Genomic DNA, 576716 nt, shown 5'->3' with positions numbered 1-576716 from the left:
AACTAACAATATTTATTTAAGCAAGGTTGGCTTAAGGAAAGTTTACTTAAGTGAGAGCTGTAGATATATGAAGTTTGGGTGTGAAATAACAAGTTTAAATTTCCTATGAGGCTTATCAATGCTTTAGAATCAAAATTGATGTGAAATTTTTTGGATTATGAATGTCATAAATGATATTACAGAGGAATAAATGGTTGTTCCTTATTGCAATATAGGTCTATAAAGTTACCATTTGGCATTCCATTTTATATTAGATGTATCTTTACATTCAGGCATTTTCAAGAAACTAGAAGTACTTATCTGCTTAAATTATCCGACTATCATTTTTTTCAACTAAAAAGATTTCTGAAACATTTAATGATTTTTTGACAGTAGATACCTGAAACATAAATCAAATATCCTTTAAAATTTATGATATTCAATACTATTGTAAAAAATATTGGTGTCTTGGGGTATATTTTATCTTTTCTTTTAACTATAATATAATTTAACTGTAATTTAACGATTGAATTCTTGGGGGGCTACTTTCCCATGGATGCATGAGAATATACATATAAGTAGGTTCAGCTAACTCTGAAAACCTACTATTTTAAAGATGACTTTAAGTGGTATGTTTTGTTTTATTTTTAACACTAAAATAATGCATTTCTATAAGTAGAGTTAACAATTTTCATCATTTCCAATGATGAATCAATATCAACACAAGTTTTGTGATTATTCTTTGAAGTTATAGATTTGTTTTGAGTTGGAGGGAGGTTTGTTTATTAGCAGATCTGACTCCCTGGTCCTAAAGACAGAAATACTAAAAGCTTTGAAAATTAGAGAAAAATGTCACAGAGTCAAGTTCTATTCTAGACTCAGTCTAGGATCTGAATACATCACCACTTTTTCTTTCTCTTTTTTTGAAAACCATTTTGCTCCAATATTTTTACATGTTCTTCCAACCTAAATAATTAATTTCCTCTAGAGAATAACCCTTAGTTTCTGCTGTTTGAGTACATTGCAAGTTATCCATTGTGAAAATGGATTTAAGAAAACTCCATTCTCATCAAAATGCTTAATGAATGCAGTCTTCCAATTTGCTTTAACATGAGCAGTCTGAAACTGACATCAACCAGATTTACTGTTATTCAAAAAGGGGGGGAAGCCTCTAAAATTTAAAGTGCTGCTCTTGTAGATTTAAAAAATGCTGTCTCTGCTGCCAAGAAGTTTTAGATTTCAGATGATTTACCTTTGAGAACAACCAAGGATCAATAAGAGGACTGAAAGAGTATAGACTGAGTGAAATAGGGGTAAAAAACCCTGAAAGAAACATTATAGGAAAACAAAAAGTTCTGTAGTATGGGAAAAAAAAATCTCATGGGCCAATAAAAGAGAGTCTTTAGGTACCATTGAGAGACCTGTTCTTTTGGATTAAAAAAAAAAAAAAGAGTGAAGGGGAGAAAGTACAAATTAAAGGAACAATTCACATATTTTCTTTGCCATAAAAAAAAGTCATGACATTTTCAGGCAGATTATGAAGTGAACATGTCTCCCAAATGATAATATAAGCATATTAGCTCTCCTAGAGTAGAGTTAGTCAATAAGCAATTGTATCTAGTGAACAGTAGGCAGCTCCCTAGGCTCTACCTCTACATCTTTATTAGCCAAATATCCAACAAATTTCTCAGAAGGAACAGTGCAAAATTAGCTGTATTTTAAAAGAAAACCCAAAAGGCAGGCTCATCTCCATCTCTCCTAATGTATACATTTTTATTAAATCTGAATTTTCAGCAATTACTTTTGACCAACAGCTCCTGAAATCTCAAGATCCATTATCTCTTTCTAAAATGCCTTACATCGACAGTTATGTTCAAAATTGAATTGCCACAGTTATCATTAGCCAAAACTTGCAATTACCTAAATTTCATGTAGGATAAAACCAAGTATAATGGTTGAGAATTTGGAATTCTATATTCTACATGGTATTAATTGGATAAAATTAAAAGTTCATTTTTATTTATACAGCATAGACTTAAAGATCTGGAAACATAGGGCAAATAATTTTATCTAGCAAAACCATTTTGCAATGTAACTATTTGTTATGCACATGCATCTATTTCAGACTTTATCTTCACCCTGGACTGATATATTGAGTACATCTGGTGTACAGAAATATTTCAAAGAATTTTCCAGACTTCAAAACCATAAAACTTAAAATTTCTTTGACCGTGATGCAATCTCCTTTCATATATGGGAAATCTCCATTGAAGATTTCTGACAAAAATTTATCCAACCTCTTAAATAAATGAAGAGGAGATCAGAAATATTTTAGGCAGCTTAAATTGTTCTAAAATTTATATATCTAGAATCGTTTTCATTTTATTAACCTCAAATCTTCTTTGAAATTTATGATCATTAGTCTTAGTTCTTCCCTTGAAGGAATTCCAAATATCTGTTTCCTTTTTGATCTGCTTGTCATGCCAATGTTTGGAATAGCACCTTCTACTCTGCTTCAAGCATCATGTACTCTATATATCATGATTTCCAGTGTTTTGGATTTTTTTCTTAGATTAATTTTTATTTACTCATGAAAGACACAGAGAGAGAGGCAGAGACATAGGCAGAAAGAGAAGCAGGTTCCGTGCAGCCCGATGTGGGACTCAATCCTGGGATTGCAGGATCATGCCCTGAACCAAGGCAGATGCTCAACTGCTGAGCCACTCAGGTGTCTCTATCATGATTTTCAGTCTTAATCAACATTGTTTGAGGCATCAAGCCCAGAACTTTTCATACTACTCCTTATTTTCTTTTCTATAAATCTAAGACAGAGCTTCTTATATATTATAATATTTACACATAACATTTTATAATTTAGATAAATCAAACAACTTTTAAAGAAGTTGGTTTATGATTCCACATTTGCCTGACTTCTGACTCCATGGTATTAAACTCTGTGTCACATCTTTATCTTCAGAAATGCACTGAACATTGTGAAGATAGGAATAACATGAATTTTTTGTCTGCCAAATACTATGTTAGGATATGGTCAACAGACAGTGCAAGTGTAGGAAGACTTTTACATACTCTGGACTTGATGTTCTACTTCTGGGGCTTAGTTTCCCTACATCTACTTTACATTATATTGTGATCCCTGGGTGGTGCAGCGGTTTAGCGCCTGCCTTTGGCCCAGGGCGTGATCCTGGAGACCCGGGATAGAATCCCATGTCGGGCTCCCGGTGCATGGAGCCTGCTTCTCCCTCTGCCTGTGTCTCTGCCTCTCTCTCTCTCTCTCTGTGTGACTATCATAAAAAAAAAAAAAAGTTTACTTTACATTATATTAACCTTCATCTGAATCAAAGCTAAGAATATAATGGTTAAATGTATAATCTTACAGGTTAGAACAATGTTGGGGTTCGATGGTCTGTTCTGTCAAGTCCGAAATATTTTTAAATATAACAACTGTCAGTGTCTTGTGACTATAGGAAATAGGCATTCATAAATGGTTGGTAGACAAATTGGTATCCTTTTCTGAAAAACATTTGTTATATGTTCCGTGTTAATTTTATTAAAATGATTACATCAAACTTGTGTATAGATAGCTAAGTAAGCTCATACCTTGGTTCTATATATCAGTGCTATCAATGCATAGATTGGTAGAAAAAATGAAAATGAGAATATAAAAAGATATCCTTGTCAGACTTACATAAGATATATATTTCCAGATTTTTGAAAAGGGACCAAAATGTAGAACATGATTGGGGCTATTCCTGCACACCCACTTGACTTTGAAATCAGGCACTGAGGTTAGGAATGGGATGGAAAAGAAATAGGGAGGAGACAAAAAAAAAAAAGTTTATATTCAGGAAGCCATAAAGAGAACAACTGATAACAACCACACCCTTTTGTTTTCTTATAGGCATCTTAATTAGGTCCTTTTCATAAGTATAACATATAAAAGTGACACAGTAAAACTATCTCTCTCTCTTTTCTTTTATCCTACAGTCAAAACGAAATTTGGAGTAATATGTTAAGAGCCCTTTTGTTGATTTTGAAAAAAAAGTAAGATACAATATCCAATGATGGATACAATATCCAATAATATTTTGCCAAATTCAGCATTTATGTCCCAATGTTTAAATTATCACTTCTTATCATTGTCTCCCCTGAAAAATAAAAGAAAAAAAATACATACTTTCAACAAGATCCTACTAATTCTAGGCCAGACAACATAAAAACTCTAAGACATGAATAATTTTAGAGACAATATATAAATAGAATTCTCGATCAGCAATTTCAGGAGATTGGCAAATGGTGTGCTAGTTTACCCACTATGCCCATTAACACCTTACAGAATTATTATTTACTGACTTATGTAATGGACATGAAAATACATTAAGCTGAACTCTTAAGGAAATTTTATGGTTCCAATTTATGAAACACCATCAACATGTGATTCAAACAAGAGCACTTAGGTAAAGACATGAAATCTTTATTGGAAAGAATACCCCTTGAAGACAATATGTGATTTATAAAGAAATTAAATTTCACTAATAATAAAATGAAGGAGACGTTTGTTACAAAAAGTAAAATGCTAGTAAAGATGACTATTCTCTAGGGAAAACTAAGTAAAGAGGTATTTCTCTATCATGTGGATAACATTTTAAGGAACCTCATGTTCTAACTAAAAGATGGCCAAGGTTCATTTGAATTATAGAGAAAAGAATGTTTACAGTAAATAGCAAAAATATACCTATGCCATACATTATATTTTTTCTCTCAAAATTTCATATCACATGATATTTCAAGTTAGGTTATCAACATCATCAAAGTTTCACTTCTCCAAACCCCTGCTACATAACTTATGAAAAAAGAAAGGTTAAATAAACTAAAAATGTGGCTCATACAATGCTTTTCAGATTTAATCCATTAAAACAGTGACACTAGTATTTTAAACTGTCTGGTATGGCAGTTATGTATACATACAGTTTAAAGAGTAAAATAATTCTAAATTTTCTTTTTTTTAAGATTTTATTTATTTATTCATGAGAGACACACACAGAGGGGGGTGGCGGGGCAGAGATAGAGACAGAGGGAGAAGCAAGCTCCATGCAGGAGCCTGATGTGGGACTCGATCCCGGGTCTCCAGGATCACGCCCTGGGCTTAAGGCAGGCGCTAAACAACGGAGCCACCCAGGGATCCCAATTCTAAAATTTCTTATGAAAAAGTGTAGTCTCTGCCATTCACTTCCTCTGTCCCTCTTTTCTAAGGTCTCATTTCGGTTAGCTTTCTACTTTTGACTTTATCTCTTGATGGCTAAGTTATGTGATTGTATTTTGATTTTTTAGGTTTAAATATTACCAGTTTCCCAACATAAAAGATGAAGAATTAACCATTTGTTTCCCTCTCCATCATCTACTTAAATGCTCTCACCCTCCCAATTCAGTTACATGATAATTTGGAATAGACCAATGTTTACTTTATGAAGATAATTCATAATTAACTGAATTCAGTAAAGTATGAATACTTTAAATTTTTACTAAACATTTTCCTATTATTCCTGTAATTTTCTACTTGCCTTCTTTTTTGTCGGCTTTGGGTTTTTTGCTTTGTTTTCAATGTACACTTTCTACTACACTCATTCATGTCTAAATCCCTTCTTAAAACATGAAGACCATCATGTATTCTATTCATCTTTCTCAAGCTATCTCTTGGAACACTTGGTCTGATCTGTTCTGGATTGGTTGCTCTCTGTGCCACTTGCACAGATGCCATCTTGAGATTTCTTTCACCATTTCCTGGGGACTCCATTAGATCTCTAGTTTATGTATCCTAAAACAGTTTCTTCCTTCTTTTGTTCCTTTTTTAGTGACAAGCATCTGCCGGAACCATCTAAAACAGAGCAAATGGAAACAAAACAAAACAAAACAAAACAAAACAAAACAAAACAAGAAAAGGGATGCCTGGGTGACTCAGTTGGTTAAGCGTCTGCCTTTGGCTCAGGTCATGATCCTGGTGTCCTGGGATCCAGCCCCATATTGGGCTCCCTGTTTCTCCCTCTTCTTCTGCGACTTCCCCTGCTTGTGCCCTCTGTCTTTCAAATAAATAAATAAATAAATAAATAAATAAATAAATAAATAAATTTTGAAAAATATTCACAGTTGGAAATAATTTTGATTCAACGTTTTGAACACACTGTCCCATTGCTTTTGGCTTCCTGTGTCATCCTTTAGGGATCTCTAGCCATTGTGTTTCCTTATCATTTGTATGTGACTATTTTTTTCCTTCAGATCTTACAGAATTTTCTCCTTGTCCATAATGATCTAGAATTGTATGTGTGTTGATGTGGTTCTACTTTCAAACATGTGCTAGGCTTGTCAAACTATGTACTTGTTTTGGGGAACATTTTAATTATTTTATGTATGATATTCTGGTTTTTTAAATTATTTTTTGTAAGAAATAGCATAAATTTCAGATATTAGGTTTCTTGGAGCAGGCCTCTGATGATCATACCATCTCCTTATTTTCCTTATTTTGAGAATTTGCTCTCTTTCAAGGAGATTTCTCCAGCTTTTTATTTCAATATATCTGTTACTTTTATTAATTCTGCCATCCTCACTTTAATTTCCTATGGTTGGTTCAATTACCAGAGTGTCCTTTTATCTTTGAAATAGTAATTTTTTGCATGGTTGCAGTGTAATATCTTTTGACTCTCTGTTATCAATGTTATTTTCTTTTAAAGCTTTTCTATTCTTTACATAATTTCTACTTCATCCAAATTGTTTTCTCTTTGTTTTATTCTCTTTCCTTTAGAGGTTTCCCTTAGATGTCTGGTAATCCTTCATTGTTTGCTTGCATTTAAAGTGGAGAATGAATAGCTGATTTTAAACTCTGGATTTGTGGATGTTACTTGTCTTCTGAGAGCCTCACTCTAGGGTAAAGTGATTGGCCTATTTAGTTGAAGAAACATAGCTGTCAGGGTCTTTTTGTCTTTGGGCCTCATTAGGTATCCCATCAGAGAATTTGGCAATTTCCTATCTGTAGAGAAAAGATATGTTTGCTGGCAATTGGAGGATTGTGTAGAATTGTGTCTGGGTATCTCAGAAAATGGAATACTTAATTAGATACTTAATCCTACTGTATCAATAGAGTCTAATTAGGAGATAGAAACCACATAGTAATTTGAACAGAGTGTGTAATATATAAAGAATTATTAACTATAAAGGGTAAAGAATATTCTAAAGAATATCCTCTGGCAGAAAGAGTGTCCCATAGAAGGGAACAAACTTGGAAGATGGACCCCTTTGTCAAGTCTGGGGTCCAGATTCTCATTGGAGAAGATATGGTTGCAGCCTACCGGATAATGGACATCTTGGGTTGCTCTATAGAGGCCAGAGCTAGTTCACAGTTGCTGGGCAAACGGAAAACAAAACAAAACAAAACAAAACAAACTTTTTGGGATACAGATGGCTGAGTCTGGCAGGCAGAGAACCACAGCCAGGACTGGCAAGCAAGTAACATCCCTTTTTGATACTGATGGTCAGGAAACTAAGGCTTGAACAGCTAACCAGTAAACACATCTCTCATGTACAGATGAGAAAAGCATCAAAAATGTCATTTGAGGACCACTAGGGTGGACTCACTAGAAATTTACCCAGTGGGCTGCTGCTGAAACTTCAATGAGGGTAAGCATCACTGGGCATCTGCCTCATTGGCTGCTGATAGCTGTGTCATAAGAGAAAAAAGAAGCAATGAAAGTGCATCAAAACCAAGGTCATGATGGATGGGATGGGAATGTTTGCATGGCTAATACTTTGTGAGTTTATTGGTGTATCATATCAGATCTCATTCCATTGGCTAGAACTTAATCATATTATTCCTCTTAATTGTAGGAAAAACTAGAAAACAGTCTGCCTGCCCAGAATAAAGAAAAAATGGGTTTGATGGTTACCTAGTAATATGTGTCATACCAGGATTATATAAAAGTTCTTAGATCTTATTTGATATCAAACTAATTGCCTACAACTGCTCAATTTTAAGTGATGTATGGTAGTTCTGTGATATTTCTTAATTCAAGTTTATGAAGTGTCATTATCTAGAAATAAAGAAATCCTTTTACTGTTTATCTCCAATTACTGCATTGTCAATTGAACTTTGACCCTGAGTATACATACGATGTTATGATAGTATCAATTTTATATTAAATACTGTCTCTCAATATTATGACTCCTACATTAAGAGAAATCATTGGGTTGAATGAGAAAACCAAATTGTAAATCTTACTACATTGCCTCTTGTAGGCACTTTGTTACCAAACCCATTAATTTTTCCACAAAGAGAAAATTGATGCTGAGTATCCAGTTTCTACAGGTCTGATGAATTGATTTATTTCCGTGAGCATTCCTCAATGCTTATGCGGTATAAGGTTTTAAATGCTAACATCAGTACCAAACGAAAATGAAAATAGTATTGCTGAAAGGAGCAGAGGCACCAGTGCCTAGGAACTCTTCAAATAAAAATGAGGATTAATGAGACAGCAAATTGAGATTCCCTGGAAAGCACATCTCCATGATTTTGCTTTAAGGCAAGAGGAGTTAGTGTCAGTCACAGCCACTTCAGTAAAGAAAAAGGAATCTGCTCATTTAGCTATTTAGGACCAATGTGGTTGACTTCTGTCTCTTGTCGGGGGAAGAGCACTGTGGTTTCCCTTAATGTTCTAGTTAATATTTCATCTTTTAATGAAAAGAGGTTACTAAACCTGACCTAAAAATCTCATTGCAGATCGGATGTTACAGAGGCAAAATTAGATTCAAAATCCGTACTTCTCAAAATCTGCCTTATAAAGTTCTGCAATTCTTCATCTGCAAAAACAAAGCTGTATAAAGGTACTAAATCTAAGCTTTGGTATTAAATTTTTAACAAGTTTCTTCCACTTACAATGAGATACTGAAATAATTAAAGGCTGACAAATATATATATTCAATATTTTTCTCTTCTATGGGTACTCCTTGCAAATATTGCTGGAAAATACAGTTATACAGTGGTCATCTCTTTTCTGATGGCTTTAGAACTTGGTTCTCAGAAGGAATCCATTTTATAGTTTTGTATGTGTAACATGGGGCCACTTGAAACTTTAGAGATTCTTTCAAGTAGATTATTTGCCATGCTTTACTCATCATTATCTGGTGTCTCTCTTTCCTATTTCATTCCCTTCCAATACAAACTGCATACATATCCCTGGCTAGATTTTGGAAACATCTCTTTAGTCACCTTTCTCTCTCCTGACTCAAGAATCTCCAATGACCTTTTCTTGCCCAAAACATGAATATAGTCAAGACTAATCTCCTCATTGATCTGCAGGCACAAAATATTTATTTATCCCTATAGCCATGGTTTTGCTTATGCCATTCCTAGAACCAAAACTGCCCTAATTAACTTTTCCCTGATCATTAAATGTTATTCCACTCAAGTCATGGTTGAATTCTTAGAAGTTTCACAGGGATTTCTAAGATTTCTATGGCCCATAACCCTCTATCCATCATCTTTTATTTTGGTGGGTTGAGTTTATCTCCAGTGATATTTATGCTTTACTCCCACTCCTAGGTCTTTATTATAATAACATACTGTTAAATTGCCAAATATTTTTTATTAAAAATTATAGCATGGAAATCTTATGGTATATTACAAAATTCATGGAAGTTGTTAGAGATGATTTAAATTGATAAGACTTTCTACAGTATAGATTTGATTATTTCTATCCTGAGCTGAATAATTTCCATGAACCAATCAATTTCTGAAAAACCATCCTATTTTCCTGCAGAGTATTTGAAACTCAAAATACTTGATGAATCTTATTAAATATAATTCCTATATAACAAATGTTTTATCTCTTCAACATGTGATGAGCTTGTCATAAACAATAAAAAACAGACCAACAATGTGATTTTTGAAATTGGTTAAGTATGTGAACAGATAGTTCATAATAAGTAAATAAAATGACTCAGGCTGCTTCTGGTGTTTTGTTTTTTTTTTTTCAGCTTAATCTTAACCTTAGTGACACTACTGCAAACCAAAACAGAAGTAAAATAGCATTAATTTTTTCAATTATTAGCAAATATGATGTCAAATATCATAATTATGAAAATATGATGTCAAATACCAAAAATTCTGTCAGTGGGAAAATACATTGAAAGAAGCACACATTGCTTCTGGTATATTGATCATTTGGAAAACTGGTATATTGATCATTTGGAAAACTAAAAGTGGACATGCCCCCAGCCCTTGTACAAAAAGACACCAATAAAGATAATGTTGAAGATCATGTCAGTTTCCGCTTTACATCTTCTCATCTTTACAAAAAAAACCCAAAAACTATTTCACGTGAACATGTGCATTTTAAGTGTGAGGGTTTCCCACCCTCCACCTCTTCTTAGCTAGAAGAGCATGGTCAGACCATGTACAGGGAATACCAAAAGTACTATAGAGATAAGATCCCTGTGAGCAGCTCACAGTCCATGATGGACTGAGGAGTTGTGGATAAGTGCTATCACTTCCCAGCCCCTGATTTGGAATAACTAAGGTATATTCTACTTTATGTGCCAGAGTTCCCCAGCAAGACTGAAATCCAGTGACCTACAATGGCAAGTTTCTTGAAACTTGGATTCTCTGTCTCAGATTCTCTCCTTTCCCTGTGTCTCTTTTGTCACCCCCTGTCCTGTGTTTCTGGCGTCTTTATCAAATAAACTATTTGTACCCAAGACCTTTGATTAGGTTCTGTTTCTGGAGGAACCCAAACTGGAAAAGATTCATTGCAACCTTGTCTGTGAAAGGAAAGAATTTTGGAAACATTTAAATGCTTCTCTGTAAAGATTGGATGAACATATCAAAGTGCACCATTTTAACACAGTAGGATGTTTCCTTTCAAACAAGTGAAATAAGTCTCTATATGCTGATAATAATCAATACCTAAGCTATGATTCTAGGTTTTAAAAAGCCTGTAAAATAAGAAAGTACTTAGGTATGAGTCAATATAATCACATCATATCTCAAGTAAAAAAAACCAAAAGAATTGGTAATAATAGATATCTCAGACACCAGAATCTAGAGGCTATAGAATATAAATAAGGAGAATTCAATATTTACTCTAGACCCTTTTGTGCCTTTTGATTTTTATCCATATATAGTTGTACCTGTTAAAAAATTGAATAACAAAATTCAAAAATTAGGATAACTTTCTATCTATGCCATTGTAAGTTGAATTTCACCTTGAGAAAATTGACCTCGGTAAAATGAATAAATATACATTCCAAAGTTATTGTGTTAAGATTCTGATATTCCTTAGTAAATATCAGTCTGAAGTTTTAAATGTAAGAGATATTTCATAGGTTACTCTGCATGGCTGGCCATGAAAACAGAAAAATAAAACATCAGCAAGAAAACAAATGTTTCTCTCACATGGGAAACTCATATTATGACTTTACATATGAAAACCTTTAAGTATTTTGGGATGTGTTTTCCAAGAATGAGGCATGAATTGGACAAGGATATGAAGAACATTCACTGAGAGGCTAGAAAGGTCAGATTAGCTTAGATGTAATAGGTAAAGAAAAATCCTCTATGTTAAAGGATTCTGAAATCTGCTTGTGAAATACGAGTTGTATTTTCATGTGTTTTTATTTTTTATGTAATTATTATGTTCATATTTTCTAGTCAGGAAAAAATATTATAAGCAAAGACCATTGTAATAAAATTATTCTTGCTTGAAAGTATGTCATTTATTGCTTCCAAATTAAAACTCCACATTAAATCCTTCTCTGTAAAGTTCTTAATTTGTTCCTCCTCCCTCCTCACCCTTTTTTGCCATAGATCTCTGGGTGTTGTTCACGTTGTTCTATTATTAAGGATTTTCCCCAAAAGACAAAAGAACTTTTACCATTTTGGCAGCCTGGCAATCTTCAAGCATTATCAAATAACAGAAACCTGTCCCCACAAAGAGCTGTAAACTGTACTTGAAAAAGTATAATTGTATTAACATTTTTTAGACCACTCTGCTAACATGACCCTCATGGTACAAAGGTGTCAAGACTATATGGTTTGGAGAAACTGGCATGGGGTAGCGCATTTTATAAAACAGGATTTCTCTATGTGCATTTCTCTAGTATAAAACAAAAAGTCATGCTATTAAGTGGGAGGCTATGGAGAACATTTAAATTTTAATCACAAATTAAACTAGAGACAAAATTATGTGAAGTTTCTTTTTTGGACTAAATATACATTGATTCCAATAATATTCACATATACTTTAAAACAAAATGTTTAGTCTTAATTTTCATGGAATATGTTTACTTGATATTTTCCTAGACATGTGCAGTTAATATAAGGTCTGTTTTATTTAATCTCCTGGAGAAGAGAGTAAATACTCCTGGAATTCTATTGATTTAGAGTGAGAAAAATACAAGGTAACAATCAGTCAAGCATTCAGAGAATAATTTTCTAAGGAAGAGTTGCAGAGCTGGACCACTAAAATGAAAACTATCAGCTCCGTATCTGACCATTTTTACTGAAGACACATGGTCATGCCCCTTCGGGTTATGCTTGTTCAAAAGAAAGCTCCACTTCTGAAAGGTCTGCCCTAACAGTGCATCAAAGTCTGTACCTTTAGAATAGGAAAGGGAAGTTATAACTCCTTTTTAAGACAAAAAAAAAAAAAAAGCATTTCTGACCACTGAGAAAGAAGCAGTTCAAAAAACAACTATCATGGATCTTTTATAAGAAAGGAAAAAAAAAAAATTAGAACAAATTGCCATAGTATTTCCTTTGCCAAAATTACACAATACAACAACTAAAATTAAAACAGGAACTGGAATACTTTGGATCAAGTTAAACACTTGTCTGTTGAAGAAATTTTCATAGCATTTGATATCTGTATATTTTCAGAATCAATTTCCAAAACATTTAAGGGGAAATATTATGTGAGGCGTGTCACAAACCCGCAATCCATAGGGTCACTGAGGATATTTTAGTTTGACTGAATTCTGTTCGGTCTTCAGCTGCATTTCTCAATCTGCACATATATTGAATGCCACTTTGGTAGGTGCTACACATTAAAAATTAGAGATGTTTTTAAAAATAACTCTTTAAGTGTGGATATATGAGAATCCCAAATGTTGTACGTGTGTGCTGCTGTGTTGTGTGTGTGTCTGAGTGAGAGTACTAATCAAGATTCTCCAGATAAATAGAATCAATAGGAGATGGAAGGGCAGACAAAGAGATTAGACCTGAGGAATTGGCTCACATGATTATGGAAGTTGAAAAGTCCCATGATGTGCTGTGTGTACCTGGAGACGCAGGAAACCAGTTAAATCATTCAGTCTGAGTCTGAAGGCCTCAGAACCAGGGGTGCTAATGGTATAAATCCTAGTCACTGGGCCAGGTAGGAAAGGATTAAATGAGGCGTCCCTCTTCAACAGTGAGGCAGGAAAAAACAGGAGTTAATCCCTTCTTCCTCAGCTTTTTAAAAATTTTAAATTCAATTAACTAACATATAATGTATTATTAGTTTCAGAGGTAGAGGTCAGTGATTTATCAGTCTTATATTATACCCAGTACTCATTACATCACATGCCCTCCTTAATGCCCATCATCCACTTACGCCATCCCCACCCCACACCCCCACCCAGTCCCCCCCAGCAACCTTGTTTGTTTCCTATGATTAAGAATCTCTTATGGTTTGTCTCCCTCTCTGATTTTGTCTTATTTTTTTCCTCTCTTTCCTTATGATTCTGTTTCATTTCTTAAATTTCACATATGAGTGAGATCATATGATAATTATCTTTCTCTGATTGACTTATTTCACTCAGAATAATACCCTCTAGTTACAACTACATCGTTGCAAATGGTAAGATATCTTTTTTTTTTTTTTTTTTGGATACCTGAGTGGTATTCCATTGTGTGTGTGTGTGTGTATATATATATATATATATATCACATCTTCATTCATCTGTTGATGGACATCTGGGCTCTTTCTGTAATTTGGCTAGTGTGGACATTGCCTCGGCCTTTCATTTTATTCAGGTCCTTATTGGATTTCATCACCACCACCACCCTTGGAAGGGCAATCCATTTTACTGAGCTGAGTTCACAGATTCCAATGTAGATCTCATTCTGAAAAGCCCTGACAGACATGCCCACAAATAATGATTATTATCATCCTGTTGAGTTAAGGACAATTGGGGCTAGCCTGGGCTAAGTAGAGGGTCACAGAACTAGACTCACAAAAATCCCCCAAATGTGGAGATGAAAGTAAACCAGAGATAAATAAACAAGACCATCCTGTCCCAGATGCCCAAGGTGGGGTCTTGTTATAACAGCTACTTGTGACCAACAAAGAATTCCCAGACCCTAAAAAGGAAGTAAGCCATTGAAGGTATTATTACTAGTCCTTACTCAATGGTGATATCAATAGATAATGTTAAAAGATTTAGGTTTCCTGGTTGGCTTTCAGAAAAGGCCAACCCTACAAGCACTCAGTGGCAAACCTGTGGGGACCCCTTTCACTTCTAGGAGCTTTCTCTGTATCTAAATTTCTATTGCTTTACTCACTCTCCTTGGTCGGTGAGATACATTCTTAGACTCTGTGAGACATGAACCAAGCTCTCCCATATCATTGTAGAAGGAGTGAGTGTGTGTATCTGTGTGAGTGGCAAAATCGGAAGAATTTCCTCACACTTTGGGTGATAACCTGTGTCAATAACATTCCACAAATTCTCGAATTATTGCTTTTCTCTACTAGAAAAAAACATTACTTTTCATATTATTTCATATACACATAGAAGGGTAGTTGTCCACCCAAATATGAACTCTTGAGGAAAAAAAAGTGGTAAAGACAGACATTTCCCTGGCTGAGCTCAACATTCTGTCAAAAAAAAAAAAAAAAAATACAGATGCATTTGTCACCACAATTATGATTTTAGGCAAATTATATTATATTTTCCCCATTTTATCATCTGTAGGCCTTATATGGCTTTGACAAGGATTAAACAAAAATAAAGTTAAATATTTTAGGTAAATGCTTATTAAAAGGTCCTGCACACAATACGTGCTCAACAAATATTAACTATTGGTTTTTTTACAACTATTATTAGTCTTGATGTTGCCACTATTGTTAGTTTGTTTTTCATATATTTCTTAAATTGTAAATAGCTCAAATCACATACCTCCATACAAATCTTCATCTCATACTGATTTGTAACCTTTTTGAAGAAAGTCCATTTTCTTACTCATCTTTCCTGAAGAAAATGGTTGAGAACAAGAGATCTGGAGTCAGACAACCCAGTTTGATACTTTGATTACAACATTTTACTTATTGGAATATTTTGGTGAGTATTTTCCTTGAGGTTTTCTCATTAATATTTTATCCCACTTCTTTGCTAGGTTTCTGTGGGAGATAGTTTATATTTAGGTGAGAAAAAAATAATCACATGAAGATGTCTTTAGGAAATATGCGTTGACTTGCTGTGGGCTCAAAAATCACATTGTTCTTCAATATGACAGTAAGAGGAATAAATTGAGTCATTCTGGAAAAATAAATGTATAAATACAGAGACATAATATAGTAAAGAGAAGAATATTTTTATAGCACTTTGGAGTAAATTATAATTTAATGTTTTAATTATTCTAGGAGATATAGATGCCACTGAAAATAAAACAAACAAATACCCTCAGAACTATACATATATGCATTGATAATTCTTCTTTTTACACCCATGGGCATCTCTAGGACAAGTGCAGAGTGAACAGAATCAAATTCTTTACTAGTGTTGTGCCCAAGTTTGCGAATCCGAGAAACCACCAAGGAGCTGACACCGATGCAAGCCATGAGGGTTTATTAGCAAGCTCGAGTTTGGGTCCAAGTATTCCCGACACAGGGGAGCAGGGACTTGGACCCCGAAGTGGGTTACAGCTGGTTTTTTTATAAGCTGGTCTAGGGAATCTTCAGAAGGGGTGGAGGAATTTCTCAAGTTCTGTTTACATTCTGATATGGGGCTTTCAAGGGCATTGAGCTCTGTTCTCATTCTAATATGGGACTTTCTACCACAGTCGTGGGCTCTGTTGTCTTTCTGATATGGGATTCATTCTGCAGTTCTTCCTATAAAGTTCAGCTCTTATTCACAGGGGCCTAAGATGGCTGTACTTGTGCTAATGCTAAACTTGAGGTGGAATGGCCTTGATTTTTCTCGGCCTCCACAACTAGTATTATCAGAAAATAATGGATCCTACAATTTGAAAGAGAAAATGAACTCTTACATGTAATTGCATTAATAAACATAGGGCAGGGCAGGGCAGCAGGTCCACATAAGATAGGCTAGTTTGTTGAAAAGAAACATTGGACAAATGTCTAATTTTGAAAATAATTAAATAGAAATGTCCATTAATCAACAATACAGTGCAAAGAAGGGTTGTTATTGTTTAGTAATTTACACTAACTGAAGAAATCAGTTAATTAGTTTATAGCCAGGCCCTTTTACCTGAGACCCACGTCCCTGTTACAGCTCACATTTCATCAGTTTTTAAATGTCCTATGAGAATTTAATGCAAATAATTTCTAATAATTGACATATTTATTGCTTTGTGACCATTTCTTTTTTTTTAAGATTTTCTTATTTATTCATGAGAGATATATAGAAACAGAGACATAGGCAGAGGGAAAAATAGGCTCCCTGTGGGGAGTCTGATGCAGGACTTGATCCCAGTACCTCAGGATCATACTATGAGCTGAAGGCAGATGCTCAACCACCGAGCCACCCAGGTGTCATTTCTGACATCTTTCACTTTATTTCTCAGTCTCATTCTCTTAATATCAACAGCCAATACAACTTCAACTGTTAGAAAGCATAAGCATTCCCCCAAAGAAGCCATCATTGTTCATAACTATCAAAGTGTTCACAGACAAAAGTCACCCAAATTCTCATATTGTACATCCTAGTTCAAGTATTGTGTGCAACAAGTACAGTAACAGCACTGTGGGTTTTTCCAGGTTGTCAAAGAAAATTACACTGGACAATGCTAACCTGGCAAGGATGAGTTTATTTGAAACTATTGTAATAGGGAAGTGAGGTCATAAATAAGTCTGAACTCAGTTCTGCTGGAACTAAGAATGGTAAAGTTTTTAGGGGCTGGGATGAGCTAGTGGAAAAGTGCTGGAGGAACTGATGCCAGGTCTATTTGCCTGATATGCAGCAAAGCCAATCACTGAGACACCAAGTATGCAGCAAGGAAAGGCTTTATTTGAGAGGCAGTCAAGGGAAAACAGGAGGATAAGGTTCAAATCTGCCACCTGGAATAGGGAGAGAACAATTTTTATAAGGGATTGAGATTACATACATATTGATGAAAAGGGTAGGGAAACTTATGACTACTCATGAGGAAAGATGGAGCATACACACGAGCAAACATGTATGTAACATAGATCTCATGCTCACTTACTTCTAAGTAAGTCTCATGACTTACTTAACATTAGAACTAAGCAAAGTTAAAAAAAAAAAAAAAAAAAAAAACAAAGCAAAGTTGAGTGCCTGGTGTCAGGAGGTTATCATAGGATAAAGAGGAGCTGAGACCTGCTCCAAGAGCCAGTGTAAACTGGATAAGGTCTTGGGCTCATTATCTAGGGTTAGGAATGCAGGGCCTTGCTTGTTCATCGGCTGGAAACATATCAGTTGACCTTGAATTCAGGCATATTTGTTAGTGGGGTCTGAAAAGACATACTGGCTGCTAAGGGCCAAGCAGTTCTCTGAAAAACAAGTTTAAATTCTCTGTTAGTTTCAACTTCATTAACCTTATGGGGCAGAGTTTCAGAGGGTGTTAGAGAAGGTTGATCAATGGGTTGTGTTGAGTGCACTGGGTTGTTTATTGAGTTTGTGATTAGGGCCATTGGTATGGAATGTTTTTCTCTGTGATTAGGTTACCTCTATTCTGAAAAGTCCAGTGTGAAAAGGAGGTCAGGGATCTAATGGCAGGAAAAAGCCTGTCTAAAATTTAGTTAAATTGTGGAGAATATTAAGGACATCTTGGTCAGCACCATTCATCCTAAATTGCCCTCAGAGACAGCAGGAAAGCCTTTCTAGAGTAAAATAAAGGTATATCCCATACTACTCAGAAATTACTGTTCTAGAAGCTCTCCAGCAGGGACCTCAAATAAGGTAAATTTTTTCACATGAGGGAGAGATAACAAATTAGAAAATAAGGCAATACCGAATTCAAAGTGTATGTGAAATTGAAGCATTTTATGTCTCGAAATGTGATACCAGCTGACATATATTGTGGACACACTGGTTTTCTTTGAAAATTTTCAGTGAAGCTTCAAGAAAACCACCAACATTATAATCTAGTATTTAGTGGGTTCAGCTTTAACTAGACTTATTTCAATCCAAAATATAAGACACTGTTATTCCTAGACCAATTACATCACTAAGAACACACAGGCAATAGATAATATAGCTTTTGTTGCAATGTCAGAAATATGTATGTTTCAAGATTTCTTTTTCCTTTAGTGCCCAGTCCTTGGTCACACCACTGGGAAGAATAAAGAAGTAGACCAGACAAAGAGTGGTGGGCAGCAAAGCAAAGTTTATTGGGTGATACTACAAAACTCCTGAAGAAGAAGGGGACCTGAGAGGGATGTCGTTAAAGTTTCCACATCTAGGGGATTTTATGAGAATGTTGACAGGTTGTTTTAATCTGGTTAACCCTCCAGATGCCTGTCACATAATCAGGTTTTTGTCCACATGCTCATATACCAATCAGGTAGTTGTTTACATGGGAAAGCAAGCGTGAAGGGCTCTTTCCTTGGTAGTGTTGAATAACAGGATGGGGTCTTTTTCCTTTTAAAGGAAAGAGGTCTACCTTTTAAAGGTCTTTTTCCTTTTTGCTCTTAGGACCGGGCCCTTATCCCCTGCCTGCTTTTCTTCCAACTATCCTCCATTTCATAGATGATGAAGAAGGGCACTGGTACCTTTCAAATAACCTGAGAGGCCTCTTTTAGTTTCACAAGTTCTAGAAAAGATTTGTTAAACCTGACAGGGGTAAAAGTACCAAAAATAAATCAGGAATAGTGATCAGTACTGAAGTTGTTTTGTTTTTTTTTTTAGTTCTGCTTTCCATCCACAGCCTTGTAGGGTCTCCTATATGGAGATCCCCTGAGTTAATCACCCCCAAAGGGAGTTGAATATGTGAATTGACATAAGCATCCTTTAACACACAGTCTACATTTGTAAATGTACTCCATTTGTCAGTGGGAATTGAAAAAAATTAGTTAAGATATTAATTTCCGTGTGCCTCAGTAATTAACATTGTTTCCAGCTAAAAGTAATGTTTTGAAGTTGGAAACAATTTGGAATTACCTGTGTTTCTGAACCAAGTTTCAATCTGATGAGTTCTGAAATTAATTAAGTTTGAATTGTTCCTTAAATACATAATTTAATTGATTAAAAGATTACTCTTCTAGAGTTTATACTATGAAAAGACTTATTAGAGAATGATCACCTTGCTGATGCATAGCAGGGGACTTCAGGCTTGGAGAGAAGCAGATTAATTATAACAGTATTTTACATAATACCAGGAAAAAAATCAGTGGTGGTCTTTATTGTTGTTTCAATACATTTTAGAACATTTGCATTTATAGAATTTTAAAAAAGATTTTCTGAGAAATTCTTGAAAGGTCATTACTTGTACATTTCTGGGTGCCTGTGTGTGTTTTTTAATTAAGAGCTGAAATAAAAATGTATGAATATATTTTAACATTTATCTCACTTCATGGCATCTATTAAGCAAGCATGTGTTAATTTGTATGACCTTACATCCTTAGCATCTTTTTGTTTGTGGTTCCTACTTTCAGAAGAATTGGCATTAATTTTAACAGAAATAATTTAAAATATCAGTTCAAAATTCTACAGCTTGAAACAGCTCATCCTTTAATAAATTAAATAAATAAAACTAAATTTAATTTAAATAGCAATGCTGTTTTTTAGGCTTTGTGGAGTCATTATAATTAGTAATTCATAATTAGTATTTTATTGATGTCCATGCCCTGTGTTGTAGAGCATCATCAAGAAACTATGATGATTGGTGGTAATTTGACAAATATTCAGAGCCATTGTATTAATTATGTGCCTTCCAATTACATCTGAAGTTAATGAATGTATGTGAATATTATAGATATGAATTTAAAGGACAGCCCAACTTTAATTATGAGACAGTTTTTTTTCTAATATTCTAATTATAACTTTCCTAGTTATAAGCTTTTATACAAAATGAGGCTTATGTAAAATATCAAATTTGAGTATTATACATACATAACAATATGTTTTCAATCTGTTATCAAATATGGTAATGATTGATTCAAAATAGCGTCATTGTATAAAAGATGAAAAAAAGCTATCATGCAGTTTTTAGCCTGAAACAAAATCTGAAAAAATCTATATAGTGACTAGAAAACTTTAAATGATTTTACTAACTTTGAAACTATTTTTTTTTATAGTGAATTTTTTAAACATTTTATTTATTTATTCATGAGAGACACAAAGAGAGAGGCAGAGACACAGGCAGAGGGAGAAACAGGCTCCATGCAGGAAGCTGATGTGGAACTCGATCCTGGGTCTCCAGGATCAGGCCCTGGGCCAAAGGCAACACTAAACTGCTGAGCTACCCGGGCTGCCCATTTTGACACTATTTTTAATATAAAACTTTTCTAGAAGCTATGCTGTATTTAACTTAATGTATTTAGCTCATAAATTAAAAGAATTACTATAAGAAAAATGCATATTTTCATAGATAAAAATCAAAGTCATAAATATCTTTTTCTTTGTTGATGGAGCTGGAGGAGGGGGCAGTGTCTCGTGCAGTTGGCTCCCTTTAAACACAATTAGCAGAGTATTTTGAATTTCCATTTTAATAGCCAGCTGAAAACCAGTGAGCTTTCAATCTGAATAAGAATGGAAATCTGTAGCAATGTCTATAGAATTTAGATGTGGTACCTCTCCAGAGTACTTTCTGTAGGATTCCAAAAACTCTAATGTGAGTTAAAACCCTTGGTTCACTCGAGATATGATGCTCACATCATCACAGATGATACCTTCTCTTGACTGCTTCCTACTGTTCCCTTTTTCTACCCAAATATCTAAGATTGAAGGTTAACTGACCAGGCAAACTATCAGTGTTAGTAGTGTTGAAAATATAGGGAACTGTGCCCATGAGTAAAGAGAGAAATCTAAAATGAGAGAGAGAGAGAAAAGAAAAAGCAATAAAATGCTGAAATTTAAAAAAATCCCATGAAAGTTATTTTTCCAAAGTAAAAAAGAGAAAAAAAAAGTGTAATATAAAGTGTAAAAAAAAATATTGTAATATACAAACAGAACCAAAATCATCAGCTACTAGCTAGGCTTTAATAATTTTCCGAGTGTATTTTAATTGATGGTGAGGATATGGTCTTGAGATTTGGAGGATTCATAACAAGATACTACAATTGGATGTGTGGTTTTTAAACAAGTCATTGAAATTTCTCCAAAATTTGATATTTGCAATAGATAGGAATAGGAATAACTTCAAAATTCAATGCCTATCAAAATAAAATTATTGCTAAACACAATGGTTTATGTTTGGAAAACTTTTTATTCTCACACTTAAAAATCTTAATTAAGGAGTACACTTAAATGGTCAGTGTTAAAAGAGAAAACTAACAAAACTACTACATTACTGAGTCAAGGATTTTGGTGGTCACTGCAAGCAGTTGTATTTTGTTACTATTTAAATCCATTGTTTATATTTAGATTCCTAGGTTTGTTCTTTTTTAAACTTAACCTGGCTTACATGCCATATTAGTTTCCAAGGCTTGCCCTAATAAACCGGGTACTTTACAAAGGAAATTCATTCTTTCACAATTCAGAAGATCCTATGTCTGAGAGCAAGGTGTTGGCAAGGTTGGTCCATTTCAGCATTTACCCCATAATGCTGTTATAAGAATTAAATAGGAACACAGTTATAAAGCATTTAGAAGTATGCCTGAAAATACTACATGAGTTTCTTAAATTAAAAGGAAAATACATACATTTGTTTATTCATTAAAAAGCTCCACCTTAAATGCTTATTAACAGGCAGGTAATGTTCTAGATGTTGGACATAAAGTATTTGATAAAGATTATAGACTCAGAAACCAGTTTTTTTTTTTTTAAGATTTTATTATTTATTTATTCATGAGAGACAGAGAGAGAAAGAGGTAGAGACACAGGCAGAGGGAGAAGCAGGCTCCATGCAGGGAGCCCGACGTAAGACTTGATCCTGGGTCTCCAGGATCAGGCCCTGGACTGAAGGCAGTGAGTGCTAAGCTGAGCCACCCAGGCTGCCCAGAAACCAGGTTCTTATGTTCATTGATATATACTGTCTACCATTGAGAAACTACAAGGTCTATCATTGAGAAATTATCTCACCAGGCTTTCATTGTGTCAATATTTCCATTTTGTATCTTTATACAGTTTTATTTCAACACATTTTACAGCAATTACAAATTACAACAATTTACAAATAAAGTACAAAATTTACATGAATGGAAAGGAGTTTTCAAGGTATTTTTTTTTTAATTTCAGTATTTCTATCATTTTATGATAAATATGTATATGCATGTAAAAATATATGTCTATAAAACCATTAAGTGCAGAAGTCGTATCAAAGTTTGTCTAATTTAAAAAGCACTCAAAGTAGGTGCACCAGAAGGTTGTAGAGGAAACTATGGTAAGGACAAAGGAGAAGTTACAGACACCAGCTCTAAATTTGTATCTAAAATTCTATACAAAATTTTAAAGTATTCATGGTTCCTCCCCTTATTGTCACCTCATGCTCATAGCTAGCTCACTCCAGTCACAACCAGCTACTGAGTACTTAATTTCAAATGTGATGTTTAATCTGAGTGAACTTACTATAAGATACTAAGAATACTTGGATATCAATACCTTCTTAAGTTTATTGAGTAAGTGGCTTCATCTGCTTATGGAAAATGTCTTCAGTTTGGTTATGGTATGATACTGATGATTTTGATGATAATACTGATGGATGAAGAAATAAATTTTATTGTTATTATTACTATGATATTTTTACTACTACTGCTGCTGCTGCTACTACTACTACATATATACACTAGTCATAAATTCGATGCATCAACCCAATGATAGTCTATTTAAATCAGCTTCAACACCCAAAGTTATATGAATTATGATTTTTTTTTCCTTTTCATACTTTGTATCACCGTCAGAATAGCCATTCATTCATAGTAGGTAGTAAGTGACTTTTCACATTAATGTATAATTGTACTATAGCTACCTTTTCTGTAAGGTTCTCCAGTTTGACAGTGTGGTGAAATGGTTCTCTAGTCTCAAAGAACCAATGGAACTTTCTAAATATAGCAAATGTTTTTATATCACTAGGAGTATAGCCAATTCCCTTACGTCTTGATAGTCTTAGAAAACTCTTGCATTTGTTGTAGGGAAAAGCCCAGAGCTATTGGGGTGATGAGTCTACCATAACCATTGGGAATGTGTGTGTAGGGAGTGGGAGTGCTACCATGCTGGGAAAGCCCAACCAAATGAATCCATAAGGTAGCCAATTAGGTAGGCTTGAGTAAAGAGGGCTGAGCTGAGACTCTGTCCCACCAATACGAGGAGACTGACTATATCTAGTAATTTAAGATTATATATCCAATGTTAAGTTTGCAAACAGTAGGCTTATGTTGCAAGAAAGTAAAGGCAACCAATTTCTTAGTAATTTTGGCTTATACCAAAGATTCCAATGCTTCAGGTAGACTGAAAAAAGATTTAATTGAAAGCATGTATCATAACGTCCATAAAGGCTACATTATTGAGAACTTTGTCTAATAACATATTTGAAAATAGCTGTTTAAAAGCAGTAGCTATATTTGTGTAATTAAAAAGTATGGACATAATACAACATCTAGAAAATTCTCTTAATTTCCATAATTGCTATTTGTGAGGTAAATGTGTTTAAAAGCAGTATTGTATCATGTTTTTCTATTGTATTCAGCTAAAAGCAAAATTTTAAATGTTCCTTCCATTTCAAATACTTGAGACACAGTTTTGATTTTTCTATGGCTGTTGTTATATTCTCTTTAGGAACAAATGTATTAAAAGTAATATTTTCATGTGACAACAATATTATTTTATAGGGCTCTGTTTTTCAAATGTTCAGAATAGAAATTTCGGTGACAATTTCTTTTTTTAATCTCAAAATATAGCCTTAAAATTATCACTTGGACAAAAGCCTTAGAAAAATACGAATGCCTTATGTGCAAGTAGGCCACAATCCCTCAAGTTGCTAAATTGTAGTCTGACATTATGGGTGCAGGGAGCTTCCTCCAAGGAGTTGCCCCCTGGAGGAAGGCTTATTATTTAGCCCAATGATGAAAGCGATTGTGTCATCCTTGATGCCAGTGAAAGATGCTTCCCACACAGAGTGGGAGCTTTGAAGTCTTAGTATTTCAGTCCTTAAGTTTCCATGTGTCAGTTCTGAAAACAAAATGTAGAAAAAAGAGCTGTACAAGAATCTCCAGAAATAGCCTGAGTCAGTAGCAAATGAACAGGCATTCTGTTGGATGTATTGATTTAGTTTGTAATTTTCCTGTTGCTTGTTAAAAACCAGAATGTACTTAGAACCTTCAGCTCTGTACAGCATAATACGTCATTGATCTTTTCATAAAAAAAGTGTTTATTGGGGAATATCTGTCCACTTGAGCTTTTACACGGGTATTGTCAGTTCCAAACGCAAAGCTTAATCGAGATGTATGCTTAGTTTTATTGAAGGGCACATGAAGGAAGAGAAGGCAATGAATAGGAAATTATTCCTACCAAATTTCCAGGGTCATGTAATGCAAATCTCACAGTGATGAGTTGGAAAGTGCTATTTGTAAATCCAGCTCTGTTGGATGAGGATAATGCACTCCTTTCATTTCATTGCTTCTGAAATTTTCACATTAATGGTTAGTACTCCTGCTATAAAAGACTCCCTAATTCATTTGTGTTGTATAAATAGAGCATTTATATATATGAAATATATTATATACATGATATAATATAATGGAACAAGAGGAACCAAAGAAAACAGTGTAGAAAAAAAATGACTTAAAGGAACATCCTTAATGAAAGGAACACCCATAAATAAAAACAACAAAAATTTACTGAATGATTACTGTGTAAGTTCTAATGTTTGGATTTGGTGGAAATGGTGATGGGTGGAAGTACAAAGATGGATAAAATATTTCCAACCCTGCAATAATTTAACATATGTAAACAGATATTAAAAATTCAAATTGGAGACATAAATTGAGAAAAAAATACAGGGAATGCAATAAGGCTCTTTGGGTATAATTATAATCATAGTTAAGACAGTTGTTGGTACATGAAAGCAGAAGGTGGTCAGAAAAGGCCTACAAGGGAGAACACACAGGTACTAAACAGAAAATGACAAAATGGGAAGAAGGTGGAGGTTTGGGGAGACGCTGTCTGATGAAATGTATAAAAGATGAAACATTGTAGCCAAGAAAATAAAGAAATAAAATGAGTAAAAATGTTTGGTAACCTTTTAATATGCTACCTTGGCTAGAAATAAGCATTCCAGAAGCGTTTGGGAGGCATCGGGGTGCCTCAATCAGTTAAGGGTCTGCCTTGGGCTCAGGTAATGATCTTGGGGGAAGGATGAAGCCCCAAATCTGGCTTTCTGCTCAGTGGAGAGTCTGCTTCTCCTTCTCCCTCTCCCTTTGTATTCTCTCTCACTCTCTAATAAATAATAAAATAAAATATTTTTTTAAAAAGAAACATTTGGGTAAATCAACAGCTGGGTAGTAATTACTAACGTATGAGATCTCTTTGAGAGAGAGGATTCAGTTTCAAGGCAATATTCTTCGCAGCTATGCTGGGCATTTGCCTAAAATAATGTCCTATGATTACTTGGATTGCCTCTTTTTCCAAGAAAACTTTTCATGAGTCTCCTTTATTTCAGAAAAAAAAAAAAAAGAAACTCACTGTAGAATTCAGTGAAATTATTACTTCTGAGGAACTGAGAACTCTATTTTTATTTGTGCATCTTCAGTTCTTAATTTTGTATTGTCCCCTCCTCTTTTAAGCACTTTTTCCAGCTGCCTCTATTCATTGTGACATGGAATTTGTAAGGAAGTTTCAGTTGACTCCCTTGCTAGAGTTAGGTTATAGGACATAGTGTTAAGTAGACCTTTGGGGTGATAGGAACTAGATTCTGACTCTATCACTTCCTGGCTGTATACATTTGTCAGATTTATTTAACCTCCCTATGTCACTATTTTCTTCTCTGCAAGAGAAGAATAGTAATAACAATAATGCCTATCATCAGGTAGCTATGGAGGTTAAACTACATAACAAAACAGATGACAGCAACATCAAAATTAAGGCAACACAAGACATGATGATGAAGATGGTGATGATGACATGATGACATTATTATACTTAGCATTATTACTACAACTGCTGAGGCTCTGATGCTTTGCTCTGTGATAAGTTTCCAGTTTGCAGACAGTTCGGGTTCATTCCTGTCTTAACACATAGCATTCTTTTCAGTCTCAACATATGCTGCTTTGAACCATGAATTACATGGTCATGGAACTGCTGGGGATGATTCCTTCACCAATCACTTAACTTATGCTGCTAAAAAAAAAAATTAAATAAATAAATAAATAAATAAATAAATAAATAAATAAATAAATAATGAAAACCCCTTCTTGATTTACCTGACTCCTTGCTCCCTTGCTCCAAATCCCAACATTTCACATTAGCAGTGTAGCAGATTTGACAATGTCCCTACAATTTCCCACCCACCCAGCTTTTTTCCCTTTCTCAACAGTAAAATAGTTCTTTGAAAAAGAGTCCAGGTTTCATCTTTCCTCATTTTATTTATTGCTTAATAATTTTATTATTGTTTTATTATTGTAGTTTTGGTATCATGGAACACTTCACAAAATAATCCCAATATGTTTATTTATTTAATAAAGTCCTTATAAACTCCTGTAGATGTGTTCCTAACTACTTTTCTAGCTAACTCTATTCCTCTTCCTTCTCAAACACTGTGCTTTCTAGTTAGATTCTCTCCTTCCCCCTTTTTACATTTTCAACAGTCAAATGAAGAGAGAAAAACATATAGAGCAAAAAAACCCCACAAAAAGACACCAAAAAGCGCCCCCCCCCAAAAAGAACAACAACAAACAAAACACTGAAAAACCCAAAACCCAATCCCTTCAAACCAACAATAGCAATAATAAAACAGATTTGTCCACCACTACAATGACAGAAGTGCATTAAATTTGGTCCAATACTTTCTTAACAAGGCACCGACTCTGTGTAACTATGTACAACCCATAGCAATTTGACTCAGAACTTTCTAATTAAATCTTGTTTTGAGGTATGGATCTTACTTCTCTCCTAGTTAACTCTCAAATGCTTTCTACAGTCAGAATAGCAATTCCTGTTTGTGTAATTATTTTGTTCTGGGAAATTGAGAGTTACCAACATGATGTTCTAGCTTACTTAGGTTTTAAGGATTTTTGTCATTTTGTTTTTATTTCTCTTTCTTTTCCTTGGGTGTATAGATGGTGATGGTATACTGAGGAGAAGGGAGGGACCCAGCAGAATAAGAGGTCACAACAGTAACAAATGCTTATTCTTAGCCCAGTCATTACGATGAAAGACATTCTTTTTTTCCTGTCAGGAAACGCTATAGTCAATATGTTGTCTTCCTAATAATTCTTAATAATTTGGTAACCAACAAGTACATATTTGTAGAAATTGCATTTATTTCCTATCTTCCTCAGTGTATAGTTGATGTCAGGAGGCTGGGCAATGTTGGGGGAGCAGACCTACCTGGCCTACAACAGCTTCCACAATCATGACTCTACCTCACTCATAACCCCTGCTATATTCTAGCCCTCTAGTCTCACCATACAGACCTTAAATTTTCTGGAAATTTCCTGGAAAACTGGAGGACTTTAGAACCTGAAATATCTTCATATCTATATTACCCAAATATACTGATCTTGCACCTGTCCTTTTAGAAATGAGATAATAATTACATGTTCATTATAATTAGAGAAGTAAATAATCTTGAGGAAGACTAGTAGGGCTGTTAGGCTTTCCATTAACTCCAGTAATATTATTTTTGTCAATACATCAGAAAATGATATATTAATTGCTTTTTATTTATTTTTTTTTAAAGATATTTTTTTAAATTTTTATTTATTTATGATAGTCACACAGAGAGAGAGAGAGGCAGAGACATAGGCAGAGGGAGAAGCAGGCTCCATGCACCGGGAGCCCGACGTGGGATTCGATCCTGGGTCTCCAGGATCACGCCCTGGGCCAAAGGCAGGCACCAAACCGCTGTGCCACCCAGGGATCCCATATTAATTGCTTTTTAATTCAACATATATATTTAGTTACCATCTATACACATATTTATTTAGATAATTGGATTTATTGGGCCAGGACAGCAGTATTAGACATTTAGTTTTTGCCTGATTTTAATTGCACCTAAAATTAAGTGTGCAAATCACATGACATCTCAGGATATTAATTTGATTCTCTTATAAAACAAGATCATTGGAGTTGGAGACTTCCTTCTCATTTAGCTTTAATAGGAGGTAAACTGAGTAACCAATACATAGTCACCTAATCGTTTTATTTATTTGCAACAGATTCTGTCAATTTCAATCAAGAAAAAATTAGAAAATGTTATTTTAGAACTTAGATGTAAAGTTGGAGACAAAATTTTTGCCTGGATAGTGGGTTAAATATTTACACATTTTAGCTTACTTTAAATATATACAATCATAATTTATTATAGCTTCACAATTTTCTGATCTAAAAGTGCAATGAAACTTAATTTATACATTATTGCAGCTATCTAATATGATGTTGGTTTTCAAGGGGAAGGATAATTAATGGAGGGCAGAAACTTTCCTAACATCCTATCATATATTCTGAACTTAGTTTTTCATTTTTATTTAGGTTGGTATCATTAAATCAAGTCTCAAGAAATTTAAAATTGACAAGTCCTTCTTCCATTTAATAATGCTCAATATATGTATAGTTCAACTAAAGGATAAAAACACAAAATGCCCAAGGCAGAGGCTCACAGAGATTTTTAAAGGGGAAAATAACACACTTGACAGAGTGTGAGATAGAAAAATGAATTTCTTGACAAGAGAGGTTGTTAAATATGTGAACAAGCTCCTAAAGGATTTTATAAAACTGTAGGACTTTAGAACCTGAAATATCTCCCTATCTATATTACCCAAATCTCACTGATTTGGGTGAGATTATGACTAACAGTTAAATAATAGATCTGATGAATACAAATGGAATTTGCTACCCCTGTGGGTTTTAGATTTATGTTGGAGGCTATGATAAAATCAGATTTAAAAGTCATACGTCATTACAAAATCCAGCTAGAGAAAAATTTTGATTTTGAGATATTTTTGAACAAGGAAAATGACAGAAAATTGTCTGTTTTATGTTATGCAGTCAGTCTCTGCCATATACAAAACAAAAGTTTTGCATTCCCATAACACTTGTGAAATAATGTGGGAAGCATTTAAGTGCATATAGCCAGGAATTAAAAAGTGACAACAGAATCAGAGAAATGGAGAAAGACTGTCTTTGTTTAGTAAAATATTTTGATGGTCCATTCGGTTATAGAAACCAAATGCCTGGGGTCAACCAGATGCCTAGGGGAGCTCCAGGGCTTAACTCCTATTGGGTCATGTGGAGTCCTGTGAATAACTGGGCTCCAGGAGAGGAGCATAGGAGCCAGTCACTCCATCGGTTAGAGCTGCATATTTCTACAGGCTCACTGAAGATGGGGGCCATCAAGAAAGAATGACTGGTCATGTGGTGACCCTGCAAATGCAGGACTCTGGACTGGTTACTTTCACATTTTGAGGTTTGGCTTGAGCTGTGGGTGAGTGGGAGCATGTGTTGAACAAGGCACTGTCTCTGGCTAACATTAGATGCCTGCCTGGAGTAGAGGGCATTCCTTACTCTGTGTGACACCCTACCAGGCATGCTGGCAATCGCCTCACCACAGCAGCGAGCCCTGGCACATATGCACCAGTCCTCCAGGGGTGGCTGCACCTATATCCTCTGAGTTTTTGAGACCACTGCACCAAAGCAAAGGGGACCTAACATGTGAAAGATATGGATAAGGCAACATTAAGTAAATGATTTTAGGGAGCTACAGGTGCAAAAAATATCTGTATGGTTTTAATACAGATCATTTCTAAACAATCACAATGTGAGCAGTAGTTATGTCATATTTTTTCACTACCTTTTTCTCATTGTGCTCGATATAAAGTTAGACAGTGAGGTAAGTAGAATGTGGAGATGGACCCCAATGACTTTTGCCCTTGTATCATCCCTCCCTCTTCAGTGCGGATAGGACTTAGGAAAATAAGGAGATATCATTCTTGTGATGATGACACATTTAAAGCAAAAAGGAAACTGTCCTGGGTGGGCCTGGCATAATCAGTTGAGCCTTTTGAAAGCTGAATGCTTTATCTTGTTGGCTGAAGAAGAGGACATCAGAGACAAAGGGTTTTGGCTGCTCTGGAGGAGAGCAAACATCTATTTGGTGAACTGTCTGGGGAGCTATACGGTGATAAATTCCATCCAGGTGTCCTCCAAGAGTTAAGAGCAGTCTATAGACAAGAGTTGGCAAGATCACAGGGATCTCAGTCTGCAGCCACAAGAAATGATTCTGCCATCATCCTTTAGTGAACTTGGAAGAGAACCTAGAGCCCAGCTGAGAAACACAGTCCCTGCCCACATCTTCATTCCAGACTATCCAGGCCTTCAGCAGAGAATCCAATCACTTTGTGTCTTGAATTCTGACCTTTGAAAACTGAGAGAGAATAAATTTGAATTTTTAAGCTACTAAGTTTGTGTCAATTTTGCAGTAGTAGAAAACTAATATACCTAGGAAGGGCACAAATGACAGCAAAGTACATAAAGAGATTGTTGATAGCCTTGCACAGGAAGAGATAGTGCCTGGACACTAAAAAATCTTCAAGTGCACTCTTGGACAATGAACAAATATTTATGGCCCTCTTCTCTACTATTAAGATAAACAGTCATCAGTAAATCACTATACCTCACATATGCCATGACAGTTTAACTCAGTTGTAAAAAAATAAAATTCTTCATACTGATGGGTTCTCTGCCAAAAATATTTTCCCAGGACCATGCATACCCTATGGGTGTCACTACACTCTGACCATGCATTTTCTGTTCTGATGGTAAATCTTTTCATTAAGACATAATTTAATTTGAAATTTTTGTTACTTATAGGCAAAAGTATATCAAATGATAAAACAATATTATTTACATTAGGGTATCACAGATGATTTTAACTCTCAATTTTGCCAATACAAATATTCAGTCAGTGATCAACTGTATTTTTATTCTGATTGCTTTTCTTTCTATAGCAGGAGATATAATGATTTTTACTATGAGTGGATTTATGGTATTGATATAGCTTCCAAACCTACGGAATCGTGGACTAATGCAATGACTGAATTATTTGTGATGGCAACTAGGCACTTGCAGGGATAGTGGTTCTATTTATATATCATCTGAGACATTTAGGGAAAAAAATCCTCTTATTTAGCAAATCATTGCATCTCTATTTCTTAAAATCACCAACTGGTATCTTAAAATCAATACCACATAATTCAGACAATATATTTCTGTCAAATCCTAAGGACAATGGGGCCCAATAGAGTTAGGCCATCATTATAAAAGAGAGTTAGTGAAGGAAAAGGTCATATTCATAAAATTTTCATTCAATTGTATTTCTAAATACTATATTTCCCTTAAAGACATATAGGTTAGAAATAGTGAAAACTGTTTCTTTCAAGATCACACTTATCATGGTTTAACTCATTTCACTGCTGCCAATAATAATATAAACAGGCTTTTAAGAGAATACTATTGAGAAAAATCTGTTAAAGGAGTACCTGAACTTTGCTTGGAAATCCTCAAGATTCTGGGGTAAGCAAGAACTTTACAAAGAGCCCAAACTTGAATAAAGTTACCTGCAAGGGATTTTCTTCAGACTTATTTACCTAGTTGTATAAAACAATACACTCTACAAACATTAAATTATCTTCTGTGACATACAAAGGATGCTAAACACGTTTTCAGAATATGGATGATTGACAGAAAATCTTTGCAATTCACTATGCATTTATGTATGTATATAACATGAGGTATTATTGTTATACAGTAAGGTACTATATAGCATAAGGTAATATTATATATAGTTGTCCCCCTTTATCCACGGTTTTGCTTTCTGGGTTCCAGTTACCCAAGGCTAACTACAGTCTGGAAGCAGATGATCCTGCTTCTGATGTATTCTCAGAAGTTCAGTAGTAGCTTAACACTGCTTCATCGCAATGCCTGTGTCATTCACCTCACTTCATTTCATCATGTAGGCATTTTACCATCTCACTTCATCATGAGAAAAGTGATGAGTACAGTACAGTAAAATATTCTGAGAGAAAGAGGACACATTCACGTAACTTTTAGTACAGTATGGTGTTATAATTATTCTATTTTATTAAGCATTGTTGTTAATCTCTTACTTTAATACGTACATTAAACTTTATCGTAAGTATGTATGTATAGGAAAAAACATAGTACACATAGTGTTTACTACTATCCACAGTTTCAGGCATCCAAAGGGGTCTTGAAATGTATCTCCCCATATATAAAGAGGAACTAATATTCTAAAAAAAAAAAAAAAAAAAAAAAAAGGAGGGTATCTCCTATTCTCATAAATAGAGAAGAAAATAAAAATGTAAACGTATCAGGTCAAGATGAAATATACTTACTTCAAATTATTAACTTTATTAATGCAATTAAACAGCTTGTTCTAAGTTATATATTAATTAATTGGCTAATGAATGAATGATAATGTTTTGTAAGAAGTAACATGCTTTGTTACTACTAAAATTTAAAGTTGGTTTAAGAATTTGTGATGCAGAAAGTAAAAAAATCAGATTTTACATTCAGATTATGTGGGTATTTTGTCCTAATGGTTATAATACTTCAGAAATAGATGTTGCAATTACATACAAAGGTAAATAAACATTACTACTGTCTGTCCATGGTAAAGCAAGATGTTCATTTAAAAGCATAAAAAAATTAACAACAGCTATAGTTTTAATTTAGCTATGAAAATTCCAATTTTCCCTAATATCTATCAGATACTTTAAATAGCTAATAGTGTGAGTTATTTTGCAATTACACATTTATGTTACATTTTATATTTACATATATATTATATTTATATTATATGACATTTTATAAATACATACAAAACACATTAAGACTCTTAAGGCACTAGAATATCACCAGGCTATATAATATGGCTTTAAAATGTTTTAAAAAAATGTTACCTAAATGAGAATTTTAGTAAGTGACACATTTACCACACACATAATTTTCAATAACAAAATACATACAATGAAAAATTTCCAAATTCTGTTATAAAAATGATCTCTCTATAGCATAAATCTCTTTCAGAGATATTTCTTATTTATTGTTAGCGTCACTTATATATTAAAGAAAACATTTTAAAATTAAATTGCTACTTACCAGCCCTTTGTCATCAGAGGAAAAAGTCAGCAAATATGGAAGCAGTTTTTTCCCAAAAAATTGTTACTCATAATTACATTTGACATATTTTATAAATCCTTTATAGCCAACAGCTCAGATTCCAGGCTCAAAATTGCACTCTTTTAGAGTTAGGTGACTACCAGTACTTTTTCTGATCTATATTCTAGTTGATTAATATTTGTTCATCAGCATTTTATTAGCTTGTTTATTTATTAATTGATTTAGCCAGGCATTTATCATCTCAAGTGTGAAATGTCTGGAGAGTGTTTATACAGTTTAATTATTAGAGAACTTATAGTTGATCTAAAGTATACTTGTGCATATCAACTTCCAATTATATTTCATTTTCTGAAAATTAGGCCTAAATTATGTATCACTAAAATTTCTTCAGTGATCTTATTGCTTATCTCTATCCTAAATGTATATGATATTACTAATTTTTTAGGAAAACATCAAATCAGCCCTTCATTATTGCTATTATATGCTGAGCACAGTGCAAAGCAAATGAGTATATGGCAAGGACCTAATCCTCCTGAGATGAGAATCTAGTAAGGAACACAATACATTTAGGCACATAAAAAATAATGATGATACAAGTCAGCACTATTGGTCCTCCTTAGGCAATATTCAAATACAAGTTCCAGTAGCATTTTGGAAAATAAGTACTGTAAGTTTATAACTTATAAATGAGTACACTGAAATGATAAAAAACTGGAAGTGCTCTTTAAACATGGAAGTAGTATGGAAAAGTACAGAGGAGAGAAGAGATGCCCACAGACAGAATGTCAGGATGAGGGACCATACATGGAAATGCCGATCATAGACTGCAGACACACTGAAATACTGGTAGTAAAATGCTGGTAATCAGAAAATAGGTTGAACCTGGGTGAGAAGTGCTAACCTACTTGTAGGTTCTATAAGGAAAGCCTTGGTGTAGAGATGAAGTCTTAAAATCTTGAAATGCTCAGCTTTCTTGCCATAGAGATGCCTCATGGGTATGGTAGCAAAAAAATAACATTCAGGGAGATTTTATTGGAGGAAAAAATTAACACTAATGAAAAAAAAAAAAAAAAAAACAAAAAAAAAAAACAAAAAAAAAAAAAATTAACACTAATGAATCAAAGATGTGGTAAATATCAAATTTAATTATTTAAAAAAGCTCACATGAACTCATGACTCAGTCTTCAATACGTTCAAAATGGTATTCTAGTGAGTAGCATATATGTGCTTCATTTATTTTCAGAGTGAAGACTTGAGTTAAGCTGACTCGTTCACTATTACAATCCAGGAAAATAATGCTCATATAACCAGATGCAACTTGCTATGCATTCCTAAACTCTCTAAGTTGCTTGTCAATTTTTCTTTTATTATTTAGGTAAAATTGTCTTAAATCATCTCTCCATATATGATGAAGGTAGGAGAAGATAACTTTGTTTCCAATGGCCTTAGAGATCCTGAGGATTTGGAGAAAAGTTTGCCTACACACTTGTTCTAAGGGCCTCAAGCTCTAAATTCCTACTTCAGGTTCTCTTGCTCTCTTCTGGATTTTTTTTCTTCTTCTGTACCTATAGTCCACTTTCTCTGTGATGTCATTCCCCAGAAGTCACTCTTCTCCACATTGTGCCAATTCCCACAAGCCATTTCTTTTTCTCGGGGACTATGGACTCAACAAGGCTGTGTATATACCAGAATTAACTGAACATGAGAAGCATAGAGGAGTTTCACAAAAGAGTTTGCAAAACAACAATGTAATATTAAATATTTAAGAATGTATTCTTAAAGTTCTCTCAAACATTTCTGCCTCCAGGAAATTTTTCCTTATTATCTCTTTAAATCAAGAACAAATCTTCTACCAATAGAGTAGTAGTAGTATAGTACTAGTACTATATTAATGGAGCACTAGACTAGTAGTAATAATATCAGTCAACAATTACTAAACACTCTATATGAGTAATTAGTATTCACACCATACTAAAGATATAAGAAAAATAAAAAGAAATACATTCTGAAGAGAGGTAAAAAAGAAATACAAAAGGATTAATTTTCTCCAAATCTGCTAGCACTGAAGTATGGACTGGACATTAGAAAGTAGATTCCAGATCATGTGATTATACTGATATACTGTATCAATAGCATATTTCTGGACTAGCCCAGGGTTATGCGAAGCTTTAAGCAGAACATTTTTGCAAGGGCCATAAAGATCTACAAAGAGTTTGATTTTTAAAAATGTATTAAAAATTCATGGACCCATGTGAGGTAGAGTGATTTAATTAAGATTTAAAATAGTGAATCAGTATTTATGTATTTATTTATTGTTCCATAGTGCACAAGAAGATTCTTTGTAGAATAGTAAACCATCTTCTCTTATTCAGGTCCAGAGACCATGTATTCTCATTCTTTATTGTCAAATGTGTCATTTCTTGTTAATTTCATAACTTATACAATAAGAAAAAAGATAACAGTATCATTATTATACCTAATGAAATAGCTCTTCTCAGCCTATTTGAATTGAAACTATATGGACTTTTTTTTTTTTTTTTTGCCTCTGCAATACTTGAATGTCATTTATTTAATGTTACCTACATCATTACCGATGATACTGTGTTATTCATTGTGTCACTCATGAGTACTGACTTCAAAGGACTCCCTCAAATAACTAAATAAAATAACTAAAAAAATAAAGAAAATGTGACTCTGCTTCATTGATAACAACCACACATACAATGTTTTTCAGAGTATGCAGGAAAATTTGAGTGAAAAACAGTTTTTTTGTCATGTTATATTTACCACTGGGAGTCCCCCCCCCCAACTGGGAGTTTATAATGTGCATGTAGAATAATATATCTTCAACCACATATTCATTGTTTTATACTCTTTAGGCAATAATCACAGCATTTTAAAACTGTAATCTCTTTTATTTTTTTAAAAGGTTTTATTTATTTATTCATGAGAGACAGAGAGAGGCAGAGGGAGAAGCAGTCTCCATGCAGGGAGCCCAACACAGGACTCGATTCCGGGTCTCCAGGATCACGCCCTGGGCCGAAGGCAGGTGCTAAACCACTGAACCCCCTGGGCTGCCCTGTAATCTCTTTTAATATTGACATTCCATACTACTTTTGTACAAATCATCATGTAGGAGGGGGAATGAGAACCAGATGAGCGGTCTGAATGAAGCTAGAAGAATGTTCCCAATCACCCAAGTAATGTCTACCCCTACTCCACTTCAGCTTATAAACTACCTGGGAAAGCATGACATCACATTGATCAGAAGCAATTAGATGGCATGGTCCAGAGACCTCATTGATGTTGTGAAGCAACAAGATCTGAAAAGTCTTCAGGAAATATAAGTATGAGAGTGCCTAGGTGGCTCAGTCAGTTAAGTCTCTACCTTTGTCTCAGGTCATAATCCTGGAGTACTGGGATCCAGTCCCTTATTGGGCTTTCTTTTCAGCTGGAAGTCTGCTTCTCCTGTTCCCTCTGCCTGCCGCTCCCCCTGCTTGTGCTCTCTCTCTCTCAAATAAATAAATAAATAAAATCTTAAAAAAAAAAAAAAAGAAAATATGAAGTTGGAGTGGGTGGACTATGCTCAGTGACAAGGCTGGGAGACACAGGGTCAAAGAGTACTTGCTACCTCCCCAGAGATTCTGGGGTGATATAGTCAGAGGCAGCACTTTAGTTGGAACAAGGTTGAGCAGGAACTATAACCAAAACCTACATATGCAATTCAAGCCCCAGGGTCAGTGGTGGACAATCAGTAATCCAGAGCCCTGCATTCTTTATGTGAGTGACAATCACTCAAAATTACCATCAGCAATATCCAGCATCTCAAGGAAAAGATGTTGTGGTTAGGAAACAAATTTCCCAAAAAAGATTCCCAAAGGAGACTTACCCATTATTCTTCAGCAGCATCAGAGTTTTGCTATCATGTGCCTATATTATTGCTGATGATAAATGAAATAACTAATAAAGAAAATCTGACCTGCAAAAAATAACAACTCAAAATTAGATTAAACATATTCCATTGTAAAATGCTTTAAAATCATCACTTCATTATAATAGATAGATAAATTGATAAAAGATGAGTAGGAAATAAATGAATGAATAGATGTACCAGGATTCAAAACAGTTTTCCAATTCATACTCCACATCTCTTGGAAGTAATCCACAGTATATATACATCATTGTTTCTTCCAAAGCTCATGACAGAAGATCATACATAATTTAAGCTGCCTACCAATTTTAATGGAATCCCATTCAGCCTCAACTCTCCACCAAGTTCCTCATATTTTAGTCACATCATAACCAATTATTCTGTACCATAGCAATACCTTTGTTATTTTTATTTTTACCACAATAAAAAATCTTCATGTAAATTTAAATTTGCATCAGTGAAAGCTCTTGCCCTTGTACTAACCATCATTATACTTCATTGGGGGTACAGTAAATGGAAGAGAGAAAATAATTAAGATGCTCAAGCGCCTTTTTGATAACAAAGAGAGATTTGGATATGTATTTTCCTGTATTTTTATTTTTAATTATTTCACTTTTACATTACTTCTGCTGGCAATGAGACAACATTCTTGCTTTTTATTTAGACATAACATAGGTATTCTAAATTCACATCACATTTTCTTTAGATAATGTGTAGCTGGTGAATACTGCCCAAAACAAAATTTGTGTGTTTTCTCATTCATAAACATTTTTTCCCCTAGATTTTGAGAACATTGGTAAAAAAAAAAAAAAAAAAAAAAGAGGATCCTCCTTATTAAATAAATAATCATCATCCTCTAAAGAAAACATATCTTCTACTGAAATAAATATTAAAATAGCTAAAGAGGGATCCCTGGGTGGTGCAGCGGTTTGGCGCCTGCCTTTGGCCCAGGGCGCGATCCTGGAGACCCGGGATCAAATCCCACGTCGGGCTCCCGGTGCATGGAGCCTGCTTCTCCCTCTGCCTGTGTCTCTGCCTCTCTCTCTCTCTCTCTCTCTCTCTCTCTGTGACTATCATAAATAAAAAAAAAAAAAAAAAAAAAAAAAAAAAGGAAGACTGTATTTATAGTTCTGCTTAGTGACTCATGCTTTCATTAGTTTGGGAATTCTTAAAAATTAAGTTTTTAAATTTGAAATCAGTAATTAATTTTATTTAAAGAAAACAACCAAAAAACCTCGGGACCCCTGGGTGGCGCAGCGGTTTAGCGGCTTAGCGCTGCCTTCAGCCCAGGGCATGATCCTGGAGACCTGGGATCGAGTCCCACGTCGGGCTCCCGGTGCATGGAGCCTGCTTCTCCTTCTGCCTGTGTCTCTGCCTCTCTCTCTCTCTCTCTCTCTCTCTCTGACTATCATAAATAAATAAAGATTTAAAAATAAAATAAAATAATAAAATAAAATAAAATAAAATAAAATAAAATAAAATAAAATAAAATAGCTAAAGAATTTGAGAAGCAAATATATCTTAATCATCTTAATCAAAATAGTAGCTTGGCACATGGTAAGCATATCATGAGCACTCAGTCATGGCTGCAGAATGACTAAAAAGGTAAAAAGAATGTTCAAATGATTTCTGTAATGACTTTGACTTCTTTTTTTTTAAATATCCCTTTCTTAGCAAAAAAATTAAAAGACAAAATTCTCTGCAATTTGGGTATTTCCTTCCATCCCTTCCTCACTTTGTCTTTTTCTTTCTTTCTTTGTATTTTATAAAAGCATTTGAGATGGTTCCCTTTAAGCCCATATATATGAAAAGCTGATAGGAAAATAACCTTGCTGGGCTCAATTAAAGAAAGCTCAGAATTGGTTTTCATAATCTAGAAACTTGGGTCCTAGGTTAAAAATTGATAATTTAAAAACTGTTTTGGATACACTCAAACCTGAGTTTTAGATAATCCCAAACCAAGTGGACATAGAAGAGTAGCACTAGAACTATGGATACATTTTCAAAAGGCAGGCTGTTCCACTTACAAAAATGTAATCAATGATTCTGACTTCTATTATTCTATGAAAATTAATAACTTCATAACTCAATACAATGTAAATATGGGCAGCAGACTTAGTTATGTTTCCAGCAAAATGGTTTCATCTTACTATTCTTTATTTTAGTCAATATCAAGCCCTAAACTCAGGAGTAAATTGTAATCTGTCGTCCCTTTCCCTTTGCCAGTGATTGGACATGGCATGACACTCTACATACTAAAATATTGGTATGTATTACCTGGAGGTTCCTCACTCCTCTCATATCCACGAGGTTTTCCAGAAATACACTAGGAATGATAGAACAGAAAGATAAAATGGACTCAGACCTTTAATAATATCATTGAGCCAGTAAATTAACCAATAGAAAAGCCATCCTTCCCTGGATCATTCTTGTATTCAAAATAATATATCTTACTGTTTGAACCATTTTTTTTCTGTAACTTACCTGAAATCATTCTCATTGAAAAATGTAACTATTAAGAGACTTATTCCCATTGCTGAAATCTTACATGAATGGCATTAATAATTAATTAATGGATGAATCAAATTATAGACAATAAAACAGTGATTTAAGACTTACCGTTTATATATTCATATAAAACTTATTAAATATGTACTACGTGTTACGTAGTTATTTGAAGTACCATAAATCACAAAATATTAAAAAAAGAAATTGTTTCTATCTAGAAGCATGATCATGGGGCAGCCTGGATGGCTCAGCAGTTTAGTGCCACCTTCAGCCCAGGGCGTGATCCTGGAGACCTGGGATGGAGTCTCACGTTGGACTCCCTGCGTGGAACCTGCTTCATCCTCTGCCTGTATCTCTGCCTCTCTTTCTCTCTCTCTGTCTCTCATGAATAAATGAATAAAATCTTTAAAATAAAATAATAAAATAAAATAATGATCAAATGAGATTGTAAAATTACAACCAAGAAGTATCTGAGCCATGGGTAAACTTGGCCTCAAGTTTCGTAATGCAGACAACTTGTACACTTATTCTCTGCAAGTGGATTCTTTTCAGACTTTGTCTACATGCAGTTGTTTGACTAAATTGAATATTCAGTCAATTTATTTTTCAGTTGGAATCTATTTCCTCACCTGTAACTTGGGAAATCTACAAGCTGCTTTTGAAGAATAACAAAGAATAAACAAAGTAAAAAAATCTATCAGACACTATGCTGAAAAATAACTCTATAAAGAAAAATGGAAGAGAAATAAGAATGAATCCATGCAGTTGACCAGGGAATTACCAATTACATATAAAATTTAATACTGGAGATATCCTTACCTATGACTCCAAATATTGGGGCTGGTCTTGAAACAGTAGTGTGGTCTTAACCAAATAATCAGTTCTCCAGGTAGTCTTAATTTTACTCTTAAATCAGACAATTGGAGTACTGATAAGTGGTTTGGTCCTTTGGAAAATTGTCTTTAATTGAGGAAAGTTATAAAAAAAAATATAATGAACTCAATACAGTATCTTCAGGACATATGTTTCTATATCCTAAGGGATTCCCTATAGACATTTCATTCAAGTATTAGTATCAAGAAAACAAACAAGCAAGCAAACAAACAAATTCTGCTCCCCCTGTATGAGTGGTTTCTTTTTAGCTTGAGTGAATTAAGAATCTAAATATCAAGCATGTTTACTCTTGATTTACTCACCAAGATTCTAAAGAGATAAATTTGAAACTGCCATCTCCTTAGTTTTTTGTCCAGTGTTATTGAGATGTAATTGACATACAATGTTGTGCGAGTGAAGTGTACAATGTGATGAATCGATACACACACATATATATTAGGAAATGTTTACCGCAGTAAGATTAGGTAACAGATCTATCACCTCACATAATTACCTTTTTGTTGTTATGGTGAGAACATGGGAGCTCTACTCTCAAAGCAATGTTTGATTATACAATATTATTACCTATAGTCCCATGCTGTACCCTAGATTCCTGGAAATTACTTACCTTATAACTAAAAGTTAGCACTTTGACAATCATCTCCCATTTCTCTCACCCTTTAGTCCCTGGCAACCACCATTCTACTCTTTGGAGCAATAATAGTAGATAAGTACTCTGCTTTGATTATACCTCTGGCATTGATATTCTACTTGTACAGTTCAGCTTCCTCATCTATTTTTTCTTTCTTTCTTCTTTCTTTCTTTCCTTTCTTTCTTTCTTTCTTTCTTTCTTTCTTTCTTTCTTTCTTTCTTTCTTTCTTTCTTTCTTTCTTTCTTCTTTCTTTCTTTTTCTTTCGATTTTATTTATTTATTCATGAGAGACACAGAAAGAAGACAGAGACATAGGGAGAGGGAGAAGCAGGCTCCTCACAGGGAGCTGGCTGTGGGACTGATCCCAGAACTCTGGGATCTCACCCTGAGCCAAAGGCAGACACTCAACTGCTGAGCGACCCAGGAGTTCCCCCTCTCTATATAATTTAAACTCATGTACTACGTCTTTTTAAAAAAATATTTTTATTTATTTACTTGCAAGAGAGCAAGAGAAAGAGAGAGAGCCTGACCCTGGGATCATGACCTAAGCCGAAGGTAGACTCTTAACCCACTGAGCCACCCAGGTGCCCCACTCATGTACTGTATCTATTTTTCTAGTATTTGTGAGTTGATAGCAGATAGATGCCTGGATTTCCTCAGTATAAATCAGTTTACTGATATGCAGAGATGAGCTAGGTGACATCTTTAAATTTTTAAATATTCTCTTGTCTGTTTCTTCTTTCACTTAATTTGGTGCTAATAAGTTGTGGGCATATGTTTATTGATATTGATATTTCAAAGGAAGCCACTTCATCTCTAGATTTAAAAAATTCAAAGAATGTGATTTGAAATAGAAAGACTAGTTGTACTAATCCAAATTTGTCATTAAGAAAGGTAATTAAGAAAATATCTAGGTAGGAAAAAAACATGTATACATATATATATATTATTAGCATTAGTTTTTCTTTGTTGTCTGTAAAACCAATGGTTATTTTACCACAGTATATTTATTTTCTAAATATAATGATATTTTTAAAAGGTAATAATTACAACTTGTCATGTTCTGATTTTTCTAATGGCATACTTTTAAAGAATTATTTAGGCATGGGCAACTTAGTTTCCTTAATCATGTTCATATATCAATGATTCATACATTTCTATGTATCTCTTATAGTTTTAAAGGAGAATATTGCCCTAAAATGTATTCCACAGAGATAAAATATAATGCCACTTCTCAACTAAAACCCAAACAAAACTAGATTCAAGAAATCCCTCAATACAAAATTAAACTGCAGAATTCTATTTTTCCAATTATCTTCTACATCTTTAATCTTCTTCAACATCCCATAGAGTTCATTTCAAATGTGGATATCAAGTTCTGCATAAAAGAGAAATATATTGGCTTAACTGTATAAAATATCATTTAAATGTAAACATTCAGATCGCATATTTCTAATTTCATCAGGCTTTCTAGTGATAGAACTAAGAATAAAAATTAGAACAGGTATTTTATATAACACAAATCCTAATGATTTTGAATGAATGCTTTTTTTTTTTCTCACAGATAAAGCAGAAACAGTGATTAGTTGAGGTTGAGGGAAAGTGGAACATCGGGCACAGCATTTCTATTACACAGCTATCCCCCCTTGTCTCTAGCTACAACTCTTAGGCAAACTATGGCATGTGAGCCCATTTCATTTCGCGGTAGCCACATCTTCTCTTCCCTTCCTTAATTTCTAATTAGTCTGTCATCTAAATTTCCACTTAATCCTTATGAAAATAATATTGCACAGCTTGTAGTTTCATAGGCTCCTAATGGTCTTCTTGGTTTCAAATGTTTTATGACTTTCATTATTCTGATTTAAAATGGTTTGCATGTCATTTTAAAAAATTACTTAACTCTTCCTCCTCCAAACTACTTAACCCAAGAGGAAAAAAATATTGTTGTTACCTTGATGTTTGTCTAATATTAATACACTTGTATAACACAAATAAGTAAAATGTGTTTTAATTTCCCTTTGAATTATACCCTATTGGTGGCTGAATTATGAGTATAACATCCCAAAACACCTGGGGTACCTGATCCCTTTAGTAAGGCAGTAGTTTGAAATCCAGTTTCAGATTTAAAAGAGAGAGAGAGAGAGATTCTAAATTCCTGAAGAACCAGTCTGAAAGATTCAGAGCAGAGAATTCAGTGGAGAATGAAGCCTTTGTCAGTTGAGCTATATAACATTTATTCTTGAGTAAAGGATAATATGACATGGCAGAAAGAATGCTTTTCCCCTCTTGTATGGATTAAGAGAACAAAAAAGAGAAGAACAAAGAGTGAAGGTAAGTGGCCAAAATTGCTAGTTCTGTTCTCCCATCTCTTGGTTTGATGTTAGATAAGTCAAGCTGAGGATAGAGATACAGGAACTCTCTCTCTCTCTCTCTCTCTCTCTCTCTCTCCTCTATCTATTTATCTATCTATCTATCTATCTATCTATCTATCTATCTATCTATCTATCTCTAAGTATCATCATTCATCAGTCTAATCATCCCCTAAGAGGAGGATAGGGCAACCCAGAATAGGCAGATAAACAGGCTCAGTCTATGAGTTCTACCTGAAATGACAAAATGATAGTGTTATCACTTGCTAAATAGAAAACAATAGGGAAACAACTTGCAATGAAATATTTTGGTTGGTGAGGGAAGATAAGGAGGAAAATTGAAAACAGGTCATTCAATTGAACAATTTGAACACTCTATCCTTCCTATAGCCTACCTCCTCTGTCTCAGAGATCCATGCTTCTCCACATACTGCCAAGAATTTGCCAAACTGTTGTTTAGAAAAAAAAAAAAAAAAAATGGAAGAGTAAAAAAGAAAGATAGAAAGAAAGAAAGACTACAGATTATATATTTTCAGAATTTGAATTTTGTCATTTACTTAAGATCTCTCAAATGAAGGTTATGAGTGATTTTAATCATCAGCCAGAAAAAAAGGATCACTGCTGAAAATTTTGAGAACTGTAAACATTTAAAAAAATAATCTCTACACCCTCAAACTCATGACCCCAAACTAAGAGTCACATACTCTAACAACTGAGACTTCCAGGCACCCCAAGAAATGTAAACAATTTAAGCAAAATTCTTCTGTTTGGACAATCTCTTCATATCCAAGTTTTAACTACTTAAAAATTGCTTATGTAAATATATTCTAGAAATATTTTCACAATTCCTTATTTCTTTAAGATTATTAAAATTACAGGAGCCAAGTAATATGACATTCATCTGTATGAGCACTTGAGACAGACACCATGGTTTTGAAATCTGGTTCCAATACTTATCAGCTGTTTTACCTGAATCTCTTCTACCTCTTCCTAGTTACCTCATCTGTAAAAGCAAAAAAGAATGATTCCTGTTTCATTGCCTTGCAAGGATGACACAGGTTGCTGTATAGGAAGTACTTGGAATAGTACTTTTCTACACTATTACTCAACACTCACAGGACTTAATAATGAATCATGGCATATTCTAATAATGTGATATATATTACCAAAGCATCTTCTAGAAATCAGGCATGTTTTCATTTTTTGCCTCGATGAGTAAGATACAAAATGCTGATTTTCCAACATTCTTAACATTTCTTGTATATTCATTTTTATTCTTTTTTGACAATATGGTAGAAAACATCATTATGCTCAAATTTGCAATCATTATTATTAGTTTTCTTTTCATATTTTTTTCTTTGTATATTTTCTTCTACCCACTTAGGGGGCATCTATATAATTTTTAAAAATTCTAAAAATCCTTTTTAAATTAGCAATGATATGTAAGTAAATACATAAACTAATGATGAATACAATGATATGTAAGTAAATACATAAAATAAATGGCAAGTATTTCAAGAACATTTTCATCTACATGTTTTTCTGGGGCTTTTTGGTCATATAGTTTAAATTATATATATTTTCCTTTGTGATTTCTCTTTTCCTTTATGTTATCACTTTTATGCTGTGATATGATCTGATCCCAAAATTGAAAACATATTCTAACATCCAGTTTATAGCTTCGTTTTTACAATTAATTGTTTTAATCATTCTGGAATTTATGCCATGATATGACATGAGACTGGGGTATACTTTGATTGTTTTCTAATTAGTTAGCTTATTATCACAACTCCTCTGACATTTTATATAATCATTATCATTTGTTCTATCTTATCTTGACTACCCCATTAAGTTGTCTATCATTTCATTATGTCAGTACTTCAGGCAAAATGACGTTTCTTAATGTTTTTGTAGCTTTGTGCAATGTAATTTAAAATTTGTGGAGGAAGTTTCTTGTCCTCGTTCTTTTTTTCTTTCAACTTATTTTCACATTCCTTCCCTGGCAGCAAGAGTGTAAGCATGTGTCCTGATCTGATAATCTGAAGTGAAGTCTTCTGGGGGGATTTCTAGAAGGGTGTGCCTCTCTAATTAAAAGAAAAAGAGAAGAGATAAAGAGAGAGAGAGATGAACAAACAGAAAACCACCTTCTTAAGTCTCAGATTGGACTTGGTCATATGAATATGTGGGGCTTAATCCACAGGAAAGCCATTTTATCAACAAGAGAATGATATAAAGGTGACCTAGAATCCTGACATTGTTAAGCAACTGAATTATGTAACCCTTGAATCACCTGCTCCTGACATCTTTTAATATTGAATAATTAAAGTAAATAATAGTGTATTCTGCTCCTAAAGCAGTCCCAGCTGGTATATTTTCTCTAGTGATATTACTGAATTGAAAAAGTCTCTATTAGGGTGGCTCAGAAGTTGAGCATCTGCCCTCAGCTCAGGGCGTGATCCTGGAGTCCCAGGATCAAGTCCCATATTGGGCACCCTGCATGGAGCCGACTTCTCCCTCTGCCCATGTCTCTGCCTCTTTCTATTTCTGTGTCTCTCATGAATAAATAAAATCTTAAAAAAATAGAGAAGTCTTTTTTAAGTCAACTGTTGATTGATCCTCCCTCTGCCACCCCCAAGTCCTACCAAGTAAAACCAAAGTCCTAAGGTTAATGGTCAGAATTCTTCAGAATCTCTCTCCTTTTTTTTTTTTTTTTTCCAGGCTCACCTCAGGCTACTAATCAATGGAGCTAAATATTCACTTCCTCTTCCCAGATTATAGCTTCACACACTTTAAATTAATTCTAGTTAGAACATCTTTTCTCCTCATGGCTTCCTATTGAATTTTCTTGTCTTCATTAATAGTCATGATTTCCAACAGAATCGTGAACATGCTTTCTCTCATCCTAACTGAAATATGATGCGTCTCTACTCTGAACACTAACATTTGTCTTATACCATTTAAACAGCAAGTTTCTACATGAGAATTGAAACCATTTACAGCCACACAGCTGGTTGTCTACACTAACATGAATTTAATATTCTACTGCCTGCAATTAACATGAATTTAATACTTCAGAAATGTTTTACCCAGAGAGATCAAGTTATAACACGTTTTTATTTGGTTTTAGAACTTATCGGGTAGCCATTTATCTGAACAGGCCAGTCTATTTGCCCCTGTGAGAGTAAATAGCTCCTTCTCAGAATAATAATGCTCAATTCAGCTGAACCAACAAATCTTTACTCATTAAGACTCACTTAAGACCATTCTCTTACTGTGCCACCAATCCTAAACTACTGTATCACAATCTTTACCCAGCCCCAAACAGAACCCCTGCATTGGAAGTGTTGGGCAAATACACTGACAAACAAAACATCCCAACCCGGAAATCCTTTCTACAAAGGTAGTAGAGAAAAAGAACACATTCATTATTGAGTAAACTTTTTTTTTTTTTGAGTAAACTTTAAGTAAACCAAAACTTGATATGAATCACAAGCAATATGCTAAGAGAATGTGAAGACCAAAATAAATGCCACTCTTTTATACATCCATGCAGATACAGGCCATTACTTACATGTTTTCAACATAAGCAATGACTAGCTCCTCTCAAATCAGAGGACTTAACAGCATTATTTGTCACACAGAGTTAGTTCATCTTAACCTTATCTTATTATTGGGGTGACCATCTGTGTGAACTAATTTGCTCTATCCAGAAGAAAACAAACTATCTTTATGATAGGAGGTGGCTTTGCAAGTTGGAGCAAGGTGCCCACAGAAGTTAAGCTTCTTCACTCCCACAGAGACTGGCGGATAGGGGTGCTATCTCCCTTGGTCATCATATTTTAAAGAGATAGTTCCAGGGTCCTTGAGAAAGACATTTCTAGGTCATACACTAACAAGATGCCAATCTACTCTTCAAAAGGACTTATGTACATTTCAAAGAGAGGAGAAAGTACTTAAAATTACAAGTTTCTAATGTAAATGCTCTAAGAAAAAGGAAGGAGGCAGGTTCTCTTCCCTTATTTTAAACAGAACAAATTAAGCCTCTTATTTTTAATTTATATTTGTCTTACAGAAAACCTGTCGTAAATGAGATATCCAAAACCTTTTGAATATATCAATGGTAATTGATGTCTCCTTCTGGGACTCTCCTAAAACTCTGTCAAATCAGTAGCTCCCAGGGCTGCAGTCCTGATAAACTTGGGCTTTGCTGGATCTACATGTTATTATGGTAGCATTTTCCCAGACCTGGTAGTAGACACCTATTGTCTCATACTAATTTTTAAAACTGCCATCTATGCTGTAGTAGATTATAAACTACTGGGATGTAGAAAATATTTATGTAAATTTATTTTTCCTTTTTCTTTTCTCTGTAGTTAGCATAAGATTCTACTCTCATTTGAAAATTCAATGAATCAAATTTCCTTTTATAGTTTCAATGATATCTTGTCCATATTTTGAGTTGTGAATAGGACAAAATTAACTGACTCTCCCTGGAAGATAATTTTTATAACTACTTTGAATACAATTTAATCACAAATACAAACATAATAATAACCATCTGTTTAGTGTAAACTGAGAAAAATGACTGAAACAACCAATTACAAAATGCCTGCCATAAATTAGTATTATTTCATCACATCTTCCATAAAATACATGCAAATCGCACTATTTTATCAGACATTATTAGATTTCCTAACTTTTTTTTAAAGATTTATTTATTTATTTATTCATGATAGACGTAGAGAGAGAGAGAGAGAGGCAGAGACACAGGAGGAGGGAGAAGCAGGCTCCATGTCAGGAGCCCATCGTGGGACTCGATTCCGGGACTCCAGGATCAGGCCCTGGGCCAAAGGCAGGCGCTAAACCGCTGAGCCATCCAGGATCCCCCTTAACTGACTTTTGAAATTACTTCTTATTCATTAATGAATCCCTAGTAATTCTGATCCTGAGGATTTTTGGCTGGTTCTCTATATTCTAAAAGACTATGCTTTTAATTTTTTTTTATTTATTTTAATTTATTATTTACTTTTTTTTTTTTTTTTTAGAGAGAGAGAAACAGCATGTGCTGGTGAGGGTACTGGGGGAAGGGTGGGGGGAAAGGGAGAGAGAGAATCTTAAGCAGGCTCCATGCCCAGCACAAGCCCAACAGAGCTCCATCTCAGGACCCTGAGATCATGACTTGAGCCGAAATCAAAAGTCGAATCCTTAACTGACTGAGCCACTCAGGTGCCCCTAAAAGAATATGCTTTTTAAAAAACACTTCAGCGATGCATAAATCTGAATCCTTCTGAAAATGACCTCCCCAAAGAGGTCTTCTTTGAGAGAGATTTTAAGCCTTTTCATTCCCAATTAACCCCTTGCCCAGGCATTGTACAGTTTCTCAATCAACATAAAAGCCACAGATTTCTTTTCTTTAAGCATTGCAGAGAGCAATGGCTCCTGCTGTGATGAGACAAAGGCAAGATGCCAATAAAAGTTAGCTATGACCTTTTTTCCTCTACCAGAGTCATCAGGCAGTAGCTACTTCAAGATCACAGATGAAATAGCAATACTTTAAACGGCAATAAAAAGTTCTTCTCTAATTAGGAAAAAAAGCTTGATACTGCAATTTCTTATTTGATACTTATATTTAACTTACAGGAAGCTCGATAAAAGTGCTGAAAAACATACTAGGGAGTTTATTTGACCTATGCATTGCAATTTCCAAATATCTGCCAAGACAAGCAATTAAAGTGGGCTAGTGAAGAGCTTGTACCCACTGCAAATATCTTTCTCAAATGGAGTAAGACATTCTAAAAATACTCAGGAGAGTTCATCACACATCTTTTTTTCATGTGCTCGAACTTCTCCTGAGTCATGTTTGGTTTTGTAATTCTAGAATTCAGCAATCTTTTCATTTCAGCCACAGACACTTTTTCTCCAACTTAGGTGACTAGAACCAGATGAATTAATTAGGAACACTATTTTTCCCAAATTTAAATAAATTTAACTAATAAATAAAGAATTGGCAAACGTAAGAGGTTATTCCATATTATAGCTTTAAAGATAAATAAACCAATTAAGATTAGAATATAAACACTAGGAAGAAAAATACACTCTTTTTGAGAGAGTATTAACAGGATCATCTAATCTAGTCTAGAACTTCAGAAAAATTTTCAGAGAGAAAATGATCTAAGTCCTGAGAAACGCAGATTGAGGTGACATTGGCTGGGTAAACAGGGATGAAGGAATAGTAGTCCCGTACTTGGAGGCCCTGTGAAGCCCGAAATTTAGAAGAATTAAAAGAAGATCAAAGGGATTGGATGTGGCTTTGGAGTGTAGAATGATCTGTAGAGGGATATAAGGGGCAGTCTGTAAGGGAACTTTGAGATTACATGGAGACTCTAATATATCCTACAAGAAAGGAAAAAACTTTCAAGGGTCTAAATAGCACCTGAGAAGTACTAAAGTGTCTGACAAGTGTTTTGATTAGGTTATAATTTTTAAATTTCCAAACATCCAGGCTCTAAATAGAAATAATAATACTTGGAGATCCATGTATTTCTTCCTAGGAGACAGAAATAGGGTAAAGGGGAAGAAGAGTGAGCAGGTATCTGGAAACAACTGTTTTTTTTGTTTGTTTGTTTTGTTTTTATTGTTTATTTTATTTATTTATTCATAGAGACACAGAATGAGAGAGAGGCAGAGACACAGGCAGAGGGAGAAGCAGGCTCCATGCAGGGAGCCCGATGTGGGACTCGATCCTAGGTCTCCAGGATCATACCTCAGGCTGCAGGCGGCGCTAAACCGCTGCACCACGGGGGCTGCCCAAAACAACTGTTTTGAGTCAGTAGCAGGCACTTCCAGAAAGTCTCCTGAAAACCTTAATGCCATTTTGTTTATTGTGCTATTGTTAGAAGGTGGGTGAGGGGCAGTAAAGGATTCCCAAAACTGAGAAGGAAGACATTTGAAACCAGAAAATAAAGCAGAACCATACATGTTACACAGAATTTTATTCAGGGTAATTTACTGACGGGGGGATCAGGCCTGATGATTCAGGTAGCTACATAGCTATTCTCCCCAAAGTCCAGACCTTAGTCCACAAATAATTTTATACAGTGAGAGAATGTGCGGGAGGGTACTGTAGTGATCTCGAAGGATTTGCATCCACCTCAAAGAGCTTGAATGCACCTAACTGATCTTTAATTAGATCTTGTGGCATCATCTGTGCATCAGGATGGGAAGAGATTATACAAACCTTAACAAAGTTGTGCAGGGCCTAACCAAGCATACCCCAATCCTGACCCTGGTGGATATTTCTAAGATATGTGCATTAGTCTAAAGGGGCCCAGAGGGATCCCTGGGTGGTGCAGCGATTTAGTGCCTGCCTTTGGCCCAGGGCGCGATCCTGGAGACCCGAGATCGAATCCCACGTCGGGCTCCCGGTGCATGGAGCCTGCTTCTTCCTCTGCCTGTGTCTCTGCCTCTCTCTCTCTCTGTGTGACTATCATAAATAAATTATTAAAAAAAATAAAAAATAAATAAAAAAATAAAGGGGCCCAGAACAGGTAGCAGCAAGAGAGGCCATTGAGCAAACATGAGCAATGTGGAGGGCCAAAGATGGTGTCAGCATTCCTACAGCTATTATGGAATGCAAATCTTAACCTATATTACTATTCAATGAAACCAACCAAATTATATGTTCATTTTTCAGTGTTTAGATAAATGGTCTACAAATTACTTCACGTGCATGACTATGTAAATATGAGATTTTTTTTTTTTTTAGAAGGTTGGGTTTTTAATTTTTTTTTAATTTTTATTTATTTATGATAGTTACAGAGAGAAAGAGAGGCAGAGACACAGGCAGAGGGAGAAGCAGGCTCCATGCACCGGGAGCCCGATGTGGGATTCGATCCTGGGTCTCCAGGATCGCGCCCTGGGCCAAAGGCAGGCGCCAAACCGCTGCGCCACTCAGGGATCCCGTAAATATGAGATTTAATGTTAAAGTAACCTGACTGGTTTTCAAATGTGGTTGCTAAGCCAATCTCAGAATTATACTGTACAGAGAAAGAAAAAGATAAATGGCTCATTTTTCTGTGAAGTAACATCTAAATCAGAGGAACTGATACCACTCAGTTGGGATTAAAAAATAAAATAACTCAATGGGATCAATGAGTCATTGATTACTGAAGTGAGCCACGCTGTTGAATACTTTAATATCTGCTCATGCTAAAACTATTCTTTGTGGCAACAGACGCAATTGCATTATTTGGAAGATGGATTCAATCATCTAATGGTAAAAGGGAGTTCATAGGGTAAATAAAAACAAGTATCAATATCACTATTGCAGACTGCTTACCATCTAGAAAAAGATAACCAGATATTAACTATACTGAAAAATAATCATTTCTAAGAAACAGAAAAAGAAAAATTGCTACAACAACTCACCTGTCATTTTGAAGTAAACTCATGTCCCCAAAACATTGGCTCTGAGGACATCAAGACTGAAAGAAATGTCACGGATGCCTCTACTCTCTGGACCACAGTTCATTAAGTCACATAGTTCAAAGATAACCTTCCTCAGTAGCTGACAGTGCTATTCTCTTATTGAATGAAATACCACTACTACTGTTTTACACAAACTAATACATACTAGTATTTAGCAGTAAAAATCCAGTTATGTAAGGGAGGAACTGAAATGATGTTTTGCCTTTTTATTACCTTTTTCTGCATTCAGATTAATGTTGAGACCAATTCCTATGGTTCTAGGTTAACTCAGAATCAATGAAAACTTAAAAGATTTCATTCACATTAACAAATTAAGAATTGAATATGTTTTAACAAATCATAATGTGAAAGTGAAAACCTTGGAAGTATCTTTGCTTTTCTAGAGCCTATTTGTGAAAATCAGGGGCACTCTGAGAGGACAGCATGTCACATCACACACATAAGTTATAGAACTACAGAAGCTAGAACACATCGTGGTAACATAGGCTGGCTGTGTGAATTACTATGCTGTACATAAGGCCCCAGATGGTGGATCTTACCAATTTGCATAGTTTCAGTCTATATCTTGTTGTTCTTCATCACGCAATTTGTTCTGTAATCAGAATTACTGCTTTATTCTTCCTGCAACAAGCCAACTTTATTCCTATTACCTTGCCTTTGTAGTTGCTCTTAAATTTGCTTCAAATATATTTTGCTTCATCCTTTTATTTATAGAGATGCCAAATCTTCACAATATGACTTAAATTCCACCTGGTTGTATAAAGCTTTTCCTGATTACTCTTTCTTTAAGGAAACATTTGTTTTCACTACGATAAAATCGACTCTACAGGTTTGCTGAAGGTAGGCTATATAGGTCAGCTCTAGGTTAACTGAGCTCTGCTCTATTAAGCTGGACTTGACTGGACTCAGATTAGCTCCATGCATCTTCCAGTTCCAGAACACAGTGTGAAAGATTGACCAAGAACTGGGATAATTTGTTTTTAAAGTAAGAAGAGTCTGAAACAAATTACATGGATGTACATGAAGATTCAGCTTGAACATCTTGTGTGTCATGTCTATGCTCATTCCATTGGCTAAAACAAATTACCATCTAGAAATGGTACCTTACACTAGAGTAGGAAAGTATACTTCATTTTTCTGGGAGATAGGATTATATAGTACTCTTAGAGGGGAAAGAGCACATATTCAAATAATAACACTATTTCCATCTCCACTCTTGATGCCATATAATGGGCTTTCCTCTTATGTGAAAAATGCACTCAGTACTTCCCCAGATGGGTTTAATTAAGGCATAAGATGCAAAAGCCTGTATCTCACGATTTAAATCACTCCCAGATGCAATTTCTTTTGATGTAAAAACAAATGAATAAATAATACAAGTATATTCCTCATCCACACCAAAGATTTTATGGCAAAACAAGTGTGCTATAACCAAATAAACATACTCATTTAGAGAGAGGAAGAAGGTGACACACTCATAGTCACTGTTCCCTGTAGTTCATCTGTGTCACAATAGTGCAAGTCCATCATTACTAAACATAGGGCATGTATCCTAATTAGACCCCAATTCTACTCACTCCTGTGTAGTAATAACCATTCCTTGTTTCTTTTTTTTTTTAAGGTTTTGTTTATTCATTTGAGAGAGAGAGAGTGCATGAGCAGGGGGAGGGCAAAGGGAGAGAGAAAGAGAAGCAGACTCCCCACTGAGTGGAGGGCCACCTCCATGTGACCTCAGAGGCTTAGCCAACTAAGCCATCCAGGTGACCCTCCTTGTTTCTTATTTGACTCTGGCCTCAGAGAGGCTCTTTTTCCTTCACTCTCCTTGGCCACATCAGAAAGGCAGAGAGAATATGTCCACCATGGAAGCTCAGTAATTTTGCCTATTTCTGCTATTAGAAAATTGAGAGCCTAAGGATTGTTTCATCTTTTAGTCACAGTCTCTTTAAAACCAAGCTGGTAAAAATAAATAAATAAATAAATAAATAAATAAATAAATAAATAAATAAATAAACAAACAAACAAACCTGGTGACACTTTTTTGGAAATAAAGCTTTAAAAATGTGGTGGCATTTAGCTATTCGATTTTGCCAATATTCACACCCACAATTCTTTTTGAGACTTATCTTTTGTCTAGACTTCTCCATAAACATTTTGATCTTACCAGGCATCCTTGGGCCCACACATGTGGTTGCTTTTCTCTCACAAGTCAGTGAAAAGTCTTAGCAAACAGCTGGATGATCATCTCTCCTTCTCTGCCTTGATTTGGTGCTTTCAGTAAAGCTTTGTCTTCATTGATTTTGTGGTTCATGTCTTTTCTGTAGTTTATGCTTTAGTGATTGGAGTTGAGTATGTCTTTCAAACCTGATTAATATATAACATAAACATAATATAGTAAATATAATATTTTATGAATATAATTTATAAATATAAATGTTATATAATTTTTCATATATATATGAAAAGAAGTAGAAAATAACATGGTGGACTGGATTCCAGGAACTATTTCAACTTGAATTACTAGAACATAAAGCATAATGTAAGGTATAGAAGAAACAAGTTTGAAAAACAAGGGAAAAGATCATGATGGGCTTGGAATGTTATGTTGCAGATTTGAAATTTTGTGGGATGTAGTGTTAAATATAATTTTTACTCTTCAAAATGTGTACTCTTTTAGCAGTGATATAGTTTTTGGCCTAACACTAATTATTAACAGATTTTTTTGTTAAGCTAATGAGAATAAAGGTACTTGTCAGTATCTTTATTGAGGAATTGAAGTATTTAAGAATCTGAGGAATTTAAAATCGGTAATGTATTTCTGACTTCAATTTATATGATCAATGGTTAGACAGAGTCCAAGGATCCCAAACTGGACTAGAATTGTTTATACAAATTTTTAGATAGTTCTTGAATCCATAAGCTTTCACCACCCCAAACCTTAAGCATATATCATCAGTTTTGAGGCAAAACATTTTCTTTTAGTCTAATTAGCTCCACTTGAACCTGAAGCATACCTATAGGGGAGAAGCTTTGTAATTCATACAAAGCTCATATTCTAAGGAGTTTGACCTAAATCAATGAATCACTTTTGAAATTGTGACTTAATAATCAACAAATGGCTCAGCAATTCTTGAAATCATGATTTTATTGAGTTGAAGGCATTTCAGCCAAGGGGAACCGGTTCAATTTGAAACTACCTACAGCTTAATCAAGTCTAAGGTTGAAGTTATTTAATCTCTTAAAATCAGCAAAGCAGTTTTTTCTCTGCAATTGCAGGTTCATTGGCTTGATGGCTTCTGTCCCAGAGGAAAGAGATGGCAACCACGTTAACCACAGCTGAGGAGCATATATCAAAATAAATAAAATCTTTATAAACCTCTTAAAATTCTTCAATTGATTTTTAGGAGTGTGAATGTCAAAATATTTATTGCTTTTTAAATTTCATCATCACTTCTAGCAGTGAATTTGATTTACAAACTTAGCACACAAACTTTCATAATAAAGAATAAAGTGGAAACCTGGTACACAGGCCCCTTCTGACCAGAACTTTCTTTTCTTGTACATTTCAGATGCCCCCATTCAAGCTATGAGTGTAGGCCCCAAATTTTATACTTTTTACTTAAAGGTGGTTAAGTTATACTTAAGGCCATTAAGATATACTCCATTAGCTAAACTACCTCAGCAGAAATAACATACTTATTGAAAACAAGAAAGTTGAAAATAGTGGTAACACAGATTGAATTTCTTCCCAGAATGCCTGTTAGGTTCCATCTTATCTTGGATTTGGAACTACAAAAGAGGTGCTATCCCGTGATATCTCACTGCCAACCACAATCTCACTGTGGGTTGATTAGAGGTAAATAGAAAGTGACTTGAATACATCAGTTCCCTAAAAAGCCAGGATGATTGTTATTTATTGTTTTGTTCTTTTACTATTAATTTTAGAAACATTTTCCAAATATTCATTTCTGCATATTAATAAAACATACCCCTTTTTATATTATTTATAGGAAAAGTTTTAAACTAAATTTTAAGATAACATACTACTTCTGCTTTATGCTAATGCAAAATGTTGGTCTTTTATAAGTTGCTTAATTCAAACCTTTTATTTTTAGAGCAGGCTTTTTAATTGGTCATATGAAATATGCAATAGAGATGTTTATTGTATAAACATCTATTAATTCAAATTTAAAGAAAGCACTCAGGTTGATCTAATCGGTAGGGAGTTCATTAAAAGTAAAGATGGGGAAATGATGCTTTTAAATTACAGGAAACTAAAAAAAGGTATGTGATAAATTAAGTGATTTAAAATTTTTATTTTCTCAAGTTACCATTTACTGGGTCAGAAACCAATTGTACCACTATCTTCTTTAATAGCTTTCCATTCTAATCCTTTAGTCGAATAGATCTATTTTTTAAAATAATTACCTTCTCAACTATGCTGCTAGATAAAACACACAGGCAAAAACCTCATCACTCTAACAAATCTTTAGCAATGAAATCATACACACAATTCCAGCAATTTCTCTGGTCCAACATCTAATTATGTATCTACCCATTACTTATTTCACAGAAGTGAACGTCAAGCTAATTAGGACTTTTATTAGGATCTTCATCCATATAGAAAATTAAACTCTGGTCAGATTTCCTACTAAACTGAAAGGCTACCTTACACTAAATATATTCTAGGATTTTTATTGTCTGAATTTATTGCTACTACTGTGCAAATCTTTTCAGCAATTGTCAGCACCATCCCCAGAGCTGTTGACTTCTTCAACACTTCCAGTGGTGAAGATGGTACAGATTAGGTGAAGCCAACGAGTTTTCTGTGCTCCTAGAAATAGTGTTTTTCTTCTCTCTGACCACAGTATCACCACTACAATCAGTCTTGGAGATCCCAGACACAAATCTCATTATGCCCCTTGTCTTTGTAATTCAAGCATCATAAGATTCCTAGAAATCCAGGGTCATGCCTCTTTCCCTGGAAACACATCCTGCAGAGATGGATCTGTATGTGGCTTAATCTGACTTCATCTGCTCTGCTCCTCAACTTCTGAAATCCTTCCATTGTATCCTCTAAATCACATGATCTTTTAACAGTTAAAACTTTTCTAAGCCCAAACTTCCCTCGTCATTTTACTTACCTTCTTGCTTCAAATGATACCTGAGATCTTTTACCTGTAGCCCTCATAAAATTGAACCTGAAGGTTCAATCTTTCCTCCTCTCCTTTTTTCAGACTGAACCCATCTCTTCATCTCTGCTTAAAATACTTTTATTTCCCTTAAAACACTTCTTACTAGATTTCATTACCAGCTCTCCATCTTTTAAAAAACTTAATTATAGATTCTGTGATCACCTACCCTTCATTTAAGATTTTAACTCTTCTCTAACTGAACGTTACTCCTTTACAGATCCTATCACAGTTATTCTTGATAGCAGTGCATATACCGATGATTCTTCCACTTGTAAAGTGTGGCAAGCATTCGGTGCTGTTATCAGGTATTCTGATTTTTTCTTATTGGGGTAGGATTGCATTTTCTGGTCTCCTTGCTATTGGGTGGGGCCTTTAGCTTAGCTCTGGTCAATGGGTTCTGATTAGAAGTGATTTAAGGGTCCCTTGAAATTAGAGCATTTAACTATCAAGTTCAGACCTTCCTGAACATAATTAATCATGTTGACTATGATGGGCCCATAACATGAAAGAAATAATCTTGGATTTTTAAAAAACTGGATGTTTTAAGCTGCTGAGTCATATTTATTTTATTTTCAGCAGCCTGACCTGGCTTATTTCATGGATGCACCCAGTCTTTCCATTCTTTGCTCCCCCATAGCAAAATATCTAGATTGGTTAAATTCTATTCTTTATTATAACTATAAGCATGCAGCTGAATGTGGCTGAAAAAGAATAAAAAGTCTTGCTGACTGATCTTTCTTTAAATTCAGGACTTCTAGCAGTGTGTGACCCCTTAATGCTGCCCTGCAATCCAGCCTTATTTTCCTAGTCTGTTTAACCTCCCACTCACAAGCAACTATTATATACCTTCTCTTCTGTCCTCAAACATCTTCTTCTATAGTTTGTAAGTAATAATAGTATTAGAAGAAGTATTAATCCATTAAAGCTAGATATTAATCATAGTTTGTGATCATTGTTTCCTTAATGACTTAATAAATATATTTGGGACGTAGAAATGTGAGAGTTAACACACACGCTCCTCAAGGCTCCTCTTTTACTATCTGACTTAACTTATGCATTGCTTTTTTTTTTCTTTCAATTTTAAATAGCTATTATATGTTTAGTGCCTGCTGAGTGCCAGGCAATGCATTACATTTTTTATAGGTAGTATCTCATTTAATTTTCAAAATAATACTATTACTGGCTATCATTATCTACATTTCATATAAGAAAATGTAGGCAAAGATGTTAAATATTCTATCTCAAATTACACATTCAGCCAGCAATAGATGTGGAATTTGGAGAGTTGATTGTGGATTCGAGAGATCATTATCTAAGGGCTAGGTCCATGCCTCCCACAACATACTGAAAAGAGTTTGAACAGTTCGGCTAAGAAGCAGGAGGAATAAAGAAGGTTATATTGCCTTCTAAGGTTCCCACATTAAGAGCTGTTGATTATCACACAGGAAAGAAAACACTCAGACACTCTCAGTTCACTTGATAGTGTTGTCTATGTGCGGGGATCACAGAGGAAAAAGGCTGTGTTGCACTGTATTAGTCTTGGTAGTCAGTCAATTGTTATGATAACGCCAATGACATTTTGAGTAACAATATATCTATTTTGGGGTTTAGAGATATCTATTTTACTCTAACTTTGCTACTTCTTATGTGACTTCAATTCATCATGATTTCTTATTATAAAATATAAAACAGTAACTCTAAACATGACCGAGTTACAGTGAGCATTAGGGAGATGTTACATGTGCAAGGGACTTTGTAACATGTTGCTCTTTCTGGAGAGCTTTGAGTTTGAGGTATGCTGGCTACACTGGTCAATGTGATTGGATTGCCTCATGAGTACCACCAAATGGATTTCTGGGCAAGTACAAATTCCTTAATTATTATCAAATGCTTGGTATTTTTATAAGCTTGTATCTCACTACTTCCCCAGATTTCAAGTCACAGATGTCCATGGAATATAGGAGAAAGAGACACAAAACCCATCTGACAGAATGATGATTATGTAATGTTATAAAACAAGATTATAGGAAAAGATCATGAGATACCTTAAAAAAAAATATTAATGAAGAAAGACCCTGGTATGGGATCCAGACTGAGCAGAGGGTCTACCTGGTAGAATGAAACAGTCATATTGCACAGAATGCAAGGCTGTTCATTAACCTGTTAACATTCTCATTTTGGGCATCTTGGAAAGGAGAAGACTATGTGATAAGATAAAAAGTCTATATTGCTGGACAGGGGGAGGGAGGTGGCAAACAATTCTACTTTGTAATCTCTTTTTACAAGAACCATATATGTTGAAGAGAATATATTTTCCTATCTTCCAGAAAGAAGGAAGCCTCTAGAATACAGAAATAGGCAGAGATAATGATGAACTCAGAGTGGTGACTGCAGAAGGAAGTTTCCCTAAGATTGTCGGGGTCCAGCGATATCCAAATCCAAAAAAGAGTTTGCTCAAGGGAAGCACTGCTCATGTAGCAGAGACCACTGCAGGTGGATTAATGCAGAACAAAAGTGACACAAACAGAAAGGCAATGGCATAGTAAGGGGAAAAGGAGGTCAGAGAACTAGAGGCCGCCAGGCAGTAATTTAGAATTTTGTGGCCCTTCTTTGGGGATTCCTAGAAACACAAGCAGAGTAGTAACCTGAGACTTTTATTTTTGGTGAGTGATGTCCAGTGATCCATGAAATTAGGGGTTAACTGCTATAGTGCCTTTCCTATGATCCTGAAGCTAATGTAACTTAAGGCACATTTGTTTACACCAAGTAAAGTATCTGGTAAATATTGTTATCATGAAATATCCATTCCTTCCCTGACAACTCTATAACCCATCCTATATAAGTTGGAAAATGGCTTTAGTGTACACATTTTTAAGGCAGGGGTTTTCATATTGCATGGAGCCTTATGTAGGGGTGATATGCATTTTGGCTGTTTATTGTAACCTCTACTTTTTTTCCCACTAAAAGCCAGAGTTCATTCAACTAACCGAACAAATTAACTTCCCACAATGTTTTTGTGAAAGCTTGTTTGCTTATGGTTAGTCCAAATGTGCTAAAAATTGCTAACTTTCTGCCTTCTTTGTAGCCAGTAAATTTGTCCTTGAAAATAAATTTAGAGATTAATATACTTTTTCCATTACAGGCTGTTTGTGTAAACCTATGTGTCAAAATAAAGACTTTAGTGAAGGAAAGTGAAATAGAAAAGGAGTTAAAAAAAAAAATCAAGTTGATGGATTAACTCAGTATTTCCCAGCAGAAATTTTTATTCTCTTCTGTTTGGTAGTTTCTTATCTCAGTGGACTATATCTCTAGTTTTTATCAATTACCTGAGGGGCACTTCTCTGCAAATAGTTTCAATTCTATAGACTCTTTTGGCAGACCTCCCTGTTACCTTTGGCTCTTTATCTCTGCATTTTATCAGATGCTTTCAAGAGAACTATTTTGGAGCTCAACTTGAGGAGCCTGAGCACTAGACTGTTTCAGATCTTTTTTTCTGTGAAATAGCTAAGCATCCCAAGATACCTATTTTAAAAGCAACCATCATGTTGTAAAGGCAGAAAACTCTCTTTGATTCACTCATGATAAGAAAATTTTCTATAAATTTCATTTTTGTTAATTTGCATCCTTTTACAAAATTCCTATGGAGTATTAGATTGATTCAGAAAAATAGAGAGGTAGATAGATATAAATATACAGAGTCAGGTCATTTATTCATTGTTGTAGACTATTTAAAAGAATTTTTAAGTAGAGGTGACATACAACACTATATTAGTTTGAGGTGTGCAACACAGTGATTTTGACAATTCTATACACAAGGCTATGCTCACCACAGGAAGTATAGTTACCATCTGTCACTATACAATGTTATTACAATGTCATTGGCTATATTCCCTATGCTGCACTTTTCATCCTTGTGACTTATTTATTTTATATCTGGCAGTTTGTACCTCTTAATTCTTTTTACCTGTTCTTTTACCCTAGCTCCCTTCCCCTATAGCAACTAACATTTTGTTCTCTGTATTTATGATTTTGTTTCTGGTTTGTTTGTTCATTTGTTTTTTGTTGCTGACAAAATTTTTACAGACAGTATTCTCTACAATTGAAAATGAGAATCATTTGAAAAAACATTTCTGTTAAGTATAGATTCTTAATTTGGTGTCTTTAGTGGTTCAAGAGCTTCATGGATAGAATATAAGGAATTCATGAACTTAGATGGGAAAAAAATTACATATTTGTTTTTAGTAGTCTGAATGAAATCTAACACTTTTTTTTTTTTTCTAATTATAAGCCTGGATAGCCAATCACAGCAGTATTTGCAGTACTTTGTTACCAGAAGATATCATACATATTTTTCTATTCTTAGCCCACTAGAGATATTGTATATGTGCTTCATTTTACACTCATTGCTAATTTGTAATTATAATTTTTAGAATCTTTCTGCTAAAGCATGTTAATATATTTAATAATGAGGTACTAATTAAACTATGTAATTTAAAAATTATTTTAGAACTTTATTTCAATATATTTGTGTTCCTATTTATTCTTAACATTTTAGTTTAAAGATTTAAAAATATTCTGAGAAGTAAACCAAAGGTGCCATACAATTGCCAAAAGAGCCCTTTAAAAATTAATAAACAAAAGCTTAAGAATACCCAGTACAAAACCTCAGAAGTCTAAGAAATTTTAGATTCTTGATATACTTAAAAAATTACAATGATAATAAAAATCTTCATTCCTATGGTGATGCCAATGAATAGATTTCATGTTAATGTTCACTTAACAGATGCTCATTGAACATCTGACATTTGCCTAATAATGTTCTTGTGACAAAATAGACAAAAATAGATTATATTTACTTTACAATCCTGGGTTTTATATTTTAGTGTAAGAGACAAAAATAAATAAAATTTAAAACAAGTGCTGTAATGAAGTTGAAGGACTTACACTCATTGATTCTAATCCTTTATAAAGCTACAATAATCAAGAGATTGTGGTATTAACAAAAAGACTGAAACTTAGATCAAAGGAACAGAATAGAGATTCTAGAAATAGACCCATGAATATATACTCAACCAATTTGCAAAAGCAATTTGAACGGAGAAGCAATAGTCTTTTCAACAGATGGTGCTGGGACAAGATGACATCATAGGCAAAAATAAAAAAAAGACAAAACAAAAAAACAAAATGAAAATAAGCCTCAAACAAAAACTCATATAAAATAATTAACTCAAATGAATCATTGACTTAAATTTAAAAGTTGAAGTTGTAAAATTTCTAGAAGAAACCAAGGGACAAAAACCTTTGTGCACTTCCAAGTATAGTATTATCTCATTGTAATTTTACTTTGCAATTTCCTACAAGCTAATGATGTTGAACTTCTTTTCATGAACTTATTTGCCATTCATATATCTTCTTTTATATCAACTAACTCTTTTGCTCATTTTAAATTTGTTCATTTTGTATTTTATTATTGAATATTGAGAATATTTTATATACTTTGGATATAGGTGCATGATGAGATACGCGTTTTGCAAATATTCTTTTAGTCAGTGGCTTGTCATTTTATTTTCTTACCAAAGTCTCTGGAAGAAATAATTATCAATATTTATTCTTTCCAAATGTATTTTATTACACTTCCTTTCATTTGAATAAAATTTGAATCTATTTGTTGATTTTTAAAAACAAAGAACAAAACAAGTAAATAATAATAATAATAAAAAAAAAAACTTGGTCAAATTTATTGGATTTGCATGGACTCGTTAGAATTGCCATCTCAATAATATTGAATCTTTCAATCCAAAACCATGTTTTATTTAGATACCCTTGGCTTTCTCTCATCAGTATTTTGTACTATATAATTTTAAATAGAAGTGGTATGAATGGACAGTTTTACTTTGTTCCTGATTTTTGTAGGGAAAGGTTTAGTCCCCTATCATTTGATATAATGATAGCTGTATGTTCTTGGTAGAATCTTTTCACTTTTTTATTAGGGTAATTATGGCCTCATAAAATAAGTTGGACAGTGGTCTGTTTGCTTCTGTTTTCTGAAAGAGTTTTTTGTAGAATCTATATTATTTCTTCTTAAACTTAGTGGCATATGCCAGTGACATCATCTGGGCCTGGAGCTAAGAAATATTTTTAATGATTAAGTTCAGTTTCTCTAATCGATTTCAGACAACTCAGCACACCCCTTTGTTCTTGAATGTGCTCTTCAGTACTTTGTGTCTTTCAATTAATTTGCCATTCCACCTCACCTGTCAAATTTATGGGCATAAACTTGCTCTAAGAGTCTATTGTTATACTTTTAATGTCTTTATGATCTGTGATAACTGCTACTTTTTCATTCCTGATACCAGTAGTTTGTATATTCTCTTTTTCTCTTCACCAGTTAAGCTAGAGGGTTATCAAATTAATAAAATATACATAACATTATAAATTATCTATAGTATAATAATAATACATATAATAATGTATTATTTATATTACTTATTTTATATAATTTAAAGTAATATTAATATAGTCAAATTAAATCTATCACCCTGTTCTTATTTGTTCTCTTTTCTTTCCCTGATCAATTTTTTCTTTTTTTGTTTGTATGTTTATTTTGTGTGTTTATTTTTTATTACATTTATCTCTACTACTGCTTTATTATTTTGGATCTTTATAAAAAATGTTAGTGATTATCTTAGGGTTTATAATAACATCCTTCATACATCACAGCTTTTCATCAAATAATATTATGTTTTTCTGTAATGAACTTACAGTTTATGCTTCTAATCTTACTCTCTCAATTGTGCTACTATACTTACTCTTTTTAATTTTACCTATGCCACAGAACATTACTTTTATTTTTTAAAACATAAAATATCTTTTAACAGAGTTCCTCAGTACTGGCACTGTTAACATTTTGGATCAGGTAATTCTTTGCTATTGGGACTGTCCAGTTTTACAGTATGTTAGCATCATCTCTGGTCCCTACCTAGTAGACTCACTCAGTCATAAAAGTAAAAAAAATGTCTCCAGAAATGGCCAAATGTGCCCTGGATGGGTGTGTGTGTAAAATTGTCCTTGATTGAGAACTTCTACTTTAAAGTCATTTAACAAAGAAAAAAAAAAAGTATTTGTATGTTTATCTGTATTACAACACCTTGCAGAGCCCTTCATTTTTTGTATTTGAATGTACTCTTTGTCATCATAATCTTCTGGCTCATTCTCTCTCTCTTCTCTATCTGAAATGTGAATTATGTGCATGTTAGATTATGTATCCTTGTCTCACACTTCTATCTTCAGTAATGTTTTTGTGGGGTTTTTGTTTGGTTTGTTTTGTTTTACCCTGAGTATTTTTATTTCACTACTCCTTACAGCATTCTGGTTACTCTTGTAATTGACCATCTATTTTTCCATGCTCTACCAGGTAATTTACCATATTAATCATAGATGCTATAAGTTATGTCTCTGGGATGGGGTGTCTGGGTGGTTTAGTTTTAGCTCAGGTCATGATCTCAGGGTCCTGGGATTGAGCCCAGGTGTTGGACTCCACTCTCAGCACAGTTTGCTTGGGATTCTCCTCTTTCTCTTCCTCTCCCCCACTCCCCACTCCTCTGCCCTACTGTGCTCCCCATGTTTTCTCCTTCTCTCTCAAATAAATAAATAGATAAAATCTTAAAAAAGGATTATCTCTCTTGAAATTCCTACATAGGGATCATCTCTGAGTCTGGTCTTATTGATTACTTTGTCTATTGGTAATATATTTTTCTTTCTTCTTTCATGAGTTTCGTGTTTTGTGATTGAATCCTAAACTATCTATGTAGAACAGTAGAAACATCTCAAGAAAATCTATAACATTGTAGTTTATCTGAGGTTTTATTCCTATTTAAGTGGATGTGATGTTCTTTCCTATTTTCTACATCATAGGCAGATGTTGAACTAGAAAAACATTTTGAAAATAGAAGTGACATGATCTTATTTGTATATCTTTGCTAAAAGATAACACTTGCTGGTCTATATTACTGTAAAGTAGAAACGGGAGAAATTAATCAACTGGATATTGCAATAGTTCAGACCATAGTGGACCATGAAAAGTTGTCAAATCATGATATAATTTTAGAAAGAACCAAGAGAATTTCCTCATGGATTAATGAGAGTGGAATAAAGAAAATTTTGAAAGTAAATTTCCTGAGAAATTGGATGGATTGTGGTGACATTTACTGAGATGGAAGATAATGGATAAGAAGCAAGTATTTCTTACAAGCAGGGGGAGAGGAGAGTAAATCATCCATTCATTTATTCAACCAAATAATTGTTATACTTTAATTTTATTTGAAACGTTAAGAGACACCTAGGTGGATCAGAAATATAGTAGGTATCCTTGAAGTATGAGTGTTATAAGACTATAAGCAAGAAATTACATTCCAGTGTGGCATATTAGAAGACAGAACTAATTCAGTACATTATGAGAATACTCAGGAGGAACAAACACCAGTGTTATCTGACTCTACATTGTTCCTACAACATTTAGGAAGTATAAGAAATCTAACTACAACATGAAATTAAAAGTCAAGCAACTAAAATTTAAAATATGAAACTAAAATTAAGAGTGACATTTTCATACTTCATTTTTGCAATAATTCCTGATTGTCAAAGACTTAAATATCTTACTGTTAACACATAAGTCTCTCTGTGATCTGACCTTTTTTTACTTTTATAGTTCAAATCTACAAAATTTTTATTCCTCTCTCTCTCTTCTACAGTTTGTCATATGATATTGTCTCTGATAGAAGTGGCTACTCCTACATCCTCAATTCCAGGTTCCATCTGGTAAAATCTCACTTGACTTAAAATAATCAACTCAATTTTGATCTCCTTATAGAAGCTTTCTTGCCAAACCGCAGAAAGAGTTGACGTATCCTCCTCTCTGTCTTCTATTTTCTTACTGATTTTCTAATCCTTTTTTTCTTTTATTAGTTTGATTGTCTCTACTTCAGATTTTTAAGTTCCTTTCATTTTTTTAGTTCAGGACAGAGTATGTGATATAGATGAAATGGCTTATAAATGTTTCTGAAATGAAAAAATGCATGGATGAATAATCCATTCCTGAAATAAATGCATTTTGGAACTATAAATTGGAGAAGACACATTGGTTAAAACATGCCTTCATTCTTATAAATGAATTACCTAGATTACTTAGAACTGAAAGGGACCACTAGGAAAGAATTGACTTGGACTTGCTTGATACAATCAGCATTGCTCTAGAGGAATCCAACAATGTCACCTATATGACTGTGTGTGTGTGTGTGTGTGGCCAGGAAAGGGGATGAAAGTGTTTGTAAGTAGAGGAAATATGTTTGTAAGAGAATGAAAGGAAAATAGGGAACATGAAAATAAGACTGAATTTCTTGAGGTAAGCGATACAACTTGATGATTTTTTATTCCCAGAGACTGACTCAGGAAAAAGCCAAAGAAAAATGATTTTCTAAGACAGTTACAATTGACTTTCACATCTTTTAGTACTTCCAAACCAAAATATTCTCTATCATCTATCATCTATAATTTAAAGTTTTTATTTTATATTCTCTTTATATTACTAGAATAAGAAGTTGTATAGAGAAGTATAAGATCCTTTTATAGCAATAATGCATTTGCCTGTTATTATGCCATAATTACTCAGTTCTGCACTATTAATAAGACTATTTATAACTTTATCTCAGGATCATGAGATCAAGCCCTTCATAGGTTTCTGTGCTCAGTGGGGACTCTGCTTAAGATTCTCTCTCCCCTTCGTCTTCTACCCCTCCCCCACCTTTAAATAAATAGATAAATAAATCTTTAAAAGTAAAAGATGATCCATAACTTTATTAGCAGGTTAAATGTAGGAAATGTGTCACCATCTTCTCATATTGCCTAGACCACAGTCACCAAATAGAATTTTTTAAAAGAAAATCGAATACCATTCTAATGTGTTAATTAGAATGGTACAAATGGCACAAATTCCTTAAGCAAGGTTCCATAGGAAATCTAAACCCTTGAATAAAGAGTCATTTCCTATTGAAGTATATATTTACTAATGACATATAATATATAGTAATATATATGTTTTATCAGCACAACGAAGAGATTTGAAGACCAGCTATAATTTCCTAGAATATTTCCAAAGAAATTAATGGAGATTTAAATAATTGTTAAATCAAACTGAATCTAAGAGTGGCAAAGGGCCTATCTAGGCTTTCCTTTTTCCTTTTATTGTCCCTGGTAGTTACTGGACTGAAGAGAAGTTTCCCTCAGTTCTTAGGAAACCGTAGTGTTATATTCTCTAAAGAAAATTGACATTGACTTACTTTTGTAATTTTGTATGTGTGGAAATTTAAACTTGCAGGCCAGCTATACCCTCCAAACACCTTCCTATCAATGAAACGAAACAGAAACTTTATAAATCTTTATTGAAAAAGTTAGTCCATATTTATTTGATGTTCTAGAGCTTCTCTATAAGATTTTTCTGCTGATGTTTGTTATTTTCTGTGCTAAGAACTAGTAAGATTTTTAGAGAGATTTAGTAATTTGCTTTGATTATTTGTGGAAAAAAGTGTGCGTGTGTGTGTGTGAGAGAGATAGACAGACAGACAGAAACAGGGATAGGAAGAATGTGTGTAGTACCTAGGCTAAGTACAAAAATTCATTTCTAATGAATAGTCTTTTTTGATTTATTACATATTTTCAAGTTCTAGAAAGCACCAGATTTTAGAAAACTCTGACAATTAAATTCCTCGTAATCATGATGATTCATAACTTGATAGCAGGGGACATATTATTGTGTTCTCTCCTTTCTATGTTCATGTGTGTTTACTAAAATGGGACAGTTTTCTCACTTAAAATGAGAATACACAAAATGATAATTTACTGTGTAATTCAAGTAAATGTATTATAATTTTTTTGGTCAGGGTTGTCATTACCTTTGAATTAGGGAATGAATAAAGGAAATTTAAAAATTAACAAGTAATTTATTTTTTCAGTAAAGTAAAATTGCATAATATTCTCATTATTTAAAGAGCATTGTTGACTCATTCTCACTCGGCTATATATGTGTGCTGTTTATGTGTGTCTTGTGCACTATTTTTGCCGTAGCTATAGTACCCTTTTTTATGATACAGTCATATTTTAGCAGTATTTTGATATCCATCTGACAGAAAAAAATGTAGAATAGAAGGATTATGTATGTATTTTCTTAAAATTATCATCAACAACAACAAAATCTCAGGGAAATGTAGTTTCCACAGAGCATTAACCTTGTTCACAGTGTTATACTGCATGGCAAATTTTGTCCCTTTGCTGAACTGAACTGCTATTGAAATACCATTTTCATGATTCTCAATTTTTCAAATTTATGCAGGTGTTGTACTGCATGAGAAAATCTGCATTTAGTATGCGAACTGAAATTGGCAAAGGAGGATGGCTGCTCTCCTGCTAACTTTAAATAAGTCATGTCACAAATTGCATGCAAGCCTTATAAAATATTAACATCGGGAGACACTGAAACAAATCAGTATTACTATTAACCTGGGAAAAGATCTTCCAAATGTATATCCAAACAAAATAAATACTGAAAAAAAGTTTTAGTTTTCAAACCAAGTTTATGAAATATTTTCCTGAAGTTTGTATGATTATTAGGCAGGTGACTCAAATGGTAGAGAAAAGCTGGTAGCTTGTGTGTTCCCAAGCAGCTCCTCCTACACTTTGCTTCTCTGTTGCCATGGACTGGCAGAGCTGCAGACAGGAGACATTTCCTAAATTAACAAGTGAAAAAGGTGTAGATAACACATTATACACTTTTATTTCAGGCTTCTCTCTTTCTCTTTGTCCAAGTATTACAGCCTGCTTTTAAAAACCCTTATTAATGGGACTTACACAAAAAAACTATCGTGGTTATAAAAGTGTGGCTGCCTTTTCGAAGGAAGTGCTGATTATAGTTCATAAAAGTTAGTTTACGGCATAAACCATACAGAGGTAATTAGTTGTTTTTATTTTTGTTTGCTTTCTATAATAAAAAGGGTAAGTTATCAAGAAGAGATGGAAAACTATAAAGAGCATAAGTTGGTGTCTACACACAATTTGCTGTCTTGCTAATTAGTAAAAAATGAAAGGAAGAATGAAGATACAGAGAATTCTGTTTTATTGACAACACCAGGAGGGAGGGGGACTTCGTTAAGTGTCAGCCTTATTAAACTATAATCAAGCTAGCTTGTGAACAGTCTAGGCTTTGTAAAAACAGATAAGTACATAGATGATGGATGGATTGGTAGAGAGATAGATGCATACATTCATACATCTAGTGAATGATAATTAAAACCTTTTATCTAAGACTGATTAATTGGCAACCTACTATATTTTACTTTGTTATATTAGCAGATAGTATAGTAAATAGAAAAGTAAGATATAGTCTCTGTCTTCAAGGGAAATATAATCTTGTCAGGGAGGTAAGCCGTATTTGTATGCACTAAATTGAATAGGTAGATTAGAGGAGAATCTTGAATGCCATGCTCAAAATTTTGAACTTGATTCTGAGTACAAAGGAGAGGCGCCAACGTTTATGACCAGAATTTGGCCGTTGATATGATTCATTTTAGGAAAAGAAATCTATCAATTTCAATTTCCAGAGGTGAGGACCATTTTGCTTTCATATTTTACTGAAATATTCTAATACGATTGATACTGCCACTCATTTCCTCTTTGAAATGCTCTTATCTTTCAGCTTTGGTCCCTAGGATTCTGCTGATTCTCCTCAAATCTCTCTGACCATTTTTTCTTATTCATCTTTATGTGCTTATCTTTTCCTCCACAATGTAGACAGTTCTTTGCAATATTAATATTTCATTGCATTCTTTCCTCAATTAAAGGTACTTTTTATTCGCTCTGTGCTCTATAGGTGATCAAATGAAATTACCTAAACTCAAATACCATCTAAGTGCTGATACCTCTCAACTAAGTCTCTGGTCTCTCATGTCAGATTCACATACTAAACTGTGCGTGTCACTAGGTTGTCAGAAAAACGTGTTCCATATTGAGTTCCTTTGGACATTCATTGTATCTTGACCACCCAGCATCAATTTGCATGCTATTCTTGATAGTGTGTCAGTTTTATTTTGTAGGAATAATTCAATCTCATTTGAATGTATCTTGTCAGTCAGTCCAGGTGCTCTGCTCTCTTGCAACAGAAGAATTTTTGGAGAATAAAAAAGGCTGTCTTTGCTAGATCCTTTCTTTTACCATCCTGTGTTGTCTAAGGGTGAGCATATGAGCAACATCATTACCGGATTCTCTCTTTCATTTCTGAAAGTTGTGATGCATGGATTGAAGACTCAAAGTCTATTGATTTCCATGGTGGCATCCTTCATGCATGATTAAGTCATTCTAGCAGCCTCATTCCTTTCCTGGTTTCTGTCCTGTTTTTGTGGGTGCTATTCTAAATATAGTGTATATGTTATCTTTTTCTATTAGTTATTTTCTATTAGTTATTATCTTTTTCTATTAGTATATGTTATTAGTTCTATTAGTTATTAGTTATTAGTTATAGTGTATATGTTATCTTTTTCTATTAGTTATTTCTATTAGTTATTTGTTGCTGTACAACAAATCATCAAAAAATGTAGCAACTTAAAAGGACAAATGTTTATCATCTCTCTTAGTTTCTGTGGCCCCAGAATCTAGGAGTGGCTTGATTGGTTGCCTCCAGCTCAAGGTTTCTTGAAATCATGCTGCTGATGGGGTGACAGTCATCACCAAGTTCAACTGAGGCAGGTGACTCTAATTCCAAGCTCACTCATGTGGCTGTTGGCAGGCCCCAGAGCATCTAAGCTTGCTACGTAGGCCTCCCCATAGGACCTTCTGAGGACATGGCAATTCGCTTTCACCAGGGTGGGTGACCTAAGAGGAAGTAAGAGAGAGCAGCCAGGATAGAAACCACAGTCTTTTTTACTCCCAATCTCTGAAATGACATCCCATCACTTCTGCCTTATTCTGTATATTCCAAGTGAGTCAAGAAATCTAACCTGCACTCAAGGGGGGCAGATTATGCAAGGATGCTAATCTTAGGGGAATTAGATCATCAGGGGCATCTTAGAGGGCACCAATCATACCTTTCAATACATTTCCTTTCTGCTTAAGATAGCCAGGGTGGCTCCTATTGCTTGTGGCCCATGTCTCTAACTGGCAAACCACATCAGCATTATCCTTCTCCTATATTGCTGTATCTTTTGGTGCTATTATGAGCCACCCAGGCGCCAAATGTGCAAGTCTTGGATTAATGTTTGTCATTTCATTTTCTCCAGTTTCTCACATCAAATATATTCTTACATTCCAATTTATACCCTTCCTTCAGTTTTGTAAACCACATTTGCTGAGGGAAATCTCTACCACCTGAACTTTCTCTCCTGTATTTTCTACATCTTCTGTCTCTAGAATTTAGTCTTGTATTTCTTTTTTAAATTCTTTGAATGACTCACACTGTGCTAATTTTTGTTTTTTGTTGTTCATGCGGTTTTCTCAGACAAATACTTTCTCAACCATCTCCCCGGTCCCACACTAGATTATTTTCTCAGTTTCCCAATTTAGAGGGCATCTTACTTAGAAATCCACTTCTTAGTGTGAGTAAAATATTGTCATTGTGAACCCACAATGCGCTGTGACTATCTCTGTTATTGTACTTTTATATGTTATTAAAATAATCTGATAAGTGTCTGTCTTCCTCATAGGACTGGATAGTTAACTCTAGTTTTTGTATTCATTTTGAGATCTTCATGTCTTACACATGCCTCTTTTATATAAGATTCTCAAAAGATAATAAACTATAAATAAATTCTACATCAACACTCTAGATGATTCAATAAAGATAGTTATATTGAATCATAACTGAAATCAAATAAAGTGAGTATCTGTGTAGAAAATAAATCATTGAAAAAAAAAAAAGAAAATAAATCATTGAAAGTGTCCTATGTTAAGTTTAGAATACACATTGAATTGGAAATGTATGAATTCAGAAGTCTAGTAGAAAATAAAAATGGAGAATTAAAGCAATTGCAGATATACTTTCTCATAACTGCAAACTTTTTTCCTCTATTACATATGCAGCTTATTATATGAAGTAGTTTTATAGGAATTATCATAAGTGTTTAGTGCAAGTGTAGAGCTAAATATTAGCAGACGCTCAAAGAGCAAAATGAAGAACTGGCAATTTTTGATGATTAGAGATCATGTCAACAGTCAATGTGTAAAGTTATTTTCAAAAGTCAAATTTTACAGAAGATTCACAACAACACAAAACAGACACAAAACAAAAACAGAGGAGTTTGTGACATTAAAGAAATGTATGTCATGGCGTGTGTCTAAAGGACAAGACACTAGGATGTCACTACTTTAGACTATTTTTCTTGAAAAACTTATCTGCAAATTAACATTTCTTATCTGTTTCCTAGCCCCTTATTTTAAATTATAAAATAAAGAATGACCCCTGATCACTGTCCTGCCAAAGGATGTTTTAACATCCTTTGTGGAAGTAACAATGAAGCCCTCCAAATGTTTTTATTTTTTAGCTTAATATTTAAATATTTTTATTAATATAATATTTATTTCATTAGGAATGAAAACAACTTTCTAAAATGTCCACAAGTGGCAATAGGTTTTTCTCATCTGAGCACATAAATCATTAAAAAAGAAAGTATAACATTTGTTTAGTCTATATTTATTCAGATTTCAAAATCTGAGTCATTAAGAAGATTCCATTTCATGTTTATACATATTTGTCTATTTTCATTGAATATGCATTCTTGGTTTTTAAAAATGTAATATAGCTTATTTATGGAATTAAATTGGACATTCTAGCTCCTACTTATTGTCATCACTTGAGACATTGGCTATTTTGGAGTCTGTGGCATAAAAATGGACATTTTTATTTTTAGAATTTTCCTATTTTACCTTTGAAACTGATAATGTTATTCAGCCATGCATCCAGATTTTTGTACTATTTGGCATATTCTTTCCAGAGTTATAAAAATCTGCTCTTTGCATAATGAGATTTCCTTTAGTATCACTGAAAAACCCACAGAGATCATATTCTTAAATAGGTAAGTAATTCAGGGTAATTTATAGTTTCAAGAACACCCATTGCACTTACGTTTGTGTGTGTGTGTGTGTGTGTGTATGTATGTGTGTGAGAGAGAACCGGTTTCGAGCTTAATACCATGCTGTTGTTAAACCATCTTTATTTTTTTATTTTTATTTTTTAAGCCATCTTTAATATCTTCTGATTAGATATTTGTTTCAGGTCTAGTTCTCAAGAGTTTCCCATAGAGCTATAAATTAAACTGTCTTGAATACTTTCAATGAAATCCTGATGTTAACATTTAAAGTATATAACAATCATGTTGACAGTGCTTTCTGTTTAAAGAAACATTTCATAGAAAATAAGAAAAAATAATTTTACATAAATTTTACCACTAATACAGAGGAAACTCATTAGGTCCTCCAGATAAAGATAAAAGACTCAAATTTCGTAGAATTTGTTTAAAGGATAATATTATAAGACATGTTTTCTGAAAATTTCTATATGCATCAGATGTTTAATAAAACAAATTTAAAACATAACTATCTTTGAGAACTTTAAATATGCATGTAAACACTTTATCTGTTTCCCACTAACCCTATCTTTTTCACCTTCTTTCTTCCTTCTTTGTTATCCTTACATACCAATATTCTGAACACTGAGATTTGTTCAACATGCCACGTCTTTTTATGTCTCCATATATTTTACTCTACTAATCCCTGGAAGGTAAATGCTCTATTCACAATTGGCCTTTCCTCTCTAATGATCCAACTTTCAATGCTTATGCAATATAATCATGAAGATACCTTTTCCAGTTGCCCTAGATTTGGCAATTAGGATTCAAGGATAAAGAAAAAGAGACAGTACTCTGTACTCCCAAGAAAGAACCATCAAAGCATTTTAATAATCACACAAACATTTATGAGAAGTTACTAAAAGATGATCACATTAGGTCTGTTACCCCCTGACCATTCATTGCCCCAGCTTCCCATTCATCTTTGTTTATATAGATTGCAGAGAAGAATAAATGGAGAATCACATTACCTAGAGATTTCTGAGACAGTTCCTTTCCCACGCCTAAGCCAAATCTAGACATAATCACTCTTAGATATCAAAGTGTCTATAGACAAGGGAAATGAAATCTTGATCCCTGGCAGGAAGTTTGATAAACTGGGAAATTAGCAGTTTAACCAAACTGGGGAGAGTATGGGGGGAAAGGTCCACAGGACAGCTTAATATCTTGCAATTTTGGGGTGGGATGGGGGATGACTCTGACCACAGAGCCTGATACTTGCTTCTTAGCTGGAGATGTTTGAGCATGAAATATTGATTTAAGCAACTCACATCATCAGAATGAGAAAGGATGAATTAATTAACAGCCTATAGAATGAAGACTTTGGAAGTCTCTGTGAATTTTCTTATTTAAGACAAAATTCAAGAATACTTTCCTTGTGAGTGCATTGTTCTCGAATATTTCTAAAATTGTTCTGCAAATGTATTATTCACATATATTTTCCTGAATATATAAAAATTCATTTAATATAATTGTCTACAAAGATAGGCAATATATATTCCTATATTCTAATAATGTATACATTCATTGAATTTGTATTGAATAATACATTTGTTGAGTTTTATACTTATGACGGACTTATTATTTGTATACTTTGTCTCTGGATGCACAGGCTGAGACTCTGATAGAGACAAATGAACAATACTTAAAATATTGTTATTTAAAAAAGAGAGAAAACTAGGTGCCAGAAGTTGAAAGAGAAGTTTTTCTAGAATGAAATCATACCCCTTGCCCCATCACCCACTCAAGGAGACTGGAGTTACAAGCCCAGTGAAAAACTGGCTACATTTCCTCACCCACTCCACATCCCCAGTATAAGCATGCATAGTGCTGGGGGAGCACAGGAGATGGAATTTGAGTCAAGGTTAAGATTGGTATTTTCATCCAGGCTTTCATCACAGTCTTGGAAAGAGGGATAAGGGAGCAACTTGACCTCATCAAGTGGAAAGAGCCTAAGCTTCAGAAAATGATAGAAGTCAATATCCATCTATTCTGTAAGTTTGTGACTTAGTCATATCATTTTCTCTCAGATTTTTAGTTATGTTAGAAAACTGGACTGTTAATTCTATCCCAGCTAGACACATTTGGTACATGATTAGTGCCCAAATCTTTTATCTCTTTTATTGGTATGAAATTTCCTAACATACTTCCTCTGGCAAGTACTTTTTCCTCTTCTCCCTTTATTATCACAACTAGCCTCATTATTATGTTGTAGGCTAATAATTTATAATCACAATTTTTTATTACACTGTCATCTCCTTGACAACAGTCACAGTATATTCATCATCTTGGAATCCCCACTTCCCAGCACGATTTTTGGCATGTATTAATTTAGTTCAGATGTCCAAGCAATATTGTCTACTTGCTGTGTTCTAACACTTGGTGACACAGAAGTCAAAAGAAAGTGTCTCTTACAAAGTAAAGAAGACAGGAAAAGCTACACAAAACTTCAGTAGAATAGATGTATGCTTAAAGTATATGGTTGTTTAGGAGAAACACTTGCTCAGACAAGACCCACTTTCAGCATGCAGTGTGCACATTTCTTATATTTCTTGTAGAACTACTGCCCATCTGAATCTGGAATATAAATACAGATTAGATAGTTGAAAGAGTAAAAGACTATTTTAAGTCAGAGGTTGGCAGACATTTTCTGTAAAGGAAGAGCCAGATAGTAAATATTTTAGGATTTAAAGGCCATACACTCTCTATTGCAACTCTGCAATGTAGTATGAAATCAGACATAGGCAAGCATAGGGAGTAGATTTGGCTGTGTTCCCATAAAACTACAAAAACAGGCAAAACACTGACCTCTGTTTTAGGCAAAGACATTAGCATGTAAGGGTAGCTAAACATAGTTTGCAGAGGGATCTAGAAATGATTGGCTATTAGTGATAAGTTTTGTGAACATTTAAGAAATAATGAGAGTTGAAATAAGATTTTCATATTGAAGGGAGAACAAGATAGGATTTATTTATCACTTTAAGCAGTTTAAATTTTGCCCATAACTCAGGGTGAGAAAAGATAGTTAAAAAGTAGTCATGAGGTCTGAAGCAGATTCATCTGGGAAGATTTTGAAAGGAATAACTTCACTTTATGCCATAAAATATTGGGGAAGGAAATGGGAGAGGTTGGGAATATTCATGTTAAAAAAATTTCTGTAGCTAAGCTTTTCCATTTGAGAAGCACCACAATATATGCCAGGTGACACGGAGGAGTTTAAATCAGGGTTATGGCATGGCCATATTTCTTCTTAGATGTATTATTCTTGGGACCTTATAGAGGCTTATTTAAGGGGGTCAAATGCGTAAGAACAATTCTGAAATGATCCTAGTAAAGGATGATGAGAAATTTTACAGGCCAAGAATGGTGAGGATGGTGAGGAAAGTAAGAACAAACAAAAATTATTATAGTTTTGGAGATAAATTTTGCTGAATGGATAATTAATAATCATCAGGAAAGGCTAAAACAATACTATACAGTCTCTGTATTATATTTTAACTTAAGCTTATTATTGGATTTTCAAGAAGTAAAAAATTCAAGAATGGAGGAAATTGGATATATGTGTGTACAGGGAACTGAATGACTTCATTGTTGAAAATGTTAACTATTTTCATGTTAATTAGATAATACAAAAACAAGTTAATGAGAATAAAATTAATATTCCTCAATAGGAAAAATAGACTGATTATTTTCCGGTGGAACTGCATACTTGATTCATACTTGATTTTCCTATGAACTCTTGCTTTTTCAAGTTAAGAATTAGGGTTGGAAAAATGTTGTGTTCATATTCCTGTATTTTTTCTGAAAAATTTAGACTTCACTCGGGGCAATGTCAGTGTTATCAGTCTTTTTCCTTAGAAAGATAAGGGTTGCATCACATCTAAATCGTGATTTTTTTTTTTTTTTCTCACAGTGGGGAAGTGGGAGAGGGAGAGAGGGAGAGAGATAGAAACAGAGAAAGGGAGGAGATATGCACCATAAGAACAATTTTATATTCCCATGTAGCTAATTATAAATTTTCAGGGGTAGAAATTTGACAGTGATTTTAATAAATCTTGATTCTGTACATATCTATTTTGACATATGCCTCTAGTTGAACATCACTAAAACATTTGGTTTCTTCTTCCCTTGTCAGCGCAGAGCTATTCAGTGATAAGTATGACAAGAGTGATTGGTAGAGGGTCTTTCAAAGGATTTAAAGCCATCACTGAGGGAAGAGTGAGAAGGAAATTCCATTTTTAAGAACCAAAGAAGAACAAAATCCCCATTAAGAACCACGACTTGAACATCACTTAGCGATGTCTCCTATCCGGTCTCATGTATCACTTGAAAGGTATTGAAACTTCAAGCACAAAGTAGGGTAGGGTAAGATTAAAGGTCTAACAATATACTTTCTAGAGTGAGTTTCCAGGAGAATAGCTAAGATCACGATTCATCTTGACTTTTCTTTGTAGTTCTTGTTTTGGGGGCATGCAAATCATCTAAGACTTCACATTTCACTTATTATTTTTAGGCATCATGCTTGCATTCATTGTTTACGAAGTAGCTTGAAAGCATGATTCAGATCAGGAATAGCTCTAATGTCACGGGATGGTGTCAGAGACGAGCACGAGTAAACTTCTCTATCTTCCTCAACACATCACCAGTAAGAGAAAGCACAAAGAAAAGTTGGATACTTTCTGCATGCATTATCTTTCCTTTTGAATTTTCCAGGATTTAGATATTAGAGTATTTATGACTTCCTTTTTCCTTTAACCTATTTGTCTTAAGATTTATTTATTTATTTTTTTTTTTTTTATGATAGTCACAGAGAGAGAGAGAGAGGCAGAGACACAGACAGAGGGAGAAGCAGGCTCCATGCACCGGGAGCCCGATGTGGGACTCGATCCTGGGTCTCCAGGATCGCGCCCTGGGCCAAAGGCAGGCGCCAAACCACTGCGCCACCCAGGGATCCCTGTCTTAAGATTTAAAAACCCCATTCAAATGAAGTAATTTGTGTTTTTTTTTTTTGTATTTTTTTGTCAAATGAAGTAATTTGAATTATATTTGTTTCTATCAATTTTATATATTTATTAACAGTCTAATTTTATTCCTCAAAAATTTGAAGTAACAAAATTACACACAATTTAAACTTTTTCTTTTTATAATTTATATCATGTTAGTTGAAAATTCAGAAAGTAAGACTAGTAAAGATTTAAATCTATAAATCTAGGGAAACATGATTTGTAACAAGAAAATAAAGTTTATGGCACAGGATAAAGCATGTGATTAATTTAGCTGGGATGTCAGGTGTCAAATTCCTGACATCGGAAGTTGTGACCCTGAATCAGCTGTGAACCTGAGTAAGTTATTTTACCTCCCTCTGCCCTGTGTTATCCATTTATAAAGTCAGCTACTTCCCATGAATTTAATGTAGATTTAATGAGTTATTAAATATAAATCACTTAGAAAACCAGACAGTATATATTAAGTAATGAAATAGTGTTAGCTATTTTCAACTATTTGCTATTACCCTCCTTTCCCATAAAAAATAATTTTGAGAAAAATCCACTTGCTGTATTTCTTCCATTGTTTTCCATGGCGTATAGTGTAATATAGTTTATAAAGTGAATAGGACATGCACAGATACTAAATTTCAAATTTAAAGCTCTAATACAGAAAACACTCTGTTTCAGAGAGAAATTAACGTAGACTGTTTTCATGTAAACTTTCATGAAATGATTGATGTTGTTATTCAAAATAAAATGAAAAGTTGGAGTATTTTCTTGGTTAATATAGTCTCAAATATTTATACTGAAACTGAGCTCTTTATACTACTTCTAGCTTCTGTTCTTGCTAGAGATTATCTAGATTTATAGTAATCACTATGTTAAAAAAGAGAATTACCTATTAAATATCCAGGTAAGCATTTAGACACAAAGGTATGTATAATTATAAACACGTTTGGAAGCTTCTGCCCCAATTAAAGTTAAATGTACACATATTCTTTCTTTCTTATATTAATAATTATTACATTAATGTATTACAGTATTATATTAAAACAATAATTATAGGAAATACACATATACACGTATAAAAGGCCAAGTATATCTATAAAGCCAAGAGTAACTATAAAGCTAAGTATACATATATAAATACATTATATGTGTATTTAAACCATATATATATATATCCATATATATTTAATTGACAGATACCCTCAATCATGCCTTGGTTTTAAGGAATAATCCAACAGAAATTTACTGAAAACAACTCATATTTTTGAGACCAAGAAATAATTTAAAATTGTCCAAATTAGAATAGGAACATTTCTTTGCTTGTTTGTTTTAACACTGAGGCACCTGTGTTAGATAAAGCAGCTGTATCCTTGCTATATTCCAAATTCTATAGAGATGATGACACCAATATGTATATATTTTTAAAGATTTTATTTATTTATTCATGAGCCACAGAGAGACAGAGACACAGGCAGAGAGAGGAGCAGGCGCCATGCAGGGAGCCTGACGTGGAACTTGATCCCAGGTCTCCAGGATCATGCCCTGGACTGAAGGCAGCGCTAAACCCATGAGCCACTGGGGCTGCCTAACACCAATGTATTTTAGTGGATTCTCTCCTCTCTGTGTTTCTTATTTCCTTTATTCTTTGTAGGGTGACTGGATATATCTCCTTGTCTATAAGCCAGTCTAAACACAACAGTCAACAGATCATGCTTAATAAAGACAAATTTGGAAACATCTTTCTTTGCAAGCTAAAAGGTTATCTATGCCTGTGGATGGGAATGAAGGGCATTACTTTGATATTAGCTTATTTTTAAATCTCTCTCAGATTTACTAACCTTCCCCAAAGAATCAGTTATCTCTCTGGCTCAACCAGAAAATAGACATACAACTCTTCTCTCAATGACTTCACATTGACATTACTATTCAGGTGACATGAAGGGAAAGAGACCTGGATATTGAGAAGTGTAGCATGACTTTTTCTATATCACACTTAAGCAGTTCCCTTTCTGAATATTTTCTATCTTATTAGAAATATCTGAAGAGGGATGCCTGGGTGGCTCAGGGGTTGAGTGTCTGCCTTTGGCTCTGGGCATGATCCTGAAGTCCAGGGATCCAGTCCCATATCAGGCACCCTGCAAGGAGACTGCTTCCCCCTCTACCTGTGTCACTGACTCTCATGAATAAATAAATAAAATCTTAAAAAAGAGAAATATCTGAAGAGAAGGGTTGCTATGGGATTTTATTAATTTTTTATTTTTTAGGGATGAAAGAACCTGATTCAACAAGGATCTACATCAGGTGCAGTCTCTAGTAACAGTACAATCTAGAAATGCACCTGAGAAAGGGATTACAATAGACATTCTAGAAACTCAGGCTGGCAGATTTATGGTAAAATAACAGCCTCAATATTTTTGGTTCCTCCAGTAAAGCTCACGAAAAATATTGCTAACTCGCTAAAACACCTTTGCAATAACCTAAGTGCTTACAGCTTTATTCCAGGGTATCTCAATGGAGCAAAAACATTTCTTTTGTATAGAAAAATTGGATGACTATGGCTTTACAGCAGATTTTCAATTATTAATATTTATGCCAATAATAGCTTAGCAGTGCATCTATTAACATATATAGAAATATAATGCACATAGATGTGTAAAATTGGAAAATAAACATAATAAAAGAAATACATCTTTTGGACAGATAATATATATATGCACATCAAATAAAGCAATAGCTGTAGTGACTATGATATTTATTTCTCATTTTAAAATTGGCTACATTATTGACAACCTGGAGTGGCAATGGACAATGCAGCTAGAGGGAAAGTCTCAATCAAAGTCTAAAAATAAGGACTATGTACAAAGTGTATTTCTTTCTGCTTTCGTAATCTTAAATTGCAGAAATTTATACACTTAAATAGCCATCTGTTTTCTTAGAGTAGAATTTATTCTCTTTTCTCTTTTTCTTACCCTGAAAACAGCTGTCAGCCAGGAGGGCAGAGCTGAAATTTATTGTTCACATCACAGGAAGCGTGGGACAGACCTCAGTACTCCTTCAGACTCAAGGGGGTGCCGTGCTGGCTCAAAACTTTGCCTCCTATAAGATTACCTTTGTTTTGTCTGGTTGATAATCACCCTCTCCTTTTTCCTCTTCTGTGCTTTTCCTTTTTTCTTTTTCTGATAATCCAGTTTGCGAGTGACTAGGTTCTGTGTTAGTTATGATAATTCTCTCAAGAAATATTTTTAAATGCTAGTAATTGACAATTAGTCACTATCTGAGTGTTTGAAAGATAACCATCATTTTGAGTTTTAAAACCATATGTTAATTTTTAGGCCTCTGTTCTGCATTTTTTAAAATTTATTTTTGTTTTTTGGTTTGGGTTTTGGATTTTTTTTGGTAATTGTTGATTCAGTTTTGTTTTGTTTTTTGAGGCATGGAACTGTTCTCTCATGCATTTTTAAAACTGAATTAAAATCTGCACACAGTTAAATATACAAATAACAGGTGTACAATTTGATAAGTTCTGACAAGTGTTCATTCTTGTGTAATGAACACTTCAATTGAGACAGAATCACCTAAAGGCATTTTTTGGTGCCCTGTTCTAGTCCATCCATGCACACCATAGACAAAGGCTGTTGTGATTTCTGTTGCCTTAAATTTACTTTGCCTGGCTTTAGCATTTCATATAAATGTGATTGTGTGGTGTGCATGTATTTTTGTGTGTGTCTGCCTCCTTTCTCAACCAGCATGTCATAATTAAAATTCATCCATGTCATTTCATAATTCATAGGCACCAGCTAGCCAACTAAGAGAGATAGTTTGTAGAGTTTTAGCCTTAGCATAACAAACCTGAACATAGAAAGCTAAGTTTGGAGCAGATTCACAGTAGTTTATTAATGGCACAAGCAAAGGGGTGAGTATGAAGGCTATTAAAATCTCTGATAGTGCATGGTCATAAATGGTGACAATGTAAGAGAAGAAAGAGCATGGATTAAACAAATACAAAGTAATTTATGACTTCAAAATAGTTCTGGTAGACTGAGGCCAGTAGCTTGCTTAAATAAATAAACAACTAACTAGCCAGAGTGGAAACATAGAGATATTGATACCAAAATTTGGAAGCTATTTCTATAGTTTCCAATCTAGTTCAACTGTGAATGAACTAGATTGGGAAAAGTAATCATGGGCTTATCCATACTTTACTGGTGAAATCGAGCAGATTTACCAGCAGAAACACAGAAAGAAATTTCATTTATTTTCTAACTTTAAAGTCTGACCCAGAGACCCAGATCTCTACTCTCTGGAAAACCAGATAGTTATTATTATGCTGTACAATTGATACAGTTTGAAGAGGTTTTTTTTGTACTGTTGCCCATAGTTTTATAGCCATTTGGGAATTGCAATGCTAAGAAATCAAGGCAGCAGGGAGTCAGGAAGACTGAAAGTGGTGAAGAAGGATACAGCATTGCAACCTAGAAGCACTTTCATCCCAAATAAAGCACTTTCAATGGGGTGGAAATGAAAACATTCCTGGAAATAGTACATTCTCAGCATCCTGCTATCCCTTATTTTAGATTATCAGAAAACCAAACAATGGTCTTAGTGAGAGCTTAATACAAGAAACCTATGTTCTACAGCTATAGTTGGCTTATGGGAATATGGCAGATTTGTATTCTGTAGGTCATCTTTCAGATCCAGATATGAGGAGGGGATTTAACTAGAGCTTATATGAAAAGTGTTCCCAGATAAGGCACATTCTCACATATTGACTAATAAAATGATGCACCTGAATAAATTTCTACTTGGTCAATCTATAACTAAAAATTAAAGAAAAAGGCAAAAAAGTTCCTATGAAATTTCAGGTTACGTGAAATAAAGAAAGCATTATCAGGAAGATGCAAGAGAAGGGCGAGTATTTGAAAATTACCTATTGCAGAAACCCAAAGAAAGTCAGGATATTTTTGTCAAAGAAAAAAAGTGACCTTTATAAAAGAAGAACATAAACTAGTAAGCACAATAGAGGTAGCTTGCCTAAGTCTAAGAACTTTTGGTTGTAAGAAATAGAAATCCACTTACACCAACAGTAAGGTGGGTAAAAAACATGGGGGAGATTTTATGAAAGGATCCAGACTGTGCTACGGAACTCAAGGGTAGCAATCCCTCAAAGGATCTCTGTCTAGGCAATGGGAAATATTTGGGAACCTGTAGGATGATAGTCATTCTGTTTGTCCTTCAGGCATGTGTCTTCACAGTTGCTTCACTTTTTTTCTCTACAGAGCAGTTGCCAATGCAACACAAGCCTAACAATGTTCTGATCAACGTAACTTGGAGCCCTGGAGCAAATATCATTTACCAGATATCACGTGCTCTCTATTCAGCCTTTACATTCCCACCTCTCTCAGTCATCAGGCTGTCCTGGGCAGATTGTGACTTTCGGGCAGGCAACTCTCTATGGCTGAAACGAGGGAGAACAGAGCTGAGCCCCAAGTTCTTTCTTGAAGGGCAATCTGGATGGAGCATCCCTGTAATTGCCACAGTCCACCCTCTGTGCACATGGATTTTCTTCTCCATACACTTTTGGTGACCAGCAACTCCATGAATCCATGGGGCTATTTTCTGGAAGAGAAACAAAAGAGAGATTAGTTGGATGAACTACAGACTCAATTCTAGAGCTATTCTTAAGGCCCAGCTGACACTCATAGATTCTTTCTTCCATTATCTGTCTCTTACCACCTTCATCTTGCAGTTACCACTTCTACTGGCTTCCAGGGTACCTTAGTGATTGGGCCTAGACCCTCATTGCAGAGGATCTGATCTCATTATCATCATGACTTCTCAGGCCAGGTTGCTACATTTGTCTTTTTATAGTAACAATTGGGCAAGGAATTCCCAAGAGGCACCTAACTGGACTACCTGGCTTCCATACATAGTCTTAATTTCTCTTACCTTTTCATGATGATCAGAATCTACCCCTGCTAAGATGGTGACTTTACTTCTTATCCATTTGTGTCTGGCCCAAGGAACCCAAAGCTCCCAGGGGACAATAATAGTTTATAGTAGGTCCCACTACAGTGGGACACTTGCTGTTTGCCCTGGCAAAAACATTAATCTTTTATAAACCCAAAGACTCTATTCTAAAGAGCCCAGGGTTACAGAGATAGGAAGTATAAAGTCCCTTAGTGGGTCATGGGAATAATAGCCCCTGGGAATCCTCCTATTTCCTGTCCTTGTACTCTGTGATTATTTCTATTGGGACACAGAGTCATATAAAGGTCTTTGAATCCATGTATATCCTGCCTCTTGGATGATGATATCCCATTTTCAAAGAATATTGCCTCTAGGTCAATTGCATATCAGGTCAGGAAATCCTGACTGGTATAGAATGTAATCTGATCAGTAGATCCCATGGTCATGGGTCTATACATGTGCTTAAAAGCATTTCTACTGGTACCAGAGAGTATTAGGTGAGATCCAACCCAATGGATTAAACACTCTGCAAACCCTCAAGTAGTGTTGTCTGCTGAGGTCTTGAAGCCAAGAAAGGCAAATTCAAATCCAGAGTATGTATTTCGTTTCTATGAGACCAAACCAGTGACCATTCCAATATGGAAAGAACCTAGATATCTTGCCAGTGAGTGGCTGGATTGATTCCTAGAATAGTGTCCCACTGGGTCCTCAGCACTGACCTTTATTTCTAGCAGGCTAGATTTGACAATGATGGTAACTAGATTAATCTTAATGAGTATCTATTCTGTTGGACCCATACACACCCTCCATTTCTGCCATATTGACCATGTCTTTCTTGCGCCTATTGTTAGTGCTGGAGTGGTCAATGGCAGAAGCTGTTTGATATTAATCTACTCAGTGATTTTTGTCCTTTTGTTTAACATCTATAGTCCAATGTCTTTTGGTGATTGTTAACACACAATAGACAGATCTTTACACTTTGTGCCCACTCCAGTGTGGCATCTTCATGCCTCTCCCCCTGAATTCCTGGCTTCTTCTAATCCTTTTCATTCCAACTCCTTGACTAACTGACCAAGACATTTGCAACTGCCATATGACCATAAATTTAATGACTCTGGGTTCCCCTTGTTCTATATAAAGTAGATTATGTGATGTCGCTCCTGAAATTGCCCACTGGAAGCATTTCACTGAACTCTATCTTTGAAGATCACCCTTAAAAGAAGCATAATGCAGTCATCATCCATTTTTTTTTTATTTTTAATCACATAGAAAGCCAGGCTATCTATAACCAAAGGACATTTTTTTCCTCTATTTTCCTAAAATGTTCTTATGGAATGATGTTTGTCTCATCACGAGTTCAAAGAAAGCACTGATGTAACAGTGTTGTAAGCCATGGAGCTCTGGTCTACCTGCTTGCCCATCTTACTTCAGCCATATAGTCATGTTCAAGCTCAATCCCAAATGTACCATTTCATTGTTAAAATGGATGGTGCTGGGTCCATCTCACCTTATGACTTGGTGTATCTGATAGGGTCTGGCTAATCCTGGGCTTCTCTGGTGTTATGGTCATATACTACTGCATGGCCAGGTATTCCCTCTCTACCTGGGTCTAGTATAAGTCCAGGATCTGTTTTTCACAAGCTTCATAATTCTCTACTGCTGATGACATCATCTTGTTCCAGAACTGCAGGGGTCGGCATTATAATTTCTCACTGAGTCTTAATACAAACTCTACATTTTCTTTCTTTCTTTTTTTTTTTTTTTAGATTTTATTTATTTATTCCTGAAAGATACAGAGAGAGAGGCAGAGACACAGGCAGAGGGAGAAGCAGGCTCCATGTAGGAAGCCTGATGTGGGACTCAATCCCGGGACCCCAGGATCAGGCCCTGAGCCAAAGACAGATGCTCAACCGCTGAGCCACCCAGGCATCCCCAAACTCTACATTTTCATGAACACTTCCTATATTACAGGATCTGTTGGATCATATGGGCCACATGATAAGGCTACTTCCTCTGAAACCTAGACCTGCTGCAGACCCTTGTCCTTCTCTGAACCCCACTTAAATAGGTATGACCTCATCCATATAAAGGATCAATGTGATATTCTGCAAAACTTCCAATTGGTCTAGGACAGAGAATACTATGACAGAGGTAGGCCAAATTCTAAATGTATATTGTTGGTGCTGCAGGGTCATTCATCCTGATCATGTAAACTGACACACACTTCAGAGTGCGAAATATTCACTAGGGAATAATACTTTTAAAATTAAAGGAAAGGAAATAAGATTATGAAGAGGAATAAATCGAACTGCAATGTAGGCTTTGGTAAATGCTGAAGTGAATATTGCTCATGAGGTTCCCCCTTCTGGGCTGATATTGCTAGGCATTATACTCCCACCACACTCTGTCACCAGATGTGGATTGTCCCAGGAAATGACCAGGGGCAAGACAGTTTTTTGTTTTTGTTTTTTTGTTTTTTTTGCAATGAAGATTGACCCTGAAGGAGTCAACAGCTGGAGGCTGAGTGATAACTGTCTTTCTTGCAGGTGAATAGTATGTTTTTTCCTGAGTACTATCTAATTGTCATATCTCACTATCTATCATAGAGGACTATATTAAAGAAACTGTTTGGGAATTGTACAGACACCCAAAAATGTACTTATTATAGGAGTAAAAATGAAGACCAGATAAGATGAAATAAAAAAGAAGGTAAAATAAAATAGGATTGGAAAAACTTTTTAAATAAATTAATTTAAAAAGAGAATTGACCAAGAATATTAAAATCTAGGATTTGTTGAAGTGCTTTGTTCAAATTTAAGCAAAGTCAAAAGAGATGAAGGAAAGAGATAGATTTTTATAAATATGAAGTAAAGGAAACAGAATTATTTTTTTAAGTAAGATTTTTTTTAAGTTAGGAAAAAAAGAAATGAGAACAAAATAATTCAAGAAATACTATATTTAATCCTAATACCCTAAATTTTTCCTTACATTTTAATTTTCTTGAAAGAAAAAGAAAAGAAGAGACTTACAACAAATGTCATTGTTTAATTGGCAGGACTTATATTTCTATAGTGAAATATAAAACAATGGCATGTTGTACCCATGATGGGGATATAGAATTGATAAAATTAGGTAAGTGAAGAAAAGAAACTATTAAAAAAGGAAAGAAAAGAAAAAAGAAAAGAAAAATTAAAACGATTGAATTTCAATCTTGATATAAATTGAAAGGAATCCTCACAGCAAGCAGAGATCAGAACCTAGAATTTAAGTTCCATAAAGTTAAGGGCTTTATTTAGTATAGTGTTCACAGCTCCAAGAAAGTTGCCCGGCATATAATCAGAACAAATAAATATTTTCAATTAACTGCATAAATTCTGACACCAGTTTATATTTTAAAAAATATATATATCGTTCCAAGAAGTTTAGCATATGCTTTAAGAGTACTCTGGAGCTAGAATGTCTGGAATTGAAACTCTGGTTTTGCCATTATCAAAAATGCTTGTAAAGATTACTGATAACTATTTCTCTTTTCCTCCAGAGCATGTGATAGGATCATACTTCTGTATCATCATATTTGTAGTCAAGGTCATGTGCTAGTTCTGTCCTGTGAGTTTGGCCAATTTATGTCACTCTGTTTGAGTCATTTAATTGCCAGTGCAAGACCCTTTGGCACTTTCTTTCCCTACAGCTTTGGGCATGGAAGCACACATTGGGCCATCAGATCAAAGTAGTTGAACTCTGAACCAATACAAGGAACATAGCTGCCTTGAAAATTGCGTGATTCTGGACTAGACTTTTACAGAAAGTGATCTTTTGTGGATTTTTGTAGTTGTTAGTTACTACAACATGACTTAGTTGTATCAACCAATAAGGCACTTATACATTGAGTGACATTATATGTTTATCCTTCTATAACTTGGTTTTCTTATCTTCATATGGTTAATGATTATACATAACTCAGTTTTTTAAGAATTAAATGTGCTAATCTAAGTAAAGTAGATCTGAAAGCTCCTGGCCCATATTCAGAGCTTACTAGGCAAAGGAACATTTTATAAGTACAGGAAATTTTTCCAACATGGGAGGAAAATGAGATAGGCCATAATTTGAGAATAAAAGGGGTAATGTGTTCAGAATTAAGAAGGAAATAACCTGCTCCCTCAATAAGTTTATCACAAATGAGCTTGTCTTTTACATGTGAAGGTCACAAAAATATTCTTCTATATAAGAACACTGAAATTACAGACCCTTTGAAAAACAGACCCTAGACAAAAGAAAAGACATTAATCAACATTGATAACTCAAGATTGAGAGAAATATAAAAATGGCTTATCTAAACTTATCTCACTTGGTTTAAATCCCAGTCTAATAAATTTTGTTATGTGGAATTTTGTAAGTATTTCGGTTGGATTCTACATCTCTGGGGTAAAACTAAGTTCTACCCGATTTTGCACCCAATTTCTTCTTCTCCTTCAAGAAATTAATAGAAGGAAGAACTAAAGACATATTTTTGAGTAGGTATCAGGACTAAATAAAAAAAAATGTTTTGATCAGAAGATTTTAAAAGCTAAGAAAGTTTTAGTGCGGTAGGTTGAATAATGGCTTCCTAAATCGTCCCATCCAAATCCCTAGAATCTATGGCTGTTACCTTATACAGCAAAAGATAGTTTGCAGATGTGCTCAAGTTAAAGATTTTTAGATGGGAAGATAAATGTGGGGTTATTTAGGTGGGCCTATAAGCACAGTGGTCCATGTATATGGGATACAGGAGGAGTTTGTCAGACAGAAGGTAATGCAAGTACCAAAATAGACTGGAAAAGAGGTTTAAAGATTCTACACTTAGAGCTTTGAAAATGGAGGAAGAGGGTGTGAGCCAAAGATTGTAGGTAACCTCTGGAAGATGGAAAGGACAGGGAAATGAAATCTCCCTAGAGCCTCCAAGAACACAATCCTGGCGACCCGTTTTAGAGTTCTTACCTGCAGAAAGGGTATGTGTTGTCTTAAGCCCCTAAGTTTGTGGTAATTTGTTAGTGATAATCAGAAGCAAGCATGGTTATTTTGAATGATGATTTTTATGAAGATCATTGAGTTCTTTTTTTCTAAAACAGTTGAGTTTTGAGCTTATAGGCTGTTATCAATGTCTCGTGTCCTTGAAATATTTTTGAATATTCAGTTGTCAGTAATATAAGTAGTGTGATATACTTGCCATTTTTACCCCTTTAGTTTTTAAAACTTGTTTTCTTATTTTCATGAGCAAAAATAATCATACAGAGCTAACATTTTATATTTCTTTGATTACATGCCTGTGTGACTAACTTATATTCATATTCATGTAACACTAATAAATAAGCATATTTAATAGATCTAAAATGAAATTAAAATGGGAGAAACAGAATATATGTGAATAGAATATCTAATACCTTCACTTCCTTCAGCACTTCCCTGGGCCATATTGTAAATCCCCTGGAACTTTGCTCCTTGCATTAGAAACCACTGTATTAGATAACCGGTACAGATCACTTCCTACTGTTTAATGATTCTCTCCTTTTTCTACTGTGAGATATTAATGCCAAATGTAGTACAGATTTAGTTAGATGCTATGGGGTATGATACTGAATAAGCAATGTGACTAATCCTCATTGTGTATTCCCAAGCTGACTCTTAATACTCTATTTTCATGTCTCTTGAGCACTATAGCTTATTAAAACTGTCTATTTCTGCAATGTTTCAGTGAAAGGTATTATGATGCAATGCATTTTCTTTCTCAATTTGCAAAGGTGATGAACTAAAATTATATGATCATTTGGCTAATGACATTAATTTATCTGTGTGAATATATATTTTTGAAAAATCATATGCTGTTATGGCAGGAAATAAGATTAAGTTTCTCACATTTTGAAAAATCAGATAATATACATGCCACAACTAAAAAGACATTTTGTTGAATGAGTCTATTTTAATCTCAGTTTGATGATGTCAATCTTGTGGTTTTTCATATTAGAGTGAAATGTAGAACAGAGCTTTTCTATTTCTAAAAATCCTGGGTTTCTTTCAAGGTTTCTGGCCTCCAGACACCCCAAGTGACCTAACCCATCATTACAATGGGCCTTAATTTACATGAAAGAGGAAAAACAACCCATAGTTGCTGCCATTAATGAAATGGCTCCAACTATCTGCCAACATTGAATAATTTAAGTCCAAAATGACTTAAAAAGGACCATGGTGTTTTGAAATTTAAAACATCTGCTAAAACTTGCTTTTCACAAAGCACCCTAGTAACCTCCCGTAGCATGACCAAATTCCTGGCAGTAATATTAAGGTCAGTAATAACAAAGACAAAAATAACAGGCAATCTTCAAAAATTGCATCTTTGCCTTCAACCTTAAACTTCATTCTTTTTTTCCTTAAAGTGAGTTATTTTGCTCTCTGGGATCCAGTTATTTCTATAGACTATGATAGGTTCCATCTTGTAATCAATACCTAGAAATCACTCTTTGCATAAGAATCACATGGACATTGGTTATTACACATATTACATCTAACTGACACAAAGAATGGGACTGTTTGAAAATGACCTTGAAACTTTGCCTTTGACTACATGGAAGATGATTCAAGGGTATCTGGAGGGGAATGACACCACCGTGGTGTTCTGGCAACCTTACATGTGTCTACCTAGGCCATGGGGGCGGGGGGAGCTTAAAGCCTATTGTCTGAATCTTGTAGATTGCTTTGTGGTCTCCTCTGAGTGGGAAAAGATGAGAAGTTTGTGAGGCACTACCTCAGGGTTATCTCTCACTTGCCTGCCCCCCCCCCCCCCGGAGGCCATATTGAGAGAGTTTCTCATTGTCTCCAAGGTTCTGAAGAGGTGTCTCCATTTCACTCAGGGTATAGCTACAGACTATGAAAACAATGAGCTGCAGGTGAGAATTGATACTTAGATTTCCCCACAACTGGCACTGTAGCCATTTGGTGCTTTTTTGTTTCGGTGTTATCCTTTTCAGTATGTGGTTATAGATATAAGGAGTTGGTACCTTTGGCTATTTTTTCCTTTCACTGTATATATTAAGTAATAAACTGAGTCTTAAAGTGGCTGTTGTATCTTTATTTGCTGAACTGTCAAACTTGGCCTTGGCCTTATGTACTGTGGCCTTGCCTACACAGGACCGTGACCATCATTTTTCTAACAGAAGTGACCACAGTGACATTTAGCTCCTGCAGAACTGAGAGGGATTCAATTTTCAAGATGTCCCTATTTTCAGACAACTCTTGAAAACAAGTGCAAGCCAATCCAGACTGCTTGGCATCCATATCTGTAACATGTGGATCTTCCTCCATGGATCAGACTTCTTACCCTGAGAGAATCTTTTCACTAGAGTGTTAACCCATCTTGTGCACCTGGTGGATCACCCAATCACCAGCATATCCCTCTGAGGGATGATGAGAAGATGGGCAAAACATGCCTCCTCTCCTTTTGCTGAGTTTTGGCTTTTAAAATTTTCCTTTCTCTGAGTCCATTCTATTGAAGGTATGGAAATTTTCCTGACACCTAAAAAATGAAAGGTGGTGACTCTTATGAGATGCATCTTTTAGAGCATGGATATTTAAGGATGTAGGCTGTTATGGGCTGCATTGTATCCTTCTAAAATTCGTATGTTGAAACTCTAACTTTAGTACCTCAGAATGGGACTATATTTGGAAATAGGGCCTGTAAAGAGGCAATTAAAGAGAAATGAAGTCATGGATGGGTTCTAATCCAACTGACTGGTGTCCAAACAAGAAGAGGGAATTTGGACACACACGGAGACACCAGAGACATATGTGCACAGAGGACCAACATGTGAAGAGGCAGCAAAAGGGTGGCCATCAGAAAACTAACAAGACAGGCCTCAGAAGGAATCTAACCAGCTGACACATTAGTCTTGAACTTGTAGCCTTCAGAACTGTGAGAAAATAAATTTCTATTGTTTCAGCCAACCATTATGTTGTATTTTGTTTGATGTCCTTCGAAAACAAATATACGAGCTGAAATTATGAATGTACTGGCATGAGAAAAGTCATGTTTGTAGGAATTTTCTATGTAATAACTACCAGCTTCCATTTGCTTTTGAACTTAGAAAACCCAACTCACAGAGAGGGGGACACTTGAAGAGCTAGAAACATCATGCCTCACCATGCTGATACTATTTTAGGTTAGAGAGTTGCTGCTCTTGTCTAAACTGCTGACTCTGGCCACACCACCACCATAGCTTTTAAAATTAAAATGTGTCATGTTTTCAACTTTCTGGACCATCTTAAATCTGAAATCAATGGTGGACCTCTTGATACAAAAACAATTCAACAATAACTGATTCTCAAGATAGTCAGTGGAGAGTCCATGTTCCTACCATCCATAGACATTTGGTATTTTTGAACATTAGAAAGGTCTCTTCAAATATTGGTGTAAAGGGGGTGCTTGAATAGCTCAGTCAGTTCAGCATCTGCCTTGGGCTCGGGTCATGATCCCAGGGTCCTGGGATGGAGCCTGCATTGTGTTCCCTGTTCAGTGGGGAACCTGCTTCTTCCTCTCCCTCTTACCCTACCCCCTGCTCATGTGCTCTCTCTCTCTAATGAATAAATAAATGATCTTTTAAAATTTGGTGTAAAAAGTTTTCTGACTACTACTCTGACCTCTTCTTTCTTCACACATTTTAGTAAGGGAGTTTTGTCATTGAATGTGACTATAACCAGAAAGGGATAATCTGTTTTCAGTTGCTTCCTGGGCACTGATTAGGATGAACAAAATAGGAGTTAAATAGGAGTTATATACATCTATGTCAGGTTTCAGTCCCAAACCATTCTTGGGCATGATGTTTCTATCTTTTTCCTAAAGGCAACACCAGGTCAGCTTGATTGGTATATACTCTGAGTGGCAACTTGGAAAAGGGAACCTACCTTTTGTAGGTTTAGTTACCTGGATTCTATGTTAAATCAGCATAGTCCGAGACCATAAAGATAAAGAATGGTTGAATGTACTGCTGTGTGCCATGCCCACTGATTCTGTCCACAATTTGATCACTATTCTCCTTCACTATATAGAAAAGTCTATGGAAAGCAGTAGAGGATGGCTACTGATCTTGCATCTTCCAAGCAAAACATTTGTCAACATAGTTTACTACTTCCTCCATGCCCATTTCTATGACAGACAGGCAGTCATATCATATGGAAAGTAAGGCTTCCTGACTGCTAGAATTGACAGATAGTATAAATTGAACTTAACACCCTCATTCTTCAGAAACAAGGACTAATCCAAGTATTCAGACTAAACTGAAAACTTACGGACTATAGTTCTTGAGTGGAAGCCAAGTATTTATCTGCCTCCTTTCTAAAAATACAGTTGATTTGTTCATCAAATATTTAAGGAAATACTCCTTTTGGCCTGGAAGACTTTCATGTCATCCTCAATTCACTGGCCTGTTTTAGAAGTTGATATGTCCTAGAATTCTTTCTTGCAAGCAATGGAATCTGTGTAATTGGTACTGCATCCAGGTACTATACCCTGTGATACTGAATTAATGCCTCAGGCCATGTGGAATGGCCAGTTCAGAAACCTGAAGAGAGCAGTACGTGGCTTTCTAGGACATGCCCTGATTTGTTCAGCTGGTTAAGACCAAGATGATAGGGCATGTTTGAAATATGAAGGCAGGCTCCATCCTGCTGCTTGGAGTCATGTCGATAACAGCCTAAGGTAAATGCTGAAGGAGAAAAATTGAACAGGTTGGATACCAGCTACTCACTATCTGATTAACCACAATAGTCAATGGAAAGGTGTACACATGATGAAATTTCCCAGAAATCAAGATTATAAAAAATGAGGGGCAGATATTGTTAGGAGACAATCCCTAATGAATGTCTTTTATTTCTGCATATCTTGGTATAGGTTCCTTTTAATGATGTTTGCACAGCAAAGAGACTTGGAAGATAGAAATAATATCTTCCTTCAACACAAAGGGAAGATTTGTTAGCTGTTCAGTACAGTGAAATAATGTTTATATCAGGAGCAAAGAGAAGTCATGCTCAGTGCCCATAGTAGAAGATGAAGTTCCCTAAGCTCACGGTTTCTTTCCTGTTAACTCACTCGTGTGCAAGCTTCACCTGGCCATCTTTGCCCTGCCCTGTGGGAGCTGGAGCCTGAGGAACTTGCTCAAGGAAATGTTGATATTCTGGCTACTGAAATTGTTGTGTCTAATAAAGTCATTTGTGCCCCACCTGGGAATGTCATGTCTTGCTGGCATCCACGAAACAGAGGCAGGCTAACTTGTCAGCTTGCAAGAAGGAGACTATCTAACCTTCTTCTCAGTACTTGACACTTTGAGACTTGCTGTGCATATAGATAGCCCGGTTCTTATTATTTAAGAAGAAAAAATATATATATTATTACAAAACCTATAGAGATGATATCCAGTCACTACTTAATATTATCTCAAGTAGAAAATTGAAAGAAACTTGCTTAAAACTCCCTATGAATATGAGTGTCTTTGGGATTTTAAAAATTCTTCCATTGGCACTTTTATATTAAAAAACCCATTTAATTAATTTAGTGTAAAGCATGGAGAAAGGAGTATCCCCTGTTTCTTAAGCCTGTAAGAAATGAGCAAAAGCACTATTGAATAATGCAATAAAAAAAAAAAAAAACAATAGAAAGTGTTGGAAGTCTGTTGATGCAAAGGACTCTGGGAACTGATGCAAAGGGGAAAGACTCCCAAACTTTTATTGCTAATAAGGCTTGTTCTCTTAATTTGCAGGTCCATATATTCAGGGCTGTACTCATCCTGGTTGCATTGATATAGTTGTGAACATGTGAAATATACTATCTGAGCCAGTTAAAGCTGCTGTGCTGTACACTGAAGGGCCAGCTCCTTGGACGGGAGATCCTTGCTCCAGCCCTGCTATGATGGATCACCAACCATCCAGTGCTTACACTCTTCTTATCCTCCCTGTCAGCCAGCAGGACCCTACTCCAAGGAACCACCCTGATTAGCTACCACTGCTTGTCTTATATCAGTTATGGCATTTTTTGAATATCAAAAAATAATTTGACTAATTGTTAACTTAGGAATCATACTGAAATCTCAGTTAACATATCCAACATCAATATCTTTATCTTCCCTCCAAAATATATTTTCCTCCTCATCTGAATTCTAACTCAGAGGGAGGCAATCACTACATCACTACTAAACCCACTCAGCCTGTTGCCCAAGAAATTTTTTATCTTATCTTTCTCTTCTCCACACCCAAATCCTTTCTACTCTACTTGTTATCCTTGTAATATACTTCTTACTTTCTCCTTATCCCCTTTATCACTGCCTAGTTGTCTCTGCCTGTTTCACCCTCCTCCAATCCATCCATGCTCAAGATAGCTGCTGGAACAATCTTTCTAAAATGCAGTCTTACTTGATTATTCTCATTTAAATTCTTCAATAGCTTCAGTATAAACTTTTCACCTGGAATTTTGAGATTTGGTTTCTTATGACCTATTTAACCCATTTCTCACCAATCCACCAGTCATACTTTTGTTTCAGCCATAGCAGACTACTACTATTATTCTCTATAGTTGTTCTATGCCTCGCTACCATTGCCACCAGGAAGTTTCTTCACCTCTTTCCCGTGTTAGTTTCTGCTCAACTTTAAAAAAACTACATGAATAAATAATACCTCTTCTGACTCGTATTATACCAGTTGTATATTTCATTCTATATTCATTCTTTGGTTACTTTTCCAGCCCTCCCAGTTCTTTTTACTGTTAGTTCATGACACACTGTAAGATCTCAAAAAATGTTGGTTAAATGAATACATTTATTCTTCCTGAAATATCTTAAAAGTTAACTATGGGTATTGTGTCAATTTTCAAACTATACATGACAGTGTTATGCTTGTTTCAGCTTTCTGTCCAGTTATTTAAACTTTATACTTTCCAATTGCACTTCTTTCTCTGTCTTATATTTAAACCATGATTTGGTCTCATCCATTTTTCTTAGTGGAAGCTTCCACTAAGAAGCCCTCAATATTTAAAATATTGCTACTTGGTTTTGTTCAGTCAAGGCACATTCCAGAATCAACATGGACTCAGGGAAATCAGACAAATGATTTTCTTTTATTTCAAAAGTGTATCAAAGTCTGTTGTGCTGGAATGTGTCTCCACATATAAAGAAGCACACAACTTCCACAGTGAATTATTTCTGTCAACATAAAAAAATAACATGAATAACTATTTAATCTACTACAGCTGCTGGGCAGCTTAAGTCCTCCTTCTCTGAAAATATATCCCTATCTTAGACCTGAAAAACAATATTTCCAGGCAGAATTATGTTATAATCACTGATTCCACATGGCTCAGAGACTTATGATTAGTCAGTTTTCCTTCAGGTTCCCTCTAAACTAACATTCTGGTTCAAGAAAATGGCACTTTTTTTTTTTTTTATAATAGTCATCATTCCAGAAGCTACCATTAATTTCTGCTGATATTAAATGGTGTTATATAACATACACCCTGGATTTTGAATAGTGAACTTCCTGACCACTGCAGGCAACCCAAATAATATATTATTATGTTAGTCATTGTAGGGAATTCTCTCTTGCTTCTGTTTCAAAGACCTGGAACATGAGAAGAAAGGGAGACTCCTTGGAAGACAGTAATTAAGTCCCAGTTTCTTCCTCTAGGTCTGTTTTCCATTCTGCTCCTATTTCTGATACCATGTCACCACTATTAGAGTTTTGGTATTCATTTGCATTTAATTTTTTAAAATTAAAAATCCTCACATATAACTTTAACCTAATTAAAATTCCACTAACAACTTTTTAGAATGATATCCAAGCATGTGATTTTACAAATTCGATGCATATTGCTTTGCATATTATTTGCCAGTTGTTCCCCACAATCTCTATCATGGATTGACCTACAATATCTTCTACCCAATCAGCACCCCAAACACACTACATTTGATAAGATGTGGAATGAATGATAATTGTTAGGATGCTTAAGGTCATAGAAGTTATTTATGGCAGGAATTGCAAATACCTCTCTATATTTGCCAGGCAGAAAATTTAAGTAGGTGAAACTATAAGGATGCAGAGGCTTGTTCTGACTTAGGAGGTGGTGGGATGCAGACATTGGTTTTGTTAAATTTCTAATATTTCAAAAGAATTAACATTGCTATTTTTATGTAACATCTCCCAATGTCAAAATATTGACTAATTTTTAAAAAATTCCACAGATGAAACAAAACATATCTGAGGGCCAAATTTTGCCCTTAGGCTACCAGTTTGCCACATTTAATATACAGATTAGTTTTTGCTTCTTGATTTTTGTTCTTTTTTTGATGAGTTGTTCCTCCCATATATAATCTGAGACTATTTGGTGAGAAAAATAATTCATAATAAGGAAATTATTTTGTGATTCATAGGACAACTAGCAAAGAATATTTAAAATGTGTTGTTTTGTTTTGTTTTCAAAATGTTGAGATTCAAAGATAGATCTTATGGAAATAATATGTTCTGTTATTACTCTAACCACATACATTTATGAAATGCTATAACGTTTGATAAAAATAATATTTATCTGTGAAAGAAACATGCTTTCACTTGATTGCATCTGCTTGCAAAACTTATTAAAAACATAGTGTTAATGGATTATACTGCAGAGCTTCCCAAGATATGTGTTTAGTATAAACTTGTGCCATAAATGGAATACTGTCATCCATTTAAGGATTATTTCAATGGCCAAAACATGGATCTCTCAACTGAATCTTCTTAGAGATGGACACAAATTAAAATCACCTGTAGCAATATTAAAAATTCATTTGAAATCCATCTGAAAGGATTTTGTTGAATTGTCTGGAGTATCTTTGCATAGTGGATAGAAAATCACCCAAAAATAAGGTAGGACAAAAAAATCTGAAAATCAAAATTATCACACTGGAACGAATTGACATGTGTAGAGCACTGTACCCAACAACAATCGAAATTACCTTCAAGTTTATATGTAAGGTTCATCAATATCAACCATACAGTGAGCCATCTCAAAGCCTCAACAAAATTTAGAACTTTGAAAAAATTGAAATTTTAAAATATTTGAGGTATTTTAAAGCATATTTTCTAATTATAGAATTAAGATGGTAAATAGTAACAAAATTATACTAGAAAAAAGATGTACCCGCTGGAAATTAAATAACACATTCCTAAACAACTCATGGATGAAGGAAGAAGTCATCATGGAAATTAGAATATTATTGAACAAAATTATAATAAAATATGATAGACCAAAACTTGTGCAATATAGCTAAAGGAATATTTAAAGGGAAACATAGCCTTATATGCATATATGAAAAAAAAGAAAGGATAAAAATCAACATTTTAACTCTCTATCTTAAGGAATAAGAGTATAGAAAAAAGGAATAATAAAAATAAAAACAGAAATGAATAAAAATTTTAAAATATTGTATAATAGAGCAAATAATATAGCCAATAGTTAGAACTTTGAAAATATTGAAAATATTGATTGATTTGATAAATCCTTAGCAAGATTCATCAGGCAAGACAGATTGTAAAGAGTAAAACAAAAATAAAAATGGAAAAGGGGGCATAAATATAGGACTATAATATATTTAATAAAATGACATTATTAACAACTTTAAGCAAAGGGATTTGATAATTTAGTTAAAATGAACAAATGCCCCCATGAATACAATTTACTGAAGTTAAAGAATGACATATAAAACCTCAGTAGTGAGGCATGTGTTGAGGAAATTAAATTTGTTACTTAAAAAAAAAAAAAAGAAAGAAAAGAAACAATTCCCACAGGAAACTCTACAACCAGATGGCTTTAATAGTGAAATCTCTTCCAAATATTTAAAAAAGAAATAACCCCAATCTTGCATAAAATCTTCTGAAAACAGAAAAAAAAAATGAAGGTGATCTTTCCTAACTCCTTTTATGAGGCTAACAAAACCTTGAATCCTAAATCCTGTCAAGAACAATCAAGAAAGGGATCCCTGGGTGGCGCAGCGGTTTGGCGCCTGCCTTTGGCCCAGGGCGTGATCCTGGAGACCCGGGATCGAATCCCACATCAGGCTCCCGGTGCATGGAGCCTGATTCTCCCTCTGCCTATGTCTGTGCCCCTCTCTTTCTCTCTCTGTGACTATCATAAATAAATAAAAATTAAAAAAAAAAAAAAAAAAAGAACAATCAAGAAAGAAAAAAAAAAAAATCACTCCAAGAAAACAAAAAGAAGCATTTGACTAAAATTCAAAACTCCTTATGAAAAATCTTTTAGTAAACTCAGAGAAAAAGTGAAATTTTTAAAATGATAAAGAATACCTACAGAAAATCTAGAGGGGGTATACCTTTAGTATCTAAAAAAGAAGTTAGATTTTACCCTATAGAAAGGAAAGAAGATACTCACTATTTCCACTTTAATATAGTAGTGGAGAGTCTAAACAATCCATTAAGGCAAGAAAAAAAAAAAAAGAGACAGAGGATCATAAAGATTGGGAAGAAATAAAACTTATTTTCTTGGAGATGACAACTAAAAACTCTAAAATATTATATGAATAACTTTATTAAATTAATGAATTTACAATCATCACTGAACCCTTGATCAATATGAAAAAAAATTGTTGTATTTCTATAGAAATAAACCAAAACAGTTGGAAATTTAAGGACTGATACCCTTACAAAGCAATAAAAATAATCAAATATCTTGTAATAAATCAAATAAAGGTTTACAAGGACTTTACACTAAATAAAATACTATTGAAAGAAATGACTAATGACCAAAATAAATATCATGATTATGTATGAAGACTCCATATGGTAGATATGTCAGTTCTCCTCAAATTATTTACTTATTGGCAATGCTAACTGAATGTTCAGTCTTTTTTTTTCTCAGAAGTTGGTAAACAGATTATAAATTCATAAGGTTATGCAAAGTGCCAAGTACAAAGTAATCTTCAAGTAGAACAAATCTAGGGATATTACAGTACCAAATGTAATTCTACTTAAATCTATACATCTATATTAAAACCTTGTGTCCTGAAAAAATAATAGAAAAAATCATTATGGAACAGATATAAATTCTGGGGGTACATCATAATCTATATTATGACATCTAATCATGACAGACACCACTGTCTTACTTCAGTGTGATGAGAGAATGATTGTGCTATCAATACATGTCGATTGAACATCAATTTATGACAAGAAAGTATGTTCACCTCTACCTTACACTACACACAAAAATGAAATCCAGACAAATTAAACTGCATTAAAATTAAGAGCTCTGATTCATCAAATGGCACCAGTAACGGAGTGAAAATTTGAACTACAAAGTGGAAAACGATATTCAGAATTCATATACCTAATAAAGATCTTATAGCAAAAATAAATAACTCTTACAAATCAAAGAAAACCAGATAAATCTTTTTTTTTTTTAATGGGCAAAAGACTTTTGACACCTTGTAAAAGAGAAGGTTCAAAAGGCCAACAACCATTAAAAATGTGGTTCAATCTTAGTAATCATCAGGGAAATACACACTAAAGCCACAAGGTGATGCTACTATTCACTGACCAAATGGCAGAAATAGAAAAGACAACATTAATTGTCACTCTGGATGGAAAGCAATAAGAGCTTAAACAAATGCCAATGGGGGTATATTTTTAAAGCCATTTTAGATAACATTATGGCAGTATGATTCTATTTATCTGAAAGAGGACTTCACCTACCTCCAGGTTGACTTCAAACTTTCTAATTGATTAAGTTCTTCTTTCTACCTTCTTTCTTAACCTAGGCTGAAGACCTAGTAGGCAAAGGATGCCCTGATGAGAACCGAAACTATCTCTTCCAGCATTAAGAACTGCCCTGAGCCAGCAAGACCCATCGAGATTGACAACGATCCACCTGACCTTTACTGGCCACCTGCAGTATCCACCAACCTTTGTTCCACATTTTCCTTACGTGAATGTAGAAATATTAGCAGCAGTTTGGAGACAGTCTTTGAGATGATAGTCGGCTGTCTTCCACATGTTGGCTTCACTGAAATAAATTCCTTTCTTGTTTCACCACCACTGTCTCTCTGCTTTTGGATTTGGTCAGTGACATGTAGCTGAATCTGGTTCATGGGGGAGCCCTGAAATCGGGTATTCTTGTACCCCAGTGTCCCGGCTACATATCTACCCATGTTCTGTTTGTTCCCCATATATCTCAAGTTCACCAACCAGGAAGCTTTCCAAGTCTCATTGTTCAGGAGTTTTTAGAAACCAACCTCTAGTGCTCTCCTTTCTCCAGAGGTTCAGAGGAGGGGGCCGAAAGTTCCAATCCTCTGATCCTGTGTTTGGCTTTCCTGGTGACCAGCCCCCATCCTGAAGCTATGGAGGGGCCTCACCATGACTTAAACCCTATAGCGTGAACTCAGGTGTGTGGCTCTTCATGAATAGCAAGACCCTTCTCTCACTCCGGGCATTCTGAGGGTTTTAGGAGGAGCTCTGTGTCAGAAACGAAGAACAAAGACCAAATACATGTGATTACACAGTTCTTTAGAAAGAACATTCTCTAGTTATGAAGAGGCTGCAAAATTCTCCTGAGATTTGCCTTTTTCCAAATCTTCTGCAGCTTTTGAGTGTTTCTCTAAATCAGATTTCACTTAAAAAAATCCTTTTGGAAATGAAGCACCATCTATTTTTTGCTGATTTGTAGGCACAACAATATATTACAGCTCTCTCCCTATTTGCAGTAAGGGAAACTGTCATTTCACCTGACCAGTGTTTTCCACACATCTACTAAACATAATGTTTTTTTTGTGCATTTGTGAAATTATTGTGCCCAAGATTGTGAATCAGAGAAACCACCAGGGAGCGACACCGATGCAAGGGCACGAGGGTTTATTAGCAAACTCGAGCTTGGGTCCAGGTATACCCGACAGAGCGGAGCAGGGACTTTGAGCCGAGGTGGGTTACAGCTGGGTTTTTTATAGGCTGGTCTAGGGGATTTTCAGAAGGGATGGAGGAATTTCTCAAGTTCTGTTTACATTCTGATATGGGGGTTTCAAGGGCATTGAGCTCTGTTCTCATTCTAATATGGGACTTTCTGCCACTGGCTTGGGCTGTTGTCTTTCTGATATGGAATTCCCTGCCGAGGACATTCTGCAGTTTTTCCTGTAAAGTTCAGCTCTTATTCACAGGGGCCTAAGATGACTGTACTTGTGCTAATGCTACACTTGAGGTGAAATGGCCTTAATTTTTCTCGGCCTCCACAAAATGACTACTAAAAAGCTTTTTTAAAAAAGGTTTTAAGGAACATACTTTTGGAAAACTGTCATTTTCATTTTTTCTCCCTTTTTCTATATGATGTTAAGAAAACACTTTCTTGGGAAAAAAAACACAGTAAAGTTTTCATTCAAGTATTATATGTAAAATCCACAAGATAGCCAAAACTAAATTCCAAGTATTTCTTATTTTTTTATGACTCTATAATAGTATTTATCTACTTATATTTGTTTTGTAAACTCATCTCCAATTCAAATTTAACTAACAGTGTGAACACTTGTGTTATTTTATTTACTGATCATAAATGTTTTGGGACGTACTTATACCTATGCCTATATTTATATTTTTATCAGTGTTTTAGAGGATTTGTTTCTCTGTTTCTCTGAGATTCTACCTCTTCCCTTCAATAATCAAACTAGCCTTTCTTTTGTGTTACTCAGACACGAATACTGTCCTCATAGTCTTGATCATTTTACCTTCAATATAAGTTTATAGAAGGAATTTACCATCCCCAAAGTAGCAGTTGTATTATATACATACTCCCCCTGGGCATCCCCAATTGCTTCCACTCCATTTCTTCAAACTTTAACTCCCAAATTCAATCTCTGAAGGGCAGGGCAAGTGATAAACTTATCATCATAGTCATCATCACAAGTGCCCTAAGGCCTAGAAGATTTCCTTCCGACCAGTCCTGTAGTAGATTGACTTTATATAGTTGAAATTTCCAACCAGAACTGGTTCTAGTTATATTTCTTGGGGTCCGTCATTATATGACAATTGACCTGCTGGTAGTTTACATGTACCCATGACTAGCAGATTTCATATCAAGACTAAATATTCAGAGTTAATTCCTTGGCAGAGAATGTGTATGTGTTTTGTGTGCTTATTCACATATTTGTATATGCATATTTTTATGTTTATGTGCATGTACATGTATATATAAATCATCCTTATGCTGCCAAAATTGTTAACTAGCATGCTACTTGGAAATGGTTCCTGAATTTGTCACTTACTCCTTTGTGGGCATTAATGCACTCTCCCTCCTGAATATCAAGAAATGGAGTATGAAACTATGTTTCCATTTATTATGATTTTTAATAACTACAGAGGAAAATATACATGGCAGCTTCACTGTCTGCTCTGCTCTGGACCAAAAATTTTCTTTTTCTTTAATAAATTTCTACTACATATCTTATTTAGAAATATCTTTGATAATGTCTGGAGATAGTCCTTGAGTTTTTGATTCCCATCAATTTGAATACTTCCAAAAATTATGATCTCAATATTGTTTTATTTGTTTGAAATGCATCAGAATAGAGCATCCCATACTAAAAAATATATGTTTTCCCCGGTGTCCACAGTTTTCATAATGAAGTATCCCTGAAGTTAGGGTTCCCTGCTTCAAGTATAAGGCATTGGACTATTTTATACTTTTTGTTTGTTTGTTTTTATTTGACAGAAAGTGCAAGCAGGGGGAGCAGCAGAGGGAGAGGGAGAAGCTGACTTTCCACTGAGCCGAGAGCCTGATGCGGGATTCTATCTCAGGACCTTGGGATCATGACCTGAGCCAAACGCAGATGCTTAACAGACTGAGTTACCAGGTGTCCCAGGGCATTGGGCTATTAAAGTATCTATTAATTAGTGAAAAATATGCCTTTCCAAATCCAAGATGTTCAGAATATAAAAGTTCTGTATGCATCTGTGATGGTTGTGGAAGGTAAAGTTAGTAATGTTCCAATTTCTACTTACTTTAATGTGGCAACCAAAGTAAAAATCTGCTTTGCCCTGTGGCCCTCTGTTTTACTCAGCGTAATATGAACTTGAGTCAAGATATCATCTTAAACTCATGCTATGAATGATGTGTGTGTATATATGGGAATTGGTAGGGTGAGTATTTGTGTGTTATAACTTTCTCCTTTCTACCTGAATTAATTCTAGAAATAAAAGAAAGTCTTGGTTGGGAGGAAACTCTAAAAGTTCCATGAGAATCAGGGATTGAGGTTAGAATAACCCAGGTCTGAATATGATAATCATTGCCTGGCTTGCTGAATCTCAGTCCTTGGACTCAGTCCTTGGACTCCCCTCTGCACTGCCTTTTGCAAATAATATTTTCATATTATTACAAAGCTAAAATTCTTTTCAACTTCTTATGCCAGATGGTCTCACATTCCACATATGTTTCCTTGGCAATTTCTCTGCTGTCAAACTCTTCACTGAGTGCCAGTAACCAGTCAAGTACAGGTAATGTTGGAGTCTTGGCTTTCACTCCAGGCACCACTTCAGGACTAGGCCCCCAAAGCTTACATCAATTGTCAACATTTCTCCAGCTCTCAGAAATCTTATGCTATACTATTTCTTTCTTATGTTCAGTGCACCATTCAGATGCTTCATTTTTCAACCCTCACCTTTCTTTCCTTCTAAAATTCCTCAGTTTTTTGTACCTGGTACAAAGTGTCAACATAGCTGTTACCCTGGGAAATTCCTGCTTGCAAGATTGTTCTTATTTGGCATCCGAGATATGGGGGGGGGGGGGTTTCTACCATTGTCTAAATCAGTTAGAATGGCTTACTGTGCCTAGACTGTACAAACAATATGATTTATACTGAATACTTGGTTACTTTCTGGGAACCTGGAATTTTGGAACATCCAAGGCAGAGGGTGCCTTTTGTGACCAGTTCTCAAATAAAACCCCCGAGTACTGAGACTTCCATGAATTTCTCTGGTAGACAACATTTTACACATGGTGTCACAGCTCATTACTGGAGGAAGTAAGCACACACTGTGTGACTCAACTGGAAGAGGACTCTGAAGCTTGTACTAGTTTCCTTGGCAATAGTGCTGTATTAGTTAGCTTGGGCTTCTATGACAAAATATTATAAACTGGGTGGCTGAGACAACAAATTTATAACAGTTCTGGAGGTTGGAAGTCTTAGTTCAGGGTATCTTTCTTGTCTTTCTATATATAGAGATCCAGAAAGAGAGAGAGTGTATGTGTGTGTGCCCGAGAGAGCAAGCAGGCTCAGTAATCCCATCAGACCAGAATCCTACTCTCGACCTCATCTAATCTTAATTACCTCCCCAAATCTTTATCTCCAAAGATTATCTGTTAGGAGTTAGGGCATTAACATATGATTTGAGAGGAACATAAACATTCAGTCAATAACAGGCCCCACACTCCTTTCCCTTTACTAATTTTGCTTTATCCTTCTGCTATAAAAATTATATCCTTGAGTAGGACTATGTGGTGAGCCCCCCTAGTGAAAAACAACTAAACTTGGTGTTAGTAATAGAGATCTACAACACAGCATGCATCACTTGATACATCTTTTATTCCAGGGCACTAGTCCAGATACCTGGTGCTTCCTATGTCAAAACTGTTGCTTTTAATCTTCCCACCAACTTTATGATATTGCTCAAGAATCTACCTTCCTTTTCCAGAAGCAAACCTACTTGTTAAACAGCTATGTGTTGGACAAGGCATGTATGTGAACTATTGTCCATAAGCTTCTTTGCCTTGGATGTCTCCTATAGAGTCTTGTATGAGAAAATCACATGGCAACAGAAATAAATAAATAAATAAATAAATAAATAAATAAATAAATAAATAAATAAATACAAATAAATAAATAAATTATTATTATTATTTTTTTAAAGACCCACCAATTAACAAAGCTCTAGAGTTGAAATCACTGTTCTTTACCATGATAGCCTTTTCCTGAGAGGGTTAATCCCAGGGCCATTATTGCTTTTGCCAAATGCCTTTTTAATTTGACAAAAATTAACAGTTTATTTGTTATGATGACCTGCAAATTGATTTAATCCTATAATGTGCTTGTATTCAAATTCAGCACTATACTACATGTGGAGACATCCTGCATTCCAGGTCAATTTTCCTATAGATGAACACTCTAAAAGGCTTAGCCTTAAAGTTTAGAAGAAAGCAAAGTAAAGCCCATGGGTCTTAGATGATCAAATTGTCCTCTTTCTCTCTGACATAAAGAGGGTACACAATGCATTTTTCAATTTTCCTTTGCTCCGATCAGTCTGTATCTAAATGCAACTCAGAGAGGTAGAAGGAAATTCTTTCTCTGGCATCTCTTTTTCTCTTTCTCCTTTGTCTCCAACTTTTCTGCTCAACTTCTGCAATGAGCTTACTTCTTCATCCTTTTGTTCTCTGATTGAGACTGTTTTTTGTTTTGCTCTCTCACCTTTTCTTCCACTGGGAAAAAGGATTGGGATTGGAAATAGATTACATTTCTGTTTAAGGAAACAGGGAAGTAAGCAATAATGTCCTTCCTGACCCTTCACAAAAACCCAAACTTTCCATGGTTTATATTGATCAAATTGTGGTATTAATGTGCATGACTTGAATTATCTATATCCATGAAACTCATTTTTTACTTTCATTTTGGTCACTGCATCTGACCATAAAAACATCCTTCCATCTCATAATTTGCCTATAAATTTTGTTCTTGATACCTCTGAATGATTTAAACATGTCCCACATTAAGATCATGATTGACTCTTTTATTCATAACATAGTCTTCTTCAGTGTATCTCCCTCCATCTTTGTAAATAAATAAGAAACCTAGAGGTTTTCCTTGGCACTTTCTTTTCTCAGTTTTTTTTTTTTTAAGATTTATTTATTTATTCAGAGAGAGAGAGAGAGAGAGAGAGAGAGAGGCAGAGTGTCACAGGCTCCACACAAGGAGCCCGACATGAGACTCGATCCCGGGTCTCCAGGACCACACCCCAGGCTGCAGGAGGCGCTAAACCGCTGAGCCACGGGACTGCCCTCTCAGAGTTCTTAATAATCAATCCTTCACCAAGCCCTAACAATTTACCTCAGAATTATAGGTCACTTCGTCTTCTCTCTTTCTCTCCCTACAACCAACATCTTCATCTGGAATATTGCAATATTCTTCTGAATAATCACTTTTAACTTAATCTTGATCCTATACAATCTCTCCTTCACACATGATAGAATACATTGTTCATTTTGAAATACAATCTGATCATATCACTAACCTCAGTCAAATATTCTCCAGCTTCCTGTTGGCTTCAAAACACAGGTTATACCCTTAAAAAATGAGCCATTAGCTATTTGAGATCATGTATCATGATCTCTTCTCCATTGCTCTTTTGCTTTCTTTCTATATTCCAGTGTTTTGGTTCCTCAAGCACCCTGTCTCCCTTTATTTGCACAAGGAAAACTGTATGCAGGAACAACTTTCCCCAACTCTCTCTATTTAATATCTATTATTTCTTCATTTCCCAGCTCGGTCATTTTTTCCTCTCTGGTGCCTTCCATAGTGGTTATAACCAAGTCAAATCCAACTGTTAAGACTCTAATGACACAATTCATCTCTCTTTTATGGAGATAAGTGTAATTTGTAAAATTATACTTATTTATATGTGATTATCTAGGTACTGTTTACTTGCAAAACTCTGGGCTCCTTGGGAGTAGGACACATCTGTGTTTATTGACCATTGAAATCCCAAACCTAGTATATATGCAACTCATAATTAGTTTTCAATAAATATTTTATGAATTAATAAATATATGAACTATCCTTTTGTGTCATTATTCAAAAATATCTATTTTTTTTCTTTTCAGTTTTTCTAAAGACCTAATTCTCTTAACATAACCTGTGATGTCCCAGGGATCTAGATCTAAACATGGGTATACACAATATCTAGCAATAAGTCTATGTGGAGGGGAGGGAGGAATAAAGGAGGACGACAAAATATATAAAATAATTTCTAATACATTTTATATTAAAAATAATCTTAATATTAGAAAAAACAGTTTATTAAAATGTTTAGATTTTGGATTTTTAAAATGAATCCTAGAACTCAGAATAATCTTCCTTAAAATATCCCTTTGCTAATTCTTAACTGTCTGGGCACAGTATATATTTTAGTATTACTTTCAGTCTTTTCAGTAGACAGTTCCTTGAAGCCATAGTCAACTTGTTTTCTTCTCCTTGGCAAGTGGTGAATGGTACTTAACATACCAAAGTAAGACATCCAAATCTAAAGAACTGTTATGGCAAATTATCTTTGAGATATGATAACTGCCACATCAGGTTAGATAATTTTCTATCTTTTTGTTCCTCTATCTAATCCTAAATGATAATTCTAATTTTATACAAATGTTCTCATATCTGTCTCAACTGGCTTTTCTTTCTTCTCTGCTCCTTTCTACTTCACCATTAAGCAGGTTTAACTTGTTCAATTTTGCCTTTGACTAACTTTATAGCTCTTTTACAGATGTGAATAGTTATAGACTCTTGTCTCTGAGGCGAAATTTGATGCCAAACATCATATATATGTTCAGTCATATATATATGTGTATGTGTCACACTTATATTTACGTCACACACACACACACACACACACACACACACACACACATATTCTTCACATATACATGAAGAATAGGAGGTAAATGAGAGTCTTATCTCCAGACTCTATGCTCACTTCAGTCACGATCCTTACTTTAGGGATTCAGTTAAAATTATATATAGAGATCAATGAAAATATTGGTTTGCTTCCTTTGACTTTGGTGCCTGTCTCCCTCATTAATGTTATTAATTTTTAGTTGTAGTATCTTTGATGGAAGAGATTTTTGACTAAGCTATCTGTTTATCTTGAGTTGTAAGGTATAAAACTTCCTAGATAGGTCCATTTGCAAAATTCCTAATATATACTTTCAAATAAATTCTTTTTTTACATAGATTTAGTCTTCTCTGAAGCACAACAGGCCAAACTTTCTCATAAGAGCTCAAAACATTGGTTGAATATCCAAAGGGAGGGACTATCGATGACATTGTGAAGTTCTAAAAACATAATTAGCAAGACTTGCTCAGCAGTGATCAAAAACAGGTTCTCTGACTCTTATCCTGCAACTGCCATTAGCCAATGTATCTAGACAGGGAAGCAGTTATGAGAGAGAGTATTATTTGTTTAAAGATTGTACTAGCCACTGCTGTGCATTGCCCATTCTGTACCTACAAGCCATCTATGTACAGTGGGATTGAATTGTAGGACTTGTGAGGTATGGGAGTGTTTCCCAGGAGGAAGACAAATTCTCATCAACAAATCTAGGTCCAATGTTGTCATGGGACAAGAGTAGAGCAAGAAAGAATCTTGAGGGGAATGACTTGAATTATTGGAGTTTTTGGAGCATGAAAACCGTGCTTGACTCTTTCCAGGACAAATCTAAATAAAGGTGAGAGGCTGCTCTGAGTTGCCTTTGATGAGAGTAAAATCTTTTTCCAGATTGTGTTGAAAGCCATCTTTGTTTCCAAAGTTTGATGTGGCAAAAATAAGGAGCCCTTTACTGAGTTAAGTAGACATAGTAGAAGGAAACTAATTCAGATGTATTTTGATCTTTTCCAAGCAGATTACTTTGGAAAGTGAGGGGACCAAAGAATGGTTGTAGATAGGTAACTTTTGCTATAGCAAATCTCAAGGTGAGCTGGAGCAGGTGTCGTACTGAAATCTAGTATGACTTTATGTGAGGTACGGAGCAGTATGGGAAGAACAGGAGACAGGGAGCAGTGTGTGAAGAACACACATGAGAGAAAGAGCCTTCAGTCTCAGAGGAACACCAAGGACAGTTCACAGTGGTTTCAGTTAAGCAATATCCTTTGTTCCCTTGTTTCTTCTTCTTTTTTCTTTCTTTTTTTTTTTTTTTTTTTTTTTTTAGTTTTTATTTATTTATTCATGAGAGACACACAGAGAGAGACTGAGAGAGAGAGAGGCAGAGACACAGGCAGAGGGAGAAGCAGGCTCCATGCAGGGAGCCTGACATGGGACTCAATCCCGGGTCTCCAGGATCACGCCCTGGGCTGAAGGTGGCACTAAACCACTGAGCCACCTGGGCTGCCCCCCTTGTTTCTTTTAATACTAGTCTATTTCTCCACTCAAATCTGTTTAGCAAATTTCAACTACTATTTCAACTACTATTTGTTAAGGGTACTGAAATTTCATCTAAACCCTTTTGCTTTTCTCATGAAATCTAACAAGGTCATGAATACTTAAAGTGGTACTTCCTTTCTTCCACCTCTTAAATATTTTTATTTATTCTGTCATGGTTCTACAGAAGCCCACAGCCACAGTAAATATAAATAAATTCTGTTCTATGAATATAACTAGTTGTGGAAAGACGTTTATTTTTTCAAACAATATTTAAATCTTGTCCTGCTGATATGGCTATTTATAACATTTCTACAATACGCTAAATGGAGAAAAAAAATATTCTGAATATAAAGAATCAATACGAGATGCTAAAATCTCTTAGAATTAACTAATGGTATCAATTCTTACCCTGATAAGATTTCATTATGTACAACACAGGATAACAAGATGGCAATATGTCGAATATCTTCTTTAGAGGTAAAATTCTTGGACCAAAGCATATTAGCTCAGAAAAGAGTTACGAAGCAGCTGTATAGGTTTGTTTGCTTGTTTTTTTGTGTTTTTTTTTTTTTTCATCTTGTGTAATTTCCTGAAACAATTGCCTTTTTCTGTAAATACTTAAGCACTCGGCAGTTAGAGTTTTTGCCTGAGGCTTTATTTTAAAGCAAATGGTGCCATTTACTTCTCTTCTCCACCTTTACTTCTACCACCATCATATCATCCTATGTTATCCAAAGGAGCACCTAGACCCTCACTTAAGCCACAGGAAAATTACCTGGGTAGTTTAAACAAGGGCACTTTATCTCTAGAACAAGGAGGATCACTCAGGTGTTATAGGAAGGTGAGAAATCTGTTCATCTAAAAACAAGTTTCCTCATGGTCAGGGCAGATAGCTCCAGCATCATAGTAAAGTAATAGCAGTGGTGTAAGGTTAGGGAACGCAGCCCCTCATAGGACACGGTCAAGCAGATACTAACAACCTCAATATGCACCAGTGGCCGGCAAAATATGAATGCTAGAACTTTCATTTATGTGGCTTTTGTTAAATAAAATTGCATCCACAGAGAGGTCAACTATCTCATTTTATGTTATTTTTCTGAGTTAGAAACAGTGACAACAATGCAATCTTGAATCAGTAGCTTCCTTTCTCATACCAGTGATAAAGCAGCTATCTTCATTTATGAGTTCACAGAGGGAGTAGATAAGTCTATGATCACCTGTATACTTATGCTCTAAATCCAAACTATTTGCCACATTTAGCTGGGAGGGATTGGGAAGCAGGCTGGTATATTGAGAAGGAAATGCCAGCAACTCCATAGTCAGAGAGGTAGGTGGTGGAACATTGGTGCCCTTCCTTTTAGGCCACCGTGTGAATGGTGCCCCCTAAGGACGTGTAAGATGGTGACCCTGGAAAAACAATAGGTCTGACTTTTGATTTTGTTGCTTACCTGTAGGTGACCTTGGACAAATTACCCCAAATGATAGTAGTTTTAATTTTTGTTACCTAAACCTGGGCTAATTAAACCTAACTTCTGTGTTACTTGTGACAAAGAGAAATACAGTTTCAGGCATATATATGTATATTTGTGGCTATAACTCACTATTATAAATTAGCCATAAATATGCTAGTTTACAAAGATAAGGATCAAAAAGATAGTTCTACCAAGCAAAAAGGACAGGGTGATAATAGAATCGTGACTTTAAAAAGTGATAAAGCGGTGAATATACTCGGTGAATAACAGAAAACTGAGACCCTAGGAGATGACTGACTCTTCCCTATTAAGATTTTTTTTAAGTGCATAAGGAATCTGGTATGTCTTACTTCTAAATCTTCTACATATTTCTCATCCCACAGACTCTGAGTTGGACAATATTTGACACATAGTAATATGTGGTGAAAAAGCCTTTTCCAAACTGTTCGGATGCCCCCTTAGAGTTCTTCTTCTTCTTCTTTTTTTTTTTTTTTTTTAGATTATTTATTTATTTATTAGAGACAGAGAGAGAGAGAGAGGCAGAGGGAGAAGCAGGCTCCATGCAGGGAGCCCGACGGGGGACTCGATCCCGAGTCTCCAGGATCATGTCCTGGGCCGAAGGCGGCCCTAAACCGCTAAGCACCCGGGGCTGCCCCGCTTTAGAATTCTTAAGGCATTTTTAAAATGTTCTTATAATAAGTACTTATTTTAAAGAACTGTAGTTAATCAATAAATAGAAAATAAGACACATGTAAACTTTCTACTCAGAGAAAGCCACTGTTATATTTTCCTGTTTATGTAATTAGCCATTTTAAAAAGCATATAAAGATCAATCATATATTAAAAATAGCTAGTAATGAAAACTTGATGGTGAACTGAAGGAATATAAATATATAGCATCATTAATATATAAAAAAATGCATGTTCAATTCTAGTTCTCTGGAATTTGGGCAATATTATTTTGGGGGGCTTATTTTTCATTTTTAACTATTTAAATTGTTATTACTGAAATATGGCTGACATATGATATATTAGTTTCAGGTGTATAACAATAATGGTTCAATACTTCTGTATATTATATAATTACCTTGGGTAACATTGTTGCGGGTATTAGGATAGAATACAGAAAAAAGTGTAACAGCAAACATTAAAGCAGCAAAAATTTTAACTTACACAATCAAGTTATTATTGTAGTAGTAATAAAAATTTGAACTACATATTTTTATTTTTTTATTTTTTTAAATTTTTTTGAACTATATATTTTTAAATAAACAGAGCATTTTCTTTGAGTGCAAATGATGACATAAATTTTAATCAACAGCATTGGTAAAAAAATGTTTATTGGTGGGTGCCTAAGTATCTCAACAAAAAAATAACCAAATACTATATTATTTGAAGAGGAAGTTTTCAAAAACATTTGAAAGTTCTGCTTAAATAAGAGTAAATATTGCAGGTTTTTTAAGCCTCTATTATAGAAGAGCCAGGGAAATAAAAGGAATTGGTAGCTTGGAGATAAATGAGAAGTTGAGCTAGTTTTATACCAGTAACAACACACTGGTTAGAAGGTGAGAGCCGTAACATTTAGTGCAAACTGCTTCTGAGTTGCTTGCTCTGGGCCTGGATATTTACCTGATTATCTAGGGCTCAGAAGAAAGAATGTTCAAAGCAATGTACTTTGCAAAGTATGCTTCTTCTGGGTCTCTATCTTTTCCCCTGTTGGGATTCTGGATGAATTCAACTAAGTCCTATTTGCAAGGCATAGTCAGCAAGAGAAGAAAAAACTGAGATTGCTCCATCTCCCTACAGGGAGAATCATCAGAGTTTAGGGACATACAAGGTCGTTTATGTCCTAAGGGATATTGCCTGCTCTTATTCTTCACTATATGGAGTAAGTGTGAGTATATAGTCTTATGGATGGAAAAAACAGAGGGAGTTTGGTCTCAAGCAACCTAGAATTTTGATGCCAGCTACTGACAGAAGTATGGGAATATCAGCTGCCCAGCTCCTGGGGAGCTTGGCTCCCGTGACGTGTTATATCCTCCTTGTCAAGGAGCAGCAACAACTTGTCCCTTGGGAAGCTGAGGTTGGGTGCAGCCTCTTCTGGTAAGAGAATGTGGGTCCAGCCTCCCAGCCTCCTATGTCAACTGGCTCAGTAACCAGGAAATTCAGAGTGAATGTCCATGGTCATTTTTGAAGAATTCTGTTCATTTCACTACAAAATGACTGGAAGGGAGTATTTATTTATGTATTCATTCATTCATTCATTCATTCATTCATTATTTTTTCATATCTATATTTATGCCTATATATGAAAAATTTACGTGTATAACAAATTTTAGTTAACATATGGTGCAATATTAGTTTCTAAGAATATAATTTAGTGATTCATCACTTACATACAACACTCAGTGCTTATCACAAGTGCCCTTGGAAGGGGGCCTTTAAATCAAACCAAATTTTCAGTGGAAAAATTCACAACAGAATAGCGTCCTTCCTTTGTAGCATAGTCAGAACTATTTGAGTAAGCCAGTCCTTTAAAGACATGATGCTTTCCTTAGGGAAGTTTTGGACTGAAATGAGACTTTTATATTTTAAGTTTTTATGCTGCTTCTGTCTTAAAAACACAGAAGTAATAAATCTCCAATAAACAGTTGGATTAGGTAGAGAATTTTTGTTTTAGATATAAGCAGAACTGAAGCAAATGTGAAGCAATATTGGAGATAAGCAGTCAAAACATTGCTAAACCTAGACAAAGAAGCAAGAGCTTAGTTCTGGCCAACTTCTAGAGAGCCATGGCTGTATGCAGCAGATGACTCTAAATGGACCATAGTGAGGTAGGGTACCTGTAAGGTAGTTTACATCTGGGTGAGTAAAATATGTGAGGCAGCTTTGGGAATCATTGCTTTGAGGAATCAGATTCATAATGATATATGCAGGCTTCCTACACCACAAATGACTCCTAGAAGTAAGTGAATGACTTTACCCATTACTCATTCTCTTCTTTTATAATTTTTTTAAAAGATTTATTTATTTATTCATGAGAGACACAGAGAGGAGAGAGAGGCAGAGACATGGGCAGAAGGAGAAACAGGCTCTTCCAGGGATCCAGATGTGGGACTCGATCCTGGATCCCCGGATCACGGCCTGAGCTGAAAGCAGCCACTCAACCGCTGAGCCACGCAGGCATTCCCCCATGATTCATTCTTTTAAGGGGTAATAATGAAAATGATGGAAAGTAAGACCATGGAGTTGAACTCTTAAACTTGTCTGTCACGATTTGAGTCCTACCTTCTTTATTTGTAAAACCATTATAAATTTCATCCTAACTTAACTTTTGAATTGAAAATCTAGTGTGGCCTAGTAAATGTGAATATACACTGAAAAGCATATGTTTTGGAGTTTGAAAAGCAAAACTTCTACTGTTTTGTAATTAGATATGATTTTTATCTGTGGTCAGATCTTCAAGAACATAGTGGTACACAATCATAATACCTCTAGAAAACCTGTGGGTTCTTTTTTTTTTAATTTTTGAAGAGCTAATTGATTTGGGTGAGATCAATATGTTAGAAATCACCATTTTTCCATTATCTTTTTTGTGATTCACGATATCCTTGAAAGGTATAGGCTTATGTCTTTGGAAACCATTTTAAATTCTCATTTCCACTAGCTTGTCATTCACACTTCATCATCTTCATCCTCACCCAACCACCAAAAGTGGAATAACCCTTTCTGTCCTAAGAGAAAATATTCTTTAGTAAAAGTGAAAGTGGTACCTAATTTCTAATATTTTTTTTCTGGCTTAAACTGGATCAACAGGACTTATTCATTAGAAAGCAGATGCTGTCAATATGACTTCTCTGGAGGGGTTGTTTCATCAAGAATAAAAATTTCACAGACAAAGAAAGATGAATACCAAATGACTGCACCTTTATGTGGAATCTAAAAAACAAAACAGACAGAAAACAGAAACAGAATCATACATTCCAAGAACTGGTGAAAACTCGTGGTTGTCAGAGGGGAGACATTAGGTGGTAGGGTGCAATAGGTGACGGGGATTAGAAAGTAGAAACTTAAAAAAAAAAAACAAAAAAAAAGTAGAAACTTCTAGTCATGGAAATGTAAAGTACAGCATAGGACAAGGTGCAACATAGTCAATAATATTGTAATAACTTTGTATGGTGACAGATGGTAACTACACTTATTGTGGTGAGCATAGCATAATGTATAGAATTGCCAAATCACTATGCTGCGCACCTGTAACTAACACAACATTGCATGTTAACTCTACTTCAATTTTTAAAAATATAATAAAAAATTCATATTTGATTCAGGATAAATGAACACGAGATTCATGCACTCGTTCACGCATGCCACAAGTATTGTACACCTGCTCTCTGTAGTCTTTTTCTTTTATGACTGGTAGAATGAAGCAATCTCGGAAACTGTGTCTTGAACATTTCTTCCACCACTCTGTCACTCCTGAGAATTTATTAAACTCTCAAGCAAGATTGTACTTAAACTCTTTTTAAAATGATTTTATTTTGGAGGCCCATTTGTTACAGTAGTAATACCCTAACTAATATATAATTGTGCAAAAAGCAATGAAAGAACCAGTCAGCTATAAAATAGATAAGTAATTTTCTAATGGTTGCAGTACTCTGGTATTGTGTACCTGATGGTAATAGGATGGCAGTTAGGGAAATACAGCAGAAATTAAGCTAGGAAAGTAGATTGAGGTAATGCAACTTTAAATTCTCGTCTTTTTTCTCTCCAGAATATTGAACAGGCAAATGCATATGTGAAATCGGTCTAGTTAAAAGTTGTTTAAAGTGTGGGTTCTTGTGTCTGATGGCTTTGTTTTGTTTGGATTCTGTCCTGACCATTAATTAGTTGTGTATCTTCGGGTGTTAGTAACATATTGTATACGTTTGCACATACATGTTAACATCTCTGATATCAATATCTTATAGTTAATACTGCCTTAAAATTGAAGACAGCCAGAGAGTAATCATGGAATAATTGTCACTGTCCATACAATGGAAAAATGGATATCCAGCTTTAAAATCTGTATAATGGCCGGCAGAGGCATAGAAGATAATCTGAATGATAACACTGGAGTTTTCTTTTTACCTTCTAGATTGACCTAATTTGGGGCAGGCATCAGAGAGTTGGTGACTCAAACATGTTAAGCAACGAACTCAGAGTGGTGCTGTTTTATGAAGTTAGCTTAACACCACATCAGTGGTTTTGGTTAGCTCATAAAGTCTTTTAAGGAATATTGTGAACTCATAATGACACAGAAGAAAATATTGTCAATATTACCAAAAAGTGATGAACTATTATATTCTGAATGTTAATACATTTTAGGAATACCTGAACTAATTGCTTTTACTTATATTTCTACTTATTTATGTACAGTGGCTATGGCTGATTAATAAAATCTGTGTCTAATTTGTCTAAGAAGCTCTAAGTGATAAGAAGGAATTGTGTCCGATTAATTAGCATGTTAAAATTTCTTTCTTGCTGATCTTAGTATCTTATTTTTTATGGAAAGCAGTAATAATGCATACCAAAAAAAAAAAAGATTTAATTAATAAGCCCAGGAAAAATGCCCTAACAAAGAGAAAGAGGTTCCTAAAACATATTATTGTTTAGTGTCAATGGAAGACTATGGATGTAGACTGTAAGTCTGCAATAAAATAAAAATCTGGTGATATAAATTATTCCTTGGATCATCCGGTGTTTACTACTTTAGGATTTTTAAAAACTGTTAATGAGTCAAATTATAAGTGCTCCACTTTTGAGGTTGGTTGCCTTTGAAAAAATTTACAGGTCTGACAATCTGATAGACAAAAACGATGATCTTGATTATATACAGGAGAAGGAACATCAACAGGAGCAGAATAAGTGTATTTATTCTATCTGCTGAAAAAGTTCTGTTTTTTTTTTTTTTTTTTTTTTAACAGACCTCCTGGTCTAAGCATGAGTGGTAATAACCACTAGCTATATCACTCTTCCCCTGAGATCCTATTAGTTCTTTTGTGCTTGACCTTCCCGATCTGGCAGTTTTATTGGCCAGTTCTTCTGGGAAACCTGGTGCATTTGTGAAGCAAAAGAAGTACTAAAATATCCTCAAGTCCCACTCCTATTTTGTTCAAAAGACAGTGCTTCGTTAACACAGTGCTACCCATTAGCCGTTATCCATCACCGGGTTGTGGAAACAAGTCATATGCCTTTCTAGTTCAGCTTCCAAATGCAGACAGAGCTCTACAGAAACTGTAATAAGGGGGTGTGGGGGAGGCAGGGAAGGCCTGTTGCATCCCGTAGGACTCCTATTTAAATTTTATTTTTGAATGACCCCGACAGCTCTCACAAATACCTCTACTTGCAGTTTACTACATTTTTCTACATTTTTCTTTCCTTTAGATAAGAGTGCCTATTATTTTAAAACCAATCAATTTTATTCTATTTACAGGCTTAAATAATAAATCAAATAAACTCTCAGATTGAGGAAATATGGTTACTACTAAATATTCATTGGGAGTGAATGCAGCAGTATGTCTTTGTTAATGTGGTCTTCTGGGTTTAGTTTTGTGACTTATTTGGCTAAATTCAATTGAACTTAATTGATTTAGCAAAGCCAGGCATAAAATATAGAGAAATGGAGTGCCTATGAGAGAACAAGGCAGTTATGAATTCATAAATAGAGACAGATATAAGAATTATAAATAAGATCCAGGATGCAGAGCATAAAGGAGATAAACACAGAAGAGTTTATGACATGTTAGCCTCAATCAATCTATTCTCATTTCTCTAAAAATATTTAACTTCTGCATCTTGGCAGCAGGTTAATTTTGACCCCCCCCCCCCCCGCCCTTAATTCCATCATTTTGTTTCTAAAAGCAGAGCTAATGTTTCAGTATCATTCAAACATTTATTCTATTCCCAGGATCAGAATTCCTTAAGGTATTCATTCATTCAAATATATATTTTGAATCTCTACTATCTGTTAGATACAGATTGGATCTGATCAAGTGCAGGGAAAGGGGGAAAAAAAAAGATACCAGCATAGTATCCAGGATTCGACTATCAAATAGTCGATTGGAAACAAAGGATAGAAAGCAAGTTTGAGGCAGAGGTGACAAAGTTTATGATCTCTTGATTGTGAGGGGGTTGAATTACCTATGGGACATATCAGTGAAAATAGCAATTAGGCAATTAGATACCTGGGTGAGAGGCTTAGAAAAACTATCTGGCCTGGGGATAAATTTTGAAAGCATACAGAATTGCAAAGGCATATCTTACTTAAACAGCTTGTGAATATAAAAGAAGGACTATTTATTTATTTATTTATTTATTTATTTATTTAATCATTTTGCAGGTGATCTTAATTATTCAGTGGTACTTATTTTTTAAGTCAGGTTTCTTGAGGTATAATTTACATACAGTAAGATTTACTCTCTCTAGGTATACAGTTCTATTAATTTGGAAAAGCATATGTAGTTGTGTTACCACCGCTGCAGTCAATATATGGAGAATTTCCATTATCTCAAAAAGCTTCTTTGTGTCTGTTTTCAATCTCCTGCCTCCAGCCCCAGTCTTTGGTAACCTGTAAACATTTTCCTGTCCCTTGAATTTTATCTTTTACAGAATGTTACATGAGGGTAATCATAAACTATATGACATTTTGAGGGTGGCACTACTTAGTGTAACGTCATTGATTTATTAATGTTGTATGTATCAATAATTCGATACTTATTGCTGAGTAGGATTCCATGGCATAGATGTACAACACTGTGTTTACTCACTCAAAATGTGGTGGAGATTGGGGCTGTTTCCAGTCCTGAGTGATCAGGAATATAGATGCTATGAATATTCATTCAGATATAGGTTTTTGTGTGGATATATGTTTTTGGTACTCTTGGGTGAATATCTAGAAATAGGATTGCTGGGTAATATAAATAGTACATGTTTGACCTTAAAAGAAGCTGCCAAACGTTTTCCAACTGGCTGTGCCATTTTGCATTCCTACCAGTAATGTGTGAGCACTCCAGTTGTTTTGGAACCTTTTTAGCATTTAATATTGTCAGTATTTTTAAAAAATTAATTCTAATAGGTTTGTTGTGGTATTTTATTATGATTGTAATTTGCATCTCACTAATTACCTCATGCATTTTATTGTGTTTATTCGCCATTAGGATATTTTCTTATTAAAATATTCTCTGTGGCTTTCAGTGTATCTCTTACAATTTTTGATTTTTATGCTCTTTGATGGTACTGTAAAAGGTATTGTCTTCTTAATTTCATTTTTACATTGTTCATGCCTACTCTACAGGAACACAACCGATTTGTGTGTTGATTTTGAATCCTGCAACATTTCTGAGATAATTTATCAGCTCTAATAATTGTATGTATGTGCATACTTTAAGATCTTATAATCTGTGAATAGAGATACGTCACTTCTTCCTTTCCAATATGTAGGTTTTATTTTATTTTCTTGCCTAATTGCCCCAGCTAGAACAATACTGTACAACATCGAATAGAAGTGGCAAAAGCAGACACTCTTGTCTTGTTCCAGAGAGTAGGTGGAAAGCTTCCAAGATTCCACCATTAACTATAATAGCAGCTAAAGGGTTGTGAAGATTAGATGCCCTGTATCAGACTGAAGAAGTTTCCTTCAGATAATAGTTTGTTGAGTGTTTTGTTTTTATCATAAACACAATACATGCTGAGTTTTGTCAACTGCATCTAGTGAAATGATCCTTTTTCCCCTTTCATTCTGTTTACATATGTTATATTACATAGATTGATTTTCATACATTGAAACAACCTTGCATCCCTGGCTGTGGCGTACAATTTGTATGCTGCTGGTTTTGGTTTACCAAATATGTAAGCAATATCAATATTTTTGATCAAATTTGGGAAGATTTTGACCATTTCTTCAAAAATTACTTCTCCCTTTTTATCTGTCTCCTTTCTTTTTTTAAAATATTTTATTTATTTATTCATGAGAGACATAGACAGGCAGAGACATAGGAAGAGAGAGAAGCAGGCTCCATGCAGGGAGCCTGATGTGGGACTCGATCCTGGGACTCCAGGATCATGCCCTGGCCTGAAGACAGATGCTCAACTGCTGAGCCACCCAGGTGTCCCCTCTCTCTCCTTTCTTTTCTGGGACTCCCGTTATTCATATGTTGATATGCTCCATGGTGTCCCACAGGTTTTGAAATCCATCCATTTTTTTTATTATATTTTCTATTTCAGACTGGATAATCTCATTTGACCTATCTTCAAGTTTGCTAATTCTTTCTGCTCAAGTCTGCCATTGAGGCTTTTACTGACTATTTCATTTCAGTTATACTTTCCAGCTCCAAAATTTTTATTTGGTTCTTTTATATAATTTCTAGATCTTTACTTATATTCTCCATTTGGTAAGATATCATTCTCATACTTTCCTCTTTTAGACACACTATTCTTTGGCTTGTTGAACATATTTCAAGTAGCTGATTTAAAGTATTTGCCCAGGGATGTCTGGGTGGCTCAGTGGTTGAGTATCTGCCTTTGGCTCAGGGCATGATCCCAGGGTCCCAGAATCTAGTCCCACATCGGGGTCCCTGCAGGGAGCCTCCTTCTCCCTCTCCTATGTCTCTGCCTCTCTCTGTCTTTCTTATGAATAAGTAAATAAAATCTTAGAAAAAAAAAGTATCTGTCCAGAATTTCTTATCTGGCTTCCTCAAGTATAGTTTTATTAATGGCTTGTTCATCTTGTGTATGGGCCATACTATCTCAATTACTTTGCACATCATTTCATTTCTTTATTGAACACTGGACATAAGATACACTGGAAAATTAGATACACCTCTTTGTCATGGGTTTTTATTGCTGCTGCTTAATGTAGTTGTTTTTTGTTATTTGTTTTGTGACTTTTCTTCACTAAATTTGTAAAGTTAGCATTTTTTGTTGTTTTGGCCACTGAAGTCTCTATTCTATTGGCTTTATAGTCCGTTAATGATTGGACAGAATTTCCTTAAATACCTAGAACCAAAACAATCTTCTAGCGTTTGCCAAAAGGTTCTCTGTATATGTTGGGGTGCCCCTTCAACACTCAGAGAGGCAGTTTATAACTTTACCTTAACATTCATTTTCTGTCTCTACATAGACTCAAGATTAGTCAGGTTTGAGTGCTGAGAACCTGCTCAGGTCATTTCTGGGTATGCACATGCCTCAGGGCATGGGTGTGACCTTCTAGTGTCCCAGAAATATGTTGGGGTTTGTCAAAGCCCATATGAACATGTCCTTAAATATCCACTTCTCCCAAGCTTTTCAGTTAGTCCTTCACATGCTCCAGTTTTTATTTATTGCTCTGGCAGCTGTGACTAAAAGATTGTTCTGTAAATGTTTTTGATAAACAACCTATGGTAGCAGTTTTAGCACTGGACCAGTTCTGAGGGTGGTGACATGCAAGACTTTTGAGCTAGTGTTCCAAGTCATGACTAGATGGAAAAAAATGATAAAAAAGTAATAATTACAAGTATTTGCAAATGAGGTCTGGTCTGTTCCGTCTAGTACTGGGAATGTGGGCTTTTATTTTCATAGATGCTGCTGAGCTAGGGAATGGGGTATCAAACTGGGTTAAGTTAAAATACTACACAGGTCGCTGTGCTTACTAACATTCAGTTTTGTTTTGTTTTGTTTTTTTCTTGAATAAGCACTATCTGTCTTGCTCCAAGTCTTTAGTTATATTCCAGACTTTGGAAGAAAATGGAGTTTCACCAGTTTTTTTCATCGCTTTTGTAGAGGGGTGGGGTTTTGAGTTTCTTATTTCTCTATTTTGCTGATATCACCCCACATTCAGCACAGTAAAGTGAATTTCTCATATATGTCATATATTTAGAGCATGCTTTCTTATCTAGTTTGATTAATATTGCTTCTTAAGTAATATGTTAAACCATTTACATTTAATGTGATTATGGATATTATAATATTTTGGTCTATTCTGTTGCAGTTTGTTTACTATTAGTCCTTTATTTTGTGCCATTTTTTTTTCTTTTTAGTAGTATTGTCAGAACTTCTGTATCCTTACTAATTTTCTGTCTAATTGTTCTATCAATAACTCTCTTCTTTCTTGGACTCCAATTACATGTTAGACTATTTGCTATTGTCTTGTGGATTTAAATTTTTTCTTCCAATATATTTTCTCTTTGTGTTTCAGTTTGGACAATTCCCATTGAAATATTTCCAACCTATTGGAGATGGTTGAAGAAATTTTTCACTGTCAATATCATGACTTTTAATGCTACTATTTCAATTTGACCTTTTTTTATAAACCCTTCTCTTTGCTGAAATACTTATCTCTTCCTCTATGTTGTCTGCTTTTTCTAATAAGTCTTTACCATATTAATCATGGGAAATTTATCTCCCAGAGAGGTTTTCCCTGACGATGCTCCTTTATTGGGCCATATACTTTGTTATTTCAGAGTCTTTAGTTTGTTCATTTATTTATTATTTTACTTCTTCAACTAAACTTAAGTTCCTCCAGGATAATGACTCTGTTTTTCTCAAAACACTTTCCTATACCTCTCATCATGCCTGACACAAATAATTAAAAAAAATATTTAAAGGATGACTAAACATGTGAATAGTGACCTGTCTATACTCCCTTAAGATGTGTTTAGTTATTTCCAAATGCATGATAGCCTTCTATGAATAGACCTTTGTGAGATCCTATAATATGAGGACTCCACATACAACAGCTCATTTCTCTTGAAATGATGTAGTGGATTGAATGAGGCGGTATGAAGACTATGAAATATTTACACTTGCTTTAAGATTTCTCCTTAATGTTAGCATGGTTTGTTATATAAACCCTGTCTCTGATATTTTGTCATAATTCCTAGAAGATTCTAAAGATTCCTACCACTATGTAATTGAACCCAATTTAGAAGTTTTAGAACCATTTTTAATATTTTAGGAAGTTTTCTGGCCATTTAGTGAGATATAAAATAGCACAGAGGGCCATCTGATCCTGATTCAGTTGATGGCCTTACCACTTACAAACTGTATGATTTTGAATTGATTATTTAATCTTTTTAATATTTCACTATAAAATGAAAGAAAAATTTAGAATACATACCTCACTGTAATATTGTATGAATTAAATGGGATAATCTGTTATACACATTACATGAAACATTCTGAAATATTTCTAGTTTCTGTTGCTATTATTATAAATACTATCCACTTAGGATTGAATCAAAATCCTCCTCATGAGTTATCTAAAGGACCTTTTCAAATTTGAATTAAAAAGAAAAATGTGTTTTCTTTAATTGCAGAAGAAATTTGACCATGAGCTTGTTCTGTTAATTGGTCTTTTCCTGAAAATTTTATTGACCTGTGAGGTTTCCATAGATATTCTTCTGACTCAATTTTTATTTATGCTTACACAGCAATGTCTTATTATTTGGGAAGCTCTCAGTAAATATGTGTTGAATAACTAGATATTGAATTTTTCAATAAGCTACTGGTTTCAAAGTACAATGTAGAGAGAGAATTACAGATATTATTTTTCCTCCTATGCATTAAATTTCCCAAGTTTTAGAGTGCACAGGAGTCACTGAGGAGTGTTTAAAAAGAAGACTCCTGAGCTCCATCTAAACCAGGTGGACCTGAACCTCCTGAGTGGATCCTGATCCATAGAACAAGTAGTGCCCAAACCTGTTCTTTTAAAAATACTGCACTAAATTGTGATCTGATCATGCTAATTTTCAATCAAACACAGGGAGAAGGAAGCACATTCTAACTTAATTAAGAGAAAGCACAGACAAGTTATTACATTAATCTTTTTCCATAGGCTTAACAACAGCATGAGTAGCAAGTCATGAAATGATTGAATCTGGAATACCATATGTACCTAATGACACAATGGTAATTGAAATACATGCTTAAAATTTTCAGTTAAAGATGCAGTCTCAAATTTACTTATGAGGAAGTTTAAACAGAATGATCTACAGTACTTGTTAAAGGTTAAAAAAGACTATTCTTATGGGAAATAGTATATGATTTGTGTCTGAAAATATGTTGACATTACATTGTTTCTTCTTTGAGTATTTTTGATAATCAACCCAGAAGTTAAAAAAAAATAATGCTAAATAATCCCTGGAATGCACAAAAAGAGTAAACATTTATATTTTGTCTGTAATATGCATAATACCTATTGAACTTGATGTAAGCTAAAAACATGTATGTCAGTCTCATAACTGAGTATCATTATTTCTTTTTATGTTGAATCTCACCTATTATTTTCATGACAAATAAATGATTTTAAAAGCGAACAATACCATTCAACTAATGGTAAAGAGTAAGGAAAACAACTGTCCACACTACCAAGGTAGTTTTCAAGTAACAAATAACATGCTTTTATTTCTTTACTTTTATAGTAATTATAGTTTTGATAACTTCCATTTCATCATATTTTAACATTTGTCAGAACCCCTATACTATTAAAATTATTAATTTTTTCATTCGCTATTCAAATTTGCAAATTATCTTTCATACACACACATGACTACACATCCCAAACAAGTCCCAGTAACAAAAGCACTGCTTTTATACTACTTTGAGAAGATTAATTTACTATTTATGTTTTAGTAAACTAACTTTGCTGCCCCTAAACTAAAATCATTCCCTTGGTCAAACAAGAGTACAAAAGGCAATAAATAGTTAGATCCAGGAATAAACTAAATTATTGATTAAATAAATTAATCATATCTTAACTTACATTTTTAAAAATTGAACACATGTAAGAGATTTTGGTGTCTGGGAGTCTGGAAGTAACACTTATATAATTGATGGAAGAAAGGCTCAAATCCGTGGCTCCTTCTTACTTCAATGTTCGCTCTGCAAGAATCTTTTGCCTCTATCAAGGAATCTGGCAGCTAAAGTCATGATTAATAGGAGCATTGAGGGGTGCCTGGGTGGACTATTCAGTTCAGCTTCTAACTCTTGGTTTCATCTCAGGTCGTGACCTCAGGGTCATGAGATCCAGCCTCAAATTGGGCTTGGAGCTCAGTGGAGTCAGAGTCAGCTTGAGACTCTCTCTCTCTCCCTCCCCACTGCTCACTCTCTCTCTCTCTCTCTCCTTCTCTCAAGTAAATAAATCTTTAAAAAAATAGGGGTGTGGAAATGTGTTTGTGTTTCTGGGTTTTTCTTCCTTTGATTAATGATATTCAATTCGTAAAGCAGGTTAGTTTACTATATACCATAATTTGTTTATTTAGCAATTGAAAGACATGTTGGTTGCATCAATTAGGGCTATTATGAATAAAGTGGCTATAAAACATTTGGGTGCAGGTCTTTGTGTTGATATGTGTTCAACTCATTTGAGTAAACACCTAGGAGTGTGAATGCTGGATTGCAAGGCAAGAATATATTTATTTTGTAAGAAACCAGCAAACTTTCTGTTGAAGTGTCTGTGCTATTTTGTAATCTTACCAGCAATGAATGATAGCTCCTGTTGCCCCACATTCTTGTCAGCATTTGGTATTGTCAGTGTTTTGATTTTAGACATTCTAACAGGTATATCATGGTTAACTCATTATTGTTTCATTTTGCAATTCTCTAATGACATAATACTGATCATGTTTTCATATGCTTCTTTGCCATCTGGATATCTTCTTGGATGAGATATCTGTTCAGATCCTTTGCCACTCAGCTCCAGTTTTATAAAATTAAATTTCAGAAAACTAGGCATGTAAGCAAATGAACTAAAGAAAAATTATGTTATAAAATTACCTTAGTTTTACTAAAAAATTCACGATAGATATACTTTAATGGAAGTGTTTTAGAAAATTCTAAATATTATCTGATTTATAATTTAAAATTTAAAACCTATCAGTAGCACAAAGCAAGGTACAGCTATATTACAAATTGAGACAAAAATGATCAGAAAATTCACCATTTCCTACTATATTCTTCAAGGAAAACACAGTTATTAATTTTATGTTTGATAATTGATATCCTAATGTAATTCTGCTTTTATATATATATATATATATTTATTTATTTATTTATTTATTTATTTAAAAAATTTTATTTATCTATTCATGAGAGATACAGAGAGAGAGAGGCACAGAGACACAGGCAGAGGGAAAAGCAGGCTCCATGCAGGGAGCCTGACGTGGGACTTGATCCTGGGACTCCAGGATCACGCCCTGGGCTGAAGGTGGCGCTAAACCACTGAACCACCAGGGCTGCCCCGGATTTAATATTTACAGAGAAAATCACTTTGATTGATTGTCCTCTTCTAAGCTGAGTATCTCCTTATAGGGAAACATGAAGAAAAAGAAGATCCAGTTTTATCCTTGATGACAAAAAGCACTTATTTTTCTTATGTGGGATTATATCTCAAGCCATTACAAGTACCAAACTTAGAAATGAGAGATTGGAGAAATACCTACCATTGCAAGAGAATTCCTGGGAAGTATACAAGAGTGCCAAGAGCAGAGTATTAAATTTACAATCAGAAAAAATAAATAAATAAATAAATAAATAAATAAATAAATAAATAAATAAATTTACAATCAGAAAACCAAGTTCAGGCTCTTCCATGTATTAATTATTTAATCATGTTCCTATTTACTTATATGTGTTCATAGTAATCATATAACTGTGCTTATTTTGATGTTCTGGCTACCATTCTTTTATCAGTTATACTAGCAGTTATGTTCAATGTTTTCTAAGGTTTGCTAGCTAGTATTCTGAGATGCTAAATCCTTGGAGGGTGGCCCACATATAAACTGAGCCTTTTACTCACACTGTGGAAAATAAAAATATGTGGAAATATCTGAACTATCTCTATCTCAATATGTGGGACTTTTTATATTGTAATTTAAAATACGATTATTTTAATGCAATCTCTGATATCATTTTTTCTGAGAAAAGAAAGTATAAAAACCAAGAAAAATTATATTATAAAATACAGAATTATCATGGGATTATTCACAATGAGATCAGTATATTGAGAAAGATTTTGAGTATGGATATATTCATTTTTCAAACCAAAAATATATATATACACACACATATAAAGGTTAATGCACACATCAAACTTAACCAGTTCAATGAATTGTATAAAAAATAAACCCAACAGCTAAACATGGAAGCAACTCAATGTCCATAAACAGATGACTGAATAAGCAAGATATGCTATATGTATATTATGAGATATTAGCTTATAAGAAAGAAATTCTGACATATGCTACAATGTGGATGAAATTTCAGGACATTACATTAAGTAAAATAAGCTAGACACAAAAGGAGGAATGTTGTTTGATTCCACTTATATGAGGTACTTAGTGTAGTGAAAATCATAGAAACAGAAAAACGTGGAATATTGTTTGCCAGGGACTGGGGGAAGGAGGAACGAAGAGTTATTTTTTTAATAGGCATAGAGTTCCAGTTGCACAAGAGGAAAGAGTTACCGAGGTGGATGGTGGTGATATTTGCACAGCATTATGAATATACACTGAACTAGTCACTTAAAAATGATTAAGACGATACATTTTATGTTATGTGTATTTTACCACAATGAAAAAGTTGGGAGAAAAAAACTAATAAAGATATCCATTAAACTACTACACTTAATAGTTCAAAATGAAAATCACCAGAAACCCAGGAATTGATTTTATGTTCAGAGATTAGTTTGAATTTTATATAAATGAAATCATGCATTGTTTTCTTATTGCCTTCTTCATCCATTATGTTTGTGGACTCAAGCATGTTGTGAGTCCTCTAGTTAGCTCGTTTTTATTGCCAGGTATTTCATACAGGTAATTCACTGTATGATATTTTACTACCACTGCTTACCCGTTTTATTATTGATTGAGATAAATTTACACTATGTAGCTTTGTAAGTAATGTGCTATCAGTGTTTAAGTTCATGATTTTGTGCACATTTTGTTGGGCATGCTCCTAGGAATAAAAGTACTGTATAATTTGGCATATTTATGTTCAAGTTTCGTAGCAAATACCAATGAAGTTTCCAAAACGATTTAACAATCTATGTTCTCACCAGCAGGTATAAGAGTTTCACTCAATGTACATCTTCAACAACACTCAGTAATATCAGATTTTTAAATTTTCAGATGTTTGGGTAGGTGAGTACTGCTGTCTTCTTAATTTGATTTCCTGTGGAAACTAGTAAGATTTTGTACTTGTTCGTGTATTTGTGGGGTACGTGAATATCTTCTTTAGCAAAATGCCTGTTCAAGGCTTCTGTTCTGTGTTAAGATTGACTTGTATTATTTTAAATTTGTTTAGAGAATGACACTATATAATCCAAGGCTATGTTTAATGAATAAATAGGTAGGAAATGTAGGTCACCTCCATGTCCCAATTTCACAGATTAATGACAGCTATTGATAATAACATGTCCCAGTTTAGACACTGTATAATTTCTTCGTGTTTAGCACTTTTTAATCTTGGTTAAGAAATGTTACCCTATTACAAGTTTATGAAACTTTTTTATTAAAGTATCAGCTGGAAGCTTTATGGTTTTTATCTTGTAGAATTACATCTTCTGCTTCTGCCCTCCACCTGGAGTGGGTTTTTGTATATGATATAACACAGAGTTAAGATTTATGATTACTCATTGGTCTATAGTGCTCTTCTTGTCATAATCAAAAAGTCTATATAAGTGTAGGACTGTTTCTGGACTATTTTATTCCACTGGATTATTTTTCAATACTTGTACTTAAATGACATTTTTGTAATTAACCATGCTATTTTATTAGGTTAAACTTATAAGTCATGTCATCTTGCAGTGTGAGCACTTCAGTTTTGGCTGCTCTTTGTATTTGTAAATCAATTTTAGAATCAATTTGTACAATTTTATACACCTATACATGAACATGCACATTCAGACAATGCTGAGATTTTGTCCGAGATTATAATGAATTGATATCAATTTTGGTATATATAGAGAAATAGTATCTTAAAACAATGAGTATACCAATCTGTAAACAAAATATATATCAAATTACTTTCAACATTACTCTCAATTCTTTGTATTTTTTGTACAGAGATTTTGTATATTTTTAGAATAATTTTAAGCCTTTAGATGATTGTTGAATTACTATAAATAATAATTTTATTTTGTTATCCAATTTTTATTTTTGATAATATGAAAACAAAATTAATGATTGTAAACTGATCATGAATTCAAAGATTTCACTGAATTGTTATTATTTCTAATTCTTTATCTTTATTTTGTAATTTCCATGAAATATTTCTACCTGAGGAAAAAAATAGCAGCTTTATTTCTTTCCATTCCATCATTATATGTTCATTTCTTTGTTATTATTCTACTAGCCAGTACATCCAGAACAATGCTGAATCGAAGTGATGATTACAAGTATAACTAAATATGATTCCAGTTATAATTGCTGCAAAAAGGGCAGCCCCGGTGGCGCAGCGGTTTAGCGCCGCCTGAAGCCCAGGGCGTGATCCTGGAAACCCTGGATCGATAGTCCCACGTCAGGCTCTCTGCATGGAGCCTGCTTCTCCCTCTGCCTGTGTCTCTCTCTCTCTCTCTCTCTCTTTGCATCTCTATGAATAAATAAATAAATAAATAATCTTAAAAAATTAAAATATTAAAAAAATAATTGCTGCAAAAACTAATAAACTACAGCAAACATTCTTATTATAAACTAAGCAAAATGGTATATTTAGAAGGAAACTAATGTACCAAAATATAATAGCAAGTAAGATCCTAAATATTGAAATAATACAATCATTTTTCTTAAGATTAACAAATACACAGGATTGTCCCTTTTCACTGTTGTTATTTAACAGTGTTGAAATTACTAAAACATGCTTTGGGAAGAGAATACTGATGATTTATAAAAAATAAAAAAATATAAATTTAAAAAGCTCTCTAGTGACATAATTATCTAGAAAACTCAAATGGCATTTATAAATAACTTCTAGATAATGATAGATAAGTGGTAGAAAGCTTAAGTGTACAAACAATAGATGTCCCCTGCTTTGGCAATAGGCACTTAAAATATATAGTATAGTTATATGTAAAATAAGAATAATAAGAGCATCTATTAAGTTATCATTGTGAGGGCTAAATGAGATAATAAGTCTAAACTGTATATCCTATTTCAGACATAGTGCTCAGGGAATGTCATGTGTTTTAGTAAGCCATATACTCAGATTTTTACCTCAAGATTTTCACACATGCCGAATGTTCCTTTGGCCTACCTCAAGGGTAAGCTAACTGCTCCCTGCCTATTTTATTGGAAAACAGTTATGCTCATTTATTTATTGTGTATCCTCATTGGCTGTGTTTCCTTGCAACAGAAACCATGTGGCCTGCAAAGTTAGAAATATGTTCTCTAAGACATTTTTACAGAAAAGCTTGCTTCCCCTGGTTTGTAATGCTCTATCTCTAATTTTCTTAGCTGACTATTATCTTGTATGTCATTACTTAGTTAGATTTTATATTGAAAAAAAAAAAAAAAAAGATTTTATATTGCAAACTAAACTGGGCAGCCTGGGTGGCTCAGCAGTTTAGAGCCGCCTTCAGTCCCGGGCATGATCCTGGAGACCGTCTCACATCAGGCTCCCTGCATGGAGCCTGCCTCTCCCTCTGCCTGTGTCTCTGGCTCTCTCTGTGTCTCTCATGAGTAAATAAATAAAAATCTTAAAAAAAAAAAAAAAAAAGTAAACTATGTTCTCTCTCCATATCAAAACCTGTAGTTTTTTATGAATTTTTATAACATGCCCTCCATAATTAATTAACTATATATTTCATAGGGACAAGGAACTTGTCTCATTTGTTCACTGCAATACATTGTCTAACTTCTGACATAGCCTTTAAATGGTAGCTATTCAATAAGCATTTCTCAAATTAACCAATGAATGAAAGAATGAGTGAATGAATAATCTAAAGCTATAAATTGTCTTTATAATTGGTTTAATCCAATTCTTTATTTTTATTTAAAATATAAAGACAAACTAAAAATAAGCAAACTCATTCAAAGTTCCATGATGTAAATGAATCATGGTTACCATTTTAGCATCTATATCTATGTATACCTATATATATATAGACATATGACAAAGATAGTTTCTAGTCTAGAAAATCATACTGAATTTTAACACAAAAATATAAGATATATATATATATCATATATATGTCACATAGATGGTATTTCATTGTATAATATTATAGTGAATTTTGCTACTTTTTAATTTTTACTACCTTTGAATTCACCTACTTTAGCAGTATTTCTATTGTGTGGTCTGGTTGAGAGCATATATGGCTTTCCATTCTACTGAAGAATCTCAAGGGGCCAGATAATGCTCAGATTATGAGCAGGTGACCAGGATTCAGCAAAATGGATGTTCATCAGAGATGGTGGCACTATGAGGTGAGTGGTGGTGAACTACACAAATGCCACCAACATGATATCTCAGCCAACTGTTTCTGTGAGATCTTTGAGTTTACTTCTTACTGCTTGGACATTTTCTCCATCAGCTTTCATATCTAAGTTTCTCAAAGATTTCCAGCTCCTCTGATCCTTCTATTATCTTTCTAATGATTTTATTCTCTACTTCAGTTAGCTGGAGTTCACTAATCTTATCTGCAGTAAGATATTTTGACTGATAAATAGTATTAATTTATTCATCAGTCCATCTTTTTAAATAAGTTTTAGGCATGTGCCAAGCACTCTGCCAGGTACTTGACATCTATTCTTTGTAATTGTCTATAATACTAATTAATTTGATGTTGTTCCTTTTGCTTGGGCAAGATCTCAGTTTGTGAATGTGTCTCCACCAGTTTGGAGAACTATTTCTGAGAATTATAGAGGAAATTTTGTTGTAGATTTCTGAATGCATGACATTTCTAACACTACTTGATTTTGTTATTGCTAATTTTACAATAATAACTATGGTTTTAAGCCAACTTTTCATTCATTCATTATCTGAGCTTCTGACTTTCATCTGTGACATATTTAGAGAAAGAGAAAGTAACGTGTTCTTATAAAGGAGATTTGCTCCTGTCATGGTTAGTATTTCTGAGGGAAAATGTGCTTGGATTGAAAGCTAATGGTTACTGAAAGTCAATTAGAGGGCAAGGTATATAATCAAAATTTCTCGGCAGAAAACAAAACAACAAAACAAAACAAAACAAAACAAAACCCCAGCATCAAATGTCTTCATTGCTACATGTCACCTACTTTATGACTCCTTAAAAATATCCTTTCAAACATCAACAGCCACTTCCTCTGGAAGGTTTATACCTCTGGAATAGATTGTATTAAAGGAAAGCTTCAATATCAGGAGCTAAAGAATTATCTTCTGAGGCCTTAAAATATTATTTCAAAACAGAACTTTTTGATTTGCTGGCTATGTTTAGTTATGTCTAATTCTATACTGCTTAGAGTGTAGCTAAAGCATTACAAACATAGCCTAAATTACTCAAATTGAAAAAATGGTGTCAAAATGCACACTTAGCATTATCCTCTCTGCAAATTCTTTCTTTGCCTCCCCCCACCAAGATGAAGGAAACTGTTTTTCATTTATGTAGCATAACCCTTAAAATGGCAAGTTTTTCCAAAATTTTTCATTTATATCTAATCTTATTAAATTGGTTTCTAATAACTTCTAAAATCTTTTCTAAAATTTAAACATCTTGAAAACACAATATTTTCAATTTTTTAAATAAAATCATTTGCATATATATGCAAATGATTATATTTATATTTATATATATATATATATATATATATATATTGAATTTGAGTTATTTCACTGGTAGAGATAAAGACGGTAAAAGACTGAAGTCCTCTGCACATCTACCTAAGTCATTCCTTGGCAGCAACACTGTCACTTCAATGCTTAAGTAGTATTTACACTGTCCCACCACTACGCCTTAGTGCTGCTACAAAATTCACCCACTGCTCATTCTATTTTCTGATTTAAAGTGCCCACTCACTTGGGTAAAGAGTTTGCCTACAGCAGGATCTCACTTGTAAAGTGTTGTGTTTGAAGTAGTGTTTTCATAAAATGGGATCAGTTACCTACTTTTATTATTTTTTAAGATTTATTTATTTATTTATTTATTTATTTATTTATTTATAGAGAGGAGCAGGGAAAGGGGCATGGGGAGACAGATAGAGAGGATCTCAAACAGACTCTCACTAAGTATGGACCATAATGCAAGGCTGATCACATCAACCCTGAGATTATGACTAGAGCCAAAATCAAGAACCTGATGCCTAAGTGACTGAGCTACCCACAGGCCCCAGTTGCCTACTTTAAAATGTAGGGAATTAACATGAAATTGCAATTTCTAGAGGCGCCTGGCTGGCTCAGTGGTTGAGTGTCTGCCTTTGGCTCTGGTTGTGACCCTGGGGTCCTGAGATGGAGTCCTGCATCAGTCCCTGCAGGGAGCCTACTTTTCCCTCTGCCTATGTGTGTGTGTGTGTGTGTGTGTGTGTGTGTGTGTGTGTCTCATGAATAAAAAAGAAAAAAAAATAGGAAATTGCAATTTCTAGCTCTTGCAAAATGTCATAAGATCTAGAAATATTGTGCTGATGCCCTGATGGAATCAATTGGCTTGAGCTCAGTAGCACTTGACTCCTTAAGAAAGGGTCACTCAACCCAACACAACCCTTTGCTTGTGTTACTTGCTTAACCCTTGTTGGGATTGGCATACTCAATTCCAAAAGCATGGATTTTTGATAAATGCCTCTAGAATCAGACTGCCCAGATTCCAGTCCTGGTAATTTTGAAGATTTAGCGTCACAACTCTATGTTTGTTTATTTGTTTATTTTAAGAAGAATAAGATTGGAAATGGCCTGTGTGGTAATATGGGAATTTGTACCTTCCTCCTAATTAAACCTATTTTTACATTGTTAATTTTTAATAAAGATATTGCCCTTTATCTTTCACAGATGAATTAATAAGATAATATATTGGAAAAAGTTTTTGTAAATGTCAAAAACACTGCACCAAGTTTAGCTGGTATAAGAATAAAAGCGGGGATGCCTGGGTGGCTCAGCGGTTGAGCATCCGCCTTTGGCTCAGAGTGTGATCCCAGAGTCCCAGGATCGAGTCCTATGTTGGACTCCTTGCATGGAGCCTCCTTCTCTTGTCTCTGCCTCTCTCTGTGTCTCTCATGAATAAGTAAATAAAATCTTAAAAAAAAAAAAAAAAGTAACATGGCTTGAGTTGCTTCTGTTCCATCACTTTTGACTTAAGAAATTTGTAAACTGGGACCTAGGTCCTGGAGCCAGCTTCTACGTCTAGCTGTCAGGAATGTCACAACTGAGTCAGGGTGTTCTTTGGGGACATCCTCCCATCCCCAGGGTCTCCTTTTCATTACCTGTGCCATCTATTGTTTGGACCTTGCCTGCCTTATAGTAATTATTCTCTCAAGCATAGTGAAAATCTAAATCAAGTGCCTTCTTGTATTTCCAGGGGTTTAGACATTTCTGCCTTTGCCATCATATTGTACTTCATTATCTTGTATGAGCATTGCTTTTTTCCTAGTATTGTTCCCGAAAGTGCAGTGCACCCTGTCTGAAGGGGAGTCCTGGAGTGTTTCCAGTTCTTCTAAAAGGGCAGTTGATGTTTTAGTAGTAGCTGGCATTTCAAACTATAATATAAGATGAGAAAACAGGGGTCATAATAATAGCAAACACTTCCAAAGTGCTTTCTATGTGTCAGACATCATTCTACATCGTTTCTAAGTCATATATATTAATTTAAGTCACATTACAACCCTACAAGATAGGTACTTTTAACTGTTGCAGCCCTAGAAATTCACTTCCTCTTTTTGAATCTTGGAGTACTAATCTGAACAGTGACAATAAGGTGAAACATTAGTGTTCAGAACATAGAAATATCATCATTTAAGAGGAAAAAAAATCCACTATGAGTTTGTGTATGTTCATGTATTAAGCATTTAGTAACGCCGTGAATCAGATGGGGTTTAACACATAAGGATTTGCTTTTCATTCTTTAATTTTTCCAAGCCACAAAACATACTGTAAACAGACCTCTTCTAGGTACTTATTTAGATGGCAACTGATTGGTACGTGTCTATTGCCTATACAGGCATTTGATAGAGAAAATGACTTTGAAGAAATGAACTCTAGTGCATTTTTTTAACTTTCTTTCTTTTTTTTTTTTTTTTAAAGGTTCTTACACCCTCTTTGGTTCACCAGGTAGACTACAACAGAATGGCTAAAACAACAGATATTAAGTGCACTAGAATACAAGTTGGTTTCTTTGCCTCATGAAATGTTAACAGGGACTATGTCTTTGGGCTCTGTGGCTTTTTGTCCAGGGTTAAATACAGGGTGAGGGGTGAGCTGAGGTTACAGAGTGGATACTATATTAAAATGCTTGCCCACATGATTGGGTTGATTTTTCACTGCATGTAGACATCAACTGCTGATTCTTTCCTTAGCAGCAGATGCTCCACTGTGTTCTCCTCAGGGCCCTCAGATAATTACACACAGCTCTTGAATAGTCCCATTTTCTCTGGTGTTATTGCCCAATTTACTTTTTAACAGACTCATATGATTGTTGCCAAAAAGACATGCTATACTCCAGTAGTGAAATTTCCCTGACAAAAACAGACATGCAAGGAAGAAATAAGGCACAAACGTTTTCTTGTTAATTGCTATTAAATGATTATAGGTTCACTCCATTGTTCCGTGGCACTCTTATTAAATAGTATAATAATATTATCAAGGATTCCCATAAAGACTAAAAATTCCCCAGCATTGAATCACAATTCCCTTTATACAACTAACTAATAATCTCAAAGATTCCTCTAGATTTTCCTTGCAGGCTTGGTTATAGAAAATCCACCATTTTCTAGAGATAATGCCACAGAAAGGAATCATGCACAGTACATAGAAGAGTATATTAAAATTACATGTCAGAACAAAAGGTGAATTGGGTAAGTAAATGTGACATTTAAAAGTCCTTGTTATTATGGCTTTTAAAAACTCAATTCTTTATGAACATTCATTTTCAGTTCTCAGAGGAATAATGACCCAGTTATTATTATGCTCGTTGAGGAAACTCTAGGGGTATGACATGAAAATGATTTGCTTTTGAAATTGGGTGTATTTGTCATAATTTTCTTAGTGCTAGTAGAAAAAATATTTCATAAAATTAAAAAAAAATATATGAGCTTGAAATGCCTTTGGATTTTGACCTAGGAAAAAAGTAATCAAGAATAAGAATAGTTATGTGGTATGTAGGCAAACCAAGGGGAGTTTGCTCTAGGTGAGCAGATTCAAAATTGTGGTCTCCTTACTTGATACACTGAGTCAGTTGTCATATTAGATATCATATATTGACTGTCCATATTGCCAAGATTCATAGGGGAATTTATTAATTCAGTTAATCCTGGATTTGCAAGAACAGGGATGAAACTTGAGGGGATTATGCTAAGTGTAATAAGTCTGAAAAAGACAAATAATACTGTATGATCTCATATAAGGAATCTAAAAAACCCAAAACAAATGAAATTCATAGAAAAAGAGATCAGTTGTGTTGCCACCAGAGGCAGGGGTGTTGGAAAGGGGACTTGGAAAAAGGTGGTCATAAGGTATAAACTTCCAGATGTAATATAATGAAATGTACATGATAACTAGAGTTAACATTGCTATATGACATATAGGGATAATTTTGAAGACAGTAAATTCTAAGAGTTCTTAACTCTTTCCTTTTTCCTCAGGAAGAAGGACATTTTTTTTTTGCTTCTTTTTCTTAATGTGTGTATATAAGATGATAAATGCTAACTAAACTTATTGTGGCAATCATTTCACAATATATGTAAACCAAACTATTATACTGTTAAAAAAAGAAAACAATGGTTTTTACCCCTTATTTTTGCTCCTTTTTTTTTTTTTTTTTTTTTCTGGGACTCTAATCCACATGCAGTAAATGGACTTTACATACCTATTCTATTTAATTTTGGTAGACATTGGTGTAATCAATTTACAGACATAGGAAATAAGGCACAGAGCATTTAATAACTTACCAAAATGACAAAACTAATGCCGTCACCTGTAGAATCAGGATTGGAAGACAGGCCACACTCAAAATCTGTAGTTTAGAACTTTGTATTTTTTGTTATAGAATAATTATATTCTATATTCTATAACTATTTTCAAAGTTACATTGTATATTCACTTTCCATAATTATTTACCCATTTGCTACATTTTATTTTATTTTATTTTATTTTTTTTCATTTGCTACATTTTAAATGAGAACATAGATGCCCTGGCCACTTATTCTAGGCATTCTTTAAGACAAAATAAAATGTGAATATTTCATAGTAGGTAGACAAAACTCACATCATAGGTAATCTATAAAAGCATTACCAATTTTAAAGATAGAAATCTTATTGTTTTGTGACTTTTAAACACTAACAGACACCATTATTCTGTTTTTGTGTGTTTATTTGTGCCTATTAGGACAAATACTAAATGCCACAGCCAGATTCAGGCTATGCTCAAACCTTCTTTTACTTAAAGAATTTCTAAATGCTTTATTTCTAACCTCAATGGATGACTAAGTGGTTATACAGAATTGTGCTTTGAACTTTCAAGACATATTTTTAGGCATCTGTGGCTCCTGTCTACAATGTCCTTGATGGTGACAATACTGCATTTTCCCTTAGCCTGGTGATCCTGGGAACAGCGAAGGTTAAGAAACCGCCCACCCTCTTGTGTTCTGAAAAAAGGCCAACTCTAATAAATCACCCTTCCCCACATGACTTAATTAAGGTTCATGGATGTTTCCCTTGCTGTCCTATAACAAAACCAGACAAACTCTCCAAATTCCTTATTCTTTGCTTCATAAATCATTAGCTGAACTACCTGTTCCCACTGGTCAATAAGAACAAAATGCTTGTGAAAGCAAAACAAAACAGAACAAAATAATTTGGGTAAATCTTCTCCTCCTCCCTGGGTCCCTAACTTTGGCTGGCATGCAACCCCTTAACAGCTCTTCCTGAGGTTAGGCTGGCCTCAGATCAGACATTACTCTGATCTCCTATTGGATCCTTTCATCGCACTTCCCCCACATGGGTCTTTTTACCCCTGTTCACTCCTTTCTAGAAAAACCCTCTTTGCCTAATCCTTGAGATACTCTAATATCTTATGATCAGAGGGTTCTCATTATTTCAATTCTTCCCCTCCTCTCTTGCAATAGTCCTTTTTACCCTTGGAATAATCCTTTCATATCAAGTCTCTCCATACTAGGTCCACATTTGATTTGGTTTGACAATGATGATGAAAAAATGGAAACACAGTACCTTCATCCCCTTAGTAGGTAGCCTCTATGATAAAGTGGGTGAAGAGGGGTGTTATTTTAGTGCTGAAAAATAAAATGAATAAAATGAGATGCTTTCATACATATCAAAATTAGTAGGTGTCATTTAAGCCTGGCTTTAATGGTGGGTCCTGGAGCAAGGCAGGATGCTTCTCTTTTTGCTGTGAACATAGCTAACAATCTTCATGAATCTAAAGAGAGAATGCAGCTCATAATAAAATGTGATTTCAGTAAGGATTTTCTTTAGCTGCTCAAAGATGAAATTGTGGCTCTTGGACCACAATAGCATTATAACTGCCTTGTGGCATTTGTGATGAGCAGTTGACAGGTTGTACTTATTTTTCTGAATAACCACTTTGAAGGAACATGAATACCTTTCTTAATAAAATGGATTCATTTAAAAAATATTTTATTTATTTATTCATGAGACACACACACACACACACACACACACACACACACAGAGAGGCTGAGACATAGGCAGAGGGAGAAACAGGCTCCCTGCAGGTAGCCTGATGCAGAACTTGATCCCAGGACCCAGGTATCATGACCTGAGCCAAAGGCAGACCCTCAAACACTGAGCAACCCAGGTGACCCAAATGGATTCATTTTGATAGTACCCCTTTCAAGGAATTTTACAACCAAATGCAGAAATAAAAGGCATAAAACAATTATTTTGTGGTAATAGGAAACACGGGTGTTGGTAGGAAGTTGTTATGAAATTAGTTAAAATAATTCCACCAAATGCTTCTGAAAATAATCTTTGACTGGATTGAGATTCAAAGAAGCTAAGTAAAGTTGGAGACAATTGACTGACCATCAATATACTTTGTACCAGTTATAAGCAAGAGAATTCTAAGTAATACACGAAGACTATAAACTTTTCATCCTAAAAATTTCTGGTCACTCATGGTCACTTAGACATTAAAAGCTTCCCAGCAGTCATGGTGCCAAGGATATTGAAGAAGAAAGAGACTTCCATCGTAGGGTTAGACCATCTCTGACACAAGATTCTGCATAATGCATAAGCAACAGTCATTTTCTAGAACTGTCAGAGTGTGATTTCATGGGCTCCTCAGCAGCTCAAATATTTCCTGGCTTTTTGCAATAGCAGAGCCTTGTTTTGTGAAGTATAAATGTTCTCTTTTTATTCCATATTAAAAACAAAATATTTCACAGGTGCTTGGGTGGCTCAGTCAGTTAAGCATCCACCTCTTGGTTTCAAATCAGGTAATGATCTGATTGGTCATGAGATTGATCCCTGCATCGGGCTCTGCACTCAGTGGGGAGTCGGCTTGAAGATTCTCTCCTTCTGCCCTTACCTCCTTCAAATAAATAAATAAATCTTTAAAAACATATTTCATTAGAATGGAAATGCAAAGTTAATTCTGTCTTGAGACATTCTTAGGTGAAATGGATTTTTGTATCACTGATTCCTCGATATTCTGTTTTCTCTTTCTGGCATTTCTTCAATTTGGATGTTGAAACTTACATGATTTCCTCAAATCTCTTACCTCTTTCTTTATACATTCTGAACCCTTTTCCTTTGGAGAGCAATCCTCAATATCAACTACACCTGCTTATTAACTCTTCAGCAGTATCCATTTTGCTATTTAAAAATTTTTTTATTTTACTATGTTACCCTATTTGTATGTGTATGTACGTTTAAAGCCTTGCTTACTTTAAAATCCAATCTTACAGTTTTGTTTCTTTGTGTTAAAATGTTTCCCTTCATTGAGCCTGCTGTTTCTCTGTTCTGGTGCCTGCTTTTCTGTCTTGCTTCATCAGTCTTGATATTGTTTTGTTGAGATTCCCTGCTGTGAATGGAGACTACATTCACACAGCTTACTGTCTGCATTAACATGTCTCTGCTCCTCCACTGACTTCATGGACTTAACTTTAGTACTACAGAAATCTCTTGCCCCAGAAGGTAAAATTTGGAAATAATTTCATTTTTCACTCTCGGATCTTTCTGAATGTGAAGACCCGTTGTAGTACTTCAAAATTCTCTCCTCCCTGTTGTGCACGATCCTAACCAATGTTGTTATGGTTTTACCCAATCCTAACCAAGCCTCCACACTGAATGACCATATAGAAGACTTTAAAATCTCATTAAGCGCTCTTCTGCCTCTGTCAGGGTAGTATTGTTTACCACGGCAAGAAATGAATTGGTGTGTGTCTCATCAACTTGTTTTTGGTGATATTTTAGAAAATCAACATTGAATATTGCTTATTTTTGAACAAGTCTTTTAGGAGATAGGAAATACTGAATGCTTTGTGTCGTTTGCTGGGAAAGGAGAGGCAAGTAGGCCCTGCTGCTGGATGCGATATCCAAGCAGGGTGAAATGTCCATTCCTTCTACATGAAACCAGCTCTCAGGACTTGCCTTCCTCTTTCCCCTCCAATTCTCCAATCTCACTGCTTGCCAATGAAGTCAGGCATCATTGTTAAGGCTCACCTAATTAGACTGACACCTGTAAACCAGAAATTTAGAAGCTATAATTAATTTATGCCTAATTGTGAATCAATTCTAATTGAATTTAGACTATTAAAAAAAAAGTACAAATAATTGGATATCAGATTTTTTTTTTTTTTTTTTTTTTTTTTTTTACTTACAGACAGAGGACTGTGATGGAAGCAGAAAAGCCCTAGACAATAGTTGCTAACAGAAAAGAAAATGATTGTAGAAAATGATTCTGTCAGAAGATAAGCCTCAAGGAAGTCATAACCTTGATTAAGGTGGACCCAATTTATTTTAACTTCTTTGGGGAAAAAGGTACTGAGGCCTTTCCATTAAAAAAAAAAAAAAAAAAAAAAAAAACTTATATAGACAGCTGTTTTCAGTATGAATATTCAGTCTATGTTTGAATAAGATAATTTGATTTTAAAGGAATTTGCTCTTTGAGGAAATATATTTTGTACACTGATTATTTTTCTGAATTATTTTTTACAAATACTATATATTTTACAAAACACATTTGAGCTTTAACTTTGTAATATGCATTGTAAAAAAGTAAAAGTAAAACCAAAACCAATTTTTTCTTTCCATCTTCTATTTTTAAAATCTCAGGTTTGCTACAACTTATTTTATTGATTGATTTACTGCTAAATGTCAGGTCCTCGAAATTCAAGATGGCTTATATAAGTACTTTAACAGAGCAGAAAGATTTACATTTAATTTCCTAATCATCATTCTTTCCTAGAATATAACCAGTAGTAAATGCTTAAATTAATACAGTTAATATTCCTCATATTCACCTCTATATAACTTGGTTCAATCTTGAAAAGTGATAATTTGATGTGGTATCTCCAAAGCTGGAAGACTTGTCTGTTTAGATGTAATTCTCAGAAGGTCAGGATAACCTGAAGCCATCAGTCTTCATCACTGGTGATTCTTAAAAGCAGTTTTTGATCTCTAACTTTGTACAACATTTTAATGCGTATAATAACATCATTAAATACAACTACGATGCTTTAATGGAAATTAGAACTTTTTTATTTTTTATTTTTTTTGAAATGAGAACTTTAAACAAATTGTCACTCACCCACTGTCTTACACCTTTCCTCCCTAAATAACTGTCATCACACTCCAACACTTGTCCCAATTTTATTTTTTCATACTGATAAACATTTTAATATTTGAAGAATGGTTAGATGGATGAAAGAGAAGTAACAGCACATTGAGGTTGCAAATCAGTGATGGAGATTAGCAATTCATATCCACATATTCCCTCACAGTTTCTTAACTTTAAGATAGTACGCCTTCTTTTTTATTGAGCATATCCCACCGATGTAGGTAGAACCAATGGTACTCTTCCCACTTTCCAAATGTGGAAAGACTATGTGATTATGATCAAATTGCTAGTCAATAGAGTTGGAAGAGACTTTTACATGTTAACATATATCTTATAATTACTCAAATGTTACCATAATTCCTGTATATCTATAGAAGTAAAAAAGTGTTTCTCTATTATAGATGTTTTGAGAGTAGAGATTACTTTTCCTACTCAGAACTCCTTGTGGTCTTTTAGTCTGAGATCATGTCTTTCTATATCTGTTAAGAAAAATTAATCCACTTTCTATTTAAGTATAGCCTCTCTTCCTTGTCTCTTTTCCCCAATTTCTAGTGTTCATTTATAGACATATATCCCAGGGTGCCTGGGCGGCTCAGTCAGTTGAGCAGCTGCCTTCTGTTGAGGTCATGATCCTGGGGTCCTGGGATCCAGCCCCACATATTGTTCCCATTCAGTGGTGAGTTTGCTTTGCCTTCTCCCTCTGCTCCCCTCTCCCCCCTCTGCTCATGTTCTCTCTCTCAAATAAATAAATAAAATATTTAAAAAATAAAGATATATATCCAGGTTCTATCCTGTCTCCTTAGCTCAGTCTTTAAACTCACTGTGATGTATTCTTGGTATTTTCCTCAGCTCTATCAGCCAAATAATCAATTAACCAACAAGTAACTAATTAACTCTCTAATACATCACTTTTTAATGTAAACACCAATATTATTTGTTTCTGGAATTTATGTATTTTTAAAATGTCCTAGGTCCATTATAAATTCTATTTCTTCATTTATCTCTCTGAATAACTTATTGTAAACTAAATTTCATAATGTCCTAAATCTCCATTTTCTGGCTATGAATCTTCCCTTTTATTCTCTTAATTCAGTATCAGAGGAAAGGATTCATGTCTCTGCTTTTTGATATTCTGTGCTAGCCCTTCTTAAAAGGCACTGTCTTCACAAGGTGTCTCATGGGTTCCCTGGGTTGTGGAAACATTTATGGGCAATTGGAGTGCATTCAATTCTCTTGGGGCCTTGCCCAGTATCAACTGCACCCCCTTTTTATAGTTTCCTCTTCACTGTAGAGGAAAAGCTGAGAACTATTTTTTTAGAACCCCTGATTTATAGTTTACCAATAAGAGAGCTCATGTAATATTTAGAAGGTATATTCTTCCAGAATTCTGGGCAGACTGAAGAGTCACAGGAGCTTCTCAGCAAGAACGTGAGAAGTTCCCATTTTGGTGCAGTTGATGAGCCAGTCAATAACAGCTTTTAACCATTCATGCCAGCCCTTGAGATGAAGATTTTGATGTTTGTTTTCCTTCCCTCCCACTTTCAATGACCTTGTATTTGGTTCCTCTGATGGCAGCTCCGCTATCTCTCCCTACAGTCCTATAATTCCAATGAACTTATTAAACCAACTATTTCATTAAAGTGACTTGTTTTCCCAATGGAATCAAGACTGATACAAATTCCTATATAAATTATTTATGTTTGAATTTTTAAGTTAGGTTTTTAAATAGAAGATTTATCACCAGAAACTTTAGAGTTCAGGCTTAGCTTTCTGTTTAGCCACAAATGACACTCTTTCCATTCATCATCTGTCACTTCAGTCTGCTAATTGGTAATAGTTAGCAGTGTCTTTGCCCATTCACAGAAAGGATGATTTCTTTTGGTTTTGTCATGGTCTGTGGCCTTGTAACCACCATTATTTTATAGGTGGTGCTAATAGTTATGGCAGCACAACAGGCGAACACTAGAACATCCCAGGCAGACCACGTCACCTTACACACATCTCTCTCTCGATCCAGATCTAAATATATTACATATTATACATATTTTTCATATACTCAGCATTTGTGTGTCTCAGTAGCTGAAACATAGCATTCTATCTTGGCCAGATGTTCGTTCCATGCTTCCTTTCATAATTCTACTGCTTTTTCAGAGAAATATTAGTACTCAACAAAAGAGACTTCCATGTACAGTTGCTAAAACAATAAAAATTTAAAATAGGCTGTCACATCATTCATACTGATCACATATTTTAGTAGAAAATCCTAACTTGTGATAACCACGTAGGAAGCTCTAAACTAAAGGCCTAGAAGCCGAGGTCCCAATTCTTGCTCTCCTTCTAATAAGCTGTGTGGCTGAGGCAAGGTCCTACACTTCCCAGTATTTTTCTCATTTGTAAAGTATGTGTAAAATAATTGCCAGTATTGAGCATCTCTTCCACCTGAAAGATTGGGGTTTATATTTCAATTAAGTATACTATTTTTCATATGTACTGAAGGAAATGTATTTCAGAGGTAGTCTTGAGACTAGAGAAAATATTTGCCCTTTGATTATTAAAATATGACCTCTGAAGTTCTCTTGTTTTTCAGAGCATCAAATTCTTTCTCGAGTATGGAATATCTGCCTTTGACAGCTCTGTCAGCGGTGAGCTAGACTACAAAGCCAAATCAGTGTTCAAAGACTGGCAAGAATGACAACTCAGATTCAACTAAAGTTGCTGTCACTTTGGTTTACCACTATCCTGGCAAATAAGAAATATAAAAGGTCTACAAGATACAGGTGTACGTGTAGGGAAACAGCTTCTGGTGCTTTCCAAGTGCCTTCTTGAGGCCGGGGTGAAGTTCATTGTTGAACAATGAATCCCAGATAGAATGAAAAATTAAACAGGTCAGGAAAACAATGGGCTTGCTGCCTTTTATAACTTTCAGCTACCCAAGGACTCCATCTCTGCTAAACAGCAATGCCTCCCTGCCAGAGTTTCATTCTTCAATGAAATGATTCCTTCTGCCCCATTTGGGCTATCCCTGATGATGGCCTACTGCAGTATTTCTCATAGTCGGATGTCAGCCCATAAAATTATTACACTTCTTTTCACAAACAACTTAAACATGCACTTCAAATTTTAGAAGCCATGACAACGGTTAGCTTTGAGTCTTGCCAACTGAGAACTACACATTAATTAGATTTTAATTTGGGTTTTCTTTTGATTTTATTAAACTATAAAGGACACATTAAGAATGTGACAGTCTAGGATGACATAAGGTACTTAAAATTAATGCATCATTATTACTGTTATAGGTTATAATATTAGTAAATAAAATTATAACATTTATAACTAATTTCAATTAGCTGCCAGAAACAAATAATTACTAAAATACTAAATAATTTAGCTATAATGTAGTAGGTAAACCATAACTATGTTAACTATATTTAATTGCATTTTTATTAACAAAATAGTGAAGGATCTCTAGGAAAGATAAACTGTATCTGTCTCATATATAAAATGTCTTGAAGGTATTCAAAATTGTTGAATTTATCCAAAGTCAGTTATTCACCAAGATATTTGTGTGTTTTGAAGACACTTGAAAAATGTTACACTCACATAAAATTGGAGTGCACTAACAAGGAATACAGTTTGAGGACTAAACATGAAATTGGGGGTATTTCAAATCTAGCTCACTGATTTTCCATATAATCTGCCTAATGCGGCTTTGTTAATGTTCATGGAAAATTAAAGCTGGCCATAAATTCTTTGACACTTTTCTACCCAGAGGTGGAGCCGATGTTCCTTCTTCTTGAATGTGGGAGGTTTGTATGGCTGCTTTGACAGTATATCTATCAGAATAATGCTATGACAGTTTCTAGGCTCAGGCCTTAGCAAAGTAACAATTCCCACGTCAGTCTTTTGGAAATATCTCTCTTAGACCCAGCTGTATCCTAAGAAGAATCCTAAGTAGTTTCAAGGAGATACCCATTAGAAAAGGAACTGAGATCCACGACTGGCAATTCTGATTCAGATAGCAGCCATATATGAACAGAACATCTTGGAAGTGGTCGCCTCTCCAGCCACTGTCTAGCCACACCAAATAATGCTTTGTTAAAGTAGAGGAGTCATCCCACCCTAACTCTGGTGGAATTGCAGATCTGTGATCAAAGGAAATAACTGTTGTTGCTTTAAAAGCCATAACTGTTGAGGCAGTTATCTACACAGCAATAGATAACCAGAATAGAAATGTTTCCAACTTCTGATACTACTTCACTTATATGTGTTCGGTGTAGTTCAGAGCAATCCAGCATCCCTTTATGAACTTAGAATATATTTTCAATATCTATGTGTGGCTGAGGTCTAGCTAAAATTCTTGAAGTTTTTTGTGCTTCTAATGTTTGTTATTTGATATAAGGATGCTGAACATCTGCAAGAATAGATAAGATTTTTCACTGAAATGTGAGCAATTTGGATAGAGTTAAGATTTTCATGGGAAGGATTTGGCAAAATATATCATATAATAGATACTAAACCTCCATTTTTAGGTAAATAGAATCACATGTGAGACTCAAAAGAATAAACAACAAAGTTCATACCTTTTTTTGTTAATTTTGCCTAATCCTTACTTGTGCCATTATAGCAAAGGCTGGAGACGAACTTGGTGGAAATACAAACTTTTCTGCAGTCTTACTTATTTCAACCAAGTTGCATTACTATAAGCTGATGAAATATCTCAAGGTAAATAAAGTTTCCTAAAGGTCTGGAGGCCAGACTTTTGCCATTTCTTCAACTAAGAGAAGAAATAGAAATGACACAGATACAGATAGATGCAGAGACAGAGATAAAATAGATTGTGCCTATGACAGAACTAAATACCTAGCTGAAAAATGGTTTTATTGAAATAGTGATACTGGATGATAGAGATTTTGGGTGCATCATTTTATAAAATTCACATGCATATTCAGGCATATCTTTCTCTCTCTGCCTATTATACACACACACATGATTATGCTGAATCCTTCCAGATTTCAGGTTGGCTTTTAGCCTGAGGAATTGTAAAACTGGTTTTCTACTGCAACACATATAGAGATCTGAAAGTAAAGAAGATTCTGAACAGAAATTCCTCATAAGAATAGCTAAAGCCTTGAGTTACAGTAAAGATTAATTTATTTTTAACTTACCTTTTTTAGACCTTCATATTAAAGATGACAATTGCCCCGGCCTTAATTGAATATGAATTGGTATACATTTGAGGTAACACAGATTCCCTACCCTGTTTTCAGATTTTTATACTCCTTGAAAGAAAACAGAGCACAGGATTTTCGCTCAGAACATATTTTCTCCAGTAGAATTTTGGAGGACATTTTGGCACTTCTGAGTCTTTCTTCTGCAGGACAATTTTTTAAAGAATATATATTTTCAGAAGCTTGCAAATAATGTGAGTTTCCCCATTTTTGACATTCTTTACATTTAAATATGTTTGTATTTTTTTCCTTTTTGTTTCCAGCCCTTTCTATCTTTCATCATTAAATTGTGGACCTAGCCAGTACTCTGGTTCTGTTTTCTGTTTTTCATTTGCTTCTTAAGCTTGTTTTCAAAAAACTAAAAACAATAGAAAATAAATGAAAGCACCGTTTTCAGTTTACAGCTGGGATTTTGCACAGCATGTAATACTAACTGCATCTGTGCAGAAAGTCCACCATATGGGTGGGAGGGGAATCATTTAATTTAGTTCATATGCATGAAGTAAGTGAAAGTTGACTATATTTTAGATCTTGCCAAAGTCAAGCAACAACAGAGCTAGGAACAGAATCCAAAAAGTTTCATAATCAATCTTATGCTCTTCTTGGTAAACTACTCCATATTTTAAGGCTGTTCACTTGTACAATACAAGTGATATATCCTTAGAATTAAACTGTATTTTTTAAATGTAGTTTTTGGCATATTAAGCTGTAAAGAGATTCTATTTACAATTTTTAAACTTTGAATATATGTCTTTGAATTTCTTTATCAAAACATATCTTAAATGTGCAATTTAGAAGAAATTAAAATGTATATAATATTTAAAACTGTCAACCATCTCTGGAAAAATATTAATATGTGTTGTATGAATAAAGATATAATTGTAATCTAACCCAAGTAAAATAATTCAACTGATGTTAAGGCTGTAAGAGATTAAAGGAAATACATGAGAGTTGACATTGAGTATGAGATTTGGAGGCACATTTGTCACTCAGAGATAAAAGGTGAGCACTGAATATTCAGAGAGAACTGAATATAAGAAAGCATATCTCAAGAGCAAAGACCATGCACCTAATGAGGAAGTTTACTGTTTTTTTTTTTAATCTACTGTCCTTAACTTCAACAAATTCACTCAAAGTATTCCATTTACTTTATAAGAGTAGTCTTTCTACAAGTTTTTTCAAGGGATCTTTGAACACAAGTCTTCAGTTTTTTTCATCTGTATTACGGAGATCATGTCTACTAGGTGACATCACTGAATATTAAAATGAAGTTATAAGCATATTTCTATAACTTCTTGGAGAAGAAAGTTTTAGGGATTGTGGCTTCACTAATTTTTTAAGAAATCTTATTCACTGCTATGGAAAAAAAATATGTACTCTCTGAAGTCTTATTTAATTGTGGGAAGATCATCCCATAATTATGAATTCAGAGTCATTATATCGAAATGAAACTATGGGATTAATATCTATTTTAAAAAAAAGGTAAGGAGAGTACTTCTTATGTACAAATAGGTATTATTTTAATAAATCCCCCATATAGATGTTGCACATGGTAGTATCTACTTGCTATGAAAGCTCTCAACTAGGTGGCACTAAAGTAGCCATTAGAATTAATACACATTTTCATTGCCATGTTGTGATTACTAATTTAATTTTAATGAATAATTTAGTAAACTAGTGAAAAGTGCTTGCAAATAGGTTTTTTTTTATTCTATTGAAATTAAATGGTTAACTGGAAAAAGGGCATTCATTTAATGAATTGTCATGTTAGAATTAGATAAGGCAACTGTAAAAGTCATAAAATTTACTGGATATCCAGATGTTTTAAAAAATCTTGTCTTTTTAGTTATTTCCTATTTGACTTTAATTTCTTATTGAAACCTTTAATCAATATAATATATGCGGATTTATTAAAGAAAGATTGTATAGCCTTGGAACCATTTAAGAACTTCAGACAATAAATGAATATAGGTACTAACTTGATAGATAACAATGCATCTGTCTTATGATTCTCCTTGTTAACTGATTTGTTTGTTAATAAACTAGTTACCAAGCCCAATTATGTAAGCACATAATAAGGCTTCTATATATTCTATAATGTGTTCATGTATTATAAGCATTTAAAATGTACTTTGTAGGGTGCCTAGGTGGCTTAGTTGGTTAAGCGTCTGATTCCTGGTTTCAGCTCAGGTTATGATCTCAGGGTTGTGAGATGGAGCCTCGCATCTAGCTCCATGCTCAGGACAGAGTCTGCTTGAGATTCTCTCCCTTTGCCCTCCCCTGCCCTCTCTCTCTCTAAAATAAAAGAAACAAAATCTAAAAAAAAAAAAAAAATGTCTTTTATGATCTACAAAGTCACAAAAGGTTTTGAATAGCATAAGACAAAAAAATTATTTGAATATTTTACTTAGTTTCAACTCATGACAATGTAGAGAGTTTCTGTTTAATATTCCTGTCAGTTGGTCATCAAACTCTATTTCATGGAGTTTTTAGGTCACATTTAAGAGATACAGTCTGGATTTTGGGTTGAGTTGTGTAATATATATACATCTAGAAGTAAAGCCATATGGTATAATTATGCATCTCATTATATTCACTCAAACTAACAAAAATTTGGGTACAAAGATGGCAGAAGAGGATAACATGCAAGTATTACAAAAGTAGCTCATAAAAGTGTTACAAGTGTCTCACAAAAGTAGCCAATATGAATCTAGATATTTTATTTTATATAAAATTCTGTGTTACTATTGTGCTATTGATTTTCCCTAAGCCAATATGTAGAGTGTATGTAAGTTAATATTTATCTATTTCAAAGATTGGGAAGGGTAGCTAAATATAATCATAAGATTCCTAGTAACAATACTATAATATTTAAGGATACAGATGAAATGTACTAATGTATTATTTTACTAAGAACTTTAAATTGCCTCATTAGTTCTCACAAATTCCTATGAAGTCAATCTTGCTATGACAACTTTAGAGATGTATTCTTATTGATAGATGATACAAAGAATGCACAGTGAGAGAATAAGAAATTTTGAATTTAATTATTTCTAAATTAAGGCCTAACTTTGTGGTGGCAGCCTTGTTAACCATTTTGTTGGCAGGAGTTAAAAATAAGCAGAGGTTGTGAAATACTGCATTGAGAGAAGCACTTTTTATTTTATAACTTTTGATTATAATGTCTATGTTTGAGCTGCATGGAAGAAGTCCAGGACCTAGCTCCCATGATAGGACAAACATCAGAGTTTCGATAAATTGCCTAAGATTCTGAGAGCCAAAATAAATTCTATGTGGGAGTTACTATCTAGAATCCAAGATTCTACTGCAAAAGTGATTTTGGTAGCTACAAACATCTTCTAGTGATCTAGAGGAAAATCATCACATGAGGCAGCTTATTTAATTTTTTGATGTGAAAAAAAGTAACTGCCATGGAATACTGACTATATGCTAGGAATTATATTAGGACTTTGCATGTGTAAATAACATTTATTCTTTAAAACCACTTCCTGAAAAAATCACTAAACCCATTGTAAAGACAAAGTCCTTGAAATTCAAAAAATTTCAGGGGATCAGAATTTGTGCAAAAATATGCAATGAACCTATACCAGTTTAAATAGTTTAACCATTCTTTTTTTTTTTTTTAAGATTTTATTTTATTCATGAGAGACACAGAGAAGCAGAGACACAGGCAGAGGGAGAAGCAGGCTCCATGCAAGGAGCCTGACGTGGGACTTGATCCCAGGTCTCCAGGATCAGGCTCTGGACTGAAGACGGCGCTAAACCGCTGAGCCCCCCGGGCTGCCCTAGTTTAACCATTCTTAACCAATGTATTGTGGCTAGAATCTGGAAAGGGAGTAATTCTTTATCTTTTCCTTCTCTATTTTTTTAAGGAACTTTTAAAGGATTTAAAAAAAAAAACAAAAAACAAAACTCAGCTAAGAACAATTTGCAGGCCACATGTTAATTATAGGATGTACATAATTGACTCATAACCAATTTACCTATAATATATGTCAAACAGTTGAAAGCTGCTGGGGATAGACAGGCCAAGGAGTCATTGTTTTGAAGGTCCCATAGTTGGGCAAGGAGAAACAGATATGAAAGCAATGAAATTCTACACATCTTATGTACCCTTTAAGAAATAGGCACATGTACACTGGATAGACAAAGAAAAGAATTGTCAATTTATTCAGGAAGCCTGAAAGAATCATCATAATGTGGGTGACTCTTCATGTGTATCTTTAAAAAGCCTTGTGAGGTTTTCAATGGTTTTGCGTGGAAAGAAATAATATTTTCTATAGCTTCTAAGTAATCTTTAGTTAGAGAGATCAATATAATTCTGTCTCGATGACCTAAATTACATTAGAAGAAAAAATTCATTTATACATGAAAAATCCTTCAACAAAAATTCCAAAATTATTTCAGGTGAAATTGAGACATTTGGTAAGAAGCTTTATTTTCAGAGGTATAGCAGAAGTAGTAATGATCAATTGATTTAATAAATCATATCTTCCGTACAATTCCTCTCAATCATTGAGTACTAATCTTTTTTTTCTAGTTGCTAGGACATTCTAGTGCAACGAACAAAGGCTATCTGAACAAAAAAGGTAGAAAGCTAAATTCTTCAAGGGAAAAAAGAAAAAAAGATAGTCTGTTTACATAAGTTATGGACCATTCTACCAAAGAAGACACGGGACCTTGAAGAGATAAGACACTTGTCCAAGGCCATGCAACTGAAATGACAGATTTGAGATTGACTTCTGTTTTTTTTTTTCTTTCCAGTCTTGATGCTTCTATCACTGAAGAGGATCAGGCATTTTCTCAGATTCTCATAAATAAGTGTAACTTGGATTGCTATTTTTCCAAGATTAACCTTTTTCTGAATACAGTGTGTATCACTAATGGTTAAATGTTCCTCTCTCTCTCTCTCTCTCTCTCTCTCTCTCTTCCCTTTTAGGAAGCACATTCTGTGATCTACTAACCTTGATTTTACAAGTTTAATCTTCTGCAGGCAGATTTTGAGATGGACTTTGGGGTGCAAAATATTTAATAAGAATCAATACCTGTGAAGGGAAGGATGCTGACTCAGGATTTGGCAGAGGAAGGAATGAAATTGCATTTCCAGGCTTGACAAAGTCTGGGCCCATCCCATGGGAAGCTCTGGGGTGAAGACTGCCTGTAAGAGTGCCCACATTGAGCTGATATTGCCAATCCTTTATACTCCCTACTTGAAAAGTCACTGAATGTAGACTGCTCAGGAAGAATGTGGCCTTGGAAAGTCAGCTTTCTGAAGAGACAAGGTCCTTAAAAGAACTGACAGCTGTAGTCTATCTATTGAGTGACTTCCCAGAATTGGCAGCAAGTGACTTCCCAGAACTGGCCACAAGGGCTTTCTTAAAGGGGCATCTGGGCCCACACATCTCTGTGTCTACCACACCTTGCATCCTGGCAATAACCCTAAGTCTGCTCTATTTCTTTAAAAACCTTTTATTTTAGGATGTGTGACTTTCTACTAGAATTATTTCTTGTATCATATTTCACAATCACCCAGTTTCTCTAATGACACAGTAAAAATTTGAGAGGAGCTGGTTTTCCTCAAACTCTTCTTCAGCAGACTGCTCAGAATGTGTTCACAGCACATACACATAATGAGGGCCCCTGAGCAGAAAGGTCAACATGACCTACAGATGGCAGGTCCCTGGAACAGTGTCTTTGCCTTTTGTAACTTCACATTCCCAAAGTGACCTCATTGTACTTCTCCCAACACATTTCTAAAAGTTCTTTTTTGTCAGTTAACTGTATGAATCTAGATTCTTAGTTACACAGGTTCTTAGAGGAATTGTGTCTTTAAGCTCCCCTGACGGTGCCTCATAAGATCCTTTTTAACCTCAATTGAACTCCCATGCATTAGTGCTTGCTCAGCCACAATTTAGCCAAGACTAAAAATTCAACAAATCCAGGGACCTTTGACCAGTCTTCCAGAATCTCTTAGTTTATTACACATTTTTTGCTCTACAATTTTTCCCAGCTGAATTCGGTATCACAGCCAAATACTACTTCATCAAATACATATGCTACAACATTCTTCACCCCGTTTATGCAGGAGAGGGGGTGAGGAATGTCAGTGAATAAGCAAACACTTGGTGTTAGGATTGTAAGTTATACAGTTTTTGCAAATTATTTAACCACTTTTTATTTTTGCTGTTGTTCATTTGAACAAGGGGGTATCGATGCTTATAGTATGATACTGATGTGAATTGTAAGTATGACACTATATTTAAAGTTCTTGACATATGTAAGCTCTCAAACACTTTGATAACCTTTGCTTAGCATTCAATTTCATTTTAATTTACTTTGCTCTAATTCAAGTATTCCTATTGTCACATCTCCTTAACACACAGCCTTACTGTAATTTTTCCTCTAATTCAAGTATTCCTATTGTCACATCTCCTTAACACACAGCCTTACTGTAATTTTAAATGGTACTATTAATCTTACTCAGTAAAACACTGATTGGAAAAAGGTAGAAAACAAATGGAAATATTCCATTTTATTCTACTCTTTTAAAATTTGGCCCTTTCATGTACACCTTTGCCATTTGTCTTTAGAGAATACTCCCTAGGGAAGAGCCGTCATAGTTTTTCTTTTCTTTTCTTTTCTTTTTTACTACTCCAGAGTAGATTTTTTTCCATGTTTCTCAACCCTTCTTATAGAACACAGTATATTCACTTATGATTTTGACATTTATCATTGATTGGATTTTACTAGCATTACAATAAGGATGACTATTACAGTGAAAATGTTATGTTCTAGATACAAACTTCTGCCCACTTTTAAAAAATTTAACTTCCAATCTTTAAACAACATGGATACCCAGAAAGATAAGATTGTTATAATTCAATTTTATTTGGAGGCAGAAAGGATTACTTTCCATCCTTAAACAGACTGGTCTCTTTAGCTCTTATTGGCATTTTATTTAGATAGGTAAATAGTAGTTAGGCAAAAAAAAAAAAAAAAAAAAAAAAATCTGACAAAAGACTTGCCAGTCTGACAAAAAGACTTGCCAATCAATGCTCTTTTGAATTATATCCCTATCCAACCCACCCAGGCAGGGAAACAAATGAAATAGCCAGTTTACTGCCATTTCTGTCTCTTTCAAGCTATTTGATACAGTTGAAGATTATTATTATTGACTCTATTATCTAGAGTTGAAGATAGTAACTTTGAATTAAATTATGGGGACACACACACACACACATACACACACAACTTCACATAAATACATGCAGCCACAAAAATAGTGCCTTAAAAGTTATAATGTAGTTTGGAACTTGTAACATCTAATGTATTGTTTAACTTCTTCCCCATTTATTTCAAAGTTTTCATGAGGTAGGAAAAACTAAACTAAATCTTATTTATTACTCTTATCTATAGTTGATTAGATAAGTTTGTAGTTTGATTTTATTTACATCAAACTAATTTAACAGTTGTCTAAACTGCAGATGTGGTTCTGAAAAATTTTACTTGGAGTTACTTCTGACTATATTGGTTTCATTATGGTCAAAATCCAACTATGGCGAGAAATATGTGTGCACTGCTCACTTATGATGTAATCTTCAAACTTCTGCTTGGCTAGTTTGAACTCTTTCCCATTTTTTTAATTTTAATTTTTATTTCTTTTGCTTATGTGTTTGACCTTTTGGAACCCAAGGTCAAAAAGCTGTATTGATCAAAATCTTTGATTCATTGCACGCTAACTTCATTGGTAAAGATATGGACATTTATTCGTAATTTAGCATCTAAAAAGATTTATTGTAATGTTCAGATGAACATCCACAACACATTGCCAAAGAAAAGGTGTAGTTGATGACAACTCCCATGGATATGTGTGCTCCCACCTAACATATCACTCCTAGATGTAATCTTTAATATGAGTGGAGTTTATCATGGCCCATTTTATTTTTTAATCAATATGTACGTATCTAAAATAGGCTATTTTACTTATATTTGAGGTTTATGTAAAAAAATTGTCTCCTATAGTTTTCTGAGACTTGCTTTTCTAACACAGTATTTGTTAGTATTATTCATTGAGGTGCTCTCTTCATTTTCACTACTATTTGCCTGTGGGATTTTCTACAATATGTTTACCCATTCCCTATGGGGTAGTGTCTTGTTTGGTCTGAGTGTTTAACTAGAACAATCAGGGATCCTGTTCTCTAGATACCTCTAGGTACACAAAAATTAAAGATAAGAAAGAAATGGCTATATCTAAAGGTATATATAACTGTTCAATCTAACTATATAAGTCTAAGTTGAGGGGTGCCTGGGTGACTCAGTTAAGTCTCTGCCTTTGGCCCAGATCACGATCTCAGGGTCCTATGATTGAGCCCTGAGTCAGACGCCCTGCTCAGAGGGAAGTCTGCTTCTCCTTCTCCTTCTGCCACTCCCCCCATTCCTGTTCTCTCTCTCTCTCTTTTTCTCTCTCTCTCTCTCTCTCAAATAAATAAAATCTTTAAAAAAACAAAAAAACAAATCTGTTTTTTCCAAAGTAGTTTTACTGGCAAGAAACTTCTTATCCACAGCTACCCTAACTCTTTGTGTCCTCAGATTCCTTAATTTAATCCAGGTGAATAGGGTAAAATAGTATTTTGTTCTCTCCTCTTTTCCATTCTGATATTGATAATGATTTTTTAATTGAAATCTTCCCACTTCTTTCTTGATTTCTGGAGAAAAAATGAATTCTAGATTATTATAGTTATGTACAGAAAAAAAAATTAAGTCTTGCTTATTTAAGTAATCTGTTCACTCAGTGTGGGGCTTCAACTCACAACCCTGAGATCAAGAGTCTCATGCTCTTCCAACTAAGCCAGCCAGGTGCTCCTGAAGTTTCCTTCTTGGTCTTCAGTTTGGAATAATTTCAAAAAGTTGTTCATCTATTTCAACCAAGAAATATCACATATAAAAGACAGGCATCATTGTTTTGAAAATTTGTTGTTGCTGTTTACACAGTGTACTACTTTTCTTTCTGTAGGTGAAGAGAAATTTTTGATGCCTGCCACCCAAAGCCATATTCTGAGTTTATGTTCCTTGTTAACTAGAGATCATGTGGGTGCTGGAATCTTTTGTCTATGAAAAAAGCCACATGGATCCAAGAGGTTAGCTTATTCATAGTTTTTTCTTTGGCTCTTAAAATGTCTAAAACAACATAGAGATAAAGTGCTTGCTTGATAGCACTTGCCAATACAGTGGAAGCCCCCACTGGAACATGGATTTTGTACTCCTGGTTGAGAAACCAGTCATGGATACCTAAGAGGCCTAGATACACAAAGACTCTTCCTTATAAATGAATCTCTGTTTCAGTAGTATCTAGTCAAAGCTGGTCAAAATCAGATTCACAAATTCTAGTCAAAGCAGTTGGTCTTACTTACCTAATGTCTGCTCAATTAGAACTAGTCAAGTAATCATTAAAAACTAATAATAATAAAAGTCAGTAGAAACTAACCATAAACCATCAACTCAAACTCATTTGGCACACATTGAGAATCAGGTCCTGTGACAAACAAAGATTCTGAATCTCTGTATGTAGCCGTGTTCCTCGAAAGTAATTCCTCATCTGTTTCTCATGGTGCCTGGTTAATGCACCAAAATGTGCAGGTCTCAGGAAATCAATTAAATAAGAACTATTCTTTCACTTCCACACTTCGGAACAAATTGAGAGTAAAGACTATCCTCAGAGAAATGCAAATTAAGGAAAACAGAGGCTGCCTGAAACAGTAGTTAGCAGATTAACTATTTGTCTTAAACGTCAGTATCTTCTAAGTTAAGCATGTGGTCTTGATATACGAATAGAAAATACGAAGTATCTTTAAATCTTAAAATTTTCTGGAAACCAGCATTCCTTCATCCTATGAACGAGTGCTAGAAGAGAAACTAAATAATTTGTGAACAAAGTATGAGGAATCATGAATCACATTGTGAACGAGCACAAAATGAGGTCATCTTAGATAAATCACTAAGAAGATACACAGAGTACTTATTTCTGGGGTAAGCTGCTCTGACCTGGACATTCCCTAAAATATGGGATGTAAAGACTTTAGCTTTCTAGGTTAAGTTGAGATATCAAATCACCTTAGCTCTAGAGAAAACAGAACTTTAGCCCTGAGAAAATATGTGGTAAGTGAAAGAAAATGTATATTAAAAAGTGTTTCTGAGCCACATTCATTTTTAAAACCACTTTAAAATATTCTGTGTTTTTGAACCTGCATTTATCAAGTTAATTCCTTTTTAAGGCATTTAAAATAAATAATTTTTCAAATTAGAGTTATCCAAATACAAATCTTGAATTTTTAAAAGAATGGTTTGCAACACTAAGTACCACTTTTCTTACAGGTCGATTTTTTAAAAGAATTCTACAAATAGAAAAGTAAAAATAGATCACTGCTTTGTAGCTTCTGTGTTGTTCTGGGGAAAGAAGAAATAGAGGAGGAAGAGGACAAATGGAATATCCTTGACTTTAAAAGTAAACATTTTTTAATAAGGAGCAAACTCCCTGTATTTTCAAAGGTGCTTTCCTGAAATCTTTGTTTTGGAAAGTGATATTTTATTTTTCTTTTCAGGTAAACATGGTAAATGCTTTTTCCTCAGTTCATTTGGTGAAACCATTCTACCAAATCATTTCCTTGCCTGATTTTGAAGATGTCATCAGTTATATATGAAATGTCCACTAAGTGAATCAATTGTTTTAGTCGATTTTTGGCACTAGTTCTCACCCATAGCTGTGCATTTGAATCACCAGGAGTGCTTTAAAAAATATACTGATGTGTGAATATTAGTGCATTTAAAAATCTCCCCTGGTTATAGGAATAAGCAGCCAGATTTGAAAAACAATGCTTCAGAGAAGCCCTACAAAAAAATATAACACTAAATTTAAAAATATGATATAGAAACACATACTTTTAACAATCCTTGTGAGAATCTGAATTGATCAAATACTTATTTGATCTCTTTAGAATATTAAAGTATGTATAGTAGCTAGAATTTACACTGAGCTTCACTGTAAAAATAGAAGATGGATTCAGGGAGACAAACACACATGTGATAGTATGTGACATGTGAGTCAGAAGATGGAAGAAGTAGAGGGCAATTAGAACTGCCACATAATCTAGGCAAAAATGTGAAAGAGCAGATGCTTGTTTTTAGAGATCTCCTACTTTTATTTTATACACTTTTTTTCCTATCCCAGTTACTTTGAGTCCTCAGATTTCTTTCTGAGTCAGTAAAATAGCCCCTACAAGTTCCATTTTTCGCCCAAATTCACACATACTTCAATGTTCACTTTCTTTCTTCCGCTACCATACATGTCATTAAGATGCCCATTTTCCCCAATCAAAACCATAACAAGATATTACCGTACACCAGTTAAGATGGCTAAAATCAAAATGACAAGAACCAGCAAGTGTCAGTGAGGATGTGGAGAAAAAGGAACCCTTGTGCACTGTTGGTGGGAATGCAGACTGGTGCAGCCACTGTGGAAAACACTATGGACATTTCTCAAAAAATTAAAAATAAAACTATCATATGATTCAATAATTCCATTACTATTTACCCAAAGAAAGCCAAAACACTAATTCAAAAAGATAGATGCACCCCTGTTTATCATTATTATAAACAATAGCCAAGATATGAAGCAATTGAGTGTCCATCAATAAACAAATGGATAAAAAAAATGTGACACACACACACACACAAGCATATTATAGAGCCACAAAAAGGATGATATTGTGCTATTCAAAACAACATAGATGAACCTACAGGGTATTATGCAAAATGAAATAAGTCAGACTGAGAAAGACAAATACCATATGATTCTACTCATAAGTGGAATCTAAAAGAATGAATAAACAAACAAAAAGTAGAATCAAATCTATAAATACATAGAATAAACTGATGGTTACCAAAGATGAGGAGGGTGGGAGTTGGGAAAAATGAGTGAAGGTAAGTGGGAGATACAGAATTCCAGTTATAGAAGAAGTCATGGGAATAAAAGGCACAGCATAAAGGAACACTATCAGTGATATTGTAATAGCAAGGTAATGGTACAGATGGCAGCTACACTGGTGGTGAACATTGCATAATGTATAAACTAGCAAATCACTAAGTTGTACACCCCAAACTCATGTAATATTGTTTGAACTAAACTAAAAAAATGCCCATTTTTTTCTATTTACTTCAGAATGGTAGAAGGAAAATAGCCAACTAAACAGAGCTGTACAAAATGGACATCCTTTGAACTATCAGATTATTATTTTAAAAACTGGAGAACTTTTAACTTAAATCAACATATAATTGATAATATTTGGGCTAATGTGACTAAACAAAGTTAAAAAATACAAATTTTGGGTGGTTTAAAAATTGGGTAAGGAACATTTCAATTAAAAAATATTTATTGACCATTAACTATATCTAAGGACTAAAATAGACAAAAGGGGTAGTCCCTGGATTTAGGAAGTTTGTAAGCTAGTAGGAAAAATATGTAAGTAAACAGTTAAGTCAAATGTAGTGTACTGAATTCTGTATTGAAAATTTGTTAAAAATGTTACTGATCACAGAGGAGCACCTCTTGGTGGTGCAATTTCAAAGAATATCAATGATCCTTTTATTCCACCAGTTAGACAATGGATAACTTTTCTTCTACATATGGATAGTATACATGTTGTGCTTGTTTAAAAGAAAATGACTAATGAAGCAAGAACAAACTTTCCAGACTAAATATTTTTTGGAGAGTCTGAGAACATATTTATTTTTACTCTCTTAAAGTGAGAAGATAAATTCAAAATGTCACATAATAAAGTACATTAATTAATGTGATTTTGACATCTTTAAAGTTATTTTATAGTTCCCTCTATAAACCTCCACTGTATTTCTACTTTTAATCTTCACACAAACTAATTGAAGCTGAGAGAAATCGAGAAAAGATTGGAAACACTGAGGTGAGGGAAGTGAGATGATTTGATGACAGGTGATAATATCTAAACTTAAAAAAATGATTTAGACAGGCACTGAGGAGGGCACTTGATGGGATGAGTACTGGGTGTTATACTATATGTATAACTTCAACAAAAACAGAAAAAAGTGATTTATGTGAAAAGCATGTGTACTTTTACCTAAGTGTATGTATATTTGTCAAATTAAAAGGCAATTTGTCATAATGAACAAGAGTATACACTTTATAGGGGGAAAAATCTAAGCATTTAATTTAGAATGTTCATTTTGAAGACTTTTTTACCTCAAATAATTATAATGAGATAGATTAATAATATAGAGAAAATTCTTGTATCAAAATAAAAAAGCAAAATTCAAGTTATATTCTTGTACTTATTTGGATTTTATCACAAGGTTCTCTCAAATGCTTCCCCAATCTATTTGCATATTCAGACCTGTTATGTGCAATAAGGCACCATGTCCAATGAGTCAGATTTTATTTATAGGCAATAAAATCCAAACAATAAAATGAATTACCAAAATATTTATGAACAAATTTTATCTATTATAGCTTTTGTTAGCTTTGATGAGTTGCTAGTTATTAGTGGAGATGATGTTTTCATCTCATGTCCTAATACAACTCTGGAATGTCATTGATGCTTAAAGAGGCATGTTTCATTTAGTTCGGAGGAAAAAGTTTTAGAGTAATTATCATTACTCTTTTATGACTCATATCAAAACATTCACTTTAGGTGAATGGTACTATTCACCTCATGGTACTATTGTCAACCTGCCCCACCCAAAGCATGTCTTATATAAAGAAAATACAGCATGTCTTTTCAAAATTACAATTTTCTACCAGTATGTCAATCTTCTTTTTATATTTGAGATAACATTTATAAAAGACATATAGTATGCTGAGTTTTTATATTTGTATACACCTAAGTAACCAATTCTGGTACACAGATAGAGAAAATTCGAAATTTAAAATCTCAGGTGGAAAGATTTCTCAAGTCCCTCCCAGACAATCCTCATCTTTACAATTCCTCAACGAATAATTACTTGGATTCTTATCCTGTCCCCACTTCAAAAGATGAAATCATGCAGCATTATTTTTTTCTGTTTGGTATCTTTTACTCAGCATGTTACTAAAGATTATTTACATTGTGGTAAATACAGTTTTGGTTTTCCCTTTTTGATGATTCAGTAATATTCCATGATTGGTATATCATAATCAGTTTATCCCTTATTGTGTTGTTGAACATTTGGATTATTTCAGTTTGGGCTACCATAAAAAATAATTTCTTTTCTACAAATATTTATGCATAAGACTATTTCTTTTAAATATGCCTTCATTTCCTTGGGGGACCTCAGTATTTCCAATTTAAGTCATTTTCATAGGAATTGAGAGTTCTCCCAATGTGTTTCAAATCTGCATTACCCTGACAATGAATTGAATATTTTAGAACAATAGAGTTAAAGGATACATGCTTATTGGTGTGTAATAGATGAAGCTGGGCTAATAAATGAAGCTGGCCATTAAGCACAACTTCTTGTGTTTCATCAATGTCCTTATGATAGATGTCCCTAAGAGGCTGACATTTTAAGATTAGATAATATTTTGAACTGTAGCACCCAGTGTATGTGGAAGAGGGGAAGGCAAGAATAGTAAATTAAAGTCACCCATAGCACTGATAATGTCATTTTGATCAATCAATTATATGACAAATTATTCCTGTACTTACTACATTTTAAAATCAATGCATATTATTTAACTCACTTTTCAACAAGTATTCTGTTGCCTCACATTGAAAGGCCTTTAAGTTGGGTAGATAGATGAGAAAGAGTGAGGCTTGGAGAAGTGTCATAGGTTGAGGTAGAAAAATCTGTTGTGGCAAATAAAAGACTGACCATAAGACTAAAGTAAGAGACAGACCAAGGACATTTCAGCTCATGCAATGGGTTGAGATGGCAATGTTAGAACCAGATGACATGACATCCCAACCATTTATATCTCTTTGGACAAATATAAGGAGATATGTTGACCATATATGAGGGGTGTCGCTGTCAATGCCCCAACTGTGCACCTGCCTTTTCAATTTTTACCTATCCTGCAAAGGAAAGATGAGTTGCCTGAGAATACCCTTATTTGACCATTTTTACACTGAATTAACACACACATTAGAGCTGACTCTCATGTTAGCATTTTCAGGAGAAGAAATTAGGGTTGAATTTTTGGACATATGTGTGTGCTGAGGTTTTTATTTGTTGCGTATATTCTTCTTTAGTTTCGTTAAGACCAACTCAGACAAACCTTCTATTTATCTCCTATCTTGATATCCATCTGTCATGCATTTGAAATTAAATGCATTAGGTGTGTTGTAACTTAGATGCTATTACATATTTGATAGCATCATAAAAAATGCAAACTCCCAAATTTTAGTTCTTATTTGGAATTGAAAGGCCAATCGCTCATGTTTTACATAGAAAACATTAATGTGAATCCCTTTATTTCTTTAATATTGTCAAAAAGAATATCCTTTTTCAATTCTCCTTTTCACATGTGGGTTTCTTGCACTTAAAACATAAAACCAGACTCCCTTTTTCAAATTTGAAATGGAGATTGCTAAGGACAGATTCTGACACATTCCAGGTAGCTCACAGTTGGCTCAGGTTAGACTGCTGCTCTGCTCCTGGACTGCTTGTTACTCAGAAAAAGAGAACATTGTATGGACTTAAACTCCTTTCCTTCCTTCCTTCCTTCCTTCCTTCCTTCCTTCCTTCCTTCCTTCCTTCCTTCCTTCCTTCCTTTTTTCCTTCCTTCCTTCCTTTTCCTTCCTTCCTTCCTTCCTTCCTTCCTTCCTTCCTTCCTTCCTTCCTTCCTTCCTTCCTTCCTTTTTCTTCCTTCCTTCCTTCCTTCCTTCCTTTCTTTCTTTCTTTCTTTCTTTCTTTCTTTTTTTCTTTCTTTCTTTCTTTTTTTCTCTTTCTTTCTAATACATGAAACCTTGCCTTGATGGCACCTTGGGTTGTAAGAAATTGTTATCTGACTCTTAAGGTATTCCTAGTACTGATTCATCATTTTCTATGAGTGATGTCAATCAGCAGAGGATATACAAAACTTCTCAACCAAGAACTGAGATAATTTGGTTGAAACTAAGCTATTTATTATCAAATATTTATTTAAAATGAAATGAATTTATAGTTGGAGTTTGGTGAATATGTAATAGAGATTGGTTATTAGCAGCAACATCGGGAACTCCTGAAGGTTTTATTAAAAATATGTAAGTTGAATGGACTCTTGTCTCATATTTAGGCCTTTCATCCATTTTGAGTCTGCTTTTGTGTATGATGTGAGGAAATGGCTCAGTTTTATTCTTCTGCATGTGGCTATCCAATTTTCCCAATACCATTTGTTGAAGAGAACATTTTTTTTTTCCATTGGATATTCTTTCCTACTTTGTCAAAGATTAGTTGACCATAGAATTGAAGGTCCATGTCTGGGTTCTCTATTCTATTCCATTGATCTATGTGTCTTTGTGCCAGTGGCATACTGTCTTGATTATAGCTTCGTGATAGAGCTTAAAGTCCAGAATTACAGTGCCACCAGCTTTGGTTTCCTTTTTCAATATTCCTCTGTCTATTTGGGGTCTTTTCTGGTTCCATACAAATTTTAGGATTATTAGTTTCCAACTATGAAATAAGCTGATGGTATTTTGATAGGGATTGCATTAAATGTATAGAGTGCTGTAGGTAGCATAGATAGTTTAACAATATTTGTTTTTCCAATCCATTAGCATGGAACGTTTTTCCATTTATTTGTGTCTTCCTCAATTTCTTTCATGAATGTTCTATAGTTTTATGAGTACAGATCTTTTGCCTCTTTGGTTAGGTTTATTCCTAGGTATCTTGTGGTTTTGGTTGTGATTGTAAATGAGATTGACACCTTAATTTCTCTTTCTTCAGTTTCATTGTAAGTGTATTGAAATGCAACTGATTTCTGTGCACTGATTTTATATCCTGCCACTTTGCTGAATTCCTGTATGAATTCTAGCAATTTTATGGTGGAGTCTTTTGGGTTTTCCATCTAGAGTATCATGTTATCTCCAACGAGTATGAGTTTGACTTCTTTGCTGATTCAGATGCCTTTTATTTCTTTTTGTTGTCTGATTGTTGAGGCTAGGATTTCTAGTACTATGTTGAACAGCAGTGGTGATAGTGGACATCCATGCCATGTTTCTGACCTTCGGGGAAAATGATTTTTTTCTATTGAGAATGATATTTGCTGTGGGCTTTTCTTATTGGCCTTTATTTATTTTCTTATTGGCATAATATCGAGGTATGTTCTGTATCTGCCTACACTATGAAGAGTTTTAATCAAAAGAGGATGTTGTATTTTGTTGAATGCTTTTCCTGCATCTATTGCGAGGATATACAGTTCTTGTCTTTTCTTTTATTAATGTAGTGTATCACATTGATTGATTTGCGAATGTTGAACCACCTTTGCAGCCCAGGAATAAAACCCACTTGATCACGGTGAACAATCCTTTTAATGTACTATTGGATCTTATTGGCTAGTATTTTGATGAGAATTTTGATATCCATGTTCGTTACGGATATTACGGTCTGTATCCTTTTTAGTGGGATTGTTGTCTGGTTTTGGGATCCGTGTAATGCTGGCCTCAAAGAAAGAGTCTGAAAGTTTTCCTTCCATTTCTATGTTTTGAAACAGCTTCAGAAGAATAGGCATTAATTCTTCTTTAAATGTTTGGTAGAATTCCCCTGGGAAGCCATCTGGCACTGGACTCTTGTTTTTTTTGGGAGATTTTTGATAACTGCTTCAATTTTCTTGCTGGTTATGGGTCTGTTCAGATTTTCTATTTCTTCCTGTTTCATTTTTGGTAGTTTACACATATCTAGGAATGCACCCATTTCTTCTAGATTACTTAATAGAGAACACAAACAGCAGCCTTTTTGACCTTGGCCACACTTGCTAGATACATCTCCAAAGGCAAAGGAAACAAAGGCAAAAATGAACTATTGGGACTTCATCAAGATAAAAAACTTTTGCATGCCAAAGGAAATAGTTGACAAAACCAAAGGCAATCTATGGAATGGGAGAAAAGATTTGCAAATGACATATCAGATAAAGAGCTAATATCCAAAATCTATAAGAACTTAACGAACCCAACACCCAAAGAACAAATAATCCAGTCAAGAAATGGGCAGAAGACATGAATAGACATTTCTTCAAAGAGGACATACATATGGCCAACAGACACATGAAAAAATGCTCAACATTGCTCAGCATCAGGGAAATCAAAACCACAAGGAGATATCACCTCACACCAGTCAGAATGGCTAAAATTAACAAGTCAGGAAATGACCAATGTTGATGTGGATGTGGAGAAAGGGGAACTCTCTTACACTGTTGGTGGGAATGCAAGCTGGTGCAGGCACTCTGGAAAACAGTATGGAGATTCCTCAAAAACTTGAAAATAGAGCTATTCTATGACCCAGAAATGGCTCTACTGGGTATTACCCCAAAGATATAAATGTAGTGATCTGAAGGGGCACCTGCACCACAATGTTTATAGCAGCAATGTCCACAATAGCCAAACTATGGAAAGAGCCCAGATATCCATTGACAGATGAATGGATAAAGAAGATGTATATATATATATATATATATATATATATATATATATATATACACACACACACACACAATGGACTACTATTCAGCCATCAAAAAATGAAATATTGCCATTTGCAATGGCATGGATGGAACTAGAGGATATTACATTAAGTGATATAAGTCAGAGAAAGAGTATTATCATATGATCTCACCCATATGTGGAATTTAAGAAACAAAACAGAGAATCATAGGGGAAGAGATGAAAAAATAAAACAAGATGAAATCAGAGAGTGAAACAAACTATAAGAGACTCTTAATCATAGGAAACAAACTGAGGGTCACTGGAGGAGAGGGGAGTGGGAGGATGGGGTAACTGGGTGATGAACAGTAAGGAATTCATGTGATGTAATGAGCACTAGGTATTATATAAGACTGATGAATCACTGACCTTTACCTCTGAAATCAATAATATATTATATGCTAATAATTGAATTTAAATAAATTTTTTAAATTAAAATAAATAAATATTTATATACATGAATATAAGTAAATTACTTACTAATCATGAATTATGAAGCTAAAAAACTTTCTAAATTATCAATAATCAAAACAAATTTAAATAAAAAATATAAGTTTTCTGATCTTCCATCCCTTGATTAAGATTTCTTCCTTGCATTTTGTATGTGTATGTACAGACCTTCCTAATATCTCCCCCTCCTTCTTCTGATTCCTTCAGCAAATCTTTGGGATTCACATACTTCCTTCATTGTCTGCATTTACTCTTTTATTTTGTTTTCCTTCTGAAGGTTCTGCTTATTTTCCAGTGAGTCATATTCAAAAAGAGCTAGAATCCAGAAGACACACATGTCAGTAAACTAAAATGTGCAGTCTTCTGATGTAAATAAGGGCTTATTTGGTCATTATACAATGAAGAAAAAATGTAAATTAAAAAATATAATTCATTACATGATGAAATAATAATACACATATATCCTATGAATTGAAGCCCTGACATATTTTGGAAATGCACGTGAGACAGTAAAAGAGGAAGATATTTGTTAACAGTTTTTTTCAATAGTTTATTCACAGTGTTTAAGATCTATTTATATAATGGAAGCTAGATTGGATCCAATAATAGAAGAAACACTTGACTCAGAGCCTAAAATAAAGTGGAACTACCTTGAAAATAAAGATGAAAATATTAACCTCCATACTTTTCTACACAACATATATTTCATTTGGCTTTATTTACAAAGAACTGTTGATGTTCTATCAGAAATTGCTAAATGACATGATTAGTTCTTTGGAAAGTGATGAGTTAGCACCATAAAGAAATTATATAATGGATTGAAATCCAAAAGGAATAGTAATTTATCCAAATAAAGTGAGAAACTTAGAAGTTTGATATCCCTATCATACCACTCCTGATATCCTTTGAGATTTCTCAGTTCAAGCGGGGGCTGAAATGTTCCACTAGTTAATTATAAAATAAAAATATTAGAAAATAAAATTCTGAATATTTATTGAATAGCTACTATTTTCAAGTGACTATTATTTTCAATTATAAAATTTTAGAAGTTGGGATATCAAGCATAAATAGATAATAAAATAATAATTACATAGTAAGCTTCATAATTCAGTACTTGAGTTTTCATGACAGCAGTGATTCAGGAAAGATGAGTTTTGATTTAAAGGCTAGAGAAATCACTGTGATTTCAGTTCAAACAGAAGCTAATTTGTATTTGCCAGTTATATAATTTGACTGTCTACACCTTGAGTACATTATTGACCAAAAGGGAGTAAAAAATGTATACCACCATCAAATATGCTAACCAGGAAGATCTATAGTAATCACTCTTAGCGTTCTAAATGGAAAATTAGACTTTACATTTTGTATATTTCAATTGAATTTTGAAAAAAAAAATCTAAAAGTGACTTGGATGATCCACTTCTTAAGTGTTCTGTTTTTATCCATGAGAAGAGATTTTCCTAAATCCTCCTGGCTGTTTCCACCACTCATCACTCCTTAATATTTCTTTAGGAGTAGGATGTCGTACCTGGTAGAGGTCAGTCTTCACCCCAATTTCTCAGCTAAGTGGAACTATCAGGCACATTTTGTTTACTGTCTGCCCTCCATCTCTGACCCTCCCTCCCCTAGCTCCCAGGACACCCACAAACTCCAAAATTGGGGAAGGTAGCAACATGGGTTAATAATGTCTACTCCATAGTTTCAAGCATTCTTTTACATGGGCTATTCCAAGAACAGTAAGAAGTTATAAAAATGATTTTTATCTCAGATAAGTTGTATCTTTTATCAGTTAAAGCAAACAGAGTCATATGCTACTTATACATATGCTAATTCATTGTTTTTTTTCTCACTTGACTCCAAACTTGATGGAAAAGAGTGATTCTCTGCATTTACGTGTGCGTTTTATTCCATAGTTTTAATTTCTCACAACTTTCACTACATTGCCAAAAGATCTTCACTCAGTAACTATCCCTTTTAATAACTTTTTGATTTAGAAATTAAATGCATATTTATAAAACTGAATTGTAAAACTCAATATCAGAAAGACATCTGGTTGTTTTCTGATTTGATCACAAATAATTCCACTTCCTATTTGAAAGGCTAACATTACTTTATATAAATGGATAAGGTTGGGGCACATGGGTGGCGCAGTGGTAGAGCATCTGCCTTCGGCTCAGGTCATGATCCCAAGGTCCTGGGATCAAGTCCTGCATCAGGCTCCCTGCAAGTTTTCTCCTTGAAAAATAATTCAAATGTCAATTAAAAAGAGGCTAATATCAGGGAAAGTGATAAAAAAGAAAAAAAATTACTTATCATTTACATCAACAAGAGAAAATTATCTACTTTTTATTTTAAAAATTGGGATTTTCCAATTAATGTTGGGGTCTCAGTGAGAAGGACCAATATATTTCTTTAAAAAATCTAGAATTGGTTATTTATTTACATTTTGTACTATAATAAACAGTGATATTTTATTATTTATTATTTTTATGTTTTTATTTTCTTTTAAAGATTCATTACTTGAGAGAATGCATGCCCATGTACCTGCATGCAGTGGGGGGAAAGGCAGAGGGAGCTGGGGAGAGAGACCTCAAGCAGATTTCCTGCTAAGTGCTTTGCCTGACACTATGGGGCTTGATCCCAGGACCCTGAGATCATGACCTGAGCCAAAAATCAAGAGTTGGATGCTTAAACGACTGTGCCACCAAAGTGCCTTGATTCATAAAATAGATTATATTGCAATTATGCCATTATTCTTTTGTATGCTGCTAAGCCTGTGCCTTCTTTTTTTCCTCTTATCCCTTCCTTCATCCTTTTCATTTGAACATCGAGATAATAATTCTTAGGTTATGGAAATATTTTGAGAATCAAGTGAGAAACTGTAGTGCTTGGAATATAGCTGACTCTCAATAAGTGGTAGCTTAATACAATTATCTTGGTATCGCTTCAGTTATAAAAATACATAAGATGTTCATTTACACAGAAATAAAATTCAGGTAGGCTATTTCTTATTAATTCAATATCACACTATTTTATGTCCTGAATCATAAAAATTGAAAATTTTAAATTTAATTCTAAATTATAAATTGTAGGTGGTACCATTTGTATGTCAATCTTTTATTTTTTGTCTCTTTGCTTTTAATACAGCTACAGAATATATTTCCACAAGTTTTATAACTTGGTACTCATTCTCTTGTCTGCACACAACCACTTATCACAAAACTATAAAAATTACAAAGTAATGAAAGAGATGGCTAAGGGTTTCCATGTTTTTGATATCATAGTGGTGGGATAAATCACAGTAAATAATCTATAATATTTTGTTTCCTTTTCTTCAAAATTGAGTGTGTAATAGCCTACTAAAATCTAACCATGAAGCTGCAAAAATTAGCATTCTAAAATCACATCGTGCATTAACTTTTTTTTTAAGATGATGCAAAAGATGGTAGGCACATAAAAGTAGCATCAAATCTAACAGCTTTTAAAATATTTTTTCACAAAGTTAAATATATGATGGTGTCAAATTATTTTGCACACATCAGTAGTTTCTAATGAACTCAGGGGTTATTCATAAACCTAGACAGAATTGGGTTGGAGAGACAGAGGCTTAGGAGATCACATATATTTCAGAGAAATATATTTTTCATATTACTATTAAATATAATGAAATGGTGTAGCTAAACCAAGTAATATAATAAAAAATCCTCCAAACTATTTAGCACTCTTGAAATGAAACTTTAAATTATGTTCTCCCTCTTTTTTTCCTTTTACTTTGAAATTAATTATATCATTTTAGATAAATTTGAAGCAGGTATTATTATTATTCTTATGTCACAAATTGAAAAATTAAGGTGAAGATATATTTTCTTTCCCAAGGCAACAAGCAAGTTAATGAAATAAAAAAATGAAGGAAAATAGTGAAGAATTTTTATTGCCCCTCTGATACCATCTCCCTTTGCTCATGGTAAATCATTTCATAGTTTCACCTACTTTAATATAACTGAGTGAATAGAAGAAACTAATGGATATCCCTGAGAACTCTCTATAGAAAAGATTTCTTGAAAATAAAGAAACTATAGTTAGGCACTATTATTACTGATTGTAATGTTGGAATTACATTATAAACACTATAAACACTAAAGAGTAAATGATTTACTTAAAAGATATTTTATAAATGAAAATTTTCCTATGGGATGAAATTATTTCCCGGTCAAAATATCAATAATAGATAACTTGTCAAACATTTCTTAAAATTAATTTCATAACTGTATATAACATTAAAAATAAATTACTTTAAAACTCTTATTTGACCTCTATGAATTCTGTGATCTCTGCTCTTACAAAATTGAAGGTCACCTATAGTTTCTCCTCCAGTGTTAATATTCTGATGTCACTATGTATACTGTGATCACTTCTTCCTTGCTGATACTCTTACCTGACTTGTAGTTAGGCACTGGTACTATCTAGGAATCCCCTTGTCTTCTTCCTGCTTCTCTTCCTCCTCTTCCATTTCTTTTTGGTGGATTATTTTCTACAATTCTCTGAAATTGGGTGATTCAATGTTAGGTTTTTGGCCAATTGTGCTTTCATTTTTGTAACATCCTTGAGCGCTTATCTTTTCTCACAGCATTAGAAATCAAGTCTCTACTAGGAATGACCCTAAATCTTCTTTGGTACTCAAAATTTTTTCTAAGTTCTGGGGCTAAATTTTCAACTGTCTCATGAGCCCTTTTGCTTGGAAGCCTACTATCATTCCAAGCTCAAAGTGACTAAAACAAAAGTGAAGTCCACTCATAAAAATTTTTCGTCTCAGCCATGTTATCAATATCCAGATTTGTAATTTCCAAGACCATAGTTCTAACTTCATGCCTACTCTATCATTTTTTTTTCTGATTTTGTCAACTTCTGTGTAAAAATTATTTTTTTCTAATTTTTTATTAGAAATGTGAGGAACTGTAAATTTTTTACAATAAATACTAGAAGTGTAGCTAAACCACTTTTTTACAATAAATGCTAGAACTGTAGTTAAACCACTGTCCCTGAAACACAAGAGGTTAAGTAACTTTGTCTCTCTTCTCACTGTTATAAGTAATTTAAAAATATATGCCATTAGAGTTCCTATTTGGATACAAAATATGCACTCTTCCATTAGTTTTATGTTCTACTCCTACAACACTTATTGTTGTCTTCTATTAAATAACATCTACAATGGCCAAATTATGGATACACGCCAAGTGTCCATCAACTGATGAATGCTTATAGAAGTGGTATATATACAATGGAATATTACACCACCATAGAAACAACGAAATATTGCCATTTGCAACAACATGGATGGAGCTAAAGAGTATTATACTAAAGAAAATAAGCCAGAGAAAGACAAATATATATGATTTCACTTATATGTCAAATTAAGAAATAACACAAATGAGCAAAGGAGAAGAAAAAAGAGAGAGATAAAGAAACAGACTCTTAATTAAATAAAACAAACTAATGGGGGCACCGAGTGGCTCAGTAGTTAAGTGTCTGCCTTTGGTTCAGGTCATGATCCCAGAGTCCAGGAATCCAGCTCCACATGGGGCTCCCTGCTCAGCAGAGAATCTTGCTTTTCTCTCTGCCCCTCACCCCACTGGTGATCACTCTGTCTCTCTCTCTCAAATAAATAGATAAAATCTTAAAAACAAAACAAAACAAACTAATGGTTACCAGAAGGGAGGTAGGTGGGGGAATGAGAGAAATGAAATAGGTGAAAGGGAATAGGGATTAAGGAGGGCAATTGTTGTGATGAACACCAGGTATTGTAGTGAAGTGTCAAATCACTGTACTGTACACCTGAAACTCATATTACACTGTAAGTTAACTGGAATTTAAATAAAAATTTTAAAAAGTTTGTATATATTATATATATTATACATTACATACCTATATCACATTATTTATATATAACTATATAACTATATATAACTATATATATATTTATATATACATAAATAATTTTACCCTCTCCCTTCACTCATGTTTTTCAGAGATTACAAAAAGTTAATATTGAGTAATTAAGGGTACCTGGTTGAGCATCTGCCTTCAGTTTGTGATACTGGAGTCCTGGAATCGAGTCTCATATTGGGCTCCCTGTGAGAAGCCTGCATTTCCCTCTGCCTATGTCTCTGCCTCTCTCTGTGTCTTTCATAAATAAATAAATAAATAAATAAATAAATAAATAAATAAATAAATAAATAAATCTTTTTAAAAATGGACTAATATGGAGCATTTTCCTTCCTTCATTAATTCCATTTTTCTTCCTTCTTCTCTCCCTCCCTCCCTTCTTTCATTTCTTCCTTTTTTCTTCTCTCCTCTCTTCCTTCTTTCCTTCCTACCTTCATTGTTTTTGTCATTAAAAAGTAATAATAGATATTAATGCACTCGAAATCTGCGTTTACTTTTCCACTTGCTAGGTCATGAACTATCCTGTGGGTAAGTGAATACTGATTTTGTTTGTTTGTTTTGTTTTTAGTATAAGCAAAATCTATTTCATGTCAACACTACAATTTAGTTAACCATAACCATTCCCATTCGGATGGACATTCAAGTTTTTTCCATTTTGTTTGTTCATTTTTGAGAGACAGTATTACAATGAACATTCATCTGTGTGTGCATAAAAAATAAATACATCTTTCAAGTATATGATCATTCTGACATTTTCACTGGGCACCTCCTTTTGCCCTAACTCTTTTAAAATTTTAGAATTTAAAACTTCACATCTCTAGAATGTAAGCTCCAATAAAGTGGAAGATGTTGTCTATTTTGTTCAGTTAGTGTCGCCAATGCCTAAAAAAAATGCCTAGCACCTGGTAAGTGTCAAGAACTGTGAAGGGCCTGAGATTTTAGTCTCCTTTTAAACTAACAGAAGATTCCTGCATCAGAAACAAAGGTTTTTTTACACACGGCAAAACAGTTATCATGAGCTGCATGTTGCTCTGATTCCCCATGCTTCCCCAGATCTCATGGCAATAATTCAGATAGGCCACGATGGGTGTAACACAGGAATTATTTTTGCTCCCATCTGAAGAATTCCAATTTCAGAAAATGTCTATCTTTTATGAGGTGATACAATCAAATCCACCCAAACTTTGCCCCAGAGGGAGACATTAGCCTTATTATTGTGGCTAGCAAACAAATTTTCTCTCTCCTCTGAGGAAGACAATATCTGTCTTTCTGAGTGGTTCACTATGTAGACAGCCTTGGAAATAGAGTCTGGAACAAAAACTGTCAGTGCCTTTGCTTGCAAGATGTTCAGAAACATAAGGAACTGGTAGAGAATCATCTCCCAAAAGGTGGTGCTCTAAAACTATTTTTAGACTGAGTGAATAACAGAAACTCTTGATTTTATTTAGGTGGCCATTTTTATCTTGGTTCATTTTCTTGAATTAGCCTTCTTTCCTGTATCTTAGGTTTCATTTCAGCAGCATCTTTATCCTCTTCCAATCCTGAATCATCTCTTCATTTTCTAAGCTTGAGTTCAAGTTCAAATATAACTAGACATAACTCATTTGTTCCTCCTCCGAATTTTATAGAGATTAATATAGAGTTCAACCCCCTTCATGTCTATAAATATAAATTTTACAGCATTTAGGGAAAACTGAAAGGGAAACAATGCATTATGCCTCCAAAAAAATCGTTTCCTTAAAACTAAACTTCTTCCTGCACAATATTTTAGTACCAGTTATTTATTTAAATTTTAATTTAGCAGGAAAATAATTTCCTAATAACTAATATGGAAAGAAAACTCCAGATCAAACATCACTCCTAGTAAATTAACAATATTCTTTGTAAGTTAAGATAGGACAGTTCATCAGAAATAAGCCATTGTACTTTCCTCTATCTAGAACAAACTAGAAGTTGATATCATTGTGGTGTGAACTAGAAAGAAGGGAAGGCACACACTAGACTTATTTGAATATTCCACTTACCATGATACATTACTCTTTGGATTTTTACAGATAAGAGGTTTTCCACTGAAATGCCATTCTTTAAGCCTTTGTTATAAGAGAAACAATAATGAAATCCAGTTCATTTTTATGACACTAAAGTATTGAAAAAAAATCCTAAATTTCATGAGTCATTATAAACCAGTTCTAATTTCCCTTCAGGTAAAGAAGAAAGTAACCCTCTGATTAATCTTTTAAAGTATATTTCTCTTTGTTTCTTTATAAATTAATGTGGGCTTATATTATAGGTTACCTGCTAAATCTCTATTACAATTCTTCCTTATTTGATTAACTTCTGAAATGAGTTTTGTGTAATTAATGTTATCTTCATTAGAGCTTAATAATGCTTTTCTTTTTACATATTGTTTCCTGAACTATTGTGTACTCTTAGAAGTAGAAAATGAATAATTAAACTCAGTATTTCTATTATGATCATATAAAAATATTAAAAAGTGGTACCTGAATAAAATTAGGCTATGAATTTGTGAGTGGCAGTAAGTATTAATGTAAGGCAACATAACAATAATTCACTTCAACTTATTGAATATCTCTCTCTCTCTCTCTCTACACACACACACACACACATATGATTAGAGAATGATGCACAAGCATTAATGCATTATGTCTTAACAGAAATCCTTTTCTTAAACTTTATTGTACAATGATTTGTTAACATGCACTACTCACACCAGATTTGCTTTTACTTCTATTTCAGTAAGAAAATTGCCTCTGCATCTAGTGCATATAATCACTTATTTGGTAAATATACATCAAAACATATAACCTGATACGAGGCAGATAAACTCTAGATAAGCATGCATTATTTCTAATAAATAGCCAACAACTTTTGTAGTTAAGAAAGGACAGTCTGTCATAAATAAACCTCTGTACTCTCCTCTTTCTAGGAATAAAGTCAAGAGGTAGGACCCATCATGAAGGTGGAGTAACTGAGAGATTGTCCTTTTAATTGAGAGGGGGCTTCTTTATTGACTAGTTGGGGAGAAAAGAATATTTCACAATAACTATGTCTCTTTCTTTCCTATATTAATGTAAAATACTGAGTGGCTTTTTTGGGGGGATATAATTATATCAATAATCATCCGAAACCGTGAATATATACTTCAAATATATGTTATTTGTTTCAGAAATTAAATTTAGTTTATTTGAATAAAATCATGATAACATTTTTCACATAAAATAGTTTAGATTCTTCCTTTTATCCATCATCTTAAATTCTTCCTTAAATTAAAACTTCTACTTGACCTTTCTTGTTTAGCTTTAAAAACAGTTGCTCCCCTAGTTCTCATGGCATTTTAGTTTCTATTTGCTTTCATTCACAAAGATAAATGTAAATTAAAATGCACAATTTGAAGAAATAAATGTCTATGTCCTCCCCAATTTCCTTAAAAAGTATTAAGTGAATACTGATACACATTTGTGCTCCTTTTTCCCGTTAGTAGAATCTACTGTGTCAGGATTATGTTATTCAATGCCTTGTTTAACATTACTCTTTTATCTCAAATATTATATTGCTTAGTTTTCCATTCTATGACTCTACCTAAATCAACGTTTATTTTACAGATAAATTTGTTGTTGTTCTATTATGTACAATACTGACAGTACATGGCTTCTGGTGTACGAGACTATATTCCTGGAAGTGTGATTGCTGGGTCATAGGAATGTTCAAGTTCAACTTTGTAAGATAATGTAACGCCAAACTGATTTTCTCAATACAGTCCCGATTTGTCTTTAACAGTGTATCCACTGTTCTATTATCTCATCAACAATTGAGATTGTGATACTATTTTTTTTCTATCTAGTAAACTTACTTTTTGGGTTCCACTTATGGATAGTTTATGATTTCCTCAGTAATGTAAAATGTGACTTTCATCATACATTAGACACCCATATATGGCAGTCTTTTTGGCCACTTTTTTGTTTTCTTAGTCCATTTGCTGTGCATACTGCCTTGGTTATCATGGCTGTATAATGTCCTGATACCTTGTATAGCAAGTCTCCCACCTGCTCCTTCAAGAAATGTCTTTCAAAACTTTTATTTCTTTGCATTTTGTCTTCTTGAATGATTAACCCAAAGGTCACTGTGGGTTAATATTTGGCAAAATGGATAAAAACCTGAAATTTAAGTAAGTAAGGAAAAGGGTTTTTTAAAATAAGGAAAAAGTTTAAAAGCATATTTCTGTACACTTTAATCCATAGATTTTGAGAAATATATGCTTCCTCTGCAATACAAAATTGTTCAATATACCTTATCAATATTCTAATTTTCTAATATAAAAAACTATGTCTGAAAAAAATCTTATTTTTATCACTTTTAACATAATTTCCTGTTCAATTTCCATGTCCTTCTCATCTTTCTACCAAAGATAACTTTCAATTGAAAAAATAAGTTATTCATTTGCTAATGGACATCGGATAACTAACCAGGAATCAATATTAAGAATAAAGAGGAACAATTAGAAAGACTATCAACACTAGAGTTAACTATTGCAATTCACACTGTAATTGAGTTCAGGACTTTAAATATCAACTATTGCTAGACTTTTATACTTGTGCTTTGGCTTGAAATCCTATGCATTAACCTATTTTGAATTTATTTACAGTGAGCCAGTGGTTGCAATGTAGCAATTCTTCATTTAATGTCATTTAATGTCATTGTCTGTCTTTCAGTTTTAATAAAAGAAGCTGCTTATGAAATATATTTTGAACAGGCCAAGATAGAAACATTTGCATACAGTTTATCGAATGAAAATAATAATGACTTAACAAAACACTTAAGATTTGAAAATTTAAGATGCAAAAAGGAAACAAAGTTGCCTTTGTTTTCAATTTAAAATAAATATATAAAAAATAAAACAAATAAAAAATATAAATTCAAACTGTTCTGCCAATTCATAATTTATTACTCTGAAGTATTTTAAAACCTTGATTCCACAAATTAATATAACTTTATATAGTTCCATATTAAACACAGATATTTTTGAGAAAAAATGACTGTTCTTAATGTTATAACTCAAGATAGCTTTTGAACTGTCAACAACGATACTTTTTAGGCTCATTTGGATTTATATGTATAATCCTTAATGAATGTGCAAGGACTGAAAGAACTCAGTAATTACTTTCTCAAATTATCTATTTTAATTATATTCTAGCTATATGCAAAAAGGAAGAAATCTAGCAGCTCTATATTTAAAAAAAAAAAAAAAAAAAATCAAAGATTTCCTCTGTATGGATGCTTTCCATAAAGATGGCTGAGGAGTTATTGCCTCAAACTCATTAAGGGTGAAGGGTCACCCACCAAAGTGAGATATAACATGTATTAAGCAAACTCATTTTTAAAAAGGTTTATTTAATAGAAATACTGTGGCACAGCTCGGCCATCTTTCCAATTACCAAACATTATTTCTCAAGAATGGCACAAAAAATCAGCATTGTTCTGCAACATATGAGCCTCCCATCTTCAATATATGTCTCATTTAATTGGGTTTCCAAAGAAAATCCATCACTGTACACTTTCCCATGAAACTGATTATATTATAATTATATTATAATAATTATTATAATTATATTTTAATTTGTTCTAAATAATAAAATAGCTTAAATGTGTAAACTATTAGGCAAACTCATGATAATTTTCAATAAATGTTAAAATGATGAAAGCTATCAATTTTGTTGTTATATATCCATGTATGTATTTAGTATAGCAGCAAGTACACCAACTTATAACAGTTATAGATAATGGGACTTCTTAAAAGAATAATGTTTCTCTGTCTCTAAGAATGTTCTAGTAGAGCCTGGTTGATCTGTGTAAAAAGGATACATGCACATTTATTGGGTTAGATGACCTCAGAGATTCCTTTAACAAATATGTAAATCAATAACTTTAGTAATAATAATAATGAAGAACAATACAACTGCCATCCTTGAAGACTTACGTCTTACCATTGTATTGAGTAGAAGGCAAATATTGTCTCATTTGTTACCCATGGTTACACAAATGGGATCTTCTGTAAGCTGATTGTTCAAGTGACAAAACTGAAGATTAGGGAGAATCAATTACTTGCTGAAAATTACACACATGGTAAAGATGGGATTCAAATTGAGATAAGCCTTTCTATAAGCCCACAGCTCTTTCTCGAACACTACTCATTCTTCTCATTTGTTCGGATTTCTTTTAAATGAGATTTAGTTGGGAGGGCTGGGTGGCTCAGCCGTTGGGTGCCTGCCTTTGGCTCAGGTCATGACTCCGGGGTCCCAGATCGAGTCCTGCATCAGGCTCCCAGAGAGGAGCTTGCTTCTCCCTCTGCCTATGTCTCTGCCTCTCTCTCTTGGTCTGTGCCTCTCATGAAGAAATAAATAAATCTTTAAAAAAATAAGATTTAGTTATAAATATACATCATATGTACACATATAAATAGTATGCATAAGGGCATAATATGTAATATTATGCATTTCCAAAATTTTAGGGTTTTGGCTTTTCTTTTTAAAAATATTTTATTTATTTATTTGATGGAGAGACAGAGAAAGAGAGAGCACAAGCAGGTGGGGTGGCAGAGGGAGAGGGTGAATCAGCCTCCCCACCCTTCAGGGAGCCTGATACAGCAGTTCAATCCTAGGATTCCTGGGGATCATGACCTGAGCCAAAAGCAGACACTTAACCAACCCAACCTAGCCACCCAGGTACTCTGGAGGGGTTTGGCTTTTCAACATCAGAAAGAATGAAACTGAAACAATCTCTATTACCACTTTTTTAAATATTTCAAATTATTTGCTTCTTAAGACTACTTTCAAAAATCTCTCCCTCTGGATTTTGTTGTGTTATTGGAAATAGTCTGAATAAATAAGCCTATTTCAAATCGCTACCAACACCCCAAATTTTTTAAATGTACATTTTTATTATTATCACTAATGCTATACCACATCATTGTTCATGCATTTTTACACATGGATGTGATTCTGCTAGGTGAAATTTTCATAAGTAGAATCACTTTATCAAGGTACATATCGAATATTGATACATGCTGTCAACTTAAGTGCCCTTGATTTGTATAAAGTTATGCTTTCACTGATAATCTATTTATCATCTTTACCCATCACATAGATAAAAATAGCTCTTAAAGTAATAGACCATAGACCTAGTGTTGGAAGTCACAGATTTAGTACAGCTGAATTAATACTAATCTGACACCTCATGTTCCTGGATAATTTTATGGAGCAGAGAAGCTCTGCCAACATTAGAACATTCACCATTTGCCTTTTGTGTGTGTGTGTGTGTGTGTGTGTGTGTGCGTGTGTGTGTGAAAGAAATATAGTCTACAACATTTGAACAGTTGAGCATTGCTCCTTATTGGATTCTGAATTAATGAAGGCCTCTCAGATTTATCTTCAGCAGTTCGGTTTGGATCATTATACAGGCTTACACCTGCACTACACAATGGTATTAGTATTCACTACACAAACCCCATCAATGACAAGAGTCCCTTTCTGTTTCAGCTGTTTATATATTGTTTTTTTTAATCCCTGAAATGATGTTTCTTAAATGATTTTGAGCATAAAACGGAATTCAGAAATGTTTGCTATAGTTCATTTACTATCCACTTATAATACAGTAAAAACCCGTCAGCATATTTGCTTTGCCATACTCTCCCTTACACATTTTTTCTTTATTGTTTGATTTCAATCAAGTATTTTTAGTTAACACCCTCTAGTTTTTGGAGATGAAAAACATTATTTTACTTTGTAGGAATTCAGACAATAAAATATTATCTGGTCAGTGGAAACAAAAAGGGAGAGCTCTGTATCCTGACATGGAATAGTCACCTTACTGAACTCTATCTCCAATACCCATCTCTGCACACACACCATGTACACACTCAACACAGAGACACTCAGGTACATAGCACCTAATTTTTCTCACAAATATTTATGTTTTGTTTAAGGTGGGAAGTGCCTAAAAAACTAAAATAAATAGCATTCTGGACATTTTACATTTGTTAATAAACATTTGTTACTTTTTTTTGGATTAGATAAACACAAAGGCTAATGTTTTAAAGTAAAGATTTTGCTTCAAAATTCAGTTTAATTCCCAGGTATGTAATCTTTTAGACAAGATATTTAACATAGCCACGTTCTCTTTAAGCATAATATATTTAAAATCTTTAAGAATACTATTGTCTTCTATATGAATTTACATCAATTTACCATGCAAGAACTACTATATAACTTAAAATCTACTGTTCATAGGGGTGCCTGAGTGGCTCAGTGTGTTAGGCTGCTGTCTTTTGCTGGGGTCATTGTTCAGGCTCCCTGCTCAGAGAGGAGTCAGTTTCTCCCTCTCCTTCTGTCCCTCCCCCTAGCTTGCATGTAGTCACTCTCTTTCTCCCTCTCTCTCTCTCAGATGAATAAATAGCTCTTTTAAAAAAAATCTACTGTTTGGAGAATAAAAACTTTAATTTCCACACATGTTTAAAGAACTGATGCCTCCTGCACAAAAAACAGCTTGCTTAGTATCTTCTTTTTAAAATAAAATTCTGTTAAATTTATTTGCTAAGCAAAAAGCACTGTTTCATCGTGTAATAGTTTGTAAAGTTTGTAAAGAGTAATAACAGGGATCATAAAGTAGTTTAAAATATAAATTAGTAAATGCTAATGGTGTTTATCCTGAGTAATATAATAACATCTTCATAATCTGAGTAATTTTAATTTAGAAAATGAGTTTATAGAAAGATAATAGAAATTGTAATTAAAACTTACATAATGCATTGTGAAATAAATTGATTATGGTATACTTGAGTTTTCAGCAGTTTCATACATACCTAAGATACACACACATACTTAAGTCAATATGCCAGTCAGTGGTTGTTCATTTGTTTTCATTTTTAAATAATTAAGTGTAATTTATAATTATTGATTATTACTTACATTTATTAATATATATTAATAATTTACTGCCTATTATTTTTGACTACTGCTCAGATACAGATTCATGGATTAAGTGCACAAAGAATTTTCTCCTTTGTACTGAAACTGTCAATAAATCTGTAAAAATCTAATGTTTAAAAAAAGACATAATTCTCTAAATATCTTAATAAACTTATGGACAATATGTTCATGGCATATTTCTGACCATTTTTGTTTCTGTAATTTAACATTCTGCTACAGTGGGTAAAATATTTTATTAAGTTAGTATTCAGGCTAATGAGACCAAAATATTGTCTTATAAATGACAGGGTTTGTTTTTATTCTCTGATATATTATCAGTTCATTCATGTGATCTTAAGATCCTTCAACTTCTAATAATATTGTGAAATTTACAGAGTTAACTTTGGTGGATAGAGTCACAAAATTTGAAGATAAAATGGCTTCTGGAAGTTCAAAGCATTAGGAAGTCAAATGAGCATTATTCTAGTTCTATATGAAGCATGCAACCAGAATGAGCTCTTGATCATTAAATGGGGAAAAAAAAACAAAACAAAAAATCAAATCACGTCATCCTTCCACCGTCATCTTCTTTGATGAATGCCTACTTTATATAAAGACTTATTACTAAAACAGAGAGAAAAAATTATATCCATTTCAGAGTCCCAGTTAGGACAATCATGCTATAATTATCATTCTGGAGTTTACGTCTGAAAACAAATTTAATCTGGGAAAAGGAATCTGTAGACTCTGCAAAGATGAAATTTAGGGGAAATAAAATTTCCAGGAAATGGAAATTTATTTTCTCTTCTAATCCTTTTATATAATTAGCTAGTCTGTTTTCTTGTTGGAAGAGAGGGGCTTACAGATATCAGGTAATTCATGTGTAATAATAAAGACTGCATGCACAAAACTAAGAAAAAACACAAGCACAGTATACCAAATGGACTTCTGGAATAATTCTTTGTCAAAAAATGCTTGTGTTTAAAAGAACAATGCACAATTTACTACTCGTTACAAGAATTGTTAATGTTTTTGATGTTTTCCAAACAATTGGAATCTGTCTTCAAGGAAATTGTTCTTGTTTATTCTTTGACATTAAACACACATTGAAGACAATAATGCCTGTTAGAAATGTGTTCAGAATATAAGGGCAAATTTCAAGGTTTTGTGCTGAAACAACCTGAAGAAATAAATACCACATGTTCTGCAGTTTGCAGACTTCACAGTGAATTTCATGTGTCCCTCAACTTTGATCTAAACAATTGCAATTGATAAATGGAATAGGATCTTGTAGGCAAGGGAACAGACATTTCCCCAATTTCTAAACAATTTAGTTGCTTACAGGTTTTCTTTGGAAGAGACATTTCAATTTATACACTAGTTCCTATTCAGGAGAGTTGGATGAAGGCAGAAATATTTTAAAAGACTAGAATTCAAGATTATTGATAAGAGGTGTGAAGTGGTTAATTCAGAACAAAATACAGGAGTTCAGTTTAGTGATAGAGTTCAAAGGAAGAGGCATACAAATTTATCTCTGACTCTTAAAAAACCCTCAACTTTATTCAGGTAAAACTGACAAAATTGTAAGATACTTAAAGTGTATGTCATGGTGATTTTATATACATATTCATTATCATCCACTTGATTAACATATCCAGGTATGTATGTATGTTTGTATGTATGTTTATAAAAATATCTAAGTTCTACTTTTTTAAGCAAATTTCAATTATTATTATTATTATTTTTTGCAAATTTCAATTATATAGTAATGTGCTATCAACGATAGTCACATGTTTTACAAACCTCCTTCATACTACAGCTGAAAGCTTGTACCTTTTTACCATCTTCTCCAGCCCTTGGTAACTGCTTTTCTACTTTCTGTGAGTTTGACTTTTTCTTTTCTTTAATTCCACATCTAAGTGATACTTTTTTTTTAAAGATTTAAAAAATTTATTTGACAGAGTGAGAGCAAGAGTGAGAGAGAGTACAAGGACGGGGACCTGCAGAGGGAGAAGGAGAAGCAGACTTCTCGCTGAGCAAGGAGCTGAACGTAGGGCTCCATCCCAGGACCCCTGGATCATGACCCAGCAGAAGGCAGAGACTTAACCCACTGAGCCACACAGGTGCCCCTCACATCTAAATGATACTCTGCAATATTTGTCTTTCTCTCGTTTATTTCGCTTAGCATAATGCCTTCAGGCTCCATCCATGTTGTCACAAGTGGCAACATTTCCTTCTAATAGTGGAAATATATTCCATTGTGTATAGATATAACTTCTTTACCCATTTATCCATTGATGGACGCTTAGATTGTTTCCATAGCTCAGCTATTCTGAATAATGCTGCATTTACCTTTCTTAATTTGTCTAATCATTTAAAATTGTTGATCCTCTCTGATTTTCAGTTCCCTCCTCCTAAAATTCAATAGCAGAAATTTAGCAGGTTGTAAAACTTAAAAGAAATCAGGTTTGTAGAAAGCAAAATTTAAGATAAAAAGTACTATATATATATATTTTAAAATATTTTATTTATTTATTCATGAGAGTCACAGAGAGAAGGCAGAGGCATAGGCAGAGGGAGATGCAGGCTTCTCACAGGAAGCCTGATGTGGGACTCGATCCCAGAACTCCAGGATCACGCCCTGGGCCAAAGGCAGATGCTCAACCGCTGAGCCACCCAGGTGTCCCAAAGTACTATATATTTTTGAAATAAATTTTATTTGATCTATGATGATTAGAAATTAATCTGAGAGCAAATAATACCTACCATTTACATCAACATGAATGGATTTGGAGGGTATTCTGCTGAGTGAAATAGGTTAATCAAAGAAAGACAATTATCATATGGTTTCATTCACATGTGGAATATAGGAAATACTGCAGGAGACCATAAGGGGAGGAGGGGAAACTGGGGAAAAATTAGAGGAGAAGACAAACTAAGAGAGCCTCTTAACTCTGGGAAACAAACTGAAGGGTGCTGAAGGGGATGTGATTGGGGGGATTGGGTAACTGGATGATGGGCACTAAGGATGGCACTTGATGTGATGAGCACTGGGTGTTACACTATATGTTGCAAATTGAATTTAAATAAAGAAAAAAAGCAAATAATTTTAAAAGTCTTTAAACAGAGCCTATCAAATCAAATCTACCTGGAAAACTTTGGCCAACCAAACGTGAGTTTTAGAATAGAAAAATAGAAAACATCCATAATACTCTAGCAAACAATAGTTTAAAAGAAGAGTAGGATCAGCACACACTAGCACTGAACTCTGTCAAAGAGATATTGTAGTTATACATATTATAGAATATATGCATAGTATGACTACATTCTTATAAAAGTGTATATTTTAGAAGTTGGCTAAGGGGTTTTAATAGTCACGTGATTGGAATGGTGTTACTGACATTTAGGGAATGGTAGTGAAAGATGTTAAATATTCTGCTGTGCATTGCATAAACAGAAAAAAAAAAAAAAAACTTAGCAGAGACTACACAGCTTTAAAAATATCTCACTATATACCCATGTAGGCTAAAACAAAACAAAACCAAAAATTGATTTTACTTATCTGAGCCTAGTATTTAAATTTATTTTGCATTTACATATTGGGAAATATTTAGTTTACTTTAATATGCATTAAAAAAAAAAAAAAAAACTAACCTAACCTAAACTAAACTAAACTAAGGGGAACAAGAGGTTTCCAGAATGTTGGAATAAGGAACTCAGCAGACACTCTCTTCAGCAAAAACAAATTAATTCATGAATTTTTAAACTCATTTAAGGAATCTGAAGAGTCTGAAATAACTGGAAGTGGCAGGCCTTCCTCATGCTTCAACTCCTGCCTTTTCCTTTCTACCTATCTAAATCTTACCCTTTCTGCAGGGCTCAGTTCCAATACTATCTTTCCATGACACTTTTCTACAAGCTCTCATGACTCTCTTCATTCTTAGCATAGTTTTGTATCAGTAATGACTCATGGCCCGGTTAACTCTAGGCTACTCTCTTCAGCAGACATTTTATAGGCATTGTCTATAAGGAACAGATGTGGGTGTCATTTCATCAGCCTGAAATCATGACCTTGATTGAAACCAAGAGTTAGCACTTAACCAACTGAGCCACACAGGCACCCCCACAAACAGACTTAAAAACATAGGGTGGGAGAGCCACTGATACAAAAGTTTTAAACAAAACCTCTGGCTAAACACTGACTGAATGATAAAACTGAAAAATTCACAGTGAAATGCAAATTCACCCTCATCCCTGGCAATTTAGAAAACTGAGCGTATGCCTAAGGCTAAACTTTCTTGGGAGTGACCAGAGAGGATATCTCCATGCTAATGATCTTTGGCTGAAACTGGGGACAAAATAAGCCACACACATCTAACAGGAAATGGTACAATCTAAATGGCCAAGAGGACTTAAGTAAAACCTTTGTAAAATGCAGTTTATACCAGCTCAGGGATGCCCCATAGGTAACCTGACTAAAAGATAAAAACAAGGGGGAAATGATCTGAACAGAGACAACAGAGTCTTCAAAATACAGGAAAATGTGATCTCACAGAAATAGTTTGGAAAATCACTAAACAAAAATTGACTAAGCTAATAACAACAAAACAACCTCTGTGAAGGGGGAATTTATTCTCAGAGTTTCTGCACCGTATTATCTAAACTGTCCACTTTTCACCAAAAAAATTACAAGTTATGCAAATAAACAACAAAAATGTTTGACACATACAATGGGGAGAAAGCAGCATTAGAAACTGCCTGTGAAGGGGCCCAGATGGTGTATCAGAATTCAAAGACTTCAAAGTACTTGTCATAAATATGTACAAAAGCTATGCTTTCAAAATAAAGGAAAATATAAATACAATGCATCATCAAATAGAGTATCAAGAAAGACATTTAAATTATTACAAATAACAGAATGGAAATTCTGTAGTTGAAAACTATAATGATCAAATGGAACATTTATGAGAGAAATCTAACAATTATTTCCAACAAGAAGAAAAAAAGAAAGGGCAAATTTGAAGAAAGATAAGTAGAAATTATAAAGAACTAATAGGAGAAAGATTAAAGAAAAAATAAAATGCCTAAAGGAAATGTGAGACACTATTAACTGGACAACAGATGTGTAATTGGCCTAGAAGAGAGAGAAAAAGAAAAAGAAACACTTGAGGAAATACTGACTGAAACCTTCCCAGATTTGATGAAAAGGTTAATTTGCTGACTCACTGAAGAAGCTCAATAAACTCTAAAGAAGATAAACACAAAAAGTTACACACTCACATGCATCATAGTTAAAATAATAAAAGTAAAAGGCAAAGAGAAAATCTTGAAAACAGCAAAAAGAAAAACTACTCATTACTTATATGAGAGTCCCAATGAGAAACGAACTAACTTATCAAAAGCAACAAATTCCGAGAAACAATTTACAATTGCACCAAAAAGCATAGGAATAGATCTGTACTCCTTAAACTATAAAACACTGATGAAAGAAATTGAAGATAGCACAGAAATAGGAAGACATTCTATGCTCATGGACTACACAAGCAAATGTTAAAATGTCTACAATACCCAAAGCAATCTATGTTTAATGCAATCCCTATCAAATATCATGAGCATTCAGGGCTAGAACAAACAATCCTAAAAATTTTATGGCACCACAAAAGACCCCAAATAGCCAAAGTGAATCTTGAAAAAGAAAAGCAAAGCTGGAGGCATCACAATTCTGGACTTCAACTTCTATTGCAAACTGTAGTCCTCAAGACAGTACTGTACTGGCATAAAACCAGACACATAGATCAGTAAAACAGAATAGAGACCCCAGAAATGAACCCAGAAATTATATGGTCAATTGTTCTACAAGAAAGAAGGAAAGAATATCCAACAGTAAAAAGATAGTCTCTTCAATAAATGGCATTGGGAAAACTGGATAGCAGCACACAAAAGAATGAAACTGGACCACTTTGTTACACCATCCACAAAAATAAATTCAAAATAGATGAAAAGCTTAAATGTGAGACAGAAAACCATCAAAATGAGAGAGGAGAACACAGGCAGCAACCTCTTTAACATTGGCTGTAGCAATTTCTTACTATATATGTCTCCCATGACAAGGGAAACAAAAGCAAAAATAAACTATTGGGATTTCATCAAGATAAAAAGCTTCTGCACAGTGAAGGAAATAATCAACAAAACTGAAAGCAACCTTTGGAATGGGGGAAGATATTTGAAAATAACAAAGGGTTAGTACCCAAAATCTATAAAGAACATATGAAACTTAATACCCCAAAAAACAATAATCCAGCTAAAAAATGGAAAGAAGACATAAACAGATATTTTCCCAAAGACATCCAGATAGTTAATAGATATATGAAAAAATGCTTAGCATCACTCACCATCAGGGAAATGCAAATTAAAGCTACAATGAAACATCACCTCATATCAGTCACAATGGCTAAAATTACCAATACAGGAACAACAGATGTTGGTGAAGATCTGAAAAAAGGGGAACCTCTTGCACTATTAGTGGGAGTGCAAACTGGTGCAGGCACTTTGGAAAACAGTATGAAGGCTCCTCAAAAAGTGAAAAAATAAAAATTCCCCAGGAGCCAGCAATTATACTACTAAATATTTACATAAAGGTTACAAAAACATTGATTTGAAGAGCATATATATATATATATATATATATATATATATATATAACAGAATATTACTCAGCCATCAATAAGAATGAAATCTTGCCATTTACAATGACGTGGATGGTGCTAGAGAATGTCATGCTAAGTGAAATAAGTCAGTCAGAAAAAGGCAAATACCATATGATTTCACTCATGTGTGGAATTTAAGTAGAACAGAAGAACATAGGGGCAAGGGAAAAAAAGAAAGAGGGAAGCAAACCATAAGAGATTTAACTATAGAGAACAAATTAAGGGTTGATGGATGGGAGGTCGCTGGGGGATGGACATTAAGGAGGACGCTTGTTGTGTTGAGCACTGGGTGCTATATGTAAGTGATGAATCACTAAGTTCTATACCTAAAACAAATATTAAACTGTATGTTAACCAGGTGTAATTTAAATTAAGACTTGGAGAAAAAAAGAAGTGATAGAATATATTCAAAATGATGAAAGTAAAAATCAAAACAAAAAACTTCGAGTCAAGATTCTGTTATTCATTTTATACTAATTATAACTAATTTCTCAAATTATGGTAAATGAAGACATTTCCAAATAAATGAAAATAGAATTCATTGCTTGGAGATGTATCTTACAAAAAATTCTAAAGGAAATTCTTCAAGGTGAGAGCAAGTGACACCAGAATGAAATACAAAACAATGAGTTCTGTTAAAGATAATTATGTAGGTAATTACAAAATACTGTATAATTACATTTCTTCTCCTCCTTTCTCTTGACTAATTTAAAAAGCAGTTGTCTAAAACAATATTATGTAATTGTACTGCTGGACCTATCACATATTGAAATGTAATATATTTGACAATAACAACACAGAAAACGTGGGTGAGGAAAAGCTGTATTGGCATAAACAAATGATACCAATTAGCAACAAATCCATAAGAAATGAAGAGAAAAGAATAATGGTGAATAAAAATGTTATTATAAAACAAACTATATATTTCTTTCAGCTTCTTTAAAATACATATAAAAAGTAATAATTGTAACAGTGGATTGTTGGATTTAAAGCAAATATAGTCATAAAAATGTATACAAATAATAAAATAAGAAGTGGAGGAGGGAATGGCAGTATAGGAAGACGGCTTCTATATCTTGCTAGAACTAAATCCAAAAGCTAGACTACAATAAGATAAGATTTATATTTATATCCTAGTGCAATTACTAAGAAAATAACTCAAAAGATACCTTAAATCATTAATTAAATTAAAATTTTACTCTATATAATATTCATTTACTGTAAGCAGAATTAGGAAATGATAAATAGAAGAATTAAAAGATAATATAGAGAAAACAAGACTCTAACTGAAAGATACAAATCAAACTATATCAGCAACAACATCTGAATGAAGTAACAATCAAAAGGCAAAAGTCAGGCTGGATAAAATAACAAGATTCAGGTATAAGCTTTCTCCTGGAGACCTATTTGAGATTTAAATATACAAATAGATGGAAAGTTAATGAGCGAGGAGGAAATACCATGCCAACCTCATAAAAAGAAATGAAGAAACTACCCTAATACCAGAAAAACAATAGTTTTGTTTTTGTTTTAAAGATTTTATTTATTTATTTATGAGAGACACAGAGAGAGAGGCAGAGACACAGGCAGAGGGAGAAGCAGGCTCCATGTAGGAGCCCGACTTGAGACTTGATTCCAGGACTCTGGGATCATGACCTGAGCCAAAGGGAGACGCTTAACCCCTGAGCCACCCAGATGCCCCCAGACAACAGTTTTTTAAAGCATTACCGAAAGGACTTTTCATAATGATAAAGGATTGATCTAAACTTTTATCTACCTAGCTGTGAAAGAGAAAACTCAGGAATACATTCCCTTCACTTTACCACTCATTGAAATTGCCCTCTCAAATTTTAAGTACAATGATTATAATTGCAAATACCCTCCTAATCTTTTTCCATTTTTCTCTACCCCAATTACGTTGGCTTCCATGACATAAAATTTTGAATTTTGATTGCTTCAATAGGCAGCAAATAGTTTCTTGTGATTTTAATTTGCATCTCCCTCATGGCCAGTGAAATAGACTGAATGGTTATGCTGCCTACCCTCATATTCATATGTTGAAATTTAAACCCCAGTGTGATGGTATATGGTGGGGGGGCCTTTGGAAGATAAGTACCCTTATAAAAGAGACTCCAGAGAGTTCTCTTGCCCTGGACCATATGTGGTTACAGTGAAAAGACAGCCATCAGACACAAAATCTGTTGGTATCATCTCAGGACTTTTCAGCCTCCAGAACCATGAGAAATAAACTGGGCTTTTATAAGCTATCCAGTCATTGTTATTTTTGTTATAGCAGCATGGATCTACTAAGACAGCTCATTAGTTCACATTTTCTAGTATGTTGTGAAATGTCTGATCAAGGCTTTGCTCCCCTACCTTTTTTTGATGTTTATAGTTTTTTGTTTTTCTTATAGTTATTGATTCGTTATTTTCTGGATTCAGCTCCATTGTTACATACATATGTAATATACGTGCTTTGTGAATGTTTCTCTCTCTTTTGGGGTTTAACTTGTAAATTTGTTGGTTTTTTTTTTTTTTACAGTGTTGTTTTATAAAAAGAGTATTAGGTTTACATAAAGTCTAATTAATCATTTAAAATTTGTTTTTGTTCTAGAAATATTTGCCTGTCTATAGATCAAAGAAAGACTGTTATGTTTTCTTTAAGAAGTTTCAGAGTTCTACATTTCACATTTAAGCATTTCTTACAACTCATATTAATCTTATGTATGATACAAAGTAAGATTCAAGTTTCATTTTTTTCATTATGGATTTTCAGTTGCTCTTAGCACAATTTATTAAAAATGTGTTCTTTTCTACCTTGAAATGCTTTGCTAGCTCTCTAAAAAATAAATTAGCTATATTATAGACACATTTTTTCCATTGGTATATTCATCTTTTTTTTTTTAAGATTTTATTTATTTATTCATGAGAGATAGAGAGAGAGAGAGAGTCAGAGACACGGAGACACAGGCAGAGGGAGAAACAGGCTCCATGCAGGGAACCTGACGTGGGACTTGATCCAGGGTCTCCAGGATCACACCCTGGGTTGAAGGCGGCGCTAAACCGCTGAGCCACCTGGGCTGCCCATATTCATCTTTTCTAATATCAGTACTACATTCTCTTAATTAATATGCCTTTATATTAAGTCTTGAAATGGTACTAGATGTCTTCCAAGCTTTTTTATTCTTTTATTTTTTAAAGGTTATTTTAGTTAAATGTGTTATTTTACATTTCTTAAATAAAATTAAAAACAAGTCTGTCAGTTTTTAAAAGAAAATTATAGAACTTTTGAGTTTTCCATTGATTAAATTGAATCTATAGGCTAATGTAGACAAATGACATTTAAAAAATATTGACTCTTCTAATTTAGAATACATCTTCATTTATAAAAGTAATCTTTCAGAAATTTTTTTATACTTTTTAGTGCAAGAAGTCTTGCCAATTTATACCTTGTTATATGTATAATAGTTTCATCTTTTCCAGAATGTCATGTAGGTAGAAGTATATAGTATGCAACCTTTTCAGACTGGCTTCTTTTACTTAGTAATATGCATTTAAGGTTTCTCCATGTGTTTTTACGATTTGCTAGCCCACTTATTTTCAGCACTAGATAATATTCCATTGTCTAGATATATCATTATCCATTTGAAGGATATGCCCTTTGAAACATATGTTGGTTTCTTCATAGTTTTGACAATTATAAATAAAGCTGTTACAAACATCTGTTTCTAGGATTTTTTATTGGTTTGGGGTTAATTTTACTTATTTATGTGAGAAAATGTGATTTTACTTATTTATGTAAGAAAATGTGAAAGAAAGAGAGAGAGAGAGAGATAGCATGGGCTGGGGGGAAAAGGTAGAGGTAGAGGGAGAAGCAGACTCCCTGCTAGGCAGAGAGCTTGATGCGGTACTGGATCCCAGGACCCTGGGATTATGACCTGAGCCAAAGCCAGATGCTTAAATGACTGAGCCACACAGGTTTTTATGTAGATACAGGTTTTCTACTTTTTTGAGCAACAACAGAGTGTGATTGCTGGATCCTATGGTAAGAGAATGGTTAGTTTCATAAGACATCATTGAAGCATCTTCTAAAATATCTATACTATTTTTTATTCCCAACATCAATGGATGAGATTTCCAATTGCTCTACAATCTCACTAGCATTTGGTGTTGTCAATATTCTAGATTTTGGCTCTCCCAATAAGTGTTCAGTGGCATCTCACTATTTTAATTTGCATTTCTTTGATGGTATATAATGTGAAATATATTTTCATATACTTATTTAGCATCTGTGTATCATGTGAAGTGTCAGAGACTTTGGCCTACCTTTTAAATTGAAGTGTTAGTTTTCTTATTGTTGAGTTTTAAGAGTTTTTTGTAAATTCTGGATATAAGTGTTTTAGCAGATGTGTCTTTTGCAAATATTCTTCCCCAGTCTGGGAGGTTTTTTTCCCATTCTCTTGACAGTGTCTTTCACAGAGCCAAAGGTTTTAATTTCAATGAGGTACAGCTTATCAATTATTTCTTCCATGGATCACATCCTGGGTGTTGTATATTAAATGACAATGCCATACTCAAAGTTATGTAGGTTTTCTTCAACGTTATCTTCTAGGAGTATATTTTATAGATTGGCCATTTACATGTAGGTCTATGATCTAAATTGAGTTAATTTTTTTGAAGAGTGTTAAGTTTTGTGTTTAGATTCATTATTTTGCCTGTGGATGTCCAGTTATCCAGCACCAATAATTTAAAGAAAACTTATCTTTGTTCCATTGCTTTGTCTTTGTCCCTTTGTCAAAGATCAGTTAACCATATTTGTGTGAGTCTTTTCTATGCATTCTATTCTGTTCCCTTGATCTATCTATATATTCTTTCTTGAAACCACATAGTCTTAATTTACTATAACTTTATAGTAGGTCACAAAGTCAGGTAGTGTCAGTTCTCCAATTTTGTTCTTCTTCAATATTGTGTTGGTTATTCTGAGTCTTATTCCTCCTGATAAAAACTTTACAATCAGTTTGCCTATATTTGCATACCAACACAGACACACATACAGGCACACATAATTTTTCTGGAATCTAGAATAGGATAGTACTGTTTTTTTTAGATCAAAAGCTGACATCTTGACAATATTGAGTCTTCCTATCCATCAATGTGGAAAATCACCTCATTTATTTAGATCTTCTTTGATTTCATTCACCAGGGTTTATTATTTTCCTCATATAGATATCTGCATGTTTTGTTAGATCTGTACCTATACAGTTGATTTTTGGATGTTTATGTAAATGATGGTTTTATTTTTTTTATTTTTTTATTTTTTTAATTTTTTTTTTTTTTATTTATGATAGGCACGCAGTGAGAGAGAGAGAGAGGCAGAGACACAGGCAGAGGGAGAGGCAGGCTCCATGCACCGGGAGCCCGATGTGGGATTCGATCCCCAGTCTCCAGGATCCCGCCCTGGGCCAAAGGCAGGCGCCAAACCGCTGCGCCACCCAGGGATCCCTAAATGATGGTTTTAATTTTAAATTTTATTTATTCAATGATGGTATATAGGAAATTGATTGAATTTATGTATTGACCTTGTATCCTGCAATCTTCTGTATATCTTTTATTTCCTTTTCTTATTGCACAAGTTAGAACTTTTAGTATGATGTTGAAAATAAGGGGTAAAAAGGAATATCTTTGACTTGCACTTTCCTTGAAAAAGCAGTAATCTCATAGTTTAGTTTCTTAGGTTTAGGTTAGTGGTCTAACAAGAATTCTGACTTTTGTTATTATATGAGGCTCAAAAAATTAATCATTGTGATAAAAATTTGCATTATATAAAGTAATGAAGATGTTTATAGGTATTTACATGATTTAATAATTCTTTTTAAGGCATAAACAATTGTTTTTCCAATGTTTAATAACACTTTCCATTTTCTTAAGTATTTAAAGACTATAAGTAACAATTATATTTATCAATCATAAATTTTTTAAAGACCTATTTATTATTCATGAGATAGACAAACTGAGAGAGAGAGACATAAGCAGAGGGAGAAGCAGGCTCCTCACTCACAGGGAACCCGATGTGGAACTCGATCCCGCATTCCGGGATCATGACCTGAGCCTAAGGCAGATGCCCAACCGCTGAGCCACCCAGGCATCCCTATCAATTATAATTTGATTTAATTACTGTGATATTACATATTCTTGGGAATTATGAAAATATGAAACTATGCCATCAAATTTTTAAATGTTTTTTCAAGGATATTGCTCATTTTGCATTATGCAATAAAAGTCAAAATTCACTGATAGTAATTCTAAATGAAAATAAAACAACATGGATACGGTTGAGTCTCTGTTAACTGAGTTTTCTTTGATTATTTTTTGTGGACACAAATATTTTCTAATCACCTTTGCAATTAGACACACCATATCGATGTGTTCCAATCAAAAAATTTAAACAAGTTATATTTTGTATTTCTAACTTAGGACAGACTTTTCTTTTTTTTCTTTTTTTTTTTTTTTTAAAGCACATCTATTCCTCCAATCCCCTTTTGTGGAAAATAAGGAATGATGGCAATGCTGAAATATCAAATACTTGATAAGACACACATACTTAAAATATCAAATTCTAATATATGCTTTTAGTATTTAATGGTATGTATGTCTTTTTTTAATGTAGAGCAAACCCAACATAATGAGTTTGATGATGTTTAACAGAAACAGCTTCTTAGAACATGAAAACTGATAAGGACTGTTACACTAAAAATGCAACCATATATAATACTGGCCATAGACTATACCTCCTCTTACAAATATGTAATAAGAAATTTTTACATAATCCTAAATCTCTCTACAAATTACTTGAGTTAATAATTTCAATATAACAAAGTATTGAAACATTTGGTTTGGGAAATATTTTTCTAAAAGTAAAATACAGTGGTAAATAATTTTAATATCTCTACTTAATTTTTTTTTTATTTGTAGTACATATCTTTTTAAATATGAGCCTGAGAGAGAAGCTCTGAATTAGTATGCACTAATTGGTATGTTTATTTATATTGATTTCATTCTGCTCGTTTCATGTAATCATAGCTTATTATAACCAGGGGATCTTAGGGATCAATTTGTGATTCCTAGCCCCTCCATTACAGATTTGCACACTAAGGCTCAGAGAAATTAAATGATTTTTCCCAGATCTCACAACTTCTTAGAAACAGGTCTAATACTAAAACCCAGGTTCCATTTAATTTTAATGCTAAGATAACATTCATTTTTTCTTAGTTAGATACCTTTTGTTAAATCATAAGTATTTTCTTTGGGCTTTCTAGAGAGGCATTGAAATAACCAATGATATACTCGTTATGTCTTCCATACAAACAAGGGCTTTAGATATTTTTTAGTGGCTAAAAATAAAAGTTCTTTTCCTTTTACTCTATTTATCTGTATAAACATATTATACACTGAAAATCCTGCAACATATGTTTGGAATAACTGTCATAACAGTCTTCAGTTATAAGCCTCATTATAATTTTTTCAGTATTTTATTTATTAATTTATTTTAGAGAGAGATAGTGCATGTGCATGAGTGAGAGAAGGGGCGAGGGGGAGAGAGAGAGAGAGAGAGAATTTCAAGCAGCTCAGTGCTGAGCATGGAGTTCCATGTGAGGCTCAATCATATGACCCTGAGATCATGACTTGAGTTAAAACCAAGTCAGATGTTCAACTGACTGAGTCATTCATGTGCCCCAAATGCCTAGTTAATTTTATTCTGCAATATAATACTGGCTACCCATCTACTATTCTTATACCTTTTTTACTTATAAGTAAGGTCTTGTGCTTGGAACATTGTAGTAATGGAAATGTGAATATGTATTATCTAGTATGAAAGCCCTAGTGAAAAATGTAAAACATGATGTTTTTAATGTAGTTGGCATGTAGATTAAGAGAATTCATTCCTATATTTAGTTTGAATTTTGATTTTGCCCATTAACTGCAACAGAATCTTTGGGAATTTTCTATTTTTCTTTGTATTCAGTTGCCTTATCTATAAAATTGATATGATAGCAGATGCAAACTCACAGTATTTTTGTGAGGGTTTAGTCAATTGGTTATATGTAATGATTTCAGAAAAGTGTTTGGCAACTAAGTGCTCAACAAAAGCTAAGCTTTTAAAATTTATCTTTAGGTATGAAAGTTAAAAACATTATAAACACTTGGGACTACATCAAACTAAAAAGCTTTTGGACAATGAAGGAAATTATGAACAAAGCAAAAGGGTAACCTACTGAATAGAAGCTATTTGCAAATGATATATCTGATAAAGGGTTAATATCCAAAATATATAAAGAACTCATGCAACTTAACACCAAGAAAACAAATAATCTGATTTAAAAGTGGGCAGAACACCTGAATAGACATTTCTCCAAAGAATACACACAGATGACAAACAGACACATGAAAAGATGTTCAATATCACCAGATTGTCAGGGAAACACAAATCCAAACCACACTGAGATATCACCTTATACCACCCAGAATAGCTGGTATCAAAAAAAGCAAGAAATAACAAGTTCTTGGTGAGGATGTGGAAAAAAGTGAATCCTTTGTGCACTGTTGATAGGAATGTAAATTGTTATAGCTACTATGGAAAACAGTATGTAGGTTCCCCAAAAAATAAAAATAAGAATACCGTATAACCTAGTACTCCACTTCTAGGTAGTCACTCAGGAAACAAAACCACTACTTTGAAAAGATATATGCACCTCTACATTTACTGCAGCATTATTTACAATAGCCAAGTTATGGAAGTATCCCAAGTGCCCATCCATAGATGAATGGATAAAGAAGATGTGATATATATATATATTATATATATATATATAATTATATATTATAAGTAATATTCCATTATATATATATATATATAATGGAATATTACTCAGTTATAAGAAAAGTGAATCTTTCCATTTGCAATGACATGGATGGACCTAGAGGATATTATGCTAAACGAAATAAGTCAAATAGAAAACAAATACCACATGATTTCACTTTTATGTGGAATCTAAAAGCCAAAACATATGAACAAATAAACAAACAAAAAATAAATTCACAAATACAGAGAACAAACCCATGACTGCCAGAAGTGAGGAGAATAGGGAATGGAGATTAAAGTGAAGGATATTAAGAGGATCAAACTTCAAGTTATAAAATAAATATGTCACAAGGATGAAAAGTACAGCATAGGAAGTAATCAATGATACTGTAATAACATTGTGTGGTGATGAATGGTAACTATACTTATTGTGGTGAGAATTTTGTAATGTATACAGTTGTTGAATCACTATGTTGTGCACTGAAACTAATATAATATTGTGTATCAGATATACTTAAAAAATACTTGCGATTTTGCTGCCATAGCATTTATCACTTTTTGATATTGCCTATTCATATCTCTACCTTTTACAACTGTTTTAAGAAATATGACTCTCTTATTTCTCATGTCATATGTTTCTAGTACAAGAGCAGTATATGTTTAATAAGTATTCAATTCCAATTAATTGACTTTACTGCTAATAAAACTTCCTCTGTTTAGTTCTGTATGTGTCTGACAATTTTATATCCAGTCTTCTGACTATAAAGGGAGGGTGAGCTATTGTGGACTCTCTCATGTAAGCCATTCAAATATTTGCATTCCTTCCATTTTTGGCTCATTACTATAATGTGTTTTATAAACAATCTAAAAAATGTGATATATAACATATATTCCATGGTCCCATGGAATCCACCTACTACAAAAAATAATTTATAAAAAATTCTATAGGTATACCATTCTCCTTATATATGTTTGAAAGTAAATCTTTGAAATTAGTCAATAAATGAAATGTTTAGTTACTACCATGTATTATACTTCTTCACTGGAACTCATTGATATTGCGTAACTTTAGGGTTTTTAAATATTTTATTTATTTATTTGAGAGAGAGTGAGAGCCAGAAAGATCACAGAGGGAGAAGGAGGGGGAGAAGCAGACTCACCACTGAGCACAGAGCCCCAAGTGGGGCTCGATTCCAGGACCTTGGAATCATAACCTGAGCTGAAGGCAGATGCTTAACTGACTAAACCACCCAGGCACCCCATTATTTCATAACATTAGATAAATGACTTTACCTGAGAGGAAACCAGTGTTAATTCCCTTATCAAAACACAATATTTCCTCAATTCTGTTTCAAAATCAAAGGCAAGAGGGGAAGAAATTTTTACAGAAATTTTTTTCTTCTAAAAAATGATCATAATTATCATTATGATCTCTGTGCAATATCAATCATAATAGCAAGAATTAATGATTTTTATAGTTATTTCCAACCTCACATTGCATAGAATTAAATGTCTTGTTTTATACAAATAAGTCTCTACAACTACTCTTAGATAGGCAAACTTAGAAAGGATCCTTAGTGAACAGATAATTCTGTTTATTTGTCATATGGTACTTTTCACTGATATACAACACACATACATGAACACAGCTATGTTCTGGTATAGTACATCAATATTGAACTGCAACTTATTCACAGTGGTCAATTCTGGATGTACTCTGGATTCAGTTCAATTACAATATTATACACCACCAGGGAGTCCTAAATTTTATGGAATTTGTATTTTTAACAAAATGAGATTGTCTCCATGTGTCTCTCAAATGACAGCTACCACTTACTGAGACATTACTGCGTGCTAGACACTGTGCTAATTATTTTGTCTTTATTATCTCAATCTTCATAATAATTCTATCAGTTACATAAATTTCTATTTCACAAATGATATAACTAAGGGTTACACATTGCACTACTCTGTACAAGATTATGACAAAAATTCATAGAAGAGCTATAATTTAAACCATATCCATCTGCATAAAATCCTCACATATTTCTTAAAAATTGAGATTATAATTAAAGACAGAGTAGTTGATTTAAGTATACATATATCTGATATATTTTCTTATGTTATATGATTTTTAAGAAACATTTTCAGTTACATTCTAAAAGTATTAAATATTAATATTTAAACTTTGGCATTTTAAGTAAAGAAAAAAAACAGTTCACAGATTAAAATACCAAGCAATTAAAGTTTTTTTTAAAGATTTTATTTATTCATGAAAGACACAAAGAGAGAGGCAGAGACATAGGCAGAGGGGGAAGCAGGTTCCCTGTGGGGAGTCTCATGCGGGACTCAATCCCAAAACCCCAGGATCATGACATGAGCAACTAGAGCCACGCAGGTGCCCTTAAGCAATTAAAGATTTATCAGGAAAAATAGATCCTCTTCCATCCTACATTCATGTCTACTTTACTCGCTTCTTTGGTATCACGTACTAAAATAATTTCACTTTCAACACATTGTTAGATTTCCACCTTCAATGCAAGTAAAGTAGTTGTCAGAACCATTGTCATCAGTTTAAGCTACTCATGCTATTGAAACTATTCATGTATATTAAAATTATACATATAAGTGCAAAAATTTCAAAACCATCAGCTTTATAAATCTTAATTAGTTAAAAGTACTAAGAACAAGGCATAGCACATAATAAATGTCACATAGAAGTTCACAGTTACATGCACAAATGTAATTACATGTATGTTTATATATGCTAACAGCATTTTAATATTGAAGGTTAAAACACTGACTATTGTTAAAGAACAGTATATGTATGTATGTATGAGAGAGAAGGAAAGAAAGGGACAGAGAGAGTATGTGTGCATTTTGGTTTACTCCATAGTTGAACTGAAATAAGGGATAAGGATATTTGACAAAGAAGTAGGATGATATATGTACTGTGAAGTGCTTTTCTGAGGTGATGCACTCATCCTTGTATGCTCAACTCTCTGCACCTAGAAATGCTGAATAAACAGGTGAAAAAAGAATAATAAGTACGTGGAAGAAATAATTAGGCCTTTATCCTTCTTGTGATTTCTAGAATTAATCACTTATGTAAAAGATGTGAGTTTCAAGACCCAATTTTGAGACTGTTTTATGGTGGAAGACACTGGGCATCCAGATGGGTCTGTCTCAAGACTCAGGGCAGAGGTTTAAAGTTATGGTTGTGGGAATAAAAAAACAAGTAGATCACATATACGGTGTCTGAGAAAGAAAAAAAAAAATCTAAGAACAGTGATTAATTCTGTAGTTTTTAATTCACAGAAAAACTTGATTTCTTCCACCAAGCTTATTTTGCACTTAGTATTCATCTCACAGTAAGAAGAAATACACAGCACACTTACACTGAATAAACACCAGAGTATGTGGGACTTTTCTCATTGAGACTGGTTGCTGCAGCCAATATAATTTCTAATAATGATTTTTTTTTAAGAAAATTTTATTTATTTATTCACAACAGACACAGAGAGGCAAAGACATAGGCAGAGGGAGAAGCAGGCTCCATGCAGGGAGCCTGATGTGGGACTCAATCCCAGGTCTCTAGGATTACATCCTGGGCTGAAGGCGGTGCTAAACCGCTGAGCCCCCAGGGGTGCCCTAATGATCACTGTCTTTTTGAGAGATTGAGTTTATCACACAACTCAGACTGAAAATTATGTAAGGTATTTTTGTGAGCCATGGTATTTGATTTAAAAATCAATCATTATTAAAAAAATAATTAGATAATGCTTTAAAATTAGCTTATTGTTGTTTGCAACATTAGTATTGCCCCATTAGCATATTCCCAGGTATTAAGCAAACAATCAGTTTAAACAAAAATACACTAACAATGTCTAAAATAATTCCTACTAAGGAACTATGATTGGCTCTGTATGTTGGTGAGCATTTATTTCAGTCATCATGATAACCACATGGGATAAATTTATTTTCAAACAGTAAATCCATACTGCTGCCAACACTATTCCAATGATTTATTCTAGAATTCAAGTCTCTATGGAGCATTATGTTCTGGTCCCAGGAGAGGATCATTGTTCCTGCATCCTAAGGCTTTGACTCTGTCTCTCACTTAACATTAGTAAGTCAATAAGGTAACAATCGTGTTAAGAGGGAATCCAGCCTCCTTGTTCCTTAGTCAATGTAGGAATTGCGCAGATAACTCTATTCTTCTCTGAAGCAATTTTTACATATGTTATAGGGTCAGTGGCCTTTTCAGAGACAGAATCAATAATGACATTTGGAAATATTTTCACAGGTATAAAATCATATGGTTAAAATGACCTATAATTCAGGGGATGGTTTTTCTTGTTCACTCACACATGCATAATAAACTTTATACTTTATTTAATACATAAAAAATAGTAAATTAGAGTAAAGCCGTACATTGAAAGGATCTAAATAATTACTCGTTTGGTTAGTTGAATGATACTTTTCAAAATTTTGGTAAGTTGTTTATCTCTTTCTTTCCCTACTTTATTATTTTTCTCTACATACTCATCTCTCACTCAGTTTTCTAGACATATTAAAAACAAAAATAATTACATAAAGAGGCACAAAATTCTGTTAATTTTTTCCCTGGTCCGATATTCTATTACTTTTCATATTAAATCCATTAAAGATGTAGAAAAATATATTTGATCACAGAATAACTGACACTATGCTACTAAATAAAATGCTTTTGATTCAAATTTTTCTCTATCTTTCTGAAAACAGAGGTTCTTAGAAAAGGTGATCAGTTAATATTACAAATGATTATCCATTTAAACATAAACATGTATACAAGAGAGATTTTTAAATAAACTGACATATTTCTGGTAAAAAAAGTTCAAAAGGTGTTATAAACACTTCACATACTCTTTCGATTAAACTACATAACTTACCTTATTTTCTTAATAAGATTTTTCTATTTGAGGAAGAGAGCATGTGAGTGGGGAGGCGGAGGGAGAGAGTCTTAAGCAGACTCCTGTAGCCGGAAGCAGGATACTCTGGATCCACTACTGGATCTCATGACCTGGAGATGACCAGAGCCAAAAATCAAGAGTGAGACCCTTAACCAACAGAGGCACTCGAGTGCCCCTATCTAACCTACCTCTTGGTTTGCAATCTTACACACAGTCTTCCTTCTATTTATATCCTTCTATTTTTCTGCTTAATTTTTACTTCCTAGAAATTTAACTAGCAATGATTGTTATCTAAATTAAGTTTAACTTTGATAGACACTTCAGTGAACTTTATAAACTAATTAGGTTATGCTAAAAAGTGCTAATGGCAATTACACACGTTAATTATATGCACAAACATAATTGTGTGTATGTTAATAGTATTATAACATTGACAATCATGTATTATTCCATGCCAGGCATTGGTATAATCGCTCTGTATATATGGGATTATTTAGTCTCACAAGACCCTTTGGAGTTTACAAAGAAGATAAGTGAGGCACGGACAGGTTAAATAAATTGACCAAGGTAGCACACAGGTTAGATAGCAACCAGAAATCACCCCCCAGGCAACTTGGCTCCAAAGACCACTGGCAAAATAAGACAAAAGTAATATTTTCAGAGTGAAAGCATTTGTGTGATTTACTTGGTTTCTTCTTTATATTTTACATGGTTATATTTGTTGTTCAAGAAGACTAATCATAGAACCTAAATTCTTGAAAGGATCTTAATTTAAACATAGGGATTTATTTTTATAGTTTGATTGAAATTTAACTGACACAATTCAATTTACCCATATAAGCTGTGCAGTTTGACATATTTTAGTATATTTACAAGGTTTTGCAACTATCATTTAATTTTGAAATATTTTCATCACAACAAAAAGAAACTGCAGAGCCAATAGCAATCACTGCCATTCCTGTTAACTGCCTCCTCCCACTCCAGTCCCACGTTCCACAAATCTTCCTTCCCTATGAATCTGCCCATTCGAGACATTTCATATAAAGGGATTCACATGAAATTTAATCTTTTAGGTATGCTTCTTTGACTTAAAGTTTTCAAGTTCCTTCCAAGTTGTCATCTGTTTCTGTGCTGTACTTTTTTTTTAATTGCCAGATACTACTCCACTGGATTGATACATAGTATTTTGTTTATCCATTTATCAGTTAACATAGTTTGGGTTGTTTCTGCTTTTTTTGGCGATTATAAATAATACTGATATAAGCATTTGTGTACAAATTTTTACATGCATGCATGTTCTCAATTATCTTGGATAATTACTTAGGAGTGAAGGTGAGTCATATGATAAATCTTCAGCTTTTTGAGGAACTGTCCATCTGCTTCTAAAGTGGGTGTATCATTTTATATTTTCACCACCAATATGTAGGGTTCAGATTTTTCCACATGCTCATCAATGCTTGTTTTGCTTGTTTTCTAAGTAGAGTCAACCTCATAGGCAGGGAATGAATCTTATTGGAATTTTGATCTGAATATTTCTAAGGACAAATGGTGTTGAAATTGCTTTATGTATGTATTTACTGGTCATATCATTATGCAATATTTGTTGGAAAAATGTCTATTCAAAAATTTTGGCCATTTTTTACTTGGATTGTCTTTTTTATTGTTAAGTTGTTGGAGTTTTGTTGTTGTTTTGTTTTTTGTTTTTTGTTTTTTTTTGTTTTTTGTTTCTTAATCTGGATAGCAGAACCTATCAAGCAAATATTTTCTCCCATTACTTGGATTTTATTTTCACTTTCTTGATGAGATTTTTGAACCATAAGTTTTACTTGTTAATAAAGTCCAACTGATTTTGTATATCAGTATTGTATTCTATTGTAAATATGGAAGCCTTGTTCATTAGTCCTAATTGTTCTCTGTACTCCTTACAATTTTTCCACACATAAAATCAAGTAATCTGCAAATAGAGATAGTTTTACATATTCCATTCTCTCCTTGGTGAATTTTACTTATCTTTCTCTTCCCTAACCTTCATGGTAAGAAACACCAGTATAATGTTGAATAGAATGACATGAGCCATTTGTGTCCCTGTTGTTAGGGAGAAGGTTTTCAGTCTTTCACCGTTGAGTATGATATTTGGTGTGGGGTTTTTATATATGCCCTTTGTTGGATTAATAAAGTTCCATTTTATTCCTAGTTTGTTGAATGTTTTTATCAAGAAAATGTGTTGGATTTCACCGAATGTGATTTCTACTTTTATTGAAACACTAATGTGGTTTCTGTCCTTTATTCTTGTAATATATCACATTGTTTTTTTATATTTTGAAACCCCTTGCAATCTGGGAATAAATCATATGTGTTTTTGTTGTATAATTCTTCTTGTATATTGCTGGGATTAGTTTGTTAATATTTTGCTGAGGATCTTTTTACATCTATAGCCTTTTAAATGCAGTGGGTTTGAGGATTTCAGGTCTGATCAAGGATAAAGAAACTACTACAAGTTGGCATTGACATACAATGTGTTTTACTAGGGTAGTACTTTGACAGGTTTGCCTGTGAGGATAAGTCCTTCATCATTAAGACTTTTCAGATATTAAGATATAGGGCCACCACCCACAAGAAGAGGAAACGGTACCACTGGGACATAGGGGAATTGGGGAGGGACTCTACCCATCCAGGGGTTGTAGCCCAGGAGCATAATAATGGTTTCCAAGTCAGTGAACTCTTAAGGGCAGCAGTGGCTTGCAGGCTTTTGTAGCCTCAGGGTTTTATATATGAATAGATTTGGGGTAAAGTTCTGTGGAAGATGCAAAGTTAGGCAGACTCTAAATGCCTACAAAACTGCTTGCCTACAGGGTGCTTGGCTGGCTCAATCAGTGGAGCATGTGACTCTAGTCTTGGGGTTGTGAGCTCAAGCTCCACATTGGGAGCAGAGATTACCTAAAAATAAATAGATAGATAGATAGATAGATAGATAAATAAATAAATAAATAAATAAATAAATAAATAAATACAAAAACAAAACTCATTGCTTGCTTGGGCTATATTTAAAGCAGTTAGATCTGTAAATATTTGAGCTTATTGCTAACAGGTTTTTGAGCTAGCAGTCTAGCTTCCTATGAAGAAGTAAACACCATAGGGCCAACACGCAGGAACCAACTTTGCAACTTTGCCTTATTTATATAACAATAATGAATTATCAGTATATAGTTTTCTTTTCTTTCTTTCCTTTTTTAAAATGTATTTTTCTGTTTGGAATATCAGAGTAATATTGGCCTGACAGAGTAAGTATTCCTTCCTTTTCTTCATTTGGAATAGTTTGAGAAAGTTTGGTAGAAATCACTAGTGAATCTACCTATTTGGGGGCTTTTCTTTGTGGGAAGTCTTTTATTATTAATTTAATATCTTTACCTTTCAAAGGTCTTTCCAGATTTCCTATTTCCTTTTGGGTACACTTTTAATATTTGTGTATTTCTAAAACTTTGTTTCTTCTAGGTCATCTAATTTGTTGACATATAATTGTTCATATTTTTCTTTATAATCATTTTTATTTCTGTAAGGCCATTAACAATGTCCTATTTTCATTTATGATTTTGTGAATTTGAATCTTCTCTCTTTTTTTTCCTGGTCAGTTTACATATATGTTTGTGAATTTTATTGATATTTTTCAAGAACCAACTTTGGTTTTGTTGATTTTTTTCTATTATTTTTCTCTTTTCTAATCCATTTATTTTCTGTCTAATCTTTGTTATCTCCTTCTTTCTTTTTGCCCTGGGTTTAGTTTGCTCATCTTTTTCCAATTTCTTGAAAGTTGAGGTTACTAATTTGAGCTAATTCTTTTTTAAAATGGCTTTTATAGCTATAAATTCCCTGGTAAGCACTGTTGTTCACAAATCACATTAGTTTTTATATGTTGTATATTTATTTTTATTCACCTCAAAGTATTCTCTAATATTTTTTTATTTTTGTTTCTTTTGAGTCATGGTTGTTTAGGACTTTATTATTTACTTTTCACATATTTGTTAATTTCCTAATGTTTTTTTTGTTGTTATTTTCTGATGTAATTAATTCCACTGGGATCAGAGAACATACCTGTATGATTTCAATCTTTTAAAATACATTCCATCCTTTTCTAATAATAATAATTAATAATACCTTTTTGTAAAATAATTGTGTTACTTACGGTCTATCCTAGAAAACATTGCATATGCACTTAAGAAGAATGTGTGTTCTGCTGTGGTTTCATGGACTATTATATTCTTGCCATTACATTATTTCTGTCATACAAAATACACTTTAAACATTATAAGTCCATCAACAGCATTTTTAAGTAATTGTTTATGCTGCTGTTTTTAAAATTGATAGAATAAAGAGTTGCACCAAAAGTATATTTATACTGTCCTTCTTAACACCTATGCTGTTAGCTTTACTGGTGCTTCATCTTTGGATGGATTTGAATTACTCTCTGGTTTCCTTTCATTTCAGTCAGAAGGATTTCCTTTTTCTTTTCTTTTTTTTTTAAGGATTTATTTATGTATTAATTAGTGAGAAAGAGAGTGTGTGAGAGGGGAGAAGGGGAGGGAAAAGTCTAAAGTTCTCTTGTAGTTTTGAGGGACCATTTAGCAGGATTCTGAATTTGATGACAACATTTTTTTTTTTTTTTTTTACAATTAAAAAATGTCATCTGTCTTTTGGCCTCCATAGTTTCTGCTAAAGAGCTCATTGGGGTTCTTTTGGTAGGTGATAAGTCATTTTACTCTTGCTGCTTTCAAAATCTTTTTTCTATCTTGGTCTTCAAATATTTTGAATATAATGTACATAGGTGGATCTATTTGTGTTTATCTACTTGTATCTCATTACGCTTCTTGAATACATAGATTTAATAGTTTTCATAAAATCCAGAAATTTGAAAAATCATAATTTTTCTAGTACCTTTTATGCCTCTTCCTCCTCTCTTCCTGAGCCTCCCATTATGCACATATAGGTACACTTGATGGTAGCCCACAATTTTTTGAAGTTCCTCAAAAATTTTTCATTTTTCTTCATTTCCTTTCTTTGTATCCCCTCAGCCTGTATAATCTCTATTGACCTATATTCATGTTTGCTAATTCTTTCTTATTTTAGTTCAAACAGTTGTTGAGCCAGTCTAGTGATTAGCGTGGTTTTTCGTTTGTTTGTTTTTGGATTAGTGGTTTCTTTAAAAATTCAGTTATTCAATTATTTTACTTTTTAACTCACAATTTTTTTTGAAAGATTTTATTTATTTATTATGAGAGACACAGAGAGAGAGAGAGAGGCAGAGACACAGGCAGAGGGAGAAGCAGGCTCCATGCAGGGAGCCAGATGTGGGACTTGATCCCAGGTCTCCGGGATCACACCCTGGGCTGAAGGTGGCGCTAAATCACTGAGCCACCCTGGCTCACAAATTTTTATTTGACTTTTCTCATAATTTATCTGTTTATTGGTATTCTCTATGTGATGAGACATCATTGCCATACTTCTCTTTAATTCTTCAGAAATAAGGTTTCCTTTCCTCCTTGAACATCTTTGCAATGCTAACTTATACTCTTTATCTCCTAGAGTCATTTAGTAGTCAACCAATGACTGCTCCTATTTCTTTAAATGTCTTGTCTGTATGTCTTCTGCATTATGACAGGAGAATCTTTGTGAGACGGGACACATTCAAACTGCAGACAGTTTGCAAAACAGCCTTAGATTTCATCTTCTACTTTTGCAACCAGAGGTCAATGGGTGGTGCCTTTTCTTTCTCTGGGTATTCTCTAAGCATTTTTTCACTGCTTTTTTTCTGTTTGGCTTTTAGGTCAACAGGAATATGGTGGAGCTTTTCAGAATTACCAATGGTCCTGAAATTTGAATGTTTTGTGATTTCAGAATAGATAAATGGTGGATCTGAGAGAATGAAAAGTTTATTTAAATAATCATTGGCAGTGAGGTAGAGAGGCTGAAACTCAATATTGAAATAAAAGTTTAAACATTCTTTCAAGTATAAAAATGCTTCAAGGTGTAATTTTAAAAAGTTTGTTGTTAATTGTTACCTTAAAGATAATTACTCAATAGATTTAGTGAACATATGAGAAGTCATAATGTTTCCTGACAGAAAAAAGCTTTCCTATAGTGGATATGAAAAATTAGAGTTTATGTTTGAAATATTGATATACCAGAGTCAAGTAAATGATCACTAATAAGATAATGTAATTTTACTGATTTTTCATTAAATCACCTACTAAAAAGATGTAAAATATAAACCTATTGGTTATAATATATTACTACTGAGGGAATTTGTCAGTACAACTTAAATATTACCTTTGAGACTCAAATTATTATTTATAATATTTGGCCATTATTTCTAATAATGACTTAGAATTTTTTGTCAGTAAGATAAGTACAATAAGTGGAAATGTGCCTAACCCTAAGCCCTGCAACTTGTTAAATAAGTTGTTAAAACGTGTTTCTAAGAAAATATTAAGCTCAAGCTATTTTAAACAAATTCAAAATATTCCTTAGAATTTTATTCTACTAGATTACTAAATATATAAATTTTAACCACAGATTTTTATACTTATTAAAGACTATTACCAAAGGGAATTACAAAACCATTCATTGCACTTTCTGGAAGTAAAGAATACTATGCTCAAGGTACTTAAGTAACCTTTTGTTGATGATCCATGACAGGTAAAATAGACCTTGTTCCCATGAAAAAGTTTTCTCTTTGAGATGGAGAACAAACTATCAGATAGGAAAAAGGTACATTTTAAAAGTATTAAAATAAGCAATTTGAATTAATATATCTTATGTCATCGTATTTAATCCAGCAATATGAGATTAGAATACTGAATGTGATCAACAAAAGATACATACACACACACAAGTGTGCACACACATACATGCATGTAAAAAGTCAATCATTTTGGTAAGAAGCATTAATTAGAATGAATATATCACAAAAGGGCAGTGTTTTCACTTTTCAACAGACTTTTGGTTCTTATATACAATCTACTTTGGGAACATTTTTTTGCAAATCATAAAAAGGGAACAAATTGAGAATGCTTTCATGGTCTAATAAGCATGTGTTTTGTCATGATTAGTATTTTTGTAGACCTTAGAAGTATAAAATATTTCAGTTAATACTTTAGAAATGAAAAACAAAAACATTAACATAATCGAAGAGACGTAAAATGGTGATATGTTCTAAAATTTGCATATATTCTGAATTCTCCATGCATTTGGAACAAGATGATTTGACTGCATATAACATTCTATAAAATTCAATTTTATAATAATGTATTTTATTTCTAATTTATTCAGTAAAATGAATAGATTATCCCCTGTTTAGAAATGATATTCTTAAGAATTAAAAAGATAAGTATGCATTTATGACAGCTGGCAGAATTATAAACAATATGTATAACAATGAAATCCAATGCACATGAGACATGAAGTCCAAATCTAATTAAGTAAATTCTATAAAATGAAATTAATTGTGTTTACCACCAAAACACCATCTGCTTCTAATAACTGAAAATTGTGAAGAAAATGGAAGAGCTGTATTAGGCTGAAAAATATTTTTGATTTTACTTCACAGTGGAAAATCCAAATAAGAATCTCCTGTTGTACATATCATTAGAGTTTTTTCTACCCAACTATCCATTGTTAGACATATAACTCCTTCTGTCAAGTTAACTATGCATATACATGTGTGTGCATGCATATTTATATCTAATTATTTTCTGTACCTCTGAATCAAGTGCATTTGCTCTACTAGTGAGAAGGTCAATTTAACAAATTATTATTGTTTTTCATATATTCTCTAAATTTTTACCATCACTTGGTTTTCTGGGTTAAATAATTGGTACAAAGGCATATGAGTGCTGAATTGCTTAAGATAAAACTACCTGGGTGCCTAGGTGGCTCAGTTGGTTAAGCATCTGACTTGGCTCAGGTTATGGGTCCTGGGACTAAACCCCAAGTTGGGCTTCACACTCAGCAGGGACTCTGTCCTTCTCCATCTCTATGTGTCTCCCCCAATTTGTGCACACACACACACACACACACACACTCTCTCTCTCTCTCTCAAATAAATACAATCTTTAAAGAAAATAAAAACTATAAAAGAGCTTAAATAACAGCTAGAAACTCAATTTTGTAATTTTGACAGTTATTAATTGGTAAAGTGAACGACATATGTAATTTTATTCTATAAAATGAGACAATACTTTTAAAAGAAATACTATTACCATGATATTTACTTATTTTGTCTCAAGGACTGGAGATTAAAGTCTCTAATTCTATTAATATTTTCTCAATTGGAAAGCCATAGAATTTGTTTTGCAATATCACAGATACAGTTCTTGTGCTACTCAAATTGTTTTACCAAAATAGTTTAAGAAATCTCTGGAGTATTATCTTGATAATAATTCTGAGTAAAAATATTCTTAAATTGAAATGGGAATACATTGTACTGCCTTGGCTCCATTTCTTTTCTCCTTCCGTCAATTGTATATTAATACATTACTTTAAACTTCACCTGGAGGAATTTAAACTAAGAAATTGTAGAACTCTGAAAAGCAGGAAATCTCTTGACAATTTTTGAAAGAGTTTGCCTTTTGCAATCTGTGAAAATATAGCTCCTACAAAAATTTTGCTTCTGTGTATTTCTAAAATGAGAGTGAGTGATTATAGTACAAAGAATGTGTTTAATTAGTTGATAGTAAAATAATCCTTTTTGAACTAATATTATTTTAGCTAAGTTGACATATAATGACAAGAAAATAACACCAACATCACTACATTTTTTTTCATTGTTTTCTCATGCTTGTGTGCTTTTACTTTCTTATAGCCTTCTAAATTTTGTCATTTTTTTGAGAATGTCTGGGACTCTGGCATCTTATTAAGATAAACAGGATGTGATATAAGAACAACATTCATTGGAAGTTTAGTGGAACTATCTACTTCTGCTAATACTTCCAAAGGCATAGTGTCTATAAAACTCCACATGTAAAGTTACAGTAAAAATGGGTTAGATTTCCCTGGCAATTTCAAATGAGATAAAACCTGTCTTATTGTGGAGTTTGGGAAGAGGGAGGAAATCCTTCACTCTTGGATCATGCAGATAAGTTGATAATGTAAAACCTATAATAGAAGCAGAGAATAAGTAGAAAGGGCCATGCAGTCAACATGCAGAAGTATCTCAGTATAATTTGCATGGATTAATCCACAACTCTATAATCAAGTTGAGCATACTTTCCTTCAGCACTGGGGGTTCTGAGCCACATAGACACATTAATCTGTCATAAAATAAATATGGCCACAAATTCTATTTTCCCATTAAGAAGTGGAGTCTAATTCTATTCCCTTTGAATCTGGGCTTGCCTTAATTATTTACTTGGTCAATTGACTGTATGGAAAGGTATTTTCAGGATTTCCAAAGCTACTTCATAAGAAGCCTTGCAGCTTCTGCCCAGACTCTTGGAATTCTGCCATTAGGGGAAGCCAACTACTGTGAAAAAAAAAAGATCAACAATCTTGAGACTGTCATACTAAAGAGAGAGGAGAGAGGAGAAAATTCTTGCCCAGGTAACCCCTGCTAGTGCAGCCAGTCCAGTCCACGGACCAGGTGTCAATCCTGTGACTGAATATGACATTTTTGGATCAACCAACAGCCAGAACCAAGACCCCAGACATTTGGCTCCAGTGAAGCCACCATAGCCATCTTAGCTCTAACTGTTTGAACCACATAAGCTCAATCATCATGCAACAGAGATGAATCCTCTGTTATGAACTGCCCAAATTCTTACCCATAAAACTGAGCACTTTAAAATGGTTGTTATTTTGTATAATTACATTTTCTGGTATTTTTTTTTTCACAGCACAAATACTCCAAACAAAATGAAATAGAAACACTTTAGTGAATAAATATAAGACACATAAAGAAGTTTTTGTAGTCCCACACTTGACAGAAGGGAAATTGATGATATTAACATTGATCATTTTTGGCCAGAGGGAGACTGTGTCAATTTGTGTGTGCTGTGTGTGTCCGTATGTGTGTTAGGTAAAGGGATGTTAAATTGAATTGCACAAAAAGCCAGGACTTCTATTACCATGCTCCATGTAGGAAATATGAGTTTTGCTCCCAATTATTCTGTTTCTAGTTTCTTAATTTAAAACCTTCAACATTACCATAATACAGAGAGAACTACAAGAACAGATTTTTAAAAGGCAGCTAACAAGAACAGATAGGGCTCAAAATAGAGTAATCCATAGAATAATATGAAAACTAGGTGGCATGTCACAGACTGTGCAGTACACCCAGCTTAACATTTGTGATTTTAACTATACTTGCTATAACCTGTAGTAATGAGGAATTGAATTTGGGTTGTAAATTTGCACACTCTTCTGGGGAAATTTTGTCTTTTAACTAGATAACCAATGATTTGACCACCCATATCCACATGGATATTATTTTTGACCATTTCTTCATTGATCATTGTTTTTTCTGCCATGCTCTATAATCACATTCTTGAGGAAAGTGTGAGTCACCTCAACAAAGAAAAAGGAATATGAACAAGGGCTATAGAGATATGGAGAAGAAATGTAGGCAGAAAAAAAGGCAAATTAAGATAGCAGCTCTAGGGGCTTGTTCATTCCTCTCATACTTGGAAGCAGAGAGTTCTGGGATATGGAAATATCCAGAATGATTTTCAGACTTGTGGCAACGACACCAAGAGGAAAGAATTTGGAAATTTTTCAGGTCTTTTTCAGACTGAATAAGGGTACGATCCTGGAATGTAGTGTGATGTTAAACATACTGCAAGGCATGAATAAATCTGGCACAAGAAAGATTTGATCTGCCTCCAATACCAGGAGATGGTGTTTTCCCACCCAGCAGTCTGATTTTCATCGAAAAACTGGGTAAATTTCATGATTCAAAGAGAGACCTCGTACAGTTGACTCTGGAACAACCCAGAAGTTAGGAGTGCAGACCCACCATACAGTTGAAAATCCTCACTTTTTAAAAAAAATTTTTTAATTTTTATTTATTTATGATAGTCACAGAGAGAGAGAGAAAGAGGCAGAGGGAGAAGCAGGCTCCATGCATCAGGAGCCCGACGTGGGATTAGATCCCACGTCTCCAGGATCGCACCCTGGCCAAAGGCAGGCGCCAAACCGCTGTGCCACCCAGGGATCCCCAAATCCTTACTTTTGAGTTGCCAAAAACTTAATTACTGATAGCCTACTGTTGATTGGAAGCCTTGCCAATAACAGTCAATTTACACAAAAATTTTCTGTTATACATATATATCCTGTATTCTTTCTTACAATAAAGTAAGAATAAAGGAAGCTAGAAAATAGAAAATGTTATTAAGAAAATCTTAAGGAAGAGAAAATACATTTATAGTACTGTGCTGTATTTATTTTTAAAAATTTGCATGTAAGTAGACCCATGCAGTTCAAACCCATGTTGTTCCAGAGTCAATTCTATTTGGCTCTCCAACAGGATGTCTAGGTTCAAAACTCTGACTCCACTCCTTACTTTCTGATTGATTTGGGCATACTTTAACTTATTCTTCATTTTATTTTTCTTAAAGATCAATTGTAATCACTTTAAAGCATTTTGTGAGTGTTCAGTGATTTAATGTGTAGAAAGATGTAGAACATTTCCAGTTACAGAAACACTTTCCAAATGTTAGATATAATAACGATTACTACTATTATTATTACTTCTTTGCAGGACTGAGAAAATTATATGCTTAGAGACTATTTTTTTTACATTTGGAAATGTGTAAAGATCTTAGGGTTTAATCCCTCACAAATTACCATTATATTATATTTGAAAAGTCAGCATACAACATACAGCTTTGGTGCAAACTGTAAAAGCCTTTTTGTTTAGGAATTCTTAATCTGCTTATCGCTCTCTTAATGTTCTTTTTTTTTTAAGATTTTTATTTATTTATTCATAGAGACACAGAGACAGAGAGGCACAGACACACACAGGCAGAGGGAGAAACAGGCTCCATGCAGAGAGCCTGACGTGGGACTCGATTCCGGGTCTCCAGGATCATGCCCTGGGCTGCAGGCGGCGCTAAACCGCTGCACCACTGGGACTGCCCTCTCTCTTAACGTTCTAAAGAGATTCTTTACATCTGTATTAATCAAATAGTTGATTCGGGAAAAATTTAGCTTGACTATTGTAGGCAATATTCCAATGTCCTTAGAAGGCAAAACAGATCAATAGCTCTCATCTTATTGTTTGTTGCCTTTGCCAAACTTATCTGTGTCTTTACATATGTTTACATATATTTTGTATAGTAAAACAGAGATTTAAGGAAAAATTTCAACAATAGGGCCATTGAAATAATATGAGTGAATGAATGGATTCATTGCATAAGGTTGTGTTTGTGTGTAGGAGGTGTGCGTGAATGCATGTGTGTGCACATATATACATACGTATGAACGTGGATTTTATACATGCATACTGTTTTGCCTATTAAAGAAAAATGAAATCTCACCTTATGCATGTCCTTCACAACTCAAAGAACGAGACATAATTTCCTTTTTCACCAATATAACATGACTTAAGCGATAATTCAAGAATTGTGAGAAATGGCTGAAATTGGCTGAGCTGTGGGCAGTGAGAATTGCAGTAAACAGTGGAGCACAGGCCCATCTAAACAGAGCAGCTCCTGCTTATCTCCCAACCATTGCCCCTAAAAGTTGAGAGTATTTTAGAGATCCTGTCGACAAACAGGATTCTGTTGAGAAAACTGAGAATTGCAACCTTACGTGAAATATCACAGTTAATAAATGCTGAAAACTAAATACGTATTTTTAAAAATCACAGAAACCACCTTTACACCAGTCTTTGGAAAAAAACAAAATCCATTTTCGGCTAAGTCATTTTTGAGAGGCTGAATGGCTACATCTGTAAAGTACAGTGATGAAAGGACAGAAAATACATATTGAAAGCTGTCCATTTTATAATCCTTTTAATGAAGATTGGTACTTATTGTTATAAGATCCAAAGTAAATTTTTAACTGTTTGTGCAGGTACTACTTTAAAGTAAATTTTTCCTTAATTTTAAAAGATTGAATAAATGACAGGATTTCTATAGGACATTTTTTCTGCTTTGTTCTACAACCCAATGTTTCACTCTATCTGTATAACCCTTGTATATGATTCCAGACAGCTGATGCTCTCATGTCACAGTTGCGCTTCTAAACCTGAATCCCTCTCCTTATATTAAGTTGTTGTCCTTTAACTTTGGTTTGAACATCTCAGCTGATGACCCAATAACTCATGTCTTTAAGAAACTAGTTTCAAACCTCTCCAACATCCTCTATTCTACGTTTAATTGTATAGTTATTTTCATCTGTCTTTGTCTCCTCTACTATCATAAAGACAAATATTGCTTGAACTCTGGGTAAGCTAACTCCTTTACACTTGGTCCTTATTGTAAACAATCTCACATTCTTTAATTATTTATTTCAACAATTCTTACCACTTCAAGATTTGCATTCCATCAACCATTCTTCAGTAGGGTTTTTTCCTCTTACATCCACATACAAAACAACTCAGGCATCTTAAATTCTGAATGTTGTATATTTCAACATATTCCCTCTGTGACTAATTATACTATTTCTATTCTAACCATTAAAAATAATTTTTAACATTATTTGAAAACCTAGTCTATACTTCCCAGTTCTATTTCCATACTTCCATTTTCCTTCATGTATGTAATATTTCAGTGTCCTGATAATTTCAAGCAAGCTACAATAGAAATAATCACACCCTTCTGGGGGTTTAAAATTTACATTTAAAACATTTCTTTCGGGCAGCCCTGGTGGCTCAGTGGTTTAGCGCCGCCTTTGGCCCGGATTGTGGTCTTGGAAAACCGGGATGGAATCCCTTGTCTGGCTCCCTGCATGGAGCCTGCTTCTCCCTCTGCCTGTGTCTCTGCCTCTCTCTCTCTCTCAGTCTCTCTCTCTCTCTCTCTCTCTGTGTCTCCCATGAATAAATAAATAAAATCTTTATTAAAAAATTAAAAAATGAAACATTTTTGATGCTTTTCATGATAATGTTTCGGTGTGAAACATTTTCTATATTCTTTTGTATTCAACGTTTAATCTATAATTTATGTGGAAATATATAGTTTCACTGCCAAATACTTGAGCATTTTCTAGATATCTTATGTTCAGTGATTTCTAATTTAATGCTGTTGCACACAAAACACAAACTTTGAATAATATCAATCTTTTGAAATTTATTGCAACTTAGGTTCAGAATGTCAACTGTGCTGGTGAATATTCCATGTTTACTTAAAAAAAATGTGACTGCAGTTTTTGGATGTGGTATTTTATTAATGTCAATTAAACCAATGGGATCCTTTCTTCCTACTAATTCATTTGCCTAGGTGTTTATCAATTACTAGGAATGGAGAGATAAAAAATTATCTCTAATTATGGTTGTGGATTTGTCTTTTTTTTTTTTTGATTCCTGTATTTGAATCTTTACCATTAAGTGCAGACCAATAATTTGATTTTTGTTATGTTTTCTTGATGAATTGACACTTTTATCATGAGAGAATGCCCTACTTTATCTCTGGTGAGTTTCTGAAGAATAATTTTTTAAAATATTTATTTATTTATTTATTTATTTATTTATTTATTCATTCATTCATGAGAGGCAGAGAAAGAGAGGCAGAGACATAGGCAGAGGGCTCCTTGTGGGGAGCCCGATGCAGGTGAGACTCAATCCCAGAATTCCAGATTCACGCCCTGAGCAGAAGACAGATGCTCAATCACAGAGCCCCTCAGTCATCCAAGAAGAATAATTTTTCTATTATAAACACAGTTATACCACTTTCTTATAGTTGGTATGTATTCTTTCAATATTTATTTTGCAATCTCTGTGACTTTGTATTTCAAGTTTGTGGCGATTTGTATGTGTGTTAATTCTTTTGCCCTTGTATGCTTGTTTATCAAATCTGAAAATATTTGTTTTTTAATTGGAGTATTTAACTTATTTACATGATCATATTATTGTATGTGTGTGTTTAACTCTAACATATTCATGTTTGTTATGTTTTGGCTATAAAAATTTCTTTGTTCTTTCCCCCCTCTCCCTTATCTCTTTCCCATTTTTTGGAATAATTATCTTTTACTATTTTCTTTTATCTGCTCTATTGATATTTGAGCTATACCTCTTTGTTTTTAATTTTAGTGGTTGCTCTAGATCTGATTTGTCCAATAGAGTAGTAACTATGCACAGATGGCCATTTTAAAATATTTTTTTAGAGTACAAGATAGTGGGACAGGGAGGTGCAAAGAGAGAGAGAGTCCTAAGAAGGCTACACACGCAGTCAAATATAAAGCTTGATCTCATGACCTGAGCCTAAATTAAGAGTCGGATGCTTATCTAACTGAGCCACCCAGGTGCCCCTCATATAGCCATTTAAATCAAAATTTAAATTAATTAACATTACATATCATTAAAAATTCAGTTCTGCTGTTGACCAACCACCTTTAAAGGTTTACTAAGCATATATAGCTAGTGGCTTACAGGACTGGACAGCATAGGTTAACAGAATATTTCATCATCACAGACAGTTCTAATGGACAGTGTTATTCATAACTGTATGGTATGAATATTTAACTTGTCACATTTGATCTTCAAATAATATTATGCTATTTTAACATGAGAGTATGAGAGTATGATTTCATTTGTGTCTTTCTCTGTTCTTTGTGCTTTTGTATTCCTGCATTTTACTTCTCCTTATGGTATAACCCCAGAATATATTTGTATCATTTTTGCTTTAGTCAATAATATTTGAAATAAATTTTTACATATGTGAACACACATACATGCTCATTAAAGATCGTAAAAAGGTCACTTATGGTTACCATCATTTTTTGCTTTTCTCATGCTCTTCTTTCTTTCCACAGGTCTGGATTTCTGCTGGAGACAAATTCTCTGTCTCTAAGACATTTCTCTGAGAAAATGCTTTTGTTTATTTGTCTAAGACATTTCTCTGAGAAAATGCTTTTTGTTTATTTGTTTTTAAAGATTGTATTTATTTATTCATGAGAGACACAGAGAGAGGCAGAGACACAGGCAGAGGCAGAAGCAGGCTCCATGCAGGGAGCCTGATGCGGGACTCGATGCCAGGACTCCGGGATCACAACCTGAGCTGAAGGCTGACACTTAACCGCTGAGCCACCCAGGCGTCCCGATAAAATGCTTTTGTTTTAGCCTCAGTTTATTTTATTTTTTAAAGATTTATTTATTTAGTCATGAGAGACAGACTAAGAGAGAGAGAGAGAGAGGCAGAGACACAGGCAGAGGGAGAAGCAGGCTCCTCGCAGGAAGCCGGATCTGGGACTTGATCTCCAATCCCAGGATCACGACCTGAGCCGAAGGCAGACGCCCAACTGTTGAGCCACCCAGGTGTCCCTTAGCCTCATTTTAAAGAGCTGTTCCACTACATAGTCTTTTCAAACTTTCACAACTCTATAAACACTCAGTTCCATCATCTTCTAGTTTCTACTGATTCTAAGGAGAAGTGGGCCACATAACAGCATTCCATCAGATCTAATACTCCCTGCACTGCCTGATTTTAAGTCTTCTCTTTGTATTTCTGGGGTACATATAAGAAAGGGGCCCTGAGGTCTGATGGCCTAGATTTGAATACCAGGTTGGAAATTTCAAAATGCTGTAGCATAAGCAAGTTACTGGGCTCTCAAGTGGTTGATTTTTCCATCTATAGAGTAGGAGTAATGATAATAAACCACAGTATACTAATTAATAAAGAAACACATGTGAATGCTTTGACTGATACATGACACTTGTCAAATGATCAGTGAATGATAATTGTCATTGCTATCCTGAAAGTGTTTATCCATATATATTGCTCACTGGGCAGATTGTGTGCTATTTGAGATTTTAAGAAACACCATGTGTTGTTCAGGATTCTGTTTGCACGGTCCTCAAAAATTTCCTCACGCTATCAGTATTTTCTGTGGAGAGTAAATGTAGAAATTATCTGTGGATTTTTATTTCCATTAGTATTTATTTTGTCAAAATGAAACTTGTTTTGAAGCATATGTGTGCTTGAGTGTGTTCCATTTTTGTGTTTAGTAAATACATTTGTTTCATATGACAGGGTTTACTGGAAATGCTGTCTTTTTTGTCTAGTTGATTTTCAAGGTCCATATGTTAAAGAAAGTGTAATTTGCAGTGAAGAGATAGATCTTTTAATGTACAAATATGAACTTTAAAATATCTGCATTAAATGGAAAGAGGTTATATGCAAAAGAAGAAGCAAAAATGAGTTCAATAAATACTGATTCACTTATTTAACAATGGTAATTTTGAACCTATTATACCCAGACACTGTCTAGGTGGTGACAATGCATCAGTGAACTAGCCAAAGACCCTAAGAATACAGTGGACCCTAATAATAGATTATTTTCTTATTGTAGGAGGTGAGAAAATCAACAATAAACATGTAGAATGAGGTTCCGAAATTTATTATGTGACAACTCAGGGAAAATACTCTACTTTTAATTTGTCGATACCTTACATTGATTTTCTTAAAAGCTACCACTGGATGGTTAATAGGCAAACAAGCATATTTAGTTCTGTTCAATAATTAATTTTTTGGTAGTACTTTTTTTTTATCCCCAGTGAAGGATTTTTAAAATAAAAATATAAATGTACAATATTCTTCAAAGGGAGAAAAATCCCTTCAATACCCTTACAATGCCATGTGGTTTAATAGTAATCTTCTTTCCTTTTAAAAGTAAATATGTAATTGATAATACACAATTGACTCCTTGTGAAATGTTGCACTTCTGTGTTTAATCTTCATTGCCTTTATTTAAACTGAAGATAAGGCCAATTTAAAGCTATTGCAACAAGCCAAATCAGGTATCTTACTGAGAGATGATATAAAAAATAATGCTAAAAATGATACTGCTGATAAATATAGTCGATTAGTTGGTAAACAGTGTATAGTTTACTAGGGCTGCCATAACAATACCGTAGACTGGTGGCTAAACAACAAAAATTAATTTTTCACTGTTCTGGATGCTAGAAATCCAAGATCAAGGTGTCGACAGGTTTAATTTCTTTGAGTCTCTCTTTTTTGGTCTTTCAATGGCCATCTCCTTGTTATGTCCTTACATGGATTTTATTTATGTGTATGTATCCCTGATGTTTGTGTGTGTGTGTTTAAATTTCCTCTTCTTATGAAGACACCAGTCAGATTGGATTAGGGTCTATCCAGAAAGTCTCATTTTAGCTTCATTTTCTTTAAAGGGTGTACCTCCAAGTACAATCACATTCTGAGGTACTGGGGGGTTAAGGCTTCATATGTTGAAATATGAATTGGTGGGGGCAAAAGGTACAATACTGTATCCTAAAAATTGACATGGTTGAACTTATCCCACTTAATATCCAGTTGCTCTGATATGTGTGGATTTATGCTAAAATACTGACAAACTATGACTGGTCTAAATACATTTTTCCTGCTATCTTTCTTTCTTTCTTCTGAAAAAAAAGAAAAAACAAAAACAAAAAAGAAAGAAAAAGATAACATTACTCTGGTTACTAAGAAGCAAGGAGAGCATCACTGTTCCAGAGGGACTGAGGGATCTTATTCCTTCATCCTCTTCTCTTCTCTCAGCCCCTTTGATGTAATTGCAGGTAAGTGAGAAATGCCAGGATTGTGGTTTGCTGCTCTATAAATCATGTCTTAGGTTATGAACTGTGGACATAATTTGCACTCATCTTTAGAAATATTTTGTTTTTTTCTGAGCTGAAACTTTAGAGAGGTGGAATCAGTCTCAAAACTCACCTCACTTTTAGAATATTACAAAAGGGCTTCCCTATGCTATATAAAAAGTTGATTACGGCAACCCGGGTGGCTCAGCGGTTCAGTGCCGCCTTCAGCCCAGGGCGTGATCCTGGTTACTTGGGATCGAGTTCCCCATCGGGTTCCCTGCATGGAGCCTGATTCTCTCTCTGCCTGTATCTCTGCCTCTCTCTCTGTGTCTCTCATGAATAAATAAATAAAATCTTAAAACACACACACACACATTAAAAAGAAAAAATTGAATAAAAGGAAAATTTAAAATCTTTTCTACAAGTTCTGGTTGAGGACTTCAGAGGAGTGCTCTGGACTTTTCTGACTAGGAGGATAGGTGTGGAAAAAGGAACAAGGAACAGTGCAAGGTATGGTTTTTTCACTATTGGTTTTGTCCTTATTTATTTTCTAGTTTAAGAGGTTATTTTATGGGCACCCGGGTGGCTCAGTAGTTGAGCATCTGCCTTTGGTTCAGGTCATAATCCTGGGCTCCTGGGATTGAATCCCACATCATGCTCGGAGGGGGGGTGGCGCTGCTTCTCTCTCTGCCTGTGTCGCTATTGTAGCAGCTATATCAATAGCAAGTTTTTAAGGTTGTATTTTAATATTTAGAAAATTATTTCCTCATGAGTTTCAGGGTAAAACAGGAAAATGGGTTCTTGATTCCTCCAATGAGTACCTTCATTGGTCATCTTTCTTCTTTTAGTTTCTTAATAATGCAGGTTGATCCTTTTTTTCCAAAGTCCTTTCTGTTTATATATCAGCTACAAGAATCTTTACCAAAAGAATCCTCTGCTCTGCTGTATTTACTGACTGGAATGGAGACATCTAGTTTTTGTTTTCTATAGGCTCACAATTCTGCGACTTATTCTGATTTTGTTTTTAGTCTTTTTCAAAATGTTCAGTTTGGTACTGTAGGTCTGGCGATGAAACTCTTTTTCATTCTAATTTTTGCTTGTTATTTAATTCCCTTTTCTGGTTCAATACTATTCACAAAAAGTGGAGAAAGCCAGTCACACATGGTTCAGGATCCACTCCTGAATTTTCTCTCCAAATGAGCTGTCTGTGATTTGCACAAAGCATGTATCCTTTTGCTCTTTGTGGGACTAAATCAGAGGAAAGGCTTTGAGAGTAGACTCTGAAAACCTTTCCCCAATTTAGCTCTTTTATATAACACTGGTAGCTTATTTAGTTTGGGGTCTTTATCTCATCCTCAGTATCTTCTTGTTCTGTCTTCTATCCTAAATTTTTCAACCTAGATTTTCAAATACTGCTGCCACAAAAACTATCTGTTCATAATACAAAGCTCAGTTTATTCTTACTGAGGCAAACGAGATCACTACGTGACAGTCTTGTAAGTAGCCAGGAGGTGGGAGGATACAACTGAGGGACTTACAAGATTTTGGAGTCTGGTTAAAGGCCAATATCTAGATGATATAATTTAGCATTGGTGGACACAGAAGGTAATGATGTTAAGGTGAGGGGATTGATAGTCTTGGGAAGTAAAACCGCTATTTCATGTTGTTTGTTCAATGGAATTTTCTGGATGTCCCAGGAATGAACAATTAAGTTATTGACAACTGCCTGGAGTAATAAATGCATGATGATAGAGACAGGGAGATTGTAAAGCTCTGTTAATATAGACCATAAAATTAGTAGATACAGGTAATTTCAGTTCTCAATTTTCATCATTAAGGAAGATAGAAGGCTAGGTAAACTTTATAAATCTGCTATTTAGAAAGGAGTCATTTGGCCAGAATAGAAAAGAAACCAGTTTCCCTGAGAAGAAAACTGATCACTGAACTCACTGAGGTCCCCATGGCATTTCCAAACATGCAAAAATAGTGCTTTGGTTCTGTGATAGCTCCCAGAGCTGCCATAGCAAAGTATCAAAAAATGAGTGATTTAACATAAACGTATTTTTCTCACAGATCTGGAGGCTAACAGTCTGGAATCCAACTGTTGGCATGGTCATGATTCTGAGACTCTGGATAAGATCCTGCCCTTCCACTTCCTTGCTCCAGGACTGTTCTCAGCTTATAGCTCCATCATTCCAAATGTCTGCCTCTATCGGTATCTGACATTCCTACTGTTTTTATTCATGTTGTCTTCCCTCTGTGCTTGTCCTTCTCTGTTCCCTTCTCTTTCCTAAGGACAGCAGCCATATTGGATCAGAGTCTGCCCTCCTGATCTCATCTTAACTGATGAGATCTGCTTACATCCACTATGACCCTGTTTTCGAATAATGGTTCCATTCACAGGTGCCAGAAGCCAAGACTTCAATACATCTTCTTTGAGGTACATAACTAAACCCGTAACAGGTTTAAAGAGACTTTTGGTACCTCAGAGACAGAAAATGAAACTCAGGACCAACCGAGATCAGGAGTTGAATATCATACAGTTTTGGTTGGCATAATATGTAATGGTTCAAAAACTTCATGGTTATTTCTCATATGTGCAGAGTAGGGGTGGTAGGAGGAGGGGACACTACAAATGCTGGCAAACAAGTGAAAGCATGGACGGCTGTATGTGGATATTTTTATATGCACTATTAGATGACACTTCCATTAATGTTTTATTTACTCAAATTCAGCCATATCCACATCTAAATTTAAGATAGTAGGAAAATATACATAGGTATATGCCCAGAAAAAGTATTAAAAGCATTTGGTGAGTAGCTGCTACAGAGATGATTATGTGTGTACTAAACACCTAAATACTCAGAATTATAGGAGACCTCAACAAACTTTTCTTGGAAAATGGGAAAAAGGGAAAAATCTGTGAGAGGCTGAATCCTCTTTGAAGTTGGTAGAAGAAACTATAAAGTAACCAAGTTAATTTAAAATGAGTGTAGAAGGGTAGTATAGTAGGTACTTGGCAGCTGAAATATTCATCCTTCTGTAGGAGTTCACCATTATTGTATCAAAAAAATTCCGCAATAAATTGCTAAATAAAGTGAAGCCTTCACAATTAAAAAATAATGATTATACGCAAGAAGGTTACCAGCAAAAACAGCAGAAAGTCAACATTTGCTTCACCTGGTTGTGTGGATATGTTAAAATGTAAACTCTAAGGCACTCCTGAGACCCACATAGTCAGAATATGTATTTTTATCAAGATTCCCAAATGATTCTTAGGGACAGTAAAATTTGAGAAGACTCTCTTTAGCATTGTATTTTTCTAGGTGAGCTGCAAATTAGTCACTTAGAGGAGTTAACTCCTGAGTTTCACCCCTCAAATTCTGATTTAATTGAACTTAACTTATGACCTAAACCTCAGAATTGTGAAAGAATCCCTGGGTGCCTCTAAAATACAAAGCTGAGATCATTCCCTCTACAAATGTTGCCTCCTTTCTCCCTTGGCCTCCACATTGCCTAGCAGAATCACTTGCACTTAGTAGGTTTGCAATACGTGCTGATTCCATTAGGGCTTCTCTGTAAGCAGATTATTTTCCTTAATGAAATTGGAATAGTGTTCAAGTCTTTTTAAAAGACAGGATTATTCTTCAAAATACATTGCCTGCTGTTCACTGCTTTGCCAGTCATGAGTTGAAATTTAGAGAACATAATTGAAGGCAAACATCTTTCGACTAGTAGTTGTAACAATGGCTGTAATTTAACAGATTTGATTCAGATACAGACAAATTTCTTCTCTAAAAGAAAAAAGCTTACAATAATTATATCATAGAATTTTTAAAATTTTACTAGTTATTAGCTACCTAGGAAATAAATCCTCAAGGATTTATATTAAGTTTATAGTTGGATAAACAAGCCATTGTTAACAAGCATATTTATGTGTGTGCAAACACACACACACACACACACACACAAATCCTATCCCTCCAAGACTAGAATTTAATTTTTTTTTAAATTAAATCACTTTTTTTAGAGATACAACTTTTCCCAGCTGGCTGTGTTTTCACTCCATAAACATTGCAATGTTCTGTACTGTTGAATGATTCTGAGTTGATTACATTTCCCCAAACTCAAGGATCCTGACTTTCTAGAAAAGATGCATTAAAAAGGAAAGAGAAGAAACTAGTGTAGAATATAATATGTAGCAATATGCCCAAAGATTTATATAGGAAGCAAGATGAAATCTGAATTTTTTCAAATCCAAGCCATGGTCTCTGACAGTTATTATTTTATCCTTGCTTTTGTAAGATGCCACTCTCTCAATTTTTTAAGAAACTAGGGTAGGATACTTTGTTGTGTGCTTTGTCTCATTTTGATGACATAAGGTGTATAATTTTAAGTATATATAAATGAGGGTTCCTTTCATCTCCACATAATTTTAAAGTAGAAGAAGAAAACAAATCTCTATTATGAGAAAGTATGAGAAAATAATTTTTGGTGAATAATTGGAATAAAATGAAGAGGAACATTTGTCTTGTCAAGGTTTACATTTTGCACAGTGCTACTTCAGGATTCCCCAGTAGTTTCTACACAGCATTATAATGTATTATAATCTTCAAGATGAATTCTTCCTATTTTGTATATCAAAGTTTAATTCTTTCCCTCATGGCCTATCTCTATAAAGGGTTTCCTAATCCATGCTAAATGACTTGTTGTTTCAATAGAACACAATCAATTATCATAAACACTATAATAAATTCTAATACAAAAATCTACCCTCTTGGGATAACATGTTAGTTTGGGGATTTAACCACCTGAAGCTTGCCTAGGCAGTGTGTGGGCATTTGGCTTTAGGCTGCATTTCTGTGCTTGTTTTGTCTGTAAACAAGGGACTTCTGCCTTCAAGGCAGTCCATCTGGCTGTTGCTGCAGATCTAAATTGCTTTGCACATTTTGGATGTGCAATGAGCCAGGCTTTCCAGTGAGAGACGAAGTGTAAGCACTTTAGGAAGTTGCACTAACTCATTCAGCCACAGAGGTGTTCTGTTAGCCTGTCCTGAGGTTTTTCACCAGAAGACAGATAAACCTGGAAAAGTTAGAAGTGACAGGATATAGCTCCCTGGGAGGTTGCAACTAAGTAACTTGAGGTCTGATGCATATTCTAGTCTGCATAAAACATAGTGAAAGTATAGTTATCTTGTCCAGAATTTACAAAATTAAGTTCGACTCTTTCTCAAAGCATGTGTTGTAGAGTTTATTAAGGCCAGAACAGATCAGTTCCTGCATGACCTCACGATTCTCACTCAGTGTTCTACACTTGTGTGTATATAAGTATTTGCCTTTTAAATATTCTTATAATTATTTAATATGTTCTCTATTTATAATATCTCTGGCTAATAGGAGGGAATAGTAGTCATTATGAAACTAAAAACATGTCTATTTCAAGGCTACAAACTAATTCCTTGTAATGTCCTTGATTATCTTCATTACTTCTGATATTTATAAAAAAAAATAAGATGTTTTGTATTTCTTTTTTTTTTTTAAATGGCTTAGGCAGCCATCACTGGAAGGTACATGTTATATGAAAGAGGGAGAAAGCGAGAGGGAGAGGGGGAGAAAAAGAGAGAGATAGAAACAGAGACACAAAAAGAGAGGGAGACAGAGAAAGATTGAAAATTGTTACAATAAATTTTTCAATTGGAAAATTGTTACAATAAATTTTTCAATTGGTTCTAGACAGGTGGGTTTCTCTGTTGTGTGACCAAACCACTTAAGTTGATTGACTCTCCAGGTCCACCACTGGAAAAATTAGTCTATCAAAAATGACCTAAACTTACTAATCTTATAATCCTCTAATGATTCTGCATTTCAGTTATTGGAAAGTTGCACAATCAACTTTTTACACAAGTTATTTCATTATCTAACTATTGCTCACCTCCCCAGTCTTATTTCTATTATCTCCCCCATATGTAGTACTTGCTCTAGGCTGATGAAACCAATCTAATAATCCAGAGGGCACATACTGCTTCAAGTCTACTATCCATTCCAAACAAAAAGCCTTCTTCTTTCTTTCAAGGGTATGGATGATCCCTATTCATTGTTTGGAAATCATTACAAGAGGCAGTAGCCTCTGAAAAAGAATTCTGAAAACTTCAGCACAATGTAGACATTTTCTTTTATGCCTACACCTCCAAACTTATCATAGAACAAATTATATTATCCTGGTTGAATTGATTTACTCTTTAGATAGTCTGTAAGACTCTCATAATAGGAAACATATTTGAATCTCTTTCCCAATAACTGCCACTATAGATTGCACATTGCAAAGGCTAATAAATATTTGGTAATTTGTTGTAGATGATTTTTTTTGCAGCATTGTCAAACAAAATGATCCTCCTTGTTATAATTTTTATGGAAGAGGAAAATTTGAAATTTTTTAATCAAGGGAAATGTGTTGAGCTTTGACATTGTTTCATGTGTGAATTGGTAAAAAGATCACTTTTACAAAGAATATTAATCAATTTTGCTAGCAAAGCACTGTATGATTATTTTGAAATAGCTAGGTTTTGAAAAACTGTGACTTTTTTTATAATGTCTTAGGACTAAGTCAGTATTAATAATCTTTGAAAGATCTAGAAATTTAATATAGTGCTTTTACAAATAAAAAAAAAGTAGTTTGGAATTCTGTTTTAGACATGATAGTCTCAATAGTTTCTTCTCTCTCCCAATTAAAAGACAAGCTTTTCAATTTTTTTCCACCAAACATATAAGTACAATTTTATCCTATTCATTGTTTCATAGTAAGTTTCTTATTAAAATCATGAACTTCTTTTCCAGTCAGCCAGTTTTCTTGCAGAGACTGGCTAGTCTTAAACAAGAGAAAAAACATTCTATCCAAATTTGCATTAAAATGAATTTTAAAGTAATTCAGAACATTGACTTTTGGCAGGATTTTACTTATTATGAAGAGGAAAAGAATGGGATCTGCCTATCAAAATAATGAAACTGAGCACACATCTGCCAAGTGCACTATGTATGTTGCTGAAATGTATTATTAACCTTGAACACAATATGTTTTGTGAAATAAAAGAAATCCCATTAAGACTGCCAATTCTAATATCAGTGACATAGCTTTATTCAAAAAAAATCCATGAAGTTTTTATAAATCACAAAATGTGAGGTAGATGTATATTATTTGGCAAATCTAGTGACTTACCTATACATGAAAACACGAAGTGAACTATGGAACTTTTTTTTTCCCATAAGTGGCTTTCTCTAATAGGAAAAAAAATAGCCAAGAACCAAGTAAATAAAAGCACACTTATTTTTTTAGCAATCTTTTAAAATTTCAAAAACACTGTTCAAAAACTATTTTTAAATGTTTTGATAATCTAAGGCATCAAAATATTGTCAGTCCATTCACAACTCTATCTTATGGAAATAACAGACTACTTTGTCAGAGTATTCAGAGCTTTACTGTCATAGAGGCTTATAAAGAGGCGTGCACAGAAAGAAGTGAGATAAACTGTACCAGTGTATGTGGCAAAGATAGTACAGCTTCCAGTGTTCTGTGCTTTTCCTTGGAAATTTTAGGTCTTCTATAGGTATGTGTTTTGGTAGCTATTACAAACCTGCCTCATCAGTTGACTTTGTAGTCTGCTTCTTTTTGTCTCCTGAATATTTCTTTTATAATAAATAACTCCATTTTTTTCGTTTTGTTCTTCCATTCTGTATTTTTTCTCCCCTGTAGGTAATTCCATGTTAGTGATTATTATTGGAATAAAAGCCACTACATTTCTATGTAGGATATATATAATTATATATATATATTTTTAAGATTTTATTTATTTATTCATGAGAGACACACAGAGAGAGAAAAGCAGACATAGACTCCAGGATCATGCCGTGGGCCAAAGGCAGGTGTTAAACTGTTGAGCCACCTACGGATCCCTTCTATTTTTATTCTTAAATGAACACAGAGAATATTAGAATATGGCAGTTATGAAATAAGAAATATCCATAATGCAGACATGTGGGGAGTATATGCATCTCGAATGCTACCTGGCCATGTATTATGTCCCTAAAAGTCAAAAGCCTGGACTCAGGAAAAAGGGCCAGTGGTTAGATCTCAAAAGAAAGCACTTCTTTTACTGTCATTCATGATATAAACCTCTAGTGTTAACTCAGATATGGGGTTCATATGATATAGTAACAAAGTAGGAAGGGATTCAAAAGGGCTTGCAAAATAAATAAATGGTGAAAAGATAGCTTGTCCACTTACATGTTTTTTAAAAAGTGATTTAAAGCTATAATTGTGACATTGCATTGTATATTTTCTTTATCCTAAATTTCATAAGCTTTACAAAACATTCAGTCAGATTTGTGACTATTTTTACTGTAACCACATCTGAGTACAGCCTGTAATGGCCTGATGGAAACTGTTATGTATTATGTAATCATTACTTTTCAATTGCCAGATTTCATCTATTGTAACATATCAATCACTATCCTAGGTGTTTTAAAATATAGCAGTGAAAACAGAGCAAAAATAATGACTCATAAACCATGCCATTGTCTAGTGTACACACAGGACAGCAAGGAGAGTCTGGTCAAGACAAAGTAAACAAGGCAGCTGAAAGAGCAAGCTCTCCAATGAGACTTGATGTGTCCAGAGCCCCCTCAGTTCTAGCATTCCAGTTTCTCCAGTCTTAGGCTAACAGCAACTGACCTATTATATTTGATATTAATGCTATGTCTTCTTTATTATTAATACTTTTGCTAGGGAGATAGATAGATAGATATAGAGAGAGAATGCCGTAGGGGAAATAGAGTTGTGGGCATGCAACTTAATCCACAGCTAAATTCCTGTCCATGACTAGGCAATGTGCCCCAATCTGATGACATTCAGTTAGGGGCATTCATTTCTCATAATTTTGGTTCCACTTTCAAGTTCAGAAGGCTTTGTTTTAAGATCACACATTCTTGCTCTACCTTCGCTGCCCAACTATTATTCTCCTTTTGAACAATGCACATAATGAGTATTGTATTGTAATTTTAAATACAAAATGCTAGAATGTAAAACTAAATGTTATTTAAAAACAGAAACCGGTGTCTGTTTTGATCAATATTGGAAGATAAAAATAAGGAGATAGTGAAAATAAAGAGATTCTTCTCTATCTGGAATGCAGAGAAGTAAGCTATTTCAGGACCTTTGGAGACATGTCAATATATCCCAGAAGATTTTAACTATTTTTAGTTTCATAACATGAGCTGGGAATCTCTGTCTTCTTTAGCAACTTAGACATTTCTCACTAGAGTTTTTTCATATCACAGCACACTGAGAAAATAATAATGTGTTAAATAAATGGAAGAGGCAAATTCTAGTAAATAATAATCCTATAGATCTTGAAAACCCTAAACCCCACTGCCCACTGTAATAGTTGAGAGGATCATCAGCCCAACATTATCTGTTGGAGTCATGCTCTTTTGAACATTGCAGTGCCTGGAAAGTTCTAGGATGGTGGTAAGGTTTGCAGTTGCATTAACCTTTCTTTCTGTACACTTTCTAAGTCTGATGATTTTACAAATGACCTATAAATTCAAATATTTACATTTTTATCTTCCATAAGTAACCAATGTATTTTACATGTGGGACCAAATCCTCTTGGGCCCCAGGCTGGTTATCCCACTCTTGCTCTCATCACTCCAATCATTATTGTTTTCTCTCATGTTACTTTGAAACAGAAGATAACATAATGGACTATGTCACAGTGTTATACTATGGGCTTACGCTGTGACATAAACATGCATGTAAAAATCTCTTAAAAATTAATCTTCTGTATCTGGGTCCATAATATCATCACTTCAAATTCAATTTTCTCATACAATGAATATCAATCTACTCAAAATCTAGTAATATTCTTGATTTTAAAAATACACAGAATTTCAAAAATGATTGAAATACTATCACTATGTGCAATTATTTTTCAAAATTTGTTTAAAAACATTCACAATTGAAATAAAATTCCATTTCCAAGGGAACCTCATGTTATACTTTAATATATATGTAGGTAATATAATACGTAGTACCAAAGAGCTTTATTAATTGAGCATTACCACTTTTTAATTAAAGATATGTCTGCCTTATATCAAATTCCACTAAACTGATAACATATAGTCAAGTTCCTTTGTATGCATGCATTTTTTTCTAATTTAGTAATTTCCAACAGCATTGGCATATTGTAACTCAAATATAAACACTGAAAGTATGTAAATGGTACTAAAATTAATCACAGCATAGTTGGCTTATGTGAAAAATCCTTTATTACGAAATCGTGATGAATTTCTGGCAAGAGTTAAACACATTAGTAGGTAATTGAGAATGGAAGTTCAAGAAGAAGAATTGTGGCAAACAGCTGATGATAATCACAGAGAAAGGTCCAAGTTTTTATTTTTGTTCTTGTTTTATTTTGAGAGCAAGAGTATTCAGATTATTCACCTCTTTATTCCTACTTGATCACCTGGTAGATCAAGGGCTTGTTCTTACATACTCAGTTAATGGTGCTTCTCTTTCAAACACGGTTTTTCACCACTATATTATACCATCTGATACGTAACTTGTGTAATCAAAGTTAGCCTGTCAATTATGTAATTTCTGCTTTGTGATTTATGAGAACTTTCAATACAGGTAATAGAATGTGAAATTTTGAATTGTATAAATGTTATTGAAGCATCTTTTATATTTTGGAAAACAGATTATTTTACATTCCATAATGTAGTTAAAATTAGAGCTTGAATAGTATGTTTCCACTCTGCTAAATATAGGATAACAATTTTTCTTATTAAGTGAAAAAAAAAGCTGTATTTATAAGCTGAGATATGTCATCACAAGATGGTATAAGTGTGTTTTCCATTATGATCTACTAACTATACAAAAACAAACAAACAAACACATTTTTAGTTTCCTGCAAAGCAAAACTGGATTGAGTCATCAGATTCAGTTGAAAGTTAAAGTAGAAAAAAATTAAAATACACATTTTAATTGGTATCTTGGAAACCTGAAACAACAGATTTTCTCTCTATGCATGGGATTCTATATTTTAAGATATTTAAGCAATTGTTAATATTTTAGTGAATTTCTAAAAATCTATAAAGCTTAAAAATGTATTCTAAACGTATTAATAAAATGTGCACTAAATAAAACAAATTAATATATTATCTCTTTACTCCTCTTCTGATACTTTTTTTAATAGTTATCCAACATACATATCAGATGATAAAAGGAGTATTTCCTTTCAGTAAAGAAGCTGTTGTTTCTCCAAAATTTCTGTTCCCAAGAAGATGACGATAATTTTAAAGACAATATTAAAATGTTCTAATGCCATATTTTGATAGCTGGTCAGAGAATTAAAGATTAACAGGAAGAGAGAAAGATACAAAGCTTTGATTAAACAAATCATAATACTGGATGATGCTGGGACAGGATAAGATTTGTGATAGGGTTTCTGAGTATAGGAATAGAGGTTTTCCTTAATCATTAGATGGCTAGCGCACAAACTTAAAGTAAAAAAATACGTGATAGTATGGCACTATCATGCTGGTATTTTCTATACTGTATATAAGACAAAAACTTGAAATCTCATTTTTTAGTGTGACGATTAACTCTAAGTGTCTAAACTTGACCCCCAATACTGTATGCTCATAACATCATGATTACTGAGGTGGGCTGGGACACATTTAAAAAACAATAGCATATTAATAATTCCATGTAGCACACAGATTATATATCTTGTAACTTCCATGCAACATAAAACACAGTGTGTTGCACATCAGCTTTTTACAAAAATTTTGGTTGTCTTCTCCTTGTCAGTTAAGATTTTGCTCAAATATGGCTTCTTCAGGGAGGGTTTGCTTCTTGTCCATGATCCACAGTTGCAAATGACAACTTGTAACCAAACAGAATGTCCTCTGTCTATCTGTTCATTGCTTTTTCTACCATGTCATACTGCTTCATAGCTGTAATACTTGTTCTGATTCCTGAGAACAAGTGCCCAAAACGCCAAATGTACTTTAGATATAAGTAGGGCAGAACACTAACTTTTAAAGATTTAGAAGCCTGAGATTTATTCTTAGCCATATGTAGAGCAATCACTTAGACATATGGGTATCATGGATGCCTGTGAGTATGGAACACATATTTTGTTTTCCCTTCAAATAAAGAGACTTTAGTCTAAGTACTTTGATAGGTATATAATTGAGACCCAAGATTTTGTTCCAAATGCCACAGAAGAAACATTTTTGATTGAAAATGCTTAAGACATAAATTAAAGCAACTGCATTAATTACTTTAAAAAATCCTTTGTATATTCTTAATGCAAGACCTAATTTTGAGTAGGCCTGCCTTTTGATAAATACATTAAGATATAGAAATAGAAAGTGTTCCCTTAACTACCTCAGTAGTTACCTCAGGTCTGTATTGTTTTCAGTGGACACTTGTGGTTGAGATAAAAGATACTGTCATAAGGAAGGAGGAAAATGTTCTTCTTGACTGTTGCAGCTGTCCTAAAAACACCTAATTTATCTAAAGGATTAAGTAAAGTAGGTAATAAAATGCTAAATACACTTGGAATATGCATTTTATTCTCTTTTTATTAGAAGTTTGACCTTAAAAATGTTCTTTTTAGCAATTTTGTCCTAGCAAAATGAAATGATGCAATTTTAGCTAATATGCTGAGTTAGATTACAAAATTTGAATTACAGATGATTTATATTTATATTATCAGGAGCTTTCAAGAAATAAGTGAAAATTATAAGAATGTTATTTCTTCAAAATTCTCAAGCTGATACAAGAGAATAGAGTAGTTCCCAGAAATGGTCTAGTTTTTCATAACACTTGGCTGCTTCCTCTAGTCCATTATATCAGGGATTGGTTACATAATTTGGTCAGATGAGATATTGACCTGAATTCTTATGACTACATTTTGGACTGAAAAGAGTAGTTTCTTTTATTATTTCTTATGTATTTTTCTATTTTCTTTCCTAACATTACAGTATATTCTGATAGAATTAATTTTGTTATTATCTCCACATAGGATTTAATTAAATGGTTTAGTAATGAGTAGGGCTCACTTAACTGGAAAGTAGCTAAATAAGTTCTTCTGTCCTCTATCTTCTCTAAGAGATTCTTTTGAGTTCTGGTGTTTGGTTGGCACTTAATGCACTTTTTTAGATACAAAATAGGAATAAAGCTAAACAATGGGATTGAATTTTACATGCTTATGTGAGCTTCCAAATATTTTCATCCATATATACCATGACATGGGATACAGTGCCTTTCTACTTATACAATGAGCTGATACCTGAAAGTCCAAACTTTCATGTACATTTATTAAAATATATTTTTAAAGATTTCTATTTTGGGTTAAAGTAACTTGAATTTTAAACTTTTATGAAGGCCTCCTTTTCAGAATGTGATGAAATAATTTATTTACAGAAATTGTAGAATAACTAAATAAACACAGACTACATCTTGGAGATTATAATGATGCCCCTTTATCAAAAACTGATTCATATTTTCAATAAAATCCTAAATAAAACTCTATTTGGTATTATAGAAATTGATAACATGATTGTAAAATTCATATGGAAATACAAATAGCCAAGAATAATCAATTAAAACTAAAAAAAGAAAGATTAAGAGAGAAAACTTGAAATCAGAACCTATCAGACATTGAGGATTAAAAAGCTAAAGAATTAAGAGAGTGCAGTAGTGTGGTATTAGCATATATATCAGTAGGCTAAAGATGTAGGATATGATCCAGACATAGACCCATACCTATATTACAAATTGATTTATGGCAAAGATGACACTGCAGAGCAGTGTGGAAAGGGTGGTAAACAGTGCTAGGTCAAATGGACAGCCATATGTGAAAAATAAAACTTGTACTCAAACTCACATAAAGAAATATCAGGTCCAAGTGGATTATTGATCTAAAGGTTAAGGGTAAATAAAACAAGCTTTTAGAGAAAAATATGAGGATATTTTCCTGGCTTTGAGATAGGCAATAATTTTTAAACTAGACAGAAACTGAAATCCATAAAAGCACAACTAGATATATTAGATTTCATTAAGATTAAGAATTTCTGATTAAAAGAAATCACTGAGAGAAAGGAAAGCCATCAATTGGGAGAGATATTTACAATACATAGTACTTATAGTACTTAGCCCCAATACTACTAAATGACTATTAAAAAAAAAAAAAACCTGCTACAGCCATTGAGAAATAAAAGCAATATATTCGAAAAATAGAGAAAAGACTTAATCAGACATTTTAAAAAGAGGATGTGAAGGTGATCAACGCACATTAAAAGGTGGCTAAATTCATTAGCCACCTAGCAATGTCTGAAATGGAAATGATAGAAAACGCTAAAAGAGAATATGGAGCTACTGGAACTTCTATAAATATTGATGGAAAAAGTAAAATTCTTTAAAAAACTTTAGAAAACAGTTTGTCAATTTCTTCAAAATCATATCTTAAGAGACCCAGGAATTTCACTTTTAGGTATATACCTCGAAGCAATGGGTAAGTACGTTTACCAAAGTACATGTGCATGAATGATCACAACAGCGATATTCATGATAGCTATAAAGTGGAAGGTATTTAATATCCATCGCTAGTGGAATAACCAAGTAAATTATGGAAAATTCACACATGAATTAACAAAAATTTATATGCAATGCCGAAAATGAATAAATGAAGTACTGCTACATAATATAACTGTATGGATTTGAAAACTTAAGCTTCAGTGCAAGAAGCAAGGAATGAAAGAACTACTTAATAATTCTATTTATATAGTTTTAAAATAAACAACACCAATTTAGAGTTTTGGAAGACAGGTTCAAAGGTACTTTTCCTTGGCTACAGTGATTGAGAAGAAGCTTAAGAACTCTTTTAAGTTGCTAATAATATTGTTTCCTAATGAGTGAGTGCTAGATAGATAAGTTTGTTTTCTGAAAGAAGACCTAAATGTTTATGATTTTTATACTTTTCCATCAGTATGTAAAACCTCAAAACAAGATTAAAAATTAAAATGTAAAAAAGGATTTATGGACTTGGAGTTATGAATTTTATTTATTGTCTTCTTTTTTCTTTCTTGACATATTTTAGGGAGCCAAAAGAAAAGTTTGTTTTTTGTTTGTCCAAAGTAAATATTGCAATTGATGTTGATTTCAAGTTATCGACATTCTGTTGGCTTTCATTTAAAAAAATACCTGATAGGCGAAGCATGCCTGAGTGGCTTGATTGGTTAAACATCCAAATCTTTATTTTACCCCAAGTCCTGATCTTGGGGTTGTGAGATGGAGCCCGGGCCTGGCTCTACACTCAGCAGGGAGTCTTTTTGAGATTTTTCTCTCTCCCTTTCCTTTTGCCCCTCCCCCTTGCCTTCTAGCTCTCTCCCAAATAAATAAATAAATCTTTTAAAAAAAAATTAAGCCATAGTTGATGGAAAGAACAATTTTAGTAAGTAAGTCTAAAATTTTAGACCTTACAGTATTGATTTGGGAGCTAAGTGGTCCTTGTTTTTTATATCACTATCCTTTTCCCCATAAATTTATACTAATTTTTCTGTGTGTGAATTAAAATGAGTACATTAATGTTTGGCAATAAAATATGCTTAAGTGTATAATGTTTAGCATAACATCAGACAGAAGGAAAAAAAATCAGACAGAAGGATAGAAGAGAAAATATTTTTAACCAGTAATTTTGTTGCCTGATGACTGTCAATGTTCCTTTAAACCTATCCTACTTCTATTTTCTCTTCTCAACTGTAAAATAGAAGTACAAATACTTGATTAATGAAATGATCACTAAAAATTCATCCATGGTAGGATCTTTTCATTGCATTTGGAGAGTCCGTTCACATATTCATTTTATATATGTGTGTATATATATGTGGTGTGTGTGTGTGTGTAAATGTATATGTAAGTGTTGGTCTCATCAGAAATTAGAAATGGTGGGGCACCTGGGTGGCTCAGTGGTTGAGCGTCTACCTTCTGCTCAGGTTGTAATCCCAGGGTCCTGGAATCAAGTCCTATATTAGACTCCCCGCCAGGAGCCTGCTTCTCCCTCTGCCTATGTCTCTGCCTCTATCTCTGTGCCTCTCATGAATAAATAAATAAAATATTTTTTAAAAAAGAAAAAAAAAGGTCTTTATTGAATGATGCTTTTGCTCAGCGTCTATAACTCTGTCTCTCTGTTGTTCAATTTCTTGGCTAAAAGCCTGAAACTATAACCATTAGCATACGTTGTTTCTAAAATTTAGCTCATTTATAAACAGATATTGGCAAGAGAGCTAAAAGGTTAAGAGATTTGATAAAATCTTCCTAAAATATTCTGGGGAAAATACCTCCTATTGTGACTCATGCTTCAAAATAATCACTAAATCAGGGCAGCCCAGGTGGCTCAGTGGTTTAGTGCCGCCTTCAGCCCAGGACCTGATCCTAGAGATCCAGGATTGAGTCCCACATCGGGCTCCCTGCATGGAGCCTGCTTCTCCCTCTGACTGTGTCTCTGCCTCCTCTCTCTCTCCTCTCTGTGTATTCTCATGAATAAATAAACAAAATCTTTTAAAAGAATAATCACTAAATCAAAAACATAAGGAAAACATGATTTTCCTTTTATGATTAAAAATAAGAGTCTGTATCTTCTGAAAATGAAAATTGATAGTGTGAGTGTTGGACTGGCTTAGGTCACATTCTTTGGAAATGAGGACTCAACTCGGTTATGAAGAAATGTCAAAATTCCAGGATGAAAATAATAATCTATAACTAAGTTTAAGAGTATCAGACTGAAGGATTGGAACTTCAAGAAAAATATAGGAAAATTTATTTGTAGATGTTTTTACCTGTTGCCTAATCCATACATGAAGCAATAGTCCTGATTAGATGGACAAGTGAAAGAAAAATTGGGAAGCATAGTGGAAAAAGATGTGACCTAGAAAAGGAAAAGAGCTATATTGATGGTCTGATTCTGTTTTATTTGGTTTATTGTGAAGTAGCTAAAAAATATCTGTAATTGGAACCCTTTTATTCTTAAGGGGGTATACTTTAGTGCTCTTTATCAACTGGCTCTGTATAACAAGGCTATTTTGTCTATAGTTGGAACTTAATTTGGTTAAGGTAAGCCATGGATTTCTTATTCTTGAAAATATCTGGAATTCTAGTCATAATCTGATTGTCAGTAAAAATTTTTTACCTTGGTGTTTTTTAAAAAGTTATTTCTAAGTATCTGACCATAGTTCCTATGAACACTAATGTGATGATGTTATCTCCAGGCAAATTACCTCCCCATATTTCATGATGAATGTAGAGAATTAGGTACAATTAACCATAAGGGGAATATTTCTGAAATTTTGTTTTGAAAGTACTTAGATTCAACAAGTTAAGCTTAGTCTATTACAAGAACTATGTAGCATCATTTTGCTCTGCTTTCTCAAAAGTTTAACTGATGAGGTCATGAATTTATAGAATTAAAATGTACAAGTAAATTCTTTCTAGACTATTCCTGCCTGATTATGTCAATTTACATTAATAAAATGCTCTAAAAGTTTTAGCCAGTATCCACCTAGCTAGGATCATTAATTTTAACTCAAAGTTTTCTAATATGTAGCAAAATGATTTCAAAGAAATGAAAGGAATATATTCAACCAAGACCTGAGTTATTTCTGGCCATCCCAGAGTATATATATCTGCGGCACATAACTTCTCACCAGTAACACTGCTTTGAAAACACCTATTAATTTATTTACAATTTTTTTATTGATTTCTTCTTTCATCACCTCAGGAAGTATGTGAGTGTATGTCTGCTTATACTGTGGGTTGGTATACAAGGGCTTTTCTTTTTTTTTTTTGTTTTTTGTTTGTTTGTTTGCTGTGCAAAAGCTTCTTATCTTGAATTGGCAGAATTAATATTGTGAAAATGTCAATGTTACCCAGGGCAATTTACACATTTAATTCAATCCCTATCAGAATACCATGGACTTTCTTCAGAGAGTTGGAACAAATTATTTTAAGATTTGTGTGGAATCAGAAAAGACCCCGAATAGCCAGGGGAATTTTAAAAAAGAAAACCATAGCTGGGGGCATCACAATGCCAGATTTCAGGTTGTACTACAAAGCTGTGGTCATCAAGACAGTGTGGTCCTGGCACAAAAACAGACACACAGATCAATGGAACAGAATAGAGAATCCAGAAGTGGACCCTCAACTCTATGGTCAACTAATATTCGACAAAGGAGGAAAGACTATCCACTGGAAGAAAGACAGTCTCTTCAATAAATGGTGCTGGGAAAACTGGACATCCACATGCAGAAGAATGAAACTAGACCACTCTCTTGCACCATACACAAAGATTAACTCAAAATGGATGAAAGATCTAAAAGTGAGACATGATTCCATCAAAATCCTAGAGGAGAACACAGGCAACACCTTTTTGAACTCGGCCACAGTAACTTCTTGAAAGATATATCCACGAAGGCAAAAGAAACAAAAGCAAAAGTGAACAAGGGCTTTTCTTGAGAAAACATAATGAGACTCAGAATGCGTGTTTGGTATACATATATATATTATATATTATATATAAACATAAACAAACATATTACATATATAAACAATATATATAAATATATAAATATATTTTTATATAAATATATAAATTTATATAAATATATGTAACTTATATATAAATATATATAAATACATAAATATATATATATATAATTCCTAATGTTTTGTAGGTGCTTGGAAAATAGTTGGATAACTGAATGTAGTCATCAAAACTAAAAATATGTACAACTGCTGAGGTTCAAAATGAAAAGAGTAAACATTAGGGGCTGAAATCAGATAAAGATAGAGATCAGAGAATAATGCTTAGATACTAAGCCCAGGAAAAAGAGAACTACTATAAATCAGTACAAAATAGAGACAGAGAGACAGAGAGAGAGAGAAGTGGAGATACAGGAATTAACCTAGAGCCATCTGTATACTTTTACCCATTTATTAGGCCACTCTGGGTGGTATAGAAAGCAACTGGCCAGGTTTGCAGGGCCAGACACTAGGCAACTTGCTGGTATGAGGTTTTTTTTTTTTTTAATATAAGACACATTTTAGTGAATTGTGAAGAACCGTTATTCTAAGACTGATTTAGAGACAAGTTTTAGAAACCATGTGAAGAGCATAAAAGCACTTTTAAGAAGGTAAACATAAGAAAAATAGGCACTTGGGATGCCTGGGTGGCTCAGCGGTTGAGCATCTGCCTTTGGCTCAGGGCGTGATGCCAGGATCCAGAATCGAGTCCCACATCGGGCTCCCTGCGAGGAGCCTGCTTCTTCCTCTACCTGTCTCTCTCTCTCGCTCGCTCTCTCTGTCTCTCATGGATAAATAAATAAATTAAAAAAAAAAGAAAAATAGGAATTTAATAGTCAAAAGACACCTTTAAAAATTTTCACCTAATTGTTTTATTTGGAATTAAAAAACAAATAAACTAAATATTTGAAAGAGTAGGAGAAAAAATATATTTGATGTAATTTAAAAAAATAAAAAATAATAATCATGTAGATCTTTTACTATGAAAATTCAGTATCCCAGAATATCAAAGCTCATCTTCTGACCCAAAATAAACAAAAGGTGTAAACAAAGCTCTGGACATAAATGGAATTTGAGCTTGAAGAAATGTTCTTGAAGGTAAGAGGTAGTTTTTGATCAAAAGGATATGAATCCAATGAGTTAGAAATTGGAATGTAATATTAAAGGACTTCGGGTAAATACTTGAGATTGCTTAGAATTATATTTTCCTGCATCTAAATAACATTTGTGAACTGATCATAAAGATTCTTAGGAGTAATAATGCTTCAGAGAGAATAGATCATATATTGTATTTGTGTTTAAATGTCAGTCCATAAGCCAGAAACAGCTATTTACAACTGAGGGCTCTGTAGAGTTCCCATTTACAACATACATTAATTTCAGGGAAAAAAAAAAAGAGAGAAAACAAGATGACTAGGGGTCTATTTGAACTAAAGCAGTCACAATGTACATTAGCACACTTCTCAGGTGGCAAAGAAGTATGATAAGGATGCTGATGGCATTACACAATGAAATTTTACTTCTAAGATCAGTTGTCACACTCTCTTACCTGGGACTTATGACACCAAAATTTTCTTCCTACCTCATTCCCACATACAACCCAATAAATTTCTTTTTTTTTCTTTTAATTTTCTTATTTGAGTATAGTTAACACACATTATTAAATTAGTATTCACTGTACAAGATAGTGATTCAACATCTCTATACCTTATGCTATGTTCACCACAGTACAGCTCCCATCTATTACAATATCAGTGACGATATTTCCTATGCTGCATAGTTTGTTCCTATGATGTATTCATTCCATTCCTGGAAGCCTGTATCTCCCACTCTCCTTCACCCATTCCCCCATCCCCTACCCATTCCCTCTGGCAGCCTTCAGTTTGCTCTCTGTGTTTATAGGTCTGATTTGGCTTTTTTGTTGTTGTTTATTCATTTGCTTTGTTTTGTTTTGTTTTATATCCTACACATGAGTGAAATCATATAGTATTTGTCTTTCTCAGTCTGACTTATTTCACTTAACATAATAAGTATTCTAGGTCCATCCATATTGTTGCAAATGCCAAGATCTCATCCTTTTTTATGGCTGTGAAATATTCTTCTGTGTGTGTGTGTGTGTGTGTGTGTGTGTGTGTCACATCTTCTTTATCTATTCATCAATGGATACTTTGATTGCTTCTATATCTTGGCTATTGTAAAAAATGCTTTAGTAAACATAGGGGTGCATTTGTTTTCAATTGGGTAAATACCCAGTAGTTTAAATTATTGGATCACATGGTATTTCTATTTTTAATTTTTTAAGAAACCTCCATATTGTTTTTTCCACAATGGCTGTACCAATTTACATTTCCATCAATTTTACATAACAGCTCCTTTTTATTTCTTTTTTTTTTTAAGATTGTTTTTCTTTATTCATGAGAGACACACAGAGAGAGGCAGAGACGTAGGCAGAAGGAGAAGTGGGCTCCCTACAGAAAGCCCAGTTGGGACACCATCCCAGAACCCTGGGATCATGACCTGAGCCAAAGGCAGGCACTGAAACACTGAGCCACCCAGTTGCCCCACAGCTCCTTTTTCTCACGTCTTCACCAACACTTGTTTCTTGTCTTTTTGATTTTAGCTATTCTAATAAATATAAGGTAATATCTCATTGAGATTCTTTCTTGTCTTTTTTATTTTAGCTATTCTAATAAATATAAGGTAATGTCTCATTGAGATTCTGATTTGCATTCCTGATTAGTTATGTTGAGCAGCTTTTCATGTGTCTGTTGATTATCCATACGTCTGCTTTGGAAAATGTCTGTTATTTTTCTCTCCACTTTGTTAAAAGATTTATTTATTTATTTGAGAGAGAGATAAAGAAAGTGAGGGGAGGATCAAAGGGAGAGAGAATCTTCAAGCGGACTCCTCACTGAGCATGAAGCCTAACAGAGGGCTTGATCCCAGGACCCTGAGATCATGATCTGAGCAAAAATCAAGAGTCAGCAGCTTAACCAACTGAGCCACCCAGGCAACCCCTCTCTGTCCATTTTTTATTTGCATTGAGCGTTCTTTTGATGTTGTTATAGGAGTTCTTTATATATTTTGGATATTAACTCCTTACCAGTATGTCATTTGTAAATGTCTTCTCCCATTCAGTAGGTTACCTTTCTGTTTTACTGATAGTTTTAGTTTGGTGTTATTATTTCCTTTGCCTTAGAAAACGTATCTACAAAAATGTGGCTGTTCCTGAGGTCAAATTACTGTCTGTGCCTTTTTAAAGATTTTTAAATATTTTTTAAGCTTTCACATGTATATCTTCAATACATTTGGGGTTTATTTTTGCATAGGGTGTTAGTGGTTCAGTTTCATTCTTTTGCATGTATGTGTCCAATTTTTCCAGCACCATGTATTGAAGAGATTTTTTCCCCATGTATATTCTTGCCTACTTTGTCATAGATAAATTGAGCATAAAGGTATGGGTTTATTTCTGGGTTCTGTATTCTATTCTAGTGATCTATATGCTGTGCCCGTACTTGACAGTTTTGATTACATAGCTTTGCAGCATACCTTGAAATGCATAATTGTGATACCTCCAGTTTTGTTCTTCTCAAGATTGCTTTGGCTACCAGAAAGCCAAACAACCCCATCAGTTGTGACAACCCCATCAGTTTCTGAATACTACTTCTTGTCTAAGCTTTCACATTTTGAAATGCCTCCTAACATCTTATTATTTATCCCAAGAATTATTTATAATTTTTCTTTCAATTTTTCTTTGTGTGAAGATTTTATTTACTAACATTTTGTTGTATTCTAACTTAACTGCATTGGGACCAAAAGACTTGGCCTTTGACATGTCCTGTGACATTTGTTGATATTTACTGTGTGGCTAATATAAGGGCAATTTTTGCACATATCCTATGTTTTATATCATTGTTAATTATTTAAAGCTCATTAATTATGCTATTTAAAACATTTAGTCTTAATAATTGCACTATGTACAATCTCTAAAGAACCAAGTTATACATATATTCTTTATGAAGATGGATTTATAAACAAAAAAGGTACATTGATTTTAATATTAGCTTTCTATCACAATGTACCAAATTACCACAAATGTAGTGAACACACTACAGGAACACTCAGGTGAGCTCACAGTTTCAAGTCAGAGTGTTGCACAGCATGGCTGTCTTCTCTATGCAGGGCACCAAAAGACTGAATGAAATCAAGAAGTTGGTGGAGCTCAGTTTTTATCTGGAGGTTTTGTAAAAAATTTATCTTCCATGTTAATTCTTTTTGTTAACTAAATACATTTCTTTGCAGTTGTAAAACCAAAGTCCCTGTTTCTTGGATATCAGCTGGTGGCTTTTCTTCCTTTCTAGAAGCCACATGAATTCATTACCATATGCACCTCCCCTACCATCTTCAGTCTGCCAAATCTTTTTCATACTTCAAATATCTGACTTCTCTAATACCAGCTATAGTAAGCTCTGCTTGAAAGAGGTTTTGTGATTTGGTTAAGCACATTTGGATATTTTCCTTTATCAATGTCCATTGTGCCATATGACATAACCTAATGATAAGAGTAAGATTCATCATAGTTTAAAGGATAATGCATGGTATGTACATCAGATGGGAAAAAATTTGAGAGCCATTTTAACACACAAATATTATAGTACCATCATAAGAGACTATATACTAATGGACTATGTACTAATGGTTCAATAGTCTGTTGATTTTATTTACTTTTGTTTTTGAGCTCATCTCTTTAAGGTATGATCATAAGGATTATTCTAGCTTCAAAATGAGCTTAAAATTTTCCCACTTTGCAACAATTTCTAGACATATATATCCCATAAATGTTTGAATTGACTCCCTTCATAAATGCATCTGGGGCTCTAAACTTTCTTCAAAGTACCTTTTTATCAGGATTTTTTAAAAATCTATAGGTATTTGTCTAAATTTTAAGTAAATCTTTCACATTTCTATTTTAATAATATTTAATCTAGATCTTTCTTTTATTTATAATGAAGTCATTGAATGCTATAAATTTCTCTCTAAGCACTTCTTTTCGGCCTCCCACAAATTTTGATACCTTGTATTTTTATTTTCATTTAGTTTACAATATATTTTAATTTCTCTTGGAATATCTGATATCAATCTCCGTCTTGATCCAATAACATTTTACCTAGGAGTAAGTTTTGGACATCACTCCTTTGTGGTGAAATTCTTATCAAGATATTAATGTTGGTAAAATATTTCTTTTGCTATTTTATTTGAACACAAACTACAAATAGATTCTTCTTAAGATTTTCACTTTTAATTATTTTATAATATTGATGAGAAGAAATATAAAGAAAGATGCACACTTATTTTATTTTGGATGTGAAATTACATGCAAGTGGAAGACAGATTAATGGAATAGTCAACAGTTCATGTTGAATTTAAGAAACAAAACAAATGAACAAAGGAAAAAGCACAGAGAGAGGAAGGAATAAACCAAAAACACAGACTCTTAACTGTAGAGAACAAACAGATGGTTACTGGAAAAGAGGTGGGTGGGGGGATGGGTGAAATAGGTGAAGAGAATTAACACTACACTTATCATAACAGGCACTGAGTAACATATGGAGCTGTTGAATCACTATATGGTACACCTGAAACTAATGTAAAACTGTATGTTACCTATAATGGGATTAAAATTAAAAATATTTTTAAAAAGTAAAAGCAAACAAAAAACCATGTCTTCATAGATCTTGCTGTATTTGAATTGTTGCCTGACTATATGTTATTTTTATAAGTAAAAATCTTTCACAAAACAATAAAAAAACCAAAATGTGTACTTAAATCTGTGGTTTAATAATTATTTACATATAAAATAAAATAAAATTTTCTAACTTTTATGCTCCCAAAGATAGGTATTTTATATTTTTCCCAGTTTGTTAACTTCAAGGTTTTGTTGACATATTTTGGAATTCCATTTGTGAACATATACAAAATTGTTTATATGCCATATATATATATCACCTTTCAATATTCTCTGACAGCCCTTTTATACTATGTCTTCATTTTTTAAAAAAATTTTCAACTGACTAGAATATGTAATGAAGAAATGTTTTTTTCATGAAGTTTATGTGGATGATATATTTTCTGAGATTTTGCATATCTAAAGAGTATCTTTTGATTACCTTCACACATGAATAACAAAGCAGTTGTGTTTTGAATTTTTATACCATAGACTTTCTCTCTCAAAACAATATAGCAATTTCTCTTTTACTCTTCAACATTTTGAGAGACAGAGGATAAACCCAACATATTTTTCTTTTTTCCACATAAATTGATTGGCTTTTTGGGAAAATCTGGATTTTTTTGGTGTTATTTAAATGTATTCATTTTACTCAAATTAATTGAAGTGTTTTCTTGATATTAACCTTGTTTGATTTTAATAAGTCAATCATTTAGCAAATTAAGTCTTTGTTCATCATATTTTATTTTATGTGATCAGTTTCTTTTTCAATAAAACCAAGCATTTTATTCTCAATCTTAATACATATCAATTTCTCCTTTATGATTTTATCTGTAACCTTTTCTTCTCTGAGAGATGTTCTTTCCTCTCTTTTAATGTTTGTTATGTAGAATAACTCTATCTAATACATATTATTTTATATGTTCTATGTCATTTTTGTCATCTCTGAACAGTTTATTTTTTTTTAAGATTTATGTATTTATTTGAGAGAGAAAGAGAGAGAGAGACAGCAAGCATGAGTGGGGGAAGAGCAGAGGGAGAGAGAGAATCTCAAGCAGACTCCCCACTGAGCACAGAGCCTGATGATACTGGGCTCTATCTCAGGACACTGAGATAGTGATCTCAGCTGAAATCAAGAGTCAGATGCCTAACTAACTGACTGAGCCACCCAGAAACCCCTCTTTATTTTAATTGCTTTCTTTTTAATGTCTATCCTTTTCTATCATGTCCTTTCTGTGTTCTAGATGCTCAGTTATTATTACATTTTTTACTATTTTATAAAGTCCACATATTCTTAATCAATTTTGAAGTCATAGACCCAGCGTTAACATTTTTCTTCCTTTACATTAGTTTTTTTTTTTTTTTTTTTTTTTTTTTTTATTATGCAATTCCTCTGCCCTCTAAAAAGTTAGTTCCTACTCTCTCAGGTTGTGGAAATTTTCCGATATCTCAAATTTTTTGTCTATTTCTCATTTTCTATTATTACATCTTTCTTCCTCTTCTCTACTTTCTTTCTCCTCCTTTTTTGCTCTCTTTTTTTAAAGATGTTATTTATTTATTCATGAGAGACAGAGGGAGAGACACAGAGACACAGGCAGAGGGAGAAGCAGGCTTCTCCCAGGGAGCCCAATATGGGACTCGATCCCTGGACTGAGATCACGCCCTGAGCCAAAGGCAGATGCTCAACCGCTGAGCCACCCAGGGGTCCCCTTTTTTGCTCTCCTTTCTTTATTTTTATTTTTTTATTTTTTTTGCTCTCCTCTCTTTAATGTATATTCTTCTTTATTATGCATTTTTCTTTACAATAGAAACAAAATGACAGGAGACTAGACCAATTTATATTGAACTGTTGCTTTCAAAATCAGTTGGGATTTTTCTCTCATGAAATAAAGAAATCTGCCACAGTAGGAAAAACGGGTTTGAAAGGAAATTACCTAATATCAAGTGATTTAACATGAGCAATCAACATTGGTCCTACATTAAATGTGCACAGGTGTGTATTGCTGATAACCCAGTTAAATGAGGTAAAATTTGTTTTGGTTGAAAAAAGATACAAAAATAAACAAATTCTATAGTGTGACTATTTTAGAAATTGGAGCTTCAAATATGGCTTTGATATCAGCTTACATAGGACTGTAATTTTTCCTGTTCACAGATTCTTATCAGTACTATTTAATGTCCACTGATGTCACAGGCTTACACTTGTTAAAAAATGATTAAAAACAATTTAAGTGATACAAACAAAATTTCTATAACACTTCATGAAATGGACAGTCTCCTTTCAGAGAACTGCAAAATGAGGTAGAAGGCAGGAAGCTTTTATAGGATAAAGAACAAGCAAAGGAAAAAGAAATATCTGAATAGCTGGGGTCACATAGTCACCCTTGTTTGAGGTGAGAAAGTCCAAGTGTCTGAGGATTGACTAACTGGATATGCTACACTTCTGGTCAAGTGGAGCACTTACAAGGACATAAAAATAATCTGTTTTAATTTGCTGATATAGTACTCCAGGCAGGAGTGGTTTCATCTTGGGCTTAGAAATTTATTTCAACAGTCCCCCACTTTGCTTATCCTCTTAGCCATTCAAGAAGTTCAATAAAAAATGAGCTTGATTCCCAGGTACCATTTCATCAGAGTAGTATTAATAAGAAATGATGTCAGGCTCCTACTCTTGGAACATTTTTCTGTTTTCTTTTATTGTTCTAGTCTGAGAGGGAGATCATCTATCAGCTGCCCAGTGCATTTAGAACTTCTTAGATAATGTAGCATATTAGGGAGACAATAATAATTTATTATCAACAAAACAATATCCCTGACTTGGATAGCATTTCTGAGTCAGGCCCCCATAAACCAAATCAACTAGAATTAAGTCAAGAAATGTTCCTGTAGAAGCAGGATATTTCTTTAAGACAGTTAAACAGTTGTGCTGTTTATGTACTTCATGTATGTATCTTCAATTCTCCAGAAATGTTTATCTAGTGGGTTTATTCTAGGGAAACTGAAACATTTGAAATTGGAGAGAAGTTTGTGATGGGCAGAAAGAGCTTCAGGATCAAGAGCATCACAGAAAATCCACAGTCAATTGAAGGTTGGATTATCCCCCAGTGCAATGGCCTAAGATGGCATTGTCTTTCCAAGCCAGGGTGAGATAAAAGGTGGACAAAGAACCATAAAGACTGTTGTATTATAAGGATCAGGAAAAGGAAGGTTGGAGAAGGAATTAGAAAGGAAAGAAATATTCTTGATTTGAGGTTTTGGGAGGAAGCAATCTACCCCAATATTAGGTATTTCTCTTCTTAGTCAATTTGATTTTGAGCTCTCCAGCATTTACACAGATGTCATGTGGATGCCTTATTCTGTTGTGAAATATGCACCCAAGATTTGACATCTTGTAATTTTGCAGCCGTGTAAGTGGGAAAAAGTACTGGTAGTTTCCTTTCCATGAATCTTATTTTCACAAAAGCATCAAAGTAAGATAATTACTGTCTATAAGTGATGACTTAAAATGCCCGTTGTTAAAGACTTAAAAATGCCCATTGTTAAAGAAGTGGTGAAAGTTTATTACAATGGAATTGACAAAGAAATTTGATTATTACTGTAAGACAAAATATTTTAAGATGAGAACTAGAATTATGACTAATAATATTATGTCAGGACATATAAGACTTTTAGGAATAGTATAAAATTTTTGGAACACTATAATTAATAACACATACACATACAAATACATCCTAAAAAGGTTACATATCATTACTTTTTTAACAATGCTGCCAGGAATATCTACTTTCCTTAAGTGGAGATGTTTCCTTATTCAATGAATATCATCATTTAACTTATCTCATTATAACTTTAAGTTTTCAAGTTATCAAAAACATTTTTCAAAACTGTCTTAAGTAGACATGCCATAAAGCATATTTATTGTTGAAAAGTTCATTTATAAACTTTTGTCTTGCTTGCATCTATTTAATGTCCTTGTTCTTAATAGTTATGTTTAGATTACTCATGAAAATTTAATGAGATATTAAGTAGCTAATCATCTTAAGTTATCTTTTGTTGACAAATTCCTAGCAGAAATAACATAAGCTTATTTGACCTTTAGTAAATCTATGTAGAATAAAATTATGTCTGCATTATACTTAATATTGACAGCTCTAAAGGCATTCTGTTTTAATTAAACCAACAAATTTAACTTTTATTTATTAAAGATTATCGTAGATTCTGTGAACTTGAAAAACATTTGGGTTAGTTTTTATATTTCTGGGAATATATTTGATTTTTATAAATAATTTTTTAAAGCCAGCTAAAAAGGGTTATTTATAAATTAATTTTGACAATGCCATCAAGAGGTTAAAAAAATACCTCACAACTACAACATACATACATGGACATACATAAATACATAGATAGATACAAACAAAGAGCTTACTACTTTAGTTTTAAAATTTTAGCCATAAGACAGATATGATAATGCAAAAACTCACTAGTTCATATAAAAGGAGAGTTGGATCCAAACTGTGTTTCTGGCAGGTAGAATAAGTTAATGGGTTAACTTTTTCACTAATATTTGTGGCAAAGATTTTTAAAATTTTTCATTTTCCTAGTTTTAAATAGCCTTCTCTTTTTCTTTTTCTCGATAAGATTTATCTCCCTGAAGTTTGCATTTCAGAGAGATGGCCCTCACTTCCTAGAGAACAGTAGGTAGAAAATGTATATCTCAAAGGCACAGTTAAAGAAGGAAACTTACTCCAAAAAGGATTTTTGTTTAGCAAGTCCAGAATTTTAACAATACTTAGGAGGGTTTTTTTGTTTTTGTTTTTGTTTTTGTTTTTTTGAGATGAATAGTGTGTATTTTGGGATTGATAAAAAAAGGATAGGTGGGCATTTTCTATTCTTGTAAAGACTCAATTTGTAAGAGAAATGGTCCTCAAAGTATTAGGTTGCAACCTGAATATCAACCAACTGCAATTTGCTTCTTTATTTCAGGAAGATGATCTTCAACTAAGTAGAAATCAAATATTCCCAATGTTCTAGATTTAGAGTTGTCTTTGGAATTTTTATTTTTCCCTTTGGGTACACAGTTTCATTTTAGTCTAGGGAAGAAGGAGTAAAAGATGTTCCTATCTGGCTCAGAGTATCAGATCTAATTTGGCCAATTTCTGACCACTGAGCTACAAAAACAGATGAACAAACAAACAAAATCAACTTTCAAATGTCTTGTCAAGTTTCAGCTGGGACAAAGAGTAAAATTCCTGGCAGTATCAAAAACCTCATGTTTTAGGTCATTAAGATTCTGACTTCCCAAAATTCAGAGTCACTCCAACAGAGAGCCAAAAGAAAGAAAGATGTCCTCTGAGAGTTGACAGTCAGTAGACTGACTCTAGCTGCAGATGAAATGCACCTGCATTTCTGTCTTGCCATGTCTACCTGCAATTGAGGTGCAATCCCCAATGTGTCTGGCCATTTTGGGGCCTACATACTGATGCTGAGCTGCCTGCACACACAAAAACCAACAACCTGCTTGTCCAGGGTAGGCAGATAAGCCAAATTTTCAGGACACAAAATAAGCAAAACAAGAAGGAAACAGCTGTTACTAGGAGAGAAAGGATTCATGACCAAACCCAGACTCACAAGAATACAAATTTGGAACTGAAAGAACAATGTAAAATTTTACCTTCCTTTCTCCAACAGACACTATGCAGATTCAGAAAAGTTGACTCTGGTAAGTATGTTCACCTTTCCCTGGCTTCTGCCACTTTTTCTAGGATTGCATCTGCAGGATCCAGAACAAGAGGATTTAAGTAGAGAATATAGCCCCCAAAAATTATGTACCAAAATTTGGCAAATTTTCCATTAATTTTAATTTAGTTTCCCCTTGGCTATTTAAGGGAATAACTGGTTGCAGTCTACCAGAGAATCTTTTGGAGTCCATCAACCCTAGAAGGAGCCCATATGGGGGATTTCCTTTGAGGGTAGTTATGGGAGCATATGAGTTGGTGTAGAACTTGATAAAACTTTCAAGGATAGTCTTTCTTCCAGTGGCCTAGTTGATTACAAATGAAACCCCAATTTCTGGACCAGTGTTTTTATGATGGACCCCTGAGTGTACAACAGAGGAGGATGGACTAGGTGTTTTAGGTTTCTGGATTAGTGGACTGTGAATTCTCAGGTAAAGGAGGATATTTAGAAGTAGAAGGAATCATGTCAGTCTTACAGTCTTTTACTTTAGGTACCATGTATGTTTTTAATTTTCATTAATTCTCACTCTTGCAGTGACTTTCAAGGAGGATATTTTGAAATCGTGGGTGGCCTCAGTGGCTCAGTTATTGGGTGCCTGCCTTCGGCTTAGTTCATGATCCTGAGATCCAGGATTGAGTCCCACATCGGGCTGCCTGCAAGGAGCCTACTTCTCCCTCTGACTATGTCCCTGCCTCTCTCTCTCAGTCTGTGTCTCTCATGAATAAATAAATAAATCTTAAAAAAAAAGAAGAAATTTTGAAATCCTGAAGACTTATGGAGACTTCTGCATGTCAGTTAAGACAGGTATCCCATTCTCTTTGTTGATTTGGGAACCCTTGCTTTCAAGTGCACTTTTTAAACGAATGACCTAATTGAAACATTCCCCATAATGACCATTGTTAATTCTAAGTTATCTTAATAAGATTCTTCCTTTTTTTGTAAATATCTACAGTGTCCATGACCACACCTCCTAGATATAACATAAGCAGGTATGACAAAAGGTGCTGTGCTCAATTCTTTGAAACTTAAAGATTCCATCTCTTTAGATAAGACTTGGATTTCTCCAAAACAAGTAATACCTAAGAGGTATTACTACCTGTTTAGGTATTTTGTGGTATTTTACAGTGTGAACCTCATTGCATGGAATTTTTATTGAAGTTGGCAGGTTATCTAATGGTAATCTAACCCATTCCATGATCAACTTATCCTAGCATGGGACTCCTACAGTTAGGTGAGGACCACTCTGACTGCTTTAAGCGCTCCATCCATGTCCACCAATTTTGTGTCTTTGCCTTCTGAGATTCCCTTTAGGAAAAGACTATTATTTCTTTCACCTGAAGATTTCTTTATAGTAGCAGATATCATAATGGCTTTAACAATATTACTTGTATCTACTTAAATTTTGATACATCCTTGGTCAAAACAGTTCAAATTTCTTGTCTTATTTCCTCAAGGCCCTCAATAGTTTATGCCATAGATTTACGTCAAAGCTTTGTGAATTCCTTAATGGCTGCCACCTGTTGCAGACTGCCACTATGACTACCCCAGAATCTTTTTGGGATCTCAGAGCCTTGCTGGGAACTTTAACAAATACTGTGAATCTTCTGAGACCCCAGAAACTTAATGGGAACTATATAGATAGATAGACAGAGATATACCTTTCCCTATCTATCTATCATCTATCTATCTATCTATCTATCTATCTATCTATCTATCTATGTATCTACCTTTAATAAAAATTTGTTTGGATCAAAGAGCTACATACAAGGGAGTGGAGCTGAAATCCAATAGTGACTTACCCATGGCCCTCAGTGATGACAAGAACAGGAAACTCAAATGAATCAGCAGATGCCCCACTTACATCTCTCATCCTGCGTGCCAGCTTCAGATTCCATTCCTTGTTACCAGAAACTGTTAAAAATGGTTAAAGAAGACAATTTAGGTATGCAAATAAATGTATTTAATACTTTATAAAGCAGATAGTCCTTCAGAGAACTGCAAAATGGGACAGAGAAAGCTTTTATAGGATAAAAAATAAAGAACAAGGAAGAGAAAAAGATAAAATTTCTGATTATCTGGGGCCACAGTCAACTTTATTTAGAGTGAGAAGGCCAGAGTTGGCTTGGTGTTTGGAGAGTGGCTGACTAGGTTTACTGTGTTTCTGGTCAAGTGGAGCATTTACATGGACAAAAGTTATCTAAATTTCCATTTGCTGGCATAGCAATCCAGGCAGGAGGGACTCCATTTGGGGCCTAGAAATTTATTTCAACATACTGATATATCTAAAAGCATTATAAATATATTTCTAACTACAGCCAAACTTTAGCCTCTTAAATTCCCATAGAGTCTTAATCTTAATATCATTTAGAGTTCACTTGGGAAAACAGTGCCATTACAATGGGAATAAGTAGAGTTCGGATTAGACCTTAGTATCTGTAGCACTGGCAATCATGCTGGCTTCTAAAATAGAAACGTGAAGAAAATACTCATGGAGTAGTCTATGGGAAGCTGTTCACTGTATGAAACTGCTTCTGTGGATCTGCAGGGAAGTATGTGGTATGAGCCTGGGGCTGCTCTGTGTCATGGGCATCATAAGTAGGAAGATAAGTGGAATTTGGAGCAAACATTCACCAGGCACTTTACATTTTATAGCTTTAGGGAATTTTTAGAACAGTTCACTAAACAATTTAGAAATTTATTGGTGTTTTTGGTTTTCATGAAAAGACCAACATATATAACACATGTGTATTAGGCATTTCACAAAGTATGTTTAAAAAAAATATCCTTCTCAGTTCTCTAGAAGCCTCTGTGGGGAAGACTATTTAAGCCATAATCTGACTCTATTACCAGTACATTGTGCAAGAAAATCATTTTGCTATTAAAATTCTGGCACTGGTTAATATATAAATACCTAAATACTTGTATATGGTGATGATCATTTATTCAGTACCTTTGTTTTAAATGACTTGGATTCTTTGGAGCAGAAATAAGATGGCCAAACAAACAAACAAAAATTATTCATGAAACACGACATGGAGTTCTTCTCATTAGTAAATCACTGGGAGCTAAGTGCTAACAATAATTAGACATTTTCTAAATGCTCTTATAAAAGAAAAATAAGATAAAAATGATTGCATATGCCTCATCTGCATGTTATATGAACAAATATCATTGAAAGAATAGTAATGGAAACTTGCCAAAATTTTATAAAGCCAGTGTTCCTTGTTTCGCAGGAAATTGCTGTAAAGCTCTTTACCATAGAAAAGATGATTTCTATGGACTGGTATAGCAATAAAATGCTTAATGTATCCTTCAAGAATTTAAATGTATCAGGAAGATTTTGCTTGGATTTTTTTCATCTCCAGAACAATTTACCATAATTTGGCTATATATATATATATATATATATATATATATATATATATATATATATATTATAAATTCTGTGAACCCAATTTGTTTATTTAACTTAAGGTTTTTAGTTGTTAAAAGATGCCTTTCAACTTCCTTCTAAAATTTAAGCCATTGTCAAATATTCAGTTATTTATAAATGTGTAAATAAGCTTCAAACTCCATTCCATGAGTCAGTTTTTGAAGAAGCAAATTGGTAAAACTGAGAAATGACATGAGATATGCACATGTCTCATTTCTCTTGCATAAGTAACTTGAAAAAAGTCACAGGCTAATAAATAACGATTACACTTCTATTTTTAAAATAAAGTTTATGAATTTATTTTTTAAGTTTATTTTTATTTGTCTTTTAAAATAATACAGACCCAACATAAAAAATCATGAGAATTTGACCCTGATCCAGAAATGTCACTTCCACGAATTTATTTTATAAGTATTCTCAAATATATGGGAAATAACAATTTATAATTGCTATTTATAGTGGCATCATTTGTAAGGGCTAAAATTGGAATTGGATAAAATATCACACCTAGGGACCTGGTCAAACAGATTTGCTACATATATGATAGTGGGTATTTATGAAGAAAGATGATGAAATCCCTGGCTACTGATATGGAATGATCTCCCAGGAATATGAAGTTAAAAACCAAGGTGCGGAATAGTGTGAATGATATTGTCTTTTCAAAAAGAGGGGAAAAAAAATATATGCTTATTTCTTTATTTTGCATGAAATATCATTGAAAGTTTACTTTAAAAATTGTAATTTGGGTGCCCTAAGAAGGAAAAAAAAGCTGGGTGGCTTGGGGAGCAGATATAACCAGAGGAATATTAACTGTTTATCCTGAGAATTAATTTGAAACTGGTGAAAGTATTACCTATAAAAAAACATACAGGCTTATAAATAACAAAAACAAATGAAAAATAAGAAATAATTACCTAAATTTGTAATCTTTTTTGTTTTTTAGTCTAAGGCTGTTTTTCAGTGAAGAAGCACTTGATCATGCCATATGATACCAAATGTATAGTTAGTTGCATGCAATGTATGTTCATGCAAGTTAAGTAGTAAAAGTACTGAGCAACAATACTGTGTACTGAATAACTATGAGTAACAACGAAGGGATCACATAGGTGGGGTCTAGACTACAAAAACAAATAAAGCACAACTATATACACCATTTGAGCTGAAAAGGATAAATAAATTTCCTAATTATGGGGTGAGACATAGTATTAATAAAAAATAACAGAAGATTCCTAGGTCTTTAATTTTCTGATGCTTTTCAAAATATAATTTTTGAATTTTAGAGTCTTTTTTTAATCTTTCTATTTTTAAGTATAGAACTTTGAAGATTATCTCACATTCCTTATATGATTGCTCTGGGAAAAATTGACATCAATCATATAATAATTGTGTAAAATTTTGCTTTGTATAACTATTTAAATTTTTTTTCTACCTAATACAGCATGAATATTTAAAATTCTGAATATAAAAAATGAAAAGGGCATATTTAAATGTGTTTTCTTTTTAAATGTGTGGTGGCACAATTTGTCAAAATGTTTTTTCAGTGTTCTTCAACTATATTTTAATAGCTCATTCATTTCTATTGTCCAGAAGAAAAGGTACCAAAAGAAGAAAAGACCAAGTTAAATATTCTGAAATATTTTTCAAATAAAGAAATTTTTCTCTCTAGTGTAAGTTGCTTGTGGCATTATTCCAGGTATATTAAATAAGAGTAATTTTCCCTTGAATTTATTTTTATTTTTTTATCATAAATATAACATACACTTAAAATCAGACAATAAAAATATAAAAAAAAGAAAGTAAGATGTATGTCAATATCAGTATCCATCTAGAAGTAAATATTGTTAAGATTTTGTATATGTAATTGTAGACATATTCTTTATTACCAGATAAAAATATACATTTATTAGTTTTTATAATGTGTGTTCTTACCACACATACTATTCACACATGACAATACACCCTGGTCAGAAGTTCACACATATAAGACGTATCGATGCACGTATATGTATATATTTGCAATGATGTTCATATATCTTTTACTGTGGTTTGATTTATATCTCAAGAAATCAAATTATCAGTGGAAATAAGTTCTGTACCTTGTTCAACCTCTGTACAGATTGCCAGGTGACCCTCTGAAAGTTGGCCTGACTTAATACTCACACCTTTTCTATATTGGGTTGTCTTAGTCCATTGAGATTCCTATAAGAGAATACCATAGACTGGGTAGCATATAAACAACAGAAATTTACTTCTCACTGTTCTGAAGGGCCAAGAAGTCCAATATGAAAATGTCAGCAAGTTCAGTATCACTTAAAAGCGCACTGCCTAAATCATAGACAGATGTCTTTTTGCTTTTACCTAGGATGGCAGAGGGAAGGAGTTCCCTGAGGTCCCTCTCTCTCTCCCTGTCTCTCTCTCTTTTTAAAGATTTTATTTATTTAGAGATACAGAGAAAGAGAGAGAAAAAGAGAGGGGGGCAGAAAAAGGGAGAAAAGAGAATCCCAAGCAGACTCTGCTCTCAGTGTGGAGCCCCACATTGGTCAGGATCCCAGAACTCTAACATCATGATCTAAGCTGAAATCAAGAGTCAGATGCTTAACTGACTGAGTCATCCAAGGGCTCCTATGGTCTCTTACATAAAGTCACAAGTCCCATTCATGAAGGTTCCACCCTTATGACCAAATCACCTCCCAAATGTTCTACCTCAAATATCATCATATTTGGGTGTTAAGATTTATCATACGAATTTGGGGAGAGGACACAACATTCAATCTACAGAAATAGGGATTGCACTGAATCTATTGTAGATTGCTTCAGGAAGTATGGAAATTTTAATATTAAGTATTCTAATCCCTGAAAATGATATATCTTACATTTATTTAAATCTTCCTTAGTCCCTTCATTATATTTTATAGTTTTCATTGTTCAAGTCCTTTCAACTACTTAGGAATAAATCTAAATGTATTCTTAAGTATACTATTCTTTTTGATGTCATTTGTAAAGGGGATTGTTTCCTTAAGTTCTTTGTTTGGATAGTTCATTATTAATGTATAGAAATGCAAGTGATTTTGTATGATTTTGTGTCCTGCCATTGGACTGATTTTATCTGTTCTAAGAGCCCTGTGTGTGTGTGTGTGTGTGAGAGAGAGAGAGAGAGAGAGAGAGAGAGATCTTTAGGGTTTTCTACGTTTAAAATCATGTCATTTGCCAAAAGAGGGAATTTTATATTTTATTTTTCATGCCCTTTACTTTCTTTTCTTGCCTATTTTTTCTGGCTAGGATTTCAAATACTATGTTGAGTAGAAGTGGTAAGAGTGGATATCTTTGTCTTGTTTCTGATCTTAGAGGAAAACTTTCAGTTTTTCACCATTGAGAATGATGATACTTCATTAGCCTTTCATATATATGGCCTTAATTATATTGAGATAAATTCCTTCTACATCTAGTCTATAGTTTTTATCATGAAAGAGTTATGAGTTTTATCAAATGCTTTTTTATATCTATTAAAATGATTGTGTGATTTTTTATCCTTTATTCTGTTAATCTGGTGAATCACATAAATTCATTTGCACATGTTGAATTGTCCTTATAACACAGGGTAAATCCCATGTGGCCATGATGGATGATCCTTTTAATGTATGTTTGAGTTGGGTTTCTTAATATTATTTTGAGAATTTTTGTGTCTATGTTCATCAGGGATTTTGGCCCATAGTTCTCATTTCTTGTAGTGTTTTTGTTTGGCTTTGATATCAAGGTGATGCTGGTCCCATAAAAATGAGTTTGGAAGTGTTCCTTCCTCTTCAATTTATTTGGGAGAATATAAGAAAGATTGATTATTTTTTAAATGTTAGTTATAATTCACTAATGAAGTGAATTGGTCCTGGGGTTTTCTACATTGGGAAATTTTGGATTATTGATTCAATCTCTTTCTTCTTTCTTGTCTGTTCACAGTATTTCCTCATAAATAAGTCTTCAGAGCTCACATGTTTACCAATTTCTCCATTTCTCCATTATCCAATTTGACAGCGTATGGTCATTCATAGTAGTCTCTTATGATCCTTATTATTTCTGTGGCACAGGTATAATGTCTCTTCTTTCATTTACAATTTTATTTATTGAGTTTTCTCCTTTCCTTTGTATAGTTAGAGATTTGTTAATATTTTTATCTTTTCAAATAACTGATTGTTTCATTGATTTTTTCTATTATTCTTTATGTCATTTATTTCTATTCTATTTTTTATTATTTCCTTCATTCCACTAACTTTAGGTTTCATTTGTTCCTGTTCTAGTTCCTTGAGGTATAAAGTTTGGTTGCTTATTTGAGATTTCTTCTTGTTTAATGTAGGTGTTTATCACTAAAAATTTCTGAGTACTGATTTTGATGCAATCTGTAAGTCAGATATGTTTCTTTCATTTGTCTCAAAGAATCTTTTAATTTCCCTTGTGATGTATTATTTGACTCATAGGTTGTTCAAAAGTATTTTGTATAATTTACACATATTTGTGAATTTTCCCATTTTCCTTCCATTTTTAATTTATTTTATCCTAGTGTGGTCAGAAAAGATACTTGGTATGATTTTAATCTTCTTAAACTTGTTAATACTTGTGACCTAACACGAGATTTGTCCTGGAGAAGGTCTGTGTGTACTTGAAAGTGTATTCTCCTATTATTATGTGGAAGATTCTTTATATATCTGTTAGGTTCTTTTGGTCCATTATGTTATTCAAGTCTGATGTTTCCTTATTGATTTTCTGTCTGCACAATCTATTATTGAAAGTAGGCATATTGAAGTCCCCTACTATTATTACATTGCTGTCCATTCCTCCCTTCAGATCTGTCAATGTTTGCTTTAGATATTTAGGTGCTCTGATGTTGGGTGCATACATATTTGTAACTGTTACAACTCACTGATGAGTTGACTCTTTGTCATAATATAATGACCTGTCTCTTGTAACAGATTTCGACTTCAAGTCTATTTTGTTTAAGTACAGTCATCCTTTTTACATGAAATATATTTTTCCATCCTTCATTTTCAGCCTATGTATGGCCTTAAATCTACAGAAAATCTCTTGCAGGCTGCATATAGATAAATCTTATTTTATAATCCATTTAGCCATTCTATATCTTTTGATTGAGGAGTTTAATTCATTTACATTTAAAGTAATTACTGATAAGTAAAGACTTACTATTGTCATTTGTTAACTTTTTTTCCATCTTGTAGATCTTTGTCTTTTCCTTTCTTACTATCTTCTTTAGGGTTTCTTGAATTTTTATAGTTATATGATTTAATTTCTTTCTCTTTGTGTATCTTTTATCTTTTTTTCCTTTGTGGTTACCATGAAGCTTACACGAAACATCTTATAATTATAACAGCCTGTTTCAAGCTGATATCAACTCAATTTCAATCACATAAAATAACTTTACTCTTTCTTTTAGGTGTAGGCTGCCTATTTTGGATATCTGTTACTTTTCAATTTTCTGGATTCTTCTCAGAAACAGCTTTTGTAGCATGGAAAGCAGGACCAACTTGTAAGTATCTACTTCTATGGCAAGTGATGGGCCTGAGAACCTTTTAATTTCTCTGATCTGCTCTGGTGAATAAGCTAGTGCTCTCCAGCTTCAGTGGAGAGGAGTCAAGCTAACTGTTCTGCTCTCTTGCAGATCTCTGGAAAGCAAGAGACTTCCCAATACCATCTGTCCCAGCTTTGCTACCCTTGTCTATATAGTCCACATGTTTTCTTCCATGCTCTTTTGTCTGACCATAGAGTTTGATAGTCTCCAGGTGTGAGATTGTGAACTGGCAGATAATGTCTACAGTAAAAATAAATACGGTATCTACTATCTATTACATTCTAGATCTAGCCAAATTTATAGCTTTCCCTACAATCTACCTGCCTTTATCTTCAGTATTTATTTTATTAGGATTTAGTGGAAGGTTGTAATGAATTTGAGAGAAGTTTGTAGGTACATCCATTTAGGATTTGATCTTTTCAGAATTCCCACATAGGTTTTAAAAAATAACTGTTATTAGTATGTATATAATACTACAATTACTTACTTTTCAGAATATAAACTGAATTTCTACTAATTAAAAAATAGACTTTGCAAAAAATATATACAGAAATCAAATAAGCATATAAAAATATCACTTGTCATTAAGGAACCACAAACTAAACAAGGTACACCTGCACACTTATTAGAATGGATTAAGTCCACAACACTGATAACACTAAATGCAGACAAGAATGTAGAGCAACAGGAATTTTCACTCATTGTTGATGAGAAGGCAAAATGCTTCAGCCATATACAAAGCAGTTTGACAGTTTTTTCCATAAAGCCAAATGTAGTCTTACTATATGATCCAGCAATCAGGCTTCTTGGTATTTTCTCAAATGAGCTGAAAATTTATGTCCATACAAAAGCCTACACATGAATATTTATAGCAGCTTTATTCATAATTGCCAAATCTTGGAAGCAACCAAGATTTTTCTCCAATAGGTGAATAGACAAATACACTGGAGTGCATCCTACAACAGAATGCAACTATAAAAATAAACAAGCTATCAGGCAGCCCTGGTGGCACAGCGGTTTAGTGCCACCTGCAGCCCGGGGCGTGATCCTGGAGACCCTGGATCGAGTCCCACGTCGGGCTCTCTGCGTGGAGCCTGCTTCTCCCTCTGCCTGTGTCTCTGCCTCTCATTCTCTCTCTGTGTCTCTATGAATAAATAAATAAAAATATTTAAAAAATAAAAAAAGAACAAGCTATCAATCCATGAACAGACAAAGAAAGAAACTTAATTGCGTACTGCTAAGTGAAAGAGTGGTGTCTTAAAAGGCTATACTAATGTATGATTCTAACAATATGACATTCTGCAAAGAAGCAAAAGTATACTGACAGTGAAAAAGATCAGTGGTTGCAAGATGTTTGGGAAGAGACAGGAAAGGATAAGTAAGTGGATCAGAAGAGATCTGTTAATAGTAATGTATCAATATTTGTTCATCAAATGTAACAAATTTACCATACTAATGAAAGATGTTCATAATAGTGAAAACTATAGCAGGGCAGAGGAGAGTGGAAAAGCATGCATGTGAACTCCTTGTACTTTTTATTCAGGTTTTCTGTGAAACAAACACTGTTCTAAAAAATAAAGTCTGGGGACATGTGGGTGGATCAGTGGTTGAGCATCTGCCTTTGGCACAAGTCATGATCCCGGGGTTCTGGGATTGAATGTCACATCAGGCTCACCGCAGGGAGATTGCTTCTCCCTCCGCCTCTGCTTCTCTTTCTGTGTTTCTCATGAATAAGTAAATAGAATTTTTTTAAAAATTCCTTAAAAAATTAAAAAAAGATAGTCTGTTAAGAGAAGAAAAAAAGAGGAGTGGGGTTAGAGGGAGGAGAGGAACTGTGATAGGTCAAATAATGACTCCTGTATCCCTCAAAGATGTCTATGCTGTAATTCCTGGATCCCGTGACTACATTATTTTACATGGCAAGAGAGACTCTACTGATGTGATTAAGATTAGGGATCTTGAGATGGGATGATTATCCTGGATTATCCAAGTGATTTGAATCTAACCACATAAACTCTTAAAAACTATAGAATATTCCTGGCTTGAGTCAAAGAGTAAACACAGAATAAGAAACAAGAGAGAGATTCAAGCATGAGAGGGAAACATCCCGCTGTTTCTGGCTTTGACTATGAAGGAAGGGATCCATGAGCCAAGGGGATGTGGGCAGTCTTGGCAGTTGGGATCTGCTGCAGCTGACAACCACAGGAAGTTGAACTTTTCTAACAATTGAATGAGTAAAGAGACAAATTCTCCTCCAGAAACTCCAGGAGAAATATAGCATTACTGACACCTTGATAGCACACTGTCAGTGCTGGAATTCTGACCCAGAGATCTGCAGTATAATAAATATGTGCTGTTTTAAGCTGCTAAGTATGTGGTGATTTGCTATGGCAACATTGGAGAACTAATAGCGAAAATAATGAATTTGTTCTATAATGCTCAAAAACACAAAAAGTATCAATTAGAACAATGTGTATCCAATTTCAACCCTTCCGGCTAAAGCATGGTACTTTATTTTTTTCCCACAACACATTTTTGTCATATTTTATGTATTTGCTTAATGATATGTACCTAGGATAAAAAAAAAAACCTTCTCTAATCCTAATGCCTTTATTTAATTTAAAATACAAGAATATATTTTCTAATAATAATAGTACACGTATTTCAAAGATAAATATGTATCTAAACAAATGTATAGAAAAATAGGGGAGGGAGGGGCAAGATGGCAGAAGAGTAGGGTCTTCAATCCACCTGGTCCCACCAAATTACCTAGATAACTTTCAAAACATCCTGAACACCTATGGGTTTGAGCTGAGATTTAAAGAGAGAATAGCTGAAATGCTAGAGAGAAAGATTTTTGCTTCTAGCAAGCTTATTCCTTTTTGACTTTCATATTTCTACAATTACATGTCTTAGATATATTTTCTGCTTCTAGATTCCCTTCAATATACTCAATTTAATTTTGGGAGATATCCGAGATATGTTTTTTTGTTTTCTGTTTTCTGGTTTTTCTGCCTCATTTTGTTCTACAATGGCAGAAGTTAATACCTTCTAAAACATGACCAGCATGCACCCAGAACCAAGTGGTATACTGTGCTAGTTCATTCTGTGAGATTCCTCATCCCCATTCTGCCCCCCTCTTTTATCTCATTAATGTTTTGGTGGTCAATGTTGGGGCTCTCTACAAGTATTGCTGGTTTATATAAATTTGAGACTGAGTATCTTCTAACATACAGAGTGTAATATACTCAGAAACAAGAGAATCACCCTCTAGCACCCCTCGGGTAGGCTACATTTTCCTTTCACTACAACTTCTTCACCACCACCATCTCCCAGTCCCCCCTATTTTTCTCTCTTTTTTCCTCTTTATTTTTGTTTTTTTTTTTCTCTTCTCTTTTTCTTTTTTACTTTTTTTTCTTCTTCTTTGGGATTCTTGGCCTTTTATTTTTTGCTACTTTGTTTTTAATTTTGTTTTTCACTTTAATAATCCTTTTGTTTTATTTTGGTCTGATCCTTGTTTTCATTTTCTGGTCTCTGACCTCATCAGAATCATCTAGTGTGAAATTTGCTTAGGTTGTGGTTTATATTCTTGACTCAGCCCACTCATACAGCCACTCTGCATTGAGCAAAATGACTAGAAGGAAGAATTCACCAGAAAGAAAGAAATAAAAACAGTGCTCTCTCCCACAGAGTTACAGAATATGAATTACAATTCGATATCAGAAAGCCAATTCAGAAGCACAATTATAAAGCTACTATTGGCTGTGGAAAAAAAGCATAAAGGATTCAAGAGACATCATGACTGAAAAATTTATTTTTTTAAGATTTTATTTATTTATTCATGAGAGACACACACACACACAGAGAGAGAGAGAGAGAGAGAGAGAGGCAGAAACACAAGCAGAGGGAGAAGCAGGCTCTGTGCAGGGAATCTGACATGGGACTTGATCCCAGGTCTCCAGGATCATGCCCTGGGCTGAAGGCGGCGCTAAACCACTGAGGCACCCGGGCTGCCAAGTGACTGCAGAATTTAGATCTAATCAGGCTAAAATTAAAAATAAATTAAATGAGATGCAATTCAAACTGGAGGTCCTAACGACGAGGGCTAATGAGGTGTAAGAAATGGTGAGTGACGTAGAAGACAAGTTGATGACAAGCAAGGAAGCTGAGGAAAAGAGAGAAAAATAATTATGAAACCATGAGGAAAGGTTAAGGGAAATAAATGATAGCCTCATAAGGAAGAATCTACATATAACTGGGGTTCCGGAAAACACCAGGAGGGACAGGGGACCAGAAAGCATATTTGAATAAATCATAGCTGAGAACTTCCCTAATTTGGAGAGGGAAACAGGCATTCAGATCCAGGAGATAGAGAGGTTCCCTCTAAAATAAATAAAAACCATTCAACACTTTGACATTTAATAGTGAAACATGCAAATTCCAAAGATAAAGAGAATATCCTTAAAGCAATGAGAGACAATAGATTCTTAACTTATATGGGGAGAAATATCAGATTAACAGCAGATTTCTCCACAGAGACCTGGCAGGCCAGAAAGGGCTGCCATGATATATTCAGGGTATTAATGAGAATAACATGCAGCCAAAAATACTTTATCTAGCAAAGCACTCATTCAGAATAGGAGAGATAAAGAGCTTCCAAGATAGGCAGAAACTGAAAGAGTATGTGACCACCAAACCAGCTCTGCAAGAAATATTAAGGGGGACCATTAAAAAGAAAGAAGCCCAAAGAAACAATCCATAAAAACAGGGATGGAATAGGTATTAGGATGACACTAAATTCATATCTTTCAATACTCTCAACGTGAATGAGCTAAATGATCCCATCAAAAGACACAGGGTTTCGGACTGTATAAAAAAGCAAGACTAATCTATATGCTGTCTAGAAGAGACTCATTTTAGACCTAGGGACACGTACAGCCTTAAAATGAAAGGCTGGAGCAACATTTACCATCTAAATGGTCCTCAAAAGAAAGCAGGGGTAGCAATCCTCATATCAGGTAATTAAAGTTTATACCAAAAACTGTAGTAAGAGATAAAGAGGGACACTATATCATACTTAAAAGGTCTATCCAACAAGAAGAACTAACAATCATGAATGTTTATGCCCCCTAATGTGGGAGCTGCCAAGTATATCAATCAATTAATAACCAAAGTTAAGACATACTTAGATAACAGTACACTAATAGTAGGAGACTTCAACACGGCAGTTTCTGCAAGTGACAGATCTTCTAAGCACAACATCACAAAAGAAACAAGGGCCTTAAATGATACACTGGACCAGATGCATTTCACAGATAAATACAGTACATTCCATCTGAACACTACTGAATACACATTCTTCTCAAGTGCACATGTATCTTTCTCCAGAATAGACCACATACTGGGTCACAAATCAGGTTCCAAACAATACCAAAAGATTGGGATTGTTCCTAGTATATTTTCAGACCACAATGCTTTGAAACTAGAACTCAATCACAAGAAGAAATTTGGAAGACATTCAAACACGTGGAGGTTAAAGAGCATCCTGCTAAAAGATGAATGGGTCAACAGGAAATTAGAGAAGAATTAAAAAGATTCCTGGAAACTAATGAAATGAAATGAAACTAATGTCCAAACATCAAAAACAAACAAAAAACATCAAAAATGGTCCTAAGAAGGAAATACATCACAATACAAGCCTCCCTTAAAAAATTGGGAAAACCTCAAATACATAAGCTAACCTCGCACCTAAAGGAACTAGAGAAAGAACAGCAAATAAAACCGCACCAGGTTGAAGAAGGGAGATAATGAAGATTTGAGCAGAGCTCAATGAAATAGTGACCAGAATTAACAGCAAATCAACAAAACAAGGAATTGGTTCTTTGAAAGAATTAATAAGATAGACAAACTTCTAGCCAGCCTATCTAAAAAAGAAAAAAAAAAAGGACTCAATTTAATAAAATAATGAATGAAAGAGGAGAGATCAGAACCAATACCAAGGAAATAGAAATGTTTATAAAAACGTATTATGAGCAGCTATATGCCAACAAATCAGGCAATCTCGAAGAAATAGATGCTTTTCTGGAAAACCACAAATAACCAAAACTGGAACAAGAAGAAATAGAAAACCTGAAAACAGGCCAATAACCAGCGAGGAAATTGAAGCAGTCATCAAAAGCCTCCCGAGACACAAAAGTCCAGGGCCAGATGGCTTCCCAGGGGAATTCTATCAAACTTTAAAGACAAAATAATACCTATTCTTCTAAAGCTGTTCTGAAGGATAGAAAGGGACAGAAGACTTCCAAACTCGTTTTATGAGGCCAATATTACCTTGATTCCAAAACCAGATGAAGATCCCACCGAAAAGGAGAATTATAGACCAATATCCCTGATGAACATAGATGCAAAAATTCTCAACAAGATACTAGCCAGTAGGATCCAACAGTACATTAAGAAGATTATCCACCATGACCAAGTGGTATTTATCCCTGGGATGCAAGGTTGGTTCAGCACTTGTAAAACAATCAATGTGATAGATCACATCAACAAGAGAAAAAACAAGAACCGTCTGATCCTATCAATGGATGTAGATAAAGCATTTGACAAAATACAGCATCCATTCCTGATCAAAATTCTTCAGAGTCTAGGGATAGAGGGAACATTCCTCAGTACCTTAAAAGCCATCTATGAAAAGGCCACAGCAAATATCATTCTCAATGGGGAAAACCTGAGAGCCTTTCCCCTAAGACCAGGAACACAACAGGGATGTCCACTCTCACCACTACTATTCAACATAGTACTAGAAGTCTTAGCCTCAGCAATCAGACAACAAAAAGAAATAAAAAGCATTCAAACTGGCAAAGAAGAAGTCAAACTCTCCCTCTTCGCCGATGACATGATACTCTACATAGAAAACCCCCAAGACTTCATACAAATTGCTAGAACTCATTGCTAGAACTCATACAGCAATTTGGCAATGTGGCAGGATACAAAATCAATGCCCAGAAGTCAGTGGCATTTCTATACACTAACAATGAGACCGAAAAGAGAAATTAAGGAATCTTTCCTATTTACAATTGCACCCAAAAGCATAAGATACCTAGGAATAAACCTAACCAAAGAGGTAAAGGATCTATACCCTAAAAACTATAGAACACTTCTGAAAGAAATTGAGGAAGACACAAAGAGATGGAAAAACATTCCACCCTCATGGATTGGAAGAATTAATATTGTGAAAATATCTATGCTACCCAGGGAAATTTACACATTCAACGCAATCCCTATCAAAATACCATGGACTTTCTTCAGAGAGTTAGAACAAATAATCTTAAGATTTGTGTGGAATCAGAAAAGACCCTGAATAGCCAAGGGAATATTGAAAAAGAAAACCAGAGCCGGGGCATCACATTTCAAGTTATACTACAAAGCTGTGATCCTCAAGACAGTGTGGTACTGGCACAAAAACAGACACATAGATCAATGGAACAGAATAGAGAACCCAGAAATGGGCCCTTAACTCTATGGTCAACTAATATTCAACAAAATAGGAAAGACTATCCACTGGAAAAAGGACAGTCTCTTCAATGAATGGTGCGGGGAAAATTGGACAGTCACATGCAGAAGAATGAAACTAGACCATTCTCTTACACCATGCACAATGATAAACTCAAAATGAGTGAAAGATCTAAATTTGAGACAAGGATCCATAAAAATGTTATAGGAGAACACAGGCAACGTCCTTTTTGAACTTGGCCACGGCAACTTCTTGCAAGATACATTTGTGAAGGCAAGTGAAACAAAAGCAAAAATGAATTATTTGGACTTAATCAATATAAAAATCTTCTGCACAGCAAAAGAAAGAGTCTACAGAACTAAAAGACAACCTACAGAATGGGAGAAGATATTTGCTAATGACATATCAGATAAACGGCTGATATCCAAGATCTGTAAAGAACTTATTAAACTCAACACCCAAGAAACAAACAATCCTATCATGAAATGGCAAAAGCCCTGAACAGAAATTTCACAGAGGAAGACATAGACATGGGCAACATGCACATGAGAAAATGCTTCACATCACTTGCCATCAGGGAAATACAAATCAAAACCACAATGAGATACCACCTCACACCAGTGAGAATGGGGAAAATTAACAAGACAGGAAACAACAAATGTTGGAGAGGATGCGGAGAAAGGGGAACCCTCTTGCTCTGTTGGTGGGGTGTGAACTGGTGCAGCCACTCTGGAAAACTATTTGGACGTTCCTCAAAGAGTTAAAAATAGAACTACCCTATGTCCCAGTAATTTCACTACTGGGGATTTACCCCAAAGATACAGATGCAGTGAAAAGCTGAGACTCCTGCACCCTGATGTTTCTAGCAGCCAGCAATGTCCACAATAGCCAAACTGTGGAAGGAGCTTTGGTGCCCATCGAAAGATGAATGAATAAAGAAGATGTGGTCTATATTTACAATGGACTATTACTCAGCCATTAGAAATGATGAGTATCCACCATTTGCTTTGACATGGATGGAACTGGAGGGCATTATGCTGAGTGAAGTAAGTCAATCAGAGAAGGACAATTATCATATGGTTTCATTCATATGGGGAATATAAAAAATAGTGAAAGGGATTATATGGGAAAGGAGAGAAAATGAGTGGGAAAAATCAGAGAGGGTGACAAACCATGAGAGATTTCTAACTCTGGGAAACAAACAAGGGAAAGGCATAGTGGAATGGGAGGTGGGCAGACTGATGGGGTGACTGGGTGATGGGCACTGAGGGGGGACTTGATGGGATGAGCACTGAGTATTATACTATATGTTGTGAAATCAAACTCCAATAAAAATATACATTAAAAAAGATACTGACACTACATTTTGTAAAATAAAATAAAATAAAATAAAACATTCACTTAAAAAAAAGGAAAAATAGTTTGGAAGAAAAACTTAAATGCATGTGATTGGCACCTCAGAGGATATCAAGATATAATATTGGAATGAAGGATGAAGGGGAAAACATGTTAATATAAAACAAATTCAAAACATTAAAAAATGGAACAAAACCCTTGCATGGACTGATGCTCAATTCTGTTCCACACAACTAAAGACCTCAAGAGTAAAGTAAATTAAAAATGAAATTACATTAAAGTTGGAATTTTAGTTATAGTACTGTCCTGAATGCTGGCATTGTACAATCATGAAATGTCCTCCAAAGTTAAACTATGGATCTTCACTTATGAAGATTTTAAGGCACAGAACAAGATTTTAAGGCACAGAACTATCCCTTCTGGATAACATACTCATATTCTTTAAAAAAAGATTAATATATGAATTAATTCTCTAATGGTTTCTTCCAAATGCCTTAACCTGGGGTTAAGTATATTATTGTGTTAAATACAAGGTGTGTAGTTAAAACTCTCAAGTTACTCAAATCTCCCTCTTGACTGAAGCATGAGCTTAGTCAAACCTTTGCACATTTTTCAGCCTTTATTTACTATCTGTCACTAGTGATAATTTATATGAAAGTGCATTATGGACTGTGAAGTTCTGAGCACATGATAAATTCAATTGTTCACATCAAGCAATATGTGAACAGTGACATTACTGAAAATGAAAATAGTTACTTTATATTTTCCTTCTCATTCTGCTATTGAACTAATTAATAACTCCCTGTGGTGATTAATTTCCAGCTGATTCAGGACATATTTCATACTCATACTTAATGGCATGCTAATTTAGGGGGCATGTTTCTACTTCAAATTATCTGTTAGGCCACTTTTTATCAGGATAAATGGACAGCAAATATGGGAATTTCCTTATTTCACTACTCCCAGTCCTATCTACATGTAAAACAACTGTACTCTCCACATAAACACTGCTATGTACTGTTATTGCAATCTAAAATTATCTCATTTATTTACAAATTTTGCTTACTAATTTGACTTTTCCTAATAAAAATGTAAGCCTGATAAGGACAGAATTTTTTTTTTAATTCTGGCCAAATAAAAAATGCATGCAGAATACATGTCACATGTTAGGCAAATAATGAATATATATTGAATTAATAAGGTATTCCTTAAAGCTGCAGAGTCCAAAAATACAATTTGCATATATATTTAAGAGCTTCCTAGAAAATCTAGTATCTAGACTTAACTCTGCCTATATGTAGTATGTTCAGCTATAGTGAGCCAGTGTTCAATTATCTTCAGTATAGACATTACTAGCAAAACCAGTATTGAATCAGAGCCTCTAATACCTTTTCTTGACTTTAAATGCAGAATCTTTGATACTTGTGGCATCTACACCCATGCTCAGATTTTCCACCCATAAAATACTATGGAAATACTGCTCTCTGACAACAGTAGGGGTTTGGGTCTAGAGTAAGTTTTCTCTAACTCTCTTTTCATTCAATCAACTGAATCTCAAGAATTATATTTTATTCACCTAATATTTTTGTTCATTGACTAATATTAAAAAGAACTCTCATTTTCAAGTACTTATTTTGTACCATTCATATTTTATATTTATTATTACATTTAATTTTATTTAATTTTCATAACATCCTTATGTTACAACTATCTATATCTATCTATCAATCATCATCATCATCATCATGATCATCATCTGTCTTTCTCTCTATCAATAACTCTTTTAAGGCTTTTACTTGAGCTATTTTTAAATGGACCTGTATTGATGTTTACTTTGTTTTTTATTTCTTGGGTCTTCCTTGATAAAAGGGCTCTTAAAGTGATGATTTGGCAGTGACATTTTAACCATGATAGATATATTGCTTTCCCTCTGTTAAATGTTTCATCTTAATGAAGCATTTAATGAAGGGCCACTGAGTGCATTTTTTTGTTTTATTTTTTAGAAAGATTTCCTAATATTCTTACTAAACTGTTGGATATGTTTGCAAATAGAGAACCTAGTCAGTTTTTAAAAGCAATTGTTTTGAAAAGTCTAAAAATGTTTTATATGTTTTTTGTTTCATGAAAACACTTGGGTTCTTTCTAAGTGAATTTCACTTACACAACTCAGTGCTATGGAATATAGCCACCGTGTTATAGGTTAGATCCTCAGACCTTATTCATCTTATAACTAAAATTTTCTATACTTTTACCAAAGTCTTCCTATTCCACACATCCTCCAATCCCTAGCATCCACTTTTCTACTCCTTGTTTCTAAAGCTTTACTTTCATTTTAGATTCCACATATAAGTAATATGATACAGTTTCTCTTTCTGGTTTGTTTCACTTAACATGCATTCCAGGTTCATCCATGTTGCCACAAATGACAAGATTTCCTTTTTTAAAAAAACTCTGGATAATATCCCACTGTGCATTTGTGTGTGTATGTGTGTGTGTGTGTGTGTGTGTGTGTGTGTATTTTTTTTTTAATTACATTTTCCTTATCCATTCATCTGTCGGCCAACACTTAGATTGTTTCCATACCTTGGCCATTGTTAATCATGCTGCTATGAACATGAGTAGATAGACATCTCTTTGAGATATTGATTTCATTTCCATTGGATATAAACTCAGAAGTAGAATTGCTGGATCATACAGTGGTTCTATTTTTAATTTCTTGAGGAACTTCCATACTGTTCCATAGTGGACAGTTGACATTTCTACCAATAGTGTATGTACAAGGTTCCTCTTTTCTCCCCCTTTCCATATCCTTATCAACATTTGTTATTTCCTGTCTTGTTTTTTTAAGATTTTATTTATTTATTCATGAGACACACACACACAGAGAGAGAGAGAGAGAGAGAGTGGCAGCAACACAGAGGGAGAAGCAGGCTCCATGTAGGGAGCCTGATGTGGGACTCAATCCTGAATCTCCAGGATCAGGCCCTGGGCTGAAGACCACACTAAACCGCTAAGCCATCCAGGCTGCCCTATTTCTTGTCTTTTTAATAAAAACAATCTGGCAGGTGTGAAGTGATATCTCATTATGGTTTTGATTTGAATTTACTTGATGATTCCTGCTATGAATACCTTTTAATATATCTGTTGGCCATTTGTATGTATTTGCAAAAATGCCTATTTAGGTCCTGTGACCATTTAATTTTTTTAATTTTTAATTTAAATTTATTTTCAGTTTTAAATTCTTTGCTCTATTTTATTTTTATTAAGGAAGTATTATTTTTTAAAGCTATATAAAATTAAAGAAAATATAGAGTTAATTTTGATATTTTTGAATGAAATATTCCCTTTCAGGAAGCCCGACCATGATATCCCCTGATACTCCCTGGTATTTGTTTGAATTTCAGGATAATTATCTTAGACTATGTAGAAGTAAAAGCAAAACACACACACACCAATAACAGAATTCATTTTGGAAAGATTCTCAAACTCTAATCGCAGGGGTCTTCTTAGCTATTTAAATGGGTAAAATTTGCTGGGTTTAAGTTCAGATGTATTTTCCATGCAACTACACACTACAGTGGGCACTGCCAGCTAAAGCAAGCAGTTGCTACTCAATTGCAGCCAAGTGTTGTCAGTTTAAAATTAGCGTTCATTGTCACCAACACTTGCAATTGCTCAAGAGAAGTTGTATTTTTGTGCATTTATGTGAAATCTTCCAACTTTTAAATGTTAGTTCTAACTTCCTTTAAACACTATGAAATCCAAACTGAACAAACATATCAGGAAAGGAGAGATGTTCCTGAATCTGGCAGTTGCATCTCTTTGTTTAGCATCAAGGCCAAAAACGTAAGCTACAATGTAGCAGCAAACAAGAAAATGCTTCTTGAGGCCACTGAGGCCATTGAGGAAGTTGTGGCACTGAACTGAATTCTGTTTTATTTCTCTACAATTTATGTTTATGAATGGAAAATAATATCTGCTTTCCAAGAGGTACCCGGATTGGTGTTTATTTATAAATATTCAAAATATCAAATATAACCCATAGATAACTTATAGATGGGAGAGCTGGGTGTGTGAAATTGAAGAAATAAATCATAGTTATGACTGGAGCAAAATGGTGTAGAAAAAATATAATAACCATGTTGTTCAATGGAATAATACTCAAAGATATCAAACTTTCTATTTTACTCCAACAAACCTTAATTTGTACATTTTATTGTATGTTATTACTACTTATGTATATTTTTGTTGATGTTTGAAGGAGAATAGCAAGAACAGTGTTCAAGGCATAAGTCATTTAGTTGTAAAAGGGGTGAAAAAGTCATAGCTTCTAAATGTGATTTCTTAGAAAAAAATCTATCATGGAAATACATGATTATAAAAATGTTCAGTATAATTAAGGGATCACTGAAGGCTTAATAATGCCTAATTGAATGGATAAAAAGAAATTAAAATACTTTAGAGGAAATCATCTCATTTTGGTAAGGAATGCACTAATTGCTCTAAATTATGTCTCTCATTTTGATGTTTGTGGTTCTTCAAGACGTGTTTTTTTTGACCCATTTACAATTTATATAAACGGAGAGAAGCAAAAGTACCATAGGGAAGGAAAAAAAGGAAACCCTGAGCAGGTTTTTGCTAGCAAACGTTTTAGTAGTCTACGAGTGGAATTCCTCCCTCCCATCACATGGTGCCAGATGCCGCTTTGTCTGAAGCCACAAGCTGCACTGGCTCCCTACGGCACTATAAACAAAATCAAACCTGGCACTGTTATCACAGTTATAGAAACACCTATGCTAAAAGGCTCTGTGTTGTGAAACTGGGTAGAGTCTCTATGCAGAACCTCCACTAGGTACAGGTTTTTAAAACATTGATTAATTTGCTCACTAAAGAAAGAACCATAGTAATATGGTAAGACAACCAGCCTCAAAGTGCTGAAGTATACAATGAGCACGTCTGCACACAGTCTATTTATTCCACTCCCTTGATAGAAGGGGCATGAACAAAACTCAGCTTTTAAAAGTGTGCATATGCAAATACTATAAATATATGCACATATATATATAATCAAATGAAATACAAATTTTGTATTTGATTTATGCTCACAACCATCTATCCTCCCCCCAGGAGATCTTATATTTAATATCAAAGAACTATTATTTCATTGTTTCTTTTATGCTCTCTTGTCTTTCTTTGAGTGTTTTTATCTAAATGGAGTAGCTGAATATATTGCCTGCATTGACTGCTGATTCTGTGCATTTTTTATTGCATTAAGTTGAATGTATGCTTTACTTTGCAACTTATCAGCAAAGGTTTGACCATAGGCAATTGTTGAATAATTGGTTTCTTCTGACTGACTTAATGCAAAGTTAAGATCCCCTTAGAAAGTAGCTCCCCTGAAACAATCCTTTTCTATTGCTAATAACTTTGTTGTCCCTACCCTCCTACAAAATCCTCCATTTTGTACAACTCCTTGGAGCCCCCTCTATTTGCTAGATGGGGTGCTGATTAAAATGATTCATATATCATTTAATAAAACCAATTAGATTTTGAAAATGAAATGAACAAAAAATGCATTCTTAGGATACACAGGTTATCAAGTAACATTAAAGAAGACAATAAAAAAATCTATTTTTTTTTCTGCCCCCAACTTAAGGGGCAGATGTCTGATATAAGAAGATATTTCAAACTCAACTACAAAAAAAAAAAAAAAAAAACTCAACTATATTTTTCTTCCTTTTTTTTTTTTTTCTCAGTGGACCACTGGCATTGCCTTTTGTCTAGCAAAGTTTTTAATGTCTTGTGATTAAGGAATAGTTATAAAAATAAGGCTGAGCCTCTTTATCTTTCCCCAGTTTTATGGAAAGGAATCCATAACCAGTTTGTTTGACATTTAGAAATATCGCTTGATGTGGGATTTGGGGAAGTGTGGAATGAATCTAACAGGTAAAATTTAAAACAGGATTCTGGGAAGGCTTGGTTCCATCTATTTGCCGATTTTTGTAGTGGCTAATGATTGCTGCCCTATATCCAAAAATACAAACTGCTCACCAGGGTAATCATGTCTTTTAAGGAAAACAACTCTGAAATCTTAGTCAACTTCATTTACTGCTCACTCCTTCCATTCTTTCTAGTAGCAGATATTGTTGATGCTCCACCTAATTTTCTTTACCAAGCCAAAACTTTCACTATTAGCTGCTAAAGGTATGAAAAGCTGATGGTTCATACTTTAATCCATCACCAAGAACTGCCTATGATGAGTGGTGCTTGGGAGACTATACTATACGTATTCCCTCTCATTGTTAGGCAGCATCTATCTAGTCAGGGACTAGACTCAGTTCCTTCATATATGAAGGTGGGGTTTATGCTCCAGAGTTAATCGGGGGAATCAGACGAGGTTAGAGGCTATCCTTCACTTCACCTGAAACCACATCTTAGCTCAGCTTAGTCTCTTCCTGTTCCCTACTTATGTTCACTCATCTCTTTACAGTTTTCTTCTGAAAAGACTCTCTCAAAAGTCACTTATATAAGGATCTATGTATAGCTCAGGCTTTGCCTCTGAGGAACATCACCTTACACTTGCTCATATAGCAAATGTTTATTAAATGGATGGGAGCTGTTAAAGTAAGTTAATTGGGCTAAGTTAGGAATGGTTATAAACACACAAGCAATCATTACCATAATTGAGTTTAAATAATGTAATTCTTACTAGGATAAATGTTTTTGATTTTCACCTGATGTGGAATATTTCATTTCTTGGTTTTCCACACAGAAAGGAAGGCAACAGCCACTGGGTTTTTTTTTTAATTTTTTATAATACATTTATTTTTTATTGGTGTTCAATTTGCCAATATACAGAATAACACCCAGTGCTCATCCTATCAAGTGCCCCCCTCAGTGCCCGTCACCCATTCACCCCCACCCCCCGCCCTCTTCCCCTTCCACCACCCCTAGTTCATTTCCCAGAGTTAGGAGTCTTCCATGTTCTGTCTCCCTTTCTGATATTTACCACACGTTTCTTTTCCCTTCCCTTATATTCCCTTTCACTATTATTTATATTCCCCAAATTAATGAGAACATGTAATGTTTGTCCTTCTCTGATTTACTTATTTCACTCAGCATAATACCCTCCAGTTCCATCCACAACGAAGCAAATGGTGGGTATTTGTCATTTCTAATGGCTGAGTAATATTCCATTGTATACATAAACCACATCTTCTTTATTCATTCATCTTTCGATGGACACTGAGGCTCCTTCCACAGTTTGGCTATTGTGGACATTGCTGCTAGAAACATCGGGGTGCAGGTGTCCCGGCATTTCACTGCATCTGAATCTTTGGGGTAAATCCCCAACAGTGCAATTGCTGGGTCATAAGGCAGGACTATTTTTAACTCTTTGAGGAACCTCCACACAGTTTTCCAGAGTGGCTGCACCAGTTCACATTCCCACCAACAGTGTAAGAGGGTTTCCTTTTCTCCGCATCCTCTCCAACATTTGTTATTTCCTGCCTTGTTAATGTTCCCCATTCTCACTGGTGTGAGGTGGTATCTCATTGTGGTTTTGATTTGTATTTCCCTGATGGCAAGTGATGCCGAGCATTTTCTCATGTGCATGTTGGCCATGTCTATGTCTTCCTCTGTGAAATTTCTCTTCATGTCTTTTGCCCATTTTATGATGGGATTGTTTGTTTCTTTGCTGTTGAGTTGAATAAGTTCTTTATAGATCTTGGAAACTAGGCCTTTATCTGATATGTCATTTGCAAATATCTTCTCCCATTCTGTAGGTTCTCTTTTAGTTTTGTTGACTGTATCCTTTGCTGTGCAAAAGCTTCTTATCTTGATGAAGTCCCAATAGTTCATTTTTGCTTTTGTTTCTTTTGCCTTCGTGGATGTATCTTGCAAGAAGTTACTGTGGCCGAGTTCAAAAAGGGTGCTGCCTGTGTTCTCCTCTAGGATTTTGATAGAATCTTGTCTCACATTTAGATCTTTCATCCATTTTGAGTTTATCTTTTTTTTTTTATGATAGTCACAGAGACAGAGAGAGAGAGAGAAAGAGAGAGAGAGGCAGAGACATAGGCAGAGGGAGAAGCAGGCTCCATGCACCGGGACCCTGATGTGGGATTCGATCCTGGGTCTCCAGGATCTCGCCCTGAGCCAAAGGCAGGCGCCAAACCGCTGGGCCACCCAGGGATCCCTCAGTTTATCTTTGTGTATGGTGAAAGAGAGTGGTCTAGTTCATTCTTCTGCATGTGGATGTCCAATTTTCCCAGCACCATTTATTGAAGAGACTGTCTTTCTTCCAGTGGATAGTCTTTCCTCCTTTATCGAATATTAGTTGACCATAGAGTTGAGGGTCCACTTCTGGATTCTCTATTCTGTTCCACTGATCTATGTGTCTGTTTTTGTGCCAGTCCCACACTGTCTTGATGACCACAGCTTTGTAGTACACCCCGAAATCTCCCTCTACCTCAAATTTACCTCTTTGGTTAGGTTTATTCCTAGGTATCTTATGCTTTTGGGTGCAATTGTAAATGGGATTGATTCCTTAAGTTCTCTTTCTTCAGTCTCATTGTTAGTGTGTAGAAATGCCACTGATTTCTGATTTCTGGGCATTGATTCTACTCCAAGATTGCTAGAATCATACAGCAATTTGTTAGCGTGGCAGGCCACTGGGATTTTATAAACTATAAGATTAGGTGGTTATGATAAAACAGTTTATAAAAATAGGAAAGGGTCGTGATGTGATGCCTATGGTAAAATTCAGTTGCATCAATTTATCATTCAGGGTTTCTAAAAAAAATTACAGTTAAGCATTCATATTCTCAGAACCTTTGCTGATCGTGCCATTCTCTAGAATCTGGAGTCTAAATAAGCAATGGAATTTAAGTAAAAGCCGAGAGATTTGAGAAAATTGATGATTCAGCCATTTTTACTTTCAATCTTCCTGAAGATTCCATTTGGAGAAAAAAATTAAATTTCAATCCCTACTTTATCTATTCCCTTGTTGCTCTTTTCTAACTTACCTTACTGTCTTCTAAATAGCAGTGGCTGTCTTTATTTATGGATTCCAATCCTGTCCTCAGTTGGTTACTCTTTCTCCCATTCTCAGGATGTGTGATATTTCTGCAGTCTCTGTAAGTTAACACACACATTGCAAACATCCTCCATCAAACACACAGAAGTGTGTTTCCAAAACCAGAATCAAATTCATCTCTGAGAGCAGTCATCACAGTCTGACAGGGTCTAGCCTGGGAGAAGGTTATTTGGGGAAAAGATTTAGGGAAATCATTGGTTGCCTCTGTGGCAATGACAAAAGTAAGCAGCCTGGGAAGCCGCAGCAAAGCTCATCCTGAAGATGCCTTCATAGAGCAGTATGTTGTCTTTTCCTTTTTTGCTTAATATCTAGCTAATATAATCTAAACATTTAAATGACATATAAAAATTAGTTTGGAATTTTGTGGTGTCAAGAAATGAATCAAGATTATTTTAAAAATATGCAATATAGGTAACTAAGACCAGATTTTCAACCTGTCAAACCTTTGGTCTCATGACCGTCAGGGAAGAATGAAAGAGCCGTGGTTTTTAATTGGTCTTTCCTAATGGGGTGATACTGTAAGGCTCATAGTTTTTATATGGTACATGCAATTTTAACTGCTGCTCTATTGTTTTATGTATTCTAATTTAACACTTTACATGTTTCACTTGCATCCTTAAACTGATCTAACCATGAAGGACACAATATTATAAATTGAAGTTTGACTAAGAGGAACTTATAAGGGATTCGAGGGGAAGCAGAGAATATAAGTATATTCTGGAAGGTTAAAGTCCTGAATTAATGGAGACCTTTGAAGAAAGAGAAGAACCAAGCAAAGTAGCTAGTGTGGCGTAATTCAGAGCAAGTACTGGAGTATGAGTCATGTCTTTAATAAAGGACAGATATACAGCATTACTTTATTATATCTGTTCTTCTCTACCCAAAACAATTATTTTCAAAATCAAAATAATAGAATAAACATAGTTAAGAGGAAAACACTGAAAAACAATAAATGTGTAAAGATTTTTGAATGACAAAGTTGAAAAAGTCAACAATAGAGAAGAATAAATTAAAACTAATGAGAAAGACTTAAATAGGGATCTAAAGGACTATACATATGTTTAAGAGACTTATGTGTTCTTTATAACTCTTCACATGAATTAACAACAACTAACTCTAAGAGAATGTATCTACTGATAACCAAAAAGCATACAGGACTATGTAACATGACTACCAAATTATTTTACTTACAAAGAGTAGTAAAAGAGTATTAGTACCTCTAAATAAATTCAGACTTTCAGAACGAGATGAAATACATTCAAAGGCCTAAAATTATAACAGATTTAATCACAGAAACACTTCATAAATCTTTGAGAGTTCATGGGGGGGGGGGAAGCTATGGGAGCATAAAAGTGGGTGAGATTGGTAAAGATGCCAGTGTTCAAAATGAGATATTCCCTCCATTTGGTATCATCTGACTTGGAATGGGCAGTTATTTTGTTGCTTTTAAAAACGCATTTTTGAGGGTGTCTGGGTGGCTCAGTTGGTTAAGTGTTTTTTAATTCACTTTTAACACTATTTGTTGAAAGTCAACAGAGCTTTTTTAAAGATTTTTTAAAAGTGAAGAGGGGGTTGAAAATCAGAGCTTGTAGAAACAACCAAATGACTAGCAATATTAATTTCCTACAATATTCCAGAAAGAGTAATAAGATAAAATGACATAAGAAAAAAAAAAACCGGGATCCCTGGGTGGCGCAGCGGTTTGGCGCCTGCCTTTGGCCCAGGGCGCGATCCTGGAGACCCGGGATCGAATCCCACGTCAGGCTCCCGGTGCATGGAGCCTGCTTCTCCCTCTGCCTGTGTCTCTGCCTCTCTCTCTCTCTCTCACTGTGTGCCTATCATAAATAAATAAAAAAAAAAAAAAAAAAAGAAAAAAAAAAACCTAAAGGAAGCATTACTCTCTAGGGGTTCCTATGAAATCATGTTGTAAATAAAATCCAGATTCCTAAATGAGATTAATGGATAAGATAATTTGATAAGATATACACTTTTTTCTTAAATTTCTAATTCCATTTAACACACAGTGTTATATTAGTTTCTAGTGTACAACACAGTGAGCTATACATCATTTCTTTATGTATTTTTATCTGACACATGTTCAGCAATTATGAAAAAAAAAAAAGATTTTAGAGATGCCTGTGTGGCTCAGCGGTTGTGTCTGCCTTCAGCTCAGGGTGTGATCCTGGAGTCCCAGGATCGAGTCCCACATCGGGCTTCCTGCATGGAGCCTGCTTCTCCCTCTGCCTATGTCTCTGCCTCTCTCTCTCTCTCTCTCTGTTTCTCATGAATAAATAAAATCTTTAAAAATTTTTGAAAAGATTTTAAAAGATGCAAAAAGCAAAGGAAATTGGAATATAAAGCTGAAAAGGCAGAACTAGACAAATTATCATCCAACATGAGTAGACCTGTAATGTCAAAGAATTTTTTATGTAATTCTAAGATTGATGTTTAAATTAAAAAAAAAAGTAAAAAAGTATCAGGTCAACATGGAGAAAAAAAATTAGACCCCAAAATAACTTTTGATTTAAGCAAATATAAAAAAGAATTTGAACAGTTAAATGACATTTCCAAGGTCACCTGTCTACATAGAATGGCAATTTTGGGACTAGAACAGTTCTCTGACTTCGTTGTTTATGACACTACACAGATGTGTTTTTAAATTTGGAGTTATTTAAAAAAATAATATTCCTTAGTTAGTCATGTCCTATCAAAAAAGTTTTCATCTAGATGGAAAATGATTCTAAATGATTTCCAAGATATGTGAAAGGGAATTCTTGCATTTATTTGACATTTGAGATCAATGACTTGTTAACTGGTTGTATATGGTGGTTACTTTTATACGTTAACTTGACTGGGCTATGAGATTCCCAGATAGCTGGTAAGACATTCTTTCTGGGTGTGTCTATGAAGGTCTATCTGGAAGAGATGAACATTTGATTTTGTAGACTGGGTAAAAATCTGCTTTCATCAATGTGAGTGGGCATCAGCCAACCCAACAAAGACCCAAATAGAACAAACAGAAGGTAAATACTGTCTCTTTTCTTCTGCTGGAATGTCCATCTTTTTCTGCCCTTGGACATCGGATCTCCTGGTTCTCAGGCCTTTGGACTCTGAAACTGAACAGTTCCCAGTTCTCAGGCCTTCAGCCTTGAACTAGGAGTCACACCAATAGTTCTGATACTCAGGCCTTCAAACTCAAAGCTGAATTATGCCACCAGCTTTCTTGGTTCTCCAGCTTATAGGAAGAGACTCCATTACCTTATGAGCCAATTCTTTTTTCTTTTTTCTTTTTTTTTTTTTTAAGATTTTATTTATTTATTCATGAGAGACACAGAGAGAAAGAGAGAGAGGCAGAGACACAGGCAGAGGGAGAAGCAGGCTCCATGCAGGGAGCCAAACGTGGGACTTGATCCTGGGATTCCAGGATCTTGCCCTGGGCTGAAGGCCAGCACTAAACCGCTGAGCCACCCAGGGATCCCCTGAGCCAATTCCTATAATGAATCATATATTTCCCTCTCCCTCTCTCTCTCAATCTTTCTCTCTCACATGCACATACAGGCACCTTCTCCTCCATCCCTTCCCCTTCTCTCACTCCCTCTCCTATTCCTCTTTCATACACATAGACTCTCTCTTTGTCTCATATTTTATTGCTCTGTTTCCCTGGAGAACCCTCACTAACACATTATATAATTCCCATGTGTATCTTTATAGGATTTTGCAAAAAAAAAAAACATATGAGAAGACTCACAATCAAGGAACAATATGCAAATTTAATAACCTGAGTTGACTGGAATGAACTTACATAATTCCTCTCTTTCTCAGTGATTTTCACAATAAATATCTTGTTTATGTTTATTGTTGGTAGGTACTCATTTTGTTTCACACATTGAATAACTTAACAGAACTATTTCTTGTTACCTGTAGTGATATAACTCAATAGTTTTTTTGAAATCTTACCTTCTTAAATTAAAAGTTTGATTATAGCCACAGAAAATTCTTAAGTGAATATATTGTTTTTCAAAATTGTTCTTTAAACAGGTCATTTTTGACTTTTTTATATTTCAAATATTTTACTCTGGTCATTGGTTTTTCCTAGTTATGTTGCTCTCAAAACACTACATCTTTAGATTTATATTGTTTTGTCTAATATGGTAAGAGATGCTCTAGAATTTCTTCTGCATTTTAGAACAGATAATCTGAGAAATCCAAAATTCTACAGAAATTTAAGAACCACAATTCAAATCAGCTTTAAAGGTTCATTAATTTAGATACCAACTTTTCTATCTTCAGTAAATATTTTGTATATTTGTCATTGTGTCCAAAATATACCATAATTTTAAAAAAAAATTTTAAAAGCTTTTATTTATTCATGAAAGACAGAGAGAGAGAGAGAGAGAGAGAGGCAGAGACACAGGCAGAGGGAGAAGCAGGCTCCATGCAGGGAGCCTGATGTGGGACTCGATCCCTGGTCTCCAGAATCATGCCCTAGGCTGAAGATGTCTCTAAACCACTGGGCCACTGGGGCTGCCCTATACCATAAATTTAAATCTGAAATAATACGCTATGTTTCAGTAATTTCTCATTCATTTTACTGATTTTCCAATAAGAGAGCTATAAATTATATGAAAAGGTGGAACAAAAAAACAAAAAACCAAAGGTAAAGTATCAGTTTCCTCTATACAATAAGATAGCAGCCATTCTGAAATACATAAAAGGGATTATTTTTTAAAAAGCAATATCAAGTTAAAGAAATCAAAACAAACATTTAACATAGACCTCAAAAATTTAGTCTCCTCCTTATCTAGTCTGAAGTCCCTTTATAATTACTGCCTCCCCAATCACTTGCCTTTAAAGAAGAAGTGTAAGAACCAAGTTCTTATTATGTCTTCCTCTTTTCATAATCCCAGTCCCTTGTAAAAAAAAAAAAAAAAAAAAAAAAAAAAAAGAAGGGCACCTGGATGGCACAGTGGCTAAGCATCAACTCTTAGTTTTGGCTCAGGTCATGATCTTGGGATGGTGAGATCCAGCCCTGCCTTGGGCTAAGTGCTCAGCATGGAGTCTGCTTAAGACTCTTTCCTCTGCCCCCCCAACCCTGTGCATGCTTGTGTCTCTCATTGTCTCTCTCTCTCTCTCTAATATAAATAAATAAATCTTTTAAAAAGAGATGAAAAAAGAGAGAGAAACAGAAACACACATAGGTAAATTATGAAATATATTTCAGTTTTTTTTACTTAGGAGGGAGAATAAACATATGTCAATCTTTTAGTGAGTTCCTGATGATTCTGGGTTTGGCTTTGAGAGTTACTGAAACATCACCGAGGTAATTTTGGCTGCAAAGAGTAAAACCATTTTCTTATGAACAAATTTCATGTCACTTGGCTTATTACCTAACTTACCATTTCACCAAATATCTTAACAGTTCTCTTGTCTCTTACACCTGTCTCACACTGAAGTGCTCTAGGTTCATGCGGATGTGTGCATGTTTTGGCATTTTCTTTCTCTTTCATCTCTTGTATTAGTGGACATTTAGAGAGTATCTTGTTCAAGTTAAACTATTTATTTATTACCCTTGTATCCTTTATGCTTGTCTCCTCAATCACTTGTGATGGTCTTCACTTTCCTCAGTGCATTTTTATAAGAAAATCATCAGTCGGAGAAAAAGACGAGGGCACTTATTTTCAGTTCCTCAGATAATGTTGTTCATCTGTCTCAGCTCAAGTTATTCTTCTCTAATTCCATATTTTCATCAAAAGCTGTCAAACTCTAGAGAAGACCCCTCACAGAGTCAGAAATCACCTCCAAAATCAATGATATAGTGGACAGATGGATGCATTTGTCAAATGCCCAACTCCAAAATGAAAGTATTAAAGAAGAGCTGAGGGTATGAAAGGTGAATGTGAAAGGTTTTTGTTTTTTTTTTTTTTTCTTTTTCCTTTGAATGGGGTTGTGTTTCATCTCTTTAAAAATTGTGTAAGAGTCCTGGATCCCCCAAGACTATAGAATCTTAAATATAGTGAACCGTATGCTGAGAAACATAAATGATATACTTTTTAACATAGGTGAAATAAAAGATAAAATTTATTGTTTATGCATGCTTGATAACACAACCATCATTATACACATGGATAGTGTTTGCTATTTATTATATTTTGGGTTGGAAAGTAATGAAAGAGTAAGGACAATCATTATGTTAATGAAATGTCAATGAAGCATGTTTGCTTTTCCCACTTGTCATGAAAATAGTCTTGCTTCATCTATTAGATTTTATCGAAGTCAGAGAAAATAGTCTATGTTATGCAAATGATCTTAACTACCATATTATAAACTGAACCCATGCCTCAAGAACTAGTTAACTAAATTTGACACCTTTATGGAAGTTGGATTCTAAATTTGTATCTGAGTGGCATAGTTGGTTAAGTATCAGACTCTTGGTTTTGGCTCAGGTTATAAGTTTGGGGTCCTGAGATCAAGCACTGAGTTTGGGTCTGTGCTCAGTGCAGAGTCTGCTTGGGTTTCTCTCTCTTTCCCTCTGCTCCTTCCCCCATTCATTTTTTCTTTCTGTTTCTCTCTAAAATAAATAAGTAAATCTTTTAAAATTGTCATGCTACCTAATTTACCTAGGTTTGCCTTTTTTGAAAACTATACTAGCATCCAAAATAAGATCTTACTTAAAAATAAGATTTATGGCGGTGGCGGGGGGGAGCACCTGGGTGGCTCAGTGGTTTATCATCTGCCTTTGGCCCAGGGCATGATCCTTCGGTCCTGGGATCAAGTCCCACATTGGGCTCCCTGCAGGGAGCTTGCTTCTCCCTTTGCCTATGTCTCTGCCTCTCTCTCTGTGTCACTCAAGAATAAATAAAATCTTAAAAAAAAGATTTATGGGGAGCACAAAGACCATTAGATCCAGCTTCACTTCTATGGCAATCATTATTGCCTGACAAGTACATGGGAAGATGGCAGTTAGACTTGGGTAGGGTTCCCTCTTTGAATTTTAACACATACACCTGCTTCTCTACAATTAAGCAGAAGTTGGTAGGCATGTGTTCAAGTGACATTTCAGATTCTACTTGAATTCTAATATTCTAATAGAGAAAACTATTAACACAATTTTACCCTTTAGAATAGGATTTGTAAGATTGTGGTTGATCATTTTTTTCAACAAGAATTTGAAAATGGCCTAACTAGTTAGGCTAAATCTTTCTGCTCTTGATGCTGGGAAAGCATTACAGTCATGAGTTGTTGTGTATCTTCCTATTGCATCTTTATCAGGATGCTAGATATGAGCACTGAACTCTTACTGCTCTACAGGCAGTTTATCCCCCCACTTCCAGGAATGGCAGTACTGAAGCTACACTGCATCTAGTTGTGGCCAATTTGGGGCAGACAAAGGAGGGTAACTCTGCATCATAAATACTGAGCAGAAAAAGAGAAAGGAAGAACAAGCAAAAGATAGAGCTTCTAGAGGGAACTGCAGGAAAAATTTCTGAAGGACTTTGAAATAGACTCAACCAACAGTGTTTCTGCCTTTCATTTTCCTTATGCAAATTTATGTCTAGAACTGATATCAATAGAGATGATAATGGTCCACAGACATAGGACTTTATGTGACTTAGTCACTGTCAAAAACTAATAAAGTGGCTCAAAACATCATGAAGATCAAGAGAAAAAAATCAATAAAACAAAAAAACCCTGTTTTTTTTTGAAAAATAAATGAAATTGATAAACTACTAGCAAGACTCACCAAAATAAAAAAGACAGAAGACACATCACCAATATCAAGAATGACACAAGATCTCACTAGAAATGTTGTACCCTTTAAAAGAATAATAAGGTAACACTACAAACAACTTTATGCTCAAAAACTTAACAACCTAGAAGAAAATGACCAGTTTCTCTAAGGCCATGAACTACTAAAACTCAACCATGATAAAATAGATAATCTTAATAGTTTTAACTATTAAAGAAATCAACATTGCAATTAAAAAGATCACCAAAAGAGAGAGAGAGAGAGAAAGAGAGAAATACATGGAAAAAAATTGTTTGGCTGGGTAATTCTACTGGACATGGGAAGAAGAATTAACACCCAAACTGAAAAGATGAAAGATTCGAAATGCCTTCTAATAAAGCAAATTATCTGCCCCAAGGACCAACTGAATCTTTAAAGGAAACAGCAGAGAAGTCAGGAGAAGAACTAATGAAGGATTTGTTTAATGGGAAGCTATTTTCTTTAGACCTGGGCAGGCTGCGTGTGATGCTCAGCACCAGGCTGTCCTAGAGTATGGGATTTTGACATCCATTCTGCTCTCTACCACCATCTGCTCACGTTCTGAACACTGTTTAGCTTAGATCTCATGCTGAACCCTGTTATGGGACTTGATGGATAGTAAAAACTTGCTCCATGACCAGTCAAGGTGAAATTCAACAGAACTAGTTGTGAATTTTCCTACATAAGTAAAAAAAAACCAGCGGACATACTGACACTGACAAGCATTCATTTATTCAGCAAAAAGATACTGAGGCCAGGCACTGCGCTCAGGCCTGAAGTTACAAAGATTGATTCCTTTAAACTCAACAGAGCAGAGAAACCGGATCTAAAGCAATCACAGCAGAAACACAGAAACGTGGCATAGCACAATTCTGAAAGAAATAAGGAACCGTTCCTGAGTTAACAGGCAGTTACAAAAACTGTTTTATAGTATTGTGTGTTACAGAATAAATCTCCCAAGACTCATCTTTGACCACATACCTTCCATTTTTTTTCCTTTTTCTGAAACACCAGTGTTTATAATGATAAAGTTAATGGAGACTATATTTTTAAAAACTGAATTTTTAAAAATTTCCAGAGGGACAGACAAAAATTTGCTACAATATAAGCACAAGTAGCATACTCTTTATAAACTTGTTTGATAAGACAAATATATTCAGAATATAAAAAATGAAAAATAAAAATATTATTTAGGAAGGCATATTGATATGCCACTTTGGATTAAGATAATTCAATGCTGAGGAGAGAATAACATTGTTTTCAGAGCCAACATTTTGTCCTTAGGAATTTACTGTAATACGATATAGAATGTAGACCGACTATATTTGAAATTCAGTTGTACACTTTTGTATCTTTGTGGTCCTCTGTTAAGTGTATAAATGTGTATGTGAGTGTGTAGTTTTGACTGTTGAATAGAGAGTGCCACAAAAAATAAACCATACAAATATAGTTAGTTATACGAAAGGATTTCAATATAAAATGGAACCATATATATGAAATGGATACATGTGCCTTCAGTAACATATCTGTAACTGAGAGAATGATTTCTATTAAATGCCTGATTTACAGAAGACCAAGACTTCTTTCCTGACCAGTGAACATCCGCCAAGAATCTCTCCTCAGCCTCAAGTCAATAAACTTAATGCTTGGACTCTGGCTGCATGTCCCCCTCCTTGCACTCCTTGTCCATAAATACAGCCTGCCCTAAACTCTCACCAGATTTGCCTGTAGTACCACATGCATTACCCAAATTTCAATTCCTCTGCTATTCCTGAATGAATTCAATTTCTGGTAATGTGACTTTGCCTCAGTTTATCACCTTATTCGGGTTAACAGTACACCCAATGGGTTTTATCTTTTTTTTAAGATTTTATTTATTTATTTGAGAGAGTGTGTGTATGTGTGTGTGTGTGAGAGAGAGAGAGAGAGAGAGCACAAGTGGCAGGGGGGAGCAAAGGAAGAGGGAGAAGCAGACTCCACACTGAGAAGGGAGCTGGGATTATGACTTGAGCCAAAAGCAGATGCTTAACTGAGAAACCCAGGTGCCTCTACTAGATGTATTTTAAATAAGTATAGAAAAATGTCTTTCAGCGTATTTCTGTTTGGTTTTTCACATAATACATTACGTGGCAAATTATTATACACAAAGTCCAATGTAGCTCTAATTTTCTTCTTTCTTTCTTTCGGACATCGTTAGGCTCTTTGAATTCCTTTCTCTGCTATTTCAGAAATTTTTGAGATTAGATCATTTATCCATTGCAGTAACAACACACAAGAAAGTAATATTCCTCATTGTATTGAACTTTCAATTAAGCCAAGTAGTGTAAGGTCAATCAATATTGTAATTGGGAAAAGATTATATTATTGTTGGCTGCTTTTGGTATATTGCCCATGGGCTATGTGCCAGATTAATAAAAATATTCAGTATTTAGTATCCCTGATATTTCAAATCTTTGCTACCCCTGAACTGGGGCCAGTATGTTCTTTTTGAGGTTTGTAACTCATTTTTTGCCCCCTAAGTCAAATCTCAAATTGATCTGTTTTGACTGTGATTAGTAAATTGACAGAATTGACATTCATCAAGGAGATTGTTTTGGCATATTCATAAAACATTTATTATATTTGTAAAAAGAGACAATCTCATTTTGTTTCTGGTAGAAAAGGAATTTCAATTTGTTACTTTATGACGGAGTTCAACAAACTAAAGCTCTTGGGCCAAATGTGACTTGCAGCCATTCTTGTACTTAGCATTTTATTGAAACACAACCACACCCATTCATTTGTGTATTATCTGTGCTGTTCCGAGTGAGGCTACAAGGTCAAAGCTGCATAGTTGTGACAAAGCCCAAATAGTCTACAAAGCCAACATTTACTTGCTGTTTGGTCTTTTATGGAAAATGTTTGATTACTACTACTATAATAAGAACAAATGATTTTGGTTTGAATTTTGGTTTGTTGCCTTGAAACTTTCACTAATAATAACAAAAATAATAATAACTAAAAACTACATGGCAGATGCTGTTCTGATCAGTATACATAGTTTAAGTTATTTCAAATTCAAAACTAACCTTTCATAAGTGTAGGTTATTCTAATATTAAAGATGACAGGAGTGAAGCATATAAAGGTGAATTCACTAGTCTAGAGTCACACAACTAACCAGCAAGTGGCAGTGTAGGGTTTTAATCCCTAGGACCTAGTCCATTGCTTACCCTTTAACTGCTATTACTGCCAGATGTGATCTTGTTTAGGCTTTGTTTTTTTGTTGTTGTTGTTTTTTGTTTTTTCCCTGAGCTCACTGTCATCTTGATGTTTTAAATTATTCAGTTATTACATTCTACTTTTTAACGTAGAAAACCACACTATGTCAAGAGTGATTTTTTTTAAAAAAGATTTATTTATTTATTTAGAGAGAGAGCAAAAGCAAGGTGAGGAAGGACAGAGGGGGAGAGAGAAAGAGAAAGACAGAGAGAGAGAAGCTCAAGCAGACTACCCACTGAGTGTGTAACCCATCTAGGGGCTTGATCTCAGGACCCTGAGATCATGATCTGATCCCAAATCAGAAGTCTGATGCTTAACTAACTGAGCTACTCAAGTGCCCCAAGAGTAATTTGTTAAATATTATCTTATCATATGTACTAGTAAAATGACTTTAAAAAAAAAGATGCTGATATATTTAAGGTTCCCCCGATTTCTCCCATTCTAAATATGAGGAAATTACTGGCCTGCACTTTTTCCTTTAGGCAACAAGACTATAATAGTTATAACTCTTGCACTTTCTGACATTTTATGTATCAGTTTATTTATACTTTTTAAATCCTTGTTAATTCAGTTACAAACCAGAACATTTGCTTAGCTAGAATATTTTATTTGCAGACATTTCTGCAAGTTCCCCCCCCCCTTATCTAAGAAGCCAAACCATTTGATGAGTTTAAGGAATGCTTCAGTCCCATCAGGCCCTGTAGCAGATACCATCGTCACCTTCCCAAATCCCTTCAGATCTCTTATTACCAACTCTATATTCATCTCCTGGGTCCTGGGGATTTTGCTCTTCAGAGTTCACACCTGTGACCTTTAATGATGTGGTCCTTGGCACTCAAACTCTCTCATCTCTGTGTAGAGAGAAAGAGGGAAGAAACAAAGATACAGTCAAGAAAAAGTAGGATGCATTCCAAGCTGATAATTACAGATTAACAAATGTCAAATAAAGAAGGGGGGGAAGGCCATCAAACAACAAGAATAACATCCAAAACTGTAAGCAAAAAATCTGGGGCTTTTATTTCTATGATCTTGCCATAGGCAGCAATAAATGAAGAAAAAGAAAGGAAAAATAAAATATCTCTGACAGAAATATCTCCTCAGTCTGTATGTTTTGTTTTTTTGTTTGTTTTTAATTTTTCTTCCCCCGTTCTTTATTACAGTAAAGCTACCTTGGCCTGAGGTGCCTGGGGAGCTCATTTGGTTGAGCATCTGACTGTTGGTTTCATCTCAGGTCATGATCTTTCAGGTCTTGAGATCAAGTCCTATATCAGGCTCTGTACTCAGCAGGGAGTTGGCTTGAAGATTCTTTCCATCTGCCCCTCTCCTGACTCCCATGCTCTCTCTCTCTCTCTAAAATAAATAAATAAATCCTAAAAAAAAAAAAAAAAAAAAGGCTGCCTTGGGCCTAATCTAACTTAAGTTTGTGTGTGTGCATGTATGTGTGCTTCTGTGCACCTGAAGGAACACAAATATATGTGTATATATATGTGTGTGCATATCTATATAGAAACATTCATTCACATATATTGGCTTTTTATTTTTTAAGATTTTATTTATTTATTCATGAGAGACACAGAGAGAGAGAGGCAGAGACATAGGCAGAGGGAGAAGCAGGCTCCATGCAGCGAGCCCAATATGGGACTCCATCCCAGGACTCCAGGATCATGCTCTGAGCCAAAGGCAGACGCTTAACTACTGAGCCACCCAGGCATCCTATTGGCTTTTTTTCTTTGGTAAAAAGAGGTGAGTAAGAAAGAAAATAGTAAAGTGGAACTTTTTCATGGTCTTTATTCTTCAATATTCTCAAATTAAAATAGTAATGTAAAATATTTTGCATTTAATATTCATTGGTTCATGCCAAACTGAAGCATAATTTTTTTTCTTAATTACTATATTGTTTAAGGTATAGCTTGGGGATCCCTGGGCGGCGCAGCGGTTTGGCGCCTGCCTTTGGCCCAGGGCACGATTCTGGAGACCCGGGATCGAATCCCATGTCAGGCTCCCGGTGCATGGAGCCTGCTTCTCCCTCTGCCTGTGTCTCTGCCTCTCTCTCTCTCTCTCTCTGTGACTACCATAAATAAAGAAAGAAAAAAAAATATTTATAAGGTATAGCTTGATAATTAATTTGATTTCATAATTTAATTACACATTTAAGTATCCTAAAGCAATAAAGAAATTCAGGAGTTTCAGGTGATGTATGACCAATGAATAAGTTCTCATAGGATACTTTGTAAGCAGGGGAAATCAAATGGCTACACTGAGTGAATAGAACATTTCCCCTCCTACCCTACATACAATGATAGTCTTCTGGAATGCCTGGGTGGCTCAGCCATTGAGCATCTGCCTTAGGCTCAGGTAGTGATCCTGGAATCCTGGATCAAGTCCTGCATTGGGCTCTCTGGGGGGAGCCTGCTCCTCCCTCTCCCTATGTCTCTGCCTCTTTCTTTCCCTCATGAATAAATAAATAAATTTTTTTAAAATTAAAAAAAAAAGAATGTCTTCAAACTGGGGCATCTATACCTTTAAGAGTATATAAAGTTCAAAGCATATAAAAGACTACATCTTTATGTTCCAAGTCTCCCATTTCCTAAAGTTGTTGTGCATCAGCAAAGATCTCTGGCCCAGTGGGATTCCCTTTCTCACATGTCCTTCACAAAGGGACTTTTCTCCTGATTTTCAGAATGTCATATTTTACTTACATTGTATTTTGTTGTTATTCTCTAAAGTGCAAAATCCTGGGCGATGTGGTAATTCCTGTCAATAATACATTTATAAGGAAGAATTTAATGAACAAATGCCTAGCAACAAAGTACTTTTCACTTTAGATTATTCTCAAATCATTATTTTAACAAAATTGAAGGAGAACTTAATCTAGGTATCCACTTATGAATAACTAAACACTTTTTTACGATAAATCAGAGTAAGTTTTGGAAGCAATAGCAAAACTTTGAAGAAATGAGTTATATTGCTATTTTAAAAGTTTGTTCTATTTCTTCTACTTATTTATGGAGACATAACTTCTTAGTGTTTATATTTGTTAAGGAACAATTGAGCAGGGATAGACTTAATACCAGAATCATATCTCATTCTAATAACCAATAACTTGTGTTCATGAATATGTGTACTGATTGGAAAAAACAAAACTCTTCACATTCTATTAAAAGCTATATTTTCAGTAAAATATTTTCCTTTAAGATTTAATAAAGATAAGAACTTATAAAGTACTTGTCTCCTTTTGATCAGTTGTGTGTTATTGCACGTTAATATTTTTAAGTTTATTTATTTAAGTAATCTCTATATCCGATGTGGGGCTCAAAGTCATGACCCTGAGATCAAGAGCTGCATATTCTTCCGACTGAGCCAACCAGGTGCACCTGCACCTTAATTTTTTAATAACAAAAGGACTTGCATCATCTTACCCAGATGAAGTTACAAACATGGGTCTATTTCTATGTTCTCTATTCTGTTCCACCATTATTTTACTAATACTACCTTGATGTGTGTGGCTTTATAGTAAGTCCTGAAATTAGATTGTGTTAGTGCTTCGATTGTCTTTTATCAGAGCTCTTTAGGCTATTCCAGTTAGCTTTTCCTTATCAATCTTAGAATTCAGATTGCAGTTTTTTCTACAAACATTTTTTTTTTTTTTTTGCCACAGATTTTGATTGGTTTGTGTTTACTCTTTAGATAGATTGAGGAAAACAGACATCTTGACTGAGTCTTCTTGTTGAGTCTTCTACTCCATGAACAAACGCTGAAAATACAAGCTAGGTGTCTTCCATTTCCTCTTTTAATTCCCTGTTTTCCCTTCCCTATCCTGTTTGGTAATCCAGGACATCAACCTTTATAGACCACATCAAGGGCTTCCTTATTCTCTGGCTTCCCATTGGCTTGGGCAAAAGAAGGCACCCATAAGAGATCAGAGGGCAGAAAATGAGGGAAGGTGAGTTTCATCACCAAAGGTGCAATTTCTATTGAGTAGCCTTCTTTCACAATTACAACTCTTCCTGGAATTTTCTACATCAGGTTTACCACTGACAACAATATCCACTATCCTTCACTGATTCCTCTTACATCTGCCAAAAACTTTGAAATTGACCCTCAATTAAAATCTTAAATTATTCTTTTGGAATATGCCATCACTTTACTGCCATGGTCATAACATTGTGTGTTTTCAAGTGTAGTGCCATTTAAAGATAACTTGAATTTAATTATACACATACAAACATACACACATACACACAGAGTCTCTATTACTGGTAAATATACGTACATGTTTGTGACTTAAATCAGATGACCAGTGTCCTTCCATGTGTATTTTCATTTCATGGGGCACGGTTATGTTTATATATGCAGAAGGATGTCCACTGTATTAATATATTTTCATGTTCTGTGAACTTTCTCACAAATAAAATGTGATATGATATGAATCCTGAAATCATATAGCACAGACAAGATGAAATGATTATTCCTCCCTGGATCTAGAAACTTTGACCTGTAAGATCAAGAAGTTTTTAATGCAATACATGTTCTAAAACCACTGATTTTTGTACTGTAATTTTGTAAAAATAAAATTTATGTGTAAAGCGTATTATTTTATTCATAGTTTAAAATGTGATCTGTAAAATTTAGCTTATTAATAAAGCTATATTAATACAGCTTATTAAAGTGTATATTACGGAGTCACATCTGAAGAGGAGAAAATTGTGATGAGATTTATATAATGTGTTCCCTTAAACAAGAATGTGTGTATTGCATTGAAATGAGAAGTATTAAATGTTATAAACTATCTTCATTGTTATCAGAACTCTGATGAGACAATGGAGTACAAAATAAGTTACCTCAAGAAGATAAAAAGCTAATGCTGTCATTTTTCCATATATCTGAATTATCACTGATGAGAAACTCCTAATTGGCATTTTGACCTTTAAGCAGATAATCCAGTAAAACCTTCATTAGTAGTAGATCAAGAAGAAACTGCAAATTAAAATGCAATTTTCTGACTTGTTAGAAAATCTGCTTACTGAGTTTAAGAACATCTATATATAATTATATAATTTTCATTATCAATGAAACATGCTGATAATAGAACAATTCAAAAATATGTCACAAAGAATATATAAATTACCAAGTTTAAGAATTTATATTTTACTTTTTCTACATTACTAAAAGAATCAATTTCATGTATAGTTTTTTAAAATGAGCTAAGGAATAATATATACTATTTGCCCCTATTTCATTAAATTTTAAGTAATGTTTTCCTTTTGACATTCAAATATTATTATTGAGGTTTGCAGTGAAATTTTTTTAAGAATGAAATGGACAAATTTGCCCTTCTCACAAAATTTTCCACTAGATTTTGGAGAGTGGGAAGAAAAAAAAAAAAAAAGAGGTTTCTTGTTTTTAACACTCTTTATGGGTAGACATGAGAATCACCAATTTTATATCTGACCAATTCTTCTATCTTAGTTGTTTTGTGTAACTATGTAAACAGAACTTTGCAATGTCAAATTTGTAGTGTTACTACACTTATCACTAGCAGCCTTTTGGAAAACCGCAATAGATATCCTCCTTTTATAGATTGATTTCTCGTCGCTGAACAAATTAAAGTGTTACTAATGATGGCAATGATTTTGGCCCTCAGGACAACTCCAGTGACTATGTGTGTTTATGATGGCTACTGTTTGCTACTCCTGCCCTTTTGAAAAGCCCAAGGCTTGCTCCCTGGCATAGCATAGTTAAGATCATTAAAAGCATCCCATGATTATAGTCTCTCTGCAATTGCATTGTGGGATAGAGCACATCATGAGAAGATTAAGAGTATGACTGTCATTATTCCAAGTCTTATTTGCACAAATTTACTACAAGAGAATTAAAAAGTAAAAGCCTTTTCACATCAAGATTATAATAGCCTGATATTGAATAATAGTAGAAATCTTATTGTGAAACCTGGCCCCAGTGTATCATTGAGGTGGATTACCTATGTGATGGTTAAAGGTACTACTATCTCTAACTATAATGGAATTAAAATCTTAAGAGGGTATTATAGTTTTCAAGGCAGCCATGATTTTTAAGTTGTACATTTTTCAGAACTTAAGTTTCACAGGTTGTGATGTAAGAGACTTAAATGTATTTAATTCATTATCTATAAGTATTAGTGAACATTTGAGAATCATTTCCTTTTTCTCATATGGAAAACTTGTAGCAAATGCCTACTACATTCATAAGAATGAAATAGAGTCCTTATCTGATGTTCAATCCTTTACATGAAACAGATTTCAGGCATTACATATAATTGGGGAACTTACTGATATGATCAGGAGTCCTAGAAAATTGCATACCATGCCATCATTAAAAAAAAAAAAAAAAACTTTTCTTAATTTATATCACTCATACCAAGTATCTATCTCCTCTACTTTTCGTTTGGGCATCAGTACAATCAGTATATGAATCTGAACTATGTTGGCAGAGCTTATGGAAATGACACATAGTATAAAATTTTAATGATGAAATGTTTTTATCAGAAATAGCTACATATTCTTAAGGAAGAAACACTGAACTCAAAATGTGGTCTCAATGAAACTAAGCATTATGTATAAAAATTACATTTGTTTGAGACTATTTTCATCAAAGTGTGTGCCAAGTCTGATGAGACAGCAGATTAGGGAAGCATGTCCCTGAAGACTGAGAGTCTGAGAATATAATACTCAAAATACATGACCGAGTTAAGACTCAAGAACTATGAAGCCAATAATGAGAAGAGAAGAATGAAACTGGAAAATTAGAAGGGAAAAGAAAAGAGACTAGTTCTAAAAAATGGGTCAATCTGTTAAGCAATCAGGTTTGTAACTGTGCCAGGCAGATTGCAATTTATGATTTATTTACAATTTCTGTGGGAAAGGACCCACTCAGGTTACTTTCGTTAATGGAGATACAGCATGTGTGTATATAATGAAGTAAGAAGGATGGAATAATATCAGTTGCTGAAAACTAGAGCTCACAGAAAAGTGCAATAGAATGATTACCACTAGGATGTGTTGCAGTTCTAGCCTTGCACAGCAGCGATGGTTCTAAATAAGCAGACCAGTAGTTGCAATTGTGGCCACAGCACCTGCCAGGTATTCTGTTCTTTATTCTTCCTTACTACTTTACCATAATACTAAGGGCGTGTTCTCTCTACTTCACAATCTTTTACCTCATAACTAATCACACTTCTGGGCTTCCGTATTTTTTTTTTTTTTTGGTTTCCTATGCCGCCCTAATTTCAACCACTCTACCTTCTACTAACTTTCCAGTGTTCCATGCTCAGATTGTCAAAAAAGAGATATCTGCTTTTGCTGCCTTGGCAGCACAGTCTGTTAATGGTCATACTCTTGGTTTCAGCTCTCTTGACCTCAGAGTTGTGGGATCTAGCCTCGCCTCAGGTTCTATGCTCAGCGATGAATCTGCTTGAGTTTTTCTCTTTCTCTCCCTTTGCCCTTCCTCCCCAACTCTCTCTCTCTCTCTCTCTCTGTCTCAATAAATAAATAGATCTTTAAGAGAGAGAAGGAGAAAGGTCTGCTTGAACCAGCCAGTCATGATCCAGGTTAAAGTGTTTCTATGGGCTGAACATTTTGCTAGTTCATACTTTCCTCTTTATGCAGGAGGGTGAGTGAGTCTCAATTTCTAATTATTGTTCAGATATCCAGTTCCATACTGTACCAAGCACAGATTAATGTGTAATATGTGTAATTCTGTGTGAAAAGTAAAAAATTATCATGTATGTGAGAAAATATGATTTCCTCTGGCCACCATCAATTTAGATGCATCTATCTACACATGCTCAATGTCTAAAAAATTGATTGATTAGACTAAGTTAGGCAGAGTTCCTTTAAATTCTTTGCTGTTATTTTTTAAAAATAATTCATGTTTTAACAAACAAATGTAAACAATGGAAAATATGTAAAATAAAAACTGGAAATTCCCTGTAATATACCCTGAGAAAATTGTTATTAAGAATTGATTGTATTTTCCTTGTTAGTTTGCTATGTATATCATAGAAATATTATGTTTTCTAAAATGGGATAATAAAATAATTGTAGATTCATATTAATTCTTATGAGACTATATAATATTCTATATAATATATATTTAATTATTTTTGGCACTTTATCATTGCAAATAACACTTTTGTAGTTATATATTTATATATCTATGTAAGAGTTTCTATAGTATAAATTCTTTTTTATAAAGATTTTATTTCTTTATTAGAGAGAAAGAGAGAGTGAGCACAAGTGAGAGCACAATCAGGGGGAGTGGCAGGCAGGGGGAAAAGGTGAGGCAGTCTCCCTTCTGAGTAGGGAGCCTGATGTGGGGCTCAATCTCAGGACACTAGGATCATGACCTGAGCCAAAGGCAGACATTTAACTGACTGAGCCATGCAAGGCCCCAATAGTATGAAGCCTAAACATAAAAATATTGGATCAAAAAATTTTCCATAGATTAAGTCTTTATTATTTAGGTAACTTAAAATATATGACACAGTGTTATACAAAGTTGAAAATATTGTATACCTTACACTTTCACATTTTTCTTCAGCTTTCATTTTTCTAATATTTTCAACTCCGTGCTTCAATGCTATTAGATTGCTCTTCTGCAAAACAATCTCACTCTAACTCTATCTAATCATCAGCCATCTCTGGACTTTTCTCAAGAGAATTGTATGTTTCAGAAAAAAAAAAAATGAAAAAAATGAATCAATGAATGAGTCAAAGTACTCCTATGATTACCAAATTCAATAGTTCCTAAAATCTGCTGCCAAATTCTCTCTAGTTTACCTTGTTTTACTCTACTTCCTGGCAATTGTTCTTTACATTCTTCATATAAATTAATTATAATGACTCTATTCTCCATAAATCTTGAAATCCATACCCTCTCTTAGCAGATTATCTTGCCTTATCCATCATATAAAATAATCCATTTGATCAGACTTCTCTTAAAATTCTGGGATGAAACCATAGTCTTTTCCCCTTCTTGTAAAATCAGGAGTGTTATTATTCCTTAATCTAAAGTTTTACAGATACCAAAAGCAAGGTCTTGTATTCCTGAAGAAGACAGGTACTGGCTGTTAAAAGAAAAAAAAAAAAAAGAGAGAGAAGGGAAAATCAATAGGATCTAACCTTCTCCTTTGTAGATTCAGAACTTCAGTCTTTTCACTACTCCTGAGATGAGCATCTCTGGAATACGACCCTGCATACACACATACACACACACCACAAACACACAGCAAAAAAACAAATTAATAAATGAAACAGAATAATCCAAAAACAACAATGTGCATTTAATAAATCAGAAATATATATTTCTATAATAAGAACTTCAATAACTATAAGAACTGGAGATTATTAGCTACCAATCAATGACTGTTTTACTTATACTGAGATGTATGGTAAACTGAACAAAATCGTAAGTTCAGTTAGCACAGAAACAATACATGAAGTTTACTTGCATGCTTAAGATATCTGATGTATCTTCCATCACATTAGGAATATGTAGGAGAAGGATACCCTCTTCCTTTATAATTAATTTTCTTTTAATCTGTTTTTACTCTGGATGTGGATTAATTCTCAGTGAGAATTGCTATTGCTTATTTTACATATCTTGTCTAATATAAAATTAAAAGTGGCTTTTCAAGAGTACCTCATGCTATTTGCATAGGACCTCAAAAGTATTAAGCATCTACTATGTTCCATATACTCTTTCAGTCATTAAAACAAGCCTTGGCCTTATACTTGTATTTCACTCATATATACTGAAATTATGAAGGCTCTCTGTAAAGTAGAACCTGAAAGAAAACAGAAACATATTTGTCTTTATATTTTATGAAATTGTATTTATTTATTTTCCTCTTATTATTGACTTATGTCAGTTTTGGAACACACTGAATCTCTAAAATGTTGTTTCATTTGTTGGATGAAAGCAGTACAAAACAGAACACATGGCAACTCATTACAATGAATTAAATATCCTTTAATCTCTGTGAGATCAAATAAACATTAAATCTGATCGTGTTGGGATCCCTGGGTGGCGCAGCGGTTTGGCGCCTGCCTTTGGCCCAGGGCGCGATCCTGGAGACCCGGGATCGAATCCCACGTCGGACTCCCGGTGCATGGAGCCTGCTTCTCCCTCTGCCTGTGTCTCTGCCTCTCTCTCTCTCTCTCTCTGTGACTATGACTATCATAAATAAATAAAAAAAAAAATTAAAAAAAAAATCTGATCGTGTTATTACAGCAGGGTCTGAGGCAAAAACTGAAGTCTTTTGCTAGACAAAAACATTTAAAATGTCATTGCTTTAAAAATAAAATCCTCATTATGTCTAAGTTAAATGAAAAAGCTAAGTAAGGTGTGAGAGGCTATGCTAAAAAAAACATGCTGTCTACTGGGATTCTTGCTTCCATTGGGCAGCATATTCAATCACTGGCTCAGTTACAAAATGAAAGGTCAATGGGTATTATCTATAGAAGAAATAGAAGGTGCAATGAAGTCAAATTATCGATGCAAGTACTGGATGATTAGGTAAGTAAGGAATAAGCTTTTTTTTAATAATAGTGGTAAAAATACTTAACATGAGATCTACCCTCTTAATAATGCTTTAATGCATAACTCAATATGAATAAAGAACATGTATATCAATACAATGGAATATTGTTCAACCTTCAAAAAGAAGAAAGCCCTACCATTTGCAACATGAAAGAACCTTGAGGACATTATGCTAAGTAGATTAAGCCAGTCACAGAAAGAATAAACTTGTGAGCCATTGAGATCTGGGGAGTTATGTACTTAGAGCAGCTAGTTTTGTCTTCCCTGATACAGTGAGTGTGTGCATTCATTTGAAAATATGCATTTCTTATAAGGTATTCTTGAAATAATTGAAAAAATTCAGGACTCTTGACTTCATGCAGTCTACTTTGTAACAGCAGGAGAAAGGCAAAAAAAAAAAGGAATTGTGCAAATAAATGGGCATGTCTTATTCTTAGAAAGCTAAGCATCAACAAGAAGAGTGAACTGAGAGTGATGAGGGATAGCATAGTTGTTTGCAGTGATACATAGGTGAAGAGGTCGCTGTCAAACATGAGTAGTATGGAGGGAACACCATGCCAAAGAAGATGGTAGGCAGACACCTAGGGCTTGGGTGTGCTTCGCTGTGAAATTAACAGAAAGGTCAGTGTTTCCAGATCCCAATAAGATAAAAATGGAATGAGGAGGTGCTACAAACTGAGGTTTGAGTTGTACAAAGAGACAACAAGCAGTAGCTTCCAGTAAAGCAGTTTGAATTTCCCTCTAAAGCCAATGACAAACCTGTTAGTAATTCTGTTACTAAATTTCCTATTTTTCTCAGTTTAAAGAACATGATTGTGTGAATATGAAATCAGGTAGTTGATTAATTATACAATATAAAATTAGAATGTTAAGTGAGGATGTTAGTGGCTTTGTTTTGGTACATGGATCATTTTTGTCTCTGTCATCTGATTGATGATAAGCAGTAGTACAACTTTGGAGAAGAAAAATATTCTGCAATTTTCTAGGCAGGAGATGAAGATGGCTACAGTAAGGACATTCATAGCACAGGTAGAGAGTATTAATTGTGGATTCACTTCAATTATTTCTATGGAAAGCTTATTCACAGTGGAATTTGCAATTTCATTTCCTCAAATGTTTTTCAGACAGAAGTTCTATTATTAACAATGGAAGGAAATATTTATCAACTACGGGTGCTTTTCCAAAGTGTTTTGGTACAGACATAAGAGTTAGGTATATTAGGTAATCTTCTCATATTAAAAATTAAACAATACATTTAAAAAGTGAGCAAAAGCATATATGATTTTAAAACTCTCAAACAAAAGGCAAATCAATGGGGAAGTGGTCTTCAAATATCTGTACGCCTTCATTGGTTATATTTAATTGAGTATAATGAAGTCTTATAGCTTTTCACAATGTTTTTGCTTCTCCTTATTGAATTGCATTTACTACAAGGTGCTCTTAGAAGATGACAGATTGACAGACACAGAAACTTCACATAGGAAGCTTCAAATTGTCATTTTTTTCCCCAACTAGAATGCTATCAGGATTTTTATTTCTACATGAAATAAGGCACTAATACTTTGGTACTCTATTAAAATGTAGTGTCACTTTGATGAATTAGGTAATGGGCTGACATCAATACATCAAAACAATGAGTTTCGGGAGAGATTCAAAAAGCCTTATGAGCTTAAATCCAAAGATACTTGAATGTTGAATGCTAAGTAGTAGTTAGAAAGAGAATATGGAATTTGAGAATGTTAATGTGTACACATGAATTAAATCTATGGTGGCATTAGAACATTTTCAAAGGCTATGTTTGCAGAACACTTTTCTATATATTAGGTTATATCAAATAAAAAATAAAAATAATTATATACATATGAATAATGGAATTTCTATCAAAAATATGTTACTAAATTCCTATTTTTCTCAGTTTAAAGAACATGGTTGTGTGAATATGAAATCAGGTAGTTGATTAATTATACAATATAAAATAAATCTACAAAGTAATTCCTTTGAATAATATAGAGTTTATTTTGCTTTATGAGCTACATTGATAAAACGTATAGTCCTGATCACCAGATGATTACACAATTGCTTTCATGATTGGAAGTTTTCTTTTTTTGCCGCTGTGATGATTGGCTTGCTCTAAGGTCTCCTATAGCTTAGTTTATTGGTAGTCTCCATAGTTCTCTTGAGTAAGAATGGAATAATTCACTATTCTCCATCTTTCCCCTAAATTTAATCCCTTGAAATGGACAAGGAGTGGCCCATAAAATGCTGTAGTGTAACTATGACATAGGCTAACAACCTTAGCAAAAGCAATGAATTATGCTGAGATGTAGATATTAAATCTTCTTATAGCTATGGTAAAAATACTGAATAAATTTGTATTCCTAGAGTAAGTGTATGTGCATGTATTTATGTTTCCACATGAGTGTATGGGGGGGGGGCAAGAACTTAATGTTATTTGAGTCCCAGGATGAAGAAATGTTATAGAATTGATTCTCATTATCTACAGTAGTTATTTTCTATAAATTCACCAAGAAAACCGAATTAGTGAATACTGAATCCTCATTCCTAGGGGAAATACAGGGTTGGTTTTTGGAAAACTCTGGTATAAACATTTTATCAATTTATCAATACGTAACCCTGTTTTATGTGAGTTTGTCTTTAGAGACACCTTATTTAATTCATTCTGCTGATTCATTAACATTGAACTTTGCCAACATGTTAACTCATGCCTCAGTGAAGCTTACCTAAACATACTATTTTCTCTGTAAGATACATCATACTCTATGGCATTGAAGAAAACTACACAGTACCTCAGCACTGTACTTAGAAGCCATCTTAAACAGCTGGAATCACCATCAACAAAAACAACAAGAAACAAAAACAAACAAAAATGTGACACTAATTATAACCCAAAAAGGACACGTTTATATGAAAGCTGAAACAAGAAGACAGAATGGCCTTGTTGGATCCCAGCTGGAAACATGTGCATTAGGTCACACAAATTTTTCACTGTTCTATGTATGTGGAATGTCCACAAATGACCACAAAACACTCCAAATATTGAGTTAGTTAGGCTTAAGTAGGCAAATTCACAAACACAAAATTGTTAATAATGGGGATTAACTATTTGGTGCTGGAGAGTAGATACATTTGTGAAAATAAAGCACCACCATATAACAAGTTCCTGTTTTTATAAAGTAAACTGAAATTTTTGAGGTAAAAATTTCCATCTTAGTCTTCAACCTCAAGTTGAAGAGAATTATGACTATATGAGGCTTGACTTTCTAATGTTCTGATTTGAAGTTTCAAGATCAGTTTTCTTCTCTATAAAGAACACTAGACTAAGAATGAAAAATCAGTTTTAATAATTATTTACCCTCAAATAAATCAAAATGGTTTCTGAGGGATTTGTTTCCCTTAGCTGTGGAAGCCATGTGCAGCTTGTAATAATACTTGTATTGTCTATATGTCCATCCCCTGATCATTCAAGACAAAGTCACTGATGGCCCATTATAAGTCAGAACAAATGGAGTGGAGTTATGGCCCCCTGACTCCCCCTATGTTGACTCATGTCAGTCATAAAATCTAGTATGGGACAAAAATTGGAGGAAATATGTTACACATCAATTCAAAATGTTTTGATTAAGCACCTATGTCATATTAGGCACTGTTAATTGCTGGCATGTACCAGTGAGCAACATAAACGGGGTCTGCTGTCTTTGGGGAATAATAACCTCATCAATCACAGTGTACAAATACCTGCTGGGTTTTGTACATACTTGTATGGATCTACTTAGATTCCTCTAATGATCATTAGGAAAAATATTTCATTTAAAGGAAATATCCGGGATCCCTGGGTGGCGCAGCGGTTTGGCGCCTGCCTTTGGCCTAGGGCGCGATCCTGGAGACCCGGGATCGAATCCCACATAGGGCTCCCGGTGCATGGAGCCTGCTTCTCCCTCTGCCTGTGACTCTGCCTCCCTCTCTCTCTCTCTGTAACTAACATAAATAAATAAAAAAAAAAATTAAAAAAAAATAAAAAATAAAAAATAAAGGAAATATCCACTGGCTTGAAATATTTCGTGATTAAAGACATGGTTGTCATTTTTAAATCAGTTGAAGAAAGGAGATTCCAAGGTAGCAATATTTCATCACTAAAAGAGTCTATTAGCATTATTGATATTGAATTATTAATCACTGAATTAGTATTGCTGTCTCTCAGTCTCAGAAAATGTTCTAAATACGAATGACTGCTTGGATGGCATAAAAAGTTCACCACATCTTTATAACTGCATGGAAGGTAAAAGGACTTCCTGTCTATACTTTGAATTTAAAATATACTGAGGGTAAACTAATTAGGAGGGAAAATTGAGCAGCCTGTAAACTGTATACATACAACACACACACAAAAATCAATACATATAGATACAGATGTACGTGTGTGTGTACATAGCAGTTTAAGATGTTTTTATGTTTATAGAGCATATTTTGGGGATTTATGTCAGTTAAGTTTTTCTCTTTTTATTGGTGTACAATTTACCAGTATTACTTAAACCTGAAGGCAGGAACATCTGTCTAACTTTTACAGTCAGGTTCCATGATCAAAACTGTACTTCTTTCTTTGTTCATGTATTTTGCTAACCCATAAAATTTGCAACATGATTATTATATATAAACATAACACTATCATTCCATTATTGATACAGAAAACAAAAATGAAAATACTCTGAGAGTTGGCCAATCCTACCATCATCTTATACAAATGTCAGAGTCTAAATGCAAAGTTGTATACTTGAAGAATTTTCCCTCAAGTACCACACAGTCAGTTCTGGTGGGTATGCATCAAGGAAATTTGGAAATGTTTAGGACATTTAAGCATTTTTTCCAAGGCAATCTTTAGATTTAACTGATAGGCTTAGAAATCTAAAGGACATCTGATTAAAATTTATAATACTCTATTGTGTGCTCTGGGATTAATATCACTTTAGGAAATGAATTACTGAGATACTTTAGAAATATTTCACATTAAATAATTGTTTAAAGTTTAATGGAGATAAATTTACCGATGCTTCTAACAATCCATACTCCATGTTGATCTCACATTTAAACTTCTTTATTTACATAATATGAAGAAAGATGTGTTACTATCAGAGAGGGGAGCCATATCATTTTCTAAGGAACTTAAAGGTAATTTAAAGTAAAAACATTACTATGTTTCAGAGAAGTCAAATAATGTTTTTTTAAAGCAAAGGATTAAAATAAATGTTCCTATATACCTTCAATGTTTATGAATGAGCTTATACTTAATCAATTTGATAAAAGTTACTAGCAACAAAATGATTAGTACAAATTCTATTTTTAAACCAATTACATATCTAACTTGGCACAAATTACTTCCTTCCTATTGTCTATCAACCTCACCTGCCTTCTCTGTGGGAAAGTTCCTAAATTCACTTTATAAATACAGTGGTGACAATACTGACTTAAAAGATAAGTGCAAAATATGTTGTCACTACTGATGTGTTTATATTACACCTGCATTGCAACTGGAACAAATATTTTTGTCTTGAAAACAAAGCCAGGTGAGCTTGAATTAACTTGTCTGTTTTAACCACTGAGACATTAAATTTTTAATGACTTCAAGGTTTTAAATTATAAACAACTTCCTCAAGCTTTTTTTGGATCTCTGTAAAAAAAAAAGATTGATATAAAAAAATACATAGAAGAAAACAAGGAAATAAGATAGTCTTATTTTGTCTCTTTGTATTGACATTGCCCAAGTAGTATCAGTTGATATTAAAATATAAGTTAGGCTGTGCAAGGCTTTAATGGAAAGATTGGCAAAAAGAGAAAGAAATATATTTTTGAACTTCCAATGATTAAATGCCCCAATTTATCACTGGCGTCATTCCCATGACATCACTTTCATGTAAGATATTGCTTACTACATCACTCATTCAAAGGCATTTAAAAGTAATAACAAAGAATTTAAACCTATTTCCTTCCAGAGGTATCTTAAATTTTCTTTTTAATTTATCAGAGTACAGTTAGGTAGACAAATTCATGCCAGGTAATTCAATGGAGGGTATTTAATATGGAAAGTTAATTCCAGAATTTTATAACAGGAAAAGGGCAATTAGGGAAGAATTAGGAAATCTCCACTTTTAACAACTACTGGAGGCTACTACCACTCTTAGAGCTGAAGAAACATAGGGAGGAGGTAGTGGTACCAGTTTCAGACCTCATAGTGAATGGAGGGGCTGGAGCAGATGTGCCTGTCAGCTGCTGCAAACACGGAAACATAGTTGGTGTGGTGAGAGCTAGCAAAGTAGAAGAGGTACAGCTTCTCTAAGAAATGTTGCCTGAAGAAGGAATATGTGAGGAACACCTACTCTTCAAATTTCCTTTCCATCCCCAAATCTCCCCCTAGTGCATTGACTGAACCTAGCCATAAGTGACTAGGCAAGGGAGTATGGGAAAAATGTGCAGCCTCCACTGTTATGCCAAGAAGAGCGCAGATGAAGCAGTATATGAAACTGAGAACAAATGACTAACACAGCCCTCTTCTAAAAGCTTTGATCTATTTATGTTATGTCTCTTGAAATTTTTAAAGTCTCTAATGTTCCCCACTGCGAACAGTAAAAGAGTTAATTAACCCTCTTCAGCAAGACCTTCAAGTATTTTGCAGTCTAGCACCAACCTAATTTTCCAGCTGGTTTTCTGCTACGCCCTAACTTTCAGTCTAACGTAGGGGTAAATAAACTGACTGCCAGGTCCCTATCACAGAGTAACTTCAGGTCATTAAACCTTATATATGTTGTCGCTTTTGCCTAGAATGCCTTTGCTGGTCCTCCCCCCAAACCCAACACCTCTCTATCCCACGATTCTTTCTGCCTTAGGAAGTCAATTCAAGAGTATTTCTGTGAACAGTTTTCGACATACACATAAAATTAATTACTTTATAGTGACTAACCATATTATTAGTATAATTTTTACAATATTATTATTAATGATATATGTTTCTATTAATAAACTAAACTCTTTCAGGGCAAAGGCCAGTCGATAAGCACAGAGAATGGGTTATTATCAGCTCTCAGTAAATGTTAAATATATGAATGGATTATATTCTTCTAGAATCTAAAATTATATTTGAGTTCCAAAAAAAACTCCAATGTACTAATCATCATGATGACTTTCTTTTTGTACCTGCAGGTTTAATGTTCTGCAGTATTAAAGGTTTACACTGATATACAGAAAAGCAAAGTACTTAGTTTTCTCACTAGCAATCTTTCTTAATTAGTATTTTGCCAAATTTTCTCTCTCAAAACACTATCTTCCCAATAATGTAATATTTACAATCTCACATGGCTGGGGGAATATCATTCTTGTCATTTGCAAACTGGTAAATAATCAATGATGCCTGCAGGATCAAAGAAAAATGATCACAAATGTTGAGCTTATTAGTGCTAGCCATTATTTCTTTTCCACTCACATCCATTCTTACTCTGCTGAGTTTGAACAAGGAAGTCTTATGTAGTATAAGAACCTAATTCTCTAGCTGTGAATGACTGAGTCATAGATAAATTATTGACTCAAACTGGGAGGAAGTGTCCCTTAAAAATGTCCCCAGGTGCTCTTCCTTCCCAGCATTAAGCTTGCGTCTCAGGCAAGAAGAAGGAGAAGAAGAAAGTAAGGATGTCCTTTTCCAAAAGCAAAGTTTTTCAATCAGTCTCAATTAGATTTCACTTTGTGTTTCCTTGTGTTACATGGCAGCCCTTAAAATAAAAGAAAGTGAGAAATTATGTTCTTTACTTTTTAATCTCTCCAGGAGAGGAAGGAACGTGAAAAAAAGAATGCAGGTGGTATTCTGAATGAGCACACAGCATCTAACCAAACAACATGGAGATCTGGAGTTAGAAAACTCTGTGAGATAGTAGTGTACCTTGAAGGCAACATAATATCCTCCCTCTGCCACATGCAAACCACATTCTCCAGTGTAGAAAGTAAGTCTTCTGCAGAGGAAAGTGGTATGTAGAGATGGGATTGAAAAGAGAACAGAAAGGAAAAAGATATGTGGCCCCAGAGTAGGAGGTAGAGAACAGCTGTCTGATGTTTCATTTGCTAAGCAACCCAGCTGTAATTTGAGTAAGAAGAGTCCCAAGATTCATTAGTATTTAAAAAAAAAAAAAATGGTCTTTACTTAAGATGGCTCAAAAGATTTTTTTTTTTCTTGTTTCTTTACAATCAAGTTTCCTGATTGATAGAAGAGCTGAGATGTGCTATAAGAGCTGAGTGCTATAAGTGGAAAGTCTGCCAACATCTGCTCTATTTCTTCAGTATGTGCCCCTGCCTTCACAGACTCTATGAACATACAAGAAAACTCATTTAATGGCTATATGTATAACATTCTCTATTATCTATTATCCCCCATTTAAAAATTATCAGCAATCTTGTAAAGAACCCCTTTAAAGGATAGCTTTCTTCAACTATCTAAATATTTAGCTAATCATTTAGCATTTAATGGGGATCCATCAGAAGCAAAATTAAATATGAAGTGCAGTGGAATATCTGTACTTTTTCTACTTACTTCATGATACAATAATTCTTAGTAATGTCTACTCACAGAGTTTCATATATAAATAAATATTAGGATCTGTGAAAATGCAGCTAGAGATTATTCCTAATCATTCTCCTAATATGATGTATTTCTCCTATTACTTGATATGCTTCATTTCTGTTTGATGCTTAACTCACTTCTATGTGATATTAGGAAATATGCATTAGCCCAAACATCACCTGACAGATTTTAGCAGTTCTCCCCATGGAGTTCATTTCCTCCTTGACACTTTTTCAAATATCCTTCCCAAAGCAATGCATTTGCTTATAAAATCAATACGTCTTTTTTAAAAGAGGCATCCGGTTGCCAAGAACAAAGTACAAAAATGAACTTTAAAAATATATAATCTGTTAGAATTGTGGAATGGCTAAAAGTGAATATAAGAAGAGCCTGTTGGTTTGTTTTTTAATAACTTAGTATGATTCAATATTTGGTGATAGATAATATCAAAGAGGAATTTTATTTTTCTAGGAGTTTTGCTTATTTTGTATCACCTTTTATGTTATTAAGCATGCCATGTGCAATTTCTGCTTAAATTTCACTCATTAATTATGCATCCTACAGATGCATCTCCCATATATGTCTGCATGTGTAATGCATATTTAGCCTAGATCACTGAATTATGGATAGAGAATACAAGAAAAATATTTTGTTATTTTCCTATATGACATCAAATGACAGCGTTTAAAAGGACATTGTAATATGTGAAATATGTTTAATAGTTTCATCCACTTAAAAACATAAAGTAAAAAAACAAACAAACAAAAAAACATAAAGTCACATAATTTCTGAGAGTTTCTTGTCCGAGAGTAAGAATAGTGAGATTTCTTTTTTAAATGTGTATTACTTCATTAAATGCATATCCAACATATCATCAACAGTTTATTTAAAGAGAAAAAGCTTAATGATAGAGTTCAGGATCTTTTAGAACCACACCATTCTTACTAAGAAATTGTTGACATAACAATTTCTGAATTATTGAATTTAAAAAGAATCCTTTAACACTTAAAAGGAAACAATGAAAGATTTCACATCTCTGTGATGTAATTTTTCTGTTCACTAAAATGAAAAGAGGATGTCAAACATACAAGGTATTAATAGCAAAATCTTACACTATGCTAATCAGTAGTTAAAACGCATCCTGAAATACAAACATTACAATTTCAAAAAAAAAAAAAAAAAAACAGTATTTTCAATATTTAAAAAAAAAGCAAACAAAAAAAACAAATGGTCTTCTTTGTATTGCTTTGAATACACACATGGGAAATAGCTAATTTAAGATAATAAGGATACTGCCACATGGACTCTCAAGCGGCAACCTGAAGAGCTCCTTCTCCTTTGAGGGATTTTCACATATGGTTCAGGAATTTGAATTCAAATTCTAATCTTTCAGTCAACACTTATTTATTGTGATCCTGCTACAGGCTACCCATTTTGTGTTATGGATAGAATAGGGTATTGGGGAAGACACAGTCTCTACTCTTACGGTGCTTATCTCCTACTTGTTAAAGGAGATGAATCTGAGAACACTTAGAGCAGAACTCAGAAAGTATTTGGAATGAAGACCCTTTTTTTAAAGATTTTATTTATTCATTTATTAAGGACTCAGACAGAGGCAGAAACATAGGCAGAGGGAGAAGCAGGCTCCCTATAGGGAGCCTAATGTGGGACTCCATCCCAGGACCCTGGGATCACAACCTGAGTAGAAGATAGATGGTCAACCGCTGAGCCACCCAAGTGTCCTGAATAAAGACACTTCAAAGTGAAGTTTCCAAGGTTAAGAATGGATTAAGGTCTTATGAGAGTGAAGGATGGTGGGGTAGAGTGCTTTATTAGGTTGGGAAGTCAGGGAAGGCTACCTTGGGAAGGTGACAATTGAAGGAGCTGGCCATATACAAATTTTAAGAACCTTCTGAGCAAAGTAAGTAACTGTGTAGAGAGAGACCTTATGCTGAAGGAAGCTTTGCACATCTCACAAACGGAAAGGTGGTTGATGTGGCTGAAACTTGAGGAAGAGCAGTGTAAGTTGAGTTCCCAGAAAGAAGCAGGCTCCTGATTATTTAGAGCCTTGAAGGCGATGGAAAAGATATGAATTTAAAATATACCCTAAAAGCCTTAAAGTATGCATGTATTTTTACTTAACAATACTATAAGAGTCAGATATAGTTAAAGATGGAAGAAATAAAGTATAATAAAATATAAATATGATGAACCATTAAAGAATTTTAGAGAGGGGCAACTGGGTGGTTCAGTCAGTTAAGCATCTACTTTCCACTCAGGTCATGATCCTGGGGTCCTGGCATCAAGGATATGTCGGGTTTCCTACTCAGGGGGGAACCTGTTTCTCCTTCTTCTTCTACCTGCCGTTTCCCTGCTTGCTTCTCCCTGTCATATAAACAAATACAATCTTTAAAAAAAAGAATTTTAGACAGATGGAAGACCTAAAAAATTTACAATATAAAGTTTATGTTATAAATATATATAACTATGACTGGTGGATCAGAAGGTTCTGATGGTGGTAAGGAAGACCAACTAGGTAAGCACTTTAGTAATCTAGAAGAGAAGTCATCTAGATCTTACTTCAAGAAGACACAGAGGACGTCACCACTTGAAAGAAATTTATGAAGTAGAATTTAAGGCAATAAGATACTGAGTTCCTGATTAGACATAAGAAGAGATTATATATATATATATATAATATATATATTATATATATAATACTACAAGCACATAAATAGATAAAAACAATAATTGCAAATTTGTACACAAATTTTGAGGGAGAAAGGATACATTGTATAGAGAATAAGCTTCATAACTGTGTGGTGTGGGAGTGGGAGATACTCTGTACGTTGTTTACAACTTTTCAGAAAAGAAGTTATTTCAGCTAAGACTAGAAAAAAAAAAAGAGGTATAGCTGCTCTCTAGGAATAGGATGAACTCCTACCCAAAATATAGTTTAGATGTCAAGACTGTTGAAGCCACATACACACCAAAAAGGTATGAAAGGTCTTATTACTTACATGATGAGGCTCTGTGAAAGCAAAGCAGCCCCCCAAACTGATCCAAAAGTGGCTTGAAAGAGCAAAAAAAGGGGACTTGCTTGGAATAATGAGTGGGGCCATGAGAAGGGTTCCTGTGCACCGAAAGGGTTTGCAGTAGTTTGAAACTCCTCCTGGTACCAAAAGAATGAGCACCCGGGCTTTCTCATCAGCTTGTCCAGATGTGGAGCAAAAGAGGAAGGGAAAAAGGTGAGGTTTAAAAATGCTCAGAAACCAAACATCCAAAAATAGAGACTCCCTTATAGGAAGCTACCTTTGGACAGAGTTTTATGGCTCAGGAGAGGGTTGGTTTAATTTTAGGTTGTAGGAGAATTAAGAACATAGACCTTGAGGCCTGAGAGAATGGAGTATAAGCAAAGCAGAATGTGAATGTGGACAGAATGCGGTGCATAAAGGTAAGGACATCTCCAAAAATTTCTGTCACTTTTTCCACATTTCTCTGCATTTTTTTTCAATCTCTTAAAGATGTTATTCAGGCTAACATCATCAAAAACAGGCACTAGCTCTAGAGTAGGATCCTACAGGCTTCTCGTGACTTGCAAACCTTTCAGTAGTCAGATCAGTAAATGTCTGTGAGCTCTTGAGAAGAGGCGACTGTGAGGTCAACAGGCACTACTTGGGAAGCAAAGGACAGTGGCTCTTTCACAATGCATAAGAATATGATTCATCCTTTGAAAATTGGTATAGCACTGGCACTAGCTGGTATAGCAGTCATCTTACTTTTCATATTTTCTATAAGTAAAAGATATGAACTGAAACTTATGACCAAAAGTGAGAAGAAAGATACAAACATTTCAAATAATAACTTTTCTTAAAAGTCAATATAAATATAAAGCATAAAAATAAAATGTATTAATACATGACCTGCATTCTCTTAGTTTTGAAAACATATATGATATTATACAGGAATGTGATTCACTTATATATAAAGCCATGTCAATTTTTAAAAGATTTCTTTACCTTTGGGTGCCATTATCTCCATTCCTACCCTCCTGATTCTGTGATCAACACAAGCTGAATTTCAGCTCCTATGTACCATTTAAAGTGTGCCCTTGCACAGGGCACAAATTGAAGCAATGTAGAGATTGGCCTTAATGTCATACTTCTTGAAAAATAACAATGTAAATGTTATTTATATTTTGAAAATTAGGGAAGAATAGCTGTCTTGTAAGTAATAGAAATGAGTTATTATATATGCATATCCTATTCTATACTTTATATATTATGTATGTTCTAAATCTATATATTGAAATCTGATATATATATATATATATATATATATATATATATATATATTCAAACTTTAAGATATTTCAAAAAAACTTTTTGAATATTTCAGATTATTAACATTTGGTTCTGCAAAGTCTCCTGCTAGGGGAAAAACAAAAAACAGTAGTCACTTGTCTTGTGTTTTAAGGAAGGGAATCAGTGAAAATAATAATTTCCTTCATTTCTTATTCTTTTAAGTTATAGGTCAAAGGTGAACTTATCTCCAGTTTAAGAAAGGAAGGAGTCTTTTGGATATTTGCTTTAAAATATCACTAGAAAATCTTTCATTGCACTTTTTTTCATTGTTGATGTATACAAAGAAATGACATACATATATGTATGAGCAAAGTCACCAACTGAAGTTAACTTTTCTTTCCCTGTAGGAACATGGTAGAAAATAGCTTGGAATTTCACTTTGTTACTTTTTTTGTTTTGTTTTGTTTTTTATGAAAATACTAATTATCCTCAATAGGAGCTCTGGTAATACATTATTTCATCTTTCTTTGTTGAAATAACCCAAATGCTGTCAGACTATTAAAGTAGTTTTGTCAGTTTTTAAAAGGAAGTCTTTCTGTCCAATGTGAGTGGAGAAGTGGATGAAATTACCTGACAAAATTCACTGATAAATAATAATTCATTTTGCATTATTAAAGCATTTTTCATTTTACATTTGTGATTAGAAGTCTTAGCTTTTTCTTTTACATCTTATGATGTTTGGGGAGTATATAAATAAAGCTACAGATATTTTTTTCTCCATCAAAAGAATACTTTATATAAACATATCTTAAGCAAAAAGGAAAATTCATTTTTATGGTTGATTTTTCACAGTGACTCACGAAGACAGACTTTTTACTACAAGTGTATATAGCATATTTAAATTGAGGAAACTTTCTTATCTAAGAATTGGTTTTCTCTTTTCACAGTACTTTTTTGTGAATCCTCTAGCCGTCTGTATTTTAATGAGAATGGTTATGACCAAAGGAATATATGGATTAATCAGGCACAATAAGCCCTTTGAAGGATCAAAGTAAATGCCTTTCAGTAAAACTGTGTGCCCAGACTGTGTTGATAACTGAAGAGTTTTAGTTAAATAAAAAATGCTGACTTATCTTAAAAGTTCACTCTCATAAATCTGCTTTCCCTAAGATTTTGAAGAGCTTCTAGAAAGAATACTGTAATGATAACTTTGTTGAGAATATTTTATTTTTTTAGCAAAACAATTTAATTGTCATATTTCTTTTTACCAGAGTAAAACACACACACACACACACACACACACACATCCTTGTAATACAGTTTCTTAACATATATTTAAAAGAATTTGCAATCAAAAGGAACCAAATCAGCAAACTGCTTATCTCAACATACTTCTAATGTTGAAATTATTCATTGAGAAATAAAAGTTGAAGATTCATTTTATTGTGTGAGAATGTTACAAAAATTTAAACTACATCTGATAAAAATATATAATGAATTTTAAAGGTTTTTGAAAATCAATTGCTTGATACTTGCCAAGTGAATTTTTACATACTCCACTTTAAACAGCTATAAAAATGCTAATTATTCATCTGAGGTTATAAAAATATGATTGTACTGAAGTAACAAATATAAGCTCTAAAAATTGAAATATGTGAGTTTAATATTTTATAGTAGTATTAATTTATATAATAATGAAAATATTTTAAAGTATTGAGAATTAGAGGGAAATAATTATATTTGTTCATTATCTAAAATAGTAATTGAAAATATTTTATTAAAATGTTTTATTACAAGGTAACACAATAAATGTATTACCAAATTTTCTGTTTAAACACAATATATAATATTAGCTTCAAAAATTAAGTAAAGTTGCTTCAATTAAATTTAAAAGAAAGTTTCCAAATCCTAATTACAAATACATAATTTTATTGTAAAACCTTCTGTATAACACTTATAAAATAAAAACTTTTAATTTATTATTTTTCCTTTTTCATACTGAAAAAATATAACTATTATTCTCAAAAATTAAGATGCAATGAATTTAAGCAGAACAAAATTCAATAGAGACTGCATTTATTAGGAGACTCAATTATTTTTAAAGGAGATTGTTAAAGGAGATTCAGTTATTTTTTTATTTATGCAGTATTAAATCAATATTATTAAATATGAAATCCCTCTGAAATGCAGAGGGAGTATATAGAGGAGAATGTAAAACCATAGAACTAGAAAGAAAATGGACATTATAAAAGAAAGTGCTTGGATATTTAGGTCAAGTGGAGCCTACATACATTTTAATTTTAAAAAATCGTAATCACAATCTCATTTACCTTGTACATCATCTCATCATTCCAAGCTCCATTTGGCATATTGGTTAGCTAGGGTTTGGGTAGCTTACTTACTTTAGCACAAACAACCTTGTTGATGATTCATTCCTGTGGCAGATGGCAGATGCTATCCTTGTCCCACGTATAACTCACAAATCTCTCAGTGTGCAACTTCCAAATGCCTGAAAGCTTTTGTTTCTGGAACCACTGCAAGCAGAACCACCACAGAATGGACTCTCAGCAGCCCTGAAACAATGACTTTTGCTATTTTATGAAAACAGAGTTTAGCTATCTTAACTTTCAAGTAGGATAATTTTAAGGTTTTTTTGTTTTGTTTTATTTTGTTGTTGTTTTTGCACTGTTTCCACAATTTTTCCATGGGATTAAGTTCCTTGTTCTTAATCGCTATACATAAGCCTAAACTGACTGTGACAGGTAGCCACAATACATTCATGAATTCAAGAAATTCAATAAATTATTTCTCCACATTCTATGTTGGTTATTTAATTTAAAATAATTCACCAGGTTTACAAATTCCATTAGTTTTAATTTTTTTCATTTTAGTTCAACAGGGTTTATTAGCACTATCAGAAGCTTAATGTTGTACTACTTACAATGATGGGTCTCAAGATCTTTGTCATGCTTCATGCTCCACAGTGTTAAAAAATAATTACATTCCGGGACACCTGGGTGGCTCAGTCAGTTGAACATCTGACACTCGTTTCTGCTTGGGTCGTGATCTCAGCATCCTGTTATCAAGCCTCACATCAGGTTCTGTACTCAGTGGGGAGTCTGTTTGAGGATTCTCTCTCCCTTTCCCTCTCTCCCTCTCCTAGCTCATTCTCTCTCTTTCTCTCTTTCTCTCTCTCTCTCCCTTTATCAAACAAAAAAAATACACATTTAAAAAATTACATTTCTATAGAAACATTCATGTAAACAAAGCACATTCTGGCCGTGAAACTCACCTTAACAAATTTAAAACAATAAACGATATACAAAGTGTTCTTTGGAAATTAAAAAAATTAATAACAGAAAGGTAGCTGGAACACCTCCAAATATTTGGAGATTAAACAATACACTTCTAAATAACACATGTATCGAAGAAGATATCTCGAGAGAAATTTAAATTTTTTTGTACTAAATGGAAATAAAAATATAATCCATGAACATTTGTGGGATGCCAGAAACAATGTTTTGCAGAGAATTATAGGAGAGAATGCATATATTAGAAGAGAAGAAAAAGCTAAAATAAACAATCTCTGTCTCTATCTTAAAAAATCAGGAAAAAGTAACCCAGCAAATTAAATTTAAGCAAGAGAAAAGAAGTAATAAAATTTAGAGCAAGTATTAATGAAGTTGACAACACAAAACTGATAAAGGAAATCAAAGAAACCAAGTTAGCTCTTTGCAAAGATCAATGAAATTGATAATCTCCTAACCAGGCTAATTAAGAAAATAAGAGACTAGATGCAAATTACTAGCATAAGAAATGAAAAAGTTATCACTATCAATCCATGGATCTTAAAAGGGAAATAAAGTAATATTATGAAAAACTCTATGCCCACAACTTTGGTAACTTAGATGAAATGCCCCAATTCCTTAAAAGTCACAATCTACTAAAACTAATTAAATAAGGAGAAATAGATCATTTGAAATATATATATATATTAAATATAACATATATATAAAATTTAATCTATAATCAATCAGCATTAACCTTCTAAAAAAGAAAACCTCAGGCCCAGAAGGTTTCATTGCTAGATTCTACCAAACATCTGAGAAACAAATCATTCCAATTCTCTGAAATCTCTCTGAGAATGCAGAAGCAAAGGGAACACTTCTCAAACTCATTCTGTGAGGCAAGCATTACCCTACCAAAAACAGACAAAGATATTACAATAAAGGAAAATTAACAGACCAATATCTCCCATGAACATGGATGCAAAATCATTAACAAAGTATTGAAAAAATGAATCAAAATGAGTATGAAAATAATTATACACCATGACCAACTTAGATTTATTCCAAGAATGCAAAATTGGCTCTGCATTCAAACATCAATTAGTGTAATCCATAACACCAACAGGCTAAAGAAGAAAAATTACATGACTCTATAAAGAGATGCAGAAAAAGCATCTGATAAGATCTAACACCCACACATGATAAAAACTGTCAGAAAGCTAGGAATAGAGGGGAACATCCTCAACATGATGAAGAACATCTACAAAAAAAAAAAAAAAACAACTAACATATTTAGTGATGAGAAACTAGAAGCTTCTTGCTAAGATCAGGAACAAGGCAAAGACCTCCCTCTTATCAATCCTATTCAATATGATACTGAAAGTCCTAGCTAAAATTAGAAAAGAAAAGAAAAGTGTATAGATTGAAAGGAAGAAATAAAACTACATGATTATAAATGTATAAATCACAAAGAATCAACCAAAAAAACTTCTGAAATGAATTAATGATCACAGAAACGTTACAACATATAAGGTTAATATACAAAGGTCAACCAAATAATTAGGTAGAAATCTAACAACATATGTACAAGATGTATATGAAGAAAACCACAAAACTCTGTGAAAGAAATCAAATAATATTTAAACAAAGGGAAATAGATGCCATTTTCATGGACAGAAAGATTGATATTGTTAAAATAATAGCTCTTTTCAATTTTATCTTTAAGTTCAATGCTATCCAAAACGAAATCCCAGCAAACCACTTCATGATATAATTTTTTAAATGAATCTATGGAAATGAAAAAGAGCCAAAATAGCCAACACAATATTGAAGAAGGACAAAATTGGGGGACTAACATGACTCAACTTTAAGTCATACTAGAAAACTAAAGTAGTCAAGGCAGTGTGATATTGGTGAAAAAGGAGTCAATGGAACAGACTAAACACCCTAGAAATATAGCTATACACACATAATCAATTGACCTTTGGAAAAAGAGCAAAGGCCACTGACTAGAGAAATTTTAACAAATGGTAGTAGAAAAATTGGATATCTACACACACACACATACACACACACAATCTAGAAACCAATCTTACATCTTTCACAAAAAAACTAAAAAATTAACTCATAGATCTGTATTCATAGACGTGTATGTAAGACATAAAACTATAAAACTTTTAGTAGATAATAAGGAGAAAGTGTATATGGCCTTACATTAAACAGTAAATTTTTTAGATAAAACACTGACTGAAAAAGGCAGGGGGTTGGGGTGACTGGGTGACGGGCACTGAGGGGGGCACTTGACAGGATGGGCACTGGGTGTTATGCTATATGTTGGCAAATCGAACTCCAATAAAAAAACTATATACCAAAAAAAAAAAAAAGCAAATTGATAAGTTAGACTCCAGAAAAAATATCTGCTGTGTAAAAATAAAGAAAACAAAACAAAACAAAAAACAATTTTAGATATTGAAGAGAGAAGCCACAGATTGGGAGAATTTATCTGAAAAGTACATATATGATAAAGGGCTTGTTTAATACACACACACACACACACACACACAAACACTCTTAAAACTCAACAGTAAGAAAATAAACAACCCAATCGAGAAGAGAACAACAATCTAATCAAAGAAGGTATAAAAATGGCACATAAGCACATGAAAAGATTTTCAACATTATATGTCACTATTAAAACAGTACCAAGATACCACTAAACACTTATCAGAAAGGGTATACTGATAGGGCTAAAATTACACTGACAATACTGAATTCTGATAAGGATGTGGACCAACAGAAATTCTCATTCACTGCTGAAGAAAATACAAAATAGTATAGCCACTTTGGAAGATACTTACACAGTTTCTTACAAAACTAAACATAGTTTTAGCATTCAATTCATGGTTCTAGTTATTTGCCCAGATGAACTGAAAACAAGTTCACACAAAAATATGCACACAAATGTTTATAAGTAGTTCTTATCATAATTGCAAAAATTGGAAGTAACTAAGATGTTATTCCATAGTGAATGAGAAAAAAAAAAAACTATGATATATCCATACAATGGAATATTATTCAGCAATAACAAGATGTGATCTATCTTGGCCAGAAAAGATATGAGAGACTCTAAAATGCATACTGTTAAGTGAAACAAGTCAGTTTGAAAATCTGTTTGATTCTAACTATATGACATTCTGGAAAAGAGTCAATGACAGAGAAAATGGTAAGTGGTTGCCAGGATTCCGGGGATGAAGGGGAAGGGATGAAGAGGTGGAGCACAAGGGATTTTTTTAAAAGTGAAATTCTTCTGTATGACACTATAATGGTGGCCATGTGACATTATGCAAAGAACTGTACAACAAAAAATATGAATCATAATGTAAACCATGGAACTTAGTTAAAAATGTATCAGCATTGGTTTATCATTTGTATCTCAAGTGCAGCTCCAGGTAGGGTCAGAATTGAATTGAATTTTAGGATACCCAGATGCTATAGCAGAGAATTGCTTGATGTGGAGGAAAAGAAAAGCCCACATACTTGATGTCAGAATATTGTGAATGTGGTAGTGAAGGGTGATTAGGAAAAATAGCGAGTTTTTCTAAGGTAGGATCATCCTTATCAGCTGTAAGGGGACAACCTATCAGTCGCTCCCAGGTTGCATGATAAGAACCATGTATCTGCTCTGGCTTAAAAGTCACACCCCGTTATTAGATTCTAATGCATTTCAAAGTCTCCCACAAGTGTTTGTTCATAAATTCAACAAGGTATTTTGGTTACTTAATACTCAATTTTGGGGGGTAACCATGCCTCTAATGTGTCCTACACATAACCATTTCAGTATGATTTAAAATGAAGGAAAAAGGGAGGCCTGAATGGCTCAGTGGTTGGGTGGCTGCCTTTGGCTCAAGTTGTGATCCCAGGATCTGGGTTCGAGTCCTACATCGGGCTCCTGGGAAGATCCTGCTTCTCCCTCTGCCTATGTCTCTGCCTCTCTCTCTCTGTGTGTGTGTGTGTGTGTGTGTGTGTGTGTCATGAATAAATAAATAAATCTTTTAAAATGAAGGAAAAAAACAAATGCACACACAATAATACAACTAGAAAAATGTGCATTCAGTGATTTCTTCATCAGATATATTTGTGAACACATAAATACAGACTAGAAAGTGTAAATAATATAAAGAATGGGATATGTGGTTTGTAAGCACAATTTAATTATCATCTTTTTGTGCTTCACAAACAGACATCACAACAGACATCGAGTCTTAACAGTGAAGAGATAAAACACATTAAAAATGTGTCCAAAATAAGATATCATGGGGGGAGAAATAATACATAATTATGATCATAAGCATAAGAAACATTGCATATTGTGATTCAAGCAGATTCAAATCTATTTCATAGTCAATACATTTTAAGCCAGTACTGAAAGATGGAAGAAAACAAGGTCCAAAAAGGTAGGAAGGTGTTCTTGAGAGGCTGAGATTCCCCACTTAGCTTAAAATCCATTTTGTGCTCCCACAGTTCTTCCCACTTATATCTGATCTAATATACTTCGCTTTACAGCAGAGCTACTTAGCACATGTTTGTCTCTAAGCTTCTCAAAAAGTAAGGATTGCTTTATTCAACTTAGAATCACAAGTTCTTAGCATTGTAGTTTTTTAATTTCCTAATTTGAGTTTAATGGATGCGTGCATTCAGGGAACTCAAAGATGTTTTAAATAATTAAAACCTCACTAGGAAGATACATTTTGGGGCTAAAATATCATCTGGTAAAGTCCAGAGCCATTTACAGATGGATTTTGAAATATTCATTGTTTTTAAGTTAGACTCTCACTTGCTCTAACGCTATTTCACATTGAGCAAAATCACATTTTACTTTATTTCAGAAGAGCCAAGAAATGCATTATATGGTAACAGGATAGAAGCACTTATTGAAGATTTATAACATGTATTAAAATTTTGGCAACAGATTCCTGAGGAAGTTTTTATTCTCTTCTTGTTAGATTTAAGAAAACACTAGTCCATGCCACCTCAGTTACTTGCCCAAGGTCACACAGTAAGTAAATGGCAAATGATATCTCCATTTCTCCGAAGATTCTTCTTTTCATATATCACATTAACTAGTAGAGAACAGCAGACGGGGCAGAAATGACTTTTGCTAAGCCATGGGAGTATTTTGTGTCACTCTCTATGAAAAATTTTCAGCCATGTATTTTCAACCTAGAGTCATAAGGAATAAAGTTAAGCTTCTAAAATAGCAGAAGAACATGAAATTTCTTGTGCACAATTCCCACCTCTATCAATCATGAATTGTGTAACATAGGTCATGCTAACCTCTCTAAGCCACCAAGCTCTCATCTGTCAAATGGAGGTTAAAAAACCATATTTATGGTGTTGTTATGAAGATGAACTAAAATATTAATTTAACACGCCTGTTAGCATCTAGGGCAAAGAAACATTCTCTGGGCAAGAAGGATGCTCTTTTTACTTTTTAACTATTCTTCCAACCCCTGAACACATTGAATAAAAGTTAATAGAGTATTTGTTATGTGCCAGACCCCATATCTGGACACATGATATATTAAGATCTACAAAAAGATAATACCTTAGCCTTGATCCCTTAAATAACAAAGCCTAAAGGAAATAAAAATACTGATGATTTATTTAAAGAGTGAGAATCTAGGGTATCAGGGTGAAAAACAATAAAAAGTTAAGTAAACAAATGTGTATTGATCCATTCTTTTGTTGTTACTGTTTAGTAAAGAACCCAAAACTCACTCACTTCTGAAGATGACTCAGTAGGTATAATATCAGATGGATCATATAGCACCAGTGCTGTGCTGTTTGGCCCATAGAAAGAACATCTAGACAGGCTTCAAGGTGAATGTATGTCTCAGAGTGTTCAATCAGAGAAAAGGAGGAGAAGATTATGTGCTTTCCTATCCTTTTATTTCATATTGGTCAAAATTTATCCCATAAGAAAAATACCTCGTACCCATTTCTGGAATGCAATACTCAGTGACTTGGGCACCCTTCAAGGATTCCAGATCCTCCAGCTTGTCCTGTGGTGTTTCATCCAAATGCAACTGAGTGGAAAGCCAAAAATTCCATGATTTTACTAATTGATTAGTTGTACGAAATGACCAGAGAAAAGACTCAGGACTCTCATAGCAAGTGAACTTTACACCCTCAAATACTGTAGCATCTTAGAGGGGGTGAAAGTAAGTTATCAAAGTATTATATCATGGCACCAAGAGAGAAGTACGCTGAGAAAAGGAGAAATTGTAAAATGTGTCCAGTGTTGCCAAGAGAGTAATAGAGAAATGTCCATGAGGTAGAATAGTACAGGCAACCTAGTTACTATTTGAAAGTATGTTCTTTGGAGGGATCCAAAAGACAAAATAAAATGAAAACTAAGCACAAGTGCTGTCTGTCTTTCCAACATTCAATGCCAGCCAAGAAATATAGGAAAATAAATATATGACATACTGGAGGACTAGAATCAGAAAATAGAAATGGTATTTTGATGTATCAGAAATATTGAGGCATTTCCCAAGGGAGTGAAAATACACTGTCTCTGGCTAAGAAAAAATTGCAATGGAAGCCATTAATTGCAGAACATAGAAAACAATAGTAAAATTAAAAGTAGGAATACTCAAGAAATAAAAACAGAATTAATTGGTGGAAATCATAATGATGTAAAAACCTTGAAAGAAAATAAGACAACCAAAAAGAAAATATATACGTATATGACATGAGTCATTAGAGAAAGACAATTGCCAGGAAGGAGAATAAATAGCAGTCAAAAATATGAGAATCTGACCTAAACTGAGAAATAAAGACATATACAACTAAAAATAAGAATTTGTATTTATTTTTTTAAAAGATTTTATTTATTTATTCATGAGAATGCACAGAGAGGAGAGAGAGAGGCAGAGACGCAGGCAGAGGGAGAAGCAGGCTCCATGCACCGGGAGCCCGATGTGGGACTTGATCCGGGGTCTCCAGGATCGCGCCCTGGGCCAAAGGCAGGCGCCAAACCGCTGCGCCACCCAGGGATCCCAAGAATTTTTAAATTTCAGTATGGATGTGAAAAGTTTCAGCATTAGAATTAAAATACTGGAATTCACTGTATATCTTTCAAGGGAGTAAAGTAGAAATATATGAATAACAAAAGCAAGTAATACAAAAGGAGACTGGAAAGAAGAAATAAAAAAGGGAATAGAGAAAGGGCAGGAAAAATAGAGCCCAGAATCAGAGAATATATACATATCCTCATATAATCTTATATATATATCTATAAAATATCTTATATAAATATATAATAAATGGGTGAAACAGATTAAATTTAGAGACATACAGATACATATAAATATTCTAGTAATCACAATAAATAGATTAAAGTTTCTGGTAGAACATAGAAATTATCAGATTGAAATTTTTTAAAATCTATGATACTTACAAAAGACAGACATATAAAAAAGGACAGAAATATAATGTAAAATAGGCTACAACTAGCAAACATAATCTAATATATAGGTATATAGATAAATATCAGAAAAAATTAACTTTATTGTGAAAAAGATTATTAGGAATAAAGAAAACCTCTATTAATAATTTAAATATCCAAGATAAAGTTAAAAAGCCAGGTAAAAAGACTAAATTTTTAGGGAATTAAGAAATAGAAGAGCTTAAGGAAAAAAGTATCATTACAGGCAGGTAATATTTACATAAAATTTTTGGAATTAAGAGCGCAACCATGTTGTTATATGTAAGATTAAAAAATTCATATAGTTTCCCTCTTTATGAAATTAGAAAAGTAGAAAAAAATCCCTAATTTACCAGATATTGCAATTGCAGTAACCCACTTTTTAATTTGCTGACATTAGATTTTACACATTATCTAACTTTATTTATTATAGCTATTACATATGGAAGCATTTTTGTTTATTATCAATAAAATAAGAAATTAGCATTTTTAAATTTTAATTGAAGAATAGACATACAATGTATTATTCTCAAGTGCACAACATAGTGATTTGACATTTCTATACATTAGACTATTCTCACCATAACTGTTGTTACCATCTGACACCATACAATGTTATTATATTATTGACTATATTCCCTACAATGATCTTTTCTTCTCTGTGGCTTATTTATTTTATTTCATTTTATCATCTATATTTTTAAAGATTTATTTATTTATCTTAGAGTGAGAATAGGAGGGGTAGAGGGAGAGGGAGAGAGAATCCTAAGCTGATGCTGTACTGAGCACGGAGACAGATGGGGGCACTTGACCTCATGATCCTGAGATCATGACCTAAGCTGAAACCAAGAGTCCAAATCTTAACCTACTGTGCCACTCAGGTTCCCTGCCCTGCCTTATTTATTTTATAATTGGAAGTTAGTGAATTTTAACCCCTTTCACCTATTTCTCCTACTCCCCCTCTGGCAACTACCAGTTTGTTCTATTTATGTCTGTTTCTGTTTTTTGTTTGTTAATTTGATTTTTAGAATCCAAATATAAGTGAAATTATGTGGTGCTGAGAGAATAATTTTGTTTTGTTTTGTTTTGTTTTGTTTTCCAGTGAGAGAGGACACACGCATGTGCAGGTGAAGGGGGGGACGGGGCAGGGGGTAGAGGTGGGGCAAAGGGAGAGAAAAAGAGAGAATCTCAAGCAGGCACCATACACAGTGCAGATCCCAATGTGGGGCTCAATCTCATGACACTGAGATCACAACCTGAGCTGAAATCAAGAGTCATATGTCCAACTGACTGAGCCACCCTGGTGCCCCAAGACAAGAGTATTTTTCACTTGAAGTAGTTAACTTTAATGCTTTTCATCAGTTAAGAATCCATTTATTTTCTTCTACTTTCTACTTTTGTTCAGGAAATATTTCTCAAATAGACTGTAACCAGGACAATGAAAAAAACTTTTTGTGTGTACGTATCTGTCTGAATTTTAACATTTGGGGGACTCCAATTCCTTAGGCTAAGTAATATCAAAAGGATTCAATTATGTATATTATTTGTGCTTGATTCTGCTTGAAAAAAACTACATCTAATCAGATTGAAAACATTCAGAAATCTGTCTTCAAGCTTAATGAAAATATTACATACCATGTAAGATATTAGATATCATTAAATGGATCAGTTGTTTAAAAACTGGAGTGCAATAGATGATTTTAGCAAACAAATTATTTGCAGGTTTTACTAATGGGAAATAATATCCAATCAAAATATTTTAATGTTTCCAGAAAGATTTTAAAGATATTTATGAACTGTCAGAATGTGTCCTAGTTATCGTGACATTGTCTCCTTCTTGGTGATAGAAGCAAGAACACTGGTTTATTCCAGTTCTACAACCTTAAGACGACATTAAGTGATGTTAACCAGTGAAACCAGGGCTAAAAGCAGGGGAAAATATTTCTGTGTCTTACAAAGGCAATGGAGAAGAACGTGGATCATTGTCCCCATGATCTGGCGACTTTTTTAAAAAATTTTTTTATATCTTTTATTTCTTTTTTTAAAGATTTATTTATTTATTCATAAGAGATACACAGAGAGAGAAAGAGAGAGATAGAAGCAGAGACACAGGCAGAGGGAGAAGTAGGCTCCATGCAGGATGCCTGACGTGGGACTCAATCCCAGATCCTGAGGTCATGCCCTGAGCTGAAGGCAGACGTTCAACCGTTGAGCCACCCAGGCATCCCATGATTTTTTTTTTCTAAACATATTTTATTTTTTATAGAAAATTTAGGTCAACAAAATTTAGGAGAAGGTACAGAGATTTTTCATATACCCCCTGCCTCCACGAATGCACAGCCTCCTTCATTATTCAGCATCCCCACCAGTGGTACATTTCTTACTGCTGATGAACCTACTTTGACACATCATCATCCTCTAACATGCTACTGTTCTCCTTTGGTTATTTGTCCTTGTCTTTGGTTATTTGTCCTTTGGTTACAAGTTTTTCTGTGTAATTGGGATCATGGTGGTCGTTTGATCATGCAACATTTTAATTCTTTCTTTCTATTTAACAATGTAATATGACCATATACTCATATGCTTTATCAAATTATAGGCTCTACTTTATTTCACTGGCCTCTGCATGTATTATTATGCTTATGCCTCAAAATGTTAATTATTACAGATTTAAAATTAGCCTTAGTATGTGGTTGGATAAGATCAAATTATCTTCCTCTTAATTTAGGTTATCCTTAAGTCACTTTAATAGAGCTTTATGATATTCTCTATTGAGTTCTTTAATATCTTTTGTGGATTTACTCTAGGACACTTTATATTTTGTTCCTTTTGCATATAGCATCTATTAATTGTGATTTCTTGATATTTGTTACTGAGAAACATGGCTCAAGAGTCTCAGAATTAACCGAAAATACCTGGATTCACAAGCCAAAGAGAGCTCAGGGGTATGCAGAAGCCTTTCTCTTGTGCCAGAGCCACATGAGGCCAGCACAGAGAGACAAAAACTAAGAGAATGACATGGGCAGAAACTGGTTGACTGGAAGTGAAAACTGCAGCCAGAAACATGGACGCTCATTCAGCAGATAGCGTGACTAAGACATGATAAGATGTGTCCCCACACCCCAGCACATGAGCATACAATTGCCACGAGAGTGTCTGATTTTTCCAATCATTTTCTTATCTAGAATTCAGGGGCTGGCTCAGGAAGTAACAACAACAACAACAAAAAAAACATGACCTAAAGTGACATTTTATTTGTCAGCCAGCAGAATGAGGATTTTAATTAAAGCCTGGCTATAAATAAATAATAAATGAATAAATAAATAAAACCTTTTGTACAAAACCTTTTGCACAGGGGCCATTGAACATGGGCTTTTGTATTTTATATATATACATATATATTACAACACACACACACACACACATCTCAGACTGCTGAAATCTTGTCATCTGTGCTTGACGTATGAAAAAAAATCCAAAAAACAGGCCCCATATGACTTATTAACTTCCCAAGGCTGCATAGCCAGAACAAAGCCAGAACTGAAATGCCTGCAGGATTATCTTGAGCCTACACTTTGAAATGACTGTGTCTTCTCAGAAATTATCTTTATAGTGAAAGTAACCAGTTTTTTGGTTTTTGGTTTTTGAAGACAGATGTTTTCAAACTATCAGGGTAGATTATGTCAATACATATACATATTACCTAGGTGTGTCCTAGATCAATTACCTCTATATATAAAATTTGAGGAGTGCTTAAATGCTTAATATATTTTCTCACTCCCATTTTCATTAAAAATAAAGGAAAAATTGAGTGATACTTTAATTATTTATAGATTTATTAGAAGTCACTCATTATCAGATTAAAATAAATAAACCAACATCTTCTTTGTCCAAAATATTATGTATTAAGATATACAGTCCCTGATCTTGAAGAATAAGTGTGGAGAGATCGGTTTTAATTTTGATATCATATAGTAACTCAAGCATGTATTAAAAAAAAGGTATGGTGAACAGGTTGCTGTGGTTCTCCTCAGGAGTAAATGTTCTATTTCAGAATATCAGTGAAGGAGACCATTTGTGCCAAATCATGAGGCTATATGGTAGAGTATCTATAGGTAGACACACAAAATAAGAACGATCTAGTTTTGGCAAAAACATATCAAAGCCCAAAGACCAAATGGTACAACTTTTATCTGGCATATCTGTAGCATAAAGTAGGAGTGAAAGTAGAGTCTTGAAATATAATTGAAAGATTGATTAGAAAGAGTATAGCATAAAATATACTAAAGAACTTGAACTTGGTTCTTAAGGAATTAAATTATGTGACCTAAAATATAATATATATTGATATTTAATAACTGTGACTCTTCACTGAACCACGCAAAGTGGTATGTGGCATCCACACAAATGATACAAATGATATCCCCTAGAGGTGTGCAAAATGATGATTCTGAAGATAACAACTTGCAAAATAAGGAATACATCAAAATAGCAGTGGCAATAGGAAATGAAAACTAAAAATGGAAAATGAGACCTAAAATTTAGTCTGGTGAGAATCTGGGAGAGTGGTTTTTGAAATATTTGAATTAGGGAACCAAAGAATGTTCTAGATATCAGTGGATTGCTTTGGCTCCAAAGACACCACTCTTTACTGGTTCTGCAATAAAAGAGCTCTGTAGCATGTACAATACTAAGTTGTGTCAGTAGAAAACTCTGGAAAGATTTTATAGTACTAAGGTGTTTCTCTTCCTAGGTCTATTTTCTTGCCATTTTTGTTTCTTTTCCCTGCCACTGTGCAGCTGTACGAAAGATTCTGCCTAAACCCAGAACATGTAGGTTCTAAGCAAGCTTGCAGTCCCCATCTTGACCTGGTGACCACATTTCTGCCGTCCTCCTTAAATAGACACTGCATTTCTCAGAGCCTTCTGCTTCCCTGGCAGCCAGCGGTCCCAAAGTTCCAACTCCCTCCCCACCCTAGCTGGCCAGCCTCAGTCAGCCCACACCTTCCAGGGTAGCAGGGTAGCTTATGCAACTCTGATGACAGCACACTGTGTATGTACAGGCTCACTGTGTATGTTCCCCAGGCTCCTGACACCTCAACTGCTTCTATATAATTTTCTGTCTGTCCACCTGCATTGGAAATGGGAATGGGGTATTTTCAGCCTCTCTGGCTGCAGCAGCCCAATGAACATTTTCTGCCTCCAATGGGATGTAACCACAATTTCTCAAAAGGAGATCTGTATCCCAGCCTTGGGGAGGGGACGCATTCACTCATCTTTGTCCTTCCTTCTTCGTGTATTTTAAAATTCTCTTTACATCTTGATTATTCCTTTGCTTTTATGATTAACAATTATTGATATTAAACTTCTCCTGCTCAAGTTAAATTATAGTTTCTGTCTCTGAATGGACATGGAGGATGAAATAAAGGCAGAGGAAAGAGAAAATTGGATGTATTTGTGTTTGTTACAATTGGACATATAACAATAGAGATAATTTCTGGGGAAATGATTAGGGAAACCAGAGAAATATTATTAGAAGACATCTTTCACTGTCTAATAAAAAAGCTGCTTAATAAATACTTGACTGTCTGGCTGAATAACTAATTAATGAGGTGTGTTATGACATAGTCACTACATTGTTCCATTCCTCAGTTTCTAGTTTCTAAAGTTTGAAGATTTTAATGTATGCAGAGATGATTACTAGCTTACATTAATCGCATTCATAATACACTTGTGTCCAAATAGGTTTTAATTTATTTACAATGAAAATGTGATTTTCGTGTGGCATAATGTTTTTGAACAGCTTATCAAATATATGTTAAATACATGTATAAATTAGCCAGGCGGTACCCCTTCCATCTTTGAAGCTACAGAGAATTTCCTGATAACAATTTGCTTTTTGGTCCCTGCCTCACTAGTTTCAACTGAATATACACCCTTCTATTATAGTTCTTTCCTTAGGATTATGATCCTATAATTGCTTAGGTATAGCACTTATTTATTTATTTATCTATCTATTTATTTATTTATTTAGATTTTATTGATTTGAGAGAGCTCAAGTGGGGGGAGGGGCGGAGGGAGAAGGAAAGAGAATCCTCAAGCAGATTCCCCACTGAACTTGATCCCAGAACTCTGAGTTTATGACCTGAGCCGATGTCAGATGCTTAACCAACTGAGCCACCCAGGCGACCCAGTATAAATTTATTTTTTATGTTCTGCTACTCTACTGCATTGATTAGAAATTGGGGATTTCTCAATATCCTCAAGTATTTATTTACAAATTATTCTTTTGGTGGAATAATTGTTATAGATGCTTGATTATAACTATTACACATCTTCACTTTATTTATAGTATGTATGTTAGTTTTTAGGGCTGCTGTAGTAAATTACTACAAACTGGGTGGCTTAAAACAACACAAACTTATTATCTCACAATTATAGAGGCCAAAATTCTAAAAATTGAGATGTTAGCAGGGATAGGCTTCCTCTGAAGGCTCTAGGAGAGAACCCTTGCTTGCTTTTTCCAGATTCTAATGGCTTCTGATATTCCTTAGCTTTCTTTGGTTCATAGCAACATAATTCCACCTCTGCCTTTGTCTTCACATGATCTCTTCCTTGTGTGTATGTGTTCTCTTCTCTTCTTAAAAGGACATCAGTCATTCGACAGAATCTATCTTAATTCTATATGACCACATCTTAATTAATTACACCTGCAAAAGATCCCATTTCCAAATAACATAACATTCTGAGATTCCTAAAGGATACACTATTCAACCCACTAGGGATATTTTTTATAGGGCTGTTTCATTTAAGTTTGGGGAGATTTTCTAGGATAGTTTCTGAAAAAATATAAGTAAATTAGAGATAATTTCTGTTTGTCTTAAGCTACTTCTACATTTGGAATATATTATAGACTTTTTATAGCAAACATTCAAATTAGAGAGAAAAACCAGTATATCTGGATAGGTTCACTTAAGTCCCAATCCCCTCTGCTGCTTCACACTCTTTTAGTAGGAGCATTGCTTTGTTTAAGCCATTTATGGACCTTGATACAGCTGGGCTAAATTTCTGCTGAGGTTCTCATAGGAGTCTGTGTGGTACTGTTCAACCTCTAGATGTTACCCAAATAAGAATGCAATAAGGTCAGTTGGCAGAGTGGTTATCTGAGACCATTACCCATATATATCATAGTAGACTTCTCTTAATTTCCTCCCTAAAATATCAAGATAATAATCTCTGATCCTTCTAGCACAAACTGAAAGTTACAACTGATTAGCTAATTTCTTTCCAATTCCCAGATAGATGAGTATTTGTTGACATTTAGTTTATGAGTTAAGTGTGAGAATACTAGTCTTGATAGGTTTCAGTAATATGTACAATAATTAACTGCAAGTCATGATTTAAGCCAAAGCATTCTTAATATCTAATAGTGTATAAATTCTGGTATTCAAATTCCCATTCTTGAAGCTTTTGTTTAAGTATTCTCATCCTCCAAACAGACATAATCATTAATAATTAATTAATAATCATTAAATGGCCTTTTTAAGAATCTCCATGGAAGGCATGACACCTGACTTATTCCCAGTAATTGTCTTCAGATCGTTGGAATATTATATAATTCAGATAGATAGATGATAGATAGATAGATAGATAGATAGATAGATAGATAGATGATAGATAGATACATAGTCCAGATAATGAGCACACGAATAAAAATAAGAAAAGCAAGGGAGATTAGAATTTTAGGGCGGGACTCATTCAGAATGGCAATATTTGAACAAAAGATCAAAAAATGGCAGGCAGAGATAAGCTTTCCAGAGAAATAACCAGTTCAAATGTCATCAGATGGGTGTTGCCTGATGTGTTTCTGGGACAGCAAAAAAGATCAATGTGGCTGGGGATCCCTGGGTGGCTCAGCGGTTTAGCGCCTGCCTTCGGCCCAGGGCATGATCCTGGAGTCCTGGGATCGAATCCCACATCAAGCTCCCTGAATGGAGCCTGCTTCTCCCTCTCTCCCTCTCTCTGTGTCTCTCATGAATAAATAAATAAAATCTTAAAAAAAAAAAAAAAAGAAATATCAATGTGGCTGCAGCACAGTGAGCATGGGAGAGCTGTGGAAGATGACATCACAGGGTAACAAGATGGCAGTGGAGTTATGGAACATATTCTAGACCAGTAAGGACTTCCCTATAGTCTGAGTAAGATCATACCATGCGTAGGTTTTGCCAAGAGTGTGATTATCTGATTTAGATTTTAAAAGATCACAAGAGCTGCTGTGTCGCAAGTAGTCTGGCTTGGGGAGGGACGAGAGTAGAAGCAGTGATATTAAACAAATAATAAAGAGCTGATTACAATAATCCAATGGCTGTGACTTTGACCAGGCTTGTGAGGAGTATAGATGGTGAGGTTTAACAGCATTTTAAAATATTTTTTATATATCCACTTACAGAGACTCAGTCATTTGGCAACTCATATACATTCACATAAGTAAACTGCTTCTGGTCAAATTCCACAATGACTTGCCCATTGCTAAAGCCCATGGTCAAATCTCAGTCTTCGTCTCACAGGATCTGCTCCCTGACTATTATTTATACACCGTGGTGTGGAAGCCTATGGGTACAAAAGGTTGGGGGAAGGCAATGAGGAATTCAGCCAATCATGTCTAACCTGAGATATCGAAATGCCACTTGAATGGATATATTGTGTAGATAGTCACATATATTAATCCAGACCTTACGACGAAGGTTCAAGCCAGAGAAATACATTTTAGAGAGGTATTATGGGCACCTTTAATGATGAAGCAGAAAGATCAACAAGGGAGCATGCCTATCTAAAAAAACAAAGGGGGCATTTGATGTTAAGAAGCCAGAAGCAGAAGCAGCAGCAAAGGGAAGGAAAAGGGCAGCTGTTGAGGAAGGATTAAAACCAAAAACAAATGGTGCTCTGAAAGCCAAATAAAGGCAGTGTTTCAAAGATAGGGGAGTAAATCATGAGCTGTGGTAAATACTGCTATAGGGTCAAGTGAGATGAAGACAGAATTGATCAATGGCTTTAGCATTGTGGAGGGGATTAGTGATTTTGATGAGAGGCAGTTTACTTAGGTAAATGGGGACAAATCATAAAAGTTTTGAGCTTCTGTGTCTGGATGTATAAATTGTAACATTAAGTTACCCATGTATCTTGTTAGCCTTTGGGTCAACCAAGAGATAACTTATATAAGAAGTGCCCTAAAATTGGTAAAAGATTGTACAGGTATAAAATAATATACCTTTCAAAAAAAAAGATAATATGCCTTTGATTATTAATTATAATTGACATCTCACGCATCTCTTCTCTTTGTTAATCAACTCTATTAAACAACCATTTGCTATACTTTTTGGTTTTGTTTTTTAACTTCTTTTCATCAATATGCTTTTACTCTATGTCTTAAAAGATGAAAATATAATTTCTGTAAGAGAACAAGTATTAGAAACTCTTTACTAACCTTTTTTCTTTGAACCATGCCATTTATGTGTTTCGGCTAAAAGCTCTATTACACTTAGGTTTAAATCTCATTTTTATAGAATTACCACACATCAGAAAGAAGTGCCCAATATTAAGCAGTGAACAAACCATTTTTAAAGACTGATATAAATTTGTATTATCTCATAAATACAGATGTGGAGTGCATGTATTTAGTGCAGATTTTTGAGTTTGAGTATAAAGTGTTAGAGTGTGAGGATCTCATGTTGCTGCTATCTAAAATTGTGGTCAGAAGATAAGACATTTGAATCTTTCTATGTCAAATCTTCATCTAGGAAAATAATGCATTAGTTCAGATCTTTCTCTGAATTCCTCCTACCTCTTAATTACTATGATTCATCTCTTAGAATGATGTCCAAAGATATTTGCTCCTATATTTCTAGTTACTTCCTTTCTCCCAGCTTTCCTGGATATCTAATTTTATCTTACTAGAAATAACTTTTCAGGTGCACAATGCCACTTTTTTCCAAAAATCCTTAAGTGTATCTCTTAAACTCATTGAAATTTATTTTTTTTAAAAAGAAAAACATCTAGATGGTGCTTAAAACATTTTGTTAAGGCATTCATTGCCTAAATACATACATACAGGGACGCCTGGGTAGCTCAGTGGTTAAAGCATCTGCCTTCCAGCTCAGGGCATGATCCTGGAGTCCTGGGATTGGGTCTCGCATCCAGTTTCCTGCATGGAGTCTGCTTCTCCTTCTGCCTCTGTCTCTGCCTGTCTCTTTCTGTATCTCTCATGAATAAATAAATAAAATCTTAAAAAAAATACATACATACATACATAAAATCTGGTTGGGGAAAATAATTAACAATAAAGAACCAACATTAAGACTTTTTTAATGAAATCCAAATATTTCACTGAACTGCTATTTATTTTTTAAAAACTTTTAAAGATTTTATTTATTTATTTGAGAGAGAATAAGAGAGAGAGAGAGCATGAGTTGGGTGAGGGGCAGAGGGAGAAATAGACTCCCCGCTGAGCAGGGAGCCAGATGTGGAGCTTAATCCCAGGACTTCAGGATCATGACCTGAGCTGAAGGCAGACGCTTAACTGACTGAGCCACCCAGGTGCCCCATGACCTGCCATTTAAAAGCCACTTCTGAAAACAATATCATTAATATGTTAGGCATAATCAGAACCTATCCAAAGAATACAGGCAAATAAGTTAATAACTACATTTTATGCAATTTCCAAAGCAATCAAATTTCTATAGGTGTTTCAAAAATTGACAAACTATTTTAAGAAATTATTTAAATAAATTTGTATCCGCAATTATTATGCACTTATTGTTGGGTTAACAATAATTTTCTGAATGCTGTGGTAGAAACAGTGTTGCATAAAGCCCACAATCTGCCTTTAAGGGATTAATAATGCAAGAAAAGAGATATGATCAAAATTATTTATAGTGATTGTAATCCACATTAGGTATTGTGCTAGATCCTGGGATTTAATAGTGAATAAGACAATATTTCTTTTCTTTTGGAGTTTATAGTCTACTGGGGGAAATAAATGAATAAGTACATAATTAAAATAACATCTGATAAGTGTTATGGTATAAATAAAAAGAGTCCAATGGGAATTCAGGGAAAAACCACTTAATTCAATTTTACAGATACAAGAAAGTGTTCTGGTGAGAATGATATTCAATTCCAATCCTGAAGGAATGGAGAAGGATGAAAGAAAGCAAAAACCAGGAAATAATATTAGACAAATTTAAATTATGTAAGAGCACAGTATTGCTTAGGAGAAATGATATAGTTTACCAGATTTTAAAGGCGGCATGTATTATGGACTGATTTGTGTTCCCCCAAATTCATATGTTGAAGTCCTAATCCCCAGTACGTCCAAATATGATTGAATTTAGACAGTTTCTTTATAGGGTAATTAAGATTAAATGAGTTCTTTGGGCTGGGCCCTAATGCAATACAGTCAGTGTCTTTATAAATAAAGGACATTAGGATATAGACACTCAAAGAGAAAAGACCACGTGAAACAGAGGGAGAAGGTGGCCATCTATAAGCCAAGACAAGTGATCCCCCAACCCCCACCAAGAAATAAACTCTGCTAACATCTTGATCTTGGGTCTTCCAGCCTTTACAACTCTGAGGGAAAAAAAAAAAGTCCTGTTGTTTAAGCCACTCAGTCTGGGGTCTTTTGTCACAGCAGCCCTAGTACATTAATACAACATTCAATGCAGTTTAAAATATAAAATCAGGCATGTCATAAGGAGGTTTTTTTAGGTATTTTATAAATTTAGACTTTATTGTAAAGTATTCATAAAAGGTTTACATTGCTTTAATCAATGGAGTTATAACTTCAAAATGTCACTGTACCTTCAATCATTAATGAATTGACTGGAGACATGACTAAAGGTGAGAAAATCGGTAACTGAGTAAGAGACAATGGCAGTCTTAACTAGAACAGATACAGTAAGAATGGGAAAAGAAGTGAACTGCCTCAGGAGACATTTGAACGGTAGAATTGTCAGGATTTTATTGACTAATATGTGAGTGTTGTGGAAATAGTCAAGCATGCTTCCCACTATTAGAAGGTGGAACAGCAGTTGGATGGAGACACCTTTCACTGGGGGAATGATTATTAAATGCTGACATATGCAATAAATAACCTCCCTTTCAGGATGGAGGCATGTATTTCCTTAGATCCTGGGAGTATTGGTAGTTGACGGTTCTCATATGAATTGCTTCTAGGAAATGCCCTCAGCTGAAGGAGCAACCTTTTTCAGATGTATCCTTTTTTCCCCCAGGAAGTATCACACATTCAATGGCTGGTTAATGCAGTTGTGTAAAAGCCAGGCCCCTTTCCCTCAAGGAAGACATCTCTGAAAAGCTGTGGAAACTCCAGAGACCCTGGAGTAACTGCTGTGATCTATATTCCAACTATATTGTTTTTGAAGTTCAAATTCTCCAATTGCACAATTCTGCTTCTCTCATTTTTGCATACACGTTGTTTCTTAGACACCATCCAGTGTACCACTTGCCTGTACATTTTTCTTTCAGATTCTATTTCCAATTGACTGAATATAGTTGAACCAGCAATTATCCTAGGAAGCAGATTTTAAAATAGGATTTTTGGACCTGGATCATTTACTCGATGGCTAACTGGCAATGAGGACCAGCATATTGGTGGTATGTGGAACAGTGACAGCCCCAGGTTAATAGTGGCACAATTTGACTACTAAGGAATTCATATGGCATACTAACGGACAGAAATGCACTGAATGGCACAATAGCCCAAACATTTGCAAGCTGTGGTGGGAACTGCTGACCATACAGATTGTGCAATCAGTTGGTTATAACTAAGTGCTACCAATATGTCAAAGAAAGACAAAGCCCGAGGTTGTTAATCACTAATTTAAGTGGCTGTGAAAGTTAGGAGGCAACTTTTAAAGAGATTTATCTCCCATACTCAAAGGACAGAAACTTAAAAATCAGGTCCAAGACTTAATTAGAAGTGTAGAATAATCCCTGGAGAGGTTGGACTCTCAACCTCCCAATTCTATTCTTCTGAAGTCTGAGAACCAATTGGAAAGGGATTCAGCTGGAGTTCAAGTGGGACCTCTGAGCCAATGTGCTTAAGGACCATGAAACACAAGCTCTTCCAAACTTCTGTGGGCCAGGAGAAGTGGTATTCTCCTCTAATACAAGCCTGATACTTACTTTGCTAATAGAATGCTATAGGGACCTCTCTTCCTTGATAACAGGATACCCCTTCCTCAAGGGATCTGCTCAATCTTCTCATCCTGACCACCAGATCATAATGAGAGTAAAACAGAACTAGTACTGTGTTTTTTTTATTGTAGAAAGGGACCTAGTAACATATGCTGGGAGAAGCCAGTGTAGATGCTGGACTCTGAAGGGAGTATGTCAAAGGGAGCAGTGTATGTTGTTAGAAAAAGGCCATTGTAGAGTGAACATAAGTCCAGAAAACTCATCAGCTAATTGATGTTTTACAGGAGCACCTGGAAGACACTTTATTATTAGTGAAGGGGACAACAATCTTACTCAGAGGCTTGATGGTAGCTATCTTCTCTGGGACATGAGTGATAATATAGAATGCTATCATAGAATTGACCTCCTCAGTAGCATTAGGGCAGAATAGTGATGATAGAATCTCAAAATAATAGATATCAAATGACTGTGCTAAAAACAAGTACAATTAGGTACAAAATAGCAATGTCAGAAATCCTGACCTACAGAGAGTATGGAAATAGTGAATAGAACAGAGTGTTCCTAGGGGAAAAGATATGGACAGCCAACAAAAGTATTTATCATTGTATAGAATAAAAAAAAATGTATATCAAGAATGAATGAATAGTGGGTGAATGCAGAGAATCTAATAATATTCATGATCACTTGTTCAGTTTCTGGACCTGACCCAATACTCAGACTTGGAACCCACTGACTAAAGTAGAGGCCAGGTCCCCTTGAAGAAAAATGCCATAACATGTTGGCAAGTGTATTGAGTAATTCTTCCCTAAATGCACTTACTGCCAATTAGATGGTAATCATACACAAGGTGAATTGGAATACTCAGACACATCAAAAACTACTGAAGTTGGCATTGATACATGGGCCACAAAATAAACATCATGGAAGGAATAATAAACAAATGGAACCTTGTTTCGAGCTCTGACTCCCCATGAGTCCACTGGGTCCATAAAACTACCCGGGGGTCATTTTAGCAAATGCACAGCTGGAATAAACATACTTGATAATTAGCAGAACCACCACAGTAGTTCCTTGGCATACGGGTAAGAGATATCTCATTGGAAAAGCCACATGGAATCCTCCAAATCTGCATGCCCAGCCAAAACATAAATCAAAAACAGTATTGCATCTGTGAAGCAGGGAGAATAACAGATATTATTGAAGTCTTAAAATATGCAGAGGAAGTGGTCTCAAACATATCCCTATTAAACCAGCCTGGCTCATACAAAAACAGGCAGATCCTGGCAAAAGAATACTTTAAAAACTGATTGCCTCAATTGCATCTGCTGTGCCAGATGTAGTATCTTAGCAGATTAACATATTTTTCATTAATACATTTTCTTTGCCACCCCTGTCAGAAATGAGAATCAGAATCAGCCATTATTTATGTGGCACAAACATTTACTTCATGCTCTGATTAATTCTCCCATTTTCTGACATCAGCAGTGGTGAATGGCTTATATTTTGTTCAGGGAACTGGAAACAAATATTTTAAAAACAGTAGGGGTCAAGGATAAGAAAATTTCAAGAGATAGCATGTGGATAGCAGTGAGCACAAAGTACAGAAGATCTTTGAAATGCAAGTTAACAGCAACCAGAGAGTATACTGTATGGAAGAGGCACTGACCGACCAAGTAGACACAATGGCATAGCCAGTTGGCATAAGCAAATTTCTATCACTGAGCAATGGCACAATGATTCATAACAGAGTAGCCATAGTGGCAGAGATTATGGCTGTAGATGGCCCCAATATCATGGTTCCAATTCTCCAAGTCTGATGTCCAAATAACAAGGAGAATAGATCAGTGCTGGACCTATAATACCTATTGTATTTCTTATGTAGTACCACTTCCATCCTAGAGGGACAATGATTCTTCTTGATTGGGATCAATATACATTCCAGTTAAGGGTTTATCTTTCTTACAGGGCTTTGGCCACCATAAAAGTCAGTCTTGTAAACATGTAATTCCTCGTAAAATTGCTTCAGACCGTGGAGCCCACTTTATAGCAAACAGCTATGCCAGGGAGCTCATGACCATGACAGCTATTGGTTGCACTGCAAACCATACCACCCACAAGCTGCTATCCTGATAGAGAAATAAAACAGATTTTGAAACTACAGATGATGCGTCATTTTGAAAATGACACCCTGAAGTTATGGGGTTCTATCACCCGTACCTCAGGATGCAGCATATATCCTAACACAATTAGCATATTATGGTACTGGATCCTGAACACATAGGTACAGGAATCAAGGAATGAAAATAGAACTGTTCTACTTATTGTCATTCCACAAATGGGAAATTCACGCTTCTTGTCTTCACAACTTTAGGCTTTGTGGGTCCAGAGATCTTAGTTGCCTAAGAATAACCCTTTCACCAAGAACTAGAATAAGAGCATCACTAAACTTTATTTATGGCTGTCACTTGGTGATTGTCTCTCTTCATGACCAAACAAGCATCATCATACTAGCTAGAGAAGAGATAGGGATGATCCTACTCAGGAGGAGCAGGAAAAGACTCATTTGGCAATCACTTGTGGTCTCTCATGCTATTCCCCTGTTCAGTTTTGGTAGCAAATGAACAAATGGAGCAGCCACAGCCTGAGAAGGACATACTGAAAATGGGCAAACACAGACATCTCTGGGATCTGTATCTGGATCATCCCACTCCATCATCTACTTAGGCTGACAAAAATACTAGAAGAGGGCATGGGGAATCTAGACTAGGTAACAGGAGAGAGAAGTGTTAGGTGTCATGTCACCTTGATAATTATAGCACTAGTGGAAGCATTACATTGTCGCATTTACCTTCCTTTTCTAAGTTACTCCAGAAAGAGGCCAATGAGAATCTTAGAGAATCAATACTTAGCTGGGGTTGATGCATGTAGTAAGTCATGACCTGCAATGGATTCTTTACTGAGCCACCCAGACTACCCTTAAGAAAAGAGGCAATCATTCATCCAGCTACCAGCAATACGTGAGCTGCTGGCTCACCACTGAGGCTTTCTAAGGAATGGCTCTTGACCAAGGGAGATGCATCTCCTGAGGTTATTAACTTTCCTTCAAGGATCAGTCCACATCTAGTGACTGCTGACCACCATGGTACAAAGATTTAACTCTCCCTTGCCTCAATTTGGGACAACCCCAAAGTCCATACCAGCTCCAGAGCTCAATGTGTTACTGGCTAAAGCCTCTATTGCTACTGTTGTTATGATTCCTTCCTCTCTCAGCCAACTCTACTGTCCTTACTCCTGTAGGAGATGTTTCCCATTACTTTCAAATTTTCATTCCAGGGAACCTTACCTAAGACAGAAATCATGAGTAAAAGCAAATTAGAAGGAACATACAAAAAACTTAATTTTATGGTTCTTTGGAATCTCCAGGAGCCTGGAGCCTGTGGATATATGGACTTAAAGCCCATTAAAGTGATCTTGGTTGGAGGCATATGTGGGAGAGAGAGACCCAGAGATGGTAACTGAAGTCACAGGAATAAAGGAGATCACCCAGTGTAAGTGAAAGTGAGAAGAAAAGAAAGCCTAGGACAGAACACTGGAAGAACAATAAATTCAATGGGTGGGCAGAGGGTTAGATTCTGGCCAAGCAAAAGTGGACAGTGAGGAAGGAAGAAAAACATTTAAGAAGAATTCTCAATAATACAACTAATCCTGAGAAGACAAGACAGGTAAGGTGTGAAAATTCACCTCTCACAAAAATGTTAGCCAACAAGAACAAAACGCAGTGGAGGCCAAAGCCAGATGGCGACAGCTGAAACATGTGGTAGAGCTCTGGAGTCATGAACTTCAGACAAGGCTTCTAAGAGGTTTAATTATGAAGGAGATGAGAAAGATGACTGAAGCAAGATCCAGAACTGAATGAGGCATCTTAAAATAAATTTATTTATTTATTTATTTATTTATTTATTTATTTATTCATTCATTCATTCATTCATTCATTCATTTTTGTGACAGGAAAATTGTGTGTACAGATTCCTAAGTATAAATAATTTGAAAATATTCCAAAGAAAGAGATAAATAATGTGCTATGGCAGTTGTACATGGATATATCCCCCCAATAAGAAATTCTAACAGCTTTGGAAATAAAGCTCTTGGTTATCAAAATATGTGTGGGCAGTTTGAAGACTCTAGTTCTCTTAAAATTTCTCTATTTACTTAATGTTTGGGTTATTGCTTCACGAGCAGAAGTGACATTAGCATTTTGCTGAAAGTTAAAAGCTATGAAAATATACTAGTTAGCTGAATGTATAAAAATGAATATAAAAATACAATTTTTATATTTAATAAATGCAAATATTTAAGATTCAATGTGTATTTAAGTTATTGATGGTAATACTGTTTTCAAGTAACATAGGTAAGAAATCTGCTTACCAGCTATTTTGTTTACTATTAAAAATATGTCTCTTAGTCTGTCTATAGAGAACTAGGAATCATGGGAGCACCTGGTTGGTGCAGTTAGTTGAACATCCGACTCTTGGTTTCAGCTCAGGTCGTGATCTCAGGATCCTGGCATGGAGCCCCACACTGGGCTCCACATTCAGTGCAAAGTCTATGTGAGATTCTCTCTCCTTCTGCCCCTTCCCTATTCACCCTACTTGCTGTCTGTCTCTATCTCTTTGAAATGGATAGCTGAATCTTAAAAAAAAAAAAAAAAAAAAAAAAAACTAGGAATCATGTATTGAAAATGTTTGATATTCACATAATAGGAAGAAAAGAAGTTTAGCTATCTTAAAGAGTTGGTTCTACTAAGTATTTTATTACTTTAGGCTATATTTAAGTTTTAAAGCTCTGGAATGTAGCTAGTGGCTAATTTAGATCAGCATTCTAGACAAAGTGTTAGTATTAATGTAGCTGTCAATGATCCCTTCAGAGCTTTCTAACAGCTGAACTTCTATTTACTCCAGGTGCCAAATCACCAGGTAACCAGTCAGAAATGCCTGTCCAGTAGTGACGGGGAGGTGGAGAGAGAAAATATAATCAGATGCATTCTATAAAGCAGAAGAAAATGGTAAATAAATAACAAATCACTAACTTCATTATGAAAATTGGGGGACTGTCCTGAAGATGGGGATATCAACTTATTTTGAAAGTCACTTTTTTAAAAGGTTTTATTTGCTTATTCATGAGAGACACAGAAAGAGAGGGAGAGACATAGGCACAGGGAGAAACAGGCTCCCTGCAGGGAGTCTGATGTGGGACTGGATTCCAGAACTCCAGGATCACACCCTCAGCAGAAGGCAGAGACTCAAGTGCTGAGCCACCCAGGAGTCCTTGAAAGTCACTTTTTAAGCAAGCACATCCTAAGTGCTTGAATTCATTTTGAAAATATTATCAGGAACACATATAAACTTGAAGATTAGATGTCTAGGTTAAACTCAGTTTAACCTAGATTCAGTATCAAATAAATGTGAGGATGGGGAAACTCATTTTGGTTTGCATAAAATAAAGTCACTATTCCCTGTGTTGATTGAACAGCTATAACAGGATGAGTTGAGACTGGAAATGAAATGTATAGGAAAAAAATAAAGCAGTGATAGATTTCTGTGTATACTAGATCTTCCTATAGCTACTTTGAAAGAAAGCATTGTTCTTTTCTTTAATGCTCCTGTAGATTACTGATAAAGAGGTATAAATTCAATTCAATGACAGCCATTCAATAGCTTGGCCAGCTGTCTTTGGTTTGTGGCTTTTACTGAATAGATAAACTGAACATATCATATGGTACTTGATGGACTTGAGAATCTAAGAAATTAATTACTCTGGTGATAGGTGCTGAAGCTGGATATGCCTATACTCCACTGGGAGAGTAGATACTAGAACACAGTCAAGGCAGAGAGATTAAAAGCAGATGCTCAAAATGGAGATACACATACAGAAAGTGCTGGGACCAGAAAAGATAAGAAAGAGAACAGACGGTAAAGAGGAAGTGGTCTTCAGACGTTCCATACCCTCTTCCCCTATTGCAGCCTATTTGTTCTTTTTTTTTTTTTCCTGCATTATAAGGCATCTTTATTTTTTCATATGCTCTTCTGATGACAATTTAAGTAATCCTATCCCTTATAATTCAAAGTGTCAGTGGGGGTGGGACAAGGGAGGTCACTGTGCAGAAAAGATATATGAATTTGAAGGATATTCAAGAATAAATGGGATAGAAAAATAGGAGGCCAGGGCAAACTGAATTTAGCAACTGACAAAAGTTTTGTAAATATGTTTATTTTTTTTAAATATTTCATTTGTTTATTCACACAGAGAGAGACAGAGACATAGGCCAAGGGAGAAGCAGGCTCCATGCAGGAAGCCTGATGTGGGACTCAATCCCGGAACTCCGGGATCACACCCTGAGCCAAAGGCTGATGCTCAACCGCTGAGCCACCCAGGCGTCCCTGTAAATACAAGTTTAAAAGGCAGTGCAAGATCTTGTAAACACTTTGATTTGAATTTTGATCTCTATTAGTAGGCTTGTTCTTTCACAGTTCCTTGAACTGCTTGTCCAATGATGTGAAACAGATATTTCCCAATGTTGATTTAGAATTTTCAAATATTACTGTTATTTATACAGTGATACAGGTCTTTAAGTTTCCAATTTTAAATAACTAAATATCAATGTTTTTGTGTCTCTTCCTATTTAACTAGAATATACTATACAGTATACAGTCCAACAGTTATCACAGAAACCTAAAAGAGATATTCTTACCATCTTTGAGCACTTATTTTTGCCAGGGATGGGAAAGTATCAACAGGTTATACTTCTGATCCTGGCCTTTTTATTCCTTCTCTATTTCCAACAGTGCAAATATAACAGAATGTAGTACTATAGGAATTTCTAGGCTATGCATAGAATATATTCAAAATGCTATCATCTTTTACTGCATCTACCCGATATATTCATAGTTGGCATATGATATGCTCATGAAAAAGATGACTCCAAAAGAGAAAACACAATGAGGAGAGAAAAGGCAGGAAAGATACATGCGCTGATTATTTTTGTTACTCTGGGTAATTGTGTGGACATCCTCAACTGCCCAGCAACTGCTAGATCTGATTTTCATTTCATTTTCTGAGAATATTCTTATTCCACATTAAATCACGATCTCTTGGGATATGCATGTTTAATGCATCATGTTTTAAAATAATAAAATGTAACATGTCAAGGGTTATTACACACCAAAAAGCAAATCAAACAAAGGAGGGAGGGATAACAAGGTGCCCCCGAAGTTCCAGAAGCCTTATTTCTTGGTGTTTGAAATATTAGTGACTGGTTCAGTGCCCTTCAACTTGAAAATAGAGAAGACTAATAATGTCATTATTCCAGGCTCTCCTTCCACTTAAGGGTTACCCTGGACTGTACACTAATAATCAAAGTGAGAAAGGAGAAAAATGTAAAAGAAAATGTCAAGCAATCTCATTATCAACATACTTTCTCATAAGTTTTAGAAAATCACAACCTGGGATCCCTGGGTTGCGCAGCGGTTTGGCGCCTGCCTTTGGCCCAGGGCGCGATCCTGGAGACTCGGGATCGAATCCCACGTCGGGCTCCCGGTGCATGGAGCCTGCTTCTCCCTCTGCCTGTGTCTCTGCGCCTCTCTCTCTCTCTCTCTGTGACTATCATAAATAAATAAAAATTAAAAAAAAAAAAGGAAGCTCTTTGTTGGCTCTTTAAAAAAAAAAGAAAAAAAGAAAATCACAACCTGAGAAGTGAACTGATCTAATATTCTATTGTATAAGGCCGTGTAACTGAGATTTATAATCGATCTACAACCTGTTTGTGTTTAAAATATTGTACGTTCACTCAATAACATTCTTGAACACTTAATGTGTGTTTGAATGTCTAATGGAAAGATTAAGTCGATCTTCTCAAGCTAGTGAGGGAAAGAGCTTTGTAAACAGAACACAAATTCAACACATCTGAGAGAAGAGGGAAGGCTGGGGCTGAGGGAGGGTGGAGAGATTGATGCATTCAAAGGTAGAAAACAGGTGTGTATGTGTGTGTTTATCTGTGCCCACAATATTTGATAAGAAGATGATAATCTTCAGTCCATTTGTTTCGCTAGACAATCAATGCTGAATGCTTACTGATTCATCCTAGTCTTGAATTCATGTTTTGTTTTTTTTCTCGAATAAACATTTCTTTGTCCCTGATTGAAACATTCTTCATCTCAGACATTGATTCTGCTACAGACTTGAACCTGACCATACAGGTAGTCTTTTTCTGAAGCAAGATCCTGACCTATTTATTAGAGAAAACTGCTCAATGGCCCATTTGTACATTATTGCTTGGAAGTATTATACTTTACCCAAGCTAAGTCAACTACAGCAAGTTGATTTTCCAAGTTCCACTCCTACGTTTTGGGAGGCATCCTGCTTTACTGCTTATAGTGATGAATGTTCTAATAGAGGTAGGGAAATCGACCTGTGTGGCATGGAAGAGAAATACATTCTGAATGCCATTATTTCTGATGGATTGTGCTAAGATAAGACTTTTTATGTGGGGAACTTAAAAAAAAAAAAATCATGGTGTCTGATCCAAGCTGGGTATTCAGTAAGGAAAGGTAGGAAAGGGCATTGGCTGAAAGACAAACCTAAGTAAAAGCAGTGAACCACATAAGTTTATTCTGACTAGAAACAAGGACAAAAATCACTTGAAAGACACATAACAGCCTCCTTGGAAATCAGAGTACACTTTTTTCCTCTCCAATTGCCCTTATTCAGGACAAAGATTTATTAATTTATTCATATTTTCAGTAAGTTTGATTGTGTGCCCATTACCTTGCTATAAGCACAAAATTACTTATGGATAAAGTACGTCGCCTACTTCAAAACACCAACATCTCAGAGGAGGAAGAGAGCATTTGAAGATAACTATAATAAATGTGATAAAGGTAACAAAGGCAGCTTCCAGGAGCAAAGAAAATAAACCAGCCTAGTTGAACAGGACAGGCTAAGTAGGGGAAGAAGTGGGCAAGGAAAGCATCATGGTAGAGAAGACAAAATTCCAGATCAGTAGGAAATTGAAAAGAAAAAACTAAATGTGAAAGTAATTTTAATTAGAGAAAATGACAGGGCACCTGGGTGGCCCCTCTCCGTCTGCCTCTCCTCACTGCTCATGCTCCCTCTCACATTCTATCAAATAAATAAATAAATAAATAAATAAATAAATAAATAAATAAATAAATCTTTCAAAAAATTAGAGAAAATGACAGAACTACAGAGATGATAATGTAATTCTAGAATATAAAGTGTAAGTCTGGGAGCAGTAAAAACTTAAGACTGAGATGTGGAGAGATAATACTGTGCAGAAGGCCCTGCAATCCATGTTGAGGAACTACACTTTGATACAGAGCCATAAGAGCAGTTGCTAAAGATTTAAAAAAAGAAGGGACAAAATCCACTATACATATAAGATAGATCCCTCTGTAAGGCTGTGGATGATGGATTTGAGAATGCATTATTAAAGGGAGGGAGACCAGGTCACAGTACTTAATTGAGAGATGATGAGAAGCCTAATTAAGGCAGTATTATTAGGGACAGAGATTAGTGAGTGTGTTGATCATAAAAAAATTATGAGAATATGCCTGGCTTTGTGATTAAGCTATAGGAGAGGCCAGGGGGAGGAAACAAATTTGAATGCACTTTCAGTTTTGTAGCTCTAGTAAGCTTAAAACAGTATTGTCAGCAAACAAAATAAAATGAAAAAGAAGAGGAGAATTACTATATAACTTTCAGACAGGACAAGTTTATCTTTGTTGCCTTTCAAAATACTACTAAAGTTGCAATTAGCATACAGGTCCACCAGAGCCAAACAATGGAATGAGAGAGAAAAAAAAAATTGAATAAATGATGTTACTGCATACTTTAAAAGAAGACGAAGGGATGGACATTTAGAAAAATAGAGAAAGATGGAAACTAAATGAAAAGAGGGATAATGAAAGGAATAAAACCAGTATAGTTATCCTGAACTTTTTATGTTTTGGATGTGGAGGGACCTTCGGGGGGAGGTGGAGGACTAGAAGATGAAATTAGAAGGATTTGGATGAATAGCTGTAATGTTCTAGAGTCTAGGATATCTGGCACTGGGATACATAATGAAGCAGTAGACAAAGAAGAAGGACACAAGTAAAACTCTTCACTCTGTATCTTGCGATCCTTTCCCCTCATCCCCATCCAGAACGTTCCTGAGCTCTGCTCCCAGAATGCTCTCCAACATGTATATAAACTGTGTCACACTACTAAGGTTGAGAATTCCTTTCTGGAAAAACTAGTCAGCAATAGAGGAAATATCTACTTATTAGGAAAGCCTACTCATTTTAAAATAATTCTAGAGTAAATTTCAATAGCTAGAATGTTCACTGCGTATTCGCCTTCACAACCTATATTAGTTTCCTAGGGCTGCTATAAAAATAAAATAGTACAAATTTGGAGGGTTAAAACAGTAGGAACTTACTCCCTCAAAATTCTAGAGACCAGAAGTCTTGTAATCAAGGTGTCAACCCACACTCCATGAAGGTTTTTGGAGAGATTCCTTTCTTTCCTCTTCCAGCTTTTTGTGGCTCCAAGCATTCCTTAGCTTGTGGTAACATAGCTCAAATCTCTGACTTCACCTTCACATGATTTTCTTCCTTGTGTGTTTTTCTTCTTTGTGTCTTTTTTTCTTGTAAAGACACTTGTTATTGGATTTAGGGCCCACCCTAATTCAGGGTGCAATTGAAATTCTTAATTACATGCATCTGCAAAGAGCTTTTTTCCAATAAGTTCACATTCATGGCTTCCAGGGGTTATAGGATATGAGCATATATTTCAGGGAGTCACAATTCAACGTACTACACACCCCACACTCCCAGAGCAGCACATGCCATTATCATTCTTAAATATGATGTGGAAACCAATGAATGCTTTCAAGCAAGTTGAGAAGCGGGGGTTGATAAAGAAGTAAAAGAAGGGGGAGACAATGAGAAGAGAGGGGATGAAATCAAGGTCCCCACAAAGGAGTTTTGTTGTTGTTTAAGAAGAAAAATGAACTTATTATCTGCTATTAGAGAAATGGAGATGAAAACTGATATAAACACATGATGGTTTATGAACAGAGAGTGAGCTGGATATAATAGCTCACCTCTAATGAACAGGATAAAGCAGAAATAATGGTGAGTGCGACTTTAGAGCCCACATTTTTATGAAACGCACTGAAGCTTCTTGCATAAACCACTGTGGTGCCATGTTGAGATACCTCTCAAGTAGCCGGTGGATAGACCTATGTTGCAAGGACCTGAGGTCTACTGCCAACAGCCATGTGAGTGAGATTCCTTGGTGGCAGATCATTTGACCCAGTCACATCATCTAGCGCCAGCAGCCCTAGCTGATATCCTGACTCTAATCATTTGAAAGATCTTGAGTCTCCCACCAAAGCCAGTCCTAAATTCCTGACCCACAGAAATTGGACCATAATAGATGTCTGTACTTTTCAACCATTCTATCTGGGGTCATTTGTGATTTAGCAAGAGATAACACTGGTGGTACCACGTTACACTTCAGGGAATAAGTGGGAGGACATTCTGTGGAAACTAAGAATGTTGGGGAGTTTATTAAAAATTAAGTAATTATTCAAAAAATCACATTATAAAAGATTAGAAGGTGAGTGAATATTTGGAGAGTTGGGAAGTATGTGATTTCACAAAGAGACAAGGATTATGACTAATGAAAAGAGAACAGCAGATACACCAGATATTTTCATTAGAAATACAATATATGAACATTTGGAGAGATGTTTATGTACGTTAGGAGAGAACACTATTTTTAAATGGTGATGTAGGTTTGTGAATCCCCAGAGTTTCCCATTAATTTTAAAATAATTGGCTCATATCACTGTCAAGTCACAAAGATTTTGCCCATCGTGAAAACCTTTATTGTCATCCTCATGGGTGTTTTTATATGCTGCTGCCCAATCCTTAACAGAGACATAAAGGATACACACACATTTGGATAGAGCAACTAGTGATGTCTGGTTCCTTGGGGGCCAGGAAGTGATGCAAAACAAAACAAAACAAATCTCCCAAACCTTCCTAATTATTTACTCTCATATGGGTGAAGCATTCTTTAAGGAATATTCTTTGGTAGGCACAATCTTTAGGCTTGACTGAGGGCCACTTCCGCAAAGGCAAAGAAAGTGCTAATTGGTCAATAGAAAATGAGAAGAGAGAAAAAATAAAGAGATGTGGTGAAAGGATGGCTACAAAGAAGACTATAGTTGGATAAGACTGACCACAAATACTTAACTTTTACACTGTCACTCCAGCAAGGGGTACTTTATGAACCAAGTTTATTTTGAGATCGATTCAGTACTAAAAATAACTTTAACAAAAAATGTGTTTCTCTGGGAAAATATTTAAATTGGGAATGATCTTACAGAACTCTGGAACATGATCTGCTCACCTGCCAATCTACAGCTGCTCATGTAATACACAGCATGCCAATATATGGTATTACACTACCATTAGTCATTTCCTATCACTCTGCAGGCCTGTAGAAAAAAGTCATGTGGCTCGAAAGACAAAAGAAAAGTGGGAAGGAAAATAAATCTCAGCCTTTTTCCAAAGCTAACCAACAAATTCCATTTACTTTGTGGGAACACCTCCCAGTTCTTCTGGAGGACCACAGTTGCCTACATGCTGTTCTAAACTCTACAAGGGAGGGATGCCTGGGTAGCTCAGCAGTTGAGCATCTGGCTCAGGGCTTGATCCTGGAGTTCTGGATGTAGTCCCCAATCCCCCATCCCCCATCCCGCCTCAGGCTCCCTGTAGGGAGCCTGCTTCGCCCTCTGCCTATGTCTCTGCCTCTCTCTGTGTGTCTCTCATGAATAAATAAATAAAATCTTTATAAAAATAAAATAAACTCTACAAAGGAGCTCTGCCCTCCTCTGTAACCTAAACCTGACCTACACTCCTATCCTCCCCCCAACCAAAGTTTTCATAATCATGGGTCATCTTTATATTAAGAGCACTAAATTTGGCTACTGCATCCAAAACTCATGAACATTTGTTATTCTAGCTCTTTTGTACTTTTCACATACAATATAGATATGCACACTTAGGCATGAAGTGTGAAAGAAATATTGTTTTTAAAGAAGAGTTTAAGACTGAATAAACATATAATATCTTGACTGAGAAAAAAAAAACACCAAAATTTTTAATAAACAAGTAAATAAGAGAGAATACTGGGGATAACTAAAGAAATCTATCCAAAGGTCAGCAGAAGCTACCAGGAATTTGAAAGTAAACATATTAAGCTGGAAGTCAGGAAAGAAATAAAATTATAAATTAGAGATTTAGATTTCTTTCAACTGAAAAACGTTTGTTGCGAGTCTGACATTGCTGCTAGTGAGCTAAAGTTCTTTTGTAACCAATTATGTCTATTGCTTGCAGTAAGTCATAGTTCTTCACAGGTGTTAAATGTTGAAAAGCACAGACTTCTGTTGACAATGCGAATATAGTAAAACAATTTATGAACATGACAAAAATATCTTGAGGTGAAAAAAGTGGGTCAAAAGAGCAGCTTTTGTATTTTTGCTTTTGTAAAATGTTCAGATAGCCGTCCAATACAAGGGCAAATAAATCCTGTACACTAGAAAGCTTTACAAAAATTCTCACCTACAACCAAAGCAAAATAGTATATATGGCTTAATGTTGCCTATAAATACGCATGTGTACATATTAATTAATATAGTTCTATATGTATATATATTTGCATGTATTACTTTAGACCATTATTTTTCCTTACATAAAATAGAAAAAATAATTGAAACCAACCAAACAATATCAGCACGCTTTTGAGGGGGGATAAAGTATTTAACCACGAGAAAGAATAAAAATCAGTTGCATGAATTCCTTTACAAGATCAGGAGGTATGTGCGTGCTAATGCCACTTAAACATCATTCCATTTTATTCCACTTCAGAATTCCCACTACACGTATATGGCAGTGTGCCAAGCCATTCTGAGAAAATAGAAGTGGATGCGTCCCTGAGAAATGGGAATGAGCTGTCACAGAGACGCAAATAGAATCAAAGGGGGTAATTGACTATAGTTATAATTATAGGTCTTTAATAATACCCGTCCTTTTGAGTCTTCGAATTGTTTAAGATTACTCCTGATATATGCAAGTAAGGGCTAATTTGTCCAAAGCTGATCTCTTGCAGGAGATACTCCTAGACAAAGTGCTGTTCTGCCCCAAATCTATTACTTAAAGGAAAGAATTAAGGTTACCTTTACAGCTTGGATCCCAGTCCCAATTCAGCCATGAACAATAATGTGGCAAGGAATTTGTCACATAACACAACTGCAACAGCATGTCTTGTGCCCCTGCTCCCAAACATACCCTCCCAAGAAAGAGAGTTTTCCCCTCCAAACTTCAGCACCTACCTACACTGAACTGGCAACAGAGTTGCCTGGATTTAAGGTTCTAAACCATCACGTTACTTTCTATGTTGGCCCCTGCTACCATTGGCAGAGAAGCTCTCTAGTTCTTTCCGAAAGCTCCACTGCCCAAGGACTGCTTTCTATTTCTTCAAATCTCACTTCAGGTTCCAGGACCTCACTTCAGATGTATATGAGCTACCCCAGAATGTGGTGACAAGGCAACAGGAACTGCATGCCTGTCACTAATTCGCATCTCTGAAAGTTGCATCAATAAATGCTATTACAGCAAACCTAATATTTCTGCTTGACTCTGCCCCTTTTTGCATGAGAGTAAGAATACATTAATCTGGATACACAAAGAAATCACTCTGTCCCCAATTTGATTCCTTCAACAGAATTTTAGCATCTAACAACAACTGAAGTCTTTTAACAAATTCTAATTGAACAAAAATGTTCTTTGTCTATCTTTCACTTGGATCAGAACACCACACTTGAATAATATAAGTAAATATAATTAAAAGGTCAAAATATTTAATGTATACTCATATTCTACTTACTAAAAAATATTTATTTCCAGCTATCATTTTGAGTTTTTTTTTTTTTTTTTTGTAAATAGAAAAAGAGCAATAAAGAAAAAAAGATTCAGGTGTTTCAAATATTAACCTCTCTATTTAACATTTCCCCCCCGAAGGCAACTAAGTCTCTCTTACAAATATGTGATAAATGAGAAAAAGGGAAAAAAGACTTATTGCTTTGGGACTAAGAGAACAGCTATGTAAGTGAACTCATCATTTTTCATCTTTTCTTTTCATGCTGTGCATTTTTTTTTAGGTTTGTTCAAAATTGAAAGTTAAGTGCATCAGAAAACAACATGTAACACTTGTTTTACAATCAATATGTGATATTCTGACAAGTCGAAAGAAATGGTTAGTTTAAAAACTATTAATTTAATGCAGGATTCTAATTTAAGATGCAAGCGAATCTTTAAACTCTTCATTAAAACACTTGGACCTCTATATCTTACCAATGTCTCAGCTGAAATATTAAATAATGTAATTTATCATTTAGGAATTACTACATTGCACTGAAAATGGATTTAAATGACACCATTAAAATAATGTCACCACAGAGAAGCGCTATAAATGATCTGACTCTCAGTCCCTTCAAATACCTGAAATTAAGACGGAATAAATCTTTACTTTGCTACATTCCTCAACTGTATTGATGTTTTATGAATCATTACATTTTAGATGCATTATGCCATGGGACACTCAATACCCTAGAAGAAAAAGCAACTTTAGTTTTCTTTAGTCTAAATCATCTGATTTCTGACATGACAGAATTTAGGTCTGTTGAAAAAGTAATGATTTCCAAGTAATCCCTCTATAGGTAGTTGCTGAGTGAATGACGGTAAGAGTAAGGCAACATACGTGGGAAAGGCATCGTGATGTATGAAGAAAGTTTAGTATAAGTCCCACGATGCAAACTGCAAGTGATTTTATGGTACTAAAGTCCCTGCGGTGAGAACAACCCATGATGATGTGCGTTCAGTTCCGCTATTCATCCTTCTCTCCCTCCATGCTTTCCCCATTCTCTGTGTTTCACCCAGGCTGGGCTGCCTTCATTGTCATAAACACACAGTATTCTTTCTTCTTTCTAGCGTAGGAGATGGCCTTTATCTATGTGTTCCTCTACCTTGTCCCCTGCCAATCTACTCATTTTTCAGAATCATGCTTCAGATCTCACTGGAGAAAACTTTCTTTTCCTTACCTTTCTTCTTCAGATCAGGTCAAGCACTCCACTTCCACCATTTCTTAGCATTAAGTACTTTTTCCATTTCCAGTTTTGACATATTTATTTCTGCTACTTTTCAACTTATTTTTGTCATCACCCTGAGTTGCAAGCTCCATGAAAGCTGGTATTTCTTGCCTGTTTAAACTAAACCCCTACAGTATAATGGCAGACAAAGAGAAAGTGCTCAGCATTTGTTGAATGAATGGATGGATGGATGGATGGATGGATGGATGGATGGGAATGGATCACAATTTGCTATGTAGTCAATTAATGTTGTAGATCAAATGATATATCTTAGTATTTTAGAATGCTCATCCTCCTTGGTACTATTATATTAGTTTACTCATAAGAAAGTGAAGAAATGTAGAAGGGAACACATTCTTTCCAACTACAGTGAGATCCCTAAGGCCTTTATCACTAACACTCATACACATAGTACACATTGCCTTAACATTATGATATGATCTATGAACTCTGGATATTGGGAATGGGGTAGATAGAAAGCACCTGTCCAAACATGAGAGTGAAAATTTTGGCTCAGGTCATGAGCTCAGAGTTGTGAGACTGAGCCCCAGCTTGGGCTCCTAGCTCAGCAGGAAGTCTGCTGAAGATTCTCTCCTTCTCTCTCTCTAAAAATAAATAAATCTTTTAAAAAGAATGTTCACTCTATCAACATTTAAAATTAATGTAGTATATTGCTATCATATACATGACACCCTGTCTTTGGAGACTGGAAACTCCCTTGCTCCCAATAGTGAGATATAATATATTTGTGTTTCTTTTGGGTAAAATGACCCAGTTATTTGTCCTTTCCTTTCACTTCACTGTATGTTCTATAACTTCCCTTGGTCAAAAAGAGAATAACCAAATAAGAATCAGAATGTATAAATTAAGTTTTACATTCCTTATCCCCCTTCCTATGATTATGAATATGTAACATTTGGGATGCCAGGATAAAACTGAATAGATTGACCTGCTTTTCTGCAAGAAACCCTTCTAAATATAATTACTTTTTTTAAAATGCCAGTCATATAAAATAATTTTGGAAATGGTGCTCTGGGTTTTTTGAAGATTATAAGATTTACTTGAAATTATCCAAGATAAAATAAATAGATTTTGTACTAAAGTTGATACATGTTAACATAAATTTTAAAAAACCAGTCTCTTATACTTGAGTAATTTTTACTATATGTTCCCACCAAAATATTTCCAACAAAAGTTCAAAAAATTTCGGACCTTATGTTCCTTATAATTTATATATATATAAATATATATACATATATATAATTATCATGATATTGATGCTTTAGTTTAAATGATTTTAAAGGGTAAATCATAATGGATACCACATAATAATTGAGACACAGAAGGGCAATTGAAAAGCATTTAAATAAAAATAAGGCTTGTTTGATAAAGTAAAATACACCAAATAATCAGTATTAAAAGTCCCTATATGTTCTTTAACTGTATTAAGAAATTATTTACAAATAAGTAGTGTAAAGAAAGTACCTAACCAGTGATTATAGTTTTCTTGAAGCCATCACAGTCCATCATTTATTTCAAAAAGTTATCATATATTCAAAATGACATCAAGTCTATTTCAGAGATAACTCATTCAACTGTTTAGTCTTCTCCGGCCAATGGAAAAATGTTTGCACTTGTAAGCCAATAAATCATGTACAGTATACCATAAGTATAGACGTATACTTAATTGCAAAATACTTAGAGTGTTTCAGGATTTCTTTCAAAATATTTGCTATTAGTTTAGAGCAGATGAATTCCAGCTTGACGGGCAATATAACTCTTCTGCATTGATTAAAAACAATGGTCTAAACTTTACTATTAAAGGTTAAGTAGATTTTTTTAATGAAAATATGGTATAGTAAAAGGTGCTCATTTACTCACACCTTAACGTTTATGATTAGTCCAACAGAGTAAAAATGTCCAACCATACACAAATATAATTAATTTTATCAAAGGAAATAAAAATGCAAAACAAAGACAAACAGGAAATTAAGCAGCAAGGAAATTAAAAGATTCATTGTGACTTTAATCCCTTCTCAGATTCTGAGTTTAATTGCCAGTTGCAGGGTAAGCTCAATTATAAAATCACTCTAAGAAAACTGACTTTTCAATTTTAGGTTAATTTCATGAGTATGTAGGGAGCCTTGGTTGAAAATCGGAGGAAATAAAAATATTCCTTGACGAGGGGCAGCCCGGGTGGCTCAGCGGTTTAGCACCGCCTTCTGCCCAGGGCCTGATCCTGGAGACCCGGGATCGAGTCCCACATCAGACTCCCTGCAATGGAGCCTGCTTCTCCTTCTGCCTGTGTCTCTGCCTCTGTGTGTGTGTGTGTGTGTGTGTGTGTCTCATGAATAAATAATAAAATCTTTTTAAAAAAAGATAATAAAATTAAAAAAAATCTTTCTCCTTGACGAAAGCTTATGAAGAGTAGTGTTTCTCAATAAGCACACTGTTCCAGCAATTATAAAGTCACATAGATTCTAAAAAAAAAAAAAAAGTACTGATATTTAATATGTATATTTTGTTACTCTTAAAAATGTACTGTTTGAAATTTATGTGGATGAGTTTAATCTCATAAATCACTCACTTAAGCAAAAATAATATTTAATGATAAGTTAATGATAAAAGGTCTCATGAAAAAATTTATGGGAAAAATTGTTTAGCAACTCAACTGGTTTGAACTGAATTAAAGCATCATGGAATATAAGTTTAGTGCACATCTTCCCACAGATTAACATAATGTGATAAATATTTGAATGTAATCTTTCTACTAAGGCAGTTTTCCAACCCCTTTTAGGGGAAAAAAAAAACGGAATTTGTCTTGTTACCTTCAGATTTATTGTATGAAAAATACTGTTTTGTTCAACAGAAATGGAATCACTTATGTGACCTGTTCTTCAAGGCAATCTTCTGATTTATTATTTGTTCATTCTTTAGCTGTGGCTTAACTGCATATACAATCATCCTACATATTGATATTCCAAATGAGGTTTGTCAAATCCCTCAAGATTAAGAGTTAGTGTAGTCAATAGTTCCTCATTTAGAAATCAAGTTTTTGCTATTTTGATGTATTTTGGAGCTCTCAGTGAACGGCCTTGATTTTTTGATTTCTTAAAATGTTTTATTTTGAATAACCCTTCCATTTCTATGATAAACATTATAGCTCAGCCATATGTTGATTTTATTCTGATTTGACATTAAGCAAATTCAATTTTTAAAGTTTCATTTATAAAACATTTTCTCCTGTAATCACACACATAATTTATATGCATATACAAATATATGAAATTATACAGAATTCATTATATATGTATACACACATTAGAATAATTTACATATAATCATACTTTCACACATATACATGCATTTCAAGAGAGGGAGATACCCAGATTAATATAATTTTTAGCATTAAGAATTCTATTTAGAAAAACTTGTATCTTTGTATATTTGTTCTGAGATTGCTCTCCATTTCTTTTTATCATTAATAGCCACCTCCCCAAGCTACATATTATAGAAATCATTCTTAAAGAATCATTTCAACTCCCTGATCTTTGGTTCCTGCTGTAAATTGATTCTACACACAGCAGTCTAATGAAACCATATAAAAAATACTTTTGTGATTCTAAACCATAGAAACGTGGATGGATGTTCCCTCTCTGAAAGATGAACTTAACCCTGGTGTGATTCTTTATCTAGTCACATTATTTTTCAGGAATAAAGTAGCAAAACCACAAAGCCTAGAGAGAGCGCTTGGGTTAAGTGTTTGTGTAACTCTTTTTCTCAGTATGCAATTTCTTATTCTCCTTCTATATTTCTTTAACTGATTCTCTCAGTATGTCCTCGTTATATCTTACTTTAGCAATTCTTCAAAATACTGTCATTAGTGAAAGGGATCTTTGCTCTGAGAGCAAGTGATGAAGGTATAAATTACATAAGTAGAAGAAAAGATGTGCCCTAGGAATTTAAACCCATTTTGCCTTCATGATTCAGACAAATTCATTCAGTGAGCTAATGAGCTATGAGAAATGAGATACATTTTAAACACATTGCTTAGTGTAGAGAATGTTTTTGTAACTTGGTTTTATCATTAGAGTTGTGGTCTCACATGCTGCATTAGGGAATTCAGAATATGTTTAACTAATGTCTTTCATTTTTAGAAAAAGTAATAAAAACTGAGAATTACCAATAACTTTTTTTCTTTCTTAAGACATATGATATATTTAATACGTTTTTTTAATGGCCAATAGTATTTTACTTTTTATGTATTTGTTTTTACAACCTGCTTTATTCAAAACAATTTATTATGGTTGATGATCTTTATTAAAAAAAAAAAAGAAAAAAATAAAGAAAAGCCTGTTTGAGAGTTGGAACTAGGGATATAGAGAAAAATAACTACTTAGGATTGATTGTGAGAACACAGGTCAGAGCAATGGTAAGGCATGGGTCCAATTAAGTGTTAGGTACCACAGATTAATAAAAATGTAAACCTAAACAGAGAGAAACAGATAAAGAGGCTTTCCTGATAATCTCATGCATTCCAAGGAAGGAATTCTGTAGTATTTCAAAGATTATTTTATAGGAATATGGTGAAATAGCTGCTCCATATTTTCAGTGAAGTCTGAAAGACAAAACCATCTTCTATGTATAGTAGATATTTTTGCTAGAATAATATTCTTTGACTTAACAGTAGCACAACATGATTCTATTATTGCTGAATCACTGTGATCATACTATTATTATATAATACTGCATTTTAACCACAACAAAATATAACTAATTTTAATAATCCATTTCCAAATAATATATGGAACATCTAAGAAGTACAGCTTCCTGTTTCTAGATGGCTCTGAAAGTGACCAATGAACGCCTTGTCCTTATCACCAAGTAGTGAAAAGTAAGATCCAACTGTGACTCTGCCTTCAATAAACTATAGAAGTAGTGAGGAAATACAGAGAACACATTATACTTAAAGGGCCCCAGGTAAATAAACCTTTTTTTTTTTTTTTTATGTTTAAGAAAAATAATCCTTTCTGCTTTGTAATTGTATTATGTTAGTGTAGCTTTTCCTTTTTAGTACTCCTTTTCTCTCTCTCTCTCTTTTTTTTAAGATTTTATTTATTTATTCATGAGAGACGCAGAGAGAGAGAGAGGCAGAGACACAGGCAGAGGGAGAAGCAGACTCCATGCAGGGAGCCCGATGTGGGACTCGATCCCAAGACTCCAGGATCATGCTCTGAGCCGAAGGCAAACGCTCAACCACTGAGCCACCCAGGTGTCCCACCTTTTCTCTTTTAGATAAAAATAATAGCTGGTATTTGATGAACAAGTACAATCACAGAAGTTTTGAGATTTCCATGAACTCCATTCTCCTGTTCTTACCTAGGAAGAGATGGTTCTAAGCATAAAGCCTTCTAATTAGAGAATTCATTTCTTACCCTTCTTTACGGGTAGGCATAGCATAGGGGGTCAATTTTCCTCATGATAGTGAATGGCAGTGTGCCACTTGGGGGCCTGAGTTTACAGGACTGTGACCTCTCCCATATATTCTCTTTCTCCCTGATTGATGAAACTAGACTTAGAGAACCACTAGGTAACATGGAGATTATCACAAGCTATTTGCTAATGCCTCCCGGGAAAACTGTCACTGTGAACTAAAAATAGGGTTCCTTGTTTCTTTTTATTTACTACATTATAAAATGCTTTTAAAAATGTAATAGGGTTAGCCTTTTATTCCCCCTAATAAGTTTAACATGTGTCATGCAATGTTCTAAGAGCTTTATATACGCTGTATAATTTAATCATCAAAATAGTTACATGGGTGTTTTATTGCTATTCTTTAGAATAAAGAAACTTAGTTTTATTTAGATGAAGTCATTTACCCATGTTCACTCCGCTATGGCCATATTTCATCAACTCTAAGAGGCACATAGTTTCCATATCATAACATCTCTGAAATCAAGATGTATCTTGAAATAATTGGTATCCTACAAATCATTTGTAGGGGTTTCTTATGTGTATCTAGGAGAGAATATAAAATAGTGGTGTATCCTCTAAAAAAATTATGTCTTGGATTTGATAAAAATAAGTAATCATGGTTATAGATATTCAAACTTTTGATCTGAAGTACTGCTTCACTTAAAAAAACAAAATGTGGGGCACCTGGGTGGCTCAGTAGGTTAGACATCTGCTTTTGACTCAGTTCATGATCCCAGAGGTTCTTGGGATCAAGCCCCTGTTAGGCTTCCTGTTCAGAGGAGAGTCTGCTTCTCCGTCTGTCTCCCCTCCCCCTGCTCGTGCTCTCTCCTGCACTCTCTCTCTCTCTTTCTCTCTCAAATAAATAAAATCTTTTAAAAAATAAAAATACAAAACAATTTCAACATAACACCAAAATGGTGTCTAGGAAGGATAGTTTTGCCTATTTTTCTTTCTTTTCTTTTCTTTTTTTTTTTAAGATTGTATTTATTTCTTCATGAGAGACACAGAGAGAGAGAGGGAGAGGCAGAGACATAGGCAGAGGGAGAAGCAGGCTCCATGCAGGGAGCCCGATGTGGGACTCGATCCTGGGACCCCAGGATCACGCCCCGGGCTGAAGGCAGGCGCTCCACCGCTGAGCCACCCAGGCGTCCCTGCCAATTTTTCAAATTGGTTTGATTCTGTTTATTTTCAGTTTCCTGTGCCTTTTCCAGTTTTCATGTTAATAAATATATGAACTTTAATCTTCCAGCATAAATTAACTGCTTTGTTGAAATACCCAAACAGTGATAGGTGGGAAGGTGTTTGCAATTTTATATATATATTTCCTTGTTGATGCAAGAATGCAAGACGGGACTAAATCTCATCTCCTAGGATACGTCCTGCAATAACAGAATTAATAAATTAGACAAAGTGTATTGTTTACAAGTAAGACACTTTTTTAATTACTGTATAATGTATTATTGGTTTCAGTGGTGGAGGTCAGTGATTCATCGATCTTATGTAATACCCAGTTCTCATTACATCACATGCCCTCCTTAATGTCCATCACCCAATTACCCTGTCCCCCTTCCTCTCTCCCCTCCACCGACCTTCAGTTTGTTTCCTATGATTAAGAATTTCTTATGGTTTGTCTCTCTCTCTGATTTCGATTTGCTTATTTTTCTCTCTCTTCCCCTATGATCTCTGTTCTATTTCTTAGAGTCATTCAGATCATATGATGATTTCTGATTTTATATAGATATAGGTATGTAACTATATCACAATAAAAAAGTAGCTGTCTTCAAGTTTTGATGATAAGGTGTATTTTTCTCTTAATTTTATTTTTCTGTGATTATAGAAATCTGTTATGTATAGATCTTGGCACTACTGAATAGGAATAATGAAATATAATGTAACACTTTTTTGAGCACTGGTGAAGGCCAATCACTATGCAACACAATTTATAAGAATTATTACTTCATTATTCATTACAAGCCTATGAGATATTACACTATTATTCCCATCTTATTACTGAGAAAACAGCCCAAGCAGATAAAATTATACAAAAGCTACAAAATAGAGGAACTAGTACTGGAACCCATATGATTCTGAAACTGTTTTTTAACAATCAGTTATATTTTTTTCCTGAAATCTAATGTCTGTCTTCTCAAGTAGTAGAGAAAACAGTATATACATGAGACAATATTAAATACTGTCTGTTAAGAAAGTAAAAGCTGGTTTGAACTGAAACAGGCAAAAGACCCCTCTCATTAATCAGCCTGGGGGAGAGGGTGTGAGCAAACACAAAACGACAGCTACTAAATTAACAGGAAACACTGTATCTCCCCAGTCATAGAGAAGCTGTAAAATTCATTAATGATCTCTTTTTGGAGAGTAACTGTTTCTTACCAGTCACAACCCAGCCTCTCTTTGCTGCTTACGTTTATAATTAGAGATGCCCAATTACTAAGTCATCTTCACTTTAGGAGAGCACTCAATGACTAATTAATCTCCACTTCTAAACTCTTTTAGAAAAAAGACCTCAAACTCATCCTTTCCTTAGACCTTTCTCAAAATCATTCCATGAGAAGCTAAACTTTACAAAAGATACACCTCTGGAGAGTCACCCTTGTTGCATCAAGTCACTCTCTCTGACTTGTCAGATTACAGTTTGCCCCTGTGTTTGTTTGATCACATGGATTTAGGCTTTACTGCATGGTTGCCTTAATATAAAGCAGATATGATAAATGTTGTTAAACAAGTTTAAATATTTTGTACTTGGAGCAGTGAAGAGGAAGCAATTACTTTTGGGTTGAAAGACCAATGAAAGCTTATGCATAACGATTCTTGAGGCAGGCTCTAAGTTGGAGGCAAAACTGGTTGTAGGAGTCTATTCCAGGATGGAACAGTCTGGACATGGGAAGGACACTGTCAGAAAACATCAAAGCATTCTACTTGGTTTGAATTAGGTTTAAGGATATGCGGTCTGTAAAGCAAAGTTGGAGATACAATGTAAAATGTCTCAAATACAATAAAATAAAAGTTAGACATGTCTTCTATAGGCTGTCAGGTTGGATGCAAAGGCATTTGAATGGTAGATGATAAACAGATCATTGGATTAAGACAAAAAGCAGTCTAGTGTCAGTTAAAGAATGGATTTGGGCATGTGAAATTTGAGAAAGGGAGAAGGGTTAAGAAGATACCACAAAAAACTGAGTGAACGTTCCATTGCCAGAATAATTGAAGTTAGAAAATATATATGTGTGACAATGTTTGATGAGAGATAAAAGAGAAAGAACAAAAAAGAAATTGTGGTAATGTTTTTAGTAGAAAATGGTGGCAGACTCAGGAGTTGGTGATATTATCAAAGAGGGGAAGATAAATATTCTTGTTTGATAGGCTGCCAAGAGCAGGCACTGTACTAAGATGGAGTTGAAAGCTGACATACGAAAATAAGTATCTAGATCAGGAGCAGAGGATCTGAACTGGAAAGGACAATTTGAGGGTTGTCACTCCCGAAATGAATTTTTAAAGTACATCAGTAGAGTATTTAAAAGAAATCACGTGAAATCCATTTAGGAGTCATGTTTTAAGAAAGAGCAAATAACAAAAATCTGGTAAATAGCAGAATAAAAAAAAAATGAGAGATAGAGAATAAAATAAAGAGTTTTAAGAAGAAAGAAATTGATGACAGCGTTACATAGCTCAAGCGAGTGGAGGAAGAAAATAAGATTTGGTGGTCATGAACTCACTGATGCTCCATTCCAATAGGACTAAGGTATTCTCAAGCCTTTTCCGAAGCTCTCTCTTTTATTTTGAGGGAGGTTATTACATAAGGTTATTACCGTATGGAAATGTATAGCATTTCCCCAAAATCCAAAACCCTTCTTAGTTTCTCATTTATTTTATGGTCTTTAAAGTCTTGCATTTCTTTAAAGTTAGAAGTTCTTAGGAACGAAGGCTCCCAGTACAACGTGGTGATGGGGGGATACTGAAGGAACACGGATCTGTGCTGGGCAATAAAAAGGCAATGACAACTGACCAGAATCTCTGTAAGCAACTGCTTATATTCAAAGCACTGTGCCATCCTCACTGTTCTATGAATCCATTACTTACGAACAATTGATTTTCTATTTAAGTATAAACTTTCAAGGTCACTTAAACCCAAAGAGTATATATCATACATTTGAACACCGTGGGTAACCTCAATGACTGTTTCATCTATAATCTCTCCTCGGCACACACATCTGATTTATTGTAGCTTCATTGCTGCTAACTCATCATATAAGTGAAATGCCAAACAGGTTAATTTTCCCTGTGAATGTGAACAGTTTTTTCACTTATCATTTTTGCCAGTTTTCCTTTTTCCACTCTCAAGGAGGGAGCTATGTAACATTTTATAACTTACCGTTTACCTGTTGAGTCATTCTGGAAACTGTCAAGAGCACCTTTAAGGACAATGCTGAGTCAATTACTGTAATCACTTCCCGCCTCTTTCTCTAACAGACATTTGCCATTTAACTGACAGCTTAGTCCTGAATGGTCTCTTGATTTTAAACCTCTTGTTGAAAGATTCACTGACTGCTCAGATAAGAGTCAATTTATTAATTTTTTCCAGAGCTTTTGACATATTTGAAAAAGTCACCTTCTCTTCACTTTAAATATCATTTTCACCAGGTAATCACTTCGCTATTAATTTAAGTGGAAAAATCCTCCCTGATGTTCTTCATAAAAACTTTTATGTTCTTCCATTGCCTTGCCCTAAACACGCTGCATTCTATAACATACTTACTGATGCATTCTTCATTTTATCTGTAGTAGGTAATAATCATCTTTGTTTTGTTTTGTTTTCTTGCTGGGCTACTCTTCTCCACTTCCAATCCTTTCTCAAAATTCATATATTCATTACATTCTGAGCTCTCTTACGGCAAATTCATAATTGCTAAAGAAAAAAAAATGGGGGGAGGGTTACAAGTTGGGCCCAGGGGTGCCCGGGTGGCTCAGTTAGTTAAGCATCTGCCTAAGGCTCAGGTCATTATCCCAGGGTCCTGGGATCAACCCCCAGGTCAGGCTCCCTGCTCAGCAGGGGGTCTGCTTCTCCCTTTGCTCCTCCCCCTGCTCATGTGCTCTCTCTCTCTCTCTCTCTCTCTCTCTCTGTCATGCTCTCTAATAAATAAATTAAATCTTAAAAAAAAAAAGAGCAAGTTGAGCCCAGATTGATTTTCTATTATCTGAGTTAATGACAATGGGAAAAAATTTGCCTGCCTAAACACATATGAAGAAACTGCTCTTCAAAGCATCCAACAAGTATTGGGGTGCCTGGGTGGGTCAGTTGGTTAAGCATCTGCCTTCTGCTCAGGTCATGATCCCAGGGTCCTGGGACGGAGCCCAGCATCAGGCTCCCTGCTCAGCAGGGAGTCTGCTTCTCCTTTTCCTCCTTGCTTGTGATCTCTCTTGCTATCTGCTATCTCTGTCTCTCTCTCAAATAAATAAATAAAATCTTAAAAAAAAAAAAAACCCGAAGTATCCAACAAGTATTTTTATATGTTTTGATAATTTGTGCTACTTTATAGACACAAAAAACTATTTAAAATATTTATAAGGAAATTATTTTCTTCTTGTGTCCATATTTTATTTGCATCAAATTATTTTATTTGCATCAAATTATGCCTACTTTCTTGAAAATACTACTGAAAACTTTCTTTTATTTCTCCAAAAAGTTTTCAAAGCTCTACCCTCCTGACATATATATATATATATATATATATATATATATAGAGAGAGAGAGAGAGAGAGAGAGAGAGAGAGACTGAATTGTTTTGTCCCTGAAAAATTCAAATGCTGAAATTGTAACCTCTAAGGAGATGATGGTATTTGGAGGTGAGGCCTTTGGGAAGTGATTAGATATTGAGGGTAGAGTCCTCTGAATGAGATTAGTTCCTCTACAGAAGATACCCCAGTGATGTCTTTCTCCCTTTTTCTCCCATGTGAGGATATAATGAGAAGACAGTTGTCTGCAATCTAGAAGAGGGCTCTTATCAGAACTAGGCCTTTCTGGTGCCCTAATCTTGAATTTCTAGGCTCCAGAGCTGTGAGAAAAATAAATTCTGTTGTTATAAACCACGTAGCATATGGTACTTTGTTAATGCAGCCCTAATTGACAAGGACAAATTCCTAAATGTATGCCTAAAGTATAATCTCTCCAAGAAGACTTTTCAACCTCTAACCTCTGCCCTCAATCCTCTCCTGAGTGCCTATTGTCCTTTTGTTTTGTTTTGAAGTTTCCATACTATTCGTCTTATGCAAGAATTACAACTTTATGAAAAATATGTATGGCCACAAAAGGAACCGGGATCTTGTTAAACAAAATTTGGCTTGTCTAAATTGGCTCGGTTTCTGCTAAACTTGGATTCCTCTCTTCACCATCACTTTGCTGCCTATGCCTTTGCCTGGACCCATAATCTTAATACATGTTAGTCTGCTACAAACATCTACTGTGCTATCGGTGAATATTTTCAACATTTCTCAGGTAGGAAACAAAAATCTACCTTTTCTGCTCTATGTACACAGGACTCAGGAAACATCATTTCTATCATACTTGTTATTTAGAAAGTTTCATTGTCTCAGAATAACTGGCATTCCTGGAGCTTTTTCTGTTCAGAACCTCTCCCAACAGCACTAACAAAGTACCATTGTATTTCCAAGCACTATGTTATATAGAATGATAATATGTGTTTTTCTCTTCAAATCATTTTCCAAACAGCAAGTATGGAGGATACAAACTTTAAATACAGGTGTGCTTTGTACAGGTATAGCTCCCCTCTCTACTGTAAATTTTATGAGGGGTCACTGAGTTGATTTGTCTCCATATGCCTCAGGACAACTAACAGTAAGGATTTATTTATTTATTTATTTATTTTTACAGTTTGTGCTCAACAGAATTTTTTTCCCAATTTTTAAGTTTCAGCTTTCAAAACCACTGCAGAGGACCCTGTATTGCTGAAGAAGCCAGGACAGCCAGATGATAAACGGTGCTACAGAGCTGTATATACTTCCAGAATCTGTGGATCATAACAAGAGGGTTAAAGAAGCAGAGTAGTGGCTAATCACTAACCAAATGAGTTAAAATGAGGGAATTTGGGGCCTTCCAAATATTCAGGAAAATTTTTCCCCTTAATTTGTATTATTTTAAAGCTTTTATTCATTTATTCATGAGAGACACAGAGAGAGAGAGAGAGGCAGAGACACAGGCAGAGGAAGAAGCAGGCTCCATATGGGACTCGATCCCAAGACCCCAGGATCACACCCTGAGCCAAAGGCAGACCCTCAACCACTGAGACACCCAGGCACCCCCCTTAATTTGTATTTTAAATTGTATCATTTTCCTAAGGATCTCTTATATAATCTCTGCAGGCACAAAGCTACATTCTAATAAGAAATAAGACTTTCCCAGCTCCCTCCAAAGAGAAAATACCAATCTTAAACTTGATTATCCATAATTAGAGTTCAAGGTGTTGGGATTGTATTTTAGAGACTCTACACAATGAGAGGGCTACAGAGAATCCATAAAATTATCTGAGTTTTAAATGAGTGTACTTAGCTAAATTAATGCTGTTTATGAATTTCAAATACAACACCAGCAGTGTCTAAGACATTAGAGAAAGCTCCTCTGTTAAATAGCACACAGAAAGAGCTGATCCTTGCTTTGATAGCAACCTGTATTTAAAAATGTGAAATGGTAAACAGCATATAAGACCACTGGTTTCTTCAGGTCCTGCCCTCCCCTTTGCATTCAGAGAGATAAAGAATTTCACGTTGTTTAAAGCCATCTATGAGTGAAACGAAACAGAAGGATGAATTGACAGGTAAGCAATTAGCTCATTTCAGGCTAGGCAGGTGGAACGCTTGCCCTTCAGGCAGGGTCTCAGCTGTTTTCCTGAGCTGCTGAAGAAGAGAGATGGTCATCAATTTCCACTTACCCTTTTTCTAATGTCTCCCCTACCAGGAACACAATTTTGACTGAAATGTGTCTGAATATATTTGATATTTATAAATGCCAGTATAATATTCTGAAACAATAGATACATACAAATATACTTAGATGCAGTATTTGAGATGCTACAGAGTTAAATTTCTGTGTGGTTTTTTTTTTTTATTTTAAGGCATTTTTTAAAAGGCATATTTAGGTTTTTTGTTATTGTTTTGTTTTGATTTTGAGAGGAAGAAAGGGAGGGGGAGAGGGAGAAGGAGAGAGAGAATCTTAAGCTGGCTCCACACTGAGCTTGACTCAGGGCTCAATCTCATGAACCTGAGATCATGACCTGAGCCAAAATCAAAAGCTAGATGCTCAACTGACTGAGCCACCCAGGCACCCTTTAGATTTTCTTTAATCATTCATAACATACCAGTAAGAAATCTAGTGGAAGGAGACAATCCTAGAGCATTTCCTAAAAGCAAAGAAAAATACTACCAAAATAGGGAACTCCGTTGTAGCAAATTTCTCTAAACAAATAATTACACCCAGCTCCTTGTTATCACTATGAAGTCTAAACTGAATATCAACTAAAACCTGTGCCAATATAAAATTAAACTAAACCTCTTGCTGTCTAGTTGTAGCCCCTTCTAAGACTATGTTAACAGAATTTATCTTTTAAAAGATTTTATTTATTTAAAACATGATTTTATTTATTTATTCATGAGAGACACACAGAGAGAGAGGCAGAGACATAGACAGAGGGAGAAGCAGACCCCCTGCAGGGAACCTAATGTGAGACTCAATACCAGGACCCCGGAATCACAACCTGAGCCAAAGGCAGAGGCTCAACCACTGAGCCACCCAGGTGCCCCTATGTTAACAGAATTTTAAAGTGGTAATAAATAATATAAATAGAAAGAGGTGGTCTTTCACTTTTGCCTTTCATAAGTGGCAATTATACAGCATTTCTTTTTGATATTCACTCATTTGTGATTTTTTTTTATTGAATAACTTCCAACATGGTAAAATATAATGCTAATTGGAAATTAATTACCCTTTTTACATTTTTGCCTTTAAACCAAAAATATGATGTAGCTATAAATCAATTCATTCTTTCAGATGAGTTAATCTATAGATCAATGTGGCAAAAAAAAATGATGATTTAATGACATTTCACTGTGGATATTAATATAGCACTTCATGCTACCTACTCTCTTTTGCTGATACTCTCCTCTACCTCTACTTTTAATCATATTTAGCACCCCCTTTCATATTATATGTTATGTGGTTCATGGCAATGGGGAGAGCATCCTTACTTCAACAAAAAGAAGAAAAGGAATATTTTTTTCACTAATTTTTAAAGGTATGGTACTGAATTTGTTTTAGAAGACAATAGTACTCTTCATATAATTTATAAGATGCTAATTATTCCTAAATATTTTAAAATCCAATATAACTATATAGTGTGTTTTCTTATAAACCTGTTTTTTTTTTCTCTTTGTGTGTATTATTTCTAATAGGCTATAAAATAGATTTTAAAAACTAATTGAAGGAAGGATATGGAAAAGATATTGGAGGTCACTTGGTCTCACTTAAAGTCTTTTCCCATATCCTTCCACCCCTAAATTCTTTTTTCTTTTTTTAAAGATTTTATTTATTTATTCATGCAATACAGAGAGAGAGAGAGAGGCAGAGACACAGGCAGAGGGAATAGCAGGCTCCATGCATGGAGCATGACATGGGACTTGATCCTGAGTCTCTAGGATCACACCCTGGGCTGAAGGCGGTGCTAAACCGCTGAGTCACCTGAGCTGCCCTAAATTCTTTTACAGCATTTTGACAAATTATTCATGCAGATTCACCTTTCTGTCTATTTCTAGGATTATTTGCTCTAGAGACCAGACTATTGTGAATATTCTACATTATTTTAATTAAAATACATTCATAAAGTAAATAACTTCACATCATAGCACTGAAAAAAATTTCGTATCAACAGTGTTAACCCTAAAAATAAAACTGTCAGTTATTTTACCAGCAAATAAGGATTTGAGAATTACATTCAGGACATGCAAGTTAAGGCAAAACCATAGGCGAATCTGAAGCACAAATAGGAAAGCTCTTCTACAGAGGAAAGGAAAGGATTTGGGAGTGGTGTTATAAACAAAAGTCCTTTGAAGTAAACTGGAGGTTCAAAGTATAGTGGCTTTTCATTGGCTGAGTTGTGACAGTCTCTCATTGGCTGGGCTATTGCTGGAAAAGGAAACCTTTCTTCCTCTTGCTGGGGTAGTCAAGTAATATTGACTTGCAAAGTACCACTTCCTTCCTGTTAGGATCTTTAACTGATGAGGAGTGTAGGGCCTGAGAATTCCCCATTCTGGCCATTCAACTCCATTTTAGTGAGGTTTCCCTTTATTAATTTTCATAAAAGCCATAATGGAACTATCTTACTTCCTCACAAATAATTATTTTCAGTCCTTAGTTTCTATTAGTATAATTATTTTTCGGTTTTGTTTTACAGGGCCTAGATACAAGAACAATAGCTCTTAAGGTCTTTCCTGCTATACTTCTCTCAAGCCAGGTCTCCTTGTTTGTACATTATATAGTTGATTGTTTGAACATATATTCATGTCATAATAGGAGAACTATTTCTAGTGATATTGGAGGTATGACATGCTGAATCCTACCATAGATAACAATGATAAAAACTAGATAATACTAAAAAATAAAATAAAATAATGTCACAAGTGTTGGTGAGGCTATACAACAAATGAAACCCTCATACTTCCTGGTGGTAATCTAAAATGGTACAATTTATTTGAAAAATAATCTGGTAGTTTCCTAAAAATTAATATAAACTTACTATGTAATTCAGCAACTCCAATCTTCAAAACTTACTGAAGGCAAATGACAAGTTCATGTAAAATCTCATGCACTTTTATTTATAATAGCCAAAATTGGCAAGAGTTCACATAGTCATCAAAAAAAGGAACAAGCAAATGTGACATATCCATTCAATGGAATACTACTCAGCAATAAAAATGAATACATTAATGATATAAACAATATAATGGATGAATCTCAAAATAATTATTCTGAGAGAAAAAAAAATCTAGTCACAAAACAGTATACCAATAATTGAGGGATGAGGAATTAGGAAAGAGGGCATGAATGAGGAAACAGAAATGATTGAAATATTTTATATATTAAATGTGATTGTGATTGCACAAATTCATACATCTTTTAGAATTCATCTACTTGTAGATGAATTTAAATGGACACACAGCTTACTGTTGCTAGATTATATCTAAAAAAGTTATTTAAAATAGTATATCAAATGTAAACCATCTACATAGATGCTTAATAATCAAGAGTGCTGGTTTTGCATATAGGTCATTTATTATCTCTTACAATTAAAAAAAATATATATATATATATAACAGAAAGCCATGTATTGATATTTTTACTAAGCCCATGCTTCTTCAATGTGAATATACTCAATTTCTGAAAGTGTAATGGTATGAGTATAGTAGAAAGGTATAGAGGTCCCATAAAGTAGAATAAAATTGACATCCCCCAAATGATAATTTTAAATAATTAGTAATCTCAAACATATCTTGAAATATATTGCAGGCACTCACATATTCTGCACTTATCAATAAAACTTCTTGTTAAAGGGGACCAGATTGAAGTATGTTCCATTAGAGGATAGTCACAGCCATTCAGAAGGATAGTTTCACTCTCTTCTCATTTAGGATTTACTTTGGTGGGGCAATTTGACACACATTGTGGGAATTGCCATTTTAATGCTCAACAAATTATTTCCTTGGCTACAGTAGAAATCTCAGTCCACTAAATCATCTATGTGTAAATCAGTAATCCCTGTTAACACTTTCCAGGAAATACAAATCTAAGTTTCTCCATTATGCCCACAGGAGAGTTCTGGAGAGATTCTCTAAATGTCTTTCAAAAAAATTAATGATTTCAAAGTATTTTATATATGAGCCTCTCCTTTTCTAGAGAGGATAGATGTCTTATAGTTATAATTTATTCTGAGATATAAAAGGAAAAGGGGATTTGAGGCAAGAACAATTGTCTTCCTTATTTTAATAAATTTAGAAATATATATGGAAAATAAGGATCAAAGGAAATCTTGTCTCCTATTTCCGGTATAAATAACCTCTTATCTTGGATAGTCTTAAGTTATAATTAAGATTTCTCAAAAAAAAAAAAAAAAAAAAAGATTTCTCGGGGATCCCTGGGTGGCTCAGTGGTTTAGCGCCTGCCTTCAGCCCAGGGCATGATCCTGGAGTCCTGGGATTGAGTCTCACATCAGGCTCCCTGCATGAAGCCTGCTTCTGCCTCTGCCTGTGTCTCTGCCTGTCTCTCTCGTGCTCTGTGTCTCTCATGAATAAATAAATAAAAATTTTTAAAAAGAAAAGTAAATAAATAAATAAATAAATTCTTAAAAAAAGATTTCTCATAAATTTCTCAATTGTTAAGAGGGTTCTAGGTTTGAACACTGGATGTCCAACTCACTAATTTTCTGACCATGGACAATTTGTTTAAATTATGTGTATCTCATTTTCACCTTTTGTCAGTTGAGGTTATTACCAATATCTATGTCTTAGCATAAAGGTCAAATATGTTAATGTCTGGAAAGTGCTTTTAAAGGTACTTGAAAGAAAGAACTTGATAAATATTACCTATAAGTAATATGTTTAATTTTTCTATCTTATTCCTAAGAATATTCTATTAAGCACATAAACAATTTTTTCATAAATTTCTCTTTTATTATACTTGCTCATCTAATGCCAAATAAGAGCTTAGTTTTTGAGATATACTCAATTTAGTAAAAGCTTTCAAACCTTATTTCTGCCTTTTTCTTTCTTTCTTTCTTTCTTTCTTTCTTTCTTTCTTTCTTTCTTTCTTTCTTTCTTTCTTTCTTTCTTTCTTTCTTTCTTTCTTTCTTTCTTTCTTTCTTTCTTTCCTTCCTTCTTCTTTTTTGTTTTGTTTTGTTTTGTTTTAACCTACTCTTGTTTCTAGGGTGAAGTTCCTCTGCTTCACCATAAAAAGTCCTGGGGATTGATTTTCATTCATTACCCCACACTTTTACTCTATATAATCAGAGATTTCGCCAAGAGTTAAAATCAGTCTAGAAAAGCATTTCTCTTTATGTTTCCATGATATTCTGAGATAAAATACTATTGTATTAAATCAAGAAATTTGTCAAGTATTCTACTATCAACATAGTAAAAGATGTTTAGATAGTTCAAGAGGAATATAACAACCCAGGTATTTGAGATATTATCCTATATCTAATTTTGAGGAAAATATACTCTGAGAATAATTTTATTCTTTGACAATCATGAAGTAACACTTTTTTTTTAAATTAGTAATATTCACATCCAAAAACACAGCCATATTTTCCTATCCTAATGTGATTTTCACAATTTTTAAACTTCTCAAAACAATAGCTTTTAGTAAATACATTGATGTCTATAGGATATAGATACATTTTCATTGAATATAAAAGTCTTAGGATGACTCACATAACTAAAAATAAATAAACAGATGAAGGTGTTAATTTTCTTTTTCTCTGACAAAACAGAATAAATATTAAATTCTAGAGAAGGAAAAACTATAGTGATAGCAGATCAGTGGTTGCTAGGAGCTGAGGGTGATATGTCCACCAAAGAGCACAAGGTAACATTTTATGGTTAATAGAATACATTTTTTATTAGGATTTAATTGTGTTGATAGTTATAAAACTATTTAGATGAGTGTCAAAATTCATGGAATCATATACTTAAAACTAGTGATGGCTAATATTTTTTGTGTATACAGTTCAAAAAAAGGCTAATAATTTTTAAAATAACAAAATCATATTTGCTATGCACAATTATTTTAAAAAGAAATTGCCCAAAGTCTTCTGGAGGATTCAGTCTTGGGTGACCAAGTTCTTGCCACAAAATCTCATCTGACAAAGTTTGTAGAAAGGTAATCCAAAGGGCACCTGGATGGCTCAATCTGTGCCTTTGGTTTGGCTCATAATCCCAGGGTCCAGGGATTGAGCTCTACATTGGGCTCCTTGCTCAGCAAGGACTCTGCTTCTCCCACTCCCTCTGCTGCTTCCCCTGCTTGTGCTCTCTCTATGATATAAACAAAATCTTTAAAAAAATGTCTTGAAAGACAATCCAAGTAGTACAATAATCTCTAAGGTGGCCTATCTATTCAGAGCTGACTGTTATTTAAGTCAGATTCTTTCAACTCTTACATCTCCTTAGCAGGGGGATAACAATTTGAATTCAAAAGAAAGCCAGAGCAGAGTGCCTGAGTTTGGACGGCATTTTGAGTCTTTATGAATGCCCATTAAGGATTGTTTCTGAGATCCTTGGAACTACGTTAGACATAGAGCATCAATTTTCAGTCTCCTTGAAACTTTCCATTCCTATGATTTCTATTCTTGACTTTCCTATAATTGTCTGTCTCCATTCTTGTCCCAAATGTATCCTTGAACAAATTCTATTCTCTCTTTCTTGAAATAGCAAGTTTCTTTTTGCAATCAAATAAAATCTAAACAGAACTAGGATTATATATTTATTATTCATACTAATGTTCATGTGAATTGCCACCCAGGGAAATCCATCATGAATTCAGTCTTAGCCAACATTTGGGAGACTATCTTGGGATATTATGGAGCATGTGATACCATTTTACAGTCTAGATTATCTCAACTTCAGACAAAGTTAGTGGTACCTAACCTACAAAGTAGTGTCTATTTCAAGTGTCTCTTTGTGAATTCTTTATCCTACCAGGGAAAGCAGCTCATAGGCCTATCATTTGCTGATCTGTAACTTCCTCTCCCACATTAAAAAATATATATATAGTAATCTGAGGGGCACCTGGGTGGCTCAGTTGATTAAGTGTCCAAATCTTGATGATGGCTTGGGTCACCATCTCAAGGTCATAGGAATGAATACCATCCTCCTACACACACCAACTTCTCTTTCTCCCTCTTCCTCTGCCCCTCCCCTCAAGCTCATCCACAGGACTCTCTCTCTCCCTCAAGAAAAAAAAAATCTGCTCTTAATGGACTAATTTATGTTCTAATAACACATGCTAACTCTTAAATAATGTATTGTTCTCCTTGCTTTTCAGATCAACTCATTTAATGTCCAAACAGCTCCCTTTATATACATGAGAAAACTAAAGAAAGAGAGGGTAAGTGATTGCCAGAAGATTAGCCCAAAGAAAGAGTTCCAGTGTTATTCTACCCCAGGCAGTGGGGCTCCAGAGTCTAAAATACAGTATTTCTACAAATTAAAATGACTGATTTAAGTGAAAAAGTAAAGTAGGATAAGATATATTCTTCTATGACATTAATTAATATTTTAGTCAAAATTGTTGAAGTTTAGCTTATGATTGGTACAAAAGTGTAAAGGGAAGAAATTTTATGCCTTTTGATGAGTCAAAATAAGTCCTAGTTCATACTGCTTTATACCAAATGATTCATATCTGAGTAGTTGTGTATTTAATAGTGATTACTATCATATGTGACATGGATGGTGCTTGCAGGATTTGTTCTGTCCAGCACCATAGTACACATGTGCACACATGTATATAAATACACATATGAGTCTGTTATTCTATTGAAATAATGTGTTCTCCTATGTACACGTCCGTTACATCTTTCATATTTACAGATATTAGGGAATATTTTATAACTGAAAAGCCATTGAGTCTCTAAAGACCAATATTATGCTTCCCTCCAAAAAGTGAAAAACATGGGATAAGTCATGCTAAAGTAAAAACCTGATTTTTATTAGATAGCTTATATATTAATAGACTAGGAGTAGGGTGAAATTCTAAGTAAAAAAAAAAATGTTTTTCTTCAAAAGCCTTTGTGTACTTTGGAAGTTGAAACTTCTTGAGGACAGATGGACACCTGCTAGGATTTAATAGTTCATTCTGGGACACTGTTCCTTTTAGTTGCAAATTTCTGCTATTCATTTCAACTTTGTGTTTTTACTTTTAAATGAAAATTCTTCCTAATCTTTTTGATATGCTGATATCTTGTGATACCACACCTTTTATTCAAACTATAGTGAATACTTCCACCCTAGTCTCTTTTGCCTATTTTTTTTTTTTATTCTCCCAAAGGCATCTCCTTCAATGTAATACATGGCTTTATAGTCCTTCATAAACCCATGGAATTTAAAATCCTTTGTACCTATGATCTCATTTCTTTGATTCTTTCCCACTTTCAAGCAATTCTTGTATAGTTGTGAAACATACATTTAGAATAATTTTTTCTTGTTGAATTCTCTGGTTTAGACAATGTAATTGACCTCCCAGCAACCAGGAAATCTTTTGGGTCTATTTTTAGCTATATTTGTCACCACCAGCTGTCGAGGTAGTTAAAATTCCCCTGGAGAACACTGTTAAACAGTTAGTGAGCACTGCATTTCAAGTGCAGAATTTCATAGCATTGGAACCTGGGCTGCATGAATAGCGGCTCCACCTCTTAGCACGGATCAATAATGCTCTTGTTCTGCTTTAACTTAAACAGAAAGAGGGCCAGCAAACTAATCAGAACCATAGAAATAGTATATATTCTTTCATCAAATAAAAGTATGAGCAATATTTCTGGATAACAGTAGATAAGCAACACAGTGACTTTATAAGTAACAGCAACATTTCTTACATGGGATTCAGGAAATCTTTTCTCCCAAATACAGAAAATGTATTTGGAAAATTATTGAAAGCAGGAATTCGGTCAACATGCATTACAGGTACTTTGTATTTGAAATTAAATACTAAAGTAAAAAGAATGAAGTAATTATAATTTTGAAATGAGTTGAAAGGCAACATTTTTAATGCTTAAAAACAAATGCTTTTCCATTTTCATGTACAACTAAATACTGCTAGGAGTAAATTTTAGGAAATAGTTTTTAAAACATTATATTGTAACTGGCGTACAGTTTCTAAATTTCATAAAAGAATTACAAAGGTGAAAAACATATATAGCCTTCTACTGCTCTTCACCCACTAAAATTAATTGACCATAAATTTGTTAGCAGTTGGACTTTGAAGTGGGTTGGAACTAAGGCACTGGTACATATTATTTTAATGAACAATGATGTGTGAAACGAATCATAGCCTTGTCAACAAGATAATGGTGAATTATAGCCTATTCGTGGATGAAAGGCTGGGTGACAAGTACATGAGGCAGTTTGTAAAAGATGCCAGTTGAGTTTTATACTTGGACAAGGGAAAAACTACAGGAAGCCTGTAGCTTCCAGGGCATGCCCACATAATAAACACACTGCAATCCTATTCTGAAGACTTTGGATGAAACAAGACATTTTGTGGGTTTCCCATTGTTGCTGTAACAAATATACCATAAACAGTAGCTTTCGACAATACAAATTTTTATTGTACAGCTCTGTAAGTCAGAAGTCTGACAGGTCTCAGGGAACTAAATGGTGCGCTCTGGACTGCATTTCTAGGGGAGAATTTATTTTTTCCTAATTTGAATTGTTGAAAAAAATTCACTTTCCTGAGACATCTGGGTGTCTCAGTCAGCTAAGCACCTGCCTTTGGCTCAGCAGGGAGTCTGCTTCTTCCTCTGCCTTTCCTTCCCCTGCTTGTGTACTCGCTCTCTCTCACTCATTCTCTCTCTCTTAAATAAATAAAATCTTAGAGGGGAAGGGGCAACATGGTGGAGGAGTAGGGCCCTCAACTCACCTGGTCCCACAAACTACCTAGATAACTTTCAAAACATCCTGAACACCACAAATTCAACCTGAGATATAAAGAAGGAATAGTTGGAATGTTGTGCAGAGAAAAGTTTTCGCTTCTAACAAGGTAGAAAGGTGGAAAATAAAAATAAAAATAAATAAATAGATAAGAATAATGTAGGAGAAGGGTTCCTCAAAGAGCCAGGCTAAAGCAGAGTGGCAAGAGCCTCCAGGACAGGAAAGACCAGCCCCAGAGAAGTCAGAACTTTAAAAATCCATGCCAGAGTTTTCCCTGATGGAAAACTGCTTAGCAGGGAAATCGGGCAAAATCTCATGAGGGGCAGTAAGCCTCAAGATTCCCTGAGTCACTATAAGAGGAGGGATGCCTGGGGAAAGCTCACTGCAAACAGTCGGCAGATCTCGGTAAAGGGCTGGAGCGCTGCAGCACTCCTGGGCATCTGGGAGAAGCCAGTCGGTTAGGGAGGCCCACTCAGGATGGAGATGTGGTGCCCCTTTGCCTGAGGGAGAGGCACCCCTGGGAACATGATTCCAGCAGCATAGGCTCCAGATCCCAGGGCACTGAGTGGACACAGCCCACAATCCTGCGCTCCTAGCAGGACAGGTGGAGGCGGGGAGAGCACAGGACAGAGAGGAGGCTCTTGCCACTGGGCACCACAAGCTATGCAGATCAGTGCCCCTTGCTCTGGGAGCACCTAGGCCAGTGTGGACTGGGAGACTGCGGTAGTTACTGTGGGGAGCTGATTCCAGAGCTGGAGACCCGGCTGCCACCAGTGTTGTTGTGCCTCCTTGTGTCACTGTGTGCCTGGGAGAGGCAGGGCCACCAGGGAACAGGGGGCTCACAGGGTAAACAGCTCCCACTGAGCCCAGCACCCAGTGGCGGGCAGGCATCTCCCCCAGGTACACATACCTGAGACTCAGCACAGCAGACCCTACCTCAAAAGACCACCTGGAAGAACATGGGAAGAGCAAGTTCTCAACCAAGCAGTGCTGGAAAGCTCTAGGACTGACAGAAAATCGAGGGAAAGAACTAGAACTAGTTCTAGTATATATATATATATATATATATATATATACTAGAACTAGTATAGAACTAGAGGGTCCCTTTTTTTTTCCTGTTTCCATTATGACTCGTTTTTACATCAGACTAGAAATTTCCAATATTTTTTCACTTTTCCCACCTTAACTACAATATTTTACCACCAGAAGGACAGAATTTACCATAAAAGAAAGAAACAAAAACAGTACTTCTTTACCACAGAGTTACAGAATTTGGATTTCAATCGGTTGTCAGAAAATCAATTCAGAAGCACAATTATAAGGCTACTGGTGGCTCTGCAAAAAAGCATAAAGTACTCTACAGGCTTTGTTATTGCAGAATTGAGATCTAATCAGGCCAAAATTTAAAAATTAATTAAATGAGATGCAATCCAAATTGCATGTCCTAACTGCTAGGGTTAATGAGGTGGAGGAGAGAGTGAGGGACATAGAAGAGAAGTTGATGGTAAGGAAGGAAGCTGAGGGAAAAAGAGAAAAACAATTAAGAGACCATGAAGAAAAGCTTAGGGAAAAATGATAGCCTGAGAGGGAAGAATTTATGTATAATTGGGATTCCAGAAGAAGCTGAGAGGGAGAGAACACCACAAAGTATATTTGAACTAATCATAGCTGAGAACTTCCCAAATCTGGGAAGGGAAACAGGCATTCAGATCCAAGAGATAGAGAGTAACTCCTAAAAAAAATCAATAAAAACTGTTCAACACTTGACATTTAATAGTGAAACTTGCAAATTCCAAAGATAAAGAGAAAAACCTTAAAGCAATGAGAGACCAGAGATTCTTAACTTTTATGGGGAGAAATATCAGATTAACAGTAGACCTCTCCACAGAGACCTGGCAGGCCAGAAAAGGCTGGCATGATATATTCAGGGTCCTAAATGAGAAGAACATGCAGCCAAGAATACTTTATTCAGCAAGGCTCCCATTCAGAATACAAGGAGAGATAAAGAGCTTCCAGGATAAGCAGAAACCGAAAGAGTATGTGACCACCAAAACAGCTCTGCAAGAAATATTAAGGGGGACCCTGTAAAGAAAGAGGAAGCCCAAAGAAACAATCCACAAAAAACAGGGATGGAATAGGTGTTAGGATGACACTAAATTCATATCTTTCAATAGTTGCTCTGAACATGAATGGGCTAAATGATCCCATCAAAAGGCGCAGGGTTTCAGACTGGATAAAAAAGCAAGACCCATCTATTTGCTGTCTACAAGAGACTCATTTTAGACCTAAGGACACCTACAGACTGAAAATGAAGAGGTGGAGAAAAATTTACTATTCAAATGGTCCTCAAAAAAAAGCAGGGGTAGCAATCCTTATATAAGATAAATTAAAGTTTATACCAAAGACTGTAAGAAGAGATGAAGAGGGACATGATATCATACTTAAAGGATCTATCCAACAAGAAGACCTAACAACCATGAATATATATGCCCCTAATGTGGGAGCTGTCAAGTATATCAATCAATTAATAACAAAAGTTAAGGCATACTTAGAGAACAATACACTAATAGTAGGAGACTTCAACATGGCACTTGCTGCAAATGACAGATATTCTAAGCACAACATGACCAAAGAAACAAGGGCTTTAAATGATACACTGGACCAGATGGATTTCACAGATACAGTACATTCCATCCAAACACAACTGAATACACATTCTTCTCAAGTGCACATGGAAATTTCTCCAGAATAGACCACATACTGGGTCACAAATCAGGTCTCAATCAATACCAAAAGATGAGGATTGTCCCCTGCATATTTTCAGACCACAATGCTTTGAAACTAGAACTCAATCACAAGAAGAAATTTGGAGGTTAAAAAGCATCCTACTAAAAGATGAATGGGTCAACCAGGAAATTAGAGAAGAATTAAAAAGATTCATGGGAACTAATGAAGATGAACAACCATTCAAAATATTTGGGACACAGCAAAAGTGGTCATCAGAGGGAAATACCTTGCAATACAAGCCTCCCTCAAAAAAGTGGAAAAACTCAAATATGCATGCTAACTTTGCACCTAAAGGAACTGGAGAAAGGACAGCAAATAAAATCTACACCAGGCAGATGAGAGATAATAAAGATCCGAGCAGAACTCAATGAAAGAGAGACCAGAAGAACTGTTGAACGGATCAACAAAACCAGGAGTCTGTTCTTTGAAAGAATTAATAAGATAGATAAACCATTAGCCAGAGAAAAGCTTCATATTAATAAAATCACAAATGAAAGAGGAGAGATCAGAACCAATACTAAGGCAATACAAACAATTTTAAAAACTTATTATGAGCAGCTATATGCCAATAAACCAGAAAATCTAGAAGAAACAGATGCATTTCTGGAAAACCACACACACACACACACACACACACACAAAAAAAAAAAAAAAAAAAAAAAAAAGAACTGGAACAGAAAGAAATAGAAAACCTGAACAGGCCAATAACCAGGGAGGAAATTGAAACAGTCACCCAAAACCTCCCAAGACACAAAAGTCCAGGGCCAGATGGCTTCCCAGGGGAATTCTATCAAACTTTAAAGAAGAAATAATACCTATTCTACTAAAGCTGTTCTGAAAGGTAGAAAGAGATGGAGTACTTCCAAACTTATTTTATGAGGCCAGCATCACCTTAATTCCAAAACCAGACAAAGACCTCACCAAAAAGGAGAATTATAGACCAATATCCCTCAAGAACACAGATGCAAAAATTCTCAACAAGATGCTAGCCAATAGAATCCAACAGTACATTACGAAGATTATTCACCATGACCAAGTGGGATTTATCCCTGGGACGCAAGGCTGGTTCAGCACTCATAAAGCAATCAATGTGATAGATCATATCAACAAGAAAAAAACAAGAACCATATGATCCTCTCAATAGATGCAGAGAAAGCATCTGACAAAATACAGCGTGGATTCCTGATCAAAACTCTTCAGAGGGTAGGGATAGAGGGAACATTCCTTAGCATCTTAAAAGTCATCTATGAAAAGCCCACAGCAAATATCATTCTCAATGGGGAATCACTGGGAGCCTTTCCCCTAAGACCAGGGATGTCCACTCTTACCACTACTATTCAACATAGTCCTAGAAGTCCTAGCCTCAGCAATCAGACAACAAAAAGAAATAAAAGGCATTCAAGTTGGCAAAGAAGAAGTCAAACTCTCCCTCTTTGCAGATGACATGATACTGTACATAGAAAACCCAAAATACTCCACCCCAAGATTGCCAGAATTCATATAGCAATTTGGCAATGTGGTAGGATACAAAATCAATGCCCAGAAGTCAGTGGCATTTCTATACACTAACAATGAGACTGAAGAAAGAGAAATTAAGGAGTCAATCCCATTTACAATTGCACCCAAAAGCATAAGATACCTAGGAATAAACCTAACCAAAGAGGTAAAGGATCTATACCCTAAAAACTACAGAACACTTTTGAAAGAAATTGTGGAAGACAAAAAGAGATGGAAAAACATTCCATGCTCATGGATTGGAAAAATTAATATTGTGAAAATGTCTATGCTACCCAGGGCAATTTACACATTCAATGCAATCTCTATCAAAATACCATGGACTTTCTTCTGAGAGTTGGAACAAATCATCTTAAGATTGATGTGGAATCAGAAAAGACCCCAAAATGCCAGGGGAATATTGAAAAAGAAAACCAGAGTTGGGGTCATCACAATGCCTGATTTCAAGTTGTACTACAGAGTTGTGATCAAGACAGTGTGGTACTGGCACAAAAACAGACCCATAGATCAATGGAACAGAACAGAGAACCCGGAAATGGGCCCTCAACTCTAAGGTCAACTAATATTCAACAAAGTAGGAAGACTATCCATTGGAAAAAGGACAGTCTCTTCAATAAATGGTGCTGGGAAAATTGGACAGTCACATGCAGAAGAATGAAACTAGATCATTCTCTTACACCATGCACAAAGATAAACTCAAAATGGGTAAAAGATCTAAATTTGAGACAAGAATCCATCAAAATGCTAGAGGAGAACATAGGCAATACCCTTTTTGAACTTGGCCACAGTAACATCTTGCAAGAGACATCTATGAAGGCAAGGGAAACAAAAGCAAAAATGAACTATTGAGACTTAATCAAGATAAAAATCTTCTGCACAGCCAGAAGAATAGTCAACAAAACTCAAAGAGAACCTACAGAATGGGAGAAGATATTTGCAAATGACATATCAGATAAAGGGCTAGTCTCCAAGATCTATAAAGAACTTATTCGGGATCCCTGGGTGGCACAGCGGTTTGGCGCCTGCCTTTGGCCCAGGGCATGATCCTGGAGACCCGGGATCAAATCCCACGTCGGGCTCCCGGTGCATGGAGCCTGCTTCTCCCTCTGCCTATGTCTCTGCCTCTCTCTCTCTCTCTCTGTGACTATCATAAATAAATAAATAAATAAATAAATAAATAAATAAATAAATAAATAAAAAAAGAACTTATTCAACTCAACAGCAAAGAAACAAACAATCTAATCATAAAATGGGCAAAAGACCTGAACAGAAATTTCACAGAGGAAGACATAGACATGGCCAACAAGCATGTGAGAAAATGCTCCACATCACTTGCCATCAGGGAAATACAAATCAAAACCACAATGAGATACCACCTCACACCAGTGAGAATGGGGAAAATTAACAAGACAGGAAACAACAAATGTTGGGGAGGATGTGGAGAAAGGGGAACCCTCTTGCTCTGTTGGTGGGAATGTGAACTGGTACAGCCACTCTGAAAAACAGTGTGTTATTTGGATTTCTCCCTTTTTGGAAACTTTTCCCAATTTTAAGTAGCCCATTGGTTGGTTAGGGCCTAGGGACATTTTGAGGTGGGTTGCCTGATGGCCCTGTCTGTATTTAGCCAGGTGGTCACTGTGGGCCCTTTCTACATTGCATCACCCAAGTCTGTTTGCCTAAAAGTGGCCTCTATAGCTCCTTGATTTGTAGATGGATATCTTCTTGCTGTGTCCTCATATGGTCTTTCCTCTGTATGTATGTGTATATCCCTGGTACCTGTTTATGCGTTCTAATTCCCTTTTCTTAGAAGGGGACCAATCAGATTGGATCAGGGACTACCCTAAAGCATCCCTCTAACTCAATCACCTCTTTAAAGACCCCATCTCCAAATGCTGTCACAATCTGAAATACTGGGGATTAGGGCTTCAATACATAAATTTTAGGGAAATATAATTCAACCCATTACAGACAGTAATTTTAGGATTTTGAAAGCTAGAAGACACTTTAAAAAGCCACTTTCCCAAAATGTAGCACTGAGGAAACCAGTGATCAGATAATTCAAGCACCTCAAGATTAACCAGGCAGCTTGTTAGATGTCAGAATTCTAATATATGTTAATACATATCATTTCCAGATTTATTTTTTAAAGATTTTTCTATTCATTCATTTTAGAGAGACAGAGATGGAAACAGCAGAAACATGAGGAGAGGCAGAGAGAGAAGTAGACTCCCCACTGAGCCAGGAACCCAATGTGGGACTCAATCCTAGGACCCTGGGATCATGACCTGAGCTGTAGGCTGATGCTTAACCATCTGAGCCACCCAGGTGCCCCTATTTCCAGAATCCAATAGCAGGGCTGATTCTACAAAGCAAGAACATAAAAGAATGGTCATATATGCCTATATCCTGTGCATACTGTGGTTTTGAATATATATGTATCACTTTTTTTACAGTTCATAAATGTTTTCAGACAAACTTCTGACTAATCTACTCTTTTGAGGTTTATTTACTTTTAACCTTTTTTTTTTTTAAACCAGGAACACTTTTTTCAAGACTCAAGGAAAATACTACCTCTTCATATTAAATATAAACTACATTAAGATTATATAAACACACACACACACACACACACATCTGTGTGCATATAATCTAACATAAAATAATTCAATACTTCTGGTCCTGACTTTAAATAACAGTGAACTGACAAGGAAACTGGAAATCTCAATACACTGTGGTTATATATTATGATTTACAGTGGTCCAGGCTGCATACCGGAAGCACACACAGAGAAGGAAACAATGCAGTAAAGGATACGATTGGACAACTTACTAGAGGAGGGAACAAGAGGTCTATCAGGTGAAGGAAAGGAGGTGAGTGGAGATAGATTGAAGAGAGCAATGGGAGTTCAGCAAGTACAGGGCTCAGAAGAGAAACAGAGAATTGCCAGTTTAAAGATTTGAATGTAAGCAGTTCATTCTTCCTAGAATCCAGAGTACCAGAAGTGGGTCTGGTGGGTGGGGAGAAGGAGCAGTGGCTGGGAGAGAGTACATCAGTATATAGATATGAAACTAGACATAGAAACACAGTGCTCAGAATGAAACATCCAGCTTATAATTAAGCTTTGGCAAAACAGAAATTTAGGAGGTGTTAGGGCAATCATATCACAGGATTAAAAATAAACAACAACAAAAAAAAACTCCAGGAGCTTCTTTTTCTCATTTCTCACTGGATATGAGCTGCAACTACTTTTACTGGCTTTTTGCATGGATATGGACAATGATATTGTGGGGGAAATAAAACAGTGCTGCCAACCAAAGACCCCTCTTACATTAAATGAAAGGAAATTTCCAAAAGAAAATATTATATGTATTTTTTTCTTTGAAGAAGGTTAAGTAGGTATATAAAGATGCTTGCTAAAAAGGACTGTTAGATATAAACTATCACAATAGTGAGAAGACACATGCATTATTGCCTAATAGGGATATTTTTATTTTATAAATTATCTTATAAATTATTTTATAAAGGAGGCCTAAAAAAACTCCTTTAAGTATTTATTGTGAAAAGATCAGTCAAGCAAAAAAATATTTGAAAATGAAAAGTTAATTTGACATTTGCCCAAAGGTAAGTAGATGTTCTTAAGTCATGTAACCTGACAAACTCATTTAGACACTTAAGAGTACATTTTGCAGATAATTTATTCTGAAATATCCATCAAGATGTACTTCTACTTGAAAGCAGATTTTGTACTACCATCTTGCTCCTGTATGGACATAATGGCCAATTTATAACACCTGTTCTTAAATATTTTTAGTTCCAGATGGTCTGTTCTAAGCTTTATGGGGCTGATCTTTGGATCTCAAATTACACATGTCAAAGTACTTAACTAAAACTAAAACTATTTTTTTGAGGGAAAAAATAATGTATGTTGTCTAACCACATGTACTCTGGTGTCCTATGTCCCTGTAAAAATGAACTACCCATCTGTCTGAAGGAGAATTCAAGTCCCACATTTTCAAAACAGTGTATCAATAACACTACCTACATATCTTCTATAAAACACGAGTTAGCTTTTACTCTGAGATAGAATACTGACATTTCAAGCTCTTGGGAAGAATTTAGCTATGAATTAATTGTGACCTTGTGTTTACTAATGCTTGCTTGACATATTTAAGATTGTAAGCATTCTATTTCTTTAAGCCTTTGAAGTTCTAGCTCTCATCTCAACTAAGCTATGTTATTAGAAAGCAGTTTATATACATTATTTATGTTAGTCTCCATAGAAACACCCTCATTGAGTGATGGTTAATATTTCATTTTTAGCTTTTACAGAGACATGAGAAACTAGACTATTTGCCAAATTTTGTCATATATTATCAAAAATAGCTTTTATGAATGTCAAGTTGATAAAATTCTTCCAGAAATCATTTCTAGTTGAAAAGGCCCAGCTTTTGTAATGTAATTAACTACTCTAATCAGGCAGTTCAAATTCTGAAATGCAGCGTGCTTCTCTTACTCCCTTTTTATCAGGATTCTCAAAGCTATTTTGAAAAAATACTTTTTCTAATGCTTCTTTTCAAACATGTTTTTAATTAGTTTTTTTTTTTTCCCTAAAAATACATGTTTGAACTTGTGATGATTAATTTTATGTGTCAATTTGACTGGGTTAAGGGATGCCCAGTTAGCTGGTAGGGTATTTCAGGTTATGTCTGTAAGGGTGTCTCTGGAAGAGGTTAGCATTTGATTCAGTCTCCTTGGGTAAGGAGACTCATGAGCCCCAATGTGGTCAGGCATTATGCAAGCCATTGAGAGCAAGATCATAACAAAAACGACAGAAGGTGTATTCTCTTTCTTTTGGAGATGGAATGTCCATCCACCTTCTCCTGCTTTCAGATATCAGCTTCTCTGGTTCTCAGGCCTTCAGACCCCAGGACTGATGCCAGTGGCTCCCTTGGTTCTCAGGCTTAGGCCTGGGACTTAGTAACACCACCAGCTTTTCTAATTTTCCAATTTTCATAGAAAAGACTGTGGGACTTCTCAGCCTCTGTAACTACATGAACTAATTCCTATAATAAATCTCTTCTCTCTCTCCCTCCCCCTGCCCTCCCTCTCTCTTTGTTTCTCTAGAGAATCCTGACCAATATTTTCCTAATTACTATTGTTGTTGTTGTTTGTGTCAAGGAGAGTGGATTTTTCGGTTAGACATTATGTGTTCATTACCTCATTTCATCCTGAAAACAAAACTGTAAAATCGGTACTACTTGCTTTATAGATGTGACAACAAATATAGAGGGGTTAAGTGACTTTCCAGACATTACCATTAACTTTCAGATCCTGATTTGAGTACAAATCATGCCCACTTCAGCAGTTTATGACTACTGTATCTCTAAGATTTTGGAAGTGAAGAATGAGGTCAAATGCTATGACCTTTATTTATTTTTTTTTAGATGTTATAAGACTTTCTTCCTTCATCTCAAAGGTACCTACAATTTAGGAGGCTTCTGCTGTAAGTCTCACGGAGTCTGTATTAGTTTGCCAGGGTAGCCATAACAAGATATCATAAACTTGTTGTCTTAAACAAGAGAAATTTCTTTCCTCATGGTTCTGCCAGCTAGAAGTCGCAGACTGACCTTTAAAGACTCAAAAGTATATAAACACTACCCTGACAATCATTCTATTCTTCTAGCTGAGGATAGAAGATACACTAACAGAACAGGTATCAAAATACAACTTAACACATCTCAGTATGTCAGCACAGAGCTCAGTAAAATGATATGTATGTATAAAGCATAATTGAAGGTCCCAAATATGAATTTAAGTCATCACAGGGTCTGTATTAATAGAAAGTTGAGAGAGTGAGTGAGGTGAGGGGATCATACAAAATCAATAAGTCAATAAATCAATAATTGTATATCACAAGGGAGAAAAGATATTAGGAAAAGAAGAGATGGCTAGCATGCATGATCTGTTAGACGAACGATCAGAGAAGCTACTCCTTTCTCACGTTAAAACAAATATGGATGTTGATTCTTAATTAGTTACCTACTGAGAGTGTGATCTTTTGACAAGTTAATTTTATTAATTGTTTCATTAATTACACATGAATCTATGATAATAACAAAGATTTTACCTTGGGATTAATGATTCTGTATAACTGCCACATCTAGCACATACTAATTGGTTAATAAATGTTAATTATCTTTCCTTCATTGTTTTGGTTGAGAAAACCTCAATCAGGAGAAAAATTATTATCTAATAGTATCTAATTGTGTCTCCAATTTTCCCATTTCTCTTTTTTCAAGATTGTATTTATTTATTAGAGAGAGAGAGAGAGAGCATGAGCGAGTAAGTGGGAAGGGGCAGATGGGGAGAGAGAGGCACAAACAGACTCTGCACTGAACTTGGAGCCTGACACAGGGCTTGATCTCATGACCCTGAGATCATGACCTGAGCCGAAACCAAGAGCAGAATGCTTAACTGACTGAGCTACCCAGGTGCCCCAACTTTCCCATTTCTAAAAAGGAAAGATACAGTTGAATTCAGTATTAAAAAGTAAGTCAGTCGGAGAAGGACAAACATTATATGTTCTCATTCATTTGGGGAATATAAATAATAGTGAAATGGAAAATAAGGGAAGGGAGAAGAAATGTGTGGGAAATATCAGAAAGGGAGACAGAACGTAAAGACTGTTAACTCTGGGAAACGAACTAGGGGTGGTAGAAGGGGAGAAGGGCGGGGGGTGGGAGTGAATGGGTGACAGGCACTGGGTGTTATTCTGTATGTTAGTAAATTGAACACCAATAAAAAAAAATTGCAAAAAAATAAAAAAATAAAAAAATAAAAAAAAATTAAAAAAAAATTAAAAAAAATAAAAATAAAAATAAAAGGAGTTAATGCAAAGGTAAAATATAATAATATTAAGCTATTATTCAACTAGGTTCTTATGTAAATAGCTCTGTGTCAGAACACATTTGCTCACAGAAGCACAGATTGCCATTTTAGCACATCTTATTACAATTAGCATCACTCTCAAGCAGGACCTGTGGCATAGGCTTACATGTACAAGGGCACCATACCTGGTTTAATACTCTGCAGTTGAGGTCCTGAAACTTCTAATACTTTTTGAAAAGAGGGCTTGCATTTACATTTTACACTGGACCCTACAAACTATGTAGCTGGTCCTACTCCCACTTAACACAATATAGATAGTTGGTACTCTCCTCCTAACTCTTTCAGTATATATTTTTAAAGATTTTATTTATTTATTCACGAGAGACACAGAGAGAGAGGCAGAGACATAGGCAGAGGAAGAAGCAGGCTCCATGCAGGGAGCCCGATATGGGACTTGATCCCCGGACCCCAGGATCACACCTGAGTCAAAGGCCACCCAGGGATCCCTACTATTTATTTTTCTTCTATCTGAAACATTCCCAGCTCTTTTATGGAGTTTTCTCTTTTTTTTTTTTTTTTTCACATTCCTCCTAGTGATTATGTATAATTTGTTGAGTTAGGAAGTCTTTCACTCATTCACAATAACTTTACTGAATCACTATGCTTTGCCTAGCATTCCCCTGAGTGAATGGGATGTAGAAGTAAGGAAGCTACAAAATCCTTTCCTTGTGGGAGCTTAAATTCTAATGTTCTTCTCTACCTTTTAGGTAACTGACACATATAATATCAGCAATACAAGAACAAAAATAAACCTATTAGATAGCTTAGATACCTTTCCTTCTAAGTGAAATAAATATTTTTATTTTCCATGGGCAAACATTTTGAGATTTTTTTTGAGCTGGAAGGAAATGTTGATGTCGCCAATCTTATGAATGATAGGGTTTGGGGATAAAGCATTCCTTTAAAGTTGAATTCCTTTTTAATGTGAATCCACTCATTTATTTATTTCATAGTATTTATTGTAGAGCTTCCAGAGCCCAAGACAGATACAAAATATCTACTTAAGTTACAACTAAAAAACTTATTGCAGAATAGGGCTATGATTGAATCAGATATCAGCTGAGGTTACATGGTCTTACAAGATTTAATGACATTTATTTGTGTTTTCTAAGAAAAGTCCTATACAGAACTCAATACCTTTTTCCAGGTACTACATGAATTGCCTCTGCCTTAAATTCCAGTCCCCATTTATACTTCCAAGTTCTTTCTGCCAAGTCATGCATCTCCCTTTTACAACTGTTTCCCCTCAGCCTCTTGCTAATCCAATTGTGAAATACAGCTCTATTCAGTGGATGCAATATACGTTGGAAGCTTGCAAACAACAAAAGTCTTCTGCACTGTACAACTTACAAGTGCATATTAAAAATTTTATTACTATAATTAGTTAGCAAAACTTCATTCTTTATTAGGAATTCTTCCAAGTAAATTATTTGGTCACTCTACAAATCAAACCTTTCTCCTAAATCAAATTTCCTCATTAAGTCTAGCTCCAGACAATGATTTTTATACTACTTTCATTTTTGTATTTTCTGCTCCTTTGGAATTTAATTCAGACACCAAATTCCTACTCATTTCTTATTCAACACATTCATTTCTTGTCAAAGTACTTTATCGGAGTTCTACTTTTCTTGTCTTATAATCACTTAAAGCAAACCAATTTTTTAAAAATATTTTATTTATTTATTCATGAGAGACACAGAAACAGAGAGAGGCAGAGACACAGGCAGAGAGAAAGCAGGCTCCATGCAGGGAGCCCGATGTGGGACTCAATCCCGGGACTCCAGGATCAGCCCTGAGCGGAAGGCAGGCACTCAACCACTGAGCCACCCAGGTGTCCCAGCAAACCAATTTTTAACAAAAGTTTCATTTCTAAGAGGTAACCTCCCATAAGGAGTTAAAATAATGCTTTCAAAAAATGTCAGTAATTGGATGATTTAATATTAGAAAATAATGTACAAAGGTAAAGAAGTGCAGGGTGCTATGGGCATCCAAAGGAGAAGCATTTGCGGGGAATTAGGGTGGGCTGGCTTCCCAATTGAGGTGGCAGTTAGGATGAGAAAAAATGAAACTATATGCTATACATCGATTAAGGAAAGGAAATCATTAAATATCTGAAACCAAAATGAGAAGGTATACTTGGGGAAGTGACAGGAATTCAATATCCCTTGAATATGGAGTACAGGAGATGGATGCAGAAAGGAGGCAAAAGTAGAGCAAGGATATGATCAAAAGGAATATCAAAAAGTTTGAGCTTTTTCCTAAAAATGAAAACACTGAAAGAATATGAATCAAAGTGGTTACAATCAGTGTTCTACTTCAGGTATTATACTATGGCTACAATATTTTTAAAAACGGATTAGAGGGAACAAATGCAAAAAATTCAGAAACTAGACAGGAAATATTGTAGAAATTCAGATGATAAATGATTATAGTTTGAAGCGGGATAATAGCATTGGGAATGAAGAAACAGGAAGAAGTATGAGCTCACCATGAACCAATGTTAACAAAAGTTCACTGAATTTTGAAATTCACTACACATTGGAGAAATTGTTGATTGATGTTTTTTGACATTAAAGGCAAAGTCTATCTGGCTAAACTATCTGTTATTTAAATGTTTTCTGTTGCCCAGGCCAAAGATTTGATCTACACTTTGGAAAAGACAGAAAAAAATCCTTTTACAATTTTTTTTCCCTTTTACAATTTTTAATTTGATTTCCTTAGACAAGGTATCAACAAAGAGAAACAAGTGAGTTAAATAACTTTTCCTTCAAATAAGAGAAATGATTGGATAAGGGACAGATTAGATGCAAACTTAAGATTTCTTTCTTTTATCCTATCAGAGAGTCCCATGCAGTCTTAGGCTTGGGAAGGGCTTTAAAGCACATTCTTTTCATTTCCATATGTGATAAGAGGATTCCTTTTAAAGTTTCTCTTATGAAGGTCACATAACCTAGTGCTTTCAAATTTCAATGTATATACAAATGACTTGAGGATCTTGCTAAAATGCAGATTCCAATTTTGTAGTTCTTGAAAGGAGTATTTTTAATGTTTTAATATGAAATTCTTCATTTTAATAATTTTCCAGCTTTTGCTGATATTGTTTGTAGATTATCTTTGAGTACCAAGGATCTAACTTACACATAAGAGCAATTCCTATTTCATTGCTAATCGCAATATTATGACAAAATAAGAGAGTAGATGATACCTTTTCCACTGTAAAACTCCTTGAATTAATTTGGGGTAACTGATTGATATATATAACTCTCAATAACTCTTAGCGAATTAACTGAGCTAAAGAAGTATCATTTAGTTTAGTTTAAAAGTGCCAGTGTCTAGGGTGCCTGGGTGGCTCAGTTGGCTGAGAAACTGCCTTTGGCTCAGGACACGATCTCAGGGTCCTGGGTTTAAGATCTGTGCCATGCTCCCTGCTCGGCAGAGTCTGCTTCTCCCTGTGTCTCTGCCCCTCCCCAACCCTGCTTATATTCTTTCTTTCTCTTTTTCTCAAATAAATACATTTTAAAAATAAAAATAAAAAGTGTCGATGTAATAAGTCAGTATCTACAACCAAGTTCTTTCACTTTTCTTTACATATTTTACAATTAATAAAAACAGAGATATTTACAGTAGCATCCTTTCAAATTCAGGAAAGAAGCTCCTATTGCTAAACTAAGAAATTTAGAATGAGGGTCAAACCAGAGTGTATGATTTTTATAAACAACTCACAGAATCATTAATAAATCTGAATAGGTTAACTTTGAATATAATTTTCATTAAGAGGCTCTGATGGTTTTTTTTGTTTTGTTTTTTGTTTTTTGTTTTTTACTAATTTAATGTCTGTGTTCTTTTGAAAAACAAAAAAAGAAACCATAAGACAAATATTACTCCTTAAACTTGTTTCTGGACATAATTTCAAAATAAAATATTTGATTTAACAATAATACATGAATTATTACCAGTGGTGAGGTCATGAATATAAATGACCTCGAATAGTTCCACATGACATACGGTCCATCTAAGAAGAGTGAAAAAATTACTAACCTTGTTATTTGACAAATATTCATGCAATTAGGTTGATTTTTGGTTTATTTGTTTTATGCTTAAAATTTACTAACTGATCATTTAAAAACTTTATAACATTTTTTTCTCTGTTCTTTGTTCATGCTTCCTATTTAGCTATGCAACAGAATCAAAGACACATGAATGAACATAGTATCTTTTTAATTATTTGTCCATTTGCAATGAGTATTCTAGTTTTACTATTATTATGAAATTATTGGTTTGGTAGAAGGAATACATAATGACTTAACTAAATCAAAAAGTCACATTTAGATTTCCTAGTAGAAACTTTTTGCTTAGATAAAATGATTTTAAAGAAAAGACTAATACAAACAATATAAGAAGTGTTTTTTCATTGTCTGCATTTTCATGACTTGTCTAAAATGTCCTGTTGCCATTAAATAAACTGTATCAGAAAAATGTGTTTATATTAAAACATAAATATTAAATATAAATATATTTTTAAAGTTGACATATTTAATTTCCAAGTAATCAATTTGCTAACATTAATTAATTACTAACGTCAATTTGGTAAGCAGAGGACTATTAACTCACATGAAGTAGCTACATCCATTTACACAGCTAAAATTCATGTAAAAGTCAACATTCTCAGTCACCATATTGTTTTAGCGAAAAAAGCTCATCTTTTATGAAATAAGTAATTTTCCTTTTTAATTTGGTGGCTCACTGAAGTAACATCTAGAATTATTTTAAAGAGGAGAATCACTGGCCTTCCTTAATCTACAGCTCTCTTACATAAACCTTGAAGCAGGGATCCCTGGGTGGCGCAGCGGTTTGGCGCCTACTTTTGGCCCAGGGCGTGATCCTGGAGACCCGGGATCGAATCCCACATCGGGCTCCCGGTGCATGGAGCCTGCTTCTCCCTCTGCCTGTGTCTCTGCCTCTCTCTCTCTCTCTCTGTGACTATCATAAATAAAAATTAAAAAAAAAAAAACCTTGAAGCATAGGATATATTGATTCCAGATAGCTTCTATTGGAAGAAGAAAAAAATAGGTACTTGCTCAAATAGCACAATAATTTTAAGAAAATTTTCCTGGGTATGTAGCCAAATGTTAATTTTCAAATGATGTGTTTTTATCTTTCTTTCACTTTGAAAATCAATTTATGAAAAGTACCTTTAAAAAAAAACTTTCATAAACTCACAAAATTATCCAGATTATCTATTTTGTATTGCCCAAGTTTATGATAGAATTGTTTAATTCTTAATTTTATTTTGTCTTAGTAGATTTGTTGCTGATATTGCCATCTAATATAACTGTAGCAGTATTAACATTTTGCCTCAATAAAAGCGATTCCAGACTTAGATAAGAAGAGACTTTATTTGAAAAGACTAATAAAATAGGGACAATGTTCAGAACTCAGAAATCTGCAAGTATATCAAAATAAGACTGAAAAAGACTTTTCTATTATAGAGAGAAGCAGAGCTTAGCAGAAACTTTTAAGGGTAAGTTGGACAAGCAAGGGGGAATGAATAAAAGAGCATACACAGGTGCCATCTAATAGGAAATGTGTCAGCAGAATCACCTGACTTGGGGATCAGCTGCTAAAAGGACCTGCTCTGCATCTCCATTCTTGCCCAGGGCTGAGGACAAGTCATAGTTCAGCGATCTTTGGGGAAGAGAGAAGCTGGAATAAGGTTTGGTCAAGACAACGGAGAGGGTAAAAAATGGGCAATTGTGAATAATTGGTTAGGAGCTGTGACAATATACTCTACAGGTGTGTGGGGGTGGTGGTAAGTGCATTAATTGGTGGCCAAGAATTTCACTTTGCTGGTAATAAGCTAATTCAATAAGGGTGGTATGTTTGTGGTGTCCTAGAAAGATACTTGGTCTTTATCCTCATTCCTGGATCCTAGAGTTCCTAAAAAACCTTGAAATCAATTTCCTTGATATGAATGATAGTCTATTGTTCTCAAGAGGCAACTTTTGGTGAGCAGGCCCTTAGAGAGCCCATTTAGGATGGGGCTCATCACCAGAAAAAAAACACACTATTAAAAGCTTGGAAATTTTAGCTTCATTTCCCATTTCCCTTTGAGGAGGAAAGGGACTGGAAATTGACTTAATCATCAGTGGGCAGTTACATCTGTATACCAACCCTTAAGCAACAGGGTTTGGAGAGCTCCTAGGCTGATGAACACATGGTGGTGTTGGGATGGTAGCATGCCCAAAGAGTTCAGGGAAGATCCTTGCCACCACCCTCTCTTCCATTTTGGCTATTCCTGAGTTGTATCCTTTATTCAGAAAACCATCAAATGTAAGCAAAGTGTTTTCCTGAGTTCTATGAACCATTCTAGCAAATATTAAATCTGGGAGGGGTTATAGGAACCTCCAAATTTATAGCCTGTTGGTGAGGTGTTTGCAAGGCTTGGGACTTGTGATTGGTATCTGATGAAGGAGGGCAGTCTTGTGGGATTGAACCCCTTTAAACTGTGGGATCTGATTTCCAGGTAAACAATGTCAAAATTGAATCAAATTGTTAGAATACCCTCTTGGTATCAAAGAAGTAGCTTGTGTGAGAAAGAAAACCTTTCAATAATATAAGATCAAAGATTTGTCTGTATTCGATAGTTTAGCCTTTTTTTCCCATTTATAAGCATATCATTAATCCTGACCTATTTCATAAATTCTGCCTATTTATAAGGGAGACTGAATGCAAGAGAGTTTAAAATCGTTAAAAGGTATTCTCACCACTGGAAAAAAAAAAAAAAAAACTTTAGCACAAGTTTTACTGATGGGCCATAGTTTTAAATTTGCATATGAAGGACAGCATATTATTTTCACCTTTCAAGTACTTGGAGACTATTATCATATCTTTAGACAACTGATGCTTAACTAAACAATGCATTTTCAGTTCCTGCAATCTTTCTTCATAACTCAGTGAGTTGATTCCATTAATTATTTCTGCTCTTCTCAGAACTCTTTCCAAATCCCTGTGTATGTCCCATATTAAGGTAAATACAGCACAAAGAAACAAGTCTGGTGTCCTCAGAGTCACAAGCTCCAGGTAATAGATCCATTCTTATCCTTGACTGGGGAAGCCACACTGATCTATCAGTGAAGATCAGGAGCTTCATGGTTTTCAACTGGGGTGAAGCCCAGCTCTTGGTAGATATGGGGTTAAAAGTACCCTCCCTTGTGGGCTCAGCTCCACTTTAAGGAAAATCCAAATCCTCACCTCTGGTGACACATGAAAGGGGCCATTGTTTCAGATCAGTCCTAATAAAGACAGTCTTGCTGTCAATACTGCTGAACTTCTCTATTCGTGATTGTTTTCTTCTTTTTTCTAATCTGAAGAATGAGGCTCTGACTCTGCTCCGAAATTTTATGGCTGGACCCCAAGCCCTTGTACTCATGCTTCTATTCTTCAATATCAAGACTTTTTTCCCAAATAAACAAACAAACAAAAAATATGTACCTATTAAGCATCAGGCACTGTAATGCCTTCTATGCATAACTAATTTCATGTAGTCTCATAGCAAAAATATGGTATAGATATTATTTTCCCACTTTTTCTGGAGAACTTAAACAAATTAACAACTATGATGAACGACTATTAGGCAACAAACATTCAATAGGAACGAGGTTAGGCTGACTGTTCTTTCTATTCTGCTTCCTTGCAGCTCCCAGTCCATGGCCACCGTCCAATGCATTTGCTTACAATGTCCACCGAGTTCTCATCATCCATTTACTTCATGTGGTCAGTTACTTGTAGACACTAATACCTCAAAAAATCTCTTTAGCCTCACCAAACTGAAATTACGGAAGTACAACCCTTCTATGTCTCTGAATTGTTAGGTTTTCCTGCCTTGCCAGTATATATAGCAGAGGTTCTAAAGGTGGGTTTCACAGGTCCCTGGGGGCCCAATATTTTGTTTCAGAGACCTCTGTGATATTCCTAAAGCCACGCAAAACAAAAACAAAGCAAAACTGTGTTGGGAGTTATAAATATATGCTTTCTTCTAGGGCAGTACACTGACTTTGGATACTAGTTAGCCTCATTACAGATGATTAAAGTGGGAGTAATATCATCAAATGTCTTTTCTCATGCTCAGAGCCAGTGATTCTACAGGTGCACTTGATGCATCCACTCATATGTAACTTCTGTTTTCTCTTCACATAAAAGAGAATAATCAAAAGAATTATTTGGTTGGACCACAAATATAGCAAAATATAGGAGGAATATTGTTTTCTTATTTTATCTACTTCATTATTATTTCTCACCCTGTCTCTTTTCATCTTCTGGGCCATTACCTAAAATTATTTCTCCTTTATGTCATCTTTATTAAAAATATTCATATTATTTTCATTAGTATGTGTATGTGCTCATTTTTACAGTGATATCAAAAGCTATATTAATTACTTCTCGGTTTCTTCGGTGGGAATTTAATAAAATATCCTTTTTTTTTTTTTTGAGACAGAGAGAGAGAGAGTGTGTGTATCTGCATGCTGGGGGAGGGGCAGAGGGAAGGGTGAGAGAGAATCTTAAGTAGGCTTCATGCTCAGCATGGAGCCCAATGCAGGCCCCATCTCATGTTCCTGAAATCATGATCTGAGCTGAAATCAAAAGTTGGACGCTCAGCTGACAGAGCCACCTAGGTGCCTCAAGATATCCTATTTTTATATGTAGTACATGTTTTTTCTTGAGTTATTCACTTCAAATTACTTTTCTTAATCATAAGTTTTAAACATCCTTACTGAGATGTAGTTCACATGTCATAAAATTCACCCCCTATAGTATACAATACAATGGTTTTTAATATGTTTAAAGAGGTGTGTAACCTTGACCACAATTTAAATTTAGAACATTAAATCAATTCAACAAAAAATCTTAGATCTATTAGTAAGTGCTCCTTTTCCCTCTGTACCCCCTATACAATCCTAGACAACAATTCTGTATTCTGTCTATAGACTTGGCTATTCTGGACATTTATATAAATGGATTCATATAATATATGGTCTTTTGTGAGTGGCTTCTTTTCCTTATAAAGTTCTCAAGTTTTATCCATGTTGTAGCATGTAATAGTAGTTAATTCCTTTTTAACAATATTTAATAATTATCTATCTATCATCAATATTTGCTTATCCATTCATCAGTAGATGATGGGTATTTATTTTCCACTTTTTGATTATTATTAATCATGCTTTCATGATCTTTTGTATACAAGTTTTGGGTTTTGAGGGGGACATGTTTTATTTCCTTGAGTATTTATACATTTATTAACATGCCAGTATACACTGTCTTGATTACTGTAGCTATGAAGTTAAAAAATCCTCCAAATTTGTTCTTTTTCTTTCAAGATTGTTTGAGTCTTCTGCATTTTCATATGCATTCTAGGTTCAGCCTGTCAATTTGTACACACACACACACACACATACACACAAATCTAGCTTAGATTTTAATTGGAACTGTGTCGGATATGTAGATCATTTTTGGATTTTGCGGAGGTTTTTAGTTAAATATTTATTTATTTATTTATTTATTTATTTATTTATTTATTTATTTACGAGATAGCCAGAGAGTGAGAGACAGAGCATGAGAGAGCACTCGAATGAGGGGAGGGGCAGGGGGAGAGAATCTTCAAGCAGGCTCCCTGCTGAACTGGGAGCCTGATGTGAAGCTCAATCGCACTACCCATGGCATCATGACCCGAACTGAAACCAAGAGTTGGATGCTTAACCAACTGAGCTACCCAGGTGCCCCTGTAGATCGTTTTAGAAAATACTGCCATATTAAGACTATTAAGTCTCCTGATCCACAAATATTGGATGCCCTTCGATTAATTCACATCATCTTATTTTTACAATAAAATTGTTTAATTTCATTTCTAGATTGCTCAGTACAGCTATATGGAAATACAATTAAATTTTTAGATTGCTCTTGTATCCTAAAAACTTGCCAAACTCATGTTAGTTCTAATATTTTTTAAATGAATCCTTTAACAATTTGTATATGCAAGATCATGTCACTTATAATCATAGGGGTAGATATGTCTCATTCATGTTCTTAAAGGGAAATCATTCAAATTTTAACCAATAAAGATTATTTAACTGTGGAATTTCATAAATGACTTTATCAAAGTTCCTTATTATTCCTAAAATGTTCAGTGATTTTATTATGAAAATCATGGGATTTGTAAATTGATTTTTCTGATTCTATTGAGATTACTGTCCTTTATTCTATTAATATCATATATCACATCAATTGATTTTTAAATGTTAAACCAACCTTGTATTCCAAGGATAAATCTCATTTGTTCAAATTGTATAATCTTTTTTATATTTTTTTCTGGATTTAACTTATACTTTGTTGAGGATTTTTATCTCATAAGGAATATTGATCTTCTGATGTCCTTGTCAAGTATTGGTTTCAGGATAAGATTGGCCTCAAAAGAATATGTTAGGAAGTGTTTCACCTTATATTTTTGGCACATTTATGAAGGATTTGTATTAATTATTCTATAAATACTAGGTGGAAAATACTAGGGAAACCATCTGGATGCAAGCTTTTCTTTGTGAGAAATTTAAAAATTACTAATTCAATCATTTTATTTTTAGGTCTATTCATAATTTTTAGAATTCTTCTGGAATAAGTTTAATAGTTTGTGTTATTCTAGGACTTTGTTAATGTCGTCTAAGTTATCTCACTTCCTGCCATGTAGTTGCCCATAATATTCTTACAATCTTCCATTTCTATAAGGTCTATGGTTATATGCCACTTTCCATCACTGATTTAAGTAATTTGAGTCTTTTTCTTTCCTGGTCATCATATATAAAGTTTTATTGAATGTGCTGATCTTTTCCAAAAATGACTTTTGATTTCATTGAATTTCACTATTATTTTTCTCTTCTGTATTTGACTTATTTCCATGATGTTTATTATTCTCTTCTTGCTTGCTTTTAGTTTGGTCTCTTCTTCTGATTTCCTATTAAAGTGAAATATTTGCCTATTGATTTGACATCTATCTTCGTTTTTTAGGAAAGTGTTAGCAGCTGTAGGTTTCTCTCTTGACATTTTTCAGCTGAAACTCACAGATTTGGTATGTTGTGGGTTAGTTTTATTTATCTAAAATTGCAATTTTCCTTATAACATTATTCGAGTCATTGGTTATTGTGGAATGTGGTGTTTAACTTCCATTTTATATAATCATATGTATCTTAAAGAAGGAGAAGAAAAAAGAACACTATATATTTATAGCATTTATTATACTAGTATTTTTATTTACCTTTATTTTCCATTTCTTTGTATGCATTTGAGTTCTCACCTAATGTCATTCCTTTTCTATAAGAACTTGTCACTTGCCCTTTCTGTACTCTGTCAAATAAATTATGTTTTGAAATGTTATACAACAATATACAACAATACAATAATATACATTTTTAATGCAGTTGTTTTCTAAATATGTCAAGAAAAAAAGGAAAGTCTGCTAGAAACAGAGGCTTTAAGTTGTTATTTATATAGAAATATTTTTATTTCACCTTTTTGAAAGATAGTCTTGCTAGTTATTAAGATTTTTGGTATAGATGCTTTTTTATCTCTTCTTTAGCACTTTGAATGCCATTCCACTGCCTATGGAGTCACTCCTTCTTATCAATCAATCATTCCAGGGTTTCCTTGTGGTAAGTCATTTTCTCTTCTTGCTCTCAAGATTTTCTCTTTCATTTTCAATAATTCGACTATGATGTGTAGAACTCTTTGAATTAATCATACTTGAAGTACATTGAGATCTTTGGATTTGTAGATTGATATTTTTTCAGATTTCAGAAATTTTTCAGCCATCGTGTCTTTGAATATTTTTCATGACCTTTACTGTCCAAACCTGGTATTTTCATTCTTCATGTGTTGCTGTGCTTAATGGTGTTTCATATTTCTCTGAGGCTCTGTTCATTTTCATTCTTTGTTCTTCCTTGTCATATTATATAATCTTTATTAATGTATCTCAATGTTGGAAATTCTTTTTCCTGCCAGCTGAAATTTACTGTTGAGCCCGTCTAGCATGTTTTTATTCTAGTGTAATTTTCAACTCCAGATTTTAATTTGATTCTTATTTACAATACCACTTTCCTGGTATTCTTTCACGAAGTAATCTTTAGGTATATTTACCTTTAGTTCTGTGAACGCCTTTATAGTGGCTGCTTTGAATTCTTTGTCCAACTTGTCCAACACTGGGGCTTCTTCAAAAGCACTTTTTATGCCCAATATATTTTTCTTCTTTCTATTTATGAGTCATGCTTTTTTATTTCTTTGTCTCAGTTTTTTATTAAAAGCTGTCCACTTGTGGGGGATGATATTTGGTTGTTAGTGTTTCCTCGGTCATGTGTTTTTTTAGTAACTCGGCTGAACTCTGTCTGTGGAGTCTTTGCTCTTAGTGTGCAGCCTATAAAGGCTCTTGTTAATTTTTGTTCTTTATTTTATTTTTTGGTCTTTTGGTCTTTCCGTAACTAGTTGTTACCCCTAGGTCAGTTAAGCCACTTTTTTGATCAAAGATTGTGCTTAAATATCCTTAGTCAGTTAGACTTGTATCCTTTGCTGTTTTTACTGTAAGATATATGCCTGGCATAGAGGGTCCTATCACAGTTTAAGGAGTTTATGATTTTGTCCCATGCTCATCTAGCAACTAATAGTTTAGGTTTTTCCTCTCTGACTATTCCTAAGAGGGCACAGCTTAAGGCATGCAGAGAGTCTTAATTCTGGCAGTAATGTGTGTGATTTTATTTTTAAGCCTGTCTTCCCTAAGATGTGCCTCCGAGTCTGAGTAGCTTATCGTTCAGCCAATGTTTTGGCAGAATTATACTTAAGGTCTTTCTGCCAGTGAGGATTCTGACTTTTATTGATGAATTTTTCTGTGGTTTGGGAATGTTTTCAAACCAGTTCTGATTGTTCCAAGCGGGTGCCACCTAACATACACAATATTCCTGAACTCATGGTTGACTGTTACTACAAAGAGAGCTCTTCAAAGCTACCTTTTCTCCTGGTTCTCTATGTTAAATTTCTGGTTTCTCTGCCATGTCCCTCGATGCTACTAGTATCATGCTATCACTGTGTTCTTAATTGCTTCCCTTTAAGGTCCTCATGGTTTTTGGCAACAACGTTAGACGTGGAGTTCTTTGAGATCTCTTCCAATTAAAATCAGTCTCTTCAGGCAGAGCTGCAGAGCTCTAAGTCATTATGCCCTGCCTCTTCCCCTAATCAGAATCTTTGCAGGTCTGCACAGAAGCTGGGGGTAACCCAAAGGCCCGCTTCTCTTAGAATAACCTATGTGCTCTATAAGCTGGCACTGGAGGTACTTGGTAGTCCCTGGGCTTCTTGGCTTGCCCCTCCCTGCATGGAAACTCTGCCCTATAAGCAAACTGGAGATGAGGCAATTGTGCCCAATAGTTTTGGTCTATCGTATCTGGAGTGGAGTTTGCATGCTACAAATGGAACCTGAGTAGGGTTAACCAGCCTCAATCTTCTCAGCTATGTCTGTTTTGAATGGAGCTCTACATAATAGGACTAATAGATGATGAGAAATGCCAGCTACCTACCTCTCCTGAGGTGAACCCATAGCCCTCAAAAGGAGCTGGAGTGAAGAGTCCCGTCTTTATGGCTGTACCTTCTGCAGGTGGAGCACCAAGAGAAGTTTCTATACATTGGGCTGGAAGTAGGGAAACACAGTAAGTCTTGGCTCAAATGTCACAGCCTTCTGCTATTTTTTATTAAGATTTAATAGATTTTTTTCCCATTTGCTTTATGCCTTTCAGACAATTTCCAGAGACTTTAAATGATTGGTATTTTGCTGCTGTTACTGTTCTTTTATAATTTTCTCTAGTTAAAAGGTGATTTTATTGGGGGAAGGGTTCACTGCATTACTCACTCTGCCATTCCCAAAATGCCACTCCTTTACTCATAATTCATTGTATTGACTCTGTAGTGGCCAAGGACAGGACACTGGTCCCTGACATGGGTCAGTTTAGCATGAAGATTATTTTGAGTTAAAAACTAACCATAACTCAATAGATTCAGAGAAAGCTCTAGCTATTCACCTCCATCCTCAACTGCCTAAAAAGAATTTAGAGAACCTTCTCCGGGAGGAGAGCTATCACCAAAAATAACCAAATTATGATATGGACAGGTATGGTAGAAAGTCATTTACTCTTTCTCATCTTCCTGTGAATTACATTCCTTCCCTTTGAAGTCTTAGGTCCCTTACCTTCTTTCTCCATAGTTTAGAATGACATATATACCTCACTTTGTCTGTCTTTGGAATTTCCATGTCTGTTTGGATTCCCCATATGTATACAATTAAATGTGATTTTCTATTTCCCCTGTCATGTCAATTTGATTTTTAGTCAAGCTAGAGGGGCCTTTGAAGGGGATAGGAATTCTTACTCTTTGACAATTCCATATTACCCTTTTTAAAAACACATTGAAATTTATTTTTCATTTAACTTTTATGTTGAACTGATTTAAAAGAAATCTTAAACTATCTAAAAAAGTGATGGTGGGATATTATTAAATACATTTAAGAATTTGTCTACCAAAAACCAAGAATATGGAAAGCACCATTTATAAGTAAATCTTTAAATATGCATCTTACAGAACTTTATATTTTCATCAGGGCTCTTTTGAAACACTTAATGCATCATATCTTTTTTTTAATTTTTACTTTAGTGAAGTATATAATTTCCCAACTCTATTGAGAAAATAAGCTGAAATATTCTCTCCTGTAACCATTGTGAAAAGTAAAGAGTTTATAAAGTCACAATAGGTCACATTAAGAATTTTTAAAACAGATTTTAGGCCAGTAGTAATCATGGAATTGGGTGGGATTAAAATAAAGAAGACCAAGTGTGTAATGGTTAATCTTATGTGTTATATTATGCAACATATTCATAGAAAATTTCCTATGTTCATTAAGTATTTATACATTTATCTGGAGCCTAGACTTCTTGTGAGGAATTCTTGTTACTCTATCCTCATTCATCTACACTGTTTCCTAATTTCTCTATTAAACGACAGAGCTACAGAGATAAAAACAAAACGGTCATATCATCTAATCCAATTCTTCATTTTACAAAAGTGAAAAACTATATTCTAGAGAGGAAAAAGCAAGGTAATGTGCCTTTTAAAAGATCCCTGGGTGGCTCAGAGGATCCCTGGGTGGCTCAGCGGTTTAGCACCTGCCTTTGGCCCAGGGCGCGATCCTGGAGTCCCAGGATCGAGTCCCACGTTGGGCTCCCTGCATGGAGCCTGCTTCTCCCTCTGCCTGTGTCTCTGCCTCTCTCTCTCTCTCTCTCTCTCTCTCTCTCTCTCTTTGTCTATCATAAATAAGTAAATAAATAAATCTTTTAAAAAATAAATAAAAAATAAAAAAAGATTTTACTTATTTGGGAGAGAGAGAATGCATGTGTGTGCATGAGAGAGAGAAGAAGAGAGAGAGCATGAGCAGGAGAGAGAGGGAGAGGGAAAAGTAGACTTCCAAGGAAGCAGGAATCCTAACTTGGGGGGGTCCATCCCAGGACCCTGAGATAATGACCTGAGCTGAAAGCAGATATTTACCAAGCTGAGTCACCCAGCCACACAGCAATGTGGCTTTTAATGCATATCTAAAACCTGGATGTCTCAAACTCCTCCCCAATGAATGTTCTACTCTGCATGCAGTTATTCCCCCAAAATAACAGAAGGTATTGGGAACAGAACTTATGCTGCCATAATCAACACAGCATCTCCCTTACTACTTCCCTATCCTGCTGTGGTTCTACAGTAGTGGTCCAAAATGCAGGTAACATCTTAGAATGGGTTATTTCCTCATTTAACACTTTGTGTTCACATCTTCTGAAGACTCCATTTATTTCTGGAAGATTATTTTCCCCGCACTTTGTTGAAAGAGAGAGAGATTGATTTTCCTAGGACATTAGTGATTCTGATTAAGAATGGCAGGCAAAGGAAGAAGTATTTATGATTGAAGGGTATCTCCCAAGAGCCACATAGTTAAATTCTCAAGTCAAGGACAATATACTTAAAATTAGGGCATGCTGGAATTTTACCTTATGATAACAGTAAAAGTATATCTTTCTCACAAGTCAAAATTTGTTTCCACTATTAGGAAAAGAAAAAGCGCAAAACTTTCATACAGAGACACTTTTTATCGGTGTTGCTAGTTCATTTAGTGCAATTCAACTATCTGGAATAATATGCATGTTCTACATCATTTAAAAATATTTTGTCTACAAATACTTATAAACAAATTAGCTCTGACAATGCTCCATATCATCCCTTGAAAGCCTGATTTCTTTGGTATTTTTAAAGAAAAAGTATAAGCAAATAATCTTTAAACAATTTCCAAAGTGTGTTTGGGGCCTATCAGGGTAACATTGCGTGTTGCTTGTTTCCTTTCCTAAAATCTCAGTGGGAATCCTCAGTCAATTGTTGCAATGATTAGATCTTAGTTTTGCCGCATGTTGAAACACTTCAAATCAGGACAGAGGAGGAGAAGAAAGCTCTCTTAAACAGATAACTTGTGTACAGCAAGACATTCTTTTGTTTATGGACTTCAGAGAGAATTCTTTGTAAGTTATACAAGTCCACGTTGTGAAGAACAAAGATGGGATTTCAAAGGCTTGTTTCTTTTGTGATAGAAGAAAAAGCATTTTTCCTCTCCAGGTGAATATTTCTAAGAAAGATTAATAAGTAGAAAAGAGATATCATCTTCAGAAAAGATCAGAGCTTGAGATGTACTGTTTGGGCTCTGTGGTAATTTTATACATCCCCTCAGTAAGAGTGGGCTGCAGGTGGAAGAGGTTTTTGTTTTGTTTTGTTTCAAACTTTCTATTGCCTCAAATTAATTGACAAATGTAGCCACATCTGACAGAGGGAAATCTGCAGTTTAGTGGGCATATACATTGTATACATTCTACTTTGTACAGATATTCCCTATTTCATCTTGCTGTTGAGAACATATCTTCTACTATCATTCTCTTTGACTCTTCATGGTCGTTTTTATACCCCACATACACATTTTCAAGTGCTTCCCGAGGAAAGACTTTGTCTACAATATGTCCTTGTCTCAACAGGACTTCTTCCAGCCTCAACAATCGGACTCTGACTTTTCTTTGACCACCCACTTAGTTTCTTCTGCCTCTGAAGATTTTAAATGTTCTATCCTCAGTCATTTCATATTTCTATGTAATCTATTAAAAGTCAAGATTCTTCTGACAAATTTTTGTAACAATAATATTCTATTTCCTGCTCTTTTAAAATAATTATCAGCATGAATTATCTCTTGCCTGACACCTGTACCTGTATAATGTATGCCTGTCAGGATTGGTTTTTTAAATACATATTCTCTCTGTAGAGTTTAACCTACTGTGAAGTAGGTTGTTTAGCATTGTCATTGAATTTCATTTTATAAATAATAATCATAAATAATCATGAATAGTGCTTCTGTAGACCAAGGACAATTTACAAGGGTTTTGAAAGAACTTAGTTGAGTAAATAGTGCTGTGAATATATTATACAATCAGCTTACGCTTTTTTTATGTTTTTGGAAAATGGCATTCTAGGATTTCTAGGAAATTCTAGGGAATGTAACATATGGTCCTAAAAATCTTCCAATTAGAGAACTTAAAAATTTCCCAGATTCTTATTTGTGTAAAAATATTTAGAGTTAGAAATAATTTTAGGATGGAGGTATATAGCAGCCTCATTGCTAAAAGAAACTAGACCAAAAAAATTAATTTGATACACAAAAATAAATCACATATATAAAAGTGATATGGCTGGATTATATTAAGAGTAGAGTACAAGATCTTAAGAGAAAGGTGCTAAATACAGTAGCATGTACTATGCTACTTTATCTCTTCTTCCTTAAATGAACAAAATTATTTTCACAAGGGGCATGATTGTTTCCCATTTTTCTGGTGATAAGCAACTGTCTCCGCAGAAGACATTTTAACTCATCAAAATAAAATGTTTAAAAACAAATCAATATAGTAAGTAAAATACATAAAATGTTACCTTGAAGTTTCCAGGAAAAGAGTTGCAAAATAAGAAATAGAAGCAGAGAAGAAAAAAAAAAAACTAGTTTTCAAAAAGATTTATACATGTAGCCAGTTCACAAACTTACTCATAAACTCTGATATGCAGAAAATATGTATTTTACTTAATTCCCTAAAATGTCTCTTTTCTTTGCACTATTCTCAGAACAATCTTCTGGGTATAGAAAGAATAATGGGGAATACAAGTTTAGCAAAAATCAATTAAAAACTTAGTCTGATCCATTTAAACAGGATCTTGAGGTTACAGTCAGCATCTCCAAGATAATTCAGTTTTAAGGGTTCTCCATCTTCTGCTTGCTGCTCTCACAGTTGGCATGAGAGATATGAGGAAAAGGTTTATATGACTTTGAGGCTTTCGGGAGGCCTCTCACCTTATACCCTAGGCTATTCCTTGGGTGTATGCTGTCAAATAAAAACAAATCCAGAGTTCAGTGAGGATGAACTTATTAAAAAATATGTATATTGAAGTAAAGGGAGAAAGGTTATTGTGATGGGACAGGGAAACTCTTGTAATAGGGCTGGGGGATTATTGCCATATGGCAAATCTACCAGGAGATTTGCAAGTGTATCCAATGGCACCAGAAAAAGGCTTTTTTTTTTTTTTTTTTTTTTGCAGAAAGGAGTAAACAAAGCTAGGAATAACCAAGTGTGGGGAACAAGGATGGGTGGCAATGCGACAGGACAGTGCATGAGGAGGGACAGATGTTCCCCTGAGGTCAGGCAGTTAGTTCCCAGGAGAGGCTATAAAAGAGCTTTTGTTCATTAGCACAATGATCAGAGGAGGGTAAAGGCTCAGAGGCCTGGGGAAGGAAGGAGAAGCCTGAGCAACATTTGGTCAAGTTAGCAGGCATTTTGTCCAGATTGCTCAGTGGGTATGAACAGTTCACCTCAGCATGCAGGAGACAAATGAGAATTTGGAGACTTTTCTTCCAGCCTTGTCATAGGTAAAGCAGGGGTTTACCAGTGGGTCTTATCTAAGTCATAATGGGAAGAATGATTCTTTGCAGTTAGCCATTTCAAGAACACAGAAAGGTTGGGGAATTTCTTGACTGTTGCAGTTTTGGGGGACACAGGACTCTGATAAAGTTGAACAGTGTCAATGTGAGGATACGGAAACTCCCACAGACCTAAATCTCTAGTACTGGGTGTTCCACAATTCAACCTAATTCTGGCACTATGGATTTGGAAGAAGCATTAGATTCCACAGGTTAAGGGCTCAGTCCCACAGAACTGACACCCCCCATCCCCGCCACCCTCCCCTCCACACTTCAAATAACAATCCCAAGTCTGGGTTGTCACCTGTGCTTTTGACCAACTGGCTATAGACTGGAGGTTCCAAAGACTCCCTCCTTTGGTTCAATTAACTTGCTAGACCAGCTCACAGAACTCAGGGAAACATTTTACTTACTAGATCACCAATTTAGTATAAAAGAATATAATTCAGGTACACTCAGATGAGAGAGATACGTGGGGCAAGGTATAGGGAAGAGGCACAGAGCTTCCATGTCCTCTGTCTTCTCCAAGTGCAACATTTTCCCCAAATTTCTACCCATTTACCAACCTGAAAGCTCTCTGAACCTAGTCATTTTGGGTTTTTATGACGGTTGCAAGTAGAGAGGCATGATTGATCAAATCACTGGCCATTGCAATTGACTTAACCTCCAGCGTGAGGGGGTAAGCCTAAAACCTTCAACCCTTTAATCATAAGGCTGGCTCCACTGGCAACCAGTGTCCATCCTTAGGTTACCTAGGTGCTTTCTAAAACTCACCTCCTTAACATAATAAAAGACACCTTTATTGTTCTTATCATTTAGGAAATGCCAAGGGTTTGGGAGCTTTATGTCAGAAATTGGGACAAAGAAGAAATTTCTATACTTATTATAAATCATGTTATCTCAATGCCATATTCTCACTCTGGCTCTGGATGGTCCTCTCCCCAACAACAATGCCTTAGTCACAGAGACATACAAGTGTCCATCAATTCTCAACTGAACACACACATCAGGAAGGACCTGAAAGAGTATAAACCAGAGGAGCTGGCTGCCTGGCCATGCTTATTTATGCTCTTGATTCATCACAAACAAAAAGTGTTGGTCCTGGATCACTCTGAACAGTGACCTTTTCCAAAGTGTGAAATTTGAAGTGGTAAACAGCATCCTTGCTCACAACAGAGCCTTTCTGGCATAAAATGTACTTCCAATGCAATATTTATCTCTGGCTAGCCAGAGAGACAATAAATATGTGATTATATAGGGGAGGTAGGGAAGGCAGGAAAAGCGCAGAACATTTTTCTTTCAAAAATATTACCTACTTACTCTTAGAAAGTATATATTCAAAAACACATAAACTAAAGCCTGGTTTGCTATATATCAGCCTTCAGGTAAAAAAAAAAATTAAAAAGCATATAAATAATTAGACATCAATTGACAATACTGATCAGATTAAAGGAAACTATTAATTATTTATTATATAGCAAGAGTTAAAGGAAGTAATCGGACACTCATCTAGGAACAGCTTTTTGGTAGTCAAGGTACAGAACATGGTGGTGACAAGGGAATTGAACCAACTCGACAACTGCTAATTAGGAAAGATTCTCTGTTGTAAAAAGCACAGGAATTGACATGGGTGGCTGAGCTTCTTTATTTGATTCTTGTGCACCCAGGAGAACCGCATGATGTAATCGGTACAAAACTTACCAGGAACTAATAGAGCTGAAAATTCAAAAGCAGAATGGGGGTGGGGGTTAGGCAATACTACAGCTCTGCTTCCAGAAAGTGGATTTAAACAGGCTTAAAGAACAGGATTTTTTTATAGGTCTCATAAGATGAAGAAATTCAAGGGGTACTGAAGGTTAAGGTACATGCTTTTAGAAAAGAAAGAAAGATTTTTTAAATTATTATTGGTGAAATAAGTGAAAAGAGGGGGAAAACTTAATTATCTGACAATTGTCTAAAGGAGTTGAAAAATAAGCAAGGATAATTCAAAAAGGACAGATCATCAGACATGGATGACTACCCAACGAAAATATGCCAAAGAAGCAAGGAAACCTACAGTGGAATATCTTTACAAACACTTACTGGTTACTTGTGTGCTAGCCACTGGTATTATTGCATTTTTCCTTCACATGGAAGGGAAATGAGGAAGAATAGCATTCTGGACAAGATGATTTTACCTTGTATGCTTATTCCCTTGAATGCGTTTTATTGGGTATCCACTGTGTTTCTCAGACACAGTCCCTTTGGACCTCTAATGCATAGCCCATTTCTCCTAAACTGATCCTCTTTCTAAAGTGAATATGGTCTCCACTAAAATCTTTACATTTTGTCCATAATATTTGGACTCAAGTTTGGGCTCCTTGCTCTGGAATTCCAGATGATTCGCAAATTATTCCTCCCTAGTCTCTTCATCATCGCATGTTGATACTCACTGTGCTTCATCATCTCTCTCAACCATGCCAATCTCATTTAATTTCTTTATGCAAAATGTGTGCTCTGGTGGCCAGTCCCTTTGTATACTTTGTTCCCTCTGGTTGTAATGCCCTTCCTTCCATCTTTCATCTAGTAATTCTCAGCTCATTTACCAAAACCCATCTCACGCAGCTTTCTTTGTTCTAACTCAGCCAATATCAATGATTTGATTTCTATACTCTTATTGGAGAATTTCATCTAATGCTCTTTGATCAAAGGATACATATCATACATGATAGTAAAAGTTACCTTTTTAGTTTAGTTTCCCAGTAGCATATGTGCTCTGTTAAATTGGGGCCTTAATCCTGTATCTTTCTCTCTATCCCTAGTATTTGTCCCACTGCCTGGTATAAAGTTAACCTTTAATTTCAATTTTTTAAACAAATGCTGAATGGAATGATGGATACTGACTGACACTGTACCCTGTAACACTGACTCCAGGTGTGTGAACTCACTCCATTCTTTTAAAACCAATCTGGGGAAAGAAGTTGGTTTATCCACTGTCCTTGAATTGTCCACTTTGAAGCTGCCTCAGCCTCAAGGGTTCCTCTTATTCCCATGCAGGCTCCTCACCACCTTCACAGCTCCTCTTTAACTTCTGGATACACTACATAATAAGATACTGCTCTTTCCCCAAGGGTGGTCAATGAACAGAAAGAACTTTTATTTTTTTAAATGTTAAAATATTGTGCTGACCAATTTGATACTTCATTCCATTTTTACAGTAAGCCCATATGGTAGGCTGTTTTCCTATTTCCATTTTATGGTTGATAAACAGAGGATCAGGGAGGTTAAAGAATCATTAGAGGAAGAAAAACAATGTGCTACACCTGAAACAGAAGCATTAACCTAAGGGTAAGATTATTATGTTTAATATAGTTTTTTTTTCTTTGTTTCTTGATTCCTAGTTGTGTCTACATCTCCCTATCTGAAAATGGGGATAATTCAGTACTTACCTTTTTATCCTGCCATGACAACTAAAACATTTAATATAAATAAAGGGAATGTAGTAAGCTACAATATTTTAGCTATTACTGTTTTTATTATAATTATTACTTATATCTTCAGAACTGATTTTGTCAGAGCATACAATCCTCTTTATTTTTTTAAGAGAATATTAAATCGTTTATTGATTACACATGATAATGGACAATACACAAGCTTTAATCCCATCTATAATCTTATCTGATACCATAATTCAATTCATATATATTGCATAGGATGTACCAACAATCATAATAACCAAATAAACTCCAGGAGTTTGCTTGGGTGACCCTTTTAACGGTGAACTCCAGATCACAACACATTAACTGTCAGTTCAACCACACCAAGGTTTGTGGAGACATGGCTTCTGTGCCCACGCCGGTTGCAAATAAATTTCGAATGAAACCTGGCATCACCCTGAAGGAATTCTAACTTCACACTTTTGGGGTAGTTTACCAAGATGGCTTCAGAGTAGACTAACTTTACACAGCACATCTTTAAAAAGACACATTTATTCAGTGTCATGATGACTATTACATTTAACAATCAACAGCATGGGTGCAAAAAAAAAAAAAAAAAACTACATTAAAACCCTTTGTTGGAATGCTTTACACTTTCCGCAAAACAGGAACTAAAATAACCTGTTAAACAATTAGTCACAAATACAGTCCTCGAGTTTTTTGCCCATACACATGAGTATTGTCTAAAACATGTCTTCTTTGTAGCAGCTAGGCCCTGCCACCACTGTGCTTGGCTGAGTTCACAAATCTGTTGTAACCTGTAGCTTCCTGTCACTTCTCTGGCTCTCCTCTCCTGCTAAGCTTTGTTTCCTGGCAGTAATTAAAACCTTCTGCCACTGCATAGCTGCTGCTGCTGGAACCACCGTTGCCACCTTGGTTTCGTGGTTTGGCAAAGTATTGGCCTCCACCACCATAGGGGCCAGAGCTTCTGCCTCCAAAATTTCCTCCGTTCATGGGTCCAAAATTTGAAGATTGATTGTTATAATTGCCAAAATCATTATAGTTACCACCACCTCCAAAGTTGCTTCCATAATTACCAAATCCGTTATAGCCATCGCCACTGCCACTGTATCCACCACCACCTCGATTGCCACCAAAGCCACCTCAACCACTGGAGTTCCCTCCATGACCAAAGTTGTCATTCCCACCAAAACCACCTCCATGACCACCACCAAAGTTTCCAGAACCACTTCGGCCTCTTTGGCTGGACAAGCACTAGCAGCCGTCTCTTGCTTCGATAGGGCTTTCCTTACTTCACAGTTGTGGCCATTCACAGTATGGGATTTTTGAATGACAATCTTGTCTACAGAGTCATGGTCGTCAAAGGTCACAAAAGCAAAACCTCTCTTTTTGCCACTGCCTCGGTCAGTCATGATCTCCATCGCTTCAATTTTCCCATACTGTTCAAAATAATCTCTTAGATGTTGTTCTTCAGTGTCTTCTTTAATGCCACCAACAAAAATCCTTTTCACAGTTAAGTGAGCACCAGGTCTTTGAGAATCTTCTCGGGAGACAGCCCTCTTTGGTTCCACCACTCTTCCATCCACCTTGTGTGGCCTTGAGTTCATGGCTGCGTCCACCTCCTCCACGGTGGCACCTGAGGAACCCAAAGCCTCTGGAGTGCTTGGTGTTGGGGTCTCTCATTACTACACAGTCCGTAAGCATCCCCCAGTGCTCAAAAATGGCTCCTCAGACTCTCATCGGTTGTTTCAAAGCTCAAACCTTTGTTGAGCTCAGGCTCTTTGGAAGACTCTGACTTAGACCTGACGGCGGTGGGAGGGGAGACCTTAATGATGCTTACTCGGCAGCGTCCAGGGGCAGAAAGACAATGCTCTTCTTTAATGGTATTCCAAAAAGTATTTCAAAACTTTAGCAGAGGAAATTTTTGTAAAATTATTATTTATAAATTTATGTAAATAAGGTTTTTTAACCTAACATATAGATCAAATCTATTTTCATTCTTGTATCCTCAATTACACATGTGTTCATTTCATTATATGTTACACAGAGATAAGAATCCAGTATTAAAGATATTTCAGAAAGATAAAATTGAAATTTTTAATGAAAGTATTGATACTTTGAGCATAATAGTCACAAATACTTTAGATAAGTTTGTTTTCCTTTCACTGTTGTGACAAGGAAAACATGTCATTGAAAGGACATGAGCCAATAATTGCAACAGGACATTTTCAATAAGACAAAAATGTTAGAAAAATTTCCTATCTTCTTAGGTGTGAGTTTTTCTCAGAAATATTCTAGCTGGTTCTTTTTTTAAATTTTATTTTATTTATGATAGTCACACAGAGAGAGAGGCAGAGACACAGGCTCCATGCACCGGGAGCCCGACGTGGGATTCGATCCCGGGTCTCCAGGATCGCACCCTGGGCCAAAGGCAGGCGCTAAACCACTGCGCCACCCAGGGATCCCCTAGCTGGTTCTTACATGGCTCTGGTATTAGTCCTTTCCAGCATTCTCATCTCTCCTTTTTTAAAATGCATCTTTTATCAATATATTTTGCAAAAAGCCACGTTTTTGAACCTAAAAGTGTATTCCTAAAGTTCATGAACTATTTGTAAGCACAGCAGTTCATAAAATTAATGATTTTTTTTGAAATGATTCCTGATTTCATCTCAGTGTTTATGAACCAAGACAATCTGTAAATTGAATAGCTTGCATTTTTAATACAGTTGGTAAATTGAAGCTTTATGTGTGTGCATGTGTGTGTGTTTACTTTCATAATCATCCTCCAAATCTTTGCACTCAGCATTAAGGATATATTAGGTTAAACTTGTTAACCACTGGAAAAGTTAATAACAACTCCCCAGTGTCAGTTAAAGTAAAATCTGACATATTTCACAATTGTGAGCAGTTATGGCCACACAAAAAAATGTATCTTAAATAGAAATGTTCAAAAATATATGTGTGTTAAAAAAAAAGAAGTCCCAGGAAATTATTTTGGCAAAGGATATTAAGAAAACTTTTATTGTTTTATAAGATTTTTCAAGTCTCGTTTTTTTAAATCTAAAGCAATCAGTAATATCAGTAGCAACACTAAAACTCACCAACAGTTCCAATATAAAATAATCCCTGTGCCCATTTCCTTGTCTCTTTATAAAAGGAAGGATTATTTAAATACATATTTCAAAAAGATATGGTACGGCTTTTGTGAACTTTTCTTGAGGACCTAAGAAATGGAGTTGTTTTCTGTTCAAGGGTAGCTGATTTGCAACAGTACATATTTGTTGTTCAAAAATTTTAGTCAGCTTTTTAGACTTCTTTTTTTGAAAGACATTGTGGATATATGAGAAGCAAAATGTGGGAAAAGGAAGAAGTGAAAAGTATTGAGAAAGAAAATAAATTTTGATTAATTTCTATGGTACTTAAAATGCTGTACTAAATATTAATAATGTACTAACCTCCCCCCTTACATTGCTCAAAACATATATTAAACATTTGCTTGCTTTTCATTGTTTTGGTGTTTGAATTGGTGTTCATTCTAAGGAGATACCACTTTGAAACCAGAATATAATTGGGACTAATTAGATTTAGGTTTATTGTGTTCGTTCAAGATATATTTCTTTGTGACTATCACTCTTGGTATTATCATTCTTAGTATTTTGGGTTTTGCAAATCCCAGTGACGTAAAGCAATAACCCTTTATAAACTGTGATAAGCCTAGTGTAGACTGGAAATCGTGCTGATCAGTGAATAAGACTGATTTTGACTGGATTTATGAGGGTCAGTGGTCAGTTGTCAATCAACTGGGAGTTGACTGTCTCAGAATGCTATAGCTGGGAAGACTCAGTCTATTCCACATGGTCACTTAACCTGAAGCAGGCTAGCCCAGCTTGTTAACTGCCTGGTTTCAGGGTTCTGGTAGCATGGAACATGTATGGTCTCAGCTGCCAGAGCTTACAACTAGCATCCTATTCCTTCCTTGTCCGTCTGTTGGCCAGAGGAAAACCCAATGCAAGTCTGTAGTCAAAGGATGAGGAAACAGACTTCTTTCTAAAAAAACAATTTTTAAGAATTTTATTTATTTGGGAGAGAGAGAAAGAATGGAAGGAGGGAGAGAGAAGCAGACTCCCTGCTGAGCAGGGAGCCAGATGCTTAATCCCAGGTCCCTGGGATCATGACCTGAGCAGAAGGCAGATGCTTAACCAAATGAGTCACCCAGGTGATCCCAGACTTCAATTTTTGATGAGAGGATTTAAAAAGTGACCTTTCAAAGGACATTGTTACACATGGGTGAAAAATAGTACTTTTTGTAGTATCGCTTAATAAAATGAGATCTACGTATTAAGTCAACTTGTCCTTTGTTAACTTTCCCTTTAACAAGATAACTCTGATATTTTTTTGGAGACATAATGTTTCTTGTGGACTATTTAATAGTGATTTTATAAAAAGAAGGCCTTGATTCACTCACTCATAGTTAAAAAACAATTCTAAGTGCCTTGTTTATGTCAAGAGGTAGCTCCAGAATAGGAAGAGAATGAGATCTAGAACAAAACCATTCATATGGCTCTCATGAAGTCTAGAATTCCCTTTCTCTGTTATACTCAAATAATGAATATGTAACAAAGGGATGTTCAGACAGAAAAACATTTTCTCCTTAATAAAGACCTATGTAATATAAGAGTTATTTATGTCCGTGATATACTTCTCTGTAGTAGGAAAACAAACAGAAAAGAGTAACATTTTGGGTGACTTTTAATGATCACTTTTTATAAAGTATCAATGTATAATATTATTAAACATAAAGTAAAATCAGCTGAGTTTTAAAAGACTAATTCTTTCATGATGTATTTCCATAAACTAAAATAATTCAGAATTGAAAGGTGTTGTTTCTTATCTTGGTTTACTTAATTCTTTAACTATGTCAATTCTGTTTGCTACCCTTCATTTTTTTCCTCAGCATTTACAAATAGTTACACGAAGCAAAACTGTAATGTATAAAATTCTATCAGAACTTGAAATCAGTAAAAGATAGTAATCCAAATATTTATTTATTCAAAATTATTTTTTCAAACTGCTTTGGTCCTTTTTATATATACTGTAGAATGTATTTGTCAAATTCTACAAAATGATCTCCTAGGATATTCATAGGAATTACCTTGTATCTATAGATCCAATTTGGGAGATTTGTGAGGTTAGCTCTATTGAGTCTTCTGACCCTTTAGCACAACATCTCTTTCTGTTAATTACATCTCCTTTAATTTCTTTCAACAATGTTTATAGTCTTCAGTGTATAGGTCTAACACATATGATCTTCTCAATTTGAGTGTTTAGCTTAGCTTTGTCTAATGGGAATTTAATGTAAGCTCCATATGTAATTTCAAAAAATTTTAGTATCACATTTTAAAAAAGTAAAAATAGGTGAAATTAACTTAATAATATATTTGATTTAACCCAATATACTCAAATACTATCATTTAAACATGTAATCAATATTAAATTTATTATTAACAAGGTAATTCTCATTCTGTTTCCAGTAGTAAATCTTCAAAATTCAATGTAGATTTTATACTTAACACCATATTTCTGTTTGAATGAGGCAATGTTCAAGTGCTCTGTAGTTACAAATGGCTACTGGCTATAAACAGGGCAATGCAGACTTAGATAGTTTATCTTTAATCTGATTTATTCAGTAGTAAATCAAACTTTATTTGATTTATAGTTCCCCATCTCTTTGTTCTGCCATTTTTCTTCTAGTCCTGCTGTTTTTTAGATTAATTGTAGTACTGTTTATGATTCCAGTTTAACTCTGCTTTGGCTAAGTTAGCAATACCACTGAAGTGTCCTAAGGGACTGCTCCACTTTCAAATATTATTATACCATTTCATGTATATTTTAAACATTACAACATCCCTCCACATGTCTTATGCTCGTTCCACTTTTATCCTCCCATCTAATCCTACATATTTTTTAATCTCCACAATATATTGTTAATTTTGCTTTAAACAGTAGATTACCTTTTAAAGGATCCCTGTCTTCCCAATTCAGCAAGAATTTTGGTATCTATGTCTCCCCTCCATTAGCTAAGGCCTGTAAACTTTTTCTAGGAAGAAAATTGGGATACTCACAGGACTTGCCTTGTTTCACCTCCTAATCTCAGGGATTACTGTACTCTACACTGCTTATCATCCAACATTGGAAAAAAAAAATCTTAGTTTCACATATTTTGTCTGTTTTTTTTAGTTGTTCAACTCAGAAGAGTAGATCAGTCCAGATATTATTTCTTCAACTTCAAACTATTCTTTTTTTTTTTTTTTTTTAAAGTTCAAACTAGTCTAACAACGTTGTTGTACCTTACTATTCTTCAATTCCTCAGGGGAAGGGAATTCCAATAACAATTCTAAAACCTCTAATCACCTTGGGTATATACTGCTTTAAAAAATAGATACTTCTGCCATGTGTGTGTCTAATAGTATAAATTAGTATAACAGTGAAATTAAATACACCTTAGCCAAGTTTCTAATCATAGTATTAAATTTACAATCTGTGAATGAAACTCGAGTTGCAGTGCTGTGAATATAGTCATAAATTTAGTGTCATTCTAGTTAAAGTTTTTAAATTGTTTTATTTAAATATCTTTTTAAAAAAGAATTCAGTATTCTTTAAATATGACAGGAATTTCTCTTTATATACAATCCACAAAATAGTCTCATGGCTTCTTTATTAAATTCCAGCCATTTCTGATTTAATAGTGATTCTTAGGAAAAATTTACTCTTGATTGCATTCACTTCCTTCTGCATTTCATTGCCAAGAATGAAGGAAAGTTAGCATTTTTAAGCTACACAAGATAAAATACCTTATATTCATTCTAATGTCCATTTAAAATGAACAAGTGCAAAATTTATAACTCATCTGGTGAAATTTTACATTCTTTTATCCTTCAGCAGTCAATGTGAGAGAACCATGGAAAACAGTTTTACAACATGCAGTTTAATGAGTAGAAAATACTCTCTCATCATTTTCATACCCTCAAACTTCTCATCACCCCATGGTGCAGTCAGCAGTCGTTGATACAGAAGTCAAATTTGCCTATGGCATAATTAGTTGAGAAATCACAGAGATTTTGTAGCTATCTTAATAAATATTAATATCTTCATCCTTAATTACATATAATATACTAAAATATATGCCTATCTCAAGTCATTACAATTAAGGTATAATACTATATGAAATAAGAATTAAATGAATAATGGGCCATAATTCAGTGAATTCAAGTTATCAGAAGGACATCAGTATGACCCTAGTGTTATCCACAAAAGCCAGTAATTCTTTTTACTCTCTACATATCAACATAGTGAATGTGAATGTCTCCAGACTACTCCTGAATGACTAATATTTCTGTTAAGAAGTGGGGTTCTTCAGGAATTTATTTCACTTCATGTGACTTTATTAACTCAGTTATCCTATCAAACTATGCACTAAATGTGGTCATATTAGCCAATATTTGATAATCAAAATATTGGTGATAAATAATAAGTTTGTTTTAGCCCTCCTTTTTTTAAAAAAGATTTTTAAAATTTATTTATTCACGAGAGACAGAGAGAAAGAGAGAGAGAGAGAGGGAGAGAGAGAGAGAGAGAGAGGCAGAGGGAGAAGCAGGCTCCATGCAGGGAACACGACATGGGACTCAATCCCGGGTCTCCAGGATCATGCCAGGGGCTGAAGGCAGCGCTAAACCACTGAGTCACCTGAGCTGCCCTAGTCTTCATTTTGAATGTGGAGTATAACTCTTCTGTATCTGCATACTACCTGCTATATAATAAGCCTTATTACATGATACTTAAATAAATGCATATTGTCCTGATTAAAATATTGTGAAAGTATTTTTAATATTTTAAACAGTAATATAGGTTTTTTAGTAATATAGTTTTAAAGATAAAATTACTGGGGATCCCTGGGTGGCGTAGCGGTTTGGCGCCTGCCTTTGGCCCAGGGCGCGATCCTGGAGACCCGGGATCGAATCCCACATCAGGCTCCCGGTGCATGGAGCCTGCTTCTCCCTCTGCCTGTGTCTCTGCCTCTCTCTCTCTCTCTCTGTGACTATCATAAATAAATTAAAAAAAAAAAAAAAAAAAAAAAAAAATAAAGATAAAATTACTACTAACTTTATTATTTTAATATTGAGGGAGAATGTATACAGAGTTAACAGCCATTTTTTAGGGATGAAATTATTGGGACTAAAATGTAAATAAAGAGAGAAAGAATTAATGACAACAAAAACATAATGGCAGACTTTCTACCATTATGTCAGTAAACCATGAAACTCACAGTTTCTTTACCAAAATCATGTTTTAACCCCAACATCAACTATTCCTGCAAACTCAGAAGCTGGCTCATTTTAAGTGGCATATCAACTTAAATATAAAATTATTTTAACCTCTAATAAGAAATATCATCCTACCAAGCATTTTGTGTTTTTGTGAGCTTTGCCAAAGATGTTTGAAGTCACAGGAATTATTTACAACCACAGAACACTCATAAATCTACATAAGCCTTTCTGTTCTGTGAGGTTTCTTGGCCAAGTTGCACCTGACAGCTCTTCCCTAAAAAGGTTGAATTGTGTCTCCCACAAATTCATATGATGAAGCCCTAACTTCCACTATGTCAGAATGTGACTTTAATAGGACATACAGTCTCTAAGGAGGTAATTAAGGTCAAATGAGATCATTAGGATGGGTCTTATTCCAATATAACTGGTTTCGACAGGACACAGACATACCTAGGGGGAAGACCAGGTGAAGAAAGAGAGAACATAGATGCCCACCGGTAGGTCAAGGACAGAGGTCTCAGAACAAATAACTCTGCCAATACCTTGATTGTGGACTTCCAACCTCCAGACTATGACGAAATAATGTCTGTTGTTTAAGTCACCCAGTTTTTGGTATCTTGTTATGGCAGCCCTAGCAAAATAATCAGCTACTTTAGTCCTTCCAGTACCTATTGCTTCTTCTCCTCACTCCTGGATATTATAAGCACATGGCACAAACTTAGAGAAGACAGTCTTTCCTGGAGATCTGTAAAATGTTAACAGTTTAAAATTTCTCTATCACTGCTTGGAAACATAACTGATAGAAGCAGGGGAAGTGAGAGTGAAATCTACTTAATTGGTCTTTTTGGCTCTGCAAGTCTATAGGCCACTAACTTCTAAAATGTGAAGTTTATTGCTATTATTTTTTTTACCTTCATGTGGAAATACAATAGGGATTTTAATAGCACTTATTTTCTTGTGCTTTTAAGAAAATGTGTGTGTTGAAAATTCTCTGATAAAATTTTAAAACAAAATAATTCTTCTGAGAGCCATCATTCAAAAATATCATCTAATAAAATTTATATACCTTAAAATAATAATGCTTCCTCCTACACATATACATCCTTGAATATATACCCTTACAAAGTTTTAAGATTTAGGACATTTTTCAGTAAATATGCAGGATTGCTATTGCTTTTTTAAATACTGGTAAATCACATCCTGTTATATTCTAGTTTTTTTATTGTTTATGAGCAAATCTGTACATAAAATAATGCACAGATTTTAATAAATATAATGATAGTGATTTATTGATATTAGAACAAAAACAGAAGCTTAGTTTTTCTTAGTGATGCATATTCACATAGATTCCAGATCATATTTTCTTTAATTCTGTCAGATAGGTGTTTACTGTATACTCTATTATGGAGCTTTCAATCTTTCAGCTTTTAGTTTCAGCACTGTTTAATATCCACACTCACTTGAGCATACACACACACACACAAACAGGCATGCATGCCTGTAACACACAGGATGTCAAGGCTATTGTAGCTCAAAGCATTTAAGACATGAATTTAAAGCACTCACATTGTTTAAATATGTAAACATCATAATCTCAAAACTTCTCCAAAATATCACTTCTGTAAAATCTTGAAACAATATTCGAGTTTTGCTTTAAGACAGGAAAACTGAGCCAATGTGGGGTATGCTACTTGAGAAGGTTGGTCATGAGGAGATGACAGGTTGTCCCTGTGAAGAAAAGTTAATAATCAGAGACATAAACACTTATTTGCATTAGGCTTTTGGAATTAGGAATAGACAAGGAATATGTGATCTATTATGATTATGGTCTATAATGAAGAATATTATATTCACTAACACCTCCAATGATATTTTTCCTTGAATTTTGAAAGAAATGTAAAAGAGAACATGATTCCAAATTTCCATATTTCCATATTTCCCAAAGAAATGGTACATATTTCCTCCTTACACCCGATTTCCACTTTTATAAAGGCTGACTTTCCTTATTAAATCAGGAGAGGGCACCTGGTGGCTCAGTGGTTGAGCATCTGCCTTTGGCAAGGGTCATGATCCCAGGGTCCTGGGATCCAGTCCCACATCAGGATCTCCACAGGGAGCTTGCTTCTCCCTCTGCCTATGTCTCTGCCTCTCTCATAAATAAATAAATAATATCTAAAAACCATCAGGAGTCCAGCTCCTAATTCCTGGCATAATATTACTTATTCATTTCCACCTCACTGAAGTTGAATTCCTCCTATATCACTGCCAGGTGCTGTAATCTCTGAACCACTGGATAACCTTTGTAGGAAATACAGAGGAAAATTAAATGTATCTATGCATGTGTATATATGTGTGTATACATGCAAACATAATATATATATAAAATAAACTTTGCTTCAGTCTTTTCCTTCCTTTGCTACTCTTAATAGAGTGCTACATATATGGAGTGTCTTCTCTACGATGGCTACATAGTAATGTACTTCTATGGGAAGTGCTCTAAAAGCTATTCACTTATCTTAATGAACACTATTTAAAGGGAAAAAGCCACATTAGCCTTGGGTTTGGCAGCCACTTGAACTGATTAGAATGGTAGCTTAAACCCTACCTTTGCTACACTTAAGTGTATCAAATTCTCAGATTACAGCATCCTGTTGGAATAATACCAAATGGCTCTTCAATATCGTATCCTATTTAGTATTAAACACTGGACTCATTGATGGTATTGTACCCAATGGAATGTGGGGGGAATGGGGATAATACATCACATGAATCTTGTTCATCCAAATTTGTATGAACCAATGGGAGATCTAACAAGGAAAACAGGCAGGAAAATTTACTTAAGTTTTCCTGCCTTCACTAAAGAAGCTACCGAATATCTCAAAAGTATCATATTAAGATAATCTGTCTCGTTGGAGGGAGGGTTTAAAAATCCATTTACATACTCCTGCTAAACTGACAGTTGTGAAATAAAATGACTGTGTAAGTAAGTTCACATTATGTTGGTTAATCACCTAGGAATAGGAAGTTCTATTCAGTTGTTCAGTATTTTTCAAAATCAAATGTTTTCCACTAATTGTAACTGAAGTTTCTGCTACAATCTAAACTGTAATTAGAAATTGCTTTCTGGTTGTCACCCAGCAGATCTTTTCACTAGGCTTGACATAAGTAATAACAGTATCTTAAATCTAGTTAGTGAATTTCCCACAGGATAATGTATAGAAATCACAGATATAAATCAGATATATAAAAAGTACCAGGGCTCAGAGGACCAAATGAAAATCAGCAAATAATTCTCAACAATCCCTCTCAGGTTTCCTTAATGGTGCTGATAGCTAAACACTGATATGGCAAGAGCTATAGGGAAAACAACAAAAACAAAACAAAACAAAAAACACACACAAAAGGAAGAAAACAAAATAACAACAACAACAACAACAAAAGATCTCTATCACATAGCCCAAGATGGTTGCAAATGCAAAGCATAATTCTCACCTGACTACAACGCCAATGCACTGGAACTCTAGGGAGGGAATGAAGGACACTTGGCAAGCTAAAGATAAGGAAATTCAATTTTCCAGTTAAGTAGACGAGAAGAAATGAGAGGTATACTGCTATTTGGATTAGAGTGATATACACATTTTTCCTATTCTTCACAGGATGATATGGAGTCTGCACACCCCAGTGTGAGTCCTGTCCCAGGACTGTCATTAGCTAGTTGTGTTTCTGTGAACAAATCATTTCTGTAGACCTTGATTTTATCTTCCATAAAATGAGGGAGAGACTGAAAGCAGGCTGGCTTCTCAGTACCTTCTACCACAAATACCTAGGCATACAGGATGATCAGAAATGTTATATGTAACACTGTTTAAAATGAAAGGGAGGTAAGGAAATGTATGTGGTCTGCTGTTAATGATATATATACATTTCATTCTTCCTTGTTCTTGCCCATCAGGAGGCTTGTTTTCTTTTTGGTTCAGGAGGCAAGATACATAATTTATTCATTTATCCATATATATTTATTTATTGAATGCCTACTCCCTGCCAGACATGGTCCTAGGCATTAGGACACAGCAAAGGCAAAGTCAAATGCTCTGCCTTCATGGAACTTAGGTGGAACTTCAGACTCTCTTTCAGCTTGGGTTTGGCTTAATACATGGAGTTTGGCTTAATAAGAAAAAAGTGGGGTTCTAAGAGTTTTACTTTGTCTTCCTTAAAACAGGGAAATACTCAGCTGGAATTTGCCTTTTGCCATTGTCTCTAGCCTTTCCTCTTACCCTATTCCTACCTGGGATGCCTACGAAATTTACAGCATTGTAAAAGACATATTATAACTTGAGAAGGATTGGTACATCTTAAAAATTACATAAAGAGAATTACAGGATGTAAAAGGAATAAAAAAAAAAAAAAAACACCCAACGATCACACTATGTGTGTGTATTATTCAGCTATGGCTGCCAATACAGCATTGGCAAAGACTGGCTTAAACAGCAGATGTTTACTATCTCCCTGTTCTGGAGGCTGGAAATCTAAGGCCAAGATGTCAGCAGGGCTGGTTTCTGGTAAGACCTCTCCACTTGGCTTGCAAATGGCTGCTTCCTTCTGTGTCCTCACATGGCCTTTCCTCTGTGCGCATGCCCTCCTGGTATCTACTCCTCTCCTTATGATGGCACTAATCCTACTGGATTAGGGCCACATCTCATGACCTCATTGAACTTTAATTACCTCCTTAAAGGCCCTATCTTCAACTCTAGTCACATTGGAAGTTAGGGATTCAATTTATAGATTGAATTGTGTCACCCTACAATTCCTTAGTGTAGATCCACGCTGAAAACTACTTTTCTTCCTCATTCTTGCCAGCATGTTTTCTAAGAGCACTTAGCCAGGGCAAAATCATTTTCTGTACTAGCCACCATTTCAATCACTGACTTCATTGGTTGAAATTGTACTCCCTTTCTCCCAGTGACTATACCTAGTCCACTATCTTCAAAGTGTTTTATTTCTGCTTCTACTTCACTACTAACCCTCTACATCGTATCCTCTGCTCTTAGAGTCAGGGTGCTAAACACTCCAGAAAATAACCATGTAATTCATAAAATTTTGTGGTTTCTTTTATTGAGTCACGCATGCCCAGTTCTGTGCCCATTAAAGCCTTGTTCATCCTTCAAGACTAGTGCAAGCAAATCCACTACTATAACATATTTCCTAACCCTACCCTTTAATTAGAATTAAATACTCTAGGCTTTCTACCACCACGATATACTGTGGATCACTCTATTAGAGTAACTGATTTCAGTGTGTTTGTTTAAAAGTCTATTTCCTCTACTAAGAAGTACTTTGAAAATATTATCTGAATTCAGCAGTTTCCAGTATATACTGAGCTCTCAAAAGCCTGATATATCATTACTTGCTTTGCCACTCTCTATTCCATACAACACTCTTGTTCTGTGATATTGGAACAAATCAACTCATTGAGTCTGTTTCCTTATTTTTAAAATGGAATTATGATATGTTCCTTTTAGGAATGAATAAGAAATGTGGGAGAAATTCTAGCATGAGTTTGGCATATAGTAGATCTACTAAAGTAGGCACTGGAGGAATTGACAGGTTCAGAATGAGATTGAGGTCTAACTGTACACTGCTCCAAATTGTGAGCTAAGGGGTTTAGTCTTATATGGCTAGCAACAAAAATTTTTGAGTAAGGTTGTAATATGAGTGAAGTATTTGGAACATGAATGAAAAAACTGAGGTATAGAGACATTACATAACTGAAATTTGTAGAGCAAGCCCTTATCGTGCAAACATGTAGACTGAATTTTTATACAAATTTTTTGGTCTCTAAGAACTCATACCAGGCTCTAGTGCAAATGACTTAATTGCTCTTTCTCTATCTATAAAACAAAGGTGAATCAAATGATTGCTTTGAGATAGTATAACCAAATATTAAGCAATATGTTTCAGTTAGCTTATGAAAATGTCAATTTGTACCAGTGTTAGAAACACTATCTTTATTTAGTATTCTATGTTTAATATAACATTAAAACAGAAATGCCTTATATTAAAAAAGATTGAAAAACTATAAGTCCCTAGTAAGAATCATATTTAAAAATACTAATGCATGAAGTTTTCTAATATGAATTATGTAGTGATATTTATAAAGACAAAGGATTATCCTCCAATTTTTCTTATATCTCACAGGTTAACATATCAGTGATACTTAAAGCAACAACTGCTGTAAGTACATGCCAAAAATCATGGCCCAGGGAAATGAAGTGAAAATTTAGCCCTTCAAGACTATCTAATTTTTTTATACCAGAATTATTGGTATACAATTTGCATAGAGTAAAATGAGCCTGTTTTAAGGGGGCATTTAAGTGAATTCCAATATATGTACATAGTTTTACACCCATCACTGCAGTTGAAATAATGGATCATCAACCCCAAACATTCCAACCAATAGTACAAAACATTCTCCTGAGCCTTTTGCAACCAATCCACACACCTCCCTCCACATCTAGCCAGTGGAAACCACTATATAATTCTTAACTTATGGTCTTGACTTCTGCAAAATGTCATATAAATGGAATCATACAGATGCAGTGTTTTGGTTTGGTTTGCACATTTTTTTTGTAGTTAGCTTCTTTAACTTAGTATATGGACATTGCATTAATCTCTGTTGATGTAGATATAAGTAATTTACTAATTTTTATTGGTTAGTCGTATTCCGTTAGATAATATTGTCATGAGTTGTTTACCCATTTTCAGTTAAAGGTCATTTCATTACTGCCAGTTTGGGGTTATCATGAATAATGCTGCTATGAACATCTCATATAAAAATATTTGTGTAGACATAAATTGTCATTTCTATTGGCTTGATAGCTGGGAGTGGGATTGCTTGGTAAAATGCTGTTTACTTACATAGGACACAACCATGATGCTTTTCGAAGTGGCTACACTGTTTTGCGCTCCCACCAGCATGTGTTAGAGTACCAGTTACTTTGTAACCATGCTGCTTTTTTTTAGGTTCAGTGCTCTGAAATCTATCACTATTCCTCCTTTAATTTCTATAAGGTTTAGATTTGCATATTTAAAGGTCTATTATTAAGCATATACACAATTAGAAAACATATCTTCATGATGAAATAAGTACTTTATAATTATGAAATATCCCGCTTTAAAAAGTGAAGGGCATCTACAGATGTAATGATGGGCCAAAATCTATCGATCTTGAGTTAATTAAAAGGGCCATTATCCTCTGTGGGCCTGAATTAATCAAAGGAACTGCGCCCTGCCTGAACTCAGACCCTTTCTATGCCACTGGCTTTGAAGAAGTAAACTCCCATGAACTAATAAGCAGCCATGATGGGGAAGCCTCCATTGCAAGGAATCACGGGTGGGAGAAAATGAAGCCTTTCCCACCCTCTGCCCCAGCCACAAGGAAATGAATACTGCCCACAACCTGAGGGAGCATGGAGGTGGGTCTTGGCTAGTCTATCCTCTGAGGAGCCTGCAGTTCCAGCCAACCACTGTACTGCAGACAGGAAGACTCTAAAACACAGAATTAACTATACCTGGAATGTTGTCCCATAGAAACTCTGAGACAATAAATCTGTGAGTTTTTTTTTTTTTCTTTAAGCCATCAAGTTTGTGGTCATTCATAAAATAGCATTAATCATTAATTTTAGAACCCTTAAGGAGTCAGACTTCATGTGGACATCTCAGTTCAGCTGTACCACCAAAGTGATTCTAACTCAGTATCTCTGTTACAGCATACATCTTTGCCATTTCCAGAGAGGCGAGCCCCACTTATCTTATTTGTATATTGCTAAGCCTTGTCTCCCCTGATTCTCTCTCTTTCTCTGTGTCTTTGTCTCTCTCTGTTTCCCCTCCTCTATATTTGGTAGTCATTGAAAGTTTTTCTTGATATGAAACAAAGCATTAAAATATATGCTTTATCTAAATCTAGTTAATGTGCAAATGGAAGAACTATTATTAATATAATTATATAAATATATTGCTGTATAAACAAATAATTGTGTGGTAATGACTTTTTAACTAGATACATTTTTTATCTTTAAAGAAAAGGAATCCAAATAACACAAAAGCTGTTTTTCAAATGTGAATAAAATAGAAACAAGACTTTTGAATAACATGCTTATGCTAAACTTTTAAGTACTTTAATTAGGAAACTATAAATTTAACAAGGCAAAGGAAAGGCAATTTTCAAATTCCTCATAGCTGTGATTACTCTAAATGCTCTGACTTTAATTGATATTTGCCTGTCCAGCCTCTGGAAACATCTCCATACCTAGTCTAGCATGGATGCAGGTTTATAAATCTATGCATTGTTAATACATATCTTGAACCAAGACATCTTATTATCATTTTACTCTTCACATGTTGACATAAAGCATTTTATTCCCTGAATTGGCTATGTAAATTCAAAGTTCAAATAGTCTCCCTAAATCTCAAACCCCTAAGCAGAGTTTGCTCAGTGGTATTATTTTACCAAAATTTCACTATTAATATTCCATAGCAAATAAACCTCATCAGAATTTATCTTTTCGAAATGTGGATTTCTGGAACAAAATATAACGTTACATAGAAATGCAGTTTCCATAAACCTGCAATACATTAGAAGTGTATGGAATTTCAGAACTTAAAATGCTCATAAATATTGAATCTGATCTTAAGCTTCTCATTTTTTTCTCAGATAAAAATCACACATCTCTGTTTCTCTCTCAGATGAAAACATGTATGCAAAAAAGAGTCAGCACTATGAACCCAAGGCCAAGGCCTAGAGAGTACTCTGTTTTTTGTCTCCTCACTACTTTATCAAGAAGAGATACGGTGAGATCAGGATAGAGCATAGTTTCGGATTTTTGCTTTTTGTTTTGTTTTTTTTAAAGCAAAGATCTATAAAATCAAAACAAATAGTGTTGAGTTAGTTAAACTGAAGAGTCAATCACCTAGATTAAGAGACATATAAAATGACACTCCAGAGTCATTTTGCATCAGGTTGAAAAGGTTTCTTCAGCTTCTGAAGTGAATCTTAAGCCACTGAAGGTGTACACATTTAACAAATTGCTCTGCTTGAGCAATACTGTCAAAAAGGACAGTAATGTCAGGCTGAACTATATAGGCTCCCTGATTAATAGAAGTCCCCATATGATGGAGTAAGTTACAACCCTAATGTACAAATAATGAACCTCTATTAAAAGGAAGGGTATCATAAATCAAAATACCGTAGAAAAACCATAAACCTGTGGCAACATAATGGCCACCAGGGCCCAAGCTATATTAATCTTGTATGGTGCAATATCATTTCTCTAGGAAAGACAACTAAATATATCCCATATGAAAGTGAATTATGAGTGTGATAAAGGTTCTGGACTTCATTTAAGTTAATGGCAAGGTTCATATTGAGATACCCCCTGGTTAACTCCTCCTATGTGCCTTGAACTCTGCTTCAGCTAAAACAAACATCAACTTGCTCAGTCTTCATTCTAACCCTTTTATTTGCCTGAAATGTCTCTGGAGAGAAAAAAGGTAAGCAAAAATAGAAGTAAACATACATTCTCTCTCCTTCAAAATGATTTCAGCTTTCTTTTTCATCAGCTAGTATACCTGCTAATTTGATTTAAACCTTCCATATATATATAATATATATAATATATATATATTATATATATATTCTATCTCTATTCATATTTATACACACTATTTCATAGCATTTTAGCACTTTGTCTAACATTGAAATGTATGCCTTTTATTTTTTTATTTATGCCTTTGATCTATTTTTTTCTATTACAAAATGCATATTAGAAGTAAACCTTCCACATGAACTAAATTCTGAATAGCAAAGATAATATTTAACATAAAATGTCATAGCATAGCATTTTGTTTGGAAACTTTTCACTTGCAGTTTAATGTAAAGGAAGTAATTTTTTGCTTGTATATCTGCTGTCCTGATTTATAACTATCTCCTATAGATAAGACAGATTCTAGTAGGATAGAAAATCCAGGTTGATTGCTTACATATTTTGTGCTTCTTAAAAAAATATTTGCATTCAGAGGTGCCTGGGAGGCTCAGTCAGTTAAGCATCTAATTTTTATTTTGAATCAGGTCATGATCTCAGGTTCTTGAGATTGAGTGCCATGTTGGGCTCCATGCTCAGCGAGGAATCTGCTTGAATTGCTCTCCCTCTGTCTCCCTCCCACACACGCACATACACAGACACAATCTCTCTCTAAAATAAATAAATAAATCTTTTTAAAAATATTTGCATTCAGTCTTATTCTATTAGAAATTGCTCATGGTGTGATTCAGCATCACCTAGAGCAAGATCCAATGGTGTCTGCTGCTTGCTTTTAAGGATACATGTGTTCTTAGTTGTAACAGGCATGTATTTTAATTATTTGAATATTTATTTGTCTATAACAAATTTAAATTTTGTTCTAGAATTTGTTCCTTTATTAGATACTTTTTGTTATCACTACAAATATATCTAAGATTTTATTCCCCCAAGTCTCTTTTAGCAGCTCAGTCAATTGAGGATGTCATCTCTGTCTCCTATTTTGCACCATGTTGATCCCTTTTTCTAGGCTCATATTTGTTGGCATTTATTCACCATGAATTATATAATCATGTGGAATCCCAGAGGGCTTTTGGTTGTTAATAACTGTCTGTTTTAATACCTGTTTTGTGGGTTCCACCATCATACCAGAATAACGCTTATACAACCTTTATGCTCATGTCTGAATTTTGAGGTCACTATAAAGTCCCTAGTTCCCTAAGGTGGGACCAGGGTAATGGGTAGGAGATGAAGGAACTGTTATTTTCCTGCCTGGCTTTGTGACACAGGAGACTTAAGAGGTGGTGTATGTGTGTGTGTGTGTGTGTGTGTGTGTGTACAGAGTAATAATAATAAAGAAGTGGATGTAATATGGTCATACACAATGTGAAAGTGACTAGATGAATCCATTGCCTAGGATCATGAGAAGTCCATCCTCATGAAATTTGAGATGGCAGTAAAATGAAGAGAAAGTGTCAGATATGCAATCATTTGAGACACTTTTGAATCAGAAAACAAACAAAACCTAAAAATTACAAATAAACAAACAGAAAACGCCTCAGAAGATAAACCTACTTTGTGTTTTTGAGGGACAGAAAGAAAGTCATTATGATTAGGGCATTGTATATCAGATAGAAAATATAAATATGTGGCCAGGTCAGATTCAGGAGCCAAATTTGTAGGCCATCATGAGGAACTTGGTAATCATGCTTTAAAAACTTTATTATGGTTGCTTTATGGAAAGAAGATTGGAGCAGAACAGAAGTGGAGGGAGAGGGATTCATTTGGAGACCAGAATCGGAGTTTTCTAGAGAAGCCATCACAGCTTTGAACAGGATTATGGCCCCAGAGAGAATGAGAACCACCAAAAATAGATTTGGGCCTGAGAATATCTCAAAAACTATATATGTTAAATGTATGAATGGTGTAATAACTTCCCTAAATACAGAAGATTTTAAAAAAAAGAAAAACAGATTTGTTGTGGGTGAGGGGAATTGAAGGCTTTGTTTTGTTTTAGCCATGTTAATTCTGAGCAATGACTGTTATCTTGAGGCATGTACTCCATAATTATATTTGAATAAAAAATGATTGACTAAACCAATGAGATATCTATAAAAACCCAATTGAAAAAAGTATGTGTGTATATATCCATATTCCCAGCATAGTATTATGAGTAGGCTGGGAATATAGATTTGGGAGTCATCACATATAAAGAGCATTGAAAACACAACATGAATTTAAAATTAAATTTAAAATAATAGGCAAAGAGCTACTGTAAGGGTACTGAACAAAAAGCTGGTCTTACAGTAGGATAAAAGCCAACTGACTGTGGACTGTTATACTACAACACAATTAGACAAAAATATCAGATCCCTAGTATATCTAGATATTCAGTAAATATATATTGAATTCTTTTAAGTTTCTGTGCAAGTCCCTAAGACAGAGGGAATAAAGAGATGTAGAGTATATGGACACTGTCTTTGAGACACTCATTCTAATGGGAGATAACAACATAAATAAATTAGAAGACATTGTGGCTAATGCTACAATTTTAGTATTCTTCTCTCTGATAAACATTTTCTGAAGATAACATGTGAAATGGAATGTCTCCCAAACATCTAAAATGTTAGGAGAGCCCAACCAGGCTTCTAGTTCTCATGAAAATAAAGTAAAACAATATTCTTGGGAATCTTGGCCTTGTTGGTGTGTGATAACAGGTATTTTATTTCTTTAGATTGGAATCTGAAGTAATAAATCCACTTTAAAAGAAAACAGAAGCCAAATAAATATTAATTACTGACATGTTGCAATTTGAATCCAGTTTGGAAGATTTGGTGAGTTTGGGATTCTGTTGGTTAAATTCTATAAACCATTGTTATATATTATTGAAATCAATATTATAATACTGTGATAATATAATATTGAGATAATATTGTGATATTCTAAAGCTCTTGGAATTTCTTATGAGAACTAGAAAGATATCTTTTGTTACATCAGTGAAGTGATTCACAAAGTGCTAAAGGATGAGAGCTGGTTGCCAGCTGCAGCCCACCATGTGATGAGAAGGCTGGAACTTTCAGACTCCCACCTGATCCCCTAGGAGGGGAAAGGAGGTGGAGATTGAGTTTAAACACAAGTGGCCAATGATTTAATCTATCATACTTATTTAATCAAGCCTCTACAAAAACTCAGAAGGACAGAATTCAGAGCTTCTTGGCTGATAAACTTGTGAATGTGCTAGAGGAGTGGCAAGCCCATGGAGGGCCTAGAAGCTCCATGCTCTCCCATATACTTTACCCTCTGGGTCTCCTCCATCTGGCTGTTCCTGAGTTATATCCTTTTATAATGATAATCTAGTAATAAAATATTTTTCTGAGTTCTGTGAGCAATGCTAGCAAATTAATCAAACCCAAAAAGGAGGTTATGGGAACCTCTAATTTATAACCAGTTGCTCAGAACCACAAGTAGCAACCTGAACTTCAACTGGCATCTGCGTTGGGGACAGTCTCATGGATCCAACTCTAAGCCTATGGACTCTGACACTATCTACAAGGAGAATTGAGTTGAATATTAGGACATCCACCTTCTGTCTCCAAACTGATGGTATGTTGTTAAAAAATAAGCTAAAACAAGTACCCACATACATTGGAATTGAAATCAGAAATATTGAGAGGTTTTATAACTCTGTATTTTTTGTTAGTCTAGAATGTTGTATAATAAACTTTCTTTTAATGTAGCAAATGTGCAAAGCACACATCGAATTAAAAATATTTCCAGTGATAGGGTCCTGTGACAGATATTGAATGTTAAATTGCACCTTGTCACAGAATCTGAAGGATTCTGGGAAAATTTTCAATGTTATTTATAATGTCCTAAATGAGGCTATCTAAGAAAAAGATAACCATATGTTTTTTGAGATCAAAGTAAAAACAAACAAAGCAAATGTGAATATATCATATTAAACTTGATGACATTTTAATTGGCAATGTTAATAACTGCATTTTCTATAAAGTGCTGATGATGAAATAAAATGTTTCTGTATAGAGATGGATGCCATTTGTCAGGCTAACAGGTTGAGGTTCTTTTTGAATACTCATCTGCCATACGAGAGTGATGAAAGCCACAAAGAGCCCAACAGACTATTTCTTGGACTACTGACAGTAGCTTTCTGCCAAAAGACATGATTCAATTCAGGGTGTATATTCTAAACAATTATACATTCTCAATTAATACAATGCTAAAAAAAAAAAAAAGATTCATGAAATTAAGAATATTTCATGAGAAAACTGAAATTACTTATATTTGGCATTGAAAATTATGTTATGACATTGTCAGAATATTTTAATACTCTCACAATCAATATTTAAAAATGCAGGTAAAATAAATAAATAAATAAATAAATAAATAAATACAGGTTAGGTTAAAAATTGCTATTCCTATTTGTCAAAAATACTAATAGATCTTATTTTAAAAACCCACTAAATATCACTAGTTAATGTACTATATTTGATTAATACAAAATGACTCAATGTATGGATGCATAACATTTTATCTAACTACTCTTCTGTTGTACATTTAGGCTGTTTCTTATATTTCTCTATTAAAAACTCTGCTAATTCTATTACAATACTAGAATGGGTTTGCAAAAATTAGATATGCTTCCATGTTTCTGCTTCCCTTCTTATTTCCTTTCTTTTATTTTTCCTATATTATTTCACAGTTGAAGTCAATCACTTCAAAGTTAAATCATTCTACATTAGCTAGTAGTTGTGGCAATAGTGGTTTAGTAATATAAGAAAGCAATCAGGCTTAATTCCAGACCGGTGTAACTTCTTTTGGTCTCACATTAGATGTTGTATTTAATTTATAGCTTCATTTTTGGAAACATACAATTTGTAAATAAACAATTTGTAGATGAGACAAAGCTACATCACTTCAAGGATGTGAACATAATGTAGTTAGATTTTGGATTCTCTCTCCATAGCCTCTTAGAATTTAAAAATTTCCTGAACTTCACTTTACTTATGTGAATAAACAGACAAAACTACACTTCTTAGAGAGTGTCATAAAAAAACATGTAAAGTATAGCAAATTGTTTAGTATATAGAAAAGATTCAATAAATGGAAGAAATTATTTTTATGGGCTTATTTTATTCTCCCAGAATTTGGAGAAGTTTTAAAAGTAACCCTCAAAAATAAGAGACAAATCAACCTAAAGGGGTACCTGGTTGGCTCAGGCAGTTAAGCTTCTGCCTTCAGGTCATCATCATCTCAGGGTACTGCGATGGAGTGCATGTCAGGCTCTCTGCTCAGTGGGGAGTCTGCTTCTAGCTCGCCTTCTCCCTCTCCCTCTCTGCTTGCTCTCTCTCTCTCTCTCAAATAAATAAAATCTATTTAAAAAATAAAATCAACCTAAAATAGATGTTTGTTCTTCAATGAACATCATATTCCTTTTATAAATAATAAGCTGTTGTGAAGAGAAATCTTCTTTTTACAGCCAACACTTATTATGAACTCAATCAAAATAAGTTTGTTCTATTCTTTTTTTTTCAGTTTGTTCTATTCTTAAGAAAGCTTTTCTTGTATAATAGGAAAACTTGAAGAAAGCTGTACAAGTGGTAACAAATATTCGTGTAATATATGATAAATAAAATATAGTACATAATATGAAAACTTATGAAATTTTAGAAAATATTTTCATAGTTGTACTTATAGCAACCCAGAACCAGCCCAGAAACCAACACATTATCTAGAGTAACCAGCACAGGAAGCTGAACTACTACCCATAAGTCAATGTAGGAAGTCTGACCACTCACTATCTCTAACAAACATTCCAAAGGCCAAACAATAACCCCCGTAACAATCATCCTAAAATTGCCAGGACCTGATTAATAACTCCCATCGTCCCTAATTTTTGTCCCTATTTCCAACATAGGACCAAATACAGAAAGCAAAGTATGTACACCTGACAAAGCATGCCTTGCTGATAGCCCACCCATAACTTCCCTGTGCCAGCAGCCTCCAATCAAGACATACCTGAAGCCTCCTCTTTTTTTACATTATAAAGCTTTCCTATGCTTTCTGTTTTTGAGTTTCTGCCAAAGAACAAGTGATGGTGATTTTTTCCCTTGCAATTGCAAGTGCTGAAAAATAGCCTTTGCCAGTTCTCATTTGGTTGGTCTTTGTTTATCTCCACAAAAGAAAAGATAAAATCATTATTGATTTTTAATATGAACTAAACCTAAAAAATGAGAATATAAAATCCGTGTAAATTAAACAAAAGCTCACTCCAAGTGGATGCTATCACCTTACCAATTTGTCAGCCCAAATTGGCACCATCCAAAGCTGTATCTCCTTCCTTAAGATTTGAAAACATGATATAAAAGGCCTAGAGGGATAAAATGTTAATCATGAAGAAGTGCATGCCTTTCTAAAAACTAATTCAAAGAGCTTTTTGATTTTTTCTTTTACTTTTCAAATTGAATGTATAAAGATATTAAGTCAGAAATAAATGTTATCTCTAAAAATTCATTCTACAAAGTTCATCTAGAAGACACTCATCTAAATTGAATAGCAATTCAGAGAAGTGAATGACAACCAAATCAGGACCCTTGGAAAATGACTGGGGAAGGTCTCACAGAAGATCAGAGGAAAAAAAAAAGAAGAAGAAATATATTAAAGGGACTGTGGTGAATTTGTTTAATGTCATGAATGCTTTCTTAAACACAAAACAACTAGCCATCAAAACCAGATTATAAATAAATAATGTTTAAAATGTGACCTGAATTAAAGGGGAAATTAATCTTCTCTTTCTGCCTCTCCCCATGTAAAATAATTAAATTCCAAATTACCAGAATTTTTAAACAAAGGAAGGGATCCCCTAACATAAAAATTAAAAACTATTATCCAATTACCTTGGATGCAAATATATATATATATATGATATAAAAAAGCTATAATGTATATTTAGCACAAATTCCACACTTAGTGCTTTGCAAGATTCTTGCTCATCTAAGTAGCTCACTTAATGTGCTCCATTTGACTGTTTGGAATCTATGACACAGACTTTCTGTTTTGACCAGGGCTTCATGTTACATACCAAATTCTGCTCAATAGTCACTTAAAATGACAACATATTACACATAATACATAAAGTATTCCATTTAAGACTAGTAACCTTTAATAACAATCCTTAACTCCTTTTCTGGAATTCCTGTTTAAAAAAATGTTCATAAAAATATTCATATACATAAAAACAGTACAAACTGCTTTGGCATGTATACATGTTTAATATAGAGGGAAAAATATAACTCCACACCTTTCTGTTTATGTAGGTTACAACAAAGATGTGGAATTTTCAAGGAAGATGTAGATAATTCAGTAATCAGTGCTTTTCAGAGTTACTATCTTGCTTAGAAATGATTGGAGCTTAAAACAGTTGAGAAGGAAGGAATGTAGAAATATATATTGATATTTAATGTAGGTCATTGTGCTATAAAGTAAGTGGGGTAAAAAAGGATGATTAAAGGGAAAAAGATAAATCATCATTACACTCCCAGTTCCAAAAGTGATGACTCTTGGATACGTCATAGATTATAAAAATGTCATTAGACCTTGCCAGGTAATTGTAGTATGACATTAAGTCAAATGGTTCAATTTTAGTCCTTGTTTTTCTTTTCCCAGATACAATGTATTTCATGCAAAGTAAAATAAACCTTTTATAATCAATCATAAAATTGATACTTGAATTTTGCACATGACACAGAAGAGGACATGGTAGGATCTCTATTTTCCATTTTAAATCATATATAATGAAATATAATTGCTTCTAGTAGCATACAAAATCATCCCAGCCACAACTAAATATGCAAGTTTGGATGTTTCCCAGTGTATGAAATATGTTGTAACAAAATCACCCTGACAAACTAGCATTTATGTATATCTACTATATCCATGCCATGCACTTCACAGGAAAAGTTGATGGTTCTATACAGAAAAAAATAAAATTAAGAAAGCAAAAATATTAAAGTTGTAAAGAAAGAAAGGTAAACTGTAAGTGGGAGAATTAAAGGAAGAAATAAAAAAAAAAACAATGTTCAGTGATGAAGGATAATAAACTATTATTTAGTAAAGAATTCTCTAGCAATATCATAGTTTTAGTTGATTTAACTACTCATCTTTTCTGGCTATTTTAGATTAATTTCTTTACCAATATGAGAACTCTACTCCTGAGACTTCATTTTGCTTGTTAATGTTCCACTTGTCTATTATGTTGTCCCCTCTTTTAAGTGACACTTTATCAGGCTGTTACGTGCACAAAAACATGGGTGACAAAACTACAGTGCTTACAAGACTATGCAAAAAACTTCCACTACACACAGGTGTGATTTTTAACTAAAGCATTTACTGTGGTGAATGTTATATGAAATACGAAATTCTTCCAGTGAAAGCCTGAAAACTCAGACAGTACCTAAATTGGATGTCATGTCAATGTGTAAAAATTGTTCCTGTCAAGCATGTTATTGAAAGTAGCATTATCACACCCTTATATAAATGTCTTTGATTGACTGGTGTAGCCAAATAAATGTAATAAAGAACAATGTAACATTTGCTATCCAGTAACCTATTATTAACCTGCTTTAAAATTTTAGTTTTTCAACTTTACTTCCTGGTGGTTTTAGAGTTTAAAAAGAAAGTTTAAGTGACAGACTACTATTTTACCATTTTTACTCTCGGTATATGAATGTCATTAATAAAAATATCTGAGATGTTCTTAAATACTCCTGTCAATATTAACCTGCCTAAACAATTAAATTCCCTGAGATAAAACCAAATATAGAAAATCTATTTCACTTTTTATTCTAATTTTGAAGCATGTCATAAAATGTTTCACCCCCCAAATACTATTTAAATACATAATATTTTTCCTCAATAACTTCATTTCCAACAGAGTTCAGCAATTTAGGCCTAATATGTTTTAAAATTTTTATCTCATTTTTATTCTGTAGCAATGCAGTTAGATTCTATAACACACTCTAAATCAATTTTTGGTAGAGCAATTGATGAAATAAACATTATTCAAAAATCATCAAAATAAATCTCAAATGACCCTGGTAAGAGACGTGCCTGACCTTGCCTCAGTTTCCGCGTTTGTGATCATATTTGCTTCCTGAATTAGAACAAATGAAACTGTTCTATGAAAGCATTCAATATACTTTAAGCTTAAAGTTGCTAAGCACATTTCATGTGTAGATAACTCCAATGAATACCAGTAGAGTTTATGTTTGAGATATGTTCAGTCAGAATTTATATTAACCAATGATAGAATAGAAATTGTCATGTGTAAGACTAGATTTGTGTACGTATATATGTCTGCAATTATGTTAACATACTGAAAGTGCCCATTTTAAGGGAATATCTGCTTTAAGTGACAATTTGACACGTTTGTCAAACCAAGTTATTTTTTAAAATACATAGTTTTCACTAATAAAAAAAATTTTTCTTCAATAGGAAGGAATAAATAAAAATCTGAAATTACGTTTTACAGCAATATATTTTCTGTATAATATAGAATATCTTTTTTGTTTTCTTCCTATAGATTTTGTTCAAACATGTAAGCATAATATTTTCTCCAGATAAATCCCTGAGTCTCATTTCTTTTCAGCTACCAATGTAAGGTTTTATCACTGGGGTACAATATGGATGGAAAGTTTTTTTTACATGATTAAATGATAGAATTAATATGAAAATTCTTTGGTAAGAATATGCTGCTGCTTACTTAAAAGGTATTAGAAATATTTTACTTCTCTCTGTGGCTTCCAGTAATGTACAAATGATTCTACTTGTCCTAAGAAGTTGGTAGAGCCATGGATATGAGGCAGAATAGATGTAGAAATCAAATTGAATATTTTATGTATAAATTCTTTAAAGGTTAAGGTCTACTAAAATGTAAAAAAAAATTAATGTTGCCACATATAAGTAAATAAACCAAAGAATCCACACTCACTCCGTAAATGTTGGTCAGCTGTATTTCACATCATTTTTATATTTATTCTTCTTCCTGTTTCAGAAGTGAGGGAGTGAAACAGAAAAAGGCAGGGTTAAAGAATCTACAAATGGAGAAACTGTTTAAGATATCATTTGCTTCTTAAGGTTCCTCCAATCCCACAGTATTAGCATTAAAAGAGATTTCTGGACACTTTTCATGGAGTAACATATTCACCAATTGATCCCTTATCACTCACCCACATCTTTCTAAACCTGTCACAAACTCACAGGCATAAAAACTATCCCTTGCTCAAATTTCAAAATAAAAATTATTTATTACAGTCCATGATGAAATACTAAGTAAAAGAATAATAGTTGTAGACTCCAATTAACTTTGCAACTAATTTTAATAATGTCAACTAATTCCTTAAATTAATAAAGATTTTAAAAACTAAATATGGAATACCTAAAAAGACCCTTCCTTTTTACCCTCTTAATATATGATTTTCCCAGAGTCACATGCTGACTAACAAAAGGTAGAGCTGGTCTTTGAACCCAAGAGGGGATATATCACAGTTTTTGCTTTTTATTTATAGGATATGCAACACAATCTCTCAAGGGATTGAAAGCCAGAGGAAGTTGATGTTTAATGAATAAGGACTGAGGAGTCGAGCTCCTGGTTAAAAAACTATGTGTGAATTTTTAGGCCCGGGCATTGAAAATTACCAAGGTTTTATCTAACAGGCCTCGCTGGGAAAGTTGCCCTCCATACACCAGATGTAGTACCTGGGTACTGTAGTCTCTGAAGGGAGCTGCAGCCAGGGACTTGGCTGCCCAGGCTGGCCATGTTCTTATAGATACATTCTCAGCCCAGGTGCCTCTATAAAAACCTCCTTAGAAGAGGGAAGGCACTTTCTCTCCAAGTCAATTCAATATTCAGAACTTCACTCTACCCTTTTCTATTGTCCTGGTCTTCTCTCTGCTTCCTGGGTCCATGATATTATAGGAGCCTTTTGTTTGGGGGGTCTCTAGGAAGGCAGATGACACCCTGTATCTGTGCTGATCCAATTGACCCTCAACACACCGTTCCTTGGAGTTAAAAATGGAACAGGGACCAGCTAATACTGTTGAACCTTTTATCTTACTGCAACAAGTGATGAGAGGCTTGACTATTACTTTGATTTTGGCTTGCTGTCCTAATGAGATACTTAACACCGGGCAGTTCAGCTCAACTGAGCTCCTGACAAGGTGCAACCACATCATGTTCTTAGAAAACAAGAAAGGAAGATAACCCAAAGATATCTCTTGAAATAATGGCATTAGTAGAAGGCTCTGAAGAATGGTGGAGATCCATACTGGGAAGTCAATATCAGTTCTGGGAGGTGAAAAATCAAAGACTGAATGTAGATTGCACATCAGATAAAGATATTTTCTGAGAAAATTCTAAAAATATGGACAATTTATAATTAAAAATTAAGTAGATATTCATAATGATAAAAATTAAGAAAATCAGGTGTCCAATGCTATAGCAACAAAAGATAGGCATTAGAAAAGAAATGTTAAGGAAATGAGACATTAATTCATGACTTGAATTTTACAATCAAACAGTTGTGAATTTTATAAGGAGGGAAAATTTTATGCGAGGAAAAATAACTTAATGGAAAGGATGTTACCAGATTTTCAGGATCACTGTCTTTGTTTCTTGTCATTCAGAGGTCAGTTGATTTATCAGCCCTCTAGAGCAACTTTCCTAAACCAGCCAATCTAATGTGAACTCCTTGGCCTATTAAAATAATATCACATTAAAATTATTTATATACCATTTATCAATATCATATTATTTAACGTTATTTAATATTTATTCTCTTGCCTATTTTGATACCCTAAAATGTATGTTTTATGAGAACTGGAACCTCACTTGTTATGTTCAACCATCTAGAAGAGTTCCTGTCATGTGAATAGTTGCTCAATAATTTTTATCTTTTTTATTAATATCTTCCTTGCATTTGTTTCTTTATTTGAAATACTTTAGTATCTTTTTCAGATACTTCTATCTCTTCAAAAATTCCCACCTACAAAAACTTGAATAACTTTTGTTTTCTATTTTCATACTGCAACAATTGTTTTCCACTTTTTTCCCAGTTTTAGTAGAGTTAGAATATATTATTTCAGTGTTAACATGTATTCCTAATAGGTGCCAAATTTCGGAGTAGGCAAGAGTCATAAGTGAGGCCCCACTTAAGCAAGAACTTATTAATAACTGCCAGGGATATAGGTAAAATGCTGACACAAATTCCCAAAACTTCTTGAAGGAAAAGAAAGAAATGAAAATTATAGTAAAGTAGCAAAGTCTGGGCAGCCTGGGTGGCTCAGTGGTTTAGCGCCACCTTCAGCCAAGGGTGTGATCCTGGAGACAGGGATCGAATCCCACGTTGGGCTCCCTGCACGGAGCCTGCTTCTTCCTCTGACTGTGTCTCTGCCTCTCTCTGTCTCTCATGAATAAATAAATAAAATCTTTTCAAAAATAAATAAATAAGTAGCAAAGTCTGTATCATTGCTTCACTTTTAAAAAGTTTGCTTTATTATTTTAGAAAATAAATAAATTCTCTGTATAACAACTAGGATATGTTGGCATTCAGTGCATTCTAAAAATTATTGCCTGCAATTAATTTATACTTAATCGTTCTAAGAACAGATGGCAAAATTAAAAAGCCTTTACATATTCAGAATCAAGAAAGCAAGCTTGTTATTGAAAATTCATAGAGAGATATTTTAATAGGATGGCCACTTTTCTAGATAAAAAAATTCATTTGAACTCTCACTTTTTACATTTTTCAGATATATATTTGTCCTCAATAATTAAAAAAATTAATGTTTAACCTTGCTTCTGTTATAGCCATCTAATTCATCTAATTATCCATTCAATCTGTCTTTTAGTATGTTCCAATATTCTAATTATTACACATGGTTATAAATGACACAAGTGTTTGAAAGGACTTTGTTGCAGATGGTTAATTCCTTGTTAATGGATAGGAATGTGTCTGTCATAAATCTATATCTTGAGAAGAAAGCCAATCAGTTATTCTGCCTAACAGAGTCATTTACTTATTCATACATATTTTTGTCCCTCATCTTGACCTAAAGCAAAGAGCGTATAAACTCTAACTTCTAAAATACTTTCAAACCCTTACACTTACCTTGGTAGACATTATAGTGGCCCTCTAATGACAATCACATCCTTATTCCTGGGACCTGGGAATATCGTGTTCCATGGCAAAGGGATATTTAAGGTTGCTAATCAGTTGATTTCAAGATGGGGCAGATGATTCTGGATTACCCAGGTGAGCCCAATAAAATCACAGGTGGTTTTAAAAGTGCAGGAGGAAGGCAGGAAAGTCTGGAAAGACTTTCCATGAGCCAAGGAATGTGCAGAGCCTACAAACTATGAAATGACAGAGAACAGATTCTTTCTGAGAGCCTCCAGCCTGGCTTCAAATCCTTGTTATAGACATGATGCTCTTCTTGTCTCCTAATGCAAGTACAGATTTATTTGAAATACTTCACTCATCACTAACATGATTACCAAGATCATATTAACTAGATAGAGGGAAGAGCCCAAGGATTAAGCTTAGGGTTTATCTGAGACCCTAACTGTGAAAGGGATATTTAGAGCGTCTTTATTAGTCCTAATGACCATCATTTTTTTTTTAACATATCATCAGTCTCAAACTCATATGATTGATTTCCTAGAAGCTACATTTTATATTGTATATTTTATAAATTTAATATAGCTTCTATTATATATTTATGTTATATATTATATAATATTATATTTATATTATGAAGCTGTAGTCATTGTAGACAAAACACAGTGTCAGTGTTGATCATAGGAGTCAAACAGTCAGATCCTCTCTAATGTGGATTTGGAATTCAGAATGATAGATGTTAGTCTCAGTTTAAGAGGTTCTTTTAACAGAAGATTTTGAGTTATGAACTGAACATATACATAAAAAAGAAGAGGGAAGTTTATCTTCAGATAGACGCACATACACAAACATGCCAGGGGGAAATAGTGATAAAGATGTATGTGGAGAGAGAGATAGAATTGGCTTTTAACATCTTTCTTATAAATTTACTGAATTCCCTCTTTATGTTCCCTTTGTCTTTTGGTTCCATTAGATAATATGAATATACCTAATAAATTTCCTAACATAAAATATTTTCTTTTTACTAAGTCAGCATCAAGTTTTAATTTTAGTATTTGGTATTAGAGAAAAATATCAAATATTTGCCTCCCTAACTTCTGTGAAACATTATAAATGTGCATTAACTTTTAGTAAGTTGCAAGACGTTTAAAAAAGTACCGAATCATATCATATTTTTTAATTTGCATCTAGTTAAAGTGTATCATTTTTAAAATCGGAAATTCCATTTTTTAAAGATTTTATTTATTTATTTGAAAGAGAGACAAAGGGTACGAGTGCCCGTGCACATGGAGGAGGTGGGGCAGAAGGAGAAGCAGACACCACACTGAGCAGGACCCTGGAATCATGCCCTGAGCCAAAGGCAGAAGCTTAACCAAGTGAGCCACCCAGGCACCCTTAAAGTGTATCACTGTTGAAAGACTAATCTCAGTCCACAATCAAGATTCAGACACAGGCAGAATTATCCAATAGAATCTTACTTAAACTTTTCTGTATTATCTAGGAACAAACAAAACCATTTCTTATTACTTGGACAAAAAAAAAAAAAAAAAAAAAAACACCAATAGAAGTATACTAAACTAATTTCCTGTTATTTAAGGGAAAAAGTATCCATGCTGTAATGAAATTTGATGTATGCAACAAAAATGTTCCCCAAATTAGATAAAATATTGTATGTCCTTTTAAAAATACCTGGAACTATTCTTCAGATATTAAAATATGTTATATAAAAATTCTTATATATACAATATTAATAATTATATCTAATAACACACAAGATGCAAAATTCTTCAAAATAACAGAAAACATATTTTTTAAATTAAATACCATCAATTTTATACACTATTCTATTTAGTCAATATACATAATGCAGAACTTCAAAAGCTCAATATTTATATTTTCCATAAAATTTCCAATATATAAGACTCACCTTATTCCTAGCATATAATCTCCCTTGGATTTTCTGCAGCAATTGGTTTGTTTTCTATCTCTGAACTTTGCAAATTCTTTAGTCAGAAAATATTTATTACTCCTTTTCTATCTCCCACAACATAACTTCAAAGGAATAACAAGAACTTTGAATGAGAAAAGTTTGTATAATTTAAGGGAGTAGGCAAGCTTGAGCTTTTCAGTCTTCTTTCCTTTCAATTTCCTTTTAATATCTAAAGTTTTTCTTTTTTTGTAGCTCAAGTTTAACTTTTTCCTTTAATAATCTTTGATAACATCAAAGACTTCTTTTCTAAAAAAAAATAAATGGATTTGCTAAAAGTATGAATGACCAAGTGATAAAGAACACTATTATTAGTGCTTAACTAATTCCTTTTCACAATTACCAGCACAGCTGAAAGAAGGAAGAAAAAAAAAACCACATTTATCAAAATGTTATTTCACCAATAAAACTCAATGGTTTAATAGAACACTAAAATATTTAGCTAATATTACTTGCCAATATGGTCCTTCTTTGTAGAAATAGTAACATGCTCTATAATAAAAAAATAGCAAAAAATAGAAGAAAGTAAATGAAAAACATAAGAGTGCTAAAATAACAAAGCAGAGAGAAGAGACACTTTTGTTCTGAGATGCTTCTTTCAGTTGAGTTGGTAGTTCTTTCAGTGTCTTACATATAAACAGTGAAAAGGACAGCATTGTGATAAAATGGATTCCCCAAGATGGGTGTACAATATGAATAATTGCAATCTTCTCCATAACTAGATGGGTCTACTCTATAAATAATGTCTGTGTGTGTGTGTGAGTGAATGTGTGTATGTATGTATATATTTTGCATATATTAATGCTAAATTAAAATTAAATCAGATATCACTTCAGTGGTGACACTCTTCTTTCCATCAATTCTAACTAGTTTTGTTTAAATTATTAAGCAGTATTATGGACTGAATGGTTGTGTACCCCCCCCCCCAAAAGTCATATTTTGAAGCCCTAACTGCTAATAATGATATTTTGATATTAAGCCCTTGGCATGTAATTAGGGTTAGATGAGGTCAGGGGGGTAGGGTCTTCATAATAAGATTGGTGCCTTTATGAAGAAGTAACACCAGCCAGTTGGCTCTTTCTTTCCACTATGTGAGGACATATCGAGAAGGTGACCACATCCAAGGCAGGAAGAGAGCCCTCATCAAAAATCAACCATAATGGCCCCTTTATCTCTGACTTCTAGCCCTGGAACTGTGAGTAAATAAATTTCTATTGTTTAAAGTACTCAGTCTGTGATATTTTGTCATGGCACCCTCAGTACACAAAGATTGGCAGGAACTCAAAAATATATACATTCTCTCTCTCTGTGCCACTAAATAGAATATTTAAACTTAACAAATTTGAGTATCATTATTTAAGGTTTATTTGTACTATTAATGTTTGAAACAGTATAGTGTAAATATAACTTTCATGTGCATTAGAAAACCAAAAAACTTCATTTGGCTTGTTTTATTGTGATATTCACTGTATTGCAGTGGTTTAGAACTGAACCTGCAGTATCTCTTAGGTATGCCCATAGATACATGCTATTGGATTTAGGCTTGTGGACAGAGGCTCTGTCCTGGGGGCATGAGACACTGATCCAGATAAAAAATAAGTGGTAATTTTTCTGATATTTCTTGGGTGTGTAGCTTAAGAAGGGATAATTCGCAGAGAAAAATGCAAGCATTCCTGGGTTCTAGACAAATGCCACTTACTGAAACAGAACTTCATTTAGAATTCTAGTAAGAATTACTGACCTAAGATGGAGAGAGAATGGCAGAGGGCTTCACTTAGGAAATAACATTGAATGACTGGGTTTAAAAAGACAAATAGGACTTCATGAGAAAGACAATTCATGAGGAAAGTGCAACAAATTAGAAAAAAACAAGCTTTGAAGTCAGAAAAAATAGGTTCAAATCCTGGCTCAGTTAACTAGATATGTAAGCTTTAGCTAGTCACTTCCCTTCTTTGTGTCTGTTTCCTAATCTATAAATCAGGGCTAATAAAACAAGTGATGCTCATCTTTACACACTCTCTCCCTTTTTATCTATTAAATTATCCATATGTATTTGTGTGTGCATGTATATGTGCATAGATAGATGGATAGATAGATGATAGACAGATAGATGATAGATAGACAGATGATAGATAGATAGATAGATAGATAGATAGATAGATAGATAGATAGATGATAGAATGGAGATAAGAGAGACAGAGAGAAAAAGAGTTCCATCTCCATCTAAAAGGTAGATATCTGAAAAGACCACGATTTCTTTACCAACCAAAAAATCTTTTTTTTTTTTTTTTTTTTTTTTTTCCAACCAAAAAATCTAAATAAAGACCTCTAGGATGAGAGTGGGATCCTTTGAGTATAGAAATCTGTTGAACTGCAGACACAATGTGAGTTCACAGGAACTTTCATCCTGTTCTACTCCGTAAACCTTCACTGTTTGTTTGTTCATAATAAACATTGGGAGGATAGGAAATCAGAGAAAGCTTCTCTGTGTGGTGTAGATGTGGAAGAACGATGCATTCACTGTAAGAAAGGAATAGAGCCCTGTCTAGAGTGTTCTCCCCTAAAAAAAAAAAAATACAAAGACACCACTGGGGGACAGTGGAAGGAAGAGTAAAATAAAATAATGAGGGATCCCTGGGTAGCGCAGCGGTTTAGCGCCTGCCTTTGGCTCAGGGCGCGATCCTGGAGACCTGGGATCGAATCCCACGTCGGGAACCCAGTGCATGGAGCCTGCTTCTCCCTCTGCCTGTGTCTCTGCCTCTCTCTCTCTCTCTGTGACTATCATAAATAAATAAAAATTTTAAAAATAATAATAATAAAATAAAATAAAATAATGAAATATCACTAACCTACGGGAAAGGCAGTCAACCATTCTAAACAAAGATTATTAGAGATCCCCTATTTCTTGGGAAGAGCCAATAACTCCTCTGCTTCATAATATCTGACAAAATTCAAGCTGAGTTGGTTGCCATGGAGATTGGCAGCAGATGAATGAACAACAAAGACCAACCCACCCCTGACATCCAGGAACACAGGAACTATCTAAGATTGAGGGTGGAACAGGACAAGATAAACCACTCCCATTTACCTCATACGGAGAACACTACACAAATCCTCCACAGAAGTAAGAAAGGAGTGTGAAAAAAATACTCCTTCCTAGGTGCAGGTGCACAGTGAAGTCTGAAAGCTGAGGGTAGAGGAGAAAAATTAAGAAAGCTTCCCAAGCAACCCAGTCTCCACTATAAATAAGTTCAGGGCACTACTAAAGAAACTTGAAGTCAATGGCACAGTAACCTTAAAAATAACTTTAGTGATAATAAAACCCAAACACAGCTCAACTCCTTACTATGCTGGTACAATATCCCACATAATGGAGAAAAAGAAAACAAAACGATATGCCCATCTCTAGTCATGAATACTGATTACCTCAACTTCTATTGTTCTACCTATGAAGGCTAGCATTTAATCTAAAATTAGGTGACACACACACCACAAAACTCTAATGTCAAGAGGCAAAACAACCAAAAGAACAAGATTGAGAGATTACATATATTTTGGAAATATTTAACTTGAAATTTAAGTAACTATGATACATGTATTATAAGATTTGGTGGAAAAATTAATATGTACAGAGTACAAATAGGAAAATTCAGTATAACAATGAGAAATACATGAATAATATAATAAAGTAAATATAAATTTTAAGAAAATACTGTAACAGAAATGAAGAAACCCATCAAAGAGATTAACATCAGTTTTATAATAATATTAGCTCCCAGGGCTTCTGTAATAAAGTACCACAAACTAGTGGGATTAGAGCATAGAAATTTGTCTCAGATTTTGCCTGATGGAAGTAAAGTGTCATTAGGAACATAATCCCTGCTAACTTGTGGTAATCTCAGGCATTCCTTATAGATGCATCATTCTAATCATCTCTCTTCACATGGCTTTCTCTGTGTCTTCACATTTGTCTGTGAATATCTGTCTTTGTGTCCAAATTTCCCATTTTCATAAGGATACCATTCCTAGTGGATTAATAACCTCATTTTAACTCAATTACCTCTATAAAGATACATTTCAAATTATGTCATATCCTAACATATAAGGGATTAAGAGTTCAACATATCTGTTTTGAAAGGCACAATTGAACCCATAGCAAGTATCACCAGTAGGCTTGACAGAGAAGGAATCAGTGGACTTGAAACCAGGTGAATATAAATTACCCAAATTGAAACAAAAAAGAAAAAATACAGAAATAAAAATTTAAAAGCATTTAAGAGATGTAGAATAATATCAAATAGTATAACAAATGAATTTCAGAAAGACATGAGAGACAGAATAAGGCAGAAAAGAGAACTGAAGAGACGATGGTCAAAAATTTCCCAAACATAATAAAACATTTGAAACTACATATCCAAGCACCTTAGAGAACAATTGCAGAGGATATAGTGTATTTGTGTCCATGTACACACATGCCCCTAGACATATCCTAGTCTAATTGCCAAAAAATAAATGTTTTGCAAAAATCTTGAAGCCATAAAAGAAAGACATATTGAATGCTTGCATGCATGCAACACACACACACAGGTATTAGAATACACTTCTCATGAGAAACTATACAAGCCAGAAGACAATGGAATATTAATGTGCTAATAGAAAAGAAAAAAGAAAAATATCCATCCAAAATTCTTTTAGTTTAAAGATTTTATTTATTTTTCATGAGAGACACAGAAAGAGAGAAGCAGAGACATAGGCAGAGGAGAAGCAGTCTCCACACAGGTAACCAGATGCAGGACTCGATCCTGGTACTCCAGGATCAGACCCTGAGCTGAAGGCAGATGCACTTAACCACTGAGCCACCCAGGGATCCCCCACTCAAAATTCTATACACTGTTAGGATATCTCTTAAAAATAAAAACCAAATAATCACTCCTTAAGAAAAGCAAAAGCTATGAAAACCCAGTATCTCTGGTAGAGCACTGGGTGCTCAACTGATGGATTATTGAACTCTATATCTGAAACTAATGATGTACTATATGTTGGCTTATTGAATTTATTTATTTACTTTTATTTTATTTTCTAAAGATTTTTATTTATTTATTCACGAGAGATAAAGAGAGAAGCAGAGATATAGTCAGAGGGAGAAGCAGGCTTCCTGTGGGGAGCCTGATGCGGGACTCAATCCGAGAACCTCTGGATCATGACCTGAGCCAAAGGCAGAGATGCTCAACCACTGACTCACCTTGACACCCATAGCTAATTGAATTTAAAAAAAAAAAATTAAAAAGAAATGTTAAAGGAAATTCTTCAGGCAGAAGGAATATGATACATAAAAAAACATACCAACACAAAGAAATGAAAGCCTCCATAAATATTTTAAATACTGATGAATAGGGGCACCTGGGTGGCTCAGTTGGTTAAGCATCTGCCTTCAGTTTAGGTCATGATCTCAGGGTCCTGGGATTGAGTCCAGTATCAGGCTCCATGCTCCCCAGGGAGATTTCCTTTTCCTCTCCTTCTTCCCCTGCTTGCCACTCTACCTCCTTGTGCTCTCTCTCTGTTTCTCTCTGTGTCACATAAATAAATAAAATCTTTAAAAAAAATAAAATATTGATGAATAAAATATATTGTCCTTATTTGCTTTAAATGACAATTGGCATTCTAAAGCAAAACCACTTTTTATTATTAGTAAAAGTAACATGTACATACCCAAAACAGCAGGAGTGAGAAATCAATAGTGTACTACTTTTTTTAAAGTTTGTATTTATTTATTCATGAGAGACACAAAGAGAAGCAGAGACATAGGCAGAGAGAAAAGCAGGTTCCTCACAGGGAGCCTGACGCGGACTAGATCCCTGGACCCGGATCACGCCCTTAGCCAAAGGCAGGTGCTTTAACCACTGAGCCATCCAGGCATCCCAATAGTGTACTATTTAATGTTTTTATACCGTCTGTGAAAAGGCATACTATTATTTGAAATTACTTGAGATTAAATAACTATGTGTATTAATTCAACCAAAAATATATTAAAAGAGATATAATTAAGCCATTAGTGGAGATATGATGGCATAATTTAAAAATTTATGCAATCTCAAAGCAAGCAGAAAAAAAGAGGGAAAATAGAAAGTTAGAGATACAGCTGCTAAGATGTTAGAAATCTAGCCATAATAGTATTTGCAATAAATTATAAATTGGCCTAAAAACACTGACTCAAAGTAGATATTGAAGACACTATGAAAAAAGGAAGCCCCAAGTATATGCTGTCCAAAGAGTCTGCCTTTAAGACTTAGAGGGTGAACAATGATATCAAAGATACGCTAGAAGAAACCTAGACTGCATCTATCAATACCAAAGTCTACTTCAGAACAAAGAACATTAACAGTCATAAAGAGGGATATTTTATAATGATAAAGGGACCAGTATACCAAGAAGATATATACACTTTTAAAAAGAGGTTCTGGGGATCCCTGGGTGGCGCAGCGGTTTGGCGCCTGCCTTTGGCCCAGGGTGCGATCCTGGAGACCCGGAATCGAATCCCACATCGGGCTCCCGGTGCATGGAGCCTGCTTCTCCCTCTGCCTGTGTCTCTGCCTCTCTCTCTCTCTCTGTGACTATCATGAATAAATAAATAAAATCTTTAAAAAAAAAAAAAAGAAGAGGTTCTAAATATATGAAGCATAAACTGATGGAACTGAAAAGAAATAAAAAATTTCACTATTCATTCTGTAATTGACATATCAAGTATTCAGAAAATCCGCAAGGATATAGAAAAGATGAGTAACACTTAAATGACCTAATTGACATTGACTAGAAACTAGAAAAATAAGGAGCAAATTAAAAATCAAAGCCAGAATATGGGCATAAAGAAGGAAGTAATAAAGACAAAAACAGAAATCAATGAAATTGAAACAGAAAAAAAATCACAGAAAAGATCAGTAATATCAAACTGCTTTGAAATACCAATAAAATTGGGGCACCTGGGTGGCACAGTGAGTTAAGCATCTGCCTTCAGCTCAGGTCATGATCCCAGGGTCCTGGGATGGGGCCTGGCTTGAGGCTCCCTGCTCAGCAGGGAGTCTGCTTCTTCCTCTCTCTCTGCCCCTCCCCCGCCCCATCCCCATTCATGCTTGCTTTCTCTTTTTCTCTTAAATAAATACAATTTTAAAAAAATATATCAATAAAATGATGAACATCTAGCTATAACAATCATGAAAAAGAGACACAAATTACTACTATCAGTAACAAAAGGGAAATAACACTTTGAGCTTACAAACACTAAAATAATAACAAAGATATCTTACAACTCTATGCCATAAACTTGACAGATAAAATGAACATATCACTTGAAAAGAAACCAACCACAAACATCCCTTCAGGAAGAAATGGATTACATGAATGGTTCTGTGTCAATTAAAGGACAAGAAATTTGAAGCTAGGTTGTTTCTAGCATTGAGGCCTCAGATACTCATCCATGTCAGCAGAGGCACAAGATTCTTTTTGTTTTTCTTCTATCTTCTTTAGAGTGTTAGGTTTCATTTTCATACACACAAATTATGGTAGCAAATGGTTGCCCCAGTTGCAATATGGTAAATATTGTAAATATTGTATTTACAATGGCAGCAAGGTGGGGGGAAGCAGAAGGAAGTTAATAGATATATCTCTCTCTTTTATCAAAAACCCAAAAGGTTTTCTAAAGCTCCACAAGCACCCAACACACTCCCCTTTATGTCCATTTGGCAAAAGCAGTGTTGCAACAGCTACTGTTGGCTGCAAGGAAATAAGAGGAACAGGATTCTAATTACTGGTTAGCTTCAATCACCATCTACATTTGCAGCTAAGCACACTGTTGCTTCAAACAAGAACAGGTATCTTATTAGCCAGGATATTGTAAGGAGTCAGTATCTGACACATCATTCTGCTACAGTCTGAGTGCTCTACCAAATTTGAAAAGGACACTTACATAAGCTAGAAAACAAAGATTAAAAAGTACCTTTGGAAAAAAAAAAAAAAAGTACCTTTGGTGGCAGATGAAAATGGTTATTAAAAAGTACGATCAGTGCTCTAATACAATTTTATTCAATAAAAATTCTCTGCAACTTGATGTGAGTTTTTAAATTTGATTTAATTAATTTTTATTTTTAAAATAAGGTTTTCTTTGCCTGTGGGTAGAATCCATCTGTCAGACCACAGATGAGCAAGCCAGATTGAAGAGGGACAGACTTTCATAGTGGGCAATATGTATGAAATGTAATTTTGCAGATTTGGATGCTTAAAAATCTGTGAATCCCTATAAGCAAGCTATGAACCCAAGCCAAAAGCATGAGGAAGAAAAAAATAAAATTGTTGCATTAAAAGTTCCTTTATATATGTGGGGCTTCTGCAATGGCTCTGAACCAAGTTGCAGGATTCAGATGTGTTCTTCCCAAGCAATATCAGGTAATAAATGGAATATTCTTTATTCTTTTTCAGCAACTGCCTATAACAGTATATAATGCTTGATCTTTCGTCAAAATGATGATAGGTGAATATGAATAAAATATAAATTAATCTAAAAGTAATATAATAATTCCAGATTAAGTGGAAGTGGAAGGGTTTGCTTCAAAACTTGGCAGGAACACAGCATGTGTTTCATGCTGTAGATCTTCAAAACATAAACACAAGCACAGTGTCCTTATAAATGCAAATTTTTGCTTTTTTAGCCTTTACTTTGATGATTTTAAGCAAAATCTTCATAGCAGCAGTTTTGTTATTTAAAGTCTTATAAATGATCTGAAAATAACCAAGCAAATTCTAAACATGCAAGCTACATATTAAAACTATTTTTCATAAATTTAAAGCATATACTCTTCAGCCTTATATCCATATATAATCACAAAAATATATATTCATTTTCCATGTAATATATTTATTCTACATAATCATTTCTTAAGGATCCTCCTATTTAGTTGTGAAATATTTCCAGTTTCTGTGTATTACATCTGTAGAATATATATATATATTATATAAATGCATATATATATAAATTAAGCATTCCATTATCTTGCTAGACTTTGAAATAACATCATAGAACTGAAGTCTATTAAAAGATTATTCACTATTTCTAAAATTATGCAATTTTTTTTTAGGATGTATAAAAAGGAGCAAAGAATAGCATAATGAATAGTTATGAGCCAACAATGCAGCTTAAGCAATATTTTGCCAAAGGAGTTTAGGTACCACCTCCACTTCTGTGAGTGGATTTATCTTACCTTTCCCTCCCTAGAAGTAACTACCGTAGTAAGTTTATTTTCAATTATTCCTATGCATTTCTATGTAGTTTTATCACATATGTATTCATCTTTAATGATACATAGCTTTGTTTTTCGTAAGTTTCCTTTATATATCCTTCTGAAACTTGTGTCTTTTCTGTCTTGTGTTTGTATGAATCTTATATGGTAATACATTGAATAAATACACTTATATTTAAGGGGTAGCAGTCTATACAAATGATGGACACTTAGGTTCTATCCAATTTTTCACTAATACAAGAGACTATATTATAAATATTCAAAAATATCCTGTGCATGTGTAAAAAAAGGAACTGCCGTTCATAAATTTAAGAATGGAATTTATGAGTTTTCCCTGCTTTTTAATAAAATGCTTTAGCTTTTCCCCTTTATTTACATAGACTCTCTGGTAGATAGCACTTAGTAGACTAAGAAGGCTCCATTCTAATCTTTAAAAAAAAAAAGATTTGTTTATTTACTTCAGAGAGAGAAAGAGTGCATGAGAGTGAGCAGGAGGAGGGAGGAGCAAAGACAGAGGGGGAGGGAGAGAAGTAAGCTCCCTGCTGAGTGCAGAGACTGATGTGAGGCTCGATCCCAGGACCCTAAGATCATGACCTGAGCCAAAATCAAAAGTCCGACATTTAACCAACTAAGCCTTCCAGGGGCCCCAGGCTCCTTTTCAATCTTTGAGTGACAAGAAATTTTATCATGGAAGAATACTGAATATTATTAAGTTCATTTCTAGTCTCCTCAACTTAATTTTAAGCCTATTAATATGTAATTTGGTAAGTAATTTCAAATGTTAAGCTATCCTTGCTTTCCTATGCTAAATTCAATTTGTGGATATTTTTTAGAAACAATCCTGGGTTTCATGTGTTAAAATTTTTTTCAAATATTTGCATTATTTGCCCAAGTACTCATTTCTTTCTTTCTTTCTTTCTTTCTTTCTTTCTTTCTTTCTTTCTTTCTTTCTTTCTTTCTTTCTTTCTTTCTTTCTTTCTTTCTTTCTTTCTTTCTTTCTTTCTTTCTTTCTTTCTTTCTTTCTTTCTTTCTTTCTTTCTTTCCTTTCTTTCTTTCTTTCTTTTTTTTCTTTCTTTCTTTCTTTCTTTTCTTTCTTTCTTTCTTTCTTTCTTTCTTTCTTTCTTTCTTTCTTCTTTCTTTCTTTCTTTCTTAATATTTTATTTATTTATTCATGAGAGACAGAGAGAGAGAGGCAGAGACATAGGCAGAGGGAGAAGCAGGCTCCGGACAGGGAGCCCAATGCAGGACTCCATCCTGGGACTTGATTGTGTCCTGGAATCATACATTGAGTCAAAGGCAGACTCTCAACCAATGAGCCCCCCAGGCATCCTCCAAGTACCCCTTTCTTATGCCTATTCATTTTCCATATTAAGATTACAACTCTTAAATGAATTGAAGAAATATTCCCTAATTTTTTCTTTGTTGGAAAATCTATTGAGGGCAGCCCGGGAGGCTCAGCGGTTTAGCGCCACCTTCAGCTCAGGCCCTGATCCTGGGGACCCGGGATCGAGTCCCACGTTGGGCTCCCTGCATGGAGCCTGCTTCTCCCTCTGCCTGTGTCTCTGCCTCTCTCTCCCTCTGTCTCTCATGAGTAAATAAATAAAATCTTAAAAAAAAAAAATAAAAGGAAAATCTATTGATTTTAAATAATGTGTTACACCATCTAGACCTAGATAGCTTTATGTTTATATGGTGTATGGAGATGAGGGTAAATATTTAATGTTGATTAGTTTTAATTATTTTAGAGGAGTCCAGATTTTCAACTACCACTTAAGTACTTTTTTATAAATTATATTTAAGAAATTGACTTATCTCATAAACTATTGATTATCAGCAGAACATTACAAACCACAACATGAAACTGTCATTTTAAGGGTCCAAGGCTTAGTCTGCAGATAAACAAGTCACAAGCTTTTGAATTTTAGATTTCTGTTTCTTTGGTAATCCTTCTCTTTTGTAAACGTAATAATTACCATTTTGCTTCTTGTAAATTCCATGTTCAAGTAAAACATAAAAATTAGGCATATTTATATTAATATATTATATAATATAATATATTAATATTAATATATGTAATATTAATATTTACAACTAAACCTTCTGGTGTTTCTCTACAAGCTTCTTTGCTCTTCTAGGGCTCTCCCTGTCAGTGTATACTGGCTCCCTTTGAGGATATCTGTAATAACAGATTTGGGTGGCAAAGCAATAACAATATCCTTAATATTTATCTTTACTAGCCTGTTACCAGAACTTAATTAACTATATTTATAGCCTGCTAAGACTGATACTTGGAACTCATGATCCTTTACTGGGATCCAAAATTGGGGTCAAAAACCATTTGAGTTTTTCTTTTTTTAAAATTATTTTTATTTTTATTTCTTTACACTTGGGTTTTTCAACATTCTATGGCTTCTTGGCAGGGGTCGTTGGACACTTTGAGAACCTACGATCTAGCTCTAGTCTGAGATGGTATATTAGCCCTGTCACAGGTAGCAAGATCTAACATGAAGTAACATTCCAATCTTTTTTTTACCACATCAGATAATGCTCTGAACTTGGTCAGCATATTGAATGATACTTCTAATAAATGTTTTGCCAAAACATAACAGATATCACCAGTTTTTATTTCATATTTTCTTTTGTTGAGCACTACAATTTCAATAAGGAAAAAAAACATGGTAATTAGAATTAGGTTTGGCAGTGAAAGAAAAGGAAAACAAAAAACAAAATAATTCAACCCATAGCCTGATCTCAACAGGCTTTTAGAAAGGAAACATTTTATCCCTGGGTAAGTCAAACAATATTTCTTAATGATCTCCTTTGGTTAATAAACAGATTTTTTTTAAGTCTACATTTTTACTGATTGGTATGCTGAGAGATGAGGGGGGAATTATTTCATATATATGTTTTTTTATATATATGCATTTTCTAATATTGTGATATATATTAATTTTTAACTTATGCTGGTTTAGGTACTAAATATAAACTTACAGGTTTTTCAAACTACTCTATAAAATTCTCTGTAAGTTATTAATTCACCATAATCCTCATTTCACTTGGTCCTTCATTATTTTGAGATAACAGGGTTTTTTTTTGGTATTTTATTTATTTTTTAAAACTTAAAATTTTTTTTGTTCTTTTATGTTTATTTATTTTTTTATAAATTTATTTTTTATTGGAGCTCAATTTGCCAACAAATAGCATACCACCCGGTGTTCATCCTGCCAAATGCCCCCCTCAGTGCCCGTCACCCAGTCACCCCAACCCCCCGCCCACCTCCCTGTCCAGTACCCCTTGTTTTTTTCCAGAATTAGGTGTCTTTCATGTTCTGTAACCCTCACTGATATTTTCACTCATTATCTCTCCTTTTCCCTTTATTCCCTTTCACTATTATTTATATTCCCCAAATGAATGAAACCATATAATGTTTGTCCTTCTCTGATTGACTTATTTCACTCAGCATAATACCCTCCAGTTCCATCCACGTTGAAGCAAATGGTGGGTATTTGTCGTTTCTAATGGCTGAGGAATATTCCATTGTATACATAAACCACATCTTCTTTATCCATTCATCTTTCGATGGACACCGAGGCTCCTTCCACAGTCTGGCTATTGTGGACATCGCTGCTATAAACATCGGGGTGCAGGTGTCCCAGCGTTTCATTGCATCTGTATCTTTGGGGTAAATCCCCAGCAGGGCAATTGCTGGATCATAAGGCAGTTCTATTTTTAACTCTTTGAGGAACCTCCACAGAGTTTTCCAGAGTGGCTGCACCAGTTCACATTCCCACCAACAGTACAAGAGGGTTCACCTTTCTCTACATCCTTTCCAACATTTGTTGTTTCCTGTCTTGTTAATTTTCCCCCTTCTCACTGATGTGAGGTGGTATCTCATTGTGGTTTTGATTTGTAGTTCCCTGATGGCAAGTGATGCAGAGCATTTTCTCATGTAGTTTTGGCCATATCTATGTCTTCCTCTGTGGAATTTCTGTTCATGTCTTTTGCCCATTTCATGATTGGGTTGTTTGTTTCTTTGCTGTTGAGTTTAATAAGTTCTTTATAGATCTTGGAAACTAGCCCTTTATCTGATATGTCATTTGCAAATATCTTCTCCCATTCTGTAGATTGTCTTTTAGTTTTGTTGACTGTTTCTTTTGCTGTGCAGAAGATTTTTATCTTAAGTCCTAATAGTTCATTTTTGCTTTTGTTTCCCTTCCTTCCTAGATGTATCTTGCAAGAAGTTGCTGTGGCCAAGTTCAAAAAGGGTGTTGCCTGTGTTTTCCTCTAGCATTTTGATGGATTCTTGTCTCACTTTTAGATCTTTCATCCATTTTGAGTTTATCTTTGTGTCTGGTGTAAGAGAATGGTCTAGTTTCATTCTTCTGCATGTGGATGTCCAATTTCCCAGCACCATTTATTGAAGAGACTGTTTTTTCCAATGGATAGTCTTTCCTGCTTTGTTGAATATTAGTTCACCATAGAGTTGACGGCCCATTTCTAGGTTCTCTGTTCTGTTCCATTGATCTATATGTCTTTTTGTGCCAGTACCACACTGTCTTGATGACCACAGCTTTGTAGTACAGTCTGAAATACAGCATTGTGATGCCCCTGGCTCTGGTTTTCTTTTTCAATATTCCCCTGGCTATTCGGGGTCTTTTCTGATTCCACACCAACCTTAAGATGATTTGTTCCAACTCTCAGAAGAAAGTCCATGGTATTTTGATAGAGATTGCATTGAATGTGTAAATTGCCCTGGGTAGCATTGACATTTTCACAATATTAATTCTTCCAATCCATGAGCATAGAATATTTTCCATCTTTTTGTGTCTTCCTCAATTTCTTTCAGAAGTGTTCTATAGTTTTTAGGGTATAGATCCTTTACCTCTTTGGTTAGGTTTATTCCTAGGTATCTTATGCTTTTGGGTGCAATTGTAAATGGGATTGACTCCTTAATTTCTCTTCCATCTCATTGTTAGTGTATAGAAATTCCACTGACTTCTGGGCATTGATTTTGTATCCTGCCACACTGCTGAATTGCTGTATGAGTTCTAGAGATCTTGCGGTGGAGTCTTTGGGTTTTCTATGTAGAGTATCATGTCATCTGCAAAGAGGGAGAGTTTGACTTCTTTGCCAATTTGAATGCCTTTTATTTCTTTTTCTTGTCTGATTACTGAGGCTAGGACTTCTAATACTATGTTGAATAGCAGTGGTGAGACTGGACATCCCTTTCTTGTTCCTGATCTTAGTGGAAAATCTCCCAGTGTTTCCCCATTGAGAATGATATTTGCTGTGGGCTTTTCGTAGATGGCTTTTAAGATGCTGAGGAATGTTCCCTCTATCCCTACACTCTGAAGAGTTTTGATCAGGAATCCATGCTGTATTTCATCAGATGCTTTCTCTGCATCTATTGAGAGGATCATATGGTTCTTTTTTTTTTCTCTTGTTGATATGATCTATCACATTGATTGCTTTACAAGTGTTGAACCAGCCTTGTGTCCCAAGGATAAATCCCACCTGGTCATGGTGAATACTCTTCATAATGTACTGTTGGATCCTATTGGCTAGCATCTTGTTGAGAATTTTTGCATCTGTGTTCATCAGGGATATTGGTCTATAATTCTCCTCTTTGGTGAGGTCTTTGTCTGGTTTTGGAATTAAGATGATGCTATCCTCATAGAATGCGTTTGGAAGTATTCCATCTCTTTCTATATTTTGGAACAGCTTTAGTAGAATAGGTATGGCTTCTTCTTTAAACGTTTGATAGAATTCCCCTGGGAAGCCATCTGGCCCTGGACTTTTGTGTCTTGGGAGGTTTTGGATGACTGTTTCAATTTCCTCCCTGGTTATTGACCTGTTCAGGTTTCCTATTTCTTCCTGTTCCAGTTTTGGTAGTTTGTGGTTTTCCAGAAATGTGTCCTTTTCTTCTAGATTGCCTAATTTATTGGCATATAGCTGCTCATAATATGTTTTTAAAATCTTTTAATAAGGCTGGATAATGGTTTATCTATCTTACTAATTCTTTAAAAGAACCAACTCCTGTTCCACAGTTCTTCTGGTCTCTATTTCATTGAGTTCTGCCAAATCTTTATTAACTCTCTTCTTCTGCAGGGTGTGGGTTTTATTTGCTGTTCTTTCTCCAGTTCCTTTAGGTGCAAGGTTAGTTTTTGTATTGTAATTTTCTCCTGTTTTTTGAAGGATGCTTGTATTGCGATGTATTTCCCTCTCAGGACTGCTTTTGCTCTTTCCCAAAGATTTTGAATGGTTGTATCTTCATTTTCACTAGTTTCCATGAATCTTTTTAATTCTTCTCTAATTTTCTGGTTGACCCTTTCATCTTTTAGCAGGATGCTCTTTAACCTCCACGTGTTTGAATGTCTTCCAAATTTCTTCTTGTGATTGAGTTCCAGTTTCAAAGCATTACAGTCTGAAAATATGCATGGGACAATCCCAATCTTTTGGTATCAGTTCAGTCCCGATTTGTGACCCAGTATGTGGTCTATTCTGGAGAAAGTTCCATGTGCACTTGGGAAGAATGTGTATTCAGTTGCGTTTGGATATAAAGTTCTGTAAATATCTGTGACATCCACCTGGTCCAGTGTATAATTTAAAGCTCCTGTTTCTTTGGAGATGTTGTGCTTCAAAGATCTGTCATTTACAGAAAGCGCCATGTTGAAGTCTCCCCGTATTAATGTATTATTATCTAAGCAGGTCTTTGCTTATTAATTGATTGATATACTTGGCACCTCCCACATTAGGGGCATAAATATTCATGATTGTTAGGTCCTCTTGTTGGATAGATCCTTTAAGTATGATATAGTGTCCCTCTTCATCTCTTCCTACAGTCTTTGGGATAAACTTTAATTTATGTGATATGAGGATGGCTAACCCTGCTTTCTTTTGAGGACCATCTGAATGGTAAATGGTTCTCCAACTTTTCATTTTCAGTCTGGAGGTGTCCTTACATCTAAAAGGAGTCTCTTGTAGACAGCAAATAGATGGGTCTTGCTTTTTTTATCCAGTCTGAAACCCTGCGCCTTTTGATGGGGTCATTAAGCCCATTCACATTCAGAGTTACTATTGAAAGATATGAATTTAGTGTCATCATTATACCTATTCAGTCCCTGTTTCTGTGGATTGTTTCTTTGGACTTCCTCTTTCTTTTACAGAGTCCCCCTTAATATTTCTTGCAGAGCTGGTTTGGTGGTCACATATTCTTTCAATTTCTGCCTATCTTGGAAGCTCTTTATCTCTCCTTCTATTCTGAATGAGAGCCTGGCTGGATATAGTATTCTTGGCCGCATGTTCTTCTCATTTAGGATCCTGAATATATCCTGCCAGCACTTTCTGGCCTCCCAGGTGTCTGTGGAGAGGTCTGCTGTTAACCTAATACTTCTTCCCATTTAAGTTAGGGATCCCTTGTCTCTTGCTGCTTTAAGGATCTTCTCTTTATCTTTGGAATTTGCAAGTTTCACTATTAAATGTCGGGGTGTTGAATGGTTTTTATTGATTTTAAGGGGAGATATCTCTATCTCCTGGATCTGAATGCCTGTTTCCCTCCCCAAGTTAGGGAAGTTCTCAGCTATGATTTATTCAAATATGCTTTCTAGTCCTCTGTCCTTTCGGTGCCCTCTGGAACTCCAATTAAATGTAGATTTTTTCCTTCTGAGGCTGTCATTTATTTCCCTTAACCTTTTCTCATGATCTTTTATTTTTCTCTTTTTCCCTCAGCTTCATTCCTTGCCATCAACTTGTCTTCTATGTCTCTGACTTGTTCTTCTACCTCATTAACCCTCGTCATTAGGACCTCCAGTTTGGATTGAATCTCATTTAATTGATTTTTAATTTTGGCCTGATTAGATCTAAATTCTGCCGTCATGAAGTCTCTTGAATCCTTTATGCTTTTTTCCAGAGCCACCAGTAGCTTTACAACTGTGCTTCTGAATTGGCTTTCTGACATTGAATTGTAATCCAGATTTTGTAACTCTGTGGGAGAGAGTATTGTTTTTGATTCTTTCTTTCATGATGAGTTCTTCCTTCTTGTCATTTTGCTCAGTGCAGAGCAAAAACAAGTTGTACTGGAAAAAGGAAGGGAAAAAAAAAGAGAAAAATAAAGGGGGGAAAACAAGCAAAAAACAAAAAACAAAAACAACAACAAAGAAAAAACAGGAGAGGTATCCTGTGATTATATATACTGTAAGTTCCTCGACTTCCCTTGTAGCTTTCCAGCGCTGCTCAGTCAAGAACTTGCTTTTCCCCTGTCCTTCCAGCTGGTCTTCTGGGGGAGGGGCCTGCTGTGCTGATTCTCAGGTGTGTGCAACCAGGGGAGCTGCCCAGCCCCCTGCCAGGTGCATGGCTCAGTGGGAGCTGTTTATCCTGTGAGGCCGCTGTTCCCCAAACATGGTGCTCCCCAGCAGCCTCGTTCTGTCCCAGGTACAAGGTGACAGCAGGAGGAACAACCACACTGGCGGTGGCCAGCTCCACAGCCCTAGAGTCAGCTCCCGCAGTAACTACCGCAGCTCCCCCCAGTCCGCACTGGCCTGGATGCTCCAGGGACGGGGGGCTCCAATCTGCACAGCTCAGGGCCACCAGGCAGCAGGAGCGTCCTGGCTGTCCTGTGTCCTCCTTGCTTCTGCCTGTCCTGGGGGAAGCTCAGGATCCTGGGCTGTGTCCCCTGGCACCCTGGGTCCGGAGCCTGCACTGCTGTAATCTCTCCCGGGGGCACAGCACCCTCCAAGCGCAGAGCCCCTGCCTCAGGCGCCGCCTGAGCTGCTCCCGAGGCCCCGCCGGGTTTACTCCATCCCTTTACCGGGCTTGGCCCGCAGTGTGTGGCAGGCTCTCCTCTGGGTCGACCTTCGCCATTAGTGACCCTGGGAACCTGAAGGCTCCACTGCCCCTCCTGGGGTCCTGCCCGAGTTCCCTCCAAGCACCTTTCCATCGCGGAAGTTTGGTACAGTTCCTGCTTCTCCAGGGCTGGGCCTTCCTGTCCTGGAGGCTCGCTGCAGCCATAGCCCGGCTCCCCGGGGGGGGGGGGGGGGGGGGCACTGGATTCTTTTTTATTTATTTATTTTTTCCGTCTTCCTACCTTGTTAGAAGTGCGAACCCTTCTCTCTGTAGCATTCTAGCTGTTCTCTCTTTAAATCTCAGGCCAAATTCGTAGGTTTTCAGGATGATTTGAAAGTTATCTAGATAAGTTGGTGGGGACAGGTGACTTAGGGACCCTACTCTTCCACCATCTTGCCCCACCCCTAAGTGAAGATAACAGTTTTTGAAGTTAACATGGAAACACAAATTTATGAGAGACTAAGCAGGAAAGTTATGAATGGTAAGAGTAACATGAGGATATTTCTGGTGAGATAAAAACACAAGAAATTAAGTAGCTAAAATAATGTTACGCTAAACACTTCAGATATAAATTATATTTCATTGCTTTAGAATCTAATAAAATTTAAGATAAGGTAAAATATTAATCATTTATCATAATAAAAATGTTAACTATTAAAATTTTCAATATGTTCACAATATACCAATCAAAATGGCATTATGGGGCACCTGGGTGGCTCAGTAGGTTAAGTGTGGAGGCCGAGAAAAATTAAGGCCATCCCACCTAAAGTTTAGCATTAGCACAAGTACAGCCATCTTAGGCCCCTGTGAATAAGAGCTGAACTTTATGGAAAAAACTGTAGAATGTCCTCAATGTCCTTGGCAGGGAATCCTATATCAGAAAGACAACAGAGTTCAGAATTGCCCTGGGCAGAGAATCCCATATCAGAAAGACAACAGAGCCCACGCCCCTGGTAGAGGTTACCATATTAAAATGAGAACAGAAAAAAAATAAAAATAAAAAATAAAATGAGAACAGAGCTCAATGCCCTTGAAAGCCCCATATCAGAATGTAAACAGAACTTGAGAAATTCCTCCACCTCTTCTGAAAATCCCCTAGACCAGCCTATAAAAAACCCAGCTGTAACCCACTTCGGGGTCCCAGTCCTTGCTCCACTGTGTCGGGCACACTTGGACCCAAGCTCGAGCTTGCTAATAAACCCTCGTGTGCTTGCATCGGTGTTGGCTCCTTGGTGGTGTCTCGGATTCGCAATCTTGGGCAAAACATAAGCATCTGCCTTCACCTCAGGTCATGATCTCAGGGTCCTGGGATTGTGCCCCTGCCCCCACCACTCAGTGGGGAATCTGGTTCTCCCTCTCCCTCTATCCCACCGCCCTCTGCTCATCTGTGTGCTCTCTCTAATAAATAAAATCTTTAAAAAAATAAACAAAATGGCATTATAACATGCCATTTGTTAGGATGAACAAATAATTTCTATTATTTAGCTGAAATCTGTAATATAATAATAAACCATAATTGTCAGATTACATCAGTCTTATTACTAGTGATCAGTAGTGTCTACCTCATTAATGTGACTGCTAGCAAGCTCTCTTGCTCAACTATAGACCCCAACAATTAAAATCAGAAATAGATAAGACTGCTTAACTCATGCTTATGTTTTATCACACTTTCTTGAGGCATTGATAAAGGTGTTTTGCAATGGCTCAGACATTCCAGCTGTCAGATCAGAAAAACCCTGATAGAATGCCAGGAAGACCACACCCCACATGTCTCCTCCCCTGCCCTTGATCTTGGGATGAACATATACAGACCCCCCACCCATCATCACATGCTATTTATTTATTTATTTATGATTGACACAGAGAGAGGGAGAGAGAGAGAGAGGCAGAGACACAGGAGGAGGGAGAAACAGGCTCCATGCCAGGAGCCTGACGTGGGACTCGATCCCGGGACTCCAGGATCGTGCCCTGGGCCAAAGGCAGGCGCTAAACCGCTGAGCCACCCAGGGATCCCCCATCACATGCTCTTTACCTGCTCTCTTGCACATACACGCCCAGCCTCTCCCTATAAAACTTATTTGTGTCCATCTTGTGGGTGGGAAGGTCCTTTGTTATAGCTTGAGCCTACAGCCTTCCCAGCTGCTGACACCCAAAATAAATTTCTACCTTTGTCTTTTCCAAACCTTAGTTTCTTCAGTTATTGGCTTCTCTTGCAAAGTGTTTATCCTGAGCTGGTTTGGCAACAGTGTTAGCAAACCCAGCCAGGAGCTATGCTTTAGATTTTCCCAGCCCCCTTTTGGTTCCTGGAGACTGAGCAGTTGGCCCCTGCAGTGCACCAGGGCTAGCCCATTCATTTCCTGAGTAAGCAGTTGTGATAGATGGTTCACATGACCATGTGTTCATAATGTGGTATCTAGAGAGTTATAAAGAAGGTACTAAAGAAGTACTGATGAAACTTTCACAAATATATCAGGTAGAAACTTCCATTATCACCTTTGTCTGGGAGTATAAGTTAATCAATCTAAACATATCTATGTTTCAGGATTTCTTTTCCTTTAGTGCCTGCCATTCTTGGTCACATCGCTTTGAAGAATGAAGAATGGTGGAAAGCAAAGGTTTATTGAGCTAGTACAAAACTCCTGAAGAGAGAGGAGACCCGAGAGGGTTGTGGCCAGAGTTTCTTAGTCTAGGGGTTTTTATGAGAATGTTGGTTGGCTGCTTTAATTTGATTAACCCTCCTTGCACCTTTCACACAATCAGGTTTTTGTCCACGTGCTCACCTACTTATTAGGAACTTGTTCATGTGAGAAAGAGTGGAAGGTTCCCTTCAGGTTGGTGTAGAATAACAGGATGGGGTCTTTTTCCTTTTAAGGGTAGTTTTCTCTAAGACTGGGGCCCCTTACCCCTGCTTGCCTTTCTTTTGACTATTCTCCATTATGTACTTTAAAAAAATGTTAACCAAAAATACTACACGAGTACCACGCAATTTTTTTTTATTATCATTGGGATCATCTTATGTTGGATCGTCTTATGTTTTTGCCTATGACAATTATGTACCATAGAAAGACCTCAAATGACTTTTCCTTTATAAGGTTTGTACTCAAATCCGAGAATAAGCGCTAATTATAAGAATCATATGGGGGTGGGATGCCTAGGTGGCTCAGCAGTTGAGCATCTGCCTTCAGTGCAGGGCGTGACCCCCAGGATCGAGTCCACATTGGGCTCCTTGCAGGGAGTCTGCTTCTCCCTCTGCCTGCCTCTCTGCCTCTCATTCTCTGTGTCTCTCATGAATAAATAAAATCCCTTTTTTAAAAAAGAATCATATGGGGGCTAATTTGGATGGTGGAGTTGATTGTTGTCTTATTTGCAGAAATTTTCTGAAATCATTAAGCATTGAATTCTTTATTAAATTCACGTGGTGGGGGGCCTGGGTGGCTTAGTGGTTGAACATCTGCCTTTGGCTCAGATCATGATCCCAGGGTCCTTGGATCAAGTCTTGCATCAGGCTCTCTCCAGGGAGCCTACTTTCTCCCTCTGCCTATTTCTCTGCCTCTCTCTCTGTGACTCATGAATAAATAAAATATTTTAAATAAATAAATAAATTCACGTGGTATACAATGGAGAATTTCTGTAAGAAGATGAAAGAATGAGAGGAAATGAGAAAATCAAATTGAGTAAGGGGCCACAGTAGGTATTTGCGGGGCCAAAGGCACAGCACCCTAAGATGGACCACTTTGGTAGGAACACTATTTTGAGTTAAAAGTAATCAAAACCAAACACATTCAGGAAAAGCTCTTCTCCTCCCCTCAGTGACCAGGATGAAAGCTATTAACAGAGTCCTCTTTTTCAGAGAAACTTATCTAATAGAGCAACTTTTGTTTTCCAAACATCTCCTTTCACCTTTCTGCTAATAGTCTTTCTCTCCTATGTATGCTCAAAAAAGCATCTTGTTGCCTCACTGTTTTTGGAATTTCCAGGAGTTGTGAATTTCCCATATGTAAGCTATTAAATTTTATTTTCTCCTGTTAATCTGTCTCATGTCAATTTGATCCTTAGACCAGCTATAAGCAACTTGAAAGACAGAGGAAATTGTTCCTCCCCAAACATATTAAAATTCTTATCAAGGAAGTCTGCTGTCTTCCAGATTGGCATTATCTCTTGGATAAAAGTCACTGAGTGTGGAATTATTAACCCTCTTTGAGGGGAAAACTAAACCAAAACAAACCAAACCAAATCAGACCTAAACAGTTACATACAATCAGGTATCTCCTCAGGGGGAAATAAGAAATTAAAAAAAAAAAAAGTACAATGTTTGATATACAAAACCAGTAACAAAATGATTTGGTATTATTCATGGAAAGAGCTTATGTTTGTTTTTAATTTTTCTATAAACACTAAAAAGACCAGAGAAGAATATTAGTAAATAAAATAATATCTTCATAATAGAAACTAGTCAATATAAAAAATAACATATCATGGGGTACCTTGGTGGCTCAGTTGGTTAAACATCCACTTCTTGGTTTCAACTCAGGTCATGATCTTGGAGTCATGGGATAGAGCCCTGTGTGGGTCTCCCAGTTTGGCAGGGAGTCTGCTTAAGTTGCTCTCTCTCCCTCACCTTTTGCCCCTCCTCCACTCCAATAGACTCTCTCTCTAAAATAAATCTTAAAATATATATATTTGTATTTTAAGATATATATATTTATATATATATATCACATTTATCTATAAAGTTATAGATACAGGCATAGTACAGATATGTATATATTATTATTATACTATATATTGTATGTAATTATATATTATTAATTAGTATATATTTGGGAATACTTCCTTACATACTCAGATTTTTAGTAAAAACTTAAGTGGACAGTAGGTAAGCTTTAGTGTTACTAAATTCTACTGTACGGAAATTCCCAATGGCATTGTGAAGATCATCCCAGAACTAGTTTAGCATGAATATATGCAAGTCTAACTTACATTTTGCACTGTATGCAATTAAAGTAGAATTGGTCCCAGGGCAAATATTATACCATTGTTTTTATTTTCTGTTTAAAATTTTATAGTGTAACTTCTAGCTATATTATGTCCTTGTGCATAAAGAGTATAAGTATCTAAAATTTTTTTATTAGTTGACAGACATTCATTCTACTGTGAAGGGGAACGAAATAGGGCACCCCAAAATGTGCCACTTTGGCACACAGATTATTTTGAGCTAAAGCTAACGACAATCAAGACTCCGTAGTCTCGGGAAAAACTCTTACTTCTCCCTTAACTATCTAAAATACTTTAGATGGGGGGCCTGGCCTAGAAAGAGAGCTATTATCAGAGATAATTTTTTTTTATCTGAAAGACTTTACTGCATAGCAGGTCAAAAACCTGATTACCAAACAACTGCTCCACGTATCTTCCAGTGAATAACTCTTCTCCCCTCTGAAGCCCGAGACCCCTATCCAATTGCTTAGCTTGAAATGGTATATAAGCCTCAGCTGCCTGACTACCTTTGGGTCTCATTTTATGAGGCTCCTGCAGGTTCAAAATTAAATTTGCTTTTCTCCTGTTTATCTGTTTAACGTCAGCTGAATTACTAGGCCAGCCAAAGAATCCAGAAAGGAAGAATTAAAACATTTTCTGCCTTTACACTACATTACTTGTGAATATTCCTATTTTTTGCATTATTTTGTTGCCTAATATTGCTATCTACTTGTAGCAGAACTAACCGCATTTTGAGCGCCTCTTCTCTTCTGTTTGAATTGTTTAAAAGTAAGGTAATAGGAAACCCTGACTTACAACTCAAAGCAAACTATCTTAACATTCTGTCATATAATTCTCAAACACAATCTAAAGTGTAAACTGTAATCAAAATAGTAATCAATATTGTTTATAGGGAACTTAAAGGGAACATAAACTGATGCCAACCCAAAAGCTTGTGACAATCAAGTGAATGCAACTAGCGGTTTGCTTAAGGTGGACAGGTAACTGCGACTAGAGCCTATGAGTTCCTCTGAAGAGTTAAAATTAGCCTTTGATTTTATCTGCTTAATCTTTGAGATTTGTTTCTCTTCCTTTCTTCTTTAAAATTCCCTGTCTGCACTGAGGTGGTAAAATGGTTATTTGGGACATTAGTCCACAACCTCCTCTGCTAGCCAACTTTCTCAAAGTCACATTGCTTCAACAATTTGTCACTCAACTTATTTGACTGTTGGGCAATGAGCAGATCAAACTTGGGTTTAAGAACATCTTGTTTTGAATTATGCTTATCTTATGCATATATTTTATCTTTTTCCTTTAGAATATTTAGCTAAGTTTTCCTCCTCATAGCCGAGTAGTACCTTTTTTTTTCGTTTTTTTTTTTTTTTTACCTTCAGGGATAAAGCTTAGAAACCCACTTTCAGATTGTGTCTGGTAATAATTTATCAACTGTCATGGTCTAACACACCCTAGTAATTTCTGCAGGTGTCTAGGGACCTGTTTCGGTATCTATTATAAGGGATGAAATGCCAATAACCAGGTGTTATTCTGTCACCGTGGTTACTGTCACTCCCAAGAGTCTCACAGTCTCCATCACACTACACAGGTTAATGCAAGACATGACCCCTGCCAAATTTCACATCAACTGGGCTTATTTTCCATAGGATTGATTAAATTTTAGATAAAACAAGAAGGACTTCTGGTTGTGGGACCCAGGAAATTTAACAAAAATCCCCTACCCCTGGACAAGCAGAGCAGGACTGACTCCATTTTGTGCTGTACCCGCCTTGTACCTACCTGCTTAGGGCACTGCCCCACCCTAGTCAAGACCAGGGCACACCCTAATCGGAAATCCGGCTCAGTGATAGGCCGATCTGCTTATTGCTTAGGGCACTACCTCACCCTAGTCAAACCCAGGGCATACCCTAATCGGAAATCTGCTCAGTGATAGGCCAGTTCAAATGGATACTTTAGGGTAAAATGTAATTCAATCGGCCACCTGCGAGTGGACCAGCATGACTGTGCAACTTTCTGCGTATCCCATTGGCCACTGGCCCCTATAAAGTTGTTAAGCCTCTTAGTCTGGGGTCCAAGTCCCTGCTCCGCTGGGTATACTTGGACCCAAGCTCAAGCTTGTAAATAAACCCTCGTGTGTTTGCATCGGTGTTGGCTCCTTGGTGGTTTCTCGGATTCGGGATCTTGGGCACAACACTGGCTATCAAAATTATTCAAAAAGAGAGAAAAAATGGGGATGAAGTTTTTAAGAATTTTTTAAATTTAGAACACTGTTAGAATCATTTTTAAAAATATATTTCTCATAGTCTGTTCTCTATGCCATTCTGACCTTTGCTTAAACAGGACTTTCATCTTAGATGCTAGCCATGGCAAAAACAGTGTCATTATTCTTACTGTTGATCTATTAGTATAATCTCAATGCATTTGCTCATCATCACACAAAGCTGTAAATATTTTATTCAATAATGTGAAGTTATAACAGCTCCTTAAACTACTTCTGGAAGTTGGTAATTACATTCTGTAAGGTAACCTTTAAGTTTAACATTATAAACTAAGGTCATAGCAAGCCATAAACATATTTTAGTTTTACTTAACAAAACATGCCCCTACTAAAAATACCACTTTTACTATTGCCACTAATTAACCTTGGATAGTTACATTTTCAACTCCTTCCCGCAGAAGGGTAGAAAACCATTTCATATCTTTTTAATGCACTATATCATTTAATTGCATAATCTTATACTAACAGGGGCTCAAATAAAAATTAATTTACTAAATCAATGCCTTTATGTACTTTTATAACACAGTATAAAGGAGGTATATTTGCAGTATGTCCAGTGTTGATTCTTGGAAAGGAAACTTGGTTGCATATGCTTAGCTTAAAAACTTCCTGCAGGCACAGATACTACATGTCACCTGACAGAAGTCAGAGCTACAGAATATAAGTGAAAGAAGAAATTGGAAGGATTAAAGGTTTCTTAGGAATAACAGTTTCACAAAGAGCCTCCAAATCTCTAATTACCACTGAACCCCTTGCTTTGTAACTATTGTTGGTCTCTCTTGTTTTGACTGCTTAAGAACAAAAGCTTCTTTAGTTTTCTATGCATCTGGTTGTATGAATAATGAGGGTAGCACTGAGACACCTGCAGAGCTTTCAGTGGGTGATGCTTAAATGAATTCCAAAGGGTTGGGGGAGGGAGAGAATAAAAAAGAATGGTGCAAAAATATTTAAATAATATTGGTTAAATAAATCTCAAATATTTACTCAGAACATGCATTTGAATTTCCTCATTAATTTGAATGAAATTATTTGCTGCTTAACTAGAATAATCCTAATAGATTCTGAGTCTTCCCCAAAATATCTGGTAAAAAGAGAAAAGGGATCAAAAAAGAGATGAAGAAAAATACGGACCTTCTGTACAGTCGATGCAGAAAAACAGTTGATATGCTCAGATTATCCTAGTGAGTGTGAACATCCACTGACTAATATTAATTTGTATTGCTGAGAAAAAGTTCTGAAATAGGCATTTTAATTGTCAGAAAGTTTTAATATTAAATTAGGATGTATTTTCTATATGAATTATCTATTTAGAGTAAAAATTAGGTATTTTGTTCATATACACTTTTTTAAAAGTTTCATGTTGAATAGGTCTGAATACAGTACTCATGAAATAATTTGTTACTTACCCACTCTTTATTCCAATGCAGTCTCTCTTCCTTGGGACTTTGATGCCAGGCACTAATTTAAAAGGGGAGAACTTTTAGACAGATATTAAAACATATGGTGTCAGGATGCCTGGGTGGTTCAGTGGTTGAGCATCTGCCTTCAGCTTAGGGTGTGATCCAGGCATCCCAGGATCCAGTCCTGCATCCGCTCTCTACAGAGAGCCTGCTTCTCCCTCCGCCTAGGTTTCTGACTCTCTGTGTCTCTTATGAATAAATAAATAAAATCTTAAAAAATATCTATGGTGTCAGTCTCAAAATATCCTGTTACTAAACAAAGATATGCATGTGATATGTGATGCAGGAAAAGATGTTAGGGTTCAAAGCCAATGGTGCAAAAAGGTGGTTTTACTAAAGCATGGCAACAGGACCTATGGGTAGAAAGAGCTGCACTGGGGTCCTGAAGAGTGGCCTGTTATATACATTTGATACGGGAAAGCTTGGTTCTTGACTCACAGAGTTGAAGAATGAATCTCGCAGACAACAGAGAGTGAGCAAAGCAATAGAAGTTTATTAAGCAGAAACACAGAAAGCTCTCAAAAGTGAAAGGGGTCCCTGACAGGGTTGCCACGAAGGGCTTTTTTGGTCCTTCTTTTAGATGAAACTGACCAGGGAACTTCGAAAACTTCTTGTCAATATCGGAGTTGGATTTGTAAATATCGTGCCTATATTTAGAACAAACCAGGTGGACTTGTAACAAACAAGATATTCTTTGTAAATAATATGAGCACAAGCAAGGTGTTCCCTTCTCTCTGGTTAATATCTCCTCCATAACATTTCTCTGGGATTTCTGTGATTACTTAGTAGCCATTAAAGGGGATACTCCCTAACATTTTGGAGGGAGCCAGGTTTTTCTGTTTTGACTGTCTTACCTGTTTTCTTGAGATGGGTAGGAGGCTGACTGCGGGCCTTTCCCTTATCTTTCCCTGCCTAGCCCCATCTGCCTCTAACTTGTTCCTACATCACTTTCAAGTTAGAAGGGGGTTAGGGATAGTGAAAGTCTCCAAGGAATTTTGGAAGCAAGGTTTCCAGGACGTTGAGGGGGCTAGCTATTATTGAGAAAGGGTCATTTATTACCCTCTAATAAAACCTTAGTCATGAGACCCTTCATATTTGTATTGGTGGGCTACATGCTTGGAGAATGACTGCCAACATGTATCTTGGGTGGTAGAGATAAAGGGATTTTTCTAAATTCTAAAGGAATTTTTATATGTTAAAGTAGACTTACTAGATCTTGCTGGTTGTGCTCAATTTATCTTTTGCTCTCAGCAAAAGTATCAATATGGAGGCAGCTGAGTCTCTAGAGGAAGGTCACTCTGCCTGTTTCAAGGACTTGTCAATGGGCTGTGGGTGATAAGGAACCTTAATAATTTTTTCTGCCTTTGTTTCCCACATTAATATGTATCTTTTACCATTTAAAGTGATTTAGTGAAAGAAAATTAATGATTTAAAGGAAAAAATTATTTGTTGATGTATATTGCTACCCTTTAACTTTCTCATGAAAGTTTTCAAAATCATTGGAATTTATAATTAAGGTTTATCACTTTAAAGCTTATATCATTTTCAGAATCTCTTCTGCTGTGGAGAAAGGTTTTTCATATGTAAAGTGGCTATTATATATATTCCTCCAAAAAAAAAAAACCAAGACGTGAGTGGAGATCTGTAGCCTCTGCTCTTTTAAAAAGTGTTCCTAATAGGTTTTTAAGTAATTTTATAATTTTAATCAAATTCATATGACATAAATTTAACTATTTTTTTGAAAGATTGATTGATTGATTGATTCAGAGAGAGAGAGAGAGGCAGAGACACAGGCAGAGGGAGAAGCAGGCTCCATGCAGGGAGCCCAACATGGGACTTGATCCTGGGTCTCTAGGATCACACTTAGGGCTGCAGGCGGCGCTAAACTGCTGGGCCAAATTTAACTATTTAAATTTAACTGCCCAAATTTAACTATTTTAAAGTCCATCTTAAAGTGAGCAAGTCAGTGACATTCAGTACATTCACGGCATTGTACAATCACAACTTCTATCTATTCCAAAATATATTCATCTAAAAAGTCTTGTATATGTTAAGCAGTTACTTCTCATTCTCATATCTCCCAGCCACTAGCAAACTCCAATCTGCTCTGTGTTTCTACAAATTTATTTATTCTAGATATTTCATATAAGTGGAATCATGTAATATATAATCTTTTCTGTACAGCTGCTTTCATTTGGCATATATATATATTTTTTGAGGCTCATCTACAGTATTGCATGCATCAGCACTTCATTCCTTTACACGGCTCAATAATATTCCATTGTATAGATAATTATAACTTCATGCCTTTTCATCTAGACTTTTGAGCTGCTTCCACCTTTGGGCTACTGTGTAATGCCACTTTGAATATGCGTGTATGTGGATTTTTCTGGGTACCTGTTTTCAATGCTTTGGGTAAACATCTAGGAGTTACATTGCAGGGTCATATGACAATTCTATGTTTAAAAATATTTAAAACTGCCAAATTGTTTTCCATAGCAGCTGAATTACCTTATATCCCTATCAGCAATGTATGGTCTCCATTTCCCTACATATTCATCAACACTTTTTTTTTCCGCTTCTTTCCTTCCTTCTCTTCATTTCTTTTTCTCTCTTCCTCTCTTTCTTCCTCCTTTCTGTTTTCTTTCTCTTTTGGTTATAGCCAGGCTAGTTAGTGAAAACTAGTATCTTGTGGTTTTTATTTGTATTTTGCTGATGACTAATGAGGTTGAGCATCTTTTCATGTTGTACCATCAAACTAAAATGGAGTCATCTATGTCGAGGGCCAAATAGAAACAGTCAGTACAGGTGCATGATGAAAACCTTTATAGGAATTTACAGCTTTTTTCAGAATTCAGCAGAGGATACCCCAAATGCCTAGTCTGTTCATGCCATCTCTAGACTTCCTTGTTGCCCTGACTCAACTACCTTGATACAAATAAGAAAGAAGACTAACAGATAACCAACCAAAAGCCAAATAACTTTTGCATTTATCCCATAAAAATCCTTTAGTCTGTAAGCAAAGACCTCATTGCTCCCAAATTATTTAGTTTCTGGGCTTGTAGGTTGAAAACTTTGCAATAAATTCATTTTCCTGCTCTGTTTTATTCACTATGCAGTATGGTTTTTGATCATATATTTGTTAATTATTTGTATGTTTTCTTTGGAAAAATGTCTGTATACAGCCTTTGCCCTATTTTTTTAATTGTGATGCTTTGTTGTCTTTGAGATATATAAGCCTATATCCTTTGTCATGTATGATTTCTGAAGGTACTTCTCTTCCAGCTTGTGTTTAGCTAGTTTTTTGACAGTTTCTTGAATGCTGAGAGGCAGAGGAGAGGGGGAGCAGGTAGGGGATAGAAAACCAGGAGATGGGATCCCTGGGTGGCTCAGCGGTTTAGCGCTTGCCTTTGGCTCAGGGCGTGATCCTGGAGTCCCGGGATCAAGTCCCACATCCGGCTCCTTCCTCTGCCTGTGCTTCTTCCTCTGCCTGTGTCTCTGCCTCTTTCTGTGTGTCTCTCATGAATAGATGAGTAAAATCTTAAAAAAAAAGAAAAGAAAAAAGAAAAGAAAAAAAGAAAAGAAAAGAAAAGAAAAAAAAGAAAAGAAAAGAAAAGAAAAGAAAAGAAAAGAAAAGAAAAGAAAAGAAAACCAGAAGATGGAAATTAAGGAAAATCTCTCCCAATTTTTGGAGATTTGGCTCTCTGTTGGGCCAACCCTTAGTCATGGCAATTAAAACTCTGCCTTAGCCTTCACATCCTGTTTGTCCTGTGCCTGCAGATCGACCAGAGGAGAAAACTTAAGTACTTGCAGGTCTTTTCTGAGAATGTGTCCTAACTTGGGCATGCATATGATTTTTAAAATTCATATGCACATATATAGTTTACCAAGTGCCCTCATTTCCCAAAGAAACTCTTGTTACAGCCTTTCCTCCCAGGCATTTGGCACTCTGTTGTTTGCTTCAATTGTAATCTTTTACCCCAAGTGGCTATGGGTTTTTCATTTGCCTTACAATGTTTTTGAGGTTATCCTATAGATTTTCAGACTTGAGTGAGTTCTGAGACAGACTAAACAAAGACAAATTCCTTGCCTCAATACTTCCGACAGAGGCAGCCCCCAGGGAAGTTAGGATAGACAAAACTTATTGAGAATAAGCTCTGCTCTCTGCCTTCTGGAGCCAGAGCCCAGAGACCTATTTGGGGACACAGACTGCCATCTTCAAGGCTGCTGCTGAGCTGGAAAGAAGGTATGAGAAAGGGCAAGTGAAAAGCCAAAAAAGCATTACTACCATTTTAAAGTTGTCTATTTCTTGATTCAGCATTAGCCTGGTTGCTGTAAACCTTTCTAGAATTCTGACAAACTGATGACAGTTTTTGCTTGAGTTTTCAATGTTTCTGGAGTGTTGGCCTCTTGTATCTATTTATTACGCCATTTCCATGGACATCATTCACTCATTTGTTTTAAATAATAGAATTTCCATCCAAGTATCATCTCTTTACTTTCTAGTGACTGATCATGAAGACTGCAGCTTCTGCTTCTCCCCCTGGAGGCCGGTGGGAGACGGTGGGATGGGACGGTGAAGATGTCTTCAGCATCCCAGAAGACTCTTCAAATTTTCTTCAATATATTAGGAGTTAACATTTTGAAAGCCTGATTAAGCCATATACAAGTAAACAGATGCTTTTTATTATTCTGTATTCAAAATGAAACAACCTATTTCTCTCCAAACACTATAATTCTCCTAGCTCATATGGTCTCATGAGCACATTTGTGCCCTAAGTTTAGTCTCATCAAAATTGACATATTTTTTTTTTTTTTTCAGATCTAGGAAAAGAGAGCTGTTTTAACTTAATAAAAGCCCAGGCATGGCAACTCTCTACATTTTTGTAATGACTCTGAGTATGCAGAATATTGAGGCATTTGAGATGAATGTAAAATTCTGTCTTTGATATACACAAGCTGACATGCAAGGCAGGCATCCAGGGTACCCTGCTGTGTAGGCGATGAGGTGTCACACCACAAGAAAGCTGTCTAAATATGAGAGCTCAGTTTTTGAAAATTATTCATGAACAGATAGGAGATGAAATCACATGGGAAGAAATCCCTCAACAGCTAGGCTATAGTGACAAAATGAATCCAATCCAGGTATATGGTATATTTTCATTAAATCAGTGGAAAAGGAAAATGCTGAAGTTGTAAATTGGAGGGCAATAGATTATAAATGTTTAAACTTCCTTGTGTAGGGACACCTGGGTGGCTCAGTGGATAAGCATCTGTCTTTGGGTCAGGTCATGATCCCAAGGTCCAGGGATTAAGTCCCATATCAGGCTCCCCACAGGGAGTCTACTTCTCCCTCTGCCTATGTCTCTGCATCTCTCTGTGTCTCTCATGAATAAATAAAATCTTTACAAAAAATTTTAAAAATAAATTTCCTTGTGTAATTCTTTTTTTTTCTTTTAAAGGTTTTATTTATTCATTCACGAGAGGCACAGAGAGAGAGAGAGAGAGAGAGAGAGAGAGGCAGAGACATAGGCAGAGGGAGAAGCAGGCTCCATGCAGGGAGCCTGACATGGGACTCAATCCCGGGTCGCAGGATCAGGCCATGGGCTGAAGGCGGCACTAAACTGCAGAGCCAACCCAGGCTACCCCTTGTGTAATTCTTAATAGGGAAATTTTAACCCTGAATTTCAAAAACATGCATATAAGTTAAACCATATGGATATTTGGATAAATGTAAGTACAGTTTTATTTTATTCTCTAATAGCTTTTCTCTGTAGCCTATACTCTCAGACAACTAAAAAGAAAGCATAATGTGAACGATACAAATATCTTATCTGTATATATCAAGGATATTTCTCTTCTCTCCCTCTGATGATTCCCTAAGAAAGAAGAGTACAATAGTGCAAAGAGAGAGAAGTTGAATAGGGAATAGCTGTGCTGTTGTTACAGAGAGTTTGACACATGTTTGGAAAATAAGAGGCAGATGGAAACTTATAGCTACATCAAAGATAGTGGAGGGAGTCATGGTCTGATGCACACTTTGGAAAAGCCTGCAGTAGCACTGTTTGCCCCAGCAGCAGCCTAGGGAAGCTCAAACTAGGAACAGAGAGGACAGAGAGAGGGAATGAACAGCAGAGAAGAGTATTAATTGATGGTTATGCCAATGGCTGAATGTGTGCCAATCATTCTTCCTACCTTTTAACTTCACCCACATGTTGCATAGAATCATCTGTAGTATGGCAGTGGTGCCCAGAGCAAAGCTTTAAAAGAGTAAAAGGATCTGCCTACAAATCCTACTATAGTTTTAATCAGGCCAAAATAAATTCATATCTACATCTACTAGTTTTAGGTTGATTTTAGTAGTCATCACTGTAAACATGGCTCTAAACATAGGCTTGCTATTGCAAACATCATTCCTACAAACAAAATGGTCCACTGCCTCTCAAGCTCTTTCACAAAAATATGAGAGGACATATATGTATGTATGTATGTATGAATTTTGCTAATAAACCTATATTTGTTTAGAAAATACTTAGAGTGTGGTTAAGAGAACCCTGTCCCAGAAATCCTAATCTAATTGGCCTGACATAGGATCATGTAATTCATTAAAAACTCCCTAGTGAACAGCCATAGTGAAGAACAATATCTATAGTTAAGATAACTAATAATCACCAGGTATAGCACCTACTTAAAATATCTTTAGAACATAAAGCATAAAGAATATGTATGCATATACATGTGATTTTCATTAAAAATGGTATCAAATATTCTTTCTTAATAATTATTAGAAAACATTGGAACAATATTATAAGGAGAAATGAAATAGAACATAGATGTGATACCCAGTACAATGCAAATCAAATACAAGATCAGACACAATAAACATTAAGATGATCAAATACTTCACATAGAAATTTCAGAAAAAAATTTTCTGTGGCTACATTTCACCAACAAGAAAAATTAAATCCAATGAATAGAGAGAGACACAACAGAGATTATAAACAGTGAACCAAGATTGAAAGCCAAACAGAACTGAAACAGAACTATATACATTGAGAAGAGACACAGTCTACCTACACATTTAGCATGAACAGAGGACTGACCATATCTCTATCTCTATGTATCTATCATCTATCTATCTATCTATCTATCTATCTATCTATCTATCTATCATCTATCTATCTATCTATCTAAATTATTTTTTTAATTTCAATTAAAAAAATTTTTTAATTTTTTTTAAATTTATTTATGATAGGCACACAGTGAGAGAGAGAGAGAGTCAGAGACACAGGCAGAGGGAGAAGCAGACATCATACAGAGAGCCTGACGTGGGACTCGATCCAGGGTCTCCAGGATCAAGCCCTGGGCTGCAGGCGGCGCTAAACCCCTGCGCCACCCAGGGATCCTTATCTATCTATCTATCATCTATCTATCTATCCATCCATCTCTATATTCTAGTTTACTAGGACTACCATGATAAATACCACTGACTGGGTGGTTTAAACAACAGAATCTCAGGGTAGGGAGGCAAGGCAGAATTCATTGAGAAGTTCTGGAGACCAGAATTCTAATATAAAGGTATTAGCATGCCTAATTTCATTCTGCAGTCTCTCTATTTGGCTTACAGATAGCCATCTTCTCCTTTTGTCTTCATGTGGTCTTCGTGTGAACATGCCTATGTCCAAATTTCCTATTCTTAAAAGGACACAGTCTAATTGGATTGGGGCCCACACATATGACCTTATTTTGCATTAATTATCTTTTTAAAAGTCCTACCTCCATATAGTCACATTCTGAGATACTGGAGGACAGTACTTGAACGAATGAATTTTGGTGAGATATAATTTAGCCCATAATACAATAATAACATGCCTTAGCTATTCCATTGTCTCCATTAATATTACTGTACTCCTCTAGGAGTCTCTGGTCCAGACAGATGGCTTAATTGTTCATTACTGAACTTTGTAAAAGACCCATCATATCTTTAATAGAAAGCATCAACAGTTTGTGTTCTAAGATTCCTTGAATCCTCTGCCTCAAAATTCTCATCTTGCTTTCTCCATCAATCCAGAGCTAAACATATCATGATTCTTACCCAATCCTAATCAAGCCTACCAGCACTGAAAGTCTTGCCTTGAACCAAATCTCCCATTATCAATAAAATCTGATCTTGCAACCTCACTCCAAGGCACTCCCCAAGTTCTACAGAAACACAATTCTCTTACCCTGGTGATCAATATAATTCTTTTTCTCTTGCTATTTGAGGGTTGCAAGGGAGGAAAAAATCTAACCTTCCTCTTCTTCTTTCCTTCTAGCTTCTCTGACTGGGACTTTGGACATTAGATTGAAAAAAGATGAACAAGAGAAGAACTAACAGAGTTTGTGAATATATACAGCACATGTCACAAGGAGAAACCTCAGTGATGAATTACTCAAAAGAGTTGTTAGAACCCGAATCTATATAACATCGTTAAGAAGAAAAACATATTTGTCGAGAAGTGATGGGCAAATGAAAAGGGGTTTAGGCTTTTAGGGTGCAGCCAGTAGTGGGGAGGTAAGTATATGGGACACAAACGGAGTAAGGTTTGTTTGCACAGCTCCATCTCAACACCCACTTTCTGTCTGCTTCATGACTATAAAACTTCCCCAAGAGAGATTTATGGCAGTCCTCATTTCTTAGAAGTTTTTGCTTATAGTGAGATAAAGGAAGCTCCAAAAGGTTTCTGTTGTGGAGGCCGAGAAAATTAAGGCCATTCCACCTTAAGTTCAACATTAGCACAAGTATAGCCATCTCAGGCCCCTGTGAATAAGAGCTGAAATTTACCTTGCTTCAGTACAGGAAAAAACAGTTTACAGCTTAATGCCCTAGAAAGCCCCATATTAGAATGAGAATAGAGCTCAAGCCAGTGGCAGGAAGCCCCATATTAGAATAAGAACAGAGCTTAATGCCCTTGAAAGCCCCATATCAGAATGTAAACAGAACTTGAGAAATTCCTCCATCCCTTCTCGAGGTCCCCTAGACCAGCCCATAAAACTAAACTGGAACCCATCTCCGGGCCCAAGTCCTGCTCCGCTGTGTCGGGTATACTTGGACCCAAGCTTGAGCTTGTAAATAAACCCTCGTGTGTTTGCATCGATGTTGGCTCCTTGGTGGTTTCTCGGGTATGTAATCTTGGGCGCAACACTGTCTGCTTCTGCTGATTCTCATTTGCCTCTAGCTCAAAGTAATGCTCATGCCAAAACGGCATATTTTGGGAGATGGCATATCCTGAATCCCTCCAGGATCCAATATTCTATAACTTGTAACAGAATTTACATATGCATGTGGTATAAGACACTCAATGAATTTCTTAATAAAATAATTGAGTCATAAATATCTTTTATAAAAGTGAAAAAAGGTTATTGTATATTGAGCTAAAACAATATCAAAGTCATGTTCCAATTATGATGCAATTTGTGGTGTAAATTTTCAAAAGAAATTATGTACTATGTAAAAAGAGCTGTTTCACCTTGAGGCCACTAACATTTTGACTCAAATCGACAGGTATGTGTGTGTGTGTGTGTATTACTAACCATCCTTTCCCATGAATCTTCTTGGTGGATAAGGTTTATATAATCATAAATTTACAAGCTCCTTGCATTGAATTTTAATTTTTAGAATCTATTTACAGACATTTGTGAGGAAAATAAAAAAGTCTACCAACAAAAATAGTCCTCCATACAGGTATAGAAAGGAGAGAACACAATTTATCATTGAGGAGGTAATCTGATTCCATGTCTGCAGGTAGCCACTGAAAGACTACAAAGTCTGGGCAAAATCTCACCCAAGTTTACATATATCAATGTAGAAGGAAAGATCAATAAAACTTTTTTTATCCCCTTGAGTGATACATATTTTACCTGTCGCACAGTCTCCTGTAAAGCTCATGACAGATTCCTAAGTTAATTACCAACAGAATTAAGAAGAAAGAGTAATAGGAGTATTTCATAAGCAAGATAATGAAATGGCTTAGGCATCACCAAGCATGCTTACGCAGAAGGACTTGTTGAGGGAAAGGATACAGTACAGCATTAGAAAAAGCACAGAAAACCTGAGGGGTATCAGAGAGGCTTCTGGAAGAGCTCTTCAAGGTAGTCCTTTCTTTAGTTATGCAAAATTTGCTTTGTCTTGGAGAAGAACCACTGATACATGTGTAAAAAAATCTTTGTTTTGGGAGATGTCCTACCAAGTTTCCTATTGGGACTTTCATACCCCTACTCATAGGGCCAAACCAGAATCTGAACAGCTCTATCAGGTGTGAAATACCAAAAAGCAAGACTGCCCTGAGTACCATGAGTTGTCAATATTAAACAGCTCATTATAAATCTTTAGTTACCAGACTTGTTTTTACCCTAGCCAAAAGTCAAAACCAAATGTTCAGTCTTAACAAGATAAATCAGCAAAGATCTGCTCCTGTCCAGTTGTAAAATAATTGTATGTTACACAAGAATAGTATAAGAAGTAAAGTAAAATACTTCTACTTTCAATTTTTATTTACCTTTTTGAATTTGACAAATAACAATACTCAAACATTAATATTTGAAAGATAGGCATACCATCTGGCAAAGCATATGTGCTTATTTTTGCTTTATACTTCAATAAATACAGAAGAGCTAACAGAACTCCATTTAGGATATGCTGACCAATAAAATATTATAACAAAACCCTTATATAAATATATGACATTTCCATTAATTTTTGTCATTAAAGTTATTTTTACTGCTGTTATAATGACACAATATCAAATTAGTTGTCACAGGACATTTAATTTCAATTGCTTGCTCTTTGAGGATAAAAATGAAAATTTAAAAATCAATAGATATCTGATTAAGTTTTTCAATCTACCTAAAATAGCAGAAATAACTGTATACATGTTCAAGTGGAGTTTTATAAATTCTATTTTGTGAAAAGTTCAACAGTCACAAATGTGCAACTATAGTTCCAATTTACTTAGTGATGTATAATTCTAAATTTGTATAAGATTTCATTAATAAAATTTAATCAGTGGCAGCTAAATTCCTTTGGGTAAGAAAAATTTGCCCTTCCAGTTTTTATATAGGAAACAACTATTTTTCCAATAGTTTCATCAGTTATGTTTCTTTTTTTTCCATTTCCTATTTTAGCTTCACACATATCTATGGTATTTTGTTGCTATACTAAACTTAGAATAAGTCAACATCTTAGAAATTCTTCTGTTTTCTTTCCTGGGTAAAACAGACCTTTGCCCCACCACCATTCACCAAGCAGGTAAAGTCATAAAGTAATAATGGGAAAGAAAAGAATAAATTCCCATCAGACAAAAATGAGTAGAAGGCCCTTCTAGTACCAGGTGGAACTGAGGGGAGAAAGAAATTGAAGGAAAGGGATAAATATCCTGAATGTTCCATATCATTTTCCTCTCTAAACACACGCACACACACACACACACACACACACACACACACACACACACAAGATTTCTATAAAGGCTCTGATTAGAGGTGATGGGAATGTCTTTTAGAAACATTCTGGGGTAGAAACATTCTTAATAAATAGAGCATGTGGCTCTTTATCTCAGGGTCATGAGATCAAGCCCCATGTTGGGCATGGAGCCTCCAAAAAAGAAAATAAAAAAGTCCAGAGGAAATTGTGTAAATCTCATAAATCTCATGCAAAGAGCTTGTTTTCCTTGATTCTAAGAGCATAGCCTTTGAAAATGTTCAGTATCTTAAAGATATGTGGTATCCAGCATGTCAATTACTGTTCTGCTAGAGCTCTGGATTAGAAAAGAAAGAAAAGACTGTAATTAGGCAGGTGGTCCAGAGTACAACACACAAAGGTCCACACACACCAGCCAGGAGGTGAGAAGAAGTCCATAGTATCAGGAGTCCCACAGTTTTAAAATGTTCTCGAAGAATAGATATATCAATAGGTACCTAGCATATGAAAAAAAGTATGGAAAAGTATGGGGGAAAATACGGAAAATCAAGAATGGCTTCTAAAGAACAGACCGCACGTATTTTTAGCATTAGGTGCAGTTCAGTGTCAAATATACACACAGACATATACACACAGAGGCAGGACTGGGCAGGTGTCATCTTACTCTAGCACATAATAACTAGCCACCATACAAGGTGAAGTACACCTGTTTGGAGGCAAGTATAAGAACCATAAGATGATCCAGAACTTCTCCAAGAGAAAGTGTGGAAGGAAACCCAGACTTGAATGAATGTAAACCTTGAGATGATTATCTGAAGGAGACAAAATGAAAGTAAAAGAAGTAATTTTAAATTAGAAGAATCTAAGATGAGCAATGCTGTTGTTTGCACGTGTATACAGGAAAGAAAAATTTCAGAAAGCAAAGGAATTTATACATTTATTTCATCTGAGTTACAGATCAAAATTATGACTTTATCATTTGTTTTACAAGTTTTATTGCCCTTTACAATAGTTTCCTGGTCCAGGGGGCATATCTGCTTTTAATGTTGTTCCAGTCACAGCTCCTAGGAAAGCATATAGCATTTAATAAGTATGGAATAAATATAGATAGATTGGATGAATAATAATTTCAAAAAATTAGTGAATTATTCTCAAATCCTATACCTACCTCCAAGTCCTTTATTTTTTTCAACTTTTTATTTAGATTCTGTATAATACAGAATAATATAATTATAATATAATTATACTGTATAATACAGTATAATATTAGTCTCAGGTGCAGAATTTATATTACATACTGGGCCAGATCTCTCCTACTCCCTTATCTTTAACTATATGTCCTGACAATGCCATATTGGCCATACAAAAGTTTAGGACTCTAGCTCAGGACTCTATGTTATAAGGTTTAAGCTTTATCTCTTCTAGAGGAAATAGAAAAGATTGGCCAAGGACTTTGTCATGGAGGGTGCAATGTCCTACCCACAGCTGTGGTTCTTATAATACAGCAGATAAGTAGCAACATTTTCTCAGGAGAGAAAGATGAGAATCAAGGTGGGAATAGGTATCAAGAATTTAAATGTAGGATAATATTGGCTTATTAGTGAGCCAGAAAGACAAGAAAGAGAATAATGGATAGAAATTGGTGAGAAGCAATGTTCAATACTACTAGGAACTCAGGGCCTACCAGCTCTACATATACTTGTGTAGAAGCCTATTTAAAGAATATGGACCAAATTCTAATACTGAATTTTTTTGTGTCTCTCAGCATTTACCTCCATATGAATATTGAGGATTCTAAATTCTATGTTCAAAATTTAACCCATTCTTTTCTTTTCTCTTTTTTCTTCTTGCATTCAACTCTTGCATTATAATTGGCTTCTGGTTTCATTTTCCTTCTCTTGGTTACCAGTAAAACAATCTGCTCAGCTATCTCAGTTATGGAAATATTAGAAAATTGGAATGTAGGTCAATAGAATACTGTATATCTAGACTAAGGTGCAAGGAGAAAGAGTAAATAAAGATAGAAGTTTCAAGGAGTGCCAGGGGAAATACGATAAAGAGGTTTAACATAAGAGCATTTGATATTTTAGGAACAAAGATAAATGAGAATGAAGCAGCTACAGTAACTGAAAAAAAAATATTGACCATTTTTTCCCCCTAAACCGATGAAGTAGATAATGCTATGTATTTAAGAAACTCTGACCAACCTAAAGGGTAGTTAATACAAAGAAACATCATCCAAGCACATCAGAGTAAAAATGTTTAAAAACTAAAGGTAATGAAAAAAATCTCAAAACAACCAGAGAAAAATATATACTACTTTCAAAGAAATAGCAATAAGACTGACACAAAGATGGTATCTAAAATAGTGAAATAAAATAAACAATGGAATTATAGCTTTAAGTATTGAAGAAAAAAAATTGCTATGATGTACCTCTACATTTTTTCTATTTTAATAATAAAGGCAAAGTAAATATACTTTTAGATTTATAAAAAGAGAGAACTAGGGGCACATGATTGGCTCAGTAGGTAGGTCTTGTGAGTTGATTTCAGGGTTGTAAGATCAAGCCTCACATTGAGCATGGAGCTTACTTTAAAAAATCAACTGGAATTGTACAATGTATAAAAGAGAGAGAGAACTCATTGCTGGGAAACATATTAATAAATGAGCTTTTTAAAAGAAAGGAAATAATCCTGAAGGAAGCATAAAAATAAAGGAAATAAAACAAAACAAAACAAAGGAAAGGGCAATGCTTGAGTAAATAAAAATGATTATTAACTTTATAAAACAATGTGACAATGTCCAGTAGATTATAAAATACTTATATAATTAAAGGACATCAGAGAAAAAGTTAGGAAACATTAAGGGAATTAAAATATTCTCAGTATTTATGAGAACACTGTTATTAAAGGATAAAATTAAAACTATCAATTTGATTATTTATTAAGCAACTACCCATTTTAAAATTGAGGCAAAATAAGAATTTTTCAGATCATAGCTGGGAGAACATGCTGCCAGATATGTGGTATCCAACTAATGTTAAAATAAAATCTATATCATAAAGAGAAATGGTACCAGATAGAAACTTTGATTTGCAAAAATATAAAGAGTTCCAGAAATACTGTATTTTGAGTCAAAGATAAATTTTTCTTACTTTTACTGTAAAAATCATTATGAAACAAAACTAATCATATTAAAATAAAACTAATTACAATGGACTAGGAGATTATAATATGTAGAAGAAAACGTATGACAAAAATAACACTAACCATGAAAGGAGAAAAATGTAAATATATTATTAGAAGGTTCTTGATTATGTCCAAATTGTTATAGTATTATTTCGCTGCACATTGTGATACATTAGATTCATATTGCAAACACAAAGCAACTGTGAAAGATAAAATATGGAAAAGAAAATTTAAAACGTTCAATAGGAAAAATAAAATAGTTTATTAAAACTACCTAATACTCAATAAAAGGCAGAAGATGGGAGGAAAAGAAAAAAAAAGAACAGAAGAAATAGAATACAAATAATAATACATAGTATTAATGTAATTTGTAATTTCATTCAGTGCAAAAGGTAAGAAACCTCCACCCGAAAAGCAAAAATTGTAGACAGGAAGGACAAAATCCAACTATTTATGTAATAAATTGAATAATCATGCCCAAAAAGATATGTCCAAGTTCTAGCCTACTATAGAAGAATAAAAATTAAAAGGAAATTAGAAATAATGTGAACCGAATAATGATGAAAACAAAAAAATTTTGCCAAGCAATACCAGAGGAAACCTTATCACTTTAAATTCCTATGTTAGTTAAAATCATCATCACTATCATCATCTAAAATAAATTATTTAAGGAGCTAGAGAAAGAAGAGCAAATTAAATTCAAAATCAGTAGATGTTTGTAAACAATAAAAGAATGGAAATAGAGAACTGAAAAACATTAGGAAAAAAATCAATGAAGGGATTTAAAAAATTGACAAATCTTTAGCTAGACAGTTCAAGAAAGCAACAACAAGACAGACATTACCAATATCAGGACAGAAAGAGAGAATGAGACTATAAATCTTTTTTAAAAAATAAAGTAATTATTATGGCAGAACAAATTGCAAATGTACATAAAATGGATTAATTAAAAGAAAAGTTAACAAAATTTTCCCCAGGAAAAAAATAGAAAATTTGAATGAGTTCTATATCTGTTAAAGGAATATATGATTGAAAACGTTCTCCACAGAGAATTCTCCAAGCCTATTTTCACTGATGAATTATAAAACACATTTAAAGAAGCAATACCAACTACATAAAACTTAAAAAAAATAAAATAAAAAAGACAGAATGCATCTTCAACTATTTTTTGAGGACACAATTACTCTTGATACCCAAACAGGAAAAGGTAGTAAAATAGAAGAAACCTAAAAATAAATATCCCCCATGAACATAGATGCAAAAATATTATCAAATTCAAATATACTGGTATATGGAAATAATATGTTGTGAATGAATAACATTTATCCTTAGAGTGGAAGATTTAATATTAAAAGTGTATCAATATAAATCATTAAAGAATGAAAAACACTGAGTATTTCTGTATGGACAGAAAATCATTTGAATAAATTGCAATACTTTTCAACATAACAAACTAGAACTAGAAAACATCCTTGGCTTGATAAAGAATAGTTATAAAAAATGTCAAGTAAAGGACAACCTGATTGTTGGATCTATTCTACTAAAACTGATCTAAGACTGCAAAAGTATTACCAATCACATTATCTACCCCTTTTTATGGGGGGGGGGAGTGGAAACTGACACAATGAATCTATGTGCCCTTAAAATATGGTAATGCAAAATACTATGAACGGTCAAAAAATCTTGCAAAATAAGAACAAAGTTGGTAAGCATCCATCCTGAGTGTGGAGAACTATTCTTTTTAGAGATAAATTTGATAGAATTTCTAGAACCTTAAAAACACTGTAAAAACACTATTTCAAATTCAGATGAATAAATATATCTCTGTATAATTTAAAATGGATTTTAGATCACATATCTGGCACCTCTGTATATTCATATGTAGCAATAACTCTAATATGAGACTGTCAAGTTTAATATCAGAGTTTCAACCACATTTTTATATTAAATACTTTGTACAATAAAATTCTATTTGACTCTCTATGAAGGAGTTTAGCATGTTTCCAAATATAAAATCATTTTTATAGTTTTAGCATATTATGATTGTATTAACTTGAAAAAAGATTCCTTGACTTTGACTTTGATGACTTAGGTCTAGACACCGACCAAAGAAAGTACTGAAAAATCAAGAAAGACCTTAATCTCTGACAAGGAAATAAAAACAATACACATTTACAGAATTGCAACAAGTTTTATTAATAATTTTGAATTTCTGTGAGAATTTATTATATATTAGTACAAGCTAAGTGAGAATTTATTATATATTAGGTTAGAAGATAAGAGTTAATACCTTATTTTATATAAGAGGAAGCTGAAACCAGAAAGCTAGAGTAATCTGCCAAACTGGCTATAATAATTGTGTCAGGATGTGAAGTTTGCATTCCTTCCAATGTAAACTACCACTTCCTCTGAATCTCTTACATATTCAAGACACAATTCACTGCCAGGAAGCTAAGATCAGGAGAGATGAAGAATCCGGGCAGAACTCTAGAAAATGGGTACAGAATCAAATAAGGGTCATACATATATTTGAAGTTAGATGTCACATTCCTTGAATACTGATAATTACTGATGCTGATGACATTTATTGCTATCTTGCTAAGGAATCTGGATTCAATCTCATGTTCATTAAACACATAATATTTTAATATTTGACTCATCTTTTTCTGAAATTAATAATACCTAATAAAATCACACACACAGGTCTATAATTATATATTTATCTACATTGTTTGTAAGTAAATACATACACCTTCTCATGATAGATGTAGAAGTATGTACATAACTTATAAGGGGATCACAGTGTAGTTTTAGGGGAATAACAAATAATAATGCCAGATTTATGAGAAAATTATTTAAATATGCAAAAAATCCATGTTTATTAAGATCTTCCTTCCTTTCTCCCTCACTCCTTTCCTTCCTTTTTCTTCTTCTTCCTTCCTCCCTCTTCTTTTTCTTTCTGACTGCAGCAGCATAATTGACATACAATGTTACACTAGTTCTCTTCTGACTTTTAAAGGTGAGGAAACATGTGTCACCTGGGTGGCTCAGCAGTTGAGTGCCTGCCTTTGGCCTAGGGCTTGATCCTGGAGTCCTGGGATCGAGTCCCACATTGGGCTCCCTGCATGGAGCCTGCTTCTCCCTCTGCCTATGTCAGTGCCTCTTTCTGTGTCTCTCATGAATGAATAAATAAATAAAATCTTTAAAAAAAATAAAGGTGAGGAAACACAAATCCACAATCTGTGTTTTGATGACATTTCCTAAGGGATTCTTATTCTCTGCTGCTATAATTTTATCAGCATTCCTACTTGCTACTCATTGTGATCTGTTCACAGAGCCAGGATTTACAAATATTTTCTCATTCTTTTCATAGTTCAAAGTGCTGTCTTTTGAACTAGGTCTTTGAATGGATGCTCATATTTCTTCTTAGGGGTCTTAGGATATCAATGACAAAATCATTTCTTTTTTCCTTTCCACTCCCATTTTGCCTGCAAACATATTAGTTGCATTTATTCTTTAAGAATCTTCCAAAGAGACTGCTTCTTCTCTGAAGATCATATTCTTGGCTATATTCCCTAAATCATATTTCTTAGAATATTATGCCATTTCTGGCTTTCTCTTCCTTGGGCTAATCCATTAATCACTGAGAGTTATGTCTACCTCTTTCAACATTCTACACAATCAGGTCCTCGAAGGTTCCTAATGACTTCTTAATCATAAAGACATTTTCTTTATCACTATCCTGCTTAACAGCTTATTTGATGAAGTAAAAAGAGCACAACTGTTTTAATCCAAATTTTGTCCCTGGGTTATTTTCCATGTCTTTTTTACCCACATACACAGAATTTAGATAATTCGCAGGACTGTGGTTTGACTAAAAATAATTTATGAGAAACACCCAAAATACCACAATTTGATGTTCAGTATTTATAGACTGCATTTCTCCTATCAATCTATGTTTTATTAGATTATAAATTACATAAGAGTAAACTTTTATTTTTTAAAGATTTTATTTATTTATTTATTTATTTATTTATTTATTTATTTATTTATTTATTTATGAGAGACAGAGAGGGAGAGAGAGGCAGAGACACAGGCAGAGGGAGAAGCAGGCTTCTCGCAGGGAGCCCGATGTGGGATTTGATCCCAGGACCCCAGGATCACGATCTGAGCCGAAGGCAGATGCTCAACCACTGAGCCACCCAGGCATCCCAAGAGAATAAACTTTCAATGCTTCCACAGTAACATATACAGTAGTGATCAGTAAATATTATTTTATGTATGAAGTTATTTTCCTCTAATCCTGGTGAAACTAAACAAATTCTAAAAAACTACTAGGCGTTTTGTTTTTCAATTTTTCTGTAGCATATTTATCTGGGAATAGTCAGTTACTCCCAGGATGTCAGAAATCACCTGACTGGTGTCTAAAGCTACATTACTGGGTTTGAAATCTTGAGTTCAAGTCTTACATGTTTACTTTGTTGATAGTCTATTTGTGCTGGAAACTGAAAATAAGCCCTTTTTGTTGATGTTCCATGAAACTTTGGGAAACTTTTTGTATGGTACAAGAATTATCAGCAATATTTTCCTCCTATTCACTGGTATTCTATCATAACTTATTTAAACGGTGCTCCCATCCTCTCAGGCACTGTTTGTCTAGAAATATATAATCTGGGACTAAGTTCAGCCAATTTAATTGCAAATTGCCTCTCTCACAAATATAAGTTTCTGGATTCTTTTCTTGGCCAACATTCTACTTTGTTTTCTTTTACCTCAGAATGTTGAAAAAGAATAATGATCACTGATTTTCTTTGTTGTTGTTGCTGTAATAATATATTTCTTCTGTTTATCTTTTTCTTCTCTTTTATGGTGGTAAGAACATTTACCATATGATCTATCCTCCTAACAAATTTTTAAATGCATAACACATTATTGTTGACTATAGGTTATGATGCTGTACAGTGGATCTCTGGAGATTATTCATGTTGCTAAACTGAAACTTTATGCATATTGATTAGTAACTCTCCATTTCCCCTTCTCCGCAGACCCTGGCAACCACCATTTCATTCTTTGATTCAGTGAATTTGACTATTTTAGATACTTCATAAAGTGGAATTATGTCATATTTGTCTCTCTATAACTGGCTTATTTCACTTACCATAATGTCCTCAAAGTTCATCTGTTTTCACATAATGCAGAATTTTCTTTTCTCAGGCTGACTGGGATTCTATTGTATGTATATACTATATTTTCTTTATCTATCTGTTGATGGACATTTATGCTGTTTCCACATTTTGACTTTTGTGACAAATGTTGTAATGAACACAGGAGTGCTAATATCTTGTTGAGATCCTAATTTCAATTATTTTGGATAAATACTAGGAAATGAAATTGATGGATTATATAGTAGCTCTATTTTTAAAAATTTTTTTGAGGAAGCTATGTACAGTTTCTAAAGCACTGCACCATTTTGCATCCCCACCAAAACTGTGCATGGGTTCTAATTTCTCCACATCCACACCAACACTTGTCTTTTCTTTTCTAATTGAAATATAGTTGACACAAAATGTGACATTTGCTTCAGGTGTACAACACAGTGATTCAACAACTGTATGTTATGCTATGTTCTCAGATGTTCCCCAAAAAATTAAAAATAGAAACATTGACAATCTAGGAGTTCTATTACTGGATATTTACCCAAAGAAAATAAAAACACAAAATCAAAAAGATATATGTGTCCTTATGTTTACTTTATTTTGTTTTTTTAGTAATAGCCATGCTTACCAGTGTGAAGTGATATCTTATTAATGGTGTCACATAAAAAGGAATCTGCAGCCAATACTCCTGATGAATACACATGCAAAAATTTTCAATAAAATACAAGTAAACTTAATCCAGTAGCATATTAAAAATTATTATACATTATAACCAAATGGGATATATCACTGAGATACAAGGATGGTTCAACACACAAAAATTGTGATATGCCACATTAACATAATAAAGAATAAAAATTATATGATCATTTCAGTAAATGAAGAGATAAATTTAACTAAATTTAACACCTTTACACAATCAAAAACTCTCAACAAACTAGTAATAGAAGGAAAGAAACTAACATAATATAGACCATATATGGAAAACCATAGTTAACATCATACTCAATTGTGAAAAACTGAAAGCTCTTCCACTAATATCAGGAATAAGATAAGGATCCCCATTCCTACCACTTCTATTCAACATGCTACTGAAAATCCTAGCCAGAGAAATTAGGCAAGAAAAATAAACAACAGGCATCCAAACTGGCATCCAAACTGGAAAAGAAAAAGTAAAATTGTCTGTGTGCACATGACATGATCCTACATATAGAAAAACCTAACTCTAACAATTCCACAAATAAAACTGTCAGAACTGATTTAAAATTTCAGTAAAAGTTGCAGAATACAAAACGAACATACAAAAAAAACTGTATACTAACAAAAAATATCAAAAATTTAGAAAATAATCCTATGTACAATGGCACCAAAAAGATTAAAATAAAGTTAATAGATGAAAGATGTATATATGGAAAACTGTAAATATTGATAAAAGAAATTAAACACTAACAGAGAGAGATTGTTTTTATGGAATGGAAGACTTAATACTGTTACAATGCGCCTACTACTCAAAGTGATCCACAAATTCAATGTAATCACTAGGAAAATAACAATGCCATTTTATACAAAATAGAAAAAAAAGTTCTAAAATTTATAAGGATCCTCAAAAGATCACAAATAGCCAAATCAATCCTGAAAAAGAACAAAACTAGAGCGCCACAATTTCTGATTTCAAAATATAATACAAAGCTATAATACTCAAAAGAGTGATGGTACTGGTACAGAAAAGACATACAAACAAATAGAACAAAAAAAAAAGAGACTATAAATAAATCCACTCACATATGCCCACTGACAAGGGGATCAAGAATACACAAAAAGAAAAGGATAGCCTCTTTAAAAATTGGTGCTAGGAAAACTGCATCTCCACATGATAAAAAATGGTATCAGACTCTTATCTTAGACCAGAAATCACAGAAATCAACTGAAAATGGATTAGACTTCCATGGAAGACTTGAAACTGTAAAACTCTTAAAAGAACACACAAGCAAAACTTGGCCGCTATGGTCTCTATGATTTCATGGATATGATATCAAGGACTTGAATAGACATTTGCTCAAAAATGGTATGTATAAATAAATGCTGAAGCTCACCAATAATCAGGGAAATCAAAATTATATTGACTTTCCATTTTCTATAAAATATAACTGAGGACATCCATAATCTGATCTCTGCCCTGTGCTCATACCACTTCCTGTTCTTTTTTTTTTTTTTTTTTTTTTATGATAGTCACAGAGAGAGAGAGAGAGGCAGAGACATAGGCAGAGGGAGAAGCAGGCTCCATGTACTGGGAGCCCGACGTGGGATTCGATTCTGGGTCTCCGTGATCACGCCCTGGGCCAAAGGCAGGCGCCAAACCGCTGTGCCACCCAGGGATCCCCACTTCCTGTCCTTTATCTCACTGTACCTTCTTGTGAATAGCATATCCCAGCCACATTAGACTAGTCGGTATTTCCAATATACTCTTGGTAACTTTCCAATGATGTCCATCCTTCCTTTACTTCTGGAATGCTTCCCTCTCATTTGTATCATTGTTTGAAAGCTACAGTCTGCAAGGATTGGCTTAGTTCTAATGTCCAACTGCATTAAACCTTTCTTTTTTTTTTTTTTTTTTTAATATTAGAATCCCTGAGTCTAGTCAATCTTGCTTTTCCCAAACTTTATATATAATATATAATACTTATTAAAGCTGATTATTATTTTTTGAGATTTTATTTATTTATTCATGAGGGACACAGAAAGAGAGAGAGGCAGAGACATAGGCAGAGGGAGAAGCAGGCTCCATGCAGGAAGCCTGACATGGGACTCAATCCCGGGTCTCCAGGAACAGGCCCTGGGCTGAAGGCGGCGCTAAATCGCTGAGCCACCAGAGCTGCCCGCATTAAACCTTTCTTAGTCTGAAGTTAGCATCAGCTTACTTGGCCTTTTACAATACATAAATTCTTTTTTGGTGAGGGAGTAGTGGTATGAGAGAGCATTTACCATTATCCTATTCTAAACATTATGTATATTTTATCCCCACTACTCATGTTTTAATACTTAGGAATCACAAACTCAGTCATGGAAATGTTTATATTTCTGAAATTCCTGAGGGATGATTCTTGTATACCCTTTTATTACATCTGTATAGATCTTTATATGACATAAATTATTTCTGCATATATTAGACCTTTTTGTTTGCTATAAAAAGCTTCATGAGACAAAAAGAGACAAAAACAGGATAAAATACTGTATGACAGGGCAATTGCAGTGAGCTCACAACACATTTTGTTCTCATTTAATCAATACCCAAACTGTGGCTTTGAAATACTTGGAGGCTTGCAAAATATCACAGTCATGAGTAGAGGCTCAAAGACCACTTCACAATTATTTTAACTCTAAGATTTGGTAACAGCTTGCATTTGGGTGGTGCGAAATAAATGTGTCACATTTCATGAAGATATAGCTCTTTTTATATTAATATGAAAGCCTAATTGCCTACCTTGCTCTGGAGAATACAGAGGGTTGGTGTGGACATGAGCAGTATCCGCTGTGTGCGTCAGCCTGGAACACTGAATCACAGCATGTATGACACAATATAGAGTTTCTTGTGCCAAAATCAGACAAGGAGTGGGCAGGAATCAGTTTTATGTGCAGCAGTCAAATCAGAGTTTATGTTTGTTTGTGGATTACTACATCATATTGTGGCTATCCTAATACAGCTAGCTCACAATCCTACAATTCTAATTGCGTGGTTATAGATTCTTCCAGGTTTTTTTATGTAAACAAACACCCTCACTTTGCAAAATCTTTTTCCAATAATGATACCTTTACATTTTTGGCTTATTTCTATAATTTGCTTATATGCTAAATGTTAAATGTAAGACATACAGTAGACATATTTTACTTGCTCTTGATTTTGAAGGGAAGCCTTTTAAAAATTTACTACTCAATAATATACTTGTAAGTTTTTATTGGTTTGTCTGGTTAAGAAAATTACTTTTGTCACTCATTTAGGGTTCTTTTATGTCTAATCATGAATGAGCATGAATAATCTAATGATTGTCTAAATCCATTGAAATAAACATGATTCATTTTCCTTAATCTGCTAATCTAGTATATGACATCAATGGATTTTTAAATATTCATCCAACCTCGAATTATGAGGGAGAGATTATATTTTTAAATAACTATTAGATTCAATTTTCTAATAGTGCTACTTTTTAAAAATCTATATTTATGTGTAGTAGCCTGTAATTTCCTTTTCTCCTAAGGTTTATATATCAAAGCTACAAAAGATTCAAAAAATTTTTTAAATTCTTCTTATGTAATACTCCAAATTTTTGAAAGCTAGAATATTATGCTTCTTGAATATTTGGTGGAATTCATCACTAAAATGATTTGGGTATGATGATAGCTTTTTAGTTAATGTTTAAGTATTAATTTCATTATTTTTAAAAAGAAATTTGAGTATAATTGCCTCATAATGTTAGTTTCAGGTGTACCACATAGTGATTCAACTTCTCTATATATTATGCTATAGAGTGTAAGCTACCATCTGTCACTAAACAATACTATTACAGTATCATTGACTTATATGCTTTATGCCATGCTTTTAATTTCTGTGACATTCATTCCATAAACAGAAATTTATATCTCTTACTTCCCTCCATCCATTTGACCCATCCCTCCATGCTCCCTTCCTGTAAAAACTGTCAGTTTGTTCTCCGTATTTATACCTCTGATTGTGTTTTTTGTTTATTCATAGCCAAGATATGAAAGCAACTTAAGCGTCTATCAATAGATGAATGAAAAAGGGAGATGTGGTGTATGTGTGTACACATATACACAAAATAGTATATTATACAGACATAACAAAGAATAAAATCTTGTCATTTGCAAGAACATGGATGGATCTTGAGGGTATTTTGCTAAGTGAAATAAGTCAGCCAGAGAAAGACAAGTACTGTATGAGTTCACTCATATGTGTAATGTGAAAAAAATAAAACAATTTATTTCATTATTTAAAATGTGGAACCACTCATAATATCTAATTTTTAGTTAATTATGGAAATCTCACTTTTTTCTAGAACAATTTTCATTTAAAGAAACATTTAATCATATTTCTCATGAATTTTAATATTTCTACTACATCTTTAATTTTGTCTCCTTTTAGTTCTTTTCTTTTTTAAAAAAGATTTTATTTATTTATTCATCAGTGACACATGAGAAAGAGAGGCAGAGACACAGGCAGAGGGAGAAGCAGGCTCCACGCAGGAAGCCGGATGTGAAACTCGATTCCAGGTCTCCAGGATCACACCCTGGGCTGAAGGTGGTGCTAAACCTCTAAGCCACTCAGGCTGCCCCTTTTAGTTCTTTTTTCTTTTTTTTTTTAAAGATTTTATTTTATTTATTTATTTGAGAGAGAGAGAGTACATGAGCACGAGTGGGGGAGGGGCAGGGAGAAGTAGACTCCTTGTCAAGCAGGGAGCCCAGTGCAAGGCTAGATCCCAGGCTATATTGGCTTGGAATCATGACCCAAGTCAAAGTCAGACACTTAACTTTGACGGAGCCACTAGGCACCCCCACTTTTCAGTTCTTAATTATATTTCTCCATCAATGTTGCCAGAGGTTGGCCAATTTTTATTAGAATAACAAGAATTTAAAATAGTTGATTCTCTGCATTTTTGAAATTCTTTTATGTTCTGCCTTTATTCTCCTTTCCTTTTATAAATCCTCAAGGTGGAGACTTATCATGGAATTTTCCATATATTTAAGGATAAAAGTGTCCTGTTAAGTATGCTTCCAAATGTTTTTATGTTGTGCCCAAGATCGCGAATCCAAGAAACGACCAAGGAGCCCGCACCGATGCAAACACACGAGGGTTTATTACAAGCTCGAGCCTGGGTCCAAGTATACCCGACGCAGCGGAGCAGGGACTTGGACCCCGAGACTAAGAGGCTCAGCAGCTTCATAGGGGCCAGTGGCCAATGGGATACGCAGAAAGTTGCACAGTCATGCTGGTCCACTCGCAGGTGGCCGATTGAATTACATTTTACCCTACAGTATCCATTTGAACCGGCCTATCATTGAGCCGATTTCCAGTTCAGCAGGGCAGTACCTAAGCAATAAGCAGGTCAGCACAAGGCGGGTGCAGCACAAAATAGAGTCAGTCCTGCTCTGCTTGTCCAGGGGTAGGGGATTGTGTTAAATTTCCTGGGTCCCACATTACCCCCTTTTTCAGAGGATCCTATGCAGGATCCAATCATGGGTCCAGGTTGCTCTCAGAGTGAGCCAGGGGAATGATTAAACCAGGATTCTCACCAACCTTGTTGCTGTTCTCGCTCTCATTTACATTTAAGGCAGCACATAACCGCCCCCCCCCCCTTGTTGTAAGAAGACTAATTCTAATCCCCTTCTATTTTGAAGGACAACCTCCTACTAGGGAGTCTTGGAGGTGGGAAATAAGTGAGAAAGGCACAGTCTTAGCTTTAGGGGATTGTCCTTACCGGGTTGGCTTTTCCATTCTGGAAAAATGCCCTGGGCCAAAGGCAGATGCTCAACTGCTCAGCCACCCAGGAGTCCCTGTTGTTGATTTCTAAATCACATTATGGTCAGAGAGATCTGTGTAATACGTTTTTTTTTTTTTTTTTAATTAAGTTTTTAAATGAAACTTTATTTATGGAGTATTATAAGACTAATTTTTTAAAAAGATTTTATTTATTTATTCATGAGAGACACACACACAGAGAGAGAGAGAGAGAGAGAGAGAGAGAGGCAGAGACACAGGCAGAGGAAGAAGCAGACTCCATGCAGGGAGCCCCACGTGGGACTCGATCCTGGGTCTCCAGGATCACACCCTGGGCTGAAGGCAGGTGCTAAACCACTGAGCCACACGGGCTGCCCAAATAATGCATTTCTAAAAAAAGTATTCTCCTTCTTGGACTAAATTGTCAGATGTATATATTTCAATCATGAAATCTTTAGGATAATTCTTCCTTGTTCTTATACTATAATATATCCCTTTCAGTTTATTATCTATTTCTTTGGAACAAGGAGTTTGTAGTCACACAAAGTCAATTACTTTCCCATTAGCCACTTGTTTACTGCTAGTTTCTCTCTCTCAGATTTAATGTCATGAGACAGAATCTTATTCACAACAGTCAGTTCAAATTCACATGGTTGGAATTCAACTAGCATAGCTCCAGAGTGTGAAGAGATACACAACTACCCACGCAGGCAATACAAAATATTTCCAGGATATCTGATCTCAAGCCTTTACATTTACTATTTACACATACCTTGCCTAATTCACCTCACTTTCTAGCAGGGGATTGATGTCTTTAAATTGCTTTTAAAATTACTTTTATTCCAGTGTGGGGAGAGCAAATGATTTCTGATTGGCACATAACCTTTGTCCTTGTTTTAAATCTGGGGTTTTGTACAGGGATACAGACTTTTACTACAGTCATCAGAACATAGTACTTAAACTCCAAATCTTTATTTTAGAAACTTATCTGCATGACTATGTTTAAATATTTTCCAGTTGGTCTCACAATCCCATCATGATGGCAATGAGCACTGTCATAAGCAGTTATGCCAAGTTTTTCCACTGTCACTGAAGAAACTATGACCCCCTTCCATTTTCGTCAGTTCTTCCTGCTTAGCTGAGCCCTATAGATTAGAAAACCTGGTAAGGTGGTTCTCTAATATTAATTCATTGGAGAATTATCTCTCCTATTATTCTTTTACTTTTCATAGGCGATAAATTTACTGAACCAAAAAGAGATTAAAAAGTTAAATTTTAGTTTTAAATTATGCCCCACAAGTCACAGAGCAGTAAAATATACTTAAAGCTGTGAAGGCACTGAGGGAGTCATCATAATTTGATGTTGCTAAGAGCAACTAGGACATTTAAAGAGGAGAATTAAAGGTAGTATATCTAATATGAATAAAAAATTAACATCACACTAAAAGATAGAAACATGTTACAAAGAAATGATAAAGACATCTTGGGGATCCCTGGGTGGCGCAGCAGTTTGGCGCCTGCCTTTGGCCCAGGGCACGATCCTGGAGATCTGGGATCGAATCCCACGTCGGGCTCCCAGTGCATGGAGCCTGCTTCTCCCTCTGCCTGTGTCTCTGCCTCTCTCTCTCTCACTGTGTGCCTATCATGAATAAATAAAAATTAAAAAAAAAAAACAACAAAAAAAACCCCAAAAAACAAAGACATCTTGGTGGGCCTACCTCTCTTTAGCTAGTTAATGTTTTATCTATTTACAAGTAGATCTGTTTCTCATTCAACATCTTTTGCTCAGGTCTCCAACTTGTATCCTAAAATGTAGCAGAATTAATTGAAAGAGTGTACACTTTGGACTAAGGCATATCTAGAGTTATATGATAATTCTTCAACTAATGTACCAAATAGTCTTGTTTTGTTAAACTCACTAAGTCTCAGGTTATTTTATTTCATTATTGTTCTGAAATGAAGTATATAAGATGCCTCATAGAGAAGGTGTCATACAAAGGTACAAGAAATATTATGAGCATTTTTACTAATTTCTTCTAAAGCTATGAACAGTAGCTAAATTATCCATGAATTGCTTAAATGTATATCATGGATCAAATTGTATAGTAATTAGATATGCTGTTTGGGAATGTCATTAAAAAGACATGACCTCTGATTGACCTGTGAGCTGGACCCAGGCACTTGGGGTCTGGTCTCCTCACCCCCGCCCCTGTCCTTGGAATGTGGGTTTGCTTGCTTTTCTGCTCCCATAGACTGTTGTTCCAAAAACATGGCCTTGAGATAGTAATGTGATGTTGAGAACACCTGCATGGTGTACATGACTGAACCCAGTTAAGATCACTTTACAAACTTTTAAGATTTGACTGTTAGGTGCAGAATTTATTCATGTTGCTATCACCCAAGACCAAGCCTTGTGTGTAAGTTCCATTCCTTAGTAAAACTGCCACATACCAACCTGGAGTGTCCTGCCTTTCTCTTTGGTCTCTCCTTTCTTTGGGCACGTAGTGGGGGGTGCAGTGGGATGGGGAGTGTCCAGATTGCTCCAGGAAATCTCCTGGGAGGGTTGTGAACCAATATATGTTCCCTGTATCTTCAATTGGAAGCCTAGTTCATCCACAGGTCTCATTATGAATAACCTTAAGTATTTATGAACTAATTAGATCATAAGGCATAGAAATAATATGTAAATTTGGTGTTTAATTTTTACAATATAAATAGCATTTTTCTTAATTACAAAAAACATCATATTTGGGTCTCTGGATAGATACTATGAATATAATCTTGAAAGAAAAAAACATATTTGGCTTCAAAAACACTAATGTTATCATAAAGAGTGTGCACTTTATTCTAAAGATCTATGTGAAGCATTTAGGGATTCAAAGATTGCTCACTAATTTATAAACAGTAATCACAGCATAGCACTTTCTTATAAGAAAAGGAACTGACCCAAGCTGGTCATAGGAATCTCAGCTACAAGAAGTTATGACCTCCATTTTAAGACACCATAATTAATAGGATAACTTTTTTTCTAGTTTCAGCAAAATTCTCTTCTTTCCATAATACACTACATATTTTTACAAAATACATATTTTTTTATTCTGTTGCTTTAACCAATATGAGATAGTTTTCTGGGGTACCAGTGTGACCCTGACTCTGCCATTTACCAGCTGAATGAACTCAGTCAGGCAAAATTATGTGAACTCTGTGTGCCTTTATTTTTCTCACCACTATAATTAAGATAATAATAGTACCTCCCTCATAGAAATGTTAGGAGGATTTAAAAAGCTATTGCACTAGGTGCTTATAATATTAAATTAAACAAAGTAAAAATGGAAGGTAGATAATAGAGGGAACTCAGGGGTAGTTTACACTATTAAAAAATTAGTCACAAGAACTAGAAATGCCTTCCTTCATCACTGGAGTTAAACACTTTCGACAGCTACTCAAAGTAAGAAATACATTTTACATCACAATTCTAGGAAACCTTACATACATGTGTATACACATAAAGAATCATAAAATATTTTTTATTCTATATGATACAGATTCATGGTTTTTAATTATTCTGTTCTACTTTATTGTGTTTGGTTAAAAAAAAACTGGCCATCATTCATTGCATTAATTTTACAGTCCACGTATGTGTTGCACCATCTAGATTGAAAACAATAGTCTATAGGGTCCGTAGACACATTAATTTCTTCCAGGGCACTTTGTCTTTTGCTCTTTCCCTTCTTCCCCCTGATCTCCCCCTTTCTCTCTCTTATCTCCATGTGGCAGGGCACATACTGGCTGAGAACTTGGAAGTCATATATTTTCAGCTTTAGGGATCATATAAGAGTGACACTTCTCTACCAGCTTCAAAGAAAAGAGCCTGATGGTTCTGGTCTAAATCAAGCAATCAAGTTCTATTTCCAAATTAAATCCTACTGAAGAGGTTGCTCTTTTCTGGTTACTAGAATCCCATTGGAAAATAAGTTACCAAACACATAAATACACCGGAACAATGAATTATGCTACAAGTCTACCCGTTGAGAACTCAGAGCTCACATATGCCCCTGATATATATAGACAAGGATCCTCACTTATTTATATACATCCAGGAATTTCTAATCCAATGGAACTATCCCATTTGCCAATTCTGCAAATGAAGAAGCTGTTATGCCTATGCTTATATGTACTATCATATCTTATTCTAGAATATAAACATGAGGTACATGTAACTTCAAAATGTCCAGATGTTTCTCTGTAACCTTTGAGCTATCTGATCATTTAAACATGACTCCACATACAAAATATACTAGTGAATGGAAAAATAAGGCTATTGCAATAAACATTCTAATTTAGAAAAGCTACAAGATGCAGAAATATACAGTGATCGTTGGTATAGGTCCTCTGCTACAGGTCCAGTGATCACTGGTATAAATTCAAGGCTGAAATCTGAAGACTGCCCATTCATTGTTTATGTGACTATAAAGGCCCTGAAAGGAATAACCATACATCCCCATCCAGCTTAATGCCAGGTCTCCAATTTCCTCAAAATCTTATATTACTGCCCAAAGATTTAAGTGGGAGCAGGAATCCAATCTATTGATGTCCACCAGCAGAAATCGTTTAAACCATAAAATTTTAATGCAAAGTCCACTCTTGGACTCTGTCTTTTGACCACAGGAGTACAGACCTCAGTCTGTGGCTTTAGTCTTGGTATTTGACTCTGAACAATGAAAAATAATAGGTAAAACTTTCCTTGCCTGCCATCTTATAAATTACTCCTATGTATAAGAATACTATTATATTTGCCAAACATAGCAACCATTGGAGTTTTCTGGGAGGGAATAATGAATTAGGTTACCTATTTTCTTTTTGTTGCTGTTGTTTTAATTTCCCATTGATGCCAAGCTAAATCCTGGTATTTCTGACCTTCCTGTTTTGGTTTACCACAGTGAAAACATGAGGCAGAGAAGTTACTTTTGGTAGTTTCAAATTATGGACACTAATACAGTGTTGGATATCTGGAAAAAAGCAGAAAGGTTTTCATTTCTCACAACAGATTATATATATATTCTTCCTTTAGACAGGTTCACCTAAATTGAAGCTTTTCTCTTTAGTAGCATTGGCATTTGTCTCTTTTAGCACTTACTGAGGAGTAAACATAAGTCATGGACATACACCAATAGCTTGATTTTTTTTTAGAGGGGTATTATTTTTCTAAAATGTTCCATATTCTCCAAAAGCCTTGATTGTGAATTCTAAGCAACAAAACTGAACATTTTAACCAACTAGTCAGCTACTTAGGTATGGCTCATTAGCCTAGAGTACTAGGTAAAATACAAGATGCCCAGTTAAATTCGAATTTCAGACAAACAAAAAATAATTCTTAGTAGCCATGTTCCATGAAACAGTGGACACATATTCATACTAAAAACTTACCATTAATCAGAAATTTAATTTTAACTGGTTGTCATTTGTGTTACATGCTGCGCAAGCACAAAGTGGAAGAAGCCTCATTCAGCATCATGCCAATTGTGTTCCAAAAGTTCCATAGTTAGGACTCAGTATTTGCGTTCCCTAATACAATACTGCATCATAGTCACAAAGATTGGAAGGTCCAGTACTCATTGATAGATTCAGAAACTCAAAGGAGGTAAAATGCCCAATATATTCCAATACTCAAGTACTAGATTTACTAATACCTTATAATTATAGAAATTATTTATAAATATTTCTAACAATTTCCCAAAATCTAAAATGGATTTCTGTGATGGTAGTCTCACCTTCACTATATGTTACTTCTGATTACTAGCATTCCTACCTAAAGAGGTTGAGGTGAATAAGAATTTGAAGGACACCTGAATACATTACCCTAAAATATGCCTCTTTTACATGAAAGTTATTTTGAGCTGAAGGCAATTAAGAAGCAGCAAACCCAAAGCAAGCTCCCCCTCTCTAGCCTAAAAGCAGGGTATCGTATCTCCTTTTACTGGAGACAAATTCTTATCAGTCTAGAAAAGACAACAGAGGAATCTGCAAACCTTACTTCATTAGTTTCCTAGCATTATATTTACCTTCCCAGACTGCTGTCCTTGGAAGCCTAGAACTGCTGCCTTTCATCTTGTCATTTTTCTACAACTTGATTGTTCTTTGTTGAAAATACAATATAAGCCTTAGCTCTAAACAACTGCTTTGAATCACCTTTGTTTAGGTTTCTTCTATGTGGTACGTGTTGCATATGTTAAAAAACTGATTTTTCTCTCGTTATTCTGTCCTTCTGTTAAAAGTTCCAGCTGACAACTTAAGATAGGTAAAGTTACACTTCCCCTACATAGTTTAAGAAGTTACTTTCTGTAACCTACAAGAGGATATGTATTTGCTTCTGATTTTCAGATCTGGACAAAGTTCTCATAGCCACAATTCTTATATTTTCAACCTAATAATTTTCATTTGCATGCACCTAAACTAAATAAATATAAAATCAAGGCCATTATGCTCTTACCAACTCTGGCCATGTATTAAGTTGACCTTAACAATCTTAAAGATGAGGTGCTTCACCATTTTCAGATGGCTTTTAATATTCTTTTTTAGGGCCATCACCAAATCATTCTAACTCCTTGTTCATGTATTTTGTTATGTATAACACTTTCTTTTAATCATCCCACCACGATTTAGTTAAATTATTTTCAATAACTATAAACGGTGCCATAGACTCTTTACAAGGTTTCCTGACTAATAGTCTCTTCGATGTATATTAAATAAGAAGTAATAGTCAGCTAAGGCAAGTGTCCTTTTGATCCCATTACTCAGCTTCTTATAGCACTATCGTGTTGCCAAATGGCCACTTATATCAAATGAAAATTACTGACCATGTCTTTTAAAATATTACACCAATTAACATGCAGAGACCCTGCAATACACAGATATACTTTACTGGGATGAGCTCATTCCGTTTCATCTCAGCCTATGTTCTTTTGCAGTTCCAAATATCATTTTGTGGCTCAATGTATGAACTATTAGCCTTAGTAAAATATACAAGCATTTTTTTTCTTTTCCTTGAGGTAGAGATGAAATGGGCATTAATATCAGAACCATTTTAAGATTCTAGTCTCATCACTTAATTTACAGCCTAGCAACACAAGGGTTTTTAAACTTTTGTTTCTTAGTTAACATGTTTAAAAATATAGATAATATTATTTATGTCAAGTATAGAAACCTAATAAAATATGTTATACTTTTTCCTGAAAACAAAACTAAGAAAACACTCAGGGGAGCAGCAGTTCATAGAACATGCATGGTGTAAAGAAAACAATAAAAGAAAAGAAAAAAAGTATACCAAAGTTAACAAAAGACCAAATATCAATTATGAAAGTAAATGTAAATTAGTTTAAAACCTCTATTGCTAAAAACAGAATTTTCATGTTGGGTTACAAACAAACAAAAAAATACAAAACAAAACCACAAAGAAAAGATAAGGAAAAAACAACACTCCCTCAATGTGTATTTTCTGAAGATTGTGCTACAGAAGTAAAACAAAGCAAACCAAATGATTCTCAGACAACAATAATAATATCAAAATAACCAAGGAACAATATGTTTACAACAAAACTCAGATATCAAGAAAAATGTTATTAAATAAAATCATTCAAAAAGACTAGCTAACAATCACAAATTTAAACCAAAGGAAAATATAACATATACTTTTAAATGTCTTATGAATACAACAAAAACAATGCACTGGAATAGAGGTTTCAAAAATCCCTTAACCTGGGACACCTGAGTGCCTCAGCAGTTGAGCACCTGCCTTCAGCTCAGGGTGTGATCCTGGAGTTCTGGGATCGAGTCCCACATTGGGCTCCCTATATGGAGCCTGTTTCTCCCGCTGCCTATGTCTCTGCCTCTCTCTCTCTCTCTCTGTGTCTCTCATGAATAAATAAATAAAATCTTTTTTTTAATTAATGAAATCTTTAAAAAAAAATCTCTTAACCCTGAGCAGCCAAGTGGGCAAAAGTGGATAATATGAAAAAAAAATAAAGGCAGTATGATTAGTGGCGTAGAAAAATTAAATAAAACTATAAATCATACAGAAGACAAATTAACTTTTAAGTGTTGATGAGATTGTTCCAATGTAGTAATCATTGGTTAGGAGTTAAAACACGCACCAAACCCACATCTAAAAACCTTTTTAAAAAGTCAAAGGAGAAATATGACAAGCTCCATTTTCTAATGATGTTTCCAAATTACAGAAATAGAAAAAAAATCCTCAATGAAGTCCTCACTCTACTGTTACTAATGACTACATAAAGCCAAATCACAGGTTTACAATTTTTAAAAAAATTAGTGTGAACAAAGTATATATTGCAATACAGAAATTTTGGCCAAGAAAATTAAAACCCAAATAAAATTATACTGAATTAAATTAAAACAAGTCTATTAATTAGCAGACTATTATCAAGTAAGCCTGGGACACATGGGTGGCTCAGGGTTAAGCATCTGCCTTCAGCTCAGGGCGTGATCTTGGGGTCCCAGGATTGAGTCCTGCATTGGTCTCTGCGTGGAGCCTGCTTCTCCCTCTGCCTATGTCTCTGCTTCTCTTTCTTTTTATGTCTGTCATGAATGAATAAATATGATCTTAAAAAAAAAAGTAAAAAGGTAAAAAAATAAAATAAAAATAAAAAATAAAAAAAGAAATTCTCCAGAATAAATAAAAATAAAGGGATAAGTGATAATGAAGAGAAATATAGCACTGATAATTAACCAAAAGAATTGTTTTCTTCAAGAAAAAAATACAAAAAAGATAAACTAATTCAATAAGGAGAAAAAAACAGAGAAGGAGGGATAGATAAAAAACAATTTCATTAAGTTAAAAATGTAAAAATAGATAATAGGCCAAATAAATTAATTTTTAGATGCCCAATGTCATGTAAAAAAATTATTCCATAAAATTCTGTTGTGTAGTACAATAATATATCATTTCAGATTTAATTTAGAAGGATGCTTGACTACAGTTTACTACTTTTGAGGAAGAATAAGTTTGCCAACCCATCTATGCCTTCTCCCTCTCATAATAAGACTTATTTTTTAAAAGATTTTATTTATTTATTAGAGAGAAGGAGAATAAATGAGGGCAACAGTAGAAGGAGAGGGAGAAGCAGGATCTCTGCTTAGCAGGGATCTCGATGTAGGACTCGATCCCAGGACCCTGGGGTCATGACCTATGCCTAAGGCAAACGCTTAACTGACAGAGCTACCTAGGCAACCCTTAGAGAACTATTTATAAGTCACAATAAAACAATATTAAAATCATATATTAAGATAGAATTATACTTTATTAGAAGGTAATATACATTTCTAGGAGTGATTAAGTATACACAAAAAATTGATACATAACAAATTGATATATAACACTTGGAATCACCAACTATTATCCAATATTTTATCTGTCAAAGTTATTAAATATAGATAAAATATAACTTATTTCATAATACAGGAAAATTAAATGCAGGCATGCTATGGATTTGAATATGAAAAAAAGAAAACATGTTATAACAAAAATCAATACACTTCAAAATTTATATATATTTTTTAATTTTTAATTTATTTGAGTATAGTTGGCACACTATGTTGGTACATTAGTTTCAGGTGTACAACAGAGTGATTCAACATCTCCATACATTATGATAAAATTAATATTTTTTTAAATGTGACTAACTTCTGTAGTTAATGTACTTTTATAATGCTGGCAGTAGTACTCCTCCCACAAGATAATTAGAGATTTTTAGCAAGATCTCTGAATTTGCTCACACACTTAGAGCCTGGATATACAGATCTGGAGAATTCACTAAAGATCAGATTGACACAAATGTGTATTTGCCAATTCATTCTGTGTGTCCTCATTCATGGCACAGGAATGTCCTCATTAGGGAATGCTAGACAGCCACTGCTAATTTTACTACAGACCAGTTAATGACAGGGAAAACTGTCGGTGGCACTCATTTATGCATTCAATGAATCCCAAATTAACATCAAACTTGTGCCAGACATTTTTCTACATTTTAGAAACATGGAGAATTAAAAGACCCAAAATTCAAACACCTAAAATTTCAGGTCTCTTGGAATATACATTCTAGTAATGTATTATTACTAAATTCATCAAACATGTGCCAGACTTTTCTAGGTTTTAGAGACATAGAGAATTGAAACACTGAAAATTCAAATGCCTAAAATTTTAGCTCTTTAGTTGGAGTATACATTTTAGTAATGCATTCTTAAGAAAAAAATCATCATGGAAACAGGAAATTATTTGTTCCATATTCCTAATATTCAGACAGAAGATAACAAAATTCTTATTTTCTCCCTTAACATAAAAATAAAGTTGTTTCCTGAGACTGAGGCTCTTGAAACTTGAATTAATAGTCTTTCTAGAGGAATGGTTGGGGAGAAAGGGATTATTGACACCAGATAATGGAGGAGGAAAGTCTCAATCATTATTAAAGACAAAAGCTTGAAATATTTGCAAAATGTTTTGTCTTTAAGATATTAAAAATATAAATATTAATATAAGTAGGTTGAAGGCATCTTTAGACAATATCCTACCTATTCTTATCCTGTTTATTGTTAACATTTCTTAGGGGGTTTCTCTGAAAGTCATCCCCTTTGTATGATCTGAATTTAAAGTCACTAAGCTAATTTCTTGTCATAAGAAAAGAAAATCCAACCTGCAATTTTTCTTACTTCTTTTCTTTACGTGTAATCTTTATTCATTCACCATGTCCTTTTCAGAAAAGTTTCCATAATAGATCTACAATATTTTTAACAAATTTATCTTTCTTGTTTTATTCCCAAACTGCAAATACCCGTGATTCATGATATGTGTTGTTTCTGGGTTCCATCCTTAAGAACTGTAATATAGCCTATTTTAAAAATATCAATTTCAAGGTCATTATCTCAACTATGGGCAAATCATCTTATTATGTGAATTAAATAAAGTAAAAAGGTTTAACTACCTATTTAGTAGATGTGAGTAAAAAGAAAATCTTTGTTTCTACTTTTCCTTCCCCTTTGGAGACAAATTTGGTAAGACTGGAAAAACATAACTTTAATGAGCTAAGGAATAAAAATATAACAAAAATTATTTTAAATGACCTTCATTTTACCAATTTGCCACATAAAACAATGCTTTCTAGTCTTTCTGTTAAACATATTTACTGAAGTCTATGGCTTTCTGAATGCTTTTGGTTTACATAACTTCTGTCTTCTACACTTCTGTTCTCTTTGTTTCAGTAGTATGTGTACCAAGTATCAGATGTGTTTATCCCCAAATCTGCTTGTACCAGTTGTTTTTGTTTTTTTTCACTTACATAATTTATTTAAATATTACTTAAACTTATGAAAATAGGAGTGTGAAAATAAAGAGTTGTTTCTATAAAAGCGAAGTTGCATGCTTTGAAAACAACTCTATAAAGGTGAGTTGCTTGAAATATGCTTTCAAAGTAACTGTGGGTTGAAAACTATAAAAAAAAAAACTGGGAAGAAATGAAAAGCATATAAAATAATTCTGCACACAAATTGCTTACAAGTGTTTGTAATTGCTCGATGCACTTTAAAGAGATGGAAACAGAAAATTGCATAGGATGAATTTTAAGTATAGTTTATGTTAAAAAAAAGAAAAGTAAAAGAAAGTGCATAGGACTGTCCATCAGCTGATTTAAAAGAAAAACCCCTGGCTTTAGATGATAAATTTTTTTCAATAAGTTAACATTTATATTTTCAATGTTAAGATGACTGTATAAAATTCATACTATCTATAAGTATTTTAAGATTATCTGCCAAGTTAAATTATTTGGATAAAAGGGCTTTTTTCCCCATATTTTGAATGTTGTTAAATCACCATAGCTGACTTGCCCATCCTTTGGTTAATGGAAAATGCCTCAGCATAGCCACTAATGCTCCTTAGTTATTAATACCCTGTGATTCTCCCTCCCTTTCTATCCCATGTACCTAGCTAATTGGAAAAATGGTGGGTGAGACAATCAAAGAAAGCCAATAGGTAGAGGCCAACAACCAGTGACCTGTTCTTAAAATGTAGAATGGAAAAACCAGACTCCTTTTGTGGGTATTTAGATTTCAAAGAATGTAAAGACCAGTGCTGTTAATAGTGGGTATGAATCAAAGTTTCCTTGAGGCATATTCAGGGTCAAAGTACTTTGAAATTACGTGTAAACCAAACTTATGAGGGGCGAGGGATAGGCATTCAAGTGGAATGAATTTGTGATCTTCAGAAAAAAGCAAAAACATAGTGAAATAGGATATATTTTAGTACCTTTAGCAATTCTTCCCCTCCCCCCTGCTTTCTAAATAAGGAGCTCTATACTTATATTTTGCACATTTTACCCAGCCCTGGGAGTGATGATAATGACAACTAATGACAGCTTCTTTTTATGGAAGACTTAGCATGTATTAGGTCCTTTGGCAAGTGCTTTCTTATGAATTGGTTCATTTACTTCTTGAGTTAGCTCAATTAATTTTACCATTTCACAGATAAGGAAATTGAAAATTGAAATAAAATCTGCTAAAAATAAACTTACTTTGAAGTGATAGAAACTGGAAATAAATCTACTTCTATCTGAATCAAATGTCCACCCTTGAAACAATGATGCAGAAAGGTAACTTCCTTTAAACCTGCACCTTCCCTTCATTCATATACCCCTCCTTTACATAGATACATCAATCAATTTATCTATGCTTACAAAATGTATTTTGTATGCAAAATACAATTTATTTTGTTTACAAAAAAACTGTCTAACAATTATCAGAAGTCTACAATAAGGTAAAGAGATTCCCAAATTCAAAAGAAAGTATCTTTTAGTATTTTTTCATTAACAGTGGCAAAGTTATTAGCACAAGAAATTAAGAATTTCATATACATATATTATTTGTAAACACAAATATATTTTACATATATATGTAATTTTGCACATAAGAGTAGGTTTTTCCCCCAAGATTTCACTTATTATAAATGTAAATTTGTTGAAATTAACATTGGGTCTCTAAGTTTAAAAAAAATACTGAAGGTTTAATTTGCAATCGGGGGTACTAAGGTAATGTATTCAAATTATGTATGCACATATATTTATGATATTTTAATAATCAATGACTTTGATTAAATTATATGCCCCCTGCTCCTTAGCAATAAAAAATTCATCATGGGTGTGGTTATATAAAGTAAATATAAATATCATCAGCTGTTATTTTTTTAAATCATAACATATACTATGCAGTGAAGCAAATGCTCACATTTGTGTGATATATGAACTATCAGTATTTATAGTATTAGGTTGAATCACTGTTTATATAAGTTAAAAGTGATTAAATATTAGCAGTCTCAAATGATTCAACTTATATATGTGCATATCAAATACACATATATTGCTCAATCCTTTAACTTCCACTAAATATTTTATTTTATTTACTTATTTTTAAAGACTTTATTTTTATTTATTTATGAGAATACACAGAGAGGAGAGAGAGAGAGAGGCAGAGACACAGGCAGAGGGAGAGCAGGCTCCATGGAGGGAGCCCAACGTGGGACTCCATCCTGGGTCTCCAGGATCACGCCCTGGGCTGAAGGCGGCGCTAAACCGCTGAGCCACCGGGGCTGCCTTCCACTAAACATTTTAAATAGAAAGGCATGCTGTCCTATGAAATATTCAATATCTCAATATCAGGTCATCCCCTTTTTTGGAAATCAGCTTTTATATAAAAGTGGGATCAGTTTTTTGTGTCCTGTTTCTTATTATTTCTTAGTCTTGAAATCCTGCCTAAGAATAGCAATATATATTATGCAGTCAATACTGAGCCTGTTTTATGTCAATTCCATTCCTGTTATAATTTTCTTATTGACCTTTATTAAAACAGGACATTTAAAGGTAAAAATGGAAGAAAGTAACTACCACTTCAATTCTGAATTTTGATTTGAACTTTGCAAAGACCAAGAGATATACATGCATGTACAACACACACATTTCTTATATATAATTTTTTGGTTTTATGCCATTTACATAAAATCAAGTATTTTTTAAGACTGTATAAGAACGAAGCTATGAATAAAAGCAGCAACTAATGTTGCACTGAACCATAATTTTATTGCAGAGTGATTGCTAAGATATGCAAATGACTTTCAACTATTATCAGATGCTTAACTCAGAAATTCTGATTCCTCACTATGGATTTTTTTCAAGTTTTTGATTGCTATTTTCAGATGTCTATTTAGCTATGGTAAGTAAAATGTTATTCTTATGATTCCATTTACTATTATGAGTGTGTTTCATCTTTATCTCATATAAATTGAATCAAGTAAGTTTCCCTACTTGGACAATAACAAGTGAAAAATAGATGGCTCCAAATACTAAGAAATAAAGAAGGAATTCAAGCAGAAAACAACATATAAATATTGATAGCAAAATGGAAGACATAACCAAGACCTTTACAAAAATAGTTTCTACCTCAACACTAAAAGCATGTTATAATTATTTTTTAGGGTGTTTTCAGATATTGGTGTTCCATATCAATATATTCCCGAACATCTCACTTAGCCAGACACTTGTGATTTCTATATTGAGACAGAGGTATAATGTTATGCCTATATACTGAATCCAATTTTGTTTGCATTTATTTTTATTTATTTTTTTTAGGAAAGGAAATTTACAAAATCCAATTTCAAAAGAAAACCCTATAAGAATTTGCCAAAAGTGAAACTGCTGCTTCACACAAGATTAATTCCAAGAGCACCAATAGAGAAGACCACGTCTAATGGAATGGCTTCAAAGTATATATAAAGATGGAATTATTTTGATAGAAAAAAATACAAATATATATTCCAATGAATGATATTATAATATACTACCCTATAATGTGCAAACAGGTTTTCACTAATTCTGAACACTGGTATTTTAAACAGATACTGAGTTGATAGCTATTTTTGTGTCATCTGAGTCAAACCTCAAGAAACCAAACCACACATCATTGACTTTTTATGTCTACATGAAAAAATATTTTTACATATTTTAATTCTTGACTTTACATAATATCAATGCAATTGAAAATTTTGTCACAATGATTATTTATTATTATGGATATAAATATGTTGAATATTATCTAATTGCTCTCTAATCTTTTGTTTTTTAGCTAAAGTTTTATTTTTCACTATAGCTGATGGAAAATAAAGTATTTTCTTAAAGTGCACTAGTATGTTTTAATATCCCCATGGCTTTTGCTGAGTACAGTACTAGAGCTTCACATCCCCTGCCTCAGTTTCCTCTTGTGTAAAATAATAATACAATGATGATGATAAAAGTAATATATACCGTTTTTAGAGTTGTCTTAAGAACTGAAAAGCAATGATATAAGTAGACAGTTGAGCACATTATACATAATATTTAGTAATAGTGGCTTCGATGATCATGTATCAATGAACATATATTCACTAATACTAAATAACATTGGAAAACTCCATTAAACGGATACATATTGTAAGTAGTACATTATTACTGAAACAGGTCATTGAATAAAGGTGAATGGATTAATGGATTCAACACATACCTAGGTATGAGATTTAATTTTTTATATATTTTTAAAAGATTTTATTTATTATTCATGAGAGACACACAAAAAGAGGCAGAGACATAGGCAGAGGGACTCAATCCCAGGACCCCAGGATCATGACCTGAGCCAAAGGCACACGCTCAACCACTGAGCCACCCAGGTGCCCCAGCTATGAGATTTTAGAAATGGTTTTAAAATATCCATCCTTCTTTCTTCATTTGAGAAATTGATGATAAAATGTTATCTATAGAGTTGTAACAAGCTAAAGAGCTCAATTAAGCATGTGAAAGCCCTCTATGGTGAAATTCTATACGGTTCCAACTTTTCATATATTTACTAACTTAACCAACACATATTTAGAACATTTAGTAAGCACCTACTAAGATTAATGCTGGTGCTGGGACACAGAAAGGAATCAAACAGATATTCTCCCTAACTTTTGTAGTGTTCAAAATTTATCAAAATTAGCCATTGTTATGGTCCCAAATTCACTTTTTTTGAGTAAGAACTCCCTATTACTTGAGGATACAAATTAAAGATTGAGTAAATTATTTTTTAAAAATAGTATCTATTATTTGGGTTTTTAGGTTCAAATTATCAATATATGACCCTTATTGAATGAAAAAGAGCATATTTTAGGTGGAAAGTCAAATCCAAGTCACTTCCTTGAGATATAAAGAAAGGAAATTTTCACTCTTCAAAAGCTAAATTATGCATGCAGCTTTTATTTATTTACTTTATTGACTTGATTACCCCAATCATTTTTATTACTAAAATAACACCTGCTGGAAAGTAACTGAAGAACCAGATGTAGTCTTTGATCGACAAGATACTGATATGAATGCTATTATTATTTTTATCAAATAGAATGCCCATATAGCTTTAATGAGGGGATAACTTGCAGATGTGAATGGGAATTAAAAGATATTGAGGTACTTAAAAACTATCAATAGAGAAAGTCTTTTTCAAGCCTAGATTGAAAAGTGCAACAGGACTATGAGGGGAACTATACAGATGAGGTACTTCAGGTAGAATAGAACACAACCACCAGAGACCCTGAACCCGTATTCCAGCATCAAGGATAAAGGAAGACAATTGGGATTCCCCCTGATTCTTCCATTGTTGTTTCCAATTTCTGAGCCCAATCAGGAGCAAATGAGAGAGTGGCACCATCTGTTCCTGTCCAAAGGTTCAGGCTTCCAGAGCACAGGAGAGTATGGAAACAAACAAATAATAAACTGCATACATATGGTATCATTTCAATTATATTGTGATATAGGTGTTTTTTTGTGTTAATAATCTTTAGTTTAGCTAATATTTAAATATGAACTCATAAGAGCAAACCAATTTAGGATAGGTTAGATGATTTAATGATACCTCCTCTTCTCTGTATTCAAGAGGTTCTTTAGGAATGTCAATTTTCACACTGATTCATGTCTGGTCTATTCAAAATTCACACTGTATATATTCTAGTGTACTTGTTCATAATCAGGAGACTCACATAACATTATAGTGTCCTAAAATTTATAATGCAGAAAGTGACATCAACAAGATGGCAGGCTGGAAGTCCTAACACTCATCTACACCACAAGAAACAACTATAAATCAGAGAAAATAGATATTCAAAAGCTCTGGAATACAACAAAGCAGCAGAAGCTTTCTGGAGCACAAAATCCAACTATCACATAGAAAAGCATAGAAAGCATCTTACCTGCGCCATGCCATTCCATCCCCTAGAGCTGCTCAGGGCCCAGGGGGAGCTCCCGCAGAGGGTATCCATTCCAGCAAAAAAACAAGAAAACAACAAAAATCAAACCAGGAGGACTTTAGCAATCCTCATCACTACTATGGACATCTGTCGCCTTTCCTACGGAGGATCCCACAATCTTTAGGGGCAGTTTTCACCAAGACTGATCACAGCTGACACAGCTGCCTGGAGTCCCTGACCAGTCTTGGTGAGACTTGCCTAGGCCTGTGTCTCACTCTCTGAACTGGGGCACCACAGAGTGTGCCATCTAGCGGTTCTGAGCTCCTCTGCACTGTGCCCCACCCAACAAGTGCTAAGCTTGATTTGCCATCAACTGGGTCATGCTGTTATTATGCTGCCGCAGCCCTCTTTGGTAGCTAAGTGGAGATTTGATCTGTCATCACCAGGGTTGTATTGCTGCACTCTGCTCTGCCCCCTGGGTTCTGAGTCAGAGTTTTGACCAACCATCCCCAGGGCTTTGCGGTCTCTCCTCTGAACCTTATCCCTGGGTCCTGAGTCAAAAAGACAAGAGGTAACAAGTGTTGGTTGAGGATGTGGAGAAAAGCAAACCCTTTGTACACTGTTGCTAGGAATTCTAAATTGGTACAATTACTATAAAAAACTGTATGAAGCTTCTTCAAAAAATTAATAATAGAATTACTATATGATCCAGCAATCTCATTTCTAGGTATGTATCTAAAAGAAATAGAATCAGTATCTCAAGGATCAATACACTCCTATGTTGACTGCAGCATTATTTAAAATAGGCAAGATATGGAAACAATCTAAGCATCTACTGATGGATGAATGAATAAAGAAAATGTTATAAATATATATATTTATACATACATATATACATATATTTATTGTTTTTCTGGTTATTTTTTTTCCTATTGAGTGTATTTGATAAAAAACATACAAAACATTTTCAATATCTTAGAAAATCAACAAAAGATAAATTTGACCATATTATATTGTACAATATTTAGATAAGAATCTATGACAATTATATTTTCTTCTCCCTCAACATAGCATATCACAAAAGTACATTAATTTTTTCATGTATAATTACTACAGATTATTACTCTATTAAGGAAAAGGCCTGATAATGGAAAGTATTCTTACACTTCTGAAATTTTCTGTACGGTAGCTACAAAAGTAAAACCAAGGGCTCCATCAGGATTTTGACAATTGAAATCATTTTAAATATTAGGAGGAATTAAGTTAGTACCATATTTATATATATCATATATATAATGGAACATCTTTCAGGCCGAAAAACAAAAAGGGTAGAAAATTGTTTCATTCTTGAAAACACAGGGGAACTTGGAGAGTATTAGTCTGTTAGAAATAATTTGCCAGATAAAGACAAATACTATATGGTATCATTTATACTATATGGTACCTATAACCTATAAAGAAAACCTAAAAAAAAAAAAATCACAGAAACAATAAAGTTGTGGCTGCCATGAGCTGGGGGATGGGGGAAATGTACTGGTATAAGTCAAAGGGGAAAAATTTTAAGTTATAAACTGAGTAAGTTCTGAGGAGCTAATATAGAACATTATGACTATGGTTAATAACATGGTATTGCATAACTGAAATTTTGAGAGTAGATCTTAAATGTTCTCACCACACACACACATACACAATTAAGTATCTGAGGTGATACATGTGTTAATTAACTTGATTGTGGTAATTATTGCATACTGTATATTAAATCTTCACACTACATATTTTAAATATGTATAATTGTTTTATTCTCAATTATTACCAATAAAGGTGGAGAAGGCATAAAAATGTTTAATACAATGCAAGTCATGTGGAAACTAAATTATGAAGGCTAAGTTTTGTTTTTTTGCTGTGCTATTAGAAATTGCTTACCATAATGTTTGAAATATTTATAAAACAGACTAGATTACGCTGAATGAGAATTAGTGTAATTATATTCCAGTAAATGTTTTTTTTTTTTACCTCATGCAGTAACAGTGTTAATAGATATAAAGAGGAAACATAGAAGGACATTAGATTATGGAATTCAAAATTAATTAAGAATATCACATTTTACAAAATGAATAAAAAGTTGTCCATTAAATTCTCCTTTTTTTTGTACTTAGAAGAATTTATATTTCATAAACATGTATCTTTAAAGGAAAGGAAGCAAACATGTTTATCTTGTAATAACATTTTTTCTGAATTATTAGAAGTATATTACATATTTAAATATTTACATATGTAAATGTATCTAAAATATATTTATTATTTTTTTACTTTTTATATCATGTTTTGTATATAGAACTATAATACAACTTTAAGGTAACATGTTCTGTATTAGTGAAAATAATACTAGTTGTTATAACACTGTAAGAGATCAATGACAATTCAATGATTAAAAATAACACAAAGAATGCCCTGCACAGTGGAGTCAGTCACTTTTATGATCTCAGATATCTGTTTAAAGGTGCATTACATTTTAGCAGATGTTTTGATCTTCAATGTTTGTGCTGCATATAAATAAATGTGTCTTGAATCTTTTAATCTTATTGATACATTTTTACAAATATCCTTCCAAGGAATAAAATATTATTCTTGCTTATTTGGAAAAACAAAATAAAAAGAGTCTATCTCTTATTTGTATCACCACTCAGTTGAGAACAAGTGACTGGCTATACTTAAATGGTTCTTTAGAGATCAAGGTGCTTTCAATATATGAATTTGAATCACTAAGTTTTCTCCATGCCATAGGAGAAAAGGAACACTGCCATCCAATACATGTACCATTTTAATTAAAACAAAATAAATTAAGAAAAAACAATGGTGAATTTTTAGTTGAGAATTAAATACTTGGATATACAAGATAAATGAGAGAAAGTCAGAAATAGAATTTTACTGAAGGGATAAAAAAAAATGTGGACTCCAAAATGCAGATAAAGGAATTAACCTTAGGGAAGATGAGAGTGTAGATGTGAATATATTTAATTTTGTAGTATTAAAATATTTGTGGTCTAGGGATGCCTGGGTGGCTCAGTTGATTAAGCATCTGGCTCTTGATTTCAACTCAGGTCATGATCTCGGGCTTGGGCTCTGCACTGGGTGTGGAGCCTGTTTAAGATTCTTTCTCTTCATCTCCCTCTGCTCCTGCCTCTCTAAAAAAATACGCATATATAAAATGTTATATATTTGTAGCCTAAACTTATGATCTCCATTTTCTTTGACAAGTAGATAGCAAAGACATCTTTTAAATTAAGGATATGTATTATTATCAAAATTTGAAGAAAGGGAAGAAGATTAAAACATTTTATGGAAAGATAGATGGGCAGTCCCAAGGGCTGGCTTGTGAATGATGATAATGCATTTTAGGAGGCTCAAATGACCTCATGTGTGAAATTACCTAGTATTGCTCAGCTGCTGGGGTAAGGCATGCTACATTATGTTAGTCTAGGTTACTGAAGGTTGTTGTTTTGCTTGATAGGCTCAAGAAGAATAACAGAGGAACAAGAAAGTTTAGAATATTTGTGAGAATGTCCTTGAAATCATGGACCATGGAACCCAAGCTGGATAATAATAAAGTGAGGAAAAGAGGTAGATGGGGGGAAATTTATAGAGGTCTCAGTTCCTGACCAAGAGATTTTGAAAAGAAGATGAATAATAAATGAGGCTGTGCTCACAGCTGGGTATCACTTATTAGTGATATGTAGAGATAGAATACTTGTATTATAGGTAACGGCAAGGTTCAAACAGAAATTGCGGAAGTGGATTGCTGAATGAGATTCTGGAAGGTCACTGGACATAAAAAAATTAAAATCATCAAGCCAAGAATTTGATTGTTTTCTGGATTGTCTATGTGGACATGTATACTCAGGGTGGTACCAATGGCATCTGGAAGAACCAGCTGTCAAAGTGTTTGAGGAAAAATGAGAGTAAAAGAGAATGAAAAATAAAGAATATTTCAAGAGAAAAAATAGTCTCAAAGAAGAGAATATCAATGTCCACATCTGGATCCTTAGATGACAGTGAAGCAGATAATAAATGATTGTCCAAGAGAATTTTGTAGTAGAGTCTTATATATTCCACAGAGAGACAGAATCTGAGTTTAGTCAATGCAATTATTACTGAAAGCTAATAAAGTTGAAAATACAGAGAATTCTACAGTTATGATGCTCCACATTGGAAGACTTGGTGGAGAAAGAAGGCTGAAGGCTTAGATAGTGACAACTAAGTATAACTCATTGTAGTAAAAAATGGGATATAGTCTTGGGGGAAAGGGGTGGTATCTTGTATATTGACAGATGGAAGCAAAGATGACAGGCATGGAACCCGTGGTTTTGTCTCAGTCATGTTCTTGATGTGGGTAGATATTGTATCTCTCCATAAAATATATGATTCAATCTGCTGGCCATCCTGGCTCAGAGGTGACAGTGTATATCTGCTCAATTTGGATAATAACTGCTCTTCCAGAACATATACTCCCCTAGGCTGTTCAGCCTATAAATGTTTATGCCTACATATATATTTTTCTATATCACTCCTTTGATATGAGGATCTACCATTGAAAATATATAAAATTTTGTTAAAATAGGATAGATTTCATCTTGGTTTCAGTTGAGGCACCAGAGGCCAAGAATAATGGAACATTGTGACAAGCATGTCAACGTCTCAAAGAGGTGATTGAAAACAGATGAAGAACATCCTAAGATTTTACAGTTTTAGAACATTTTAACGGATTTTAAACCTGGATCATTCAGCAATAATCCACTGCAAAGTTTTAGGTGTCTTGGCTTCAATAGAAGCTTCAAAGGACACGAAAAATATAACCTTTCAAAATATGTCTATATACCAAAGAAATGAGAGACCACACATCTATAATACACCCAAAACTTTTAAAACTGGGTCAAAAGCAATAATTAATCATTCACATTGAGGTGTTCTGTTTCTGCTAAGTTCTCATATGCAAAACATAATATTATATCAGGTCAAATGTCTCCATGTACTAAACAGATGTTAAACCACATTTGCAGGACATAGTAGGAGATTTTATTTTTTTATTTTTACTTACAAGATTTTATTTATTTATTCATGAGAGAGACACACAGAGAGACAGAGAGACAGAGAGACAGAGAGGCAGAGACGCAGGCAGAGGGAAAAGCAGGCTCCACACAGGGAGCCTGACGCAGGACTCGATCCCAGGTCCCCAGGATCAGGCTCTGGACCGAAGGGGGTGCTTTCTTTTAACATTTTATCAATCATTTGATAAAACTTCTATATCTAAAATATGCACACTTAGTATTTATTGCACCTATTTTTCAACTCATTTTGTCTAACTTTTTCATGTATAATTATGTAAAATGTTTAATTTTAGACAAATATATGGTTTCCTTTAATATGAGAAACACATTATGTATTTGGAGATGAAGATAATATTTTATTATCCTAAAAATAAGTATTGGAATGAAACCAACATTCAATAAAAAACAAAATACCTATTTAGAAAAATGTAAGAAGCAGCAAGTCTACAAAATAAGTTTACATCTCCTAGTTGCAAATAAAGGAAACACACATTTAAAATGTGTAAACAATTCTGAGTAATAAGGATTTGAAATTTCACTGGTTGTGAAGTAAGACACTTAGGTGGTAGGTAGTGCTTTATGATCTACGCAAGAAGGCTTTGATTCTTGGACCAGGGCTATAGAGATCCCAGGACAAAATTAGGTTTGCACTAAAATTCTAAATTTTCTATGTCATTAGCTAGATTGTGAATAGAAAAATCTCTTAATCTTCTGGGTCTTATTTCCCTCATTTGAAGAATAAAGGGGTTTAACTTGTGCTAATATCCTTGGGTTGGCCTTGTCCTTTTTAGTGAACCAAGATTCTTTAAAAACACACAGAGAAAATAAAATCTTAACAAAATGTATATATAATAACTGATTTTTCTACCTGAAAGGAGTTTATATACTTTAATAAAGCATTGAGAGGACTTTATACTAATTTTCCTGTTATGCAAAAAAAAAATGATTTTTATAAACCCACAAAATGAAACACTGTACATATATGTATCAGCAAATCTAGCCATTAAATTTCAGCTTTGCTGTGTTATATGTACTTTCTAAATATGGCATTTCTTGCAATAAGAATTATCTCTGGTTTATCCAGTTTCTGTGTACCATACCATACGTTTTGTCTGCTTCCTACCATTTTCCTCTTTTCATTCAATCCCTTTTATGGAATGTTTCCCCTGATCTGCTTATCAAACCTTCATCCTTATTCTTCATGAATATGGAGGGTGATTTTCACTTTTTCTTAAGATAATTCAACTAACATTGCAAAATGGTAATATATTATTGCACTTTTTCGTTGAATTGGAGACATTTCTTTGTGCTTTTACACTGAGCCCTTGGAAGCATTTGTGTAACAGAAAAAGTTAAATGCTAGTGAATCAACAATATATATCAAATAAATGGTCTATTTTTTGAGAGAGAGAGAGGGGCAAAGGGGAAAATAAGGGAGGAGGGGGGGAGAGAGAGAGAAAGAGAGAGAGAGAGGAGGCTCTCTCTCTCTCATCCTGAGCAGGCTCCAAGCCCAGTGTGGAGCCCAATATGGGGGTCAATCTTGTGACCCTGAGATCACGACTTGAGCCTATACTAAGAGTTGGACACTTAACAGACTAAGCCACCCAGGCACCTCTCAAATAAAGCATCTTTAAATAAAAACACATATAAATATACTTCTGATAAAGTATATAACTTAGTCTATAAATTAAAATTATATTATTGACTCTATTAGATTTTATTTTTACCCTGCTCTTGTTCTTACTAAACATTATTTAGGACATGGCCCTCGCTCTAGAATCTCTTGAAGTTGTTACTAATATACCCCACATCATTCTATTTTTTTTAAACGTGAATTCCATATGTATAGCATATTTTTAATATATTCAACTCCTCTCTAATTGCCTGAATCAGTATATAATGTCATTTTCTTCAACTATTTTATGTACATTAGTTATGTCTACATAAGTATATTGTAAAAATTGTAGGTGGGAATATATCTTAAACTTTCCTGTATTCCACAATAATGGTAATAAATTTGTAGGTGCTGAATAAATACCAGTTACTGTTTAAATTACTAGGGAAAATGAATAATCATATATATTCTCTTTAGATATTCAAATTATATCTAACCCTTTAAAATTGCCACACTGTATGCCACATATGTGTATGCATATATATATATACATACATATAAAATATTTGAAGGTCTATATTGTTTATATACAGATGAACAGAGCTATAAAAACTCAAGATGTAGTAATAGTTCAACATTTTCCTGATTGATAATTATTAAATGATGTTCCTATCATGTCATTTGTTAGTTTAAATGCATATTGTATGTATATGTGTGTGTGTGTGTATATATATATATATATATATATATATATATATATATATATAATCTAGTCTTACTTTTTTTGTAATTATAAGTATATAGGTCATGAATTTTGGTAAAAATACTTTCCAGATCTCCATTAATATTGGAGTCTACAAACTATATAATGTTTAACTTCTCACATCAAAATCAACTGGGCATGATGGTGTAAAATATGTATTGTTCAGATCTATTTAGTGACTAAAATAATTAACATATAAATCTGTTTCTTCATCCTTTTTCCTGTGTTGTTTTTGTTCTCTTTTTGTCAGGTCACAGCATGGTGCTTCTTATCTTTGTATTCAAGCGGCAGATTCCTGCTAAGAAAGAGTGTCACTACCTACGCACAGGCTTGATAGAAAGTTATGATTTTGTAGTGTATAAAAGCATGAAAGCATTTTTCATCAGTTTAGATTTTACTTCTCTCATCTGATTTCATTTCGGAACAAATAGGTAGTGAAGTGGGAAAAGCAGTGACTCAAATAAACCTAACTCACAATTATTTTGTACTTTTTTTTTTCCTTAGTGGAATCCAGGCCTTAATTATATTTATCACATGCACCCAGCTATATAATTTTGTCTTTCATAGTCACTCAGTATCTTTAATCAAGAATTTCAACTAGAGTACTTTTTTATAATAAAATCACTTGTTCCTTGGCATGCTTGTTCAGGAGCCTAAGACATCTTTTTATCCCTTCATCATTGTCTAGCAAGTTGCATTATCTGCTTCTCACAAATGCTTGGCATATGTAAGAAACATATGGCAGAGTTTTATAATTATGTTAAGAATGGGCAATGCAAATTTTCTTAGAAGGGCAATTCTGTCTTGGGCTAGCTAAGATATTACAAACAGATTCTTATGTAATTTTTTCTGATCAGGAAATAGTAACCCTATTTATAAGTGCCAGAAGCATTTGTTATATTAAATTAGTTATTTATTTTTATCTATTGCCTAAAGAAATAAACCCATGATAGATATTTATAAGTTTTTTCCTTTAGTAAATGATGACTTTCTAGATTTAAGGAGTTTTACTTTAAATTTTATACCAGTTGAGCTAAAAATTAGGTATTTTCTATCTTGACTAAAACAATTATTTTCACAGTACAACTAAGACTACAAAAATATTCCCCATCAACAGAACTATGTCCTAGTCCATGAATAAATGTCTACATTGGTAATGTAATGCTGCTCTTTAATAAATAAATTTATATAAGAAAATTTCATTTCTCTCCTAAATAAGTTAGTTGTTATTTCATATTACAGAAATAGAAATGATAGATATAAGAATGAAATAATGGCCATGAGGCAGTACTGCATATATTGATTCTTTAAGAAATTGTGTATTTTTTGATATAAAAAATAGAAAAAATTTAAAAATAATTGAAAGAAATGGTTGGTCATATAAAATTACTCTTCAAGGTCAGTTTTTATGTTTTTTATCTTTTTAAGGTCAGTTTTTATTTGAACAAGTTTTTCTTTTTTTCTCACTCTTGTTGACTGATTCAGGAATTATAAGGCAGTGGATGGACTTGTATATGTATATCTATACATACTTATGTATATGTGTATATATACAAGCATGAAGCATTTATCAGTGTAAGTGCTGCTTGACTGATATACACAGGTTGTGACTAGGAAATAAGCAGGAGCTCCATGATGTTTTCTTTGCTTTGAGTTCAATGAAGAGAATAACAATTGCTTCCGGAATTGTGATCAACCATAAGTAGTCAAATTTAGAAAAAGAGAATGTATCAGGCAGGAACTGCTATGGGTTCTTCCTCTGCCACGTGCAATTGTGCCTGCAACTTCATTGCCCCACATCCAGGTGGAGTATGCTTATCTGATGCTACCAAATACAGTCAGTCATTCTTCTGGATTCTCCTCTCTTCTGACTGTCAAAATTTCCTCCTTTATAGATTTACATCCTCCAGATGCTTCAAATTTCTCCTTCATACTGGTGTCTTTCCCTCACTGTTTATACATTTCCAATAATAAAATCAATAATCAAGCTGCAAGAGACCAAACTTTCATTTAGCTCTTCTCTCAATCTCCATCAAGCTTATCCACATGTTCCTCAAACTCAACAAAGTTATACTTAAAAAAATTAAAAAGGAATTTGTCCTCTTACATTTTATATATTGATTAATTATAGCATCATTTGTCAAGCCAGAAAACTAAGGATTTTCCTACTTATCCTCATGAATCATTTCGATAGCCAATCCATAGTTATTTGTTTATAATGTAACCTAAACTCAAATCTGGTATGCTTTCTTGTTTTCACTACCCCTAAAGTTTACTGTCTCTGAATTATTTACTTTCCTATGAAATTTGAAAGTACAGAGAAACCAAAATATAACCTCTGGGAACACAAAAGATAATTGACTAAAGCTGAAAGATGCGTGTAACAATATAACTTTTCTTCACAGTACCTCCATCACCAGAAAATTTTGCCAACTGAGATATGGTATTATGTGGCATTATGTATTCTTAAAAATCAGCACACTATACAAAATCACACAATAAAAAACACACAGTTTGGGGATAAAATGAAGAGTATAATACTGAAGAACTGTGCCAATGATACATGAAGAGGAGAAAATAGTAGCACAAGTAGATATAGATATAAATATCTGTCTATCTATCTATCTATCTATCTATCTATCTATCTATCAATCACACATTTAAAAAATACATAAATGCTACAATTAATATGCCAATTTACCTTGAAAAATATCTGCAGTCTGCTTATAGAGGTGGACATTGAAATGGCTACACCTTATGAATTATTATAAAATGGTAGATGGAGCAGTATACAAAACTGGATGGAAAGTTATAAGCCAGACCTGGAAAGGTGTGTCTCATAATATGTGTTGAATCCAGGTAGTAGGCAGATGTTTGTGGTGCGCATAGGTATGTTTTATATATTCCCATATGGCTTGGTCTGGCTGAGTACAGTTTTTTTACATTCACCTAGTGGGTTTTTGTTTTTATTTTTTTTTCCAGACAAAATTGTGCAAAGCTACTTTGGACAGAGAGGAGAATGAGTCAAAATTGATAACACCTTTAAGATTCTCAGAAGTTAAAAGAAATGAGGAAAGATAAATATTGGTGAAGCAAGACATGAGGGTCAGAACATGGTAGATTTTTTTTCAGTAGAATGAAAATAAAAAATGACAACAGTGCCATCTCCCATGCTGTATATGGGTTATTTTACAATTTGCATTTGAGCAAACTGTAATGGGAGCTGTGATCTTAGGACAAAGCCACATTTACTTAAGACAAGAAGATGCAAACATCTGATTAAAAGTGAAAGGATCAGAATTATGATTTCTGATTTTGCATGTAAGGGGCTTAAAGGTTTCCACTCTGCCCTAACAGATTGTAAATAGACTGAATAGATGGAAAAATCAGCAACTCTTCTTGGATCTGTAAGAGAGAAGAGAGAAGAGAGATTTGCAGGGAAAATCACTAACCTCAAGATTGAAGAGACAGAAGGCATCTAGAGGGAGATGTGGCTCACCAGAGGAGGGACAAATGAGCAGAAATTGATGTGAGAAGCAGTGCTGTGATGGGAAAGCCTCAACCGTAATTGGTGAATTGTGAGAAATCCAGTATGGAGAGCTCTAGAGTTAAAAATCTTAGGAGGATCCAGTAACAAGGGGACCCCTATCATATTGTATGATTTATCTCCAGGAGTTCAACATTGCTCTTATAGCAAGTATTAGAGAAAAAGCCCCTCAAGCTTCTAGTAGAGGACAGGAAAAAAGGAACCATATTGAAGAATTCCAAAGTATTCTGTTCTTAAGAAGGCTTGCCCTCTTGAGGAACTAGTTAGCCATAGCTTACTATTCTGGGGTATTATCAGAACTTAGTGATCTCAGGAAAGGAAATACCCAACTCCAGCATACTCTAACAAGCCACTTCACACATAAGTGGAGGGGGGGGAGGCAACTTTTATTAAGGTAATAGTCCAGAGATACAGGATCACTAAAAGACATAAACCTAATCATAGGACTATAGAATGTTTCCTCTACCTGCACACCTTTATACCACGTTATTAAAAGCCTATTTATAGCAGTTTCTTTTACCAGGTACATCATGTTCTGCTATCAAGAAAAAAAAGTATAAGGCATACTAAAAGGTTAACAAAACAAACAAACAAACAAAAAAACAAACCACAGTTTAAAACAAATATAACTAATATGCTAAGGGTTGTAAAGGAGAAAGGAGACAGCATGCAAGAATAGATGGGAAAATGTAAGCAGAGATAAAAATCCTAAGACGAAACCAAAAAGAAATACTAGAGGTAAATAAAGAATTCCTTTGTTGGATTTATTAGTAGACTGGACCCAGCTGAGCAAAGAATCTCTGAACCAAAGGATATATCAACAAAATCCTTGAAAATCTAAAAACATATAGAACAACAACAACAAATCCAAGGACTATGGGACAATGATAAAAGGTATAACACACACATAATGGTAATATAAAGAGGGGAAGAAAGAGAAAGGAATGGAAGAAATGTTTGAAATGGTATGACTGAAAATTTCCCCAAATTAATGTCATCACCAAATCACCAATCTACGAACCTCAGAAAACACCAAGTATGATAAATGACAAAACAAATAAACTAACAAATAAACACCCAAAACAAACAAACAAAAAAACCTTATACCAAGATGTATTATTTTCAAACTACAAAAATAATCAAAGATAAAGAAAAAAAACAGAGTGGGGAAAACACCATAAGTACAGTGGAACAAAGAAAGAATTACACCCAACTTCTTAGAAACCATGCAAAGAAGAGAGTGGAATGGCATAAAGGTTTGAGAGAGAAAACCCCACCAACCTAGAATTTTATATTTTTATATTATGTGAAATTATTCTTCAAAAGTAAAGAAGAAATACCTTCCCAGAAAAAAAAAAAAAAAAAAGAGAGAGAGAGAGAATTTGTTGCCAGTAGTCCTGCCTGACAAGAAATAGTATAAATTCTTTAGAGAGAAGGAAAATGATACAGGTCAGAAACTTGCATCTGTATAAAGAAAGAAAGCACACCAAAGAAGGAATAAATGAAAGTATAATAAAAGGGTTTTTTTCTTTTCCTTAATTCTTCTAACAGATAACTACCTGTTCAAAATAATGAATACAACAATGTATTTAAAAATACATTATATAACAATGTATATAATCAAATGTATTTGATTATATATATCATAGATAATATGTATGTTTAAATATGCTTATATATAAAATAAATGAATGACAACAATGATTTTAAAAGATGTAGGGAAGGAATTAGGATTATTCTGTTATTATAAGATAGTCACAGTACTCAAGTGGTAAAGTATTATTTAAAAGTGTATTGGGATTAGTTGTAAGTATATATTGCAAAGTCTAGGAAAACCACTAAAAAGATTAAAAAGAACTATAATTGGTTATGCTAAAAAAAAAGAAAATGGCATCATATAAAATGTTCAATTATAACTACAAAAGACTGAACAAGGGTAAAAGACTAAATGGGAAAAAAAGAACAAAGACAAAGAATAGAAAATAGTAAAAAACATGGTAGATATTAATTTCACTACATCAATAATTACTTTGACGTCTATGGTGTTAATATACCAGTTAAAAGATATACTCTGAATGGATCAAAACACAAGACTCCATTACAGTTGTCTACAAGAAACTTTAACACAAAGACACATATAGATTTAAAGTAAATGGATGGAGAAAAATGTGTCCTACTAACCCTAATCACAAGAAATCCAGAGTACCTATATTAATTTCAGACAGATCAGATGTCTGTCACTCTAAAGAAGTCATCAGAGGTGAAGAAGGGCATTACATAATGACAAAGTACATTATCATTACAAAGTGCTAAATGACATTCAGTTCTCTAAGAAGACAGACTGACTCTTATTGTGTATGTGCCTAACAACAGAGTGTGAAACTACGTGTTGCAAAAACAGATATAACTCCAAGAGGGGACTCTGGGTGGCTCAGTTGGTTAAGCTTCTGCCTTCCGCTCAGGTCATGATCCCAGGGTCCTGGGGTTGAGCCCCTCATGGGGCTCCCTACTCAGACGGGAATCTTCTTCCTCTCCCTCTGCTCCTCTCCCCTGCTCATGCTCTCTCTTTCTCTCACTTTCATTCTCAAATAAATGAATAAAATCTTAAAAAAAAAAAGAAAACTCCAAGGAGAAATAGGCACATCCACCATCTAAGTTGGAGACTTCAACACCCCTCGCTCAGAAATGGATAGATCCAGCATGCAGAAAATCAGTGAGGACATCGTTAAATTCAATACCACCACCAGTTAATAAGATACAATTGACATCTATAGACTCTTATCCAAAAATAGCAAAGTACACATTTTCTTAAGCTCATATGAAACCAAGAGAGACCACACTCTGGGCCATAAGACTCACTTTGAAAATTTGAAAGAATACAAATCTACAATATCTGCTCTCAAACCATAGTGGAATTAAACTAGAAATCAATAGCAGAATGATAACCGGAAAATATCAAAATAAATACAGGTTAAACAACAAACTTCTAACACATTAGTCAAAGAAGAAATAACAAGACAAATTTAAAACATTTTGAACTAAATGAATGAAAACACAACTTATGAAAATTTGTCACATGTAGTAAAAACAGTGCTTCCAAGGAAATTCATAGCACTGAATGCAAATAATGAAAAAGGACAGATCTAAAATCAATAATCTTTGTTTCTTCCTTAGGAACTAGAAAAATAAAAGCAAATTAAATTCAAAGTAAGCAGAACTGAAGAAGTAGTAAGAATTAAAGCAGAAATCAATGCATATGAAACAGGAAATCAATACAGAAAAAAATAATGAAACCAAAAGCTGGTTCTTTGAAAAGATCAATAAAATAGATAAGTCTCTGTCAGAACAAAGAATAAAAGAAAGAAGATAAATTACTAATTTCAGAAGTAAAAGAGAAGACATAACAAAAAATTCTATGGACATCAAAAGTATACTATGAAAAACTATGTACACAAATGTGATAACTTCAATGAAATAGATGAATTCCTTGAAACACAATCAGCCAAAACTCACACAAGGAAAACTATATAATCTGGCCTCCTTCTGTTAATTTGAATCAATAACTAATAATCTTCTAAAACAGAAAGCACCAGGCCCAGATCCATCCACTAGTGAATTTTACCAAAGATTTAGGAAAGAAATTATACCAATCTCTACAATCTCTGTCAGAGTATAGAAATAGAATACTTCATAACTCATTTATGAGACCAGTATTACTCTAATACAAAATCCTGGTAAAGACATTATAAGAAAAGAGAATTAGACCAATACCTCTTATGAACACAAATGCAAAAATGATCAAAATATTAGCATTTTGAATCCAAAATTGTGTAAGAAGAATTACACAACTTGAACAAGTGGGGTTTATCCCAGGTATGCAAAACTGGTTCAACATTCAAAAACCAAATAATGTAATCCATTATATCAACAGACTACAGACTAAAATAAAGAAAAATCACATGATAATATCAATAGATGCAAAAAAAAAAGAAAAGAAAAGAAAAGAAAAGGATTTGACAAAATCCAACAACCATTCCTGGTAAAAGCTTTTCATAAATTAGGAATAGAAGAGAACTCTCTCAACTTTGATTTTAAAAAATCCACAAAAAAACTAAAGCTAACATCATTATTAATGATGAAAACCTAAAAGCTTTCCCACTAAGGTCAGGAATAAGGCAAGAATGACCCTGTCACTACTCCCTTCCAGTGTCACACTGGATATTCCTGCTAATGTAATAAGGTGTGAAAAAAGAAATTAAAGGTATATAGATTAGGAGGTAAGACATAAAGCTGTCTTTGTTTATAGATAATATGATTTTCTATGTAGAAAAAATCTGAAGAGTAACCCTGGTGTTTCAGTGGTTGAGCATCTGCCTTTGGTTCATGTCATACCTCGGGGTCCACAGGAAACTTGCTTCTCCCTCTGCCTGCATCTCTGCCTCTCTCTGTGTCTGTCATGAATAAATAAATAAAATCTTAAAAAAAAGAAAAAATATGAAAAACTGACAAAAAAGTCTCCTAGAACTAATAAGTATTATAGCAAGATTGTAGAATGCATGATTAATATACAAGTATACAAGTCAATTGCTTTCCTTATGCTAACAATGAACTAGTGGAATTTGAAATTAAAAACACAATACCATTTACATTGGGATGCAAAGAAATGAATTACTTATGTATAAGTCTAACAAAATACATATAAGATCTATCTGAGGAAAACTAAAACCTCACGAATAAAAACAAAGAATGAAATAGTTACTCCATGTTCTTGGTTAGGAAGACTTGATATTGTCAACATGTCAGTTTTCCCCAACTTCATTTAAAGATTCAATGTAATCTCAATCATAATTAATCCAGTTATTTTATGGATATCAACAAACTAATTATAAATTTTATTCAGGGAGGCAAAAGACCCGGAATAAATAGCCATCACAATATTGAAGGAGAACAAAGTTGAAGAACTGATGCTACTCTAGGGCAGCCCAGGTGGCTTAGCGGTTTAGCTCCGCCCTCAGCCCAAGGCCTGATCCTGAAGACCCAGGATGGGGTTCCACCTCAGGCTCCCTGCAGGGAGCCTACTTCTCCCCCTGCCTGTGTAACTGCCTCTCTCTCTGCGTCTCTCATTAAAAACAACTAAATAAAATCTTTAAAAAAAAAATACTATAAAGCTAGAGTAATAAAAAATGTGGGACTGGTGAAAGAATAAATAGATACATGGAATATATCAGAGAGGCCAGAAATAGACTGCCCTAAATGTAGTTGATTGAAGCAAAGGTACTATGAAAGAGCAAAGAGAGTCCTCAACAAATAATGCTGCTATAACTGGAGTCCACATGCAAAAACATAAATCTATACACAGACCTAATATTCTTCACAAAAATTACATCAAAAGGGATTACATACTTAAATGGAAAATGCAAAACTATAAAACTCTTAGAAGATAACTTAGGAGAAAATCTAGGTGACCTCAGGAATGTTTAAACATTTTTAGATACAACACCAAAGACATGGTCGGTGGAACAAATCACAGATAAGCTGGACTTATTTTTTTAATATGCTCTCCAAAAAACAGTATCAAGAGAATGAAAGGACAAGCCACTGACTGAGAAAAAAAAATATTTGTTAAAGTCACATCTGACAAAGGACTATTATCCAAAATATAAAAATAACCCACAAAACTCAAAAAAAAAAAAAAAGCAAACAACTCGAATTAAAAATTGGCCAAAACCTTAAAAGACACCTCACCAAAGAAGATATGCACATATTAAATAAGCACATTACAAGATGCTCCATATCAGGGTATTGCAAATTCAATAATAATGAGATAAAATATTCATCTAATAGAATGACCAAAATCTGTACCACTAACACCATCAAATGCTGGTGAGAATGTAGAAGCCCAGGATTTCTCATTCATTGCTGGCAGGAAATACAAATGGTATGGCCACTTTGGAAGATAGTTCCATGGTTTCTTGTAAAGCTAAATTTTATCTTACTTTATGATCCAGCAATCGTGCTCCTTGGTATTTACCCAAAGGAGTTGAAACTATGCTCACACAAAAACCTGCACACAAGTGTTTATAGCAGCTTTATACAGGATCGCCAAACTTTGGAAGTAATCAAGATGCCCTTCAGTAGGTATAAATGGATTAAAAAAATAATACATCCAGATAATGGGATAGTATTCAATATTAAAAAAGAAATGAGATATCAAGCCATGAAAAGACATGGAGGAAACTTAAACTGTATTATTATTAAGTGAAATAAGCCCACCTAAAAAGCTATGTGCTGTATGATTCCAAATACATGACATTTTAATTTTTTTAAGATTTTATTTGAAAGACGTATGAACAGTAGAGGAGGGGCAGAGGGAGAAAGAATTAGATTCCTCCTTGAGAAGGGAGCCCCATGTGGGGTTTGAGATCATGACCTGAGTTGAAGGCAGATGCTTAAATGTCTGAGCCACCCAGGTGCATGACATTTTTAAATAGGCAAACCTATAGAGATAATAAAAAGATCAGTAGTTGCCAGGGGTGAAGGAGAAATGAATGTGCTTAGCACAGAGAATCTCCAGGGACGTGAAATTACTCTGTATAATATGATAATGATAGGTATATGTCATTATACCTTTGTCCAAACTCAGAGAATGTACAACACCAAGAGTAAATTCTAAAGTGAACTATGAATTTGAGGTAGGTATAACGTGTCAATGTAGGTTTATCCACAGTAAAAGGTATACCATTCTGGTGAGTGATGCTGTTAATAGGGTAGGAGGAGCGCTATGCACGTGTTGAGACAGGTGGCATATGAAGAAACTATACCTTCCTCAAATTTTTAAAAAAGATGATTTAGTTGAGAGAGAGAGAGTGAGTGAGTGAGTACAAGTTGGGAAAGGGGCAGAGGAAGAAGCAGACTTCCCATTTAGCAGGGAGCCCTACATGGATGGGGCTCTGGGGCTCCATCCCAGAATCCTGTGATCATGACCTGAGCCGTATGCAGACACTTAACCAATTGAGCTACCCAGGCGCCTCCTACTTCCTCAATTTTGATAAACCTAAAACTACTCTAAAAATAAAATCTTTTTTTTTTTTCAAAAATGTAAAAGAATGCAGGATATGGTTTTTAGAAGAAAGAGGATTTCTTTCTTCCTTTTGTGGAAGGAAAGCAGAAAGTAGTCATGAAAATGAGAAAATAGGAAGAGAATAAGTAAATAGGCAAGATTATTTCTTGAGTGATGATGAGGTTTAACAGAAATACACAACATAGCAGGTTTATCTGTTAACAAGCATTCTGACAGAATCAATCCTAGCTATCTCCTTCTGCAATGAGTGTGAGGACTATTTTCTGAAATCTATAGAAATCTGCTTCTGAGGAAATATTTGTGTATCTGCACTGGCACTCAGTGGAATGAGTTCTCACATCCTTTTAGAAACTGTAAGTGTGTGGTCGTATTCATGTGCCTTGTGAGTATGTGTTTAAGGAGCTCTGGACTAATGTGCTTGTGAGAAATCAACTTATTCCATCAACCCTGCACCTGAACCTAGTCACCATTTAATTCATGAGGAATTAGAAACTGGAATAAAACCTCTCAAATTAAAGACTCACTTTACACTTTTGTGAAAAGACCGTTTACCTATTCTCAATACTTTCTTCTTCTATCTTGATAAGAACTTGGCTAACGGGCTTGACATTTCATGGGGTCCAAATACTGGTCCATATAGTAGCAATTATTTGACTTCCTAATAATCAAGTTAGCAATTACCTGATTTCCTGGCACACATTATTAGTAACTCCTGAGAGTAGAGGGGTCACATTAAAAATTTTATAACTCAAACTTAAAACGGTAACATACCTAGTAGAAGTTCTTAGAAATGATTTATTGAATTAACAAATAAATCTAGAAATAAAATACTAGAACGTATTAATGATATATATTTTAGCCACGTATCAGATAACATTTTCAAGAGTGCACTGTTGGAAGTCACAGTTTACCATTTCTATCCGAGATCTGAAAGGCCAGATGCTCTGCCCTGCATAACAGAAAATACTAGAACAGAATTAATCCAGGGGGAATCTACTACATGATAGCTCCTACACTTGGAAGTTTATTTCCGTTAGGGACTCCTGGACTATAAACAAATGTGGAAGGGTCTTAATTAGTGGGCTATAAGAACTTAAAAAAATTAGAAGATAATTGCACATAAATGTAATAGGAAACTATATACAAGGATGTTACTACTTGAAGAAGTAACTGTGTTAAGACAATAAATGTTGGAGAGTCAGTTCACTACCCATCTCTTTTCATTCCAGAGCCCAAGAGAAAATAAAAAGAAAGGTGTTCAAATTCAGAACACTTTCAAGAAACAGAAAGAAACACTTATGACCTTGTTCTTTGACATTTATGGCTGAAAACATAGCTAAGTGCTCTTTCTGGGCACTGATTTCCCATCACCTCTCCAAACACTTCAGTTATATTTACCTTTCCATGAGATTAGAGTTTGGTCAGTACACCCTGGAGAATAAACTGAAAAGTGCTTAACAACAGCTTGACTCACACAAATGGTGTTACATAAAGGCTGTACATGTACATGTAGTTCATTGACTTCTTTAAAAACTCGAACCTCTCCTTTAGTATTGCTATCAGTTAGAGAACTCAAGTCTATCCTGAAAAATATTTTCATAGTGAACATTTTTGTAAATCCTGGCATACAATTTAAAAAGTAGCAACATCAGCCACAGGATAAAGTCTTCACATTATTAAAATATGCAATTCTTTTTTGATCATTTGAATGCAATTTGATATTAGATATTTGCGCATGTCAACAAGAAATACATTAATGGAGTTATGAAAATGGACTGTCCATGATGGGAGCTTTATCAGAAGGGTACAAGTTGTGACACTGTAACAACGTAGCTCACTGTAACACTGGCTCAGACAAGAGACACCTCTACTGTGGTTTTGTGTGTTGCTCTTGTGGTACATGATTCACAGCTGAGAGAACAGCTTCCATCTCAAGTCCAAGGAAGTTGCAACAGTTTCAATATCTTTCAGACAGGAAGTGAGAAAAGGCTAACAGAGTGTATTACCTTTTTTTTTTTTTTAAGATTTTATTTGTTTGAGAGAGAAAGAACATCAGGTAAGGTGGGAGGCAGAGGGAGAGGGAGAAGCGGGATCCCTGTTCTGGGAGCCCAATGCGGGGCTCAGTCCCAGGACTCCAATATCATCTGAGCCAAAGGCAGATACTTGAAGGACTGAGCCACCCTGGTGCACTAGAGTGTATTACTTTTTTTTTTTTTTAAGATTTTATTTATTGATTCACGAGAGACACACAGAGAGGCAGAGACATAGGCAGAGGGAGAAGCAGGCTCCCTGCAGGGAGCCTGATGCAGAACTCGATCCCAGGACTCCGGGATCACGACCTGAGCCAAAGGCAGAAGCTCAACCACTGAGCCACCCAGGTGTCCCTAGTGTGTTACTTTTAACGGTATGAACCAAAATGGCATTATCAATATGATCCAAGTACCCTTGGCAGAGTGACATGACCGCAAATAACAAGGGTCATTAGAGAATGCAATGTCAGGCTAAAAGTCATGTTCCCAAAACAGAGGGAAATGAATATTTATGGATAATCAACAGCCTCAGCCAAAGAACTACTCCCAAGTAGTCAAAATTCATTAACTTTTTTCCATATTCTCCCTTTATGTGTCCACTGCTTAAGATTTTCTCTCCCTCTGCCCCTCTCCACCCCGCTCTTTCTCTAAAAGTTCAATAAAAATTTAAAAAAATAGAAAAATAAGAAATTATTTGCCTCCTATGACTACATTTGTGTTTTGCTCTCTGTAACTTTGCCCTTCAAATACAAATATCCCATAAATCCTTAAACCTGGTTAGAATCTAGCCTCATCTTCTCATACCATGTTGTTATGACATTATTCGATTTACCTTTTTCTGCTAAATTCAATCTTCTCAAAATCATAATCTGCCAAATTTTTTTAAACTTTTCATGAATTATTTCCTCAGCAATCCATCAAATCAAGATTCTATCTCCATAATTCCAATGAGGACTCTTTTACTAAATTTATTAAAAATCTCCACATCCCTCAGATTAGTCTCCTAATTCTCCATAGATCATTGTTTGCCTCCATTATGGATTCTTTTTCTTTTGTGAATTCTTTATCAATAGTGTTCCCCCTTTTCTCATTGAACCACTGATTTTTTTTTTTTTTTTTTAATGTAGCTCTCTTGGGCACTGTCATTACTTTATCTATAGGACGTTGATTCCTCTAAATCTCCAAATTCACTTAACAGTCCTTTTCCGTATGTAAGTGAACTTTGAAAAACATACGACTTTTTCGTGTTTTATATTCTGCAAAAATCATAAATGCAGAGTTATTAAAAGGCAAATTTAGCCCCAATCATTAAGCCTAAAGAGACACCCAATTTTCCTGGAGGGCTTGATGATACAGAGCTTTTTCCCTCCCTAAATACAAAATCAGTTCCTGGTTGCTTATCTTTAAAAGTTTACATAGTATTTACCAAGAGGACTACCTTTGTCCAGTACTGGCCACATAAAATGCTCTTCTTCCTGTTACCTAGCCTTAAAATAGTAACTTTGTCAGGTGTTTGTGTTTGCATGCTGTGTGTGTAGGTGATGATGAGGGAGGAAGTAAAACGTCTTCCTTGTTAAATAGAAGCCAGAAGCCTCCTGTTTACTGAGGGCCAAAGTTAGGAAGCCTGGGTAAGATGGAACTGCACGACCCTGATACAGACCCTGCAGGGAAAAAGATCCCACCAATTAGTGACCCTAACCAATTCTTTTGGGAACAGATTTTGGCCAAGACAAAGGGGATATGTAAGTGAATCAAAAAATTATGAACTTAAGAACCTTGGCCAGTTTGGCATAGCACTTTTCCTAAATACATCCTTGGGAAATGGGATGTTTCTCTCTCAACGGATCACTACAGTTTTGGCAGAAGTCACTACCATGAAGGTTATGGGAATATGGGGGTTGGAGTGGGTGGGGTGGATTTCTATCCACTCCAGCTTGTGGTATTCTCTAAAATTCTTGCGTGTGTGATTTGGTGCCCATCATTAATTTTGCAAAGTTCTTGGCCAATATTATTTTAAATATTTCTTCTGTTCCATTCTCTCTTTTTGTGCTTTTCAAGTAATATTACTCCTTTTTTTAAAGATTTATTTATTTATTTATGATAGACATAGAGAGAGAGAGAGGCAGAGACACAGGAGGAGGGAGAAGCAGGCTCCATGCTGGGAGCCCGATGGGGACTCCATCCTGGGACTCCAGGATCGCGCCCGGGGCCAAAGGCAGGTGCCAAACCACGGAGCCACCCAGGGATCCCCAATATTACACCTTTTGATGGTATTCCACTAATGTGAATGCTCTGGTCAATTCTATTTTTCTTTTCTCTTTGCATTCCAGATTGGAAAGTTTCTATTGATCTATACTCACTGATTCTTTCCTCAGTTATGTTAGGTATACTGATGAACCTGTTGAAGGAATCTGTGGTTTGTAACAGATGTTTTCGTTTATAATTCTAATATTTGCTTTTTACACTTTCTAGAGTTTCCACGTATCTGCTTGCAGTACTCATCTGTTCTTGCATGTGGTCTGCTTTTTGCATTACCATGAGCATATCAATCAATTACTTTAAATTTCCTGCCTAATAATTCAAACATCTGTGTCACAGCCAAGTCTGGTTCTGGTGCTTGCTTATTTCTTCATATCATATTTTTTCTTGCCTTTTGGTATGCCTCATATAATTTATGTTGCTGAAAACGGAATCTGTTATATACAAGAACTGAGGTTAATAGGACTTTAGTGTGAGGAGTTATTATGGCTAGGAATTGACTGAAGCTTCAGATGCCAGAGGCTTCTAAAAGCCTTTGAACTCTTTTTGCCTCTCCTTTTGGCTTTGGAGCTTCTCTGTATATTGCTCCTCAGACAGTGTCTTGCTCTCTTACAGCTATAATCCACTGTCATTAATTTCATTCACATTCAAGGTGGTGGCTATTTATTTATTAAGTGGGTAATTCTGTTTCCTGTCACTCTTACTTAGGAATTTAGGCTATCAAAACATAACCATTTGGGATATATCAATCTCCATGATAGAGGAAACAAAAAATTGTAAACTGGGTTCTAGATATTAAAGTTTCTTCCCACAAGTGATATACCTCACCTCTGCTCACATTTCACTGTTTCAAAAGACAAAAATTTTAAAGACTCTCTCATATCCTATAAAATAATGCATATATATTTTGTATGTTAAATTGTTAAACAGAAAGTTTAAATAGAATATCTGACTAAAAACATACATTAGTTTGTTTTCCTGTGTTATATGTGTATAAAGCAAAGGGCTTGGCATTTTTATTTTCTCAAATATGTCTGAATATCTACGGGACAAATGAAGCAAAGGAAGAAACCATGTCTATTCATGTCTTCTCTCTGTTCTCACAAATTTTGGTAGCTATTTTACCACAGGGTGCACTTCAAGCACTGTAACTATTATAAGACATGACCATTACCATCATTTTATAGATTTTAAGTAACCTGCCAAAATGAACACAACATGTAAGAGGTAGAAACATAATGGGAACCCAGGACCCTCTTTTCAAATGGCCCTGCCAATGGTGCTAAAAGAGGGTTGGATGTATACTCATAAAAGTAAAATAAGTATTGCTTAGAATCTTCTCTTGTTTTCTCCATTCAGCGGGGACTAGATAAAGACGCACTATAAGAAAAAACACATTCCTTTTCAAAACAAAGTTGGCATTATAGGATATTAAAGATTACCCAATCCATATTGCCCAGTTTATGAGACTAGGGGGAGGCCAGGAAAGCTTTAAAATCTCTTCATTTTCGTACCTTATTCACCTCGAGTAAGTTTCAAGCATATTTAGATTACTGCTTTGAGCCAGATTTAAGGAAATTCCCTAAACTAATATTTTCAAAATTGTTTAATTTATATTTTCATTAAATATATATGTTTATATATATGTGGAGGGTATGTATATGCATACATACCTACAGTTAAGGTTATTGACATTTAGGCAATTGTCACTAAACTCCAAATATTTTTATAATTTGATGAATTTCTGTGTATTAATATAGATGTATATGCATACACACAGATATATACATGTACTCTATAAATCTGGGGAAAATCTTTCAAAAATATAACTTTTAAAACAGGGGACATGTTCCATGTTGGTATTACCAAAGAACAGTGATCCAAATTCTCATTTCATATTGGAATATATGAATAAGAACCACACTCAGTTCTGGATAATTAGTTTATATATCTAATTAATGAAAATATATTTATTCTGCCCCTTTTTAATGGCACCTCTATGTTCCAAGTAGCTGAAGGTATTTATTCAATATTTATGCCAAAAGACCTTGGAAGACAATTAATGTGAGCAAATATTTCTTTTTTGGTCAAAAGTAAGACATATAATCAAATATTACAATTTAGGGGTAGAGAGTTCACAGTTTTAGCACAAATATTGAAAGGCTGATAACTTTTCAACTTGTTTCATTTAAAAAATAATCTAAATCAATAATATGTTAAACAAACATTAAGATGGATATTTCTTTTTAAACTACTCCATTTAATTTGGTAGTAATATTGAAATAAATATAAAACTGAAGTAAAACTAGTAAGCATAACAAATCAACTTGACCTAAACTTATCACATGTAATTATATGGTATGAGCAAAAGAGACTGTACTTTAAAAGAGTATAAAATGCTATATAAGCCACAATAGTAATAATTTAGAAAGAACAGATACCTAGGAAATAAGCACTCCTAAATTTTGAAAACAAAATTAAATGCATAATAAATTCCAGGAAGTTTTGAAATGATGAGACAGCCATTATTTTGAAATGTCCAGTTTTAGAAGTTGATTTGTAAGTGAATTTGAGATGATCATTGACTTACATGCAGTTATAAGAAATACAGAGGGATTTCTCATACCTTTTACCCAATGATAACGTTTTCAAAACCCTAGAATATCATCACTAGGATTTAGACCTTGATGCAGTGAAGACTCCAAATGGTTCTGCCAGGATCTCTAGTGGTATCCCTTTGCAGCTCCCCCCACCTCCTCCCATCCTTAGCACCCAACTAATCTGTTCTCGATTTCTAGGGCTTTGTTAATTCAAGAATGTTATATGTATGGAATGATATACTATACAACCTTTTCAGATCAACTTTTCAGCATACTTTCTCATAGACTGATCCAAGTTGAGTGTATCAATATAGTTGGCTCATGCTTTATTGCTGAATAGTGTTCTATGGTGTGGATGAACCATACCTGGTTGAATCATTCACCAATGAAGGACATCTGGATGGTGTCCAGTTTGGGGTTATTAAGAAAAAAAAATCTTTTGTATACTGGTGAACATTTATGTACAGTGTCTTATGTGAATATAGGTCTTCATTTCTCTTGGATAAATGCCCAAGAGTAGAATTACTGGGTCATATGGCAATTGCTTGTTAAAATTTATAAGAAACTGTCAAATTATGGTCTCTTGTAGAATTTTTAGGATTTCCTATACACACAGACATCTACTCCCCAAAATTTACTTTTTAATTCCATCCAATATGCTTTTTGTTCTTGTATTATGGCACTTCCTTGGATCTCTAGTAAAATGCTATGTGAGAAAGTGGTGAAAAAGGACATCCTTGCAGTGTTCCTAGTATTAGCAAAAAAGCTATTAATGTTAAAAGATGATTATCAGCTGTAGATTCTTTATAAATGTCCATTATAAAGTGGAGAAAGCTTTTTTTTCCCCAATCCTGAGGTTTCCTCTAATGGCTTTTCTGCATCAATTTAAATGATTATATGATCTTATACTCTTAATCTGTTAATGTGGCAAATTACATTAATTATCATATGATAAAACAATCATGCATTTCTGGGACAAATCTAACTTGGCCATGGAGAATTATCCTTTTAAATATTGTTGAATTTCATTCCCTAATGTTCTGCTAAGGATTTCTATGTGTGTTTACATGAGACACATTCTGTAACTTTTATTTTTTTTAAGATTTTACTTATTTATTCATGAGAGAGAGAGAGAGAGAGAGAGCAGGCTCCATGCAGGGAGATTCCATCCTGGGACTCCAGGATCATGCCCTCAGCAGAAGGCAGGCGCTAAACCGCTGAGCCACCCAGGGATCCCCTATTCTGTCATTTTTTAGTTGTGTGTATGTACGTGTTTCCTGGTACTCATTGTAGGCTCATAGCTTGAGTGGACAGGTTGTTCAATTCTCTTGCTTCATCCTTAGTCTTAGGCAGGACTTGTATACCTAAACCTCAGAAGTGAGGCCTTCTTAGAAGTCCTGACCCCACCAGGTTGTCAGTAAACCTTTTCCTACTACTCAGTGCAGAGCCTAGACCATGAATTCTCTGCCTATTACTCAGCTGCAGAGGTCTTCTGCCTCAAGTCAATGCAGAGTCGTAGGGGTGAATAAGTTTCTTGTCCCTCTTCTAGTAGCAGATAGCTTTTGTCTTTATCAGAGCAGAGTCTGGTATACAGACATGCTATTTGTCTCCCTGTGACAGTCAACCACTACCATAAACTTGTGCAGAGTTTAGTATGCAGAGAGTTTCCTCTAAGTTTTGCTGCATGTCTGGGAAATCCTGGGAAATCCCTGCATGTCTCCACCATAGAGTCTCTTTTCTCTTAAGCCTCTTGCCCTACCACTAATGTTCCTTGTGAACCATGGTGGATGACAATAAACATGAGATGTAAGGTGGTGGCTGACTTCTTTTGGGGATATTCCTGGGATTCTAAACTCTCAGGCTAGCCCAGACCTTTAAGAATTTAAAATATTCGGGATCATTGGGTGGCTCAGTGGTATGGCGCCTGCCTTTGGTCTAGTGTGCGATTCTGGAGTCCCAGGATTGAGTCTGTGTCGGGCTCCCGGCATGGAGCCTGCTTCTTCCTCTGCCCTCTGTCTCTGCCTCTCTCTCTCTCTCTCTCTCTATGTCTATCATGAATAAATAAATAAATAAATCCTTAAAAAAAAAATTTAAATTTTTCAGTTGCTTGATGTCCTGCTTCTATGGTAGGCACTTCTTCTCCCTACAGACCTGCCTAAAGCAAGCCAATTCATTTATTTTGTCTCTCCACCTTACCTCTCTGAACTGCCACCCACTCTTTGGATCTCATTTCACTAGGTGGTCTTGCAACCTTAGTCATGCGATATACTTTTAAAAAAAAAGATTTTGAGGGCTACTTTGTATTTCTTTTTGCTGTTAAAAATTATATAATGTTTTCCTGTTGCTTTCTACATAATAGGAGGTTGAAGACTAAGCAAAGCAAACATGCTATAATTTTTATTATAAGGATTTCCAGACATAATGATTAGTATTTACAAAGGAAATATGATTAACCATTTCCACAGAAGAGTAAAACATTCTTTTTAAAAAGTTAAGTATATGAGTATGTATATGAATATATATATACATATATATTGATTTTTAATATTTTCAGCTCATTGGACAAGGTAGGCCCCCTCATGGTCACTATCTGTCATGTATTAAATTTAGTGTCAATTCCATAACGTCCATAACTTTATGCCTACTGCAGTAAGAAATAGACCACTGAGGAAAGTGAAAGCTCACAAAAATAAGGTCAGCAAGATATCATCCCACTGTCCCGCAGAAATATGTCTTGTAGCTAAGGAGCTCTACTATCTGTGCAATATGGGGTCATGTTCACAAGGGGATATGTTCTCCCTTCAATTTTACTTCTTTTATAGGAAATGATGAGAAAGCATCAATTCAGTGAAAGAAAACCCAGGCAGCTTGGTTCCAAGCAAGTCTCAGTTCGGTACTTCATGTGAATTTACTAATCACAAACAAATTTCTGATAATTAACATTAACAACATTTTTTTTCTTCCAATACTACCAATTCTTCCCTCTGAATAATGATGCCCAGTCTATAATAAGCATTGTATCCTACATAAAATAAGCTGCTAAAAAACATATGCACACAGGGTTGTAGGGGTAGCCCATGAACTAATCTTACTCGAAAGATAGTAGTACATGCACAGAAGCACCCATATCTGGAAGGAAAATAGGTCAGAGACTCATTTAGGTATTATGTAAACATGAGAAATTTCAGGAACAACATTAAATTTAATAAGATAATTATCTATACCAGAAAACTATAAATGAGATCTTCATGTAAAAGAACTCTGTAAATTGCATCAAGATAACCCTAGTTGTTATTTAGATGCTTAAATAGAATTGTTTGAGAGAATTTCTTACATTTTATTCTGTACCTCTGCTTTATTTCACCATTACGGTGATTTTTATAGTGAACATGCCTGCTTGTAAAGTAATTTTAGCAAATGTTTAAAAGTATCTTCCGGGCTGAGTGTATTAAGTTTTATATAAGCTGTGTTTTCGATGTTCTGCTTTATTGCGACTATGTCCATGGACCCTATAGTGTTTATGTAAGCTGCAGGCTACTGCCATCATCTTTAGAACATCTAACCAACTGCTTTTATGTCTTTAAGATACTCTAACAACTAAAATAACATTGGCAATAAGCACATCAGGAAATAAAGATACATTTCAGGAATGGACTTCCCTAAAATTCTGCCTCTCTGATGGTTGAATAGGCCCATAAGTGCTTTTGTAGCTTTTGCAGATAATCAAGAATGGGATTTCTGTTCAGATTTTTTACTCTCAGAAAGAGTTTATTTTCACTTAAGAAAGAGAATATGTTCTGATAAAACCATATGTGTGATGGTTTCACTGTATCAATTTTTACGGCAGTATTTGGACTTCTTTGATTCTTTTTGGAAGTAGGGGGAAATGCCTGGTTAATTTGAACAGCGTCTAATTAAGCTAACACTTTGGAGTAGTTTTATCTAGATTCTCCCTTAGAAATTCACACAGAACTAAAGTGATATGCAAGTTCCATATATTTCTTTCCCTTTTCCCCGAAAACTTTCAAAATCAATAGTATCATGCAATGACAAAATTTAAAATAATTAAAAATGCTCTGATTTATAAAATGAAAAGTTTTAGAATTTTAAAATGGGTGTACACAATAGAATTATGGCAGGAATCTGGTATCTAATTAAAATTTAGAAGGCTGGAATAGGAGGACATTGAAATTTCTTTTTTTAGTTTCTAATCCTTAGCACATTCTGTGCATTTTCCTTGTATTTATGTTAATTTGATTTTGTAATTTGGATAGAATTAGATAGTGAGGATTAGAATTCTCTATCTTTCCATTATATCCCAGATGCAAACTGTTAACAACTTACTCTTTCATGTGATGGGCACTAACAAGGACAATGAAATAAATTAATTCACCTAAGAAAAGAATGGTATTATGCTGTTCACAATTATATAGCAGTCTTTGGTTAATGTGCTTATACTTATACATTTTAAAATGTAATATTCTTGTTTTACAATCCTGTTATAGCTATCAATATGATTTCTATTATTTTGGGGGCCCAGAGGTGGAGCATATATATTAAATTAAAAAATTGCTGAATATAAGTCTTGACTTATCATTAATAACAATAATCAGTGTTTTTAACATAACTGTTACAAAGTAGAATATAATTCTTATTAAAGAATTTCAATAAAGTTGTTTAATAATAAAGGTATATTAGGTCAAAATACAGAAAATTACTTCTATTAGGGACTGAGATATGGTTAAAATATCTTCTAGAATTATATTTTTTTATTTAGCTTTGCATACATGGTGGTTTCTTATGATATTTAATGATGACACACAAAAAAGAGGTTTTCTAAACACTTATTGTATGCTTAAAATATAATTTTTATAACTTTCAAATTAGATGGACAAAAGCATAGCCCATGTATAATTTAAGGAAAGAAAATAATGGAATGAGGGGCACTTGGGTAGCTCAGTTAGTTAAGCAAACAACTCTTGATTTCAGTTCTGGTCATAATCTCATGGGTCGTAAGATCAAGCCCCATTGGGTCTCCATAGTCAGCAGGGAGTCTGGTTGAGATTCTCTCTCTCTCTCTTCCTCTGCTTCTCCCCCCACTCATATGCTTGTCCATGCTTTCTCTCTCTCTTCCTCCCTCTCTCTCTCTCTCAAATAAATCTTTTTTTTTTTTAAAGAAAATTAGCAAAAGTAGGGGGAAAACATTTAGTTTTTGATGTAAACTTGGTAATAGAAGAAGGTGTAAATATTTGAAAATGACACTATTTCCTTTATTCTTACAAATATTATTACATATTTGGAACTGCACTGGTTCAAATTTAATTGAATTTTTCTTCCAATATCAATTTTCCATAATCATTTAAAAGTGAAACACTGTGGAATCAGGTCATGTAAATGGTTAATTCCTTAAAGAAATATATATTGAAAACTTGGTCTTTATCACACACTGTAGTAGGCATTTGAAATGTAGCTATGGTTCAAGTCCAGGAATCCAAAAAGTTTAGAGTCTAGAAATAATAATGCACCAACAATATAAGCTAATATTTTTAAAAACTAGTAAATATATATGTACATGACATAAATTATCATAGTTACTGTAAAAGTAATCCTGAAGATACCATCAATATATCCACTTTATAGCCAAAAATCATTCATTGTTAGACACCTGCAGAGCAGGATTGTATAATTAAAGGGAGTTTAGTCTCTTTAAAATATCTCCCTATAGAATCAGGATAATTTACAGACTAGCCTAGTGTTCTGAGCTATGATTTTTGTGTATATTCTTTTTTTCTTCCTCAAGCTTTTATTTAAATTCCAGTTAGTTAACATATAGTGTAATATTAGTTTCAGGTTTAGAACTTAGTATTCATCACTTACATACAATACCCAGTACACATAGATTTTTGTTTAGATTCTTAATTGAACTTCTCCTTTAGTTAATCTCAATGACTGCTGTTTTCCTATTTGAAAATGTGGAATCATGTTGTCCAAATCTCAAGATTTCTTTTTAATGGCTGCAATCAAAATTAGGGAGTCACAATAATAAATACAAACTAGAAATCTTAGGGGGAAATTTTAAATGATTAAAATTGGCCATATACAAAGGAAAGTTAAAAATGTGTGCAAAAAAGCAGAAGAGACACATGAATGAAGATTTACTGAAGGAAGTCTTAAAGGAATTAGTAGGATGGTCACAACCATATTATCACACAGCTTGAATTGGGCATGGCTGGTCTGACTTTCCCGTGGCCTATATTTTGTTAGAACACGGATCCATCTCCATAATGCTCAGAGTGTTTTCAGAGTTAGGACTATTGTAAACATCTATGCAGCTTAATTGAGGGAGTCTTTAGTTTTTGTTTCTTAATTGAGTTATCCTGGACCTTCTAAGCTGGATGTTAAACTGATACAAAGACAGAGAAAACAAGCCTCCAGGTAGTCCAGGATGGTCTCCCCTCAGATCTATGAGCTCTGCACTTTTCCAAGCCATACAGTCTATGGAAGAGCAGATTTGTGTATAAAGATTAGTTCTGTCGATATCTAAGCACTTTCATTTGATGCCGTGATTATTCCTTAGGTCACCCAAACAAGCCTCTGAATCTGTTTTTTTTATTTTTTTATTTTTTATTTCCCTCATAAAATGGCCAGACACTTTCTAAATATGTCAAAGTCTATTCTCTTTTTACTATTCTTTCTACCTTGGTTCACATTCTTATCACTGTCTTCCAATAATTGCAGTAATCTGATGTAACTTTTTTGTCCTATTGCACTTTTTGCTCACAACTGTTTTTAAAGCATTACCAATATTTATTTCTAAGAAAAAGCACAGAGGGAAGCCCAGGTGACTCAGTGGTTTAGCGCCTGCCTTTGGCCCAGGGCGTGATCCTGGAGTCCTGGGGTCAAGTCCTGCATCAGACTCCCTCCAGGGAATCTGCCTCTCTCTGCCTGTGTCTCTGCCTCTCTCTCTCTGTGTTCTCTCATGAATAAATAGATAAATAAAAATCTTTTTTTTTTTTAAAGAAAAAGCACAGAAACTTGAAATACTTTCTCCTGCTGCCCATTATAGAAGGGTTCAAATAAGGCCTTGCAAACATCTTGAAGTGAACATATTCTGGGATGCTGGAGGAGAACAAGGAAGTGGGTGTGGTTTGAGAGGGGTGAGCAGGTATGTAGGAGGAATAGTAACACCACCTGCCAAAGAGGTAATGGGACCAATTTTTTTCAGAACTTTGGTGATGGTGAGGACTACATTTTACTGTGGAATCCTTATTTTATTTCTTTTCCCTTTATTTATTTTTTAATTATTTTATATTATTTTTTAAAAATTATTTTTTATTGGAGTTCAGTATGCCAACATATAGCATATGACCCAGTGCTCATCCGCCAAGTGCCCCCCTCAGTGCCCATCACCCAGTAACCCCAATCCCCCACCCACCTCCGTTTCCACCACCCCTTGTTCATTTCCCAGAGTTAGGAGTCTCTCATGTTCTGTCTCCCTCTCTGATATTTCCTACTCATTTTCTCTCCTTTCCCCTTTATTCCCTTTCACTTTTTTTATATTCCCCAAATGAATGAGAATATATAATGTTTGTCCTTCTCTGATTGACTTACTTCACTCAGCATACTACCCTCCAGTTCCATCCACGTTGAAGCAAATGGCGGGGATTTGTCATTTCTGATGGCTGAGTAATATTCCATTGTATATATAGACCACAGCTTCTTTATCCATTCATCTTTTGATGGACACTGAGGCTCCTTCACTGTGGAATCTTTAGAAGACAGGAGTGGCATAATGAAATTTGTTTCATAAGGATTATTCTGGATGCTGTATCTTGCAAACAAAAGTAATTATGACACAACTATGATAATCCAGATGAGAGAGGACTGTGGCTTGGCCAAATGGTAGTAGTAGGGGTAAGGAAAAAGAGAGGATTCTCTTGTGATTCTAAATAAATATCTAAGAAAATAAGGGCATGAATTTATATCTTTCTTAAAATCATGTGAAATATGAAAAGTTGTATATCTTTGAAACAAGTAAATAAGAGAAATGGCCAGGATCCTTCTTCTGATCAATAATGGTGAGAATGCAGAGTAGTGGTTAAGCTTATTTTCACTATGTGTTTACCAATACCATTTTACAAATTGTGGAGCTCTTAAGATTTCTACAGACAAATAAGTCTACTTTACCATCAGAGGTTACTGAATGAAATCAAATGTCACTTCCTTCATAGCTCTTATTAATGGTCTGAATGTTTTCCTTCCTCTTGATTCTCTTTCTCAGTAACAATGAATGCACTGATGGATAATAGTTAGTGATAGAAGAGGCAAATTTGTTAAGAAAAATTGATATTGCTTCCAGAAATATATTCCATAATACATTTTAATTCAGACATTGTGGAATAGGTCAGAATGTCTCATTTCTCATGACACTTTTCTACCCTAATAAAATGTGTTATGTGTGTGTTGGAATGCACAAATTTCTACTATGGTTTGTAGATACCTTGAATAAAATACTGTTCACAATATCAGTTTTGGATTACACTTTGCTTGGTGTGATGACTGATTTTATATGTCAGCCTGATTGACCATGGGGTGCCCAAATAAACATTGGTTCAGGGGGTTTCTGGGAAGATGTTTCTGGAAGAGACTAGCATTTGAATTGGTAGACTCAGTATAGATGGCTCTTCCCAGTGTAGGTGGGTATCATTCAATCTGGTGAGAGCCTGAATAGAACACAAGGTATAAAAAAGAAGCAATTTGTGCCTCCTCCTTTTTTTTCCTGCATCACAATTTGAGCTGGGACATCTCCTCTTATCTTCTGTCCTACGACTGGGATTTATGCCCTAGCTACCATGGTTCTCAGGCCTTTAGACTTGGAATGAACTACACTTCTGGCATCCTAGGTCTCCAGCTTGCAAATGACAGACTATGGATTGTGGGACTCTTCAGACTCCAGAATTACGAGTCAATTACTCATAATGTCTCAATACATATATATATATATATATATACACACACACACATATATTTGTGTTATTACACATTTGTGTTACATATATATGTTATATATAGTTGTATATACACAATCATGTTAAATATATGTATGTTATATACATAGTTATATTTGTATTACATACATATCTATTATATATTTTCATCTATTGTTCATCCAACATATTTGGCATCTTTGAGGCTTTTTATCCCAAAGTGAAGTAACAGTGAAGTATCATGATGGGTAAAAGAGAGGCATGAATTTCTTTTGGGAATGGAGAATGATGATTTTGAAGGGAGAGATCAGAAGAAAGACTGGCTTCATGCCTTGAGTCAGGTGAATTCCCAGTTAAAACAACTGAGAAAAAGAAAATATGAACTTTAAACACCTGGAGCTATTTGGGTTTTTTTCTCTCTTAATGTTTTACAGGCTTGCCTACTCTATGAAAATATTTAGGGACTCACAATAATACCTGAATATTTGTATACTGCTATCCTGGAAAGTATGAGAAACATTCTTTTGCTCAAAAACATGCACTTTGTCATGGAGGCAGCAGAGAGAAGCATATTTAAAAATTGAACAGAATGAATTCTTAGGGGATAATGGTTTACTTATCTGCAAAAGAAAACCTACATGCATTTCTGGATAAGCAGATTGAGGAGTGGGATACCTATCTCTAGCTCTTCTATCATAAACCTTAATACGTATCAAGTTTAGAACCAATCTATAGGGAAAATATGTCCAATTCTTAAAGAAAGTACCATGGTGCTAAAAAATATTTCTACAATTTAATTCAGGAAAATTTTCTTCATTTCCTGACACAATGCTACACCTTTAATGAAACACAGATTCAGGAAAAAAAATAGGTACTGGGTAGATAATAAATAAATAAATTTTATTTTGGAAAAAATACCTTTTTTCACTGAAAAGTGTTACCTTTTTATAGATTCTGACTTAGAAAAAATATGAAACTCACTACAATAAAATGCATTTTGGTTTATTTTTACTGATTGATATATATTTCTCTGTGGGCTTTCATCTGAAAGCTGTTCCACAGTCCATGTGAACCAAAATCAAATGTGTCTTTAAGAGTGTTTTTAATATATTTGGCAGCAATTTGTTACCGGTTTCTTTTACTAAAGTTTAGCCATAGAAGTTGCTTTTATTTATTTTATTTTTCTTAAAGATTGTATTTATTCACAAGAGACACACAGAGAGAGGCAGAGACATAGGCAGAGGGAGAAGCCGACTCCCTGTGAGAGCCTGATGCCGGACTCGATCCCAGGACTCCGGGATCATGATCTGAGCCAAAGGCAGATGCTCAACCATTGGGCCACTTAGATGCCAGAAGTTGCTAATGTTTTTTATTTTTTAAAAAGATTTTATTTATTTATTCATGAGAAACACACAGAGAGGGAGGACAGAGACATAGGCAGAGGGAGAAGCAGGCTCCCTGCAAGGAGCCCAAAACAGATGCAGAAACAGGGATTTTTTTGTCACATTAACTTAAAAACTGAAAAAAAAATCATATTACTTTCAGTAGTATTATAAAGATGTTCCAAAATATATCAAAACCGTGGGTTATAATTTTAATCTGCTCATTAATGGGTTACTCATTTTTAAAATAGTTCTCCACAACTACTTCTTCCCAATTTACTTAATCTACAGGTTTCCATCATCATGACTTCCCTTCCCAAGGTGAAACATATTTCTAGAATGAAGCAGATCATTTTACCTCTCAAGGTCTTATTAATTGTTTTTTGTTTTGATTTCTATTTTTCCATTGCCACTGCAAAATGACAATTTTGGAGAAAATTTATGCACATTACACATGGAATCATTTTACAGTAATAAGTCACATAACAGTAGTAGCCTATCAACTCCTACTGATGACTATGCAATTAAAGGAGTATCAGATCATTTCGCATTCTTCAGGAGGTCAGCACCATATGTCACCACTAAATTATGGTTGGTGTCAGTTCTGTTAGTTGGGGCAGAGTAGAACTGAAGGGATAAGGTATAGAATGGTGAGTTACGGCATACAGCAAGCACAGTGAAATGGAAAAGCCAATTGACTTGGATAGAATGTCCAAATTTCCAGGCTTGGCAAAAAACCCAAACCTATGCTCTGGTAGAATTCACTTATAGAGGGCCAAACTGATTGTGGTCAAAGAGCATAATGAAAGTCCAATGACTTTGTTCTCAGCATATAAAGAGAATTGCATTTTCACAGGGGGACCCATAAAATTAGAGGCAAAGTGAAACACAAAATCTGAAGCTTATCAAGAAACAAGCAATAAGGGATCCCTGGGTGGCGCAGCGGTTTAGCGCCTGCCTTTGGCCCAGGGCGCGATCCTGGAGACCCGGGATCGAATCCCACGTCGGGCTTCCGGTGCATGGAGCCTGCTTCTCCCTCTGCCTGTGTCTCTGCCTCTCTCTCTCTCTCTCTGTGACTATCATAAATAATAAATAAATTAAAAAAAAAAAAGAAACAAGCAATAAAATCACGTCTTTTCAGATTAGGTGCCAAACACAGAAATTTGTTGCACATATGATAGCAATCATACTCAGAATCTGTCCTCAAGAGAAGAGAGGAAAGATGTTCATTTAATTACAAGATTCATTATGGAATTTTTGGTGATAGGTACTAGGGCCAGGAGTGGAGGACTGAAGAAAAAGAATTCTATCTCATTCACAGGCAATAGTTTTAAAGGACCTACAGACTTTACTTTCTCAATCTCACTTTCTATATTTTCCTCTTTCTATATCAAAAGCACTGGTTTTCTTACTATTCGTCATGTTCTAAGAACTGTTTCAATATGGACCTTTGAACTTTCTCTCTTGTTCTCCCATCATTGCTTTTCCAAATGATATACATAGCTCACCCTCTTACTTCCCTAAAATCTGTGCTTGAATGTAGCCCTCACATGATACCTCTAATGGATACCACTGGTTCAAATTCTAACCCAAAATAAAGGATTCACAGTAGGCTTTATGTAAATAAGAACTAGATTTTTATTTAGTTAAGCCATTGAAATTTCTGGTTGTACTAAATGTCCTAAAGTCTTAACATTGTCTGTATCTTCCTTCCTTCAAGTACTAAGATAAAATACAAAAAATGGCCAAGTTCAGCCATTACAATAACTGATTTTGAGTCCAGTTTCTGTAGAATGACTGTATATTTAAAGTCAAGATATTTAATTCATTTGAAAGACGTTTACCTTCTGTGGAAAATGCAGAATGATATAATATTTGAAAAAAATGTGATTTTCGGGGATCCCTGGGTGGCTCAGTGGTTTAGCGCCTGCCTTCAGCCAGGACGTGATCCTGGAGGCCCAGTACTGAGTCCCGCATCAGGCTCCCTGTATAGAATGGAGCATGCTTCTTCTTCTGCCTGTGTCTCTGCCTGTCTCTTTCTCTCAATCTCTCCCTCTTTCTCTTTCTCCCTCTCATAAATAAATAAATAAAATCTTTTAAAAAAGAAAGAAAGAAAAAATGTGCTTTTACGAGAATACAGACTAAGGTTTGATTTGTGAATCATATTTATACGACCTTCTCCTTGAGTAAGTCTTAAGGTCTTTTGGTTTCTCAGTTTCACTTTTTATAACTGAACTAATAAACCATCAAAAGCTTTTCATAGAAACGAAGTAAGATGATATCTTCAAAACTCTTAACATAGTGTTGGATATATACAGTCACGAAATTACATGTTTCCATGATGTCTTGTAGGATTATAAAATAGTAGTAGTACTAAAATGATAATAATTATATATGCTCTACTTATATGCATGCTGTGAATAGTAAGTTATATATTTGAAAACACCCTCAAATGTATATGAAGTGCTACACATTTTTTTAAAATGTCTATTGGGAGTTTGCCTAAAAATTGTGGTGAAACTTAGTTAATTGTTCTGGCCACATATGTGAACACATTCTTTATGGTATAGGCTTCCATCTTATATATTCATTATTTGGTATATTTCCAACAGTCCATGGAAATGTAGTATTTGGGGGAGTACCACATGAATAATTTTGTGTTGTACGTGCTCATAGAATTGAGAAAGGGCAAGATCCCATGCCCATTTCTTTATTCAATCAGAGCAGTTCCACTTTCAGGTTAATATAAATTTTAATTTTAAAAAATCTTCAAGTTTAGAAATAACTTTAAGATTCTACCTTTCAGGGATCCCTGGGTGGCGCAGCGGTTTGGCGCCTGCCTTTGGCCCAGGGCGCGATCCTGGAGATCCGGGATCGAATCCCACGTCGGGCTCCCGGTGCATGGAGCTTGCTTCTCCCTCTGCCTATGTCTCTGCCTTTCTCTCTCTCACTGTGTGCCTATCATGAATAAATAAAAATTAAAAAAAAAAAAAAAAGATTCTACCTTTCAGTAATAACAGAGAAATATGTATAGTTAAACTCTCCCATAGGTAAAACCTATAAAATCTAGATGGAGTATTAAGAAATATTATATTTAGGTATTGACCTAAAACAGGAAGAGTCTTGAGAAGGATGACCTCTGAAAGGCAGCAAGTGGACCGTATGTGATTTAAGTGTTTTCACGATTCTGGTGGACAATAAGCCCTGATCCCTATAGTACAGAGTGTAGGAGGTCAGCACACTGACTTTGAAACTGGCATATTGGCTAGGAGATTAAGGGGGGATCCCTTTATTTATTTATTTTTTGGGGGGATGCCTTTAAAAAAAGTAGTTGCATATGGAATAAATGCCAAAATCTATCTATAAAATTTGCAAAATCCATGATTAGACACTGATCTAGTTAAGCATTAATGAGATACAAGGCTCTGTCAAATAAAGCAGTGAGAAACTGGAAGGATGCAGATTTTCAGTTGCTGACCATCATAAAAGAAACAGTTTGCAGTTTGAGTTCAACTCATTTAAACTCAGTGCTTGAACAAATATCAATACACTTAAGAAGAATATAAATAGAACAAGAACCCCACCACATATTTCTATTGCCTAAAATGCAATAGAAATATTAGTAGACATGTGAATAATCAACAAACAATTCATACTCAGAAAAAAAGAAGTCAACAGAAAAGATTTCCAAGAAGACATACATGCTGAAATTATCAGATGAGGGATTGAAGTCGGCTATCATAAATATATCCAAGGTCCTGAAACAATATTTAATTACAATGAATATTTGGGGGAATATGAGCAGTAAATCTGTAATTATGAAAAACAAAGGAAGTTCTATAAAAACTAAATTAAACAACATAAGTAAAATAAAAAAAAACTCCTTGATGAGCTAGACAGCAGGGAATAAAAAGTCCGTGAACTCAAAGATAGATCAACACTTCACAACAAAGAGAAAAATAAACAAAATAAACAGAAATTCAATGACCTGTATGTAGGACATTATAAAAATTCAATAGAGTTATACATTTATTATATGTATAAGAGGAAGAAAATTAATATGAGAAAAATCCAATAGCCTTTGGGACTCTATAAAATGTTCTAAGATATGCATATTTATATTCCCCCCAAAAGAAGAGAAGATATAGAAAACAATATTTGAATAAAAGGCTAAACATAGTTCAAATCTGATGAAAAACTTAAACTTACGGATTTAAGAAGAACAGTACACTGTGAGCTGGGTAAATACAATCACACTAAAGCACATCAAAGTCAAAATGACAACACCCCAAAATAAAGAGAAAATCTTGAAAGAAGCCACAGGAAACTGTCATATTATATAAAGGGTATAAGGCTCTAAATGACAGCTAACATCATCAAAAGTAATAGAGGCCATTCCACACTAAAAGCTACCAAACTTTTTGAACAAATGGCTAATTCCAGGACTGCTACATATAAAATAGTAGATGATATTCTTACATCTTTTTTGGGTCAGGAACATGAGAAAAGTTCCAGGAAGGAATTATGGGGATTTCTCAAAAGTATCCAAAAGTCAGCAAGAAGAGTTCTCACTAATCATACTAAGGACAGCTTAATGTCTCATTGAATAGAATATAAAAGTTTGAGTTGATATTTATATCTGTATCTATCTATATCTAGGCACACACATACACATATAGAGTGAAAATCTCTTACTGTAGAATTTCAACTAAAATACATTTACAAATATAGTATAAAACAGTTGTAATTTCTGTAACAAAGAACTTAGAAATCAATGGTTATTAGAGCAGTTGAGTGAAATTTTGACAATGAATAAGATATTTGCATAGTTGCCAAAAGTATTCTAAAACCTGTTTAATAATTATAGAGAGAAAAAAGTAACTATGGTGGAGAAAAATGACAGGTCACCAGTCTTGACCTAACCAATCACCACTCAGTGGAACAAAGCAACATCATATTATTCCTAATACAATACCCTAAAAAAAAAGATACATTATTTCAGTGATATTCCTGCTATCACACATATATGTCAAATACAAAGAAAGAGCTGGCCAACCCAAAATCCAAACTGGTAGCCATCCTACAAAATAACCGACCTCTTCTCCTCAAAATATCACGATTAATATAGAAGAGAAAGGTTGAGACATACATAAGTGTGACCCATGATCCTGAATTCTGGATGGGAGAAGATGGCTATTAAGAATAACATTGGGAAAACTGTTAAGATTCCAATACAGGCTATGGATTAAGACTGGGATAGTGTGAAACAAGGGAGCCATTCTTCTCAGGGGTAAATTTTATACTAACAAATAAAAACCTCAGCAATCAAAATAAATACTATCTGAAGGTAATATTTTAAAAAGCTTAATGCAAAAATCCATGATGAACAAAGTATCCACTTTAAATTATTACAGTATTATTTAGGGTTTTTCCTTTTTGCCTCAGACTCCAATATGATTAGGTAAACACTGATTATATCAATGTTAGATTATCTAATTTTGTCAACTGTCTTACATTCACTTAAGAGAATATACTTCTTAGGAAATATGTAATATGTAAGAAAGTTGGGATAAAGGGTCAGGATATTTCTTACTTGTAGAGAATAAAAAATGGCCCCCCAAAATATATTAAATTCCTATCCCTAGATCATGTGAATATTACTTTATGTATGGCAAAACATGTGATCAAATTCTAGTTCTAGAGATGAAGAGGATATCCTTGATTAAGAGTGGGTCCTAAATAGGAACAGATTCATCTTTATAGGAAAGAGATTCAGATGCAGTTTTGGGACACAAGCAGAAGCAGCAATGTAAGAAGGCAGAGACCGAAGTAATGTGGCCACAAGTCAATGAATACCTACAGCTCCAGAAGCTAGAAGCAATGAAGGGATTCTCCCCTAGAGTCTATGGAGGTAACACAATACTGTTGATATCTTGATTTTGGATGTCTAGATGCCAGAACTGTGAGAGAATAAATTTCTTTCATTTAAAACCACCAACTTGTGTTGTACACAACTAAGTGGTAACTTCCTATGGCAATCACAAGAAATGAATACATTTATCCTTAAATGGTATTGGTGATAGGATGATACATAGATGATACAGAAGAAGGAGAGGGATGGATAAGAGTGGGAAGGAAGAGAGAGAATATGACTAAAATGGGGTGGAATGCAAACAACTGCTGAAACTGGTTAGTGTATATGAAAGTTCCTTGAACTATTTGTAACATCTGTATGTTTGAGAAATCCGAACCAATTTACAAAGTTCAATTGGAAAATCTCCGATATGTGTTATTTCCTCTCTATAAATAATCATGAATGTGAATTTCTTCTCTACATGTATCTTTAAATCTTACATTTGTGGTCATTCAGCTATAATATTCTTAGTGGTACTTATAAACATATTATTATAGAACTCAAAGGAGAAATTAGTTTACCACGGGAGAATGCTTCTTCCAGGGGAGACCAGCTGCTTCCCTGGGGAGACTACTTTATCACCAATGTCTTCTCCAATTAGACTTCAAACTTCATAAGGTGTAAGGGAAAAAGAAAAGTATTATCATTTTTTAATGGAGCATGATTCCAGGCACAAATAAAGGCCCATTTTATAGTTGTTGAAATAACCAATGAATGAATATTATATATACAAAATCAAAGAAATACTGTTCATTTATTTCAGAGAAGTTGGTAATTATTTTCTATTAGGGAGAAACATTTTCCAATTACAGCTTTTCATTTTTTCCCTATGTATTTGCATGTGGATTTACTGTTGTAATTTTTCATAATATTCACATGAAGATCATGAAAAGACTGACAGGATTTTTATGAAATGTCACAATAATAAGGCTCTATGGGAATACTAGTTTCTAGAACACAGAGGAGAACCCCAGAGCTCAATCTTTTAATGTAAAAGGAGTAATGGGACCAAGGATTAGGCATCAAGAAGCTCTGTCATTTTCTATTTGAAACTCTGCTAAGCTTCTTAATCTACAATATACCAAATATTATAGTAGATATTTAATTTCATTTAATCACTGTAATAATGCTTTGAGGCAAATATGATACATAATTTCAACATGATAAAACTGATATTCAAAAGTTTGAGGAGTCATCTGTGACACACAAATAATGTGTGGCAAAGAGATTGGACGTCTGGCTGCCTTTACTGAAAAATTGACTTTACTTAAAAAGTTAGGCACCTACACACTGTTTTACTTCTGACTTCCAACTAAAATGAGTTATGTCTTCTTATTATCTCACCTGTAAAAGAGGTAAGAGTAGATGCTTTCTGAGGTCTCCTTTCTACATAAATTTGAATGACTATAAGTCTTGGCAAAGATTAACAGTAGAGTAGTACCCAAAGTCTTTGATAGGTTTTATTTTTTAATAATATTTAGAATTATATTTTAGATATTGTAGTTGTTTGAACTGTGTCCCACAAAAAAAAAAAAAAAAAAGTCCTAGTCCAAATTTCCACTACCTGTGAATGTGACCTTATTTGAAAATAGTGCCTTTTCAGGTATAATTAAGAATATCAGGGCAGCCCGGTGGCGCAGGGGTTTAGCGCAGCCTGCAGCCCAGGGCGTGATCCTGGAGACCCTGGATCGAGTCCCACGTCAGGCTCCCTGCATGGTGCCTGCTTCTCCCTCTGCCTGTGTCTCTGCCTCTCTCTCTGTCTATGAATAAATAAATAAAATTAAAAAAAAAAAAAGAATATCAAAAAGAGCTCATACTGGATTTAGCCTGGATCTATGTGACTGATGACTAATGTCCTTATACCTGGATGACATGCAGGGTGGAGATGCTGTGAAGACTGAGCCAGTGATTGAGATGATATAAGCTAAGGAATGCCAAGCATCCCCTGCAGCACCTGAAGCTAGGAAAAAGGCGTGGAGTGGTTTCTCCCAATCTTTAGAAGTAACCAACTCTGTCTGCTAATACCTTGATTTCAGACTTCTGACTCCTGAAATGTAAGAGAATAAATTTCTGTTTTCTTAAGGCACCCGGTTTCTGGCACATTGTTATGGCAGCTATAGGAAACTAAAGACATGTTTATAGTAGAAAAATTTTAACTCTTAATATTGGACTTATTTATTTTCAGATATCACTAAGAATTTTCTTCATGTATCAAAGCAATAATATTTTATGGTGACAATTACGCTGTTTTGTAAAAAACAAAAGTTACCTGATAAAATTTTGATTAAAGATATTTGCATTCGTAGGACACAAGTTAAAGTAATTAAATAAAAATTTAGCACTGAATTCTACAACATTATTATTAAATGTTAAGTTAATTAGACTATAATTTAACAGTTTCTTATATTTTAATACATTGGAGCTATAAGCTGTATAATTCAAAGGTCTACATGAAGGTATTAATCTGGGGATTTTTTAAATAAATGTAAACATTGGGATGCCTGGGTGGCTCAGTGATTGAGCATGTGCCTTTGGCTTAGGTCGTGATTCTGGGGTCCTAAAATCTAGTCCAGTATCAGGCTCCCCGCAGGGAGCCTGCTTCTCCCTCTGCCTATGTCTCTACCTCTCTGTGTCTCTCATGAATACATAAATAAAATCTTAAATAAATGTAAGGATTTTAATTTGTTTATCAATTACTCACTGCCACATAAAATTACACATAAAGTAACCACAGGGTCTTAGGAGCAAACACTAATCAGTGTGTGTTTCTCATGTACATGGTGTCATCTGGGATTGCCAAGGCACCTCTGTTTTTGCTGGGCTCACTGGCATGTCTAGCCACATCTGAGGATCAGCTGGCTTTCCAAGATTTAGGCTTCTCTCATTCTTCAATAGATTTCCATGGTCTCTCTCATGTTTTCAAGGTAATCAGAAAAGCCAAAAAGCGAGCGTAAGCCCTGAAGAGGCCTCAGAAGACCTAGATTTGGAAAAGACATGCTGTCATGTCTTCCTTATTGCATTGGCTAAGCAGGTTGCACGACCAAACCTAAAGTCAGAAAGCCCCTACAAAGAAACAGATCAAAGGCACTGGGCACTAGGAGGGATGAAGGACTGGGATATTCAATACAATTTACCATGCTTGTTAAGAAGAGATGCCGATCTTAATTTTGTTTGCTTCTGTTCTTGTCAAATGAACATTCTTCCTACCTACACATCTCCAAAATATACCCTAGGCCATAAGCAGCAGAAAATTTCTATCAATGTTAATAGTTCTCAAATTTCAGATGTACTCGAACTCTATATAAAACTTATTTTTGGGCTCCTGGGTGGCCCTGTTAGTTAAGCGTCTGCCTTCAGCTCGGGTCATGACTCAGGGTCTTGGAATCAAGCCCTACATCAGCCTCCTTGCTCAGTGGGGAATCTGCTTTTTCCCTCTCCCTCTGTCTCTGCCATTCACCTTCTTTGTTCTCTCTGGCTCTCTCTCTCTCTCTCTGTCAAATAAATAAAATCTTAAAAAAAAGAAAAAAAAAACCAAACTTATTTTCTTCCTATGTCCAGTTCCCCTTCTTTTATCACTAGGCTTTTGAGTATCAAGAAGAGTAATTGCATAAATAATAAATGTGGCTACTAAGAACAATTTAGAAGGCTTTGTCAAGTACCTTGGTCACCAGAGAAAGAAAATCATTAAAAATATTATCATGGATCAAATCTTTCTTCCAACATTTTCCATTTTTCAGTTTACCTGGCAATTAAGGATTAGATCACAGGCTTTTACAAGTGGCACAGCTGTGAGGTTAGAACACTGTGCCCCGCAGAAAATGACAAAACAATTGTAACAATACTGCATCAAACCTCAAGATTCTATGGCAGAAACTGAGCACTAGAGTTAGCAAACAGGAAAGAATCCTGAAAAATGATGATCCTTACAATACACATTCTGTTTTTCAATAAAAGGTAAAGACTAAAATCAGTTATGGACATATTACTATTATTATCAAAGTTTTATGTTATAAAATATAAAACCTTAATCATTCTTGAAGGCTTATAACAAAAAAAAGCGACCTCAGGATAAAAATCCTTTACTCACAGATCCAAGAAGTGACCAAATTTAAATCTCTTAAAGCTTTTTTTTTTCTTTTTAAAAGATTTTATTTATTTATTCATGAGAGACACAGAGAGAGAGAGAGAGAGAGAGAGAGAGGCAGAGATACAGGCAGAGGGAGAAGCAGGCTCCATGCAGGGAGCCCGACATGGGACTCTATCCCTTGTCTCCAGGATCACGCCCTGGGCTGAAGGCTGCACTAAACCGCTGAGCCAACCAGGCTGCCCTCTCTTAAAGCTTTTACTCTCATCTTATTTTCCTCCAATTTACCTTCTTAATGTTTCATTTTTTCTTCCTAAAATAAACACTTATATTTCTTATACCCCCCTAAAACCCTTACCTTCATACACACCTCTTTACCTATACCGATATGGCTCTGTTAGTGTTTTAGTTAAAGCAATTAATGTTCAAGGTTCACAGAATTATCAATACACTTTTATGAGAAGGAAGTTTAGTAGTTTTATACTATGATATTTTTTTCCTTTACAACTTTTATTTCCTGCTGTAAACAAATTCCTCATGTTAGTTTTCTATGTCACTTTCATGAGTCCATCCTCAGATTCTGAAAGACAGTTCTCCTGCCTACAGATGACAGAGAAGGAGTCAGTTTAATTTCCTTTTTCCTTGCTCTTGGAAATGATTTTCCTCAGAATTTTGAACATTGTTTTATGATCTTAAAATTTTGGTCTCCCTGTTGAGAAGCTTGATGCTGTTCTGTTTACTAATCCTTTGCCTGCAATCTCCCACTGTCTTTGTATTCTCTCTACAAAAGAGTGAAATCTCCCTTTAACCACTCTGTTTTAAAATTTCACAATGATATGCTCTGGTTGTCTTTGACAAATTTTCTTGAATTATTTGTTTGATAATATTCCCCCATCATTTTCACCATAGGAGTTTAAGGTCTAAACTACTATTTTCAGGGTATTGGACTTCGTGAACTGAATCACTGAATTCTTAGTTGTTTCATATTGTATACCAAATTCTCCATCTATTACACAAGATTCTTTTTTTTTATTTTTTTATAAGATTTTTTTTTAAATTTTTTTTTTTTATTTATTTATGATAGTCACGCACACAGAGAGAGAGAGGCAGAGACACAGGCAGAGGGAGAAGCAGGCTCCATGCACCGGGAGCCCGACGTGGGATTCGATCCCGGGTCTCCAGGATCGCGCCCTGGGCCAAAGGCAGGCGCCAAACCGCTGCGCCACCCAGGGATCCCACACAAGATTCTTTTAATAGTTCCTTGATCTAACTCTTCTACTGAATTATTCCTTATTATGTTCTTTAATTTCAATGCATTCTTGTTATCCTCTAAATATTTTTTTATATTTATCTTTCATTGTTCAATGAATGGAATTCTCTCCTAAACTGTAGAAGGAAACTACTTGGAAGTTTTCATGTCTCTGCATTTTCTTACATTTGTTTTTTTTTCCCCTCCATTTTCATTGTCTTTCAAATTTGAGCTTTTCTTCAAACAAGTGAACCCCATGTGCCTAATTGCATTTTTGAATGATCTAACACTACATTGTAAACACCATGAGCATGTAAGAAATTGGCTAAGTAATTAGTATTAGCAGAGGTTAATCAGGCTGGCATTTCAACTTTAAAATATACATTTTATCCCATTGACTGGGTAGTTTCACCAGAGAAATCTTTCAATTTTTTTCTTTAGGAGAATATACTGTCTTGCAATAATTCTGGAGTTTTATCTTCAGAAATCTGTGCAGCTGTGCTTGGTTATATTTCGTGGATAGAAGAGTCTAATTATATTTTCAAAATATCATCCTGCTTTCATCACCCTTCATATGGATACATGGACACATTTCAAAATCCCTTTAATTTCAACTGACTGTGTTACCCAGGCACCCCGATTACTATGGCTTTATAGTATAATTTGAAGTCTGGAATTGACACTTCCAGCTTTGTTTATTTAAAGTTTTTTGTTAGTTTGTTTTTGTTTTGGTTTTGGTTTTGGTTATTTGAGCCATTTTTGGTTCCATATAAGTTTTAGGATTGTTCTATCTCTGTAAAAAATACTGTTGGTATTTTGACAGTGATTACATTAAATTTGTAGATTGCTTTAAGTAATAAGAACATTTAACAATATTTGTTCTTCCAGTCCATGAGCATGAAATATCTTTCCATTTGTTTGTATGGTTTTCAGTTACCTTTCATTAATATTTTATAGTTTTCAGATAACAGGTCTTCCACTTCCTTGGTTAAGTTTATACCTTATACCTAGATATTTTATTATTTTCAGTGCAATTGTAAATGGGATTGTTTTCTTAATTTTTCTATTGCTTCATTATTAGTATATAGAAATGGAACATACTTCTGTACATTGATTTTGTATTCTGTAACCTTATTGAATCCATTTATCAATTCTAATAGTTTTTTGGTGAAGTCTTCAGGGTTTTCTATATATAGTATCAGGTCATCTGCAAATAGTGATAGTTTTAGTTTTCCTTACCTTTTAGTTTTTCCTTGGATACCTATTATTTCTTTTTGTTTTCTGACTGTGGTGGCTAGGACTTTCAGTACTATGTTGAATAAAACTAGGCAGAGTGGATATCCTTATCTTGTTCTTGATCTTAGGGGGAAGGTCTCAGATTTTACCATTGAGTATGATGTTAGCTATGGGTTTTTCATAAAAGGCCTTTATTATGTTAAGGTATGTTCCCTCTAAACCTACTTGTTGAGGGTTTTTATTATGAATGGAAATTGTCAATGCTTTTTCTGCATCTATTGAAATGATCATTTTGTTTTTATCCTTTCTCTTATTGATGTGATGTATCACATTGATTTGCAAATATTAAACCACCTTTGCATCCCAGGAATAAATCCCACTTGATCATAGTGAATGAATTTTAATGAATTGTTAGATTCAGTTTGCTAATATTCTGTTGAGGATTTTGCATTTATGTTCATCAGAGATATTGGCCTGTAGTTTTTTCTCTCTCTCACTTTTGTAATGTCTTTATATAGGTTTGGAATTAGACTAATGTGGATCTTACAGAATGGATTTGGAAGTTTTTCTTCCTCTTCTATTTGTGGGATTAGTTTGAGAAGAATAGATATTAACTCTTTTTTAAATATTTGGTAGAATTCACTTTTGAAGCCATCTGGTCCGGGTTTTTGTTTGTTAGGAGTTTTTTGATTACTGATTCAATTTAATTGCTAGTAATCAGCCAGTTCAAATTTTCTATTTCTTCCTGATTCAGTTTGGGTAGGTCGTATGTTTTTAGGAATTTGTCAATTTATTCTAGGTTTTTCAATTTGTTTGCATATACTTTTTCATAATCTCTTACAATTGTATTTCTATGATGTTTGTTATTTCTCTTCTTTTATTTGTGATTTTGAGTCTTTTTTAATGAGTCTGACTAGAAGTTTATCAATTTTATTGATCTTTTCAAAGAACCAGCTCATGGTTCCATTGATTTATACTATTGTGTTTTTTGTTTTAGTCTCTATTTCACTTAGTTCTGGTCTAATCTTTACTATTTCCTTCCTTCTCCTGGTTTGTGGTTTTGTTCTTTTTCTAACTCTTTTATGTACAAGGTTAGGTTATTTGAGATTTTTCTTGCTTCTTGAGGTAGGCTCATATTTCTATAAACTTAGAAATGTAGAACAGCTTGTGCTGCATCCCAAAGATTTTGAACTGCAGTGTTTTCATTTCGTTTGTCTGTATTTTTTAATTTCCTCTTTGATTTCTTGGTATTCATTATTTAGTAGTATATTATTTAATGTCCACATATTTCTACTCTTCCTAGAGTTGTGTGTGTGTGTGGGGGGGGGTTGATTTCTTCTCTTATGATATCATGATCAGACAACATGCATGGAATGGCTTTGATCTGTTTGAATTTGTCGAGAGACTTGTTTTGTGGCCCAATATACGATCTATTGTAGAGAATGTTCTATGAGCACTTGAAAAGAATATGTATTGTTTTAGAATGGAATATTCTGAGTATATCTGCTAAATTCATCTGGTTCAATGTGTCATTCAAAGCCACTGTTCTCTTGTTGATTTTCTGTTTGGATGATCTGTCCATTGATGTAAATGGATATTTGTATCAAATATCTTCTGCTCTGGCATTACAAATAACTCTCCCTCCTGTTACCCCAAAAGCCTTCCAAACTATTTCTTCTACATTGTATCTATGGGGGCAGTTTGCTGTGCTGTCTCTCCAAGGGCAGGGATTCCATTTCTTCTCACCCTCTGGGCTCTTCTAGAGCCAAGCCTATTGATTTTTTAAAATTCCATGTTTGAAGTCCCGATGGTTGTAAGAACTCATGAATTTCAGCCCCTCTGTCTTTCAAAGCCAAATAATGTGGGGATTTATCTTCCTTGTCCAGGCTCCCCAGTATGGAGGTCTGTTACTCTTCCCTTTCTGTGTCTGTGGTGTCCCTCTTTCCCTCAAATAGGCCTGCAAGTCCATTTAGTTTCCAACATCATCTCCCTCCCTCCTACTCTCTTTGATGTGGGCTTCTTCTCTACATTTAGTTGTCAAATTTAGTCTGCCAGTCTTTGGGTCATTTTCAGGGTTATTTACACAGATGTGAGCATTATCTAGTTATATCTATGGGATCCTCCTACTCCACCAACTTTCCCAGAAGTCCTCCAAATTCCTTTTTTTTTTTTTTTAACTTTTTACCCTCTCATTAGCTTAGCTTGAGAAGGTAAAAGTTGGACTAAAACATGTATTTAATGAATTAATTGAAACGGTGAAGATTGATAAATGTATTTTCTTAAATTTGTCAATGCATTTGTCAATAAACGTATTCAATAGTAACTATTAAGATATTATGTTCTAGGCACTCATCTAGGTAACTGAAATATGTTAAGAACAAAAGTTCCCAATCATATACAGCTTATTTTTTAGTGAGAGATCGGGCATGGTAAGACAGAAAGTAGAGAATAAACATTATAAATTACATATTATGATAGAATATGTATTGCAAAATATAAAGAATAGGGTAAGAGCAGTTAGGAATATTAGGAACAGCTAATTGGAAGTCTTGGAAATGGATATTTTTGGTATCAAGTAGGATTATTACGTCTGGCCACATTAAGTAAATGTGTTGAGCAGTGATTTAGGTGGAGAAAAGCAATCCAGGAGGAGAATCAGCCAATGAAAAAGCCATAGGTAGGAGTATACTTAGTACGTTTGAGATAAAATGAAGGGCCCAAAGTGGCTGAAACACAATGAATAAAGGAGAGTAGTAAAATATGAAGTTAGAAATGAGGTTATATACAATAGGCTTATTCTTTGAGAAACTGGAAACCATTTTAGAGTTTTGATCATAGTCACATAATGCTCTGACAACAGGATTACTCTAGGTGCTGTTATTACAATGGTCCAGGTAAGAGATGTTAGTGACTCAGATTAGGGACACCATCATGGAAGGTGAGAAGTGTTCAGATTCAAGATTATATATATATATGTAATAAGATTTCCTAATAAACTGGAAGTAGGGTTGTAGGGGGAGGAGCATGGAGGTCTTTTTATTTGTTTGTTTTGTTTTGGGTTGTTTTTTTTTTTTTTTCTTTAGAGAGGAATGGAGTTTTCATCAATGAAGTAGGTTTGTTTGTTTGTTTGTTTTAAAATCAACAAAATAGGGCAGCCCGGGTGGCTCAGCCCAGGCTGTGATCCTGGAGACCTGGGATCGAGTCCCACATCAGGCTCCCTGCATGGAGCCTGCTTTTTCCTCTGCCTGTGTCTCTGCCTCTCTCTCTCTCTCTCTCTCTCTCTCTCTCTCTGTGTGTGTGTCTCATGAATAAATAAAATCTATAAAAAAATAAAATAAATCAACAAAATAAGTAGTTTTGCTGGAAAACAACAGAGTTTGGTTTGGGATGCTGAAATTGAGACGTCTATAAGGCATAAATTGGCAGCCAAATATAGGAATTCAGAGCTTGGAAATAAGTGCTACTAGAGATTTATACAGGGAATTACCAGACTTTATATGGTACTAAAAGGTGTGAATGGGAAAAGTGATAACTCTCATCTTGATAGAGAAGATTTCAAAACTCTGAATCCTGGAGAACTCCAATGTTAAGGGCAAAGGGGGGAGAATGAACAAAAGAGCCTGATGAGAAACAGCTGGTTAGGTGTGAGGAAAAAGCAAGAGTATGCTTCCCTGCAAGTCTTATGAAAACCTAAAGAGAAGGAAGAATTCATGTGTGTTAAGTAAAAAGAAAACTGAATTTTGAATTAAGGAGGTCACTTTTTACTCTGGAAAAGATAATGGTAAGTGAATATTTAGGAACGAAAGCCTATGTGGAGTAGTAAAGAAAGAGGGAACTGTAGGGGTGCCTGGGTGGCTCAGTTGGTTAAGTGTCTAACCCTTGGTTTTGGCTCAGGTCACAATCTCACAGTATCTCTCTTTCTCTCATATAAATAAAATAAACAAAATCTTAGAAAAAAAAGAAACGAGGGCCTGTAGAGGCACTGTTCTCAGTGAGTAGAGACAATTTTTAGTTTTGTTTATTCTAGCGATAGACTCACGTTTATTTTTATGAAATTCAGAAAGATCCTTTGTATGCACTCTATCCAATTTATCCCAATGATAATATCTTTCATAACTATAGAATGATATCACAAGGATATTGATATTTATATAGTTAAGGTATAGGACAACTCTAAAAGGATCCACTCAACCTGTAAAATTCTTTTTCTCAGGTAATTGTAATATATTACTATAATATTTGTTATGATTAGTACCTAACGTCTGATCTATATACTTGTATTTTATAGAAATAATTTGATACATTTAATAAATATCCTAAAAATATTAAAGTCAGGTAAATAAAAAGAGAAAATAAAATATTATACCCCATGTTGGCTGACTTTTGCTACAAATATTGTTTAAAATGTTACATAAAAAACAAGTCTAAAAGTTGTTCAAAATTATTATAAACTAAAATTTTCAGTTATGAAAAACTGAAATGATGATTATGTATTAAATTTAACTTCTTAAATTTTAAGAATATATATCATATTATGATGCTTAGTTTTTGATAAAGTATTTTTAACATTACTGCTGCTAAGGAATAAAAAAATGAAGTAAGACTTTGCATATTATTTTCAGAAGCTCTAAAAAACACTCCATTCTAGTTCATAGAAAACAATACATACAAGGAACATTCTTTTTGATTCATATACTAGAAAATTTGATGAATGGTTCATTCAGCAGTCTGACTATTAAGCAAATTGTTTTTTGCAAATCGACTTACAGCCATTATGCACAATTGCAAATAATGCCTGTTTGTGATTGTAATAGTAATCCCGTATTTACTTATTCATTGGAACAACATTTATGAAGTATTTGATATGTTTGCTACAGAGCAAATGTTGAAATACAAAGGAGACTAATACATATATTTTGTTCTTGAAAGGTTACCATCTAGCAAGAGAAAGAAGTATGCTAACATTACTCACAATAAATGTGATATATATTCTAAAAGACAGAAACAAAAGTCCAGAGGAATACAGAACTGGGGTAAATAGGTAGTTCTGTCAAAGGCCACTGTGGAAGGCCTATAGTGATGTCTTCTTATCTGGACATTGTAATGGGGAATTTGGTAGGTATAGAATCATAGAAAAGCCAACTTGCAGTTATAAAAGGGTCTGACATTTTAGAAGCTTATTATTTTATGTGTATATGTGATCTTGTGCTTTAAATATCTGAAAAGGGGATTTCTTTGCCAGAGGAGTCTTTTCAGGCAGGAAAAAAGGGACCAACTTGATGCAGTATAAGAAAGATAAGAAGGAGGGGCACCTGGGTTGCTCAGTGGTTGAGCATCTGCTGCTCATGATTCTGGGGTCCTGGGATCAAGTTCCACATCGGGCTCCCTGTGGGAGCCTGCTTTTCCCTCTGCTTATGTCTCTTCTTCTCTGTGTGTCTCTCATGAATAAATAAATAAAATCTTAAAACAAAAAAAGATAAGAGATTCAAACGATGCTCTAGATAGTAGCCAATTGTGTACTCACAAAAGCCATAAGGGCTTGGTTAAAAGAAAAGGATACGGATGAATCCAGGTATGTTATTCAGTTGGTTGATTCTGTATTTCTAAGTTGGAAGATTGCTTGGTTTGGTATCATTAACTGCCGATAGCATTCAAAGGAAAAGAACAAGTGAAGATTGAGTTTGAGAAAGGATATGTTTGAGTGGGATTCAAGTTGTAGAGGTCTATAATCATCTGGACATATCTGTAAGAAAATCCAAGAAGGAGGTAAGCTCTGGAAATGTGAATTCGGTGGTTGTATTCATTTTCTATTGCTGTATAACAAGTTTACTACCAACTTCATAACAGAAAGTAACTCCAGTTTCTTATGTCACAGTTTCTGTAGATCAGACAACTGGGCAGGATCTGGCTGAGATCTCTGCTCAAAACCTCACCAGGATAAAATCAGGGTGTCAACCAAGCTGCCTTCTTACCCAGAGGCTTAACTTGGGACGACCTAATTCAAGCTTTCTCAGGTTTGCAGAATGTATTGCCTTGCAGTTGTAGGTTCCTGGAAGCTTGCTTCTTCCAAGCCAGCAAAAATGAGTTTATGTTGCTTTGAATCTCTACTTGCAAAAAGCCTGGCCCTTCTTTTCACTTGGTAAAGTCAGGCCTACCCTGGATGATTATATATTTTGATTAACTCAAGGATAACCAATATCAGACCTTAATTAAAATTGCAAAACCCCTTTAACTTTGCCATAGTCTTTTGGTTAGCATCAAGTCACAGGTTTTGGCCTATTCTCTACTCAATGTGAGAAGATAAGTTCTTTATTCACTCAGGTCATCTTAGCATATGACCTTTACAACAGTCACCTATGATAATTTATGTGGTAGAAATGGGATGATCGAGAGAAAATAGGTAAAGGAAGGATAGCTAGAATGACACAAAGGAAAAAAAATAGTGCTCTTTAGTGAGCACTATTAATGTAAGATATTCAGATGCAATTTTATAATGGTGTTCATGACATACTGACAAAATTATACATTCTAGAACTAAGTAACCCCATAGATAACCACATTTAATCTCATTTTAAAGGGAGCTTGGAAATTATGAAATTACCTTGGAATCTGGTAGTATAATTTTACCATTTTATCAGCTAGCTAAAGTAAATATTAAGAAATAAGCAAATTGCCATAGTCTGTGGAATTATTTATAAATATAAGACACAAAATTTACTTTCCTGACTATATTCCTGTCTTATTTCTAGTAAAACAAGTAGGCATTTTAGGAAAACTTTCAGTTTTGCAGTTATATGGCAACTTACCCATCTAGAAAAAGGCCTAGGATGTGGAAAGGCAATGTGGTTATTTGGCCATTAATATTGAGTATTTCTTTAACTCATTCTAAAAATTCTAAAATGTGGAAGTATATCATTCTTATTCTGATAGCAAAGATTCAGAAGACACTGACCATAATTCATTCTACTTTCATGATAGAAATCAAAGTACATTTATGTTTGAGATATGTCTGGAATACTTCTACTCACTAAAAGTATGTAAAATGAGTTTGTAAACTGTATTTGAGTAGAAAATGTCTATATCTGAACTTGATTACTTTTTTTACAGATATAAAAATACCACAGTCACTATAGCTATAGTCTAAAGAATAATTCACTGAATAAATTTCCAGTGAAGCAATTCAAAGACAAGATGCTAAAGATTTAACAATAAAGAACAGGTGATACACTCTAAAGTACCAGGTCCCAGACAGAGTAAGGCATAAGATTAACCTAGGAGACTAATACATATATTTAGAATGATATAGATTTAGAATTGATATAGATTATTGATATAGATTTAGAATTCTGTCTAGAGGAGTATTCTCTGGTCTAAAACTGTTTGAGTTCACAATGATCTCTTTCCTCCTAATTTGTCTTTTCTGTTTATATATAAATTATATTAGTTGTCTATTGCTACAAGTCACCACAAACTTCGAGACTTAAAACAACATACATTCATTTTCTCACACTTTCATGAGTCAGGCGTCTGGGTATGGCTTCACTTAGCCCCCTGTTCAGGGCCTCACAAGGCTGCAATTAACATTTTGGCATGGTGCAATTTCTCTGCACTTTGGAATCCTCTTCCCAGCTCACCTGGTTGTTGACAGAATTCAATTCCTCATGGCTGTAGAGCTGAGATCTCTAATTTCTTTCTTTCTTTCTTTCTTTCTTTCTTTCTTTCTTTCTTCTTTCTTTTTTTTTTTTTTTTGGATATTTTTTTATTGGAGTTCAATTTGCCAACATATAGCATAACACCCAGTTGAGATCTCTAATTTCTAACTGACTGTCAGGCAACTGCCCTTTCAGATTTCCAGGCTCCTCCCAGATCTTTATTCCAAGGCCTCTGCTCTGGTACTCTGACAGCAAGGCAGTTTACATCTTCAAAGCCAACAAGATCCTCTCTCTGCTCTTTGGAGTCTCTCACCTCAGGGAAGGCCTGACACTTTTTAAAAGAGATCACCTGGTAAATCAGTTCCACACAGGATAGTCCCTCTTTCATCAAGTGAGTTAATTTATTAGGGGTATTAATGAAATCTGCATATCTCTCACCTTTGCCATATCCTGGCAAATTTTTAGAAATTATTTCCAAACAATCAAAAGTTCCACCTGCACTTAAGGGAGTGGAGGTTCATACAAGGGTAAGTATGGGGAATTTGGGAAGCCACCTTGTGCCTACACTCCATTCTAACCCATTCTCAATGGTCTTCCCGAAGTAATCTTCCTTAAATTCGAATTTAACAATATAAAACTACAACATAAAATCATTTAGAGATTTCTTATTGACTTAGAAATCAAGTCAAAATTCTGTAATATGGAAAGCCTTTTGATCTCCCACATGTATACATCTGAAGTCTCTTTCTGTCCATTCCCTGCCTCTGCTGAAAAAGCTACCTATACCTGTCCTTGCATTAGGCATACGAACATTCAGGTTTTTCAGTTCAGAGCAGTATCTACTCACACATTTTACCTATAAAATGATTACCAACTAACACATATTTGCCTTTAAAAATACTTTTCTGATTACTAAGTTTTGAAAACCTTATCATAGGCATTTAAAATATACTTTGGATACAGTAAATTTGTAAAATATGTGTATATGTAATATCCAGATCCAGATCTATGCCTTATCCATAGCTATATCTCTACCTATTATATATATATTATTTTGTAGATAGCTTGCAATTAAGATGATAAAAATAATCTCTTTATTATTTGATGACTTCATATTTTTATCTTTCATATTATGCTATGATACAGCAGGGTTTGGTTTTTGTATATTATTTAAAATAGAAGTCAAGATTCAGGGTTTTTTTCCCCATAGAAGTGCACAATTATTCCAGCACTATTTATTGAAAACAATTCTCCTTTTTTATGAAAGTAATAACTGTAGTAAATTACATGGTCAGATAAGTAAAGCTATTTTTGTAGACTCTATTTGTTGTCATACCTGCCTATTCTTTGCACCAATATCATCCATATTAACTTACTATAACTTATAATAAAACTTTATGTCTGATCTGGCATGTATATCCTTCAACTTTGTTCTTTTTATTCAGTAATATTTTCCTTATTATTGCTTGTGTAATTTTCATATGAATGTTGGACTCTGTTAATTCTGTTTGAAAATACTGAAATTTCAACTGGAATCTCACTGAATGCATAGATGAATCTGGTGAATAAGGTCAAGGATTTTGTTTATGTAGTTTGGTTCAATTACTCTCAGTAATAGCTTGTACTGTGAAGACGGCTTACACAGTTTTTCTATATCTCTTCCTCCATAAAATTATTTTATGCTATCTTAAGAGGTTTCATAAAAAGAAACTCCAACTAAAAGTGGGCAAGTGGTTTGAACAGCTACTTTATGAATATGAGTATCAAATTGGTGAACACATATATCAAAGGGTGCTCAGCATTATTATTATTCGGTAAATTCCTCTAAAACCTCTGGTTGTGATACAAGTACTCAATCACAAGAATGGCTGGAATGAAGGAAAACAAACAATGCCTTTGCAACATGATGTTTGGGTTTTGCGTGCATGTGTGTGTGTGTGTGTGTGTGTGTGTGTGTTTGTGCTTGTGTTCATGAATGTGTATATGTGCATGTGCTATCTTAACCCAGTTTTGAGGCCTTGGCTAGAGACTAGCCAACTAGAGCTCTAGCCATCTGGAGCTACCGATTAAGTCCACATTCTCAGCCATGCCCCTACAGGAGTCTCACACTCTGGGCCAACATACATCCCCTTTGATCATTCAAAAGCCAGATATCAGACATCAGGGATAGGTGCTTCTTCTCCATGCATATGAACATATTCAGTCTCATACACCTACTTGGAGGTATTTATGCAACAGTGCAACTTATTTTAACTATGTAGTATCATAAAGTTTCTGTGGATATTTCCTCATTAATGTTCACTGTGAAATAGATTCTCACATGCCCCAAAGAGATCATAAATGCACATGAAGACAGTGCATGTATGACTTTCAGTTATTTTTTCAATGTTTATCAATTCATTCAGATAATGCTAAAAATATTCTGAGTAGATTTTTTTCAGTCTTCTGTATAGTAATTCTGTATGTAGAACAACAATAATGATGGTTCCAACCAGTTTCTGGTGCCTTCTTCTCACCTTGAGATGAAGCTGATTCCATTTGACCATAAGGAGTATTGGTGATATCATCCTTAGATGCTTCATTTTGTTTCATAAAAGCAATATATATATATATATTAGAATATCCACCAGTTTGTGTTAGGAAGCTGCTGTTATATGATTTTGCTTGCTACTGAAAGAGTATTGAGTTGATCCGATATGGCTATTTAAACACCTTTCTTGGGGCACCTGGGTAGCTCAATGGTTAAGCATCTGCCTTTGGCTCAGGTTTTGATCTTGGGGTCCTGGGATCGAGTCTCACATCAGGCTCCCTGTGGGGAACCTGTCTCTCCCTCTGCCTAAGGCTCTGCCTTTTGCTGTGTGTCTCTCGTGAATAAATAAATAATATCTTTTTAAAAACACCTTTCCTGTTAATTATCACCTACAATTTAACTAAAATCAGGTTTAAGAATTTGAGGACTTAGTCATTTTGGAGTTTATTCTGCATTCTACTTCCCAAGTTCCAATTTTATTCACTACCTTTTCCCTGACTATTCACTATCTCTCTCTAGGTTTACTGTGACCTATGTCTGTGGCTCTTAACAGTTGGGGTTGTGATTACTTTCATACCACTAAGCTCACTTTTATTAGATATTATCCAAACATTCTCATTAGAAATTCTCTCTCTTGACTGAATATGTAAAATGAACTCTTGATTATCAGAATTGACCAAATATATTCATCATTTTAATTTCTTCTTCAGAATTAAGGACAGAACCCAGAGGTCATCATGGTAGTCCCTTGATAAAAAGCTACTTCCTCAGTCTTCCTGCAAACTAGATAAGATTTACTGAGAATGCTCAGGTGAACAGATGGTCAAATAAACACTTCTGGTTTGAATTAGGTCACTTGATCTGTGTTATATAATTAAGAACTTGAAATTTTAGCACTGTACTTTTAGAACTATATAAGAGCTTTCTAATCTGGCTTCTTCTTGAAGACCTTTAGACAGTATAAAAATAGTTTTTCAACATAATGCAGTGAAAAAATCAAACATACAACTCACTGCAATTTATTATCAGCTATTGATTTGTTCAAAATGATTAAATAAAATGTGCTATGAAGATAGATAAAATGCATAAACTGAATACTTCATCAGTATTTGAATCATCTAGGCCAGTATAGTATAGGATACAGAATTTTCAACCTAATTTCTTTTTTAAGATGTTCTCAATACATATAGTATATGTGATCCTTCGAGATCCTTTTATATCCATGTGTAATTTTTAAGAAGATATATTTGATCTATAAGTTACTGTCTTATTAAATATTTAAAATATTCATATTATTGACAATTTTCTTTAAATAACAATATAAATATAATTTAACTATGAGATGGTAACAAGCCAAAAAAGAAACACTTCCATGTACATTTAAAATACAGAGGATAACTCAATCCAAAAAAAAGGCAGTAACATAAAAATATTTTTTTAAAAGTCTAGTGAGGCACCTGGGTGGCTCTGTTGGTTAAGCATCTGACTTCCAACTCAGTTCATGATCCCGGGGTCCTGGGATCCCCTGTTGGGTTCCCCACTCAGCAGGTAGCCTGCTTCTCACTCTCCCTCGATCCCCACTAGTGCTCTCTCTCAACCCCTCTCAAATAAATAAAATATTTTAATAGAAAATAAGTAAAAAGTTTGTTTTAATCTGTTGAATTATTTGACAATTATTTTGTGATTCCAATGAAATAAACAATGGTTGTACATGTATCTTTATACATATTTTAAGGAACTAACAGGGGGTCCCAGGTGTCTTGGTCAGCTAAGTGTCCAGCTCTGGATTTCAGCTCAGATTATGATCTAGGGCCTACATTGGGCTCTATGCTCACTCATCAAGGAGTCTGCTTGAGATTCTCTTTCTCCCTCCTTTGCTGTTCCTCACACTCTCTAAAATTAACAAATAAAAATAAGTAAATAAATAAAGGAACTAACAACTCACCTCTAAGAAAACATGCATGATACAGCAAGTCCTTAGTCTATTATTATTTAGTCCTTCATAAATAGTGAGATGTCATAAAATACTGTACAGCTCGTGGAAGTAAAATATTTTATGTTGTGTAACACAACCTTCAATTTCCTAATATTATAAAAGAGAATACTATTTAAAAATAAGTACTATAACTGACAAGTGATATTTGGCACTACATGGTAGATTGTAATAAAATTTCTACTATTCATGAGGGCATATGAAAGAACATTTTATGTTTTATGTCAAGAGTCTGCAAAGGCAGTAGAGAAACTGAGGATCAAAATCAGACAGGTATATAACTGCCCTCTGACTCAAGCTGTTTCTTCCAGGTTAAGTCTTATATACTGCATAGGGAAAGTCAAAAAAGTATGATTAATATTAATCATAGAATAATATTTATTAAACAATGATAATAGTCACAGTGCTTTTCCTTTACCATGAATATGTAATACAATTCTCATTCCAATCCGAGGAAATTGCTAATATTATCAACTCAACTTTAGGGATGCCCGAATGGCTCAGCGGCTGAGCCTCTGCCTTTGACTCAGAGCGTGATCCTCGGTCTGGAGATCAAGTCCCATATCAGGCTCCCTGTACAGAGTCTGCTTCTCCCTCTGCCTATGTCTCTGCATCTCTTGTGTCTCTCATGAAGAAATATATAAAATCTTTAAAAAATAAATCAACATTAGATATGAAGGTACTAAGGTTTAGAGTAGTGACTTTCAATTGTTAATGTGAATTGGAGTCACTTGGGAACTTATTAATACACTCAAAGTGTTTACATTTCTAAAAATTTCTAGGTAATGATGATGCTGATAGTTGAGGGATCATACTTGGAGCATGAATAATTTAGAAAGTAACAAATTTCCCAAAGTGAATGAGTGGAACTGGTAGAGTTGAGATCCTATCTTTGGCTCTCTGACTCCAAAGTATTCTTAATCTAGGAACAACCTCCTGTCTTAATAGAAAAGCAAATAGTGGCCGCTCAATATCTCAATTGACATCCTAATAGATTAAAAGATAGTGTAATTATTTAGTAATTATTGTATTACTTTATAATAATTATTTTGAATTATTTATAGATAAAACATACTGATTACAATAATTTTTTTTTATAAATTTATTTTTTATTGGTGTTCAATTTACCAACATACAGAATAACACCCAGTGCTCATCCCATCAAGTGCCCCCCTCAGTGCCCGTCACCCATTCACCCCCACCCCCCCACTCTCCTCCCCTTCCACCACCTCTAGTTCGTTTCCCAGAGTTAGGAGTCTTTATGTTCTGTCTCCTTTTCTGATATTCCCCACACATTTCTTCTCCCTTCCCTTATATTCCTTTTCACTATTATTTATATTCCCCAAATGAATGAGAACATATAATGTTTGTCCTTCTCCGAATGACTTACTTCACTCAGCATAATACCCTCCAGTTCCATCCACGTTGAAGCAAATGGCGGGTATTTGTCATTTCTAATGGCTGAGTAATATTCCATTGTATACATAAACCACATCTTCTTTATCCATTCATCTTTCGATGGACACCGAGGCTCCTTCCACAGTTTGGCTATTGTGGACATTGCTGCTAGAAACATCGGGGTGCAGGTGTTCCGGCGTTTCATTGCATCTGTATCTTTGGGGTAAATCCCCAACAGTGCAATTGCTGGGTCATAGGGCAGGTCTATTTTTAACTGTTTGAGGAACCTCCACACAGTTTTCCAGAGTGGCTGCACCAGTTCACATTCCCACCAACAGTGTAAGAGGGTTTCCTTTTCTCCGCATCCTCTCCAACATTTGTGGTTTCCTGCCTTGTTAATTTTCCCCATTCTGACTGGTGTGAGGTGGTATCTCATTGTGGTTTTGATTTGTATTTCCCTGATGGCCAGTGATGCAGAGCATTTTCTCATGTGCATGTTGGCCATGTCTATGTCTTCCTCTGTGAGATTTCTCTTCATGTCTTTTGCCCATTACATGGTTGGATTGTTTGTTTCTTTGCTGTTGAGTTTAATAAGTTCTTTATAGATCTTGGAAACTAGCCCTTTATCTGATACTTCATTTGCAAATATCTTCTCCCATTCTGTAGGTTGTCTTTGAGTTTTGTTGACTGTATCCTTTGCCGTGCAAAAGCTTCTTATCTTGATGAAGTCCCAATAGTTCATTTTTGCTTTTGTTTCTTTGCCTTCGTGGATGTATCTTGCAAGAAGTTACTGTGGCCGAGTTCAAAAAGGGTGTTGGCGTGTGTTCTCCTCTAGGATTTTGATGGAATCTTGTCTCACA

General features: G+C 34.5%; 1 long non-coding RNA gene across 16 annotated transcripts; it reads right to left on the bottom strand.

Moving 5' to 3' along the window:
* Positions 1–290574: 290574 nt before the first annotated feature.
* LOC144301774 (uncharacterized) lies at positions 290575–559527 on the bottom strand. Of its 16 annotated transcripts, none has more exons than XR_013368611.1 (19): positions 559457–559527; positions 558849–558943; positions 557578–557761; positions 556236–556323; positions 547043–547200; positions 501982–502141; positions 440447–440556; positions 438793–438846; positions 420781–420942; positions 401947–402056; positions 399645–399733; positions 364155–364304; positions 316045–316176; positions 299825–299969; positions 299305–299374; positions 294988–295123; positions 294420–294578; positions 292846–292900; positions 290578–290997 (listed from the first exon to the last, which is right to left on the bottom strand). It is a non-coding gene; the product is annotated as an uncharacterized LOC144301774 (long non-coding RNA). The 16 variants fall into 16 exon arrangements; XR_013368612.1 differs by having other exon boundaries at positions 559374–559508; XR_013368622.1 differs by lacking the exon at positions 557578–557761 and having other exon boundaries at positions 290575–290997; positions 559374–559508.
* Between the last annotated feature and the right edge of the window lie 17189 nt (positions 559528–576716).

This window comes from Canis aureus, chromosome 30 (genome assembly GCF_053574225.1).
Source record: "Canis aureus isolate CA01 chromosome 30, VMU_Caureus_v.1.0, whole genome shotgun sequence".
Taxonomy (NCBI): domain Eukaryota; kingdom Metazoa; phylum Chordata; class Mammalia; order Carnivora; family Canidae; genus Canis; species Canis aureus.
The sequence above is the reverse complement of the archived record's forward strand: the minus strand, read 5'-3'. Positions and strand labels throughout refer to the sequence as shown.